Source organism: Pollachius pollachius, assembly GCF_949987615.1.
Source record: "Pollachius pollachius genome assembly, chromosome: 4".
NCBI lineage: Eukaryota > Metazoa > Chordata > Actinopteri > Gadiformes > Gadidae > Pollachius > Pollachius pollachius.
Genome location: NC_136937.1, coordinates 9577457 through 10151852, shown reverse-complemented (window position 1 = coordinate 10151852; position 574396 = coordinate 9577457). Strand labels below are relative to the sequence as shown.

At 42.6% G+C, this 574396-nt stretch overlaps 37 protein-coding genes and 5 long non-coding RNA genes across 55 annotated transcripts in view; 16 read left to right on the top strand and 26 right to left on the bottom strand.

Moving 5' to 3' along the window:
• The window catches only part of LOC307074460, a 2225-nt gene extending 1806 nt beyond the window's left edge, over positions 1–419 (bottom strand). Inside the window, exons 1-2 of the long non-coding RNA XR_013811794.1 lie at positions 369–419; positions 1–194 (exon numbers count right to left, since the gene is read on the bottom strand). The exon at positions 1–194 is cut by the window's left edge and continues 205 nt beyond it. This is a non-coding gene — a long non-coding RNA (uncharacterized lncRNA). The remainder of the gene's footprint in view (positions 195–368) is intronic.
• Positions 420–3127: 2708 nt separating this feature from the next.
• Positions 3128–7548, bottom strand: LOC307075157 (E3 SUMO-protein ligase ZBED1-like; the record flags this gene model as incomplete). The annotated part of the gene is made up of 7 exons (XM_079735660.1): positions 3128–3601; positions 3784–3970; positions 4120–4627; positions 5471–5959; positions 6661–6770; positions 6901–7356; positions 7460–7548. The coding sequence occupies 7 exons, from the start codon at positions 7546–7548 to the stop codon at positions 3128–3130; spliced, it is 2313 nt and encodes a 770-aa protein (XP_079591786.1).
• A 1637-nt stretch (positions 7549–9185) lies between these two features.
• Positions 9186–11619, bottom strand: LOC307074713. The gene is made up of 5 exons (XR_013811813.1): positions 11542–11619; positions 10969–11367; positions 10048–10179; positions 9896–9957; positions 9186–9781 (listed from the first exon to the last, which is right to left on the bottom strand). It is a non-coding gene; the product is annotated as an uncharacterized lncRNA (long non-coding RNA).
• Positions 11620–20767: 9148 nt separating this feature from the next.
• LOC307074462 lies at positions 20768–21611 on the bottom strand. Its single transcript, XR_013811795.1, has 3 exons — positions 21456–21611; positions 21302–21363; positions 20768–21187 (listed from the first exon to the last, which is right to left on the bottom strand). It is a non-coding gene; the product is annotated as an uncharacterized lncRNA (long non-coding RNA).
• Positions 21612–84905: 63294 nt separating this feature from the next.
• LOC307074100 lies at positions 84906–86448 on the bottom strand. Its single transcript, XR_013811762.1, has 3 exons — positions 86403–86448; positions 85830–86228; positions 84906–85006 (listed from the first exon to the last, which is right to left on the bottom strand). It is a non-coding gene; the product is annotated as an uncharacterized lncRNA (long non-coding RNA).
• A 45897-nt stretch (positions 86449–132345) lies between these two features.
• Positions 132346–136312, top strand: LOC307075334. The gene is made up of 3 exons (XR_013811841.1): positions 132346–132850; positions 133972–135130; positions 135928–136312. It is a non-coding gene; the product is annotated as an uncharacterized lncRNA (long non-coding RNA).
• Positions 136313–137542: 1230 nt separating this feature from the next.
• On the top strand, positions 137543–147662 carry LOC307074654 (folylpolyglutamate synthase, mitochondrial-like). The gene is made up of 16 exons (XM_079734904.1): positions 137543–138363; positions 139600–139800; positions 140422–140550; positions 140732–140785; positions 140994–141058; positions 141604–141718; positions 142863–142940; positions 143173–143234; positions 143498–143600; positions 143726–143803; positions 144143–144290; positions 144431–144514; positions 144914–145064; positions 145699–145774; positions 145904–145970; positions 146075–147662. The coding sequence occupies exons 1-16, from the start codon at positions 138358–138360 to the stop codon at positions 146470–146472; spliced, it is 1815 nt and encodes a 604-aa protein (XP_079591030.1). The 5' UTR covers positions 137543–138357; the 3' UTR covers positions 146473–147662.
• Positions 147663–148960: 1298 nt separating this feature from the next.
• skp2 (S-phase kinase-associated protein 2, E3 ubiquitin protein ligase) lies at positions 148961–154057 on the top strand. The gene is made up of 10 exons (XM_079734617.1): positions 148961–149033; positions 149620–149873; positions 149961–150072; positions 150239–150382; positions 150776–150910; positions 151372–151470; positions 151582–151709; positions 151843–151894; positions 152880–152987; positions 153139–154057. Exons 1-10 carry the CDS (start codon positions 149020–149022, stop codon positions 153341–153343), a joined length of 1251 nt encoding a protein of 416 aa, XP_079590743.1. The 5' UTR covers positions 148961–149019; the 3' UTR covers positions 153344–154057.
• A 773-nt stretch (positions 154058–154830) lies between these two features.
• Positions 154831–160430, bottom strand: nadk2 (NAD kinase 2, mitochondrial). Of its 4 annotated transcripts, XM_079735744.1 has the most exons (14): positions 160300–160430; positions 159983–160031; positions 159605–159882; positions 159385–159473; positions 159183–159271; positions 158863–158944; positions 158511–158594; positions 157877–158016; positions 156951–157044; positions 156689–156832; positions 156267–156322; positions 156127–156180; positions 155907–156030; positions 154831–155601 (listed from the first exon to the last, which is right to left on the bottom strand). In XM_079735744.1, the coding sequence occupies exons 3-14, from the start codon at positions 159866–159868 to the stop codon at positions 155469–155471; spliced, it is 1353 nt and encodes a 450-aa protein (XP_079591870.1). In that variant the 5' UTR covers positions 159869–159882; positions 159983–160031; positions 160300–160430; the 3' UTR covers positions 154831–155468. The 4 variants fall into 4 exon arrangements, with proteins under 4 accessions (XP_079591870.1, XP_079591869.1, XP_079591868.1 ...); XM_079735743.1 differs by having other exon boundaries at positions 159983–160423; XM_079735742.1 differs by having other exon boundaries at positions 159605–160423.
• Positions 160431–165759: 5329 nt separating this feature from the next.
• Positions 165760–170761, top strand: LOC307074645 (excitatory amino acid transporter 1-like; the record flags this gene model as incomplete). Its single annotated transcript, XM_079734895.1, has 9 exons — positions 165760–165898; positions 166265–166402; positions 167263–167467; positions 167591–167633; positions 168193–168494; positions 168967–169200; positions 169499–169693; positions 169901–170035; positions 170551–170761. The coding sequence occupies 9 exons, from the start codon at positions 165760–165762 to the stop codon at positions 170759–170761; spliced, it is 1602 nt and encodes a 533-aa protein (XP_079591021.1).
• A 2972-nt stretch (positions 170762–173733) lies between these two features.
• On the top strand, positions 173734–178144 carry spra (sepiapterin reductase a). Its single transcript, XM_079735279.1, has 3 exons — positions 173734–174127; positions 176647–176934; positions 177495–178144. Exons 1-3 carry the CDS (start codon positions 173806–173808, stop codon positions 177683–177685), a joined length of 801 nt encoding a protein of 266 aa, XP_079591405.1. The 5' UTR covers positions 173734–173805; the 3' UTR covers positions 177686–178144.
• Positions 178145–179055: 911 nt separating this feature from the next.
• On the top strand, positions 179056–186404 carry smyd1a (SET and MYND domain containing 1a; the record flags this gene model as incomplete). The annotated part of the gene is made up of 10 exons (XM_079735874.1): positions 179056–179192; positions 181781–181957; positions 182549–182765; positions 183057–183187; positions 183303–183341; positions 183580–183775; positions 184704–184796; positions 185073–185236; positions 185415–185583; positions 186243–186404. 10 exons carry the CDS (start codon positions 179056–179058, stop codon positions 186402–186404), a joined length of 1485 nt encoding a protein of 494 aa, XP_079592000.1.
• Positions 186405–187923: 1519 nt separating this feature from the next.
• dqx1 (DEAQ box RNA-dependent ATPase 1) lies at positions 187924–199790 on the bottom strand. Its single transcript, XM_079735855.1, has 12 exons — positions 199464–199790; positions 196857–197283; positions 195390–195583; positions 193379–193835; positions 192402–192668; positions 192054–192153; positions 191677–191835; positions 190885–191076; positions 190420–190545; positions 190078–190268; positions 189402–189592; positions 187924–188789 (listed from the first exon to the last, which is right to left on the bottom strand). The coding sequence occupies exons 2-12, from the start codon at positions 197229–197231 to the stop codon at positions 188576–188578; spliced, it is 2466 nt and encodes an 821-aa protein (XP_079591981.1). The 5' UTR covers positions 197232–197283; positions 199464–199790; the 3' UTR covers positions 187924–188575.
• Positions 199791–200702: 912 nt separating this feature from the next.
• Positions 200703–206556, bottom strand: thnsl2 (threonine synthase-like 2). Its single transcript, XM_079735570.1, has 10 exons — positions 206356–206556; positions 206077–206143; positions 205311–205554; positions 204897–205091; positions 204244–204396; positions 203802–204041; positions 202712–202860; positions 202319–202444; positions 201747–201901; positions 200703–201352 (listed from the first exon to the last, which is right to left on the bottom strand). Exons 3-10 carry the CDS (start codon positions 205531–205533, stop codon positions 201127–201129), a joined length of 1467 nt encoding a protein of 488 aa, XP_079591696.1. The 5' UTR covers positions 205534–205554; positions 206077–206143; positions 206356–206556; the 3' UTR covers positions 200703–201126.
• A 1412-nt stretch (positions 206557–207968) lies between these two features.
• Positions 207969–217375, bottom strand: tbc1d13 (TBC1 domain family, member 13). Its single transcript, XM_079735559.1, has 12 exons — positions 217290–217375; positions 214351–214424; positions 214205–214245; positions 213882–213943; positions 213531–213630; positions 213164–213246; positions 212652–212811; positions 212270–212480; positions 211982–212145; positions 211329–211489; positions 211177–211234; positions 207969–210483 (listed from the first exon to the last, which is right to left on the bottom strand). The coding sequence occupies exons 1-12, from the start codon at positions 217313–217315 to the stop codon at positions 210418–210420; spliced, it is 1206 nt and encodes a 401-aa protein (XP_079591685.1). The 5' UTR covers positions 217316–217375; the 3' UTR covers positions 207969–210417.
• A 1734-nt stretch (positions 217376–219109) lies between these two features.
• Positions 219110–232649, top strand: zer1 (zyg-11 related, cell cycle regulator). Its single transcript, XM_079735724.1, has 16 exons — positions 219110–219212; positions 220061–220241; positions 220345–220495; positions 221627–222081; positions 222959–223132; positions 223790–223904; positions 224458–224604; positions 225378–225551; positions 226244–226459; positions 228223–228264; positions 228351–228470; positions 229008–229123; positions 229588–229776; positions 230592–230689; positions 230934–231036; positions 231387–232649. The coding sequence occupies exons 2-16, from the start codon at positions 220075–220077 to the stop codon at positions 231472–231474; spliced, it is 2355 nt and encodes a 784-aa protein (XP_079591850.1). The 5' UTR covers positions 219110–219212; positions 220061–220074; the 3' UTR covers positions 231475–232649.
• A 1339-nt stretch (positions 232650–233988) lies between these two features.
• On the top strand, positions 233989–248069 carry sh3glb2b (SH3-domain GRB2-like endophilin B2b). Its single transcript, XM_079734190.1, has 11 exons — positions 233989–234129; positions 236007–236148; positions 239238–239366; positions 239993–240126; positions 240594–240686; positions 241086–241148; positions 242730–242753; positions 243045–243134; positions 243575–243675; positions 244686–244863; positions 245857–248069. Exons 1-11 carry the CDS (start codon positions 234067–234069, stop codon positions 245962–245964), a joined length of 1125 nt encoding a protein of 374 aa, XP_079590316.1. The 5' UTR covers positions 233989–234066; the 3' UTR covers positions 245965–248069.
• Positions 248070–249610: 1541 nt separating this feature from the next.
• On the bottom strand, positions 249611–256144 carry pip5kl1 (phosphatidylinositol-4-phosphate 5-kinase-like 1; the record flags this gene model as incomplete). The annotated part of the gene is made up of 10 exons (XM_079735659.1): positions 249611–250085; positions 250578–250737; positions 251120–251232; positions 252073–252128; positions 252219–252253; positions 252372–252496; positions 252761–252915; positions 253027–253077; positions 254106–254370; positions 256128–256144. The coding sequence occupies 10 exons, from the start codon at positions 256142–256144 to the stop codon at positions 249611–249613; spliced, it is 1452 nt and encodes a 483-aa protein (XP_079591785.1).
• Positions 256145–257660: 1516 nt separating this feature from the next.
• On the bottom strand, positions 257661–260161 carry dpm2 (dolichyl-phosphate mannosyltransferase subunit 2, regulatory). The gene is made up of 4 exons (XM_079734316.1): positions 260115–260161; positions 259741–259830; positions 258543–258645; positions 257661–258316 (listed from the first exon to the last, which is right to left on the bottom strand). The coding sequence occupies exons 1-4, from the start codon at positions 260115–260117 to the stop codon at positions 258261–258263; spliced, it is 252 nt and encodes an 83-aa protein (XP_079590442.1). The 5' UTR covers positions 260118–260161; the 3' UTR covers positions 257661–258260.
• A 1173-nt stretch (positions 260162–261334) lies between these two features.
• naif1 (nuclear apoptosis inducing factor 1) lies at positions 261335–264375 on the bottom strand. 2 transcript variants are annotated; one of them, XM_079735415.1, is made up of 3 exons: positions 263695–264375; positions 263453–263521; positions 261335–263236 (listed from the first exon to the last, which is right to left on the bottom strand). In XM_079735415.1, exons 1-3 carry the CDS (start codon positions 264134–264136, stop codon positions 262665–262667), a joined length of 1083 nt encoding a protein of 360 aa, XP_079591541.1. In that variant the 5' UTR covers positions 264137–264375; the 3' UTR covers positions 261335–262664. The 2 variants fall into 2 exon arrangements, with proteins under 2 accessions (XP_079591541.1, XP_079591542.1); XM_079735416.1 differs by having other exon boundaries at positions 263453–263503.
• A 172-nt stretch (positions 264376–264547) lies between these two features.
• On the top strand, positions 264548–276527 carry slc25a25b (solute carrier family 25 member 25b; the record flags this gene model as incomplete). Of its 2 annotated transcripts, none has more annotated exons than XM_079735413.1 (10): positions 264548–265810; positions 270091–270217; positions 270450–270537; positions 271289–271400; positions 272258–272416; positions 272653–272805; positions 273700–273807; positions 274832–274999; positions 275496–275646; positions 276343–276527. In XM_079735413.1, exons 1-10 carry the CDS (start codon positions 265448–265450, stop codon positions 276525–276527), a joined length of 1614 nt encoding a protein of 537 aa, XP_079591539.1. In that variant the 5' UTR covers positions 264548–265447. The 2 variants fall into 2 exon arrangements, with proteins under 2 accessions (XP_079591539.1, XP_079591540.1); XM_079735414.1 differs by lacking the exon at positions 264548–265810 and adding an exon at positions 265913–267054.
• Positions 276528–280199: 3672 nt separating this feature from the next.
• uap1l1 (UDP-N-acetylglucosamine pyrophosphorylase 1 like 1) lies at positions 280200–285443 on the top strand. The gene is made up of 9 exons (XM_079734609.1): positions 280200–280840; positions 281283–281487; positions 281675–281850; positions 282316–282488; positions 282802–282995; positions 283312–283452; positions 283830–284009; positions 284541–284607; positions 284856–285443. Exons 1-9 carry the CDS (start codon positions 280561–280563, stop codon positions 284940–284942), a joined length of 1503 nt encoding a protein of 500 aa, XP_079590735.1. The 5' UTR covers positions 280200–280560; the 3' UTR covers positions 284943–285443.
• Positions 285444–285976: 533 nt separating this feature from the next.
• Positions 285977–289983, top strand: zdhhc12b (zDHHC palmitoyltransferase 12b). The gene is made up of 5 exons (XM_079734868.1): positions 285977–286267; positions 286383–286522; positions 287128–287223; positions 288704–288870; positions 289547–289983. The coding sequence occupies exons 1-5, from the start codon at positions 286171–286173 to the stop codon at positions 289866–289868; spliced, it is 822 nt and encodes a 273-aa protein (XP_079590994.1). The 5' UTR covers positions 285977–286170; the 3' UTR covers positions 289869–289983.
• A 1419-nt stretch (positions 289984–291402) lies between these two features.
• Positions 291403–305658, bottom strand: pkn3 (protein kinase N3). Its single transcript, XM_079734867.1, has 22 exons — positions 305417–305658; positions 304016–304292; positions 303166–303326; positions 302107–302227; positions 301623–301771; positions 300917–301148; positions 300315–300497; positions 299900–300009; positions 299237–299380; positions 298867–298942; positions 298190–298343; positions 297734–297821; positions 297537–297610; positions 297013–297082; positions 296765–296856; positions 296005–296181; positions 295310–295372; positions 295153–295229; positions 293796–293938; positions 293219–293326; positions 292705–292785; positions 291403–292466 (listed from the first exon to the last, which is right to left on the bottom strand). The coding sequence occupies exons 1-22, from the start codon at positions 305435–305437 to the stop codon at positions 292248–292250; spliced, it is 2820 nt and encodes a 939-aa protein (XP_079590993.1). The 5' UTR covers positions 305438–305658; the 3' UTR covers positions 291403–292247.
• Positions 305659–306545: 887 nt separating this feature from the next.
• LOC307074567 (protein SET-like) lies at positions 306546–311070 on the top strand. Its single transcript, XM_079734764.1, has 8 exons — positions 306546–306764; positions 308101–308158; positions 308272–308414; positions 308691–308794; positions 308900–309013; positions 309133–309300; positions 309671–309799; positions 310215–311070. Exons 1-8 carry the CDS (start codon positions 306695–306697, stop codon positions 310227–310229), a joined length of 801 nt encoding a protein of 266 aa, XP_079590890.1. The 5' UTR covers positions 306546–306694; the 3' UTR covers positions 310230–311070.
• A 672-nt stretch (positions 311071–311742) lies between these two features.
• Positions 311743–315997, top strand: dync2i2 (dynein 2 intermediate chain 2). Of its 2 annotated transcripts, XM_079735835.1 has the most exons (9): positions 311743–311994; positions 312150–312413; positions 312537–312646; positions 313010–313167; positions 313408–313517; positions 313725–313895; positions 314297–314538; positions 315012–315169; positions 315680–315997. In XM_079735835.1, the coding sequence occupies exons 1-9, from the start codon at positions 311917–311919 to the stop codon at positions 315913–315915; spliced, it is 1527 nt and encodes a 508-aa protein (XP_079591961.1). In that variant the 5' UTR covers positions 311743–311916; the 3' UTR covers positions 315916–315997. The 2 variants fall into 2 exon arrangements, with proteins under 2 accessions (XP_079591961.1, XP_079591962.1); XM_079735836.1 differs by lacking the exon at positions 314297–314538.
• Positions 315998–316082: 85 nt separating this feature from the next.
• sptan1 (spectrin alpha, non-erythrocytic 1) lies at positions 316083–358539 on the bottom strand. Of its 3 annotated transcripts, XM_079734518.1 has the most exons (55): positions 358446–358539; positions 350958–351197; positions 350167–350292; positions 349318–349458; positions 348572–348852; positions 347558–347702; positions 346941–347095; positions 346434–346569; positions 345494–345595; positions 345071–345208; positions 344332–344442; positions 344031–344108; positions 343542–343697; positions 343039–343243; positions 342418–342599; positions 341686–341929; positions 341105–341227; positions 340500–340717; positions 339852–339944; positions 339033–339167; positions 338427–338575; positions 336653–336851; positions 336106–336210; positions 335674–335706; positions 335538–335573; positions 334849–334896; positions 334098–334189; positions 333538–333682; positions 333019–333200; positions 332223–332322; positions 331515–331712; positions 330922–331068; positions 330360–330463; positions 329768–329930; positions 329060–329074; positions 327779–327910; positions 327202–327339; positions 326697–326801; positions 325917–326125; positions 325454–325574; positions 324864–324985; positions 324183–324315; positions 323589–323687; positions 323222–323381; positions 322705–322781; positions 322029–322238; positions 321010–321306; positions 320404–320516; positions 319964–319981; positions 318937–318991; positions 318192–318388; positions 317685–317738; positions 317402–317548; positions 317015–317162; positions 316083–316554 (listed from the first exon to the last, which is right to left on the bottom strand). In XM_079734518.1, the coding sequence occupies exons 2-55, from the start codon at positions 351192–351194 to the stop codon at positions 316429–316431; spliced, it is 7383 nt and encodes a 2460-aa protein (XP_079590644.1). In that variant the 5' UTR covers positions 351195–351197; positions 358446–358539; the 3' UTR covers positions 316083–316428. The 3 variants fall into 3 exon arrangements, with proteins under 3 accessions (XP_079590644.1, XP_079590645.1, XP_079590646.1); XM_079734519.1 differs by lacking the exon at positions 329060–329074; XM_079734520.1 differs by lacking the exon at positions 334849–334896.
• A 442-nt stretch (positions 358540–358981) lies between these two features.
• odf2a (outer dense fiber of sperm tails 2a) lies at positions 358982–370849 on the bottom strand. Of its 2 annotated transcripts, none has more exons than XM_079734761.1 (19): positions 370722–370849; positions 370083–370202; positions 369885–370001; positions 369087–369263; positions 368667–368830; positions 367502–367646; positions 366656–366790; positions 365781–365855; positions 365481–365552; positions 365193–365309; positions 364474–364659; positions 363996–364105; positions 363593–363728; positions 362986–363096; positions 362307–362570; positions 361198–361298; positions 360769–360931; positions 360139–360264; positions 358982–359791 (listed from the first exon to the last, which is right to left on the bottom strand). In XM_079734761.1, exons 1-19 carry the CDS (start codon positions 370722–370724, stop codon positions 359621–359623), a joined length of 2493 nt encoding a protein of 830 aa, XP_079590887.1. In that variant the 5' UTR covers positions 370725–370849; the 3' UTR covers positions 358982–359620. The 2 variants fall into 2 exon arrangements, with proteins under 2 accessions (XP_079590887.1, XP_079590888.1); XM_079734762.1 differs by having other exon boundaries at positions 370617–370825.
• Positions 370850–371302: 453 nt separating this feature from the next.
• Positions 371303–388488, bottom strand: scai (suppressor of cancer cell invasion). Its single transcript, XM_079735939.1, has 17 exons — positions 388275–388488; positions 386119–386243; positions 385413–385508; positions 384725–384811; positions 383804–383902; positions 381928–382024; positions 381299–381397; positions 380143–380295; positions 379535–379636; positions 379222–379323; positions 378736–378814; positions 378354–378453; positions 376922–377003; positions 376740–376812; positions 376398–376571; positions 375697–375797; positions 371303–375037 (listed from the first exon to the last, which is right to left on the bottom strand). Exons 2-17 carry the CDS (start codon positions 386223–386225, stop codon positions 374891–374893), a joined length of 1698 nt encoding a protein of 565 aa, XP_079592065.1. The 5' UTR covers positions 386226–386243; positions 388275–388488; the 3' UTR covers positions 371303–374890.
• Positions 388489–390025: 1537 nt separating this feature from the next.
• On the bottom strand, positions 390026–394416 carry LOC307074287 (serine/threonine-protein phosphatase 6 catalytic subunit). The gene is made up of 7 exons (XM_079734303.1): positions 394274–394416; positions 392949–393044; positions 392629–392694; positions 392292–392433; positions 392126–392205; positions 391711–391920; positions 390026–391134 (listed from the first exon to the last, which is right to left on the bottom strand). The coding sequence occupies exons 1-7, from the start codon at positions 394346–394348 to the stop codon at positions 390886–390888; spliced, it is 918 nt and encodes a 305-aa protein (XP_079590429.1). The 5' UTR covers positions 394349–394416; the 3' UTR covers positions 390026–390885.
• Positions 394417–394829: 413 nt separating this feature from the next.
• Positions 394830–404097, bottom strand: LOC307074655 (SWI/SNF-related matrix-associated actin-dependent regulator of chromatin subfamily B member 1-like). Of its 3 annotated transcripts, XM_079734905.1 has the most exons (10): positions 403969–404097; positions 402777–402888; positions 402118–402226; positions 401490–401627; positions 400750–400877; positions 400415–400581; positions 399778–399968; positions 398804–398815; positions 398061–398192; positions 394830–395596 (listed from the first exon to the last, which is right to left on the bottom strand). In XM_079734905.1, exons 1-10 carry the CDS (start codon positions 404056–404058, stop codon positions 395557–395559), a joined length of 1119 nt encoding a protein of 372 aa, XP_079591031.1. In that variant the 5' UTR covers positions 404059–404097; the 3' UTR covers positions 394830–395556. The 3 variants fall into 3 exon arrangements, with proteins under 3 accessions (XP_079591031.1, XP_079591032.1, XP_079591033.1); XM_079734906.1 differs by lacking the exon at positions 398804–398815; XM_079734907.1 differs by lacking the exons at positions 394830–395596; positions 398804–398815 and having other exon boundaries at positions 398067–398192; positions 399766–399968.
• Positions 404098–404275: 178 nt separating this feature from the next.
• LOC307075308 (derlin-2) lies at positions 404276–407822 on the bottom strand. The gene is made up of 7 exons (XM_079735858.1): positions 407687–407822; positions 406917–406982; positions 406194–406267; positions 405997–406090; positions 405618–405813; positions 405381–405471; positions 404276–405228 (listed from the first exon to the last, which is right to left on the bottom strand). The coding sequence occupies exons 1-7, from the start codon at positions 407777–407779 to the stop codon at positions 405120–405122; spliced, it is 723 nt and encodes a 240-aa protein (XP_079591984.1). The 5' UTR covers positions 407780–407822; the 3' UTR covers positions 404276–405119.
• A 1612-nt stretch (positions 407823–409434) lies between these two features.
• LOC307074650 (ras-specific guanine nucleotide-releasing factor RalGPS1-like) lies at positions 409435–423390 on the top strand. Its single transcript, XM_079734900.1, has 20 exons — positions 409435–409727; positions 412440–412579; positions 413055–413159; positions 413261–413311; positions 413738–413821; positions 414351–414440; positions 415604–415696; positions 416479–416605; positions 416928–417065; positions 417389–417482; positions 417825–417892; positions 418245–418374; positions 418848–418999; positions 419395–419443; positions 420429–420509; positions 421079–421184; positions 421804–421896; positions 422068–422173; positions 422296–422387; positions 423094–423390. The coding sequence occupies exons 2-20, from the start codon at positions 412523–412525 to the stop codon at positions 423121–423123; spliced, it is 1746 nt and encodes a 581-aa protein (XP_079591026.1). The 5' UTR covers positions 409435–409727; positions 412440–412522; the 3' UTR covers positions 423124–423390.
• A 3276-nt stretch (positions 423391–426666) lies between these two features.
• Positions 426667–435379, bottom strand: fbxw2 (F-box and WD repeat domain containing 2). Its single transcript, XM_079734225.1, has 8 exons — positions 435079–435379; positions 433575–433860; positions 432521–432743; positions 431030–431224; positions 430144–430277; positions 429671–429757; positions 428921–429090; positions 426667–428488 (listed from the first exon to the last, which is right to left on the bottom strand). Exons 2-8 carry the CDS (start codon positions 433839–433841, stop codon positions 428200–428202), a joined length of 1365 nt encoding a protein of 454 aa, XP_079590351.1. The 5' UTR covers positions 433842–433860; positions 435079–435379; the 3' UTR covers positions 426667–428199.
• Positions 435380–437619: 2240 nt separating this feature from the next.
• crb2a (crumbs cell polarity complex component 2a) lies at positions 437620–450906 on the top strand (the record flags this gene model as incomplete). The annotated part of the gene is made up of 13 exons (XM_079734134.1): positions 437620–437686; positions 442386–443078; positions 444189–444384; positions 444890–445029; positions 445327–445497; positions 445604–445717; positions 446101–447066; positions 447211–447785; positions 448334–448499; positions 448820–449693; positions 449963–450079; positions 450199–450325; positions 450685–450906. The coding sequence occupies 13 exons, from the start codon at positions 437620–437622 to the stop codon at positions 450904–450906; spliced, it is 4428 nt and encodes a 1475-aa protein (XP_079590260.1).
• Positions 450907–453823: 2917 nt separating this feature from the next.
• dennd1a (DENN/MADD domain containing 1A) lies at positions 453824–470239 on the bottom strand. The gene is made up of 22 exons (XM_079735937.1): positions 470150–470239; positions 466366–466430; positions 465627–465670; positions 465366–465415; positions 464886–465005; positions 463940–464009; positions 463737–463817; positions 463426–463479; positions 463056–463166; positions 462369–462469; positions 462036–462081; positions 461769–461870; positions 461384–461509; positions 460880–460981; positions 460559–460646; positions 460426–460466; positions 459945–460016; positions 459221–459277; positions 458719–458898; positions 458241–458302; positions 456924–457173; positions 453824–456406 (listed from the first exon to the last, which is right to left on the bottom strand). The coding sequence occupies exons 1-22, from the start codon at positions 470164–470166 to the stop codon at positions 455333–455335; spliced, it is 2913 nt and encodes a 970-aa protein (XP_079592063.1). The 5' UTR covers positions 470167–470239; the 3' UTR covers positions 453824–455332.
• Positions 470240–471453: 1214 nt separating this feature from the next.
• Positions 471454–476728, bottom strand: psmb7 (proteasome 20S subunit beta 7). Its single transcript, XM_079735985.1, has 8 exons — positions 476655–476728; positions 475805–475898; positions 475000–475097; positions 474178–474318; positions 473143–473258; positions 472965–473023; positions 472605–472756; positions 471454–471836 (listed from the first exon to the last, which is right to left on the bottom strand). Exons 1-8 carry the CDS (start codon positions 476714–476716, stop codon positions 471725–471727), a joined length of 834 nt encoding a protein of 277 aa, XP_079592111.1. The 5' UTR covers positions 476717–476728; the 3' UTR covers positions 471454–471724.
• A 2712-nt stretch (positions 476729–479440) lies between these two features.
• LOC307075155 (nuclear receptor subfamily 5 group A member 2-like) lies at positions 479441–484063 on the bottom strand (the record flags this gene model as incomplete). The annotated part of the gene is made up of 7 exons (XM_079735658.1): positions 479441–479694; positions 480070–480217; positions 481234–481353; positions 482055–482668; positions 483213–483354; positions 483474–483566; positions 484055–484063. 7 exons carry the CDS (start codon positions 484061–484063, stop codon positions 479441–479443), a joined length of 1380 nt encoding a protein of 459 aa, XP_079591784.1.
• A 6199-nt stretch (positions 484064–490262) lies between these two features.
• On the bottom strand, positions 490263–507424 carry slc27a6 (solute carrier family 27 member 6). The gene is made up of 10 exons (XM_079734602.1): positions 506785–507424; positions 505489–505701; positions 504168–504326; positions 502619–502743; positions 501066–501260; positions 494958–495048; positions 494041–494239; positions 493389–493486; positions 492970–493100; positions 490263–492387 (listed from the first exon to the last, which is right to left on the bottom strand). Exons 1-10 carry the CDS (start codon positions 507269–507271, stop codon positions 492211–492213), a joined length of 1875 nt encoding a protein of 624 aa, XP_079590728.1. The 5' UTR covers positions 507272–507424; the 3' UTR covers positions 490263–492210.
• A 1859-nt stretch (positions 507425–509283) lies between these two features.
• LOC307075279 (long-chain fatty acid transport protein 6) lies at positions 509284–518169 on the top strand. Of its 2 annotated transcripts, XM_079735824.1 has the most exons (10): positions 509284–509885; positions 510575–510778; positions 512516–512674; positions 513253–513377; positions 514040–514234; positions 514488–514578; positions 514825–515023; positions 516012–516109; positions 516904–517034; positions 517119–518169. In XM_079735824.1, exons 1-10 carry the CDS (start codon positions 509408–509410, stop codon positions 517293–517295), a joined length of 1857 nt encoding a protein of 618 aa, XP_079591950.1. In that variant the 5' UTR covers positions 509284–509407; the 3' UTR covers positions 517296–518169. The 2 variants fall into 2 exon arrangements, with proteins under 2 accessions (XP_079591950.1, XP_079591951.1); XM_079735825.1 differs by lacking the exon at positions 512516–512674.
• Positions 518170–519206: 1037 nt separating this feature from the next.
• Positions 519207–557196, bottom strand: slc12a2 (solute carrier family 12 member 2). Its single transcript, XM_079735066.1, has 27 exons — positions 556109–557196; positions 545582–545701; positions 543716–543791; positions 543239–543334; positions 541662–541801; positions 541382–541492; positions 541055–541163; positions 540693–540817; positions 540484–540568; positions 539061–539224; positions 538502–538609; positions 538248–538371; positions 537784–537885; positions 536484–536639; positions 535847–535946; positions 534514–534625; positions 532095–532235; positions 531449–531555; positions 530881–530960; positions 530517–530660; positions 529262–529309; positions 528196–528318; positions 527471–527582; positions 524867–524953; positions 524238–524373; positions 523253–523320; positions 519207–522844 (listed from the first exon to the last, which is right to left on the bottom strand). The coding sequence occupies exons 1-27, from the start codon at positions 556673–556675 to the stop codon at positions 522709–522711; spliced, it is 3477 nt and encodes a 1158-aa protein (XP_079591192.1). The 5' UTR covers positions 556676–557196; the 3' UTR covers positions 519207–522708.
• Positions 557197–564522: 7326 nt separating this feature from the next.
• prrc1 (proline-rich coiled-coil 1) lies at positions 564523–573986 on the bottom strand. 2 transcript variants are annotated; one of them, XM_079734143.1, is made up of 9 exons: positions 573946–573986; positions 573326–573440; positions 571686–572051; positions 570353–570498; positions 569063–569165; positions 568220–568383; positions 567399–567502; positions 566486–566588; positions 564523–565890 (listed from the first exon to the last, which is right to left on the bottom strand). In XM_079734143.1, exons 2-9 carry the CDS (start codon positions 573420–573422, stop codon positions 565681–565683), a joined length of 1293 nt encoding a protein of 430 aa, XP_079590269.1. In that variant the 5' UTR covers positions 573423–573440; positions 573946–573986; the 3' UTR covers positions 564523–565680. The 2 variants fall into 2 exon arrangements, with proteins under 2 accessions (XP_079590269.1, XP_079590270.1); XM_079734144.1 differs by lacking the exon at positions 573946–573986 and adding an exon at positions 573620–573891.
• Between the last annotated feature and the right edge of the window lie 410 nt (positions 573987–574396).

The following is a 574396-nucleotide window of genomic DNA, read 5'->3' as shown; positions in this document are numbered from 1 at the left end:
AAAAATACCATGATGATTGGCCTTCCAATTCAGAGATAGTGTTGGCTGATTTTCATGAGAACAGTTCCTGTACCAAACAAGATTTATATTAGGTGTGAGTTTACAGTCACAGTATAGAGTAACGTTTTCTCCTGGTCTCACGGTCAGCTCCACTACTGGGTTAGAGAGTACGACCTGACAGGACACAACAGCACCTGAACAAAAAATATTTTCAATTAGTATTAAGATCAAATGTGCAGCAACATGGAGCAACATATGATGATACATAAATGTGATTTTAAAACACTAAATACCAATCAATCATTACACAGAACATCATATACAACTCATGTATTATTGAAATAGAAATTTTAACGTAAATATTTTACCCAAGATGACGGGAAGAAAGACATACGTCCAGCTCATCATGATGATCTGTGGAGGAGTAAAGACATTTGATACTTTCATCACACCCATTTGACTGAAGGCGGAAGGATTAAAAATGACTTGTGATTGGTTGGCCTTGTGGAAAATGTTGCGGTTATTTCTATCTGCGTATCCGGCGAGGTGATATGACCTGAGTTTCATTACATATCCATATTAGATTAAACTAAATTTGTATTGTCATGGATGCATACACACAATTTCAGTTGGCATCAAACAAGATAAACAACATCAAACGTTTTCGGAATACCTTTTGCTTTAATAAATTATTCTTATATTTTATATTACAATACAAATACAAATAAAAATATGTCAGAAAACATGTAAACATTTTTGTTTGGTAATTATTCAACTATAGTTTTTCTAGCGTTAAGTTTTCTTCATCACCAATGATACAGAAATCTTGTTTAAGTATTAATTGAATATAATATAACAATATAATATTAATAGCATTTGGCGGCATCAGAGGGAATCAAACCTAGTTTTGGCAAGGTGAATACCTGGGATAAATAAGTGGCTCATGAAATGGCTGACACACTGCAGTAAACCATGGATCCTAAGTGTCATACATTCTTAAAATAAATTCAGGCTTTTGTGAATTCACTGGAACCCTTTGTCCATGGTTAGTTTTATCTCATTTTCATCTCTCCAATGTAGTTCAACTGAGTGTGGATATGAACTAAATTTCTGTTCTAATTCATCTGTCTGTGTGCATACACTTCACTTTTTGTTCATACGTGTGTGTGTATATGTGTGTGTGTGTGTGTGTGTGTGTGTGTGTGTGTGCGTGTGTTTGTGTGTGTGTGTGTGTGTGTGTGTGCGTGTGTGTGTGTGTGTGTGTGTGTGTGTGTGTGTGTATTTTCTGATGGTGGTATAGCTTCAGCTTGTTTATAGGAAGCACTGCTGGTTGGACGGCATGCAGACACCACAACTGTTTCCGCTGGCTGACATTGATGGTAGAGTTTCATTTTGGGTTTTCTGGGTAAACGCCCCTAGAAGCATGCAACAACAAACAACGCAAGCTCTGATAGTCTTTCTTATGCTTCAACTGTCAAGTGCTTTTCAATAACAACTTGTGACCAGCATGCTCCTCAACTGGGCTCGCAGAGTGACAAAATACCAGTGAAAAAGACTCAGCGCAGTTACTGATGTCCCTTTTTTGTAGATGATCACCAGTCGCCTTAAACCTACCCAGTTCCCAGCCCCACAACTTAGTCGTTAATGTTCAACATTAATGCTGTCTCTAGTTTATTAAGTTTTGAAACTAGCTTTGCAGCTTCCCGTTTGGTTTGTGTTTTTCTCATCACAGTCAGATGCTATTTTGCCCAAAGTATCTCTTATTGCCCTGTAATTGTCGTTAGTAGCTTTTGTGGAGTCGGCCCTACAACTCCATCTAGTGCTGAACAGGATTTTAGAGCCTGGCGAATGAAATTGGCGCTGTTATGAATATTGTGTTCCAGCAGAGGGTTGAGGAGCTGGTAAATATATAGAGACTATAGACGTTTTAAAAAAGAGTCAACCTCCTCACAGCAATTATCAATGCTTTAGACACCTCCAAGATTTAACGAATGTGCCGCACAGATTAATGGATTTAATAGGATAAATATAACCTGAAAACATGTCTATATAATTCTGTGTCACGCTTTTCTTATGCTGATTCAAATAAAAGTATGAAAGAGATCATTTAAAACAAACTGCCATACAAGACTCTTGGACTTTATTTATTCATACATTTTATCAAAAATATATAATATACAATTGACTTTTGGGTATAAAACGATATACAAATGCACATTTCAATGTTTTTGGTGTAACAAACTGAACATTCATACATGTTGTATAGATTTCAAGGTATCAAAATAACAAGAACCACAAGCAATTTCAATACATACAAACATGTGTGTTTGTGTGTGCAACATGTGTGTTGTTGTTGGTGAGTCTATGTGCGTGCGTTGGGCTGTGTGTGTTGTGGTGGGAGGAACCCTTACCAATCCGCCTCTCAAAGCCCACTCGTACTGCGGGCGGAGAAGTGCTGAGATCCTTTGTGTTGTGGAGTTTTCAACACAGCATAAAACAGGAAGAGGAAGTAGAGAAACAAAGAGAGGAGGGTAGAGGAGGGACAGAGGGTGACCAGCAGCATCAAGCACTGTCCACAGTCTGGAGCAGCTGAGTCTCCAGCACCGGTATCTATAGGCTTACCTGAGCGATATATCTCTTTATATTAATAATACACATATACATACATACATACATACATACATACATACATACATACATACATACATACATACATACATACATACATACATACATACATACATATATATTAGAGGTGGGCATAGATTATTATTTTTAATCTAGATTAATCTAGAAATTAATCTAGATTAATCTAGATTAAAATGGCTCATTTGAATTCTGCCGAAGGCATTCATAATATGTGTGCTACCTAAATAATGACCAAAAGTAAGTCTTTTAGAAAGGGTCTCTCAAGCCAGGTGGCGCATTAGACCAGGGGCTCATCTCCTGTTTCCAAAATGCATCACAAACTGCTTGAAAAAAGCTGTTCTACTATGATAATTGGTGATGAAAATAAATAATGTTCAATAAGATGCACTTGTGTTTATGGACTGTTTATTCAGTTGAACATGAATTTTGAACTTTAGGCCTACATGACAGGCCATGATGAACTTAAGAACATGAGAATCTATTTCTTCTTCTTCCACCAGTCACTCAGGCAGACCAGCTTGTTCACAGTTTCTGGTGACAATTTAGATCTCTTCTTCTGCACAATATGGCCTGCTAAAGAAAAAAGTCTCTCGCATGGGACAGTTGTGGCAGGAGTCCCCAAGTATTTACGGGCAATGTGGGCAATCTTACCATAGACAGCATTGTGCTCCGACCACCACTTCAGTGGACACTGATCTAAGCTGGCACTGGGCTCTACCTTGTACCTCTCCACAGTATTGTCTTCTGGTGTCTCCTGATCTGATTCTGAGTCTGATCCCATGACTAGCAGGGCTGTTTTCTTCTTGGGTGGCTCAGGGTTCTCCTCCCCGAGTGGCTGCAGAGCAGGTTCTTCTCCCTTCACCAACTCCCTTAGCTTTGCCCACACTGGCTCCCTCTCTGCTCTGGGCAAGCACTTGAGGTCCTTAAATCGTGGATCTAAAGCAGTCGCCACCTTTGATGAACAAAAAATGAACCAAAAAATAATAATTATTGATTGACGAAAATTTCACTTTCCAAATCCAACCTCCATATTTCTTCATGACTCATTAATCTATCTATACATCGACCGATCTACTGGCTTAACAGTTTCTAATGATCAAACAATGCAGTTATCTTCTGGTCAGTCTGACATACCTTAAGCCATTCCAGGTTTATTTTCTCCCTCCGCTGGTTGAGGTCCGTGGTGAAGGCAGCCTTGAATCGCACAATATAGGCAGGATCATCATCTGAGATCTTCATCGCATGCTGGAGGTGGCACAGGGCAGGTAGAACCATAGAGCACGATACATACTTATCCCCACCAAGGAGCTCAGTGATGTACCTACACAGACAGAAAGACAGACAGACACAGAGCAATAATTAATTAATGACTAATTCATTTAACTCAGATTACACATTTTTAAAGTTCTTAATCACAATACATTTAACTTGTATGCCAATTCATGAACACGCTATATTTGTAGACCATACCTGCATGGCTCCAGCTGTTTCTCTAGCTTTGCCAACTTCTCATATTCAGCATTTGTTGGGAGGGCCAGATTGTGCTTCTGCTGAGACAGCGTTGTGTGCAGTGCGTCTCTGTTGCGCCTCACACGCTTGATCATCTCAAGGGTGGAATTCCACCGTGTTGGAACATCTTGCACGAGTTGCTCCTGATCTTGTCCAAGGGAGGCTTGCTGGGCATTCAGCTCGTCTGAGTTGGCCGGACTGTGTTTGAAATGTCCGACCACTTTACGGCACTTGGCCAGTGCACCATCAAAACCACCTTCCCGAAGTGACATTACAATAGCTCTCTGTACAACATGCGCAACACAGGGCACATGCTCGAATGACAGTATCCTCCCTGCTGCCACCATATTAGGAGCGCTGTCTGTTCCAATAGTGCTGATTTTGTCAGTTATCCCCCACTGATTAGCGACGTCGAGAAACTGCCTGGCACACGCTTCGGCAAAGTGACGCTCCTCTGTTTTCATCACACCTAACGGACAGACAAAGTAGATCAGAATAAGTTCACTAGTAGTAGTAAACAACTAGCAATCATCAAGAAGCAAACATAATGTTGTGGTGGTAATTCATGGTGTTGTGGTAATTAATAAGTAATTAAATTAAATAATGTAATTTAAAATTCAGTGTTGGGCAGTAGCTTCACTACTTGTAGCTAAGCTAGTTACTAACTACAAATCTCAGTAGCTTGGTGGTAGCTTCACTATTTCTTGAATCAAGTAACTTTTCAGTCTTTTCACTTCTGGCGTTATAATTGATTTACCTCGGGTGTACTGTGGAGTGGGCAAGACTGTTTTATTAGCAGGCTAGCATTGCCCGTTGACTTGCGCTAGCCTAGCATGAGCGAACTCTGCAACTAGAAGGACTGAATGAAATGTGTTGAAAATTGTCTCCAATGACAAAGAACACCAAGGCTAACTTGGGAATCAGGCCCTATGTCCAAAATTCCGAACTACCCCTTTAACTTCTTGAAGTAGCTTGGCCACTATTTCTGGGGTATTTTTGTGGCTAAACACAGCGCAGCCATTAGTATAGAGAATATCCCTGCAACATACTTGAACTTGTAGGCCTATCTTTGGAATTTTGAGACTTCTTATTAATCACAGATTCAATCCAAATTTGAACACACATTTCCTTGAAATTTGGTTAAACTTAAACATGTATGTTGAAATTGAATGAACTACTTTTGCTGTGTAACTTAGCTTGTTCGCCTACATTTGCCTGGGTGGTAGCTTTTGTGTAGTGAAGCTTTATTTATGGTAGAGTAACTGATAGCTAAGCTTGCCCAACACTGTTAAAATTACATAACGTAGCCTACCTAGAGCGAAGGAGATGAGTTCCCAGCTGGCATCGATGAGGTGTACAGTAACGCCGAGGTAGTTATCGTTATTGACAGATGTCCAATGGTCCCCAGTCAGTGCTACACACGTCGCCTCTACCATCTTCTCATCTTTTGCGGCTTTCTCTGAGGCGTGCTGGTCATTTATTCTTCTCATGATAGTTCGCCTTGCAGGTAGTTTGTAAGATGGGTCACCTGTGGCCGCCTGGAGAACAAGCTCGAGCCCATCATCTTCAACCACGCTGATGGGCCGGCAGCTGGTGGCGATCCACTGAGCGAGGAGATTCGTTAGATTGTCTGATAAAGCTGTGCTGACGGGCTTGCCTCGGTTGCACTCAAACATAGTAGTTTGACGAACACGACTCTTCCCCTGCGCTACAGCACTGCTTGGCTTGGCAAGTTCCGCATTAGCTAAGGGGTGCTTTGCGTTTAGGTGGTACTTGAGACTGGAAGAACTCCTACAGTAAACTAATTCCGCATTGCACAAGGTGCAAACAACCTTAGTTTTGTCAAGGTTTCCATTGGGAAGCTTCTTAAAAATAAACTTTCCCTTTAGCAAACACGGCGGCTTCATAGCTGCATCCATGTCAGCACGTCACGTTTGATGTGGTAATTTGACAGTAGGCATACACTGGTTCGAAGTCTGACTCGTTCTCGCCCCCTACAGTGCAATTCGCCTGGTTTTCACCCAACTTTGAGAATAGATTAACGGCGATATTTTTTTTATCGCCGATAAAGAGTCTCGCGTTAACGCAGCCATTAACGCCGATAACGGCCCACCACTGATATATATACATATAGTGGTAACCCGCTTCCCAATGTGCCAGGTTCCAGGTACGAATCACACGTGAAAGAGGGTTAAGCCGCGCTCTGCATTTATTGCAATGATCTCCGACAGGGAACACAATCACTATCTATAGGGTCTCCGTGAGTCTCTAGTCGATCGTGGTCTCGAGCGCTTCCTTCCTCCCCTCGCTCCCGTTCTGGTGCTCCTTTTAAGATGGCTCCCGGGCCTTTTCCCCTCTCCGGCCAGGTGTCCCCTGTCTCGCTGATTGGGGGGAGAGAAGTGATGCTCTCTATCGCCAGTTAGTGTGTGGCGGCGGTATACGTCGTCCACCACTGATCCTCGGACCCGCCCGGGCTGAGGTTTAAGGGGCGGGAAGCCACACTTCTCCACCGCTTGCTCAGGCCTCGGGTAGACGGGGAACCCGCCCAGGCAGGTATCCCGACGTGACAGGGCATCGGCAATGGCGTGATCCCTGCCCGGTCGGTGGTCCACCTTAAAGCGGAAGTCATGGAGGGCCAGGAACCATCACGTCACCCGGGCGTTGGTGTCTTTGGCGCCGGCCATCCACTTCAGGGGGGCGTGGTCGGTGACCAGGGTAAACTCCCTCCCTAGGAGATAATACCTGAGTTTATCCAGGCTCCACTTGATGGCCAGGGCCTCCTTCTCTACCGTCGAGTAGTTCCGCTCGTTCGGTAGTAGCTTTCGGCTGATGTACGTGATGGGGTGTTCCTCTCCGGCCCGGACCTGGGACAGGACTCCCCCCAGCCACACCTCCGAAGCGTCCATGTGCACTACCAGGGGGGAAGCAATGTCGGGGGCTATGAGCACCGGCTCCGAGCATAGGGCCTCGCGGAGCGTCCCAAAGGCCTTTTTGCCTGCCTCGGACCATGTGATCCGATCCGGCAGGGCCTTCCGGGTCAAGTCGTTCAGTGGCTGGCCAGCGTGGCAAACCCGGGTATAAACCACTGGCAATACCCGACTAGTCCTAAAAACGTCTTCACCTGCTTCTTGGTGCGGGGTTGGGGCCAGTCCCGGATGGCAGCCCCCTTGCTCTCCTGTGGCCGGACGGGTCCCCGCCCTACCTGGTACCCCAGGTACGCGTCTCCTCCAGCCCGAGACGACACTTGGCCGGGTTGGCGGTCCCGTCCGGGTTCTGCATGCCGGATTGGTGGGTAGTCTACCTTGTGGTTGTGATGGGGTTCTTCACAATGCCTGCATTCTCCAATATATGTGGTAACCGCTCCTCGATGTCTTGGGGTTCAAAGAACATACCACACTTCAAAGTCGGGGGTTAATCCACACTCTGCATTTATTACAATGATCCATCATCAAAGGGAACAAATGCACTCTACATAGGGTCTCCGTGAGCCTTTATTCGGTTGGGGTCTCGAGTGTTTCCCCCGTGCCGCTCGCTCCCCTTCTGCCGTTCTGGTGCTCCTCTTAAGATGGCTTCTGGTCCTCTAACTCCCTCCGGCCAGGTGTCCCCTATCTCGCTGATTGGGGGGAGAGAAGTGATGCTCTCTGTTGCCGATTAGTGGGTGGCGGCGGTATACGCCGTCCACCACTGATCCTCGGACCCGCCCGGGCCGAGGTTTAAGGGGCGGGATGCCACAATATGCATCATCATCGCTTGACATTGTTGAAATATAATCATTGTCTTAATCTCAAAATGTGTTGCGTTCGGCTCGGCTTGCACTCAAATTTGTTCAGTGCCCTCAACATGGCAACCCGCGTGAGTTTGGGGTCTGGGGAGGGAGGAGCGGGCAGAGACAACTTTCTCTAATTTTGTGAATTTGGACTAAGCTACCCATTTTATAAGCTTGTTTTAGAGATGACATAATGTAGCTTTAAGTAATCATAGCAAGATAACAAAAAAAATCCTGGTTCAAAGGATCAAAAATGTGAGCTCTATTGACATTGTTATTGGTTTGCATGCTTCTGTTTTTACAAAGTTACAAAGTCACAAAAGCAAATTGAATTGAATATTCTGCAATTATTCAACAAATTTCAACAAAGTAATAAATTAATAATGATACACATTCCCCAGGTGCTTCAAACCCTTGTCCTGCGTTTTAACACAACTTGTGGATGGGCGCATTTTATTTATGAGAAACCCTGTAGTTCCAAAGTTGCATAATGCAAGTTTAAGGTCTCTGTCAGTGCCTACGTATGTATATAGATATTGTTTGATATATTTTGGGCCTAGCGTGAGCAAAAGAGATTGATTAAGATGAAAATAGCAACAACTTAGCACTAACTTTTTTACATATCTTGACTCTGTACCAACTCCAGCCGCTCAAGACCCCAGAGTTGATCAGACAACACCTGACTCAAGAAATAGAACACAGGGAATCAGGTTCCAGAACCGCTTCTCCCAGTTGCTACTTTTAACCTCCTTAACTTCCTAGTGTTTGGTTTTTTAACTTCATACATTTGAGAACCATCCATGGTAAGAAGTTATAGCTATACTGACACGAGTGAATTCAGACAATCGCTTGGTCAAAACAGAATCCCGCAGGGGCATCAGCTTTCTTTATTGTGGAACCGAGGCAGATGGAGCAATGTCAAACTGTCTCTTTCAGGATGAAAATGGCCTGTGTTCCACGACACTGGATATCCCTCTACCTTCACAGAGACCTAAAATGTTGCAATCCAACCCTCAGAACTCTGCACCTACTCAGACATCAATACTAAGTGGATTGAACATGCTAACAATAAACTGATGAGAATCAAACAGGAAAACCACGATAGCATCCTGTAGCTGAACAACGCAAACCACTGGTCTCATGTTGTAGTCATAGCAATGTGATCTTGATTGGGAAGTTTTATTAAATTGTCCATCAGGTAATATCTTTTCTTTCTTAGGATTTTATCAATTTATTTATGAACACACAGTATATATTCATATATGTTGCGATTGAGATGTAATCGATCCCAAAGTTATTTCTTAGGAGAGTATTAGTCTGACATTGATGGACTCAATAGGAGGCATATGACCTGAAAATAAATATATTTAACTGTATCTGTATCTCTGTAATGTACCTCTAAAAGAATAGCCCATTATTTTTACTGACTCTAATTAAGAAGGAAAGCGAGTATTAAAAAAAACCTGCAATTTAATACACTTTGGACTTTATTTCTTTCAAAAACAAAAGTACAAGACTGGCTACTTTTGTGTATGCAATGAAATACAAATGCATGTTTAAATTTTGTTGGTCAAATATGCTGTGCAATAATTGCATTAATGCCGTGCACTAAGGAGAAGAACAACAAGTTAATTTCAATATATACAAAGATGTGTGTGTGTGCATGCTTCCGTGTTTGTTTGTGTGACTGTGGTTTTATGCGGGTGTGACCTGAGTGGGCTGTGTGTGTTGTGCTGGGGGGAACAATAAACAATACGCCTCTCAAAGCCCACTAATACTGCGGGCGAAGAAGCTGTGAGATCCTTTGTGTTGTGGAGTTTCCAACACAGCATAAAACACACGGCTGTAGTTTTCATCCTGCGTGTGAGAGACAGACACAACGTGACATTTGGACAGTACAACTACTGAGCACACTTCTGAATAGAGCAGGGTTTTAACATCATTTAATGTAAGTGGTGTACTATCAGATACCTCATGTTGCGGTGTTAAAGGTCTGGTTTCCTGAGGGACACCTGGGTGTTTTCCAGCACGAACTGAGACAGAAATTGAGTTAGAATAAAAGAGACAACTCAATCAAATGAGGTGCAGGAGAATCCAGTGAATAAAAGCACATGATGTCCTACCCATGTGACTGCAGATGAAGTAGAGGAACAAAGAGAGGAGAGCAGAGGAGGGACACAGGGTGACCAGCAGCATCCAGCACTGTCCACAGTCTGGAGCAGCAGGGTCTCCAGCACCGGCATCTAAAGGGATATCTAAGGAAATATAATGTTGTTTAAATTCAGCGGTGCTAGTTCTTACCTTTTTACAATCTTGGTTCATGTCCAGGATATAACTCCTGAATGCTCCTGCCCACTAGGTGAACATTAAAGTTGGGAAGGACTTTGGCAGTACACACTATACGACCGGTCTTGACAATCAGTGGTGGTCTACGCTATCGGGTCATTTGTTTCCTCCCATTGTCTGTTCCCATTGCATCGCCGATTTCAGTCTCAGTCCCCTCTACAGGACGCAGTCAGGCCCATAATACTAAACTGGTTTGAAAAAGACTTTGCCCTCCTAACCCTAAGGGGGGCAGCACATTTACGTGTCTCTAGACCCCGCACACTAAAAACCATCTGAGCCGACCTCAGCCCTGGTCGCCCCCCCCTCTCCCCGTCGGTGAACTCATTATCGTGGGTGAGTCGCCTCGTGGGAAAGGGCCTAAAGCTTTGGCTGAAGGATGCTGGCTGATTCATTTTGATGTTTTCATGAATTAATACATTTAAATGTTGGATATAAAAGAAGAAAAATTGAATTAACTAAACATTTAATGATTCAAGACACTCAATGGCCTCTACAGTTGTCCTGAACTTTAGCTTAAAAGTGCAGGATGATCGCAGCGATTGTAAATGTAATTGTAATGGTAGAGTTCGTAGTGGCACAAATGTCTCCAATCAGCACATTGTGCCCATCTTTAAAAAGTGCTTGACATGCTTGACATGCAACACGTTTGCATATTTGCATATACATATGAATTTAACCACAAAAAACACTCAACTTACCTAACAAAATCCTTGTAATTATTTTGCCATATGTGTAGATATATTTTTCCTTGTTTCCTTTTGTCACATCCAGTTTTTCAGTTCCACAGTAGTAAAGACCAAGGTGAGAATCAGTAATGTTCTTAATCAGCAAGTCGCATGAGTTTGACGATTCGTTCCTCTTCATGTTTAAATGAAAGAAATTTCTTCCATTCTCTTCATATTCAAAAATGCCATTATGTCTGTGCTTCCAATTCAGAGATAGTGTTGGCTGATTTTCATGAGAACAGTTCCTGTACCAAACAAGATTTACATTAGGTGTGAGTTTACAGTCACAGTATAGAGTAACGTTTTCTCCTGGTCTCATGGTCAGCTCCACTACTGGGTTAGAGAGTACGACCAGACAGGACACATCAGCACCTGAACGAAAAATAATTTCAATTAGTATTAAGATCGAATGTGCAGCAACATGGAGCAATATATGATGATATATAAATGTGATTTTAAAACACTAAATACCAATCAATCATTACACAGGACATCATATACAACTCATGTATTATTGAAATAGAAATTTTAACGTAAATATTTTACCCAAGATAATGGGAAGAAAGACATACGTCCAGCTCATCATGATGATCTGTGGAGGAGTAAAGACATTTGATACTTTCATCACACCCATTTGACTGAAGGCGGAAGGATTATAAATGACTTGTGATTGGTTGGCCTTGTGGAAAATGTTGCGGTTATATCTATCTGCGTACCAGGCGAGGTGATATGACCTGAGTTTCGTTACATTTCCATATTAGATTAAACTACATTTTTATTGTCGTGGATGTACACACACAATTTCAGTTGGCATCAAACAAGATAGAGCAAACTTGTTCGGAGTACCTTTTGCTTCAATAAATTATTCTTATATTTTATATTACAATACAAATACAAATAAAAATATGCCAGAAAACATGTAAACATTTTTGTTTGGCAATTATTCAACGATACTTTTTCTAGCATTAAGTTTTCTTAATCACCAATGATCAGAGGGAATCAAACCTAGTTTTGGCAAGGTGAAAACCTTGGATAAATAAGTGGCTCATAAATTGGCTGACACATTGCAGTAAATCATGGATCCTAAGTGTCATACATTCTTAAAATAAATTAAGGCTTTTGTAAATTCACTGGAACCCTTTGTCCATGGTTAGTTTTACCTCATTTTCATTTCTCCTATGTGGTTCAACTGAGTGTGGGTATGAACTAAATTTCTTTCTTGTTCATCTGTCTGTGTGCATACACTTTACTTTTTGTTCATACGTGTGTGTGTGTGTGTGTGTGTGTGTGTGTGTGTGTGTGTGTGTGTGTGTGTGTGGTTGGGTATTTTCGGATGGTGGTATAGCTTCAGCCTGTTTATAGGAAGCACTGCTGGTTGGACGGCATGCAGACATCACAACTGTTTCCGCTGGCTGACATTGATGGTAGAGTTTCATTTTGGGTTTTCTGGGTAAACGCCCCTAGAAGCATACAACAACAAACAACGCAAGCTCTGATAGTCTTTCTTATGCTTCAACTGTCAAGTGCTTTTCAATTACGACTTATGACCAGTATGCTCCTCAACTGGTCTCGCAGAGTGACAACATACCAGTGAAAAAGGCTCAGAGCAGTTACTAAATCCATGTCCCTGTTTGTAGATGACCACCAGTCACCTTAAACCTACCCAGTTCCCGGACCCACAACTTATTTATTAATGTTCAACATTAATGCTGTCTCTAGTTTATTAAGTTTTGAAACTAGCTTAGCAGCTTCACGTTTGTTTTTTGGTTTTTTTTCATCACAGTCAGATGCTATTTTGCCCAAAGTATCTCTTATTACCTGTAATTGTCATTAGGAGCTTTTGTGGAGTCGGCCCTACAACTCCATCTAGTGCTGAACAGGATTTTAGAGTCTGGCGAATGAAATTGGCGCTGTTGTGAATATTGTGTTCCAGCAGAGGGTTGAGGAGCTGGTAAATGTATACAGAGACTATAGACGTTTTAAAAAAGAGTCAACCTCCTCACAGCAATTATCGATGCTTTAAACACCTCCAAGTTTAAACGAATGTGTCTCACGGATTGATGGATGTAATAGGATAAACATAACCTGAAAACATGTCTATACAATTATGAACATCTGTATCACACTTTTCTTCTTCTAAACACAACACAAAAAACATAAACACTATTAACAGAACAGGAAACATATGCAAGCTATAAAAGACAACCTAGAAAAATTCACATTGCTAATGTAAAGTTTCTACAACACATAATTTAAAATCAGAAAAGGGGATGAACATATTGAGTATCAGTTTTTTGTAGTGCGTTCCAAGTTAAAGGGGCATTATAATGGTAGGCCGTATTACCAAGTTCAGGGCGAACAGAAGGCACATTAAAAAGTATGGTATTGCTAGACCTGAGGTTCTATATATTGTTTGTTGCCAATGAGAGCGCCGATAAATATGATGGTAATAATCCAATAGCTGCTTTGTAAATTTAAATTAACCAATTTTGTTGTCTGCGTATTGATAGTGGCATCCAACCAGATAAACTGTACAAGTTGCAGCTTTTGTTATGAATCGTAATGCTAAATGATAGACAGAGTCCAGAGAACGCAATACAGACTTTGAAGCATGCATATAAAGAGTGTCACCATAATCCAGAACAGTTAAAAAGGTGGCTGCAACAAGTTATTTTCTAGTTTTTAAATTAAAACAAGCATTATTTCTAAAATAGAAACCTAGCTTGACTCTTAGTTTCTTTACCAAATGTGTTACATGAGGATTAAATGAAAGATTTTCGTCCAATAAAAAACCAAAGTATGTGTAGCATGGCACCTTCTTTATTTCTTGTGCCTTTGAGGTTGCGATTTTACTTTGGACTGAGAATCTGTGCAGCATGTATTTGTTTTGTTTTGCACCAACTTTAACCTCAGTACATTTTCTTGTAGAGCTGTGAAAGCCTCCTGCAGTTTTACTAACGACTCACATGGAGAGGGGACAGTGCAATAGATAACGGTGTCATCTGCATAGAGGCGTACATTAGCATTTACATGTTTGCAAATGTCATTTACTTTAATTGTAAACAACAGTGGCCCTAGAATGGAGCCTTGTGGAACTCCAATTATAATTGTAGCCATCCTTGATGTAATTCCATCACATGTAACACATTGAAATCTAGTTGTAAGATAGTTCTTGAACCAACCAATAGCATTTGTGGACACCCCAATTGTACCCAGACACTTTAACAAAATGCTGTGATCCACTGTATCAAAAGCCTAAAAACAATACTGCACATGAGTTTTTGCAATCAATAGCTGTAACAATGTCATGAATTACTTCTTGAAACCCGACTAAAAAGGGGTGAGGATACTGTTGCAAGATAATAACTCTTTTAATTGATCGCTGACTAATGCCTTTAATATCTTAGCCAATGCTGGGTTACTAAGTTTAGATAAGGGGTATAATTGTCCAATAATGTGGGGTCCCCACTTTAAAAAAGAGGTGTTACATTAGCGGTCTTCCAGGATTAAGGAATAATGTTTTGTTCCAAGGACTAATTAAAAATGTAAGTGAGTGGCTTATCAATAATATCAGCTACAAGTTTCAGGAGAGATGGATCAAGCCCTTCCTGTCCAGCCGACTTTCTACATATGTTGCAATATTGACAGAAACATTTCCCTTGTAAATAGCTTAAAGCAGAAAGTGTTAATATTTCCAAAATTAGGGGACTGTGTGCCTAAGGGTTGATTTTTTATTGACCTGAAAATGTCACAACTTCAGCAAGGCTTTAGTTTTTCATTTGTCTGTTTCCTGTTTTGCCACACTAACTCATGTCATTTCAGACTCTGCCACTCCCTCCTGCTCTGCATTACCTGCTGTTTTCATTCACCTGGCCTGCCCCAGGCCCCATACTCGCCTGCTCCTCATCAGTTAATCAGCCCCTCAGTATATGTACCGGTCAATTTCCCTCAGTTCTTTGCCAGATTGTCTAGTGTGTTTACCTAGCTCTCCCGCGTCTTCTTATTCTGATCCTGAACCTGCCTGCTTGTGTATTGACCTGCCTTTTTGGACTTTGGACCTTCCTTTTTGCCTGTTCCTACTGGATTGACCTGCCTGTTTGGACTTTGGACCTTCCCTGTTGCCTGCTCCTACTGGATTTGTTTGCTACACGGATTGACTACCTGGTTTGACCTCTGCATGGAATAAACACTGTTTCTTCACCTGAACTGTTTCTCTTGTCGTGCTATTGGGTTCTCGTCTGCCACTTGGTGAAACCTGACAGTACAATCTGGCCAAAAATGAACCCAGCCGACATGGAGAAAATGAATCAAGAATGCTACGCTATGGAGGTGGCTTTCCGGGAGGCTTCTACACGCCACAACCAACATTTGGAGACTCTGAGCGGTCAGCTCCAGCAGCTCATGCAGGCCAGTCGACCGCCAGTGGTTTCACCTCCCACTGCCCCGGGTCCAGAACCCCGCTTAAATGCTCTGGAGCGCTTTTCCGGAGTTCGAGATACCTGCCGCTCTTTTCTGACTTTGCAAGTTGACTTTTGAACTTCAGCCTCTCACATGTCCCAAAAAGAGAACTGTGGGATACGTCTAAATCTGGCGGCTGGGGACCCTCCGACAGATTTAGACGAGCTTGTTGCCACGGCCATCCACATCGATGGACGTCTCTAGGAAAGGAGGTGAGAGAGAGCGCTGACCAGGACTCCCCGGAGCTTTCCACGTCCTCCAGCGTCACCCCCGACTTCAATGTTTTCTCCTCCCGTTGGTGCCCCTAGAGACCCGGTTGAGCCCATGCAACTTGGCCGGACCAGGCTGTCAGCTGCTGAACGACAGCGGCGCCAAAGGGAGAACTGCTGCATGTACTGTGGGCAGGGAGGTCATTACGTGTCTTCCTGTCCAGTAAAAGACAGGGCTCACCAGGAATCCAGAGGGCGCTTGTGAGCCGTATCATGAACTCTGAAATGCTCTCTCGTGCACTACTTCACGCCCAGCTCAATTGTAATGGACAATCACACACTGTCTCTGTCCTCATTGACTCCGGGGCTGACACCAACCTTTGGATCGTGGTCTTGCCATGCAGCTGGGTATTAACCAGGAACCCTTGGTCAAGCCTATCGAGGCTACTGCTCTGGATGGGCGCCTCCTCTGCACAGTTACCCACCGCACTGTTCCTCTTCATCTGGGCATATCAGGTAACCACACTGAATCACTTACCTTTCACCTGATGAATGCTCCTCAGCAGCCAGTCATCCTGGGGTTTCCTTGGCTAGTAAAACATAATCCACATATTGACTGGAGGACTGGTTCCATTCTACAATGGACTGAACATTGACATGCGGTCTGTCTGAAATCTGCTTTGTTACCTGGCTTCAACACCTCTTCCTCTAATGAGCTCTCAGATCTCTTAGGTGTTCCATCCGAGTACTTTGACTTAAAGGAGGTGTTTAACAAAGTATGGGCCAGCTCGCTTCCCCCACACCGCCCAAATGATTGTGCCATTGACCTCCTCCCTGGCTCATCACCACCAAGGGGGAGACTCTTCTCTCTGTCAGCCCCTGAAACCAAGGCCATGGACGAATACATTAACAACTCACTGGCAGCAGGCATCATCCGTCCCTCTTCATCTCCTGCTGGAGCTGGATTCTTTTTTGTGGATAAGGACAAATCCCTCCGACCCTGCATCGATGACCGCGGTCTGAATGATGTCACCATTAAAAACAGGTACCCCCTCCCACTCATCTCTTCTGCATTTGAACTGTTGCAAGGGGCTTCTGTGTCTACCAAGCTTGATCTCAGGAATGCCTATCACCTTGTTCGCTTTAGGGAGGGGGATGAGGGGAAAACGGCGTTCAACACCCCTAGAGGCCACTATGAGTACCTGGTTATGCCTTTTGGACTTACTAATGCTCCAGCAATATTCCAAGCCTTAGTGAATGATGTGCTCCGGGATTTTCTCAATGTTTTTGTGTTTGTATATCTTGATGATATACTAATCTTCTCAAAGTCGGAACAGGAACATGTGCAGCATGTCCGCAGCGTTCTCCAGAGACTCCTTGAGAACCAACTGTTTGTGAAGGTGGAGAAGTCTGAGTTCCATGCCACTGAGGTGTCATTCCGGGGATACATCATTTCAGTCGGACGAATTCACATGGATCCCACCAAAGTTAAAGCAGTGGTGGATTGGCCGGTTCCCACCACTCTGAAGAAGCTTCAACAGTTCCTGGGGTTTGCCAATTTCTATCGCAGGATTATCTGCAACTATAGTTCTGTGGCAGCTCCCCTGACAGCCCTCACCTCCCAGAAGGTAGCCTTCCAATGGTCCCCTGCTGCAGAAGAAAGGTTCAGTGAGTTAAAATCACGGTTCTCTTCTGCTCCCATTCGTATCCTACCAGATCTAGACTGCTAGTTTGTTGTGGAAGTGGATGCGTCAAACTCCGGGGTGGGGGCAGTCCTGTCTCAGCGGTCAGCAGAGGACCAAAAGTTACACCTGTGTGCTTTTTTTCTCCCGCAAATTGTCCCCAGCAGAAAGAAGTTTTGACGTCGGAAACCGGGAGTTATTGGCTGTCAAGCTGGCTCTCGAGGACTGGAGGCACTGGTTGGAGGGGGCAAAACATCTGTTTGTTGTATGGACAGACCACAAAAACCTTGAGTACATCCGGTCAGCCAAACGGTTGAGCTCTCGTCAGGCCAGATGGGCATCGTTCTTTAATCGCTTTGACTTTACCCTGTCTTATCGCCCAGGTACAAGGAATGTCAAACCAGACTCCCTGTCCCGTCAGTTCCAGTCCGACATCTCTCCCACACAACATGAAAGTATCCTCCTCACTAAGGTGGTCATCGACACAGTTACCTGGGATATTGTGGACAAGGTAGAACGGTCTCAGGCCGACCAACCGACTCCCAGTGCTTGCCCTGATAATCGTCTGTATGTGCCTGTGAATCTCCGCTCTCAGGTCCTCCAGTGGGGACACTCTTTTCGCCTTGTCTGTCACCCGGGGGTTAGGCGCACCCTAGCTCCGCTGAAGCAACATTTCTGGTGGGCTTCCATTGAAGAGGACACCAAGGAATTTATTGCTGCTTGCAAGATTTGCTCTCAGCACAAGACTGCTCGCCATGCCCCTTCTGGTCTTCTTCAGCCACTGCCTATGACTCATCGCCGATGGTCCCACATCTCACTCGACTTTGTCACCGGACTGCCTCCCTCAGAGGGTAACACCACCATTCTAACCATTGTGGACAGATTTTCTAAATCTGCTCAGTTTGTTCCATTGCCCAAGTTACCATTTGCCAAAGAAACCGCTGAACATATGTTGCATCATGTTTTCCGTCTGCACGGCCTCCCCTGTGACATTGACTCAGATCGGGGGCCACAGTTCACTTCTCGTTTTTGGACAGACTTTTGCCAACTGTTGGGGGCCACGGTCAGCCTTTCCTCTGGTTTCCATCGTCAATCCAACGGACAGACTGAACGGATGAACCAGGAAATGGAGACTGCATTGCGTTGCATCGCATCCCAGACACCATCCTCCTGGTCCAAACAGCTTTTGTGGGTTGAATATGCTCACAATACGCTTCCAAGCTCAGCAACAGGGCTTTCTCCTTTCCAGTGCTCTCGGGGATATCAACCTCCACTGTTACCTGAGCAGGAGCGAGAGGCCAGTGTCCCGTCTGTCCAGGCGTTCATCCAGCGCTGTCGGCGCACCTGGTTGCGGGCCCGTTCTGCTCTCCTGCGTTCGTCCAACCGGTACCAGAGAAATGCCAACCGCCATCGGATCCCTGCACCATGCTACACTCCTGGTCGGAAGGTTTGGCTGTCCACACATTACCTCCCACTCCGGGTAGATTCTAGGAAGTTGGCCCCAAGGTTTGTGGGCCCGTCCTCCATCACTAAGGTCATCAACCCTGCTGCAGTCCGTCTCTGCCTTCCTCGATCTATGAGGAATCATCCCACCTTCCATGTCTCCAAGGTCAAACCCATTAAGGAAAGCCAGCTCCAGCCCTCCTCCAGACCCCCGCCACCCCCCCCCCCCCCCCCGGCTCATTGGTGGGGGTCCTGCTTACTCTGTCCATCGCCTCATCAAGTCGCGACGGCGGGGAAGGGGTTTTCAATACCTTGTCAATTGGGAGGGTTATGGCCCTGAGGATCGCTCATGCGTTCCGGCTCGTAACATCTTGGACCCTGACCTCATCTCAGCTTTCCATAGGGACCATCCTGACCAGCACGGTGGGACGTCAGGAGCCGTCCCTAGAGGGGGGGGGGGGGGGGGGGGGGGGTTCTGTCACAACTTCAGCAAGGCTTTAGTTTTTCATTTGTCTGTTTCCTGTTTTGCCACACTAACTAACACTAACTCATGTCATTTCAGACTCTGCCACTCCCTCCTGCTCTGCATTACCTGCTGTTTTCACTCACCTGGCCTGCCCCACCCCCATACTCGCCTGCTCCTCATCAGCTAATCAGCCCCTCAGTATATGTACTGGTCCATTTCCCTCAGTTCTTTGCCAGATTGTCTAGTGTGTTTACGTAGCTCTCCCGCGTCTTCTCATTCTGATCCTTAACCTGCCTGCACGTGTTTTTGACCTGCCTTTTTGGACTTTGGACCTTCCTTTTTGCCTGTTCCTACTGGATTGACCTGCCTGTTTGGACTTTGGACCTTCCCTGTTGCCTGCTCCTACTGGATTTGTTTGCTACACGGGTTGACTACCTGGTTTGACCTCTGCTTGGAATAAACACTGTTTCTTCACCTGAACTGTTTCTCTTGTCGTGCTATTGGGTTCTCGTCTGCCATTTGGTGAAACCTGACAGAAAAGGTGCCCAGCAAAAAGAAAGTGATGATTTTTATCTGTGATTTGTATAGAATCAACACAAATTTGCTTAGGTAAACTTGATGATGAGTTAGATTTGAAAGATTTAACAGTTTTCCAAATTGTAGCTAGATTATGCACATTTCTGGTTGTCTCATCTAAATAAAATTGTGATTTAGCTTTACGTATCTGTGCTGTGCATTTGTTAAAGTTCCCATGGCATGCTACTTTAAGGATGTTTTAATATAGATATTGGTGAACCATCCATGGTAAGAAGTTATAGCTATACTGACACGAGTAAATTCGGACATCGCTTTGTCAAAACAGAATCCTGCAGGGGCATCAGCTTTCTTTATTGTGGAACCGAGGCAGATGGAGCAATGTCAAACTGTCTCTTTCAGGATGAAGATGGCCTGTGTTCCACAACACTGGATATCCCTCTACCTTCACAGAGACCTAAAATGTTGTGAGTCCAACCCTCAGAACTCTGCACCTACTCAGACATCAATACTAAGTGGATGTGAGGAAGGCTCAGCTCCGACAGACAACCCAATGGTTTTTGTTGGCCAGTCCACACCTCAATGAAAAAAGGATTGAACAGGCTAACAATAAACTGATGAGAATCAAACAGGAAAACCACAATAGCATCCTGCAGCTGAACAACGCAAACCACTGGTCTCATGTTGTAGTCATAGCAATGTGATCTTGATTGGGAAGTTTTATTAAATTGTCCATCAGGTAATTTGTTTTCTTTCTTAGGATTTTATCTATTTATTTATGAACACACAGTATATATTCATATATATTGCGATTGAGATATAATCTATCCTAAAGTTATTTCTTAGGAGAGTATTAGTCTGACATTGATGGACTCAATAGGAGGCATATGACCTGAAAATAAATATATTTAACTGTATCTGTATCTCTGTTATGTACCTCTAAAAGAATAACCCATTATTTTTACTGACTCTAATTAAGAAGGAAAACAAGTATTAAAAAAACCCTGCAATTTAATACACTTTGGACTTTATTTCTTTCAAAAACAAAAGTGCAAGAGTGGCTACTTTTGGGTATGCAATGAAATACAAATGCATGTTTAAATTTTTTTGGTCAAATATGCTGTGCAATAATTGCATTAATGCCGTGCACTAAGGAGAAGAACAACAAGTTAATTTCAATATATACAAAGATGTGTGTGTGTGCATGCTTCCGTGTTTGTTTGTGTGACTTTGTGGTTTTATGCGGGTGTGACCTGAGTGGGCTGTGTGTGTTGTGCTGGGGGGAACCTTAAACAATACGCCTCTCAAAGCCCACTCATACTGCAAGCGAAGAAGCTGTGAGATCCTTTGTGTTGTGGAGTTTCCAACACAGCATAAAACACACGGCTGTAGTTTTCATCCTGCGTGTGAGAGACAGACACAACGTGACATTTGGACAGTACAACTACTGAGCACACTTCTTAATAGAACAGGGTGTTAACATCATTTAATGTAAGTGGTGTACTATCAGATACCTCATGTTGCAGTGTTAAAGGTCTGGTTTCCTGAGGGACACCTGGGTGTTTTCCAGCACGAACTGAGACAGAAATTGAGTTAGAATAAAAGAGACAACTCAATCAAATGAGGTGCAGAAATACTTCCAGTGAATAAAAGCACATGATGTCCTACCCTGTGACTGCAGAGGAAGTAGAGGAACAAAGAGAAGAGAGCAGAGGAGGGTCACAGGGTGACCAGCAGCATCCAGTACTGTCCACAGTCTGGAGCAGCAGGGTCTCCAGCACCGGCATCTAAAGGGATATCTAAGGAAATATAATGTTGTTTAAATTCAGCGGTGCTAGTTCTTACCTTTTTACAATCGTGGTTCATGTCCAGGATATAACTCCTGAATGCTTCTGCAGAGGCATGCTTCTGCAGTACACACTATACGACTGGTCTTGACAATCAGTGGTGGTCTACGCTATCGGGTCATTTGTTTCCTCCCATTGTCTGTTCCCACCGTCATCGCCGATTTCAGTCTCAGTCCCCTCTACAGGACGCAGTCAGGTCCATAATACTAAACTGGTGTGAAAAAGACTTTGCCCTCCTAACCCTAAGGGGGCAGCACATTTACGTGTCTCTAGACCCCGCACACTAAACAACCATCAGAGCCGACCTCAGCCCTGGTCGCCCCCCCCTCTCCCCGTCGGTGAACTCATTATCGTGGGTGAATCGCCTCGTGGGAAAGGGCCTAAAGCTTTGGCTGAAGGATGCTGGGTGATTTATTTTGATGTTTTCATGAATTAATAAATTTATATTGGATATAATAGAGGAACATTTTAATTAATTAAACAGTTAATCACTAAATACGCTCTCTAGCCTCTACAATTGTGCTGAACTTTATCTTTAAGTGCAGGTTGATCGTAGGGATTGTAAATGTAAATATAATGGTAGAGTTTGTAGTGGCACAAATGTCTCTAATCAGCACATCCTGCCCATCTTTAAAAAGAGCTTGACTTGGAATACATTTGCATATTATACAGACGTATGATAATAATTTGAATTCATATTAATGAATTTGACCACAAAAAAAGTTAACTTACCTAACAAAATCCTTGTGATTATTTTGCCATATGTGTGGATATATTTTTCCTTGTTTCCTTTTGTCCCATCCAGTTTTTCAGTTCCACAGTAGTAAAGACCAAGGTGAGAATCAGTAATGTTCTTAATCAGTAAGTCGCATGAGTTTGACGATTCGTTCCGATGTTTAAATGAAAGAAATGGCTTTCATTCGCTTCATAACCAAAAATGCCATGATCTCTGTGCTTCCAATTCAGAGATAGTGTTGGCTGATTTTCATGAGAACAGTTCCTGTACCAAACAAGATTTACATTAGGTGTGAGATTACAGTCACAGTATAGAGTAACGCTTTCTCCTGGTCTCACAGTTAGCTCCACTACTGGGTTAGAGAGTACGTCCTACAGGACACATCAGCACCTGAACGAAAAATATTTTCAATTAGTAATGACATCAAATGTGCAGCAACATGGAGCAACATATGATGCTATGTCAATGTGATTTTAAAACAGCAAATACCAACCAGTCATTACACAGGACATCATATGCAACTAATGTTTATTGAAGTAGAAATTTTAACATAAATATTTTACCCAAGATAACGGGAAGAAAGACATACGTCCAGCTCATCATGATGATCTGTGGAGGACTAAAGACATTTGATACTTTCATCACACCCATTTGACTGAAGGCGGAAAGATTAAAAATGAGTGATTGGTTGGCCTTGTGGAAAATGTTGCGGTTATTTCTATCTGCGTACCAGGCGAGGTGTTATGACCTGAGTTTCATTACACTTCCATATTAGATTAAACTACATTTTTATTGTCATGGATGTACACACACAATTTCAGTTGTTATCAAACAAGATAGAGCAAACTTCAAAAAAAGGTTTGGGGTACCTTTTGCTTTAATAAATTATTCTTGCATTTTATATTACAATACAAATACAAATAAAAATATGTCAGAAAACATGTGAACATTTTTGTTTGGCAATTATTCAACGATACCTTTTTTAGCATTAAGTTTTCTTAATCACCAATGATCATTTACATTTACATTTACATTTAGGGCATTTAGCAGACGCTTTTATCCAAAGCGACTTACAATAAGTGCATTTGTGACAATAAGTACATTTGTCATAAGAAGTGAAACAATATATCGCTGTCGGTACAGTAAAGACGTTCATAGAACCAAGTGCAAGTATTACAATCGCTAGGCTAACCCATTCCCCGTGTAAAGCAGCGATAGCAGCTACTGTAGATGCTACACAATTAAGTACCTTGAATAAGTGCAATGTACAAGTGCCAGGACGTACAACATTCAATGGTGGCTGTGCATTGGTTTCTATGCAGAGTCGAGATGAACTCTGAACAGGTGAGTTTTGAGTCTTTTGCGGAAGCTGGTGAGCGACTCTGCGGTCCTGACATCGGTAGGGAACTCGTTCCACCACTGAGGTCCCAAAACAGAGAAAAGTTGTGACTTTGCTGATCGACCTTTGCTTGCTCTTAGCGAAGGCGGTACCAGACGTCCAGCTGAGGTAGTTGAGCGGAGGGATCGAGCTGGGGTGTGTGGCTTTGCTAATGCTTGGAGGTAGGCAGGGGCAGTTCCATCGACTGCCTTGTATGCCAGTACCATCATCTTGAATCTGATGCGAGCTATTACAGGGAGCAAGTGGAGGTCTCGGAAGAGGGGGGTTACATGTGAGAACTTGGTAGGTTGAACACGAGGCGCGCTGCCGCATTCTGGATGCGCTGCAAGGGTTTAATCGCAGAGGCAGGGAGTCCAGCCAGGAGCGAGTTGCAGTAGTCGAGGCGGGAGATGACCAGTGATTGGACTAGAAGCTGAGCTGCTTCCCTTGTGAGGATGGGCCGGATCCTGCGGATGTTGTAAAGTGCAAATCTGCAGGATCGGGCCACCGCAGTGATGTTTGCGGTGCAGCATAACTGATTGTCCAACACCACACCAAGGTTTTTGGCAGTTGGAGAAGGAGATACAGTGATGTTCTCAACAGTGACCAGTAAGTCCATGTGTGGGCAATCTTTCCCTGGTATTAGGAGGAGCTCAGTTTTGTTGAGGTTAAGCCTCAGGTGATGGGCAGTTGTCCAGGTGCTGACTTCTGCCAGACATTCAGATATGCATGTTGCAATCAGGGCTTTGTCAGATGAGGGAAAGGAGAGAAATAGCTGAGTGTCGTCAGCATAGCAGTGATAGGAAAAGCCGTGGGATGTAATTACAGAGCCCAGAGATCTGGTGTAGAGGGAGAACAGAAGAGGCCCCAGTACAGAGCCTTGAGGGACACCTGTATCAAGCGTGCAAGGTTTGGACAAGGAGCCATTCCATGTTACCTGATAAGTGCGATTCATCAGGTAGGACGTGAACCAGGAAAGGGCAGATTCAGCTATGCCAAGCTCGGCGAGAGTGGCGAGGAGGATCTGGTGGTTCACAGTGTCAAATGCTGCAGACAAGTCAAGGAGAATGAGAACCGATGAGAGGGACGAGGCTCTGGCCGCCCGGAGGGACTCAGTCACCGCGAGGAGAGCCGTCTCAGTGGAGTGTGCTTTTTTGAAGCCTGACTGGTGAGGGTCAAGCAGGTTGCTAGATGAGAGATAGGGGGACAGTTGGTTAGCGACGGCACGTTCCAATGTTTTAGAGAGGAATGAAAGAAGAGATACCGGTCTGTAATTCTGGATGTCAGTGGTATCAAGCGTTGGTTTTTTGAGGAGAGGCTTTATTCTGGCAGTCTTGAAAGACATTGGAACAATGCCAGAAGTGAGGGAGGAGTTAATAAGTGCAGTTAGAAATGGCAGGATGTCGTTTGACACAGCCTGGAGGAGGGAGGAAGGGATAGTGTCAAGGGGGCAGGTGGTGGCATGGTTAGATGTTATAATTCTGTTGACCTCGTCTGAGGTGAGGGGGATGAATTGGGTAAAGACAGAGGTGGGGGTCGGGGGAGGGAGGATGGTGGCAGTGATAAAAGAGGAGCTAATGTCCTTTACTTTCTGGGTAAAGTAGGTAACAAAGTCATCAGCAGTGAGGCAGGAAGGAGGAGGAGGGGAGGGAGGGTTGAGGAGGGAAGATAACAAGGAAAACAGTTTCCTGGGGTTTGAGGCGGAGGAGTTAATTTTGGTCCGGTAGAAGGCAGATTTGGCTGTTGACACAGTGGAGGTGAAACCTGAGAGAAGAAGGAGATAGTGAGATAGATCATTAGGACAGTCTGATTTCTTCCATTTCCTCTCAGCTGCCCGCAACTCTGCTCTATGGGTCCGCAGAGATTCAGACAGCCAAGGAGGGGGGGGTGAAGATCGTGCCGGTCTGGAGTGGAAGGGACAGAGGGAGTCCAAAGAGGAGGAGAGGGAGGATAGCAGGGTGTCAGAGGATTTCTCTGTGGATAGTTGAGAGAATTGTTCAATAGAAGGTAGTGAAGACAGAACAGTTGAGGCAAACGTAGAGGGAGAGAGAGTTTTGAGGTTGCAGCGGGTGGTGACAATGTGGGGACTAGAAAGGAGGGGGGAGAGGACTTTAAGGGGAGAGAAAAAGCAACAAAATGATGGTCAGACACGGGGAGTGGGGTAACAGAGAGAGCAGAGGTGCCACAGGACCTTGTGAATATCAGGTCAAGCAGGTTCCCTGCCCTGTGTGTGGGAGGAGAAGGGGATAGTGTTAAGTCAAAGGCATTTTCAGGAAAGCAGCTGAGAAGGGCATCCATTTCGTCATAGAAGTCACGAAGGGGACCAGGGGGACGGTAGATTACCACAATGAAGAGATTAATAGGAAGGGTGACAGTGACAGCGTGGAGTTCAAATGCAGATCTGGCCAAGCGTTCTAGTGGAAGGACCTGATAGGTCCACAACGGAGAGATGAGGAGTCCGGTCCCTCCTCCTCGCCCCGAAGGTCTAGCGGTGTGTGAGAAAGAGTAAACAGTGGAAAGGGCAGCAGGAGTGGCAGAGTTCTCTGGAGTGATCCAGGTCTCTGTCAGGGCCAGGAAATGGAGGGTATTGAGGGACGCGTAGGCCGAAATAGAGTCTGCCTTTTTGACCGCTGACTGGCAATTCCAGAGTCCTCCCATCACTTCAAGGTCAGTGATGGCGAGGGTGGGTAAATGGCATAGATTGGATGGGTTGCGACGCCGAGCAGAGGATCAATTGCGGCGTCGTCTATGAGTAGAGATTCTAACGATAATTGAATTACGACACATAGCTACTATACCGTGGCCTCTAAGGTCTTCCTCGAGGCACTCCCACAAAGAGACTCCCTTGGTCTTTGTTTCTTGGGTCTTCGTTTGCTGGGTCCTGACACTAAAGCTGACGCTACTAACACTTAGCCTTTACATGCACATGGTAGCTCAGGCAGCCTTAGCTCCGCCCAGTCAATCAAGCCTATTGTTCACACCTTGTGACCGAAACTACACTCAACGACCTTACTATCAACAACAACACAGCAAAAACCAACACTGCAGGTACTAGGGTTAAAGTTAGTACAACCAATTGCAATGCCAAACACTATAATTCTTAGCTTCAACACTCACCACAGCTAGATATGAGACAACCTTCTTAAAGACAAAATGTAATGTAACTGGTTTGATCAGAGGGAATCAAACCTAGTTTTGGCAAAGTGAAAACCTGGGATAAATAAGTGGCTCATAAATTGGCTGGCACATTGCAGTAAATCATGGATCCTAAGTGTCATACATTCTTAAAATAAGTAAAGGCTTTAGTAAATTCACTGGAACCCTTTGTCCATGGTTAGTTTTATCTCATTTTCATCTCTCCTATGTGGTTCAACTGAGTGTGGGTATGAACTCAATTTCTTTCTTGTTCATCTCTCTGTGTGCATACACTTTACTTTTTGTTCAAACGTGTGTGTGTGAGTGTGTGTGTGTGTGTGTGTGTGTGTGTGTGGGTATTTTCTGATGGTGGTATAGCTTCAGCTTGTTTATAGGAAGCACTGCTGGTTGGACGGCATGCAGACACCACAACTGTTTCCGCTGGCTGACATTGATGGTAGAGTTTAATTTTGGGGTTTCTGGGTAAACGCCCCTAGAAGCATGCAACAACAAACAACGCAAGCTCTGATAGTCTTTCTTATGCTTCAACTGTCAAGTGCTTTTCAATTACGACTTATGACCAGTATGCTCCTTAACTGGTCTCGCAGAGTGACAACATACCAGTGAAAAAGGCTCAGAGCAGTTACTAAATCCATGTCCCTTTTTGTAGATGATCACCAGTCGCCTTAAACCTACCCAGTTCCCGGACCCACAACTTAGTCATTAATGTTCAACATTAGTGCTGTCTGTAGTTTATTAAGTTTTGAAACTAGCTTAGCAACTTCACGTTTGTTTTTTTTTGTTTTTTCATCACAGTCAGATGCTATTTTGCCCAAAGTGTCTCTTATTGCCCTGTAATTGTCAATAGGAGCTTTTGTGGAGTCGGCCCTACAACTCCATCTAGTGCTGAACAGGATTTTAGAGTCTGGCGAATGAAATTGGCTCTGTTATGAATATTGTGTTCCAGCAGAGGGTTGAGGAGCTGGTAAATGTATACAGTGACTATAGACGTTTTAAAAAAGAGTCAACCTCCTCACAGCAATTATCAATGCTTTAAACACCTCCAAGTTTTAACGAATGTGTCGCACGGACTAATGGATTTAATAGGATAAACATAACCTGAAAACATGTCTTTATAATTATGAACATCTGTATGACACTTTTCTTCTTCTAAACACAACACAAAAACATAAACACTATTAACAGAACAGGAAACATATGCAAGCTATAAAAGACAACCTAGACACATTCACATTGCTAATGTAAAGTTTCTACAACACATAATTTAAAATCAGAAAAGGGGATGAACATATTGAGTATCAGTTTTTGTAGTGCGTTCCAAGTTGAGGGGGCATTATAATGGTAGGCCGTCTTACCAAGTTCAGGGCGAACAGTAGGCACATTAAAAAGTATGGTATTGCTAGACCTGAGGTTCTATATATTGTTTGTTGCCAATGAGAATGCCGATAAATATGATGGTAATAATCCAATAGCTGCTTTGTAAATTTAAATCAACCAATTTCATTGTCTACGTATTGATAGTGGCATCCAACCAGATAAACTGTACAAGTTGCAGCTTTTGTTATCAATCGTAATGCAAAGTATGTGTAGCATGACACCTTCTTTATTTCTTGTGCCTTTGAGGTTATAATTTGAGGTAGCAATTTTACTTTGGACTGAGAATCTGTGCAGCATGTATTTCTTTTGTTGTTTAATTTTGCACCAATTTAACCTCAGTACATTTTCTTGTAAAGCTGTGAAAGCCTCCTGCAGTTTTACTGCAGGAGGCGACTCACATGGACTCACATGGAGAGTGGGCAGTGCAATAGATAACGGTGTCATCTGCATAGAGGCGTACATTAGCATTTACATGTTTGCAAATGTCATTTACGTTAATGGTAAACAACAGTGGCCCTAGAATGGAGCCTTGTGGAACTTCAATTTTAATTGTAGCCATCCCTGATGTAATACCATCACATGTAACACATTGAAATCTAGTTGTAAGATAGATCTGGAACCAACCAATAGCATTTGTGGACACTCCAATTTCACCTAGACACTTTAACAAAATGCTGTGAGCCACTGTATCAAAAGCCTAAAAACAATACTGCACATGAGTTTTTGCAATCAATAGCTGTAACAATGTCATGAATTACTTATTGAAACCCGACTAAAAAGGTGTGAGGATACTGTTGCAAGATAAAAACTCTTTTAATTGATCGCTGACTAATGCCTTTAATATCTTAGCCAATTCTGAAAGTTTAGATAAGGGGAATAATTGTCCAATAATGTGGGGTCCCCACTTTAAAAAAGAGGTGTTACATTAGCAGTCTTCCAGGATTAAGGAATAATGTTTTGTTCCAAGGACTAATTAAAAATCAGAGTGAGTGGCTTATCAATAATATCAGCTACAAGTTTCAGGAGAGATGGATCAAGCCCTTCCTGTCCAACCGACTTTCTACAGATGTTGCAATATTGACAGAAACATTTCCCTCGTAAATAGCTTAAAACAGAAAGTGTTAATTTTTCCAAAATTGGGGACTGTGTGCCTAAGGGTTGATTTGTTATTGACTGGAAAAGGTGCACAGCAGAAAGATAGTGATGATTAAAGGAGTCCTCTATCTCATTTTTATCTGTGATTTGTATACAATCAACACAAATTTGCTTAGGTAAACTCGGCGATGAGGAGTTAGATTTGAAAGATTTAACAGTTTTCCAAATTGTAGCTAGATTATGCACATTTCTGGTTGTCTCATCTTAATAAAATTGTGATTTAGCTTTACGTATCTGTGCTGTGCATTTGTTTCTTAAAGTTCCCATGGCATGCTACTTTAAGAATGCTTTAATATAGATATTGGTGGGCCCCTAACACAGTATTTGAAGACGTTCCCGAAATTCAGCAGTGGTGCAGAATTACAGCCACTACGAGCCAGTTGCACATTGAGCTTTCCCCAAATGCCCCGTTTCGGTGTCTGTAGCTTTAATGCAAATGAGGAGGAGAGAGGCGGGTCAAGGAGGAGGGTGGGGGTGTGGCCCTGAGCAGCTTGCGGCCACAGTATAATGTGATCTGTTTACAGTGGATGTATCGCAATGGCGAGGCACACACAGCCTTTGGCCGGGTTCTGTAAATATTCTACAACCCTCCGGGTGCTCCGGCAGGAGTCCTGGAGCTCTATATCTAAACAATATAATATAATACATATTATCATTGCCAAAAGCTGTTTGCGCCTCCAGACGATATTATGAATCACAAACGACTGCGTCGGGTTCTCCGACATCTCTGGTTCTTCCACTTCCGCATGAATCTGAAGTAGACTGATCCGCGCGCTGCCGGCTGCCCACTGGTGCTTTGCGGCCATGGTGCCCCTCGGCAGTGGGCGGCGGGCAACGGGACTCAGGCGGGAGACAATCCCTTTCTCCTCCTTGTCGCAGTTCATGAACTTCAGGAAGTCAAAGCAAAAGTTCCTTTGCCCCAATTCCTTCTCAACAATGGCTGACATAACCCCCACTGCGAGTCTCGTTGTGGAAATACCAGAGACGAGAGTCCAACGTGTTATGCGCCGTAACACCAACAGCAGGACGGTTATCCAAATAACAAAGAAGTGTTATTTGGACGGTTATCCAAATAACAAAGAAGTGTTATTACTGTAACACTTGCGTTACAGTCAAGGAGCTCTATATCTAAATGATATCGTACAATACAAAGATATCTATATCATATAATACATATTATCACGGCCAAAAGCTGTGTGCGCCTCCAGACGATATTATGAATCACAAACGACTGCGTCGGGTTCTCCGGCGTCTCTGGTTCTTCCACTTCCGCATCAATCTGAAGTAGACTGAACCGCGCACTGCCCGCTGTCCGCTGCAGCCGACGGCAGACTTATAGAGATTTTTTGGGTTTGGGCGAGTTGGAGCATTTATTGTGTTTAATTAACAGAATCACAGTAAGCCTTTAAGTCATTTGAATCATCTTTTATCCAGAATACTTTCTTTGTGATTTACAATATCTGCAAGCACAGTTGAGAGTGATGATAAAGTATCTTTAAGAGTTGACGCGCACCTGTGCACCTGTGCACACCGATTACTCAATGCACACCTGTTGTGCAGCCTCACCAAGCCCCAGAGTCCAACCTGACTCCGCCAGGTGAGGCTCCTTAAACCAGCCATCATCCACACACACTCCCACAGAGGGCTTCAAGGTCATAACTTCATACATTTTTCAGCTGTAGCCTTACAGGAAGTGATGCAAATAGTTGGTTTAATTGTGGTCAGAAGATTAAAAAACAATCTATTTACCTTGTTTGTATAAGGTCAGTTAAACCTCCACTGATTAACCTGACTAGGGCCCTTGCAGAATGTCGTTGTTTTGCTTGGCAGAAAACCGCAAGGGTTATTTTAGACCTTTATGAAAAAGATTCAAAACATTATCATCAAGTGTTCTATTCGTTTCTTCAGTGTTTAATTTTAGTCTCCATGGAAAATGCTACTATTAGCTTATAACGAAGGTAAGCAAATTAAGATAATCTTGTCATGCCACCACACTCTATGTATACCACTTTGGTGCACCTATACATTGGAAATGGACTGAACATGCTTACAATAAATTGATGAGAAGCAGACCAGAAAACCACAACAGCATCCTGTACCTGAAAAACACTTTGCTGCAGTCTATAGAAACTGATTTGTTACCACGAAGTAGCAAACATTGTTCTCTTGCCTTAGAGTTTAAAATGGTAAAAAAAAAAAAAGAAAATCTTGGAGAATTTGGAGCTCAAAGAAATACCTTCTTGGAGAAAAAAAAAGGTTGAAGGAAATACGGACACCAACATCAAACATTGTCAAAATGCCCATCACACTTACTCAAGCTAGCGTGTGCAGACAATAGAAATTACCCTCTGAATTAGAAGACCTCTTGTATTTTACAGCAGCCCTAATGAAACAAGTTAAGAAATTTCGTCAAATATCATTCTGAAATGTTCACCAACCCAAAATGTTTAAACTGAAAAAAAAAAAATGGCGGGCGGTTTTCTTAGCCTATTAATGGGAAATAAGACAGGATTATATTGCCATGCACTATTTTCATAATTGAAAACTAAAGATATGTCTACATGAATGAAATACCTTTTCCTTTCAAGGCTTCCAGGCAAATAACAGTTTCGTACCAAGCATCGTGAGTCAGCATGGCCTTGCATCTTACACACCAACATGTCTTATGTGTGGCTCTCAAGCACACACACGAACACAAACAAGGAAGAGGAGGTTTCGTCTGCTGCATGTGAGGAATGTCAGACACACACAGAGAACCTGACATCGTGGCGGTCAAAACTGCGACGATGTCATGTCCCTTTGCCTCAGTACATCTCCATCTGGTAGTGAACATGGTTAGTGTTCTGGTAGCATTTTACAAGAAGGGAACATTAAATAACTATTAATAACCATGAGTGAATGCAGTTATACAAATAATTATGTTGCATTAGCATAGTAGTTGAAATCATGTTTTTGCAGGGGATTTCACTAATTTCATTACAATTTAAATTCTCATTCACGGAAATCTTTTAGATAACGCTAATCTACTATTTCTTTAGTCCAACAAAACCATAAATCTTCTCTCCAGCTCTCTACGGGGACGTACATTGACACGTACATAGGGCACTTTTGCCCTAAAACTTAGGGCAAAAGTGCCCGTCAATGAACGTCCCAAAAACAGGCTGCAATGTGATCATTTAGGGCCTAAATGATCACATTGCAGCCTGTTTTCCGGTTGACCTTCTTGCTCAATAATGGACCAATATGAATTATTTAATTATTTTAATATAGTTAGAACCACTCTTAGAACCAAAGTGATTGCATTATTTGTTGAAAAATACAGGTTGAATGAATCCCATCATTTCCTTTAACACTATATTTAGAGATTAAATAATATATAAATTAAGACCTCAGTTAACATGAACACCATTAGTAAACATGAACACAGTTAGTAAATGATTACTAGATTAGTTAACTGTTAAATAACTTTGAGTTAATTCATATCGCTGCAATAGCTGATGTTAATTGATGGTTAATTAATAGTTGTACTTGTAAGACAAGGAGTAGAGACTGCCAAGCAAACATTGAAACTATACACAGAATAGCTTTAGCCAGTTCAAGATCATAACCTGATACACACAGAGGCCTTTGTACATTACCCTTCACTCAATCTCACTACATAGTAAACAAAGAACAGCAAACGATTTCTAATAATGTAGCAAATAAACATAGCCAAAACACATTATTGGATTTATTCTATTGAAAAACAATATGCAAACAGTATATGGTATTTAAAACATATGCCAAAACAATCTTTACTTTATCACATGTTTGCCCTTTCTTGAGACTGATAGAGCTATACTGTAAAATATATATATAACTATATATAACTAAACTATATATTCTTCCTCCTCTTGACAGCATGAAGATGGGGTCATATTGAGGAAGTAGAGCCCAGTATTTGTATTAAAAGACTTGGTCATGGTCAAATCCTCTTAGTATTGATGGCTGAGTAGGTGCTGAACTCTGAGGGTTGGACTCTCTTCTTTTTAGGTCTCTGAGAACGTAGAGGGATATCTAGTGTAGCGTAACACAGGCCATCTTCATCCTGAGAGAGACATATAACCATTAATACCACTAATACATCATTACCCTACTTTACTCTCTGCTACACCATTACATCATCAACATACTGTACACTCTACTATAAACTTCCGTCATCAACATAATGTACACTTTGATAAACCATAACATCATCAACACACATCATAGTATTACATCATCGACATAATGGTTGGTTTCCCGTGTCAAATCAAACTATTGAACACTGCTAAAGTGTGTCCCTTGTAAGACCCTTATGAGGCGACTCTCCAGGAAGAAGCTACTTCCTGTAGAGCACTTCCCTTCCAGCGTCTAATAACACCTGACTATCGCTGAACATTGGGTTCATTGATGTTCATTCAGCCTTCAGTAAACATCTTTGTACAGGGCTCCACCATAACCTGTAAATGTACTCCATACTGTCCTCTACCATTACATCACAATATGAATTATACGTTACCTGGTTCCTGATTGATGTTACATCTCTAGTGCTGGGTAATGTCTGAGCAACATGGAGGTCTTCATCTTAAAGAAACACAAACAGTCATTATAAAGCCACAAAACCAGCAAAGGGAGACAGCGTCTGCTTCTACGGAAGACAATATGTAGCGCCGGGGTTCTCAAGATACAGAAGATGCCAGTTAACAGAGATATATACGGTACCTTTCCTTCTGCAGCGGAGGTAGACGACCAAGGATGAGAGGAGGGAGAGGAGAAGAGCAGAGGAGGGACACAGGATGGCCAGCAGCACCCAGCACTGTCCACAGTCTGGAGCAGCAGGGTCTCCAGCACCGGCATCTAAAGGGATATCTAAGGAAATATAATGTTTAAATTCAGCGGTGCTAGTTCTTACCCTTTTCACAATCTTGGTTCATAGAAGTTAAGTTTGTTCGACCATTGTCCAGGATATAACTCCTGAATGCTCCTGCCCACTAGGTGACTATTAAAAATGGGAAGGACTTTGGCAGTACACACTATACGACCGGTCTTGACAATCAGTGGTGGTCTACGCTATCGGGTCATTTGTTTCCTCCCATTGTCTGTTCCCACCGTCATCGCCGATTTCAGTCTCAGTCCCCTCTACAGGACGCAGTCAGGCCCATAATATTAAACTAGGTTTGAAATAATACTAATAATACTAATTTAATAATACTAGGTTTGAAAAAGACTTTGCCCTCCTAACCCTAAGGGGGGCAGCACATTTACATGTCTCTAGACCCCGCACACTAAACAACCATCAGAGCCGACCTCAGCCCTGGTCGCCCCCCCCTCTCCCTGTCGGTGAACTCATTATCGTGGGTGAGTCGCCTCGTGGGAAAGGGCCTAAAGCTTTGGCTGAAGGATGCTGGCTGATTCATTTTGATGTTTTCATGAATTAATACATTTAAATATAATGGAGGAACATTTCAATTAATTAAACATTTAATGAATCAATACGCTCTCTAGCCTCTACAATTGTGCTGAACTTTATCTTAAAGTGCAGGATATTCGTAGGGATTTTAAATGTAATTGTAATGGTACAGTTTGTAGTGGCACAAATGCCTCCAATCAGCACATCCTGCCCATCTTTAAAAAGTGCATGACTTGGAACACATTTGCATATTATCCCCACATATGATAATAATTTGAATTCATATTAATGAATTTGACCACAAAAAAAGTCAACTTACCAAACAAAATCCTTGTGATTATTTTACCATATGTGTAGATAGGTTCTGCCTTGTTTTCTTCTTTTTCAGTTCCACAGTAGTAGAGACCAAGGTGAGAATCAGTAATGTTCTTAATTAGTAAGTTGTATGAGTTTGACGAATCGTTCCACATCATATTTAAATGGAAGAAATTTCTTCCATTCTCTTCATATTCAAAAATGCCATTATGTCTGTCCTTCCAATTCAGAGATAGTGTTGGCTGATTTTCATGAGAACAGTTCCTGTACCAAACAAGATTTACATTAGGTGTGAGTTTACAGTCACAGTATAGAGTAACGTTTTCTCCTGGTCTCACGGTCAGCTCCACTACTGGGTTAGAGAGTACGTCCTGACAGGACACAACAGCACCTGAATGAAAAATATTTTCAATTAGTAATGACATCAAATGTGCAGCAACATGGAGCAACATATGATGCTATGTCAATGTGATTTTAAAACAGCAAATACCAACCAGTCATTACACAGGACATCATATACAACTAATGTTTACTGAAGTAGAAATTTTAACGTAAATATTTTACCTAAGATAACGGAAAGAAAGACATATGTCCAGCTCATCATGGTGATCTGTGGAGGAGTAAAGACATTTGATACTTTCATCACACCCATTTGACTGAAGGCGGAAGGATTAAAAATGACTTGTGATTGGTTGGCCTTGTGGAAAATGTTGCGGTTATTTCTATCTGCGTACCAGGCGAGGTGATAGGACCTGAGTTTCATTACGTTTCCATATTAGATTAAACTAAATTTTTGTACACATGGATGTACAAAAAATGGATGGATGTACACACACAATTTCAGTTGGCATCAAACAAGATAGAGCAAACTTGTTCTGAATACCTTCTACTTTAATAAATGCTTATATTTTATATTACAATACAAATACAAATAAAATATGTCAGAAAACATGTCAACATTTTTGTTTGGTAATTATTCAACAATAGTTTTTCTAGCATTAAGTTTTCTTAATCACCAATGATACAGAAATCTTGTTTTAGTTTTAATTTAATTCATTTTTTCCTCCAAACCATGTTTTCATATATTAATAGCATTTGGCGGCATCACAGGGAATCAAACCTAGTTTTGGCAAGGTGAAAACTTGGGATAAATAAGTGGCTCATGAACTGGCTGACACATTGCAGTAAAACATGGATCCTAAGTGTCATACATTCTTAAAATAAATTAAGGCTTTTGTAAATTCACAGGAATCCTTTGTCCATGGTTAGTTTTATCTCATTTTCATCTCTCCTATGTGGTTCAACTAAGTGTGGATATGAACTCATTTTTCTTCTTCTGTTCTTATTCATCTGTCTGTGTGCATACACTTCACTTTGTGTGCTTAGTGTGTGCTTAGTGTGTGCTTAATGTGTGTATGTGTGTGTGTGTGTGTGTGTGTGTGTGTGTGTGTGTGTATTTTTTGATGGTGGTATATTTTCAGTCTGTTTATAGGAAGTACTGCTGGTTGGACGGCGTGCAGATACCACAACTTCCGCTGGGTGAAATTGATGGTAGAGTTTCATTTTGGGGTTTCTGGGTAAACGCCTCTAGAAACATGCAACAACAAACAACACAAGCTCTGATAGTCTTTCTTATGCTTCAACTGTCAAGTGCTTTTCAATTACGACTCATGACCAGTATGCTCCTCAGCTGGGCTCGCAGAGTGACAACATAAAAGTGCAAAAGACTCAGAGCAGTTACTAAATCCATGTCCCTGTTTGTAGATGATCACCAGTCACCTTAAACCTACCCAGTTCCCGGCCCCACAACTTAGCCGTTAATTTTCAACATTAATGCTCTCTAGTTTATTAAGTTTTGAAACTAGCTTAGCAGCTTCCCGTTTGGTTTGTGTTTTTCTCAGTCAGATGCTATTTTGCCCAAAGTATCTCTTATTGCCCTGTAATTGTCATTAGCAGCTTTTGTGGAGTCGGCCCTACAACTCCATCTAGTGCTGAACAGGATTTTAGAGTCTGGCTAATGAAATTGGCGCTGTTATGAATATTGTGTTCCAGCAGAGGGTCGAGGAGCTGGTAAATGTTTACAGAGACTATTGATGTTTTAAAAAAGAGTCAGATTTAACGAATGTGCCGCACGGATTAATGGATTTAATAGGATAAATATATCCTGAAAACATGTCTATACAATTATGAACATCTGTGTCACACTTTTCTTCTGCTGAGTCAAATAAAACTATGAAAGAGATCATTTAAAACAAACTGCCAGACAAGACTCTTGGACTTTATTTATTCATACATTTTATCAAAAATATATAATATACAATTGACTTTTGGGTATAAAACGATATACAAATGCACATTTCAATGTTTTTGGTGTAACATACTGTACATTCATACAAGTTGTATAGATTTCAAGGTATCAAAATAACAAGAACCACAAGCAATTTCAATACATACAAACATGTGTGTTTGTGTGTGCAACATGTGTGTTGTTGTTGGTGAGTCTATGTGCGTGCGTTTGGCTGTGTGTGTTGTGGTGGGAGGAACCCTTACCAATCCGCCTCTCAAAGCCCACTTGTACTGTGGGCGGAGAAGTGCTGAGATCCTTTGTGTTGTGGAGTTTTCAACACAGCATAAAACAGGAAGAGGAAGTAGAGAAACAACGAGAGGAGGGCAGAGGAGGGACAGAGGGTGAACAGCAGCATGGTCCACAGTCTGGAGCAGCAGAGTCTCCAGCACTGTTATCTATAGGCTTACCATACACACACACACACACACACACACACACACACACACACATATATATATATACACACACACACATAATATATATACATACATACACACATAATATATATACATACATACACACACACATATATATACACACATATATATATACACACACATACAGTGGGGCAAAAAAGTATTTAGTCAGCCACCAATTGTGCAATTTCTCCCACTTAAAAAGATGAGGGGCCTGTAATATTCATCATAGGTATACCTCAGCTATGAGAGACAAAATGAAAAAAAAAAAAATCTAGAAAATCACATTGTCTGATTTTTAAAGAATTTATTTGCAAATTATGGTGGAAAATAAGTATTTGGTCAATAACAAAAGGTCATCTCAATACTTTGTTACATGCCCTTTGTTGGCAATGACAGAGGTCAAACGTTTTCTGTAAGTCTTTACAAGGTTTTCACACACTGCTGCTGGTATTTTGGCCCATTCCTCCATGCAGATCTCCTCTAGAGCAGTGATGCTTTTGGGCCTTCGCTGGGCAACACAGACTTTCAACTCCCTCCAAAGATTTTCTATGGGGTTGAGATCTGGAGACTGGCTAGGCCACTCCAGGACCTTGAAATGCTTCTTACGAAGCCACTCCTTCGTTGCCCGGGCGGTGTGTTTGGGGTCATTGTCATGCTGAAAGACCCAGCCACGTTTCATCTTCAGTGCCCTTGCTGATGGAAGGAGGTTTTCACTCAAAATCTCACGATACATGGCCCCATTCATTCTTTCCGTCACACGGATCAGACGTCCTGGTCCCTTGGCAGAAAAACAGCCCCAAAGCATGATGTTTCCACCCCCATGCTTCACTGTAGGTATGGTGTTCTTTGGATGCAACCACCCATTCTTTCTCCTCCAAACACGACGAGTTGAGTTTTTACCAAAAAGTTCTATTTTGGTTTCATCTGACCATATGACATTCTCCCAATCCTGTTCTGGATCATCCAAATGCTCTCTAGCAAACTTCAAACGGGCCCGGACATGCACTGGCTTTAGCAGGGGGACACGTCTGGCACTGCCGGATTTGAGTCCCTGGCGGCGTAGTGTGTTAGTGATGGTAGCCTTTGTTACTTTGGTCCCAGCTCTCTGGAAGTCATTCACTAGGTCCCCCCGTGTGGTTCTGGGATTTTTGTTCACCGTTCTTGTGATCATTTCGACCCCACAGGGTGAGATCTTGCGTGGAGCTACAGATCGAGGGAGATTATCAGTGGTCTTGTATATATTCCATTTCCTAATAATTGCTCCCACAGTTGATTTCTTCACACCAAGCTGCTTACCTATTGCAGATTCAGACTTCCCAGCCTGGTGCAGGTCTACAATTGTGTTTCTGGTGTCCTTTGACAGCTCTTTGGTCTTGGCCATAGTGGAGTTTGGAGTGTGATTGTTTGAGGTTGTGGACAGGTTTCTTTAATACTGATAAGGAGTTCAAACAGGTGCCATTAATACAGGTAACGAGTGGAGGACAGAGGAGCCTCTTAAAGAAGAAGTTACAGGTCTGTGACAATCAGAAATCTTGCTGGTTTGTAGGTGACCAAATACTTATTTTCCACCATAATTTGCAAATAAATTCTTTAAAAATCAGACAATGTGATTTTCTGGATTTTTTTTTTTTCATTTTGTCTCTCATAGCTGAGGTTTACCTATGATGAAAATTACAGGCCTCTTTCGTCTTTTTAAGTGGGAGAACTTGCACAATTGGTGGCTGACTAAATACTTTTTTGCCCCATTACACACACACACACACACACACACACACACACACACACACACACACACACACACACACACACACACACACACACACACACACACACACACACACACACACACACACACACACGTGTGGATCGGGGACCCCGGTGGAGAGGGTCCGTTCCCCTCGGACCCCTGGTCCTCTGCCGCCGACTCCCCGGGGGACGACGGGAACCGTGTGCCCCGTAGGCCTGCCGAGCTCCCCTCGCCCCTCTGCGGGGAGGCTCTCTCCTGCTCCGGGATTCTCGTGCCCGGTCCCAAAGCCGGTGGAATATCGGGCAATCCCTCCCGATCAGGAGCGGCACCGGAAGGTGGGGTACAATCTCCGCCCAAGCCGTGAACACTCCGTGTGGTGTTCGGACGACCACGTGGCAGGTCTCATAGGTTCTGGTGTCCCCGTGCACGCAGGCCACCTCCATGGGTCTCCCCTCCCTCGGGGGTCGAAGGGAGTGTCCTGCCGGTGTCCAGTAGGGCCTGCGTGTCCTCGTTCATGACCCGAGTTGGGATGGTCGGGCTCCCGGACGTCCCCTGCGCCCAAGAGGTCGGCAGCATGCAGGGCCGGCCCATCCCCTTGTCCGCTTAGGCCGAAGGCATTGACACGTCCCGGTCTCCAGGGCAGTAGCGGGCTATGTGGCCGGCCAGGCCGCACTCATAGCACCGCCTCCCCTCGCGACTCTCCTGGGTCACGATCGGTGGGTCAGGTGAGGGTGCCGAGGCCCCGGTCGTGGGTCCCCGTCGGTCTCGGCGGGTCTTGGCGGGTCGTGGGGTGGTCCCGATACTGGCACTCAGCTGCTGGGCCACCTGCCAGTTCTCCAGCTGTCTGACCAGGTCATCCACTGTGTCATGATGGTGGTGGGCCATTACCCGTCGGGCGGGTAATGGCCACTACCTGTCCGTAGTAGGCCAGTAGGCCTGCTTGAGGTCGGGGTTCAGTCGGGCGGTCTCCGCTGGTAGGTCTTGGCTCGCCTGCTGGGCGGGACCGGTGAGGATCAGTGCCACGATGTGGGCCACTGCTCCTCTGGCCAGTTCTCCCTCTGGGCGGTCCGCTCGAAGACTTCCAGGTATGTCTCCACGTCATCATCGGGCCCAAGCTTGTTGAGCCGGCTGGTCGGGGCGGCGGTCGGGGCGCCGCAGACAGCGTGTTGGGTGAGCCGTAGTACGGCTTTGCGGAGCAGGGCAATGCTCTCCGTAGTCTCCCGCTGTAGAGTTGCAGCTTGCACCTGCTGTTGACACGGGGCGGCGGCCGCAGTCCCATCCGTGTTCTGCATGCCGGATTGGTGGGTAGTCTTACCGGGGTATTGTAGTGTGTTCTTCACTTGCCTGCATTCTCCACCATATGTGGTAACCCGCTTCCCAATGTGCCGGGTTCCAGGTACGAATCACACGTTGAAAGAGGGTTAAGCCGCACTCGGCATTTATTGCAATGATCTCCGACAGGGAACACAATCACTATCTATAGGGTCTCCGTGAGCCTCTAGTCGATCGTGGTCTCGAGAGCTTCCTTCCTCCCCTCACTCCCGTTCTGGTGCTCCTTTTAAGATGGCTCCCGGGCCTTTTCCTCCCTCCGGCCAGGTGTCCCCTATCTCGCTGATTGGGGGGAGAGAAGTGATGCTCTCTGTCGCCGGTTAGTGGGTGGCGGCGGTATACGCCGTCCACCACTGATCCTGGGACCCGTCCGGGCCGAGGTTTAAGGGGCGGGATACCACAATATATATATATATATATATATATATATATATATATATATATATATATATATATATATATATATATATATATATATATATATATATATATTAATATGAATAGAGAAATAAAAACTGTGCACTAGTTTTAACCCTTTCACAATGCAGTATATACAATTGCTGCGCGTTGTCATAATTAACTACATTTAAATTTCTAATGCCAAGCATCATGAATCAATTAATCAAGGACACATATTTAATTAATCAATAGGCTCTCTAGCCTCTACAATGAACAGCATTGGATAATAACTCATACATCAGGAGAAACAATGCGTACAAATATCCTGCACTTATATCTGCAGATAAAGTGCACTGAAAAGTCATTTTCTGTACAATACTAAGAACCCTATTTTGGCCGCAAAAACAGTTACATTGTTTTGAGTTTTTATGTTTCGTTATTTCCTGGAAATTCAACTGGAGTTATTGCTTAATAAATGAATCAACAAAAAGTTAAATACTCTCTGTGCGTGCTTCCCAAGAAATGTGTGTCGGACTATCTCTGCCTCAGGAACAAATACAGCGAACAAAGGGTTCGCCTCTTCAGTGGCCCTAGAATGGAGCCTTGTGGAACTCTAATTTTAATTCTAGCCATCCCTGATGTAACAACGTCACATGTAACACATTGAAATCTAGTTGTAAGATAGTTCTTCAATCAACCAATAGCATTTGTGGACACCCAAACTTTAACAAAATACTGTGATCCACTGTATTAAAAGCCTAAAAACAATACTGCACATGAGTTTTTGTAATCAATGGCAGTAACAATTTCATCAATTACTTACTGAAACCCGACGAAAAAGGGGTGAGGATACTGTTGCAAGATAAAAACTATTCTTTAATTGATCGCTGACTAATGCCTCCATTATCTTAGCCAATACTGAAAGTTTAGATAAGGGGTATTATTGTCCAATAAGTGGCGTCCCCACTTTAAAAAAGAGGTGTTACATTAGCGGTCTTCCAGGATTAAGGAATAATGTTTTGTTCCAAGGACTAATTAAAAATGTGAGTCAGTGGTTTATCAATAATATCAGCTACAAGCTTCAGGAGAGATGGATCGAGCCCTTCCGGTCCAGCTGACTTTCTACATATGTTGCAATTTTGACAGGAACATTTCCCTCGTAAATGGCTTAAAAGATAAAGTGTTAATATTTCCAACATTTGGGGACTGTGTGTCTAAGGGTTGATTTGTTATTGACTTGAAAAGGTGCCCAGCAGAAATAAAGTGATGATTAAAGGAGTCCACTATCTCATTTTTATCTGTGATTTGTATAGAATCAATACAAATTTGCTTAGGTAAACTCGACGATGAGGAGTTAGATTTGAAAGATTTAACAGTTTTCCAAAATGTAGCTAGATTATGCACATTTCTGGTTGTCTCATCTAAATAAAATTGTGATTTAGCTTTACGTATCTGTGCTGTGCATTTGTTTCTTAAAGGTCCCATGGCATGCTACTTTAAGGATGCTTTAATATAGATATTAGTGGGCCCCTACCACAGTATTTGAAGACGTTCCCGAAATTCAGCCGGGGAGCAGAATTACAGCCACTACGAGCCAGTCGCACATTGAGCTTACCCCAAACGCCCCGTTTCGGTGTCTGTAGCTTTAATGCAAATGAGGAGGAGAGAGGCGGGTCAAGGAGGAGGGTGGGGGTGTGGCCCTGAGCAGCATGCGGCCAGAGTACCATGCAATCTGTTTACAGTGGATGTATTGCAATGGCGAGGCGCCAAGAGCCTTTGGCCGTGTTCTATAAATATTCTAAAACACTCCGGGTGCACCGGCAGGAGTTCTGGAGCTCTATATCTAAATAATATCATATTAAACATAGATATCTATATCATATAATATATATTATCACAGCCAAAAGCTGTGTGAGCCTCCAGACGATATTATGAATCTCAAACGACTGCGTCAGGTTCTCCAACATCTCTGGTTCTTCCAAGTCCACATCAATCTGAATTAGACTGAACCACATGGAGGAGAAAGGAATTGTTGCCAGCGATTGTTGAGAGCAGTCGTCTCCCGCCTGAGCCTCGCTGCCGAGGGAGCAGGCAGCGCTTAGGCGGTGGTCCCTCGGCAGCGGGCAGCGGGCAGCGGGAAGCGGGGCTCAAGCGGGAGATATTCGCGGGCAACAATCCCTTTCTCCTCCATGTCGTGGTTCACGTACTTCAGGGAGTAAAAGCCAAAGTTCCTTTCCCCCAATTCCATCTCAACCATGGCTGAGATAACCCCCACTACGAGTCTAGTTGTGGAAATACCAGAGACGAGAGTCCGATGTGTTATGCGCCATAACACCAACAGCAGAACGGTTATCCAATAACAAAGAAGTGCACTTGCATTACAATCCAGGAGCTCTATATCTAAATAATATCATATAATACATAGGTATCTATATCATATAATACATATTGTCATGGCCAAAAGCTGTCTGCACCTCCAGACGATATTATGAATCACAAACAACTCCGCCAGGTTCTCCGACGTCTCTGGTTCTTCCACTTCCGCATCAATCTGAAGTTGACTGAACCGCGCGCTGCCCGCTACCAGCTGCCCGCTGCCGGCTGCTGGCTTCCTGCTGTCGGGCGGTGGTGCTTTGCGGCGGTGGTGTCTCGCGGCAGTGGGCGGCGGGCAACGGGGCTCAGGCGGGAGACAATCCCTTTCTCCTCCATGTCACAGTTCATGAAATTCAGGGAGTCAAAGCCAACATTCCTTTCCCCCAATTCCTCCTCAACCATGGCTGAGATAACCCCAACTACAGTCTTGTTGTGGAAATACCAGAGACGTCAAAGAACCGACGTGTTATGTGCGATAACAAACAACAGCAAAACGTTTATCCAAATAACAAAGAAGTGTACAACACTTGCATTACAGTGTGTGTAATCACACACACACACACACGTGGCACTCGCACGGTCGTATCTCATTGACGGGCCAGATTCTCCAAGCTGGCAAGGGAGAGAAAGGGGAGGTGGCATCTCCCCTTATGACGACATACGGGGAAAATGCCAAAACGGCGCGTCTGAGCTTTGTTTTTTCAAAGGCAGAGCAGAATGCCTAGTGCTCGTTTTACACCCAACAAAATTTCTAGCTCATGGGGGAGCATAGGTAGGCTAGGGGAACTAATATTAATGTTAGAAAACCTCAGAAAGTGAAACTTTCATGCCATGGGATCTTTAATCATCGAAAAATGGACCAATCATTTTCTAAGCCAGATTTCCGTGCCTTTATCCAGGCCAGGTCCCTCTCATGTAGCAGAGAGGATAATGCATTGGAAAAAACAGGGGTTATCCCTCCCTTTAATCTTGAACTGCCTTAGAGGTGCATGTTTATTCAAAACTCCCATGAATAGATCCTTAAAGTAAGTCCATGCCTAATCAGCATCAGGAATGAATGATACTCTATTCCAATCAAAATTACAAATATCGTGAATGAAAGCTTGTTGGTCAAAGGTCTTCAAGTTTCGTTTCTCCACTATTCTTGGAGGTGTTTTCACAGGTTTACAGGTTTGAATAATCCTAATAGCACAGTGATCACTCCCGTCATTTGGGAAAATACCAATCTGCCTGCATTTGTCAGGTTTGTTTATTAAAAGTATATAAATTAAAGTTAACAGAATCACAGAAAGCCTTTAAGTCATTTGAATCATCTTTTATCAAGTCCCAATTTAAATCACCAAGCAGAATAATTTCTTTGTGATTTACAATATCTGCAAGCACAGTTGAGAGTGATGATTAAGTAAGAGTTGACGCGCACCTGTGCACCTGTGCACACTGATTACTCAATGCACACCTGTTGTGCAGCCTCACCAAGCCCCAGAGTCCAACCTGACTCAGCCAGGTGAGGCTCCTTAAACCAGCCATCATCCACACACACTCCCACAGAGGGCTTCAAGGTCGTAACTTCATACATTTTGCAACTGTAGCCTTACAGGAAGTGATGCAAATGGTTGGTTTAATTGTGGTCGGAAGATTAAAGATTACTAATATTACTAAGAGTCTTCAATTTGGCGGCTCTAGCCATACAAGAAGTGACACACAATGCATCATTTTAGAACAGGCGGAAATGATGAATGAGCATTTATATTATTGACGAAATGACTTAAGTTATATTTTATTTGCATAAGGTCAGTTAAACCTCCACTGATTAACCTGAGTAGGGCCCTTGCAGAATGTCATTGTTTTGCTTCACAGAAAACCGCAAGGGTTATTTTAGACCTGTATCAAAAAGATTCAAAACATTATCATCAAGTGTTCTATTCGTTTCTTCAGTGTGTAATTTTAGACTCCATGGAAAATGCTACTATTAGTTTATAACGAAGGTGACCAAATTAAGATAATCTTGTCATGCCACCACACTCTATATATACCACTTTAGTGCACCTATAAATTGGAAATGGACGAAACATGCTTACAATAAATTGACTTGAATAAAGTAGACAGGAATTGAATATTGAATAAAGTAGACAGGAAAACCAAAACAGCATCCTGTAGCTGAAAAGCACTTTGCTGCAGTCTATAGAAACGTTTTTGTTACCACGAAGTAGCAAACACTGTGATCTTGGCTAAGAGTTTAAAATGGTAGAATAAATAAATCTTGGAGAATTTGGAGCTCCAAGAAATAAGTTCTTAGAGAAAAAAAAGGTTGAAGAAAATACATACCCCAACGTCAAACATTGTCAAAATGCCCATCCCACTTACTCAAGCTAGGGTGTGCCGACAATAGAAATTACCCTCTGAATTAGAAGACCTCTTGTATTTTACAACAGCCCTAATGAAACAAGTTCAGAAATTTCATCAAATATCATTCAGAAATGTTCACCAACCCAAACTGTTTAAACTGAAAAAAAAGATATGGGCGCTTTTCTTAGCCTATTAATGGGAAATAAGACAGGGTTATATTGCCACACACTATTTTCATCATTGAAAACTAAAGATATGTCAACATAAAATAAACAACATAACTTTTCCTTTCAAGGCTTCCAGGCAAATAACAGTTTCGTACCAAGCATCGTGAGTCAGCATGGCCTTGCATCTTACACACCAACATGTCTTATGCGTGGCTCTCAAGCACACACACGAACACAAACAAAGAAGAGGAGGTTTCGTCTGCTGCATGTGAGGAATGTCAGACACACACAGAGGCCCTGACATCGTGACGGTCAAAATGGCGACGATGTCATGTCCCTGTGCCTCAGTACATCTCCATCTGGTAGTGAACATGGTTAGTGTTCTGGTAGCATTTTACAAGAAGGGAACATTAAATAACTATTAATAACCATAAGTGAATGCAGTCATACAAATAATTATGTTGCATTAGCAAAGTAGTTGAAATCTTGTTTTTTGCGGGGAATTTCCCTAATATCATTACAATTTAAATTCTCATTCACGGAAATCTTTTAGATAATGCTAATCTACTATTTCTTTAGTCCAACAAAAACATAAATCTTCTCTCCAGCTCTCTACGGGGACGTACATTGACAAACACTTTCGCCCTAAAACTTAGGGCAAAAGTGCCCGTCAATGAACGTCCCAAAAACAGGCTGCAATGTGATCATTTAGGGCCTAAATGATCACATTGCAGCCTATTTTGCGGTTGACCTTCTTGCTCAATGATGGACCAATATGATTTATTTAATTATTTTAATATAGTTAGAACTGCTCTTAGAACCAAAGTGATTGCATTATTTGTTGAAAAATACAGGTTGAATGAATCCCATCATTTCCTTTAACACTATATTTAGAGATTAAATAATATATAAATTAAGACCTCAGTTAACATGAACACAATTAGTAAACATGAACACAGTAAGTAAATGATTACTAGATTAGTTAACTGTTAAATAACTTTGAGTTAAATCATATCGCTGCAATAGCTGATGTTAATTGATGTTTAATTAATAGAGCCTTATTGTAAAATGTTATCTGTATTTTTGTTGTAATGAAGTTTTCTTAAAGGTATTAAAGGTATTAAAGGATATTTAAGGTGCCGCCAACATCCTACTTGTAAGACAAGGAGTAGAGACTGCCAAGCAAACATTGAAACGTACGTGGAATAGCTTTAGCCAGTTCAAGATCATAACCTGATACACACAGAGGCCTTTGTACATTATCCTTCACTCAACCCTACTACATGGTAAACAAAGAACAGCAAACGATTTCTAATAATGTAGCAAATAAACATAGCCAAAACACATTATTGGATTTATACTATTGAAAAACAATATGCAAACAATATATGGTATTTAAGACATATGCCAAAACAAGAATTACTTTATCACATGTTTGCACTTTCTTGAGACTGATATACAATATAATATATATATAACTAAACTATATATTCTTCCTCCTCTTGACAGCGTAAAGATGAGGTCATATTGAGGAAGTAGAGCCCAGTATTTGTATTAAAAGACTTGGTCATGGTCACATCCTCTTAGTATTGATGCCTGAGTAGGTACTGAACTCTGAGGGTTGGACTCTCTTCTTTTTAGGTCTCTGAGAACGTAGAGGGATATCCAGTGTAGCGTAACACAGGCCATCTTCATCCTGAGAGAGACATATAACCATTGATACCACTAAAACATCATTACCCTACTTTACTCTCTGCTACACCATTACATTATCAACATACTGTACACTCTACTAGAATCGTACGTCATCAACATAATGTACACTTTGATAAACCGTTATATCATTAACACTGGTTTGATAGTATTACATCATCGACATATTGGTTGGTTTCCCGTCTCAAATCAAACTATTGAACACTGCTAAAGTGTGTCCCTTGTTAGACCCTTATGAGGCGACTCTCCAGGAAGAAGCTACTTCCTGTAGAGCACTTCTCTTCCTTCGTCTAATAACACCTGACTATCGCTGAACATTGGGTCCATTGATATTCATTCAGCCTTCAGTAAACATCTTTGTACAGGGCTCCACCATAACCTGTAAATGTACTCCATACTGTCCTCTACCATTACATCACAATATGAATTATACGTTACCTTGTTCCTGATTGATGTTACATCTCTACTGCTGGGTAATGTCTGAGCAACATGGAGGTCTTCATCTTAAAGAAACACAAACAGTCATTATAAGGCCACAAAACCAGCAAAGGGAGACAGCGGCTGCTTCTACGGATGACAAAATGTAGCGACGGTGTTCTCAAGATACAGAAGATGTCAGCTAACAGAGATATATACACTACCTTTCCTTCTACAGCTGAGGTAGACGACCAAGGATGAGAGGAGGGAGAGGACAAGAGCAGAGTAGGGACACAGGATGGCCAGCAGCACCCAGCACTGTCCACAGTCTGGAGCAGCAGGGTCTCCAGCACCGGCATCTAAAGGGATATCTAAGGAAATATAATGTTGTTTAAATTCAGCGGTGCTGGTTCTTACCTTTTCACAATCTTGGTTCATAGAATTTAAGTTTGTTCGACCATTGTCCAGGATATAACTCCTGAATGCTCCTGCCCACTAGGTGACCATTAAAGTTGGGAAGGACTTTGGCAGTACACACTATACGACTGGTCTTGACAATCAGTGGTGGTCTACGCTATCGGGTCATTTGTTTCCTCCCATTGACTGTTCCCACCGTCATCGCCGATTTCAGTCTCAGTCCCCTCTACAGGACGCAGTCAGGCCCATAATACTAAACTGGTTTGAAAAAGACTTTGCCCTCCTAACCCTAAGGGGGGCAGCACATTTACGTGTCTCTAGACCCCGCACACTAAACAACCATCAGAGCCGACCTCAGCCCTGGTCGCCCCCCCCTCTCCCCGTCGGTGAACTCATTATCGTGGGTGAGTCGCCTCGTGGGAAAGGGCCTAAAGCTTTGGCTGAAGGATGCTGGCTGATTCATTTTTAAGTTTTCATGAATTAATAAATTTAAATATTGGATATAATAGAGGAACATTTTAATTAATTAAACAGTTAATCACTCAATACGCTCTCTAGCCTCTACAATTGTGCTGAACTTTATCTTTAAGTGCAGGTTGATCGTAGGGATTGTAAATGTAATTGTAATGGTAGAGTTTGTAGTGGCACAAATGCCTCCAATCAGCACATCCTGCCCATCTTTATAAAGAGCTTTACTTGGAATACATTTGCCTATTATCCTGACGTATGATAATAATTTCAATTCATATTAATGAATTTGACCACAAAAAAAGTCAACTTACCTAACAAAATCCTTGTGATTATTTTGCCATATGTGTAGGTATAATTTTCCTTGTTTCCCTTTTTCCCATTCAGTTTTTCAGTTCCACAGTAGTAGAGACCAAGGTGAGAATCAGTAATGTTCTTAATCAGTAAGTTGTATGAGTTTGACGAAACGTTCCTCTTCATAAATAAATGGTATAAATTACTTCCATTCTTGCCATAATCAAAAATGCCATTATCTCTGTCCTTCCAATTCAGAGATAGTGTTGGCTGATTTTCATGAGAACAGTTCCTGTACCAAACAAGATTTACATTAGCTGTGAGTTTACAGTCACAGTATAGAGTAACGCTTTCTCCTGGTCTCACGGTCAGGTCCAATACTGGGTTAGAGAGTACGTCCTGACAGGACACAACAGCACCTGAACGAAAAATATTTTCAATTAGTATTAAGATCAAATGTGCAGCAACTTGGAGCAACATATGATGATATATAAATGTGATTTTAAAACACTAAATACCAATCAATCATTACACAGAACATCATATACAACTTATGTATTATTGAAATAGAAATTTTAACGTAAATATTTTACCCAAGATGACGGGAAGAAAAACATACGTCCAGCTCATCATGATGATCTGTGGAGGAGTAAAGACATTTGATACTTTCATCACACCCATTTGACTGAAGGCGGAAGGATTAAAAATGACTTGTGATTGGTTGGCCTTGTGGAAAATGTTGCGGTTATTTCTATCTGCGTATCCGGCGAGGTGATATGACCTGAGTTTCATTACATTTCCATATTAGATTAAACTAAATTTGTATTGTCATGGATGCACACACACAATTTTAGTTGGCATCAAACAAGATAAACAACATCAAACCTTTTCGGAATACCTTTTGCTTTAATAAATTATCCTTATATTTTATATTACAATTCAAATACAAATAAAAATATGTCAGAAAACATGTAAACATTTTTGTTTGGTAATTATTCAACTATAGTTTTTCTAGCGTTAAGTTTTCTTAATCATCAATGATACAGAAATCTTGTTTAAGTATTAATTGAATATAATATAATAATATAATGTTAATAGCATTTGGCGGCATCAGAGGGAAACAAACCTAGTTTTGGCAAGGTGAAAACCTGGGATAAATAAGTGGCTCATGAAATGGCTGACACACTGCAGTAAACCATGGATCCTAAGTGTCATACATTCTTAAAATAAATTAAGGCTTTTGTGAATTCACTGGAACCCTTTGTCCATGGTTAGTTTTATCTCATTTTCATCTCTCCAATGTGGTTCAACTGAGTGTGGATATGAACAAAATTTCTGTTCTTATTCATCTGTCTGTGTGCATACACTTCACTTTTTGTTCATACGTGTGTGTGTGTATATGTGTGTGTGTGTGTGTGTGTGTGTGTGTGTGTGTGTGTGTGTGTGTGTGTGTGTGTATTTTCTGATGGTGGTATAGCTTCAGCATGTTTATAGGAAGCACTGCTGGTTGGACGGCATGCAGACTCCACAACTGTTTCCGCTGGCTGACATTGATGGTAGAGTTTCATTTTGGGTTTTCTGGGTAAACGCCCCTAGAAGCATGCAACAACAAACAACGCAAGCTCCGATAGTCTTTCTTATGCTTCAACTGTCAAGTGCTTTTCAATAACAACTTGTGACCAGTATGCTCCTCAACTGGTCTCGCAGAGTGACAACATACCAGTGCAAAAGACTCAGAGCAGTTACTAAATCCATGTCCCTTTTTGTAGATGATCACCAGTCACCTTAAAGCTACCCAGTTCCCGGACCCACAACTTAGTCATTAAGTTTATTAAGTTTTGAAACTAGCTTAGCTGCTTCTCGTTTGTTTTTTGTTTTTTTTTCATCACAGTCAGATGCTATTTTGCCCAAAGTATCTCTTATTACCTGTAATTGTCATTAGGAGCTTTTGTGGAATCGGCCCTACAACTCCATCTAGTGCTGAACAGGATTTTAGAGTCTGGCGAATGAAATTGGCGCTGTTATGAATATTGTGTTCCAGCAGAGGGTTGAGGAGCTGGTAAATGTATACAGAGACTATAGACGTTTTAAAAAAGAGTCAACCTCCTCACAGCAATTATTGATGCATTAAAAACCTCCAAGTTTAAACAAATTTGTTGCACGGATTGATGGATTTAATAGGATAAACATAACCTGAAAACATGTCTATATAATTATGAACATCTGTATCACACTTTTCGTCTGCTGAGTCAAATAAAACTATGAAAGAGATTATTTAAAATAAACTGCCATACAACACAATTCAACTTTATTTATATATTCTGAAAACGCTATTCTTTTTCCCCTATTGTTTTTATGAAAGTAATCATATCACAGGTGCATATTGGCCCTACATATTATAATTATTTTCAATAGATAAAAATAAAAATCGTTCTTGGAGAATTTTCTTTACTTACAATTTCAGTTATTATTATTTTTTTCTTTTATTTATCCTTAGTTTTACCAGGATAGTCACATTGAGACACTAGTCTCTTTTACAAGTAAGCCCTGGCCAAGAATGGCAGCACTTAGCTAAAAGACACATAAAAATAGAGAAAAACACAACATAAAAACATAAACACTATTAACAGAACAGGAAACATATGCAAGCTATAAAAGACAACCTAGACACATTCACATCACTAATGTAAAGTTTTTTATCAGTTTCTTGTAGTGCGCATCAAGTTGAGGGGGCATTATAATGGTAGGGCGTCTTACCAATTTCAGGGCGAACAGTAGGCACATTAAAAAGTATGGTATCACTAGACCTGAGGTTCTATCTATTGTTTGTTGCCAATGAGAACGCCGATAAATATGATGGTAATAATCTAATAGCTGCTTGGTAAATTTTAATTAACCAATTTCATTGTCTGCGTATTGCTAGTGGTATCCAACCAGAAAAACTGTACAAGTTGCAGCTTTTGTTATGAATCGTAATGCTAAATGATAAACAACGTCCAGAGAACGCAATACAGACTTTGAAGCATGCATATAAAGAGTGTCACCATTATCCAGAATAGATAAAAAGATGGCTGCAACAGGTTATTTTCTAGATTTTAAATTAAAAAAAGCATTATTTCTAAAATAGAAACCTAGCTTGACTCTAAGTTTCTTTACCAAATGTGTTACATGAAGATTAAATTAAAGATTTTCGTCCAATAAAAAACCCAAGTATGTGTATCATGACACCTTCTTTATTTCTTGTGCCTTTGAGGTTATAATTTGAGGAAACGATATTACTTTGGACTGAGAATTTGTGCAGCATGTATTTGTTTTGTTTTTTAATTGTGCACCAACTTTAACCTCAGTACATTTTCTTGTAAAGCTGTGAAAGCCTCCTGCAGTTTTACTAACGACTCACATGGAGAGGGGGCAGTGCATAGATAACGGTGTCATCTGCATAGAGGCGTACATTAGCATTTACATGTTTGCGAATGTCATTTACGTTAATGGTAAACAACAGTGGCCCTAGAATGGAGCCTTGTGGAACTCCACTTTTAATTTTAGCCATCCCTGATGTAATACCATCACATGTAACACATTGAAATCTAGTTGTAAGATAGTTCTTGAACCAAACAATAGCATTTGTGGACACCCCAATTGTACCCAGACACTTTAACAAAATGCTGTGATCCACTGTATCAAAAGCCTCAAAACAATACTGCACATGAGTTTTTGCAATCAATAGCAGTAACAATGTCATCAATTACTTCCTGAAACCTGACTATAAAGGGGTGAGGATACTGTTGCAAGAATAAAACTCTTTTAATTGATCGCTGACTAATGCCATTAATATCTTAGCCAATACTGAAAGTTTAGATAAGGGGTGTAATTGTCCAATAATGTGGGGTCCCCACTTTAAAAAAGAGGTGTTACATTAGCGGTCTTCCAGGATTAAGGAATAATGTTTTGTTCCAAGGACTAATTAAAGATTTGAGTGAGTGGCTTATCAATAATATCAGCTACAAGCTTCAGGAGAGATGGGTCAAGCCCTTCCTGTCCAGTCGACTTTCTACATATGTTGCAATATTAACAGAAACATTTCCCTCATAAATAGCTTAAAACAGAAAGTGTTTGTATTTCCAAAATTTGGGGACTGTGTGCCTAAGGGTTGATTTGTTATCGACTTGAAAAGGTGCCCAGCAGAAACAAAGTGATGATTAAAGGAGTCCACTAACCCATTTTTATCTGTGATTTGTATAGAATCAACACAAATTTGCTTAGGTAAACTCGACGATGAGGAGTTAGATTTGAAAGATTTAACAGTTTTCCAAAATGTAGCTAGATTATGCACATTTCTGGTTGTCTCATCTAAATAAAATTGCGGTTTAGCTTTACGGATCTGTGCTGTGCATTTGTTTCTTAAAGTTCCCATGGCATGCTACTTTAAGAATGCTTTAATATGTATATTATTGGGCCCCTAACACAGTATTTGAAGACGTTCCCGAAATTCAGCAGTGGTGCAGAATTACAGCCACTACGAGCCAGTCGCACATTGAGCTTTCCCCAACTGCCCAGTTTCGGTGTCTGTAGCTTTAATGCAAATGAGGAGGAGAGAGGCGGGTCAAGGAGGAGGGTGGGGGTGTGGCCCTGAGCAGCTTGCGGCCACAGTACCATGCGATCTGTTTACAGTGGATGTATCGCAATGGCGAGGCGCACACAGCCTTTTGCTGTGTTCTGTAAATATTCTACAACACTCTGGGTGCTCCGACGGGCTCTATATCTAAATAATATCATATAATACATAGATATCTATATCATATAATACATATTATCATGGCCAAAAGCTGTGTGCGCCTCCAGACGATATTATGAATCACAAACGACTGCGTCGGGTTCTCCGACGTCTCCGGTTCTTCCACTTCCGCATGAATATGAAGTAGACTGAACCGCCCGCTGCCCGCTGCCCGCTGCAGCCGGCGGCAGACTTATTGAGATTTTTTGGGTTTGGGCGAGTTGGAGCATTTATTACTTGTGTTCAATTAACAGAATCACAGTAAGCCTTTAAGTCATTTGAATCATCTTTTATCGAGAATCATTTCTTTGTGATTTACAATATCTGCAAGCACAGTTGAGAGTGATGATAAAGTATCTTTAAGAGTTTACGCGCACCTGTGCACACTGATTACTCAATGCACACCTGTTGTGCAGCCTCACCAAGCCCCAGAGTCCAACCTGACTCCGCCAGGTGAGGCTCCTTAAACCAGCCATCATCCACACACACTCCCACAGAGGGCTTCAAGGTCATAACTTCATACATTTTTCAGCTGTAGCCTTACAGGAAGTGATGCAAATAGTTGGTTTAATTGTGGTCAGAAGATTAAAAAACAATCTATTTACCTTGTTTGTATAAGGTCAGTTAAACCTCCACTGATGAACCTGACTAGGGCCCTTGCAGAATGTTGTTGTTTTGCTTGGCAGAAAACCGCAAGGGTAATTTTAGACCTTTATGAAAAAGATTCAAAACATTATCATCAAGTGTTCTATTCGTTTCTTCAGTGTTTAATTTTAGTCTCCATGGAAAATGCTACTATTAGCTTATAACGAAGGTAAGCAAATTAAGATAATCTTGTCATGCCACCACACTCTATGTATACCACTTTGGTGCACCTATACATTGGAAATGGACTGAACATGCTTACAATAAATTGATGAGAAGCAGACCAGAAAACCACAACAGCATCCTGTACCTGAAAAACACTTTGCTACAGTCTATAGAAACTAATTTGTTACCACGAAGTAGCAAACATTGTTCTCTTGCCTTAGAGTTTAAAATGGTAAAAAAAACAAAAATCTTGGAGAATTTGGAGCTCCAACAAATACGTTCTTAGAGAAAAAAAAGGTTGAAGAAAATACGCACACCAACATCAAACATTGTCAAAATGCCCATCACACTTACTCAAGCTAGGGTGTGCGGACAATAGAAATGACCCTCTGAATTAGAAGACCTCTTGTATTTTACAACAGCCCTAATGAAACAAGTTCAGAAATTTCATCAAATATCGTTCAGAAATGTTCACCAACCCAAACTGTTTTAACTGAAAAAAAAGATATGGGCGGTTTTCTTAGCCTATTAATGGGAAATAAGACAGGATTATATTGCCACACACTATTTTCATCATTGAAAACTAAAGATATGTCAACATGAATGAAATAACTTTTCCTTTCAAGGCTTCCAGGCAAATAACAGTTTCGTACCAAGCATCGTGAGTCAACATGGCCTTGCATTTTACACACCAACATGTCTTATGTGTGGCTCTCAAGCACACACACAAAAACAAACAAAGAAGAGGAGGTTTCGTCTGCTGCATGTGAGGAATGTCAGACACACACAGAGGCCCTGACATCGTGGCGGTCAAAACGGCGACGATGTCATGTCCCTGTGCCTCAGTACATCTCCATCTGGTAGTGAACATGGTTAGTGTTCTGGTAGCATTTTACAAGAAGGGAACATTAAATAACTATTAATAACCATAAGTGAATGCAGTTATACAAATAATTATGTTGCATTAGCATAGTAGTTGAAATCTTGTTTTTGCAGGGAATTTCACTAATATCATTACAATTTAAATTCTCATTCACGGAAATCTTTTAGACAACGCTAATCTACTATTTCTTTAGTCCAACAAAACCATAAATCTTCTCTCCAGCTCTCTACGGGGACGTATATTGACACAAGCTTTCGCCCTAAATTTTAGGGCAAAAGCGCCCGTCAATGAACGTCCCAAAAAATAGGCTGCAATGTGATCATTTAGGGCCTAAATGATCACAATGCAGCCTGTTTTGCGGTTGACCTTCTACCTCAATAATGGATCAACATAATTGATTTAATTATTTAATATAGTTAGAACCACTCTTAGAACCCTAGTGATTGCATTTTTTGTTGAAAAATACAGGTTGAATGAATCCCATCGTTTCCTTTAACACTATATTTAGAGATAAATAATGTAGAAATTATGATCTCAGTTAACATGAACACCATTAGTAAACATGAACACAGTTAGTACATGATTACTTGATTAGTTAACTGTTAAATAACTTTGAGTTAATTCGTATTACTGCAATAGCTAATGTAAATTTATGGTTAATTAATGGAGCCTTATTGTAAAATGTTACCTGTATTTTTGTTGTAATGACGTGTTCTTAAAGGTATTAAAGGTATTAAAGGCATTAAAGGGGCCGCCAAGATCCTACTTGAAAGACAAGTAGAGACTGCCAAGCAAACATTGAAACTATACACAGAATAGCTTTAGCCAGTTCAAGATCATAACCTGATACACACAGAGATCTTTTGTACATTACCCTTCACTCAACCCTACTACTTTGTAAACAAAGAACAGCAAATAATTTCTAATAATGTAGCAAATAAACGAAGCCAAAACACATATTGGATTTATACTATTAAAAAAACAATATGCAAACAGTATATGGTATTTAAAACATATGTCAAAACAAGCTTTACTTCATCACATGTTTGCACTTTCTTGAGACTGATATAGCTATACTATATAATATATGCATAACTAAACTATATATTCTTCCTCCTCTTGACAGCATAAAGATGAGGTCATATTGAGGAAGTATTTGTATTAAAAGACTTGGTCATGGTCACATCCTCTTAGTATTGATGGCTGAGTAGGTGCTGAAATCTGAGGGTTGGACTCTCTTCTTTTTAGGTCTCTGAGAACGTAGAGGGATATCCAGTGTAGCGTAACACAGGCCATGTTCATCCTGAGAGAGACATATAACCATTAATACCACTAATACATCATTACCCTAATTTAATCTCTGCTACACCATTACATCATCAACATACTGTACACTCTACTAGAATTTTACGTCATCAACATAATGTACACTTTGATAAACCATAACATCATCAACACACATCATAGTATTACATCATCAACATAATGGTTGGTTTCCCGTGTCAAATCAAACTATTGAACACTGCTAAAGTGTGTCCCTTGTTAGACCCTTATGAGGCGACTCTCCAGGAAGAAGCTACTTCCTGTTGAGCACTTCCCTTCCTGCGTCTAATAACACCTGACTATCGCTGAACATTGGGTCCATTGATGTTCATTCAGCCTTCAATAAACATCTTTGTACAGGGCTCCACCTTAACTTGTAAATGTACTCCATACTGTCCTCTACCATTACATCACAATATGAACTATACGTTACCTGGTTCCTGATTGATGTTGCATCTCTACTGCTGGGTGTTGTTTGAGCAACATGGAGGTCTTCATCTTAAAGAAACACAAAGAGTCATTATAAGGCCATAAAACCAGCAAAGGGAGACAGTGGCTGCTTCTACGGAAGACAATATGTAGCGTAGGTGTTCTCAAGATACAGAAGATGCCAGTTAACAGAGATATATACGCTACCTTTCCTTCTGCAGCGGAGGTAGACGACCAAGGATGAGAGGAGGGAGAGGACAAGAGCAGAGGAGGGACACAGGATGGCCAGCAGCACCCAGCACTGTCCACAGTCTGGAGCAGCAGGGTCTCCAGCACCTGCACGAAAGGCATCAAATATATATATATATATATATATATATATATATATATATATATATATATGCGCCCCCGGGAGAATTTTTTTTATAGATTTCATTTAAATAGTTCATTAGGAACAATTTTGAGAACCAAAATATGACATATCGTTTACTGGCAAATGACTTACAAACTGCTGGTACTGATATGAATGTTAATGACACAATGTAAAGGGTCATACGGAATGGGGTTGGGGAGTTTTAGAAAGCATTTAAGAAAAGATTAAAACAAAAATGACTAAAACACAGTGCCTCCAGCACACTCACACACACTCTGATGGCTGGTTCAGACTACACGATTCTCAGTTATTCCTCCACGATTTGACCAGGAAATCTGGCTTTGTCTTGCCGGAAGACTGGCCACACTACAAGATTCGAGGGTACGATGCTCTAGAATCTTTATTATTATAGTATTGTTCACGATACACGCAGCAACGACGCAGCAACAAATTGTAAATAACAATGGATCCCGAGTCCCTATAGGCCAACTAGGCATTATGATGGCGGTCCTCTGCGTAGTGCAGTGAAGTCTAGTTAGTGGAGATGCGCGGATGAGCTGTATTGTCATCCGCACCCGCTGCCTAATATCAATATCCACCCAAAACAATGTTTTTTTCAAAAATTGAAACCCGCAACGGCCCGATCATCATTAGGGTGACCAGACGTCCCGGTTTTGCGGGGACAGTCCCGATTTTGAGTTGCATGTTCTGCGTCCCGACAAAAGCCTGTCGGCACGCTAAAATGTCCAACCACTATGAAATGTCCCCTGTTGTCAGCGATTACATAGCCAACGTGGTCTTATTATAGCCCGATCATTAACTTAAAGCCACATAGAAAGAATAAAGCATCCAGCATATGATTTCAATAATGTGTGTGAGGGCATAGCCTACGCAGCAGAGATGATCGCACAGTGGAATGCTTATGGAAAACAAGCGGACGGGCGCTGGGCGGAGATGTTCGCGCATTTCAGAAGAAGGGAGATTATAGAAAAAATTTTCAGTTTGCCGTTCATCTTGTCAATACGTTAACCTACATGTTATTATTTATTTATTTTTTCAAACGTGACCCGCCCGCAATTCCTCCCAGTAGGCTATTACTTTTTTTCACGTGGATTATCCACGGTGTCCGCGTGTATGACCACCAACCGCGCATCTCTACGAGTCTTGGCTTTACTGCTTCTTTACTAGTTAGTAAACACTGCCCAGGAGCTCCAGGTGTTCACGGGATTCCCTCGCACAACTGGTGGCAGGGTTCCATCCATGTTAACAACGGATCATTGCGATTCCCCCAGATTTCTGGTATGCCAAACTTTTCGTCGTGGGGGTTTTCGAACGAATTGGTGCAAAATAAGGCTGCCCTTAATACAGACTACTGGGTTTAACCCATAAAGTAGGCTAACACAGATATGCTGAGTTAGGCTTTTTTTTTTCTTTTTTTTTTATAAATATGGCGGCTGAAATTAGACTATGGCAGTGCGCCATAGTCTCGCCAATGTATGGGAAACATATATTTTATATATATATATATATATATATATATATATTTAGGGAGACAATATGAAATAAAAAAACTGGGGTTTTACCTTCTCACAATCTACTAGCCTACTGTATAATCTATTGCATGTCGTCACAGATAACTAAATGTACATTTAGAATGTAATAGAACAATCAATTAATAATCAATGAAGCATATTAAATGAATCGATAGGTTCTCTCTATAATCAAAAATCAAAAACATCAAAATACAAATGATGTCCTATACTTACCAAGTAAAATCTTTGTGGTTGAATTTCCATATGTGTAGACAAATTTGTCTACTCCTTTATCCTGAAGCTTTTTTTCTACAGTTCCGCAGTAGTATAATCCCAGGTGAGTTTCACTGATGTTGGTAATCAGTAAATCATAAGAGGTCGTAGATATGTTCCATTTATAATTATAATGTAAATATTTGCTTTGAAATGAGTCAACACTGTTTGTTTTTTGATCGGAAATAACTGTTTCCAATGGAAATGTGGGCTGATGTTCATGAGAACAATTTCTGAACCAAACGATATGTACACCAGTTAAGGGTTTACAGTCACAGTATAGAGTAACGTTTTCTCCTGGTCTCACAGTCAGCTCCAAAACTGGGTTAGAGAGTACGTCCTGAAAGGACACAACAGCACCTGAATGAAAAATATATTTAGAATATGAAGAAATACACAGCAACATGATACATGACAACATATGAAGCCCTGTGATGCTAAAACCCCACATACAAATTACAGTTTGTTGTTCAACGTGATAGGCCTACGGTACAACATATACAACTCACGTATTTTTAAAATAGAAATAATAAAAATATTATTTTACCGAAGACAACACATAGAAATATATACATCCATTTCATGATGATGATCCGTTGAGGAGTAAAGACATTTGATACCTTTCTGACAACCATTTGACTGAAGGCGGAAAGATGAAAAACAACTTGTGATTGGCTGACATTGCGGAAAATGTTGTGGTTATTTCTCTCAGCGAACCAGGAGAGGTTTGATTGTCAGAACATGTTTTCATTGGCTGTGACAATTTTAGGTTCAATCTATTATTAGATTAGACCCAATATTAATTTGAATTGTAATATACACAAAAATATATTCTTAGAGTTAGGAGCCCCAGAGGGAATCAAACCCCTACACTAAGTCAGTTTTGGCAAGGTGGAAAACTGGAATTAACATTGTGGTGGCTCACCAACTACAGGCTGATACATTGCGGTAAATGCTGGATCCTTAGTGTGAAAATGTATTCACCCATACTGTTCAATTGAGTGTGTGCATCAACACTACATTTTGTCTTTTCTTGTTGATATGTTAATGTACATACAAATGTCTGTGTTTATATGTGTGTGTGTGTGTGTGTGTGTGTTTGTGTGTATATGTGTGTGTGTGTGTGTGTGTGTGTGTGTGTGTGTGTGTGTGTGTGTATGTGTGTGTGTGTGTGTGTGTGTGTGTGTGTGTGTGTGTGTGTGTGTGTGTGTGTGTGCATTGCCAGTTGGACATCCTGCAAAAACCACAAATGTTTCCACTAACCACTGGCTGTTAGTGGTAGAGTTTAATTTTGGGTTTCTAGGTAAAAACCTGTAGAAGAAGGCAAACAAACAACACTCTGTTCTTCCTGTCTGATAGTCAGATAACCATCCAAGACCCCTTTTATTCTGTTTGCCATAAAGCCTTGAACCAACTTTAACCAACCAGCTTCTGGTGAAAGATAAATCATCAGAAGCTTAGGATAAACATTGATTGAGCAGAAGTACATTTCAATATGAAGAGATGTGACATTTTGACTGCTAGTTTGTGATAAGTATGAGAGGCTGCGATAGTTGTGGTTTCCATACAGTATGTTTGTTGAAACAGAGAAAGGCAAAAGTCTTGTCCTATTTGAGATTTTTGATTTGATTCAATTCTGAGGTGTTATTATCATTAGTGTTGGTATTATTATTAGTAGGAGTGTCATCATTCATAATAGTTTTAAAAAAAACAAGTCCTAGTTTGCTGTGACAGATAATACTTTTCTTTTTCTTCAAAGGGCCCCTACTTTACCACCAGGTCGGTGGGTCTGTGAAGGGCCATTTCAACTGGTTTCAAGACCTGCCCTGCTCTATGACTTAGTGGGATGTATGCTATGTATGCTGGATGGATGTAGTCTATCCAGCAAACATCCTGACCTCTAGTGGTAAGATGCAGTGATACAACGGCCTCACAGACACACCCAGGGCCTGATGCTGTGTGGGGCTTGTAAGAACATCAGAACAACATTGTCAGAACATCCACGCCCCCTTCTTGGTCAAAAAGAATTGCTTAAACTTGGCAAGTGGCATTTTGTAAAATCTTGTGTCACCATGCACTAAGGATGGTGCCTCAAATCATGTAAAAGAGAAAAAGAAGAAGATTGTGATTGATTTTCCTTACTTCTCCAAAGAGTGAAGCACAGTAGAGGATGAGATCTGTGGCTTCAGGCTATCCGCAGAGAGATTTAGAGAGAAATAACCTTCCTGGAGTGTGGCTTCAATACTTCCTGGTTCCAATCAGGAACCAAAGATGCCTGTGGGGAAGACAGACGAAAACAAGACAAACCCACAAACACAAGCACCACCGGCAACCCAAGGCACGTCAGAGTTATTCACACTCTGTTTCCATGTTCTCCATGATGAGGATTTCGTCATAACATGATCCAGCCCTTATCAGGGACTTTGAGCGTCTCCATCCGATCCGGGTTCCAGGAGCGTCGGCAGCTGGGGTGCAACCATGGGATCAAGATAAATAACAACTAATATCAACTGAGACTGTCTTAGATTCTACCCGACCCAGAAAGCCTTGAGCTCTTTTCAAAAAAGCTCACTGACCACAGCCCTGCCAGAACACGTGTTCATCTTGGAGTTGCCTTTCAAAGATGGAGATAGTTTAGAGCATGGCAAACAATAAATAAATTGCAAACATACGCATCATCATCACTTGACATTGTCGTAAATAGAATCGTTTTCTTAATCTTAAAATGTGTTGCGTTCGGCTCGGCTTGCACTCATATTTGTTCAGTGCCCTCAACATGGCAACCCGCGTGAGTTTGGGGTCTGGGGAGGAGGGAGCGGGCAGAGACAACTTTGTCCAATTTTGTGAATTTGGACAAACGTACCCATTTTATACGCTTGGTTTAGAGATGACATAATGTAGCTTTAAGTAATCATAGCAAGATAACAAAAAAAATCCTTCACCTGGTTCAAAGGATTAAAAATGTGAGCTCTATTGACATTGTTATTGGTTTGCATGCTTGTGTTTTTGCAAAGTTACAAAGTCACAAAAGCAAATTAAATTGAATATTCTACAATTAGTCAACAAATTTAAACATAGTAATAAACTAACAATGATACACATTCCGCAGGTGCTTCAAAGCCTTGTCCTGCGTTTTATCACAACTTGTGGATGGGCGCATTTTATTCATGAGAAACCTTGTAGTTCCAAAGTTGCATAATGCAAGTTTAATGTTTCTGTCAGTGCCTATGTATGTATATGTGGATATCGTTTGATATATTTGGGGCCTAGTGTTAGAAAAAGAGATTGATTAAGATGAAAATAGCAACAACTTAGCACTAACTTTTTTCCATATCTTGACTCTGTACCAACTCCAGCCGCTCAAGACCCCAGAGTTGATCAGACAACACCTGACTCAAGAAATAGAACACAGGGAATCAGGTTCCAGAACCGCTTCTACCAGTTGCTACTTTTAACCTCCTTAACTTCCTAGTGTTTGGTTTTTTAACTTCATACATGTGAGAACCATCCATGGTAAGAAGTTATAGCTATACTGACACGAGTGAATTCAGACAATCGCTTGGTCAAATCAGAATCCCGCAGGGGCATCAGCTTTCTTTATTGTGGAACCGAGGCAGATGGAGCAATGTCAAACTGTCTCTTTCAAGATGAAGATGGCCTGTGTTCCACGACACTGGATATCCCTCTACCTTCACAGAGACCTAAAATGTTGCGAGTCCAACCCTCAGAACTCTGCACCTACTCAGACATCAATACTAAGTGGATGTGAAGATTTCTTCCTTGCTAATTTCAAGGGAGTTTTTTCTTGCCCTTGTGGGGGCTTGGGTAAAGGGGGGTGTCATAAATATTTGACTTGTTAAGCCCTTTGAGACTGTAATGGTGATTTAGGGCTATACGAATTGAATTCAATTGAATTGAATTGAATGTGAGGAAGGCTCAGCTCCGACAGACAACCCAATGGTTTTTGTTGGCCAGTCCACACCTCAATGAAAAAAGGATTGAACACGCTAACAATAAACTGATGAGAATCAAACAGGAAAACCACGATAGCATCCTGTAGCTGAACAACGCAAACCACTGGCCTCATGTTGTATTCATAGCAATGTGATCTTGATTGGGAAGTTTTATTAAATTGTCCATCAGGTAATATGTTTTCTTTCTTAGGATTTTATCTATTTATTTATGAACATGCAGTATACATTCCTATATATTGCGATTGAGATATAATCGATCCCAAAGTTATTTCTTAGGACAGTATTAGTCTGACATTGATGGACTTAATAAGAGGCATATGACCTGAAAATAAAAATATTTTACTGTATCTGTATCTCTGTAATGTACCTCTAAAAGAATAACCCATTCTTTTTAATGACTCTAATTAAGAAGGAAAGCGAGTATTAAAAAAAAACTGCAATTTAATACACTTCGGACTTTATTTCTTTCGAAAACAAAAGTACAAGCTACTTTTGGGTATGCAGTGAAATACAAATGCATGTTTAAATTTTGTTGGTCAAATATACTGGGCAATAATTGCATTAATGCCGTGCACTAAGGAGAAGAACAACAAGTTAATTTCAATATATACAAAGATGTGTGTGCGTGCATGCCTGCGTGTTTGTTTGTGTGACTTTGTGGTTTCATGCGGGTGTGACCTGAGTGGGCTGTGTGTGTTGTGGTGGTAGGAACCATAAACAATACGCCTCTCAAAGCCCACTCATACTGCGGGCGAAGAAGCTGTGAGATCCTTTGTGTTGTGGAGTTTCCAACACAGCATAAAACACACGGCTGTAGTTTTCATCCTGCGTGTGAGAGACAGACACAAAGTGACATTTGGACAGTACAACTACTGAGCACACTTCTTAATAGAACAGGGTGTTAGCATCATTTAATGTAAGTGGTTTACTATCAGAAACCTCATGTTGTGATGTTAAAGGTCTGGTTTCCCGAGGGACACCTGGGTGTTTTCCGCCACGAACTGAAACAGAAATTGAGTTAGAATAAAAGAGACAACTCAATCAAATGAGGTGCAGAAATACTTCCAGTGAATAAAAGCACATGATGTTCTTCCCATGTGACTGCAGAAGAAGTACAGGAACAAAGAGAGGAGAGCAGAGGACGGGCACAGGGTGACCAGCAGCATCCAGCACTGTCCACAGTCTGGAGCAGCAGGGTCTTCAACACCTGCACGAAAGGCATAAAATATATATATATATATATATATATGTTAATGTGCATACAAATGTCTGTGTTTATATGTGTGTGTGTGTGTGTGTGTGTGTGTGTGTGTGTGTGTGTGTGTGTGTGTGTGTGTGTGTGTGTGTGTGTGTGTGTGTGTGTGCGCGTGTGTGTGTGCATTGCCAGTTGGACAGTGTGCAGAAACCACAAGTGTTTCCGCTGGCTGTTACTGGTAGAGTTTAATTTTGTGTTTCCGGGTTAAAGCCTGTAGAAGAAGGCAAACAAACAACACTCTGTTCTTCCTGTCTGATATGATGCGCAGGGGTTGCAAATTGATTAATATTTTCATATAGTGTTGTGCATGCATTCATTTAAAATAACTAGTTTCAGTTATTTATGAACAGTGAAGGTAACAAACTCTTAAAAAAGAACGTGAACTTGAACAAGTGAAAAATAAACAACTATGAACATAAATATATTGAACTAAACTTGAAGTAACATCTATCAAGTGTAAACATGCACAACACAAAATGTCAGTAAGGGAACTTAACGCGCGTTTGTGAGGCCACAGAAAAGGGCTACAATTCATTTTAATCAGTGGGAGCCCTGTGCTTGTTTCCCTGCAACAAGAAGGTTCCATCTGGGGGTGATGGAAGACAGTGACACCCTTAGCGTGTTTGAAATGTCCAATCGATTGCGCAATTTTGTTTTAGTGGCAGTCATTGCCCAAAACCCGGCCTCGCATAGGTCCTTTCACGGATATCTCGGGATACTCCGCTTTGGTTTTGATCCAAAAACCCGCCAAAGAGGTTTGCTCATACACACTTTTAAGACCACCATCATTAGCTATTTCGATCAATTGATCTTCCTCCTGCACTGACAAGTGATTCGGGACATTGACAAATGGGTTGCGGATCCACTCATTTGTTCGCCGTGGATCTTTGGAGGATGGGAAGTAACGTTCAAATTCATTTGAAAGCGCAACAAGGTGATCGCGCACCAGCTGCGAGAGAATGGGCCCTGCCTCAGTCTCTCCCAAAATCCCCACTAATGTTTGGAACATAACGAATACTCCCCTGTCCACTCGTCGTCCCCTCAAATCAAGCTTGGCTTTAAATGCAGCAACTTTATCTGCCAGTTTAAAGACAGTCGTCATTCTCCCCTGGAGTGTCAGGTTGAGCTCATTAAGCAATCCGAATATGTCACACAGGTAAGCCAGTTTGGACACCCAGTGCTCATCACTACAATGTGCTGCCAATGGTGAATTTTTTCTGTAAGAAACCTCTGCAGCGGCTCTCGCAACTCAAACACTCTGGCCAATGACCTGCCCCTTGACAGCCATCTGACATCGGCGGGCAAGAGAAGGCGTTTGTGCCCTGCGTCCATTTCTTCACAGAGCTGTTCAAATAAACGAAAGTTGAGTGCGTGTGCTTTTATGTGGTTGATTATTTTAACTACATCATTTAATACCCCATTTAACTAGGGTGACATTTTTCGGCTAGCCAGTGTAAATGACCCATATAATTTTGTTTTATCATATTTTATATTATTGAGATTGGTTTATAGTGCCTTGGATATCACATTTGTTCATTCAAATTTGTATGGTGCCCTAAATATGTTTCTGATTAATATTCATAGCGAATTTTACTTGCACCTTGTTGTGTGACCTTTATTTTGAAAGGCCACAGAGACGTTTACCTGCCGTCTCTCGGTGCGCGACTCAGACGGAAAGGAAGGTTTAAGAGGTGAACACGTTTGTTCATGCTTAGAACTGTTCACAAAACATATGAAGCATTGTTCATCCTTTTAATAGCACCTAGCTGGAAGGCGAACAGGTATGTGTGTTGATAAACTGTGGAATTAAGTTCTGTTACGTTTTGTTTTTGATATATGTGTAAGAGTATGCATTTTTGGAGTTAGCTAATGCTAGCTAGTGCTATTCGCCTCGTGGTGGTAGCTAGCTGTGGGGAAAGCATGGTCATATTACGAGTGCATGATTGTGCCTTTTTATTTGCTTTCAGCTCTTACGGTGTATCTGTGGTGTGGATGTGTGAAAATAAATGGTTGATACCGCACCATGGGCCATCAGTCATCTTTATGGAGTGCATCGCTAAATAAAGTCTGAATAAAGTCCAGCTGGGAATGCTACAGTAAGAGCTAGACCCTTCATCAACCCTGCCACCACGCTGCCAGAGAGGAGAGGTCTACGAAGACGAACCACGGACCCAGGTTGCAGCACGACTAGGGGAGACCGGGGATAGATGTCCCACGGCCGACACCTCATGTAGGGAGCAACTCGGCTCCATTCTACGGGTCTTCTAGACAAAGGGACTTTAAGTCATCATGCAGCTGGCTTAAAGGTTTGGTGTGACGGTCAGACATTAAAGGTATGGAACATTTAATTGACTGGAAAGGAACGATTCATCTTCACTAAGAACATTCATATTCATCTGTAACGGTTTAAGAAGAAAGAAAATTATTTCAACAAAAATGGACATTTATTGAATTTTCTTCTACTAAATGTAAAGCTTATAGGACCTTTAAGAAAAAAATAAGGTACTCTTCACACAAAGAAAAAACAAGTGAATTTTGTGACTTTGTTTATGTTTATTGACTGCTATGCTACTGTACATTTTCTGATCATCCTTCCTGTTAACTCCAAATAGAAAAAGAAAAAGGGGTGTTTCAATGTGTAACAATGTACAGTCTAAATGTTAACTGAATTTTGTATTAATTGGAGAGGTTGATTTCATTTTAACATTGCAGTCAATCATTTAACAATCAGCCTACAGTAATAGGCTCTAGTCCTCTGAGTGGTCTGTATTTATGTCAGATTATCTGCTCCTATCTTCGTGTAGTCTAAATATTAAGGATTCTTCTTCCCGCTGTACAGTCTATAGGCTATTGTAAAGACGAACATTTTATCATATCAATAATGGCAGAATTGAATATTAAAGGAGCAGAGAATCCTACCCCACAGTCAGAGCTAGAGAAACAGATAGATAGCCTACAGCATAAAATAGGAAGGCTTAAAGGGGCTCTTGATGAAACACTGGTGACTACAGAGAGAACGTTTAGAGAAGGAAATTCAAAGTAGAGAAGAAACATTAAGTAGCCTCCAAGGTCAACTTCAAGAACAGGAAGAGGATAGCCGCCGACGCTCAACTCGAACAAAAATCCTGACTCCAAAAATGCTTGAACTTCAACAAGATGAGGCGAAGAAGAAGAAGGAAAGAAAGATCCTCACAGCGTATGAAAAATGGAAGAGTCAAGCCCGTGAGTCAAGAGAGTAGTTAAAGAAAGACCTCAATGAAAGTGAGCTGGCATCTCTGCTCGATGCTCTGGAGAAAGATAAAGAGTCAGTGGTGAAAACATATTCCGAAGCACTAGTTCACTTCACACCGTCAGCCGTATTGAGAAACCATGTTGACGCATGTGAGGCAGCTACAACAGAAATTAAGAAAATCGCCTACGAGAGGATTGTAGACCGATTTAGATTTTGATGCAGAACAAGCACAGCGCCGTCTCAAGGAGCTACTGAAAAACGGCTATGCGCGCTCCGTTTATGGATCCACTGTCTCTAGAATGTCAAAGTCAGTCAACGGTTCTGAAGACACTACTTTAACAGCCGATGAACGCTGCAGCAGAGCTTGCCGTGAAGGAAGTTGAGTTGGAAGGATTTCTGGAGGAAGAGAAACAAAGGGAGAAGATCCAACTTCTAGAAGAGCAACAAAGGACACTAGAGGAGCAACAAAGGAAGCAGCTTGAAGTTGAAAACGCGCTCTTGAACGCATACAGGCCGAGAAGGAAATCAAGGCAGCTCGGGCCAGACTACAAGTCTACAACCAGGAAGCTCCACAAGAGGGCAGCGTCCACTCCTCAAATAGTCATAGTGGCTCCATAGCTCCAAGTAGACAACCCCCTAACGTCACAGTCTCGTCATCTGAGCTAAATATGTCGTCCCTAGCCAGGGCCCTCCAAGATAGTATGGCCCTAAATAGACTTCCAGTGCCAGAGCCATCAGTATTTAATGGTGACCCTATCCAGTTTATTGAGTTGAAAACTTCATTTATGTCACTCATTGACTCAAAGGCCATCTCCTCAGCAGATAAGCTTTATTATCTGAGGAAGTATGTAGGCGGTCCAGCCTACATACCGTAAGACACTGGAAGGGACCTTCTATAGAAATGATAGCGAGGCTTACAGGGACGCTTGGGACAAAATGAACCACAGATATGGCCACCCCTTTGTTATACAGAGAGCCTTTAGAGATAGTCCAACCTAAGGATGCAGAGGGGCTTCGGGACTTTTCAGATTTCTTGAACGCCTGTCAAGATGCAATGTCACATGTGAAAAACCTTGAAATACTGAACGACTGTGAAGAGAACAGGAAGCTAGTCCACAAACTGCCAGACTGGATAGCATCTAGATGGAACAGGAAGGCTACGGAAGCCTTGGACTCAATTCGAGAATTCCCCAGTTTTAAGGACTTCACCACCTTCATAGCAAAGGAGGCAAGGATTGCCTGTAATCCGATCACCTCACCATATGCCTTCCACAACTCCGAGTCTAGCCCAGCTAAAAGGAATAACAGGGACCCCAAGAGGAACAAGGCGAGTGTTCTGAGTACTCAAACCGAAACCAAAGCCGACGGTGAAAGGCAAAGGCCAGCGAAGGGGAAGGAAAAGCCCCCTTGTGCGTTCTGTCAAGACACTCAACACAGGCTACACGGATGTCCCAAGTTCATCGTCAAGACTCTGGCAGAGAGAAGAGAATTTGTGAAAGAGAACAAGCTCTGCTATGGCTGTACCAAACCTGGCCATAGTGCAAAGGACTGCCGACATAGACATTCCTGCAACACCTGCAAAGGCAAACATCCAACCTGTCTTCACGATGAAAACTATGTAAAAAGGGAACGGTCCAAACCTTGGGAAACCATATCCCCAAGCAACACACATCGAACAGATCCTGCCACGACTGCGATGTCACATGCCGTCACGACTGGACAGTCTACCAACACGTCGATGATTGTGCCTGTTTGGGTGTCATCCAAGAATAACTCACAAACTGAAAAACTTGTCTACGCCCTGCTGGACACACAAAGTGACACCACATTCGTCGACGAGGAAGTGAGCAAAACTTTAAAGGTAGACTCCTGTCCAGTAAGACTGAAGTTAACAACTATGATAGGATGTGACACCATTGTGAAAAGCCAACGAGTTTCGGGGCTTCGTATACGAGGTTACGAGTCCCCCATCCACATCGACCTTCCTCCTGCCTAGACGAAAAGCTGTATTCCAGTGAACCGCACCCACATTCCTACAAGCGAAACGGCCAGACAATGGAATCATCTCTCCACAATCGTAGACAAGATTCCACCGCTGCAGGATTGTGAGGTTGGTCTTTTAATAGGATACAACTGTGCAAGGGCAATGGCACCAAGAGATGTAATATCAGGAGGAAATGAAGAGCCTTACGCAGTTTGTACCGATCTAGGATGAAGTATAGTTGGATGCTCTTCGCCATGCCTTGACGCTCCAAGTGTGGCAAGACGGTGTTTCCGGATAGCTGTCAAGGAGCTCCCTCCAGTCACCCCTGCAGATGCTATTCGTGTTCTGGAATCCGATTTTAAGGATGCCAAGGAGGATGGGAAAACGGTGTCCCAGGAAGACATCCTGTTCCTGGACAAACTGAAAACTGGCATCAGGAAAAATAGCCAAGGTCACTACGAAATGCCCTTACCCTTTAAGGAGAGACCCAACTTACCTGACAACAGACAGCTTGCCGTCGTTCGTCTCAACCATCTCAAGAGGAAGCTGTCGAGGGATGAAAGGTACAAGGAACAGTACATCAAGTTCGTGGAGGATGTCATAGAAAAGGGTGACGCAGAGGAAGTCCATGATGGTGGGAAGGAAGGAGAAAAATGGTACGTACCTCATCATGGCGTCTACCACGCCAAGAAGCCAGACAAGCTGCGCGTGGTATTCGACTGCTCCGCCAAATACAAGGGAACCAGTCTAAATGATCATCTGCTCACCGGACCCGACTTGATGAACAATCTCAATGGTGTTCTCCTTCGCTTCCGACTACACTCCACGGCGTTGATGTGCGACGTAGAAAGGATGTTTCACCAATTTCACGTGAGCAAGATGGACCAGGACTATCTGCGCTTCCTTTGGTGGAGGAAAGGAGATCTCAGCGCGCAGCCTCAGGAGTACCGTATGAAGGTGCATATCTTCGGCGCTGCCTCATCGCCTGGTTGCGCGAACTATGGCTTGAAGTATTTAGCTACAGAGAACAGAGACCTATACCCTCTAGGTTCACAGTTCATTATGAGAGACTTTTATGTCGATGACGGGGTCGCAAGTATGGACAGTACGGAAAAGGCTATTCAGCTCGCTCAAGAAGCCAGAGAACTTTGTGCCCTAGGTGGTCTTAGGCTCCACAAATTTGTGTCCAACGACAGAGCTGTCTTAGAGAGCATACCGTCATCTGAACGTGCATCAGACATTAAAGATCTCAACCTTACCTTTGATGATCTACCTGCAGAAAGAGCATTAGGTATCCAATGGCATGTCGAGTCAGACTGCTTAAAGTTCAACGTCAACCTCAAGGACCAACCTGCAACACGAAGAGGTATACTGTCTATGGTTGCCTCCTTGTACGACCCCTTAGGGTTTGTCGCCCCATTCTTGCTAATCGGAAAAGGAGTGCTGCAGGAAATGTGCAGACAGGGAACGGGTTGGGATGATCCCCTGACTGAAGAACTTCGTCCACGGTGGGAGAGATGGAAAAATGACCTTACCAACATGGAGAAGATAGACATCCCCCGGAGTTACGCACCTGCAAACTTTGGAAGGGTTACGAGACAAGAGATACACCACTTCTCCGATGCAAGCATGATTGGCTACGGGCAGTGTTCATACCTGAGACTCAGAAATGAAGAAGGAGACATCCACTGTGCCCTAATCATGGCAAAGTCTCGTGTTGCTCCTACGAAGGTCACCACAATCCCGAGATTAGAGCTAACAGCTGCAGTCATCTCAGTGAAGACCAGCAATGTGTTAAAAGAAGAACTTGGATACGCTGATGCCAAGGAGTACTTCTGGACTGATTCTAAAGTCGTTATAGGGTATATTAACAACGAGGCTCGACGTTTCCACACGTTCGTGGCCAACCGCATCCAGAAGATACACCTCAGCACGTCTCAACAGCAATGGAGATATGTCCCCACTGACCAAAATCCGGCGGATCACGCCTCCAGAGGCCTAACCATCAGTGAGCTGATATCATCAGACTGGTTCCAAGGACCTGCGTTTTTATGGGAAAGGGAAATCGGCCTCTCAGAGGAGGTGATCTCGGAACTGCCACTTGGAGACCCAGAAGTGAAAGGCGCTCAGACACTGAGCACAGAAACTACAGAGCAAGACTCCCTGGCAGATCGGCTGTCAGGGTTCTCATCTTGGTCCCGGGCTGTTAGAGCAGTGGCGCGTATCCTTCGACGAATCAACAAAGACAAATCCAATGGTCTCTCTACAGTGGAGGAACGAGAGGACGCGGAGCGCCTCATAATCAAAGATTTACAGAGACAGACATATCCAGAGGAATTGAAGTTTCTTAAGAAAGGCTCTCGGCTGCCACTCCACAACGAGATGCATCACCTCGACGCCTTTCTGGACAATGATGGTGTGATCAAGGTGGGAGGTAGACTCGGTGACTCAAATCTCCCTCACGCAGCCAAACATCCTGCGATCATTCCGAAGGAACATCACGTCACGAAGATGATCATCGTCCACTGTCATGAAAAGGCTAAACATCAAGGTAAAGGAATGACCATCAACGAAATCAGGTCAAAGGGCTACTGGATATCGGGGATTGGTCGAGCCGTGGCATCTCATCTTCGCCAATGTGTGATGTGTAGAAAGCTCAGGAGACACACAGAAGAGCAAAGAATGGCCGATCTCCCACCAGAGCGTTTGGATCCATCTCCACCATTTACATAACGTGGAATGGACTGCTTTGGACCCTTTTACACCAAAAAAGGACGGCGTGTGTGCAAAAGATATGGCCTTCTCTTCACCTGCTTCTCCTCCAGAGCCATTCATATCGAAATGCTGGAGGACATGTCAACAGATTCCTTCATAAATGGACTGCGCTGCTTCATTGCCATACGTGGTGCAGTGCGCCAGATAAAATCTGACCAAGGAAGCAACTTCCTAGGAGCTAAAAATGAACTGAAGGAAGCTCTTAAGGAAGTTGATATTGACAAACTGGCAATCTCTCTCTGAGAATCAGTGCGACTTCATCATGAATGCACCAGGTTCAAGCCACGTCGGCGGAGTGTGGGAGCGTCAAATTAGGACGGTCAGGAGTGTCCTCAACTCGACCGTCTCTCTCTCTCCTGGAAATCTGGACGATGCGTCCCTCCGAGCATTCTTCTATGAAGCAATGACAATAGTTAATAGTCGACCTCTCACTGTTGAAAACCTCAATGATCCCAACAGTCTTGAGCCGCTTACCCCTAACCAACTTCTTACCATGAAGTCTACCCCAGCTCTTCCTCCCCCCGGCAAGTTCATCAGAGAAGATATGTATGCGAGAAAGAGGTGGCGCCATGTACAGTACTTAGCGGAGCAGTTCTGGAGCCGTTGGCGTAAAGAGTATTTATCCAACATCGCCATCCGGCAACGCTGGCACACCCCGAAGAGAAACCTACAAAAAGGGGATGTAGTGATGATGAAAAATGATGATCTGCCTAGAAATGAATGGAGGTTGGGTAGAGTTTCAGAAACTACAGTGGATAGGGATGGACTGGTTAGGAGGGTGAAAATCTGTCTAGGTGATAGAAAACTAGGCAAGAAAGGTGAACGTCTCACCAAGCACTCAGTGCTTGAACGGCCTGTTCAGAAACTGGTCTTGTTACTAGATAGTGCCTAGTTAGTTACAAACTAGCACATGCCTTGCATCTATTAAGATGTGTTTTCATTTGTTTTGAAGTACTTGACACTTCTTCCTTACCAGGTCTATGGTCTATGGTTATTTTGAGTTAAAAAAACATTTGTGTTTGCCCATGGTTGATTTGACTATATTTGAAACACTAATGATTTGGTGGGAGTGTAAATGACCCATATAATTTTGTTTTATCATATTTTATATTATTGAGATTGGTTTATAGTGCCTTGGATATCACATTTGTTCATTCAAATTTGTATGGTGCCCTAAATACGTTTCTGATTAATATTCATAGCGAATTGTACTTGCACCTTGTTGTGTGACCTTTATTTTGATAGGCCACAGAGACGTTTACCTGCCGTCTCTCGGTGCGCGACTCAGACGGAAAGGAAGGTTTAAGAGGTGAACACGTTTGTTCATGCTTAGAACTGTTCACAAAACATATGAAGCATTGTTCATCCTTTTAATAGCACCTAGCTGGAAGGCGAACAGGTATGTGTGTTGATAAACTGTGGAATTAAGTTCTGTTACGTTTTGTTTTTGATATATGTGTAAGAGTATGCATTTTTGGAGTTAGCTAATGCTAGCTAGTGCTATTCACCTCGTGGTGGTAGCTAGCTGTGGGGAAAGCATGGTCATATTACGAGTGCATGATTGTGCCTTTTTATTTGCTTTCAGCTCTTACGGTGTATCTGTGGTGTGGATGTGTGAAAATAAATGGTTGATACCGCACCATGGGCCATCAGTCATCTTTATGGAGTGCATCGCTAATTAAAGTCTGAATAAAGTCCAGCTGGGAATGCTACAGCCAGCATTTCCCTGTGATTGACTCAGTGTGTGGGCTCGCAGTCAGGAGCAACCTCTCTTACCCTTGCAGTGAAACCGGACAGCTGTCCAGTCATGGCTGCAGCCCTATCAGTGCAAACGCCAATACAGAAAGACCAGACTCATTTTCCTGACACATAACCATCCAAAGCCCGGAATAATTCTGCAGCTGTGGTGTTCGTTGGAAGTGACAGCACACACAACAAATCCTCCTGCACATCGTCCTCAAAACTGTACCATACAAAAACAAGCAGAATTGCCCTGTTTTCCACATCAGTGGACTCATCAACCTGGATCGCATACCACGGTGAACCATTCACCCTCGACAACAACTGTGCTTAAATATCCTCCGCTATATCATCAATTCGCCTATGGACGGTGCTGGTTGAAAGAGGAACCGAGCCTATCTTTTTTTGCTGCAGCCTCCCCAAGGAGTCCATTGCACAAATCTTTTGCAGCAGGCAGAATTAGCTCTTCCCCAATAGTAAAGGGCTTCTTACACTTAGCAATGCGACTAGCCACTAAGTATGAGGCTTTTAGCGCAGCCACGTTCACAGATGTGGTTGTTTTAAGCACTATTTTTTGTGATTCTTGCTCACGTTTTTTACGCTCGAAGAAGTCAAGGGGTTTGTCTTTAAGTGTAGGATGCTTGGATTCTAAATGTTGAATAAGCTTTGACGGTTTCATAGCTTCATTCGACAACGTATCGCCACATACCACACATAACGGACTTGGTGCATGTGACTCAGCGGTCTCTATAAACCCATATTTTAGGTACGACTCGTCATACTTTCGATTGAAAGACCCTTTCTTTTTCTTTGCGGTTTCTTGCTCATTATCGTCAGTGGGTCTTTTTCCCCCGCTACCCCTTCCAAAGAAACTTTCTAAACACGTCTGTTTTGAGTTGCTCATTTTCGCAGTTTAGCTATCACATGTTATATGCAATCTAACAACTGCATATAGACTTATGGCATGTAAAAGAGTGACAGTATTGCGAAGTAAATTGAGTTTATTAAGTATGCATGCATTTTGCATGCATGCATTATTATTTATTATTATTGTTATTATTATTATTTTACTCAAGTCGTAGCCTACGAACCTACGGCCTGGTTGGAATGTCTAACCGGGCCAAGTACCGGGCCACGGCCCGGCGGTTGGGGACCGCTGCTGTAGCTGAAACCTCTGGTCTCATGTTGTAGTCAGAGCAACATGATCTTGATTGAGAAGTTTTAATAAATTGTCCAACGGGTATGTTTTCCTTCTTAGGGTTTTATTCACTCATTTATGAACATACAGTATATATTCATATATATTGCGATTGAGATATAATCGATCCCATAGTTATTTCTTAGGAGAGTATTAGTCGTACATTGATGGACTTAATAGGAGGCAAATGACCTGAAAATAAATATGATTAACTCTATCTGTATGTCTGTAATGTACCTCTAAAAGAACAACCCATTATTTTTACTGACTCTTATTAAGAAGGAGAGCATTAAAAAAAAACCTTCAATTTAATACTCTTTGGATTTTATTTCTTTCACAAATAAAAGAACAAGACTGGTTATTCTAGGTATACAATGAAATACAAATGCATGTTTACATTTTTTTGGTCAAGTATACTGTGCATTGATTGCATTAATACTGTGCACTAAATAAGGTCTTATCAAAATGATAAGAACCACAAGGTAATTTCAATGTATAAAAAGATGTGTGCGTACATGCGTGTGCGTTTGTTAGTGTGACTTTGTGTTTTTATGCGAGTGTGACGTGAGTGTGAGAATCGGCTGTATGTGTTGTGGTGGGAGGAACCATAACCAATACGCTGTGGAAATCGTGATTTGATGAAAGAAGCGATTTCTCACGTTGACAACGCAACGGCGTGTCATTTATTGTTGCTCACAAAACCGGAATAAACAAAACGCGCCGTTGTCATCACAACCAAAACAGGTCCGCTTCCTTAAAGAGACAGCGTCCCTTATATTGGAACACAATAACATGTCGTGCAGAACGCACGACTGATGATAAGCATAACAAGGATAATAAGGGAATATATATCAAGGGAAATAAATGTAACACACAGTATGGGGAATTGTTTCCATAATGTCCACTACATACGTCCCCAAAGAATTCACCATAACAAAAACAATCCAAAGTCAGCGAGGAGGAGGGCGAACAATTCGGCCACAACGACTCCTCTGCACTTGGGCGTGGGTCGAGGCCCCTGCGCACGGCGGCGGCGCCTCTGAGGCATTGGGGCGGGAGGGAGAATGGCGGTGTGAGGAAAACCTAGGCTCCACCCTCAGGGACTTGGGCCGCACCGGAGGGCGCCCACGCTTTGGAGGCTGGGCAAGCCCAACAGGCTTGTCCACATCCAGATGAGCTGGCTTAAGGCGGTCCACAGAAATGCGCTCTGCCCTACCGCCAATGTCCACCACAAAGTGCTTTACCCCCGTCTCCAAAACACGGAACGGGCCGTCGTAAGGAGGCTGCAGCGGCCCCCGGTGTGCGTCATGACGGATGAAGACGTACTCCGCTGACGAAAGACGTGGGGGCGTGTAGGATTGTGGGAGGCTGTGGCGTGAAGTAGGCACAGGCGCGAAAAGCCTAGCCCTATCCTGAAGCACTGTCCGCTGATGGGCTGAGGACCAGGGAATTGTAGAGTCAGGAACGAAATCCCCTGGAACCCGCAATGGCTGGCCATACACCAGCTCCGCTGATGAGGACTGTAGGTCCTCCTTAGGGGCAGTCCTCAGGCCCAGCATGACCCAAGGGAGCCTGTCAACCCAGCCACTGTCCTTGAGGCTGGCTCGAAGAGAGGCCTTCATAGCATGATGAAAACGCTCGCAAAGTCCGTTAGCCTGGGGGTGATATGCAGTGGTGCGGTGAAGTTTCACACCCAGGCTGTCCGCAATGGCGTTCCAGAGCTCAGAGGTAAACTGTGAGCCCCGGTCCGAAGACAAGTCAGATGGGGTGCCAAACCGGGCAACCCAGGTACCGATGAACGCCCGCGCCATCTCAGCAGTCGTCCCTGATGTCAATGGGACAGCCTCCGGCCATCGAGTGGTCCTATCCACCATGGTGAGGAGGTAAGTGAAACCCAGGGAGGAAGGAAAAGGACCCACGAGATCCACGTTGACGTGGTCGAATCTTCACTCCGGCACCGGGAAATGCGCCAGCGGAGCCTTGGTGTGGCGGTGAATTTTTGATCGCTGACACTCCACACAAGAGTCTGCCCAGTCACGCACATCCTTCTTGAGGCCATGCCAGACAAACTTGGCCGCCACCAACCTCTGAGATGGTTTCCTACCCGGGTGGGAAAGGCTGTGCACAGCGTCAAAAACACGTCGTCTCCATGCCGAGGGAACGACGGGCCGTGGCTGTCCAGTGGAGACGTCACAAAGCAGCATGGTGCCGCCATTGCCAAAAGCGATGTCCGACAACTGCAGTCCAGTGGCAGCAGTCTTGAGTGCCTGTACATCCAGGTCCGTGGCCTGATCGGCTGCCATGTGGGCGTAGTCAAGCCCCAGGTGGACGGCCCCCACAACGGTGCGAGAGAGGCAGTCTGCGACAAGGTTGGCTTTGCCTGCAACGTGTTGAACGTCTGTGGTGAACTCTGAGATGTAAGAGAGTTGTCGCTGTTGGCGGGCAGACCACGGCTCAGACACCTTAGCCATGGCGAACGTTAGGGGTTTGTGGTCGACAAAAGCTGTAAACCGTCGACCCTCTAGCAGTGAACGGAAATGTCGGATGGCAAGGTGAAGTGCAAGCAGCTCCCGGTCAAACGTGCTGTACTTGCGTTAAGGCGGGCGTAGCTGGCGGCTAAAGAAAGCAAGCGGTTGCCAGGCACCCTCCACCCACTGCTCGTGCACACCGCCCACTGCATAGTCCGAAGCGTCTGTTGTGATGGCAATGGGCGCATCAGGTGATGGGTGTGCCAGCATCGTCGCTTTGGCCAACGCGGCCTTTGCATCCATGAACGCTTTGTCTCTCTCCGAGGACCAATCCACCAGATGTTTTGGTATTTTCCCCCTCAAGGCCTCATGCAGGGGGCACATGATTGCAGCAGCTCTGGGAATGAAGCGGTGGTAAAAGTTCACCATTCCCAGGAACTCCTGCAGGGACCTCACTGTGACGGGCCGTGGGAAGTTCGAGATCGCGTCAACCTTAGATGGGAGTGGCACGGCCCCGCCCTTGGTGACTCGATGTCCCAGGAAGTCGATGGTGGTCAACCCAAACTGGCACTTAGCTGGGTTGATGATAAGTCCGTGCTGGCTGAGACGCTCGAAGAGGATCCGCAGGTGGGCCAGGTGTTCGGTTTTGGAGGTACTGGCCACGAGGATGTCGTCCAGGTACACAAACAGGAAAGGCAGATCACGTAGTACAGAGTCCATGAGGCGCTGGAAGGACTGGGCGGCGTTTTTCAGGCCGAAAGGCATCCTCAAGAACTCAAACAGTCCAAAAGGGGTGATCACTGCTGTTTTGGGCACATCGAGCTGTTGGACAGGAACCTGGTGGTATCCACGGACGAGGTCCACCTTCGAAAAAAGAACTTTGCCAGCCAGGTGTGCTGAAAAATCCTGGATATGAGGCACTGGATAGCGATCTGGCGTTGTAGCGTCGTTAAGCCTGCGGTAATCGCCGCAGGGGCACCACCCGCCGGCGGGCTTTGGAACCATGTGGAGAGGCGAAGCCCACGGGCTGCTGGAGCGGCGGATGATGCCAAGGCGTTCCATGCTGTCAAACTCAGCCCTGGCAATGGCCAGCTTGGCTGGGTCTAGTCGTCGTGCCCGGGCGTAGACAGGCGGGCCATTGGTGGCGATGTGGTGCTCCACTCCATGCTTGGCCGTAGATGAAGAAAAGGTGGGCTGTGTGAGCACTGGAAACTCTGCGAGCAGGCGATGAAACTCGTCGGCCTGCGAGAGCACGCTAGACAGTCTGATGGAGTCCAAACCACTGAGAGCGCAGGTGTATGAAGAAAACGTGGTGGCGTCAATCAAACGACGGTTTTTGACATCCACCAGCAGCCCATAAGCGCATAGAAAGTCCGCACCCAGGAGGGGGACAGCCACTTTGGCTGTGATAAAGTCCCAGCTAAACCGCTGACCGCCAAAACATAGTGCAACGTGTCGAGTGCCATAAGTGCATATGGGGCTACCATTAGCAGCCTCCAGGGGGGGGCCAAATCCATCCGCCAGGATGTCCAGTGGTAATGCAGGCAGAATGCTCCTCTGTGCGCCGGTGTCACACAGGAAACGGCGCCCGGAGATGGTGTCCTGGATGAACAGCAGCCTGCCAGTGCGGCCGACACTCAAAACCACTACTGAGCGCCGGCCCTGGCGTTTCCCGTCCCCCTGAAGCTGCAAGGTGGTAGGCATTTCTTGGCCCTGGAGCCGAATTTAGCGTGGTAAAAACACAGGCTTGTGTCAGAACGCTGCCGGTGCGAAACTGTAGCCACTGCAGTGAGCGCTGAGCCACCAGGGAGCGGGGCGGCGGTGTGATGGACTTGGGCCGAGTTGGTTGCAATTGCGTACGCAGGATGGAGCGCAGCAGCAGTCATGCCAGGGTGTTGAACAGCCAGAAAAAACCTGTCAGCCTCCTCTGCCAGCGCGCGGCAATCAGTGATGGCAGTGTTGGCCAAAGCAGCCCGTACCTGAGACGGGAGTTGACGCAGGAAGAGCTGGACGAAGAGGAAATCAGGCCTGTGATCTCCAAGCAGATCCAACATCCTGTCCATAAGTTCAGACGGTTTGCTGTCGCCCAAGCCTTGCAGAGAAAATAGCCGGCTAGCCCTCTCAGCATCAGAAAGTTCAAAAGTCTTCAGCAGGTGAGCCTTGAGTGCTGTATACTTATTCTCTGCAGGGGGATGTTTCAGGAGACTAACCACTCTTGTTGCTGTTGAACTGCCGAGGGCCGACACTACATAGTAGTATTTGGTGGTGTCCGCGGTAATTTCACGCAACGCGAACTGTGCCTCAGTCTGCGCGAACCAAGCAGAAGCCGACGACTCCCAGAACTCCGGGAGTTTCAATGAAACAGCATTCGTCGACATAGTTGTTCGGTGTGTCACTGGAATGCGTCCAGCAGACAAACGTCGGGGTCACCAGTGTGGAAATCGTAATTTGATGAAAGAAGCGATTTCTCACGTTGACAACGCAACGGCGTGTCATTTATTGTTGCTCACAAAACCGGAATAAACAAAACGCGCCGTTGGCATCACAACCAAAACAGGTCCGCTTCCTTAAAGAGACAGCGTCCCTTATATTGGAACACAATAACATGTCGTGCAGAACGCACGACTGATGATAAGCATAACAAGGATAATAAGGGAATATATATCAAGGGAAATAAATGTAACACACAGTATGGGGAATTGTTTCCATAATGTCCACTACAACGCCTATTAAACCCCACTCGTACTGCGGGCGAAGAAGCTGTGAGATCCTTTGTGTTGTGGAGTTTCCAACACAGCATAAAACACACGGATGTAGTTTTCCTCCTGCGTGTGAGAGACAGACACAACGTGACATTTGGACAGTACAACTACTGAGCACACTTCTTAATAGAACAGGGTGTTAGCATCATTTAATGTAAGAGGTGTACTATCAGATACCTTGTTACGTCCCCCGCTAGGGAAAGGGGTGGCAACATAAAACCAGATGTCTTTGGTTAACTTAAAGTTGTTTATTTAACCCGGATCTTGGGGTAATCAATTAAACACAAACATAGGAGGCAAAACTACAAAAGGAAAAGGGCCATTGGGTGCTGTCCAAATCAAAGAAATTAATATAACCAAAGAAAAGCTCCCCAAAACACACGAGTGGAACAGCACCCCTGCGCCAAGTGTTTCTAAACAAAGGTATAACTGCGTGTCGGTTTTCGATAACTTCTAACAAACCTACCCTGGCCAAGTTCCCAGGTAGCTAACAAGAGCCTCAACCAAGTACAAAATAAGCATTTGAAGACCTGAATTGCGAGCTGCAAATCCGAGACAAGCTGCCCAGAATGTTGAGCTCGCCCGTCTTTTGTCTTCCTCGGATCCTCAGCTTTCCGGTGCAGCAACCAACCACGTCCGGGGAAAGGCACATCAAAATTAACATAAGGGTAAACAAATCACATGCGGGGAAAAACACATGATTATTTGCATGGCCTTTGACAAACGGAGGATTTTAACCATGAGGGCGTGGGGTCGGTCCGCAACCGTAACATACCTCATGGTGCGGTGTTAAAGGTCTGGTTTCCTGAGTAACTAAAGTTACTTAGGAATGACGGTGCACTGGATAGACAGCATTACTTTAAAACTTGAGAAGGCTGCTCTTGTCTGCAAGAGGGTGAGAGGAAGACACACTTACGATGTCATAGCTTGAGCAATAGATCAGGTTCATTCATCCATTGGACCACATAAAGTAACAGTATGTGTCCCCGCCGCATAAGTGAATTTCTGTTTTAATTGTATGGGATACAGTGACCTTTTTTATTTTTCATTGACCACTTGATTTTTGTTCTCATGTTTCCCAAATGCTACTGATTGACCTCATCCTAGCCTACTTTGTCCTGTTGTTTGTGGATTTTACACTGAGGCATTTCTTTGTGCAGACAGGGATATAAGTCTTTCATATTGTTTTATATACTATTTTGGATAGATTTATACAATAAACACTAAGTGATGAAAGGGCTATGATGTTTGTCCATGTATCTACGGTAAATTAAGAAACTGGAAAGTAAAGTAATAAGTAGTGAAGTTACTTTTGCAGTAACTAGTAAAGTAATCTCATTTCAATTTACAGAAGTAACTAGTAATAAGTAACTAATTACTTTTTTTGAGTAACTAACTACCCCAACACTGACTGCGACGATGTCATGTCCCTGTGCCTCAGTATATCTTCATCTGGTAGTGAACACGGTTAGTGTTCTGGTAGCATTTTACAAGAAGGAAACATTAAATAACTATTAATAACCATAAGTGAATGCAGTTATACAAATAATTATATTGCATTAGCATAGTAGTTGAAAACTTGTTTTTGCAGGGAATTTCCCTAATATCATTACAATGTAAATTCTTATTCACGGAAATCTTTTAGATAACGCTACTATTACTACTATCTATACTACTACTATCTACTATTTCTTTCATCCAACAAAGCCATAAATCTCCTCTCCAGCTCTCTACATTGACAAACGCTTTCGCCCTAAAACTCAGGGCAAAAGTGCCCGTCAATGAACGTCCACCAAAACAGGCTGCAATGTGATCATTTAGGGCCTAAATGATCACATTGCAGCCTGTTTTGCGGTTGACCTTCTTGCTCAATAATGGATCAACATAATTTATTTATTTTTTTAATATAGCTAGAACCACTCTTAGAACCCTAGTGATTGCAATATTTGTTGAAAAATACAGGTTGAATAAATCCCATTGTTTCCTTTAACACTATATTTAGAGATAAATAATGCAGAAATTATGACCTCAGTTAACATGAACACCATTAGTAAAAATGAACACAGTTAGTAAATGATTACTAGATTAGTTAACTGTTAAATAACTTTTAGTTAATTCATATTACTGCAATAGCTAATGTAAATTGATGGTTAATTAATGGAGCCTTATTGTAAAATGTTACCTTTATTTTTGTTGTAATGAAGTGTTCTTAAAGGTATTAAAGGTATTAAAGGGGCCGCCAACATCCTACTTGAAAGACAAGGAGCAGAGACTGCCAAGCAAACATTGAAACTATACGCAGAATAGCTTTAGCCATTTCAAGATCATAACCTGATACACACATAGGCCTTTGTACATTACCCTTCACTCAACCCTACTACATAGTAAACAAAGAACAGCAAACGATTTCTAATAATGTAGCAAATAAACATAGCCAAAACACATTATTGGATTTAGACTATTGACAAACAATATGCAAAAAGTATATGGTATTTAAAACATATGTCAAAACAAGCTTTACTTTATCACATGTTTGCACTTTCTTGAGACTGATAGAGCTATACTATATAATATATATATAACTATATATAACTAAACTATATATTCTTCATCCTCTTCACAGCATAAAGATGAGGTCATATTGAGGAAGTATTTGTACTAAAAGACTCGGTCGTGGTCACATCCTCTTAGTATTGATGCCTGAGTAGGTGCTGAACTCTGAGGGTTGGACTCTCTTCTTTTTAGGTCTCTGAGAACGTAGAGGGATATCCAGTGTAGCGTAACACAGGCCATCTTCATCCTGAGAGAGACATATAACCATTGATACCACTTAGACATCATTACCCTACTTTACTCTCTGCTACACCATTACATCATCAACATACTGTACACTCTACTATAAACTTACGTCATCAACATAATGTACACTTTAATAAACCATAACATCATCAACACACATCATAGTATTACATCGTCAACATAATGGTTGGTTTCCCATGTCAAATCAAACTATTGAACACTGCTAAAGTGTGTCGCTTGTTAGACCCTTATGAGGCGACTCTCCAGGAAGAAGCTACTTCCTGTAGAGCACTTCTCTTCCTGCGTCTAATAACATCTGACTTTCGCTGAACATTGGGTCCATTGATGTTCATTCAGCCTTCAGTAAACATCTTTGTACAGGAGTCCACCATAACCTGTAAATGTACTCCATACTGTACTCTACCATTACATCACAATATGAACTATACGTTACCTGGTTCCTGATTGATGTTACATCTCTACTGCTGGGTGATGTCTGAGCAACATGGAGGTCTTCATCTTAAAGAAACACAAAGAGTCATTATAAGGCCACAAAACCAGCAAAGGGAGACAGTGGCTGCTTCTACAGAAGACAATATGTAGCGACGGTGTTCTCAAGATACAGAAGATGCCAGTTAACAGAGATATATACGGTACCTTTCCTTCTGCAGCGGAGGTAGACGACCAAGGATGAGAGGAGGGAGAGGAGAAGAGCAGAGGATGGACACAGGGTGACCAGCAGCATCCAGCACTGTCCACAGTCTGGAGCAGCAGGGTCTCCAGCACTGACATCTAAAGGGATATCTAAGGAAATATAATGTTTAAATTCAGTGGTGCTAGTTCTTACCTTTTTACAATCTTGGTTCATAGAAGTTAAGTTTGTTCGACCATTGTCCAGGATATAACTCCTGAATGCTCCTGCCCACTCGGTGACCATTAAAGTTGGGAAGGACTTTGGCAGTACACACTATACGACTGGTCTTGACAATCAGTGGTGGTCTACGCTATCGGGTCATTTGTTTCCTCCCATTGTCTGTTCCCACCGTCATCGCCGATTTCAGTCTCAGTCCCCTCTACAGGACGCAGTCAGGCCCATAATACTAAACTGGTTTGAAAAAGACTTTGCCCTCCTAACCCTAAGGGGGCAGCACATTTACGTGTCTCTAGACCCCGCACACTAAACAACCATCAGAGCCGACCTCAGCCCTGGTCGCCCCCCCCTCTCCCCGTCGGTGAACTCATTATCGTGGGTGAGTCGCCTCGTGGGAAAGGGCCTAAAGCTTTGGCTGAAGGATGCTGGGTGATTTATTTTGATGTTTTCATGAATTAATAAATTTAAATATTGGATATAATAGAGGAACATTTAATTAATTAAACAGTTAATCACTCAATACGCTCTCTAGCCTCTACAATTGTGCTGAACTTTATCTTTAAGTGCAGGTTGATCGTAGGGATTGTAAATGTAATTATAACGGTAGAGTTTGTAGTGGCACAAATGTCTCTAATCAGCACAACCTGCCCATCTTTAAAAAGTGCTTGACTTGGAACACATTTGCATATTATCCTGACGTATGATAATAATTTGAATTCATATTAATAAATTTGACCACAAAAAAAGTCAACTTACTTATCAAAATCCTTGTGATTATTTTACCATATGTGTAGATATGTTCTGTCTTGTTTCCTTTTTTCCGATCCAGTTTTTCAGTTCCACAGTAGTAGAGACCAAGTTGAGAACCAGTAATGTTCTTAATCAGTAAGTTGTATGAGTTTGACGATTCGTTCCACATCATATTTAAATGGAAGAAATTTCTTCCACTCTTGCCATAATCAAAAATACCATGATGATTGGCCTTCCAATTCAGAGATAGTGTTGGCTGATTTTCATGAGAACAGTTCCTGTACCAAACAAGATTTATATTAGGTGTGAGTTTACAGTCACAGTATAGAGTAACGTTTTCTCCTGGTCTCACGGTCAGCTCCACTACTGGGTTAGAGAGTACGACCTGACAGGACACAACAGCACCTGAACAAAAAATATTTTCAATTAGTATTAAGATCAAATGTGCAGCAACATGGAGCAACATATGATGATACATAAATGTGATTTTAAAACACTAAATACCAATCAATCATTACACAGAACATCATATACAACTCATGTATTATTGAAATAGAAATTTTAACGTAAATATTTTACCCAAGATGACGGGAAGAAAGACATACGTCCAGCTCATCATGATGATCTGTGGAGGAGTAAAGACATTTGATACTTTCATCACACCCATTTGACTGAAGGCGGAAGGATTAAAAATGACTTGTGATTGGTTGGCCTTGTGGAAAATGTTGCGGTTATTTCTATCTGCGTATCCGGCGAGGTGATATGACCTGAGTTTCATTACATATCCATATTAGATTAAACTAAATTTGTATTGTCATGGATGCATACACACAATTTCAGTTGGCATCAAACAAGATAAACAACATCAAACGTTTTCGGAATACCTTTTGCTTTAATAAATTATTCTTATATTTTATATTACAATACAAATACAAATAAAAATATGTCAGAAAACATGTAAACATTTTTGTTTGGTAATTATTCAACTATAGTTTTTCTAGCGTTAAGTTTTCTTCATCACCAATGATACAGAAATCTTGTTTAAGTATTAATTGAATATAATATAACAATATAATATTAATAGCATTTGGCGGCATCAGAGGGAATCAAACCTAGTTTTGGCAAGGTGAATACCTGGGATAAATAAGTGGCTCATGAAATGGCTGACACACTGCAGTAAACCATGGATCCTAAGTGTCATACATTCTTAAAATAAATTCAGGCTTTTGTGAATTCACTGGAACCCTTTGTCCATGGTTAGTTTTATCTCATTTTCATCTCTCCAATGTAGTTCAACTGAGTGTGGATATGAACTAAATTTCTGTTCTAAGTCATCTGTCTGTGTGCATACACTTCACTTTTTGTTCATACGTGTGTGTGTATATGTGTGTGTGTGTGTGTGTGTGTGTGTGTGTGTGCGTGTGTGCGTGTGTTTGTGTGTGTGTGTGTGTGTGTGTGTGCGTGTGTGTGTGTGTGTGTGTGTGTGTGTGTGTGTGTGTGTGTGTGTGTGTGTATTTTCTGATGGTGGTATAGCTTCAGCTTGTTTATAGGAAGCACTGCTGGTTGGACGGCATGCAGACACCACAACTGTTTCCGCTGGCTGACATTGATGGTAGAGTTTCATTTTGGGTTTTCTGGGTAAACGCCCCTAGAAGCATGCAACAACAAACAACGCAAGCTCTGATAGTCTCTTATGCTTCAACTGTCAAGTGCTTTTCAATAACAACTTGTGACCAGCATGCTCCTCAACTGGGCTCGCAGAGTGACAAAATACCAGTGAAAAAGACTCAGCGCAGTTACTGATGTCCCTTTTTTGTAGATGATCACCAGTCGCCTTAAACCTACCCAGTTCCCAGCCCCACAACTTAGTCGTTAATGTTCAACATTAATGCTGTCTCTAGTTTATTAAGTTTTGAAACTAGCTTTGCAGCTTCCCGTTTGGTTTGTGTTTTTCTCATCACAGTCAGATGCTATTTTGCCCAAAGTATCTCTTATTGCCCTGTAATTGTCGTTAGTAGCTTTTGTGGAGTCGGCCCTACAACTCCATCTAGTGCTGAACAGGATTTTAGAACCTGGCGAATGAAATTGGCGCTGTTATGAATATTGTGTTCCAGCAGAGGGTTGAGGAGCTGGTAAATATATAGAGACTATAGACGTTTTAAAAAAGAGTCAACCTCCTCACAGCAATTATCAATGCTTTAGACACCTCCAAGATTTAACGAATGTGCCGCACAGATTAATGGATTTAATAGGATAAATATAACCTGAAAACATGTCTATATAATTCTGTGTCACGCTTTTCTTATGCTGATTCAAATAAAAGTATGAAAGAGATCATTTAAAACAAACTGCCATACAAGACTCTTGGACTTTATTTATTCATACATTTTATCAAAAATATATAATATACAATTGACTTTTGGGTATAAAACGATATACAAATGCACATTTCAATGTTTTTGGTGTAACAAACTGAACATTCATACATGTTGTATAGATTTCAAGGTATCAAAATAACAAGAACCACAAGCAATTTCAATACATACAAACATGTGTGTTTGTGTGTGCAACATGTGTGTTGTTGTTGGTGAGTCTATGTGCGTGCGTTGGGCTGTGTGTGTTGTGGTGGGAGGAACCCTTACCAATCCGCCTCTCAAAGCCCACTCGTACTGCGGGCGGAGAAGTGCTGAGATCCTTTGTGTTGTGGAGTTTTCAACACAGCATAAAACAGGAAGAGGAAGTAGAGAAACAAAGAGAGGAGGGCAGAGGAGGGACAGAGGGTGACCAGCAGCATCAAGCACTGTCCACAGTCTGGAGCAGCTGAGTCTCCAGCAACGGTATCTATAGGCTTACCTGAGCGATATATCTCTTTATATTAATAATACACATATATACATACATACATACATACATACATACATACATACATACATACATACATACATACATACATACATACATACATACATACATACATACATACATACATACATACATACATACATACATACATATATATATATATTAGAGGTGGGCATAGATTATTATTTTTAATCTAGATTAATCTAGAAATTAATCTAGATTAATCTAGATTAAAATGGCTCATTTGAATTCTGCCGAAGGCATTCATAATATGTGTGCTACCTAAATAATGACCAAAAGTAAGTCTTTTAGAAAGGGTCTCTCAAGCCAGGTGGCGCATTAGACCAGGGGCTCATCTCCTGTTTCCAAAATGCATCACAAACTGCTTGAAAAAAGCTGTTCTACTATGATAATTGGTGATGAAAATAAATAATGTTCAATAAGATGCACTTGTGTTTATGGACTGTTTATTCAGTTGAACATGAATTTTGAACTTTAGGCCTACATGACAGGCCATGATGAACTTAAGAACATGAGAATCTATTTCTTCTTCTTCCACCAGTCACTCAGGCAGACCAGCTTGTTCACAGTTTCTGGTGACAATTTAGATCTCTTCTTCTGCACAATATGGCCTGCTAAAGAAAAAAGTCTCTCGCATGGGACAGTTGTGGCAGGAGTCCCCAAGTATTTACGGGCAATGTGGGCAATCTTACCATAGACAGCATTGTGCTCCGACCACCACTTCAGTGGACACTGATCTAAGCTGGCACTGGGCTCTACCTTGTACCTCTCCACAGTATTGTCTTCTGGTGTCTCCTGATCTGATTCTGAGTCTGATCCCATGACTAGCAGGGCTGTTTTCTTCTTGGGTGGCTCAGGGTTCTCCTCCCCGAGTGGCTGCAGAGCAGGTTCTTCTCCCTTCACCAACTCCCTTAGCTTTGCCCACACTGGCTCCCTCTCTGCTCTGGGCAAGCACTTGAGGTCCTTAAATCGTGGATCTAAAGCAGTCGCCACCTTTGATGAACAAAAAATGAACCAAAAAATAATAATTATTGATTGACGAAAATTTCACTTTCCAAATCCAACCTCCATATTTCTTCATGACTCATTAATCTATCTATACATCGACCGATCTACTGGCTTAACAGTTTCTAATGATCAAACAATGCAGTTATCTTCTGGTCAGTCTGACATACCTTAAGCCATTCCAGGTTTATTTTCTCCCTCCGCTGGTTGAGGTCCGTGGTGAAGGCAGCCTTGAATCGCACAATATAGGCAGGATCATCATCTGAGATCTTCATCGCATGCTGGAGGTGGCACAGGGCAGGTAGAACCATAGAGCACGATACATACTTATCCCCACCAAGGAGCTCAGTGATGTACCTACACAGACAGACAGACAGACAGACACAGAGCAATAATTAATTAATGACTAATTCATTTAACTCAGATTACACATTTTTAAAGTTCTTAATCACAATACATTTAACTTGTATGCCAATTCATGAACACGCTATATTTGTAGACCATACCTGCATGGCTCCAGCTGTTTCTCTAGCTTTGCCAACTTCTCATTTTCAGCATTTGTTGGGAGGGCCAGATTGTGCTTCTGCTGAGACAGCGTTGTGTGCAGTGCGTCTCTGTTGCGCCTCACACGCTTGATCATCTCAAGGGTGGAATTCCACCGTGTTGGAACATCTTGCACGAGTTGCTCCTGATCTTGTCCAAGGGAGGCTTGCTGGGCATTCAGCTCGTCTGAGTTGGCCGGACTGTGTTTGAAATGTCCGACCACTTTACGGCACTTGGCCAGTGCACCATCAAAACCACCTTCCCGAAGTGACATTACAATAGCTCTCTGTACAACATGCGCAACACAGGGCACATGCTCGAATGACAGTATCCTCCCTGCTGCCACCATATTAGGAGCGCTGTCTGTTCCAATAGTGCTGATTTTGTCAGTTATCCCCCACTGATTAGCGACGTCGAGAAACTGCCTGGCACACGCTTCGGCAAAGTGACGCTCCTCTGTTTTCATCACACCTAACGGACAGACAAAGTAGATCAGAATAAGTTCACTAGTAGTAGTAAACAACTAGCAATCATCAAGAAGCAAACATAATGTTGTGGTGGTAATTCATGGTGTTGTGGTAATTAATAAGTAATTAAATTAAATAATGTAATTTAAAATTCAGTGTTGGGCAGTAGCTTCACTACTTGTAGCTAAGCTAGTTACTAACTACAAATCTCAGTAGCTTGGTGGTAGCTTCACTATTTCTTGAATCAAGTAACTTTTCAGTCTTTTCACTTCTGGCGTTATAATTGATTTACCTCGGGTGTACTGTGGAGTGGGCAAGACTGTTTTATTAGCAGGCTAGCATTGCCCGTTGACTTGCGCTAGCCTAGCATGAGCGAACTCTGCAACTAGAAGGACTGAATGAAATGTGTTGAAAATTGTCTCCAATGACAAAGAACACCAAGGCTAACTTGGGAATCAGGCCCTATGTCCAAAATTCCGAACTACCCCTTTAACTTCTTGAAGTAGCTTGGCCACTATTTCTGGGGTATTTTTGTGGCTAAACACAGCGCAGCCATTAGTATAGAGAATATCCCTGCAACATACTTGAACTTGTAGGCCTATCTTTGGAATTTTGAGACTTCTTATTAATCACAGATTCAATCCAAATTTGAACACACATTTCCTTGAAATTTGGTTCAACTTAAACATGTATGTTGAAATTGAATGAACTACTTTTGCTGTGTAACTTAGCTTGTTCGCCTACATTTGCCTGGGTGGTAGCTTTTGTGTAGTGAAGCTTTATTTATGGTAGAGTAACTGATAGCTAAGCTTGCCCAACACTGTTAAAATTACATAACGTAGCCTACCTAGAGCGAAGGAGATGAGTTCCCAGCTGGCATCGATGAGGTGTACAGTAACGCCGAGGTAGTTATCGTTATTGACAGATGTCCAATGGTCCCCAGTCAGTGCTACACACGTCGCCTCTACCATCTTCTCATCTTTTGCGGCTTTCTCTGAGGCGTGCTGGTCATTTATTCTTCTCATGATAGTTCGCCTTGCAGGTAGTTTGTAAGATGGGTCACCTGTGGCCGCCTGGAGAACAAGCTCGAGCCCATCATCTTCAACCACGCTGATGGGCCGGCAGCTGGTGGCGATCCACTGAGCGAGGAGATTCGTTAGATTGTCTGATAAAGCTGTGCTGACGGGCTTGCCTCGGTTGCACTCAAACATAGTAGTTTGACGAACACGACTCTTCCCCTGCGCTACAGCACTGCTTGGCTTGGCAAGTTCCGCATTAGCTAAGGGGTGCTTTGCGTTTAGGTGGTACTTGAGACTGGAAGAACTCCTACAGTAAACTAATTCCGCATTGCACAAGGTGCAAACAACCTTAGTTTTGTCAAGGTTTCCATTGGGAAGCTTCTTAAAAATAAACTTTCCCTTTAGCAAACACGGCGGCTTCATAGCTGCATCCATGTCAGCACGTCACGTTTGATGTGGTAATTTGACAGTAGGCATACACTGGTTCGAAGTCTGACTCGTTCTCGCCCCCTACAGTGCAATTCGCCTGGTTTTCACCCAACTTTGAGAATAGATTAACGGCGATATTTTTTTTATCGCCGATAAAGAGTCTCGCGTTAACGCAGCCGTTAACGCCGATAACGGCCCACCACTGATATATATACATATAGTGGTAACCCGCTTCCCAATGTGCCAGGTTCCAGGTACGAATCACACGTGAAAGAGGGTTAAGCCGCGCTCTGCATTTATTGCAATGATCTCCGACAGGGAACACAATCACTATCTATAGGGTCTCCGTGAATCTCTAGTCGATCGTGGTCTCGAGCGCTTCCTTCCTCCCCTCGCTCCCGTTCTGGTGCTCCTTTTAAGATGGCTCCCGGGCCTTTTCCCCTCTCCGGCCAGGTGTCCCCTGTCTCGCTGATTGGGGGGAGAGAAGTGATGCTCTCTATCGCTAGTGTGTGGCGGCGGTATACGTCGTCCACCACTGATCCTCGGACCCGCCCGGGCTGAGGTTTAAGGGGCGGGAAGCCACACTTCTCCACCGCTTGCTCAGGCCTCGGGTAGACGGGGAACCCGCCCAGGCAGGTATCCCGACGTGACAGGGCATCGGCAATGGCGTGATCCCTGCCCGGTCGGTGGTCCACCTTAAAGCGGAAGTCATGGAGGGCCAGGAACCATCACGTCACCCGGGCGTTGGTGTCTTTGGCGCCGGCCATCCACTTCAGGGGGGCGTGGTCGGTGACCAGGGTAAACTCCCTCCCTAGGAGATAATACCTGAGTTTATCCAGGCTCCACTTGATGGCCAGGGCCTCCTTCTCTACCGTCGAGTAGTTCCGCTCGTTCGGTAGTAGCTTTCGGCTGATGTACGTGATGGGGTGTTCCTCTCCGGCCCGGACCTGGGACAGGACTCCCCCCAGCCACACCTCCGAAGCGTCCATGTGCACTACCAGGGGGGAAGCAATGTCGGGGGTTATGAGCACCGGCTCCGAGCATAGGGCCTCGCGGAGCGTCCCAAAGGCCTGTTTGCCTGCCTCGGACCATGTGATCCGATCCGGCAGGGCCTTCCGGGTCAAGTCGTTCAGTGGCTGGCCAGCGTGGCAAACCCGGGTATAAACCACTGGCAATACCCGACTAGTCCTAAAAACGTCTTCACCTGCTTCATGGTGCGGGGTTGGGGCCAGTCCCGGATGGCAGCCCCCTTGCTCTCCTGTGGCCGGACGGGTCCCCGCCCTACCTGGTACCCCAGGTACGCGTCTCCTCCAGCCCGAGACGACACTTGGCCGGGTTGGCGGTCCCGTCCGGGTTCTGCATGCCGGATTGGTGGGTAGTCTACCTTGTGGTTGTGATGGGGTTCTTCACAATGCCTGCATTCTCCAATATATGTGGTAACCGCTCCTCGATGTCTTGGGGTTCAAAGAACATACCACACTTCAAAGTCGGGGGTTAATCCACACTCTGCATTTATTACAATGATCCATCATCAAAGGGAACAAATGCACTCTACATAGGGTCTCCGTGAGCCTTTATTCGGTTGGGGTCTCGAGTGTTTCCCCCGTGCCGCTCGCTCCCCTTCTGCCGTTCTGGTGCTCCTCTTAAGATGGCTTCTGGTCCTCTTCCTCCCTCCGGCCAGGTGTCCCCTATCTCGCTGATTGGGGGGAGAGAAGTGATGCTCTCTGTTGCCGATTAGTGGGTGGCGGCGGTATACGCCGTCCACCACTGATCCTCGGACCCGCCCGGGCCGAGGTTTAAGGGGCGGGATGCCACAATATGCATCATCATCGCTTGACATTGTTGAAATATAATCATTGTCTTAATCTCAAAATGTGTTGCGTTCGGCTCGGCTTGCACTCAAATTTGTTCAGTGCCCTCAACATGGCAACCCGCGTGAGTTTGGGGTCTGGGGAGGAAGGAGCGGGCAGAGACAACTTTCTCTAATTTTGTGAATTTGGACTAAGCTACCCATTTTATAAGCTTGTTTTAGAGATGACATAATGTAGCTTTAAGTAATCATAGCAAGATAACAAAAAAAATCCTGGTTCAAAGGATCAAAAATGTGAGCTCTATTGACATTGTTATTGGTTTGCATGCTTCTGTTTTTACAAAGTTACAAAGTCACAAAAGCAAATTGAATTGAATATTCTGCAATTATTCAACAAATTTCAACAAAGTAATAAATTAATAATGATACACATTCCCCAGGTGCTTCAAACCCTTGTCCTGCGTTTTAACACAACTTGTGGATGGGCGCATTTTATTTATGAGAAACCTTGTAGTTCCAAAGTTGCATAATGCAAGTTTAAGGTCTCTGTCAGTGCCTAGGTATGTATATAGATATTGTTTAATATATTTTGGGCCTAGTGTGAGCAAAAGAGATTCATTAAGATGAAAATAGCAACAACTTAGCACTAACTTTTTTACATATCTTGACTCTGTACCAACTCCAGGCGCTAAAGACCCCAGAGTTGATCAGACAACACCTGACTCAAGAAATAGAACACAGGGAATCAGGTTCCAGAACCGCTTCTCCCAGTTGCTACTTTTAACCTCCTTAACTTCCTAGTGTTTGGTTTTTTAACTTCATACATGTGAGAACCATCCATGGTAAGAAGTTATAGCTATACTGACACGAGTGAATTCAGACAATCGCTTGGTCAAAACAGAATCCCGCAGGGGCATCAGCTTTCTTTATTGTGGAACCGAGGCAGATGGAGCAATGTCAAACTGTCTCTTTCAGGATGAAGATGGCCTGTGTTCCACGACACTGGATATCCCTCTACCTTCACAGAGACCTAAAATGTTGCAATCCAACCCTCAGAACTCTGCACCTACTCAGACATCAATACTAAGTGGATGTGAGGAAGGCTCATCTCCGACAGACAACCCAATGGTTTTTGTTGGCCAGTCCACACCTCAATGAAAAAAGGATTGAACACGCTAACAATAAACTGATGAGAATCAAACAGGAAAACCACGATAGCATCCTGTAGCTGAACAACGCAAACCACTGGTCTCATGTTGTAGTCATAGCAATGTGATCTTGATTGGGAAGTTTTATTAAATTGTCCATCAGGTAATATGTTTTCTTTCTTAGGATTTTATCTATTTATTTATGAACACACAGTATATATTTATATATGTTGCGATTGAGATGTAATCGATCCCAAAGTTATTTCTTAGGAGAGTATTAGTCTGACATTGATGGACTCAATAGGAGGCATATGACCTGAAAATAAATATATTTAACTGTATCTGTATCTCTGTAATGTACCTCTAAAAGAATAACCCATTATTTTTACTGACTCTAATTAAGAAGGAAAGCGAGTATTAAAAAAAACCTGCAATTTAATACACTTTGGACTTTATTTCTTTCAAAAACAAAAGTACAAGACTGGCTACTTTTGTGTATGCAATGAAATACAAATGCATGTTTAAATTTTGTTGGTCAAATATGCTGTGCACTAAGGAGAAGAACAACAAGTTAATTTCAATATATACAAAGATGTGTGTGTGTGCATGCTTCCGTGTTTGTTTGTGTGACTTTGTGGTTTTATGCGGGTGTGACCTGAGTGGGCTGTGTGTGTTGTGCTGGGGGGAACCATAAACAATACTCCTCTCAAAGCCCACTCATACTGCGGGCGAAGAAGCTGTGAGATCCTTTGTGTTGTGGAGTTTCCAACACAGCATAAAACACACGGCTGTAGTTTTTCATCCTGCGTGTGAGAGACAGACACAACGTGACATTTGGAAAGTACAACTACTGAGCACACTTCTGAATAGAGCAGGGTTTTAACATCATTGAATGTAAGTGGTGTACTATCAGATACCTCATGTTGCGGTGTTAAAGGTCTGGTTTCCTGAGGGACACCTGGGTGTTTTCCAGCACGAACTGAGACAGAAATTGAGTTAGAATAAAAGAGACAACTCAATCAAATGAGGTGCAGGAGAATACAGTGAATAAAAGCACATGATGTCCTACCCATGTGACTGCAGATGAAGTAGAGGAACAAAGAGAGGAGAGCAGAGGAGGGACACAGGGTGACCAGCAGCATCCAGCACTGTCCACAGTCTGGAGCAGCAGGGTCTCCAGCACCGGCCTGTACCAAACAAGATTTACATTAGGTGTGAGTTTACAGTCACAGTATAGAGCAGTGGTCGGCAAATAGGGGCCCGCGGGCCAATTTTGGCCCGCAATCTATTCTGTCTGGCCCACGAGATGACGTTAATTTGATGTAAAAAAAAAAAAAAAATTAATTAATTAATTAAAAAATATATATTTTCAACCCCATATTTAAAAAAAAAAAAAAAACAGGTCGGAACGGTATTGGCACGCGAGTGCGCGTAATCTTGTGCAAAAAATACCCAAAAGTGTCCCGTCTCCCTCCTCCAGTGGGCAAGGTAAAAAATAGTCTACGTTTCGTTAAATTAACAACATAACAAGGTCTGCTCAAATGTGAAATGGCCCAATTAAAATAAAACTTAAAGAAAGTGAAAGATGAATGCACATTGTCCGCGTGGGAGAAGGATCTGCGCTGCTCCTGAATAAAGACAGAAAAAAGGGAATTTACAATTTAAATAAGATCAAACAATATAACTGGGCATTTTTTTTAGGCCTACTATTTAAAAAGGCCAGTAGGCTACTCACTTAATGGGAAAAGTGGCTCCTCCCTTCGGTCACAATTTTGTGGATGTCGGGCGACAGGGATGTCACTTTTATTCTCAAGCAGTTCTCCAAGCTTGCATTGGTCAGACGGTTCCTCTCGTGTGTCTTGATTGCATTCATTGACGAAATGCTGGACTCACACGTGTAGGTAGATGAAAACATCGTCAGCACATAAAGGGCAAGTTTCTTGATACCCATGTACTCTTCTGAGCATCCGATCCAGAAATCCTCCACGGAATGCGCACTGAACGCATCACGGACGAGGGAGCTTGACTGGAAATCGATGAGCTCCAACTGAAGCGTTGCCTCGTCCAACGAGCTCATGGTTGTTTTGGCCAGTGAGGAGAATTCCTCGCTTCGCGTGGACAATGGGTCGTAGACAAAGCCAACAATTTCCCTTGGGACACAGTAGTCTCGGAACCGCGACTGAAAGTTGTCCCGTAGCTTGTCAAGGAATTCAGTCATAATTCCTGTCACTCGCCCCCCTCCCTGTGATTTTAATGTTGCAAAGTGCAAGAGCCTTCCACTTGCTAGATCAGACTGGAACAACTCCAGCTTCCTTGTAAACGAATCCATCTTCTCGATCAGGTCCACAATGGTTTTCCCTCTCCCTTGTAGTTGCAGGTTCAGCTGGTTAAGATGGCCAAAAATATCAGTTAAAAACGCGATGTTTGAGATGGACATTTCACCTTCTAGAAAGGCCAGGTGATCGTCTGAAGCACGCATCTTGCTCATTCGCAGGAAGGTTTTCACTTGATCTAGTAGCGCACAGAAGCGCTCCAGTGCCTTTCCTTTACTTAACCAGCGCACGTCATTGTGAAGTAGCAGATCTTCGTAGCAGGCCTCTGACTCAGCAACAAGTTGGCGAAAAAGACGGTGCTGTGTGCTTGATGCACCCCGGACAAAATTAATGACTCTCATCACTTTATCCATGACACTCTTCAGCTCGCCACTGAGTCTGGCGCACAGGACACTCTGGTGAATTAGGCAATGTAGTGCGTGCATTTGTGGTGCTATCTCCTTCAATCGGGCCACCAGACCTCTGTGACAACCAACCATGGCAGGTGCACCGTCTGTCACGATGAGGTTTATTTTCTCAAATGGTAGTGCATGTTGTTTAATCAATTCCTGTGTTCCCTTCTAATGGAATTAGAGCCAACAACTCCTCCCTGAACTCCTTCCCATCAAAATACCGCACGTACAGTGGGGCAAAAAAGTATTTAGTCAGCCACCAATTGTGCAAGTTCTCCCACTTAAAAAGACGAGAGAGGCCTGTAATTTTCATCATAGGTAAACCTCAGCTATGAGAGACAAAATGAAAAAAAAAAATCCAGAAAATCACAACTTCTGATTTTTTAAGAATTTATTTGCAAATTATGGTGGAAAATAAGTATTTGGTCACCTACAAACCAGCAAGATTTCTGGCTGTCACAGACCTGTAACTTCTTCTTTAAGAGGCTCCTCTGTCCTCCACTTGTTACCTGTATTAATGGCACCTGTTTGAACTCATTATCAGTATAAAAGACACCTGTCCACAACCTCAAACAGTCACACTCCAAACTCCACTATAGCCAAGACCAAAGAGCTGTCAAAGGACACCAGAAACACAATTGTAGACCTGCACCAGGCTGGGAAGTCTGAATCTGCAATAGGTTAGCAGCTTGGTGTGAAGAAATCAACTGTGGGAGCAATTATTAGGAAATGGAATACATACAAGACCACTGATAATCTCCCTCGATCTGGGGCTCCACGCAAGATCTCACCCTGTGGGGTCAAAATGATCACAAGAACGGTGAACAAAAATCCCAGAACCACACGGGGGGATCTAGTGAATGACCTCCAGAGAGCTGGGACCAAAGTAACAAAGGCTACCATCACTAACACACTACGCCGCCAGGGACTCAAATCCGGCAGTGCCAGACGTGTCCCCCTGCTAAAGCCAGTGCATGTCCGGGCCCGTTTGAAGTTTGCTAGAGAGCATTTGGATGATCCAGAACAGGATTGGGAGAATGTCATATGGTCAGATGAAACCAAAATAGAACTTTTTGGTAAAAACTCAACTCGTCGTGTTTGGAGGAGAAAGAATGCTGAGTTGCATCCAAAGAACACCATACCTACAGTGAAGCATGGGGGTGGAAACATCATGCTTTGGGGCTGTTTTTCTGCCAAGGGACCAGGACGTCTGATCCGTGTGACGGAAAGAATGAATGGGGCCATGTATATTGAGATTTTGAGTGAAAACCTCCTTCCATCAGCAAGAGCACTGAAGATGAAACGTGGCTGGGTCTTTCAGCATGACAATGACCCCAAACACACCGCCCGGGCAACGAAGGAGTGGCTTTGTAAGAAGCATTTCAAGGTCCTGGAGTGGCCTAGCCAGTCTCCAGATCTCAACCCCATAGAAAATCTTTGGAGGGAGTTAAAAGTCCGTGTTGCCCAGCAAAGGCCCAAAAACATCACTGCTCTAGAGGAGATCTGCATGGAGGAATGGGCCAAAATACCAGCAGCAGTGTGTGAAAACCTTGTAAAGACTTACAGAAAACATTTGACCTCTGTCATTGCCAACAAAGGGCATGTAACAAAGTATTGAGATGACCTTTTGTTATTGACCAAATACTTATTTTCCACCATAATTTGCAAATAAATTCTTTAAAAATCAGACAATGTGATTTTCTAGATTTTTTATTTTCATTTTGTCTCTCATAGCTGAGGTTTACCTATGATGAAAATTACAGGCCTCTCTCATCTGTTTAAGTGGGAGAACTTGCACAATTGGTGGCTGACTAAATACTTTTTTGCCCCACTGTATATGCACATCTGACTGATATCAGTGTTGTCTGTACTCTCGTCAATGGCAACAGAAAAGTAGTTGGCCTGACTCAGGCCACTCATAATTGATCCGCGCACATCGTCAGATAGGCTCTCTATGCGTCGGGAAGCTGACCTCGCTGAGAGCGGCATTTGTTTCACTGAGGCAATCACTCCATCCATTGACTTATCTGTAGCCAGCTCCTCCTAAACAGCCACCATCACTTCCTTAAAAACCTCTGCGTCCGTAAATGGTTTGTTGTGACGGGTAAGAACCCATGCTGCTTTAAGGGACGCACTTGTAACCCTCTGCTGCTCGGTGAATGACCTGACAAGTATTTTGTTGCTGTGTGCATATCCAGCCTCCAATGCTTTAATCTTATTCGTTCGCACCTCTGTCCCAGGAGGATATGCGTTTTTGAACTGGCCATGTTTTGTCTCATGGTGTCTTCTAATGTTATATTCTTTGCAAACGGCAACAGCCTTGTTGCAAATGAGACATGTAGGCTTGGCATTAATAAATGCAGGCAGGATAAACGCATACCTCTGCTTCCATTCTTCTTTGTAGGTCCTGCATTCTGAATCAATTTTTCTTTTCAAGGCTTTCGACAACGACATTTTGCATCGATAACTAGCATAGCAATGTTCAGCTAATCATTTTTACACGTCATCTAAAAGAATATTTGTATACGGCAGGTTGCTAGGCAATCGCCTGTTTCACGAGCGACGACACAAGATGCAGCAGGCGGCATAAAAACAGCGAACATAAGCAAATAAACGTTTTAATGTAATTAAATTAAATGCGTTTTAAAAGTTAGATGATGTTTATTTTATTTTAATATAATAAAATAAATAATAATTTAAATAGTAGACCCCCCCCCCCCCAAAAAAAAAGCTATGGCCTGCGATGCCATTGTCTGAAAAAAAATTGGCCCGCGTCCAAACGTAATTGCCGACCCCTGGTATAGAGTAACGTTTTCTCCTGGTCTCACGGTCAGCTCGACTACTGGGTTAGAGAGTACGTCCTGACAGGACACAACAGCACCCGAACGAAAAATATTTTCAATTAGTATTACGATCAAATGTGCAGCAACATGGAGCAACATATGATGATATATAAATGTGATTTTAAAACACTAAATACCAATCAATCATTACACAGGACACCATATACAACTCATGTATTATTGAAATAGAAATTTTAACGTAAATATTTTACCCAAGATGACGGGAAGATAGACATACGTCCAGCTCATCATGATGATCTGTGGAGGAGTAAAGACATTTGATACTTTCATCACACCCATTTGACTGAAGGCGGAAGGATTGAAAATGACTTGTGATTGGTTGGCCTTGTGGAAAATGTTGCGGTTATTTCTATCTGTGTATCCGGCGAGGTGATATGACCTGAGTTTCATTACATATCCATATTAGATTAAACTACATTTGTATTGTCATGGATGCACACACACAATTTCAGTTGGCATCAAGCAAGATAGAGCAAACTTCTTTGGAATACCTTTTGCTTTAATTAATTATGCTTATAATTCATATTACAATATAAATACAAATAAAAATATGTCAGAAAACATGTAAACATTTTTGTTTGGTAATTATTCAACAATAGTTTTTCTAGCATTAAGTTTTCTTAATCACCAATGATCAAAGGGAATCAAACCTAGTTTTGGCAAGGTGAAAACCTGGGATAATTAAGTGACTCATAAACTGGCTGACACATTGCAGTAAACCATGGATCCTAAGTGTCACACATTCTAAAAATAAATTAAGGCTTTTGTGAATTCACTGGAACCCTTTGTCCATGGTTAGTTTTATCTCATTTTCAGCTCTCCTATGTGGTTCAACTGAGTGTGGGTATGAACTCAATTTCTTTCTTTACTGATAAAGGTCTACTACACTTTACTTTTTGTTCATACGTGTGTGTTTGTGTGTGTGTGTGTGTGTGTCTGTGTGTGTGTGCGTTTGTCTGTGCGTATGTGCATGTGTGTGTGTGTGTGTGTGTATTTTCTGATGGTGGTATAGCTCCAGCTTGTTTATAGGAAGCACTGCTGGTTGGACGGCATGCAGACACCACAACTGTTTCCGCTGGCTGACATTGATGGTAGAGTTTCATTTTGGGTTTTCTGGGTAAACGCCCCTAGAAGCATGTAACAACAAACAACACAAGCTCTGATAGTCTTTCTTATGCTTCAACTGTCAAGTGCTTTTCAATTAATACTTATGACCAGTATGCTCCTCAACTGGTCTCGCAGCATCCAACCAGATAAACTGTACAAGTTGCAGCTTTTGTTATGAATCGTAATGCTAAATGATAGACAGAGTCCAAAGAACGCAAGACAGACTTTGAAGCATGCATATAAAGAGTGTCACCATAATCCAGAACAGATAAAAAGGTGGCTGCAACAAGTTATTTTCTAGTTTTTAAATTAAAACAAGCATTATTTCTAAAATAGAAACCTAGCCTGACTCTAAGTTTCTTTACCAAATGTGTTACATGAGGATTAAATGAAAGATTTTCGTCCAATAAAAAACCCAAGTATGTGTAGCATGACACTTTCTTTATTTCTTGTGCCTTTGAGGTTATAATTTGAGGTAACGATTTTACTTTGGACTGAGAATCTGTGCAGCATGTATTTGTTTAGTTTTTTAATTTTGCACTAACTTTAACCTCAGTACATTTTCTTGTAAAGCTGTGAAAGCCTCCTGCAGTTTTACTAACGACTCACATGGAGAGGGGGCAGTGCAATAGATAATGGTGTCATCTGCATAGAGGCGTACATTAGCATTTACATGTTTGCAAATGTCATTTATGCAAATGAACAACAGTGGCCCTAGAATGGAGCCTTGTGGACCTCCAATTTTAATTTTAGCCATCCCTGAGGTAATACCATCACATGACACACATTGAAATCTAGTTGTAAGATAGTTCTTGAACCAACAAATAGCATTTGTGGACACCCCAATTTTGCCCAGACACTTTAACAAAATGCTGTGATCGACTGACATAATACCAGTGACAAAGACTTAGAGCAGTTACTAAACCGATGTCCCTTTTTGTAGATGATCACCAGTCGCCTTAAACCTACCCAGTTCCCGGACCCACAACTTAGTCATTAATGTTCAACATTAATGCTTTCTGTAGTTTATTAAGTTTTGAAACCAGCTGAGCAGCTTCACGTTTTTTTTTTGTTTTTTTTTCATCACAGTCAGATGCTATTTAGCTCAAAGTATCTCTTATTGCCCTGTAATTGTCATTAGGAGCTCTTGTGGAGTCGGCCCTACAACTTAATCTAGTGCTGAACAGGATTTTAGAGTCTGGCGAATGAAATTGGCGCTGTTATGAATATTGTGTTCCAGCAGAGGGTTGAGGAGCTGGTAAATGTATACAGAGACTATAGACGTTTTAAAAAAGAGTCAACCTCCTCACAGCAATTATCGATGCTTTAAACACCTCCAAGTTTAAACAAATGTGTCGCACGGATTGATGGATTTAATAGGATAAACATAACCTGAAAACATGTCTATATAATTATGAACATCTGTATGACACTTTTCTTCTTCTAAACACAACACAAAAACATAAACACTATAAACAGAACAGGAAACATATGCAAGCTATAAAAGACAACCTAGACACATTCACATTGCTAATGTAAAGTTTCTGCAACACATAATTTAAAATCAGAAAAGGGGATGAACATATTGAGTATCAGTTTTTGTAGTGCGTTCCAAGTTGAGGGGGCATTATAATGGTAGGCCGTCTTACCAAGTTCAGGGCGAACAGTAGGCACATTAAAAAGTATGGTATTGCTAGACCTGAGGTTCTATCTATTGTTTGTTGCCAATGAGAATGCCGATAAATATGATGGTAATAATCCAATAGCTGATTTGTAAATTTAAATTAACCAATTTCGTTATCTGCGTATTGATAGTGGCATCCAACCAGATAAACTGTACAAGTTGCAGCTTTTGTTATGAATCGTAATGCTAAATGATAGACAGAGTCCAAAGAACGCAATACACACTTTTAAGCATGCATATAAAGAGTGTCACTATAATCCAGAACAGTTAAAAAGGTGGCTGCAACAAGTTATTTTCTAGTTTTTAAATTAAAACAAGCATTATTTCTTTAAAAATAGAAACCTAGCTTGACTCTAAGTTTCTTTATCAAATGTGTTACATGAGGATTAAATGAAAGATTTTCGTACAATAAAAAACCCAAGTATGTGTAGCATGACACCTTCTTTATTTCTTGTGCCTTTGAGGTTATAATTTGAGGTAACAATTTTACTTTGGACTGAGAATCTGTGCAGCATGTATTTGTTTTGTTTTTTAATTTTGCACCAACTTTAACCTCAGTACATTTTCTTGTAAAGCTGTGAAAGCCTCCTGCAGTTTTACTAACGACTCACATGCAGAGGGGCAGTGCAATAGATAATGGTGTCATCTGCATAGAGGCGTACATTAGCATTTACATGTTTGCAAATGTCATTTATGTAAATGGTAAACAACAGTGGCCCTAGAATAGAGCCTTGTGGAACTCCACTTTTAATTTTAGCCATCCCTGAGGTAATACCATCACATGTAACACATTGAAATTTAGTTGTAAGATAGTTCTTGAACCAAACAATAGCATTTGTGGACACCCCAATTGTACCCAGACACTTTAACAAAATGCTGTGATCCACTGTATCAAAAGCCTAAAAACAATACTGCACATGAGTTTTTGCAATCAATAGCAGTAACAATGTCATCAATTACTTCCTGAAACCTGACTATAAAGGGGTGAGGATACTGTTGCAAGAATAAAACTCTTTTAATTGATCGCTGACTAATGCCATTAATATCTTAGCCAATACTGAAAGTTTAGATAAGGGGTGTAATTGTCCAATAATGTGGGGTCCCCACTTTAAAAAAGAGGTGTTACATTAGCGGTCTTCCAGGATTAAGGAATAATGTTTTGTTCCAAGGACTAATTAAAAATTTGAGTGAGTGGCTTATCAATAATATCAGCTACAAGCTTCAGGAGAGATGGGTCAAGCCCTTCCTGTCCAGTCGACTTTCTACATATGTTGCAATATTGACAGAAACATTTCCCTCATAAATAGCTTAAAACAGAAAGTGTTTGTATTTCCAAAATTTGGGGACTGTGTGCCTAAGGGTTGATTTGTATAGAATCAACACAAATTTGCTTAGGTAAACTCGACGATGAGGAGTTAGATTTGAAAGATTTAACAGTTTTCCAAAATGTAGCTAGATTATGCACATTTCTGGTTGTCTCATCTAAATAAAATTGCGGTTTAGCTTTACGTATCTGTGCTGTGCATTTGTTTCTTAAAGTTCCCATGGCATGCTACTTTAAGAATGCTTTAATATATATATTATTGGGCCCCTAACACAGTATTTGAAGACAGCAGTGGTGCAGAATTACAGCCACTGCGAGGCAGTCGAACATTGCGCTTTCCCCAAATGCCCAGTTTCGGTGTCTGTAGCTTTAATGCAAATGAGGAGGAGAGAGGCGGGTCAAGGAGGAGGTTGGGGGTGTGGCCCTGAGCAGCTTGCGGCCACAGTACCATGCGATCTGTTTACAGTAGATGTATCGCAATGGCGAGACGCACACAGCCTTTGGCTGTGTTCTGTAAGTATTCTACAACACTCTGGGTGCTCCGACGGGCTCTATATCTAAATAATATCATATAATACATAGATATCTATATCATATAATACATATTATCATGGCCAAAAGCTGTGTGTGCCTTCAGACGATATTATGAATCACAAACGACTGCATCGGGTTCTCCGACGTCTCTGGTTCTTCCACTTCAGCATGAATATGAAATAGACTGAACTGCCCGCTGCCCGCTGCCGGCTGCCCGCTGCCCGCTGTAGGGCGGTGGTGCTTTGCGGCCATGGTGCCCCTCGGCAGTGGGCGGCGGGCAACGGGACTCAGGCGGGAGACAATCCCTTTCTCCTCCTTGTCGCAGTTCATGAACTTCAGGAAGTCAAAGCAAAATTTCCTTTCCCCCAATTCCTTCATAACCATGGCTGAGATAACCCCCACTGCGAGTCTCGTTGGGGAAATACCAGAGACGAGAGTCCGACGTGTTATGCGCCATAACACCAACAGCAGAACGGTTATCCAAATTACAAAGAAGTGTACAACACTTGCACACCTGTTGTGCAGCCTCACCAAGCCCCAGAGTCCAACCTGACTCCGCCAGGTGAGGCTCCTTAAACCAGCCATCATCCACACACACTCCCACAGAGGGCTTCAAGGACATAACTTCAAACATTTTTCAGCTGTAGCCTTACAGGAAGTGATGCAAATAGTTGGTTTAATTGTGGTCAGAAGATTAAAAAACAATCTATTTACCTTGTTTGTATAAGGGCAGTTAAACCTCCACTGATTAACCTGAGTAGGGCCCTTGCAGAATGTCGTTGTTTTGCTTGGCAGAAAACTGCAAGGCTTAATTTAGACCTTTATCAAAAAGATTCAAAACATTATCATCAAGTGTTCTATTCGTTTCTTCAGTTTGTAATTTTAGTCTCCATGGAAAATGTTACTATTAGTTTATAACGAAGGTGAGCAAATGAAGATAATCTTGTCATAACACCACACTCTATGTATGCCAATTTGGTTCACCTATACATTGGAAATGGACTGAACATGCTTACAATAAATTGATGAAAAGTAGACCGGAAAACCACAACAGCATCCAGTAGCTGAAAAACACTTTGCTGCAGTCTATAGAAACTGATTTGTTACCTCGAAGTAGCAAACACTGTGCTCTTGACTTAGAGTTTAAAATGGTAAAAAGAAACGAAAATCTTGGAGAATTTGGAGCTCCAAGAAATACGTCCTTAGAGGAAATAAAAGGTTGAAGAAAATACATACAACAACATCAAACATTGTCAAAATGCCCATCCCACTTACTCAAGCTAGGGTGTGCGGACAATAGAAATGACCCTGAATTAGAAGACCTCTTGTATTTTACAACAGCCCTACTGAAACAAGTTCAGAAATTTCGTCAAATATCGTTCAGAAATGTTCACCAACCCAAACTGTTTAAACTGAAAAAAAAGATATGGGCGGTTTTCTTAGCCTATTAATGGGAAATAAGACAGGATTATATTGCCACACACTTTTTTCATCATTGAAAACTAAAGATATGTCTACATGAATGAAATAACTTTTCCTTTCAAGGCTTCCAGGCAAATAACAGTTTCGTACCAAGCATCGTGAGTCAGCATGGCCTTGCATCTTACTCACCAACATGTCTTATGTGTGGCTCTCAAGCACACACACAAACACAAACAAAGAAGAGGAGGTTTCGTCTGCTGCATGTGAGGAATGTCAGACACACACAGAGGCCCTCACATCGTGGCGGTCAAAACGGCGACGATGTCATGTCCCTGTGCCTCAGTACATCTCCATCTGGTAGTGAACACGGTTAGTGCTCTGGTAGCATTTTACAAGAAGGGAACATTAAATAACTATTAATAACCATGAGTGAATGCAGTTATACAAATAATTATGTTGCATTAGCATAGTAGTTGAAATCTTGTTTTTGCAGGGAATTTCACTAATATCATTACAATTTAAATTCTCATTCACGGAAATCATTTAGATAATGCTAATCTACTATTTCTTTAGTCCAACAAAACCATAAATCTTCTCTCCAGCTCTCTACGGGACGTACATTGACAACCGCTTTCGCCCTAAAACTTAGGGCAAAAGTGCCGTCAATGAGCGTCCCAAAAACAGGCTGCAATGTGATCATTTAGGGCCTAAATGATCACATTGCAGCCTGTTTTGCGGTTTACCTTCTTGCTCAATAATGGATCAACATAATTTATTTAATTATTTTAATATAGTTAGAACCACTCTTAGAACCCTAGTGATTGCATTATTTGTTGAAAAATACAGGTTGAATGAATCCCATCGTTTCCTTTAACACTATATTTAGAGATTAAATAATGTATAAATTAAGATCTCAGTTAACATGAACACCATTAGTAAACATGAACACAGTTAGTAAATGATTACTAGATTAGTTAACTGTTAAATAACTTTTAGTTAATTCATATTACTGCAATAGCTAATGTAAATTGATGGTTAATTAATGGAGCCTTATTGTAAAATGTTAGCTGTATTTTTGTTGTAATGACGTGTTCTTAAAGGTATTAAAGGTATTAAAGGGGCCGCCAACATCCTACTTGAATGACAAGGAGTAGAGACTGCCAAGCAAACATTGAAACTATACGCAGAATAGCTTTGGCAAGTTCAAGATCATAACCTGATACACACAGAGGCCTTTGTACATTACCCTTCACTCAATCTCACTACATAGTAAACAAAGAACAGCAAACGATTTCTAATAATGTAGCAAATAAACATAGCCGAAAACACATTATTGGATTTATACTATTGAAAAACAATACGCAAACAGTATATGGTATTTAAAACATATGCCAAAACAATCTTTACTTTATCACATGTTTGCCCTTTCTTGAGACTGATAGAGCTATACTATATAATATATATATAACTATATATAACTAAACTATATATTCTTCCTCCTCTTGACAGCATGAGGATGAGGTCATATTGAGGAAGTAGAGCCCAGTATTTGTATTGAAAGACTTGGTCATGGTCACATCCTCTTAGTATTGATGGCTGAGTAGGTGCTGAACTCTGAGGGTTGGACTCTCTTCTTTTTAGGTCTCTGAGAACGTAGAGGGATATCCAGTGTAGCGTAACACAGGCCATCTTCATCCTGAAAGAGACATATAACCATTAATACCACTAATACATCATTACCTTACTTTACTCTCTGCTACACCATTACATCATCAACATACTGTACACTCTACTATAAACTTCCGTCATCAACATAATGTACACTTTGATAAACCATAACATCATCAACACACATCATAGTATTACATCATCGACATAATGGTTGGTTTCCCGTGTCAAATCAAACTATTGAACACTGCTAAAGTGTGTCCCTTGTTAGACCCTTATGAGGCGACTCTCCAGGAAGAAGCTACTTCCTGTAGAGCACTTCCCTTCCAGCGTCTAATAACACCTGAGTATCGCTGAACATTGGATCCATTGATGTTCATTCAGCCTTCAGTAAACATCTTTGTACAGGGCACCACTATAACCTGTAAATGTACTCCATACTGTCCTCTACCATTACATCACAATATGAATTATACGCTACCTGGTTCCTGAGTGATGTTACATCTCTACTGCTGGGTAATGTCTGAGCAACATGGAGGTCTTCATCTTAAAGAAACACAAACAGTCATTATAAGGCCACAAAACCAGCAAAGGGAGACAGCGGCTGCTTCTACGGAAGACAATATGTAGCGCCGGGGTTCTCAAGATACAGAAGATGTCAGTTAACAGAGATATATACACTACCTTTCCTTCTGCAGCGGAGGTAGACGACCAAGGATGAGAGGAGGGAGAGGAGAAGAGCAGAGGAGGGACACAGGATGGCCAGCAGCACCCAGCACTGTCCACAGTCTGGAGCAGCAGGGTCTCCAGCACCGGCATCTAAAGGGATATCTAAGGAAATATAATGTTGCTTAAATTCAGCGGTGCAAGTTCTTACCTTTTTACAATCTTGGTTCATAGAAGTTAAGTTTGTTCGACCATTGTCCAGGATATAACTCCTGAATGCTCCTGCCCACTCGGTGAACATTAAAGTTGGGAAGGACTTTGGCAGTACACACTATACGACCGGTCTTGACAATCAGTGGTGGTCTATGCTATCGGGTCATTTGTTTCCTCCCATTGTCTGTTCCCACCGTCATCGCCGATTTCAGTCTCAGTCCCCTCTACAGGACGCAGTCAGGCCCATAATACTAAATTGGTTTGAAAAAGACTTTGCCCTCCTAACCCTAAGGGGGGCAGCACATTTACGTGTCTCTAGACCCCGCACACTAAACAACCATCAGAGCCGACCTCAGCCCTGGTCGCCCCCCCCTCTCCCCGTCGGTGAACTCATTATCGTGGGTGAGCCGCCTCATGGGAAAGGGCCTAAAGCTTTGGCTGAAGGATGCTGGCTGATTCATTTTGATGTTTTCATGAATTAATACATTTAAATGTTGGATATAAAAGAAGAAAAATTGAATTAACTAAACATTTAATGATTCAAGACGCTCAATGGCCTCTACAATTGTCCTGAACTTTAGCTTAAAAGTGCAGGATGATCGCAGGGATTGTAAATGTAATTGTAATGGTAGAGTTTGTAGCGGCACAAATGTCTCCAATCAGCACATTGTGCCCATCATTAAAAAGTGCTTGACATGCTTGACATGCAACACGTTTGCATATTTGCATATACATATGAATTTAACCACAAAAAACACTCAACTTACCTAACAAGATCCTTGTAATTATTTTGCCATATGTGTAGATATATTTTTCCTTGTTTCCTTTTGTCCCATCCAGTTTTTCAGTTCCACAGTAGTAAAGACCAAGGTGAGAATCAGTAATGTTCTTAATCAGTAAGTCGCATGAGTTTGACGATTCGTTCCTCTTCATGTTTAAATGAAAAAAATGGCTTTCATTCGCTACATAACCAAAAATGCCATGATCTCTGTGCTTCCAATTCAGAGATAGTGTTGGCTGATTTTCATGAGAACAGTTCCTGTACCAAACAAGATTTACATTAGCTGTGAGTTTACAGTCACAGTATAGAGTAACGTTTTCTCCTGGTCTCACGGTCAGGTCCACTACTGGGTTAGAGAGTACGTCCTGACAGGACACATCAGCACCTGAACGAAAAATATTTTCAATTAGTATTAAGATCAAATGTGCAGCAACATGGAGCAACATATGATGATATATAAATGTGATTTTAAAACACTAAATACCAATCAATCATTACACAGAACATCATATACAACTCATGTATTATTGAAATAGAAATTTTAACGTAAATATTTTACCCAAGATGACGGGAAGAAAGACATACGTCCAGCTCATCATGATGATCTGTGGAGGAGTAAAGACATTTGATACTTTCATCACACCCATTTGACTGAAGGCGGAAGGATTAAAAATGATTTGTGATTGGTTGGCCTTGTGGAAAATGTTGCGGTTATTTCTATCTGCGTATCCGGCGAGGTGATATGACCTGAGTTTCATTACATATCCATAAGATTAAACTAAATTTGTATTGTCATGGATGCACACACACAATTTCAGTTGAGATCAAACAAGATAAACAACATCAAACGTTTTCAGAATACCTTTTGCTTTAATAAATTATTCTTATATTTTATATTACAATACAAATACAAATATAAATATGTCAGAAAACATGTAAACATTTTTGTTTGGTAATTATTCAACTATAGTTTTTCTAGCGTTAAGTTTTCTTAATCACCAATGATACAGAAATCTTGTTTAAGTATTAATTGAATATAATATAATAATATAATATTAATAGCATTTGGCGGCATCAGAGGGAATCAAACCTAGTTTTGGCAAGGTGAATACCTGGGATAAATAAGTGGCTCATGAAATGGCTGACACACTGCAGTAAACCATGGATCCTAAGTGTCATACATTCTTAAAATAAATTAAGGCTTTTGTGAATTCACTGGAACCCTTTGTCCATGGTTAGTTTTATCTCATTTTCATCTCTCCAATGTGGTTCAACTGAGTGTGGATATGAACTAAATTTCTGTTCTTATTCATCTGTCTGTGTGCATACACTTCATTTTTTGTTCATACGTGTGTGTGTGTGTATGTGTGTGTGTGTGTGTGTGTGTGTGTGTGTGCGTGTGTGTGCGTGTGTGTGTGTGCGTGTGTGTGCGTGTGTGTGTGTGTGTGTGTTTGTGTGTGTGTGTGTGTGTGTGTGCATGTGTGTGTGTGTGTGTGTGTGTGTGTGTGTGTGTGTGTTTGTGTATTTTCTGATGGTGGTATAGCTTCAGCTTGTTTATAGGAAGCACTGCTGGTTGGACGGCATGCAGACACCACAACTGTTTCCGCTGGCTGACATTGATGGTAGAGTTTCATTTTGGGTTTTCTGGGTAAACGCCCCTAGAAGCATGCAACAGCAAACAACGCAAGCTCTGATAGTCTATCTTATGCTTCAACTGTCAAGTGCTTTTCAATAACAACTTGTGACCAGTATGCTCCTCAACTGGGCTTGCAGAGTGACAAAATACCAGTGAAAAAGACTCAGCGCAGTTACTGATGTCCCTTTTTTGTAGATGATCACCAGTCGCCTTAAACCTACCCAGTTCCCAGCCCCACAACTTAGTCGTTAATGTTCAACATTAATGCTGTCTCTAGTTTATTAAGTTTTGAAACTAGCTTTGCAGCTTCCCGTTTGGTTTGTGTTTTTCTCATCACAGTCAGATGCTATTTTGCCCAAAGTATCTCTTATTGCCCTGTAATTGTCGTTAGTAGCTTTTGTGGAGTCGGCCCTACAACTCCATCTAGTGCTGAACAGGATTTTAGAGCCTGGCGAATGAAATTAGCGCTGTTATGAATATTGTGTTCCAGCAGAGGGTTGAGGAGCTGGTAAATATATACAGAGACTATAGACGTTTTAAAAAAGAGTCAACCTCCTCACAGCAATTATCAATGCTTTAGACACCTCCAAGATTTAACGAATGTGCCGCACAGATTAATGGATTTAATAGGATAAATATAACCTGAAAACATGTCTATATAATTCTGTGTCACGCTTTTCTTCTGCTGATTCAAATAAAAGTATGAAAGAGATCATTTAAAACAAACTGCCATACAAGACTCTTGGACTTTATTTATTCATACATTTTATCAAAAATATATAATATACAATTGACTTTTGGGTATAAAACGATATACAAATGCACATTTCAATGTTTTTGGTGTAACATACTGTACATTCATACAAGTTGTATAGATTTCAAGGTATCAAAATAACAAGAACCACAAGCAATTTCAATACATACAAACATGTGTGTTTGTGTGTGCAACATGTGTGTTGTTGTTGGTGAGTCTATGTGCGTGCGTTGGGCTGTGTGTGTTGTGGTGGGAGGAACCCTTACCAATCCGCCTCTCAAAGCCCACTCGTACTGCGGGCGGAGAAGTGCTGAGATCCTTTGTGTTGTGGAGTTTTCAACACAGCATAAAACAGGAAGAGGAAGTAGAGAAACAAAGAGAGGAGGGCAGAGGAGGGACCAGCAGCATCCAGCACTGTCCACAGTCTGGAGCAGCTGAGTCTCCAGCACCGGTATCTATAGGCTTACCTGAGCGATATATCTCTTTATATTAATAATACACACATATATATATATATATATAGTGGTAACCCGCTTCCCAATGTGCCAGGTTCCAGGTACGAATCACACGTTGAAATAGGGTTAAGCCGCGCTCTGCATTTATTGCAATGATCTCCGACAGGGAACACAATCACTATCTATAGGGTCTCCGTGAGACTTTAGTCGATCGTGGTCTCGAGCGCTTCCTTCCTCCCCTCGCTCCCGTTCTGGTGCTCCTTGTAAGACGGCTCCCGGGCCTTTTCCCCTCTCCGGCCAGGTGTCCCCTGTCTCGCTGATTGGGGGGAGAGAAGTGATGCTCTCTATCGCCGGTTAGTGTGTGGCGGCGGTATACGTCGTCCACCACTGATCCTCGGACCCGCCGGGGCTGAGGTTTAAGGGGCGGGAGGCCACACTTCTCCACCGCTTGCTCAGGCCTCGGGTAGACGGGGAACCCGCCCAGGCAGGTATCCCGACGTGACAGGGCATCGGCATTGGCGTGCTCCCTGCCCGGTCGGTGGTCCACCTTAAAGCGGAAGTCATGGAGGGCCAGGAACCATCACGTCACCCGGGCGTTGGTGTCTTTGGCGCCGGCCATCCACTTCAGGGGGGCGTGGTCGGTGACCAGGGTAAACTCCCTCCCTAGGAGATAATACCTGAGTTTATCCAGGCTCCACTTGATGGCCAGGGCCTCCTTCTCTACCGTCGAGTAGTTCCGCTCGTTCGGTAGTAGCTTTCGGCTGATGTACGTGATGGGGTGTTCCCCTCCGGCCCGGACTTGGGACAGGACTCCCCCCAGCCCCACCTCCGAAACGTCCGTGTGCACTATCAGGGGGGAAGCAATGTCGGGGGTTATGAGCACCGGCTCCGAGCATAGGGCCTCGCGGAGCGTCCCAAAGGCCTGTTTGTCTGCCTTGGACCATGTGATCCGATCCGGCAGGGCCTTCCGGGTCAGGTCGTTCAGTGGGCTGGCCAGCATGGCAAACCCGGGTATAAACCGCTGGTAATACCCGACATGTCCTAAAAACGTCTTCACCTGCTTGGTGCGGGGTTGGGGCCAGTCCCGGATGGCGGCCACCTTGCTCTCCTGTGGCCGGACGGTTCCCCGCCCTACCTGGTACCCCAGGTACGCCGTCTCCTCCAGCCCGAGACGACACTTGGCCGGGTTGGCGGTCCCGTCCGGGTTCTGCATGCCGGATTGGTGGGTAGTCTACCTTGTGGTTGTGGTGGGGTTCTTCACAATGCCTGCATTCTCCAAAATATGTGGTAACCGCTCCTTGATGTCTTGGGGTTCAAAGAACATACCACACTTCAAAGTCGGGGGTTAAGCCACACTCAGCATTTATTACATTGATCCATCATCAAAGGGAACACATGCACTCTACTTAGGGTCTCCGTGAGCCTCTACTCGGTTGGGGTCTCGAGTGTTTCCCCCGTGCCGCTCGCTCCCCTTCTGCCGTTCTGGTGCTCCTCTTAAGATGGCTTCTGGTCCTCTTCCTCCCTCCGGCCAGGTGTCCCCTATCTCGCTGATTGGGGGGAGAGAAGTGATGCTCTCTGTTGCCGATTAGTGGGTGGCGGCGGTATACGCCGTCCACCACTGATCCTCGGACCCGCCCGGGCCGAGGTTTAAGGGGCGGGATGCCACAATATGCATCATCATCGCTTGACATTGTTGAAATATAATCATTGTCTTAATCTCAAAATTTGTTGCGTTCGGCTCGGCTTGCACTCAAATTTGTTCAGTGCCCTCAACATGGCAACCCGCGTGAGTTTGGGGTCTGGGGAGGGAGGAGCGGGCAGAGACAACTTTCTCTAATTTTGTGAATTTGGACTAAGCTACCCATTTTATAAGCTTGTTTTAGAGATGACATAATGTAGCTTTAAGTAATCATAGCAAGATAACAAAAAAAATACTGGTTCAAAGGATCAAAAATGTGAGCTCTATTGACATTGTTATTGGTTTGCATGCTTCTGTTTTTACAAAGTTACAAAGTCACAAAAGCAAATTGAATTGAATATTCTGCAATTATTCAACAAATTTCAACAAAGTAATAAATTAATAATGATACACATTCCCCAGGTGCTTCAAACCCTTGTCCTGCGTTTTAACACAACTTGTGGATGGGCGCATTTTATTTATGAGAAACCCTGTAGTTCCAAAGTTGCATAATGCAAGTTTAAGGTCTCTGTCAGTGCCTAGGTATGTATATAGATATTGTTTGATATATTTTGGGCCTAGTGTGAGCAAAAGAGATTGATTTAGATGAAAATAGCAACAACTTAGCACTAACTTTTTTACATATCTTGACTCTGTACCAACTCCAGCCGCTCAAGACCCCAGAGTTGATCAGACAACACCTGACTCAAGAAATAGAACACAGGGAATCAGGTTCCAGAACCGCTTCTCCCAGTTGCTTCTTTTAACCTCCTTAACTTCCTAGTGTTTGGTTTTTTAACTTCATACATGTGAGAACCATCCATGGTAAGAAGTTATAGCTATACTGACACGAGTGAATTCAGACAATCGCTTGGTCAAAACAGAATCCCGCAGGGGCATCAGCTTTCTTTATTGTGGAACCGAGGCAGATGGAGCAATGTCAAACTGTCTCTTTCAGGATGAAAATGGCCTGTGTTCCACGACACTGGATATCCCTCTACCTTCACAGAGACCTAAAATGTTGCAATCCAACCCTCAGAACTCTGCACCTACTCAGACATCAATACTAAGTGGATTGAACATGCTAACAATAAACTGATGAGAATCAAACAGGAAAACCACGATAGCATCCTGTAGCTGAACAACGCAAACCACTGGTCTCATGTTGTAGTCATAGCAATGTGATCTTGATTGGGAAGTTTTATTAAATTGTCCATCAGGTAATATGTTTTCTTTCTTAGGATTTTATCTATTTATTTATGAACACACAGTATATATTCATATATGTTGCGATTGAGATGTAATCGATCCAAGTTATTTCTTAGGAGAGTATTAGTCTGACATTGATGGACTCAATAGGAGGCATATGACCTGAAAATAAATATATTTAACTGTATCTGTATCTCTGTAATGTACCTCTAAAAGAATAGCCCATTATTTTTACTGACTCTAATTAAGAAGGAAAGCGAGTATTAAAAAAAACCTGCAATTTAATACACTTTGGACTTTATTTCTTTCAAAAACAAAAGTACAAGACTGGCTACTTTTGTGTATGCAATGAAATACAAATGCATGTTTAAATTTTGTTGGTCAAATATGCTGTGCAATAATTGCATTAATGCCGTGCACTAAGGAGAAGAACAACAAGTTAATTTCAATATATACAAAGATGTGTGTGTGTGCATGCTTCCGTGTTTGTTTGTGTGACTGTGGTTTTATGCGGGTGTGACCTGAGTGGGCTGTGTGTGTTGTGCTGGGGGGAACAATAAACAATACGCCTCTCAAAGCCCACTAATACTGCGGGCGAAGAAGCTGTGAGATCCTTTGTGTTGTGGAGTTTCCAACACAGCATAAAACACACGGCTGTAGTTTTCATCCTGCGTGTGAGAGACAGACACAACGTGACATTTGGACAGTACAACTACTGAGCACACTTCTGATTAGAGCAGGGTTTTAACATCATTTAATGTAAGTGGTGTACTATCAGATACCTCATGTTGCGGTGTTAAAGGTCTGGTTTCCTGAGGGACACCTGGGTGTTCTCCAGCACGAACTGAGACAGAAATTGAGTTAGAATAAAAGAGACAACTCAATCAAATGAGGTGCAGGAGAATCCAGTGAATAAAAGCACATGATGTCCTACCCATGTGACTGCAGATGAAGTAGAGGAACAAAGAGAGGAGAGCAGAGGATGGACACAGGGTGACCAGCAGCATCCAGCACTGTCCACAGTCTGGAGCAGCAGGGTCTCCAGCACCGGCATCTAAAGGGATATCTAAGGAAATATAATGTTGTTTAAATTCAGCGGTGCTAGTTCTTACCTTTTTACAATCTTGGTTCATAGAAGTTAAGTTTGTTCGACCATTGTCCAGGATATAACTCCTGAATGCTCCTGCCCACTCGGTGACCATTAAAGTTGGGAAGGACTTTGGCAGTACACACTATACGACTGGTCTTGACAATCAGTGGTGGTCTACGCTATCGGGTCATTTGTTTCCTCCCATTGTCTGTTCCCTCCGTCATCGCCGATTTCAGTCTCAGTCCCCTCTACAGGACACAGTCAGGCCCATAATACTAAACTGGTTTGAAAAAGACTTTGCCCTCCTAACCCTAAGGGGGGCAGCACATTTACGTGTCTCTAGACCCCGCACACTAAACAACCATCAGAGCCGACCTCAGCCCTGGTCGCCCCCCCCTCTCCCCGTCGGTGAACTCATTATCGTGGGTGAGTCGCCTCGTGGGAAAGGGCCTAAAGCTTTGGCTGAAGGATGCTGGCTGATTCATTTTGATGTTTTCATGATTTAATAAATTTAAATGTTGGATATAAAAGAAGAAAAATTGAATTAACTAAACACTTAATGATTCATGACACTCTATGGCCTCTACAATTGTCCTGAACTTTATCTTAAAGTGCAGGATGATCGCAGGGATTGTAAATGTAATTGTAATGGTAGAGTTTGTAGTTGCACAAATGTCTCCAATCAGCACATTGTGCCCATCTTTAAAAAGTGCTTGACATGCTTGACATGCAACACATTTGCATATTTGCATATACATATGAATTTAACCACAAAAAACAGTCAACTTACCTAACAAAATTGTGTTTATTATCCTTGTGATTATTTTGCCATATGTGTAGATATATTTTTCCTTGTTTCCCTTTGTCCCATCCAGTTTTTCAGTTCCACAGTAGTAGAGACCAAGGTGAGAATCAGTAATGTTCTTAATCAGTAAGTTTTATGAGTTTGACGATTCGTTCCACATCATATTTAAATGGAAGAAATGGCTTTCATTCGCTACATAACCAAAAATGCCATGATCTCTGTGCATCCAATTCAGAGATAGTGTTGGCTGATTTTCATGAGAACAGTTCCTGTACCAAACAAGATCTACATTAGGTGTGAGTTTACAGTCACAGTATAGAGTAACGTTTTCTCCTGGTCTCACGGTCAGCTCCACTACTGGGTTAGAGAGTACGTCCTGACAGGACACAACAGCACCTGAACGAAAAATACTTTCAATTAGTATTAAGATCAAATGTGCAGCAACATCGAGCAATATATGATGATATATAAATGTGATTTTAAAACACTAAATACCAATCAATCATTACACAGGACATCATATACATCTCATGTATTATTGAAATAGAAATTTTAACATAAATATTTTACCCAAGATAACGGGAAGAAAGACATACGTCCAGCTCATCATGATGATCTGTGGAGGAGTAAAGACATTTGATACTTTCATCACACCCATTTGACTGAAGGCGGAAGGATTAAAAATGACTTGTGATTGGTTGGCCTTGTGGAAAATGTTGCGGTTATTTCTATCTGCGTACCCGGCGAGGTGTTATGACCTGAGTTTCATTACATTTCCATATTAGATTAAACTACATATTTATTGTCATGGATGTACACACACAATTTCAGTTGGCATCAAACAAGATAGAGCAAACTTGTTCGGAGTACCTTTTGCTTTAATAAATTATTCTTATATTTTATATTACAATACAAATACAAATAAAAATATGTCAGAAAACATGTGAACATTTCTGTTTGGCAATTATTCAACAATAATTTTTCTAGCATTAAGTTTTCTTAATCACCAATGATCAGAGGGAATCAAACCTAGTTTTGGCAAGGTGAAAACCTGGGATAAATAAGTGGCTCATAAATTGGCTGACACATTGCAGTAAATCATGGATCCTTAGTGTCATACATTCTTAAAATAAATTAAGGCTTTTGTAAATTCACTGGAACCCTTTGTCCATGGTTAGTTTTATCTCATGTTCATCTCTCCTATGTGGTTCAACTGAGTGTGGGTATGAACTCAATTTCTTTCTTGTTCATCTGTCTATGTGCATACACTTTACTTTTTGTTCATACGTATGTGTGTGTGTGTGTGTGTGTGTGTGTGTGTGTGTGTGTGTGTGTGTGTATGTGTGTGTGTGTGTGTGTGTGTGTGTGTGTGTGTGTATTTTCTAATGGTGGTATAGCTTCAGCCTGTTTATAGGAAGCACTGCTGGTTGGACGGCATGCAGACTCCACAACTGTTTCCGCTGGCTGACATTGATGGTAGAGTTTCATTTTGGGTTTTCTGGGTAAACGCCCCTAGAAGCATGCAACAACAAACAACGCAAGCTCCGATAGTCTTTCTTATGCTTCAACTGTCAAGTGCTTTTCAATAACAACTTGTGACCAGTATGCTCCTCAACTGGTCTCGCAGAGTGACAACATACCAGTGCAAAAGACTCAGAGCAGTTACTAAATCCATGTCCCTTTTTGTAGATGATCACCAGTCACCTTAAACCTACCCAGTTCCCGGACCCACAACTTAGTCATTAAGTTTATTAAGTTTTGAAACTAGCTTAGCTGCTTCACGTTTGTTTTTTGTTTTTTTTTCATCACAGTCAGATGCTATTTTGCCCAAAGTATCTCTTATTACCTGTAATTGTCATTAGGAGCTTTTGTGGAATCGGCCCTACAACTCCATCTAGTGCTGAACAGGATTTTAGAGTCTGGCGAATGAAATTGGCGCTGTTATGAATATTGTGTTCCAGCAGAGGGTTGAGGAGCTGGTAAATGTATACAGAGACTATAGACGTTTTAAAAAAGAGTCAACCTCCTCACAGCAATTATTGATGCATTAAAAACCTCCAAGTTTAAACAAATGTGTTGCACGGATTGATGGATTTAATAGGATAAACATAACCTGAAAACATGTCTATATAATTATGAACATCTGTATCACACTTTTCGTCTGCTGAGTCAAATAAAACTATGAAAGAGATTATTTAAAATAAACTGCCATACAACACAATTCAACTTTATTTATATATTCTGAAAACGCTATTCTTTTTCCCCTATTGTTTTTATGAAAGTAATCATATCACAGGTGCATATTGGCCCTACATATTATAATTATTTTCAATAGATAAAAATAAAAATCGTTCTTGGAGAATTTTCTTTACTTACAATTTCAGTTATTATTATTTTTTTCTTTTATTTATCCTTAGTTTTACCAGGATAGTCACATTGAGACACTAGTCTCTTTTACAAGTAAGCCCTGGCCAAGAATGGCAGCACTTAGCTAAAAGACACATAAAAATAGAGAAAAACACAACATAAAAACATAAACACTATTAACAGAACAGGAAACATATGCAAGCTATAAAAGACAACCTAGACACATTCACATCGCTAAAGTTTTTTCATCGGTAAAGATTTTTATCAGTTTCTTGTAGTGCGCATCAAGTTGAGGGGGCATTATAATGGTAGGGCGTCTTACCAATTTCAGGGCGAACAGTAGGCACATTAAAAAGTATGGTATCACTAGACCTGAGGTTCTATCTATTGTTTGTTGCCAATGAGAACGCCGATAAATATGATGGTAATAATCTAATAGCTGCTTGGTAAATTTTAATTAACCAATTTCGTTGTCTGCGTATTGATAGTGGTATCCAACCAGAAAAACTGTACAAGTTGCAGCTTTTGTTATGAATCGTAATGCTAAATGATAAACAACGTCCAGAGAACGCAATACAGACTTTGAAGCATGCATATAAAGAGTGTCACCATTATCCAGAATAGATAAAAAGATGGCTGCAACAGGTTATTTTCTAGATTTTAAATTAAAAAAAGCATTATTTCTAAAATAGAAACCTAGCTTGACTCTAAGTTTCTTTACCAAATGTGTTACATGAAGATTAAATTAAAGATTTTCGTCCAATAAAAAACCCAAGTATGTGTATCATGACACCTTCTTTATTTCTTGTGCCTTTGAGGTTATAATTTGAGGAAACGATATTACTTTGGACTGAGAATTTGTGCAGCATGTATTTGTTTTGTTTTTTAATTGTGCACCAACTTTAACCTCAGTACATTTTCTTGTAAAGCTGTGAAAGCCTCCTGCAGTTTTACTAACGACTCACATGGAGAGGGGGCAGTGCAATAGATAACGGTGTCATCTGCATAGAGGCGTACATTAGCATTTACATGTTTGCGAATGTCATTTACGTTAATGGTAAACAACAGTGGCCCTAGAATGGAGCCTTGTGGAACTCCAATTTTAATTGTAGCCATCCCTGATGTAATACCATCACATGTAACACATTGAAATCTAGTTGTAAGATAGTTCTTGAACCAACCAATAGCATTTGTGGACACCCCAATTGTACCCAGACACTTTAACAAAATGCTGTGATCCACTGTATCAAAAGCCTAAAAACAATACTGCAAATTAGTTTTTGCAATCAATAGCAGTAACAATGTCATCAATTACTTCTTGAAACCCGACTAAAAAGGGGTGAGGATACTGTTGCAAGATAAAAACTCTTTTAATTGATCGCTGACTAATGCCTTTAATATCTTAGCCAATGCTGAAAGTTTAGATAAGGGGTATAATTGTCCAATAATGTGGGGTCCCCACTTCAAAAAAGAGGTGTTACATTAGCGGTCTTCCAGGCTTAAGGAATAATGTTTTGTTCCAAGGACTAATTAAAAATGTGAGTGAGTGGCTTATCAATAATATCAGCTACAAGCTTCAGGAGAGATGGATCAAGCCCTTCCTGTCCAGCCGACTTTCTACATATGTTGCAATATTGACAGAAACATTTCCCTCATGAATAGCTTAAAACAGAAAGTGTTTATATTTCCAAAATTTGGGGACTGTGTGCCTAAGGGTTGATTTGTTATTGACTTGAAAAGTTGCCCAGCAGAAACAAAGTGATGATTAAAGGAGTCCACTAACTCATTTTTATCTGTGATTTGTATAGAATCAACACAAATTTTCTTAGGTAAACTCGTTGATGAGGAGTAAGATTTGAAAGATTTGACAGTTTTTCAAAATGTAGCTAGATTATGCACATTTCTGGTTGTCTCGTCTAAATAAAATTGCGATTTAGCTTTACGTATCTGTGCTGTGCATTTGTTTCTTAAAGTTCCCATGGCATGCTACTTTAAGGATGCTTTAATATATAAATTATTGGGCCCCTAACACAGTATTTGAAGACTTTCCCGAAATTCAGCAGTGGTGCAGAATTACAGCCACTACGATCCAGTCGCACATTGAACTTTCCCCAAATGCCCAGTTTCGGTGTCTGTAGCTTTAATGCGAATGAGTAGGAGAGAGGCGGGTCAAGGAGGAGGGTGGGGGTGTGGCCCTGAGCAGCTTGCGGCCACAGTACCATGCGATCTGTTTACAGTAGATGTATCGCAATGGCAAGGCGCACACAGCCTTTGGCTGTGTTTTGTAAATATTCTACAACACTCTGGGTGCTCCGACGGGCTCTATATCAAAATAATATCATATAATACATAGATATCTATATCATATAATACATATTATCATGGCCAAAAGCTGTGTGCGCCTCCAGACGATATTATGAATCACAAACGACTGCGTCGGGTTCTCCGACGTCTCCGGTTCTTCCACTTCCGCATGAATATGAAGTAGACTGAACCGCCCGCTGCCCGCTGCCCGCTGCAGCCGGCGGCAGACTTATTGAGATTTTTTGGGTTTGGGCGAGTTGGAGCATTTATTACTTGTGTTCAATTAACATAATCACAGTAAGCCTTTAAGTCATTTGAATCATCTTTTATCGAGAATCATTTCTTTGTGATTTACAATATCTGCAAGCACAGTTGAGAGTGATGATAAAGTATCTTTAAGAGTTTACGCGCACCTGTGCACACTGATTACTCAATGCACACCTGTTGTGCAGCCTCACCAAGCCCCAGAGTCCAACCTGACTCAGCCAGGTGAGGCTCCTTAAACCAGCCATCATCCACACACACTCCCACAGAGGGCTTCAAGGTCATAACTTCAAACATTTTTCAGCTGTAGCCTTACAGGAAGTGATGCAAATAGTTGGTTTAATTGTGGTCAGAAGATTAAAAAACAATCTATTTACCTTGTTTGTATAAGGTCAGTTAAACCTCCACTGATTAATGTGAGTTGGGCCCTTGCAGAATGTCGTTGTTTTGCGTGGCAGAAAACCGCAAGGGTTATTTTAGACCTTTATGAAAAAGATTCAAAACATTATCATCAAGTGTTATATTCATTTTTTTTCAGTATGTAATTTTAGTCTCCATGGAAAATGCTACTATTAATTTATAACGAAGGTGAGCAATTTAAGATAATCTTGTCATGCCACCACACTCTATGTATACCACTTTGGTGCACCTATACATTGGAAATGGCTGAACATGCTTACAATAAATTGATGAGAAGTAGACCGGAAAACCACAACAGCATCCTGTAGCTGAAAAACACTTTGCTGCAGTCTATAAAAACTGACTTGTTACCACGAAGTAGCAAACATGTTCTCTTGGCTTAGAGTTTAAAATGGAAAAAAAAAAAAAATCTTGGAGAATTTGGAGCTCAAACAAATACGTTCTTAGAGAAAAAAAAGGTTGAAGAAAATACGTACACCAACATCAAACATTGTCAAAATGCCCATCTTACTCAAGCTAGGGTGTGCAGACAATAAAAATTACCCTCTGAATTAGAAGACCTCTTGTATTTTACAGCAGCACTAATGAAACAAGTTAAGAAATTTATTCAAATATCATTCAGAAATGTTCACCAACCCAAAATGTTTAAACTGAAAAAAATAATTTGGGCGGTTTTTTTAGCCTATTGATGGGAAATAAGACAGGATTATATTGCCACACACTATTTTTATCATTGAGAACTAAAGATATGTCTACATGAATGAAATAACTTTTCCTTTCAAGGCTTCCAGGCAAATAACAGTTTCGTACCAAGCATCGTGAGTCAGCATGGCCTTGCATCTTACACACATGTCTTATGTGTGGCTCTCAAGCACACACATGAACACAAACAAAGAAGAGGAGGTTTCGTCTGCTGCATGTGAGGAATGTCAGACACACACAGAGGCCCTGACATCGTGGCGGTCAAAACGGCGACGATGTCATGTCCCTGTGCCTCAGTACATCTCCATCTGGTAGTGAACACGGTTAGTGTTCTGGTAGCATTTTACAAGAAGGGAACATTAAATAACTATTAATAACCATGAGTGAATGCAGTTATACAAATAATTATGTTGCATTAGCATAGTAGTTGAAATCTTGTTTTTGCAGGGAATTTCACTAATATCATTACAATTTAAATTCTCATTCACGGAAATCATTTAGATAACGCTAATCTACTATTTCTTTAGTCCAACAAAACCATAAATCTTCTCTCCAGCTCTCTACGGGACATACATTGACAACCGCTTTCGCCCTAAAACTTAGGGCCAAAGTGCCCGTCAATGAGCGTCCCAAAAACAGGCTGCAATGTGATCATTTAGGGCCTAAATGATCACATTGCAGCCTGTTTTGCGGTTTACCTTCTTGCTCAATAATGGATCAACATCATTTATTTAATTATTTTAATATAGTTAGAACCACTCTTAGAACCAAAGTGATTGCATTAATTGTTGAAAAATACAGGTTGAATGAATCCCATCATTTCCTTTAACACTATATTTAGAGATCAAATAATGTATAAATTAAGACCTCAGTTAACATGAACACCATTAGTAAACATGAACACAGTTAGTAAATGATTACTAGATTAGTTAACTGTTAAATAACTTTTAGTTAATTCATATTACTGCAATAGCTAATGTAAATTGATGGTTAATTAATGGAGCCTTATTGTAAAATGTTAGCTGTATTTTTGTTGTAATGACGTGTTCTTAAAGGTATTAAAGGTATTAAAGGGGCCGCCAACATCCTACTTGAATGACAAGGAGTAGAGACTGCCAAGCAAACATTGAAACTATATGCAGAATAGCTTTGGCCAGTTCAAGATCATAACCTGATACAGACAGAGGCCTTTGTACATTACCCTTCACTCAATCTCACTACATAGTAAACAAAGAACAGCAAACGATTTCTAATAATGTAGCAAATAAACATAGCCGAAAACACATTATTGGATTTATACTATTGAAAAACAATGTGCAAACAGTATATGGTATTTAAAACATATGCCAAAACAATCTTTACTTTATCACATGTTTGCCCTTTCTTGAGACTAATAGAGCTATACTATATAATATATATATAACTATATATAACTAAACTATATATTCTTCCTCCTCTTGACAGCATGAAGATGAGGTCATATTGAGGAAGTAGAGCCCAGTATTTGTATTAAAAGACTTGGTCATGGTCCCATCCTCTTAGTATTGATGGCTGAGTATGTGCTGAACTCTGAGGGTTGGACTCTCTTCTTTTTAGGTCTCTGAGAACGTAGAGGGATATCCAGTGTTGCGTAACACAGGCCATCTTCATCCTGAGAGAGACATATAACCATTAATACAACTAATACATCATTACCCTACTTTACTCTCTGCTACACCATTACATCATCAAGATACTGTACACTCTACTAGAATCTTACGTCATCAACATAATGTACACTTTGATAAACCGTTACATCATCAACATAATGGTCGGTTTCCCGTGTCAAATCAAACTATCGAACACTGCTAAAGTGTGTCCCTTGTTAGACTCTTATGAGGCGACTCTACAGGAAGAAGCTACTTCCTGTAGAGCACTTCCCTTCCTGCGTCTAATAACACCTGAGTATCGCTGAACATTGGGTCCATTGTTGTTCATTCAGCCTTCAGTAAACATCTTTGTACAGGGCTCCACCATAACCTGTAAATGTACTCCATACTGTCCTCTACCATTACATCACAATATGAACTATACGTTACCTAGTTCCTGATTGATGTTACATCTCTACTGCTGGGTAATGTCTGAGCAACATGGAGGTCTTCATCTTAATGAAACACAAACAGTCATTATAAGGCCACAAAACCAGCAAAGGGAGACAGTGGCTGCTTCTACGGAAGACAAAATGTAGCTACGGTGTTCTCAAGATACAGAAGATGACAGTTAACAGAGATATACAGTGGGGCAAAAAAGTATTTAGTCAGCCTCCAATTGTGCAAGTTCTTCCACTTAAAAAGATGAGAGAGGCCTGTAATTTTCATCATAGGTATACCTCAGCTATGAGAGACAAAATGAAAAAATAAAATCTAGAAAATCACATTGTCTGACTTTTAAAGAATTTATTTGCAAATTATGGTGGAAAATAAGTATTTGGTCAATAACCAAAGGTCATCTCAATACTTTGTTACATGCCCTTTGTTGGCAATGACAGAGGTCAAACGTTTTCTGTAAGTCTTTACAAGGTTTTCACACACTGCTGCTAGTATTTTGGCCCATTCCTCCATGCAGATCTCCTCTAGAGCAGTGATGTTTTTGTGCCACACGGACTTTCAACTCCCTCCAAAGATTTTCTATGGGGTTGAGATCTGGAGACTGGCTAGGCCACTCCAGGACCTTGAAATGCTTCTTACGAAGCCACTCCTTCGTTGCCCGGGCGGTGTGTTTGGGGTCATTGTCATGCTGAAAGACCCAGCCACGTTTCATCTTCAGTGCCCTTGCTGATGGAAGGAGGTTTTCACTCAAAATCTCACGATACATGGCCCCATTCATTCTTTCCGTCATACGGATCAGACGTCCTGGTCCCTTGGCAGAAAAACAGCCCCAAAGCATGATGTTTCCACCCCCATGCTTCACTGTAGGTATGGTGTTCTTTGGATGCAACTCAGCATTCTTTCTCCTCCAAACACGACGAGTTGAGTTTTTACCAAAAAGTTCTATTTTGGTTTCATCTGACCATATGACATTCTCCCAATCCTCTTCTGGATCATCCAAATGCTCTCTAGCAAACTTCAAACGGGCCCGGACATACACTGGCTTTAGCAGGGGGACACGTCTGGCACTGCAGGATTTGAGTCCCTGGCGGCGTAGTGTGTTAGTGATGGTAGCCTTTGTTACTTTGGTCCCAGCTCTCTGGAGGTCATTCACTAGGTCCCCCCGTGTGGTTCTGGGATTTTTGTTCACCGTTCTTGTGATCATTTTGACCCCACAGGGTGAGATCTTGCGTGGAGCCCCAGATCGAGGGAGATTATCAGTGGTCTTGTATGTATTCCATTTCCTAATAATTGCTCCCACAGTTGATTTCTTCACACCAAGCTGCTTACCTATTGCAGATTCAGACTTCCCAGCCTGGTGCAGGTGTACAATTGTGTTTCTGGTGTCAGCTCTTTGGTCTTGGTCATAGTGGAGTTTGGAGTGTGACTGTTTGAGGTTGTGGACAGGTGTCTTTTATACTGATAAGGAGTTCAAACAGGTGCCATTAATACAGGTAACAAGTGGAGGACAGAGGAGCCTCTTAAAGAAGAAGTTACAGGTCTGTGACAGCCAGAAATCTTGCTGGTTTGTAGGTGACCAATTACTTATTTTCCACCATAATTTGCAAATAAATTCTTAAAAAATCAGACAATGTGATTTTCTGGATTTTTTTTTTTCATTTTGTCTCTCATAGCTGAGGTTTACCTATGATGAAAATTACAGGCCTCTCTCGTCTTTTTAAGTGGGAGAACTTGCACAATTGGTGGCTGACTAAATACTTTTTTGCCCCACTGTATACGCTACCTTTCCTTCTGCAGCGGAGGTAGACGACAAAGGCTGAGAGGAGGGAGAGGAGAAGAGCAGAGGAGGGACACAGGATGGCCAGCAGCACCCAGCACTGTCCACAGTCTGGAGCAGCAGAGTCTCCACCACCGGCATCTAAAGGGATATCTAAGGAAATATAATGTTTTTATTCAGCGGTGCTAGTTCTTACCCTTTTCACAATCTTGGTTCATAGAAGTTAAGTTTGTTCGACCATTGTCCAGGATATAACTCCTGAATGCTCCTGCCCACTAGGTGAACATTAAAGTTGGGAAGGACTTTGGCAGTACACACTATACGACTGGTCTTGACAATCAGTGGTGGTCTACGCTATCGGGTCATTTGTTTCCTCCCATTGTCTGTTCCCACCGTCATCGCCGATTTCAGTCTCAGTCCCCTCTACAGGACGCAGTCAGGCCCATAATATTAAACTAGGTTTGAAATAATACTAATAATACTAATTTAATAATACTAGGTTTGAAAAAGACTTTGCCCTCCTAACCCTAAGGGGGCAGCACATTTACGTGTCTCTAGACCCCGCACACTAAACAACCATCAGAGCCGACCTCAGCCCTGGTCGCCCCCCCTCTCCCCGTCGGTGAACTCATTATCGTGGGTGAGTCGCCTCGTGGGAAAGGGCCTAAAGCTTTGGCTGAAGCATGCTGGCTGATTCATTTTGATGTTTTCATGAATTAATAAATTTAAATATTGGATTTAATAGAGGCACATTTTAATTAATTAAACAGTTAATGACTCAATACGCTCTCTAGCCTCTACAATCGTCCTGAACTTTATCTTAAAGTGCAGGTTGATCGTAGGGATTGTAAATGTAATTATAATGGTAGAGTTTGTAGTGGCACAAATGCCTCCAATCAGCACATCCTGCCCATCTTTAAAAAGTGCTTGACTTGGAATACATTTGCATATTATCCCGACGTATGATAATAATTTCAATTCATATTAATGAATTTGACCAAAAAAAAAGTCAGCTTACCTTACAAAATCCTTGTGATTATTTTGCCATATGTGTAGGTATAATTTTCCTTGTTTCCTTTTTTCCGATCCAGTTTTTCAGTTCCACAGTAGTAGAGACCAAGGTGAGAATCAGTAATGTTCTTAATCAGTAAGTTGTATGAGTTTGACGAATCGTTCCTCTTCATAAATAAATGGTAGAAATTTCTTCCATTCTTGCCATAATCAAAAATGCCATTATCTCTGTCCTTCCAATTCAGAGATAGTGTTGGCTGATTTTCATGAGAACAGTTCCTGTACCAAACAAGATTTACATTAGCTGTGAGTGTACAGTCACAGTATAGAGTAACACTTTCTCCTGGTCTCACGGTCAGCTCCACTACTGGGTTAGAGAGTACGTCCTGACAGGACACAACAGCACCTGAACAAAAAATATTTTCAATTAGTATTAAGATCAAATGTGCAGCAACATGGAGCAACATATGATGATATATAAATGTGATTTTAAAACACTAAATACCAATCAATCATTACACAGAACATCATATACAACTCATGTATTATTGAAATAGAAATTTTAACGTAAATATTTTACCCAAGATAACGGGAAGAAAGACATACGTCCAGCTCATCATGATGATCTGTGGAGGAGTAAAGACATTTGATACTTTCATCACACCCATTTGACTGAAGGCGGAAAGATTAAAAATGACTTGTGATTGGTTGGCCTTGTGGAAAATGTTGAGGTTATTTCTATCTGCGTATCCGGCGAGGTGATATGACCTGAGTTTCATTACATTTCTACATTAGATTAAACTAAATTTGTATTGTCATGGATGCACACACACAATTTCAGTTGGCATCAAACAAGATAAACAACATCAAACGTTTTCGGAATACCTTTTGCTTTAATAAATTATTCTTATATTTTATATTACAATACAAATACAAATAAAAATATGTCAGAAAACATGTAAACATTTCTGTTTGGTAATTATTCAACTATAGTTTTTCTAGCGTTAAGTTTTTTTAATCACCAATGATACAGAAATCTTGTTTAAGTATTAATTGAATATAATATAATAATATAATATTAATAGCATTTGGCGGCATCAGAAGGAATCAAACCTACTTTTGGCAAGGTGAAAACCTGGGATAAATAAGTGGCTCATGAACTGGCTGACACATTGCAGTAAACAATGGATCCTAAGCATAGGCGTCGATTACGGGGGGGACGGGGGGGGACATGTCCCCCCCACTTTCTAAAATACGAATTTTGTCCCCCCCACTTTTGCGACCGAAAAAAAAAAAAAAAAAATCTCCCCACATACTCAACCGAAATCGTCGAGTCTAAATCATGCGATAGGCGCGCACGAAGACATCCTCACAAGTCACAGCATGCACAACAGCTGGCTGTGAGTGGAGCAAATGAGGGGGCGGGATTCTGATCATCAGTATCTCTCATTCAGTGCCGCGCCGCGCGAGCTCCTGTGGTTAGTCATTCCAGCAGGCCTACAACTACACTTGGCAGTTGGAAGGCAGCCTAATAGTTGTTTTACAGACGCTTTCCACACACTTCGCAGCAGCATTGAAGACGACAAGCGTCAAGAAAGTCGACTCCTCAAAAATGTACAAGGTAACTATTCCTAACAGTTCGTTTATGTTTCCTCCGAGCATATGCTAGCTAGGCAAGACCACGTTGTAGCTAATTGTTTGCGGTTACAGTGTTAACTAATTTGGAGTGAGCGAAAGTGAATAATATTAGCTGCTATCAGTTTTAGGGCTGGCCCGAATTATTCGAATACTCGTTCGGAAAAATAGTATTCGAAGCTTGAATCAGTATTCGGAGCTTTGTTTATTTTTTTTCCACGTGAGGTAGGCCTACGTGACGTTACCAGAGCGAGGGAGGCAAACTATACCCGACACCAAGCAGAGAAGCGAGAGAGGTGGAGGAAGAATAGGTATCTTGTTGTTTCCCTTTACTTTATAACACAACATTAGCGGGATCTCGGGAGGAAAAGTAATGCTTAGCGAAATGCTAACCTTAGCTTAGTTGTTTGTTGACTGATGACCAAAGACGGGTTAACTATTTTATGAATTGTAAAGAATCAGGAAAACAAGTATTTGAAATGGATTATGGATTATTTATTAATTATTCTGGACCACACTGAACTGTTTGATTAGCCTACTACATTATTACAACATTACCAAGAGTATTGTAATCCAAAATTAAGAATGTGGCAGCACTGAACTTGGGCCGTGTGTGTGTGTGTGTGTGTGTGTGTGTGTGTGTGTGTGTGTGTGTGTGTGTGTGTGTGTGTGTGTGTGTGTGTGTGTGTGTGTGTGTGTGTGTGTGTGTGTGTGTGTGTGTGTGATTTTTCTGAGATGCTGCAAAGTTGCATCCTGACAGAGTTGTGTGTATGTGTGTGTTTGTTTACAGCAACAATGTGTGCCTTACTGTTGATGTGCTTGTCGAACGCCCCCCTACCCTTCTTCCAGTTCCTGAACCCCAAGGAAATGAAGGTTTGTTCTGTATTTCTGGCCATTGTTGGAATATTATGTTTAAAGGCCTTTACACAGTAGAAACACAAAACTCCTTTAATTTCAGAACTGTAATGTAGTCAGGGGTAGTCTTTGAACCAGCTCTCCTGGAATCGGAGAGTGCGGTTGGGCAGAGTTTGTGGCTCAATTAGCTGTGCATCTGGTTGGTATGGGGAAACTAAAATATCCTCAGGGGTATTGAGCTCTTCCTCTGTTTGGGAAGGGTTATCCTGTTGTCCCTCGTGCTGAGGCACCTCTTCCTGTAATGTAGTCAGTGACATGGATGATAATTTGGTAGTATTTCTTTAAATAGTTCCCTGAAATGTTTTATTTATGTTTTTTGTTCATAATTGCACTTAATATTTGTTGTAGTTGTAGCCCTGCCCACTTCACTATAATTGTCTGTAGTGTATGTTTTAAATTGTGCAATAGCATTTTTTTTTTTTTTAGAAACCTCACCTGCTGCACCTTTACATTCTCAACCCCCTGTTCCTGAGCTTCTTTGTTTAGTTCTGTTCCACTCAGTTCCGGTTCCTTATGAAAATGTTAAACTTTGTTAGTCATGTTTCATGTTATAGTTTCTGAATGTTCAAGTTTTCCTTATGTGACCCTCACCTCCACAGCTCCCGGTCCCTGCACTTCTTTGTTTTGTTCTGTTGCACTTGGTTCCTTTTCCTGATGACAGATGGTTCATAAATAAAACAAACATTCATTGGCACTTGTGTTTGGTTTTTATTTAACGTTTTAGCATAGATTTGGGGTAAATCGTACTTGTTTTTTGCATAGTTTTAGGGTATATTCTGTTTTTTCTTATGAATAGTATGGATAATCATATAGGGACATCTAGTGGTAAATCCGCAGATTTCAAACGTGTGAAAAACGCAATTGGGTATCTAGTCGTTTGATTTGTCGACTGTCAGCCACTGTAGAAACATGGCGTTGTAAAATGACATGAGTGCATTCCCATGGTGGCGCATACAGATCGAACATTGTGAAATGAGAGAACGTGAACTTGGAAGGCTAGCTTTTATGACTTCTAGTACTTGCGAAGGCTAACGCAATATCATGGAATTAACTTGAGATATGTATTTAACAGGAACACTAGAAACAATCGCTACTGTACAAAAGGTATTCCGCGTGACTCAACCAATAAAAGTGGAAGACAAATTTGTAGTAGGCAAAGCATAGACTAGCTAAAGCCGGTATGTAGCTAACTGCAGTGTAACTGCTAGCTGACCGTTAACGTTAGCAGTAGATGAGAACTAGCAGTTAACCGAGTTAATATCAAACATCGTAAAACAAGTTGATTTGTAGATTTCTCTAAACTTACAGCGCATTTTTGCTTGCTGAAAAAGGATCTTATATCGCTTCCCGCTTTTCTCTTAGACATTATGGATCCACTTGAATAGCCTTATAATAGCGAATGTTTGTTGTTTTTATATCATCGCGAGGGGGAGGGGGCAGGCGGCTACGTGGGCTGTCTGTACACACAGCGTTATAATAAAGAAGTTTCAAGACAGCCAGCCAAAATTGAAATTTTTATTCAGAAAATAGGCGGTCCTTTTGCTTCCTGTAAAAAGCATGTTTGTGACACTGGATAACGTGGAATATGGATACATCAACTAGCCTGCATGTGGAGGGCCACATAAGGTAAGAAATTGGTTTACGTAAACTTTGCTGCTGGTTTTGTTTGCTCGTGATGACCTGGCTAGGTTACCCACACCACGGTCCTAAGCGATTGTGATCATCTGATTCTGGTTGGTGCTCAAGATATAGATTGCAGCTAGTAGCAGCTACACACGGTTCGATTGCTATGCCAATGTGGTTAGAGTTGTTTTGTCTGATTGAAATATTTGACGTTGGACTTGGAGCCAGTGGTAGGCTCAGGCCTATCCTGACATAAATATCGTATAACCTGCTGTGTGATTATCTAAACTCTAGGGGATTTTATTTGCGGGCAATTTGCTCATGATGTAACGAGTGAAGTGTGAATTGGTCCTTCGCGAGTGTTTACTGGTGGTCAGGATTTGGCAGATCATGCAATTCTCCTCTGGGTGCTTGTTTTTTTAATTTTTTAATGCAGCATAACATTATGCGACCAGCAACCCTTGCTCTTCTTCAAAAGGCTGATGCTCAGTAGTACCTCGTTTCATTTCGTAGCCTACCCCCTTTACAGTCTGCAATTGATTGTCTGGTAAACTTTGTTGATGTCAAGATAAGTGTTAAATTGCCAACACTTTTCTTTGTCCTGTGTGTATTAGTATTACATATCCGAAATCCCGAGCGCCAATACCCTGGTGTTTCCAACGTCGTTTTGCAAAACAAGCCAAAACACAAACTGGTTTTTCAACACCTGACAATACACTGCAGAGCATATTTTAATGCAGCGTTGAATGGATGAATAGCTTACATAAGGGTACCCACCACTTTTCAAACCACACTCAAGCTTATGGTTATTGTCCCCACCACTTCTAAAAACAAACTGACGCCCTTGATCCTAAGTGTCATACATTCTTAAAATAAATTAAGGCTTTTGTAAATTCACAGGAATCCTTTGTCCATGGTTTAGTTTTCTCATTTTCATCTCTCCTATGTGGTTCAACTGAGCGTGGGTATGAACTAAATTTCTGTTCTTATTCATGTCTGTGTGCATACACTTCACTTTTTGTTCATACGTGTGTGTGTGTGCGTGTGTGTGTGTGTGTGTGTGTGTGTGTGTGTGTGTGTGTGTGTGTGTATGTGTGTGTGTGTATTTTCTGATGGTGGTATAGCTTCAGCCTGTTTATAGGAAGCACTGCTGGTTGGACGGCATGCAGACACCACAACTGTTTCCGCTGGCTGACATTGATGGTAGAGTTTCCTTTTGGGTTTTCCGGGTAAACGCCCCTAGAAGCATGCAACAACAAACAACGCAAGCTCCGATAGTCTTTCTTATGCTTCAAATGTCAAGTGCTTTTCAATAACAACTTGTGACCAGTATGCTCCTCAACTGGTCTCGCAGAGTGACAACATACCAGTGCAAAAGACTCAGCGCAGTTACTGATGTCCCTTTTTTGTAGATGATCACCAGTCACCTTAATCCTACCCAGTTCCCGGCCCCACAACTTAGTCGTTAATGTTCATCATTAATGCAGTCTCTAGTTTATTAAGTTTTGAAACTATCTTAGCAGCTTCCCGTTTGGTTTGTGTTTTTCTCATCACAGTCAGATGCTATTTTGCCTAAAGTATCTCTTTTTGCCCTGTAATTGTCATTAGGAGTTTTTGTGGAGTCGGCCCTACAACTCCATCTAGTGCTGAACAGGATTTTAGAGTCTGGCGAATGAAATTGGCGCTGTTATGAATATTTTGTTCCAGCAGAGGGTTGAGGAGCTGGGAAATGTATACAGAGACTATAGACGTTTTTAAAAAGTCAACCTACTCACAGCAATTATCGATGCTTTAGAGACCTCTAAGATTTAACGAATGTGCCACACAGATTAATGGATTTAATAGGATAAATATAACCTGAAAACATGTCTATATAATTATGAACATCTGTATCACTCTTTTCTTTTGCTGAGTCAAATAAAACTATGAAAGAGAGACATATCATAGAATGTCATAGAATCATGAATCAATTAATCAAGGATACATTTAATTAATCAATAGGCTCTCTAGCCTCTACAATGAACAGCATCGGATAATAACTGTTACATCAGGAGAAACAATACGTACAAACATCCTGCACTTATATCTGCAGATAAAAGTGCAGGGTATGCATAGGTCTCAGGGGCGCAGTAGCCAGAGGGACAGATATAACAGAGACACTTCTGTTGGACTCCGTTGTAGCGCCTGCTTCCGGGGCATGGAGCCTCGCAGTTCCAAACAACCTACCTTCTACGGCTTTGGACATCATTCATTTCCATTGCTGGCCGCCCAGTTACTTCTGAGGTAAGTTGATTAAATAGCTACCTCTTTTGAATTTTCATCTGTTTATTTTATCAGAGGCACTTTATGATTCATAACCTGAAATGTATTTGTATGTGCACAGCGTAAATACATATATTTTTTTATCTTAGTAGACGACCGGTTGCCTGCTAGTTTGTTAGCTCGACTTTGCAAGCTGTGAAGGTATCTCCAGGGATAAATTGATTAAATAGCTACCTCTTTTGAATTGTCAACTCTCTATATTATATCAGAGGGCCTTTATGATGTATATACTGATCTTTATTTGTATGTGCACAGAGTAATTATATATATTTTTATCTTGGTAGACGACCGATTTTCAGTCATTTCCTGCTTGTCAGCTCGATTTCACCAGCTGTGAAGATCTATACACCAGAGGTTCAGTAGTGAATCTCTGACAACTTTTATTTAGTTAGTTATTGATGTAGGATTACTATGATCATTAACGTTGATTAACGACGGGTTTTATTTAGGTTTAATCTGCTGAACCTGACGGTGTTAGCTAGTCAGCTGAGTACTGTGTGTCTGATGCTATAGATTAATTATACCCTTGAAAAGGCTGTTGGATTACATATATGAATACAAATTGTTCCACACAAAAAATATAAGCCATTATGAGCTTTCAAATGTTATTACACAGACCGAAGTGTCATTCTTTTTTTCATAAAGTAAGCTTCTGTCCACCCCTTCCCCAACTTGGCAGCAATTTGGCCATGTGTGGGGAAACTCATTGACCTACAGGCTATTCAAGGTCTTGTCTGATTATTTTCATTCTCCTGCAGGTGGCGGCGGCTGGTGCTGGTGGCTGGTGCTGATGGTGGATGCTGATGGCGGATGCTGCTAGCGGTTGCTGGTGGCTTGAGCTGGCTGGTGCCAGCAAACACTGCTGCTGCAGGTGGCTGCTGCTTGTGGCGATGGCTGCTTGAGCTGGTGAAGGATGGTGGTGTCGACTATGGCTGCTAGTGGTGGCGGCTTGTGCTGGCGACTGCTGGTGGTGGCGACGGCTGCTGGCTGCGATTGTTATCCTTCCTTTTGACCTGATGCACTTTGCTATCCTTCACCTCAGCCTGATGTATGTGGAGTATTTTGTTTGTTTATTAATAACTTATAATATTTCTCCCAGTTCCTTCAGTTTGTTCTTGATTTTCAAGTTAGATATGCACGCACACCCACACAAACAAAGTGAAGGAACAGGGATGAATATATATGTAGTCATCCCTGTTCCTTTACTTTGTTCTTGTTTTTCAGTTGGACACACACACACACACACACACACACACACATTATTGTTGTCTCACTCATTGTTTAATAAAAAAATACTATTTCATTCATCCAAGCATAATGATTTGTTATTCTTTAATATATTTGATGCTTAAAAGTATCATGGTTGTGTGGTTAGCTCCTGCCTCGTCAGCAGAAGTTGCCTGGAAACTAAATGCTAAATGGACTGTTGCTACTCTGCTTTCTCAATCGCTCTCTGACCACCGGTAAGTGAATCGGAATTACAAGCAAAATCAAGGAAATCCAGTAGTCCAGTTGCGCAAAAAAGAACATCTTGAATCGTCTTTGATTTCAGAACAGATGTAGTAAGGTAAAAGTTAAGGTTAAGCCACTAAAGTCAGTAGCCTAGTGCTACCCATGCCAACACGAACGTGAAGCTTTCCCTCAAACTTAAAAATGTATCTAAGTAGCTTTCAGGTGTCACCCTACCACTCCAAATGTAAAGCTGACTTTTACAAATATGCAACAATAGTCAGAAAAGTACTTGGGTATGTGTTTTTTTAATTTATATTTACCATTCAATATTGCAATCGCTGCTGTCAGTCCCATAGAAGAACATGGCAGCGCGGCGTGTTTGGAACTATACAGGCTTACATGAACCACGTGAACACCCCGCCGGCGAGATCACAGAGTGTCGCAACTCTTCTCTCTCTATGGCTCTGGGCGTAGCCACATGGGGGCCAGGGGGGGCCATGGCCCGCCCTGGTCAGAGGTTGGCCACCCCGCTGCCCCCCCCCCCCCCCCCCCCTGAAAAAAAAAGAAGAAAAAAACCTGAACGGAAACGGTCTAAAGAAAGCGGAGGGAGGGGTTATCCCCTCAAGTCTAGGCTACGAGAACCAACGAACCCTCTCAGTCGTGTGCGCTACTGTTTGTTGCGGTACAGTGCGGCTCTGTTCGCTTATATTGGCATTTCCGTAGCCCGCGGCCGGGCTGCAGAGTCCGCGAGGAGGATTGACTTGATCTATAAATGAAGTCCCTCAATCTTAATTGGCTTAACACTAGTGATGTTTATGGTTCCACGTTCACGCAACGCGAGGGGGTTACGGACCCTCCTTGCGTCCACCGCAAGGGCCTGATGTGCGCCTCCCAAAAACCGTAACCTTCCATCGAGGCGATGCAGCAGCAAGGGCTGTGATTGGTCCGCTTACTAAAACCCGACGCAGAACCATAAACGTTCACGACTGCGTCAAAGCGGCTGCGTGGTCATTTCATTGCGGGAACGTGGGACCGTAAAAAGGCCTTTAAAGCCTCCTGGCCACTATGTTGCCAGGCTAATTTAGTTGCAGCCTTGGCACTTCACCAGGAGAGGTCACTGTTACTGAAGTTTCAAGTTATGAACCCATTTTCGAAACAATGTGCCTAAAGCAGGGGCCAAAATTGGGCAGCCCTGGCCTAAAGGGTTCCACGCTCACGCTACGCAAGGGGGATACGGACAGTGACATAAATCTAATGGGCACGCACCAAATCACCAACCCACACACGTATCTTTATACACACATGCACACGTATGCAAAGATTGTGATTGGGTTACAAATAAAGATTAATGAATTTGTGCATTTTGTTATTGGGAAGAGTGCTCGTGGGAAATTAGGATGTGCTGGGAAAATATGGCACAAGTTGGGTGTGCTTGTGTAACAAGGGGGTATGTGGGAATACTCAAAGATTTTGATTTAGGAACATAATTTTTGGACTGAGCCTGTTTCTTTTTTTGCTCTCAACTCCACAGTTGGAGCAGGCGCGGAGCGGGGGGCTTGCTTTCGGGACTGAAGCCCCGAATCTCACTTCAAAAGCCCGGGATCTTTTAAAAGCTTTTGAAGTTATGACAACCCTGGCACCATGTTCTTTATACATTACATTAAGCCTTATTACTGGGCAAATAATTGCCCACAACAAAAACCTTCAGACATTGGAAAGAAGACATCATTTGATGGATGAAGGTGTGTCGATGAAATTGGGGTGGTGAAAAATAACTTTAAAGGTGTTACAGTACATTAGCTGACAATGGTCTCCATTCTTGAATTTTCATTGCCATCTAGTGGAAAGGACATGCAAGCGCATGGATAATGCTTCGCTACAAAAATCATCGCTGCCATCCTACTTTGAATCTACTGAAAGTTACTCTCAAATTTATCTAAGTCTCAATTTTGCCATTGTAGTTTACATAAAAATCTCTAGAAGTCAATAGTTAAGTGGTTATTGTTTCTTTCCATTAAATACCTAATGTCTTGAGCAGGCACTGCAACTGAAAATGTAAGCTATGTATTAGAAGGGATTTAGGATTTGCCAATGTCCAGCAGGTCACCCTAAAATGGACTAGAATGCAGGAAATCGCGATCTTAGAAATTCAAAATTTTCTGGGGGAGACCCCAGACCCCCCTCAGGGCTAAGCCCCGGATGTAGACAAAGTCTGCCTCCGCCCCTGATTTGGAGAACACTCGTTCAGAAGGAACAGATGAGGCCGGCGTACATTAAAATTGTTGCGCTAGTATGAAGATATGAGGGTACACATTTTTCGATTGATCCAGTACACCAGTAGTGGCTCCTCGGATCTTTCCAGTGGTGGATAGGTGTACTGCTGATCAGAATAAAGTGTTCCCACGTGTTAGAACGACCTCTCTTCGCAATGTTGTGCATTAAAAATGTTATGCTTTGAAGGCGCTACAATTGCAGTGGCAGTGTGTGGCGCCGCTTCGTTCAGAGAAAGAAGCTGTTGCTGTTTCTGACGTCATATGGCACGTGATTTTTCCGTGTCAAAGCAACCTTCGAAGCAGTGGTTTTATGGTTAGTGTAGTTAATGGTACGAAGCAAGTGTCGAAGCTTCAGTGTAGGACTGCCATCACTACTGACTGGTACACTTGCGTTGCACGCGCACTCATTTGGATCTGTCACTATATCATGGTCACGCATGCTGCACACACGAACACACACACACACACACACACACACACACACACACACACACACACACACACACACACACACACACTGTGATGTCCGGAGGTGGCGGCTGCGTGTCCACATGTCATATGTTTACTTAACGTGTGCTCTGATGTGGACCATTACGTGCAATGCAAACAGTAATTTGTAATATGGGCTTGTCGACAAAAGATGTAGGCATAGCCCGACCAACCACAGGAGGGGCAGTGCCGTGACGTTGCGATCGTTACTGACAGGGACCTGCCCAGTCGGGCCGGGGCTTCCTGTGTTCGCCGAGCCCGGGAATGGTGTGCTGCTGCTCCCGCATGTGGCGGCTCAGAGGCTCCGGGTTTGCCGCGCTGTTCCGACAGCAGAAACAGGCGTCAAACGGAGCTACTTTGTTATCGAAATATTCGAGCACCAAGACAGCCCCTCAGCTTCCAGGAATGGAGTACCAGGTACGTTTGCTGTTTGTTTTTGTCAACATTTAAAAATAGTTTATTGCACCCTAGCAAAGATGCTACTAAGCTAGCCGAAGTTCAAATCTCCAGTGGATATTATATGGTGGCTGTGGGCTCATTTGGCCATGGCATGTCGCATTAACTTTGTTCTATTCAGTAACTATTAAAGCCTCTAAACGACTTTTATTTACACAACAGCTGTCTCAACACAACTTAGCTAATCGTTATCATGATCAATGTATTATTTACACGTCCAAACCTTATGCAAACACGTGGCAGGTATTTATAGTTGTTTTTTCTGCCTAATCCTAGTAGTTATTTTTACCGTTCTTGCTGGCAAGTTGAACATTTTAGCCGACGAACAGAAAAAAATGTTTATTGTCAGCTCTTGGGTAGACTCCATCAGCCTATATCAATTTGAACCGCTTTTCCTAAAATAATTATGCAAAAGTCGATGCTTATATAAACAAACGGAAATCAGCGGTATGCTACATTTCGTTTTTTAAGCTTTTTCATTTGGTATGTCGCACTTTTTGGCCACTGATAACAGCTAAAGTTGCGGAGCTGCTGTATCTTTAACACGGAATAATGCATGTTCTCATTTACCATGATATACAGGATGCAATCTGCACCCTCAACACACTTCAGACCAACGCCAGTGCCCTGGAACAGGTGCGGCGAGAGCGTGGGAACCCTCAATTTCAACTCGTGGCTATGCGGAGCTTCTTGGAGCGAGCTGGCCTTGTGGTAAAGCATCAATATCATAGTAACATGTTTTAAATGCACTCTGTTGAATTAGAGAACACGGTAGAAAAATCTTTAATCGTGTGTGTGTGTGTGTGTGTGTGTGTGTGTGTGTGTGTGTGTGTGTGAGTGAATTACAACTGCCTTGCTAATCAGTCTCAACTAATTTGTTTGTTTTGCAAAGGTGGAAGACCTTGACAATCTCAATATCATTCATGTGACCGGGACAAAGGGCAAGGTGAGTGAATTCCCCTCAGAAGTCGTATGGTCTTTAAATTAAACATTAAAGAGATAGATTTATGACCAACAGATATTAGGAACAGGCCACCCAATGTTTGACTTCTCCTTATAGGATATGCATGGGACAAGTTGGGCTACGCAATTTACATGCCCTCTCTAGTAGCGAAGCAACACTAAAGTGTATGTCTTTCATGTACATTTTTCAGGGATCAACATGTGCTTTCACAGAGCAAATTCTCAGAAGCTACGGGTTTCGCACAGGATTTTACAGGTATAAACCAGTATTGTAGTTCCCAGTCCAAGGTTACTAGTTATTTTTTATGGTTATTTTTAAATTGTTATTCCATGAACATTATCACCATCTAATCAGAATCTTCATAGGTCAAAACAAATTATCATAACTTTGTGTCCAACATTGATGATAAGGAATCATTCTGTTGTTGCATGAGATAAGAATGATGCAGGAGAAAGTGTCGGTTAATTATTATTTTTTGTATGTATCATGCTTATCAAGCCCAGATGCTTTACACCACCTTAAAAAAAGATACTGTCTCCAACACTTGTACCTGGTATATAGTGATTCTGGATTTGACCATTGGGCACAGTTGGCTGAAGTCGTGTATGCACAAGGCTACAATGACTCAATAGAAATGTCTCACATCTGGTCAGTTCTCATACGCAGCTCTTGTTTAATTGCAACGATGGCTGCCGGTTTGCCTTTTTCTTATAATTTCTGGTTGTATAAATGTTTCTGAGCATGTAGATTTGAATATTAATGGGATTGTCCTAATGTGAGAATTGTTATCCTTTTTGCAGTTCACCACACTTGGTTGAAGTAAGGGAGAGGATTCGCATCAATGGACAGCCAATTGGAAAACAGCTTTTCACAAAGTATTTCTGGCAGATTTATGGAAGACTGGATGAAACAAAGGTGGGCACAGGCAATTTGTGTTGAAAATAATCTGTTTTTCTTGTACCTGTTTCAATGGAAAATTCAATTTGTGAAGAAGTTCCTCAAACTGATCATTCATGTTCATTTCTCATCTTTGATTTTCTCTGATGTATGCATTTTTCTGATCAACCTTGCTTGAATAAGACCCTTTTATGATCAGAATACCAATCATTATTCTATTGTTTGTGAGGTCCTGTTCTGCAAGCTCATACTTGGAGTCAGTGGCATGTGGATCAGTGCCTCATGTGACGTTCCCTTGTGACCGCTTAAAGTCTTGGGCTACGTTGTCAATTAGCTGATTTCATTATCAAAAGGGTTAACATCAATGAAGTGGACTGTGATACCATAAAGGGCGGCAAATCCTCCTTTTAAACTGTAGTATCGGTGTAGTATTCAGTGTTTAACATTTGCAAATCCCATCTTCGTCGCAACAGCGTTTTGTGTTTATCAGAGACGGTTTTTCACATTTCGTCACCACCATTGACTTTGAGTGCCTGTTTGCAATCAGCTGTTACCGTATAACATGCAGGCCTAGTGACCTCTTGTTACCCCTGCTAAACATGTAAGTAAGCCATATCTGTGTTGAAATAGCAACCTCATTGGCAAGCCTTTCGTGAAAATATCCAATCTCGGGTAAATAAAGTACTAAGCCAAGCCAGATAAGCTGGAAGGCTTCCAGATTTTGGTAACTTATTTAGTTACACTGTTACTTGGACTTCACCTCCTGTTGTCTGCTTTTGCAAACACACCCCACACATTGAATGAGTAGCGTTGAGTTGTGCAACAAGTGGCTGCTCCAATAGTTGGGATACACATTTGTGCTACTGATTATGTCTTCCTATGCATTCCGGACCATGTGCTGAAACAAGTTGTGACCCTAGACACCTTTCCTTTCTTCCTTGTTACAGAACTTTCAAATGTGGCTTGCAGATAACTTTGTCAATATGTGTTTTTATTTTATTTTCAGGCATCTCTCTATTATGGTTTCGTTTTTGAGAATTGTATATGCATTTAATTGTATCAGAACAGTTTACACCCTCAATGAGTCTTCCTGATAAAATAAATGTTCAAAAAAAACGGAAACTGTTTGATCTTCTTACATTGCTTTCTTTGATGTTCTTAGGAGGCGCACAGTGGCAGCATGCCCGCTTACTTCCGATTTCTCACCATTCTGGCCTTCCATATCTTCCTGCAGGAGAAGGTATGTGTGCATATTAATGTTGCTAGGAGGAAACGTCTCCGTTGAATATGTATTCAATACGTTTAGGATCCCAACATTTCTATTTGTCTATTAATTATGCATCTATTGAAGTGTAACCGTAGGAGCTCAATTTTCCTAGGGCATCACACGATGCACTCTGTAATGGGTTAACTGCATTTTTCCTCAATTCCCCAGTCATTAACATGCATCATCCATCATTGTTTGGATTCAGGTGGATTTGGCGGTAGTTGAAGTGGGAATCGGCGGCGCCTATGATTGCACCAACATTATAAAGTAAGTGTGTGCAGTGCACCATTCTGTCTGCATTAACAACATGGCAGCCAGTTTTACTGGTACAAAATGATTCAACAATCTTACAGAGTGTAAATACAGTTGGTAAACATTAAAACAAAGACTACGCTCAAAATCAGGCCTTGGAATTACAACTCAAACCACTTAGAAGAGGGTTGGGCCGTAACCAGTCACTGAATGTTCGGACAGAATGTGATACTCTGTTGTTCCCTCCTGAATGGCTTGTGGTCCACCCCTCCCATCAGGAAACCATGGGTGTGTGCCGTCTCATCTCTCGGTATCGACCACACTCAGATTCTCGGGGATACCATTGAGAAGATTGCTTGGCAGAAAGGAGGAATCTTTAAGGTAGGTTCCCCGTACAACGTTCAGAGGGTTCCACTCCATGACAGTCAGCATGGTATAAAAAGACTTGACATCGATTGATTGTTGGAGGTCTAAGAGAGGATGATGTGTATTGTTTCCATGGTTAGCCAGAGGTTCCAGCCTTCACGGTCAAGCAGCCTGAAGAATCCATGGCGGTCCTGAAACAGAGAGCCACAGAGATAGAGGTAAGGGAACAAAAACACTAGATACAATTTCTGCAATGTCTATATAACTGATGCAAAACATAGCTCAACATCAAGCAGACCAGGTAGATGAGGACAGGCATACAGCTGTCTACTCTGTGTTGCAAGTTACTGTATATGTTCATGTAATGTGTAGATTGTTTCTGTATTTGCATTCAAAAGAAGGAACAATCAATTGATGAAAGGGATAGTTGTTCAGTTATTTCTTATGTGGCATTTGGACAGACATTAATAGTCAGACAAATGGGTGCCAGATGCAGTCAGTGACTCATGCTGTGCCTTTCAAGCCATTCAATCAATAATCCTGATGTCTGTCTCCAGTGTCCGCTGTGGGTCTGTCCAGAGCTGGAGGACTACCAGACGGACTGTGGACCTCTGCAGCTGGGCCTGGCCGGACAGCATCAGCGCTCCAACGCCTCCCTGGCCCTGCAGCTGAGTCACACCTGGCTGCAGAGGAGGCGTCTGCAGAGTATGTGGCGGGCACCTCCATCACTTCATGTTTGGATCGGTTTCCATGTCGTAGAAAGGACGTTGTTGGTTCAGATGGGTTGAACTAGTACTGCTTCAAACTGTTGTTAATCCTAATCCTATCTGACTCTCTCTCTACAGACCAGAACTTTCCCTCCACCACTCTGGAGGGTCCAGGGGTCCCTCTGGCCACTCCTTTCACACCAAGCCCCATCATGACCAAAGGTAACGCACTATTACTACTAACTCTGTCAGCAGTGGAGTTGTGGTAGTCTGTTGGCCGTCATTCAGCGTTGGCAGCCACTCTAATTGTCCCTTTGATGAAATGTTTACTTCAATTGCAATATGGTAATTAATCATTTTAACTACTTTGTCATAATTTAAATTCTGTGCTTCCGTAATCACATGCAGCGCATCCCTTCTATTAGCGCTCTTGGAATGATTAGTTAATTTAATATCACAATAACAATAACTCATACGTCATGCTTTTGGCTGACACTAGTGTGCAAGTTTGTGCATATTCCACGCCGAGTAATTTTAGGAAAGATGTCCCAAAAAAAGTAACCCGCTTAGACATCCCATGTGTATGTTTGTTGACCTGTCGCTCCACCTTGACGTGTGCAGGGCTGGCAGACACGGTGTGGGCGGGTCGCACCCAGACGCTGAAGAACGGCGAGGTCACCTACTTCCTGGACGGAGCTCACACCACGCGCAGCATGCAGGCCTGCGTGAGCTGGTTCCAAGAGGCAGCGGTGCGCTGCGAGAGGAACGCAAGGTGAGCGGAAAGGGAACGTTCTCTAAAGGCCAGATATCCCACTCCCTGCATCCTGCGCGTTATGCAAAGCTCTTCGGCTGTCACGAAAAGGATGCAAATCTAAACAAAGGCTTGGTCCGGGAGACATGAAACGCTGTGGTTTGGGTTGAAGTTCTATACCAGTTGCCTATGTCGTGAATTTAGATGCCAAACTAGTATAGCTCTTTTGTTGTGAGCACATGTTCTTTCAGGTGAGTCAGTAAGGTCTCTCCCACCACCTCCACTGTGTAGAGTAGCTCTGCACCTAGCAGGCTCGTGTAGCTTTCCTTTCAAAACATCTTCAAAGAAAACCTGCACTCTTGATTGCTTGCCGTATCAATAAAAGTTCATTGGTCAGGGTTATTTTGGCCCACGAGACGGCTATCAAATTAAATGTGGTTAGGGCACAGTAAAGCAACGCCCTCTAATCCTTAAAGGAGAATGGAATAGCCTACATCAAGATTTTATGATGCTAATCATAAACATCAGCCACATTTTTTATTGTTCTCCTTAATGTGGCTATATAGCAGAAGAAATGGGGTTTATACTAGCAATCCAATCCATCCACGGGTTCAAGACTTCAGCGAGTATAACTAGCTGTATTGCTGCTTTGCAGTGGCCCAGTTGCACGAGTGTTGGTGTTCAACGCCACAGGAGAGAGAGACTCGGCCGCCATGCTAAAACTACTGGTGGTAAGACACACACCCACCACTATCAGAAGATTATGAAGAATAATAAAAGTTTGATTTGTTCTACTGTTGATCACACTTCTTTGAGCAGCTGTTGGTTTTGCTTTATGTCAATATTCTATTCTCTTTCAGCAATGCCAATTCGACTTTGCTGTGTTCTGCCCGAATATCACCGAGGCCATCGCGTCGTGTAACGCAGGTAAGGAATGCTGGATAATAACATGATCACGCAGGAATTACTCAAATATCAAAGAAAATATGAAAGCTATTGAGCTTCTTGTGGGCGTGTTTCTCGTCCCGCAGACCAGCAGAACTTCAACGTGTCGGTGGAGAACATGCTGAGGCGTTGCCTGGACAACGAGAGGAGCTGGCGGCGGCACCACGGCGCCGGGGACTCTCCGCCGGGTCGCCGCGGGCCCCTCCTCATCCGGGACGCTGGCCTGTCCCCAGCGCCGGGCCGGGGGGCCGAGGCGCTGGTCTTCCCCTGCATCCTCAGCGCCCTGCAGTGGGCCGCTCAGGGCCGGGACCCCGTCCTCCTGTCCCGGGACGCGGACAAGCGGGAGGCGCCGGTGAAGCCCAGCGTCGCCGCCAAGGCCGCGCTCCTGCGGGAGGTGAGGGAGATCCACGTCCTGGTGACGGGGAGCCTTCACCTGGTGGGCGGGGCGCTGAAACACCTGGACCCCTCGTCCTGCTCCAAGTAGATCCGGCCTCGGAGGACGCTGTTTGAACGGCTACATTTCAACCACGGCTGAACCTCTTCTTATTCTTTGCGTAGTAGAGTTCCTCCTAGTCAAGCTTTAACGGATTTGGATGTGGCCTACTGAAAGGGCCGACTTGTTGTAGTGTGTGGTATGACAAAGTGTAAGGGGTTGTTCGTGCTGTCACTGTTTTTAATCAGACTGTCTTGAAGGCCAGTGTTTCTAACCTTAACCGAACCTGGAGCCTTATGGACGGACGCACAAAGTGACCGGACAGAATTGTGTGTTTCATGACTTGAATCCAAACCTGTTTACATGCACTTGGTAATTTATTAACCTCTTAAAGTGTCCCCTGTGAGCTCGGTAGAAATATGTATGTTTCATTATTGTTGCGCTGCATTGGCATACAGCAATAAACCATAAAGAAATGGGTAATTTGGTGATAAAAGTACAGTTAAAGCACTATTGCAAACTGGATAATGGCAAATTGTCGTGACCGTAGATTATTTGCCCTCAAGTCAGTGCCAATTTCAGTTTGTGTGTGTCTTTCCGGTCAGTTCATCAAAGCCTTTTTACAATCTTCTGTCCTTTTTGAAAGACTTTTTGCACAGTTTGTACTTTATTTTTGTATATTTGGAGAGATAAACACAGTATAAATGTAACTTAGTCTTAAATGTAAATGTAAATCTAAATTGGTGCGTTTCCTGAAATTTAAATTAATTTAATAACTATTGGTCAAATATTCAGCCTTCTAGCCTAATGTTTATGGACCTGCTTTATTCATCCATGTCTGGCATTTGATTCCAATGTGTTGAAAATGCATATCTGTATTTGTATGTATACTCAAATCACAACATAGAACCCTGTCTACTGCAATGTACGTCCTTGTAACCCTATGCTTTGAAAGTATGCACTACTAAATTAATATCATACAAATGTTTGCCAATTAATTAATATGATTGTTCTGTGTTCGTGCTGTTGAAACTAACTGGCTTTCCATGTGAACATGCCATTTTTCACCAAATTTCACACTGGTGTCTGTATATTATATTCTTTTTTGTTAAATTGTCATTTCCTGGCATCGTAACCAGTGCCTAAACTTTAGCATCTCTGACATAAATATAATGACTCTTAATCCTGAATGGAACCACGACCAAAACTCCTTAATCCTAAACTTCAAAGTTGTACCTAGACTTGACCATCCTTTACTCTAACCTTCCTCAGTGGAGAGTTTAAATAAAAAGAATACAAATGTATGAAAGGATTCAAACCCATATCTGACAGAAAACGACCACCTGAATATAGGGAACTTATCTAGGTGTGTTCGTGTTGTCTCTCCCATCACCAGCTCTGTGTAGTGTAGGCCTACCTAACCTAACTACTTAGTTGTTTTTCTAAAAATCTACACAGGAATAATCCATGTTGTGGAGTGGCTCCACAACATGTACGCATTCAAAACCGGTTTATTTTAGTTGGTTGGACCGATGGGTGGGGAATGAAGGAATTAGCTACTTGGTTGTGATGCTATAAATGGGGGACAGCAGACAAATAAACCCCCCAACATGACACTAAAACGGTTTGTCATTCATATGCATAATACAGGCAATGCTATTGAGTAAAGACAATGGGCATTTGTGTGTACAATTGCTTGCGCCCCATTGTAAAAGCCAGGTTATTCTAGTACTGTCCATTGAGGATACCATGCAGGGAGAGAGGGAAGAATTCGGTTTTAATTCGTATGGTAAATTCCTTATGAAACAACTAACAGCCTGCAATGTTTCTGCCTTGAAAACCCCCAAGTTTTATGTTTTGGAATGTTGGTAATTAAACTCCTGCCCTACCGCGGTAAGGATAGGGCTACCCATTGTTTGAAATGTATGGCATTGAATTGTTGGTGGAATCCATCCTCAGTGTTCTTCAGCCAAATATAGGTTCACATAAAAACGGACGACTAGAGCCTTGACATTTTAAATGACTCATATTGTTAGGCCTACATGATCTATTTTAGGAACGTACATTGGTCGTTACATTTTTCAATATACTCTTTTGTTGCCACATAGCTATAAATTGCTATGAAATAGATCAACTCGGTCACATTGGATCTGTTAACATTGGGGTTTATTTGTTTTTCATTGGGGACGACTCTTCACATTGTAAACGTTTAAATGTAAGTATTATTAATTGAACTACATAAGATATTCATGATGAAACGGTAACAATGTTTTATGCAAGTTTCATGCATTGCCAGTCATCCCAATGCTTTCAATCAAAACAACTTGTGATGTTGGCCTCTACCAAGTCTGGGGTAGTTGTTCGGTTCTTATTCCACTAGGTGGCGAAAGTGGGTTCGCGTCGTTGCATCACAACCAAAATACAAAGAAGAAGAATGATAATGACGTCACGTCCTTTCGTCCTAATTCCAGCCAATCAGCATTGAAGAACTATAGCAGGCGAGCAGGGCCGAGGCGCTGAGTTTAAATAGTCCCGCTTGGATCGAAACATACAGAGAAGAATCGATCCGAGGATATTGAGGATTTTATTGTTAAGAACATGCCACGACAGAGGTATGTTTAATTATTTGTAATAAATTGAACAATACTTAGAAGGACAATACTCAGGTAGTAGCAGATTCGTCGTGCTGATATGAATGTAACTTATCAAGACCCAGGCGAGTGTGCGTGTCCACTGTCCTTCAAACTACGATTCCTGCTTTTATCAGCTAATGCAAAACATATTGAAGGGCATCCAATGAAGTACTTTATCAAACCATCGTACGATCGTTCATATAATGGACGTGCATAGTTGGCATGCCGATGGCCCATTCTGTGTTCTTTACCGCGCAATCATTGGTCCCTCGTCTGCATCTACCTGGAGTGCTGTTTTCTTGGCATGCAAAGATGAAAATATATATTGAAGCTGCACGATCATCTCTTTCATATGTTTTTTTCTGTTTTACCAGAAATTGTGTGCCTTATCTTCATTTGTAGATGGCGCGGTTTCTAGTTGTGGCTAAGTTGCTATGGCGCGCTCCCTCAGCTAACTTAGTTTTCAACACCTGTTGATTCATTCCGTTTAAATAGACTGAAGAAAAGCTTAATGTTTTTCTGGTCTGTCATCTATCCATCTGATTGACGATATTCTTGTTTTCAGAGCGTTACATGAGTTGCCATGCATGAGCCAGAATTTGGAGGGATCCATGTTTTCCAACAAGAAGACCACCAACAAGCGGAAAAAGAGAGGATGGGTCGACGATATGCTGAACGCAGAAAACACTCCGAGTGATCTTATTCATCAGTGGTCCCCGAACCACAAGCAACTCTGCCTCAATCCCAGGGAGAAAGAGAACGAAATGGTGCCTTTCATCCTTTCTAGGAGGTCAAGGAGAAGGAAAGAGACCAGTACTGGTATGCGAGCTAGAAAGTGAAAAGCAAAGATGTTTATCTTTTCCTTGGTGACTTGGAGGTTAACTAATGTTTGCCGTTACTTGTCAGGTCTCTCTTGGGACCATCTACCAGACGAGCTCATCCTCCGGATCTTGTTCTGCCTGCCTCTATCACATCTCCTCAGGACCTCTCTAGTCTGCAAGCGGTGGCGTCGACTGGCGTAAGTCATGGATTCACAATTACTGGACACAAGTTTATTACATCTGTATTAAGTAAAATGTCCAATTATATTAATTACATATTACTTCAATGTATTAGTCACAGGCAATAGTTTGGGACTCACTGGCCCTCATACTAATTCGGTGAGTTTTGTGAACACAACCCAGGTTCGACGAGTCGCTGTGGCACAGTGTGGACCTGGAGGGGGTGACCAACATGGCCGCCGCCCTGGAGCTGCTGCTGAGCACGGGGACGCGCCGGCTCCGCTGCCCTCGCACTGTCATCCAGGAGCTGACGTTTGTCAACACGAGGCAAGGATGGAGGCTTGTAGACCGGCAGTAACCATAACAACCATACCTGTCTTAACTACCGCATCCTAAATAATGGATGTTTGATTTTTGGACAGCTCACTTCAAAGGTTAAATAAATAAAGGTTGAGGTGCAATTGGAATCTTAAAAATAAAGTGAGTGTTGCCTAATCTACAGCCTCAAAATACAAGTGTCATCTGTCTACACTTTCTTTACCACAAGATGTAGACAGATTACAGAGACCACATTGACAGGCCGTACTCTCAGATTTCTGACTAGGTATCAATAACAATTACATTTCTCAATACACTTTCAGTCAACGGATACTGATTTCCAAATGAAGAACTGAAGGGTCTATCCCCCAATTCTGACATTTTGCTGCTTGTCTCCTCTAGCCCTGTCCAAGTGGTTCAGATGGATCTCAGCCACTGCAACGTTTCCTCTGAGTCCCTGGAGGTCATCCTCAGACGCTGCTCCACTCTCACCCACCTCAGCCTGGAGAGCCTGGAGCTCTCCGACCGCATCCTCCAGTGAGTACCCGGGCAGGGGAGGGTCCGGTTGGAGGGCTACTGACTTCCATCCCCAGTGTCGGCACTCTTACCTGTAGGAATCCTTGAACAAAATACCCTCAGCCCCTACATGCTCTCTAACACATGTACATGGATTCAAAAGTTGACCACCAAATTCCACTGACAGTAACCTGGGACATTACGTTATACTGCAACTAACAGACAATATTCACATGACCAACAAAGTAAGAAGGCATTTAGTAAAGAAGCAACTGCTAAAATGTCTAAAAAGCAGTGGTAAACCGAGATTACAGGATCCAGCTACGGCTGATTATAGTATATGGCATATAATAAGATGTGTCCTTCATATTTCTAACCGTGTAACGGTATTTGCTCCGTTTTGTTTTTCCTTCAATTGCACTTTCACACTTACAATTGGCATAATTGTCATTACAATGAACGATGATGTGCTTCTCCTATAGCCATCTGTCCCAAAACCCTGAGCTGATCGAGCTGAATATGGGAGGCTGCGCTGGCTTCTCCCCTGAACCACTTGGAAAGATGCTGCAATCGTTCTCCAAGTAAGCTAAACATTTGTTGATGTTTGCAGCAATGTTGGATCCAGAATCACCTTCTGATAAATTTTTGTTTTTCGGAGGGAATGAACTGATTTATACACGTCCGTCTTGCAGGTTGGAGCAGTTGAACATATCTTGGTGTGAATTCGGGTCGGACCACGTGAAGGCTGTGGTCGCTAATCTTCCGTCCAGCTTGACTGATCTCAACCTGAGTGGCTACAGAGAGCACCTTGCACAAGAAGGTGCGATGGTTTTTATACTCATAGGAAATAATATACAGATATCCTTTACATTGATAGCATCACTATTTACTGAACGCACACTTTATCATAACTCTTATGTATATTCTCATGTTCTGTGGAATTAAAATTTCAGATTTGGAGCTGCTGGTGGAACGGTGCCCCAATATCATAACACTGGACATTAGGTAATGTTCGTGTCTGTCTGTGAGAATCTGCATTTAAATTCCTTGTGGGGGGGAAAGACTCATTAGCCCAATCCCAATGTCCGGACTCACGGACTTTGCTGCGCGTTCTCGTGAAATTATTAAGGCTTTAGGGCTGTCCCAATGTCGAATTCCAAAGGGTGTGAGGGTTTGAGTCCACACTTACCGAGCACTTTGCGTGAGTCCTTATCAGTGCAGACTTCACCTAAGGGAATTACCCACAGTTCAAAGCGTTGTGACGTTTACCGCGGAGACTAAGGGAAATCCTGAAATTAGGAAGGTAAACAACAAGACGAAGCTACTGTCAATGCGCGACCAGATGAGAATTTCGGCCTTTTTTACTAAGCCGGATCATTTGGATCGGCTCACCAACAAGAGCCAGCTCCTTTGGCTCCCAAACGGCTCTTCATATTACTACTTATACCTTTTATAATTCAGACAAATGTAACGCATTCTGACTTATGATTAGTATGTGTAGGCCAATAATCACCTAAATGATTCAATACATCCTTTATACTGAAGTATTCAAAAGTAAAAATTATATTTTCTAATATCAATAAATTGCTGTAGCTGATTGTTTATTGCATTTACAAAAAAACTAAAAATAAGAATTCCCAAACAGGCAAGTGTCAGCAACATCTTTGTCATTAAACGTTGCCATGGTAATGGGCTCTCGTGAAGTGCTGTCCCAATCCCATATATACATATCTGAGCCCATGTGGCCTCACACACTCGGTCACTTAGCACCTGAGATCAATTAAGTCTGTGAGTCCTTAGGGTTCACTTTGGGATTGGGCCATTGTGGTTTAACTGCTTACTTGTCAATATGGCCTCAACACTTGTGTTTTGGTGGTGGAACTTTGGATCATTTATGTCATGGTGTCAACTAACTAATACGTTGACGGGGTTGTTCTATGTATGAACCTGACCCAGAGTGTGACGCCATCCCTTCCCTTGTGTCTTGCAGTGACAGTGTTTTCCTGCGGACCACCTGCATCCCTACTCTTGAACAACTCATGCACCTTAAACATCTATCTTTATCACGCTGCTACCAGATCTACGCAGCAGCACTTGGGTACGTTCACCTGTTTGCATGCAAAGTCTGCTCTCCACAATACAAAAGTTTGTACTGCGGAGAGTAGAGTGTTGTGGATTATATCGTCTTGTTTTCTATCTGGTTTGTTTTCTGTCATTTAACAATGTTTTTTTTTCCACTTTCATTTCAGGGACATCGGTGAGAAGTTTACATCGCTGAGGCTGTTGGACGCCTTCGGACTCGTACCCGACCCACGCGTGTTCTCGAAGACATACGAGATGAAGCGTGTGGCGGTCAACACCAGGGCCATCTCCATGATCGCCCGGCCGACCCCGGTGCAGACGGACGTGCACTCGATGTGGGACAGGAGGTGTCGGCTGCGGTTCCACTACTAGGACGCGCTCTGGATGTACAATCAATACCTTTGTCATTATGTTAGTGACGCAATAGAAAAAATCCATAATTAAAGCAATACCTTTTTTTACGGTGCTTAAAATGTCATTACAGGAACCTGTTCTCGATTTCAATCAGTTGGAAACTTAACTTTTTTGAATAAATATATATTCATATTTTTTACCCAGATGATTAAATGGAAGTTGACGAACTGTTAACGTCTACATTTAGAAGCAAAGATGTTTGGCAGGTTAACTTAAATTACTTGAATATTGTTCGGTTTGATGAATATTTGCTTCTTTAAAAGCATATGCCTGCACAGGGAATGTGACCAAAGTGAGTGTTTGTGAGCAAGGCTTTCAATATTGTGCCACTCATTTGCCATAATACTTTTACTTGTATTAATTCAGTGCATAAGACAGAAATAATGTAAATATTCCATCTTGTGATCTTGAACGTATGAAATGGTTGATCAGGTTTAGATGTTTGGGAGAGGCCTAAAAATCTTTAATGTAGTCTCCCAAATCTGGTTTTAATACCTTTATTTTTTTTTTAAGGCTACGATTGTTTTACCACTGCCATTTTGTATTTCTGGGTCAAGTGTTCTAGTCCGATGTACTTAAGTATATTAGCTGTTGATGGAAACTGAAGGTGGGCTGACCGAAGGGTACTGGCTGCTAATAAATATTTTCCATGTGCCTGGAGGTTGTCTCGTGGTGAATGGCACTCTAGATGTTTAGTCCATTGTTTGTTTAAATAAAATGTGGCATTGTTGATTTTGTTTCCCCCCTTTTTAATGTGTAGAAACCGAGTATTATCTTGATGGCTTATTTGTTCGGATGTATTCTGATTTGTCTTGTTAAATGTGTCCCATACAAACAGGCAGATTTGGGACTCAATCTGGACAGTGAAATGAAATCCATTCAACAATCCTTTAAAGACCCAGAACTCTTTCACCAGAAATGGCCTGGGAATCCTTTGAAAACTAGTTTTGTCTAAAGTAGTGGCTTTTGCCCAAGGGTCAATGCAAGTTTCTGTTGAACAAGTTCAGTATCGTACATCAATCAGTACTGACCTCGAACAGATTTCAAGGATAGGTAATCCACCCTCATTCTCTTGAATAGGTAAAACATTTTGCATAAAATGTTGGCTAATGTTATGTAACCTACTTTAGATTTGAATATAGATAGTATGAGTTTCTTCTTGGTGAAACAGTTGTGTTGCAGAGAACATGCATGTTCCTGTGTGGAATGTATCCAAGAATCCAAACATTTCAAGTACTGCCGATACAAAAAAACTTGAGTGAAGGGACGGGTGGGAGGCTTACCACTGTCAACTAAAGAGACTCCCAACGAGCCTACATTATTATACTTTAGAGAAATTACTAAAACCATTATCCAAATTTAACCCAGGAGCGATGCAGTGATGTATGCATGTATGCTTTTGAAGTTGAAAAATGACAGCACTTCAGTGAGGAATAGGAAAGCGATTCATTTTTGGTTAGGTAGTAATACTCTTCACATGGTTTGCAAGGAGAAAAATATATATAACCACATAAATTAAATTTGTCGGTTCTGGATTCCTTTTTGTAATCATTTGATTAGAATAGCTTAAAATCACTTTCAAATCAACAAAGATGCTTTTCACTAAAAGCTATAGCATATTTACCTCAGCCGGTTTTAGAAAAATTGGCACTGACAGCTTGACCTTTGAATGCATACTTAAGCGTTGCAACTTCCGAAAAAGACGATTCAATTTAAAACATGTTCTAAAAGAAAGTCTTAGAAATGGATCATCATCAGCAGCAGTTCAAAACAAGCCTTTTCTTGATATCCAATCATACAAAATCTCACACAAAATTCTTATTTACATATTCATTAGCGTTCCCTCTTGTCCAAATGATTTGACGGGAAAAATTTAAACTGAAAAATGATTGTGCGACACTCTGCTATAGAAACTAATGGATGGCGTGAAGGAAAGAAAAAGAGTCCACAAGGAACGCCAGTGCAATACAGTAAAAACAACACATTTGTTAGCTATCTGTTAATGGATGCATGTGTAATTCCCTTTATGCCCCCAAATACCAACCCATAAATGACTATATCATTCCTAAGGCAGTGCATACTTTTAGAGGAGCACGGTTCTCAGCTGGTCATCGTCACTCATGCTGATCGTTGCTATGGCGCCGTCGTTAAACTCGAAGGACGTGCCGCCGTCAACCACCATGCAGGCGTCCCAGCATCGCGAGCGCACACACACTCTAGAAGAGACACAAATACACAAAGTGTACGTTAAGGATCATTGAAGCGTACATTTGTATTTTTATGGATGTGCTTGAGAATTCAGGTGCAAATTAATCTTAGTCATCATAAGCGCATTAAAGTTGAGTAACATAAAAATATAGAATATAAAATAAAATATATAGAATAAAATTAAGAATACTAAAACACACAAACACACCTAAGTTTCAAGTCATAAATTAAGATCAAATATGAATGAAATATGAATGTACTGCAACTTGAAACTTCTATTGAAAAGAAACTGAAAGACGTTTCCGGTGCTCACTTTTTGGCAAATCCTCTGGGGCGAATACTGGAAAAGACTCTGTTGACGATGGGCTCGCGGATACTGAAGAACAGCCGCTGGTCCTCAGGGCTGAACACCAGAGACTGGTTGTACTCCTCAGTCACTGAACAGGAGGGGACAGAGGGGAGGTGTATTCGTGTATGAATGCAATGGGCTGAAAGGTGAACCACAGAGAGGGAGCGAGAGCTATTGTACATACCTTTTTCAATGAATCCAGGATCAAGTGGGATGTCAAGCCCAGTTTGTGATTTTCCTGGAGAAGAGAATAAATGTTATTCAAGATTTGATTTTGTTGCCAGAATTTTCAGTTTTTTAAATTCAGCTTCTGATTGTACACACCTATTTTCAGAAGATCCTCAACAGATTGTTCGACCAGTTTGTTGATATTATATGACCTATTGATAAAGAAATGTATTAAAATAGATATATTAGGTGCGATTAAGCCTAAACATCGGCAAGTAGATCTGCTTTATAATAAACTTTTAATTAATTCTTCTCCATAACATCCATTAGTACAGAAACGGTAGGAAAATAAGTTCCTAGCTCTGGATGCTTAAACACCATCCGTTGATTCACGAGTACTAAAACATGATCGATGATTTGTGAGCGATGGCACAAACTCCTACGTCAAACAAGTCTCTCCACTGTAGAAGAATGTGTAAATAAAACCTACGCGAGACAAACCATGCTTCAAGAAGGGCTAAACCATTTGCACTGATCCCTGTGCGTGTTCTGGTGTGCGTGCGTGCTGGCCAATGTACCAGGCTTTAGATCCTGTCCCTGTGCAGATGCTGAGACCTGAGCTCTTCTGCTTCTCCCACGGCCCGTCGTCCACTGAGATCTCATAGTAGGAAGCCCTATGGAGCGAGAAGGTAAGATGGGGGTCTAAGGATTTACACTTCACCCTGTGTTGGACGGACAGAGATGTGCTGGTGAGCGCTGGGGATGGGACACACCTGAGAAATGACATGGGGGCTGGAACAGAAACAGAAACTGTGCCACGGCTTTGACATGTTTGTTTACCTGGAGGACAGAGACTCTCCGATGAAGATTTCATTCAGACTTCTGACAGGAAGGAGATTGGGCTCCGAGAAGCTGTCGTCTTGTGCTCCACTTTCTGTAAAACGTCACCGAGTATATATCGTTAAACGTGTAATGGACAACTTTTGCATCTACACAAATTAGACAAAAAAAACAATTTTACCTAATAGGATGCTGTTCAAAGCCAGCATTTAAATAAATGTAAATTGATTTATAAAGGACAGCAAAAAAAAATGGATAAAACATTATTTAGCACATTTACTAATTTACCAAAAATGCCCAGAAGCAAAGTACAAATATTGGTTTCTGAAGCACACAGACTGTCACTAAAATCAATAGATGCTAGTCTTTTAGCAATAAACCAACGTGATCCTTTGTCAAATTTCAGGATGACAATCATTGAGCTGTACCAACTCATTTGGATGCTGATCAATTCATTCAATATTATATATTATCTTTATATTAATTACATGTTGCGTTAAATGTTGTTTAAAGACAAAATGGCCTGTTTTCAACCAAAACACAGCATTTGGCTCCTTTCCCTGTAGTGTGTGCAGGGTGCTCTGTCGAAATAGTCAAACATATCCTGTACATTCCCCAATATATCATTTTGTGTACTTGTTCAACTAAACCATGTGAATGATTATGACAGCATTTTGGAATCGGAAGGAAGCCTGGTTCATGGCTTGCTGAGATTGTGAGGGGTGATTCACATTTGTATGAGCGGTCAAGCAGGCACCACAAGGAGACAGATATTGGGAAACTCCTGGTTTCATTAAACGCACCACCCACACATTGCACTATGCATGTCACTATATATGGTACCATGTCGAAAAGCAGTCCCACGCCTATGCGAACACGCCAATGGTTAGTTTGTTGTGAGTACATGGGGGCAGAGACAGACCTACCTCTGCGTCTCTCCAAGGTGGTGATGCGGTGGGCCATGTGATGCTGCTCCAGACTCAGCTGCTGCTCGTGGAGGTCCACAGGGGTGGGGTTGATGCCCGTTCCCTCCAGGTGCAGCCGGATCCTCTGGCGCCACTGCCACCTGTGGGCGGAGAAGCACATACATGTATACAGGTGGAGGTTAAGGAATACGGGTGGAGGTTAATGTATACAGGTGGAGGTTAAGGAATACGGGTGGAGGTTAAGGAATACGGGTGGAGGTTAAGGAATACGGGTGGAGGAATACGGGTGGAGGTTAAGGAATACGGGTGGAGGCTAAGGAATACGGGTGGAGGTTAATGTATACTGGTGGAGGTTGAGGAATACGGTTGGTGCTTAACTTTGACGTGTAGTCCGTGTAAATGTGTCAATGTTTGTTAAAAGGGTCACTTCATAGCTGATATGTTATTGATATTAAGCATACCTTATGTACATAAGTTCCTGCACAATTTTATTTGATGGCATACATCCTTTTTTTTTTTACATGTTCACATTTGTTTGGAAAATAAAACAAAAGGTTGATCAAATATTTGACTCAAATATTTTGTTTATTAATATCAACTTGAGCTAAACAATGGTTAAGGCAAAAGCCCTGACCTGAAATCTCCCCGCTGAAGTCTCTCCAAGACCTCTGGGAAGGCATGGGTGTAGCGGACAGGCAGACACAGGTGCCCTTCAGACCTGCAGGTCAAGCACCAGCTCATCAACTCATCATCCACGTCTACTTAGCAACACCAATGGGGAATGTTTAGTATACAGCCTTTCAGATATAAACAATGGTTATTTCCACATGCTTCATTTAAAATTATAGATTTTTCAATGCATTGAAAATGAAAAGATGTACAGTGAGTAAAAGAGGAACTAAAAAAAACTATCGTATGCTATTTTCATTCATTTGTCCATTTCTCTATTACATCGTCTTTTATGTCACAGGCTGATAATGGAGTACCTCTCAGGGTCCGTGTTTACTCCAAGAATTGGTTTGTCCTTGCTAAAAACTTTACTGGCAACCAGTAGCATTGTCCCATCACCTAAGAAAAGCAAAGAGCAATTACAGAACCCGTAGTTAGTTTTGATTAAAGTGCTTCAAGATTAGCAAATATTTTCTATTTAAAAAAATAATTATGATTCTAGCTTTGGGTTCATATTTTTATATATTGTCAAATAATGTTTTAAATTAAGGAATAATCAAGCAATAAGAGTAAAATAATATATTTTAGGTACCTTATAAAAACACATGCACACCAAATATGTGCCACGTATCCATACCTCCCGCAGAAATGATGGCGTCGGCCCATCGCACCACTTCTTCATCATATTCCCCTCTGCGCACAACTCGCACCTCAATGCCTTCTTTTCTGATGACAAAACACATATTACACCAGTATTGGTTATAAAGTTTGGCTGACATATAGACGTGCACTGATGATTAGTTTGTAAAACACTGATCTGGTTCCATCATATATCTTACTCCAAACTCTTCACAATATGCTCCACGTTTCGAGTGTGGATGGTGTGTCTTTCCAGAAGACCACTGTAGCTGGACCCCTTCATGGCAAGCTACCAAAAACACAATCCATAATTAGACAGTGCAGGGGTGAAGACCACCTTGAGGGAACAGCAATACATATATACACACAGACTGCCCATGGGCACGTTAATAACTCATCAGATACAGCATGCATTCTTACCAGCTGTTTCAAGTCGACTTCAGACAACCCTGCAAAGCGATACCTCTGCTGCTCGAACTCGCAGCGGGTGGTCTTTGTCACCACCGCCACCTTTGACGGTCTGAATCCAGAAGCGGGTCGCGAAGCAACGCTGCGCATTGTGTGTGATGAATGCGGGCGACGCGCAGAGGCGCGTCCGCATAGCAGCTCAATGGTTCGATTCCCAGCGCAAAAGAAGTTGAGCAGGGATGGACGGGTCATTTTGTGACAGTTATGTGGAAGCATCAGCTGTGTTACATCTAGAAGATATTAGTAGTAGTAGTCAGTTAGAGAGCCTCACTGTTGGCCTGGGAGAATTCATGAATGCTTTTTGAGTTTGTTTATCTAAACTCGTTCTACCTCAACAACACACGAGATGCGGGGAGACGAACCAAACACACACCCACAGCTGTCAAAGAAGGTCACAATCAGAGTGGGTCTGGTGACCTTACAAGTCATCCGCTACACTACCCTAACCGCGTTTTCTGACACCACACGCAAAACACATACAGCAATAGCACAAGTTACTTGTTATTTGAGTTACCATAAAGAACAGACATTACGTTACCAGTTTAGCAACTAAGCTAAAGTTAGCTCCTAGCTTCACAACAACTCGTCAACGACTCATACGTCGTAAAGTGCGTTATTAAAGACTCCGACTTGGATCGACCCTGCACCTGTTAGGTCGCCTTGTGTTTGACGTCTTATCCAGATCGACTCCTATATGTAAAGTAGCCTACACGGCACGCGCCATCACGACCACGCGAGAGCACTGGTTGCATGGGATGTACACACGGGAGGCGTCGCTCCACACGTAGGGGACGTGCGGAGCGACGCGATTGGCCACGTAAAGCGTGAATTTGAAAGGTAAGCGTTTTGCTTTGGTCGCAGCTGCCTTGAAAGGTCCCTTTCCCATATTGCATCCGCACATGTTCTATAATACATTGGTGATATCGCGTCCGTTACTTTTGAATCCGTGAGGTGGAACCTTTGAATATACCAAATACATATGTAATTCAATTAAAATTGTTTACTGACATTTTGTTTGGATCTGGATAATTAAATAAATCTCCTCAGTTCAGGAAAAAAACTACAACTATTGCGGCTGTATCAATCGCTCACTATTCGAATTTAATGAGTATGTAGGACAAAACTGCGCAAAATGTTCAACCTTATAGACATTTTAATGTATAATTTAGTGGTGTTGCCATCGATCCTACAAAACAAAAGTAAGGTACCTTTTTCAAGAATGAATTGAGGAAAAAAAAAAGAAGAAGAAAGAAAGAAAACACAGTTATTGTCTTTGGGAAAAAACGTACCAGATCAGATCAGAATGGGTGGTTCGTTCACAAGTGCAAGTGAGCGAACCACACAATCCCACTGGCAGTAGTAATCAATTGCCTTTGCTGGATGAATAAACATGAGGATGAGATGATCGGTAACGCCTCGTTGCAGCCCTCTGCTGGCGCACTAAAGCGCCTGCTTCTCAGATATGTCATAGTCTCTAAAACAGAATTTAAATGCAGTCATACAATGGACAAGATTTTTAATCATGCAGTCATTTAACCATAACTGCAAATCATATTTATGTAGAGTCAATCAACTGTACCTCAGTCCATTGTTAGGCCTATTTAAAACATGTCCTATGCTAATCAGTTCACATATCCAAACCACTGTGTCTGCAAATTCTGCATTCTTGTCAACAAAGTGCATCAACAATGGAGCAAAACCCTCATGGAGCCAAAGGGAATGATGGCAAAGCCTGCCTGCATCATTATAGCAATGCTGATATCACGAGGTGTGAAAGGGGAACTCACTGTTCTAATTCCAACCTCAAAGCCTTCTAATACCGAAATCAGAACATAACTAACAAAAATAGGTTTTGAAGGAAGTCAGTGCTTCATTTTAAAGCTGTCTTTATTTTCTTATATAGAAAATGTGATCAAATGTTGATTATCATCCATTAAATGGCTGTTAAAATACAAAAAAAATGCAATATATAGTGCATTTACTATGTCAGAAACACACAGTTGATTGAGGATGTCGGAGGGGTTGACATGTTGGAGGTATTTGCAGTTAGATGTATGTCTTGTTTCACACCTGTGGGCCTATTTTAGGTGTGTGGTATTAAGATGGTCTTATGTTTTGGACGGCTTGTGGAATCAGATAAACGGTTCGAATCCAATTAAAGGCTTCTAGTGCATGTGACTGCCTCCAAGACGCATAGACCACCTCATGGGAAGTAAATAGTCGGCCCAAATTGACGAGTTAATTAGGGAATGTCGGGGCTATCGTCTTGAAAGAGAATCCCTTTTAGGTTTCCTGTGAAAAATCCATAGGGGCATAAATAATTGGCTAAAAGTTTTGAATGCGTCCAACACTGTTTTGCATAGAGTCTGAGACTTGTAGTCATTATGTTAGTGGTCAGGGATCACACTGTTATTTACTGTAGGGGAGAGACTGTTGGGTAGCCTACTGAACTCTTGGCCATCAGAGAGATCCCATTATCTTTGCTGCCACTGCCTTTGGGGGAAGTTTCTTGCCTTAGCCTTTGAGGCCCTCGCGTTTAATACCCTTGGGGTCACATCATATACATGGGGCAGAGTGGGCGGCGGGGGGGACTCATAAAAGAGAGAAAAAATAAGTTGGTAACCACCTGGCCTGTATCCACCATTGAGGTCAGGACCTAGTTTTCTTTCAATTTAAAATCCTCGCAGCTTCCCTGTTTGGCAAAGCAAAAATTACCAACACAGCTCGCCTTTCTTGCTATTGCTGAAGGCTGTTCTCAGACAAGTCTTAACGCTACCATAGACTGATAGCAAGGCCGTGGTTTCTAGTCTGATTGTCTAGTGTGTGGATAGAGAAGTAACAGAAGGCCATACAGTCAGTACTTTGCTGAAGTCAAGCAGAACAATCAAGGTGAAACATTTCTAAATTTTATTGAACCAAAGGAATCAGGTCTCCCTCCAGAAAGAGACTGTTGCATCTTGGGAAAAATACTTCTCAGTTCTTGACCTAAACATGGCTGCTGACAAGATGTCCACTTTATCGCTTCCAGTAAATGTGGGCCAGACTGGATATGCTGTAGTCTCTTCCTGGTCTCCAGGTCCTAATTCGGCATCTAGACCAGGCAACTGGAAGCTGGGATCAGAGGCACTGGGGAAGGTCTGCAGCTTTTCAACCGGGCTGTCAGAACAGTGATGTCTGAGTTAGGGGTTCTCCTGCCAATCTGAGCTGTCAGGCTCAAAGCCTCTGCTGAAGTGAGTGTAGGCTCCTGGAGGCTACTGGCCCTGAGGGAACATCTAGTCGTAACAGTATAAATACCCCAAAGAGCCCCTGGGCACGTCGGCCTCTGGTTCAGGTGGGCTGGTGGAGCCCTCAGCCACTTCAACATCAGCCTCATTGGGCGATGGTAGGAAGCAGCTTTTATGGGTCTCACACTCCTAGCCTCCTTCCTCCAGTGTGTAGAGGAATGGGTGGGCTTAGGTTTCTGGGGCATAGTGCCCTTTTCCTGGAGCCATCATTAATGTCCGACGGACCCGTTTCACCCCCCCAGAGAAGATGTTTGGAGGAATGGCCCAGGAGACAGCTAGCAAATTATCAGAGGGTGGGCTGACCGAGTGCTAACCATTTTTTGTTTAAGCGGTTAAAACTTATAATAAATAAGAAATTACTTTTAGTAACTACAAAAGACATGGTTAAATGGAGAACCAAACACATCCCTGGTTTGCACTAGGTCCATCATCTTATATTTCATGAAATTATGAAGCCTTTATTACAAAATACTCTGCATATGGAAGCAATCTGCAGAATACAGTATGATATAGTGCGTCCATGAGCTGCACAACACCTGCAACAATACCAAGAAATAGGAGGAAAAAGTAACTATAAAAAAAGATATGAATAAATAGGAATGCAATCAGTGTTTTTTAGGCTACTACCACAATGCATTATGTACCCAGTCAATCAATTTATAATGTTTAATCTGGAAGCCAGAATTTGAGGCCAAAAGAAGGTTTATTTTAAGCATTATAATGATATAACCATCTGCAAACTCATTTCTTTCTGGAAATTTCAAACCTATTAAAATCTTATTTAGCATGTTTGATAGTTAAGACAATTTTTTTAACTACTTTCTTGCAAAAAAGAAAGGTAACATACAAATATGTTAATGCAAATTTCACAAAAATACTTCAATAATTTATTCATCAATCGATGTACACCTATGTGCTTTAAATAAAGCGTTTATTGGAATCAGTTGTATATTAGTAAATGCCTTTTTTAGGACATGAATTTAATAGTCATTTGGGTTGAGGTTTGAATAACAAATTTATTGTGGGCTCTAAAGATCCCAACATCAACCATTATATATTCTTTTAGTTCCTTTTTTTCACAAGAAATCTGAAATTCATCATAGTTGAATTGTGTTTGTAAGAAGCGATGTGACCTGATTGGAGGAATTATTCTTTACTAATTATGTTCACCTTCCCGGTGGAATATGTTTCCATACAGTCTCATTATCGTAGTGCCCAAGCTCTACTTTATCCTCCTACGATAATAGACCTCCGAGTGTGTCAGGCACTCAATGGAATTAACTTGAACTATAACACGTCCCTGGTGGCCCGATGTGCATCAAAACCAAATCTAAAGACAAACTACTTGGTCTGCTGTTACAGGTGATCCCGATTAATTCACAACAGCCTATAGCCTTCTAACAGGCGTCATTATGAAGCAGTTAATATCCGAAAGTAGTGACAAATAACACTTCAGAAAGTGAGGAGAGCCATGGAAGAGGACAAAAAAAGAAAAGGAATTCACCTAAGAGTGGTTGAATTATGTAATCTCACGGAACAATTGCTACATTCACTCACATTTAATTTCTCTCCTTCAGTGATAAAACTGGGGCTCAGGTGTCACATAGTGCAACCTTGTTAAACGATCACCCTGGTCTACTTTCTGTCTGTCTGTCTGTCTGTCTGTGTGTCTGTCTGTCTGTGTGTCTGTCTGTCTGTGTGTCTGCGTGTCTGTCTGTCTGTCTGTCTGCCTCTTTATATCTTTCTGTCTGCTAGTTTTTCCATCAAACATCTTTTCTGTCTTTTTCTTGTCTGTCTATCTGTCTGTCTGTCTGTCTGTCTGTCTGTCTGTCTGTCTGTCTGTCTGTCTGTCTGCCTGTCTGTCCATCTGTCTGTCCGTCTGTCTACATATATTTCATTCAGTCTGTCTATGCCTCTGTCTGTCAGTCTTTCTGACTGTCTATCTGTCTGCCTGTCTGTCCCTCTTTCTCTCTGGCTCTTGGGCTCACTCCTCTCCATATGTGAGGGAGGTGGATGCTGGCATATCCCAGGTTTTTGTTTTTATCTTCTTGGCCTCCTCCTCCCATTCTCTTCCTCGTCCTCTTCCTCCTCCTCCTCCTCCTCCTCCTCCTCCTCCTCCTCCTTCTCCTCCTCCCGCTCTTCTCAGAGTCTTCTTCTAGCAGCTCTGAGAGCACTGCTTCTCTAAAGGCTGCTGAGGCCATTTAACATTCAACTGCACATATCACCAGAGGCCGAGGGTAAGTTATGTTTTATTAGGGGACTGGATTCAGATTTCTGGGTTGGTTTTTAATTTGTTGCTATTTTCACATATTCTTTAAATTCCTCTCCTTATTTTATGTAATGTTAAATATTTCAAAACTGTAATCATTCTATTGTTGAGTTATAATTAAAGGGAATCTTTGTATTTATTTTATGTTCATTATATTTTATTCATATGAAATTTTTTACCTTTTACAATAACAAATGTTTTTTTTAAATGTTATTTGATTGGAAGTTTATATATATATATATATATATATATATATATATATATATATATGCATTTTCTAAAAAAGTATTGCAAATACATTGTTTCATGCTGAGATGAGGGGCCATAATTCATTGTGATACACGCTTCATTTTAAGCATTTTTGCTTTCACAAACTCATAACCCATAAGTATTCATCAATTCGTATCCAAATCGCAGTTAGATAGTTGCTTCTTTGTTCGAAAAAAAAGAACATATGGACAGCTCTGGATGCCTAATCAGGCATTATCAGGCGTCATTATGACCCCTGATGATAAATTAACCAACGGTGAAACCCATCCATACTCTACAGCAAAATGCAGCGCTTCAGGGAGGGCATCCACATACGCACTATGAAGGCAAAAAGAAAAGTCGAAGAAATCTCCAAAGAAGATGTCCAGGCATTTCTGAAGAAGAACGCCTTTGTGCTCTTCACCGTGGGGGCCGTGGTAGTAGGTAGGCTAGTCTTCCTCTAACAATCTAACGTCTAACAATACTACTGTCAACAAATCATCGCCATGCTATGACCCTTCTTTGTCAATGTTTAATAACAGTTCCCACAATGTTAATGACTCCCCAACTTTATTGTGTTTTCCTTGACAAACATATATCGGGTTTTGTGTATGTCTTGTTTTGATCTCATATGTTCAATAATAAACCAAGCTAAGTGATAAACTTTATACCTTTATCGACTGCATATTGTATTATCCACTGAGTATTGTATTAGCCAATCAATCTAATCGCTGGGTGCGTGTGTGCGTGCATGCGCGTATGTGTATGCCGGGGTTGTGTGTGCGTGTAATGTTATGACTGTATTGGCAGGCATCGCGTTGGGCTTTGCACTGAGGCCATACAAGATGACCTACAGAGAGGTGAAGTACTTCTCTTTCCCCGGTGAACTGCTGATGAGGATGCTGCAGATGCTGGTTCTGCCCCTACTGGTCTCCAGTCTGATCACAGGTAGGCCACCTTCAGGTAGACCACCTGCTGCGTCAGGGCTCACCTGGTTCAAAATCAGACTACAAATGAATCATCTGAGGTTTGATAGCAGGCTAACTCATATCACTTTCTTTTGGTTCCTATTTGATTATAATCATGTGGCTGGAAGCAGGGACTGTTGAAGTGTGTAATTGGTCAACAGAGGACCAAACTCCAAAATTAGTCAGAGTTTGAAAAAAGTGCCTGCAAAGGTTTCAAATCAACATGGTGAAGAATGGCCACTGTCGAAATCCCCTGAGTAAAATTCCCTTCTGAAAGCTTCGTCAACTGCTCAGTAGAATAGCTCCGTAACAAAACAGGAAGCCAGGCATAACTCCGCCCCTATCCGTTTTTGGTTTCCGGCCCAGGCTCTGTGCGTCTCCCCCCAAGATGTTCTGCTGCAAGATAGTAGGACTGGATCCTAGATGAGACTACTACTACTGCTATGGCTACTACTACTGACACCTTAAATATTCACATTTTGATGATGTTATATTTTCTTATTAGAGATTTGGGAACACTAACGATTATTCCCCAGACTGCGGCCCCAGCTAAAGGAAAGGCCCCTGAAGGGGATTTAAGATCTAGTTAAAATAGATTGGAAATACTTGCAGGCATTACAGCCTTCCAGCAGGGACCCCTCTAGAGTTTCTTTCTTTCAATTTCTCGATGTTAACTGGATGTTTATTCTTATAGTTGGGAACAGTTCAACATCTAGAAGAACAATAACAGATGTTATCATTAGTATTGATTTGTACAATATATTCATTCTCGTATGTGATTCTCAGTCCTTTGTGCATCAACCCACTAGGCTAAACAATGGATTCTGCTGCCTTCAACAGGAATGGCTGCTTTGGACAGTAAGGCGTCAGGGAAGATGGGAATGAGAGCGGTGATATACTACATGACCACCACCTTCATCGCCGTGTTCGTCGGCATCATCATCGTCCTGGTCATCCACCCAGGGAAAGGATCGAAGGCCGAGTTTGGGAAGCAGCAGAAGATAGAGCAAGTCAGCCCCGCCGACGCCTTCTTAGATCTGATCAGGTAGCAAAGGGTCGCTTTGTGGCATTGGTCAAGGGGCAGGTTTCTTTCAGGGCAGATTTTATAACAGATGTAATGGTGATATCATCACGCCTGATTTCCTTTTTGTCACAATTCTCCTTTCAGAAATATGTTTCCCCCGAACCTGGTTCAAGCCTGTACACAACAGGTGAGTTCCATAAAGACCGTCCCATACATTCCTGCAAAGTCCCAATTCAATTGTAGTACAGTTTGATTAGTGGTATGTTGATTAGTGGTATGTACACAAGGGACTAGGTTCATGTATCTGCATGGTGAAAAGTGAAAGAATGATGCCTGAGAATAGAAGGTATAAAAGTGGGACCATATCCACAAAGAAGACTACAATGATCTGGGAACAGTGATTTGTGAAATTCTCTTTAAGAATATCAGTTCTAGTTGACTGTGCCGGCTTCTATTTCAAGACAATGTACATTTTAGACCGCTCCTAGCTAATTTCTGACCAATCAGGGCATCTGTTCCCTGATTGGTTCAGGGAATCCATCTTGCCTGTCAATCACAGGTGGGTGAATCATCCAACACTTCTCAATGGTAGAAAAACGAGCAAGGAGAGAGGAAGCCGAGGAGGGTTAGGGTTGCTCTCTTCTCTAATCCTGCTCTCTTCTGCTCTTTTTCTATCTCTCTTTACAACTCTCAAATCTTACCTACAGCACCTTTAACCTAACACCCCCCCACCCCCCACCCCACAGTTCAAGACCAAATACGGCACGCGGAAGGTGCACACCACGGTGACGGTGACGGTGAACGACACCTTCCTTAACGCCTCCGCCGCCGCCAACGGCACCCAGGAGGTGGAGCTGCTGGAGCTCACCCGGGAGGAGGTGATCCCGGTGGCGGGCCAGGTGAACGGGGTCAACGCCCTGGGCCTGGTGGTCTTCTCCATGTGCTTCGGCCTCATCATCGGCAGCATGAAGGAGCAGGGCCAGATCCTGAGGGACTTCTTTGACAGTCTCAACGACGCCATCATGAGACTCGTGGCTATTATCATGTGGTAAAGGATACCCTCATGTCGACGCACATTGTCCGTTGGGGAAGTTTGTTTTGGACTTGTATGTATGGCTCATGTTGCACTTAAAGTACGTCACACACTGGGGTACCCCGGGGGCCCACCGGGTAGAGCTCACCGGGTACCATTAAGGCGCAGTCCTGATCGCAGCCTCCCGGGTTCGATTCCTGCCCGTGGTCCTTTGCTGCATGTCCTCCTATCTATCTATCTCACTCTATCATAAAGCATAAAAATTGAAAAATAATTGTTTAAAATGCATCACGCGTCGACAACAACACACCAATACAAACAAAACTGTATGCAACATCTGAAAAACAAAAGCATACAAAGTCCAGGGAATCTTCGCCTCATTTCCCTTGAGGAGTGCCCGTCTGACATGAGCACAGTCGATTTTTTTTCAATCTATTCACAACCAAACAACATTTCAAGGGTGCCACCCTATTTTCTGTGTTTTTAGGTATTGTCCCATAGGCATCCTGTTCCTGATTTCCGGGAAGATTGTGGAGATGGACGACATCACTGAGATGGGCGGTCAGCTGGCCATGTACACCATCACGGTGATCATCGGCCTGTCGATCCACGCCGTGCTCATCCTCCCCATGCTCTACTTTGTGATCACCAGGCAGAACCCCTTCATCTTCATCGCCGGCCTGCTGCAGGCCCTGGTGACCGCCCTGGGAACGTCTTCCAGGTAATCCTCGGACGAGCCTCATTCGCTTCTCTTAAGGAAACGTTGAACGTACGCAATTCTACATGCATTACGATCCTTTTCTCTAATGCAGCTTTTGTCCTTTTTTTTGTTGATTTCTTTCCCTCTTCCTTTCCATAGACCAGCTCACTTAATATATATTTATATATTTTTAATTACCAAAGAATTCTAATTTCAGAAAAAGTTAAATTGATAGTTTGAATGAAGGGGATCCTAAAGACGTGATGGCTGCATTGGAAAAGTGAGATGGGGCTGGTTTAACCTTCTGACCTGCTTTCAGCTCAGCCACCCTGCCTGTGACCTTTAAGTGTCTGGAGGAGAACAACAAGATTGACAAACGCGTCACCCGCTTCGTGTTGCCCGTCGGTGCGACCATCAACATGGACGGGACGGCCCTGTATGAAGCCCTGGCCGCCATCTTCATCGCACAGGTTAACAACATGGAAATGAACTTCGGTCAGATCCTCACAATAAGGTAATGAGAATGAACATTAACAGAGTAGATTTGTTTTTATGCTATATGAAATGTACATAATATAGTCATAAATACATAGCCTTTACAAACCCTACCCTGTGTGTGTTTGTGTGTGTGTTTTTTGTGTGTGTGTGTGTGTGTGTGTTTGTGTGTGTGTGTGTGTGTGTGTGTGTGTGTGTGTGTGTGTGTGTGTTTGTTATGACTCAGTATTACAGCGACTGCGGCCAGCATCGGAGCTGCTGGAATTCCTCAGGCAGGCCTGGTCACCATGGTGATTGTACTGACTTCTGTCGGACTTCCTACAGATGACATCACCCTGATAATTGCAGTTGATTGGTTCCTGTGAGTATCGAACAATTCTGGAAAACCGAAAAATGATTGCATAATTCACAATTTAGTATATCAATACAAAGCCAGGATATACACACATATCTCTGTTTCTATGCATGCTACTATCATGGAAAGATTTTCTATTTAAATGTGAAACTAAGTCATTTTCTACTACCACCTAGTGACACAATTGCCTTCTGTCCCCAGAGTCATGTTCTACATCTCCCCCTTTGCATTTCATATTTTAACATAGAAACATAATTAGGCCTCCCAAATTAATAATTTCAATTAGAATAACCCTTCCCAGAAATTGCTCAGCTAATTGGGGTAATAGGAAGAGAACCCTATTGTCTGTGCTTCCACTGGAATGGGCTGACCACAAAAGAAAGATCTCTCTGGAATCTTTACTTAATGGAATAGTATTTCTTTGTATACAAATGTGATTTAGACACTTGAATTCTCCCTCCTGATGAAACCCTATCCAAGCGTTTACGATATGTGTGTGTTGTTGTTTCTATCTGCCGCAGCGATCGCCTGCGCACCACCACCAATGTTTTGGGGGATTCCATCGGAGCGGGAATAGTGGAGTTTCTTTCCCGACACGAGCTACGGTGCAAGGATGTGGAAATGGGGAACTCTGTGGTTGAGGAGAAGGAGCGAAAGAAACCCTACAAACTCATATCTCAGGATAGTGATTTTGAGAATGACAAACGTATGCATAGTGAATCGAACATGTAGTCACATCTGCTGCTGCATACGTACAAACGCAGACAAACACACCCACCAAAACATTGCACATGCATGCAAGCACGGACACACACACACACACACACACACACACACACACACACACACGTAGTAACATACAATTATTATTATGATATTAATTAGTATTAATATTTAATTATTATTATACTATACTGAGGGGTACTGATTTAGAGTTCGGAGACATCATTTTTCCCAGCAGATGTGTCTAAAAAAGTACTATTTCATAACCATTTGATAGTATTAATCCTGAAATAGAATTAATTCCAGCCTTTTACACTTAAGAAGTGATTTTGTGAAGAGTGGAGGGTAATTATTCTTTCAAACATTCCTGTTAAATTAAGGTTTTTACAAAACAATGAACATATTCTTAAATATGCATATTTAATTAGTTGGTTCCATATTCTTCATAGATGGTATGGTTGTTTGTGTATACTATTTATACTTATATATTAGATTTTATGATAAAATGACCTTGAGTATTCAGATATTGAGGTCACATTTGGTATGAAAGTGTAGTACCTTCAAATGTGTCAGTCAAAGTAGTTAATATAATAAACGACGGAGGACGTCCTTACCATAAATATGTGTCAATGAATTGGCCATGCAGCTTTAGTTTAATTTAAAGGATATTGCATTTGAGAAAGCAATAGAGATCATGGAAAAAATATCACGTGGGACCTTCTTTAAATTTTGCCACCAAAATATAGAACATTAAAATACAATGACATATATTACCCCAATGTCTATTGCCATTTACACACATTTATACACACACAAAACGATCACACGCACACACTCACACATATCCCTCAATGTCTTGTTCTTCAGATGAGAATGCATAGTTTTGGTTGATAATACAATATTAAAATAAATGGCAAAAATGTGTTGGTTTGAGTTTTTATTTATTACTAAACATTGTTTGTTCTGTTTATGTCTTCCAAAGTTGACAATAAAGACATTTTAAAAAGAAACATTTTTACTTATTCATGCAAACAACATTAAGTGAAATGTGAAAAAATACAATACACGGCTAACAATAGCTATACTTTGCGCCATCTACTGTCGGGAATAGGAAATGCATTCAGTCTGACCAGAAGCAGGGTGTCACAATCCAACCCGGTATCACGCGATTTCGAGCTGATTCTCACGAATATTTTCCTGCATTTCCATTCAGTTGATTGATAAGTTTTTCTCAAATGTATACTAATATAAGTACTACAACCAGCTAAACCAGTAATTGCAATGATGAAGCCAATGTCAATATTTGCGTTGTCGATTATCTGATTATCTAGTTCCCTACCCCAGAAGCTGTGTTTGCGCTTATCTTCCTGATAAAAGCTTGCTGCATGTTTGCGCATTTGGCGAGCTTGAATCTACCGACAAACCCCTCAAAAAAGGTAGCCTAGTTCCTCCAGGTAATTCTCTATCCTGCCTTAAGGACAGAGAGCTGTTCTCCTTTTGGTAAGTTTAAAAATAACTCTAGTTTGGCATAAAGAGTTCATTTGTGCATTTGTACATTTTTAAATACAGAAAATGTGACAGAAAATTGAATCAATGCAATGTTGAGTGGTATTAATCATGTATGTTCGCTTCTTAATTCCTCCAATGCAGTTGGGAAAACTAAGAGAACAATGAGATGTAATGTGACTGGCAAGTGGTTAACCTCTGTCTCGATGTCTCTGGAAGTGCTACATTTGACATAGTCTTGTACTACACGGAAAGTGTATCCCTGTCAGTATACAGTGTGGGGGGTTTCGCCAGCAAAAAGGGCGAAATACCACAGTTAAGGCCATGAGCAGACATGTCTGACCTCTCCCTCCTCCACCCCTCAACCCAAACCCTTTTTCCTGGTTTTTCAGGTTTTCATCTTCTCGCTCCTTTGCGAGTGAGTCAGCACACACAGAGACTGGACCAGGTCATCGTGACTGTGCGTTTCTGATGTGTTGGCCTGGGGTATCAAGATCTAATCAGAATCAATAAAAAAACCCTGGTGGTCTAATATGTCACCTTTAAACGTTAGTTAGGGTCTATCGTTTATATCCTATAAACCATTTAATTGTAACCATTCCTCTTAGGCTCTCTGGGGGCGTTGCGCTATGCCACTGACTTGTCAAAGGTATTTAGAATGTTGTATTTGTCATTGTTTGTAATGTTCTAATAATCGATAACAATGGAAAGACAAGTGTTAACTGACATTTTGACAAGTGGAACAATTATCCCCCTGTATTTCAATACAGTTTTCTCACAAATAAACTCATCTACAAAATCGAAAAAAATACAAAAAAAAAGTTCAAAAACAGTATTTAAATGATGAAGTCACAGTCAATATTGGTATTCAGGCTTATCTGATTTTCCAACACCCCAAAACTTGTATTTTCCCTAATATTCCTGCTAACTGGATGGTAGACTACTACCAAGCCTGGCGGCCTCGGTGACCTCGCCTTACCCCCGTCTTACCCATGGTTCTGCAGGGCGGAACTTTGAAGCGGGAGCCCTGTGGAAAAGTGAAGTGTGCCCTAAAATCTGTTCTCATTGGCTGGGTCCTGGGGAGGGGCTGCCAACAGGATGTGTTGTCTGATGTGTTGTCATGGGATCTACAGGGTTCGGCTACAGGATTGGACACAAAAAAACTGTATTTAAAAGTACGAAGTTCTAATGTCTTGGTTGGTGGAAAGACCATTAACCCTGCAGTAGCCTATACATTTCCCCACCTCGAATTGAACCTAATTCATGTCAATGTTGCAATACATTTGAACCTACAGCAACATATCTGGCTCCAAGAACAACACACCAGAATGAATAATGATGAACAATTATGCTACAGTTAAGGTCTTCTACGGTTCAACGGGAGCAGTGAAGGGGTGACTCATATGTTTCTAATCTCCAGGGGGCGTGTTTTATGGCGCCACGTTATTTAAGTAGACAGTGAACATATCTACGATAACATACACGCATACTATCTTTGTTCCCTGGTCCTTTTTTTTACCAGCATTTAATTGACATCTCCGGACGACATGCAAGCCCTCGACGCGAAGGACCTGGGGAGAGCCTTGTGCATCATCACCGGAGCTTCTCGCGGATTCGGCCGAACCACAGCCCTCCAGATCTCCGAGCTGGTCAAGCCCAAATCCGTGCTGGTCCTAGCCGCTAGAAATGCCGAAGCCCTGCAGACGCTCCAAGCCGAACTGGCCGCTTCGAAAGCTGGAAAAGCGGGCGTCATCGCTGAATATGTAGTCGCAGATCTGGGAGGGAAAGAGGGGGTGGAAAGTGTTGTTAAGGCGGTCAAATTACTTTCCTCTGAAGACTTCGATCACCTTATACTGGTCAATAACGCAGGTAAGGGGAAACAATCCTCTGCGAGACGCATGCATGTAAGATAGCGACAGAAACCTTTTCAAATATCGAAATGTTCAGCACTGTAAGGATATTTTGGCATTTATTCGGCTTTTTTGACCAGGGGAAAAGTATTTATTTGTCGACCAATGTCGTTTGTCAATAATCTGTCTCTTCCATAATGACGTAACACCAAGAAGAATTAGCACTAGATTTACGGTTTATTTTATGTGGCGCGGTAGGCTAATTGAACACGGTGAGTCTAGACCGACAGAATGAGAAGCTATAAGTAATATGAAATAAATATGCCTATTAAATAAATATATATGGTTATCAAATAAATCCTGTAGGCCTAATTTCGAAATTAATCAATATAGTTCAACTAATAAATAAATAGGTTTTGATCAATAAAAAAATACATTTTACAAAGAACTTCCTTTTATTTATTTCAGGGGACTTTTATTTTATCATTCAACATTGATTTATTAATTTATTTATTATAGATCAGGAGACTTTAACTGCCGAATGTAGCTATTAGATCAGACCAAAGCAGCAGAACCAGAAGAGCGCTGAATCACTGAACGTATGTCACGGGGATGCGGGGCTGCGAGGGACATACCTTTTTGGTGAATTGTGCCATCTATTACACATGATGTTTGTCCATTTAAAAGATAATTTTGCAAATCATAAATCATAGGATGCCCCTGGTTTACACATGTCAGACAAGATTTATGAATAATTCCACACTTGGTATACAGATCACCATTATGTCCCTTGCAACTCATCCCACGAAAATGTTGGGCATGAAATACTAGAGTGCGGGCTGGTCATGCTATTCAATGCAAGCTCTGTACCTGGGGCAGTAACGCCTTTTTTATGTCAACATTCAATATCAGCTGGTGTTGCCGTTTATTGTAGAATAAAGATCCACCTGATGGCACTGTAATTAGTTGAACAAAGATAACAAACATGAGCTACAGACTAGAGCAATATGGTGATGCAGAGGCCTCTTGCAGCCCATCCAGCTGCCAATCTCGGAGGAAAGGGCATTGCAGCCCATAAATCAGAAACAAAAGTTTGTTCTGATAAAAAAATTTAATAGTTTTTTATTCGCTTTGAAACAATTTGCAAAAGTTGTCAAAAGACTAGTACTACACCGAAAGTGTATCCCTGTCAGTATGCAGTGTGAGAGTTTCTCAGCAAAAAGGGTGAAATCCCCCAGTTAAGGTCAGAGCAGACATTTCTGACCCTTGTCCCCCCTCCAAACCTAAACCCAAACGGCTTTTCCGGTTTTTACGGTTTTCATCAGATTCTCATCTCCTCGTTCCTTTGTGATCGAGTGAGTCATCTCACACAGAGACTGGGCCAGGTCATCGTGCCTGTGTGTTTCTGATGTTGTCCCGGGGTTTCAAGAACTAATCCATATCAATCAATCTCGTCTGAGGGTTTGTGTTCACAAACCCATCTTTGTGTTCAGACAGATTTGGATAGGTGGTAATGATTGGACATTTGTGGGAAAGGAAACAGATTCAACTGTAGTCTTGTGTGGACTTAGTGTGTGTAGTATCGTTGTGGAGACAGGGCGCTTATCCTGTATGTGAGGCTGCTGGTGATGAAGCCAGTAGGAAGATGACTTTCTCAGTCCTCATTAACAATAGCATAATGTCAAATGCTACCAGTTTTTCTTAGGTTCCTGAAATGGATATCTATGGAGTTGCATGTCATGTTTTGACATGACATGTATGCAACTTATGTCATGTTTTGAGATGACATGTAACTACAATTGATACAATTAAATGCTTTTAATTGTATCAATTGTTTAATTGATAAAATTAACCTCTGAATCTGTCTGATTGTGGATTTTTTTTAACAGACTAAAAAGTTTAGGGTATTCTGTTAAATGCAGCTTATCTTTTGGTTCAGGCAGTGAATTAGATAGCACAAAGCATTAATGTTAAGGTGCACCAGTAAATACCAGGCAGTGGGTGTAGCTCATTAGCACAAGCTGTAAAGTTATTTGTAAGTTGGCCACTAGGGGTGCACCTTTCCTTGTTTTTAACAAACAAACATGCATACACAGAAGCATGTGTGCAGTGCAGACATCTTCCTGGACAAGCAAGTACACTGTTGAAGGTATTTCAAGGAGTGATTTACTCCACTCAGCACTTACTTGTGATATTGAAAGTCTAAAGGATAGTTTAGACCGTAAGGCTCACTCCATTATTTGACCTTTGAACTCTGTTCAAATATTTCTACGTATATTTTTCCCTACACTACTCACCGCGTTCTCTGCAGGAAATAGATTTTCTAGTTAGGATTAGGACACCTGATGCCCGAATCACTTTAAAGGGGACATATTATATCACCAGGTGTGAGTGTGATTAGCCATTACAAGGCAGATATTCAAAACGGCTTGTAATTGCAAATCACACTCACACCTGGTGGTATAATACCTTTAAACGTTTGTTACAGCTTATTGTTTACATCCCATAAACTTTTTCATTCATAACCACTTTCCCCAGGCTCTCTGGGGGCGTTGCGCTATGCCAAGACCTTAACGGACATGGCGGAGGTGACCTCCTACATGGCGTTCAACCTCAGCTCGCCCGTGTGCCTGACGGCCGGCGTGCTGGAGGCGTTCCCGCGGCGCGAGGGCCTGCGGCGGACCGTGGTCAACGTGTCATCCCGCTGCGCCCTGGAGCCCTTCCTGTCCTGGGGGCTGTACTGCAGCGGGAAGGCGGCCCGTGACATGATGTTCAAGGTGCTGGCCGTGGAGGGCCCCGACCTCAGGGTGGTCAACTACTCCCCGGGTGAGACGCCTGTTTGGGAGCTCAAGTTTGACGTTCAACCTGTGTTGTCCTTTAAAAAATTGAACGGTCTACTATTTGCATGGTCACAAAGGGTCTCATAATCGTCGTCATCATCAATGTTTCAGATATGGGCGCCCATATGAGCGAAAAACCTGGGTAGATGCGCAGACATGTGTACTTTGAGCATATTGTATTTATTATTTATAGATAATGTTATATATATTGACATTTATTTATTATACTTTCAGCCTAAATCTCCATAAAATGTCAAATTTGCTTTTAATACATTAATACATTTCCATCAGTAGAACTGTGCCCATGACATGACAACATGATACAACATGATTTTTCATATTTCGTACTGTTGTCTCCATTTTCTATTGATTAGATTGTTGCTAATCAACCAATATTCAGTAGGCAAAAATATCCAAATAAAGTCTGAGACTTTATAGAAGCAGTTGGTTGTTATTGTGGGTATTAAGAATGTAATGTAATGCTGGATGAAATGAAAACATCTTATTTAGATTTGCTTACATTCTGGTTCTCCCTTCTGCCCCCAGGCCCGCTGGACACCGGCATGCAGGTAGAAGCCCGGACCCTCACGGAGGACGACGGTCTCAGGAACACTTTTGCCGACATGTTCTCCAAGGGCCAACTGCTCACCTGTGAAGCGTCCTGCGCTAAGCTAACGGCGCTACTGCTCAAAGACGAATACACCAGCGGAGCACACGTCGACTTTTACGACGTCTAGGAGATGTTTTTAATTTGATTTAAGGGACATTACTGTTTAAGTCCAGATCTTTTAACAGGTAACATTTGAAGGTTCGTGGTTGAATGGGTAATATATATTTTTACAATCTGTAATGCAATCGGACCGTGGAGGATTAAGGGTCTATTATTGAACGATCATTATACATGACGTTGTTTCCAAAGTGCTTTGATTGGTTAATGATAGAATTTTGTTGATCAGTGTGAAATGGCATATGAATGCACTGCACTATGTTTCCAACCAAACCCAACGAACCAGAAGTATATAGTTATGTGTTTATTTTCTACAATCCTAAATTTGTACTGTTAGTCTGTTGTGAGATAACTGTCGTTGTGCCTTAACTGTAACTCAACTGGTCAGTATTGTTTACTTAGTCTAAGCTTACTACCTGTTCTTAATGTTAGTAGTGTTTGTCCAGAATCTACTTCATACATTCCTCTACAAAACTGTAAACGAATAAAACATAAACAAAAAAAACCTGTATGACGTAATCACTGTGACGCCGGCACAAATACAATGAATAGACAAATTGCATTGTGTGGAATGTTGTCACACACACACACACACATATGCACATATGCACAAGCACACGTAGACGCATTCCTCCAATGCCACTACAGGAAAAGATACGTAGATACATTACGTCTTGAAAGGCAGTCCCATACTCACAGCACTGACTACTATGGCAAGCTAGTGTGTGCTAGCTTTCCCAAAAGCTTCACATTTGCTCAAAATGACATTGACCTTTAACAATTCCCATCAGGATGAACAATGCACGCTGAATGTACCTGTTGACAAAAACAGGGTTCACTAAAAGTTGGATGAGATAAAAATGGATTTGTAATGAATTGGGCAAGCTCTAAAAGTAAAGAAGGTCCAGAGGAATCCGATTTGTTTACATAGTTTGTGTTATTTCAGCCACGCACACACACACACACACACACACACACACAGTAAAGTGTTTCAAGAAGCTCTGCTTCCTGTCATGAGTCTTCTGTAGACTCATACTGACAGCCACAGCTGCCCAGACCAAAATACACCGTGAGGGACCTGATCCGACCCAAACATGGGAGAGCACCCGCCCCACCTATACGTCCCCACTGCCTCTCCCCCGCTGGGGGTGGGTGACGAAATCCTTAGAGGGTGAGGCTATTTCGGGCTGCAGTTGAAGAGAGCCAGGTACCAAAAGGTTTGTCAACGAAGACTCCAACCAGAACTGTTGACCCCCCCACCCCCGCCCACTCACTCTCTCTCAATCTCTCACTCACACCCCACTCCCTCTCTCTCTCCCTCTGTCTCTCACCTAACTGTTTGGTCCCCTGTGTGTTTGTGTGTGTGTGTGTGTGTGTACAATGACTCTTGGGACGATGGACAACGTGGAGGTGTTTGACGCCGGGGTGAAGGGCCGGGGACTGAAGGCCACCCGGGACCTGTTGGCCGGTGACGTGGTGTTCGCTGAGCCCAGCTTTTCCGCCGTGGTCTTCGACAGGTAGGAGGACGCAGTCCTGTGTTACACGAGTTACGGCGGATTATTTCGATTAAGAAGGAGAAGAGGTTCGTAGGACTGGATATGCGGTCCCGTGTTTAGCTGATGTCAGCGGAGAGACTGAGGCCGGGGCCGTGATGTCATTGATACGTGTTCAGGCAGTGGTTTTTGCATGATTGCATGACGTCATTATACCGAGTCTGCGTTTTTTTTCTCCAGTTCTTTTTATAAATTCTGACAGTTTATAATGTTAAAATTGAATTTGTTAAAACATTGGTTCAATTTAACTTCTGAGTCTGATCGTGGACATTGCAGTTTCTGGCAATCAAAGGTTTCATCCGTCGATTCTCTTTCAAACTAGATAAGTTTGCCATTGACTATTTTGAGCGGGAGAAGATAATTATTGTTGATTAATCGAACTTGATTGAACTTTTCTTCTTTTTGCGAGTAAATTTTGTTGAAATGTGTAATGTTCAGTGGGGTTTGAAGTTTGTAGCCATGATCTGCTAGCATAGTTTTAGAACCATATAAGAGCTAGTATCTACCTTGGCTCACACAAGCATGCATCCAAGATATCTGCCTAATGTAAGACTGACAGGAGCTATCCAAAACCTGTATGCATGTATATATATATATTTATATATCGGCTTGCACGCGTGTGTGCGTGGGTGCGTGTGTATGTGCACATGTGTCTGAGTGTGTATGTGTATGAGTGTTTCTGTCTGTCTTTGAACGCGGGGGCTGTGTGTGTGTGTGTGTGTGTGTGTGTGTGTGTGTGTGTGTCTCACGGTAGCCCTTTTTGCTTTTACACAAACAAGCTACAACAGAGATTGTCTCAAGGCCAAATTCATCATTACAAGCATTAAGGCGCTGGCTCATCTCGCTTTCTGCTTTTAAATGGAAACAGCGGACGCTGGTGAATAAACAGTTTACACAGAAGCTCCTCGGGCCTCTATCTTGGGTCTGGTGTGTACACAGGGCCAGGCCATAAGCCTTTCAACGCTGTACAGAATTTGTGTTCAAGCTTGACGTGCGAAAGGTCAGACAACCTCTACATTACAAAGTCTGGCGGCTCGCAATGGAGAAACAAACTTTGAAAAGTACTTTTAAAAGCATCAAGAAGTGTTTTTTATCTCGTCTGTTATAAAAAGGCAAATCCTAAATGATGCAAATATGGCTGTCCCAAAAGTGGACCACGTTGACGTGACAAGCACATTGAGTTTAAGTGAATTGTAAACACCAGACGACAATGATGTTTGTTATTAAAGTAGTTAATAGTAAAGTAATGGTTTCTCTTGTGAAGTATTTGATTTACCAAAGCTTATTGGTTATTCATTACTCGAAGGTCTATTGATAGATTCTCACTGTAACTTTAGACACAATAAAAACAATGACTGTATATATCAAACAAAATGTGGTGCAAAAAAATCATCCTTGTTGATGATCATTGTTGACAACAGTGATTTCTTCTTAACATTGTCTTAGCAAGGATTAAGGACATATTGACCTTTATGATGATGAATGATTATAGTAAGTTTAAAGGTGCTCTAGCAAAGAGAGCCCTCTCCCTCTTTAAAACTCTCAAATCTTACCTACAGCGCCTTTAAAGGTGACATATTAAACCACTGGGTGTGAGTGTGATTAGCCATTACAAGCCGTTTTTGAAAATCTGCCTCTTCTGACATCACAAGTGGGTGTGTCCACCTAGACTAGGGGTTTAAATCTCTGGTTTCATCACGATACGATATGAAATCGATTCATTGGACAACGATACGATATTTGCCGATATCAAAAGTCTGCTGCGATACGATTTTGATTCGATTCAGGGGCATGCGAGCGATATGAGACGATATCATATGCCCATTAAACACAACCTCTTACATTCACATCAACTTAATTATAATTTCATTATTCCATTTCTTTGCTCTTCCGGATATTTAAAACAAAAACAATCCATTTTTAATACAAATAATAATGTGTCAAATTGCATTTAAGTGCAAAAGGTTTTTTATGGCTTAAATTAAAGAGCCTGTAATGATCTTTCATTTTGAACATAGACCATTCCCAACCTATCTGTGTGGATAGTTTTCTTCTAAAAACAAAACATCCCTCGGAATCATCTTGGCTGTTAAGATAAGCAGTCGGTGTTGCCAGATTGGGCAAATTTTCCCACCCAATTTGACTACTTTTTATTACGTTAGGCTGGAAAAACAAAGAAACTAGACTTCCTCACGCTCACACATGTGCTTGCTGTTGCTAACTTGCTGCTTGCCTCGTTTAACTGGTGAACGGAAACGAGCGGCTTGACGCACTTGCGCAGAAATATTTTCACAAACACCCGTGCAAGGAGATTGTCAAAATAACAGCGGTATGCATCGATGTTTGGGCGTTGCATCGATGCAGTTAGATCGTTCGCCAATCAATCAATGTATGGATCTACATCGATGGATCGTTACACCCCTAGATGTCAGGAGAGACAGACTGCTTGTAACAGCTAAACACACTCACACCTGGTCATATAATATGACACCTTTAAGTGGTTCCGATGCCTATCCATACATTTCACTATTCTGCCGTTTTGTCTTCTACAGTTTGTCCACTGCGGTGTGCCATAACTGCTTTCGGCAGCAGGCCAACCTGCACCGCTGTGTTCAGTGTAAATTCGCCCACTACTGCGACCGCACCTGCCAGACCGCCTGCTGGAACGAACACAAGAAGGAGTGCGCCGCCATCAGGAGCGGCGGCAGCGCGCCCAGCGAAAATGTCCGGTAAGGATAGCAGAACATTTCAGATCATTGAAACGACTACGAGCTCTTAGACTTAGAGGGAAAGGCTTTTAGTGGTTTTGGTTATGTTATGGACATTTGGGAGGGAGTGTGCCACCCCACTCCCCCTACTGGACACGCCCCTGTAAGAGACACAATACATTGGATTAGAGTTGTTTCAATACCAATACAAGTATTGAAAATTCCTCTGATACTGGTATCGGCGAGTATGCAAGTCTATGCACCGATGGATACCATCACATGATTAGCTAATTTACTACACAGACAAAGAACTTCACAAACACGTGCAGTGTTATGCTGCGTTCGTAATGGTCGGAATGGGAAGTTTTAGCTACTAAGTCGGAAAAACATGGATGCATGGACGCTTAACTAAAATAATACAAATGTATTATTGAAGTAAGTAGCATTATTATACACTATAAATGTTAATGATGTAGTTTGAAAAAAATCAGAACTATTCCTCAAGTTCAGGAATCGGAATCGGTATCGGGAAGGAAAAAATGGTATCGGAACATTTCTACATTGGATTCGTCTGCCACAAATGACGCCCCGTTCTCAAACCTCTTTTGCCAGCCTGGCGGCGCGCATGCTGTGGCGCATCCAGAGGGAGACGGGGGTGGTCTCGGACGGTCAGCTGACCTCGGTGGACGAGCTGGTGGACCACGTGTCCGACCTGACCGACGAGGATCGCGAGGAGCTCCAGATCGACGTCCACAACTTCATGGACTTCTGGCCCAAGAACCCCCGGAAGCCGCAGCCAGTGGAATACATCTCACACATCTTTGGCATTGTAAATATGCTTGTTTAAATGAAGTAGTAGTAGAAGTAGTATAATACTAGGTCACATATAATGTGAATGTATCATTAAATAAAATATCTTGGCTAGCAAGTTAACAGCTAGCATACAACTATTTTTGTATGAAGCGTGTTTGTGTTTAAGTCAAAAACACACACACAAAAAGGTGGTCATCCAATCCAATCAAACTTTATTGACAGAGCTCTGTCAATATTTTTGATTGGATTGGATGAAAACCTTTTTGTGTTTTATGTTTTTGACTTAACGAGATGGCTCTCGTCGCAGATCAAGTGCAACGCCTTCACCCTGAGTGACCAGAGGGGTCTTCAGGCTGTGGGCGTCGGCCTCTTCCCCAACCTGTGTATGGTCAACCACGACTGCTGGCCTAACTGCACCGTCATCCTCAACCACGGCAAGTATGTCGGCCAACCGCACGTGAATCTCCTCCATTCTGAATGACAGAGAGTATAGACTGTGAGAGAGGAGGATAAAAACACGCTTTTTCCTCGTTTTTCCTCTTGTTTTTCCAAGTCAGTCAGCCGTGAACCCTGCCCTCCACTCCAAGAGAAGGTTGGTCTGAGCTTGTATTCATTGACGCCGGTTTAAAGGTTATGTCTTGTGAACACAACACCTACCTAAAAAGAGTCTTAAGATAAACTCTAAAAATAGTTTAAAGTAAACTCTTTCAACTTATTAAAAGAGTTGTTTTTTTTTTTTACAATAAACTATTTAAAAAAAGAGTTTAAATAAACTATTTTAACTCCTGAGTTAAACACTCACTCAATGCTGGCGTGCTTTTATTTTGTAGGATTGAGTTGCGTGCCCTGGAGAAGGTTGCGGAGGGTGTGGAGCTCACAGTGAGCTACGTGGACTTCCTGAACCTGTCTGCCGAGCGCCAGCGCATACTGAAGAAGCAGTACCACTTTAACTGCACCTGCAAGCACTGTACCGAGCATATTAAAGATGACCTGATGATGGCCGCCAAAGAGGGGGAGGGAAGCAAAGTGAGAGAAAGATATGGTTGTTTGTTTTCACAGGAAGGCCTGCATGTCAAAGGAATGTAAGCAATGGTAGACAATTGCTGCTGGTTCTTACAGCCAGATGTTCCAGTGGTGGTAAATATGATCTTTACCACACAAACCCCTTACCGTTTACCGAACACCCCCCCACCACGAGCCTTGCCTATAACCAAACCTAATCCTTAGCTACGTCCTCATAATACCTACACCAAACCATCTCTCACCTAAACACCCAATACCAACTTTGATACTACCGCTTACCATTCACAACTACAGACATAAACCTTTCATAGCATGCATATAGTTTAATCATAAAAAAGAGAAGGACAAGGAGAGAAAGAAGGCTTTAATTTGATCTAGAACGTTTAATGGCAAACCAGTTAGGATATGGTTTGATCCTAACAGGTTTAGTGGACAACCAATTTGGGTATGTGTGCTTATTCTAACCAGGGTAGCCATTAAAGCTTAGGCCAGGTCCCTATGTCCTCAAAGTAACAACCCACTAAATTGGTCTTGTTTCCGCCAATGGAGCCCCCACAATAAAAAATATACATTATGAAAGATAATGTTACGGGTAATAAAGAAAACACAATGAGCAAGGCTTTTATGTGTTATGTGTGCCAAACCAAGTCCAATGGGTTCCATCAGCAGTGGTCTTGTGACAGCTATTTTGAATGTCCTTGGCAAACCATGCCATGCCCTTCTAGTGAGATAGGCTGTATCTACTAACTATCTGATCACATGTGTAGAGCGTGATCATTTGTTAAGAGGTATCAAACCTTTTTTGAAGAGCAACATTATTTAGGGCCGTCATGGTGTATCTATGATACAATAGTGAAGTAATATAGAAATAGTTAGTCAGCAAATTAAAGCATGTCAATCTCTTCCACTCACCATGTCTCTGTCCCTCCAGCCATCTGCTGAGCTCATCAAGAAGGTGACAACCTCCAGTGAGGAGTGTCTGGAGAAGGTGGCAAAATGCCGTCTCCAGGGAGACTTCCATGGGGTAAGTTGTTAACAGGATTTTATTGTGAAAATGCGGGGTTTCTTTTTTAGTATTTCGTTAATATTTTTTGGGGGTATTACATAACTTTCTCCATTTTATCAAAAAAAATCTTAATTTTTTAAAAGAATATCCCTTTTATATTTTGTATACATAAATGCATTGTTTAACTTTATTGATGCTCCATTTTATTACAATTTTTTCTCTCTTTAAAAAAAAAAAAAAGATCCCTTTCCATCGATTTCCTTTCCCTAAGAAAAAACAACAAAATGTGTTCAGGTTGCCAGGTTGTGCGGTGAGTGCCTCTCCGCCCAGGAGAACGTCCTGGCCGACACCCACCTTTATAAGCTCCGCCTTCAGAGCACCGCCAGCGAGGTGCTCTCCTACATGCACGCCTTCGCTGAGGCCGCCGCGTACTCCCGCAAGACCCTCGACGGATACATGTGAGACACACACACACACACTTTATACTCACTGCACCAACATAGCAGAAACAAATACCTTGTATATGCAAACTTACTTTGCAATAAAGCTCTCTCTGATTCAGAATGTATTATGGTAATGCATCCCCAAGGTGCGGTTATTCCTCCAGTCATAAAGTGATCATCTGTGTCCCAACAGGGCGCTGTATCACCCCACCAACGCCCAGCTGGGCATGGCCATCATGCGGGCCGGCGTGACCCACTGGCACGCGGGCCAGATAGAGGTGGGCCACGAGCTGATCTGCAAGGCCTACGGCATCCTCCTGATCACCCACGGGCCCAACCACCCCATCACCCAGGACCTGGAGGTACAGGAGGGGGTTATAGAGATAGTGGCCGAGGAGAGGGTCTTAACTCGGTCTGGGATGAAAGGGTTGGCTTTGATTCAAGGTTGAGGCGCAGAACTCTCTGTTGTTCTGAATGAGCACAGTTTGGATCAGAGATTGGCAGACTATAGAAGGTGCTTACTGCTTAATGGCGCCAACAAATGCCAATAAAGGACAACACCAGACTAGTTTGCCGTACCTGTTTGTGGTCGTTGGCTGGGGTCGCATTAAGTGGTTAGCTGGTCAAGGGGTCAAATTGGTGCTGGCCAACCTTTGCCAATCACCGCAAACTCTTTGGATAGATGACCTGTTCAAAACAGAGTTCTTTGTCATAACATTACAGTATGACAACGTTTGGCACTGACAGGAATATATGTATAAGGAGATAGGTCCAATTATTTTGGATAAAGACATTTTCAAAATCATAGTCCACTTAACCTTGGATCAATCGATTAAATCGCCATAACCCATGATTAGACCCACACTCGGTTTGGGTTGACGTTCCCCCAGATCAATGAACCCATTATCGTCTAACATGGCAATCCTGCCTTTACTGATACTTAGTGGCATGTGAACCTAGGCTCACCGTGCGGTACAAGGCTGTCCGTATGTGACCACGGCGTCTCCCTGTTTCTCCGCAGTCCATGCGTAGGCAGACGGAGATGGAGCTGAAGCTCTTCAAGCAGAACGAGGAGGTGTACCACACCATGAGGGAAGCGGCTCTGAAGAAGCAGCCAGCCAAGGCCATGGCGGAGAACACCTCCACTGAGGAGAAGATAGAGGACGTTTCCCGCAAGCAATAAACTAACGCTTTTCTGTGAATTTACAACCACGCTCCCATCTTCTTTAGCACTTAAGCAATCACCTTAAGACCCTTTGAACACCTGTTTTCGCCCCTCCTAATACACCTCTGTGACAAAGGCCTGTGCTCTGACTGGCCGGCTGGTGTACGTAGTTTTTGATGCACTGTTCTGAAGCCTCAAATCTCCGGTGTCTGTACCAACATTGTGGAGTGTGGAGCTGCAATAATAAAAGATGAAAGTTTGCCGTTTATAAACCGTGTTGTCTCAAACCGTGTTTCTTAGTGTTCCAGTTCATTTAGAGTCAAGGGTCTCTTTAAATTCTTGTTTTTAGCTCAAAACATTAGTTCAAACAAAGTAAGTACACGATAATTGCCTACTTCATTATTTTGATGTGTTCATTTGACTTCTCTGCAACCTTCCAGATAATAGGTAATATAATACACGCACAACATAAGTGTCCCTCTCATTGATACATTTATTACTTATATTTTTACTTAAATTGTACAATTATTCATGAAAATCTTCTAATCCCTTTTTTTGCAAGTTGAATCGCTTCAAACAAGAATACAATTGTACTAACCCAACACAACTAAATAAGGGCGGTCTATTCAGGTTATGCTTGTATGTGTACATTGCTTACAAACGTGTGATATAACGCTGAACTAGTGTTCATGGTTGGATGGACGTGTTGAATAGTTTTGCATTTACACCCAACCCTTTTGAATGTAGGGCCTTTTCACGTGGCTTTGAATAAATAGGTCATTAGGTTCAGCGGGTTTATTTTTCAAAATACAAATTCCAATGTAACCCATGAGCTTACTTTGAGATGTCATTTGTTTTCAGTTGATCTAAGCCTCTGTATATAGCAGAGGGAGCCGTTTGAACTAATGTGGATACAGCAGCAGCAGCAGGACCTTTCGACACCAGTGGAGCCCCAGGATATGCCTGTCATCGTCCCTTTGAAATCTTCAACTACGCGAGCACTGCCATTGTGCAGTTCCTCTCTGCTCTTATTTGTGTCGTGTTTTAAATCAATTTAATTTGAATCTTATCTAATAAGTAAATCAGAAAAAATATTGGAATATTCCATACAAAAACCATCAGGTATGTACAACATAATTGACGAATGTGAGAAACAGCACCAACAAGTTACTAAATTAACCTTTACGCATGTCCTGGTAAGGTATTGAACCGAATAAACAATAACGTTTTCGAATTTGACCTTTGATGTGTGTTGCATGTGGCCAATCCACAGCAACTGTTTTGGTCTGTCTTGTTTACAATGTGGGATATTAACCATTCTGCTTAGTCAGCAAATTAATGACATATCAAAATCCATGGCTTTCTCATGTTTTTCCCTTGTCTTGATAAATGTTATACATTTAAATTGTTTGCAGCCAGGTTGGTGGCATTAGAGGCAACTATATTCAACCACTTTCCCTTCTTTCATATGAATGTGAAAAGAAAATTCACCAAATAACTTAACAGATAATTGCAATTGTTTTTATTCGTTGTTCAAATTAAATAGAGGCAATATATTTTCACTTTACACAAACACATACCAATATTCACACTTCATTGCTGGAAAGAAAGAGGGAGGGACTCATCATATGCAAAGGAAGGAGGATATGTACCCAAACTGTACAAACAGTATAAAAACAATGGATTTTAAGCAGCAGAACTGGAGCGATAGGTTTCTATCAGCACCGCAGCGCAGCGTAAAGCCCTGAGATACACCGCTCACATCTCCCTCTGGGCGTCTGCATGGAACGCCATTTAACCTTAGTGTTCTCTGAGGTCCAGCTTCTCCCCTCCGAAGGAAGGTTCTAGATTTATTCCAAATATATTACTTCTGTTTTATTCCTATTATCTAAAATAGTGATTTAAAGACTCGAGAGAAAAGTACCCTTGTGATCAAATATAAAAAAACGGCTCACGTGAAAAAAAGTCAAACAGACACACAACAGCTTCCGTGCGTACATATGCCCAGAGACGAGGAGTTCCTTCAAAGCCACAAAAAAAGGGACAAGCCAAAGAGGAAGGCGCTAACTTCTTGAGGGGGGGGGGGGGGGGTCGAGGAGCGACGGCGCTAATCCCACATGGGGGAATACCCCGCTTCCGTTTCCTCGACTTTCTTCCTCGAATTCCTGGATGACGGGAGTGACCCTCCTTCACTGGAGGACGCAGATGTCATTACTGTCCTGGCTGGCGTGCCCCTCGCCCCTGCGTTCCTGCAGGCTGGGGTGGGTGTAGCTGTGCAGCAGAGCCTCCCCCCCCCCAGACGCCCTGTCCTGCTCCAGGCTCTGTCTCAGCTCCCTCAGCATCTCCTTCCCCTCGCTCGCAGGCAGGTTCCCCAGGTAGTACTGCGGAGCCAGCTCCACCAGCCTGCACACACACATACACACACACACAACCACAACCACCCGCACAACACATACACGCACACAGACACACGTACGTGCGCGCACATGTACGCGTACATACACACACACACACACGCAGGCATACGCGTACACACACACACACACACGACACACAAACACACCCACAAGCACACACACGCACACACAAACACAAGGCTTAATGGTTAACCACAGACACACAGACAATTTACACCTTTGGTATTTCTGCAGTGGCCAGTCCACGGGGTGCTGTTTTGAATCCTTTGCGGACACTCTTTTTACAGTTTACAGCTGCTGGCTGAGTATGTGTTTGCCAATTACAAGCTTACAGATCCACCGCCGCCAGCAACATGATAAGTTGAGCAAATATGAAGCGACAGAAAGGGAAACGCCCATTTTCAAGTGGATTTGACTTAGTTTGCCATGTGATTGATTTGCGAGATTAACATATCAGCCAATCCCAGGTGATGCATCGTTCAACCTATAGAGGGCGGACTACACAACACAAACCAATACACAAGCGGTGCATGGGGTCCGGTCCTCCTTCAAGCTGAATAAAGCTAGACCATGAAGCCGCCCTAGAGGCTGAACTCACATGTGCGGGTGCACGTGGGAGGCGGTGCAGATGCAGTTGTCGTGGGAGATGGTGAAGTCGTGGTACAGCACCCAGGGGGGCGGGTCCGAGGCGGGCTGGCTGCACAGGTAGGAGGAGAAGGGGTGGAGGTGGGCCACGTGGCGGTGGGTGAGCAGCAGGTAGTTCCCCGAGCCGTCCACGTCATGGGCCACCTGCCGGGGGGGGGGGGGGGAAGACGACGATTTAACATTAGTGGAACAGCTGGTATAGGACAGACACTCTGCTCGGTGCGATGATCAGCCTCGCCGGCATGTTGGGGAGGGCAAGACCCGCCGGTAAATAACATTTCTCAATGTTCTGTTTTGTTAAATGCATATTCTTCGGGTTTTTTAAACGTGCATTGTTTTTTGAGTTCATTTTTCATATGGGATGTTTGATATGGGATGAAGCATAATACATGCATCTTAATGGTGATACTCCACATTACATACATTAAACATGAATACCTGGTATGGTAAATATATTAAATTGGAGGAGTAATATGATATTTAGGATAAAGTCAAGACTTGCCGAGTAATTGTAACGCATTTGGTTCCTAAATCAAAACTAAGTGAAATGTATGTATATGAAAAAAAGATATAATATCATTGGTTATAGATACGTAATATAAAGATAAGATACTCAAACACGGCCTTACCTTAAGGAAAAAGCCGGAGATGAGGGCTCGCTTCACGTTGGTGCAGTTGTCCTGACAGCCGAAGGCGGGGGGGGAAACAGGAAGCTCTATTCGCTGCATCACTTCCAGAAGCTCCGCCCGGATCACCATAGCCAATCGTAGCGCAGCAGAGCTGAGAAAGTTTGTCGTGCACCAAGCCTCGTCCTGTTTATCTGTAATATTCACGTCATGCAAAACATAACGCATCTACAAACCTCTCATGTCAAATGAAATGCACTGTATAAATATACCGTGTATGATGTATATTCAATAAATCGAGCAATTAATTAAATCATTGAAAAAGGACGATTGCCCAAAACGTACGTTCTACGAAAGCTTGATAGATATTGATGAGAGTGAAGTGGTCGCCCTCTGCGTGCAGTAGAGGGCGCCGTTGGGAGATCACAGCTTCTTCTCCGGTAGGCGCCGAGGTCATGAAGCAGGATGGAGCTGAGGAGAGGAAACGGAATACCGCTTTGAGTAATAACGGCCTGTAGATATGGAAATGGATCTTTCAACAGAGGTGAAAGATTATCCTATTTGATGAAGTGTGTGCGATGAGGTATTAATTTCTGTATGTTGGGTTCCTAGACAATTGAGATCTGCCAATAAAGAAAAGGAGGAGGTAAAGGAGTTGCACACACCCTAGCAGAAAATATCGACACTTTCTGAAGTCAACGGGTTCCTGATACAAAGTCACAGAAGTTACATCTTGCGGGGTATCACACACATTGGTGACCACCCGTAATACGTGCACACACACACACACACACACGTATGTTTGTCTACCTGTGAGCATGGCAGCAATGGTGAGCAGTTCGTTCACGCAGTCATACTCGCAGGCGGCGATGAGGGCCTTGGCCAGCGGCGGCTCCAGGGGCAGCTCCGACATGATGATGCCCACCTCCGACAGGTTGCCGTCGTCGTCCAGCGCCGCCAGGTAGTCCAGGTCCTCCAGGGCCTGCATCAGGGCCTCCGGGGCTGGGAGGAGGAGGAGGATGGGAGAGGGGGGATGGATGGAGGAGGGGAGAGAGGGGAGAGATGGAGGGAGGAGGGAGGGACAGGGGAGAGATGGAGGAGAGGAGAGACGGAGAAGGGAGGGGACGCGGGAGGGATGGAGGAGAGAGGGATGGAGGAGAGAGGGATGGAGGAGAGAGATGGAGGAGAGAGATGGGACAGAGAGGGATGGAGGAGAGACAGGGGAGAAAGGGATGGGGGGAGAGAGATGGAGGAGAGAGATGGAGGTGAGACGAAGGACAGAGATGGAGGTGAGAGATAAAGAAAGAAGGAGAGGACAAGAGAAGGAACCGAAGACAGGAAGAGAGGGCGGAGAGAGGGGAAAAAGGAAGATGGAGAGAGAGAGAGAGAGAAAAGAGGAGAGAGAAGGATAGAGATTGAGAAGAAGAGGGGATAAGAGAGGATGGAAGAGAAGGAGAGGAAGAGCGGGGAAAAGAGGGGAAAAGAGAAACACAAGTTGGATGAACGACAGCTCATGCGATTGCTTATACACATGGTTTTGGGGCCAAAACGTTTCTTTGCTCAGAAAGAAAACGTAGATGAACAAAACATATATACAGCTACCAGGTCTGTCCAGGAACTTGCACTGTCCCATGTCAGCGATGTCCAGCCGTTTGAGGAGCAGGACGAGTCTGCTGAGGTTCTCCTCCACGACTCGGGGACAGTGCTCCTCCACCATGTCCTGATCGTACAGCGCCTGGGGGTACAGGCGCACACACAGCCCTGGGGGAGGAAGAGAGGTTTAGAAAAACGAATGCATTCAACACATATTGAATAGAATGTATTAATTAGTGCAGAGCAGAGATTATACATCATACGTCCAAAGTCAAAATAATAAGAAAAATACATGCACACAAATGAATAAGGCCAGATTATTGGACCACAGCTAGTGTAGTATTTGTTTTGAAGGGGCGGTAATCTTGTCTATTCAGACGTCCTACCTTTAAGGCAGCTGTTGACCCTCTCCGTGCGCATGTCTGCCTGCTGCTTGCTGATTGGCTGGAGGACCTGGGAGTTTGCCCGTATTTGTGGGTTGTAAACCTATCATGAAGAAAAATAAAGAAGAATAGAAACATTGATCCGACAACCCTGTCTTGAATCATACATTTAACTACTTCCATTTAACTACTACTCAAAAAACTGGAGTTTGATTTTCCACTATAATAACATTGGTAAAAGTAAGTAAATTCATCCTTTTAGCAACAATATACTTTTTTTTATATATTATAATAAATATTTACACTGTATTCTTATTATATAATATATAATATTTCACATGCTAGACTCACGGTCTTGAGCTGCAGGCCCGTGTCGATGACGTAGCGGATCCCGGGCATGGAGAAGGACGCCTCGGCCAGGGTGTCCGTCAGCACCACCCGGCGCCACCCCGCCTCCCCTCCGCCCGGCCCCCTGGGCGGAGGGGGGGCCTCGGCCTCGTACACCCGCTGGCTGGCGGCGCCCAGGCCGGCGTGGAGGGGCAGTGTCCTCAGCGGGCCCAGGTGGGGGCTCAGCGCCACCGCCTCCTTCTCCAGCAGGGCGGAGCACTCCTCCACCTCCTGGTGGAGCAGAGGGGGGGGGGGGGGGAACAGGGTCAGACTGAGGGTGGAGCGAGAGGAGCGTTGGGAAGAGAGGGATCAGATAGGATTTCTTTTTTTGCAGATTAGTGCCCTGTGTCTGCTGGCGGGTGGAGGCAGGGTGGAGGGGCGCGGCTCGGGGTGGGGTGCTACGTGGAGAGCTTTAAAGCGGACGGGCCGAGTCAAGGAGAGCTGACGGGTTGGAGGCGGGGATACTGCTATAAATATAGTTTATTTCTATTAAGGGACCGTGGGCATGGTAAAGAAGCAGGTGGAGCAGTAAAGGAGGGGGGATCCTACAAGGCTTTTGTACAGGAGGAGGAGGAGGAGGAGGAGGAGGAGGAAGAGGAGGAAGAGGAGAAGGAGGAGGAAGAGGAGGAAGCGGAAAAGGAGGAGGAGGAAGAGGAGGAGGAAGAGGAGGAGGAGGAGGAGGAACAGGAGGAGGAGGAAGAGGAGAAGGAGGAGGAAGAGGAGGAGGAAGAGGAAAAGGAGGAGGAGGAGGAAGAGGAGCAGGAGAAGTGGGTGGGGTCTAAGTGAGCAACAATTTCAACACAAATCACCCAAGGCAAAACAATGTCAAAAACATCATCAACCATCGTCATCAGGGACATCGGCATCGCCCAATGCTTTGCGGCCCCTTGCGTCCGCCCCCCATCTCTAAGGGGGTCTACGTGGCGCCGGGGGGTCCTCACCTGCGCGCTGGCGAGGAACACCACGACGTGGCCCTCCTCGCCCCGTCGGTGCAGATCCAGGACCATGTGACATGCCGCCACCAGGCGCTCCCTCCCGGGCGCCGGCTCCCGGTACACCGTCTCCACCGCCCTGCCCTCGGCCCCCTCCCCCGGGCCCTGCTCCGGGCAGCCTTCGTACGCCGCCGCGGGGAGGGCGGCGGCGGCGTCGGGGGCGGGGTCCAGCGCGAGGAGGGGCACGGGCCCCAGGAAGGCGGCCAGGCGGGGGGCCAGCGAGGGGTGACAGAGGAGGACCACGCGGAGGTCGTGGGGCCGCTGGCAGCACACGTCGCACAGCAGGCCCAGCAGCACGTCGGTGGGGATGGTGCGCTCCTGCAGCTCGTCCAGCACCACCACGCCGTACTGCCGCAGCAGGGGGTCCGACATCATCTCCTCCAGGAGCAGGGAGTCGCTCATGAACCTGGAGGGGTGGGGGGGGGAGAGAGAGGCTGGAGCATGATGGGCAACGATTCACAGGACGGTTTAGGATGGATGGATATCACCACCCCCACCCCCTCCCCAAAGAGACGGTACAGAGGTTTATGTAAGAGGATCCTGGTCTCTTTTCTCTTGCTGAATCCGGTTGGAAGAAAAGCAAAACTATATTCTCCTCAGAGAAAGGCCCCATTTTTTCTGTCTGGGTTAGATAAAACTGAAAATACCACTCCTTTTAACATTTTCCGAGAGGCTTATAATGGGCTCAAGGCTGGAGCGATGGAGAGAAACAGAAAGTGAACTTGCAGTCTTAAAAATCTGGACGCTCTTAAAAACCTAATGGATTATTAGGATGGAAAAAGAATCTCAAAGAGCTTAAATGGCCCAGTGTAGAAAAGAGGTATCAAAATATCCAAAAACAGAAAATGCTTCAAATGAATGAAAGAAACTAATTCATGAAATACAAAGAATATAATAAACATGAATTGTAAAGAATGCAATGGTTATGGATAAGTCTGGAGTCTTTGAATAGGATAAACAGTCAATCAGGTCCACGTCCTCTTTAATTTCCTGTTTAATTTCCTGCATCACAGAAAAACCATGCCACCTACTGGTGATGGGTCACACATTCTCTCACTGTTTGCTATTTTAATCTTGATTTACTTTGATTTATCAAATGTTATCCTTTGAAACATTTATTCCAACAACACCAGTGCACAACGGAAAGCGCTAGTGCACAAGAGGGAGAGAGTGAGACAGGGAGAGAGAGAGCGTGAGAGAGAGAGAGATTATCTTTCAAGCACGTTATACAGCCACACTGTTGCTACCAATTTAATCATAAAATTCCGGCCACAATGGGAGGTTAGGGCGGGACTGGGGTGGTGTAGGGGGTTGATCATGTAACCAGTGCACTCAAGAGATGGGCGACTCCCTCTGAGAAAGTGCCTGAGAAAAGAGCTTATCTACCTACAGGATGAATAGTATTTGTGTTCATTTTTGTATGCGGGACGGACACACACACACACACACACACACACACACACACACACACACACACACACAGCAGCCCAAACAGGTCCACAGGATGTATCTTTTTACAATAAGAAAGGCTTTAAACACAGTCTTCTCCTTGCTTCCGTAATGAGACGCATTTCAAGTAAAACAAGATATTCGGAAGGGACTTGGGCATGGTCCTCAGGGGTTGCAGACAATAGTGGGAGTTGGGAGTGGACCTTCATGTACTACTCTGTTACCATGTGACTATTAACCAATAATGTAATAATGTTATTTATATTGTATACTGGCTGCATTGGTATCTCCGTCTGCTGTGTGACACGTAGACCCACAACATGGGTGAGGACTTTTGCACAACTATGTCATTTATGTTGTGATGCGCTGTAAAGCTTCAGCCACTGCAGACGATAAAAGCATCAAGCGCTTGCCACGTGGCAGTCCCTAGCGTCGTGACCTCTTGCCCCGCAGACACTAGATGAAACAAATGGGGTTACATGTGCTTGTTAGTAACAGCCCCGCCCCTCACCTGAGCAGGGTGTCCGGGGTGCAGCTGTCGTCGTGCGGGACCCTGTAGCCCACCTCCAGACCCAGGCTCAGGTCCATCTCGTCGGCCACACGCAGGGCCAGGCTGCCCGCCGCCACCGAGTGGGGCTGGGAGCAGCACACCAGGCCCTGGGAGAACTCGTGGGACAGGGCGTACTCCACGCACCACTGGGGCACCTGGCGGGCCCCCAACACAGTGTTAGATGGGGACACACACCGGGGGATGGATCGTCAGGTTGCCTTGACGAGCTCAGCCACGTCACTGTCATCTTAGTGGAGGTTCCGTCCTAGGGAGGGCTTCATGGAGTATTCGCTAACTTTACATTTTAATCCACAAAGTTCTGTACTGTTCTATCCGGTCACATTTATTAAAAATACAGTGGCGGACACACACCGACCTGTAGAATCCTAACCTCAGTTTATACGTTAAACAACACCAATGCCGATGCAGGGACTTTACGTAGATGTACCATTACAGGTCCCCTAGTATATTTGAGCAGGCTTTTTGGATTCGATACTTAAACACAACCCAGGAGTACAAATGAAAAACAGAATTGAAAAGCACCTTCCTGAACCATGACGGCTGACTGTGACTCCCGATAGGACACGATCATGATGATGAACTGTCTCGTTGTCTTATCAGTCTCATTTGAGTAGAGAGGAGATATGAGCATGGATGTGTTGCAAACATACTCTGGGCCCCAGAGGTAAGGCATTCCCTAAGTATTCCCCAAGCCGTTCACGTAACCACTCTAGAGGGAAAACCCTCCAGAATGGTGACGTGATTATTATTATTAGGTGACGTCGTGAACAGTCATGATTGCACTTATAAACCTCTGATTGTTGACTCATCTGTGAGGGAACGGCAAGGGTTTAGGACTGTGCGGCTTAATTTTTTGAGCGTACACAATGTTGTGTCATACACTACACAATGAGGTTCTAGATGGCTCTTGGGGGGCAATTATAAGATAGGAGAGTTAGTTGCAGGTGTTGTCAATCACTAATCATCACCAGAGACCTCTTTCAAATCTGGCAGCAAGCGTACCCACTGGGTAGAGAGAGAGAATAACCTTCAACATTGTTCCGATAACTCAGTTGTTGGTGCATGGTGTTTGCTTGGGGGAGATTTTGGGGATCCCTGCTAGGGTTGGGGTAAAATAAGATAGAAACATGTGATTCTCGCTAATCTTTGCAACCGAACTACCAACAAAACGAAAATCATATTTTATTTGAGCCAGAAACATCAATGTAATCTAAGCGGAGGTAAATCAATGGTACCGTCCTAATAGCGGACAACCGAGGACCAGCAGAACCCAAAACACCAACTTTATCCACACAAGAGATAAAATCTCCCCTAAAATTCAGGATCGTATAACAGTTCCAGAAACGCAACACACATCGAATGACGGCCCAATAATCGGTGTGACTTCACTAGGTCTGTCCACGGTACCTGCGTGCTCTTGCCCACGCCGCTGGGGGCGCTCAGCACCACCATGCTGTGGCTCTCCAGAAGCTCCAGCAGCCGGTACTTCAGCCTCCAGACGGGCAGCTGCCGGCGCTCCCCCAGCAGGACGTAGTACCGCGACGAGAAGGGCAGGCCGTCGTACGGGTTCACCTCCAGGTCTCCCAGGCCCTCCTCCTCGTCGTCCTGGTCATCGTCATCCTTGTCTCCCTCTCCTCTCTCCCCGCCCTCCCCCACCTCCTCCTCCAGGTCGTCATCAGAGAACAGGGAGGAGACGGAGAGGGAGTCCAGGGTGGCTGAAGCAGGGGGGGGTTGGAGGCCAGGGGAAGGGAGGGAGGAGGGGGAAGCTTGTGGCGAGGACATCCTCCCCCCCGGATGGGGGATGAGGGCGATGGGGGCGAAGGTCGGAGATCACCTGGAGACATAATGGAGAGTGTTATGACTGAATGATTAACAGGCTATTACAGCTCAATTATTAGTGAACGAGATCAAACATGTGTTTGGTTGGCAGGGATTTCTACCAACCTTCCCGAAGCTTTTTATCATATCCTCAAGACATTCCTCTTCACATTCATTCTTAGCACCAACTGTTTTCGTAAAAATATGTAAAAGAGTTGATTCGGTAACTGATCTTTGTCTTTCAGAAAATGTAAACCAGTGATGCTTGAATGTACGAGTTGGCCATCTTACACAACTCTGTAAGAAGCAGCGAGATGTAGGATCTGTTTCTTACGATCGCTGCTGGTTTGAGTTCTTGTTCTACACCACAGAAATGTGCTCCTTTAACCGCTGTATCGAAATAGGAAAGATTGAAGTGGCTGTAAAACGGAGTCAGCCCATGCTTATTCTGAAAGTCACCATGAATATTTAATATAAGATGGTCCATTCTCCATGAGCTTTATTCAAGCATTTAGGATCTTGCTTTGTATGCTTCTCAAGGTCTGGGGATCTAATGAGTGCTCCTTTAGGAGAGAAGTGAAAGTACCGCAAAACCACAACCAACCACTTGTACGTTGGTTAACATTAGATAACGCCCTCTTTATTCAATACACATCCTATTACATGCATAACCTGTTTTTGACTGATATGCTCAAATAGAGCACTACTGATTAAGTGTCGATGCTCTGCTTATTGAAAATGAATCAGAGGGGTCCCACAATCGTCTTTTAGAGGGTCAGGGCATGTGCTTGGTTCACCTTTAACAACCTGATCCTCTCTAACCAGGACGATTGCTGTCCTTCAGCATAGCAACAGTTATAACATTTTTCTTTCCTCACTGGGGTTGCCGGTTCAAAGCCCCGCCTGAGGGAGGGTCTATCGGGCATCTCAGCTGTCTATACATTCAGCGGTCCAGGAAAACTCCTCTAGTTGCACTCTCATCGCCCCACATGGCCCTATAACAGCTGATCATCAGCTGTTTGAATTACTTGACCACAGAAGGTTTTCCTTTCATCTCAAGCAAAAAGGACGGATCTAAAGAAAGAAAACCATTAAATTCTCAAAATCTTGTAACACTCCCCTTGATATCAAACTGGGCTTGGTTTTGAGGTGTTGTTTAGTTGTTTGTTTGGTTTTAGCTCGGTATAAAACTAACAGTATTGCATACTGTCAAATAATACAAAACAATGTCAGTTCTCTCACATTCATGTATTTGTTATTGCTATTTGCCGCAGCTTCAACTTTTAGTCACAACTATCAGTCTGTTGTGCAGCCACGTAGCAAGTCTAGACACACTCACTGTGAAAACATTCAGGTAACATCACAGGAGACACATTCACTTCCCCTGCTATGCTACAGGGAACAATTCTGAGATGACGCCTTCTCAAAGTGTGTATTTACCTCCGTATTCCGTCGGTAAAATGTAATCATTTGCTTTTATATTAGTTTATAACTGATGGGGGTGATTTATGCTAGGCTGTGGCCAAGTAGCCTATACGGCAAATGTTCTTTGGCAAGGTAACCACCATTAGCCTAATGTCAATAAGCCCAGGCCTACTTCAACAACATGGACATGACTTCACCAACATGGACATGTGCCAGGGCGCATGAGTATTCAAGAAGACATGCTAGCATTCATGGATTTCGTCCACAGTGGACGTTTTTATCTATTAATAAATGTGAATAGCATGTCAACAAACAGTGGCTGATATGCTACTTGGCTCTACTGAACACGACAGACTAGTCTCATACGCTGTTGGTATTTTCTGCACTGTAATGTTCGTGTCGCCGTACTACAATGTTGCAACATAACACAACGCAGCATAACATAACTCCACACGTAGTTTTAACAGGGGGTTTCAAAAGGGGTAGCTGGGGAGATGTATACAGTCTGTGTACAAGAGGAAAGAGTGCTATACATGTCAGGCGAGCAACAGCCAAGAAAAGCTATTTTGGATGTGAACTTAATCCAAATGTCAACAGAATACATAGGAACATCTAACACACAGACTCTCTCTCATTCTGCAGACACCTTGAGAGTCTGGCCAAAGTGTTAAGTGGATGTCAGCTGACATCCACACTGTCTTCAAGAGCTGGAAACAAATAAAGCATTTGCAAATATCAGGCACTATCCCGCCCGTGCTGAAACAAGTTTACCTCTTTAACATATCAGATGAGTAATCCGAAGAGATTCATGGGTTGCAGGACGCTGGGCAAAAACAAAAAACAGCCCCACTGTCCAGGAAGCTTTGTTTAGGTATCCACTGATGGCGAAACCACGAAAGCAATACCGACCGATCCCCTAGGCGGAACGAAGCCCGTCTTTCCCCAGGAGAACGACTACAAAAAAATAATCCAGGAAACCGTAGATCCAACGAGAGTTTTCATTCGTGTTTGCCAAAGGGGTCCACTTTTGATATGACTGCTGACAACTGATAATAATATCAATGCTTTATTGTATTGCGCTACGGACCCGCCGCCATGTTTGGTTGTCTGACTGGGCGCAGGTGGCGTCGACAGTCAAAGGGGCGGAGCCTTGAGAGATGCTGTCAAACCATGACATACATTTAAAGAGCTAGAAATACTCTACAGTAAAATGACAATATAATATCCATCTAAATATATTTTTATATTTGTATTGTAGGCCTAGACTTTATTTATATCATATAACTATAGGGCTACAAAAATGTAATCTATAATCCTTCATCCTTAAATCTGTCATCAAATTAAATGTAACATAATTCTTGGTTTACGTTAATCGTATTATGTTTTTTTTTTCTGAAACTCAAGGTTGTGTACTTGAATGTTTTATGGTGCAAGTTGCACCATTGTCACGTCCTTCCCGAGATATCAGGGACAATAAACCAGGGCTTGAGCCCCCTTGAGAGTACACTTTCCTCACAACTACTAAAAGCTTTGTACTGCAAAAGCACTGCAGTAGCATACAAACGAACAACGATTCACAGACATTGGGAAAGTAAGAATATGACCAGGTTCTGCACAGGAAGAACTGATTAATTTCTAGTTATGTCTTCTTAATTGCTTATTGGTTGATGCATAGTGATTGTAGAGAAGGTTTTGTGTCCCTGCTATAGATCAGCAGTAACTGTTTATTCTTTTACACTGCCTCATGCAACCACATCACCTCAAACCCAAGGTTATGGCCTATTCTGTCAATCTTATTAAGAATTGTAATAAATGTAATTTAATAAGGTCAATGAAACAGCAGATGTGTGAGGCTTTTTTAAATTATCAAAATACCTTTAATATTGTACTATGGTAATGTCTTATGTAAGATATACTCCACATTCATATACATACTAAATGTATACATTCATATATATACTCTGATATATTCAGAAGACCATCATCTTTTTTTGATATATGGTAGGGGTTTTCACAAACCTAGGCTTTGAAGGAGAATGAGACCATCGCCATTGTACTACACAAACCCTTTTGTGTTTCATAATGAAGTAGGATATTGCAGTGTTATAAAGACTAATGAACAACGATAGGATGAGTCATTCAACATTTCACGTTGCATGCATGAGACCAAAGTCCATGGCAGTCAATAGAAAAGGAAATAGGACAAAAGCCGTTTGTCTCTCCTAACCTTACAAACATGAGTCAGGAGCACATTGTCACATTCCCCAATTCATAAAAAAAAAGAAATACTGTGTAATTACATAACTAATTATTACGCTCCCTTAATCTACTCAATATCTCTAACATAAGTTTTGAGTTGATCTCAAAATGTAATGTTTAATTAAGGTAACGTGAATTTAACGTTAAAGAAGTTGATCTCTAAATAGATGAAGGTTTAGGTGTAGTAGGTCACGTTGCGTTCCCTAGCGGAGCTTATCGACTGGATTTTCTCTCTCAGTTTGTCCTCCCAGCGTTTGCTCCAGGTCTGGCTTTTCTCCAGGCCCTCGCAGCGGGTGGCCATCTTATCCAGCGAGGACAGAGATTCAGGCAGGTCAAGGGTCAGCCCTGCCCGCTGAACCGCAGACTGGAACTTAGCTGGCGACGCTGTTGCTAGGTAACACCTGGAAAAATTTGGAACACATTACTATTTCATTGGATGAAGAAGTAACTGTGTGTGTGTGTGCACAATTTACTCAATATAAGCCTATGTTCCTCTTATGTTTGTGCGAGTCACATGCGATAGAACACTTGAATGAAGATGAAGCACATTTACTGCACAATTACTGCACTCCAAAAGTACAGTTACAGTACAATTCAGGCAAAACACAAAAGACCTGTAATAGATTGTGTGTGTGTGTGTGTGTGTGTGTGTGTGTGTGTGTGTGTGTGTGTGTGTGTGTGTGTGGGTGTGTGTGTGTTGTGAGTGAGTGAGTGAGTGAGTGAGTGAGTGAGTGAGTGAGTGAGTGAGTGAGTGAGACAGAGAGAGAGAGTGTGTGTGTAGGCATGAGGGCATACCTGTTGAGTTGAGCACTGGGAGGTGTGTGATAGTGGTGCCAGACCGCCACCGCGGTGTGTGGACACAGCAAGTACTGGTTGTCCTCCCAGCACCTCCTCATGCTCTCCATGATCCCCTCATCCGTCACTGTCCCTGCAGACACAGCCTGGGACAGCTGGAGGAGGGTAAGAGACAGGAGGATAGAGGAAGAACATTCTGAATCATTTACTACGGACTATTATCAACGTTTTGTAATATACACATTTTGTGCTCCTTTATAACGTTTTTAAGCTGCTTTCGCATGTTCTTTCCCCCTACCAACAAAGGTATTTTGAATTGAATTGAATTCAGAGTGAGAGAGCCACAGGGGCATGATGCAACACTTCATGCCCTAAATTACAGAAAAACATAGGGAGGGAGGGAGGGAGGGAGGGAGCAGAGAGCGAATGGGCGTTTTTTGGGAGGGTTATTTAGTCTCAAAATCGTTCTACTATCCCCTTTTCTTTGCTCACTCTCTCTCTTTTCAAATCTGACCGACAGCAGCTTCAAGTGAAAACAAAAATGTAAGAACGGACAATAATGACCACTGTACCACTGTGTGGAGCTGTTGTGGCAGAGTGTGCCGGTGCGAGCTCTGGAAGTCCTCCATAATACCCTTCACTAGGGCTCCATCTCTCCCCGACAGCAGCCAGAACACCCGCTCCATGTTGTAGGGGTCCTACACAGGAGCAGCAGAAACAGGGTACTTCAAGATGGAGAGAAGCTCTCTTGCATAGCATTAATGCATTTGTCCATTTCTTCAGTAACTGTAATCCATATAATAATAATATAAATATAGTAATAATATTATGATACATGACAAATAAAAAAAACAATGGGAGATTGAAATAACCTTGCAACGGGATGCAGGCAATAGGAATAGTAATGCTTGTGATAGCACTAATATTAGCATTGACAATTATTTCTCGAAGGGGATCAATAGCACCTGAATGTCAATGGCAGGGGCCAGAGTTTGTTTAACATCAGCCGCCATGGAGAAGTCCCCGCTCTGCACTGTCCGCCGCACAATGTCATTGCTGTTCACCATGGCAACAAGCTGCAGGGGCACGCCCATCTGCTTCACGATACATCCAGCTGGGGGAAAACGGTAAGCCTGAAACTACAACTCAAACTAGGGCACTGTTTGGGTTTCAGGTTACCGTATTTCCCGCACTATAACGCGCACCGGATTATAAAGCGCACCTTCAATGAATGACCTATTTTAGAACTTTTTTCATAAATAGGGCGCACCGGATTATAAAGCGCATAGCATAGAAGATACTGCAGTCAAACGTTTGACTGGGGATGCGTTATGCATCCACTAGATGGAGCTGTGCTAATTGTATAGCTCGTCACGCGCAACGCAATTTAGCAGATATAAAACTGGAACCTTTATGACAAAAAAGTAAAACACAATTACGCAGTTCCAAACCTTAGATTTTTTAAATATCTTGCAAACGTGAATGATACAAAGTAGAGCATCGCACCCTCGAATCTTGTAGTGTGGCCAGTCTTCCGCCCGATTTCCTGGCTCTGTGATCGTATAGTGTGACCTTCCGTGAGTAAGCGCAGTAAAATGCTGTGTGCACTGACTACGATAGCCGTAATGCTGCAAGCGGTGTGGCTTTATCGTAGTCGTAGTGAAACATTTTATTATTATTATTAAATTGTTTTTATTGGTTTTTCATACTGAAACATTTTGACAGAGCGCCGTTTACAACCAGTATGGATCAACCAATTAACCAATTGATCCATATATAAGGCGCTCCGGATTATAAGGCGCACTGTCGTTTTTTGAGAAAATTACCGGCTTTTAAGTGCGCCTTATAGTGCGGAAAATACGGTAGTCTAGTGAAAAAACCCCAATGATCACACACAGTCTACCTGTAGGCATCCCTGAGCTGAGATTTCTAAGCCCTACATTCTCATGAGGGACAAAACAGTTAGTGACTCAGTATCTTAAAGAAACACAATGCACTGTACGTCGCTTTGGAAAAAAAAGCCTTCCGCTAATGGACCACAACGTTAGGTCTCACCGGCGATATTGCCTGCTCCTCCTGTTGGAACGACCACCTCCAGGGGGGGGAGAGGGGCATCAGCGCTGGCCTCCTCCAGGCCACTCATGTGCAGATAGGCGTAGATGAAGTGGGCCAGCTGTATCATGATCCTGGACCAGTTGACCGAGTTTAGGCTCATGAGGCCATGGGCTTTGACCAGTTCATGGTCGGCAAACAGACGGCGTATTGGATTGTCAATATCGTCTGAGGTCCCGTCCGCTAAAACAAGAAAGAGATGCAAGTTAGAACCTTTTTTAATTGAAACTGAGAACAACACTGTAGTCGGTTGCTGTACTCCTATGATACAGTCCTACCACAGAGTATTCAAAAATGACCCATAAAAGGTGGTTGCCTTTATGAATCACAATGAGGGTGCTGAATACGTGTTGCTCAGACCGTCCTTCCTTCTTCCCTAGTTTACCTGAGAACACGTGGATGTTGTCCTGTAAGCAGGTGGTCATGTGCTTCTCCTGGACGGGGGTGATGCGTCCTCTGGGGTAGACCACCACCAGGTCCACCTGGGCCAGCCCCTTAGCACTCTGGATGGCTGAGCCACCGGTGTCCCCCGATGTACCTGAACAGGCACCACACAACTAGATGCATCTGACAGAGGTTTGTCTCTGTGGACATAGGTTTTTGGAAATCGGGAGGCTATATGTCTAGGTAAAAATGAAGTTAAATGAATAATCACTGTTAGCTGAAAAAATGTTGTGCTGCTCTGCCAATTCTGGCTTTTTTAAATGATTATGATCTTTCTCCATTTTGTTCTTCAACTTATCTTTGAGGATGTACATACTTTCATATATATCCTCAGATACAGTCCTCAACCACAAAGCCACAGCCAGGAAATGCAGCAGAGTCACGCAACACTCTGTGCTTAATAACTGGTTGCCACTTGGTCATTTTATGTAAAGCAAGCAGGCCCCAAATAGACGTAGGTCCATCTCTACTATGAAAGGTACATACAGAGATCATAAGTCCTATTGTGCATATGGGTACTGATGTATTCTCTATGTTACAGAGACCTTTTTATTTTATTTCAATAACCGTCTGAACGTAATAACTAGCACTTACCTACGACAACAACAGCTCTGCGTTTCTGTTTTTGGAGAAAGTAGTCGAGGAAGCGTACTGTGCAGGTCATAGCCAGGTCCTTGAAGGCCAGCGTGTTGCCATGGAAGAGCTCAACGATGGTCAAGCCCTCTTTTAATTTGGCAAATCTGACGACCTCTGGCACTGAGAAGCTAGACAAGGCTTCCATCACCAGAGCTGGGGAGGAAGAAAATGTAAGGGATATGGGAGAAAATGTTAAGAAAAATTGAGAATAAGTAAGTTATATATTTATTTTAAGTAATTCCAAGTGGTTATCAGATGAAATAATAATCCTAACAATAAAATTGTATGCAGCCTCAACTGTAACAATCATATAAAAATAACAAGAACAATACAAAAAACAGCAACACCTCATTCAGGCCCTGAAGGCCTCACCTTCCAGGTGGTCTCGGGGCATCAGCTGGGTGGGGACGAACAGTGAGGCCACCTCCACCACCAGCTGAGAGAAATGCAGACCGGCCCAAGAGCGCAGGGTGTCAGGGCTCAGCAGAGGCAGGCTCTCTGGCATGAACATCCCTCCGTCCGGGGCGAACCCCGAGAAGAGGACATCGCAGAAGTCCAAGCCCTGGACCCCGCCCCGAGTGCTGCAGTACCGCATCAGAGGAGCCTGTTGTGGAGCCTGTGTGTGTGAGTGGGAAGGGGGGGGCAGACCTTTAGACAGAACAAGTTTTTATCTTTAGGGCTGCAACCTATAAGCAAGTAAGTAATCTAATTCCCTTGTGGAGTCTTAAATTAGCTTACTTTATCTGACAAGCAGCCAAGATAAATTGAAGTTGTAGTTTTATAATGATCCTTGAACCAAATATTAGAATTTCTGAAGCATTTTTGGTGGTTAAATCACCACCAAAAGGCAATAACCATGGTCACGGTTATTGACCATGGTACCGTACATCTCCGCTCCCCCTCCCCAGCTGTCATACAGCAGAATATCTACCTAGATTGGGGCTAAAGTCTAACCCCGGTTGAAGTACATGTCATTTGCTTCCAATAAACTGCTTTTTGCACCCTTGCAACCTCAAGTTCTAATTAGTTTTGCACTTTTAAGTTCTTGTCTCAAAAGCATAGCATTTCAAAAAAATGTACTTTAAGAGTTAATACACAAAAAGCTTATTTAACATATACACATATTGTCCATTCTTACCTGTTATTGGTATCCAGACAGAAGCAAAGTGTCCCCGAAAATGATTTTCAATACTAATAAGAAAAGGCTAGAAAATGATGAATAATAAATATTAGTCTACACCAATGTTGCAACTCGGTTCTAATCATATTAATATTAATTAATGAGAAAATAAGTCAACCTTGCTACTGCGGATTTGTTTTTTTTTGCATTGAAAGTCAAATAAAACCTACTTTTAAGTAACTTCTACACAATCAAAAGAAGAAGAATCCATTTAATAAGCACTTCAGCTGGCATTACCTTGTGTCTTGTTCACTGCAGGCTCCAGTCCAGGGTCTAAAATAGTTACCAAAGGGGGAAGGGCCTGGCTCTGTTAGAATACAGTGTCAGGATAAAACTAGCTAAAAATGCGAGATTAATCTCACTTGTTTCAAACTAATTGATATAGATCTCTTTGTTAATCCAAAACAATTTCTAGAAACGAATTAACTTGCTATAACGGGCACCAGACCTGAGGGAGGACCGTTATATAGTTTCTGCCACTGACAAAATATAATGGCGTGTCGTGCATTCTTTAGCAAAATTGGCAAGCATAATCTTGACTCTTTAATCTCAATCTTAAATTGCTATTAGTGTTGTCTCTAATTTCCATTAACCAAGCCAAGCCACATATAGACGATCTATCCCAATGCAAAACAAACACTTTCGTATCAAACACTTGCGTAGTAAAATTACCCAAATATTCAATGCAAATAGACCATTCTTAAATCTCTAAAGTGTAGTCTTTCATTACCATTTAGCCTCTGGGTTTCAGATCAGAGATCCTAACGTTCTACCCTCTGAAAAAGTTCTGCTCATTGCTCAAGTTCCGTTGTTTGTGTTTTCGGACTGTTGGCTGGCTGCCTTCTATGAACCGGATGCAGAATGCGCTTTAATCCATGCTGGGAACGATGGTTCGGTTTTTGATTTATTCAATTAAAAACAAAGCCTATCATATACTTTATGTAAATCATATTTCATGTATTTTTATATATTTTATTCTGAAAACCATCCCACTGTAGATGGATGTCCTTTTTAAGTATCGAAAAATACGACCAAGCCTTCTACTGCTTCTGTTTATTTATTAGTATTATTAAAATGCAACTTTTATCAATTATTTTTTGAACAATCAATGTTCCATAAATATAGCATTATAATGTGTGGAATAGAGCTTGCAATGTGAACTTGACCTAGGCCCAGTGTGCGAACTATACCGCGGCTTTCGGGGGGCTCACTCTTTATTAAAGTGAAATAGTGATGAATGACCCTCATGCGCAAATCATACATTAAAAATAGCCTTATTTTACAAATGATCCATGACTATGACAATACAAAAAAAAAGGAAATGCATGCGAAAAAACAGCATTTTGCCAATATATTAGAGACCCCCCCCAAAATTTCACTAATCATGTTTTTAAGGGAGCTCATGTCTCATTAAGGGGGGCTGAGACCCCCCTGGCTCCCCCGTAGTTCGCACCCTGCCTAGGCCAATCTGTGAGAAAATGTAGCCTAATGCTTTCTCAAATCTTTGCTTTAACTTTCACATTAACATTATTCACCTATTTTCAACATTATCACCTGAATATTGTTTTTTACACAACATTTCATAGATTTTTTTGTTGCTTGTGTTTTATTTGGTCATATTATAAGCAGGAATCTCACATTCTTTAAAGTGATGTGTGGTAGTTAGTGAATGTATTTCAGCCAGATTTATACAGACTTAAATTAAATTACAGTCTAGTAAGTAGGCTATTAACAAGGTGTTTTCGCTGTTGCCATTAATAACTAAATAAAAAGACAAGCTTCATGCATCATTATTAATTTAATGTGAATTTGCAACATTGTAAGAAAAACATATGCAAAGTGTCAATAGACATTACAAAAACTGTGCTTACAAAATGTAACCATGCAATTACAACAAATTACATTAAAAAACAAAAAATGCAATAAAGGTGTAGAACAAAAAACAAAGGACTTAATCGCAAAAATAATACATTTGCACATGACTTTCACATAAATTCATTTTTGGAATTATTGCAAAGACATCATATGAAAACAAATATTTATATTTAAATGTTCCACTTTGTAGTACTCCTGTACTTTGAATCAGATGTAGGCCTATTTGGACAGATGAGAGCATAGATTGACATAAATAGTAGGTATGATTTGAGTGTGTGCGCAGAAAAGACAGTCTCAAGTAATAGAGAAGTGTAACATTCGCTCACCTGTGGTGGAACTATGATAAAGATGGATTTCTAAACCAAAATAAGCCAGAACTGGTCAGAATTATTTAACCAAAGAACTTTGAACTTTATATTTAGAATTCTTACAGGACCAACTCTATGAAATTATTTCAGAGAAAAACTGAAAGGGCAAGTGAAGAGTTGTTCAACTACGCATTTAATTATTGTTTATTAAAAAAGTAATAAGCAAATTTCAACGTTTTGGGTCTATTGGCAGACAAAACATAGTCACTTTAAATTTTTAACACCATTGACAAATAAAGAATTTGATGATTTCAAGTGGAAGTATGGGAGCTGTAATCCAGTTTTACCCTGCTTGTAGTTACATTAGATGCCAAATTGGCATTTTATTGCAACGTAGAATACCTTCATATTTAGATCAGAGAACAACATGTATTTGTAGCTTACATTTAGTGAATGAATAGTTTGAGTAGTGACAATTTACAAATATACATAGTTAGTCAATAAAAACATGTTACAATATGTATGCCACAACATTAAATACCCCATATTTGTAAAGCTATTTGACTCCAAATTCTGGAATAAAAAGCTAAATGTGTATAAGGTTACAGCAACATTACAATCCAAGGCTACCAAGACACGTTTCTCCATACAAAGTTCAGTCACCTTTTAAAGATGAGGCACACATTTTATTTTTTTCTGTGCATTAGGCATTTATATGAACATTGTCACTAATTTTGAACAATTTAGTTTTATGTTCCAATGGGCTTTGTGTGTAACTTGCTCATTAATATTGGCAAAGCTCTGGCTTTCACCAATTCATCATCGTATCAATTTGGTTCTGGCTTCAAACAATATATTGATAAATGTATTAACAAGGATTTCCAGTTACAACTGTAAATGCAGAAGGATTGAGATGAATTGGCATGAATGGCTACTCAAGACCATCTCCTCTCATTGGAAGGCAATTAGTTGAGAACTCCACCATGTGACTGAATCAAAGGAACACCTTAAGAGCACTGGAGGTAATACATTGAAGACCATAGCCTCAAACCCGGTTTACGAGGAAGCAGACGTAATGGAGTAAGAAGGACCTCTTGGTCTTGAGTCATAAACTTTACCGGGTTGCTTGGTTAGGATTTCCTGCATGGGCAAAGGCTTTGTTTGCGTCTGTTGTGAACCGTTGCAAACATCGTTATCGGTCACATAGAGTTGTTCTGTGGTATTTAATCCAAAGAATGGCTAACAATGGGTGTGGCACTCGTCTTTCCTAATAAAATGCTCTGCATGTTTAATAACACAATTTCTATCATGTCTGAAAATAAAAATCGCTAAATACTGCTTCTACAGAGGTTGTCACAAAATGGGTATCACTGAAGAATAAAAAACACATTGGCTACCAAATAATAGTGGTTATGAGTTTAACCATTTAAAGTTACACCAAACGGATTATATTCAACAAAGCAATAAATAGGCCATTACTAACACTTTTTATTTTTACAAGACAGAACATCTACCGTCTTTACTGGTACACAGCATTAAACAAATGAGGCATAAACATTCCTGAATTATAAAAGTTAAAATGTAAAAAAACAAGACAAAAAACACCTAAAAAGAACAAACATGCCTTACTGTGCAATCCAAAGGATTGAACAATACTCATCTGATAAAATAATCTGAAGCAGAAAGCTTTGGGTTGATTTGACTCCAATGTCGATTTTTAGGCAAATTCTCAGACAAATTGAGGTTGGAATTACGACGTCAATGTAACTACTATCGGGAAGATAGTACAGAAGATCAGTTTGAGACAATACGTCTCCATGGGAAGGACGAGTTTGAGAAGGAGGCCCATGTGCTTCTTAGCCTTTTTCTCCCATAATGCAACTGCGACCAATCGTGTGCTGTCTTTTATCCAGAACCTCTTACATTGGACATCAAGGTAGCCAGTTAAACACCAAAGAATTGGCTAATAGGAAAGAAATGCAGTGCAACGGCCTTGCCAAGCCTGTCCAATGTCTTCACTGATGAAGTCCTTGAACAATAACATCTGAAACTATTTTAAAGATCGGGCATCCCACCTACCAAGTAGAAGAGGCTAAGGGGCTGAGGGGAAAGAGTGTTACGAGTGGTCCTGCAGCTCTTTGGCCTTGGCCAAGATGGTGTGCACATCCGTGATAGGGTAATCCTGGAGTAAAAAATGCAAGTACAAAGAGTGTATCACGTAAAATACATGATTAAAAATCAATTTAAAGTTGATGAATAAGACTTATCATCAGTGGTCCCAAAAAAGGAACCGATCAATACCTAATGGTAATATCTTTATTCCAGAAAATAACATTCACTTTGAAACTCTTAGCCCCCTGCTAGACTGGGCACGAAAAGCGTAAAGGCGCTTTAAATCTTCTCGATAGTTTCAATTTCAAAAGAAATACATCCAGTTGTACAACCCCAGACATTGGTCAGGACAATTTAAAAAAGGTCAACATGTATGACAAACGGTGAGGTCATTGGAGCTTCAGGTGAGTGTGGTTGGCCATTCGGCAATGAAAACATTGGCTTGTTAAATTACTAAACATCTACTGTATGCACAACCCACTTGTGATTGTTAGACAACAATGAAAAACCATGTATAGCTGAGCACTCATTAGTTGTTTATTCTGTATTCTCCTATACACTCCTCTGGCTCTCGACGCAACACTGTGACGTGTCCGGGGGAGCAGGTCAAAAAGATACACCACGTGATGTGACGCAACGCCTCCATGCTCAGTGTAGCTCCCGAGGTTAGTAGAGGCCACAGAATTACTGCTGAAAGCATCAGCACATCAAAGTAACAGCTCGCCACTGACGAAAAGCAGAAAGTAGTCAAAGACATTCTTACCTGCAGCAACCTCATATTGATTGTGAAGTCTCCGGCTAACAACTGATCACGGATAAGTCTGTGGACGGAAGGAGCGCCAACACAATTAGGGCAGACCACAAAGGCAAACATATCGATTGCTTGTGTCAGGCGGAGAGGCGGTGGAGGCTCACATGAGCATGGCGCAGCAGACGAGGATGAGGAAGTGGAAGCGGTCCTGGTCGGAGAACAGGGAGTCCCAGATGCGGATGACGTCGGGCAGTAGGAACTCCTGGGATAGCAGCAGGGTCAGCCAGCGGAAGGTGAAGTACTGGGGCTTGATGTTCTGCTCCTGCTGTTGGGTAGGAGACCGAGAACCAATTGTAGGTGGAGCATTTATGAATGAAATGGTTGATTACTTTTTATTGGTTGCTTTTATTTGTTGAACAGACTGAATGAACCATCCTCGCCCACATACAGCAGGCCAACTGTGGATGCATTTTAGTCAGTATATGACTCAAAAAGAGTTTGTGTGACACACACACACACACGATGAGTCATTATAACCATTTTCAGAGGTCTCCACCTCAGTATCAAAAATAGAACCAACTTGTTTCAGCCAAAATACTAATACAGTTTTCATCTCTCTGAAAGCTGCTTACGTCGTCAAGGCAACTATAAAAGCCACTCACATTTCCAGCTCACCCACATTCTAGTCACCACCCGTATCACCTCTCATTGCGGAGAGGGTGAACACAAACTGAACTCTTTCCACCAGGCTCTCCTCCCTTCATTTTATATAGAGAGAGTTGTGTGTGCGTGTTGGTGGAGGATAAGAGTTTCTTACCAACTTCAGATAGAGTTCCATGTCCTTGTCTTTGAGCATGGAATACACGCTCTCCATCTTAAAGGTGATGCCGCACTGGGAGTCATCAAGGCTCTTGATGAAGTTGTCCCTGTTCTCCGACATCAAGTTAGTGAAACAGAAGAATGTGTCCGCCTCAGCATGCTCTGAAACATTAAGAGCACAGCAGGAACATTCATTATAAATCGAAAGAATTACGAAAAAATAATAATGCGCCTTTTTTCATATTTCTTTTTAGAAATGGTCTCATCGTTGTTTTTCACCACCAACCTTTCCATTCATCGTTTGGGTCTGTGGCGAAAGTATAATAAATTGGCCCGACGATCTCGTTCATGCCCTGAACGTAGGCGATGCCGGGGTTGAGTTTGGCGTAGATGAAGAGGATGCGTTCGACCACCTCCCAGTGCGCTTCACTGCCGTTGGGCAGCACCTCGTACTCGTTGGATGGATAGAGGTTCAGAGACTTGCCCGGAGAACTCACCTGCACACAGAGAACCCGATGAGGAATAGGAGCGTGACATGGAGAACCAAACCCCAACACCACAGGTTTTCGGGTTTTAACCGGGCTTCAGTGTATACATGGTACTTAAGCAACCAGGTTATGAATTGGGTATCCAACGTGTAACTGCATACAAAAGAACATGTCACTCACGTTGGTGACCCCGCTGCGGTTGCGGTTGACGGTCTGTGCTTTAAGGGTGGTCTGTTCCACGCGCCGCCTCAGAGTCTCATAGTCATTCTGAGGGTCCAAGATCAGCTGGCAGGGGTAGTCCGTAGCGCGCTGGAAGAAGGCCATGTCGGGGTACAACCGCCTGCAGACACACATTTTAAACAATGATAATTAAAACAAAAGAAAATGTAATTTGCATGATGGATAAAGTGCTTTTCTGGAACGAAGAGGCTTGTCCGCATCCCCCACAGAAAATACTGAGGATTAATGAATTTTGTATCTTGTGAACATGAAACGAGATATACGAGATTTAAAGAGCAGGTAAGGTTTCAGGTATCTTTCTCAAAAGATGCCTACAGGTTGGCTGTGAACAAACTTAGAACCTGGCCGTCTAACAGTTTCATCACAGATGAATTGAAAGTAATGACTGGCAAGAAACTATTCATACATAATAATCCAGTATGATTGCCAAAGTCTAGCTACTACAAACTTACCTGACGTCTTTATCAATTTGTAGCAGAACTTCGTTATCTTTGAAGTAGTTATTCCACCTGCTGTCTGGGTTTGGATTTAGAGGCTGAAAATCAACACAAACATTGCATTACTCATAAGTGGCGCTAGTATGTTTACTCAGGGGAAGCCAACAAGTCGCTTCACCGCATTATGAGGCGAAGAAGGATGTGGGCAGTGTAGTGTCAACAGCTTTCAGTAACCGCTAAGAGTCGTTCAACATCAAACAGCATCTAATGCGTGCTACAAGGTTGATAATAGTGTCGCAGTGTTGCAGAATGGCAAAGGCTTGATGCAGAAATGATCAGAAGAACAGGTACAATGTTTCCACATAGACAAGAGTGGACTCACGTGATCCTCCATAGTCACGTCTTCCCTGTTCAGTCCCAGGTTGGCTTTCGCAATGCCAGGCTGAATGATCATCTCCTTTAGAAACTGTGAATACACCTCTCTGGAAGGGTATCAGAACACACAAAGTGACCGTTGAGGAAACACGAAAGCGAAGTAAATCCTGGAATTTTCCATGTGCTGTTTGTCACAGATTTTTTAATCTGACAGTTCATTTTGACAGTAAATAATGTTAAAATGATCATCTATTTGATTTTTTTTAAAAAGTGTATCAGATCGTAAGTGCAAAGGGAACAGCGGTTGTCATAGTATGTTTTGACAGCCTCTAAATGAGCCAACACATATTTTGATTACCTCTGCTTTGTGAGGAAAGAGTCCCATACTGTCTGGTCAAAAGGTAGATAGTTAAGAAGAATCTACCAAAAGACAAGCAAATGATGCACATGTTTATCAACATTGTTTTTGCCAATTTAACTTTGTACCCAAAGCATTACAACATTGCATGGGGTAAACATATTTGCTCCATGTCATTTTCTATTTAAAAACACCTATCATGGGATGATATACCTAATTACAATCACCTCAGATACAAATCTATTCAATGTCATAACTAGTCAGAATACAGGCCCCACCTCCAACAAAAATAACAATTAATAAGAACCAAAAGAAATGCTTACTTTCCAACAAACTGCTCGAATGCCTCCTTCAAAAGGGATACCTGGGTGAACAGGTCAATCAAAACAGATCATTATTATTACATTATTACATTACATTACATTACATTATTACATAAATGTGTATTAAAGTAAGGTATTCGAATTACCACTGAAGCACAGTTCCTGAAGTGCCTTCGAGTCAATCTGCTTTTCACCCAAGGCCACTTTGAATTCCTGCACTCTGAAAAAGAAATATTAAATATATAAATGTAACAATTATAAAGTTAAAATCAACTGCATCAGACATGTAGCATACTGGTCTGATCATCATAGTTATAGCCAAACTCATTCTTTATACACAAATAACACAAACAGTTGTACTATTTTATGAAAGCAGTGGTACAGAACACAGGAGGAGGCTCAATGTGTTTTGGTTTGCTGCAACCAACAACTATTTATTATTTCACTGTTGAATAATTCAATAAAATATATTCATTTCGATTGATCAATGAATAATTTAGAAGTGCACACAACGTCCTAAACATAGAAACAACACACAATGAATATGACCCATCATTACAGCAAGTTTGGTTGCCTTGTTAAATCTTCATAAAAAGTCTTAATAAAACAGACAATATTGAGCCAAACATCCTTTTTGCCAAAAAAAAGCTCTCCCTTGTCATCCTTGTAAACTAGTCAGGTACTGCAATGATTTTACTGGCCGTTCTTCATTTTGAGCGTTTTCCCTTTAGAAGGGCCTATAGAAAGTAATAGAGATGTGTGTAGTTCCTTTGCGTTTTACGCCATGTGCTCCCTTCCATTTTAACCTCATTCATACTCTGTACAATGTGCCCATGCTCATCCTCCTTGAGCATATTAGTATTTCGTCTGAGATGCAGTCTGTCTGGAACCAGGTCGAGATGCTGGAAACGTCCCGTCCCCATCTCTACCATCCGTCTCCCAGTGTGTCATAGCGCAATCAACTTAGACCATTCTGATGTTGAGTTGAGCAACAGCTGACACTCTTGACCCTGTCCACATGATTCACTGTGTAAGGTTAATGTGCAGTAGGACCAACGTGCATCTAATAAAATGGCGGAGTGAGGCTGGCTTACTAAAGAAACAGGTATACTTTCCAAAGAAAACATTCACAGAAATGTGTTTGTGCTTTGGTGATACTATTAATAATAACTTCAAACTCTGAAACATTATCTTCCTTCCGAGTACAAATAATCCAAGAGGGTTTCTTTCTGTTGAACTAGCACCAAGGGCAATCCTTGTTACTGTCGGCCCCATGACAAAAACACTTCTCATGGGTCCTGCACCCTTAATACTTTCCAGTAGCTTGAACCTTGTGATTTGAATCTCCTTCCCCCCAATGCCACCTTTCAACGAGTCACCGCAGCCATCTGCCTTTAAAACAAAGGTTAGACCTTGTTTGCCATAATTGCTTTGATGAGACTTCTTCGGACCAATTGAGGCAGAAAAGCACTCCCAAGTGAAACTTGAGTCCCAGTACACAACAAGCAGGGATGGTTTGTTAGTTTAGTTCATCATACTCCATCTGTGGTCAGTCATTGGACTCAACTATGACACAAAAATCAAAAAGAAGTGTTGCACAGTAGATACCGTACAAGCAGGACATATTTATAAGACATTGTCTTAGATTAATTTGCTTGACGCATTGCAAGACAATTGATCTGTTTCTAAAGGTCAGATGTATGGCATAGACACCATTATACTTAGTCATAAATGACGCAACAGATATATCAATTTGACGGTAAAATTCTAGTCATATAATCGACCAACATTTCATGTTTATCATCTGACAACAAGGAGGTATAATACTCCCAGTAGGCATATAGTCAGCGTGAATGTGAGAAGTAGCCAGAGGCTATAAAGACCCGTACCGAACAAGTATTCATTCAACCTCAGTTTTAAATGGGATCACTAAAAGTGGCCCAGTAACGTAGTATAATACGGAATGTTGGCTCACATATGGGGCTGTGCAGGCATGACATGTGATGAAGAGATTATTCTAGGAAAAATACTAATAACAAAACAAAAAGGTGTGGATTTTATGTGGTGACAGACGGATATATAATAACTTATTTTTCCACTGCCCTGGACGGAATCGCTGCAGTGGAGTTGTATGTGATCCATTTTGCAAGATTTCTATGTAGTTTATATATAGTTTGTATATTCTTAATACTCAATAGCTCTCAAAAGAAATAGGCAGTTTGACGGAAATACAAGCTTACTCGTGTTCCCTCAATTGGCGTAGTCATCATCAATCAATCAATCAATGGGCCAACTAAGTAGGGCTAAGTAGGGGTTTTCAAGGTAACGGATAAGGAGGCCTTGTTGATTGTTTCGCTGAATTAGCAAATATGTCAAAGTCAAATATGCCTTAAATAAATATTGATATCAAAACCTGTTTGATCAGAATGCCACCACTTCACTTTCACTAATTCATTCCTTATTCATTTCGTTAAGTAATGCGATGCGATATTGTGATCACAGATACATGGTATTTTTAAAAGCCCAACATTACACATATCCAATAAAGTTAGCTGTTTCGTTGTAGTGAGTAAACAAAAGGTTAGCCAACCAATGATCAAGTATATGCATGCATGTGCCTAGGGCCAGTCCAATGCGAAAACACATTTTACTGTGATCTTAAAACAGAAAGACAACGGCCGCGTCAGCCAGTCTCGTGTCAAACTTCAGGAATTGCTGATTTGTCAGTCAGCTGATGTGTTATCATCACGATAGCTAGCTAAACGTACAGAAAGATAGCAAAGTATCATCAAGCAAAGGCTCCTTATTGTGCAATTGAAATGTTTCGTGTATTATTATTGGACTGCAAATGCAAAAAATGACATGTTTGGAAAAATGGACACATTCAGTTTGCTAGCTGTGACAGCACTAGCAAATGTACCAACAAAGCTGAGGGGAGAGCTATTGCTAATGTTAGCAACACTATAGCGTATATAGTAGTACACATAGTGGCTGGTAAACCAGGTCATAGCGTGCATGGTGGTTTCTGACCAACACTATAGTATCAAACCCTACATTAATTAATACATATTCATCATTGTCTCACCTGTTTCGATGTTTCGAAGTAGACATGTCTACGGCAAGCTGTGACGGTCTCGTTTAACAGCCGTCGCTACCATGAATGAGATGAACGATCGTTCGAGGCGGTGACTCCGAAATCTTCGGATCACTTCCGTCTTCATCTAGAAAGTTTGGGCTGTGTAGGTCAGCTGCAAAGGTAAACAAATAAATAATTTGATGATGATAATCCATTGCTCTGCTCAAATAACGGCCTTGTTAATAATCTTTTGTAAGTAGTTTAACCTGCATTAGAGATAGATTACCATTTGATTGTGTATTATCACATTGCCCAAATGCTCTAATTATATAAAGATGTAGTTGGTAGTTGTAGTAGTGGTTCTCAAACTATTTGTTTGCAATTCTTTTTAGGACATTTTTTCAGCTAAGTATCCCTTTCACAGCAAAACATATTTTGGGGTCAGAAAAAAGTACAACTAATATACAATGTATGTGCATGTTATTTGGAGTATATAGGCCTATTAAATGAATGGTAAAATGGATGGTAAGGAAAATAGTGCATCACTGTTCCCATTTTGGTATTTTTTTACCACACTTCTTTTTATTAAGGAGGAATTATTTTTAAACATGTTTTATAAGCAATATAAAAACAACTTTAAACAATACATTGGAGACATTTCCAAGTACCCCTAGCAATCATGCAAAGTCAACTGCGAATGCGCACCCCCATTTGAAAAATACATGGCATAGTATAGACATCTTTTAAGACACTCTGTAGCATGTCTGTGCCTTTACTCATCAAAGGGCCTAAGACTAATTATTGCTTAAATATATAAAAGGAAACCTTGTCATGGCATGAAGCTATCCACTGCTCTTCGTAGAAGTTACATGGAGACAATGTCTTCAAATTGTGTTGGTGAGGTGAAGTAAATAATGTGATTCATGGTCTAGACACATTTTGAGCTAGACTTGTAAAGACATGCTTTGCATAGACTATATTGACTATTTACCAGAAGCTATTTACAACTCTTTAAAGCCATTGTCTTCCCTCACCTTTCTTGCTCATACAGGCCTGCAATTGAATTGTCCCCAATGATTATTGCTCTGGTGCTGAGTCGAACAATTATTTTTAATATAGCAGTTTGTTACCATAATCTGTTTGTACGTTTTGAGAAAATAAATATGATGTACTCTTTATTTGAAATAAAATGAATGTCTTCCTAAATTTGTAGGGAAATTAAGTTGTTAAGATGTAGGCCTATTGGTGTAGGACTTTAAAATGCTTTTTTTTTTTTTTCATCGTTTGAGCAAGTAATCCATTTCATGTGAACTGATGTAGCATTGCAAGGCAATGTTTTGTTCCTCAATTACTCGATAATGATAATAGCAGGCCTTCCCACACCAAAGTGAGGAAGTTACTTTTATGGAACGTGGATATAAATGAAGCATTTAACTTTAGGGATGAACAGCCATATGGATAGAAACGCAGACAGGTCGGCTAAGTGACAGCTCTGCCAAATATAATAATTATATATATATATATATAAATATAATATATATATAAATATATATATATATATATATATGGACCCTATATATATATATATATATATATATAGGGTCCATACGATATATAGGGTCAACGCAAGGTTACTTGGCACAAGAAAGACACAGGGCCTTCCGTGCAGCATAACCTAACCGTATCCAAAGCGACTCGCACGCCAGATGTGCCTTCGATACTTATGTTATTATGTTCAACCATAAACAAGTGACGGAAATAGAAAGTAGGAAAAGGTAGAGCAGGAGGGGGGCGGGTGAGGTGATGGAAGAGGTGGAAGAGGAGGAGTCTGTTTGTTGACATCGGGACGAAAACGAAAATCAGATGAGTGGAGACCGATGAAAATATATCTAACAGCACTCAACAAGGTATCCAGCCTTGGCGAAAGCTAAGGTAGAGTGCTTACTGGTTAATTCTGCAACAATGAAGAGTTGACCGATCATGGTCTCGTCTCTCAGAACATTTATACTAAGCTCACTAGTCTATCGGTCGCTAGCTTACCAAGTAGCAGGCTACGCTTGTAGTAGCAAAAGTCAACGTTAGCCGAAAGCTAGTATATATATGATACAGATGACATCGTATCGGCACGTCGTGGTGTAACTTCAAACAGCGATAGGTGATATTGTTTAAGGTTGTTTTGGCTAAGAAGGCTTACAAGAGTCGTTGGTATCTAACGCTAATAATGATAATATGCGTTTTTATTCTACATTCTAGCTAACCAGCTAGCTAGCTCACTTAATAGTCTGCCTGTATGTTCACTCTCTTGATGTTTTAGCTAGCGAGCTATTGAAGCACAGGACAGGTACAGCAGGTATACTGTTAAATTATTATTTCAGACAAGTTCATTAACAGTTATGAACCATTATGGCAGAATCCATTGATGTGAAGAAGAGGGTAATGAAAAAATAATATGCATTATTCATTTAAGCAAAAGCAGTTTTGAGAGGGCATAACAGTCAAATTGTATTCACTTGAAATGGTATTCTAAACTAGATAAAGATTGTGCCGAAAAGCCATAACCATTTTATAATTTTCACATAATATAATTTTAATTACAGAAGGTAGTATTGATATGGTTGCATCAAATATGTCTTCTTTATTTTGATAGATGAATGTACAACTCGTTCATGAGTCATTTGGCAACACAAATAAATGATTGTGCCCTAGTGCCTGCAATGTGAATGCTGGTAGTTTATAACTCCTACTTTCTTCTTTGCTACCCTGTCTTTGATCTGTACCAGAGGGAGATTCTAATATGGCAGCAAAAACAGGAGACGACCCTGACAGCCTCATGGCTTTAGCAACAGTCTTCTGCCTGAGGAACCTTAGGAAGACCATGTGTTACCAAGGATACAGAAATAAGCTTTGTCTGCGCTCGGACATCTTTCTTCCTAGTGAAATCTGTGATAAGCTGGTCAACACGTAAGTATAGGAATTTGCCAGATATAGAATGTGTGAAATTGTTTTTTGCCAAGAAGTGATTTAATACAAAGTTACATTTTGTGACTTTTTTTTTTATCAACAGGTATATGGAGTTGGTTCACACAGACAGTAACTTTGAGCCACAGGAAAGTTTTTTCCAGTTATTTTCAGACCCCAGAAGCACAAGACTCACAAGAGTACAGCTCAGAGAGGATTTTGTACGGGACAGAGACTTGGAAGCCATTAGAAAACAGGTAAGGTGACATCCAAGAATATTGATCATTTCCTATTCAATATTAGACTTCTTATTTTATATTTGTATATGAGCTGACGAAGGGTCAAATGAACGGTTGAGGTTGAGTGGGAATATGTACCCAGTGACCACTACTTCTGCTTATTTACCTCATATAAGTGGTATTTTAATCCAAATACATTAATACAGTAGCAGTTTAATTCTGGTCTCCTTTATGAATATAACCTTTGTTATGAAAAATAAAATGATTTGATTTTATTTATTACTAAGAAATATGAACCATTAATAACTAGGACAATCGTGGAGTTGGAAAAACAAGTAGTTAGCAAAATAGATTGTGAGACCTTGAGATCTTAACTTGTCGACCAATAATTCTTTGCAAAGGAAGGGTTATTATTGATTTTTAGCATTGGATTGAGATAATTTGTTTTTATGTAAATATATTCATAAAACAAGAGAAAATAACAAAAATCGAATAATAAAACAACACCTCGTGATTTATATAATTTTGTCTACAGGCAATAGTGGTGTCCACACCAAATGCAAGGAACCATATAACGCCGTAGTTCAAGCAAACAAAAAGTAAAGCAAACTTTTGAGTTCAGTAGAATTATGGCATTACCTTGGTTTGGCCACTAGATGGCTTCAGATCTTGTGGCCTGGCAACTACAGAAAATATAAACGTATCAATTGCTTTGTGGTCAAGCCACACAAAAGGTTCATCTCGCTGTTATTTGCTGTTGGTCACGTTTGTGAATTGCAGAATGTTTCTAAAATATTATGGACCCTCCTATTTTACATTAGAAATTAAACACTACTCGATACAACATTATTTCATTGATTTGAAATGACAATGAGCAACATGTTTTTGGTGCTGAAAAGTGTTGTTGTCACTCTTCTTGCAGTATTGGTCGACTCTTGCAAAAAAAAAGCCAAAATTCTAAGAATAAAACTGGAGCTTAATGTGTATATAAAATAACATTTTAAGACATTGTGTATATCCCAAGGATACACACAGAATGTTTAAAGTTAAACACATGATAATAATAATCATAAAAAAAAATTAAAAGTGTATTATCTGAACCGCCTATTCATTAGGAATGATCTAACATCCCCCCCCCTCTCCCATCAGGACCTGATCAAGCTCCACCTGACCTACTGCAGCAATGTGTCGGCCCGCAGCCTCAAGACGCTGGGCTGCTTCAAGGACACCCTGGTGTCCCTGTGTCTGTTCGGCTGCAGCAACATCTTCTACCGCAAGGGCGGCGCCCCGCTGGCATGCGGCGAGGACAACGAGGAGGACGACCTGGCCAACCCCGTGTCGCGGCAGGCGCTGGAGAAGGACTTTAACTTCGAGGGCTTCGGCCGCCTGCGGCTGCTCAACCTGGGCGGCCTGCCGGACGAGATCGACGTGGAGCCGCTGCTGAAGACGCTGACGGCGCTCACCTCGCTGGACCTCTCGGGCGTGCAGCTGGCCCGGGCCGCCTTCCTCACGCAGTGGAAGGAGCGCATGGCGTCGCTGGTGCTCTACAACGTGGACATGTCGGAGGAGCTGGTCAGCACCCTGCTGGAGCTGGGCAAGTTGAGGTGAGACCCCCCCCCCGCCCGCTTCAGTAACCGGCCACAGGAGGTCGGGGGTCGTTCTCTTTGTTCATGCATCGTTGGATTTTATTTGTGAGCGATATGCCGCACTGAGAGAGAGGGTGGTTGCGCTGTAAATCCCTGAATCAACGTAAATATACCGTAGCCTAATCTTTGTTTTCCTGAAATACATTGACTTACGGCTGCTGTTTCTGTGTCTGATGAGGGGATACTCCATGATAAGGAATGGAGAATCATTATGGGTGTCTGTATGGTCAATCAGATTCAGATTCTGGTTAGTGAACACTTAACAAACACGAGGCTCACACAAAGCACTCTACCGAGGTGTTTGTGAAGCTCCTTCGTTTGTGACACTGGTGATCTTTAAAGCCAATGTGATCTTAGGGGCTGAGTGGATGATTGGCAGTAGACCCACTGTGTTGTTGTAATACATAAGGGAGTGCAGTTATTACATTGATCATCCAGTGTTTATAAATGTAACGGTTGTTGTTGCACTGAACACAGGCGTAGACTTTGAATCTGCATAATACTAAGTAAATAAAGAATTACAATCAGAAGAAAGAGGTCAAACATTACAACGACATGTAAAAGGTCAAACATAATAGTGTGACATTTAGCCTTTGTGAGACCTATGTTGAGCAGGGCACATTAGTATCAATAATATTCATATTTTTCCTGGCCCTAATGTTCATTAGCATCAAGCTAAATTATGTTATTCCTAAAATCTGCATAATGCAGCACTGTTAAATGTTTTATGTTTTTGGGAAGTGCACTAATGATATACACATCAGTAGTTATCCAGCGTAATGTAGGTATTGTTAATGACATTTCCGAATCACCATCTTCTCAATGCATTCCCCAGGCATCTGGACGTTTCCAGAGAGAGCAGGCGCACGTCCAAGTTCAAGATGACCAGGAAGATTCTCACGGCCATCGCCCAGCGGCTGGTCAACCTGGTGTCCCTGGACATCTCGGGCCACGTCATGCTGGACAACTGCACCGTCCCCCACGTCAAAGACGCTATGGGGCGGGCCAGGTAACCCCCGGCAACCACGCCGTACATTCATAGGTTGTGTCATTTATTAAGTAAACAAAAGAAAGTGTAGGTTTATGCTTTTGGTATGTAAATATTTGGTTGCTTTTTCCTAAGCATGATTGGGCTCTTTTAAAGTGTAATTCTGGCGAAAATTTAACCTAGGGTCTTTGTTTTGACATGTAAACCTATCAAATAAGCCCTCCAGATACTTTTTTATTGAAAATCGAGTGTAGAGTTTGCCCAGCGCAATGTTCGGCTTCAAAGTTTTTGACTAGGGGCACAGCGAACGCCACAAAATCAGCATTTTTTAACCACTAATATAGCTAAAAATAGCACCAAACCTCTGGAGTAGAATGATTAGGGTTCCTACACATAAAAAGAAGCATCAACAACTTAGCGAGGGGGCTTATTTGATGGGTTTACATGCCATAACAAAGACCCTGGGTTAAATTTTTACTTTAAGTTGTGCCTAGTACAAGTAACCATAGTCCAAAGCAATGTTTTAATTGCCATTCAGTTGATTTGTTCAAAATTAGGAAAAAATGTATAATTGTTAGCTGTGGTCTTATTATGTGTGCTACAGAGGCTAATATCATCGTTTACAATGCCATGCTTATTTAATTGTTGACATGAACGTATTACCATTCATCCTTACAGCACGGAGCCCTGCAAAAGCAGCATCTATCCCTTCCAAGAACTGAAGAGACCTCTACAGTTTCTGGGTTTATACGACACCACGCTATGTAACGTGACACATATCCCCGCATATAAGGTAAAGGTTATGGGTGGGCAGAAACTACTTGTTTAGGTGTTATCCAATACCCGACTGCCATCAGTGTGAACAGACCTTTGGCTTTCTGTAACACATCATCGCTTAACCACAACTGATTGTATGTTAATGGCGATTGCGTGCGTGCGTGCGTGCGTCAATTGAAATGAATGGTATTCATTTCAAATAATCTTGAGGCCATCATACAAGAGTCAATATAAATCCAAGATTAGATACTATACTAGATAGCCTTTTAATATGAACGTGTATCTTATCTGTAGAGAGAAGGGAAAATATGGTATAAGAGGCCAACAAAGTGTTGCCTCAATCTTTACTTGATCATTATTTCTTAGCCTTACATCGATCAACGCAATAGAGCTTAATTCATTGAGAAATTATATATGAAGTGGGAAATGTATCAGCTTCTTTATTTGCTTAACACTTCCTAGTGTAGTGTACCTAGTGTACTAGTTATGGAAAGTACAGTAGGTGTATAATGTATAGGTTATGTTCACGTTACCCATGGATCAGATCTGATGTGTGTGTTGTCCGTCAGGTGACCGGGTCGAAGAACGAGGACCAGGTCCTGAACGCCATCGAGGCATACACGGAGTTCCGGCCCGAGCTGGCCCACCGCGCCATCAACCAGCTGTTTGACATCGCCAGGATACAGCACTGCAGCCAGCTGCTCCGAGCCCTGCAGGTACACCCAGCACCACCACCAACAACAACAACAACAACAACAACACCACCACCTCCTTCAACATCACCACCACAACCTTCAACACCACCGCCGCCACCACCACCAACAACAACACAACCAACTTCTTCAACTCCACCACCACCGCCGCCACAAACCCAACCAACAACAACACCACCACCTCCCAACACCGCCATCCCCCAACACCACAGAACCACATGGTCTATGGAGCCCCAGGTCATATAACACGAATTAGACTCACATACTAGCGTAAAAAAAAAGCATTACAAAGTAGCCGTGGGTCGTAACCATGGGGACAACACCTCCCCCTCCTCGCCTCCATTTTAAGTCATAGTTTTTCGAATTTGATCCAAACAGTTGGTTAATTTACACTTCAAAGATGCTGTAGATTAGATTACAGAGCTATCGTTTGAGTCTAATTTGTTAGAAATAGCAAAGCCATCCATCAGTAATTAATCTGTATTTCAAGTTGAATGCACTTGCCTCTGTGTGAGCCAACGGTTTATGGCGTCTGCTGATCGATTCCTCACAGGTGCGTGAAATGCGACACCGGAGAAACACGGGGAGCCGGGGGGGGGACCCCTGTTATTTGTGGCTGTTTAGTGTGCAAAATCTTGCTCGCCTCCCTTTCTTCTCTGCTCTATCTCTCTCCTCTCACAACTCAAATCGTACTTACGTCGTACACGCGTTCCTCCTGTGCGTTCCTCTTCCGGGGATTAAACCGTTCCTCTCCCTCTGCCTCCCATCGTGGTCAGCTGGTGATCGCCGCGCTGAAGTGCCACAAGTACGACAAGAGCATCCAGGTGACGGGCAGCGCGGCGCTCTTCTACCTGACCAACACGGACTACCGCAACGACCAGAGCGTGCGTCTGCGGCGGCAGGTCATCCAGGTGGTGCTGAACGGCATGGAGCAGTACCAGGAGGTCACCGTAAGTGCTCCACCCCAGAGACCACCAGATGAGGCACTACTCTTAGGGGCTGATTGTGGCTCCACGCCGACGCAACGCAAGGGGACCCCTTACGTCCTTGCGGACCCTCCTTGCGTCCACCACAACGGGCCTGACGGGCGCCTCCCAAAAAATTGTAACCTTGCGTCAAGGCGATGCAGATGATTGGTCCGCTCACTAAAACCTCGACGCAGAACCAAAACAGGTTCACGGCTGCGTCGTAGCGTCTGCGTGATCCTTGTGTGGCGTTGATGTGGAACTATAATCAGCCCTTTAGGCATCGTCCCGGACGGGCATTTCAAACCGCCACCGCAGAATGTACTAACTAGTCTTAGAATCAGCCGTATTTGTTAAGAGACAAGGGGACAAATGGGAGGATAGGATATGGCCTGTAAAGCACTTTGAGACTGTAACTGTGATCAACGCCAATGAAGTGCACTTGACGTGTGCATAACAAAAGCGGATATATTGTACAAAGAAAAATTTAGGAAAACTGCCTATGCAAATCTATTTTAGGAAAAACTGTGCATAAGGTCAAACCCTGTACAGTATAAAGGTTAAAAAACGACCTTGAGGGCATTATCTCTAGTAAATCCCTCATTCTTTGACTGGCTTCGACCCCCGCACGATCCACAGCCTGGGCGTGTACAGTAAGGTCCGTCCTGCCCCCACAGGTGCAGAGGAACTGCTGCCTGACGCTGTGCAACTTCAGCATCCCTGAGGAGCTGGAGTTCCAGTACAGCCGGGTGAACCAGCTGCTGCTGAAGATCCTGGAGCCGGCCCGCCAGGAGGAGTCCATCCAGAGGATCGCCGTGCACCTCTGCAACGCGCTGGTCTGCCAGGTGGACAACCACCACAAGGAGGCCGTGGGCAAGATGGGCTTCGTCAAGGTGCTGTTATCATTTGCGAGAGTGTACAAATTGCATGTTGTGTTTTATAGTGGCCACAATAGGTCAAAGACCAGACGTACAAAGCAGGACATGTTTTGGGGTATGCACTTGCGGTTCGATTTCGGTGCGCGGTTGACCAAACTTTTGAAGGGGAAGTTACATGCTAGCACCAAAAAACCAAACCTCACCCTTCTAGGAAACCTTAACCCCTTCCTGTTTGTTCAAAGGGTAAGGTATTAGGGTTTGGTGTTTAGGTGAGTGCTGCATGCAGCGCTCACCTATTGTTCTTCTTAGGTTTTATTCTTTCTTTCTTTCTTTCTTTCTTTCTTTCTTTCTTTCTTTCTTTCTTTCTTTCTTTCTTATTCTCTGCAAACTTTGGGACCTATCTCCTTCCTCAATTTTTCACCTAGAGACTCCATTCCAATTTTAAAATGTTCATATTAGCTTGGAATCAATCGTTTCTTTTCAGATTTTTTAAGATTCTACTTGTAAAATACTATTTTTTTTTTTAACATGGGAGTCAATGGGAGGAAGGCTCCACCGTCCTCCTATTACTTCAACTCTTTACGACGTAACTAAATCAATTTTCAACCGTTTATCTTCGTTCAAACCATATAACAAATCTAAACAATTGTATCTTCAATAATATCTAAATGGAATTTCGGTATCATTCAAACTTTCTTCAGAATCACAGTTTTAGTTTCATACCGGCTTCGGTTTCAGCTGTTTTCATTGAAGACGTGTGCCCATTCTGACACTGCTACTTCTTAAGACATCGTAACTCAATCATTTTTCAACCTTTTACCTTCGTTCAAACCATTTAACAAATCTACACACTTTTATCTTCGATAATATCGGAATAAACTTTCTTCACAATTACAGTTTTAGTTTCATACCGGCTTCGTTTTCAGTTGGTCTCATTGATTTACGTTGACACTGGAGCGTGAGGACGTTCAGCAGTGTTGCCAGATTGGGCAGTTTTTCACGCTCTATCGAGCCTCTTTTAATCACACACCGGCTCGCTATTCTCTTAACGACACACACACACACACACACACACACACACACACACACACACACACACACACACACACACACACACACACACACACACACACACACACACACACACACACACACACACACACACCAGCAGTGCAGGGCAATACATTTGACCTTTCAGATTCTTCAGTTCAATTCATTTTACATTTCTGCATTTTTAGCAATGCTTTGCGCTTTTCATTCAGCTCTCACTTTATTTGTTTCCAACCATTTACATTTTTCTTAAACGGTGTGCATGTTTACATTGTTTACTCAATATAGACTTTTGAACTTTTGTTCAAATCCCTTCACTTGATTTAAGAGGTTGAAATATTTTCAACCTTACTTTGCACTACAGCATTCTCCAGGAAATAAATGTCCTTGTTTGTTCTGGTGTTTGGTACTAGGGTTTTGTTGAATTGTGGTGCTAGGGTGAGGGTTTTATATCAGGATCAGGTTTGAGGGTTTGGCTTTTTGTTCTAGGGTTTGGTACTCTCGTATGATGCAGTATGAGTTAAGATATTAAGCAGCCAACTGATTAAACTCAGTTCATAAGGTTTCTTTAGATTCTTTCTGCCAAGCAACACAACAAGTTAAAGGGATAAAAATGTTCTTGGTTCATTTTGAAATTGAATCAAAATAACTGGTGACACATGACTCTCATGTGTATTGTTGCTCCTCATGATTCATTGACATCTTGCGTATGTGCTTCCTCCCATCAGACGATGTTGAACCTGATTCAGAAGAAGCTGCAGAGCAGAATGGTGAGTGGTGACCTCCTCATCAGCCTAACGACTCCTGTCAGCCCCAGGGCTGGTGACCAGTGTGTTGAGTCCCATGTTTGTCTCAGTGTGACCAGGTGATGGAGTTCTCCTGGAGCGCGCTGTGGAACATCACAGACGAGACGCCCGACAACTGCCAGATGTTCTTGAACTGCCGGGGCATGAGCCTCTTCCTGGAATGTCTAGAAGTAGGCGTCTTTTCATTTCCTCCATGCTTTTCTGCCTTCGTTTGACTTGTTTACGTATAACCCTACGTATAACCCTAACCCTACATGTAACAGGTTACATTCCGGTTTAAAGAATTGAAAGAAAATGTTAATTGGCTTTGAACCTAAAAGATGGTTCCTAGCTGGAGCCAAAACATAACATGTTTTCCTTGACCTTAAGTGTGAGCCATGACCAAATCAGTGGGGGTGTCATATTGTACAGCTTGACAGTTTACTTCTACTTCCATTGGGCATTTTGCAATGCCCTCATGACTGGTCAAAACGCAGGCTCGCAAACGGTTGGCAATTCGTGCCGATGGTTTCGTTTTCTGTTGCATCGTAACTATTGCACTGCGGCACTGATCAAATGGTTCTTAATCAAGTTGCTGAAATGCTGACCGCTCATGTCTAGTCTGACTGTCTCGTTCAGTGAGAACTATTGAGGAAATCCATTCATGTATTTTTGTTTCAAAACATAATGGGTAATAAACAGACATAACTCATTCCTCATCCTTCCAGGAGTTTCCAGACAAGCAGGAGCTCCACCGTAACATGCTGGGGCTTCTGGGTAATGTCGCAGAGGTCCGAGCACTGAGGCCACAGCTGCTCACCCCACAGTTCATCACTGTGTTCAGGTACTGAGGGGCCCATTACAGGAGCCTTTTACAGACCCTTTAAGGAAGCACTGGGATTTAACATCAAAAAAAGTCCTGATATGATAGTTCTTAAAGATATTCTGTTATTGAAAGAAACGGAAGGTGAGCAAGATTATATGCACACATTATAAGTATTCCTGGGAATAATCTCCTTGGAGCGATATCAAACTGTATGTGTTTTATATGCGCTCATGATATGGGTTCATGGGGGGGGCCTGTATATACAATAGACCAATTTATCTTCATAAAGGGATGGACGTTGATGATTTGCATTATGAGCGTGATGCCACACGTCGCTAGGACTTCATGGTCCAGTGGTTGAAGCTTATTGTCGTGTGGAAGTTTCAGTAAAAAAAATAAAAAAGTGTACTCTCAATTTTAAATTATGAATGGTATTTAAAGAGGCTATGAACCCATCCCACCAACACCTCCACCCTCCACAGTAACCTGCTGGACAGCGAGGCGGACGGGATCGAGGTGTCCTACAACGCCTGTGGGGTCCTGTCCCACATCATGTTCGACGGGCCCGACGTGTGGGGCATGGAGGAGCCGCTGCGGGACACGGTCATGAACAAGATGCTGGACGCCATCCGCAGCTGGGACGTCACCTCCCGCCGCAACATCAACTACAGGTCAGAGGTCGCGCGAAGGAAGCCGATTGGTCGGTTTCCCTTTTTCTTCCAGGTAGCACGGAGTGGCAGTAGCTCAAGAGGCAGAGCGGGTTGGCTAGTAACCGCAAGGTTGCTAGTTCGATCCCCGTCTCGTCCTAGCAGAGTGTCGAGGTGTCTCTGAGCAAGGCACCTAACCCTAACTGCTCACGACGAGGGAGCAGTGTCAACCATGCAAGGCTGTCGCCTTGCATGGTTGACACCGTCGTTGGGTGAATGCGTGCATGAATGGGTGAATGTCAGGCAATATTGTAAAGCGCTTTGGATGAAAGCGCTCTAAAAATGCAGTAAAATGAAAATTAAGCATGGTGCTAGCTTGATCATCATTTTTGGGTCGTTTCACCTCATAATTCAGTTTGACATTACACAGACTGGGCGGGGCTGTTTCCACCTCAACCGAGCACTACGGGCGTCAGTGTTGTTGTTTTTCTGTTGCTTGCGACGGTCACACAGTTTCCGTTAGCCTTTTTGAGGTTACCCCTACAAAACACTGATTAGCTTGTGGAAAATTAACGCTGAGCCGAGTTTCAACTCAAGCATCCAACAACAATTTTAAATAAAAGTCTCATAAATATATATATATTTAAATAGAGGGGTTTGGTTTGAAGTAACTTTTCTTTTTCATTACACAAGCAACGGGTCAGAGTTCATGTATCTGCGTCAGGTACTCTGCAATGCAGGCATTTTTAGGACCATTTCATGTAGATAAGGTTTAAAATCCGGCCATGCATTACACCCACTGTTCACTCAATGCCTTCTATCTGCTATGTGTTGCTCAGGTCTTTTGAGCCCATCCTGCGACTCTTACCTCAGGGTATCGCTCCAGTTAGCCAGCATTGGGCTACCTGGGCTCTCTTCAACCTAATATCTGTTTATCGTGAGTATCCTAGACCCTTCATCACACATCTATTACAGCCCTTTTCAATTTCAAAGATATGACGTTGTTTGTCTCTATATACTCGGGCCATAACCTGAAGAGAACTTCTCAATATTTCTAATGCAATGACTGGATGAATGTTTGGCGAGAACTGTATTCAACTTTATTTTGAGATGTCGTAAAGCAAAGCAAGCAAAAGCGACTACATTGTTGTTTGTTTTTACAATTGTATTTCTGTCTCCAGCGAGTAAATACTGCCCCCTGCTGATAAAGGAGGGAGGAATAGCTCTTTTGGAGCAGGTCCTTGAACTGGACAGCTCCCATGACGACACAAAGGACATGGCAAGGTAAACAAAAAACTAAATAAACCAATGCAAATATAGGAACCTTTCACATGATGTCGAGCACATTCCAAGCTGCCATAATGGTACCTTTTCACCATTATTAAAACCCCCTTTTATTGTTGTACTCTAAAAATCTTGAATAATAAAATCTGGGTGTGTGGTAGTCTTATTATTATTCATTTTGGGCACAAACAACCCAGATGGTGGCTTGAAATCTGCCTGTGGAGCATCAGATCACATGATTGAAACCCAGATGGTTCTCTCCGTGGCTAAACACATTGGTTGAAACACTTCCATTCGTGTCAAAGGACATATTTCACCCGTTGCATTTTTGCTCTTTGTTCGTGTTGCAGAAAAGTAATGGAGCAATGTGAAAACTTCAAGGAGGAGCCCATGGAGATCAACCAGGGTCAGGAGGCAGCGAACGCACAGCAGGCCTAAGAGAGCCCGAGGCCGGGGGAGCGCCCATCGCATTTTAAGCTAAACCAACATAGGACCCCTTCACGAGGGCCAACAGCCGTGTGCATTTTTCTCTGTAGAGCAGAAACATTCTGTGGACACCTGAATCACAACGCTATTTGGATGGACACGTACCATGATGGGACTATTATGAGTTTAAGATGTGCATGGTGTGTATTTGTGTGTGGGTGTGCTTATTTTTGCTGCACATGTACGTATATCTTCAACTGGGAGCAGTTTGTGTTGTGTGTGTCTGTGTGTAGGAAGGAGAGAGAGCTGCTCATTTGGATCTTCAACCGGGTGCAATCTGGAGCGGGGGGGGGGAGTGTGTGTGTGTGACAGAGCTGCTCAAGTGTATCTTTAAAGTGGAGCTATCTTGGGGGGTGTGTGTGTGTGAGAGTGTGTGTGAGACGGAGGAGAGAGAAAGTCAAAAAGAGGCGCTTACTTGACGTGGCATGGCGTTCGACTCCATGGCAACAGAAGCGGATCCTCCCCCCAACCCCATCCCTATCAGCTGTGTAGGAGGGCTCATGACCCCGTAGTCTGCAGCCCCATCATTACCGCGGCCCCATCAGCAGCCACGTCACACTCACGGAGAAGCCCCCCAACCTGTCCTCCTCATCTGTAGGAATGTGGAGCCCACCACTACACTCAATTGAAGAGAATAAGCCGTTATTTGGCAGGGTGCTGTTGGGAGTGGATGGGATGGCGGGTGGGCGGGTGTGATTGCAAGGGGGCAAACACGCCCCGCCTTTTATTATTATTGTGATAAGAGTTGAAATAATGGCGTTCTTTGTGATATATGTAAATATTTCATGTACTGTCCCACCCTTTTTTTTTCCATGTGTGTATGGTTTATAATATAACTGTCAACTTTTGATTTTCATGACTATTTAAATTTATTTAGATTTTATTGACACTAAGGAATAAAATAAATAAGTGTAATCTAGTCATCTTAGATGGTCAACACGGATCTTTTATACGACTAGTTCTCAATAAGGGTGAACCTAGCTTATATTTGCTAACATTGTACCTATGTTATTTTGTTGTTGTTACTGGCAGCAATACTGCAGAGCCCTGGAAAGCTAGTACAACACCTGAAATCTTTGATCGTTGCCATCTCAACAGTGAGAAAAATTCGTTTGAAACGTATCTAAAATAAATACCCAAACCGAAATTCCTTCATTATTCTTTACGGTCTCCTTGAATTACGTTTACAGTTGCATGGTCAACTTTACACATGCATGTCAACTATGCACAAACTCACACATGCTTATTTTTCATAAATTAAGGACCCTTAAACCACAAAGGAAAAGCCCACAGTCACGCATGCAGATGGTACAGTTGCCGACTATATATATATAGTCATTGTATGTAGGGGCTGAATTTGGATTCCATATTTTAAATGTTTGTTTAGAATGATTCTGAAAGCACATAGATGACTGTCCTGCTCTTACAAACACACTAAGTTTGGCTCTAGTATTTATATGGATGGTTCACTTATTTATGGTTTCAATAGTTAGTTATTTTTGGCTAAATTTTTGGTTCATACTTAATACCTCTGCATAGAGAGATGAAGAAACTCTGTGCTAGCAATTGATCAGGTATTTATATTCATATCGCTTTGATTGTAAGACATTCACATTCACACTATCCGAAAGCCCCACCATTTAGGATTCCATTTTCCATTTTTTAAATGTAACTTTACCATCCACACTGCAGGGACTAATAGCTTACTTGTAGTCTGAGCCTTTAAGTCTGTTTTAATATACACAGTAACAACATTTAATTCCAACACTTGAGGCTGGTGGGCTTCATAGGCCGGGTCCATTCAGCACCATGGATAGCTCTTAAACGTAGGTTTGGTGCTATCCAAGGTTGGGACATTTTTACTTGAGTTCTGAGAACATGAGCCAGCATTTTACATAGCCTGTAGCAGGTATTAACAAACTAGACAGTGAGAAAGCTGAGTTGAACTGCTAACATGTTGAATAGTAGTAAGAACTGTAGGAAATAACTGAAATAAACTAAATGTATTTAGTCAGATAATATAATGTCCTAGATGTCTTCCTGTGTTGAGAGAGATGGGACATCTAAGTATGAGTCATCATAAATTCATGATATAGGCCTATGTAAAAAAAAAAGCCCAATAACATTTTAAATACACTGAAATGATATGCCACTATATTGGATGGACTCTTGAATGTGGGAGTTTATCGTGACCACATCCACATGCATGCACGCAAACAAACACACACACACACACACGCACACACGCACACACACACACACACACACACGCACACACACACACACACACACACACACACACACACACACACACACACACACACACACACACACACACGATGCCGTGGGTTTTTGTTGTTGAGACGCAGTAGCAGCGGTCTCTTTAACGCCAGGGCAGATAGTCGATTGCCGAGTTCCATGGCTAAGATTAAAGCCTTCGAGCCTACATTAGCCACAACAATCGCTTCCTGATCAAGAGGATTCCCTTCAGTGGGGATACAATAACACATCCGTGAAGATCCTCCGTATGCTTTGGCGGATACGATGGATTTCAACGTAAAGAAATTGGCGTCCGACGCGGGGGTGTTTTTCGGCCGAGCCGTTCAGGTAGGGCTTTCATATCTTCCATATCGCCGGGCTATAACGCCTATTCTCGGGTAATTGATTGTGATGCAGGGTAGCGGTGTGTGGTTGTAATGGTCGACGAAGGCCTGCACAGTAACTTCTTTAATAAATAAAAAAAGATGTCGTTTTTGGCAAATTGTAGAAGAGCATGGGTATTTCCAGTGCGTTGAAAACATTTATCCCAGCGTAAGCCGATAAAGGTTTGTTAAGCCTATCTATTATTGATGGCTGTAGTCCAGTGTATCGACCATGTGACTGTCACCAGGAGACGGTCCAGTCCACTCTCCTTTCTCCCACTGAAGTTGCACGACTGCCTTTAACTCTGCAGTCTATGATTTCGTTTTTGCATTTCCCCTTTTTGACGGGAATGGGATCTCCTGTCTGTTTAACATTTCTATCGTGTGGTTTGATATTCTATTGGTCCTTTAACTAGCATATTTATTGTACGTCAATAAAATGTTGATGAGTAAAATAAATAAAACTAGTCGGATCTCGTCTGCTATAAACATCAGGTAATTAACGATTAAAGGATGATGTGGTGGATTATGAGTGCGGTACAAGTTTCAGAATTGAATGCAAGGACAAACGTCCTTAATGTATGGATGATGTGGCATTCTGTCGCACTACAAAAATGCCATCAAGTGTCAATGGAGCCCTGTGAGGTAGCTTTTGTAAAGCAACTAGTACAAACTACTACTTGGTGTTGGTTTACACTGCTTTATACAATTACAACGTTTTAGTTGATCTTCGAGTGGTTCCTTACTTTCTAGCAGATCCCCAACCTGATACAAGGCTTTAAACAGGGTAGTGTTGTTGAGTAATATCCCCATAATAAACATCTTATAAATGAGATGGCCTATCAAATAATACATTTTGCAAATGCAGGTACGTTGGCTGTAGCTAGCTGATGGGGATAATGGGTAATGCTTTGTCATATTCTATTGGCCCTGAGCAAATAGGCTCAATGCTGCTGAACGAGCCAGTCATTTAGAAGAGCACACCCAGATGATAGATAGATCAGCCTAAGGGTTATAAAGGGTAACCAACATCACACCAGCTAGTTAAATAGGCGCCCTGTAAAAAGATTAGATTAGACCGACATCATTCTATGTCGTCTGTTGGTTTTTCTTTGATTCATAAAGACATTTAAACAAGCTGCATCCTTTCACTGTATCGGTCGCCATCATCCTTCCTAAATCTGTCTCACGCCGCAGGGATGTGAATAAATAACTAATTCTCACCCACATCTGCTTACAGATGTTTTAGAAAGACGTGCTTCATGTTTTTCAAAGGAATGACTCAGTTACAAACCTTTGTCGTTCCATCGGGTCTGTTGAGTGCTCTAGCCATTTATTAAGTCATTTAATTGTATAGCTCGAGCAGTACAAAGCCCTTGTATTAGAGCTGCACAATTCATTGCATATTAATCAAAGTCCAGATTTTCTACCTCGGCAATTAGCTACTCAGGGAAGGGTGCCAATTAATGCATAAACAAGATAATCTGAAATAATCACAATGAAGAATCTCAAACAAAGTTAAATAATCACAATAGAGTCCTCAATGTAAGAGCATACATCATACACTGAATAAACATTTTAACCATTTGCAAACTGACCATTGCTAATAGATCCTAAATTAATATTCCACCTACTAAAAGATGCTTCATTTATTATTAATAACCCACTATATATCCCAAAGAAAATGTTCTGCCTGTGCTGGATTTATGTTGACCTTATTATTCTTTAGCACATGTTGGCAATTTTGGGTGCATCCCTTACTTCTTCAAACGCGTTCCCTTTAGCTTGAAGCTCCGTGCTGTAGGTGTGTGACGTGAGCGTTGTCTCTCGTCTTTCTTCCAGTTCACAGAAGAGAAGCTGGGCCAGGCTGAGAAGACAGAGCTTGACACACACCTGGAGAACCTGATCACCCGCGCAGACAACACCAAGAACTGGACCGAGAAGATCTTCAGACAAACGGAGGTGCTCTTGCAACCCAATCCGAGTAAGTCTGTTTCGTTTCATGCTTCAAGGGAAAGAAATATTGATTTGCAATTGCGATAAAATGTTCATGCAGGAAAATGCATTGAAAGTTTTACTCATCGAAAGCACAAAGAATTATTTATGATGCAATGCTAAACCTAGGGGATTCATTATTTTACTCATGTACATGCTTTCAGAAATGAATGTATCCCTTTATAAGGGGAATACCTTTTTAAATGAATTGCTAGATGTAGCGATCCTGCTGCTTTTATTTGTGTGCTACTTCTTTTAGCATTCACATAAAGCAGCTCTCTTCCTTTCAATTGTTTTAATTTGGTTAGGAAGTCTTCAAAAACATGACTCTTGGCAAACATACAAAACAACCACTGAATGCTAAACTCTATCGCTTGAGGTTCCATTATGTAACTTTTCACTGCACATGATTGCATTTAGTCAAACATATGTCAGTCACCAGACTTCTATAAAATAAATGGAATCCATCCACCACTCCATCAACCCAGGAAATCATGTTTGCTCAATAAAATTTTGCTCCGTTACGAACAATGTCTTCAAAATAATGCAAAGCCGACCAAATTTTAGCTTTTGGAGTTCTTCATTTCACTGTCTAACCCAAGAGCCATTGCTCTCTGGGGCTGTTAGGCTAACTCTGACCATGAGATGCTAGTGTGCAAAGTTACATAGTGTCTCTTTAATCCAAACATGGTGAGGATATGTATGTATGTATATACGTGTTACATGGAGCTCTCTGTTGGATGGCTGTGTTGTAATGTTTAACCCAGGTTTCTTTCACCCTTCACGCTCCAGTTGACCATACTGGTAAGTCAGCGTCTCATTTGTCCTGTCTTATCAGCTCCGTGAGGAGACAGTGTGCCGGAACATTCTCACAGCCCTTCCACATCTCATACTATCCTCCCTTGTTTTTTCTAGTCTGCTGATAGCCACAGAATAGTATGTCAAAAGAAGCCTTGTTCATTCACATTTAACTAGTCCACTGAATGACACAACTCTTCAGTTGTATTCTAATAATTTGATCAAAACCAAAATTTGCAATTTAATAAACGATTGACGACCTTACAAGGCCATATTCTAAATTCCAAAAGTTGTGATTTTGACTGGTCTAATTCGAGCTTTAGTCCTGAAACTAGTTGACTCTTATCAGACTACAAGATAGTGAACTCCTGCAGTCCCAGGACTAGCATTCACCCAGTGGAAATCAATGTGAATGAAATTGTCTACTACTGATTGTGTGCCCGAAATTGCTTAGAGCAATATGATGTATCAATCCGAAGGACAGAATTATTAAAAAGATGATGATCATCATCTGTGGCCCTGTTTACATGTTACATTATCAGTGTGTTTTTGTCTTTGAGAACAATGTTCATAATGGCCTCTTGTCTGTCGAAGCTGCTGTCAGCGATATCTGTTCTCCCCACTGTGTTTCGATCTAGTTGTGCTTTGATTGAGTCTGAACCAAAACAAAGTGGGTCATCGCTGATTGCAGCTTTAATTGGTCATGCATCGAGTTCTTATTGGAATGTCATTATCCATGATATTTCAGAACCGGTTTGTGATTTACCCATGAAAAGGAATTTGTCTAGGTATGTTGGTGCAAGAAAAAAAAAAGCAAAATAAAACTTAATTGTAATAAAAAAAAACACACAAATGTACACAAAATAAATGTTGATTCTCAAAGTGTGCACAAAGGGGTGATAAGGTGTGGACCAGACCACACCGTGCGCACCAATACACCCATACAGCCGCCCACGGCTCCATCTTGGATCCGTATCATTCATCACTACTTCACACCCCTCTGTATTGAACTCAAAACAAATATGTGTGAAGTTAACTTAAAGGTAGGGCAGGCAATTTGGGGAAACAGCAAAGTTTTGAAAAGTATCCCAACCGGAAAAATCCTGCCCTCCTCTCAGGCCTCCGATCAGAGCCACTAACCCAAAGCATGTGACTAGCTGTGCCTAGACTAATTGGGTAAGACTCCGGTCATGCCCAATGAGTTCAAATAGGTAGACAGACGTGTCGACGTGTAATTGGACAGGCCTGCAACAGCCAAAGATACTGTGTTTTTTGGTTAAATTATGAGATCTTTTGTTTTAGCAAATATTGCTTCTAAACTTAATGTCCTACCCTACCTTAAAGTGTGTGTGTGTGTGTGTGTGTGTGTGTGAGTATACTACTAGAATTTGGATGTATGAGAATATCTTAAATTGCTGTCTCATCATGTGATTTTAAAGAAATGCAAGTGTATTAAGTGAAATGCAATAGTCAATTATCAGTCTGAATTAAAATGACCCTTGTTTTGTGATTATATGTAATAACCTTTCAACTTGATTTCAATATCTATTTGTATCCATTTGTGACATCACAATTCTCCAACCATATGTTTGGTGTAAATATCACCTCACTGGTGCTATCCATCGTAGGTCTGATCCAACGCTTTCACAAATGGATAGATTTCACACCTGCTTGTATTAGGCAATTTATTTTTCTTACGAATGATAAATTATTAACTGTTCCATTGAAGCCTGATATCCGAGTGAAACCAAAGCCTTGTTTTGTATCACAACTAGAAGCCGGGTAATGATCAACAGAGGGGAATTTAAGAATTAGAACACTGTAAACAAGTGTGCTCATGTTGAGTTCAAACCCAAAGATGGTAACACCATATTCCTTTAGGATGTTATAAATACTATTTTCAACATATAAGTAGTTTGCATCTGTCAATGGCCATACTTTTTTACAGACTTTTCATCTTTTTGATTTCTCTATTAACTGATCTTCTTGACAAAATCGCTCTCCTGCCACCCAGAAAAAGAAAATCCATGTGACATTGTATAAGCTATGCAACATCTTTATTATTTTTCAATCAAAATGTGTTCCATACTATTGATTATTAACCATCCAAGTCGGCAGATGTACACGCATCTCTCTGCTTAATATTGTCGAGTGGATAACACCTTACCCAGTTTATCTTCATGAAGTATCCCCTTCCACTTGTTTACACACCCACAATGATACTCTGTGTATGTGCTGACGTCGGGCTTGGCTCTATCTCTTCCCCCTCGGGGTCCACAGGCGCCCGCATCGAAGAGTTCTTCTATGAGAAGCTGGACAAGAAGGTCCCGTCCCGGGTCACCAATGGGGAGCTCCTGGGCCAGTACATGCTGGAGGCCTCCCGGGACTTTGGTCCCGAGACCCCCTACGGTCAGTGCAGCCCGCGCCTCAGGCTCTGTCTCAGCAGGCTGAAGCCCTGGTTACCTTTCAACGCGCACTGTTGAAGTCCAAGGGACCGCTTCAATCATGCAACATTAGACACACTTGGGAAGGGAAACACTAATGTTCCCCCCCCCCCTGCAAGTGGGTCCTACTCAATGTGCAATTTTCATTTTCATTCGTACATTTCCTATTTTGCCTTAATGTGCAAAACCCCAGCATTAGAATAGCAGTACAGTTGTTGCATATTATGCCAATTGTTATGTGCATAAAATGACATCTTTTGTTTACGCCTTTATTTGTTTTTGGTGTTTCCGTTTTTTTTTTCCGTCCTCTATTTTATAAATGTTCCATCTTTAGCAGAGCACTTTTGGGCCAGTAACAATTTCCCCGGGATTTATAAATTACTCGGAAACTGAATCAGTCCATAGGAAATGAACTTTGATGCACAACTCTGAACACAGTGTGTGGATGCGTGCGTGCGTGGGTGCGTGCGTGCGTGCGTGGTATTTATCCCAGGTATTTATTCATACCTGGGATGAATAAATGACTCAACTTAATCTGTCCATATGAAATCAACTTTGACGCACAACTCTGAACTCTGTGTTTGTCTGCAGGCAGCACCCTCAGCACCGTGGGGGAGTACCAGAGGAGACTGGGGGGGGCAGAGAGGGAGTTCCTGCTCACCTCCTCCATGAACTTCCTCACACCGCTACGCAACTTCCTGGAAGGGGACTGGAAGACCATATCAGTAAGTACTGCTCGGCCGGCCCCCTCCACCGGCGACCCGCTGAAATAAAGAGACGGCCAACATTAAGTACTGAAGAGGTTATGCAAATGAGGGATTTACTGCAATTAAACACATTCATTATACTGGCATTATATCAGCCCATGCTTTTATTGGTATAATATTTTATTTAATATATATATATTAAATATAATTAACAGATAACAGTTGTTATACATGCTTATTATTAGAATTCTTTTCTTCAAAAAACTACTTTCTATCAAACTACAATCTATACATAACATTTTTTAAATGATCTCTTGTTTGTATGTATTTTGTCACTAGGCTGAGTTTACCTTTTGGTCCAAAGCACCTGTATTTTCCTTGTTTTGTGATTGATGGATGATGATTCCTGGGGCCCCACAGTTTGTGTACTTTACATTCAGCGGTTATGATCGACACACACCCTGACTGTGATTTGTATTGGTCAGAAAGAGAAGCGACTGCTGGAGAACCGAAGGCTGGACCTGGACATCTGTAAAGCCAGGGTGAAGAAGTCCAAGCAGGCCGAGGCCAAGGCTGCGGTGAGGTTTTTAAATATATATATATATATATTGAGTGGAAGACATGTTCCTGCAAACTGTGTCATCTTGCCTTGTGGAACCAATCCACTGAGAAGCAGGTTGTAGGAGCAGGATTAATGTGTGCACGTGTGCAGCCAATAATCATGCTTGTATACTCCTTCATACTTCGATTTCCAATGCCCCGTCATGCTTTTTGTCTTTTTTATATTTGTATGTTTTTTATTGTTTTCTCCTTCTGTCATCTTGTTCATCATTTGTCACGGCAATAATCTCCCTCGGGCCTAAATTTTAAACCATATTTGAATCTCGTTGTCACCCCTATATTTGGGGGTGACAATCTAGATTGTTGGAGCGTATTGGTGATGATGTATACTCACTCCTGTGCTTTCGTGTTCTCAGACTGCACCTGATTTTCAGGAGACGAGGCCTCGCAACTACGTGCTGTCTGCCAGCGCATCAGCGGTAAGACACACACACACACACACACACACACACACACACACACACACACACACACACACACACACACACACACACACACACACACACACACACACACACACACACACACACAGGCACTTCTTAGTGTGTTCTTACACATCTAGATTGTTCTCCCTCACACACTCTTCTCGGTGTGCCCGTAAGCGTGACAAACACAACGCTCAAGCATCAGAATGTACCAACAAGACTGAATATTTTGGCCCCAAATAAAAGAAATGAATGTTGACAAGTAGGATTGGTTGTCAGTTTGAACAAAATAATTTGAATTTCCTGTAACTGATGAAGCACCTTTTTATAAGTAACTATTTCAATAGATTAGTTTTTTTTCAAATCTGCACCCAATGCCTTCCACAATAAAACTTGATGAGAATGATCACACGTCAATAGGGCTCACTCTACGTGTGATTTACGGGAAATGTGAAGTGTCAGCGTTGGTAAAATAACAAAAAAGGTCAGTACCAGCACTTATGAAGGTACACTGGTTATAAATGAATTCTCACTCGTGATCAGAAAGTGAGAGGGCTTTAGCTGATTGAGCAGTGCGGGGTCCGGGCCCCCTTGTGTAATTGTGCCGTGTTGCTTCCTTCCCGCGGGCCCCATGCCTTGCTCACAGCTGCAGAGCAAGGAGGGTTGGGATTTTGCTGACTCCAGTGTTTCGGAGATCGAGAAGGTTGTCCGCCTTTGTGATGGCAAACAATGAACCGCCATAGCTTCTAGCTCCCCGTTTTGTTCCCTCCGGTGTGTGTGTGTGTATGTGTGTGTGCTTGTGCCTGTGTGTGCGCATGCACGCCTGGGTGCGTGCTTATGTTCGTGTGTGTGTGTGTGTGTGTGTGTGTGTGTGTGTGTGTGTGATAAGAGAGAATTGAATTAACATTAAAGGCAGAAGTAAGATAATCTATGGTCATTTAATTTAGTAAGGGTTACACTAACAACATTTACTATTTCAGTACAAATAAATATAAATTTGGTAAAGATACACCATTTTTGCAACTGCTTAAAAAAAACTGATGTGTCATGACTGGCTACCTGACCTTTGTATAACTTTTCAGTAGGGTTTGTATTGTGCATTGATGCATAGATTTCACTCTATTACTTTCTATCCCCATCTACAGGGGCATCACAAATGTGCATCAGAATTCTCCTTTTTATATTATCCGTCTAACATTTCTTCTTAGATTCCATTGAATCAAAAGTTCTGAACTTTTATAAATTTGAAGAAGAATTAATTGATACAAAATTAATGAACAAAGAAATCTGTTATCGAATCACTGTGTGGCAATTTAGCATGGGCTACGCTACGACACAAAGCTTGGCATGTTAGCTGATCAGCTGTCATGGCTATCTAAGATATTGTCCTACTGCCTTAAATCCATCATTCATGTTGTGTGCCTAGAAACCCTGCGTGGAAATGTTGACATCTCATCGTTTTGTCGTGTGATTAGTGTGTTTAGCTCTAGAGTACCTACATACAATGAGCTGGATTAATGTGAGACTAGATCCTGAATTTATATCTTTTTCTGTTTTTCCCACTGCATCTCTTAGCTGCTAAGTGAGGAGGTGGACAAAGTAAGTATGCTACTGTCTTCTAGGTTAGGGGATGTCTCATCCCTGGGAGTTTTGGCAAGAAGGTTTACTGCAAATCTCAATTATTCATTTATCTTCTTGTGTCTTCTTCTCTCCCTTCCTCCCTTTAATTATTTCCGTCCTTCTTTCCTTCATTCGTTCTGTCTTTCCTTAATGTTTTCCTCATTTCTTTCTTGCTGTCTTTTTCTTCTTTCCTCCTTTCCTCTCTCCGCTCCTCTCCTCTCTCCTCTCTCCTCTCCTCCTCCCTCCTCTCCTCCTCCCTCCTCCCTCCAGGCGGAGCATGAGCTCCGTGTTGCCCAGACGGAGTTTGACCGTCAGGCGGAGGTCACCAGACTGCTGCTGGAGGGCATCAGCAGCACACACGTGAGTCCCCAGCGACCCACGCGGTCTCCGGTCCCCCCCCACGTACCAGACTGCCCGCCTCCACACTCCTGAATGCCATGCTGGGGAGCTTTCGAAATGAATCAAATTGGCTGGACGAGACAAAGACAAACGTTTTATTCTTCACACTCAATGCGGTTTCGGTTTGATCAATGATCCGTTAGTCAAGACCGGTGGGGTCTCCATGGAGACAGGAAATCATAATCCCACAAATAATTTCTGACCAGTCACACACAATGTTCACGTTGCCTTTCACTGCAGAGATGTCGGCAAGCTACTTAATCCTTGATTCCTTGTTAAATCTATTTGGCGGGAAGTCCCAACTCTTTTCCTCATTTCAAGTTTGAAAGCATGTATGAATTCCTTAATGCTATTTGTCACCATCTGTTGAAATTAATCATTTTTTCTCTCTCTCTTCCAAGTTGAATCACTTGCGTTGTCTGCACGAGTTCGCCGAAGCGCAGGCCAAATACTACGCCCAGTGTCATCAGTTCATGCTGGAGCTTCAGAAGGAGCTCAATGGGTCAGTATTCATCGCTCGATGGACGGCCGGACGTCAGACTATTAGAACCACGGCTGCTTAGTTACAATGTACGGATTACATTTAGATTCACTTACAGGGCAACGTTCTCTTTGTGCTTTAGCCACTCAAATCTCAACTCCCCTTAAGGAGGTGAAAGGCACTAGAAGTGTTTTAAGCGATGGTGGGTTTTAAGTGAATGCCCGTCCATCTGTGCATTGATGCGTCTCAACTGCTTGCGGTTACAGTCTGCCGTCCACTTCCTTCCATTCCTCCGAATGTTTGGCGTACCCTCAAGAAATTCTCCCATCTGCTTTATTTACTCTGTGTCCTTTCCCCAGAGTCAACCTCCCATTAATATAGTTCGCCTAAAAGGGCTTTTGAAGTAGTTTTTCTTCTACAAAAGATGAGGGGGAAAATGAAAACGTGCAAAGCCTCGCTGTTAGAGAAACCAGCCATCAATGTGATGTTGAGGCCACAGACAACGCAGGCTTTGATTCCTCTTTAACTGTTCACCTGCTACCCTGAATCTGTTTTAATTTTTGCTAGTCTACCAAAAGTCCATGACATTTAGGGACAATCATTCAATTCAAGCTCAGCGTTTAAGTTTTTTTTTTTCTTTGTCTAGAGACGAATAGTCCATATGGTCTATTGATTTAAGTATGGCAACGTGCCCGAGACGACAAAAGCCGTAAAAGTTGAAGGTGCACTGCTTATTTTACGCGGTGCCGATTGCTGAAGGCTCTTGACAGTGGAGCTGTCAGTACAATAGGTGCATAAATTCTTTCTATCTATTAATGTCTCCATCTATCCGTCAATCTCTTGTTTCTATATTAAACCGTTTAAAAGCGGTTACTTTGCTCATTTTCATCCTTGCACATTTTTGGGGGTACATCTCCATTGCTGAACTCCACTGTGACCCACTTCGACCCACAGCGTCGGCTCAATAAATGTAGTATAATGTAATGAGTGACCTCTTCCTCCTCCCCCCCCCCCACCTTCTCCACCCCCAGGACGTCTGCCACGGCAGCCCCCTCCTCCTCGGCTGCGTCCGCCTCGGCGGCGCCCCCCCGGCCCGACAGCGTGGCCATCGAGGACATGATCCTGCCGGCCACGGGCACCAGGAAGGCCCGGGTGCTGTACGACTACGACGCCCACGACTCCAGCGAGCTGTCCCTCCTGGCCGACGAGGTACGGCAGCGCCCTCGCCGACACGCACGGTTAACACGGAGCCCTCTTTCCACCCATGTGGAACGGGGGGGGCCCAGTTTTGAACCAGAGATATTTGACCCAAAATAAGTGGATTTGGATTGCGAGAAGTCTGTTCCCGCCTGGAACTGAAAGATGCCCCCCCCCCCCCCCCCCCCCCCCCCCCCCCAATTGTAAGCAATGACACATCATTGCTTACAATGGAACCGGTTCATCAAGCGCGGTTAATAAGATGGAACAGGGCTAATGGAGTCATTAGGCGGATGCTCTGCACTCAACACTGTAGACTGGCTTTTCGTTAATACAAAGTCATTAATGAGCCATTCACAAACTACCCAAGTAGTTTGTGAATGGTGAATTACTTAGACATTTAATAAGCTGTTGACAAACATTTTTCAGCACCTAAGCTAAAGTTGCAGCTTATTCCAGTATATTTCTAATTAAACGCATTGCCTAATGCCGAAAAGGCTTACTGATTGATTAATACTTTTTTATAAATACTTTTCACTTGCTCATTAATGAGTTATTCTAAAGTGGTACAGACACCTTTTGTCTAAAGAAAACATTCCAGGAAATTGCTGTAGCTGCAACAAAAAAAATGTGTATGTTTTATTAGCGGTGGTGCAAGCAGTGACCGTAGGTATCTTGCGTCAAAGTGTTTCCTAAATCCTGCAACAATTTCTGAAATTCCACAACTATGCTACAGCGCAGTATGGTGCCTTCTAGACAAACGATGACATCGCTTTAGCCATCAATACGGCTATAGTGCTGTTATAGTCTGAACCTTTATGGCTGGACGCTCCTTTAGATTAGTAAAGCGTAATCCTGCACCTTGCTATATTTCTCACAATGTAGTATGAAGCTGGTGTTTAACTGTCAAAGATGTTCTGTCTGCGCAATCTTTTCTCAATTTGCATTTATTCATTTACTAGCATTCTTTTTTTTTTTTTATTAATTGTTTTAATTTTTGCACAGGTGATCACTGTGTACACTGTTCCCGGCATGGATCCTGATTGGCTTGTCGGCGAGAAGGGGAACCAGAAGGGAAAAGTTCCGGTCACCTACCTGGAGTTGCTGAGCTAATGGACACACACTCATGCACATGCACATGCAGACATACACGCAGACATACACGTACACATACGAACACACATACGCATACACACACATGCGCATACACACACATGCATACACACACACACGCGTGTATAAACGTCTACCTGTTGCTAAATACTGTGCATCATGCACACCAAGGTTTAGTCAAAGTTGAAGGAAAGGTTAATTAAATTGGTTCAAATAGACTTTTCATGTCTAGTAAAGTGTGTATGTGACGTTAGAAACAAGAGTCACGGTGAGATTTGGGTCGGTAAATGTAAATGAACGTTTCTCGTCGGTGTAGATTGTGTTAGTGGATCATCGGATTGGTGATAGTGTTGGCAGTTTGTTGTAAACTACAGGTTAAATAGGAATCAAAGCCTGATGAGGATAACATAAAGAATATTGAATTTAAAATAAAGAACATAATACATAAAGAACCAGCCTATGACATTTCATCGGTTATATATTTATGTATTCTAGATGGACAATAGAAATATCAAATATTTGCCTAGAAACTGTGGTATTGTGTTCATTTGACAATAATTTCCATATTTTGTAAAATTACATATAATCCAATGAAAATCACAGGAAATTACAGTAATTACATGCTGGATTATTTTTTAGAACCAATTTGAACAGCCTTCGAGCGTTTCCCGATACGCTCCGGGCAGACAGATGTTTGGCAATATTACAGTTCTTTTGTGTTCTATTTTGTTGCGTCTCTGCGACGTTCGACCAAAGTACGAATCAAAACGTCACCAAGGGCTGAAGCATCCCAGAGGTTTTTCTTTTAAAACACATTTAACGATGGAGGATTGGTCCGGATCAGAATTAGTGCTGTCAACATGTTACAGACGGGATCAAAACACTACATAAGCCTTTAGTGATTGCACAAGGAGGGAGTGGGGAGGGATGATTGGGAGGGGAGGGAGGGGGATGATTGCTGGCTTCAGTCAAGAGGAACTGATTGACTCATGGAGACTTTATTGGATATATTCTTGGACTTTAAAATATAAATCTGTTACATTTGATCATAAACAAAAGTTACAATAGTTAATATATTATTTATAACATATTGGAAGGATATTATTAAGATGTTATTATATCTAATCTGATTTAGTGTAGACATTAACTGAATGGTAAAGATAAGGCTGGCAAACAAATATGACCTATGAATAAATGATATATTGAAAATAACGGCAATATCAATTTGACTAATATATAATGGCATAATGCGTGAAGTTGCCTTGTAGTCTATGTGGCATGTTTGTGTTTCTCTCCCATTCTGTCTCCATAACACGCGTCTTTACTTCTGGAGGATTTCTAAGAGGTTACCTTAGAGTCCGACTGCTGCTTTTAGCGGAAAGACCAGTGAGAGATGAGCGGTATTGGTTATCTTAACCTGGTTTGGCATCTGAAGGTTTGCTATGACCGCATTGTAGACTTGGCGTTACATTTGGTTTCGCTGTGCGGTTAATGATTTCGGAAAGGTTAACAGCGTACGATAATAAGTGTGTAATTTGAACGCAAGCGCTTCGGACATTGTAGTGCACTTTAGTTTAATGTCTTATTTATGTTCATTATGTATTTCATGAGGTTATCGTGTGAGAGGCAAGTGTGTGAGAAAAGGAGAGCAGGAGATGGGAAACATGTTTTGTTTTTGCACAATACCTTGAACTTTTTGCCCAAGTTACCCGGATGTGTCCAGTGTTTTTTTTTTTTTTTAATTTAGGTGGTTAATGTTTTTGAAATACTGGAACTGTACTTCAAAGTTTTTGTTCCCTTTTGGTCAACATTCAAAATTGGGTTTACTGTTCTTAAAGTCTCTTGTATGCGGAGATTCCTTATTCCAATCGTAAAAAGGAATAGCCATTTTTATTTATTTTATCCTAAGTCATTATCTGTTGTCCTGTGTGTGTGTGCGTTAACTATCTGCCTGCTCTTCCTTGTGATGTCCTTCAAGCCTAAGTTAACTCGATGTGCGCATTATGTCTGTTGCCTTTTTAAATGTGTTTCACAGCAGGTATTTGAACTTGATCAGAAAATGTTTGAGTTTAGAAAGAATCAAATATCTCCAAATGGTGGTTTTACTGGAAGGCACTGCATATTCTCTCTGGTTTGATGTGCAATAAAAATGCATGTGTGATATTGCACAGTGAGTTCTGGTTTGAATTTTCTTCAACTGAGTGCATGAAGGCAAAAACCGCATAGTTAAATAATCTGCTGACAACGGGTATTTGTGGTTCCCATTCAGGGGCGTCAATAGGGCTGGTACATCTGAAAGCATCATGAGATGTTTTGTTTGTAATTATGTGGCATCATAAGAGGTTTTGAGATTGGTTGATGTTAAAATGTAAATGGTGTGCTACAGATGTTTATGTCTGGCTTTTGGTGAAATGATGCCAATGTCCACTCCACTCAACAGGATCTCTTGGCTTTCCGTTTCAAGACGCATTGTCTTTGTCTTTTTGCAGACAAATTAAACATCACCATTTGATGATTAGAAAGAAAATAATATAGTGATCATAAAATGGTCAGGAAGAGGATTACTTTTTCTTTAAAAGTGGGTGGATGACATTGCACCGAATCAAAGTAAACAAATGGCCAACGCAGATGTAGGTCATTCAGTAAGCATAGTCCTTTTAATCTGGTTGTTTTTTTTGTACTAGTAAAAAGATGCATCTGTCTGGAAATAAAAGGCAAAACATTTTGACACCTGATTAGAAAATGTATAGGCCTATACAAATTCTGAAGTCTTCATATACACGAGTCAAACGTCTTTGCATGTAACACTTAAGAGTAACCCTTGATATGAGATGCCGGTTTGCAGTCCCCTCATGTAAACAATGTATCAGCAACGTTTTCAGAACAGACATGTTTTTAAGATCCAATGCTTTGATTGGCTATTGAGTCACAACCAAAAGGTGGTGAAAACAACCTTCCATTGCAAAAAGGTTTAACGTGAAACCAAAAAGCCAACACCCTTTAGGCCTCGGCTGCAAAACTCTTTAGTCTGAGCTAACTTTGGGAACAAGCTCACAAGTAAACAAGCTGACATTATCCGTTACCAACTAGCAATTTAACATGCATGAAACGGTTACTCCTTCTCGTCTGTTTCTCCATGTATGTACATTTGCACCGTGTTTGCGATCAGATTGCAGTAAAAGCTGGCGAAGGCGAGGGAGAAGAAAGGCACAATACGTCGACGACCAGATAGGAGCTCCGCCTGATGCGTTCACACAATCTCTTGTGGTTTTCTGCAACTATCGAGTGTGTGTACACCGTCATACTGTTAAAGGTAACATATTATACCCCCAGGTGTGAGTGTGATTGGCCGTCACAAGCCGTTTTGAAATTCTGCCTCTTCTGACATCACAAGTGGGCGTGTCTCCACCTAGTTGTGTGCTGGATAGATCCGTCCACCAGCCTACCCAGTGGACTGGGTAGTGGACAGCGGATCTATCGCGTCATACATCTAGGTGGACACGCCCACTTGCGATGTCAGAAAAGGCTGATTTTCAGAAAACGGCTTGTGACGGCCAATCACACTCACACCCGGCGGTATGATGTGCCCCCCCTTTAATTGGTTATCATCAGGGCTCCCTAGGTGGAGGTCCACATCCAGGCCCTTCTACCTGCTGTGGTCCTTGACCCAGTCACACAGGCGGGCGCGGTACGCCGGCGGGCTGACGGTGGAGAAGCTGCGTCCGGGGTAGCGCAGCCGCTTCCACCAGTGCTCCAGCCGCTTGCGCAGGCCGTACACCGTGAAGATGTCGATGATACCCACGAAGTAGCGCTGCTCGGGCCCGTCGATCACGTGCAGCGGGTTCTTGAAGTTGGGCAGCAGCCGGCGGTTGTGCGCCAGGTACTCGTCCATCTCCGTCGAGTCCCCGCCCCCGCGCCCCCCCTCCCCCGAGTCGCTGGCCCGGGAGCGTGTGCGGCCGCGCCCCGCCGCCCACTTCCTGACGTGGTAGCCGTCCGTCTCGGAGGAGGAGGAGGAGAAGGAGGGGGGCGGGGAGCCGGGGGGGGCGGCGTCCTCCGGGACGGCCCCGGGGACCGCCGGGGCCGGGCCGGGGTGCAAGGGGCTGGAGCCCGGCGTCACGGACCTACGGGGACGAGAGGAGACGTGTGGATCGCTGAGTGTTTTCCAGCAGCGCAGTGCACCACCGGGCAGGAGGATTCAAGACGCAGGCCTAAGAAGACTAACGGGACTAAAGCGACGCTTACTCTTGGGCGAGTACGAAGGACACTGGACAGTTGCCGCCTGTAGCTTGTGGCACATTAGAGAGATACTACACACGCCGGTCTCTCTACGGTCTACTACTCTCTACCAGGCCCCTTGGATGCTAACATTTAACCAAAATGTACACGCAACACACATTTCTTTACGCTAGATAGAAAGATAGCGTTCGCTTGCGTTAGCAAGGCTGACCGATTGCCCACAAAAAAATAACTATCACAACAATGTGCTCAAGACTCAATCGGGGAGCAATAAGACAACCTATGCGTTCACTGCCCTTTAGAATGAGTTCAGTATTTGAGGGCATCAGCACCTGGCCCCCCAAGTCGGTGGGGAGCCCAGGCACGGACGGGCGTACCTCTTGGCCCTGATGATGAGGGAGCCGAAGGAGCCGCGGGGCCGCTCGTCTTGGTGCAGCGGCTGGTGGGCCAGCAGAAGGCTGTAGTCCAGCACGTTGAGCTGCCTCAGGAAGTGGGTGTCGATCTCCATCTGGCACAGGAGCCAGGCCCGCTGCTGGTCTGCCAACACGTAGGAAACGCACGCAAACACACATTAGGAGGGAAGTCCTTGTGTTCGAGCCGCTCGCCCGGCCTGTATGCCCCCGAGCGAGATGCTTGAAAATCTGCTCCTAATTAAAAGCCACTGGGTTCAAGTCCCGCAATCCCGGGCCATCTCTAAGCACTCCTCAGCACCATTGATAACGTGCGTAACTATTGTATCATATGACTGCATAGCTCGCTCCGTTTTGCTAACCGCAGACTTGTCACATGAATGTCATTGTCCAGAAGGACCCTTTGGTTAAAGTGGGCCTTTGACACCTAAAAGACACTTGACCAATCGTTCATATGAACGCTTCAACAACCAAGACGTGGACAGGGAGCCAGCGTCTCGTTTCCTTACCCAGTTCGATGTACTGGTCCCGGAAGTTGAGGTCTTTAAGGACCGCGATGACCTGGTGGTCCTCAGGAGACGGGTCCGTCCAGCGACTTACCTCACAGCCCTTGATGTCGTACCTGACACCAGCACAACACACTCCGTCAGAAGGGGCTGCACGCAAGGTTTTAACAGCTCGCAATCAAGGGTCATTTGTTAGAAGTGCCAAAGCCATCGGCCAGCTCTGAGCGGGTGAAATGCTGAGAGTAATGAGTTGACTGCACCTGCCTCTTTAGCACACCGTTTACATTTTAAGACCACATCTGGCCAATCAGGGCATCCCTTCCCTGATTGGTTTGGGGGAATTCCATCTTGGCTGTTGATCACAGTTGCGTAAACACTTTGCAATGTTTCTTAATGCTTTTTTGGTTGATTATATTCAAAGTCTTCCTCCATTTTCTGCACTCTCTCACGTTACAAGATTTAACACCAAAAACATAAACAAAGGAAACAAAGAACACACTGCATCATTTCTTAGATATTTTGGAAATGTTTCAGTTATCAATAATGAATTGCACCCTTGAGGATAGAAGGCCGGTTATCGATTACCACCAGATGGCACTGTCAAATGCTTCCACCCTCCAGATATTATTAGCAGTCAACTTCTGCTGTACGTTCAGACAAAATCAATAGAATGCAGCGCTGATTTCACTTTGGTAAGTTGTGTGCTCGAGTTAAAATAAAGGTTACTTGAGGATTCCTCTATAGGAAGAGCAGGTCACCTAACCATAACGGATGTATATGAACAGGCTTTTTGTTGATTGAAATAATCTTGGTGTCCTTGTCAAGAGTCTAATGTGTATAGAACATTGTCTTTCCGCACCCCTCCTTGCTGTTGTGTGTTCAATACTTTATGCATTACAGAACCAGCGGTTAATATAATATTGTCTAACATCGTGTGATACGTAACAAAGTCTCACCTTGCAATAATTCGGTCATCTGGATAGAAAACACTTTGCATGACAATGAAGTATTTCTAGGAAGGAAAACAGAAGAATTTATTTTTACTCAAACAGGAAAACATCTCTTGATCAAAACTGCTGCAGTTCATAAAAGTGTGAATTACCTCTTTTTGGTGTGGAATTTTGATCTTGTGAACACCTTCAAGACAAAGAATTATGATTCAGTTTCTTATTCACATAAAGGTGTGATAACAAACGTTTCACATGGATGGATGGATGGATGGATGGATGGATGGATGGATGGATGGATGTTCTACCTAGGAACTTGACCAGCAGTGAGTGGGGATATTTTCTCAGGTGCTCCATGTAGATCTTAAGGTTGTCCAGAAGAAACCGTATCTCCCTCTTGTTTTGGGTCTTCAAAAAAAATCGTTTATCATTTCTAAAAAGTAAAGACAAATCACCAGAATCATCCCAGTCAATAACATTTGCATCTTGATAAATACATGTTCATTTAACATAACTATCGGGTCAATAGTTATACATAGACAAACTAATTTTGACTATGAATGGCCAACTCCTATACTTGCCTTACTTCCTCTGTGAAATCATCAGCATGACTGTGTGGGTGCGTCTGTCTGTTTGTGTGCGTGCAGACACATGGGTATGTGTGTGTGTGTGTGTCACATAATCCGTGGTGACCCACGTGAGGAAGAAGTCGGCCTTGCTCTTGGAGTTACTGATGAACTGGAGGTAGCTGCTGGCGGAGCACAGAGACAGCTGGTATTCCCTCTCCGACATTCCCAGGGCGCTCCGGAAGCTGGCAAACACGTGGCCCGCGTACGTTTGGAGTGTAAAACCCTTAACGGGAAGGAAGGAGATATATTAGGTTGACCAACATGCCGGGTATAGAACAGAAAAAGGGATTTAGCGGTTCAGAATTCTATTTATATAAAAAGCACTGCGACCTACCTTATGGATTTGAGTGTCTTTCATTTTGAAATCTTCATCGCTTCTAATATTCTGAAATACAGAAAATGTGAATAAGCAAGCCCAACTTCGGTTGTTACAGCCCCTCCTAGCAAGGGAACAAAACATGCGTTCTTTAGTAGTTAGTTTAAACTTGAATATGTCACAAAATCGTGTGTGTGTGTGTGCGTGTGCGTGTGCGTGTGTGTGTGTGTGTGCGCTTTTAGCAGGACGACAACACAGGCGCACAGTGATGCATTGACCTGCTGAGGCAGCAGACTCTGGGGATTAGCATTCCCACATGGCGGTGTGTACAACTACCTTGTGACTCCTCATTCACCACCACACCAATGGCAGGGCTCGCAGTTATTGACGCTCTGCGTTTAAAGAAGCATTTCTCAATTTCGTTTTTACTTAGTAGGGCTCTACAATAAAAGAGCCCTACTAAGGCTAATGAATAAAAGCCTATTTTATCTACATCTTCCATAGAAAGGGAAATGCTATGATTGCAATGTGTAGCAGTTTAAATTAAATTGTATATTTATCAATGTCGTGTGGAGTGAGTTACCTTTATATTGACAATAGTGATGTAAACATGTAAGAAAAATAATAAATATATATAATTTAAAAAAAACAAGCAGTATGTCGCTAAAGGTGTCATTTGTTAGAAATACCAAAGCCATCTATCAGCTAGAATTGAATGAAAGGCACTGTGAGAATATCAGTTTCCAGTTGACTGGCCTCTGTAGGAGCTAATTCAGCTTTAGACCACCCCTGGCTGATTTCTGACCAATCAATGCATATCAACTCTGATTGGTTCGGGTAATCCATCACGGCTGTCAATCACAGGTGCATGAATGTAACACTTCTCTATGGTGGAGAATTGTATGGAGGGAAGGGAGCAGGGAGAGAGGGGACATATTTTGAGGGTTACTTAGCCTCAAAATATGTCAAATTCTTGCTCTCGTCTGGTCTGTTCTATTCTACTCTCTCTCTCCATCTCGCTAACCCTTGATTTCTATGCCTCCAGCGGCTTTTAGGGGTGAACACATATGGCGACAGACGGGGGGGCCGCAACTCACCGTAGGCGGGGTGTCTATGGTGCTCTGGATGGCGGCGGCCAGACCGTCCTTCATCATGCAGGTGAGGCCGTAGAACTCGTGCTCGGGGTCGATGGGAAACAAGCCGAGCATCTTCCACTGCTGCCTCAGACCCCCCCACCGCTTCCTCCGCCTCGTCTTCACCGTGGCCGAGGGCTGACGGGGACCCCCGGACAGCCCCTTCAGCGACCCGTACATCTCCGTCTGGGAACCCGAAGAAAACTGAATCAAACATCTAAGTTGTAGCCTATATAGACATAAAGGGATTGGTTGAGGAGGTGGAGGTGGTATAATTGAAATGCTCCCCTGATACACCAAAAAGCATTGAAGGACTGGAGTAGTTAGGTGATCCACAATGAACACCTGGTCCAGACTCACTCACACACACACACACACACACACACACACACACACAGCCACACACACCCACACGCACACACACACAAACACACAACCATCTGCCAGATGTCTCAAAAGGAAGGAACAAAATGCATTTCCTGTAGAAAATGTGCAAGAGTGCTGTTGTGTAAAGTGAGGTTAAAAATATGTTTAATAAAGGTACACAGTTTAGGACGTTAAGAAATGTTCAATAGCATAAGTCTAGTGAAAAGATTGGATTTGATTTGAACGTTTAAAAGTTTAAAGAGTTAATGGAGTAAACAATTAACATACAAACCATTTTAATAATGTAAAATAGTTGGAAGCAAATTAAAGAGTAAGAATTAAACACATAGCTCAACTAACGTGATAAAAATTGAACAAAGTTGTCTCTCCTATGACATATCGTTTGTGTAGATAGCATGACGTGAAACAAGGTTTTTAAGGCCATTAGCACTTAGCTTCTACCGGAACGAAGCAGATAATCAGCCTTTAAGAAGAATCTAGCCTCAAACCACGCACAGACTAGGAGAATAGGGAGAAAAAGTACCAGGATCCCGCAATATTAAGTGGTTTGGATATGTGATGTCCACGTTATACATACATAATTTGGGAGCGTATCTATGTTCCCCGGGTCCTATGTTCCCCGCTTTGTATGTGACCGGGGAACATAGGACCCTGTGAGCAAATGTTTTTTTCGTAGGATGGTAGGGGCAAGTACCGCCTTTTTCGCCTCTGATTCGCCTGTGATCGGTTAGAATGTCTCTCCTCCGATTGGTTATGGTTAGGGTTAGGTTTAGGGTTAACCCTCACCCTAACCCTAACCATAACCCTAAACCTGACCTTAACCCTTTGCACCCGGGGAACATAGGACCCGGGGAACATAGGGATGACCCCCATAATTTAGTATAGCCTTCATCAAGTGCTTACAGACTGCATCTTCATGACCAACTGGGCGATAGTTTTTAGGTAAATAGACAGGGTGGTTAATCAGGATTTGTGTGTTAATCAACTTGTCATTATATATAAATGCGTGTGATAGGGTTAGGGTTAATAAACAATACAATTGGATAAGAGGTATAGATGTAAATACCTATAGAAGGCTGTCCACAGTCTACCATCACCCTTAGTTGGAATTCAAAAGGGAGAGGTAAGTCTTATGTCAAACATTATCAAATTCAATTAGACATCACCGTATGTGCATTTCTGAAGAAAATGTGTTTGGTTGCATGAGCCAAGTAATGTGCGCAAGATTCCGTGAGAATGCTAAAATGCTAATGCTAGCAAGGCTAATGAACGCGCACGAGAAGTCCAGTACCTGAGCCACTGTGAAGCGGATTTTGATTGATCGAAACAATGGGGGTAATTGATTTTGTTCGATTGCTGGTTATAGCGCCCCCTGGCGGCGAAACGGTACTTTACTTTTTGGAGACCTGCTGATGCGCTGTTTCTATACGTGTACCAACTTTTACAACTTTTTCACCTTCGGAACGGTTTAAGTCAGGTTTTTCCCCTATTGACTTCCATTATAAAACGTTGGAAGTCAATATAGGGATTGACACATGCAACAGCGGTCTTTTACCCTGTGGTGTCATTTTTTTATGAACGCATAACTTTCCACATTACCTAAGGGGGATATCCATGATGGGCCCACCAAGTAATAGATCTATGGGTTGTACCACAATGATAAGAAGTATGGTATTGGTTTGGTTTTTCTACGTAAAAAAATACTGAAAATTAGTATAGGAATAATAGGAAATAGGAAACAATGATGATATGGTAACAATAGTGTGGCTTGCATTACAACCACACTAAGAAGAAACATGATAACAGTGCGGTCCGCTTTGCAACCACACTAATGAAACACATAACAATGGTGTGGCTTGCTTTGCAACATGAAAGGTGAAAACAATGGTTTGGAGATTTTCGATATGAAACAAGTTTAATCTGCTGCTAACTATTCATAACGTGATGATCAGGTTTCTCTTTTGCATTGATTTGCATGGATAGGTGAGTTTAATGTAAAATATACAGTTCCTTTAGTGTGTTTGTGTGTGTGTGTGTGTGTGTGTGTGTGTGTGTGTGTGTGTGTGTGTGTGTGTGTGTGTGTGTGTGTGTGTGTGTGTTAGCTACCACTCCCTCTACTGTTAAGTGATGCTGCTTGCGTTCACCAAAGATATCTGATCGAACCAAAATTAATTTCACTCCACCTTTTCTATTGATTGCAAATCAAGAATCATGTTACAAAGCATAAAGTTCAAATATAAAAATAGAAAATGGTTCATAATAATCAATCATAGACCCACTACAATAACATACTTTTCCGCTTCTTTCACCACTTCACTTTCGGGATTTAATAAAATAAAAATAGGACCACTTCCTGACATGAATGTCAGGTTTAACCGAGTAAGCGGTGTTGCCCGTTGATGAAAATAGCGCAAGAAATGTAAGGCTACAATAGCATAACTACTACAAAACACAACTAGTCCCATCATTATGGCTTTATTGAATCTTCGTATTATCTAAATGGTTCTATTTATCTGAGATAATAATGTAATAAGGCCTTACCTCCATCTGGCCAGTTGCAGTCCGCTATCCCCACTAGTGAAAACAGCGCATGCCCCCCTTCCTAGGTCGCGGTGTCAAACGGTCCCCTCGGAGTGACGGTGCAACTGGCACGAACAACGATGGGCGCGGAGCCTAGCACTGACTGCACGATACAGGGCAATAGTCCAGATTATATTATAACCACTAGGGGGAGCCCGTGTACGCGTGTCGTGGTTAAGGAATATAAAGGCTATGCATGCCATTTGGAGGAAGATTATATCCAAAGGGTCTTACATGACCGCATGTCCATATATTCTAGTAATGACTGGCTCTACCAGACGGGACAGCATTTGGATTAAAGCGTATGTGGTTACAAAACCTTATAGGCATAATGGAACTTCCTCTTCTGAACTGGAAAATCAATATATTTCATCCGACCCAAGTGAACACGTCTACTTTAGTTAAGTACCTCTGTTTGTTTGTGCAGTAGCCAGTCCTCATTTTATCACAACAGTCAACACATCAGTACCCTGTACACTAACTTGACCCTCATGTGTCCAGTGGTTTCCCATGATTGTACATTGGTAGGAAAAAAAACATTAATGCTAATGGTCATTGTCAAAAACTTTTTTTTCAATATTTTATTTTACATGTAGAATCAAATACATTCGGCCTTAGGTTAAAATGAGTCTGACCTTACGGTTAGGAAAACAAAACCAACAATTTTATTTCAATCCCTTTACCCCGGGCTGGGCCTTTTCAAATGTGCTAACCTGTTGGGAATTTGCCTGAATTCAGTTCATTAATTCTTATATTTAGGCTGGTTATTGACTTGTAGCTTGCAATTGGAAATGACTGACTAGATCTAGCCCTCAGTCAGATACCGTTTACTATACATCTTCCATAAATATATCATCGCAACTAACCTATCCTCAGTTCAAGACAACCTAACCTAACCTCCTAATGCGTCACAGAATCCCAGGTGTTGAAGGCTCCCAAAACCCCTGGCACCCCAAATTCATATTCAACATGAGTGTTTGAGTGTGGAGTCCAACACACGTGAAACATGTCCATGGAAAGCGCAGACGTTGTGGGGGTGTTCCTGAATGACAACTGGAATGAACGTGGCTATAGCAGACGAGGTTCCGACAGAGCGCTGCGGTAGACGAGGCAACTATTCCAATGTTCCTCCCAGGTTCTGCGGTTCCACCTCTAGTCCACTTTCTTCGGCTTGCGATTCTTCAGCATGACAACCCCGACAAAGGCGCCTTTTGACAAAACGTGGCAAGAAGTTAAAAAGAAGGACAATGCCCTTCTAGTGATCAAACCAAAAGTTTATTTTACAAACTTTCTCTTGAGGACATACATTTGGGAAAAATTGTAAGGTTTGCAATTGATATGTTTGGATTGATTTAAATCAAAGTCAACCTATCTAGAGATTACAATGTTCAGTAAGTTTGAAGTGAAATGTAAAATGTGAGTTAATGCACTCACCTATACAGAGCAGAACTACTAGAGCAGCAACGCCAGGTAGAATGACTGTGTATTCCCGGGGCAGGAAATACTGGTGTAGCACATGATCCGCATCTACAAAGGGCTGGAACCAAATTGGTATTGTTAGAACATCATGTTTATTTAAGTCACATGTCGTGACTCATTAATGTGCTGTGTGTAAGTTGGCTGCCATCAAAAGGTTAAAAAAAAAAATCCCCAAGATATTGGTCCTTTTGACCACTAATTGGGCTGACAGCATTTTATGGGTAAACCAAATTAATGCATGTGTATTATTTAATCTTTGTAACTAAAATCATAGGAAAGTCAGGTAACATGATTTTTGTAACATTAGTTCTGGTCCTTCAAAAGAGAGGTTTTGTTCTTGCAACAGTTACCTTTTTTTAATATGGCCATTCAATATCAAATCAAATGATCATTGGGAGATACAGGAAGCAATTTACCAAGCATACATTCAATGAGACAATGGGTGTAGTGCAAGTTTATTAGAGATAAACGTTCACATCGTGTGTACTAACAACAAAGGAAACAAAGGTGAGAGGGAGGGACCAAGATGAGTTTGGGATTGGCCATGGCTGAAGTCAGCCATGGCGTGAGAGAGACCAAGTTCATTTGCAATATGAAAAGTCACAGCTGCTCGGTGCAGACTGCTCACAGTCTGCACCCATATTGCCCAAATCTACTTTGGGCAATATGGTTAAGGGCTAGAGCTGATTATTTTTCTACCCTAATCTACACTTAAAGCACGGTTTGCCACTACTAGCAATAGTGTTTCTCCTGCTGCCCTCGGCACCCAGCCTTCAACCAGCACTACATGTCCATAAATTCAGCACTCTTTCAGTCCTCTCTTCCTAAAGGATCTCACTGATCTAGTGGGAAAAATGAATACCTCTTCAAGTCACATAAATATATTATATATTTTTCTAGTTGGCAATTCTTGGTCTGAATTGTTTCTCTTCCTATTTTTCTTCTTTCCTGTTGCTTTTTTTAAACGACTCTTCTCGGCTGTCCTAGTGTCCTTTTGTGTACATTTTGCACTTTTCTTAAATGTTAACCTAAACATCCTATAGTGCAGATTAATGTGACTTAGTTACTTACTTAGATAGTAATCGATTCACGCAGCTTGTAGAATCTAAGTTGAGTGTAAAGTTACGATTTTAGAAAAAGAAATGCGACCTACCAGTACAATTACCCAAATAGAGTAATATGTAAACAACAGAAGGCTGAAGCCAACTAGGCTCGCACCGACTGCTTGGTCCGTCACTGTAGCCTAAAGACACAACAAAGTCGTATTAGTTGGACTCCGAATGAGTTAGGGAAAAACGAAAAAATATACAAGGTTGACATGCAACAAGTAAACCACTTTAACGTTTCCTAGAAGCTTAACCTGCTTAGCCAGACACGTTGCACTATTACGGTGATGAGTCAACCACATAACGACTCATTATGAATTCACACATCCGCCGGACGGTAAATATACATTTTTGGTTTATCACGTACGAACAGTTATATTTTCACTGAGCAAAAGGTGATTTCATGACTTAAATGTCTTACCATTTGATAAAGCTAGTATTATTACGGATGTTGTTATTTCTTCTTCTATACCTTTAACGTTTATTTACGAACGCAACTACACTGCCCCCAACAGGTTGACTTAAAAAAGGTTTACAAAATCCAAGACCTATTCTACTACACAATATCTTATTTTAGTTAGAAAAAAACACAAGGCTCAAAGAAACATACTCGACATCAAAGTCATACTTTCTTTCAAAATGCTCTCCTCTGTGTTATAAACAATTAGACCGTACCATCACAATATAAAGACTAAACATAACGTTGAATATTAGCATTACATGTGGCAGCCTTTGTATGCTGATTATAGTATTTTTGTGGAAAGGGACTTGTTTTCCCATTCTAATAGAAAAAAGTTTGATGATAATCTTCCCCATTGGCTGACTGTTCAAGATTTAATACATTCTTATGTTATAATTATGTTTTATAGCCATCTTATTCACATGACAATTTACAGATATGTGCTATAAAAATGTGTCAATAATTGTAATCAATAATCTTAACAGTATTATTATGTCAGCTTGCCCTAATTATCTTATATGATGATGTATACAGACAATTTATACTTTGAAAACGGAATAACATTTATTTTGTTGATTTAGTTATTTGTTTACCAGTAGATACACTGAATTATCTTTTAAAGGTGATTTTTTAAACTATGTTTAATATGATCAAGAGAGAGGAATGTAGAATGTTGGTCTTTAGTGTCTCTTTGTTTTCACAATTGTTAGTGCGGGGACAAGCCAGTGCCTCTCCAACTGATACAAGGTGTTATTTCCAACAATCCTCCATTTGTTTATGCCCCTACAAGGACAAACCAACCAGGCCGTCTGGGACATAGCCAGGGCCATATACCTTATCAAGGGAGAGACTGCTTCTGTTATTTTGTTTTTCACTTTTATTAATGTTTAATACTCGCCCAAACCTTTGGTTCAGTGAGAAGAGGGGGTCGACAGCCAATGCACACGTCTGGAGACTGCTCCTCACCCACCTACACTATAGATTATTCAACCTAAGTCTGCACCTTGCTGTATTACATCCTGGAATTAACCATACATTCTATTCTGATCCAACCTTTCAAGCTGCCTTGATTTCCACTTCAAGAATTACTACTACAACGAAAGATGAAAGAAACAATTTATCTTTTATTTTATACATTTGTTAAAAAATGTTTTATTCAAATAATATTCTATGGTCAGGTTATGATTATTATATTCACATGTTAAAAAAGCCCATCATGGAATTTAATGAGCACACTATTTATCATATACAAAACTAATTTAGCATTTTGAGTAAGCCTGCCCTATTTAAGAAAAGGCACATCAAAATCCTCAGTACATAAATCTACTTACTTTAAAAATGACCAATCATTGAGAAGCAACCTAAATGATTATAAATAAAATATTACAGATACATTCATACATTCAGTGTGATCGCTCTAAAATTACCTCCAACTCATTAATTCCATTTTTATGGATCATTTTAACAATTCAATAATCCACAATGCGAGACTTGACATAAAAAACAAATGTCTCTATTAGAGGACAGACTTTTAATAATCTCATTTTGAATAGATCCTGCTTGCCAAGTAATTTCTCTAAGTTATTGTATCAGTCTTTATCAACAACATCACATATGTTTCTAAATCAAGCAAAAAATTTGCAATTTTGCAATTATAGATAGAGGCACATGGTTTGTAGAAGCAGGTTGACAGGTAAAGGCAGTTCCTTTGATGTGATCTGACAGAACAGTGGGAACTATGACAAATTGAATATGAACTTTTTTAAATAAGAGATAGGACTCTGCTTGTCACTTACAGTTTCACTTTCTTCAATAACACTGACATGAAATCAATCAAATAATATTATGTCTTCAATTTCTTAATTGAAATGTCCCTGTTACTTTACTGGTTTTCAGAGTAATGATTTACACAATCATTCACATTTGGGAAGGGTAAATTTATACTCACATGATCACATGACCAAATGTTTAAAAATAACTATTGTAGGGTGGAGGTTTATCATTTGTGGAGCATCTGAATGGATATATTAAGAAAAGGTAAAATAGGAGGCTACAGGACGATTAGTGCCTGCAAGTAACAAATAAACAAAGGTCCAAAATGTCAAATAAAACCATCTTTACAAAGGATAATTTTACAACACAACTTCAGAGTTATCTTATTTAAATTAATAATTTGCATTTTGCAAATTATTTGTTTCGCTCTTGACACTTGGCATCTCTATGCATCAAAGAAAGGTTTGTTATACTTGACCGTTACTGTTCTGTTTTTGATACTTCTGACACAAATCCAATGCTACAGAGAGATCACAATATAAAAGTTTTTTTGTGGGTTTTATATAAAACAAGAGTTAAAAATAAGGTGTATGCGCTGACGGACATATCTCCGATTTTTCTCAGGTGTTCCAAGGGAAGGCAGTAACCTCGAACCCCCACCCAGTCTCTCTATCCCTACTAACACACACACACACACACACACACACACACACACACACACACACACACACACACAGTCTACTGTGTCTCTTCTGTTGGCTCTGGTGGGACAGGGCTTTTGGGCCTTGGCTGCTCTTCAGCTCCTGAGCCCTCGGCAGCAGCAGCTGTTGTCGTTGTTGTTGTTGTTGTGCCGGTGGTTGCTGAGCCACTGGAGTGTGCCGCCTCAGTCCCACTCTGCTGCAGAAACTTCCGCAGGTCCTTGAGAGCGGGCCGGAGCATCTGCACCAGGGCCAGTAGGGCTGCCTGGGTGCCCTCCAGAGCCTGGGCCTGCCGCTCCTGGGCGTAGGCCTGGGCCTCCTGGGAGCGCCGCATCATCTGCAGCAGCTCGTTCTGGCCCTCCATGTGCTGGGCGATCTGCCGGATGTGGACGTTGGTGACCCTCTGCTCCTGCAGCAGGCGGGCCGAGTTGAGGGCGATGCGGCTCTTCAGCTCCTGGGGCTTGGCCTGTCCCTGGGGGAGCGGGGGGGAGGAGGGCGACAGCATCTCCACCGGGTTCTCCACCGCCGTCACCACCGTGGGGACGGGCTCGCCCACTATGGTGGTGCAGTACTCCACCACGCCGGCCTCCTCCAGCGTGTGGTAGGTGGTCTCTGCCGTCCCAACAACAACATCAGAAACCACAACAACTAGGTGAGGGCTGGTGAAGTAGGGATCAACAAGACAGTGTGTGAAAAGGGTCATGTAATTGCTTCCTATGTTGGTATTAGCATTAATCATCAGTCATGAAAATATTGCCTGAACGTCACATAGTCATAACAGTGCGGGATAGTGGAGAATAAAATCCAATAAAAAAAAAACTAACTTACCCGTCAGTGATTTTGATTCATCACAAACTGTCCCTGCACCAACTGGAAGAGCTGCATAGGAAGACAAAGCTATAAAACAACTTGGATCATGATGGATTCGAATTATCTAATAAGACTCAGATGAAAAGACATACTCTAAATAAACTTATACACTTGGCTATTCTGGCATCTACCAGGTACTCTATTACAATCTATAATTATCTATATCGCTTAAACATGGAGTAAAAGGTTTGATTACTTACTCTCTGTTAATGTGACGGTTGCGGTACTCATTGTGACAGGTAAAGTTATTTCAGCATCCGAGTCCCCTGCTGGCAAATTTATAATAGTCGCTTCTCCCAAGAGGTTACAAATTCTCTGCTGCATAGCCGTGAGAATGACAGGAATAGGCGTGCATTCGGCCGAGGTCCCCTCAATGGCAGATCTAGCCTGGGCCACTTTTCGCCGAACTTCAGTCTTCATATCAGACCATTTCTTTTTAACCTCAGCCAACTCTCTTGGACAGGTGGTTACGGCGTTTACCTTTTTAAGAATTTCCACCCATGCGTTATTCTTTGCAATGTGGGTGACTCCAGCATTGAAATGGTTAACGAGTGTATGCTTTTGTTTCTCTATTTCCTCTACAATAATCTCTACCTCCCGCTCCGAAAAATTCATTTTTCTCTTTTTCGCAAGCGATGCCATAATTAAACAAATTCGTATTTTGGAAAGATAATTGTGCGTATTGTACGCAAAAATAGTAGGATTTACTCAATTGATGTGCGCAACGTAATGGCTTCCAGAATCGGCTTCTTCTTCCTACTAGCCGTATAGCCTACGTTAACTGTGCTTTTTGGCCCGCCTCCTGATATGCCATTGGTGGAACGGCCGGTACTTGCTTCAAGTTTCTACTCTGATTGGCTGTAGCAAACGGCTGTCATCGGCACACCAAGCAAACTATGGAAACGCAGCCGCCCGCCAACTTCCCCCACACGGTCTACAGGATATCCAAAGTAGTATGGGCATAATATGTATGTGGTATTAGGCCCATTTGTATGGCTGTAATATATCAAGTTACGAAAGGGCACTCACTGTTAGGGTTAGGGTTAGGGTTAACCCTAACCCTAACCCTAACCCTACTTATATTAAAGCAGGCTCTATCGTCATGTACCATATCTGTAGAGGTTTCTTAGAAAAAAAAAAACAGTGTTACTTGGAAGTATTCAACTCTATTCTGCTATGCTATTTACTTATTTATTTGTAATTATTTGTCAAATAAAATTTGAATACATAATACTTTTGAGAAAACCTATCAAACAGCACGTTTACGTTTGAGGATTAAGAATTATATATAAATATATCCATAGATATATATCCTCAGTATCCTAGTCCAGCCTGAATCTTCCAGTTATCGCGATGTAACACGAGATCTGCGACCACGACACCGGCGACCGACGTAACGTGGGTTAGCGAATGGAAAGTCAAAGTGTGTATGGGGTTGGATGCTGTATCTCTGACTAACCGGCACGGAATCTTTGACACTAACAGTAGTAATACTACAATTCAACAGCAGCTGCCATTGTATTGTTTATCCGCGGTCTTTGAGTGAGTTTTTACTTTCGACACGGGACGATGGTTAATCCCTTATTTATTGCATTAGAAACGTTAGGGGTACATTACCTGTTCGGCTAGCTAGTCGTCCGCGTTACGGAGGAGGCTTGATGCCACGTTTTCATCTGGATATTAGTACCTACGTTAAGGTATAAACCGAGAAAAACGATTCAACTCAGAAACGACGTGGTTTTACACGTCGAACTATTAGTTCATGCGTTGTGGAAGCGGCAGCTGACAATTCAACCATAGCTCTGTCCGCCTATTTACCCTATCACACGCCGACGCGCTTCGTGTTACCGGCTCGATCAAATTAAAGCATGTAGAGACTTCTTAAATCATTCAATATCTTGGATTCGATTGCCAGTTGTGTGGCTTAAGAAGGGAAGGTATTTAATCCCAATAATGCACCAGAAAGGCTCTTTAATTTCTCCACTGTTGAACGGGGTCTTCTGCCAGTGCGATTCCTCCGAGTCTCACCGAGGAGCCAAACCGGGCGGCGGAGACAGGCATGCCGAGGAACATGATTGCACTTCCCCAACAAACCACCTACCGCCCGGCCAGTCTTTTGTGTCTTCTGATGACACCGAAAAATTCCACTCGTTGCTCCCACATCCATGTGAGCTGTGCGGCGGGCCCGAGCAGGACCACAGGTTAAAGGTGCTGTTCCAAATCCTGGACGTCAACGGAGACGGTGGAATATGTGTCAACGACTTGTCAATCGGCCTGAAGAAGCTGGGAGTGCATCGCACGGAGCATGAACTCATGGTAAGTGTTTCAGTATAATCGGCGACAATGTTTTAACAAGCATAACAATAACAATAACATACCATGCTTGCTAAAACATTGCTTATTGTTTGCATATGTAAATTCAGGGTTCCAGATTTCTGTGTTAGACCAATAGTGGATGGATGGGAGCAGTAACCTTTGCTAAATGTAATATTTAGATATTAGGTTATAGAAGGTTAGGTTTAAGTGTGGAGACTGAAACTGGCAAGCGAAATATATATATTGTGTTAATCATGTGTTTTGGAGTAGACTAGGTGTTAATCTCATGTTAAATATGCTACAATTGGTGAATACAGTAAGAAAGTAGTAAAGATCAATTTTATTCGTTTAAATCAGGGGTCTCAAACTCAACTTACCTGGGGGCCGCCGGAGGTAGAGTCTGGGTCAGGCTGGGCCGCATCAATTATTCCACAGAAAAAAGGAGCACAACTGACTAAACCTAAGATAATGATCGGGCTATCATTAAATCACGTTGGCTATGTAATCGCTGACAACAGGGGACATTTCATAGTGGTTGGTGGTAACCGGGACATTTTAGCGTCCTTTGGCTTTTGTCGGGACTCAGGACACGCAACTCAAAATTGGGACTGTCCCGGCAAAACTGGGATATCTGGTCACCCTATCGTGATAAAGCGTGGCAAGCCACTTAGCAAAAATGTGCTTTTGACAACAATGCACGGGCCGCACTAACACTAAACTTTGATGTCAAATAGGGGGCCACAAAATATCATCCCGCGAGTTTGAGACCCCTGGTTTAAATATATATTATTTCACTGAACACTGCAGTAGCTGTAAATATCCATTGCAATAACAGTCCCATCCAATAACATTGATAACATTGACAGGGGGCCTTGTTTACTTTTTAACGTGAATACTCCTTTACTTATTAAAACCTGAAGAAACCTGATCACATCTCTCCCTCAACGTCCTGCTGTATTTCGACGTAGGCGTAGCAAGATGAGCCCTGCATGCCGTTTCACTCTGTCTTAGAGTTTAGGTACGGAGCAGCGTTGGTAGGGTCAACGAGGTAAGAGTCTGGGAGGTGCTCCACAACATTGTGCCCACCGGCATATGTGCATCCTCCATCTTTGCCCTTCCAGGGGGACCCCCTGCTCGTGGAGAGGCATGTTCTGCGCTAGACGTTACTCACGCTGCCCCGCGGGGAGAAGCGGAGGAACGTGCACAGCTCACAGACGCAGAGCATGCGGACAGATAAATGGCAGGTCTGCAATATATCACTTCACATCACATGACATCACTGTTGACCTGTGTTGGCCAAAGGGCTACCACATACCACGTTCCTTGTACCCTGTGTGGGGCAAAGGGGGAACGACAGGATGTTCCTTAGTAGCACATCGAAAGGGGCAGATTCTGTGCCCACAACCTCCAATGTTGAAGCCAAGTAAAAGTTGAGGTGATGTTTTAGGATGTGTTGTATGGAAATTAGATGAATAGGCAATGGGATAAATACTAACATGTAGTCGTCCTACTGTCTCTGATTATAAAATAAAAATGGCTTGGCTGTAAGACAAAGCAGCAATGGATTTCAAATCAGTTTGCACACCGTTAACTTATGTATTTTATAGAACTGGTTAACTGAAAAATATATAAAGGAGCGTCAGCCTGTATGACACAGACAGACAGACGGAGAGGCAGACACACACTAGTCCATTTTCAAGGATTAACTTATCCTCATGTCGTCATTCTGAACAAATCCCCACAGGGGTGATTATCGTAATGGCTTTCTTTTCTTGGTACATTGGCTTATTAGTTTATCTCGCTTTCTCTTTAAAAAATGTCTATCCTTGGTTGCCTCTCCTGGCTGGAACTATATGTTTAACCTCAAGTCGTTTCTAATAGAAAATACATGCACCTGAACCAAGGGCACCTTGGAGGTAATGCGTTGAAGGGGGGGCTCAGCTGACTGCCGAGTCACACTGTCTGCTTAGAAGTCACAGAAAACATTTAGATTTATTTGAACTAAGCAATGGAGCTTAAAATGATTGTGATATCAGAATTAAGTAGTAGGCGTCGGCATATTGTATTTGTTAAACGGTGTTACCCGATGGATGCTCGATACTCTGGGACATCGTGAAGGATGATGATGGAGAGAATAGCACGGAGGGGGAGGGTAGGAGGAGGAGCGAATCAGACGTCATTCAGCAGATTGTATGCCGTGGAACAGAAATGACGGAAGGGAATCCCTGTGCATCCCCCCCCCCCACATACACACACGCACGCACACCTACGGAATGACGTGAAGATTAATCATGCACAGCTATCTTTGCTCCCATTGGCTGGGGTGAGTTGAATCCGGGATCTACATCCTGACCTGCCAGTATGGGCGGTTGTGATTGGTCGAGGCAAGGCTGCAGTGAGGATGCAGTTTTCCCTGGGCTATTTTTTGCTGCATTACTCCGGCATGTGATAGACCCATTCTGCTGTCTGATTCCAGAATTACAGTATTGTATCCTTATATATTATTATCATGGAGATGCATTCTAGGTTTGCATTTGCGTAACTCTCAATTAAAGTCACTCTGGAACACTTGCCTGCTCAGACCGTCAGGGACATCTGTGGTCCCACTTCAGTGTGAGACAGGACAAGAGAGGCTGAGGCTGAGGCTCTTTTCTAAGACAGACGCTCAGGGAGAAGTGGCATTGATTCTGCCATCTCTCTCTCGGTTGTCCTCGGCTGACTGTTTATTCACAGTGCTTTCTGAGTTCATAACGACAGGCCAGTTATTGCTAAGACTACGGTGGGCTGCGGTCTGGAGATGCTGCAGGGCATGATGGACTTTCTGTGGCGGCGATTCTTTGGTAGAACAGACTGTGACACTGATGGAAGTGAGTTACCTGAAGACAGAAAGGCTGAGGCCACTGGAAACCACAGGCAGGGAACTGGTAGTTCCCAAGAGGAAACCACAGACTCTTTAAGTAATGAAGAGGCGAAGGTTCCTTCAAAGAGGGCCACAGTTTTAATTATGGTGGCTGCCCCTTTGGACTTCAAACAGGTAGGATTTTATTGCTGAACCACTTTTGATTTTTGTCAGGTATTATGGCCATGTTATCATGGGCCCAGAGATAGTGTTTCAAAGTACTCATTAGTCATTAGTATTTCCTTTACTTATCTAATGGCCATTTTATACATTCTTCCGAAGCATGGAATGCTGTAGTGGTAAAACGGGTGACAAAAATGATAACATCGAAGTGCATGCATGAAAACATATTGGTAAGTTTGCGAGCTTGCTTTATCGCTCCATTCAGTCGCAGCCATACTCATGTACTAAGATGAACTTTACTTCTGCAAAGCTCTTGTGGTCTGTTCATCTGGTTAAACAATTTTGCTGCGACTGGGGTATGTGGTTGACTATCATGTGGTATCTCAAAGTCTTTTCTTTTTGTCATCAAAACTCACTCTTTGTCATCAACACTAACTCACAACCTGGATATTTCATTTGGCGGTTTAGCTGAATCATCCTTGACCTCTATGCTCTGTTGTTCCAGGTCTGGAGATAATTCTACAAGTGACGCCATCTCCGTTTCCAGAGAAAACTTAAAAGCCTATGCACTTTGCATTTGCCTTTAGAAAAGGTTTTGCCTGCCTATATTGGCCGAACGTGGGCTATCAGTCTGTCTGATGTATGCTACAATGCACGCCGAGTGGCTGGCTGAGTCAACAATACACAGATGGTGGAACCTTCCGCCAATTGGCTTCATGTGTTTACAGCGCTTTTTCTTTCTTTCTGGGGAACATTTGACACAATCCCTCACTTCTGTTAAGACTTTCTTGTATCGCTCAAATTTCCCTAAAAAGGCAACATTATCCCCCATAATATTATCTTTACAAACAAACGTAAGACGAGAAAAACATGATTGTGCTTTGGACCCAAAGCCTCTGCCGTTAAGGACGTTGAGCGTTCGTCAAAATATATTTTCACACAAGACGATTACCCAGTAACACGAGATGGATTGCACCCAAAATATGTGGTAATCAGGGATTTTAAACGAGGAAGTGCTGAGGGATCATGAGGAGGTGCTGCTGTTGTTTGCTACTTGTTATTCCATTTTATAGTCTAGTTATATATTAGTTTTACCTTTCTTTTCTCCAACACAGTTGGAAGATAACAGGTTAGGCTGGATTTTCCGTGTTTATTCTTGGGTCAGTATGAGACTCCACCAGGGTGTGTATGGGTGTCAAACGCCATCTCCTCTGCTGTTTAAATGTATCCCAGTTGAAATGTTCTACTTTCTTTTCAGAAAATAGTGAAAGCAGGAGATAAGGACCTGGACGGACAGTTGGACTTTGGGGAGTTTGTGCACTATCTCAGGGACCATGAGAAGAAGCTCCGATTGGTTTTCAAAAGCCTCGACAAGAAGAATGATGGTAAACCAAAGCGCTCTCATCTAAATTATATAATCCAACTTCTTCAATTGGTTGCAATCTGCAATCTCACCACTAGATGCCACTAAATCCTACACACTGCACCTTTAACTATTTAATTCCACTCCATACTGTTTTGCTGACCCTCTGCATGTGCAGGGAAATATCCCCCTTGGGCCAAAAATAGATAATATTCTACAATAATGTTTTTGATTTCTGTTTAAATTTGTCACAGGTCGCATCGACTCACAGGAGATCATGCAGTCCCTTCGTGACCTTGGGGTGAACATCTCGGAGCAACAGGCCGAGAAGATCCTCAAAAGGTGGAGCTGCTGCCCGTTCCGTTCACAACAACCCCTTCACTAACAACGCCTACTTTGAATGAAACAACCAACTTAATCTCCTGATCTAGAAAGGCCTGGGAACCATGTCTTAATCCATTGGTTCACACCTGCGAATTTACAGATCATGTAGCCAGTGGTAACACCTGTGTTCAACAGACCATGTGGACCGTGGGGTTTACAGATTGATGCGTTTACAGATTTAACGCGGAGCATCTGTCACTATGTCTGTTGTTTCTGTGGTGTCCCTTACTTTCAGTCTTCTCAAAGTCAAGCCCAAACTGTCTGTCTGTGTATGTCTTATCTCTTCGTTCTTCTCCCTTCTCTTCTTGTCGCCGGTGTCAGAATAAGGAAGGGTCATGTCTGTGCTCCTATCATGTAGTAAGTAGTGGTCTCCATAGTCTGCCTGCTCCCGCCTGCCTAAAACGCCATCCATTTATCTACGATCGAATAGACCGCATCATTTTTTTTTTCTTTTTGACTCGATAATGCGAAATGTTGAGACAAGTCGGTGTTTGATTTCTTTCCGAGCGTTTTGGCGTTACTAATGGGTTAACGCCACACAAAAGCACAGGCGTCTTAATTCATTCAGTTGCACAAGTGCATGGATCTATAAGCACGATGGGATTTTGTCTGAGTTCACGAGACAACTCTGCATTACCAAAATAGACAAAACTTGGACGGCACTCTTTCTTTCTTTCTTCTTTTTAATTTAAATGTTTTCCTCCTGTAGCATGGATAAGAATGGCACAATGACCATCGACTGGAACGAGTGGCGGGACTACCACCTCCTACACCCCGCGGACAATATCCCTGAGATCATCCTCTACTGGAAGCACTCCACGGTACGCTCAGGGGTTACGGCTGAACCGCCATGACTCGTTCTGTCAAGTCAATGGCTGCTTTTAAATCATTGATTCATTGATTCTGTTCATCTGTCGAGAAAAACATCTCCCATTATTTATGGAATTTTATGCCCTGCCTTTTTCTGGAAGGAATGAATGGCCTTCTGTGTAAATATTTAGGTCAAAATGACTAATATTTGTAATGCTACTAATAATACTCTTTTGACTTGTTTTCTTGTTTCACAACCTACTTCCAGTTCCATGTCAGGCTAGGGTTTTTCCTGTACACATCCACTCCCTACTTATACATTAACCACAACAGTAGTTAAGCATTTACTGGTTACACAAGACTTAAGAGATTGCAGTCTGTATTCAGGTCCTCCGTCTGTTTGACAGGGAGCTGTCACAATGCCAATGAATGAGAAAATACTATTAAGTATTATTAGTATAAGAAGAACCCAACACACATACTCATGGTGTGGTGAACTACCAAGCTGCTCCTTCATTTCACATCTTGGAACATTTGGGTTTTCCATATCTCTACCCAAATTATTGCAAATTCCGAGACTTGATGAACTAATTGATATCAACCTCATAACCTTTTGCTGTATGCTGAATGTGTGAGGGGGAAATATACAATATACATATTCCTCACAAATGCAGGAATGAGGGTGATATTTTGAGAATAAGAAGTCATTGTTTGCCACCGCCATTATAAATAGTTTGATACTAGTGCTTCAGATACAGTTCTCCCAGGATAGGGATGATGTAACGATAGACTTTGAAAACGAACACCACCATATTAAAGTCTCAAATAACTGAATTCATGAAATTATGGTGAAATGTTTTCTTCACAGATTTTCGATGTTGGGGAGAGTTTGTTGGTGCCTGACGAGTTCACTGCGGAGGAGAAGCAAACGGGCATGTGGTGGCGACACCTAGTGGCCGGGGGTGGAGCAGGCGCAGTCTCCAGAACCTGTACTGCTCCACTTGATCGTCTCAAAGTACTCATGCAGGTGAGGTCCTCTTTAAAAAATACTGACTCAAGTAGTTGATTAAATATCTCTTTGAGTTCATGGTTGCTTGAAAATAAAAATACATATTTCTGAGTAATCCTGGCACTGTTGTTAACTAAACTATAACAGAGTGAATATAGATCTGGGTTGAAAAAAAAGTCTATATACACAATCATAGCAGTAGAAATGTATATGAAAAAACGGAATGTTAACATTATTGACCCCCTCCCCCCCAGGTGCACTCCTCCAAAAGCAACAGCATGCGCATCGCCGGGGGCTTCACCAACATGGTCCGGGAGGGTGGGTTCCGGTCTCTCTGGCGAGGGAACGGCATCAACGTCATCAAGATCGTTCCAGAGACCGCCATCAAGTTCATGGCTTATGAGCAGGTGAGCGCAGGGCAGAGCAAACTCCACTCCGCGATCAAAAATAGCGAGCAAAATAATGCAGTAAGGCTACAGTAACGCTCTGTGGGCTGTGCTCCGCTGAACAGCGTGTGATTCTACTAATTTTTGTGTTGCACTTCACACATGAAGCGGGGAGGCATGTAGCTCAGGAGGTAGAGCGGGTAGGCTGGTGACCGGAAGGTTGCTAGTTCAATCCCTGGCTCCTCCTAGGGTGGAGTGTCGAGGTTTCCCTGAGCAAGGCACCTAACCCTACCTGCTCCAAGCTGGCTGTCGCCTTGGGTGGCTGACACCGGTGTGTGTGTGTGTGTGTGTGTGTGTGTGTGTGTGTGTGTGTGTGTGTGTGTGTGAATGTGTGCATGAATTTGTGAATGTCACGCTACATTGGAAAGCGCTTTGGGTTTCCTCTGGTTACAAAAAGGCGCTATCTAAATGCAGTCCATTTACCATCAGAAATTCGTGCTTTCTCTGCTTGTTTAAATAAAAAGAATAGGACGAATGTTACTAGTAAAATAATATAGACACACACATTGTTGTTGCATTGCTCTACATTGCTCAGTAAAATAATGAACACTAAAGTGTGAGAGACGAGGAGTTTGGTCAAACGATTAGAAGGCTTCCCATGCGCCCACAATGTTCTGCCAAGGGTCCCACTGGAAGACCTCAGACCTCACTGGAACAGACCTTATTGGTCCACTGAGTAAAGCTCAATAGACCCAGACGGCCCTTGAATGGCTTCTCTTGTTTGTACTTTCATTCAGTAGTCCCTTGTTTGTACTTTTCATTCTATTTTGAATCATTTATACTGCAAGGATTGCCTGTATTGTGGTGGTCTGATGGCCGGTGGGCTCAATTCTTAGAATATCTGTTTTTCTCCAGATCAAGCGTTTGATCGGGAGTAACCAGGAGACGTTGGGCATCGCTGAGAGGCTGGTGGCTGGGTCTCTGGCTGGAGCCATCTCTCAGAGCACCATCTACCCCATGGAGGTAAGGACCTAGCTCGGCCCTGCTTATATCAGATAGCATGCCTGGAAGACTTGGTAATCGCTAACAATTATATTTATTTTTTAAGTAAAACTTAAGAAAGCCCCAGTTTTAGCATTAGAAGTACCGCCCAGCAAATAAGAAAACATGTGATCTGAGGCCGTAAAAAAAAAAAAAAAAGCTAAATGGTTTTAGATAAAAACAACGCATAGGCTCTGTTTGCTCAAGCGTTTGGAATCTAATCGAGATCTGAAAACTGCTTAGAGATTGCGATGCAAAGAGAATGTTTCTTTTTGTCTAAACAGGTGGGATCGGTTGTACCAGGGATGTAGACAACCGATGTCAAAACCACCTCCAGAGGTGATGTAAGCAACATTTAATCTAGATTGACGAGAGATGGGCTTTAGTCTAGACTGACACTCTCGCGGAAGCATTGTCAAGTCAAATGCTGAGCTCAGCCGATGTAAAGCAAGGGGGCCTCATATGCAAATCTATCAGTAACATTTTTTACGAGTCGTAGAACTTGCATTTCTTTTATTAAACACTGTCGCTACGTCAACGCCCATTTTCGGAGTGCTTTAAAACCATTGGATGTTGTACGAATTGCAAACCGGTAGTGCTAGCCGGCTAGTCTGCGCATACCAATCTGGAACAGAAAACTACAATATTTCCACCGTTTAACTAATTTATACATTTTAGTCAAAAGTTTCGCATAAATGGCCACCAACGCTGGGTTTCAACTTTATTAAGCCTTTTAATTTCTCATAAGCTAAATCTGTGAATTACGAGGTTTGACCTGAGGGTTCGTGTCTTTCTCGACGATGGACGGAGTCATGGACTTTAACACTTGGCCTGTACACACACCTGGCTGATCCCTGGATGTAGCTATAAGTCTCGTTGTCTCTCTGACGAATATAGCTGGATCACTGGGGGACCTATCCTAGATGGACGACTGTCCAAGGCATTCTGACACGAGCCACATGAGCCACGGGTTCTGTCTGACGTGTGTCCCTTCCTCTACTCTCAGGTGCTGAAGACCCGGCTGGCTCTGAGGAAGACGGGGCAGTACCAGGGCATAGGGGACTGTGCCAAGCGCATCTTCCGCAACGAAGGCATGAGTGCGTTCTACAAGGGCTACGTCCCCAACATGCTGGGCATCATCCCCTACGCCGGCATCGACCTGGCGGTCTATGAGGTGTGTGTCTCTCTGGGTCATGTCTGCTTTGAGTACTAATGATTGAGAACTAGTAACCTGTGTTTTTATAAAAGAACCAAAAGCATTTCCGACTGCGTTATCTGCCTGAGCGTTAAATCACCAAAGGATGGTCATGCCAGCAGGAAGCACAACCCCATTTAACTTTATTATTTTTCCTACATATCTTTTTCTGGACTTTTTGCAAGACTTTATGGTCAGGAGAGTAGAGACTGAAAGAGAGAGGGGATGACCTGTAGCATGTGACCACATGTCAGAATCCAAACTGCATCACTACGGGTGAATTGTCTGTATTGGTGCCTTTCAAGTCTTTAAAGGAGGGTACTGCCGGGTGGCGCGTAGGTTTTACTACATTCACAAAACGCCACGAGGCGTTGCCGCGGGGCGGCCTGGCATTAGTGGTGTGCGCCACTGAGGCGCCCAGACTCTCCAGTAGTTCACTCTCGACCGTTGCCTCTCCCCCTGCCACTCCCTCCAGACCCTGAAGAACTGGTGGCTGCAGAGCTACGCCACGGACAGCGCCGACCCCGGGGTGTTTGTGCTGCTGGCTTGCTGCACCACCTCCAGCACCTGCGGGCAGCTGGCCAGCTACCCGCTGGCCCTGGTCCGGACCCGCATGCAGGCCCAAGGTCAGCCTCGTCTTTCACCCCTCCTCCCCGCACTGGGGGAGGCTGCGTCTTCTATTCCTCCGACGATATCAATTTTAATTTGTATAGCCCTTAATCACCATTACATTCTCGTGACACCCTTGATGACCCAAGCCCCCAAAAGGGCAAGAAAAAAAATCCCTTAATCAGCAAGGAAAGGAGTTTTTTCTTGCCGTTTTGGGGGCTTGGGTAAGGGGGGTGTCTGTTCTATCAAAGTGGTCCACTTGGATTTGCTCCCCCATTCTGCTCAATGTGTCTGCACAATGCATTTTCCCGTTTTGTGATGATTTGTGATTTTAAGTTGATTGAACATTCAGGACAATTGTGTCTCTTTAAATCTGGGTACTCAGTAATCGCCAGAAATCAAAAAACAAGCTCATTTGCATAAATAATTGGATTAATGCTCTATTTGATGAGTCCAATGTCAATGAATGCAGTAGTAGTATGTAGTGCATCATGGGATATAGTGCGGAACTAGGCGGGCGTCGGTGGAACACTTATTTCACGGTGCATTATTGGTGTACACGAGTGCACATTGAACCAGTCTACAAAAAAACTAAAAAGCTGCACCATATAGGGCCCCAAGGGGGCCAGCTCCAACACAGCTGTCGAGCACACTGTTTCAACCAGGCTTGACGAGACCCCCTCATGTGGTCACGGTTGCCCTGCTCCCCACAGCTACCGTGGCAGGAGGCCCTCAGATGACCATGTGCGGCCTGTTCAGACACATCTTGAGGACGGAGGGCCCCCTGGGACTCTACCGGGGCCTGGCCCCCAACTTCATGAAGGTCATCCCCGCAGTGAGCATCAGCTACGTGGTCTACGAACACCTCAAGATGTACCTGGGCGTCCGGTCCCGGTGAGGAGGAGGAGGAGGAGGAGGAGGAGGAGGAGGAGGAGGAGGAGGAAGGGGGGGGGGTGGGGGAGCTGAATGTCTCGGGAATAAAAGGTTTCTGTGTCAGCCGAACATTGAAGGTTGGGTATAGACTGGAGGACACAAAGAAGAGGGAACATTTCAAGAGGCAACTCAAGTCGGAGGAGTAGTAGTGAGCATGGTGAAGTGAAAGAGTGCAACGCGTTGCCCTAAGGAGCCCAGGGTAAAGTCTTCACTGGGGATGGAGCTGGTCAGATGCTCTCCCCTTGTCCTTAAAAAGAATGTCATTGTTATAATTTATCTTCATTATTTATTCATTGCTAATTATTACAAACCAGTAGTGCTTTTAAAATCTTATTTTAGGTTAACTCTGGAGTCGGTGACTCTTGATGGTAAACCACTAATATGTTGTTTGGGTTTGGGATCAACAACGTTATTTATTGTTTTTTTTGGGGGAGGGGGGGTTGTTTGTTTTCAGATGGCTGAAGTCTTATGTTGAAAATCAATGAAATTAGTACCTTAAGGAAATTAGTCTCTTAGTGCTTAGTTCGAGAGAGTGATTTACATACTCTGAATCCTGTTTAGTCTTAAACTCAATTAACTACAAGTGCTTAGTTGTGTTCAATATTTCAAGCAACATCGTCACAGCATTAATTTGTTTTGATTTTTGCAGTACACACTGTTCCTGGAGTACATACCCTGCTCGAACATCCACATCATGCACCACCTCATTGGTTAAACATTGCCAAATGAAATAGTTTAATTGTAGCAGGCCGTAGGTTTCTGTGGCAGTCTTCAAAAGGCATCTCTGAATGTTTACCCAAATGCACCTTGTCTGGCTTTAGACTTCCGGATGTAAGGAAACAAAACATATCGATATGCTGGGGAAATGTGTGCAGGCCCCATAAGTATTCAACCATCCATTAGGTTCTAGAAATGCACCATAGATTGGATTAGGAATATATAATTCATAGTTTTTGAAATTAAAATTGAGGTTAAATTTAATTTGAAAGAAAAGTAAGCATTTTAATTTAATTACATTTTAATGTGTAGAAGCAAAGTTAAAAGGCTACTATTTCAATATGTTGTGATTATTGAAACTAACAAACCATTCCACTCTGTTAGGACATTCCTTCTATCGTGCTCATTTGCTCTTCAATGTGCTGTTGGCACACATACAATCGTTCTGTGTTTTACCAGTTTGGATGTTTTGAGCATTTTTTTTTCACATGGCGTTCATATCAACTCAAGCCTCCTCGAATGTACAGGCTTCTTTTTTTGCCATCCTAAGCTTGTTTGTGGATGTTTTTAAGAAAGCATCCGGATAGCCCCTAGCTTAGAAAAGACCAGTGCAGCTACCGATCCACTGCTGTCCACGTGCTGTCCTCTGATGGTAGCAGGGTGAATTAATAGAGAGCATTGGGTTCTCTTACTTGAAGACTGACTATAAGATGCCTGTGAAAGGGTTGGTGGTCAAGGACAACTGCTAACAACTGCAGTGTGTTTGGTTGTAATGAGTTATACAGCCAAGTAAAGTGGAGGTTCATTACCTATTTCAACAGACTCTTGCAGAATATGCTATATGATATAGTATATGATCTGCTATTCGAATTGATAAAAACAATCAACTAGAATGAAATGCTTTTAGACTCCAGAACATTTTCTGTAGGAGCTTTGTGCTCATCTAAACACTGACGGTGCAATCAGCCTAATATAATTGTCACTTTTTTTATATGTATACATTATAATGTTTATGAGCACATTGCCAGATGCCAGAATCTAAAGCAAACGATCTGTAAAGAGCCTTTATATCGGCAAAATAGGGAAACCTATTATCATTTATCAAACAGGATCAAGTGGTTCCCTGTTGGTTACTCCGGCAGAAATAGACAAATTGAAAATGGTTAATCGTTTGTCCATCAATCCTGGTAAGAGCTAGGAAATGCTTGATTCTTTCCTTTTTATTTCACTGCAGTTTGTGTTAGTGTATATTATACAAATGTACTGTTAAAGGGACATTTTAAGAAGTACCAACACGTTGACATCCATATCTCAATGCTGTGTGTGGATAGCGTGAAGCTCTTCCTCAGTGGTTGCCATGCTTGGTCAGGGGAGTCCTTCATACCCTGAATGCACTTTAAGGTACTCCGCTTTACTCCCGTGAAAACCTTCCGGTTATTTATTTGTGTATTTGTTTTATTTATTCCTACACAAGTGTAACATGACTGAAAACTGTGATGCATTAAGCAATCCAATTGTCTTGTTTCCCTTACCTTAATTATGTGTTCTTTGGCTTTAAAGTGATACGTTTTATCCCTATGGTGTTTGGTAGGGGGTTAATGGTGTGGTTATGGAATGTAGGGGTGGTAACAGCAGCTACATGCTTATGGACACAGATTTTAAGCAAATACATTTTAATATTCTTACTCATTCATATTCAACGTTCCACACATCATCTCTTAAGTATTAATATAGGTATTTCTTTAGTGTTAGTAGTTATGTCGACCTGAACATCTACAAAGGTACATTTCAATTGAAGTTGAAACTCATTGTTGGACAAAAACAGCATGAACATAGTTGGGGATCTAGGACGTTTGACCTGTTGCATTTTATTGTGAGTGTGCATGTTACCCTGGTACGTGTGTACCAAGGAATTGTGTTTGGATTCACAATAAGATTCCTTACATATTCTGTATAAGTAGTGACTTCCTTTAAATTGCATGAGACAATTTGAAAAACAACCAACATTTTTTATTTGAATTTGCTTGCAGTTTTCAAAATGAGCTATTGCTGAGGTCCAGTCAATTGATTTTACTCTTCATGAATGATTGTCACACCATGCTGGCATATTGCGGAGAAGAAGGCGAATGGTAGACCTTATGGAGGCCAATGCACATCCTTTAACCTGACATAGTTTGCTCTATGCATACAATGATCACAGGAAATACAATGATGGAACTTAGGGCTTCTGTGAGATGTGAGTATCTGCAGAAATCCACAATCTGTTTGTAATGCTAGCTCCTGTCTCAAAGTAACGCCTTATCTTGCATCACCTGTAGAAAACTTGAAATTATATATTGCATACACTGAAAGAAGACCGGGAAGTTCTACGTCTTATGGTGAGGTAGTTTATAACAAAATCTATTTGAGAAATATCTATATAATATATATTTATATTTGTATTCTTTTAAGGTGCGGAGTGTATTTGACAAGTAAAATAATGAGTTTGAGATTATTTTGTTGTAGAATGCATCCATGGAGAGAATGTAAATCATAAATGCTTGTATGCAATCCTCTGTTCAATAAATGTGTTCTGCATTCATAGTATCAACTTTGTGTCTCTCCATAACCAATGTCCTTTGAGGGCGTCAATATATTGAGTGGAAAGTTTGGCAAATATTGAACAATTATTCATTTAGGGGTCCGTTTCCGTTATGTCCGAATTGCATGAAACATAGTATGTTTTCATTATATATTGCTTGGACCAAAACCAAGATATCCTGTGAATCGTTGCGACTTCAAATCCTTAAAAAGGGCGTCACCCAATAGCCAATAATCTCCATAATCGTATATGATCTAGTACACGTTTAAACGACGTTTCAATTCAGCGCGGATTTCTAAAATGTAAGTTTAAGACGGTCCCTAGTTGGCGTAAACCGTTTTCCACAGTCAGCTAAAATCGTAGTGCTCGAAACGAAATACCAGTCGAGTTTACCGACTTCTGTCTAGGCTAGGGTTACTCGAGAAAAGGAGTTATATGGGACGACGACATTGTTTTTTTCAATCAAATCCATGCATGTCTTTTACAAGTGCGAACTTGTCGCGTATGACAATCTATTTTGCTTGGAGTCTGGATAGAGCTACACTCGATCATCACAAGACATCCTTGTTTGTTCCTGCTTCTGTCACGAGGTTTTCGTAGATATACCTCTGCCTCAAAACAGCAGTCCGGGACATTTCATATCCTGCAGACATACAAGCCAGAGACCCACTTGGGGAAAAATACTTAAAAAGGAACCAAAATGCTTTCGTTGGAGGAGGTAAAATCATTTTTAGGTCGTGCAGGGCAATCTCACGTTCTTCAGTTCTGGTCCGAGTTGTCTGAGGATGAGAGGAACGACTTTCTCATCGAATTGTCTGGACTGGATCTGAACGCGTTGAAGCGACACTGCGAAGAAGCGGTCTCTGCTGCGGCGTCCCAGCCTGAAAGAGTGGATCCGCACATAGAGCCGGTCACTGAGGAGTTTGTGGGCAGCCTCCTGAAGAGTGATCAAGCCACCCTTGTTCAGTGGGAAAATGAAGGTATTCTATTCTGGTAGATCGTTTTTTTTTTTTGGTCATAAACTACGTTTTTTTAACGTAGCTTATGTGAAATTACGTTTCTCGTGTATTCTACAATATCTTTGTCTTCAGTCTAAGATTTGTTTAACCTACAACATGCAGACTTGTTACCTTGTTGTGTTTTGTCTATTTTCAACAAAATAACCTTGAATATCTCAGCTGTCGAGATGGAGTGGAATCCATTAATCTGAGTAAAAAAAAAGATTTAAAGTCACAAATGCACTCGTAATTAAAAAAATAAAATAAACGTAATCTAAATGATAATGATAGAGAAATGTTTAACTGTAAAATATAACAGTGGGATTAGCGCCCCCTCTTGTAAAAGACATGCAACTGCATTTTATTGTGGTTAGAATTTCCCAAAAGCTTGTCTCCTGCCTGACCAGACATCATGTTTTCGCAGGGTGGTTGCAGATCTCAGAGAATAGAGTTGGAGTTCTGCTTTTGGCCGGTGGTCAGGGCACGCGACTTGGTGTCCCATACCCCAAAGGGATGTTCGATGTAGGGCTCCCAAGTGGGAAAACCCTTTACCAAATCCAGTCGGAACGCATTCGCAAAATACAGAATCTGGCAGATTTGAAACATGAAACCAAATGCACTGTCCCATGGTAAGATTTCAAAGAAGATGAATAGTTTGAGAATAGTCTGAAAAAGAGCCTCATAAAGCCTGTTGAGTGTTGTCTCAAAGAGTTGATGAAGCGGAATTAGCTTTTGTCTATCTATCTACTTTGATTAAGAAGGATACACTGACAAATCACATGTGTGTATCTGTGTGTTTAACTCTGTACTCCTAAGGTACATAATGACCAGCGAATTCACCCTGAGCCCCACAGAAAGTTTCTTCAAGGAGAACGATTACTTCGGCCTGGATCCGTCCAACGTTGTGATGTTTGAGCAGAGGATGATCCCCGCCGTGACCTTTGATGGAAAGGTCCTCCTGCAGGACAAAGGGAAGATCGCCATGGCACCGGGTACGGACACTTCCAATCAGCAATCTTGGTTCTAGATCCCAGCTGAGTGGGGAAATTCAGTGTTTAGATCAAAGATGGACATTAGGGGAATACTATATTTTTACACAAAGTGGTGTCACCTGGTTAAGTGGTATTGGGTTTTTGCTGAATTCATTTGTCCACTCAGCATCTTTGTGGCGGTTCATGAAAAAAAGATATACTGACAGAATCCGCGTGACCATAACGATCTCAGACACCAACACGATTACTCCCAAGGCAATTTGTTTTGCCTTTAAGGTATCTTAAAAGTCTATGGATTCTACTATTGAAGCTGTTTTAATTATACTTCCAGAAATATCGTGTGTCTCTAAAAACTTCCGGAGACGGAAGACACGCTCAGACTGAATTACAAAGTGAAAAGAAAGTAAACTATCAGGCTTCCGTTCGATAAATATCTTGCTAAAAAGTCTGTGCGCTCCCGGTTAGATGGAAACGGCGGTCTATACCAGGCCTTGTTGGACAGCAAGGTGCTGGAGGACATGGAGGGGCGAGGGGTGGAGTACCTCCACGTGTACTGTGTGGACAACATCCTGGTGAAGCTGGCAGACCCCCATTTCATCGGATTCTGTGTGAGCAGAGGAGCCGACTGTGGCGCCAAGGTACACACGCCGAGGGATGGCAGGATCCTGATAGGGACGGGAATCAGCCGGGACCTCAGCATACGATGGGACAGAGCTTTGAGGGCCGAGACCATACTGCGATTCGGTCAATATTGCGATGCAATATTAGGGTTTAGTGTTGGGGTTCCGGCTTGGACTTCATTGTTTCATTTTTTTATGATTGTGGCCTTACAGAAGATCAACACATGATGTGAATTGCTTTTAGGTGAAATTGGTCTAAAAACAGCCTCTAAGCTATCGAATGTACTCTTTTGACATAATCTGTGTGTGTGTGTGTGTGTGTGTGTGTAAGGTGGTGCCGAAGGCGTCCCCCAGCGAGCCGGTGGGGTTGGTGTGCAGGGTGGACGGCGTGGTTCAGGTGGTGGAGTACAGCGAGATCCGGCCAGAGACGGCGGAGCGAAGGGGGGCCGGAGGAGAGCTGGTGTTCAGCGCTGGAAACATCTGCAATCACTTCTTCACCAGGGCCTTTCTGCAGGAAGTCGCACAGTAAGAGGCTCTCACTTCAGTACACACATGGTTATTTGGAGATCTGTTTCCATCCAAACTAAATAAGGGGAGATATTTACACCGAGGTTAATTTTAGAGGGGGTGGTGAATTATACTTGAGGAGTTACTTGATGGATTTAGACCAAAAATGTCCAACAATCTTTTTTAGGACTCTCAGGTTTTCGTGATTTATTATTTATGTTTACTTTGATTAATGTTGTTTTCGTATTTTAGGTCAAGCTCATGTTGTTGAGTTTAAGTCCGAGTTCACCTTGATAATCGGTGCCTTTGTGTGGGTGTGTTTGTTATTCCACAGGGAGCACCAGGGCAAACTGAAGCAACACGTTGCACTCAAGAAGGTTCCTTTCGTTGATGAATGTGGAAATCATGTAAAACCCTCCAAACCTAACGGCATCAAGATGGAGAAATTCGTTTTTGACGTCTTTCCATTCGCACGGTGGGCTACGACACAAATGTTTGTCCGTGTGTGTGTGTGTGTGTGTGTGTGTGTGTGTGTGTTTGTGTGTCTGTGCCTGTGTGCTTCTCTCTCTGCATTATCTCCCTCTTTGTTTATCATCAGGAAATTGACGACACATCTCATTTGTTCCAACAGCTATCAGCTTATATAATAGATAGGAATTTGTAATACCATGATACCAGTTGTAATGATGTGCGTAAGATTGTCTGTTCTTAACTTTTGTCTTGTCTTTTTACATTTTCATTATGTGACATTAAGTCTTGCACATGGACAGCAAAACAATTTCTTTGGATTTAATGTAGTTCGAACTCGAACAGCTCGTAGTAAAACCTCCTCACTCTGTTGTTCGTCATAAGGAATTTCGTGGCCTTTGAGGTGGTACGGGAGGAGGAGTTCTCTCCTCTGAAGAACGCAGACGGCGCCCCCACAGACACCCCCACCACGGCCCGACGCTCCCTGCTGTGGCAGCACTACCGCTGGGCCCTGGCGGCTGGGGCCTTCTTCTCAGACGACCACGGGAAGACTGCGCCCACCAGGTCTTTAGCGGAGCTCTGTTTGATCACAATATACCCACGTCCAAATTAAGCAAACTTTGTATCAAAGAGCCACTTGCAGGTTTGCAGTTAATTATGTGGAAGGAAAGTGTGGCGTAAACAGAACTAGAACTAGCTTTAACGCAGCGTAACTGAAGGTAAGACCAATCTAGAGCTGCGTGAAAGGCAAGTGGGATCGAAATGTTGAGCCTTATCATTTCTTAATCATATTTAACGTTCAAGGGACCACCACCAACTATAGAGGACCAAGTGTGTCGAGGAAATAATGAACCTTTTTTTTTCATGGCATTGCGAATCGACTTGCAATTTAAGCACGCTTCAAGCAAGTTATTTCACAGTCAAGTTCAGTAAAAAACGCAGGGATGCCAACCCTTTGGTTCTTCAACTGGTAAAGGGAAATGTACTGTACCAAGCAAGTGCTTGTTGAGTTTCATATAGGGTGACAGCCATAGAAGATCCTTATGTAACGTGAAATGTATATCACAAAGTGAGTGTTTCGTGTGTTTCGTGTAGGGTGACAGCTGAAGAAGATCCTCCTGTTCGGTGTGAGATCTCCCCTCTAGTGTCCTACTTTGGAGAGGTGAGGTCATTAACTAAACGCCTTCTGTGCGCTCTTTAAACCACATCAATGTCTTTCTAAGCTTATGCATTGTAATGTGCTTTCATGTGATTTCAATGTCTAAATGAGAAATAACACTGAATTGTTCCTCATTTATAAATTGATGTGATGTGATGTGATGTTGGATATAATGACATCACCCTACATAGATAGCCTGGGAGCAGTAGCAAAATAGACCAATGACACTTGGCTTCTCTTTTTGCCTGTAGGGCCTGGAGCTGCTCCTGAGAGGGTCAACCCTACCATCGCCCTTCATTCTGGATGAGAAGAGAGCAAAGGACCTGCCAACTCTGTGAAACATCACATTATATATTCTGGACATCACAGCCAGTAGACTATTGGCTTGCTGCACAAAGGTTCACAACACAAATAAATCATTGTAGTGAGTTACCCCATGCATGGATGCGGCACACAATAATTTTAAGTGTTGTTAAATCATAAATAAGATGGTAAAAGTAGAAAAGGGATCAGCAAAATTATTCTTAAATAAAATGAGGGTTGAGTAGGAAGCAAATCTCCAAATAGAAACAAATAATCAGTGTTCCATTAATGCAATGAGTCATCCGCCAGCATTTCAAATGTTCTATATGTTAAACATTGTTTAAAATAATTGCCCATATGTAGTTATTTAAATAGTTATTATTGTAACCGAAGGTCATATTTCAATGTGCTTAGCAAAGATTTGACAGAAATTTCAAATGAAAAATATTGTATAAGTACATACAGCTTTATAAGGATGAAAAGGGACGGTTTAAAATGTTGTTGTTTATGAATGTGAATTAAAACCCTAGTGTTTACCCCTGGTTTGTTTGATATACTCAAAAAAAAAAGTTGGTCATGCAATGTAAAAAAAAAGATAAAATACAAGGTGAATAGCACAGACGTATAGGCTATTACGAATATGTCATTATGATCTAAGCTTGTACAGATGTCATTGGACCTGACATAGTACAGTACAGGCTTTGGGAAGAGAGGAAGGATCAAATATCCCTTAAGCGTGCCATACTAGTGGGGCTTCTCACGTGACAGATGAAGACCAATGAAAGTGAACCTTCATAACAACAATCTACAACAAACAGTAGCGGATCGACGACTCTTTTGTACCGTTCTATAGTATTGTATCAATATTCTTTGTTTTTGTTGCACTTGTTTTTTTGGTCGACTGATTTATTGACTCTTAGTGCGACGTTTAAATATTAATTAGTCAACTGTGTGATCTTTGGAATCTGACGCTTAGCACACAACGTCGCAGATGCTGTACGATAAATCCAACGATCGTGCGATATACATTATGCATTGTTTTTTTTGATGTACAGCGGACTATTTTGTTTTTGGATATTTGCTTTTTGCGATTGTAAAAAATGAAGGACTTTTATCAAACAACTTATTGGGGCAGTGGCTGCCTGCTTGCTAGCTAGATCTCTCATGGTCGGACGCACTTGAGCCCAGCGGGGGTCCTGGAGGGGAGCGGACTGTGATCCATGGAGAAGTCGCGGAGGTTGACGCTCTTAACATGCTAGGACGATGTTCAAAAATGTATTCGGCTCAGGGTTCCTTGTACGAACAGCTCATGTTGTTTTGACATGGGTCATCACTCTCATCCTGTTCCTGCATGATACAGGTAAGAGACGCGTTGTGCGGTTAAAATTAGATGTTCATATCCGCTGTGACGTCTGTTTGTTGTTGTTGTCCTGCAACATTCCGTCTACTGAAGGTGGTGTTTTGTTTTTTGAAAGATCTGAGGAAGCATGAAGAGAATGGCAGGCTTGTTCAGCCCGTGCTCTTCGTCCTGCTGGTGCTGGTGTCCGTCTTGCTTTATTTCGCCGTCTCCCTGATGGACCCTGGATTCATCCTCAACGATGACAACGGTTTGCAGGTGACTCGTTTTTGCATGATGCTATTGGCATATCATTTTAGGATGTGTGTTGATAAAGTGTTAATACTTGATGTAGAACTAACTTAAGGAAAACTATTATAGAGGTACTGCTGTTTCATTTAACAGCCTGAAGAACAATATAAATAGGCCTACACATTAATTTTATTACAGTTTATTTCCCACCACAGGACAGCTTTCATTGTTCTGTGATGGGAGGCATAGAGATCCATGATGTAATAGTTAACCTGTATATTACTGCTTTTCTTGTCTTGTGTGTATCATCTTATACCTCAGTACCTGGATGACAGCATTCATGTAATTGTATGCATGTAATGTTAATGCATTCAACAGTAACATTGGCAATGTGACACCTTGTTTATTTGGATATTCTAATCCGCTTGCAACCTCTGAATTCTTATTGCAACCATGAACACAAAATATGATGATGGCACAATACGGTGGGATTTAAGAGGTTAAGAGAATCAGTGACGGGGTCTTTCTGGTCCCCTCTCTCTGTAGCGTTGTGAGGCCATCCTGATCCTGTGAGTTCCCATACCGGTGCTCTTCCAACACCTAACCCTGACCTCTGACCCCTGTGCTAACAGTTCACCCTGGGGACTACAGAGGAGCAGCAGGACATGATCCCTCCCCCCACCTCCAAGTCCCTGCGCCAGCGCCGCTGCGGACACTGCCTGCTTCAGGTACACTGCAGCGTCGGCCCTTACTCCCACCGTCCTCAGCCAGGGCCCAGTGGTGGGTTGCATTGGTCCTCAGACTCTGGGGCCTAGTTAGACAATTGGCCAGAAACCGTCCCTATTCACAGAGCCTGTCATCAGGGGATCGTAGGGCCAACAAACACAGGTGTCGTTCATAACGCTAATTGTGCGTCTGCTACTTTAATGTACCAGGGAACCATAATTAGTGTAATGAGCGACACCTGTGTTTGACCTAAGATGCAAAAGCTATGAACAGAGCCTGTTAAAATTGATGTTGAAATTGTCTGCTTTCAAAGGTCAAAGTTCAAGTTGACAGTCGGCTTTATTGTCAATTCCAACAAATGTGCAAGACAAATAGGTAATATAAAAAAAGAAGTCATATTTACAATAGGTGAATATGAGTGGTCTTGATGTGGTATGTGATTTGTTGACTGCAACTTTATTCCATGGTCTGATGTGTCCTCATTCGGTATTCGGTGGGCACATATCAACAAACACGGGTTTGAACGTGCAATGTTCTTTTTTTAGAACGACTGGGGTGCATTACCTGTTTCCGAACCTGCGGTTTGAGAAGCGGTGCCTTACGTCACCCACTGTGGGACGATACATGTGTGTCATGGACAGCTTGAACCTGCCACGGCCGTCCCCTGCAATCTAACACGGGAGCGCTCGGCGGTATAGAATAACAATAGCATTATCCCCGTAGCCAAGTTCTCCGTTACACCACCCCAACTCGATTCCGCAGAAGAAAACACATTATATTGTGGAATATTCTAATGTCTTTGTCGACAACGCGGGTTTGATTTGAATTTCTTGGGCCAAATGGTCGTTTCCCAGCAGTCTTTGATGCAAGCGTACAGTACATCTGTCGATGGACCATTGCTACTCAGACACCATAGCGTGTCAAAGCAGTGAGGGGTTGATTCTTTAAGCCCATGCTGATTGAAAGACAAACGCTCTTACCACTAAGTCCCATGGCAGTTGTCTGGGACCGTCATTCTGACACTCTTACAGAGTACAGCGTGTGTTTGGTTTCAGTAGCCAAGGGCCTATCTCAACAATCTCTTTCTCTCGCTCATTCAAGGAATTGTGTAATGATGCAGGTGAGAACAGGCTGGGGGAATAGTATTCAATGCTCAGGGTTTCGCTACGTCTTCATTTCAACAGGTTCTGAGAACTTGGGGAACGAGAAAAGTACCTAGTGCAGCCTCAGCAAGGTCATGAGGTGATAAGGGGAAATAGTTTGCGTTGATACATTTTGTAGTAATGAAAGGCTTTTTTAAAAAAAAAGGCGTTCATTGATTCCATGTTCCAACTTTAACATTTTTTTAAACAAATAGAATACTATATGAGATTTCTTTGAATATTTCAGATAGGCCATTCGAATATGATCTATGAAAATGTCTGTGTGTGTGTGTGTGTGTGTGTGTGTGTGTGCGCGCGTGCGTGCGTGTTTCCAAAGCAGCAGCCAATGAGGTCCAAGCACTGCCAGACGTGTCAGCACTGCGTGCGTCGCTATGACCACCACTGCCCCTGGATCGAGAACTGCGTGGGCGAGCGGAACCACCGCTGGTTCGTGCTCTACCTGGCCGTCCAGCTGCTGGTGCTGCTGTGGGGGCTGCACATGGCCTGGTGAGTGGAGGAGGACCCCCTCCATGACGCCCTGCATGCAGTCAGGGCGGCCCCCCTTCATTGCGTGATTGTGCAATAGTGCGAAAGCTAATCTAATTTGCATTGCTTTGGGGCGTATGCGTCCCGAAAGGTTGCATTTGATATGAAAATAGAGGAGAAAAATCGAATGGATGCATTTAATTTTGGACGCCTTGTACTTGAATTACAAACTGTAACAGCTCGTTGGTGTTAAGAGTGCTAGAGTCTTGTGAGTCTGAGGAATCCCTACAGCTCAATATGGGACTTGATGTGAAATGATGGCGAGGTTGGCAAATTGAGTCAATGTTCTTTTCATCGCAATGAATAATCGCACAATATCGTGCGAGATAATCTCAATTATAATTCTGACAAAATAGTGCAGCCCTTCATACACTGCTCATCCCTCAGGGCTCTTTACCGACTTTTCTTTTCACCCCAATAGGGAGTCATCTAAAAAAGTGAGGGGTATGTGCACGAAAAGACGTGCATGTGTGTGTGTGTGCGTTAATTAATGGACAAGATCAACAGAGGGATATCCACAAAGTACAAAACCAAAAACATCCGGCACGTGACAAGACAGACACTGGGCTTCGTAAGTGTTTGTTTCTAAAAAAACGCACAAACGGCGCTCCCTAAAGTCCCGTCTCCTCTCCCCCAGGACGGGCTTCAGTGCGGCGGGCACGTGGCAGGCGTGGCTGCGCTCCAACGGCGTGCTGCTGGCGGCGGCGGCGGCGGTGGCCCTGCTCTCGCTGACGGTGCTGCTGCTCCTGGGGTCCCACCTCTACCTCGTCTCCCTCAACACCACCACCTGGGAGTTCATGTCCCGCCACCGCATCTCCTACCTGCGGCACTGCGGCGCCGACGAGAACCCCTTCGACCGCGGCGCCGCCCGCAACCTGTGGGGCTTCTTCTGTGCGCCGGGCGGGTCCGCGGTGGTGTGGGAGCAGGTGTACTTCAGAGAGGGCAGCGACCCCGTGTGACCGGCCCCGGAAGGACCCGCCATCGCAAAGAGGAATTTTTTTTATTTTTTTTACGGTTTTCTTTTTTTTTTAGACAGCAAAGTATGGGAGAGGTGGGGAGGAATTGCACCAAAGGACCATGGGAAGGATTCGAACCCGGTTCACTGCGATCAGGACTGAGCCTGTATGGTATGTGCTCAACCTGGTGAGGGGCACCCCATAGGTGTGTGTGTGTGTGTGTGTGTGTGTGTGTGTGTGTGTGTGTGTGTGTGTGTGTGTGTGTGTGTGTGTGTGTGTGTGTGTGTGTGTGTGTGTGTGTGTGTGTTCTGCTTCCCTGTATTTGATGTGTCTCAAAGGGAAACCGGCAATGAGAGCACAGTGCAGCAGTCGGAAGCAGATCAAATCAAATCCTGAAGGGGAGATCCAGTCCGCCCGAGCTGAGGTGAACCCGTTCCAGGGTTTGTGGTCAACCAGTTACATGAGTGGGAAAAGTGAAGATGTTCTCGACTGAATTTGAATAATCTTTTTTAACCGTTCTGAAATAAGTGAATACTATGACATGAAATAAGCTAAGACGTAGATATAGTCTGTTTCATTTGTTTATACTTTATTAGGAGATTAATACTGTTTGCAACAAACTGTGTTTCATTCTCAAACAATTGTTTACAATCTTTAAAGTGTATAAGCAACAACCGATATTGTTTTAGTGTATATCCTTTGCGTTTAAGTGTGTAGTTTGAGTGGTTTGGCGAAGGATTGTAAAACCCCTGTAACACACAAGCTTAGAATGACTTGTTTATGCACTTCCATCCTACTGGACCTTACTCCTGCCCTGTTCCTTAAGTCATTTGTATCCACCCATTTATATTTATAACCGTGTGACTCTGAGCTCTGAAACTATAGTTCGTGGACTTTTTACTTGAAATGGAAATTTACTGAAATGGAAACTTGCATTACGGTTTGACAGCTCTCCCAAGCATGCATACCAGATCAAAATCCATCCTCGGCAGATTTATTTTCTATACTCTTGATGTACCGTTTACACTTAACAGTGATTCTGTGGTTGTTTTGATATTATCTGTGCTGTGTTTTATTAACTCTACACAAAAATAACTTTACAGGGTTCATTTTGCACAATTAATTTTTTTCTACTACTGTAATAGTATTTAATTATGTTTTGAGTACTTTGTTAAAAAGTGTATTTCTTTTTGTTCAGTACAATCCTTGTGTGCTACATTTTCCGATAGTGAACATTTCAATCAATTTTGTATTTTTGACTACTATTTTGAAATAGAGGTTTTGAGAGGTTTGACTTTTGTATTTGTAGTTTTTAATACAGCTACTCTAAATCCCTCATGCATTGTTTGGTATTCCCATGAGGCTTTTCCCTGTGAAATAGATACTCTTAAGCAATAAATGTATTTAACTTACAGTATCTGTTGTATTGGAAAAAGTGCTAAATGCAAGTTAATGTCAGTGAAAGATGTTGTGGAAACAAAATGATAACATTTGTGTGCTTATCTTTATTTTATAATGGTAATAAAATTAATATGAATAAAAAAACAAAACCATTGTTTGATGGATCAAAATTTATTTCGATTTCCCTTCATTGATTAAATCAATATCGTCTTTCATAGCATTTTGAAACAATAGTTAGCTACATTTCAGGTACTGGCCGATGATAAAATTTGCCCAACTAGTACGACAGAATTGAATACCAGTAGTTGTCCACTACATAATATTCAAATATTATAGATTAGAACAATTGACAACATGACCTACAATTCAACATTCAGATGACATCTAACTTCTTTGTAAACCAATAAAAATGTATAGTGTTATAAAGGAGGCAGTATTGGCCCATTTTAGAATATTTGTCATGTCGATTTCATATGAGCACTTCAGACATTACATACTATTCAAATTATTCTAAAAACTAGTTGAACATTAAAAATTCTACAATAAGCAGACCAACGCCCAAGTACATATTTTTGACATCTATAACAAATTCTTTATAAATGTAGACTACAATTCATGAGAAAAACAGGGTTATTTACAAAGCGTAGTAAAGCTTAAGACAAACATTTTACATTAACAAGATATTCAAACTAACAAACTACAGTAAGTATGGCACTGACTCCTGGCCCCTCATTTCAACCAATCAGCAACGATAGCATCGCGTGTTTGGGGCCATCACGGTCACTCCATTGTAGTGTTTGATTCATCGAGTCCCTGAGGATGGAGTTGGACCAACAGCACCCAAACTAAAGCAGCCTTTGAGTTCATTCCTTTGTTATAAAAGACGTAAAAAAAATAATAAAGATGGGGACACAACAACCACAGAGACAAAGTCCTCAGACGTAAAGGCTACGAGGCGAAAGAGGAGGCGCTGGTGGGAGGTCAGAAGGCCGGGGGGGGTGAGCTCGAGGAGGAGAAGTCAAAGTCGGAGAAGACGTCCTGCTCCTCGCGGCTCAGGACGTAGGGCGTGCGTGGCGGGGTGAGCACCGGCTTCAGGTGGGTGAACTCCTCGTCGAAGTTGCTCACGTCCTCCGGGGTCTTGATGACCGGGACGAACGGGGGCTTCACCTTCTTGGCCAGGAGAGCGTTCCAGTCCATCCCCTGTCAACGCATGGAAACGTTCCTGCGTTACGGGGGCCCGACGACGCAACGACACTACTTTGGATGTGAATGCTGTGGTAGTTTGATGCAGTTTAATCTATCAGTAGACCTACCGTTTTTTTCGTATATTTAAAAAGGATGATCATCAGATACCACACATATGTGTTTCATAGCTATAGCAATGCTTGTGTTTGAATTTGCTCCCGTTATTAAAGCAGGATATTTCATTGATTATTACCCGAAAGAAATTGTGTCTTTTCACTTCCTTGGCGTCCTCCTCTCCTCCGCCAAGCCTCTTCTCCGGGTCCTTCTGCAGCAGCTGCACCACCACAGAGGAGGAACTCATGTGAACCACAGCTTTTGGGAGTCAAAATTTGACCTTTTCAGTTATTTCCATCTTTAAGTCGTTGGCATTGCCTAGCTTAGCATTAGATGTCCAACGTCACCCGGCTTTGAGTTCTTGTTACCAGCCATAGTTAGCGGTGAACGACTAGATGCTGCTAGCATGTTAGCCTTAAATTGTTTCAGATATACAACAACAACATGACACATAATGACTTCACCATGTGCTGCATTCATTGTTGTGGCTATACATATTTAAAATGGGCGAGGTGATTAAGTAATGGAATAAGAAGTTAGTCTTGATTTTGTCGTCAAAGGAAATGGATCCGGATGTGATGCAGACGTGATCAAGTAACACAACACAACACAACACTTTGGGCGGTGTAATGGTGGTATTTAGGGACACAGACCTTCTGGATGACTTCTTCCGATCCGGGCGTCAGGAAGCGGGGGTAGCGCACCTCATCGTTGACGATACTGTCAAACACTTCCTCCTCGTCATCACCAGGGAAGGGGGACTGAAAATGTGAGAAATAAATGAATGAATACATAACTCACGACTTGTAGATAGCCTTACAAATTGAGAACCGGGATGTCATTTCATTGAAAAAACGTTTTCAGGATTAAAACGTTTTTGGTGTTTGGTTTGGCCTTTTCGTCGTTTTAGAACATGGAGGTTAACGAAAGGTTACAGACAACTGCTCTAATCATTAGGTAGATAGGGTAACTTACTGTGACTTATCTATGAGAATAGATCATATTCCAGATATTTGGGAATAGCACGTCATTGAAACGAGAGAAACATGTAAATAGGGACGACCATAACCCAGTTTCCCCGCTGGAGCAGGTCTCCCTCCTCATGGACCCAGCTGATATTTGAGAGTCAAACATCATCCGTGTGTAGTGGCATTTTACCTTCCAGGAACCGGGGAGCAGCACTATGCATTCGACATGGATCCAGTAGGACGTGCATCGACATGAACTCACCTCTCCCACCAGCATCTCGTAGATCAGCACCCCCAGCCCCCACCAGTCCACACTGCGGGTGTAGTTGTTCTCCGTCAGCACCTCGGGGGCCAGGAACTCGGGGGTGCCGCAGAAGGTGGTGGTCCGGTCCCCATGGGCCATACCTACAGAACGCACACAGGTGGGGGGGGGGTGAGACCGTGACATGACATGAGGCTAGACTGGTTTCCCCGAGGGGTTCCAGTGCCAGTGTTCCGCTGCAGGTATGTACTGTGCAATGGAGAGCTGTAACAAAATGTAAACTATTGAATTTACAGCTATTAATATTAGATATTTATTTAATTCCAATAATTTACTGTCCAGTTTGTGTTTCTCTGTAACTTTTTCTCTCTATATTGCATTGGTGAAGGAGCCTGAGACTCAAGAATCTCATTGGCAACGACTGCTGCTGTAATTGTTGTGCAGATGACCAATAAACCATCTTGAATCTTTAAACTTGAAAGAGCGTGTACTCAATATGCAATGACATCATGGAACAACATGGAACTACACTTACTTTGAGGTAAGGGTTAGAAACAGTGAGAACCACTCTTGGATTAGGCTGTTTCCATGAGGTTTCAACATATGGAGTAAATACTTGTTGAGTGTGTGTGCGGATGTTGGCTGGTTTCAGCAGCCTCACCTGGCCCGAGTCACACTGACTAAACTCTGGCACTGGGTGGGGCTGCACACCTGTTGCACATTGAGGAATCGATGTGCACAGGTTTAACCAGACATCACCACACACGCACGCACACTCACACTCGCACACAGGGAGATCGCGCGCATGGGAACAGCACCGGCTCAGGTATCACTGTTTGCAAAGCGTACAATAAACCGGTTTTCCACCATCACGTCTATGCATCTATACCTGGAGGAGCCTGGTAAAAGTCACCTAGGGTGGAGTGTGGACTGGACCTTGTAACAATGGTGTCACAGGTGGTTTATAACACAGTTCAGCCCTGTAAGGAGGACCGGATGGGGAGAGGTACCGAAACCCTTCCTAACCGCACAACAGGCCAATTCAATGACCCTACTGTCAAATGTGTTTGAACCTTGAGCATATTAAACCGCAATCTTACATAAAACTAATTTTTAACTTAAATACATGACTCTTAAAAAACCTTTGATTGAAGATGCTATGATTTGGTCCCAGTCCAAATCCCATCATGAATCCACAAAGTTTTAAAAAGGTAGGGAGCAGAGAGGGGACCTTTTCTTGGTTGTTTCCAAACCTTGCTCTCTTCTGCTCTTTTCGGTTCTCCCTGTCTTAACAACTCTCGAATCTTACCTGCAGCACCATTAAATGCACATATTGCCGCTTTATTAAGGGATTTACCTTCCTTGCAGAGACCAAAGTCTGCTATCCTGACAAAGCCGTCCGCATCCATCAGCAGGTTATCCAGTTTCAGATCCCTGGAGGGCAGAAAGAAAAGTCTGCACCCTGCGTCCGTCCATGAAACGTAACACTGAGTGCATCTGGGAGACGGACCCACCTGTACACGATGCTGTTGGCGTGCAGGAACTCCAGCCCCAGCAGTACGCAGGAAGAGTAGAACCTGGACACACACACACACACAGTTAATTTATGGTTTAATACTATAATAATGAAATACAAAACCAGTAGAGTATTGCAGACATGAGGATATCCTAAAGCCAGTTCAGCATCCAAGCTAAAGCCTTCCCATCTGCGGTTAACATGTGTTATTATGTTACACATTGTCAGGCCGGGGCAGAGACGTGAACCTATGTTTTGTTCTTGTGTGTTTGCATGGATCCCATCTCCCTCTCTTTAAAAGGTGACATATTATACCACCAGGTGTGAGTGTGATTAGCCGTTACAAGCCGTTTTTTAAAATCTGCCTCTTCTGACATCCCAAGTGGGCGTGTCCGCCTAGATGGATGACGGCTAGATGAGCAACGTTTGCTACAGTCCACTGTGTAGGCTGGTAGACTGATCTATCCAGCGTGCATCTAGGTGGAAACGCCCACTTGTAATGTCAGAAGAGGCCGATTTTCAAAACGGCTTGTAAGGCTAATCACACTCACACCTGGTGGTACAATAGGTCGCCTTTAACCCATTACAGATAGGAACGTACCTTCAGAGTGAATCATTCCTTGCTATAACTTGCCAATCCTTCGCTAATCCAGCTGAATGTATCTAATGCCTTGCCTGTGGCTGTGGGCTCACCGGGTCTGTTTGTCGCTGAAGACGCCATTGTGGATGTGCGTCATGAGGTCTCCTCCCGGGGAGTAGGCCATGATGAAGCACACGTGGTCGGCCGTCTGGAAGCAGCCGTGCAGGTTGACCAGGAAGGGGTGCTGGGCGACGTTGATCGTCTCGAAGATCCTCTTCTCACACTGCAGGCTGCCAGGGTGCCGATCGCATGAGTCACAACGGACGCAAGGGAGCGTCAACAAAGAATCATATCTTTGTGTTTGTTGACCCTCTAGCCAGTATGTTTACTCAATCCACCTAGCGTGTCAAAGAGCACATCTTCAAGTGGCAGATTAGAGTGACATTGTTAAACTCTTAAATACCACTGTTTATATATTTATAATTAATATAATAATATTTATAATTATAAATTCAACTTATAGAGCGCTTTTCTAAATACTCATAGTTGCTTAACAGAGTGAACAAAGAATAAAATAATTTTATAATAATGTGTATAAGTAAAAAGATAACATGGGTAACAACAAAACTGGAATAGGTATATAAGACTAGGGATAGTTAAAAGGAGGGAGGGGAGACAACGGAAGGAGTTTATGTGTTGAAAGCGATCTTGAAAGGTGAGTTTTAAGGGCCTGTTTAAATTATGACAGCGTGCTAGCCTGTCGGATGTATATCCGACAGGCAAGTTAAAGCTAGTAAAATGCTAGTGTTTAAAGCTAGTATTGCTAGGAAAATGCCTCCAACAGGTTTAACTTGCGTGTCATGGTTCCCTCACCTGTCGACCTCATTGCGTGTCATGATGTCACCCTTCTTCAGAGCCTTGATGGCGTACATTTTCCCGGAGCGCTTATGTTCCGCGAGCAGAACCTTGATGCAGTTATAAAGGATAAAAGGATGGATGTTACGCCAAGTAAGCCTGAATCCCTCATAGACACAGTCTCAAATATATCTATAGGAATACATATCATACAAATAGTATCTATTTACAATCACACCCATATAAACACCATGAATCACACGCACCTTTCCAAAGTGGCCTCTTCCTAGAACTGATAGACAGCGGAAGTCTTCCATCTGAATCCCCTTTTTACGCCTGCAAGGACAACATAGATAAAGAGCATAAACAACACAATTGAATGACCAAAATGTGATAACGGATTGAAGTGATACATTTGTCTATGGTCATTATACTTGACTTGTACATCCTGGATGAATCAGCAGTGTCTTGGCAAATGGGCTGCATACCATATTGTAATCTTTACATCGACATGCCTCACATTCTCCCACACTGACAGCACTGTCCACCATGTGAGGTGAGGCGTCATGTTTAAACAACAGACCCTTCAGATACTACTGGCTGGCTGACATGCTTGAGACGACAAATGCACAACCATCACATGTTCCACGTTTAAAAAGACAAAAATCAAACGTGTAAACCAGTTCTTATCATGCAGGCTGTTGCGGCACATGAAAAAAAACATACAAAAACACACACACACACACACACACACACACACACACACACACACAGGAAAAAAAATACTCACTTTAAAGATTGTGGAGTGAACCGTGGGTTCTCCTTGGAACCATGGAACTGGTTCACTGCATCGTCTAAGGCCGACTAGTATGACAGAAGCAGAGAGTTTTAACTAAAGTTCGAGTTTTAGCACGGAATTGATACACAAGAGAAGGTTTAACCCCTGCTGTGATTTCAGGTGTTTTGTGTGACCATAAAAGGGCGTACCGTCTGTGTGTTCCTGGCGGCTGTGCTCGGTGCCCTGGAGGAAGGAGGACTCTCCTCGTTGAAGTTGAGCTTGGGGACGGCGGGCTCTCTGGAAGGCAGTACGAGAACAATGATGAAATACAGGCTTTGCAACCACAATCACCATCGCACTGTAGATCGGTTCAAAGTAAGACTGGAGACCTTTAATGTAACTGGACTTTACAGCTGGGTCAAATTACAAATTGGTATCTGCTCAATGACTTTGGGCTCTGGTCCTCTTTTTTTGTTTGCCTCTTCATCCTTAGTATCAATATGAGCATTTACATAGTGTATATAAAGTTTAACTATGTCAAATACTGCGGCATTTAAATCAAGACTAGAAGGGGAGTCTTTCTTCAAAATCCCAACATTTTCCAAAGGGGCCGCAAAAGGGAGTGGGGGGGTCGAGTAGAGGGCCTCTAGAAGGCGTGGGGTTACCCCGGGCGGCCCGCCTTGGCTGTGGTGCCCCTGCCGATGAAGGGGGGGCTCAGGTCTTCCAGGGAGCTGCAGGGGGGAAGGATGCTCATGATCATCAGGCGTCCCCAGGTGGTGAAGTTCATGTTCATCTGAGACGCGCGCAGGAAGTTCTTCCCTGCAGGCGGGGGGGAGGGAGGTCAGCTACAACAACCGAGTAGACAGTGCAGCGAGGGGTTTTCAGCGTCGTTGACCCGTGGGTAAGGAAGTTGGTATTGATATTGGCGATTCGAGTTTTTGCCTTAAAAATGTTACATCGGGAGCCATCTGCCATCCCTGACCTCATCACGGTGGACCGATTATTGATTAAGGTCGAATCATTGCATACGAAAAAGTGTTAAAATGCAAAATGTCAAACATTCTCAAATCAAATCAAGTCATATCTGGGCCACTTCATAGCGCAGAAATCATGTGAAAGAAGCGAGGTGGACTCTGTGAGAGACGATTCTGTAATACTTATCCATTTGCCCTTTTTATTCAAATCGTAATTAAACTGACACTTTAGATTTTACAATAGCCCTCGTCACCGGATCCCTGGGAAATGCCACAGAACACAGAAGGCCTGGGAGAACCCCCCCCCCCCCCCCCCCCCCAGCAGTGATCTGAGGAGGGAGTCCAGTGAAATAGGTAGGCGGAGGTACCTTTTTCTTTAGGGAATATTCTCCTCTGCCTCTGGAGCTTGGTACGCCGCTCGATGACCGGATTAATGAATGTCACCTGGAGAGGGGATCCATGCAAACACACGGGACCAAGAAATAAAGGTTCACATCTCTGCCCTGGCCTGACAATGTGTAACATCATATCATATGTTAACCACAGATAGGAAGGCTTTATGCTAGGACGGTACACTGGCTTTTAGGATAGCATCAGGTCTTTGCAACACTGTACTGTTTTGTATTTCATTATGACAACATGAAACCATACAAATAAGAATGACTCGATGGTAGTAAATGTCTGTCTATCTGTCTGTCTGTCTGTCTGTCTGTCTATCTATCCGTCTGTCTGTCTGACCTCTATGAAGAGCATGCCCTGGGGCTCCAGGCTCAGGCACATGCCGTGCCGCTGGTTGTCCAGGAAGTCCTCCAGGCGCAGGAACTTCACGCCACACATGGAGCGCCAGTCCCGCCAGTACACCGCAATCTCCAGCTCCCGGGACTAGGACCATTAAAACCATTCACATCATGACCCAGTCCTTACATGTCAAAGAAAATAAGTTCAAGGCACACCAACTTAAAGTTGTCGGGCACGATTATGAGAAATGTCACGCATTACTACCAGGAGATAATATATACATTGTGTACTAGGTTATAAACAATTGTACAGTGCAGACGGATACTATAGGCTCTCAAAAATGGCTATGGATACCACAGGCGTTGCATTATTAGTTAATGTCTATTGGAATGGAGCAAGACATTAGTGCATTAGGTGGAGCATTTACTTTATAATAATGCAAATCCTAAATAGTATTAGTAATAGTATTATATAAGTAACCCACCAGGATTATGTAACGAATCCCACAGATTCATCACTGCACACCTAGCGTTGCCTCAAGGCACACCGATCGGGAGCCACCGGCGCCAGTGGGTCATTCAAACACACACACACACACACACACACCGAAACCTTGTGACAACACACTTTGCATGGCTCCCCTCTCCGGCGGCCAACACTCACCCTCTCCAGGTCTATGCTGAAGCTCTGTCCCCAGGCCTCCTTGCCCAGCGGTTTCCAGGCCGTGTGGCCCACTATCCGGTTGTCCACCTTCAGAACAGCGCTGATCTCCGCTGAGGGGAACGCACACAATGACTCGAGTCAGCGAAAGAGACGGTGACATCGAACGATATAGAAGCTCTGCTGAATGGACACATTGACAACGTAAATAATAAGAATTAGGGCTAGGGAGATGCATTTGATTAATGGGACAAGAGTACAAAATCTTTTTCTATCACTTTGTTATAAGCACTTAATAAAAAAGGATTTTGGACGCATTTATCACAATTATCTAATTGCATACCAAAAACTGCAAATTTCGATGCACATGCAATTAATTGTGCAGCCCTAGTATGAGGGCAGAGTCAAAGTGGCTCACAAGAAAGCTCATCAGCTCTGGCGGTCTTCCCGTTGGCGCCGCGTCCTGAGAAGCCGGCCCTCAGCTTGCCCGACCGGCCCTCCGAGGGGCTCCCCGGGGGGCCCCCCATGCCGGCCTGTTGGATCCGTCCCGGGACGATCTCCAGCAGCTCCTGGCAGCCCATCAGGCACACCTCCAGACGGCCTGTGTACAGGGCGCCCCTTCTGCCCGTCAGCTTAGGGGGGGGGTCCCACAGCATTTGCTTGTGTGTATACATGTGTATATGTAGGTATACTATACATCATGTACTGTATAGACTTTTATAATGCATAATTATGTTCATGTATGAATTGCCTTTATCGCAAGTTTAATTTAACTTAAGGAAGCAGGTAGTAGTTTCTAATAGTTGTATGATTCAATGAAAGGGGGTGGGATTAAACAAGTGTATACTTCTTCCCACTCCTTTTCCAATTTGTTAAAAAACAAAGAGGAAAACATGATCCTTGTTTTTGTTTCTGCCAATTGGTATTTTTCTTGCATATTTGAAATGAACTAAAATCAATCAATCAAATAGTATCGATTGGTGGAAGGGAGGGGGGGGGGGGGGGGGGGGTTGAGCCGACCTGTGAGGCTGGCTGGCTTGAAGAAGGAGGCGTAGGAGGTGGGGCCGGGGGAGTGCAGCCGGGTGGGGCTGTCCAGCGAGCTGCTGCGCACGGCGTTGACGTTGACGTGCGTCAGGTCCTGCTTGATGGAGCCGTGTCTGGGGTGGTCCGAGGGCAGCTCCGCCAGGCGCTTCTCCAGGGACAGGTGCAGCAGGTCCACCTTCTGGCAGGACTCGCTCATGGTGGCCTGGGCCTGAGGGGAAAAAAAAGGGGAATAACACGCTGAAGACAAGCCACGGGAAGGCCATAGAACTAGGGGCAGGGCGAAGGTACGAGCCATCTGTAAAAACGACGACGAATGGAAAAAAAGGATTCGAAAGATTATGCACAATTGAAGTGATTCCTCCCGGAGAACCGATTTCTTTATTGACTCCGAGGGGGGAGTGTTTCCATTAAAATTGCTCAGCTCAAGACAATACAAGAAAAAGAAAAGAAAAGGAAAACATTTCAACAAAATAACCACGTAAGGGCAACACAATCAATGGGAAATAATGTGCATATGTAAAAATAAATGTCATGTGTACAGAAATGGGTCAAAGATGTGCATATGTACAAAGACTGTATTCATGTCAATAAATAAAAAATATATATATATTGTGCCGTGATGAAAATAAGGCAGGAATCCACCACTCCAGCCTCAGTGTAACGTGTCTCCCCCTGCTGTTACCTCGGCCAGGAGCCGGCGGTCCTGCACCTTGCGCCTGCTCAGCTGCTTAGCCACGTTCTTGGCGCCGTCCGACACGGCGGCTTCGATCTTCAGGTGATGCCTGAGCTCGGCCACCCGCACCTCCAGAGAGCTGTTCTCAAAGGGACCACCTGGCCGGTAAGTCAAGATACTGTAAGTAGTCTGGTTTTTATTAGTACAACAGCATGTCACAGACACACACACACACACACACACACACACACACAGTGGATTTTTTTTTATTGGAGCTATATCTGTGGTTGAATTTATTTTTGTGGGTATAACTTAATAACACTAGTTATACTTTTCACTACGGTTAAATAAGACAAAAGCTTTCTTTCAAAACCATCTGTAAGACATTCAGAGGATCCTATGCTGCATGTTTAATGGGGTGACTAGCAGGGGCCGGTACATGCGGTGCAGTGAATGAACCCAATCCCGAATACTATATTATGGGTAGACTGACCGTCCACAGCGTTGCGCTCTCCTTTGGGCTGGCCGACCTTGATGATCTGCATGCGGAGCAGCTCTATCTTGGTGCGGCTGTCTTGCAGCATCCGCTGGGCTGTGCACAGCAGCTTACGGTCCTGGAGAGAGAGAGGGGTCAGAAGATCAGAGCAGGGTCAGACACAACAGGTGGATAATGATAACACACACACACGGTAAAGAAGTCAACACACAATCAATGTATCGCCTTGAGGCAAGGCTAACATGTAACAGATTATGAATGGATCTCCATGTTCAAATACATGCATTTCAAAATATAAAGTGTATAAAATATAGGAAAGGTACAGGTAGAATGGACATCCATATGTTTTGCAACACTTTCAAAAATATCAGCGACCTATTTAATATGCTTCTTGGAAATCTCCAGACATTACAGAAACTCTGTTACAAAAATTAAAAGTCAAACTCAATACCGTAAGTGGATTATTTTAGCATTGGTGGCCTATAGGGACTCTCTCTCTCTCTCTCTCTCTCTCTCTCTCTCTCTCTCTCTCTCTCTCTCTCTCTCTCTCTCTCTCTCTCTCTCTCTCTCTCTCTCTCTCTCTCTCTCTCTCTCTCTCTCTCTCTCTCTCTCTCTCTCTCTCTCTCTCTCTCTCTCTCTCTCTCTCTCTCTCTCTCTCTCTCTCTCCCCAAGTCAGTTGTAACTAGGCGTTCGAATGGTTATGCCGGTGAGTGTGATTAGCTGTTAGAAGCCGTTTAGAAAATTGTCCTCTTCTGACATCACAAGTGGGCGTGTCCACCTAGCTGTATGACGTTTGCTACAGTCCACTGGGTAGGATGGTAGACTGATCTATCCAGCTTACATCTAGGTGGACACGCCCACTTGTGATGTCAGAAGAGGCTTTATTTCAATACGTCTTGTATCGGCTAATCACACTCACACCTGGTGGTATAATATGGGACCTATAAAGTTGATACCAAAACAACTTTGCACACTCTTGCACTCAGTGTACTTCCTTGATTGTATCAGTGGAAAACTATAAATAAATATAAATTTGGTGTATGGGGAAACGCCCACCTTGACCGAGGTGCTGGTGTAGGTCTGGATGAAGTTCTCCGCGCCCTGCTTCACCTTGACCTCCATGGTGAGCTGCTTCTTCAGCGTGTTGACGCGGACGGCGCGGGGGGACGTGACATCCTCCCAGCGGCGGACCTCGGGTGCCTGGGGGTCCTCGGCCCCTGGAGGAGATAAGATGGAGGTGAGGAACAGGTCGGGCACATGGCTCAGGCTCACAGGTCAGAATTTAGATCAGTAATCTAGAGTCTGATAGCAGACTCGCTCAAATCAAGGGGTGATTAAGGGCGTTTCACTTTCTTCCTTTCATTTTTGTTTCGACCAATCATGTTGCTGGAGGTGGGGATCTGTGAGCATGTTATTGGCTATTATTGGCAAACACAAACTGGGCCACCAAAAGTAAACTGTAAAACAATGAGAGAATATTAGTTCCTATTCAAGAGCCATCCACCCCTATTGTTAACCTGTCGCCACTCTTCCTGAACAATCTGGGCAAGACACAGTACACACTTGGGAATTACACAATAACACAATGAATATTATGCTGCATCACGTGAACAATCCCAAAGTAGAAATACATTATTATAAAACCGACAACGCTAAAACCAGGATAGTATTTTGTAGTAGCACAAAACCGCTATTCTCCCCCACTCTTAATTTCGGTTCTAATAAAATGTGTAAACAATAACAATGTAGCCTATGTGGATTTATCTCAAAACCTAAATCATCATATCAACCTTAATGCATCACTTTGCGCATATAGCCCACTGCGGTCGTGAATCGTGACATGCAGGCCAGGACGCTCAGGTCCAAGTCGGACTCAGTTCAGGTGACCTGCCCCTCGTCGGCTCACCTGTGGCGTGGTCCTTCTCCGTGGCCATGGCCCTGGAGTGGAGCTCCTGCAGCTCCAAGTGCAGCCGCTCCAGCTTGCGGCTGGACGCCTTCAGCTGGCCCTCCACCTCCGACACGCTCTTGCGGTTGGTCACGGCGCGCCGCAGCCTCTCCGCCGCCTCCTTGATCTTCAGCTCCCGCTGGATCTCCTGCCGGATGAGGGTCCGGGCGTCCTCAAGCCGCTGCTGGAACTGCGGATCCAAGATGTCGCCATCCCCTAAACCCTGCAGGCCGCCGCCCTGTAGCGTAGAGGACAGCGGACAACAAAACAATGACGACGACGGCGATGACAACAACCGATTGCTACATTCAAATGATAAAACAGATTATGGAAAGACAAATCCTTGATTTACAGCAGGGCAGGGCTAGAATTTGCGTGAGTTTTGAGGGAAGAAAAAGGCCACCTAATTCAGAAATTTGGTCAGTGTCACACACCAGCGAAAAGGACAAGGGAATAGGGCAAAAGGCCCAAACTATCAAATTATATAGTACAGTATACATATTAGTATTCTTGTTTTACAAATCACATCGACAACAGGCCTAACCTTTTTCCTCGTTTTGATTACAGTGTCAATGTTTCAACTCGATTTAAAGAGAATATAGAGTATAAGCCATACTGGCGTAACTGATACTGGTGTGTCCATTGCATAATTATAACATTCAGCAATGAAATCATTTTGTACAAGTTAAATTTCAAGGAGTTTCCCATTGCCCACACATGACATACCTAGTCTATATCGCTAATAACAACAATAAGCATAAACAATGACTACGCTAGTTTAGAGGCACAAGAAGAAAAAAAGAAAAGAAAAATTACACAACACTACCTTCTGCTAAAGCAGTATACTGCATCCTACAAGCAGGTTTACACAACTATATTATTTACTAATATTATGAATATCACAGAGAATTAAATTTATCAATATGCCTACACATTGATTGAAATAATTTTCCACGACAGACATTCAGCAAGAGGAAATGAAATGACGTGAACGATCATCCAACTCAGTGTCTCAAAGAAAACAATGTTGCGCTGTGAGAAAAGGAAAAGGTCGGCATCACATCAAAAAATAACATTATAAAGTGTGTAAACGGTTTATAATAATTGGTATACTATATTGCTCTTTATGTTTCGTTCGTTACTTTAAAAGGACGCCGAGATGGCAAGGGAGGAGGAATCCAGGTAAACAGGAAAAACAGGTGCGTCCTTGATTTAGTAGCTATATCAAAACAAGTTACCGTGAGATTACCCAAAGTATGCATTCGAATTAATACAACAAATCGTTGATGACATTTAATCATTAACATTACTTTAAGATCCACTCTTTTTTTTAAATAGATTTAGCAATCGGAAATAGCCTACCTGTACCGCCAAACCTGACATGGCTGTCAACTCCGTCCGTCCACGGGAAGCTAGTTGGGCATTCACAGCACACCCCAGTTAGAGCTCAGGTTCCTGATCTACAGATGTGATGGTTACCCGCCCTCCGAGTATATTTATTAAAACAACTAATTAAGACACCAATCCGAAAGCATTCTGGGTTAAACCTTCATTCTCCATTTAAATGTGGTGGCTTCAATAATAAGAAGTTGCAGCAATCTCAGGCTTCTCCAATTGTTTGAAATTAACCAGCGCTCGAGGGCAACGTCAGCAAGGGTCCGTTGGATTGGTGGACTTCAGAGTGACAGGTCAATGAAGTAACCAATCATGTCGCATTATTCAAAGCACCTGCCAGTCTACTTTGAATACTGCGATACCTTCTGCTGCCGAGGAGGTGCTTTGAAAGGTGCTTTGAATGTGTAGGTCATTTAAGAGGAAAGACCATCAAGGCAGGTGAGGGGCAGAAACCCCTTGGTTATTTCCCGGTTTAGAATCTTAGATTATTTTAAGCATTTGAATTTAAATTATATAAATTGGAAATTATATTGTAGTAGGTAGGCTACGTGGACATGCCAAAGATACATCACCATATATATTTTATGGACAATTAATAGATGTCAGATTAACTTGACAGTGGTACAGATTACCTTTTAAACATAAAAAAAAAAATACAATTCAACACCAACCTACAGTGATATTCCAAATACTTAGAAAACACGTACAATTTGAATTATGGGCCAAAGTGTTTGGCCCATGGATATACATCCACGTATATTCAGTAATTTTGAGAGGCAATGGGCCTCTATCAAAGACAAAAGTCCATATGACTGAGAGTGGTGAGCCCAAAATAGGTGAGATACAGAGCTAGCATGTTATGTCACATAATATAGCATAATATAGCACTGAACATTGATATTTGTTGAGTATCATAATCCGGCTATTGATCGTATAAATAAATTGCATAATTGTATGAGCTGCATACGTGTGTGTAGGCCACTCTGCTGTGCACGCCTCCTTTTAAAACGGTCAATGTACACACCCGGTCAGTAGGGGGCGGTAATGCACCGTGAAGTCATTGCCGAGCGACCAGAAAAAGGCTAGAATAGAAGCGTGTGTGTGCTGTGCAAGAACCTCCCGTCGTCCACATTGTGGGGATACATGGTGGGCAGCACTCCGTGCAACTAACTTCTGGCGCCTAATATACTTTGTAACTATACTTTCGACAATTCAATCGGACACAGAGACATTGGGTAAAACACAATGTCGGCGCCCTCGGCGAAAGTGACTAAGAAGGAGAACTCCAACCATGATGGAGAGAAGGAGACTTCTGGTAAGGTTAAGGAATGGCGGTATCCTTGTACAACGCCATATTCAATTGTTTTGTTGCTTTTAGCGCTATTTTAGTACGTATCTTTGCATTCAGGCCATTCGTTCTGTTTTTGAATCATGCATGATATTGTTATTCGCAGACGGACCAGCTTATGAATAATATTTGGGGTCTGACCACTTCGAGAGTTTGCATCATTGCGTATTATAGTTAATGCTATCTTAATGAATTGTGTTGCACGGCGTGTCCTGGTAAGCTAACGTAGTTGTTATCAGTGCACCGTTGGAAGTGAGCACACGTCCGACACCGTAGCCAGATTTAACTTTACAGGTTTGATTCGACCGTTGTTGAGTTTGAAGAATATAAAAAAAATAATGAATTGTGAAGGATGGTTTTAACGAGCCTAGCTTTAATGACAAGCGCTTTAGGTTGACTGGGGTACATCGCGTGCCACTCTATAGTTAGATTCTCGACATCCAGAACGTATTTATTTAGGAATCATGATGTCTGTATTTTGACTTTGAGTCATATGTGGCCGAAAGGGTTAGTAAACAAAACAAAAGTAACTAGTCCTCCGGGGTGATGGCCAACCTAGTCCTGACTCTGGACCCCTGCTACTGAGAACCGCATGACGGGACCCTCGGATGAATAACAATGGATTTATCTAAGACTTTGACTCCTTCGCGCTCGGGTCGGGAGATTTTCTTATTTTAATTTGAGTACCGTGTGTGAACAAAAACATGCCGAAATGTGGTATAAAACCAAATCCTGATCCTCTGTAAACCACCAATTCAAGCAGAAGTAGTTAGCAGACGAGTTGCTATGGCTACTTCCGCCGTGAATATAATGGGCGGTGTGTGAAGTGTGGTGTTTATTAGCTTTACTTTTTGTCATTTTTGCCCAGAACCGCTCACTAGTTATGGTAACGCAGGAAAGATTACATGAAAGTTGCGAAAACGACCCTGAAGCAAAAAGGGTTGCGACGTATTATTTTCTTTGAATTAAAGTTCCGTTGCTTTTTCTTTTGTTAAATCAAGATGAAGCATTGTTTTAACATGAAGTAACATCTGCTGCACACAATGGCGTATGTGCAGCGAGCATTCAACATGGTTTGACCGTCATTGGTCAGGTTGCGTGAATCCCTCGCAAGAAATCGGAGCTAAAAAATGTATTTAAACCACGCGGCCTAATGGCAACAGGAAGCTATAATAGACTGTATCCGAGACTCGTGTGGAAAGAAGGACCCTGGAACCATTGCCATGTTATGTTTAATTCAAATTTCTGCAGTCAATCTTTATTTATGTTCTGTTAAATAAACTTGCAATCATTTATATTTCAGATAAAGATCAACAGGAAGCCATCGAACACATTGATGAAGTACAGAATGAAATTGATAGGTAAAATGATATATTCCACGATCAATACAAATGTAAAAATATATTTATAGAATCTATGTAAAGTAATTGTACCACGTTTTTGTTAATTCATTGTATTTGTTGATTTCCCCTAGACTAAATGAGCAGGCCAGTGAAGAAATTCTAAAAGTTGAGCAGAAGTACAACAAACTACGCCAGCCATTCTATCAGAAGAGATCGGCGCTCATTGCCAAAATTCCTAACTTTTGGGTCACAACATTTGTCAACCATCCACAAGGTAATTGCTTATTTTCACATAATGCTGCCTTTTTGTGTATGGTTGATGCAGACAGGTGTCTGATAAAATAATGGATACATTTCAGTGTATGTTTCTTTAAGGTTACTTTTTTTTTAAAAAAGAAATTCACTTACTTGATTTTAAATTGAAGTAATTTGATGGAGAATAACAGACTTCAAGTCATATTGTCCGTACCGTGCCATTCAACTAAAGTTGAAGGGCAAAGTGACTAGGCTGTTCAATTGATGAAATGGTCTCCCCATGCAATCTTTGAAGTTGCCGCTATTCTGGGAGAGGAGGATGAGGAAGCCCTTCAGTACTTGAAGAGGGTGGAGGTCGCAGAGTTTGAAGACATCAAGTCGGGATACAGAATTGATTTTGTGAGTGGGCTCATTCAATTGTCAATAATGTGTATATATAAAAAACAACATACATTGAAACAGTTTCTCACAATTGACATGAATCATGTAAATTTTCCTTTTCAGTATTTTGGCGAGAATCCTTACTTCGAGAACAAAGTCCTCTCCAAAGAGTTCCACCTGAACGAGACCGGCGATCCCGTCTCCAAGTCGAGTGAAATCAAATGGAAGCCCGGAGAGGTTTGTTCACCTATGGTTTTTATGAATTAAAAATTGAGAAATGAAAAGATTGTCTACATTTTTGCATAAACATATCTACGTGCAAAAAATGTATATGTTTGTATTATTTCATTATCCAGGACCTGACCAAACGCACAGCGACTCAAATCAAAGCAGGCAAGAAGAGGCGTTTTGAGGACACAGAGACATTCTTCACATGGTTCACGGACCAGACTGACTCTGGGGCCGATGAGGTGGGAGAGGTCATGAAGGACGACATCTGGCCCAACCCCTTGCAGTACTACCTGGTAGGCTCCCCCCGCCGACTGTAATGACGTTCACAGCCAATCTGACTAGCCTCATCCTCTGAATTGCTAGTAAAACCGGATTTGGCTGGGGGAACAACGCATAGGAGGAATGGGATTGGTTCCTTAAGGATTGGATGGAATCCCTATGGAAATTGACAAGACATGCCTGCCTGTTTTAATATGTGGATGAATTAGGACTACTGAATGTAGGTCAATGATATTACTATGTTATAGAAGTGAAGGATATTGTTGTGGAAATTCGCATAATGGGGTACAAAAAGTGTCATGTAGTTCTGTTGTATTTCTAAATAAATTCAAAATGTTCATAAGTAGATTTCTAACCATATGTATTTTCTGAAATATTCCCAAGGTTCCTGACATGGAGGAGGATGACGACGATGATGAAGATGGGGAAGAGGATGATGCCCTAGAAGATATTGATGAGGAGGACGAAGATGATGATGATGATGATGATGATGAGGACGAAGAAGATGGCGAGGTAACCAAAATATGATTATTCATATTCATTATTCATATTAAGGCTATTTGATCCCAAAAGTAAACTTAATCAATTTATCATATTGCATTCACTCAGGTTTTTCAACTAATAAAATGTATAGCTTGAGCTTTTTCTTTAGATGGGAAATTAAAGAAAAGGTCATTTAAAATAATGTTTTTGCCACTGTCCTGTCAATCAACAGGCCTCTGTTCCAACAGTTAACCTAATCCTTTTTTTTCATGGAGGCATTCATTTCCTTCATAGTCCAGGTTGAACTTAAAAAAATCAATTTACTAAGAGGGTCTTGTCCCTGTCTTAAGCTCACTATATAGTTTATTAGCATTCATTTGTTGTATTGTTTGTGTGCATAGACATGTAGTAGTGAATATATTGATGTTTTCATGTTGTCTTTCAGGATAACGGCAACTAAGCTTCAGAAGAATATGTCTACCACTCATCATTCTCGACCCTAGGAAGCAACCCGCTTTGTCTGTTTTTCAAGTTTCCCACTCCTTTTTCTTTCTTTTATTTCGGTATTTTTCTGTTGTTCCAGTCATGGCCTGTCATACAAGCCATGTTTCAAGACAAAGAGCCTTTTCTTAGTCATAGTTTCAGGGTGGTTCTCTAGAAAGTCTTGTCTATTATAACATCAAAAGAAGATATGCAAACATCTATGTATGAATTTTACTGCTGCGTGTCTAATGCAGATATCAAATGTTTTGTATTGTGGTGTGATGGATGGAAATACACTAGGCTGCAGTGTTGAATTAATGCATCCATCCAATTACTACTTTAAGTCTAGAATAGTTGTGGTTTTGGGAGCCTAATTTTGCGTTTCCTTTTTTGTACCGAATTTAAGTACCAGCTTGATCATTTCAACATTTCAGGGGTTATCTTGGTATGCCAGTATTAAAATTTGTTAACATTTTTGGAGAGGACTGAATGTCGACAGGTAGAGAATGGTGGGGCTAATGGGGGCATATCAATGGATGTATGTTTGTTCACTTGTTATTATCATCCAGCAGCTAAAGCTCGGAATTCAATTTGTAATAAAAAATAAAATGTTTTTTGTGTTCAATTTTGTGGGACGAACAAGGATCCAGCTAGCCTGTGATATTTGTCCATTTTATAGCAAAGTGTAAAATATGCTATGTAATAAAAGCAATCTGCATGAATGATTGAATTAATTGTAGGCTTTACCAGAGGTTTTTCTATTCAAAATGCTAAGATAAATTGTCCCTTATAATGTAATCATAAATTAAACCGATAACAAATTTCCAATACGTGTCTTTGTGTACATTTTAAGAACTATGGATAACTATCTAGGCCAGGGGGGCCCAAATTCTTCCCAGTGGAGGGCCAAAATGTAATCGTGGGGAGGCTCGTGGGCCAAAATTTAAATTTTTTAGTATATTTTGTCAAATATGTGGGAGGCGGCTGAACAGGATAGAAGCTCAACAGCGCCACCCTACCATCAATGTATCACAATGTTATTCTAGGGTCAGGAATGGAAGTGCACCAATAAATAATATTCAATGAGAGCGAGCGCAGATTCCGAGCGCTGATGGCGGAAAACAATAATATATACAGTGGGTAAGGCGCGGGCCAAATAAAATCGGTCGCGGGCCCCAAATCGGGCAGCCCTGATCTAGGCCAATAACTAACTCGGGAGTTAATGCAGACAATCATCAGAACTTGGGTGGCTAGATAAAACCCATTGCTTGCTAATACATTGGATTGGACAAACAAATGGAAGTGAAAAAACGGAAGTGTCAAGTAATGATAATTTATAAAAATAGAAATGTATTCAAATTCAATGTTAGAAATGCTTAACAGTATTTATTAACCCATACTCATACTGTCCTGTACCTAGGCTAAACGGAAATGCTTTATGCTAATCCATGACGACATCCGGTTGTATCCATAGTGATGGCATTCCCTATCCTACATGTCGGCTGTATCAAATGTATTGTAAACAAGTTGCATGGTACTTTGAAATGCATTAAAGTGCGTTATGCTGTGTAGACACTATCAAACATCCTGACTGATCCCAATTCAACATTGGGTTTACGTTATAATCTAATGCAAAAACGATTTAGTTTGCATCAGTTACGAGAATGTTCACCGACGAGACATTGGACTGTGTAGGAATCGAGTCGCTTTGGAGAAAATCCCAACAGTTAACACAGCATTCGGTATGTTAAATAGATAATCATTTAACCATAACCATTTATTTCCATCTCGATGTCGATACAGACCGGTGCTATCTCCTGTTATTGTATTCTGGTTAATTACAAGTAACGTAAAGCATTTGTGAAGAATCAAGAAAAGAGCACCTCATTAATTTCAGAGAGGATGCCAAACCAAAGCCGTGAGCAGTGCCGAAGCCGAAGTCCAGACTGTCCACCCTACAGTAAACAGTAGCCAGACAGAGCCACAGGACCAGCTCACAGAGCATCTTCTCACATACCTCACCCAACAAGAGGCTGAACCGCCAGGTCTGAAGGACTTCCTCGACCGAGTAGAGGCTATGGTCATAAGAGAGTTGGCCAAAAATGCCAAAAGTCATGCCTTCGATGGATACCAAGTGAATTGGGAAGAAGAAACTCAGTTGGTGAGTCAGAGAGCATCAGTGTTGAGATTACACAATGATGACTTTTCATCTATGTTTTCTCTCTCTCTCTCTTTCTCTCAAAATGTGTTACCCTTAAAATACAATGGTGTATTTGTTTCGCAGGTTTCGTGCCTACACTGCCTCCAGGATCCTAGTGCTCAGGAGAAAGGCCTTCATGTTACAAGCGTATCGTGGAACTGTACCGGTTCTGTGGTTGCCTGTGCTTATGGACGGTACGTGTGAGATCATCCATCGATAAAGAGTCTGAAACATTAGGAGGTTAACCAGGTTTCATGAAGTCTCATGAAGTTTATCTTTAAGTTTTGCTTCATCTTAAAAAATGCATAAGGTTTCCCATGATGTCTTGCACATACACTTCACCATAATAAGAAGAACCACAACATGTTGCCTGGTTATTCTAGAATTGTTGTTGTTGTTAGGACTACAAAACTTGGCTTGAACTTAATTTAGTGGAACTTCAGATCACATGCTAGAACCCCCACTGCTGCTACACCACGACGTCCTCTCATTAATCCCATTAGCCCCTACTTTCTGCAGCCCAAACTGCTGGTTTGTGTTCTTTATGTGACTGGCAGTATTGACGACGGGGACTGGAGCACGGAGGCGTCCTATGTATGCACGTGGAACGTGGACCGGCGAGGCCTGAACCCAAAACAACCCGATCTGGTCATAGATGTCGGCACGGCCGTCATGGCGATCGCCTTCCACCCCGCGAGGCCCTCCCTCGTCGCAGGTACGTTGTGCCCGCGGTCCCCTTTCGGTGGAACTCAAGCTGCACTACTGCAATGTGTGGCAACGTTGAACCGTTTGTAGTTTTAAAGGCTGCAGGACTGACCACCAAACAATTAACTCCCAGAAACAAACCCCAGGTAAAACAACCAAAAATGAAAAGAACACTGAAATGGTTACAACAAACCGAATGTAACAAAACACAAACGTGTCTGTGTATGTCTGTTTGTGTCTGTGGTATTAGGAGGTCTGTACAGTGGCGATGTGGTGGTCTGGGACACCAGTAGAAGTCAGGACTCTGTAATGGCTCAAACTGGGATGTCTGCTCAAAGTCATCGGGAACCAGTCTATCAGGTGAGTTAGTCTTTCTCTCAAACATCGCCTGAGCTCTGCTTGGCTCTGAGCTATTCAGACACATTAAGTGTTATGTGTGAAACTATTCACATCCATACAATACACATACACACCTGATGATCCGCAATGTTGTAGTTGTTCTTCTAATTTGAGAAGCCTGATATGCATGTGGATGGAAAACATGAAGTGAATGCCACATGGCTCCAGGTTGCTTGGGTGCCCCAGGAGAAGAGAGGAGAGTTCGGGGTGCTGAGTGCCTGTTCGGGAGGCAGGGTGCTGCTGTGGACCCTGGATCTAGACCCCGGGACGCTTGTTCTTCAGGCAGGCTATGCCCTGATCACACAACAAGTACCGCAAAGCAGCAGCGCACACACCAAGGTGAGGCTTCGGCTACCAGGCATGAATATCACATGTACTGTATATCGCATGCATCTTCACATGTATATCGCATGCATCTTCACATGTATATCGCATGCATCTTCACATGTATATCGAATGCATCTTCATATGTATATCACATGCATCTTCAAATGACTATCAGCTGCATCTTCACATCTTATCAGATGCATCGTCACATGTGTCATAACATATGTTTGTCACATATATCTTATTTTTGTTTGTTTTTGAGTAGTGAAATGGTCATCAAAGACATAACTACCGTGGACAAGATCATCAAACATACTAACACATTTAAAAATAGGACAACACGATATTGGGTTCACTCATGACACTCAAAGTACCATCTGGTGTTCTCCCCCCCCCCCCCCCCCCATCCCTAGGCCAGGGGCAGCAGCCCCGTGGGCATCACCTCCCTGGCCCTGGCCCCCTGGGACCCCGATGCCTTCCTGGTGGGCTCGGAGGGGGGGCTGCTGCTCAGGTGCTCCTTCTCCTCCCAGACGCCGGCCGCCGTGCCCCCCTCCCTGGACCAGGGCCCCGGCCTGGCCCTCAAGGCCCCCGCCGTGTTCTCCTTCAGGCCCCGGCGCAGCCCCATCCACGCCGTTAGCTGTTCCCCTTTCCACAGGTGCCCCCCCCTCCACCCCCCCAATAGGGTAGCTGGTCACTGGTCCCCTTTCACCAGTAATGGTGACCTTGAGCGATCTTACTGCCAATTACATTTTTTCAGGCGATCTGATTGGCTCAATTGGTTTATACATTTTTTTCGAGCGATCTCATTGGCTAGAATGACAGACTAATGATTATGGTGAACATTGGTTTTTACTGGTGAACACAATCCACAAAACAAGCACAACACCGTGATGCAACCGGGCCTTGGGACTTGAGTGTGTCCAAAATAAAGAACCTACCAAAAACAAGGCTGAGCGAACAGGGGAGGCAGAGCTTAACAGCTTGTACACCCATCTAATTCCCCAAAATACAGCCGGTAGCAACAATCCTAACCTAACGTGTTGCAATGTGTTCATCAACCCCCCTGCTCACCCATCCAGGTCCTCACTTTGACTCATTCGTTCTGTGGTGCTCCTCGTCCCTCCAAAGGAACCTGTTCCTGAGCGTGGGGACGGACGGCCTGGCCCACCTCCACTCCCTCCTGCAGGCCGGCCCCCTGCAGTCCCTCCGTGTGGCCGACGCCTACGTGTTCGACGTGAGCTGGTCCCCCACCAGACCGCTGGTGTTCGCTGCGGCCACCGGCCAAGGTACTGCGGGTTTGCTGTGTGGGCCACGATGTTAGTTGTATAGCTGAACTCATCATTTGCCTAGGTAAATCGTTTAGCTTTTGAGTGCATTTTTCATTAAATCGTATTTTATATATGTAAAAAAAATAGTCTTGCGGTACGTATCATATGCGTGGTGGCATATGATATTATGCCACCAGGTGGGAGAGTCTGATTAGCCATGACAAGCCATTTGAAAATCTGCCCTTCCTTTGCCTTAGTGACTTCACAAGTCGGAGTGTCCACTGAGATGAATGAAAGAAAGATAAGCAACATTTGGTAGTCCACTGGGTAGGCTGGGAGACTGCTCTATACAGCACACATCCAAGTGAACACTCCCACTCCTGATGTCACTAAGGCATTATTGATGCATCTGATCCCATCAACTCAGGGAAATCAAATGGGTTAGCAGCATAGTGAGTCATTGTGAGCATAGTCAGCATAGTGAGACACTGTGGGTTTTACGCAACGTCCCCCTCCTTTCCCCCCCAGGCGTGGTGCAGATCTTCGACCTGGGCCGGACGTCCATGCGGCCGGCGGCCACCATCGGGCAGGGCGTCGGGGGCGGGGCCGCCACGTGTCTGGCCTTCAATGCCACCCACACCGGCCTGCTGGCGGTGGGCAGCATGGACGGCACGCTGAACGTCTGGCACCTCAGCTCCGACCTCACCCAGCAGGGGCCCCGGGAGATGGCCACGCTGGAGCAGCTGGCCAATGAGGTGGCATGATGAGCCGCCGTTTCCATGACGATCGTGTTGTCATTGGCACTTTGTATTCGTCACTATTGGAGCATTTATTTATTGCTGTGTATCTCAGTCTCATTGTCTATTTTTGTGCATTAAAACTTTTTATGTAATGAGAATGTGTAAAAGAAAGACCCTAGAGTCTGAGAGAGTGGTTTCCAGTTCTAACCAGTAGCGTTTATTGAAGCACACTGCAGTGGGTTAAGGTGGTTCTTCACATCACTGTTATTATAAGTTCTTATATCCAGCAGAAGCACAAGCTAAAACGGCTAAAAACAATCACATTCAAAGGCAGACAGATCTACTATTATCAGAGGAGCACGACAAGTGAAAGCTTTGGAGCTAGTATAAATAGGTATAGATAGTGACAACTAGTGAGTATTTTCGTTTCTCGTGTGGTTAATCATGCAGTTTCAGCCGTGTTATTCGTGTTTTCTTAAGTGTGTTGTGGGGGGGTGGGGGCAAACGCGTCCCGATTGGTCACTGGTAGCACGAGGATCAGTTGACGAAGAGCGAGCGTGTGAATTCCACAAAGTCGAAGGCCGACGGCAGCTCCCGTCCCTTGCCGTCTAGGTAGGGCTTCATGTGCGACATGCAGTAGTCTGCTTGTTCCTTCGTCAGGTTCTGCAGCGGAAGAGGAGATGGATGGCATTGATTAATGTTAAATATATAAGACCTTATTAATGTCTCATGGATCATCAGGGTTTCACCACGGAAAGTACAGGACGTTGATAATTGCAAAGAAAAAAACGAAACAAATACACTGGAAAAATGTATAATATATATATATGCACACGCAATCACATTAACGCTTAAATAACGGCATTAACACCTAAAAAGGTGCTGTACGTTTGATTTAAGTGCTATAATTTTAGTAGTTTGTAAGAGATGCCATAGCTATGTCAGCTTTATGAGTGAAATGCTCTTTTAGTAATTACAATATCTGGTTAGGTGTGAGATGATTCCAATCAGGCGTTCTCAATGTTGGATAAACGAGCAGAGTGACACAGCCACTCACAGCAGCTTTGAATGATGAACTGTGAGGGGAGGAACACGGAGCTGACGTGTGGAGCGAAAGAGTTACCTGGTAGAGTTCTTCTTTGGTGACGTAGGGCTTGGCCTCTGTGCTGAGGGCGCGGAAGGCGCTCTCGATCTCCTCGCTGGACTTCACGTTCTCCGTCTCACGACTGATCATGAAAGCCATGTACTCTTGCAATGACACGTTGCCATCCCTGCACCCAAACAAAAAGACAAGGAATTGACCATCGACAGAATGATCTCCCGTTCATTTCTACACATTTATAGTGATAAGGTGTTACGGTGACTGAATAACTTTGTATTTTCTGCCGCGTCCATAAACACAACCGACCTCATTACCGTAGAGCCCACCGAATCACAACCTTAAACTGAGAAAATGTACAATCTTGAGCCCCAGCCTCCCACGACCCTGAGCAGCTGCCGGGCGTCTGACCTGTTGGGGTCCACCGTGTCGAGGATGGACTCAAACTCTGGGTCGGGCTCTCCCTCCTCCACCATGGGCAGGTCGTAGCCCAGCGAGCGCAGACACGACTTGAACTCCTGGTGGTTCAGACGGCCGGACTTCTCTTTGTCGAAATGTCTGTGGGTGGAGGGGGGGTAAACAGGACAGAATGATGAGGGTCCATTAACTGGTCATGATGCTAATGGTGATGACGCCAATGGGACTCAAACAGCTGCATGCATGCAGAGCTTCTCAGAAAGTGAAAGTAACTTACTTGAACATCATGCTGAACTCCTTCAGCGCTTCTTCTGTGACTCCCGTGGTGTTCCTGGGAGGGGATGGACAGATGATTAGCCAGTGTGGACACAACAGCACACCCAGAACCCACTAGATACTAGATATTATCCTATGTAGACACGGATTTTGAATAAAAAAGTATGGTTTGCCAGGTTTCGTGGTTTGCCAGGTTTGCCAATTTGTATTTTAAACCATAAAAAGGTTTTAAAATTGGTCTGAAAAATACGTATTTATTCTACTTCTGTGCAAGTTCTACATATAGTACAGAGGACAGGCATTATCATGCATGAAAGGGGCCAAAATAAATAAGCATGACACACACACCATTCCAAAGTGTGTGTGCATGCATGTCTTTCTGTGCATGCATGCATGCTTGTGTCTCTGTGCCTGTCTCGCTCTGTGTATGTATTTGTGAATGCGAATGTCTGTTTGTGCTTCCATCTGTGCGTGTGTGTGTGTGTGTGTGTGGCCGGCGTGCGCCCACCTGGCCTGTATCTGCTGCTCCAGGTTGTGCTGCATCCTCATGCCCAGCTGGTCCAGCTGGTCCCACTGCTGGGCCAGGCCCACCGTGCTGTGCTCCGTGTACTTGTTGTCCAGGATCAGGGCCTCCTCCATGGCCGCTCCGAGGTCCTCGATCTTCTTCAGCTGGCTGCGCATCGCCCGGATCTCCTGGTGCTTGCGCTGAGGGGGGAAGGGGAGACCTTGTGTGAGGCTAGGGCTGAACACAAGGACACCTGAAATGCCCGGAGGACTCAGGGAGTCCCGTAGCTTCAGCTGTCGAAGCGAATGCATTATGGATGGTACAATCGTGCATTAACCATTAAAAGCAAATGAACATGGCATATTCCCAGCATGCCTTGCTTGCTCGCATTGAGTGAGAGTACTGAAAGGGTTGATCAGCATCCAAAAAGAATGTTTCTTATGGTATGACTATAGGTTAGATGAGTTCAATGGACAGTCCTTTGTAGAAGATCAAGTAATTGCTTAGATTTTCCTTATTAAATTATGTCTAGCTAAAAAATATGAAAAACATTGAACTTTCTTTGTAACCCTGCAAGAGAGTGCTCCGTGGAACTACAATACAGTGAAAACATCCATGAGTTCAGTCGAGGTTCAATAAAATGTTTTGAGAGAATGGCTGCATTTCCATAAATAATAACTCACACACAGGTGAAACAACACATAAAGTGCTCATGGTTTTGCCATGTAAAAACGTGGGTTACATTTACCTTGGTGGCTTCAAGCTGTGATTCCAATGTTCCAGATTCTTCTACCATGCAAGACCTAGGCAGCAACACGGATACAATCAGATAGGACCCAGCAGATACAGATATATACCTTAGATTTCAATCTAAAGTCAGATTTGTGAGACTTTTTCCTTCCTCCGATCACACCTCTGCGCAAAGGGTCTATTCTGAGCAAAAAAAATGCATGCGAAAACGCTAGCCATCTAACCCATACCATGCAAGGTAACCACCTCTTATAACTACCAGTTATAAGACTGGTAAAGACCTGGAAGTAAAGGAATGGAAACTGCAACTACCACTGTGTTGTAGTTGTGAATGTTTGTATCGTATTTTGTAAGTGAATAAATGTATTTATAAAATAAAATGAATGCACATATGCGGCAACCCTTAGGTTTGCCGCATCTACCTCGAGAATTTACAGTTTCCAAGTCTCAAACGGCCCAGTGAACAATAACGAGTAATGACGTGATACCTAGCGCCTATCAACTCTAGTCAAACAGTGCCTCGTGTGGGGAAAACTGGAACGATGCATCTTTTTTAGTTGGTTCTTCAGCAGAAGGTGAACATTAGTACGAAAAACGTTGAGCAGTCCAAAACGGTGTGTTTTGTTTTAGACCAAAGTGAATGATGTTACACAGCCTTAAGGCGGTATGGGGCTTGACCTTCCGGTGAGGTCGTCAGCGACCTGGTAGTGATAGACACAGACTATGCCCCGATAAGCGATGCTATTCAGAGATGGGAGAGGGAGGGATAACCACAAGAGGCAGACGTCAGGAGGTCACCAGGTCAAAATAACTACCACACACCTTCAACAGGTCCTTGCTTTTAACAGTCTTAAGAAAAGATCTGTCCATTTTCTTTGGTCGAGCATAAGCATATTAAAACCAAGCAAGCAAGCCAACCGATGGGATTTAACAAATCTGTTCACATAGAGCAGAGACTCGTTTGCCCTCATTGTACAATAAAACACGCCATCACACCATAGACAGAAAGAAAAGGTTATATTTACCCGTCCAGAAGATATGTCCTGAATGGCAGATCCCAGGCATCAGGGAGAGGAGAGAAAAAAATCAAGACAAACACACATTAACGTTGTGTGCTGGATACCGCTCACTGTAACATGCCATGGAAGGCTAGCAAAGCACAGGGCTTATTAAAACATTTCATTCACTTTTATATACATTGAGTTGAAATCACAAGTGTTGTGAAGATGAAATCACTTCCTGTTTTAAAGAGATCCAAATCATTTGTGGTGGGGGGTGTCAAAATTTTAAAGCCAAGTCATTCGATTTAAATTTTACAGTGTTTAGATCTCGAAAATAATATTAGAGTAAATAAGTTAATGGATAATGTGCACTCTATTTATGTCAAAACTTGGCCTATATTCATCTGCTAAAGCTAGGCAATCTTTCCACGTGCAGCAGTGCTCTAGCGGCCCCTGTCTCTCACCTGGTCTCCTGCAGCCACTGGTGGAAGGTGTTGGCGTGCTGGGCGAACTCCTGCCTCAGCTTGTCGTTCTCCTCCTGCCTCCTCTGCTCCTTCTGTAGCTCCAGCTCGCGCTCCTGCACACATCACCACGGCAACCACCAGGGTCCATCACAACAAGGCCTCAAACCACTATGTGAGTGAGACGTCCTAAGCTTGATGTGGAGGGTTTTACTGTTCTGGTGTTGAATGAGGATTTGGTGTCTGCAGTCGTTTGATATTATACAACACTAACTCATATTGTATTAAAGACATCTTTCATGGGTTTGCAATCAATATCAATAATTAAGTGTCTTTTTTAATTCATATTCCAATAAAAATGTCCAATATCCCAGCATTTGATCCAATACATTTAGAGTACATTTAATATATTTATAAAAATAATTCTCTTGCCTTACAGAATTTGGGGACTTACTTTGTTTCAAGTTTATTTTTATCCCCGCATTTTATCACCATTGCAAGGCGACGGTGATAAAAAGCAACAAATCATAATCGGAATTCAGTGTGTGTGCATGGACGTGCGCGTGGATGTGCACGTGTGCACGTCTGCCACGAGCGCATACACCATACCTTGATGATCTTCTGCAGGTTCCTCCAGGTCTCCTCCAGGGCCTCCATGGTGAACCAGGTGTACGGGTTGGACACCACCTGGTAGCTCTTGATCTGCCGGTCCAGCTCGGCCAGCTGGCCGAAGTCGGCCTGCGCCGAGCTGAGGGAGGAGCGGAAGGCCTCGTGGGCCTCGCGCAGCGCCCGGATCTCCTCCAGAGAGTTGCAGCGCACCGGGTCCGTCAGGTCCTCCTCCGCGTTCTCGAACCAGCTGTTGAAGGCCGACGCCTTCTTGGCGAAGGTGAGGAACAGGTCCTCCACCTGGCCGGGCGAGAGACAGGGAGAGAGAGAGAGGGTTTAACCCTGTTCGTGACCATCAATGAAGTGAATGGCACTGTTTGCATGACCGCTATTAAAACACAATTCCATGAAAAAAATGATTTTCTAAATAACGATTTTCTAAAAATAAAATTTTACTATTAACGTTATCATTTCTGATTCTTCTGAAATTTTTTTAACTAGGTTGAGCACAATATACAATATAATTGTTTTTCAGCTACTCCCAATTTTGATCATATGCTTCCACTGGTCCCTGCCTCACATGCAAGCTGCTTTGGATAAAAGCATTTGCTAAATAAATACATGGAAATGCTTCACATCAATGTTGTCCCCTAATGCTTACTTGGAAACCTGTGTTGTATTCAAGTCTGATTCCCCCTCGACCAATCCTGCCATTATTCATCTTCTTTCGCTCACTAATGTATTGCTCTCATTCCTCAAGAAATGTCTTCATACTTTTAATTATTTTGACTCTTATTTTTCACTCTTATCTTTAATCTCTGTGCTTTCTGAGGGAGCAGCAGGATTTCCTGACCGAAAAATATAAAGCCCTATCCTATCTTAAATCTCTATTCTGCCCTTCACAATTTGGGGGGGTTGCGCAACAAATATGAGTAGAGCTGGTGTTGTGTTGAGCTGCTCAGACGTCTAGCTCCCCTCAGACGTCTCTCTTTCCCCTCAGACGCCCCACCTCGACGCCTCACCTTTCTGAAGTGCTGCTGGGCCTCCAGCAGCTTCTTCTTGCGTGCGGCCGAGTTGGAGAGCAGCTGGTTCCAGCGCTTGATGAGGGCGGCGTGGCGCGTCTCGATGGCCTTGGACTGGACGTGCTGGGCGGCCAGCAGCTGGTCCATCAGCGCCGTGATGTTGGTGATGCCCTCCTGCTGGAAGGCCTGCAGGCCGGCGTCGAACGTCTCCTGTTGGGGGGGGGGGGGGGGGGGGGGGGGAGGAGGAGGAGTGAGGGGAGGCAAGGCAATTCAAATCCAACCTCAAAACCCACCTGTTCTAACTGGCATAATCACTCTGACTGGTCACTGTGCACTACACCTGTCTTTATGAGGTCATGTTTGGTTTTAATAATGTTTGATGCTCTTATTTTTCCTTTCATTGTTGTTGTTATTTTATGCTTTTTACTCTATGCAAGGCGACCATTGGTGACTTGAAAGGTGCCAAAAATCAAATGCATTATTATTATTATTGTTATTTAGGCGTGTTTATGGTACGTTAGCACCAGCACTAGCGATGGAGTCTTCACCATGAACAAGAGGCCGTAAGCAGTGCTGCTGTTTAGGGTACGCTAAAGAAATGATAATATTAAAGGTGTAGTCCTCCAGCTCTAACTCCAACAGCGGCTTCACCAATGTTCCCCAGCCGAGTGTGTACCTGCTTGGTGAGCAGGGTCTGCACAGAGGACAGGTCCCTGCCGTAGTCGTCCGTCTTCAGGCTGTTCTCCTTCTCCCCTGAAGACACACACACAATTATAGCAATTTAAGGTGCATTGGAAAGCATGCAGTACTTTGTATTATATGTAAACAACTTTATAGATCTGTAATATGTAAATGGTGGGAAGAAATTATTTTTTTTCCGGAAGCAATTATGTTGAGTGTGTGTGTGTGTGTGTGTGTGTGTGTGTGTGTGTGTGTGTGTGTGTGTGTGTGTGTGTGTGTGTGTGTGTGTGTGTGTGTGCATATATGTATGTGAATGTATGTATGTGATATATATAGATCGTAAAAAATAAAATTTGAGATAATATGCATGCCGCCGCCGGTATTTATCGCCATGGTGGTGGTGGTGACTACGGTAAGTATGGTGGTGTCTACGGTAAGTATGGTGGTGTCTACGGTAAGCATGGTGGTGTCTACGGTAAGCATGGTGGTGTGTCTGTGGTGAGGGGTCCTACCGATCCAAGACTCGACCACGTCGGCCTTCCAGTTGAACTGCAGGAAGGCAGAGTTCTCGTCCAGCTTGGCCTTCCTCTGGGCCGCCGCCCGCTCCAGCTCCGACACCTTGCCCCTCAGGGCGGCCATCTTGGCACTGATGTTGTCAACATGATGGTTGTTCTAGGGAACACACACCAATACGTCTGTCACACGGGTTCCCGGCTTGTGCATGGACACAAAACGCTTAGTTTCCTTATTATCGAAGTTGAGTTTTGTCATTTCAAATACTTCTTAGAATTGTCGATACTGCTTAGTTGCAATGCTGAAGCATATTGTGTTAGCGTCGACCCTCGACTCTCTCTTATTTAGTGGGACTATTTGTTGTACCTTCTTGATGAGCTCGTCTCCATTGGTGCACACGTCATTGACCCTGTCCCTGTGCACGGTGAAGTCCGTCTCGAATGCTTCGTGTTTTTTCAGCAGACCCTGTGGGATGGATCAGAGAAACAAATGTAAACACTCCGGGTTTTTAAGAGGTTCTGGACAATTGTCCCAACATTTTGTTCACTTAGTACAAGTGGAAGGAAAACCAAACCAAACTTATTGGAAATGGAAGGTGATGTAGTGTGTTTCATAGCAGTGCTATGGATGGCTGCTGGTCCAAATCTCAACTTAAATGCACAAAGTTAAAATATAGTAGGGTATGATGTAAAATTGGACTCAAATTGCCCTCTATAGGTTTAACAAAAGCTCTTGCATGGGTTATTACTCGTTTTGGCGGTTATGGGTTACCATTCAATGTATGGCCACATCCCCCCCCAAATTATTTTTTTTGTTAGTGGCGTAAGATGAAAACCAAAATGTAGCCCTGCCCCAATATAAAGAAGAATGGTCTGCCCAACGTCAGTCAAAAAAGGGGGGCGGGATTTGCTCCAACAGGGAGGTTTTGATTGGCCGTGAAAGCAATGACCCTGCACGTACCTGCACCGCAGCCAGGGTGTCGCCGTAGTCCTCGCTCCCCACTAGGTTCAACTTCTCGTTTATCCACGCCTCTTCCTCTTCCACGTTCGCCACAAACTGCTGGTACTCCAGCGACTCTTCCAACCTCTGCCCCCTACGCAAACACACAAAAACAAACACAGAGCCACCCGTTACTGGACGTCCAACCCACAATACCCCGAAGAGCAAGCCCCTTGCGTACCATAGCGGGGGAGCATCATATACCATTGGCGACACAATTGGCCTCTCTCATTGGCTTAAAAAGGGGTCCGTCCTCTTCATAGAGTTTGGAGAGAACCCATCTTTTAAAGGGCCGCAATCCATATTTGTCTGAATCGTGATTATAATTGTTGTAATTGTATTGTGACTGTAGTGTGACATATTGATGGTAGCAAACTGATTTTTGGACGTTTTATTTTAATTTTGTTATTATTATTATTATTATTTTTTAATATATATTTATATGGGGGGGAGGGGGATTGGGATTGTCTGTTGATTTGTTACCGTTTGTATTCTACGTATATCTGAAAATCTGAAAATAAAGTTTATAAAAAAAAGATCAACCTCAGTGAACCGCGTGGGTTGGAGCGAATGCCGCCCCTGAGGTTTATCATTGATGGTGTGTAGTGTTCAAACAGAGGGTAGGATGTGTGTGAGACTCGCCTCGCTCCAGACAGGTCCTTGAGCTCCTTCCAGTGGTCCACAAACTGGGCCAGCCTCTGTTGGATCTCCTCCTGCCCGATGGTGTTGTCATCGGACAGCTTCTTCCCCGTCTCCAGTACAGACTGGGAATGATGCATAACACACACACACACACACACACACACACACAACAGTCAGTGGGAGCAGCAGTAGTCATGATGCTACACATATATATAGAATATATTCGAGTAGAAGTTTATATATTTAAATTGCACTAGCTGGGTGACTGTTAGAGAATATATTTGGAGAGACTTTAGTTACATAAATATATTATATTTATTCTTACTTGGTTTCTACAATAACTAAACCTTAAATAAATAAATCGATATCATGTGATTCGGTATCCTGAAAATCTTGAAAAATTTCGGCATCAGTATCGTATATATATCCCCTATGCATTAATTTAGTGATCATTTCCTCATGATTCTGGCCTAAATAAGACTCATGACTGCAGTGTGAAGCCTACAGAGACAGCTGAAGCTGCTGCTTTGAACCTACTCCAACCAAAAGATAAGGAGAGAGGAGCGGGGAGGTGGGTGGTGGCCCCTCACCTGAATGGCCGGCTCGTGGGCCCCCAGCTCTGCCTCCAGCCTCTTGTGCTTCTTCCTCAGATTCTGCACTCCCGTCAAATCACGTCCATAGTCCTCCGAACTCACCAACAACTTCTTTTCCCTGGGGGGGGGGGATGAGGTTAAGAACACAGAAGAAAACGGTCAGAAGAGAACCACGGCAACCACGGTTTGTGTATCTACTACTCTTAATTGGGGACATGTTTTTCTGTATAACTTTTGCAGTCTCTGTTCATGATACATGTTTGTTCGCACGTTTGTTTGTTTGCTTATTTGTGTTTGTGTTTGTTTGTCTGTGTGTGTGTGATTTTGCACGCATGTTTGTCTGCGCACGCCTTTGTCTGTGTGTGTGTGTGTGCGTGTATATGTGATGCGTGCGCGCATGTGTGAATGCGAGCACGTGCATGCGTGGGCATGTGTCTGCGTGTCCCTAGGCGGCGCTCACTTGATCCAGGACTCCTCGTCGTCCAGGTCCCTGAAGAACTGGTGCAGGCGGTGGGACTCGTTGAGCTTGGCGCGCCGGCCTGCCGCCATGCTCTTGATCTTGGCGAAGCGGCCGTTGACGGCGTCGCGCTTGTCCTTCACCACCGTGGTGTCGAAGGCGATGCTGCCCATCAGGCTGTCCGCCTGGCCGTTCAGGTCCTTCAGCCGGTCCTGGGGGGCCGCGGGGGGGGGACAGAGGATGGGTTAGTTTTGAATTAGGAGAAAGTATTTTATACATAATGGATCATGAGTGTCGGGATGCACGATAACGTCCGGTCGACTCCAAGAAATATATATATATATGATACAAGAAAACTCAATAGGATCTTAATGGAAGTTAATTGATGGTCCTATCCTACAGAGGGCAGTATAGTGCATCGCCTGTAATCAATTCTAATCAACTAGGTTCCATTTTGCTAGGCCACCTCTCGAACCCCAACATATCCCCTCACAAAAGATCAGATTGCAAAAATTGTCTTTCTGTCCTTAACTACAATAAAACAACTATTTTAAATCCTCTAGCCTGGATATCCTCCATCCTGACTTCTTAAAAACCGAAGGGTCAACATTAAGGGCTCACCTAGTTAACACAAACACTAACCACAACACAAACAATCAAACTCCTTCAAATGTGTTTGTTTCCGAACGTTTCCAAAATGTTCATCGTAGTTCTGTAAAGAGACCGTTGCCTCCATAGCAACAGATAGTAGTGACTAGCAGGCAGGTCGGGCATCCCACTGACCTCGTGGGCGGAGATGTCTGCCTCCAGCAGCTGGTGCTTCTTCAGCAGGTTGTTGACCGAGGCCAGGTCTTTGCCGTAGTCCTCGGAGGCCAGCAGGGCGTCGACCTTCAGAGGAACACAAAAGGTTTAAAACGCAGCATTCGTTACCTGATCCCTTATATTTTACCAACAATCGTTTAGAAAAACGATACAAAAGTATTTAAAGCCTTTTGTAGTGGAGTTATTTACATTTCAATTTGGATGTGTTTTTTTTTACATACATTTGGGGATGATATTTTTTTGGTTTATAAATGCTATGTTTTTCTGTATACATATATTTGCATATTCTTCTATATTTCATGTTTAAATTCTTGATTATAGAATTACTTTAAAACTTGATTTGTATCATATTCCCTTTTCTATAATTATTTTCTATCTTGAGCAAGGTAACTCTGCCGGGCCATTCCCGACAGGATCGGAATATCTTGCAACATTTTTTCCCCGTCCTGCCCGTCTCTCAGCGTACCTCAGACAGCCAGAAGTCAAAGTCCTTGATGCCGGTGTTGAAGTTCTGCTGCTTGTTGGCCTCCTTCAGCTTCTGGCTCTTCTCCGCTGACTTGTTGACCAGGAACTGCCACTGCTCATCCAGAGCGTTCAGCCGCACCTGGAGGGAGGAGGACACACACATCATGCATGATAGCAAATAATAGGCTTTTGTTTCGCTCATATCATTGGTTTTATTGAACCATATTTTGTTTAACACGGCTGGTCTCATCGAGATTCATAATGTCTTTTACAAAGAGAGACACGCCAAAGACAAGCAACAAACCGTTTTATCATCATTAATCCCAGATTCATTATGAAATCAGAAGCATAATAGCGTCTCAAATGCCTTCAATTCAATTGTAGTACTCTTTTCCCTCGTTTTCTGTTTGGGGACATTCCTACATTTGTTTGTCTATGTACAATGACTTTCAGTCAATGTCCATTGACTGATATTAAAAGGCATTGAACCGCTGATCCCTAGAGATGTCCCCTCTGGGCTCAGCAGTGTACTGACAGTTCAAACCGGGATGCGGCGGCTCTTAGCGTGCGGGTCGTACCTTGACGGCGTCCTCGCTCCCGGAACAGGCCCCTCTCTGGATGAGGGCGTTGCCCGTGTCGATGACCCCGCGGATGCGGTCCGCGTTGGCGTGCAGCTCCGCCTCGAAGGCCTGGTGCTTCTGGTGCTTGCTCTGAGGGCGAGCACGCACGCACACACACGCACGCACGCGCACACACACGCGATTGCACACACACACACACACACACACACACACACACACACACACACACACACACACACACACACAAACACAGATAGACGGACAGGGGGAGGACACAGCAGATGCAATGAGAAAGTGTTGCTTTTAAAGCATTTCGTCCTAATGTGATAAGGATGTGTAATGTTTGGTTGTGAGTGAATGTTTCTTCTAAGCTGTATTATTAAAAGGAAAAATCAATAAAAGGTAAACCCGTTTGCTTTCATACAGACTTGCCATTCAGTGCAAAGGCCAAAAAAGAAAATAAATTAATGCAAAGAATGTAATTAACCCATATGGCTGTGGTTAGGTTAAGTACAAGCTACAAGTGAAGTTATGCACAGTGATAAAAACAGGTGCACACGGTGGATATGAACGTCAACAGGACAACGGTGTGGAGCATCCAGAGACACGAGACAGATGGTTGACGCAGACAAGATGGCGGCGTGGAGAGCCACGCCCACTAAAGAGTCCACTTCCTAAAAGAGAACTTTGGACAGGACCGGCTCACCTTAAACCTGCTTCATGTGCTGTTGACCTAGTCTTGAAATGAGAGCGTATACTTCTGCATATTTGTTTTATATTAAATATTGATGGTTATCTTTGTAAAGATTTGGAAAAAAAAGTTAAACTGACTTGAACATCTTGGATTGAACAAGAAAAGTCTTTCTCAGTTATCTGCTACAAAATAAGCTGAATATAAAACATTGAATAATATAAAACATATGAAGCAAGTTTGAAGCTCACCGTTCCACATTCAAACACAACAGACAAAAAAATGTACACATATATTGTGAAGCCACTACCAGCAATGACACATAGCGTCTAACGACGACAACAACACAACTACAACGGAACAAATGAAGCAAGAGCATCGAACCACAATTAAAAATGATGACCCATGTGAAAAAAACCCCACAAAGAAGCCAGTACCAAACGAGTACCGATGGAGGCGATGAACGTGGAGAGAGATGGTGGCGATGCTGCTTTCTACGTTGTGTACGACACACAGAAGCAAAAACAAAGACGCGGACACATGGAAGACCTAGCCGGAGGTTAGTCAGCTAGTCACTACCAACTTACCAGCAGTTTGGAAAGCTACAAAAAAGATAGGACGATAAGAAAGAACACAGGATTTCAGTATCGACCGGGACATAGAACACACTTTCTTATGTGGTAAAGAGACAACATATTTCCCCGCGTGGTAACTACAATGTTGAATAAAACACACGCATGTTTATCTTTTATAACGACAATGTTGAATAAAACACACACATGTTTATCTTTTATAACTACAATGTTGAATAAAACACACGCATGTTTATCTTTTATAACGACAATGTTGAATAAAACACACACATGTTTATCTTTTATAACTACAATGTTGAATAAAACACACGCATGTTTATCTTTTATAACGACAATGTTGAATAAAACACACGCATGTTTATCTTTTATAACTACAATGTTGAATAAAACACACGCATGTTTATCTTTTATAACTACAATGTTGAATAAAACACACCCATTTTAATCTTTCAAGAAATCAATAGGTTAATTCAATATAATCAAATACAGTTTGTTCAAATACACACTGTAATAGGACAATGGGGGGGGGGGGCGCCACGCACACCTCTGAAACTATCTTGAAGGTCCCGAGGAGAAAACGCTTCATATTTAGGCTAATAGTTTATTGCTAGGCTAACAGAGGTCGTTCAGGGCTAAGAGCCCCTGGTTTAGGCTAACAGCCACGCTAACAGCTAGCCGCTAGGCTGACCAGAGTGTGTGTACCTGGATGTTGGTGGGGTCCTTGTAGGACTCGTCGGTGGCCGTCTGCAGCTTCTCGCTGATCCAGGCCTCGATCTCGTCCACGTCGCGGCTGAACTGCTGCAGGGTCTGTGACTCGCCCAGCTTGGAGCGCTTCTCGATCATCTGGGTCTTCAGGCGAAGCCACCTGTGGGACGGTTAGCAAGGCGGAGCGCTCAGACCAAATACTCACACCAGGAGGATCTTTGAGGAGCGGTTTTCATATTTATTGTGGGGCGAATCATCCAATGGTATGATGACAGCGCCTTATCTGCAATTGTATTCTGGCTCTAGGATATTTTTAGGTCAACTCATTGTGTTAAGTGCTTTGGGACACCATGTATTTCAGTATTCCTTCTCAAGGCTTCCTCCTTGATATATAATGAATTGGCTGTGGGCTGTGAAGCCCTTTGACGCAATAACTGTACATGTTATACAAACAATTGCCTCTATCAACACAATGAAATGACAATGAACGCACAACGACGCGAACGACCTGCATCCCCTCATAACGAGGGACCGTGACAGCGCCACGGTGCCGGGGGTGTGAAGGCGTCGGGTTGCCGCGGTGACTCACCTGTCGAGGACCTCGTTGCGGCGGTTGAAGATCTCGGGCTTGGCGTAGTGGTCGGCTCCAATCAGCTGGTCGGCGAACGACTGCAGGGCGGCGATCTTCTCCTCCTGGAGCGAGAACGAGGGAGTTCAGCTCGGAACCGGCGGTACAAATATGAGTCCTGGTCTGCCTCTCTAAGCTCCAGAGCTGGACAATGGTCTCTGACTCACCCACCCCTATCCCTACTGTTACCTGATTTGACTCTACGGTAAATTCTTCCTTCTTGTTTTTGCATTTTTATGCTTCATTATAAAGTGATATAGAGGGGAGGACATGCAGCAAAGGACCACAGGCAGGATTCGAACCCGGGTCACTGCGATCAGGACTGAGCCTATAGGGTACTCGCGCTATCCGGTGAACCACCGGGTGCCCCCATTTATTTTATTTATCTCCATTTCTACTAGTATCTGAGTGAAAAGTCACATCATTTAATAGTGTTATTGCTTCCAACTACAAAACAAAGTTAGAGGTGGAGGTGGTCGAGAAGGAGGTGGAGGAGGTGGTGGAGGAGGAAGGGGAGGCTGACCTGCACTGTGATGGCCTTGTCGAAGTCCTCATGCTTCTTGATCAGCGCCTCCACGCTGTCCAGGGAGTCTCCCTTGTCGTCGCTGGCCAGGAAGGCCTCGCGGGCCGCCATCCAGTTCTCAGCCTGCTCGCAGTCACGGTTGAACAGCTGTTTGGGGGAACGGGGGGGAGAAGAAGAGGAGGAGGAGTCAATATTTCACATCGTTCAGTCACTCCCCAGTCAAAAGACTCACTCCCCAGTCAAAACGATCACTCCCCAGTCAAAAGACTCACTCCCCAGTCAAAAGCAGATGTACAATGACTTTCATTCATTGTACATCTGCTAAACACGGAAGCATTTGTGGTTCTTAACATTAAACTTGTGAGCTGCCAAACACATGAAGACCAGGAACGCCTGGATCGATTTGAGTGTTTAGGTCTATGATGATGGACAATGTCATACTACGGTTGATGATTAAATAAGGTCTATTGTAATGCATTTAAAATCCCTTCAATTGTAATTGATGAAAATAGTTTGAATAAAATACCAAACTGTAAATGATCAATGAATGTATGCAGAGAAAGGGTGCGAGGCGTTGGGGACGGGGCTGGTACCTGGAGCTCCAGGCACTGGTCCAGCATCATGCGGCGCTGCACCCAGGCCTTCTCCAGGCCGGCCCGCTCGCTGTCCAGGGCCACCAGCTTCTGCTGGATCTCGGGGCTGGCGTAGTGGCCCCGCGCCAGCAGCTGCTGGCCGAACTGCTCGAAGGCCTGGAAGGTTCCGGCGCGGGCGTCGATCTCAGTACGGTGCTCCTGTAACACGAGATAATACGAGAAAATCAGGGAATCGAACAAGAGGATCGCGCTTTTGTTGCTGCAATTTTTTTTCAAATGTGATTGTTCATTTTAAACACAGCCTCTGGTAGCGTCATAGAATCCTCTTGACATAAGAAAGATATAATCGTTATAAATCTTGATATTATCCATCTACTTTTTCCTAGGACAAAAACGTGTGGAAATGATTTTTTCTTTTCTTCTTTTTCTTTTGCAACAGAATTAAGCCAGTTTAGAAATTTGAAAGCTTAAATGCAATATACTCTGTAGTCGTTACATTGATCTAAACTCCAAGCTATAGATAGTATGCCGGATAGAACCGGCATACGAGACAACGCCGGCACCAAAGACATAGCATTGCCTTTATTCTACCTCCAAACATACATACACTAGTACTGAGCAGCAGCATGTATGCCAAGAAATGGAGGGGAGGGGGGGAACGGCCAATATTGACAGAGGAGGGACGGTGTGTGTGTAGAGCTCTGGTACCTGGTGTCTCTCCAGAAGGGCCTCAGCTCCTGTCACATCCTTGGCCAGCTCCTCTGAGGACACCAGGCCTCGGATGCCGTTGATCCAGGACGTCAGATCTCTGCACACAGGGAACAGAGAGATCAGAATGAGTCTTAGTCTGTGCTTTGATATCTTCATGGTGCTATTGATTCCTCCTCTTGTGACCACTTTATAATGTCGCCTCATGTTTCTACCACAAAAGAAAGCCTTACTTTAACGCATAAAGGCCTACCCCTAAATTAGAATACAGTTAATCAGAACAGGACTCGCGACTGGTGGCTCCTTGCTCAAAGAAGATTGTTTGACAAAAATGACTTTCCTTGCATTATGATCCCTTGAGCTACTCTGTTGCTTATTTAAACAAAGTTTAAACTAGGCAAACCAGGCTGCACTACTAACTTCCTTTTCTAGCGACTCCAATTCGGATTCTCTACTTTGACGATTCTCAACCTCTCACTTATAAGCCCTCTCTAGATAAAAGCCGCTAGAGGTCCTCCCTACCTGAAGCCACTAAGAACCCCTTAACACGGACCGAGTGCGAGGCAGCAGCAGCAGCAGAACTCCTCCCTACCTGAAGCCACTAAGAACCCCTTAACGCGGACCGAGTGCGAGGCAGCAGCAGCAGAGGTCCTCCCTACCTGAAGCCACTAAGAACCCCTTAACGCGGACCGAGTGCGAGGCAGCAGCAGCAGAGGTCCTCCCTACCTGAAGCCACTAAGAACCCCTTAACGCGGACCGAGTGCGAGGCAGCAGCAGCAGCAGAGGTCCTCCCTACCTGAAGTCAGACAGGAAGCGCTGCAGGTCGTGGGAGTTGCCCAGCTTGTCCTTCCTCTGGTCGGCTCGCCCCACCAGGCTGCTCCACGCCGTGTTCAGCTCCGTGCACTTCTCCTGGATGTCGTCCACCGCCTCGGGGTGGGACTGGATCAGGCGCTCCGCCGTCTCCCCCAGAGAGTTCACCTAAGGATGGGGTGGGGGGGGGGAGGAGGAGGAGGAATAGGGCAATAAAAGATCCTCGGTTCAATGACATGTAAATACTGTGATCCCTCTTTTTGATTTCGATGAAAATAGTTACAAAATTGTATATATTTAATTTCTCTTCCTCTTCAATAATAATGCTTAATTGTTTCATTGCATTTTATATCATTTTTTTACTGCGCCAATATTAATGAACAAACTCCCCAGGCAAGAAAACTCTTCCTGATCTCTTTAAATTACTCGGTGGTTCATGTCCTCAGATTTAAGCCTTTTCCAACCCTTTCCCCTCCGGCTGACAGGGGTCTGGACTGCGTCTTACCTTGTCTCCCAGGGCAGCCAGGTCTCTCTCGAAGCCCTCGTGTTTACGCTGCAGGGCCTGGACGCTGGCCAGGTCGTGGCCGTAGTTATCGGTGTTCAGCGCCTGGTTCTTCTCCTCGATCCACTCTTTGGTCTCATCGGCATCCCTAAAACCAGACCAGAGAAACATCACATTTTGTCCCAATGGCCAATGACTCACCACATTGTGAAATGCAGACATTTCGTATTCAAACACCAAATCTTTTAAAAGGGTTCCTCCTATGTTGGTAGTATTTGTTACTCAAACGTTAACTCTTTGGTCCCATGTTCATAACAACAGATTACTAATTTTGTATTCAAGAGCACGTCTTCATTAAGATCACTATTACTTTTTGCAGTTGGTGCCTTCAGCAATTTCTTAGTTCAATGTTGGTTCGTCTTAACTTTGACATCACTCCTATATGTATAGATAACTACCTTTATGAATACATAAATAACAAAACAAATGGTTATAATATGTATTTGTATGTAGTTCCTAGTTGAAGAAAGGGCAGACAGTGTCACTGTGTGGGCCGTCTGTACCTGTGGAAGCGCTGCACCTCATGGGCACTGCCCAGCATGTTGCTCCTGTCCTCAGCCAGCTGCTGCAGGGACCTCCACCGGTTGTTCAGCTCCTGGAGACACAAGCGCAGCCCGACATCACACACCCCCCTTGTACCAGAGACACAGAGAACTCCCTCCGCCATGTGTGTGCAGTACGCCGTCCTTCTGATCCTGTCACGTTCAATCTGCTACAAATCTAATTGACAAGATCTTTGAGATAAACCAAGAACATCAATCTACTAGTACTTGAACAAATAATCGCACGATTCAATGTGTTTATGTTTCAGCTAACTAAGACTAAAGTTCAGACTAGAGAGTGTGGTCTAGGGATGTTCCATGCACAAGGACGACACAGAGAGACGGCCGAAGTCCGGCAGACATTTCAAGACAACGGTCCGGTCGGCATAGACTGGATGCATGGAGGGGGAGTGACAGACAACATAACGGGATACAACAACCGAATAACTGAAGAAAATAGTACAATCGAGACAAAAATAACAAGGGACAAAATGGGACAATATAAAAATGAAAAGGACACTAACGTAAAACTAGGTACTCGACACAAACACGACGAGGTTAGGAGGAAATAAAAGGGCATTTCAAACTGTGACAAGGGAGGGGTTAACCAAAAGTGGTACATATATATCGACACGGATCACGATGCAGCACACTGATGCAGGCGGACGATCGGGTTCGAGGCGGGGGTCGGAGTACTCCAGTGGAATCTTACCTTGATGGTATTAAAGTTAGCCGTGGTTTGAACGGCCATGCGTACATTCTACAAGTCAAAGGTCACAGAGACAACACCACAGCAGTCAGAGGAGAGAGGTCGGAGTTCAAACGTCAGGGCCTTGCGGTTCTTCCCGAGAAGAAGCTCCGTCCAAAATGGCTCAGAATCATCAAGAGGATAGCAAACACTTCATCCACGGTAACACACACGGGGCATGCGGGATCGACATCTTTCGACTTCTTGTACAAGCCATTCCACCCATGGGTTTTAAAACCCATGGGTGTAGACATTGGGTCTGTTGTTCAAGCCATGTCTGACATTACATTACATAACACTCGGTGAGAAGCAGCGATATCTTCTCCAGACAGAGAAGCCTATAGGGAATTGCAGTTACAGATTGAGCCAATGAGTGCCAGGCGACGTCCCAGACTTCAAATGGAAACCATCGGAAACGATTGCATAACCTGCACTGGTGGCTTTGTGGGAGGTTTGACTTTACCGTTTGATTAAAAAAACAATGCCATAGAAATGCGACAGCCCATGTCGCAGAAGAAGAATCAAGCATCATCGTCTGACCAGGTAACGTCAAAATGAGGTTTGCAATTGATGATGCATTGTTTTAGTAAGTAAATTACAAAATGCATCTCTTGTATTACTTGGGGAGTAAGACGTGATCGGTTGGGACTTACCTTCCATGGAGAGGCATTCTTTGTGTCGGCTTCATCCTAATGAAGAAGAATATTTGTGTCAGTGATATGCACTAAGTTTCCTATTTCAATACTTTAACGGATGGCTGTTCAAAAGAAGTATAAATATGTGGCTCACCTTGCCAATGGCGGATCCAAGCATTTCTTGCTGCTGCAATTGAAAAGGACGAGTTCAAAGTTAACATTTAGGCCCATTACTTTATAATTTCCCTTCTCAAAGAAAGCATTTCCAATAGAATTCAATCTATTCTATCCCACATTTGTTTTTCCCAAAAGGTAAACAAGAGAGTAATACAAAACATGAATTAATAACAGCATCCTGTGAGACCATCAAATCCCATTATTTAAAAACATCTGGAATTGACTGGCCCACACGACGCCACGCCTTCAGACCCCACTGGGGGGGTGTGTGTGTGTGTGTGTGTGTGTGTGTGTGTGTGTGTGTGTGTGTGTGTGTGTGTGTGTGTGTGTGTGTGTGTGTGTGTGTGTGTGTGTGTGTGTGTGTGTGTGTGTGTGTGTGTGTGTGTGTGTGTGTGTGTGTGGACGGTACCTGGGACTGCACCATGGGTGCCTCCTCGGCCATCAGGCCCTCAGACTCCAGCTCCGACGCCACCTTGTTGATGTCCCGCAGACGGGACTCGTTGGCCTTCAGGTCCTGGGAGACAACACGCCTCCGTTCAGACACACTTCCCCATCCGACACGGGACTCTTGTGTGTGAGTGTAATGGTCCATCGTATGCAGTTTTGGTGATGTAGCGTATACTGGTGGACTATTTAGTTACTGAAACACCCGTGTGTAATGATCCATAATGTCTTGGTTATGGTCAATAATATATATTTTGCGCGATTACAATAACATTGATACTACTCCTGAACACCATTATTACATCATGACTAGAACATTAGTTAACTGTTAATTCAATGATAGTTAAAGGGTTATTACCGCATTAACAAACAAATGAATGGTCAATTATTGTAGCCTTATTTTAAAGCCCTACCTTGTTTTGGAAAGCATTGTAGGTTGGGAAGCGAATAACATGAGGCCGTGACAAAAATGGCGTCCAATTCAAAACACAATTTCCCTGACGAAAAAGTACCTTCTGGAAGTCGTCAAACTTCTTCTGCAGCACCTCCACCTGCTCCAGGTCGGAGCCCATCTCCTCGTTGGTGAGCGCGCCCTCCTTCTCGTTGATCCACTGCTGCAGCTCGTTGGCCTCGCGGAACAGCATGAACTTCTTGCAGCTCTTCTCCAGCATGTCCTTGCGCTTGTCTCCCAGCTCCAGCAGAGTGCCGTACCTGTTCACCAAACGCAGGACACAGGGCCGGTGACTCACGGACACCGTGGCAACGCGACACCGAGGATGAAGGAGCGCAGAGTTGGTCTGCTGCTCGAGGTCAGATGTTATTTTAGGATTATGAAATGAATCCCCCATGGTGAATGGAATAGGCGAAGCTCAATCTCCTTGTGAGATGTTTGAACAGAATATAAAGCAGTGGAGTATAAACAGCCCAGTCATTGGTTGAAGGCTATTAATCCTGCATGGATCAAGATCCTAGGTGCCCTCAAAGGCAATCAGAATACGTTAATAAAGTAATAGCTCGAACCAATCTGATTCTTATAATTGTTCAACAGTAGCTTTCATATTCGTGATATGGGTATGCCATGGTTTTTAATCCATTCCTCAGGGACCACCTGTTTCTCCCGATCCGTCACACACACCCCTGATCCCCCTGATAACGAGCTCCCTACTGGGGAAATCAAGGTATCAAACACGCCGGTGCCAGCCTGTTGGTCCGAAGAACTGGATTGAAAACGTTCTGATTACCGTCGATAGACTACGGTCTATCTGAGGTACATAGAACTGCAGCGATGCGGACGACGAAGGACTTTCACAAACACACACACACACACACATCCCAGAAGACAGGCCTGGGATGTGGAAGGGAGAGATGACGTCACAATGAGGAGACGATGCCGCTTCTATCCCTGGGTGATAGAAGATGACACTGGCGAAGTACAACCACAACAACACAGGGCGGAGCTGTGTCGTTGGGGGTACTGGGGTGGAGGCGGGCGACGGGTATGGACTGAAGAGCCGGGGCGGATGAGGTGTGGTTGGGGGGTACGATCACCACGACACGCAGAGGGAGATGGGGATGTTTTGGGGGTTGGGGGCGGGGGTCTTACTCACAGCTCTTCCACCTGCTTCATGCGTACAGACACGCTGCACGCCTCCTTGGCGACCAGCCTGCACGCAGCAGGGGGGCGCGACGGCGAGGGAGACGCAGAGGTTTAGTGGTTAAACAACGGGCGAGAGAGGTAGCGAGCAAGAGAGAGAGGGGCAGAGAGAGCAAGAGAGAGAGAGAGAGAGAGAGCGAGAGCGAGAGCGAGAGCGAGAGAGAGAGAGAGAGAGGGGCAGAGAGAGAGAGAGCGAGAGAGAGGGGCAGAGAGAGAGAGAGAGAGAGAGAGTGAGCGCGAGAGAGCAAGAGAGAGAGGGGCAGAGAGAGAGAGAGGAAGAGAGAAAAGAGGAAGAGAGATAGCAAGAGAGAGCGACAGTGCAAGAGAAAGAGAGAGATTGAGAGGCAGAGCAAGAGAGTGAGAGCAAGTAAGATGAACAGGAAGAGGGAGAGCAAGAGAAATCTTATAACGAACATCAGAAAATGAGATGAAAAATAGAGGTTAGCGGTTAAGAAACAACAAAAACACCCTCATCGTATAATCAGTATCAAAGTACCGACTATGTGTACTTAAATGCTGAATGCTAGAAAAGGTATACAGAAGAAAACCCAAACCGTGTGTAAGTGAAACTTTCATACACACACACACACACACACACACACAAAGAGGGATATGCTGCGAGTGTTACTGACTGGTTATCCGCCTGTTCCTGGCGCAGGGCGATGCTGCCCTGCTCGTCCAGGAGGTTCTCCCTGGACGACGACTGGGTGGGGTCCAGCTTCTTCACGTAGGCCGCGGGCACGAAGCCCTGCCGGTCGTTCACCTCCACCTTCCACCAGTCCTAGGGAGACGGGGACACGGGAACATTATAGAGGATAGATTATAGAGTGATCATAGAGGACATGACTTCGGAGTATAAATCCTCCCCCGCAGGCTTTTAAAGCAATTATTTTGTGGCTATTATTTTCTTAATCTCCTTTAAAACTTAATTTGTTTAAGCGGCATGGCTAAGATTTATTTCGCGTGCTCTTCAGCAACCCTTTTGGCGATAAGCGGTAATTGCTCCAATAGATTCCAGCGGCGTTCAGTCACGGACACCCAGTTGGTAACTTTTGTAATACTGCAAATTCCAGGCCTCCATCACACAGAATGTCCTGCTTCACACGGCCACTTAACGGACATTCATTTACATGAAATTTTCGTAGGGGATAATTATTTTCCCATCAACAAATGCAAAAACTACAGCCAAACGAGTGTGGGGAGTTTTTGGGGAGTGTGTGGGGGGGTGGGGGTCCCACCTTGTTGGTGCTGTTGAGTAGGGTGAGGATGTCCCCCTTCTTCATGGTGACCTCACGGGGGCTCTTCTCCTGGTAGTCGTACAGGGCCAGGACCAGCTCCTTCCCCGTCTCGTCGTCCGTGGGGGCCACTTGTTGCTGTGGTTACAACAGAGCCACGTTCTATTCGTTGAGCGGATGCTTGTATTTCTATCCTGAGTGACTTACAAGGGAAGCTTAAAACAATCAAAGGAAGCAATCGATCTTGGGGCAGCTTCATAAAGAGGCAATGCTCTGTAGTCATTTACTTTTATGCGTTACTGGTATTGCAATCAGATATAGTCAAGGCATATCTAAGAGCTTTCAAAGCTGTGCAACATCAGTACAGTAAAGTGAGCACTAGACTACTAGCGCTAGACAAGCACAGACCGGAAACAAGTGCACGAGTCGGCTTGTTAGGCGATCTCGGAAGAGGGGGGTCTTTAGATGCTTTCGTATGGTAAATGGACTGCATTTATAGAGCGCTTTTTTTTTTCCAAGCGCTTTACAATATTCCCTGACACTCACCCATTCATGCACACATTCACCCACAGACGGCGGAGCCAACCATGCAAGGAGACAGCCAGCTCGTCGGGAGCAGATAGGGTTATGTGCCTTGCTCAGGGACACCTCGACACTCAGCTAGGAGGAGCCTTGCTTTGCTGTCACCGCTATCATACGGATAACCGCCGTGGACTAGCGAGAGTTGAGCTGTGGCTTTGCCGGATGCTTGTCGTGCGTTGACTGCAGTACACAGCACCCGCCGCGTGTGCGGTGCCCGTCGCCATGGGGACGGGGACTCACCCTGCAGGACTGGGCCTGTTCCTTCAGCGCATGGATGCTGCTGCCGTAGGCGCTCAGGTCCGACATCAGGGCCTCGTGCTTCTTCAGCAGAGCCTACGGGAGAGGAGGTCAAGGGTCATGCACTGTGTGGATGGGTCACAAAGTGAAAGTGAAACCAATGCTGGAGAGGATAGCATCGATCATTTTCTTGTTGGTATTTCCATTAACTACATTCTTAATAGATAGCAGCTATTCTTTTATTTTTTTATTTTAAACCCAATGTTTGTTTCCTAATTACTGCTATTAAAAATGTATTCTTTGAAGCCACTATTTTAATTAATTGGTACATTTTGGAGAGACACACCGACACTCATTCGTGAGATACATTAAAAAAAGAAAGAAAAGCAGCGCCTAGGGCTTTGAGAGGCTTAACAATAGTTTGGTGAATAGTGAATGGAAATGCAGCCCGACACCTAGAGAATGGCACCATTCACTATTCACCGTTCAGCCATTAAAAGGGACGCTTTTATCCAGAGCTACATCCAATGAGTCCGGATGCATGTTACTAAGGAGCAGGGTAGCATGGGTACAGCGCAGGCTGCGGACTCCGGCGGGGATGGAACCCGGTCCCTCTAGACGCCCCCCCTAACCAACCCGTAGGTCCGTTACCTCGGCTGAGTCCTCGTCCTTGCCGTAGTCGGGGCTGCCCACGATGGGCTCCTTCTCCCTCATCCAGGACTCGGCCTCGTTGGCGTCGGCGAAGTACTGCTGGGCCTGCAGGGAGTCCTCCAGGTCCTGCCGCCGCTGCGACGCCTTGCCCTTCAGCGTGTCCCAGCGGCCGTTCAGCTCGCCCAGCTTCACCTTCACCTCCTCCGCCGCAAAGTGGCCTGGGGGGGGGGGGGGGGGGGGGGGGGAGAGAGGGGGGGGTTGACGGTCGGTTGGTCTGACCCTGGAGATCGGAGCTCGGGGCTGATGGTGCTGGACTAGGGGAACATTGACTTCACTTTTGCTTTATAGATCGTCCTGAATTCAATTAAAAATAAAATGCATCCAATCACAGGTTGGCGATAAGTTTAACTGTGGAAAGTGCTGTGCCTCAGGTTTCTTGTTTAATCATTATTCATTTATCATGTTGATTGATTGCCAATAAATGCATTGGAAGGTCGTCTAACCATCAATACATTGATTGAAGAAGCCTAGCCTGGGAACCCTAAATCTTGAATGTAGTCTTAAACAAATGATGAGCAATTCAAGGATGGTAGTGTCCTCCTTACCTTCCTCCACCATGCCGTCTCCCTTCTGGCTGACGGCCTTGATGCGGGGCTCGTGGCCCGAGATCTCCGCCTGCAGGGCCTGGTGCTTCTTCAGGAGGTTCTGCACGCCGATCAGGTCTTTGCCTGAACAAGAGGACAGCAGCAGGTTGATTCACACGCATCGGACTAGTGGACAGGCAAGACATGAGGGTCCACCTTTCAGGCCTCTATGAACTCATATGAATAATATGATCATTATAGTAACTTTGTTTACACAGCACTTTAATGATAAATACAATAAAAAATACAACATCAATTACAGAATACATTATAATACCTTCATAACAACGGATGAAATAAGACGATAAAATCATAGGGGACAAAAAAATCAATTGGCAAGGTCTCAACTTCAACATCCAGATTAAAAATGCAAGTTTTTCAGCAGGAATTACAAATAACAAATTAAACAGAACGGACAATTTACCGCAAGTGACTGAATAAGCCGCACCCCCTAAACCGTGGACGACAGCCCTACAAACTCAGTGCACCTCCAGCATGGAAACAATGGCAGACGACGTTTTGACGTCTGAGCGACCACGCACCTCGGTTGGTGGAGGCGGCGATGGGCTCCTTCTCGCGGATCCAGGTCTCCTCGTCCTCCACGTCCCTGAAGAGCTGCTGCAGCCGCAGGGAGTCGGACAGCTTCTGCTTGCGGGCCGTCATGGGCTCGCGCAGGGCGTCGTAGCGCGTCACCAGCGCCTCCTGCTTCTTGCGGATGTTGTCGGCGTCAAAGTGGCCGGCCTCCTGGAACTGCCGGGCCTGGATGCTGATGCCGTCAATGCGGTCCTGTTGGGGAGGAACGGGGTTAACACAGGGTCATTTGGTTCATTTAGAAAGCCATCAACACCTCTTGTTGAAGTGTAGATTTGATATGTTTTAGTGACAAACGCGAGACTGGCAGCCTCTGTATCCTCCACACAACTACTTAAAATAATGATTGACGTTGGTCACGTTAACTAATTACATAAGTCACAACAACAATAATTGATTCAAATTAGGAACATTTGGCATCAGAGACGCATAATGATGAAAATGGATGTGTCGATAAAGAGTGCGCTGATCAGACGAGGTTAGGATGCACACACACGCACACCCTCGCCCGCAGTAGTGTAGTTTGTTTGCCTCAGTATGTGTGTGTGTATGTGCACATATTTACGTGTCTGTCTGCCTGTTTAAGTGTGTATGTGTGTGTGTTTGCACGTTTGCGTATGTGTGTTTGCAGGTCTGTGTTTGTGCGTGTGTGTTTGCATGTCTGTGCGTGTGTGTGTGTGTACCTGGTGCGCGGCCACGTCGGCCTCCAGCAGGGCGTGCTTCTTCTGCAGGTTCTGGACGCTGGTCAGGTCCTTGCCGTAGTCGTCGGAGGCCAGCTGGCCCTCCACCTCGTACAGCCACAGCTCGATGTCCTCCACGTTGCGGTTGAACTGCTGCTGCTGGTTGGCCTCGCGCAGCTTGATGCCTGGGGGAGAGCAGATCAGATGAACAGATGAAGAACAGTGGACTACGAATAGGACTCCAATCAGAATGCAAATGCATAGCTCTCGGATAAGCAGCAAAATATAACAAGGAACCACAATGGAAATAAGCTTTCGGGCTTCGTTGCGTCATCCCTGCCTGTTTATGTATTTTAATGTATGACACAGAGTGCTGTTCATATTTTATGTATACAAGGCAGAGTGTTAACAGTGGCTCTGTATGTGAGTTGTACTCTCATGCGCATTGTGAAGAACAAAAACTATTTCACGGCCTGCAACATCGACTTTGTTTCCACTGGACAAATCCCGGACCAATGTCGTCAACTGACCGTAACGTTTGTGTTTGTGCCAAGGGAATCTCTATGAACTACATAGTATACATTTAAATAATCAAAAGAATACATATGTTAGCCGTGGCGGTACCTTTGAGCTCGGTGGCCTCCAGGAGCTTCTTCCACTGGGAGCTGACCTCCTCCATGCGCCCGGACACCTCGTCTGCGGCGTAGTGCTTCCCGTCCAGGAGCTCCTGGCCCGACTTCTGCAGGGCGTCGATGCGGCTCTGGTTGGCCGACAGCTCCGCCTCGAAGGCCTGGTGCTTCTGCACCTTGCCCTGGAGGTTGGAGGGGTCCTGGGGGGAAGAGAGAGGAGAGAGGAGAGAGATACAGAGAGTAGAAAGTATGTTAACATGATGTAGAACGTCCAGCTCTCCCCTCACCTCTCGGTCATCCTTTCTGGGTTTTACACTTTTTATGTTTTTGTATTTTACAAGCTATCGTGTTTAGTGTCTCAGTATTCATAAAAGCACAAAGGCAAACTCTCCCAACATACAAACCCTATAAATCTTCTGCATCTTGTGGACGGACATTTAACCAATCGGTGCACAGCGTGTAGGCTTAACAAAAAGTACGAGAAAAAGGGGCTTTTACTTTGTAGGCCTCGTCGGTGGCGGTCTTCATCTTCTCGTTGATCCAGCTCTTGAGCTCGTCGGAGTCCCTGAAGAACTGCTGCAGGTGGAAGGAGTCCTCCAGGCCGGCGCGGCGCGACTGGGCGCGCTCGTGGAGAGCGTTGCGGCGGTTGAGGAGCTGCAAGGGGCAAAAGATTACAAATCAAAGTTCAAATGGCTGCGTGATCAACTATGGGGGATATTTCCATCACTTGATTGTATATTTTAATGGTATACATAATGCAGAGATTTTTCTTCTTCAGTCTCATGGTATTTATAGATTGCCATAGATTGACCATAGATTGGTCACTTGATTGTATATTTTAATGGTATATTTAATGCTTTTTATAATTTCAGTTTTATATGATTTTATATATTGCTTTTTATAACATGCGATGTCCCAAGAGCGTCAGTGTCCAGATGGGCCCTGTACTACTATACATCGCTTAGCGACGCCAACTGCATTACTTACAGCATCTCTGCGGGTAGCGACATCCTCCTTGGCGTAGTGGTTGTTATCAATGAGCTTGGTAGCGAACTCATCAAGGGCCTGGAGAGAGAGAGAGAGAGAGAGAGAGAGAGAGAGAGAGAGAGAGAGAGAGAGAGAGAGAGAGAGAGAGAGAGAGCTTGGTTAAAACCAATGCTATCATCAGCCGATCCTTGAGTCAATGCGATGGGAGCATTGTTCTACGATGTAACCGTGATAAACAGTCAAAGTTTTAAATAATAACTGTGCTATTCATAATAGTGGGTGATCCTGTGTGATGACTTACGGTGATCTTCTCCTCCTGTGCACTGAGAGACTTCTCAAAGTCCTCGTGTTTCTTCAGCAGGGCCTCCACGCTGTCCAGGGAGTCGCCCAGGTCTTCGTTGAGGAGGAACGCCTGTACACAGCGCGCACACACACTCCATGAGAAAATGGATCCTTTGGGAAATCTGAAGAAGCCTTTGCACAAATTCAGTTTTCACTTGGACACTTGATACTGAAGCATGCCTTCCTTATCCAGCTGCAATCGACCCCTTCACTTCTTGATTGTGTAAGAACCCTTGGCTGTCTTGCCGTCTCTAGAAATGGGCATTCCCCCCCCTGCCTGCCTAAAGTATTGTGCATGAAAACTAACATAGGCTATCTTAGGATAATTAACTTAGGCTATCGGTCCAGACTGGCAACAACCATGGACAGTGCACACCCATCGTTCTGGGACGACGTTGGGGAAGTCCTGCCTGTGCCTTCTGCCAACAGTCTTCCCCTTATGCTGCTCCATCAAACCGAATACTTTGTAGTCAAGGGTGTTTTTGAAGCATTATTTTTAAATCAATAACGGATTCTCCCCCTCCTCCCCTACCAGTACATTCATTTTGCCTTATATTTCCCGTTCAGCACCTCACGTCATTGGCAGTTGTGTGTGTTGTCGCCCTTCTAATTGCCATAGATCCCCAACCAGAAACATAATGAATGTTGTGCGTGGCGGTGGTGTGGTGGACGTGTGGCGGTGCCGATGGATCCGGTACCTCCTGCTTGCTCATCCAGTTGTCCACCTGCTCCGTGTCCCTGTAGAAGAGCTGCAGGTCCATGCACTGTTCGTACTGCTGGCGGCGGAGCTCCCACAGCTCCAGCAGAGACTCCTTCTCCTCGGTGAGGACGCCCAGCTACACACACACACACACACACACACACACACACGGTGAATTATTACATGCAATACTATTGTTTACATATATATTTTGTCATTCTATGACTCTGAATGTGTATGCAGGCCTATTTGGATATATTTTGTTTTCATTTGTATCTCTTTTACTCTAGTACGGTCCATTATTTGCAGTATCATCCCATCTCATTAACACAAATCTCCTTCATTGCAGTTAAAAATAACCTAAATGAAGATTGAGTGTGTGTGTGTGTCTGTGTGTATGTGTTTGTGCGCGTCCGCCCACCTTCTCCTTGACCTCGTCCGAGGCGTAGTGGCCTGTGTTGAGCAGGGCCTGGCCGGCCTCGTCGGCAGCCCTGAAGCTGTCCTCGTGGGCGTCGATCTCTCCCTGTTACAGCACAGAACCACACGTGAGCATGAAGAGGTGCTACATACGCAACTGCTTTCAATTAGACATAGGGCTTCACAAAGCTAAAGCACTCCAGGTGGACGGCAAAACGGGTATTAAAATATGCACACACTAGGATCTACTTAAAAGCTCAATGAATAATTATTAACATATAATAACAAAGAATTACATTTTTGTATTTCTATGGTTATTGAAATGGCTACGTCCAGTTAATATTCTTTATGAAATAGTCAATTTTGTGCTCAAATGTACACTATACCACACTGTTTCACAAAACATAATGTGTGGGTATTGCTTTGAGCTGCAATATTTAATTGTATTTTGCCATAAGGCGTGTGCCATGTATTTGTGTGTGTATACAGGCATGAGTCCATTTGTATTTGGTGTGTATAGGTGTGCAACTGTGCACGTGTCCATATTTGTGTATGTGTGTGTGTGTGTGTGTGTGCATGTGTGTGTGTGTGCATATGCATGTGTTTGTGTGTGTGTGTGTGTGTCCATATGTGTGTGTGTGTGTCTGTGTCCATATGCGTGTGTGTGTGTGTCCATATGCGTGTGTGTGCATGTGTCTGTCCATATTTGTGTATGTGTGCGTCCATATGCATGTGTGTGTGTGTGTGTGTGTGTGTGCATATGCATGTGTGTTTGTGTCCATATGTCTGTGTGTGACCATATTTCTGTATGTGTGTGTCCATATGCATGTGTGTGTGTCCATATGCATGTGTGTGTGTGTGTGTGTCCATATGCATGTGTGTGTGTGTCCATATGCATGTGTGTGTGTGTGTGTGTGTGTGTCCATATGCGTGTGTGTGTGTACCTTGTGCTCCTGGTGGCGGTCCAGCAGGGCCTCGGCTCCGGCCACGTCGTTGGCCAGCTCGTCAGCGTTGATCAGCGCCTTCATCTCCGTCACCCAGCTAGTCAGGTCCCTGAAGTCCGCCGTGAAGCGCTGCAGCCTGGTGGGGACACACACACACACACACGTTAACACATGCAACTACCCTAAAGGCTTAGTTCCACGTCGACGCAACACAAGGGGGTTACGGACCCATTCCGTCCTTGCGGACCCTCCTTGCGTCAAATGCAAGGGCCTGACCTGGGCCTCCCACAAAGTGTAACCTTGCGTCGAGGCAATGTTTGTTTTTAGGAAGGGCTTTTTTTGCAAGGGCTGTGATTGGTCCGCTCACTAAAACCCGACGCAGAACCAGAACAGGATCAGGACTGCGTCGGAGCGTCTGCAGGGGTCATTGCGTTGCGTTGACGTGGAACCATAACTGACCCCGTGACTGTGTGGGTCACGAGGGATCTCCGGAGCGGCGGTCTTTACCGGTAGGAGTCGTTGAGGCGGGCGCGTCTCTCGGCCGCCAGGGTCCTGATCTGCTCCCAGTTGGTGACCAGCTCGTCCTTCTTCAGGTGGATCTGGGCCGCGTTCTGGGGATGGGTCTGCTGCAGGCGCTCCGACTCCCCGCCCAGCGTGTTCACCTGATGGGTCCGGCAAACAGGACCTTTTAGAACTACTCCCGTGTGCTTCACGGCTGGGAAACACCACAGGGCTCATCGAAACCTATATCGTCGGTCACTATCCCATAATAACCGGGTTGCTACTGTGGAAACCACTTTCACGCCAATGTGGTGAATAGAAGAGTGTGACGTAATGTCAACTACCTGTATGGATTTTATAAATCAACAGTAATTATAATAATCACAGTGCTTTGGTTGCATATCGAATTCTTTTTATCCAGCAGAACACAGATAGATTGAAATCAGTCGGCTATATAATAACAGTAGCAGCATTCATCTTTAATTGTTGTTTTATCCTTGTCCTATTTGTGTGGGCGAGGTACTTGAATGAGCCGCTTGGGGTTGTCGTTTCTATATCAACGTGCAGTGGTTTTGCTGAACAATGAGCCTGAGCTTGAGTTGATTGACACCTCATGGCCCTACCTTGTCCTCCAGGGCAGCCAGGTCTCTCTCCAGGCCCTCGTGCTTACGCAGCAGGGCCTGGACGCTGGCCAGGTCACGGCCAAAGTCGTCGGAGGCCATGAGCTGCTCCTTCTCCTTGATCCAGCTGATGGTCTCGTCCACATCCCTGTTGACGACGACACCATCTCAAAAGCTGAAACACCCAACCCTGATTCCTGGTCTCGCTGATTACGACACCATAAAAAGGAATGTAGGTTGTAGGTTATCTAAATCACTGATTTCCTGGGTAGGGTAGGGGTTGTAGATGTAACAACATCAACGTCCCAGCTCTGCCTCCATATTAAACGCCTAGTCCACTACAATACCAATCATGACACTTAACAATCAAACTGAAAACATCAGTGCAACAGGGTTTTGGCGTCCGCCAAGGAGTAATTGCGGCGTACCGATAGGGGTCCAGGATTTCCAGCAGAAAATGTGTTAGCTAGGGTGGTGGTGTTTGCTGTCAAACAGGTGGACCATTTATGCTTGGTTTTCAAGAAGGCTGTCAGACTGTTGCCCTGTAGTCTGATCTGTACACAGAGAGTGCGTGAATGATGTTTTTTGGGGGGACGTCGTAGATAAGGTGGCAGACGTGTGTTGCTCAGGCTTAACTGTAAAGTGCTGTAAAAAACCTTCCCACCTTAAGTGTAAAAAAAATAATAAAACCTGGGGTCCTTAAAGGAGACATATTATACCGCCAGGTGTGAGTGTGATTAGCGTTACAAGCCGTTTCGAAAATCTGCCCCACATGACATCACTAGTGGGCGTGTCCACCTAGATCTGTGCTGAATAGATGAGCAACGTTTACTTCAGTGCACTGGGTAGGCTGGTAGACCGATCAATCCGTCACACAGCTAAGTGGACACGGCCCACTTGTGACGTCAGAAGAGCCAGATTTTCAAAACAGCTTGTAACGGCTAATCACACTCACACCTGGTGGTATAATATGTCTCCTTTAAGACACAGAAAGCCTTGAGAGTTCTGCCCCCTTACCGGTTGAAGCGCTGCACCTCGGCCGCCCCGAAGAGCCGGCCCTGTCGCCGCAGCGCCAGCCCCTTGAGCCGCTGCCACGCGGCGTTGACCTCGTCCTGCTTGCGCACGATGAGCTCCGCCTCCGGGTGGGCCTCTTGGGTGAGGCGGGCCGCCAGCTGGTTGACCTCGTTGACGCGCTCCTCGTGGGCAGCCAGGTCCGTCTGGAACTCCTCAAACTTCTTCTGCAGCAGCTCCACGTGCTCCAGGTCCTGGCCCAGCTCCTCCGAGGTGGCCATCGTCTCCTGGAGGGTTGTTTGGTGAACCACGAGGTGTTTGTACGTTTACAGGGTGTTTTGTCAACGCACCGCGGGTTCGCATATTTACAGGGCGTTTGAAGATTTCCAGGGCATTTGTAGATTTACAGGGCATTTGTAGATTAACAGGATGTTTGTAAATTGCCAGGAAGTGTGTAAATGTACAGGGCGTTTGTGATGTACGTTTGTAGAATTGTAGATAGTGATTTGGTTTTGTTCTCAGATCAACACCCTAAACACTAGACTATTCTGCCTCCATATATATATATATATATATATATATATATATATATATATAGTCAATACAATTAAGCCTATTGATGACACGTCAAAACGCTTTTACATCATTGCCAACCTCCAGAAATGCAAGTCACCTTTTCACTAGAATTTCATTTCATTCGATATGTTGTTTTTTTCTGATGACTCTGAGCCTGTTGTTAACGGGAGACCCACCTTGTCACTGATCCAGTCCATGGCGTCGTCACACTCGCGCAGGTACTGAACCAGCTTCTGGGCCTGCAGCAGACGCATGCCCTTCTCCTTGGTCTTCAGCAGCAGCAGGTCCCACAGGCGGTGCAGCTCCTCCAAACGGGTCTGTTTCCATGGAAACACGAGGAGGAGAACGCGGGACGCGGTGGTTAGACAGAAGAATCGATGGAACGAAGAGATGGCAATAATAGATATCATTTGAATGACACCGGGGGGGGCAGAAACAAGAAAAAATGAGGAAGAAATTTGGAGGTAGAAGCGGATTTAGCCAAATTCACACAGTAGAAAAGAGTACAAACAAATATCTTTAATTTATGCAAGGAAATAATTACAAATAATGTCCATTATTAAAAACAATGTCCTAGCACAAATAAAATATATATATATATTTAATATGTGCTAGGAAATTATTACAAATATATCCATGGTGACTGAAACGACAAATGTAATCAAATATAAATATTTTTTTTTTTTTGACCCATGCATCATCGCGACATATGTTGCCCTATTTCTTGCTTGAAAAAATAAATAACACACTGCATGCTCTATCTACAAAAACCCGACTTCCCAGTGAATCCTTACGAAGAAAGGGACAAGGACAAGTGAATCAGAAGAACAGATTCTAAAACGGTCGCCACAGCACTCAAAGAGGTCACCAGCACCTACTTGAATGTACTCAATCATATTGGTACTTGTAACTATGGGTCTCTGTTGTGTCCGGTACGGCGTGAAAGACTGGACCACAGATGACAGAGTTAAGCAAAGGATATACATTTCTCTGTGTATGTGTGGGTGTGCGTGTGTCTCTCTTACGCGGATGGTCTCTGAGGCGAAGTGGCCCTCGGTGATCATGAGGTTGCCGGTTTCGTCCAGTTTGATGATGGCTCCAGCGTTGGCCTGTACCTCAGCCTCAAACGCTTGGTGTTTCTGGAGCTTGCCCTGTCGACACACACACACACACACACACACACACACCAACACCAGTCAGAGACCCTTCAAGGAGGCAAGACCAGTCAAAGCAAAATATCGCAACCGACCACTCTAAGATATGAAAGTCATCATTGACTGGCTGTGCCATTTATCGCAGTTTGCACCAAGAAAATAATGGATGGATTGAAATGAGTCATTTACGGTGTGTGAGAAAATTGTGTTCACATTTTCTTCTTACCAAGATAATAGCCCTTATTTTGCCATAGGCACATTGCAGTATTCTTTTTAATTTCAAACCCAATTACTCCACTAATATATCCTCAATTATAGTATGAAACTATATTGCGGTTATATTTTGGTCCTTTTTATGCTGTTATGCATTCCGTTCCACAGTCCATAAATTTACCTTAATGAGTCCCTTGGAATACAACAAATACACAAGTTTTATATGACACAGCAACGTATGACACTGAACAAACACACTCACACAACAGTTGAGTGTGAATTGGACGGTCAGATGTCCATTAAGAGAACCACTATGGAACGTCAAAGCAATACAACACACACACACACAGACACACACAGACACACACACACACACACACACACACACACACACACACACACACACACACACACACACACACACACACACACCCACCCCCCCCACACACCTGCAGGTTGGAGGGGTCCTTGTAGTTCTCATCGGAGGCGATCTGCAGCTTCTCCTGGATCCACTTCTCCAGCTCGTCGGCGTCGCGGCGGAAGAACTGGAAGCGGTACGAGTCCTCCAGCTTCTGCCGCCGCACCATGGACAGCTCCTTGAAGCGCCGGTACCGGTCCAGCACCTGCTGCCGGCGCTCCTGGATGTCATCCGCCGTCTCCAGCACCTTAGCCCCGCTGGTGTCCATTTTCTGGGAATCGCATTGGAACACGCACTAGGTTAGGATCAGCGTTGGGGACTCTAAGAGCGAGGGTGTCTATCGGGGTCAGAAACGAACGGGCGAGTTCATTCCTGATATTGGGATGAAAAATAGCAAAGAGTTAACTTCTGTATTTGACGCTGCATTTGCAAAGCGGATCCAGAATTATTTTCCGACATTTGGTCAAATTGCCCTAGAAGTAATCCCAAATGCCCCCAATAGGAGTTAAGCAAGGGGGGGGGGAGGCAAAATCCTTGTTAAAAAAGATTAAGCTCCAACTCTGGTGTCTGTAGTCCTTCATCTAACCTCGAGTTCTGCCCTGAACATACCATGTTAGAACGTAACACAAGAAGCCTTCACAACCGAGACGACGATCAACACTCCACCAAGTAGGAAAGAGAGCTCACAAGATGACGGAGGGAAATTTGCAAAAGAAGAATTGTATTAAGATTTGCGGCTCGGGTTTATTAGGGGGGAGGGGACCGGGGGGACAAAGTCCTTCACAACGACGACGCCCTCTCTTGGCAAACACCCGTTTTCAATTAGAGAGCAGAATACAAAAGGAACAGGGCCACTCTGTATAAACATGAATCCTCCCCATCCTGTCCCAAACCGAGGGGCCAGCGGGTAAACAGCTGAGAACACATGAATGCCAAACGGGGGTCGGACATTCCACAGACACGTCGACCGGTCACTGGGCTTCCATGCAACAATGAGACCAGCTACAGTCAGCTCCCCGGCTCCCCATGCCTGGCACATGATCGCGTGCTGGCCCCAAACTAGGACAGTCCCAACTCAGGAGAATCACACTGGTTTTAGTGTGTGAGACGTCCAAGATAACAGGCCTGTTATGTTTCCATTGAAAGGGTTGTTCTTTGTACGGATTTTAATCTAAATGTCAGCCTGTTAGACAAGCCCAATAAAACATGAGTCACTGAAGTGCTTTTGTTATCAAATGGAGAATGCAGCATCTGAAGCGAGCTGGGAGTGCTCTGCTATATTGGTGGCCCTCACCATTTATTTTTATTTTAGACACTGAAGGGCTGATGCCTTGTAATCAAATAAATTAATTATCTAATAGCTTTAGTTGTTTACTCTTACAGATGGTGATAATTCCCTTGTAATGGCTCGAACCCATTACCCATGAATAATTGAAGGCACTAAAGACAAAGCAACATACGTCTGGTTATGCATCCTTCCCAGAATGCTCTTTACTAGCCAGACAGACAGAACATTGATCCGTCCCATCAAACCAAGGTCAGTGCAATGTCAACCTTACAGCTGCTGACCCACAGAGTTGTTCAACAAAGAGCACAGGGTTGGATGCGTCGGCAGTAGAATGGGAGTCAAACGTAGGCTTAATGGATGGATTAGCAGCGTCAGCAGTGCGTTTGGGACCGGAGGCCTCCAATTCTGCGTGGCTCGCCGGACAGAGATGTTGATGAGGCCCCGGGGTAGCGGCTCATATTCCAGACACACGGCCCAGCTCCGGGCCATTGCAGCCCCGGAAATGAACACGGGGCTGACGTCAATAATGCCTGGGTTCTACTGTAGGAGCCCTTCAGAAGAGACACTGATTATAAGCTCGAGCCAAGTTCTTTGCATTCTTGGCACACGCAGACGACCTGAGGAGACACTCAAAGTGATGTCAATCCTCCAGGGGGCAGGTGAGGTCCCCAGGAACGCAGTGGAAATCAACGACAAGGCAGCAGTGTTGGTTGGTGCTTTTAAGCAGATTACTGGCCTGATGGCCAGATCGCCTGAAACACGGATCAGGCACACCATCATATGCCGCACTCCCTCCCCCATCCATCCACCCCCGTGCTACTCCAGCCCAAGGGCTTGGTAATGCAGGACTCTCTGATAAACACTGCATTATTCGGGACCAGAGAGGAGAAATCATAGATATTTCTCTCTATAATAATAATAATAATAATGTATGCAATACATTTCCTCCAGTATTACTAAAAGTCATGGGCTGACCATCATTTTAACAGTAAAGCTAGGGTAAATAGTGTACAATAATGGCCCCTGCCTGAAGCTGAACAGATCGTCTAGAAAAGTGGATAGATCAACATACATGGATACACGGTTACAAAAGGTCCTCAATATATATATATATATATATATATCTCTGAATATAGATATCTGCATGCTCCGTTAAAGGAGCCTGGCCCCAAGCTCTCAGGTATTACATTTAAAACGCTCTTTCACCGCAGCTGTGCCGTTGCCAAGCTGCAGTGACACAGCACATTTTACAAGTGCGAGAGACTCCCAACCCCCTCCCCCCCCCATCAGGTCCCCAAAGTTTCCTCACATTGGGAGTTTGCAACATACATCTTCAAAGAATAAACAGGGGCTTCCTCCAGAGACGTATGCAATATACCGCACAAACACACACACACACACACAAAAACACACTTTGTAAGACCCCTGAGGACACCCCCAGTTACGGTATCTGCGCCTTCAGACGGTGCTTTCTGCCATCCTGCGTGAAGAGATAGCAGAGTTTTGCGCTTTTCTTTATTTTTGCCGCGTCCACCAAAGGCCGCTACAGTCTAGCTATCAGTGACGCTAACCAGTGTCTCGATCCTGGACACTTGAGAAGGGGTCAGAATCTCTTCAGAGGCTATTTGTAAATATATTCCATTTGTATTTGCATGGTTGTTGTCAGATGGCCAACTGAACAACAAGATAAGCTGGGTGGATGCTGTGAAGAGTGCTTCAACCAACAGATGCTTTGCGGCTAAGCTATAGGAAGCTGGATCGTGACACGGCAGAAAGCAGTTCATTCGGAATGCACGCAGTGTTTTTGACCACGCTGTTGACGTTGATCGTTTTTAGTGTAATGGTTACTCCCTGTATATTTCTGTTAGTTTCCTTTTTTCTTATCAAGGAAAGAGGTGGTGTCAAAGGGAATCTTTCGAAAACAATTGCACAGAGCCCCCAAAAACAACACAGGATGGGGCCGAAACTCATCCAGATAGCCTTCAGAGTAGAAAACATATTAGGGTGTAACCTATTTTACACAGTCCATGGGTGTGACTGTAAAATAAGAAGGCAGCTTCCCAACGTTAGGCTCATTCAGAACAGATGACATAATGTCCTTCCCATCTCCCGTTTCTATAGCAACCTATGATGTCATAACAGGGGGATACTGGAGAGGAATGCACAGGAAATGGGAGTTCGCTGGGGGAACCGAGCCTGCTCGGATTTCGCCAAAGACGACAATAGCTCCGAGGAGGTGAACTCTGTTACCCATGCATCCCGGTGTCATGGCTCTAGGATATGTGATTATATTGAAAGCCCATCAGCCACGAGTACACAAAACGAACGCAGTGCAACAGTACAGATAAAGGCTTTACGCTTGGACTGCTGTATAAAAGGATAATTATCAACGCTGCAGCCTTTTCATTGATTTCATTGATTTCAAACTCAGCCATGCAGATGTCATTTCAGAAAGCACAAAAACACACCAAACGTCAAAGTCACACGTATTTTTCAGAACATGCAGAGCTGAAAAATAACCAAGACCGAAAATAGGCAGGACTGAGAAATGTATCCGGCCGAAACAAAAAAGTAGTTAAGCAATTAAGATAAGCCAAATGACAAAGCTTTGATTATAAACTGCTGTGATCGATAAAATACCTATGAGTCAATAGCTGCCTGCCCATGTCGCCACAAACTCGCAAACTCAACAGCCCCTAGTAAAACACATTTGTGTAGCTCAATGAATCATTAATAAATCAGAGTTATTTCAGTAGGGAGAAACACGCCTTATCATCCTGCCTCTCTGTGAAAAGAATCATTCTGCAATGACAACACTGAAAAGAGCCAACCTTTTTAGGAATAATCGCAACAAACAGCACGACAGATCAAACATTCACGGATACACCCCGATAAATATATTCTATAAATAGAATGACAGCATCTTAACATACGCAGAGAGGATGTTCCTGTTGTTCTTTGGGGTATCCTCTGGTCTCCTGGCTATTGTCTTCGGGGACGGCCAGACATCACCAGTGTCTGCCTATGGGTAGCACCTACTACACTGGTGGGCTCCGGAGCATCTAAGTTAAGTAGGACCTGGGAGTCCAGACTCTCTGCAGCGCCGACAGACGCATAGCCCCCGCAGTGGCTCTACCACATAGAGAGAGAGAGAGAGAGAGAGAGAGAGAGAGAGAGAGAGAGAGAGAGAGAGAGAGAGAGAGAGAGAGAGAGAGAGAGAGAGAGAGAGAGAGAGAGAGAGAGAGAGATGGAGAACGAGAACCGAGCCAATTCTTAGCCAAGCCCATGCGTCTGCACTTTGGGCTTGATGCCTCCCCTACCCCTCCCTGTTGCTATAGCTTTCTATCGCTATATTCAGCTAAACAAAATGACCAGGCTTCCCCTGATGTCAGGCGAGATGAGATTTCTAGACAGATTGATCTGAGATTCACAGGTACACACAAACACACACACACACACACACACACACACACACAAACAAATACAAAATCACACAAAAGTCGAGTCACGTTGGTTACCTTGAGTTTGGGTTTAGTAAACGTGGCCATGGCAGGTATCTCTATTAGCAGGCTAAACGGCACAGCATGAAATGGAATTTAATGGAATACAGAAATCCACATATCTGCGAATGTAACGATTTCAAAAAATTGAAGGGAAAACGACTGCTTTTGAGGCCAGACTAGAATAGAAAGAAGGCGACATGAATGTGACAAACTAGCCCATAAGCCAGAGCAAAGTAGTTGAGAACCGAGGGGAGAAGAAGGCCTAGATATCTATGTGGGACACGGTCACATCGCCCTTCCTCTAAATAAGAACATACTCCTTACAGTGCTGCGAGGAGGCCATCACAAACGGTCGATACCTTTTTCACAGTCAGAGGAGTGACGGGTGACATTAGCATCCCATATATTCCCAAAAGACATGCTTTAGGGGGTGAATAATTACCGGGAAACAACATTTGCAAGCAGTATGATTTGATTATTTGGCGGACCACAATGGAGGAAGATTAAAAATGGCTGCAGGGCTGACGATGCATAAAGAGACCCCAGCCCAAGGCAGGAAACCTTTTAGCTACAGTGCTGTCAAACTACTTTACTGGATAGAAGGTTGGCCTAGGATCTAATCAATGCTAACTTATTCAAGCCGTTCAAATACTGCCTGCCTTCTAAAAAGGGATCGGACCTTCAGAAGGACAGCAAAGGTGAAACGGAACCTTGAATACAGGTGACATCGCCTACACTGAAGACTGTGTTTACATCTGTATAATAACATCATAATAACTGTTAATAATGACGCACTTAGTGTGCATCTTCATATGCACTAGAAAACATACTTGCCTTCACAATCTTAAGGGTTAGGGACAATTCTACACATATATATATATATATATATATATATATATATATATATATATATATATATATATAGCTACAGCCAACGATCTTCAATATCCATAGGTCTATGTTTACTCAACAATGCAGAGTTAGTTTGGCCATGATATACTTTGAGGTTATCAAATATGCCTTTGTGACGTCATATGTGAGAGACACCAACCAGAGCTGGACTTGACCTGCATCTGTTTTATAGGAATGGAATTTAGATTACTAAGTTGGAACTCTGATATAAGGATAGCAGCATTCCATTAGCCCTTCACAAGTAGGAAGGAAGGAAGGCATCTGGAATGAAGCCAGAGTGGTCCAGGGCATCGGCATGAGGAGCATTCACCCAACCCAAGCCGTAAGTGCGGGAGGAAGGGGAGGAAAACTCAAGCAAACGTGTGAGGCACAACCGCTGACCTCTTTGCCTCAGTGCAAGAACCCCATAACTTCAATAGTCCCGCATTCATTACATTTCTATGATAAGATAAGAGCCCTGTTTTGTTGGAGTTTTGTCTCCATGTTTTTGAGTCTGCTAGTATATAACAGAGTGATCCATCTCCCTTGATTCAATTATGACCTGGTTGGTGAGTACAACAATTTGTTTCTTCAAACCTAGCAGTGTGTATAACTCAATACACATACTAGCCTGCATACTAAACATTGCATTGATATGTGCTTTTCTTATCAGTGTTCTAACATTTGCTTGTCTCTTGGTCTATCTAAAAGTAGAGGGCCTTCTGGAATGCCAACCATTTCGACACCACCCTTGAAATGGCTCAAGCCAGAAGTGTTGCGTTGTGTATAGCAACAACGATGTCCAGCTACAACGCAGATATCTCCGTGAGAGCAACATTTAAACCTCAACTGATTTAAAATGGTAAACCAATAGGCCTATTGTTGATAGCCATGTGTTTTAAAGTATTTAATGCTTGGTCGAATATCATCGATAAAAAGTAGTTATCGTGTGAACTCGCCAATTAGTACGTGAAGAGTTACAAGTTAACGATTATAAATGGTGTGTCTTAAATTCCTAACTTAAAACAAATATATATTAGGCCAATAATATACCACCAGTTATTTATTATCAACAACGGTAAACTATTGACAGCTGGAACCATTTGCTCAATGGCATTCCGAATGTACTGGGCGGGTCCTGGTTAATAATGGCCCGAATACTTTAACAACGCAACGTGCAACGCCATTATTTATTTATGTGTGCAATCATGATAAAATAGCAGTAGGTAACCATTCGAAAATGGTATACTATATAAATGCAAATTGAAATAGAGTTATTCACGGTATTTACATGTGCATATAACGTTACATAGAGGTGAGGCGGAAACAGCGAGGCCACCGTAAATTACATTAGCGAATGATTGCAAAGCTGAATGTCGGTGGGCTGATTTAAGAGTATCTTTAAACCCCCACTTGCAGGCTTGGTCAAATAACTCTTGAAACCAAAGTAATGCCAAATATACTTGTATTAAAAACTATGTGCAATGTATTTGGTGTTCATAAAGACCTTGTAGTGTTATAGTAAGCTAATGTCACCCCATTTGCTAAGGTGTAGGGAAACTGAATGAACGTAAAGCCTGATATGGAAGGCAACACACTTATTTCTTAATGTACTCCCTGTAACGTATGGTACTGATCGATGCATTGATTGTGAGAAAACAAGAGAAATGCAAAACTGGGGGCTAACGTTGGCTAACAGCTATCTATTAGGCTAGCTGTGTTGCAGGCGGAGGCGGATGCAACCTCCCTTATAAACGGATCGATCCTCTGCCTTAGAACACGAATCTCCATTTTATTTGTGTACTAAAAGAGTGTAATACATGAGTAATTGACCTACCTCAGTCTTATTTGTTAAGAGCTCGGAGTGTTCTCGAACCGGATCGGAAACAGATGGGTGCAACCTTCGCCTTCTTCTGCCGAACGGATGGTATATTTTTTTCTCCCCCCACCCCTTCGTGACATCACTCACTGCGGCTGAAACCTCGAAAACCACACCGCAAATACAGAAAACAATATAGTATATATATGTATTTGTACTTTTTTGGGTGTTTTATTTTATATATATATATATATATACTCTCAAACTTTAATAAATTTTGCTTTGTGTATATATATATATATATATATATATATATATATATATATATACACACACACACATATATACATATATATATATACACACACATATATATCTATAGTTTTAGATATATATATTAATTGCATAACACAAGTAGATAAATGTGATTAATCTTTACGCTTTGCAGTCGATCCATATGTTCGCCATCCATATACTAGCCGTCAAACAGTTTTCTTCACAGATAACAAACAACGTGGCCATAGTTCATATGAACTCATTGTTGTGAAGGGCTGTATCATTCACTTCCATATGATTTACATTCAGAGAGAGACACTGCAGTGTTTAAGCCTACTAGTTTTACTCAACATAAAAATATATCTATAAATATACACAATGATAATGTGTGCTGTAAAATGTAAAACAAAATATATACATGGAAAAATAAACATCCCGATTCGTTCCATTGTACTGAATATCATATTTAACACAGATAAATATAAATGTGTATTGAATTACATTTAATAGAAAGACCATACCAATGTGAATTTTATGTAGCACCGAGGTTGCAAATTCCCCCTTGTTCTAACACAGATTATAGCTGTAGTGTAGTGTACAGCTGCTGACCTACCTTGTGAAAAGATGCTCTACTATATAAATAAATGTAGACCACTATGTGTTCACAGACTTTGTTAAAAGACAGGGAAAATCTACTAACCAATGAATGACAATAATGGTTAGAATCTCACTAACAGAATCGGACGGCATGTTAAGGTGTTCAGTAATCTGGACAGGGCTGAGGAGGAGAATCAACACCCCGCACATATGGGTGCGTATGTATACATGCAAGATACACGTGTATCTCTGCGCCAACAGCAGCTCTCCCCACCCACACACGTTTTGCTGGTTGCTCATGGAGACGACCCCGGAGGCCGTCAGAGGGGCGACGGGGAGCGCAGCGTGCTGGTGAGCGCCGACTCTCCGAACACGTTGGCGTAGGACGCCTTGAGGAACTGGACGTAGTTCTGCAGGCTGCGGTTGGTGCTGTCCGACTGCTCCAGGCGGTCCTTCACGTCCTGCAGGCGGCTCTGGTACCGACGCTCCACCTGGGGATGAGGAGATTACGGAACACCGTTGTCCCATTAGGAAATGATAACATGACAATCTGGGAAGAGAGTTCCAGGCCCGTTTCTCATCAGTGTGCAAAACGGACAGAGGAAACAGTACAAAGAAATTCAGCTAAATCTGCTTCAAAATCAAAATGTTTCCAATCTGCTCCCATGTTCATGAGTGAGCTTGGGCGGACCCGGGGAATACACTGAATTCCATTTCTCGATTTTCCCACTGCCGGCTTGTTGGCTCCGCAGTCAGTGTGAGAACGCTCATTGATTAATATGGCGGTGGATTGAAATCGGGTAAGGGAACAGATTCATCGCCATCCCAGCACATGTACCTCTTGCTTGCTTCGTCGCAACTGGTTGATCTCTGTGGTGGTCCTGCTCAGGTGGGTCTCTAGATCCACCATCTTGGACTTGGTGGAACGTTCTTTGGTCGCGGCACGTTCCCTGGTCTCGGAAACCTTAAGGAACGTCGATCAGATATTCATTTGATATAATTTGTTTTTGCATCATAAGTGACTACCGTGGACATATCACAGCTGACTACAAACACCAGACTGTGACACAAGGGGAATGTTTTCATGGCCAGACCCTGTGACTAGCTGCTACACATACTAATGAATCACATTGTAGAGAGGTTTACGCCAAGGAGAATGCCTAAGGTTAGAAACCATGAAATTAGTATTAACAATGAGGCCTTTCTATAGCATTGATATAGAATGTAACAAACCGCTATAACCAATTACAAATGTACATTGAAATGCAAAATTGGTATTCCTCACAAAAATTTGACTGAGAACATAATCTATCAACACTTATTAATGCATGGCCAGCCTTCTTCCCGGACTGTTAACAATTATATTTGATGAATGATGCACTGCTGCTTTCTAATGCGATCATGGTGAGGTCTGAGATGAATGGCTCTGGCTCCAGAGCCTGGGAGCGGAAGTAACCCGGCTTCAGACCTGTTGCCGGGCGTCCTCCAAGGCCTCCTCCAGCCTGCGGTTGAGCAGGCTGCACTCCCTGCTCTTGTCCTCCAGGCGTGACTGGTTGCTCTGGATGGTCTCCTCCCGCTTGGCGATGACGGCCAGCAGGTCCCCGTTCTGAATGCTCGTCTCCTCCAACTTCCTGTAGGGATGATGGAGAAAGCAATCGGCAATCGGAATCAGATACACCCGTTCAGTCGCAGGACTCGCTGCACTGCACTCTTTATAGCCGCCGTACAATACATTTTTTTAATTAACATTGCACATTTCGTTAAGGCCAAGGCATTGCATCGATTAACAAGGACAATCATCTTGATTTTATTATATATATATATAGTTATTATTTTGCCGAGCAAAGGGGAAAGTGGGAGGGGAAACTGTAGGGGGCTGCTCAGTCCCAAAAGTTACCTTTCTAAATGTTCCAGTCTGTGCTGAAGCTGTTTGTTCTCCTCCAACAGGAGCGTGTTCTTCTGCCTCAGAAGCTCCACCTGGCTTCCCTGTGTCTCCACCTTCCACCAAACACACAGGGCGAATGTTGCTCTGCTGGTTTGAACCACTCACACAACCATCCTTAAATAAAGAAATAGTACTTTTGCATGAAGAATAATCCTTTGTGTCAATTAGGTCAGAAGACACATACTTCTAGAATTGACTTTTGTCCCATGATGGCTAACCTCTAAAATGCCATTAAACCCACCAAAACATGAACAAAAAAAGATCTACATAGTAATTTAGCAGACCCCTTAATCCAAAGGTACTTTTTAGTAAGGAGCAGGTAAGGGGTGAGGTGGCATCTTAGCACAAGGATGTCCTTCAGGTTTATCTGTGGAACCCAGGGATCAAACCCAGCCCTGAACCTTTCAGCTAGGAATCCAAACACCCTTAATACCCCTTACTGCTAGTCTGGCTATCGCCGGACCAAGCTCAATCGTAGATTGCAAGTTGGTCTGGGGAAGCAGCTGTCATTTTCTTCAGCACAAGAGGCGTGATCAATGGGCCTAGTTCAAAGTACTCTGTACACAATTGGCTGCTTGCCGTCGCTTCCCTGTCGTCATTGTGTTAAACCAGCCAATAGCGCGCCAGGGGGAAAAGCGAGCTTGGTGATTGGCTCCTGCAAAAATGTGGGCGGGTCTAGCCAGTCTACCTTACTGCACTATCCTTCCACCGCTAAACCCAACACCACAGAACTCACAAGAACCCATCAAGCATGATGTCCATCACCAAGCGCCAACACCCGCGTTAGCAAACCGTAAAGGCTTAGTTATGGTTGGACGTCGACGCAACGCAATGACCACGCAGTCGTGAGCCTGTTTTGGTTCTGCGGCTATTAGTGAGTGGACCAATCACAGCCCTTGCTGATGCGTTCCGCCTCGACGGCAGGCTACACTTTTTGGGAGGCGCACTTCAGGCCCTTGCGATGGACGTAAGGACGGTCCGCAAGGACGCAATGGGTCGGTAAACCCCCTTGCGCTGCGTCGTCGTGGCACCAGAACTGAGCCTTGAGTGTGTGTGCGTACCTTCCGGCGCAGGTCGGCTAGCGCCGAGCCCAGCTCCAGGCTCTGCCGCTCCTGGGCGTGCTCCCGGGCGTGGGTCTCTTGCAGCAGCAGCTCCGAGCGCCGAAGGGCGTCGGGCAGCGGCTCCAGCTCCGTCAGCCGGCTCAGCAGCTCCCGGCGCACCTGGTCCACCTCCTTCTCCAGCTCCTGGCGCACGCCCAGGGCCTCGCGCTCCGCCTGGCCCAGCCGAGCGCAGTACTCGTCTGCCTCCGCCCGCGTCTTGGCCACCTGAGGGCCACCGAGAGACGACCGGTGAGCGCATGGTACGCTTAAAGGTGGCCTATTATACCACCCGTCGTGAGGGGGGATTAGCCGCTACGAGGCCGTTTTGAAAACCGGCCTCTTCTGACATCACAAGTGGGCGTGCCCACCTAGATGAATGATGGATAGATGAGCAACGTTTGCTACGGTCCACTGGGTTGGCCGATCGATCCAGCGCACTTCTAGGTGGACAAGCCCACTTGTGATGTCATAAGGGGCCGATTTTCAAAACGGCTCGTAGCCGTCGCGGTTAGCATAGGGTTAGTATATGCCACCTTTATGGCGATATCACAAAAAATGGTGTGGGGGGCGGAAGGTAGTTGAAGCGCCGGACATCTCGACAGGGGTGCAACATTGTCACGGATCCATCGTTCTCATGTACCTGGGTCTTGTATCCATCCAGCAGGCCTTCATATTGTTTCACGGTAGATTTGACCTGCTGAGCTTCCGTCTGGGCCACGCTCAGCTTCTCCTCCACTGCAGAGAGCATTGCCTGTGGTAAAAAAAGAAAGAAACAGAGTTATCGTTTCAGACTGTCACTTAAAACCCATTTGTTCTAATTAGTCTGCTCAGTTTAATCCTATTTGCCTCTCCCCCCTGTTGGCTCCTGTTTCTAGTGTCTCCATGTCCATTTATTTATTTATTTATTCCTCTATTTCTCTGTCGATCAATTCATCCATCTCTAACCGTTTTCTTATGTATTCTGCACTGTAAGACGGCCTCGAGTGTCCTGTAAGGTGCCAAACCATTTATTTTATTATTATAAATAATTAGATCTGTCCGACTTCTAGCTTTGGTGATGTGCAAAGGCAAGTTAGATGTTTCCCATTGGAAAATAAATGGATTACTATACGCCACTCACCAGTAGATTCTAATCAACCACGCCTAGCTTACCCTGCTTCTCGGCATTAGTTACCATCTCCTCGCTGTGAGAACAGTGAGTGAGGGGTCTGTGTGGAAGCAGCGGCGTCGGCACTCGCTCTGGGTACCTTGAGGCTCTGGTTCTCCAGCTTGGCGGCGGTGCCGTCGGAGGTCAGGCCCTGCAGGTGTCCCAGCAGCGCCTCTCTCTCCATCCGACCCTTGTCCTCCGTGGTCTGAAGCTGCTCGCTCAGCTCCTTCACGCGACTGGGTCAGAGCGAAACGCGCGTTGACTTTAACGTTATGGGCTCAGCCACAGCCACGCAGCGATAGTCGAGCAATGCCACAGTAGAAATGTATGAGGAGGTGTGCTTGTAACATACGGGCACATTTTAGGAACCACCTTTGCCATAGCCCCAAACATTAGTGGAATAAGGTAGGAATAATCTGATTGTTATTTTCGTGGTGAATGGGATAAGTCGACCTAATTGATAAAAACTTGAAACATCTAATTTCAGCTTTATGTAGCGTTACCTGTTCAACACTGCCAGCTCAATCTGCATTTGACCCTTTTCTTTGACTTCCTGACCGTGACAGGTTCGCCAGTTCTCAGCTGCGGACAACGCATCCGAAACTTGTCTCTCCTGCAAAAGATATATTACAATAAAACAAATACTGAAAAGAAAATTCTGAAGTAATATCCTGAAAAATACATACTGCAACAAATCGCAATATTCGCCGGCTGTTTTTCTCAGTTAGTTATGTTCTATATTGACTGCTAATACAAAAATACATTAAGCGGGTAGGTTGCCGAATTGTAGATTCATTTTACATTTGAATTCAATGGCTTTCCTTCACAAACCCTTCTCCACTTATTTCCAACAGTTTTCCTCAATCATCAGACTCCTTGTCCTATCTGTGCAGTAGTCTACAGAATGCTAAAGCGACAGAGGGCGTGGCATTCCCAGGGTAAATCCAGACGAGTCGAGCCCGGGGCCTACGGGGTTCCTACCATATCAAATAGCTGGCTGCTCAGCTGCTCTGCGGTGTCTTCACTGCGCTCGGCCCTGTGTTTCTGGGCCCGCGTGGCTCTCTTCAGCGCCTCGCGGTCCACCCCCGCCTGCTGCCTCAGCGTGGCCAGCTGATCTGTGAGGTGCTCCATCTCGCCCTTCTGCTGATTTGCTGCTCGCTCCAGGTTCTGCCATAAGAAGAACATGGAGGATAAAGGACTTGAGGTGTGAACTCTTTGGTAGGAGTTTTGTGAGTGTGGGTTTGGATGAATTTTCTATATTACTATATTTTATGGTTGTGTTGTATTTGATATTTAACGTATATTTTTTGTGCAAATATATTCATACTTTTCTATATAAATATATTAATATTTTTCTAGATTTCACATTTGTATTGCCTTGTATTGGCTATTGTTGTGATAAAATATTGTCTACAACTTTTTCTTTATCATTATTATTTTATCATAAAGCAATGCATATTGTGATGGTTATAGCTCAGGATTAATAAAGTACGGATCTGAACTATGACTTTGTAGGTTTCAGTGACATCTTCTATTAAGTATACCTATTGAGTATGTAATGACATACACCATAGGCAGGGAACGTGTTTATTCACAGTGGGGCAGAAATACAAACACAAGAAACAGAATTGATGGTACTATGAGAAAGGTGAGATGCCTACTCGAACATTAATAATGGACCATAATATACCATAGCTCACCTTGATCTGCACAGCAAGGCGGTTATTCTCTGCTTCTTTACTGCGAAGCTGTCCCTGCAAATGGGCCCGTGTTGACTCCAAGGCCTTGGTCAACTCTCCTGAGGTTTTGGCGTTATCCTGTATCCACAAATATAGCGAAAAATATAGGAAACACAGTTGTGAATACATTGAGCACAAAACTGTGTTCAATTGAAGACATTTTAACATTTGTTACTTTTTTTTTTTAAATATATGTTTAAGTTAACATTTTAACATAAACATAAAATAGGTTTGAATGTAGTCAGTCACCTTTTCTGTATCCAAAAGTATGGAAAGCTGATCAAGTTCTTTCTCTTTTTCTTGGAGCTTTATTACAAGATGCTGTACAAAGAAAAACAAAAATAGATATTTTAGAAGCATGATCAACCCTTAAAAACTAAAACATTGTCTTTATAACAATACTGAAGTGTAGCGCAAAGGATAGTATACATATTGTAATATACCATGTGGGTAAACATTGCAATCATAACTTAGAATTTCCGGAACATCTCTTCAATCGATACATTTCAGAATAGTACATTTTGCCAAATTTCAAGTATCATAACTGACCGCATTCTCTGCCTCTGCATCAGTCAGCCTCTTCAACAGCGAATCCTTCTGCTCTGCTAGTCGCATCGACTCCAGCTGTCCAAAACACATGTTGACTGACCACAACCAACTTCACACCAAGGCAAGATCAAACAACATCAACAGTTACGCTGCTCTTCATTGTATTTTCTTCCAGAGTTATGGGGCACTCTGACACATTATCTACATAAATTGAGACTGCAAAAAGTGCAGAATCGCTAGAGGAATCCAAATAAGAGGGTTACATTTATCTATTATTGTTTATCAGTGGTAGTAAAGTGCATAAGTAGTGCCCCCTTATTTCCTAAGGTACACTATCAAACATTTACATACTATAGAATGGAATTGCCAGACCTCTACATTACAAAAATCTATACAAATCCTTTCTGGAAGATACATCTACAACTTTGAATAATTTATCAATGGATCGATGAATCGTTATGCTGGATGGCATATCAAGGTTCATGAAAACCTTGCCCTGTGCTGATGTTTACCTGCAGAGGGAAACCGGATGACGGTAATCAACATCTTTGAAGAATTCGCATATTTGTCGTATACTGGTTTTATGGCAGTTTCTACAAAATGTCTGCACTAAAGTTCAGATATTTACATACATTAAATACATATACATGCATATCAAAAAATAGGATTTCCCCAATGTATCTGAATTGGGGCTAACCACCGATTTGTGTGATCCATTGTCAAAGCGCCGTTTTTGAAAACCAACCAGTGTATTCCCTGTTAACCCTATATTTTCTGGAGGCATCATGAGAACGATCGCAAACCAATGGACAAGCGGTGCTGTGGTTCGGGGCCCTCTTATAGGCCCTCCTTATGGTGCTGAGCAGAGAGCCTACCTGGCTACCGTGCTGGTCCCGAAGCAGCTGGCGGAGGGTGTGGTTGGTGGCCTCAAAGGTCTCCAGTTTCTGCAGGAGAAGGTCCTTCTGACGGGTTAACATGGCCGACTCCGCGCCCGACAGCCTCTTCCCCTTCTGCACACGGCAGACGACCAGGACGTTTTACACAGATGCAAGGCCCGTTATGAACTTTGATACACAAATGGACAAAACAGTCAATACGCAAGGAAAAGAGATGGTGATAATATTGCACTTTAGCGAAATTCATTTTTCGATAAGTGCAACATTTGCATAGACAGTATATCACACATTTGGGGAAAGATAGTTGCTATAGTAACAGGTATTTTATCTGTCTGGATAGGAATATTTGTAAGAAATAATATACATTTTAAATATGTAGAGCTGTATGCTACATGTCTGATTGCCGGAGGGACATCCAACACATTGAGTCATGCTGTTCAGCTTTTAATATAAAAAGTGACTTTTTGATCTACTTGGGAATTAAACCTTTTTTTAATAAACTTGAAACCTGATCTTAGCATAACTTAATATTTAAGGTTCTATTTCAATCCGACATTACTTTTTCCCGATAATAAAATAGGGATAAAACATTGGTCGAAGTCATGTTCTTATACTGAAAGAATGACCTATCGTTTTACAGATTCTGGAAGGAATAACTATTAAAAACCATTCAATATACGCGGAATAATGTCTTTGTTTGATTTTTTTTCTCATCTCCCATTTCTGTGTTGATTAAAATGGTTCCAACTTCCCAATTTCCTGAAGTTTCACACATCCAGATAAATCAATAACAACACCATCCCTCCCGTTTCCGTGGATACTCACACTCCCGGAACAACCTCCCAGCTCGGCGACAGACTCTCGGAGGGCAGACACCTGCTGTGCCGCGGCGTTCCCGTCCACCTCGGCCTCCAGGAGTTTCTGCAGGAGTGTGTCTCGGTCCTGGTGGGCAATGGGGTCCCTGTCCAACCTGCAGAGGGACGGCGGTGGTGGAACACGGTGTTTGTGATTCTATGAACATCATTATTGTACCAACAGCGATGTAATGTTTCACTTTCTTATGACAAATGTACTTATTGTAAATGGAAATGTAAACATGAACTCAGGAATTCAAACCCCTATGTCGAGGTTGAAGAATAACCTCAGGACACACTAGAAGTCATTATAATCATTCAAGTAATTCATATAAGAAATACTTATCTGAATAATGATAATAATAAAAGGTGAATAAAATAGAATTAAATAAATACTTTGGTCTCGCACTTGAGCATTTGTTACACACAATTGTAAATAAACCCTTTAGTGTAGGATGGAAAAGAACTTTAGTGTTCGCCTCTTGCTTCCTCATTGAGAAAACGTTGTCATTTAACATCAGTTTCAACATTGAGCCATTGCTGAAACTGCTGGTACAGACAGGCTGTTGCAGGCTTATTTTGGCAATATAGGCTTATCCCAATGAGTGTCTCTTGTGAGCTGACACGTCATCGTTCTGTAGTGGTGCTACTATTCCCATAATGTTAATTGTTATGGCTTGTTTTCTTACACCTCCTCATTGTTAGATGTAGCTGTTGATTGACTTTTGGCTGTGTCTGTTCTTGTTTTTTATAAGCAGTTTGCATGCTTGGGTGTGAGAGTGTGAGTGTAAGTGTGAGTGAGAGAGTGCGGTGACTGCTTCTGTTTAAGTCTGTGCGTGTGTAACACTTGATGGGGGGGGGGGGGGGTGTACCTCAACTATGTACCATCTACAGTAACTGAAGAACAAATAAGGAATAATATGAATAATATATATATTTTTCTAGATTTATAGATCCCATTGTCTCAGCATTCATATTTACACATTTAGTCAATTACTCCCATTTCGTTATTTTCTTATAATTATTTCTGCTTACACATATTTTGGAGCAACTCTAATGACCCAATTTCTCCCTCCGGGGATCAACAATGTATTTCTGATTCCAACTGATCGCTGGCATCCATGTACCCTGCGTACCTTCTGCCGCCCTCCCCCATGATCATCTCCATGGAGCGGCGGAGGCGGGAGTTCTCACTCTCCGTGACCTCCAGCTCCTTGGCCACCTCGGCCAGCTCCTCCTCCTTCTCGGCGATGACCCGCTGGGAGACGCTCAGCTCCTGCTCCTTCTTCCGCAGCTCCACCTATGGGCAACAGACCGACACACACCGACACAAACACACACACACAATTAGGATTGGCTTTTGAGATGTGGTGCCTGTTTGACTCTTTTTTTTTTAATACCCTTTGTTTTCTTTTGCTGAAAACTAAACAGTGGCTTGGTTTTTTAAAAAATTAAATGAAATGGGTGAACAAAATTACATTTTAGGATGCACATTATAGTGTAATAAACATTAAATAAGATCATTCTAGGTCAAAGTGGAAACTTGAAGTACTGACCTCACTTTTGAAGGAGCCAACCTCCGTCATCAAACTGTCAATCTTTTGCTCGTATTGACTGATTCGTCCATGAAGCACCTCTTCTTCCTCAGATGACAGATCAGCCAATCTTAGCCCAGTAGAGTGTGAGGGCTCGGGTTCAGGGAGGGGAGGGATCTCCAGGCGATGAGTGGGGCCCTGCAGCAAAACTCATCTTTACTCATCATGCATCACAACAAGTAGTACATCCGCTTCAGCCCTGAGCCAGGTCATTCTAAAATCTCTGAATAGTGTGATTGGATAAGGAAATATTTTGCTTTTATACGAAAATAAACATTTAACATTTACGCTAGGAACGCAATGTTAAATGTGCCAATGTTGCATGTATCATTTTATTATACAGTGATGATGACTATCTAATAAGAGCATTTCTGTAAAGATGTCTAAATGTATTTTTTAAATAGACAACATGGCATCAAAATCGACTTTATGTCAATTATTTTAAATATTTTGTTCACAACATAGACCACAGAACATTTAGTAACCATCAATTATCAATACACACATTAAATCCAAATCCACACTGAACTCAAATCCAGGAAGTGGGGATGGATCGGTCATAGACTTAGGAATGATCCGAGGAGTATAGCAAGACAAGCTCTGGACTATAATCCCCCCATGCTTGATGAACTGACCAAGACGGGGACCTCCTGGCAAGAAGCAAAGACCATCGCACGGAGGAAAGTGAGGTGGAGATCCATGGTGGACGCCCTATGCTTCAAAGGGGGCCAAAGGATTAAGAAGAAGAATACACATTACCTCCCATTTGTATGTTGAATCCCTTGTGCAAGACCTTCCTGGTGGTATCCATGGCACCCGCGTTTTTGCCTTAGCCGTTGGATGTAGGTTTCCTTTTGGGTCATTTTTTGTCTTTCCCTTTTGAAAACAAAGATTGTGCCATCACTTCAGTACATAAAGACACAGAGACGGAGAGAGTAAATGTTTCCAGGCTCTAACCTGTGGGCTCCGGATGGGACTTGTTCTTTGGGTGCTTTTCACATGGACATGTACTGGTGTGCTTTCATTGATATGTACATGAAGGGGTGGTGAACTTGAAAAGGTCCTCATTGTTTTTTTCTAAGTATGTTTAAAATGGGGGAAAGACACCGTCAAAAAAGTATTTTTTTCTCCCACACATTAAACAACAATTAAATGTGAACTTCATCTTAGATCCTGTATTATTTAATTCCTGAATTCAAACTCTTAATTTTCGAATGGACCAACTGCTGCAATGCACTTAGTTATTTCCTTCATAAATATTATATTAGAACCACAATCTGGCAACATCTGTCAAAATGTATGCCTATGTATCAGATTACTTAAAACATATGACCCTCATTGGTTATGAAAATAATAAACACAGCCTAAAATAAGGGAGTAACTCCACTAATTAATGAATTGCCAATTCATTAGTCGACGGCTGTCAACTGTTGGACAAGGAAAAGTGCAAATGCAAGGTTGAGCAAGGTTATCAAGTAGCATAATACTAACCATTAGTTAGCACCAATTTAGCCCAAAACAGCTAGCCACTCGTGACAGTCATGCAGCTACTCTCGTAAACCTCCTGTATAGAAGTAAAAAGTAGATCACCCTTACCATATGGAACACAATTATACACCAAAGGTAAAAAGCAATGGAAAATCAGCATCACAATATTGGTTTAGCGGCATGCAATGTTAAAATCCACCAGTGTTGCTCAGAAAACTTAAACAGGAAGAGAAGCGTCTACTGACTTTCGAAGCGTCATGTCAACGCGCTGCCATTGGACAATTTAAAACATTTGACCACATAGCAGGCCAGCTATTGGAGGAGGAGCGCTCATGTACCATAGCAACGCGGTCACCAAGGTAGTAAAACGTAACAAAAAGACCATTCATTACTACGGAAACGCAGGGACGGCAAACTATAGGATTAAATAAAATTATTCCATTATAAGGCCATAATATTACAACTACATGGTAGCTAACTATTGTATAAACTAAACGTTGCCAAGTTGTTCCTACTACCGACATACCCGTTGTATTATATAGCATTCTTAATAGTAATGTGTTACCCTCAATTTATATTCTGGGTATGGGGATTATGCTCAACCTTCATGAAAAATGCTTCACCACAGATAACAGAAAAGTAAGGAAACTCAAATGCCAAACAACCGCTTTTATTAGCTTCATCTGGGATGGCAGATAAAACATCAGTTACAATAATTGATATCAATTATTGGAATGGAAAAGTGAGAATACACCAGTCTTTGGCACTTTCTATTCTAAACAAACATGCTTTTTTGTACGGATATCTCTTTTTTTGTTTGAAATATTGAAAACACGATAGACAGTATGACACCGACTATGAAAATCACACCAGCAAGCAGGTCAAACAATTTGCTTTAAGGTGGATTACCCATCTTTTAAATAATTTGTACAAGTATAAAAAGGTAAAAATGGTCCCAAATGTCTGAGAGACAAAATAGGATTGAACAGCTGGCAGTTTTTTTTTTCTTCGTTTATTTGTGTCTGATGTATTTAAAATAGGCTTTGTTGACATGCTCTTAATCAAGGTGTGTCCATTACTTTAAGCATTGGATGTTGTGCTTGAGTCTATACAGAATCACATTATATCATGTGTTCCGTGGTGCAAGTCATGAAGGGAAACAACGTGTGGGCATATACACAAACGGTGATCCCATCCCTAAAACTAAATGAGTTGCAAAGCCTCGCATCTTCCTCGATAGATAACAGTTCAGTTATAATGCATTTGCCATTTGTTTTCATACAATTCATATTTAAGATATTTTAAAGGGAATGTACTTTTTTTTGGAATTCTATACAAAGTCTCTCAACCCTTTTTTCCAAGTGAAACTACACATGCTTACACCGATATACACAGAACATTATTTCTCATGGGGTTTTCACCTCGCTGTTTAGTTACAAATGAACAACCAGTGAGTAGTGACGCTTCGATTGACCAGTCACCAGTTGGTTACATTGTCGTTACTTAAAATGCTAATTATAACTGCTTATCAATGCCATCGTTTTTATGGCAAGATTTCTGTCACCATCATAGATGCCCAAACACATGATTGGCACAACATAACAAAAAGGGCAGAAGGTTACCTTTTCAGGCCAACAGATAACATTTACAAAATGCAATAGACAGAGAATTTACATTGATATGGCTCATGCAATCTTTAACTGTTAAACCTTGGGTAAAAGCCATCCTATCATACATTATGAGCAAAAAGTAAAAGGCTTACAATTAGATTGTGCATGATCCACAAACAAAGACAAAGAAACAATAGCAAAGCTTGAAAAGCACCAGATGAATCACTTCTAGATTCCATCCTACATATATCTGCGACTGCAAAGAAAACGCAAGGCCATGGCAACGGTCAGAGTGAAAAAATAAAATGGTACACAATTAATCTCCATTAGACATGTCAACAAGTTGAAAAGAAAATACAGGTAAATCGTTAACCCCTCACAGCCTGAGCACCCCTGCCAACATTGTTTAAAGGTCCCATGACATGCCAGCCAGATTTTCAAAACAGCTTGTAACAGCTAATCACACTCACACCTGGTTGAATGTCATGGGACCTTTAAGAGCACGACGTACAACCGACACAAGAAGATATCGCTTGCAGATATCCCTTGAATTTCACTCACTCACTTCCTTGGTTCGTTTTTTTAAGTAACCAAAAAACTTTTTTATTTCACATACGGATGAGAGGAACAAAAATAAATTTTATTCAAGACAGTCTTTGAAATCCCGCGATGACCTCACACGTCCCTTTGGGCCGAGAAGATCATTCGTGTGAGAGTCGGCATGGAGGCCCAGAGCAAGGGTCCATTTTCTCTTTGTTAACCCCCCGACAGTACAACAAAGAGAATAATAATAATAATAATAATAATAATAATAATAATAATAATAATAATAATAATAATAATAATAATAATAATAATAATAATAATAATAATAATAATAATAATAAGACCATAACTCCATAGAGTAAAGTGCGAGGCTACGATATCATAATCAGAATAACATTTGTAAACACAGAGAAAAGAAAAAAACGGAAAAACAAACGTGGAAGTCGATATTACAATGTTTACCGTTTAACTAGTATAATATGTCGGTCATTAAAGACCAGTTTTCCCTCATCAGTTCTGGAATAGAGGAAACGGTGGTCGATATATTTTGGAATGCTGGAATGTATGAATAGTAGATATATACACCGTATATCGCAAAATACCATTGGGCCCTCATCAATGATCGCATTGCCCACTTCTACAAGGCAATTAAATATGATTTCACTTTTTTTTTCTTACAGACTCTTCACATTATAAACAAAACACATACGTGCCAAAACAAGGTTTTGCAGAAGCTGTGCAAAATAGGGTAACATTCAATAAATAATACTTTGTCAAAACACTAAACTGAAATAAACAACAGAAATAACAAATAAACATGTTACTTTAAAAACATTATTTGTAATTAACTCCAAAGCTACTTATTTCGCAATTGTTTCAGTTTGTTATTTTGTTGAGGGAAATGCAACTTCTCTGCTTGATTCGTAACCATCACTTTGTACTTAGTATGGCTCAGATAAATTGACACATTCGAACACAGGTAATCTAGCAGAAAGAATTTGCTAAATCCTTTATATTATATTGACATATGCTACTCTTGTTTGTTTCAACGGCACAGTAACTATTTTGTTTAAGAAGAGGCTTATCAATGGGAATAAATAATAGGAATGTCGCACAAAATAAATCTATAAATATTCAGAGAAATGCCTACGGCAGTTCTATTCAGGGGGCTTTGGTCGGCAGGACCCTTAGCCCGGGAGGGAGAACGCAATTGATATCTCTTCAAACTAAAAGTCAATATGCTACACTGCATGGAGATCAAAACATTGACAAAATTCTGCTACTCGCGTAACCCTAACTTATATTCACCAGAAAACCGCAAGCAATAGTTAAGGTTACTCTAAACTTGTAAACATTATGTGTCACCACCATTTCAGTGATCCATCTCCTCAGTTGACGCTCCAAACGGCAAGTCTGTACAATGACGACTCGGAGCTCAACCTAGTATTGATCGACCCACACTTAGCTCGTTGCTAACCTGCTCGGAAGGCGCGTTAGTGATAGATGAGTACGAAAAGCACCGTTTGTTTCCCTACAGAGTACTGGAGCTGCGACCTTCCTGTCACAGTCTGATGCAACCGTGACAAATAGGAGGTATATACATACACATGCACTGATGAAAAATGTAGTTACAAAATGGGACTTATTCTTCCCCCCCCCCCCGCCTAGTCCATTTGTCGTTCATAATGGGACCAATCTTCCAGAAGGTCGTTGAACAAAAACTGGAGCTAGAGGACAAGATATAGTTTGAAACAAGACATCTGGGTTGTTCTAGCTTATGTTGAGAATATTGCCATACAACACAGCAGAACCTAATAAAAAGAAAAAGAAAATTATAGTTTGAACTAAGTATCTGCTATAACCGGGGGGCCACTTTATAGTTAACATCTTACAGTATTCACATACTTAAGGGGTTTAAGACCATCAAAGCTCAGTGTTAACACACTATTTTTAACACCATCAGATCTAGTTTCACTTAGACGTGGTGACGGCTTCAAAACAAACGGATGCCCAACGTAAAGCTGTGATTGGCCGATCGGTTTGATGTAAAGAAAATGGTGGTGGTGGTGGTGGTGAGGGGGGGGGGGGTTATACTTGTGTCAATCTGCCCTAGATCTGAGTCTAGTAGCCCTCTAGTGAGTCATCCCAGAACAAGTTCTGCACGTCCAGCATGGCGGCCAGCTCCAGGACGTGCTTCTGCAGGACACTGCTCTCCACCGTGTCCTGCTTGGGGAGCTCCGGGTAGGACTCTGGGAAGCTCCGGGTCTCCTACCAAGCAGCGCAGGACACACACACACACACACACACACACACACACACACACACAGACAGACACACACACAGACACACAGAGACACAGACAGACAGACACACACACACACACACACACAGACAGACACACACACACAGAAAGACACAGTCACAGACACACACAGAGACACACAGATACAGACACAGACAGACACACACACACACACAGACAGTCACAGACACACACACACAGAGACACACACACACACACACAATATGGAGGTAGTGTCAGTGACCATTGGGCAGATAACCTTGTGCATGTATCCATTATTGTAGTGATTTTTGTTTGTTCAAAACAAAGAAAAACACAAATGAATCAATGTACAGTGAGGGGCATGATTCTGCCTTTTGGACGAGGTGCCGGATATGTAACACACACATATTTAATAGAAAAAATTAATTCAAGTTAAAAAAAAGTTCAATTTATTGTCAAGAAATTACAAATGACAAACAAAAGTGTATATAGTCAATTTAGAGGAGGACAACCTTTTGGCTGCACGTTCCATTTCTCTTCTTCTATGCATTTGAATCAAACTGTTTACCTGAGCTTATCCAAGATCATTTTTGTCTGACAGAGTACGTCTCTCAGACAGTGTAGCGGCAGCCTGCAGACTTACTCTGAAGAGCTTGTGCATCCTGAGTGCGGCGGAGCAGAACACGAAGCGGATGAGGATCAGTCGGAGGAACTCATCTCCGTAGAACTGTAGAAAGGCTTGGTCTGCCGAGGTCCAATAGAGGGACGACATGAAATCAAAAGATGGACGTCAACACAGGCTATAGACTACTGTGTTTCACTTGAGAATGGAGGCTAGATCTTCTCAGGATTCACTTTTTACATTGTATCCGAGTCCAAACAAGCATATCAATACTTATTTTGCATGCATAAATTGCCAATATATGAACAGGTTTTGAATATAATGTAAAAAATTTGAACTTCCCCCGACTCTCAGTTGCAGAGATATTTTTCCATTATATTTGAACCTGGACGGTTTTATAAGGAAAAAGGAAGTAAGTGACCTCTGTGCGTAGATAATTGCAAAAATTATCTTCAATATCATCAATTTGTCCATTTTATCTTCACAATATCGACTGATGCCAGTCCCATTGTCTGTTTATAAATACAGTTATATATTATTATACATTTTTTCCTGATTGTTTTTGCCTCAACCCACAAGCTCGCACTCCAGTGCGATTCTCCAGCAGGCTGCAGTTCACTTACCGGCCAAACGGGGACAGTAATGAGAAGGAATTTCTGACTCTTACAAGAGTACATTTAGTTGTGATGATTTTGGGAAATACGCAGAACAATAAAACATACCCATTGTCCTCGATCGCGTTATCATCTGACCGATGTCACGGTAGACCTTCCGGAGGAACTCCTGAGCCCGCTCCCATAGGCCACGCCGCACGCTGCTCAAGCCACACACGGAGAAGAACGCCAACAGGGGGCAGTAGAGGAACAGCGTGAAGAGACTGCCTCTTTGGGTCTGATCTGAAACAGAACAGTGCCATAGCAACATACAATCAAAACCAGAAACAATCAGGAACCACCAATTCAATTTGGAACAATGAGGATTACTTTTTTTTTCTACAAAAGATTTCTGACAGGTCAAGCTCTGATCTAGGAAAGGAAAACAACAGAATAATCTTAGTGTTTCACCTTGTACACTCTTAGGGTACGATGTTGGAGACATTAGACACACCAGAGGCTGGCCAAAGAGGTTGTTGAAGTTCTGGTAGAAAGATTTCATGTAATTTTTTATAACAATAAACACACAACATTGTTTAGCCTTTACCCTTTCACTATTTTCTTGTGTATATTACTTTCAAAAAACGACTCACCTTAAATGCTGTACTGTTGGTGGAATCCACAATGACAAAAAGAGGCTTCCGCGTGAAAGGGAACAGGTCTCCAGGATGAAGGCTGATGAAGAGAAGCAGAGAAAAGACACTTCAGTATCATACACTCATACCCACAGTACATCCAGGTGTAAAGTCAATGATACTAGAACACAGTGACCGTTCTGCATTGTCAATAAAGCTGAATAAAAGCTGAAAACTCGGTGGTACTTTTGATTTCAATAAAGTACTCTGTGACACTTCATTTCCAGGTACACCTCGCCTGTTTGTCACAAACAAATTTAAGTGACAATCTTCGCAATACAGCCGACTTTTAAAAAACATCAACACATCAAATCAGATCCAAATCCAATTGCATTATGTGTCATCGAATCAACAAATAAATAATGAAGCCAATTATCAATACATAGGAACTACTTTATTTATATCACATTTGTATATTTTCCAATCGTGTCACTGAGACCTAAGTCAGGATTATGCATTGATCCCAAGAGGTTCAATGGCATACTTAGAACACTCAGATTACACTAGGGCCATGCCACAATGGTTGGGAACCACTGCTTCATAGACCCAAGCACAGAGGAGTCATCGGAGACTGTCGAGGCCATTGGATGAGTACAATGACGTACACTGACATGCATTTGACGTCAATTGAAAATCATTGACATACACTGACGTACATCCAAATACATTGACGTTCATGGACACACACGGACGACGTCGGGAGATGACAGCTGGAGGCAGTGTCGCAGAGCCAGCCTTCCCACACGGAAAGTCTGGGACACAGCTTTGACTAAAGGCTTAGTTATGGTTGTACGTCGACGCAACGCAAGGGGGTTTACGGAGCCATTACGTCCTTGCGGACCCTCTATGCGTCCACCGCATAGAGGGTCCTGACGTGTGCCTCCCAAAAATTGTAACCGTTTAGCCTTGATTGGTCCGCTAACCTAAACCTGGCGCAGAACCATAACAGGTTTACGAATGCATCGAAGCGACTGCGTGGTCATTGCGTTGCGTCAACGTGGAACCATAACTCTTCATTAACTGTCTCTCCACTGTGCAGGTTTGATGGACTGGTGATGATAAATAGACGGCCTCCTCCTCCGTGTGCAAGTGGCAGCAGATGGTGGGCGTGGTGATGTGCTGAAGCGATCCAATCGACCACACTAGCCGGAGTATTAAAGTTCTAAGATGGCACGGAAGCCCACTGCTTTTGCTAAACAAGCCCATTCCTGTTTGAGGTCTAACATGAGGCATTGTTGTCCAGTGATGGTCTCACACACAAACACTCACAAAATTGTTGTTCGCACATGCAATCTGTTTGACGCATTGTACCAAAGAACAGCGTGGTAGGTCAGTGCCAGTTCAGCCCATAATGACTGCTCCTAGGCTCTCTCTAGCGTGACTCACTTACCAGTGCATTTCTTTCTGGGCCTGACTTTTCTTCTGCGCCGTCTCCCCGTTCACAACGTCTCGGTTCGTATTGGTCAGAACTCCTCCGAAATCATACGGACCTATACAAAGGTTCAGAAGATGAACTCGCCACATCAATCACATGAAACAACAACAAACTAAACAGGTTCAACATTATGTATCTGTGTTTCGATTAGAATAGTCAAATAAGTGAAATTACTGTTCTTAAATATGATCAACTTTTATGTAGTATTTATGGAAGCATTATTTGGCTACTGAATGTTATTGGGGAAAAAGGAGCAAACTATCAATAATGTTTTAAATGTCATTTTAGATCTAATGTAAGGAATCAATAACAACGAAGAAAATGAAAGTGAATTGACCTTCATAATCTGACCGGCCAGCAGGGAAGACTCCAGTAGCAGACAGGTACACCAGCAGAACGCTGTTTGCAGGCAGTTCCTAGAAGACATTTACTATTATTTATTGAGTCGTTTGGCAGATTATTAACATCCAAAGCGCTTAAAGGGTGGCTGTATGAGTTGCAATGCTGGTGAAAACCAAATCACCAAATCACATCCCTTCATTAAAACACTTGGCCAGAACATATTTTGAATGATTTTGAATAATAATATATTGTTAAAAGCAAACAACGTCATATAATTTAGGCATCTGCCGTTAATATATGATTCTGTTTCAGCACAAAATAATCCTTTATATTGGTAATATGTAATGTAGAGAAGGAATATGAATGTAGAAATGGGCTCTGTAGACAACATTCCTGTCCTGTCTTCAGATGAAGTCCTCTATAAATAAAATAAGGGTTTGAGGTCCCTTTTATTTATGCATGACATAAAAAGGGTACTGACCTTAAAAGAGGCAGACAAGAAGGTAAAAAGCTGGCTGAAGGTTGGCTTGTATAGAAGATACTTGTGAGGGTTCTCTCGTTTCGCTGGCTTCTCATTTGGCTCCTAAAATCAAAACATGCCACGGATGTTATTGTTAATGAAGTGGGGTAAAGTTTTTCTTTCCTGCTGTGAATTATAGCTACAAGTAAACGATAACATTGTCAAAGAGTGCTCGAATCCTTTCCCAATGTGGAGAATTCCGGATCCAAACATTGGCTGAAATTGACCAGTTTCACATGGTTGTATACTAATGCCACAGAGACATTCCCCTCACCAGAGGCCCGGCTTTAGAAGTCTGCGTGGCCAGGTTCACTGGCTCCCGCTCCAGAGCTTGGAGCATGCGGAACATGTCGATGGTCAACTCACTGAACTTCACCTACACACACACACACACACACACACACACCACAAAACGGAAGACAGAAGTTTAACTGACATGGTCCGGCAATGATTATTGGCGGAATGAATATCGGATTTAAAGTTGCTGCGCAAACTAAAAATAACAACTCGTAATCAGTTCATCCTAATGTAACATTAAAATCGTTTGCAGCGTTAACTTTAAAAATACAAATATTAAACATATAGGTATATGATTTAACAGTGATTGCCTCGATTCGATCTATCCAAACAAATATCTTCACCCAAGCGATATCCACAAACATAACAGGAGAATACCAACTCATTTAGCAGAGCAGTACAGGGGAAGCAAGTCACCAGTGTCAGCTCAACCAATGGCTGGAGTGGTGCAAACAGGAAGACACCTTGTGGTTGGGGGAACATCTCGATAGCTCATGCTAAGCCTAGCACTCTCCCTGTGCCCGTGTGTGTGTGTGTGTGTGTGTGTGTGATGGAAATGTCCATTCAAAGTGAGTGCATCAAAACCTGGTTGTTACTGTTGCCGATGATCAGAGCGTCTGCCAGGGTCAGCTGCCCCACCACCATGCCTTGTTCCAGCGGGGGCACGCACCCCTCCTGGAGCCGGTTGCTGTGGACCACCACCACGTTGTTGTCATTGACGACCATCACGGGATCCGCCTGGCAACCGCACACAAGGAAGAGACAAAGGTATAGCAATGTTGCATCAATGGATGAAGATGTATCCTTTCAATAAGGTAGTACAGGCTGAACACTGAAGTCACTTGGACACTTTGATGTCTATGATGGTTTGGTTGTATTAATGTACTGGTAGTTAGAATAATGACTATGGAGATGGGTAAAGACTATTCCAAGTCTGTCATGTTATGGCCCAGTTCCAGGAAACAGTTGGACTTACTCACTCCTATCCTGACCTTACATATCTTGCCACTGTTGCTAATGTTTACATTTATGTGAGTTGCGTGAAAGTGGCCGGTTTCAAAACCAAAACACACCTCGTGGATCACGGAAGCCAACATTTCAACTATTAGATATATTGTTTCTTTCATTCCTAGTTCTATTACTCTCTTCAACCCAATAGCCAGCCATACATCTCTTCTATTTCTATCATTTGCTGCTGTAAGACCCGGATATCCCTCACGGGATGAATAATGTTGAAGACCTCTAGACTAGAGGTCAGATCGTGTCCCTGCACATTATCTTGGTTATTTTTCAAATATATAGTCTGCTTGTTCTAGAACTATTGAAAGAACTTCTAGAACTGCAATGCTTGAACTTTTATGGGACTTCATGAAACCCGCAGCTCATAACACCAGCTTTTAGTGTCAGGATGGAACATCTACAGTGGTATAGTTTGGGCCACACACATCACACATAAATGTTTGAGGGAGAGTTTGACTTTTTGTTTAGCACATGACCTCTTTTAGCAATGCAATTGTTGTCGTTATGTTGACCAGAACCAGAACCCCAAACGCATATCTCAACCAGCTAAATCTCTGCCAAGTAATATCTGGACATATCCATCTTGATTAAATCGGAGACATGCCAGATTCTTCTTCTTTTCGTGTCTTTGAAGCGGGTTGGTTATATGACAGTTTCTCATTTCCTCATGCCAGATGACCAGCTGTAGCTACATGAGTGTTGGCCTTAACGACGGACGTACCTCCACAAAAGCTGCCACCTCTTGTAAAACCAAGTTCCATTCCAACTGGTCCTCCGTGTTGAACCTCTGCGTGTAATCCTCAATCTCCTCAGACAGCTCCTGCAGGCGACAGAGAAAGGGGCAAAGGGCAGGTCCGATGCACGCACGTCAACGGAACAGTACACACAGTACCACACATTGGTGTGGGTTTTAAACGTTTAAATATCGTCCAAGAACCATAAGTCTTCGGTTACAGCTAGAATTACAGATAGACTGGTGGTTGTCAATACATCTAGGTGTACATCAAAGGTCATTGTGGCATGTGGCTCAGGAGGTAGAGCGGATTGGCTGGTCACCGGAAGGTTGCCAGTGTCGAGGTGTCACTGAGCAAGACACCTCACCCTAACTGCTCCTGACGAGATGGCTGTCGCCTTGCATGGCTGACACTGCAGTCGTTGTGTAATTGTGCATGAATTGGTGAATGTTGAGTATCCACTGGATAGAAAAGCGCTGTACACATGCAGTCCATTTACCATTGTTTGTAGAACGATAGATCAACAGGTCACATAAGTTAAGTGGAGTGGGTTGTCATAGTAAGAGCTGGGTTCAACGTCACACCATGCTGTAGAATGAAGACATTTCCTTCGTACCTTGACCAACACTTTAACCAGGTCCATCTTGTTCAGCAGCAAACACACGACGATGTATCGGGCATAATACCGGAGCTTCTTCACAACCAATTCTGGCCTAACAAATGAGGAAGAAAAATTTAACTTGAACAATCATGCAAATTCATACATAATCATGCATGACATAAACTCTACTTTTACCCAATACTATTATCAATACATGTTCATTTTATTGGCTTGCATCTTTTACTGAGATGTTAACCGAGTCCCAAAAGTGTCCTAATAATTTGGGTATTCTCTTGCAACAAGTGGTCTCCCACCTGCATGCGAATGTGTCACACACAGTTTGACTATTCAAGACCTTCTACCTGCTACTTGAAGGCGATGACACACACAAGTGTGGCCTCAGGTTGGCTGGCAGAACTATGGTTCCCTCCCTCCCAGCAGTGTATTGTCTACTTTATAGTAGTCCAGAACAGTCTCCTGCTGACGTTATGAATAATCTAATAATGAATAGAGTGAACCCAACCAGGGCTTGATATAAGAAAGGATGCCATTGACAGCTCTGCTTTTCGTGTTTATACAAGCATTGTTGATATTTGATCCTGATTGGTTCATTGTGTTACATGGATGTGCATTATTTTACAATAACAGGACACTTTTGTCTTTTAACAGTTCAATGTAAATGTTCAATGTTCAATAAATGTTCTAGTAATCCAACATTAGCTACAATGGTCAAATATAACTATAGCCCAGGTATTGATCTGGACAGCTAAATAAAATGCTCAATAATATTAAACGATCAAAACCTGACAGTATTAGAGATGAAAGTGTCTAATAATATCTATTCACAGTTTGCCAAATGTTCCATCAAACACACACCTGTGATCATATAACAACTAATTTTAATTATTAATGCACCGCCAATCAAAGTATGCTAGCCTGTGTTGCTTGGCAACCATTTTTCCGTCTTGAAGAACTATATTGCTTGGCGGAAGAAGGATGTTTTGTATTCAATAGATTATTGCATATAATGTTGCTGAGTGTTTATATTTTTTAAACTTACTAGGTAGTCTATAGTTTTAGCAACCATTCTATAAAAGCATTAGGACACTTGAGGCCGGTGGAGTGCCTAACAGAAAAATGCAGTATCTGTCTTCTTGTGGCTTATTGCTTAAGTAATGCAATGTGTTTACTGCACAAGTACATTTAAAATCTGCTTTGGAATTCTTACTTGGAACAAACTGATCACAGATTCATACTTCTCAATTCTATAATGATGGGCCCAAACATGTTCATGGAGAATCCTGTGATCTCAATGTGGTCAGTGACACCTCAAGTCATTAGTGACAACTGTGATGACAACTCAAGTCATTAGGCAGCCTGTGAGTAACGCCAGTGGAAGCAGATGCCATTTGAATCAGACAGACTGCTGGTGCAGTCTCACTTCAACACAGTACTTTGACTGTGGCTGTGCATGCAAGAATACTTGGTTGTTGGTGTACAGTAGCCCTGAGAGCTCAACGCACAGCAACTTAATAAAGCACTAGAAAATAGATAAAACACAAGGAATTGGGACCGCAGAGGACATTACAGAAACACGCCAAATACATCCAACAACAACAGAAGTGGTACCAAGTGTTGCATTGAATTTGCGTAAATCTAATAAATGCTGCGCGTGGGGTCAAATTGAAGAAGATGCTTTCTTAATTTGCTAGTGTTTTGTGTATTCTTAAGTTGCAGTGTGTTGAGCTCTCAGGGCCATCATAGTGTTGGTATGTGGAAAGAACAACATACATATTGGAATTAATTTTATTCATGCATATGTTTCAATTGCTAAAATAAATAAATCCCAGTGAATTTTGGTTTGTAATTTGTGTACACGTGTTGAACTTACCGGTCTTCCTTGTTGACCTGAAAGTAATAGGAGCGCTGGCGGATGGCGGAGTAGAAGGAGAACGCCTCATTCAGGTAACTGGTTTCTGAGGTACGAAGGCTGCCAAGCAAGATTGGAGAGAGAAATGCTTGCTTTGATTTGTGGAATGGTTGGTTTTGAATTCACAAGTGCATCAAAAAGAACTGACAGCAAACCCATCTGGACTGATATTAGTCTTATTATGTCATCCCAAATAAGTCTGATTTTGTAAGAAATACCGAGAAAAACACAAAAAGATTTTTTGGTACATTACATATTTTCAAAGTGTATGAAAATATGTAATAAACCAAAAAAAAACAGTGACTCACTTTATTCCCCTATAGTTTTCTATTGCAAAGGACCTTTTTTAGATTTAAGAGTTTCTCTACACCTACAATTTCTATTTGGTAAATGGTTCAATCTAAAAAGGTACTAAATGAGTGGATTAGTGAAGGAACATGAAGAAAGGGAAGAATGAGATTACCAAATTAGTTAGTTCAAGCAAAGAAAAAACGACCTTGCTTTTTAAGGCTGCAATTGCATGCAAATTGTATACGACCAACTTGGTGTTTACTGCCATGCTTACTCTTGATAGCTCAGGATGCTGGCATGTCTGTTCCCTTGTACAGCACTTCATCTTCACATTATAAAGAGCACCAGATGTCACTGGATTAGGGACTTTTGGTGGAGTGGGCTCAAAATCACTGAAAATGCATGCACTGGTGTAGAGACCCGCAGCATTTTGTGTGACGCGCAGCAAGTGCCGTGAATCAATACTAGTAGTAATAAATATTTGCATTTGTCTTTAGAGATGTACACCTTCTTTGCTGCTTTGTGAAAATCACACTGTTTTAAGACAGTCAACACAGGGTAATAAATAATTCAACATATCAGCTTCCTTACTAGTAGTGGTAGTACAGCTGGCCGATTTTGGATGCCACCTCCCCAATCTGCCATCTCTTCAAGCCATACCGACTGTCCAGGACCTGCCTGTCCAGAGACCAACAGCAAGGACAAAATAATGAGAATGAGGACATTCAAGTCACCGAAATGCTCGCAAGGTACAGAAAGGCTGAGCTCCCCAGAACCATCGTTACTGGAGATTGTTTTTATGTTTGTCATATAGTTATATGACTTCTGGAGAATGCAATCTATCTTTATCTACTGGATCACTTGAGTGTCTTTAATGATCCGAGTAGGTATACTTTCTATTCTGTTTATTTTCATTGTAGATTAAATGTGATGTTTTAGGTATGCATTGTTATCTGGATACATCTTCTCAATCTTTTGACTTAGTTGGCTTTACTTACTCCTTCAGAATTGTAATCCGGTCCAGAATTTGGATCAGTGTGACATACATAGAATAGAAGTAGAGTGGTACAGTGAGTGCATAAACTAAGTCAAATCTCTGAAACCACTCCATGGAAAACTGTCTATTATAAGCAGTGTGCTCATTCTGATGGGTGGGCACTGGGGTGGAGTTTAACTGTGTATTCGGCTTAAACCAGACCCCCTGAGCATGACTTCCGGCATACAATCCCACTTGGAAAGGACTACAGTACAGAACAAAAAATGATGAGTTAAAAGTGACCTGTGTTGCTGTTGAAATTTCCACAACTTTGTATACACGTCAAAGGTTCGTCCGAAGTAGGACTGCCATTGTTTGTGGCCGTATTGCGGAAGATCCCTGTAACAAAACAAACAGGATAGGAACACATGTCGAAACAAATGACAGAATGCCGCAATTCATTGTGCTATTCAGAATACTGCAAATACAATACCATTGAATATAGAATAGACAGTAACCTATTGAAGTCACCCAGACATATTCAAAGCTCTGACTTATATTCCCTCTGTGTGACCTTGTATACAAAAATCTCTACAAAGTAAGGTCAACAACTCTTAGGTAAAAACACTATCATGAAACCTAATTCAAACAATCAGACGGTTCAAACAAATAAAAGCGTTGAACCTGGTCTTTTTCGCTTAACTCGAATTCAAAAATAAATGTTGATGGTCATTATCTGCATTGTCATTAAATTATCTTGCAGTCCAATAGCTTAACTGGTAGCACACGCAACTGTTAGCGCATGCAACTGGTACCAGATGCCAGGGTCAGGGGTTTGCTTCCTTCTGGGGACCCCCCAGAAGGAGGGGGGGGGGGGGGGTTCCCATCATTTTTGAATCTCACTTGATATCAGAGTAACATATTCAAGACTTTCAATGTTTGTTTCCATTGTTTTTTAATGAGGTGGCGTTTTTGCATGGCAGATGAGGATGATGGAAGAAACACCTACCTAAGTCCATTGAAGAGCTGTTTGGACTTGTCCAAAAGATAGCAGAAATCTGTGACCGTCTTCCTTTCACCTAACGGGATATCATCCTCAACCTCAGCTCCAGTCATGACAGTCAATTATCACACCTGACAAAAATGAAACATAGGAAACATGAAAGACATTGCCTATCCCCATTGCCATGATTGCAATAAAACAGAGGCTTAGCAAGGCTTAACATGTAGGCATAGGCCTACATGTACGCAACATCAACCTAATAGTCTTATAGCAACTTCACATAATAACAATTGTACTCTTATCACATATTTTAAATGTTATGTTAACACTTTACAATAAGGGTAAGTTAATTAACATTATCTTCAGCATCTTATCTATCCAGCATTAGCATGGAGGTTTGGGTTCACCCTATTGAATATTGAAATGTATACATTTATCTGTTAACATGAACTTCCTTAGTAAACATGAACACCATAAGTAAATGATAACTTGACACATAAGTTAACTGTTAATTAACTGTTCGTTTATACTTATTACCGACATAGCTAATGTTAATTATTATTCCCTTAATGTAAAGTGTTAACCATATTTGTATGAACAAATGCATATGCGGTAGCTGTGAAGTCAAAACGACTTGAGTGCGACAAAAAGTGTCTCATACAGAAGGCACAGTGGATTAATGCATTTATTCATCAACCCAATATAGGCAGGGCAGGATGCTAAATTGTTGGTGCCCTAATTAGGCCTAGAAAGTACAGAAAAGAAGACAGTGTGAAGAAACCTGCGTCACATTGTCACCTCTTTTAGGTTGACCTCAGATGCCCTAGATTACAAAATTCACTGTAGCTCTAACTTGCCGTCCGCTCGAATGGATATGCAATCAGGTCAAGAAACCCCATCGTTTCATCTTAAATACCTAGGCACTGGGAACTTCAATAGATTTGGATGGTATTACATAATAGGACTATTGGAGAGATGCTATATTGGTGAGACCGTTATGATGAAAGTGGAGAATTTCACTTTAGTTCATTTTTTCTCCAATATAGCATTGTGAACTGGTTAGGAAAAAATTTAAGTTCATAATAAATTATTCTCAAAGTCTCAAATGAAGGATATTAAGTCCTACGTCCAGTACCGATGTTGAATGACTACATCCCTGAGCTTAGAGCAATGAGTCACAGAATATATAAAAAAAGATATGCGGGTATCAAACACGCACCCTCACACACATCATCGTATTAATTGTGAATGCTACAGCTTCTCATTTACTGTAGATGTTTTATCAGTTTAGGGCTCCTTAGAAATATACCAGAAGGCCAACAGGTTTTACCAGAATAAAGAGGTTTTGTTGTACAATTACATAGACAATCACGTTCAGATTTTAAATAAATCTTGTTTTGTTTCTTAATGACTGACTGAATCACGTCATCAAATATCATTGCAAAGGACATGCTACACATCACATTAGCCCCAATGATGCTCAAAAAATTAAAATAATTAGCATATATTTCTGAGAACAGGTCTCTGATACCATAGTTATAGTAACGATGGTTTACATTAGTAGTGACTAATATTACCAATAAGGGACGTTGTCCAGTATAGTTGTGGGCTACGTTCTTTCATTATTCATTCATCTTTTCGGTCTATGTGAATGCTGAGCCGATTTTTACACACTTTGTGCAAAAAGCGTTTTTCCAAATAGCTAAATATTTTCCGACTTATTATACAAAGAGTAATACAACAATATCTCTATATATTAATATATTTATACATAATATTTCGTTTTGATTTGAATAACAATGGATTTTGCCAGTGGCTTCATTGCATGACAATGAATGGGATCGTTTGCCCGTGTCTCCACCAGCAGCCTTGCCTTTTTCGCGGTAACGTTACATTTGTACTGCAGTGTTCGCCAATTAAGCAATACACACAGGATGGAAATATTAATTGGAGACAGTACTGGCATCCCACTTTCTTTTTGTCTCAGTAACTGAGCTTCGACCGCATCAAAAGCACATACATCTGAAACACAGAAATCAACCTGCAGCAAAGAGAATAAAACGCTGGTCATACATCATTGACCGTACACAGCTAATGGTTATTTTTCATTTAGTTACTAATGGATCTGCAATATTAACCAGGTCTGCTTTTGAAATCCTTACCTCGCTAGCCTGCTAACGTTAACGAACCGAAACAAATCCTTCTCAGAAAATTGTACAAAAGCTGCGCCGAGCTTTACCGATGGTGTGTAACATTCTTGGAATCCACCCTATGGCTAAACAGTTAACCTTGGTGCATAACGAATTGTCGTAATCCGATAAATGCATATGATTTTTGCCTTATCCAATTATTGTCCTCTGATAATGTCAAAGCCGAGACCGCTGCCGCTGAACGACTGTGAGGTGGTCTCCAGTCTCCACCGTAGACAGCTCGGCTCTCCACTAGACTCCACGCAAACTGCCCAACTGCTTCCGGGTTGAGTCGTTTTACGCAAGCCAGGTTCGAGCCATTGATAATCGTGACGGGAGGATGGACGGTTGGCTCCATGCCAAATCCATACCTTCGGAATTTCCTAAACACGTTTTTTCTTGAGAGCACGTAACACTGGGCAACGTTTCTTTATATGTTATTATCAATACAAAAATAGACAAAAAAATAATAATTAAACTGCCAGAGACACGTATAGTTGTATATTTCAAATGAAGCTGTAATTGAAGCTGTTTGGTGTCCACTAGTGTTAGTACATTCATTAATTATATGCATTATTCGCATGCTTGCCAGAAAAGCGAGATTTTCATGACATAGGCTATGCTGATTTGTACATCGAAACTACAAAAAAAGGGTGAATTATCATATTATTTTTGACGATTATAGGCTTTAACACCTCTGCTTATCAATACAAAACAGCATAAACCCTTTATACCGTTTCATTTTTACAATTTCTGTAGCCTAGTTTGGTAGATACATGCATGACATTTCACATCCAAGTTTGTTATGACATAAAGCTTAAATTTTAGGGGCTTTTTCTGGGGTGTATTTTTCATTTATATGTAGTAGTTATACTAAATTAGTTAGGACTTAATTAGTCCTAACTAATTTAATTAATTAGGACTCAAACCAAAAAAGGGAAATTTACTAACATACTCCAGCGCCCCCAGAAATAAACTACAAGACGATGTGGGCCTATATTTGCCAATTTTCAACTAGCCTATAGTTCTATTTCCTCATCTTTAAGTTGACCAAAATTATGTATAGTACTTAGTATTAGTATAGTATATTATAGTACTATATATAGTATTTATAATTATGTGTATATATACAACTGGTAAAAATTATGCTGCTCATTACTATAGGATGAAGGAAATGTGTCCCCCCTATACTGACCTTGGTAATGACTCCCCTTAATTACTGAATGGATGTACTAACAACCTGTAACAGTCTGTAGTTCATATGCTATAATGTAATGGAACAACCTATGGCATGGTGTTGTTGGGATTAGTGTGGAACTCACTTTTTTCACATATTCATAACTTTTCCTAATTTACAGGTGTGGTGTGATTAGCTATTACAAGCCGTTTTAGAGATCTGTCCACCTATGATGTCATAAGGGGCAGATTTCCAAAATGGCTTGTAACGGCTAAAAACACCACACCCTGTGGCATGTCATGGGACCTTTAACATTAACCCCTAACCCTGTTCTACCTCAATTATTTTGGTAATCTGTGCCATCTAATTAGATAAATTGATAATTCATACACTATTGATCTTGGGTTTTACTTGACGTATACTTGGAGAGCCACCTATAAAAAATTATTATTATTTGTAATATTCAGTGCCATCAACTGAATACAGGAGTCCTCAGTTTAATTAAGGAACTGTTTATTACAATTAAAAATGTTTGAATAAAATACGATGCCAAGATATTTGTGCAGTAAACTAAAGCTAACCTTTACCTATGGCACTTTCCAAATGTAAATACAATAAAATGTTGATATACATAGGCACACAACTGTTTATACAAGGGAACAGGGGACAAAGAGCAGAGGAAACTCCAAAAAATATTGTCTGTACATCTATGATTTATTTTGTGAATAAAATTAATCAAAGTAATATCTGTATATGATTATAGTGACTCAAGTAGAACACATTAAATAAAAGAAAAAAACTTTTTGAAGGCATGTTGGAGTAGCTTTGTTTCTTCCTTTTTTCCCCAACTACTAAAAACATTGTTATTACAGCAATACATTTCCTCCCTTTTAAGACACATTTTGTTTAATGCTAAGTTCTTAAAAAGCCACCATCAAATTAAACCAGTAAAATTATGGAGGTCACAAAAACAAGAAACAATTCTTTTTTGCATGTCTGTAAACTGTAAAATAATTTATAACGGGAGTGATTATGTAACTCCAAGTTCAAATTTCCACTTGAATGTTACCAATGTTTGACAAAGAAATAATAACTTTGTTAGCGTATAGCCAATAGATGTTGAGTAATAATTACGAGTACCTTAATAGGGGAGACATTTTATTGTACTGCATCCTGTGTTGACCACAGCCTAAAATAAACCTCAGAAAGATGAACCTGAGGCATTGACCCAATGGCTACATAAAAGTTATTTAAACTCTGTTGCATATAAATGAATTTGGTCTAAGCTGAATCAACATAATGTGGTTTGGGGCAGAAGTCATGTTTACTTTCAGCAAGAAAAAGAACCCAACAAAAATAAACGCTTTGGAGAATAGAGGATAGAATAGAAATAAATGGTCTCCTAAATTAGAGAAAGTACGGGGTTGTTGTTCGAGGTGGTATGACCCGCTCAGAATCCGGTACAGCCCGGAAGAGCTTTGGCTCTCGCCTGTTCACGTCCTTAAACACCATGATGGAAGCAATGTTTCCACAGCGGTAGCAGTAGTTGGGTGCGGACCATACCGTGACCAGCTTCTCGTCGAACATGAACTTGTAGCCCTCGTGAACGAGCTGATGTGCGCGGCATATAAGCTTCAGGTTGTTGATGTGAACAAACTGTGGAAGGGAAAGAGGTTGGGACAGCATTTCAGTATGAAGAAATTGTGTTATTTTATCAGACAATGGAACAATTGGTATACGTTGTGTTTGGTTCATAATCCTTTATTCGATTCAGTCAAAGAATTTGCTATTGGCAATTACCAACTCTAATTCTGCAACACAATAGTTGTTTTTGCCCATGTCAGCCTGTTGTTTAAAGCCAAGGTATAATTAATTAAAAATGATTGTTTTTTTTATGCTCAACACATTTGAGGTCAATTTAGGCATTTGATGATATAATTTTTTTTAAAGTTTATATCATATCCGGTATGACAGTTGTATAAAATAAATGATCTATTCCTCTGAAGCACATCACTTCAATAATTGTATGCGTTTGTATATGGAATACAAAAGGATCAACCAAGTCATAATAGACAGCATGTGAACAACCAATTGGTGCCCCAGGTGCACCCTTTTTAACATAGTTGATTTCAACGAGTGGGGGTTGGGCTGTGCATAGCGATGAATGACAGGAAAACAAACTGTACACATTAGTGTCTGATACCAACAAATGGTGCGGCCTTAGGCCTTTACCTCGTTGGTAACCTTGGAGCCAAACAGCCAGCCGGCCCCTCGGGGACTGATGGCCCAGGTGTCCACGTCCTCTGGGTCGGACCAGACCAGGTCGCAGAAGGCCCCCTTGTGAGGAATCTCCTGGTTGCGTTCAATAGTGCGGATCTGGTCCAAGGTCTTGATGTCGGGAGACAGGCCACCGTGAACGCACAGGATCTGCTCGTCTATCAACTGCAGGAAAAAAGGAGTTAGGAGGAGGCTTAGCTTTTATTTTATCCACGCATAAATATTGAAACAATTCAACAGAGAGCTATTGTTAACAGTTAAATAAATATTTTTTGAGTCAAATATATGAACATAGGTATTGAAGTTAAAGACTGGATTGGGACTTAGTATTTTTTATTTAATGCAATGTGTGTGTCTCGGATCAACTCACAGCTGCCACAGTTAGCATGTCAAACACTTTGGTGCAATACCGCCATGCGTTTGCGTTTCCATATTTTGTTTGGCACTCATCTGAAAACGTTGAACAGAGATAATGTGACTACAAAAACATTTTAACACGATAAGAAGTAGCAAACCTTATCAAATGTGAGACCCACCATAAAATCCATACACTTGTGTTATCTGCCTGCTCTCATGGTTCCCACGGAGAAGAGTGATGCAGTCTGGCCACTTTGCTTTCAAGGCCAGCAGATACGTAAACGTCTCCAAGCTGTAATAGCCTCTGTCCACAAAATCTCCCTTTCAGAGAAAATATACAGATTCAAATCCATGGACGTTGGAACATTCAACAAGTCTGACAATTGATTGGATGCATCAAAAACGAAAGCCATAAAAGGTATCATGCAAATTAAAGATAGATATGCGAGAGGTATTTGCATACCATTCTTGCTAATCATAATCAGAACTGGAGAGATGAGGATCTCAAACACTCACCATGAAAATGTAATTTGTGTCTGGAACTTGTCCTCCAGTTCTGAACAGCTCACAGAGGTCATAAAACTAGTTGTGCAATGAAAAACAATGGATTTATTTGTAGTTAAATCTTTAAAAAATGAATAAAAATAAGGTACCAATTATTGCGTCTCGTACTACTTTATATATGGTTAGCCTGTACATGAGAATATTGCATTAAATTATAGAAAATAAAGGATCAAATGCCATCAACAATGGCTAAAGTGGGAAAACTGGGGCTTTAAATATAAATAAAGAGAAACTATAAACTGTATCTGTATGCAAGTCAAAAGCTTCATTACCTGGCCATGAATATCACCGCAAACGGTAACAGGCGTAGAAACCGGTTGGACATTAGACTCTTCAAGCAGCAAGTCACATACATAGTCACACAGACGCTGAAAAGTACAACAGGATAAATTCCTTATGAGTTACACAAATCCACAAACTATTTTTCATGGACAAAGCAGCGGTCCTATGAAACAACAGGAAACAACATTTCTGTAACATTTCATGATGGTTCACTCACTGTTCAATTAAAAACTTATAGGCTGACCAATGCACTGTATGTATAACAGTAAACAATTCTTCTGTTAGTTTGTGTCACATGAAAGTAACCATATGCTTTCACAATAGTTTAATCCTCTTTGACTATTTAAAAGACAAGACAAAAGACTCCTTTCTTTAGATCTTTTCATGTTAAAATATACATACTTAATGACAGCATGACTATGAAGTCACACTTAATAGGCAGTTCTTGTTCAAATATGTAATATTTGATTATGAAAAAATTGTAAGCATTTGTTTTATAATGCCTCTGATTTTGTTTGTGTTTTAGAATTGTTCTCGCTAACTGCAATGACACCAAAGATGCAACTTTCATCAACTAGTTGCCAAGTTGAATGAAGCATAAATTCCAAATAATTCGACAGTTCAACAGAATGTGTGGGGATCAATATCCTCACCCTTTGGGGTTAAACTGTTCAAGCCATTACCGTTGCCGAGCTATGTTTCCATATATTCTCGCTACAAGTGGTGGTCTTCCTCGATTGACCAGTCTACATTACATTCACTCATGTGTTCTACCCCATCAGCTGGGTTTCTCCGTATCGTCATTGCAACACAGAAGGAAATAGCGATGAGGGCACCGATGCTTGATGATATAACGACCGTCTACACACTAACACGTCCAAGGAATCGTCATGTATATAGCTACACTGATTTGATTCTACAGCTCATTATTTAGACTATGTCAAATCACTATACAATCTGCAATGTGCAAGTATATGTGAACTAAATAATAATTTCATAATTGAAAATTGGTCGGTCTGGAAATGAAGCGGCCTAACAGTTAGCCCTAACGTCCCCTTCTTTGCTAGCTAGCTAATTTCGCCTGTTTCCTCAATATCAGCCCCGTCTGTCTATAACGCTACAATTCAAGTAAATTGTAATTGTTGTAATCCGGGACATTAAAAAAAAAACTATCCTATTTTTAAACAAATAAAATTACGTTTCTTTAATTGAAGTGGACTACTAACGAGACACTTTAGCTATCTTAAGTTGCTCTGCGATTTCAAATATAAGGGAGACGTACTGTTGGCAGCCTACTATAACCTGATTCACTCACCTTAAGATCATTTTCTGGCAAGTACTTGCAGTGTCTTGCTATTTCTACATACTTATCCAAATCTAGGGGCGCCATAACTATAGCAAATAGCCTATATGTACTTGGTTGCGTTCTAGCGCCCTGATGCTAGGTATTTTTCTTCTTCAGCGCCTGTTCTTCTTTAGGTTTTACTGAAGTGCCATCCGCCATAAGGCGGTATACTGCCCCCCGCCGTTGTGTTGGCGTAATGTACTATACAATACAGTGTTCGTTTACAGTAATGTATGCAAGCCAGTGAAGTCACAAATAAAAGTAAGGATTCATTGAAATTCTTCAAAAGAAAAAATATCCAAGCTGTTATTTACAGTCTATGAGCAGGACTCTGTTAAAGCTGAAGCTTTATAAACACATTGTTCACCTTGTTTTCTTTTGGCCCAATTTCAAAATACTTTAGCTTCATATGCCTGGGGAAGGGTTGAATAAAATGATTGATTAATATAAAATAAAACAATCTGGGTTTGTGAATTTAGTCCACCTAACTATTTTTTTACAAACACATTTCAAGTATTTTTTTTATTATAAAAAACCCGACACTACAAAAAATGAGGAAAAGAACGGATAAGAGTAACATCAAATACGTTTACATACTGTATGTCAAGTTTAACAAAATTAGCTTAAAAGACACAATTGGTTCTGGCCTGATGTTTTCTATCAGTTTTACCAACTGAAAAAAATACATCAGTCTGCCTACATCAGTCACAAATCAATGGGTTTTTATATAGTATGCATCCACCCTGATTCAGACGCCTCTTAACTTGACCAAATTGCAACACAAATCATTTTACATGACAAGTAGTGAGTGAGGCAGGTGTGATTGATTTGGCTAATGAAACTGTAACAGTCAACATAATGCTAAGTAAACGCCACCTAAAAGTGGTCCTAAATTAGATAACCCTTCTTTACTGTGCAGACTTCCGTAGCCAAATCAGTAAAAAATAACGAAAAGTAAGATATATTGAACCACCACTGGAATGCCCCTGTGTGTGTATGTTTAGTGTATGTTCATGTGTATGTGTATGCGTGTTATATCATACAGGCTGCATCAGCAAACGTGCTGACAGTCGACGCCGACATTCATTTATAAACGTCGTGCTTTTCGGGAACGCCCGAATGTCTCGTCTTCAGCCGTCCTCAGGTGGATGACCAGGGTGTGTGGTTCAGTGTGTGGAGCGGTCCGCTCAGAGTTAATGCTTTGTTTTGTGTCCATTTGAACCGGGTCCTGTTCCAGGAGAAGCCTGACCATCCTACCAGGATGGCGCCGTGTTGGCCAACCGCCGCATGCGTCTGAAAGGAAAGGGGAACAAACAAGGAAAGGCAGAAGGTTTAGCTCAATACTTTTCAGCAGCATTTTTCTGAGAATACCTTGATTAATGCGCTTGAGTTAAATCACCACAAATATTATATTTATATATATTTTTTAATATTAAGTAGTATAATCTGGTTCAACTCAACCCTATCCAAAGGTTTTTGAGAACATTCAGAGTTCATGAATGATCATCTAAAAAAAGCTTTACAATTTACAGGGTTTATACAGAAATTCTTAAGTTGAATTTACTACCTTTTAATACCTTCACCATATTTTTTAATGCCAGCACGACTTCAAGAGGTGTCTTGCTTCGCCCTGAAGGGTATTATTTTCGATAATGACCGGCGATGTTCTATACATTTTTACACAGCTCCTTGCCAAAACAGCAGAGAAATAGTCTGCCAAAGACGTTGACGTCGCTTAGAAACCGATAGGTTACCGGACTACTTACGGAGTAATAAGAAAGACTTGAATCAGGCAAAAAAAATCCACTTTCCTTGACAGCGGTCAAGTTCGGTATGCATACCGACTGACCAATTGCGATATACTGCAGCTGCTGATGCCATCTCTCTAAGTTATAAAAGTAGCCGCACGCACCCCAAACCAATCGGGATAAGTGTATGTATGTCGATTATAGTGGACTAAACCACCTCTTCTATTCCGATCAGCATTGTATTCCGATTGAGCCACATATATATGATCATTTTTTATTCCGATTGAGCTGTTCTTCCACTTCTAATCGGATCAGAAGTGTCTGACGGTAACGTCAAAATCCATATCCTAGCGCAAATTCACACCAGTGTACTTTCTATAGGGGGATTATCAGTCTACGTCACTCCCTGCTCTACGAGCATGTCATATGCAGAAAGAGACGAGAGTGACAACAGCCGCAATCATGTCTTGTTGTGCGGTTGGTTGCACAAACCGTTTTATGAAGACTGATTATCCCATTTATTCTACTTCTTGCTTTCCAACATAATAAAACAATTCAAATACTTTAATAATTATGCTAATTCTTATTCGTATTGCATGCTTATTAAATGTATACTGTTTGAGGTCATCTCCCTCTACAAGTAGTCCCCTTTAATTACGATCGATCATACATGTTTTCACACCTCGAAGGGCATTATCCCGCTTATACCATAGTCACTGGTCAAAGAAAAGAAATTATATTCATTTATATTTCATGCGTTTTACAATCCAAATATAAAGTTTTTCTCATAAATAGGACGGACCTTAGCTACGACTTGGCAATGGGAGGTATTTTAGTCAGCTGAGCTACATATTTATTATTCGAAATTCGTCCAAGCCTTTATACCACAGATACACTAGGGTCTATAGCATATAACCGCGTTGTCTGATTACAGTTTAATTAATTTTTCACCATTTACCAGCTCTTGCTTTGAAGAATAATCACCGCGCCATTAGTTTCAATGGGAATCGCGACGGCCTATACTTTCAACATAAAGTGTACATATTTATAATTCAAAATTCGTTGTCGTTCGCATTGTCTGATTACAGTTTAATGTAACAGTAAGCTGACAACATCGCTAATAAACACCACAACTGCAAATTTACCACACAGAGATAACCATGGCAACCGGGAAAACAAATGTTCTTTTTGCGATCATTCTGCGCGCGCATCCGCCGTGTTGATAAACAAATAATCCCCCTATACGTTTATACCGTACAAGTCTTTAAATATCGATTTCTCCAGCCAGAGGTCCAAAAATTTGCATTTCCCGATTATTGTCATTCAAATGACTAACAGAAGCGAACTCGCGAAGTGGTTTGGCAGCAAGCCAGCCGGGTATATCCAGTTTGTTTCAGCGCATGCACTACGTGACATCATTGATATCACTCAGGTCCTACTTGCAACATAAAAATAAATCCACGCAAGTTTAAGTAATTTTAGGATAGGCCTGCACGTAAATTACACAAATTGAAAAACTCATAGGCCATGTTGGAAATTTAATACCTCGTCAGATGACGTTTATTACTTTTTAATGGCCTTAATTTGGGCTAATTTCATTTACTACCTTTTAATACCTTTAACAACCCCGCAGAAATCCTGATTTAAGATCTATAATTTGAGTGTAGTTTATTAGATATGTTACAGCCATTTGTCAGTCATTAAACAGTTTTAAATGCTCTGTTAAATAGCTTTTGTGGTTGACTGCGCACCTGCCTGTTTCTGAGAAAATTCAGATTTCAGACCATTCCCATCTTATTTCCGACCAATCAGGGCATCTATTCCCTGATTAGGTAGGGAATCCCTCTTGCCCACCTAGACATAGGTGCGTGGAAACAACAATACTCGATGGCTGAGAAACATAGCCACTGTGCCATTGTCTTCCCTATTTCCATCACTCAAATCTGACCTACAGCAGTTTTAAGTGAATCGACCTTAGACTGACCAGTACGCCAACATGGGAGTCATACCTTGTGTTCCTGTCTTGGTCTCGGATCTTCTTCTCCATCTCTGCATCAGTCAGGGTCTCGAGCAGTGGGCACCACTGGTCCGCGTCCCCTGTGTTGCGTATAGCGATCTCCACAGTAGGCAGTGGGTTCTCACTGCGGGAGGAGACCATAGGACAACTAGCTGATCAGATTCCATAGTCCGGTATAAAACTCAGGCCTTGCTGAATATATAAGGTACATTAAAATGTTTCTTCTATTATGCTTGCACAGAGAATACCGCTATTCACAACTTGAATAAAGTAATATTACAGGGTTTGATTTGACCAACCGATGACTTACATAGATTACAGACAACTATTTTCCGCTTGTTAAACTTCTATGTGTCCCCAAACAGTCAGACTCATCGTAACATGACCATACTCCTAGGCAAGTTAAGACTAGTTGTTTCTTTCACTCTATTGTGTCAGTTTCGTTAATCATTAGCAGAGTTAGTTGGCAAATGACAAAAGGCGTTAAGGGGACAGCCGTGGCAGCCTTTAAGTCAAGCAAAAAGTGCTTCATTTCTGTATATAAACTTTGAGCGGGCCAGTAAAACAAACATAATGCGGGGCTTGTGCAGTGCAGAAAAAATAAAAAATAAGATGAAAGATAGAACTGTAAAAGTACTCAGCTTCCCAGGGCAGTTGGTAAAAGAGGATTGCAGAGGACTAAGCTTTTGGGGTACGGGGTAGGGAGGGGGTTCAAGTAATCGTAAGCATATTGACCTGAAATCGGACCTAAAAAAGGAACAAGGGTGGAAAGAGAAAGCAAAACAAAACATATTAGCAACATAAGAAGCAGTGGAGGAGGTGATGTTTTGAACGTTTACTGTTTGTGTTCCATTTGTTATTCACCAGCCATTTCTGTTAAATAAAAAGTGATAAAAGACTCTCCCAAGGATCAATCAGTTGGAGGTCAGTATTTGTACAAACCACTAGACGGAAATCATTGTAGGGTAAACGCAAGCTTTTGTGTTTAATTAAATGAAATATAATTGCAGTAAAGCTTCTAGTGTGGTTGTGGCTATTCGTTTACCATGTACAGTCTTTTTTCTTTTGAAAAAGCTTGGCTCAAAAAAGATTGCTAAACAATCTTTTTAATTAAAGGGTTAATAAACATTTCAGTAACTCCAACAAGCTCCGTGCTAAAAATAGTACATGCATTTCCTTCCAATCAAGTTGCAGGACTGGAAGAAAACTTGGGGAGAACACTAGCTTTGGAACTTGCACATGTGATACTAAACAGCTATGGCAAGACAATGGTTTAGTATACAGTCCGAGTAGAGGTTTACACACATATCCAAAATGCACTCCCTGACGCACCAGTTACCCATAACACACTAGAAAGACATAGACATCGCCTTTAGTAACCAGTTACACACCCTCTAGAAAGATAAGAGTGACCGTACCTTTAATAACCAGTTACACACCCTCTAGCAAGATAAGAGTGACCGTACCTTTCATAACCAGTTAAACACCCTCTGGAAAGATAAGAGTGACCGTACCTTTAATAACCAGTTAAACACCCTCTAGAAAGATAAGAGTGACCACACCTTTAATAACCAGTTAAACACCCTCTAGAAAGATAAGAGTGACCGTACCTTTAATAACCAGTTAAACACCCTCTAGAAAGATAAGAGTGACCGTACCTTTAATAACCAGTTAAACACCCTCTAGAAAGATAAGACAGAAAGTCTTACCTGAAGGCGTACGTCCTCTGGTGCCAGCTGAGCTGTCCTCGGATGCTGTAGGCGATGGTGGTGACAAACTCTCCGCCAAGACCCAGCTCCGAGCACAGCTTCAGGGCAAAGGTTTCGGGGGAGTTGTCCCTCTCGGACATGTCCCACTCGAACTGGTCCACCAGAGAGATGTTCCCCACGTGGATGTTCAGCTGTCATCAACAAAAATTTGAATTAAATATAGAAATTAAAATAATACACAATGTAGATGACCACTGCCGTACAGATCTGATTCTTTTTGATGATCCAATTCCATTTTTACATCTGATCTAAATAATAATCCAGCCCACTTTAAATTCAATAGGTCTTAATCACAGTTCAAAGTATCAAAGGGGCTATATCAGAGCAAGGAAAAACCTTTTTCCTAACTATCAAGGAAGACAAAAGAGCAGAGAGAGAACACGGAAGATGCGCTACCTCCTGGCATGGACCATTTTCGGCACATTAGAAGAGTCTAAGCTTAGATCAAACTTAGTCTAAAAGTCTACGTTACCGATAGTTGATGTTGTTGACCGAGCTCAATCCACCTGGTGGAGTCGAGGAGGTGTCAGCTCATAGTGAGTGACACTGTGACTGGGTTGACGGGGCGGGTAATGACCTTGATGATGACCCTCTGGTCGGTCTGCTCCTCCAGGAGGCTGTCCGTGGGGTAGGACTCGATCTGCTGCCGGATGGCCGAGGCGATGGCCGGAACGAAAGCCAGGGGGTTCAGGTCCAGGTCGTCACACAGAATCTCTGCAAACATCTCTGGGGTCATCAGCTTTTCTAGAGGACAAAGAAGGAAAGGAAGATTTAAAGAACAATATAAAATTGTAATAATATTTTAAATTATAATAACATAGTTAGGGTTAATTATTATAAATTAAAATATGTTTTATAATAATAATAAAATGTGGAGTGACACGTCTTGTCTAGGTTCACAGTATTCATTACCATTCATGTTCCATGTGAAAGCGTCTCTGAGCTTCTGCCCGTCGATTTCCATATCCAGACGAATGGGGACCAGCACCTCAGACTGGGATGCATTCTCGTGGATCACCGCAGGATCGTGGTCATCGAAGCTTCAAGAGGAGCGGGCGAGTTAGCGACAACAAACGCTCAATGTAATCTTATGTACTGAGAACTTACTTTCTGTATTATACACACACAGCACAATTGTTGTTTTCCATGCAGGTGCATCGTCAATAACTTCCAGTCAAAACTCTAGACTCTCATTCTAAGCTTCATGGCGTATGAATGCTCTCATCTATTTATTGTTTTTGATACAATGCCAAAATTGATAATCCAGTAATACCAGCCCTATTTAGGCCATTTTAGGTAAACCTTAGACCTGCACTAGGTCATCAAAAACTATAAGCAAGTATTGAAATCTTCCTCCACCAATTTGGCCCGTGCAGAAACACAGAGGGAATATCTCTATGTGCCGGTTAGCCGTGTAATGGAAGGGAAATTCCAGGGAGCTAACCTTTAAAGAGACAAGCGGCTCAAAGCAGTGGATAGGTTGCTGCAGACGGCACTTAGTGCAGGTCTAAATACCATAACTCTTGTAGAAGCGGCTCAGGCCATGAACACTGATGCATCGTCATCAGCAGACTGGCAGAGCGAGAACAAAGGATCTTCCATTGGGATTCCAATAGGTTTCCAAGTGATTCCTGTACATTTGACTTCCTCACCATAGGGGGAAGGTCCTCTTCTTGTCCCGACCCATGCGGTTGCGGTTGATGGTGGTGGAGCAGGGCACGGCGTCCAAGTGGTGGGAGCTGTTGGGTAGCGTGGGGACCCACTGGCTGCTCCGCTTTGCCTTCTGCTCCCTAGTACACCACGTCACAGGGAAGACGCCAATCATTACAACCAAAATCTGTGGTGGCGCAAACCACTGGTACGCCAACTACGTAGACAATCAAATTTGTAGGGACCCAGGTTAGATCACGGTTACAGTTTGCTACGGGAATTGAGGGTTAGTAGTAATAGAGTAATAGATTAAAATAAACACTATTTACAGTATGATCTATTGTCGGGGTAAATTGATAATAATAAGTTGAGTATTTTCATAAAATATACAAGGCTGCCCTTTGCTTCGTCACAAAGATGATAGGCTTTTTTAAAGTTTGACAGAAGACATTTAATTAAATGAAATCAATTTGAATGGGAAGGTTTTGCATACTGTGAAACAAAATATCTCCCTGGCACTTATGTGACAATATGAATACGAGTTAGTATTTCTGTGAGTGAGTGTACCTATGCAGACATTTGGTGCATCCAAATAACAGCATACTAGAAAAAAAAAAAAAGAGTAGTTACCGGAGGTAGGCTGGGGGTTCCGTGTTGATGGATATAGCTTTATATTTCTCATCGTTACCCTCGAAGATCTCCTCACACTCTGATGCCTTGAGCAGAGTCACACTTGTAGCTGGAAATCATACAGATAGTCAGCATCATTATATGAAAGAATTCATTGCATATATAGCAAGCATAATATTGCTAGCATATTTGTAAATCCAAATATGCTAGCCTTGGGAGACTCAGTTTCTGTCTGCAAATCAGTCTACCGTTGAGCCAGTTGAGATGGGCGGTAATGGGGAGGGAGTTTCAGGTCATGACGAGTTCCGTAGTATGCTGACTTTTAAACACATTGGGTGCACAAGGAAAGTGTCAACATCGACAGAGCTATCCGACATGTGTTATTTAAAATAGACAGAATAAGGATGTTAAAGAGACCCAAATCATTACTTGATTATGTCATCTGATTTGCTGTGCTTATGACATAAGGCCAAGTCCATATGTGGAAATAATAGTCCAAGTCCAATATCAGTCTAACTAAGGCCGGACTGATATTCATTGGGAAATGCAAAAGTGAATATCTGAATAGTCTCATAAGGCTACAATTAGGCACCATAAGCAGGTAGAGACTGAATAATCCACACATTTTTCACACTTAATTTAGATATCAATGAACTGACCATGAGATGAAGCTACGATCTTCTTCCTCTCCTCAACGGATGCCAGCCTCCTCCATAGTGATGGGTACCTTTTGTAAAGTGAGCCTCTGAACATACGCAAATAGTTCCCCACCTAGATAGGCAAACGAAGCAAGATGACAAACCAATTGGGTCATTAAATCAGAGTAACATTTTGCATAAATTGCATACATATTTTAATTCAAGCATTGACAATAATAGTTTCCTACTATTGTGCGTTTTCTCGCTGATCCAACCTACGATTTTTCTCAATGCCTAGTGTGTTTGTGTTTCTGTCTTTCTATCGTTTGCGCAAATCGCCAATAAACCACAAGTAGTACCAGACAGGTGTACGTGAAGGCGCTAAAAGGTGTACAGGGAGGTTTTATCTGGTGCATCCAGATTATTTCATTGAAACCCTTTATAAGTGTTGATACATCTGCAACCGGTGACAAGTCTCAATATGGTGCATCTTAAAATTGTAATATAAAAGAACGCGCATGTCTGAATTCAAATGTTGAGCAAAACCTTGACATAAAACTGTCTGGTAGACCAGGCTGACAAGAACATGCATGCAAATCATGGGTCGTTCTGAAAATATGCAAGTAATATGAAAGTATGTAAAACATAGTTTGCCTTCCCTTTTCTCCATCCGTCCAGTTATATACGATGCAATAAATCACAATAAAGAATAATATATAAATACTAGCTAAATCGTGGTATGACAAATGGTTGTGATACTCACTGGAAGGTTATCAGTGATCAATTATATTTGTTTGGTTATGTTGCGTTAACGTGGTCTTAAAGTCTGTATTAGATCAAACTCAATGGCCCACCCAAAACATTTCTGCAGTACAATTAATGCAAAAATCCGCATTTTGTACCCATTATACATCTACGAAGATTTGAATGCCACGTTTTACACATAAACACATCATAGCAATTTCAAGTGGTCCCGTTGTCTATGCAAGTTATTAACGTTACACGTAAACCCTCTTTTATATTTAGCAACATTTACAAATCGAAGTTTGTGTTTATTCGTCATACTCGTTTTTGCAACGATGTTGCCTGGCTGGGGCTCAATGTTGGCTGGGACCATGGAGTCAACAATATATGGTCTGGTCTGTTAGCCGCTAGCGGTAATTCAGGAGAGCAAACCGACGCTTAGGAATACCTGCAACCGTTTCATACGTACCTCCGATCCAACCATGTAAAAATCCCCATCCTGTTCAAGCTGAAATTTGATAGGCTTCTGGCCAAATGTTTTACTCAATGCCAATTGCATCTTTTTTTTCCAGTTGCTAACAAGCTTGAAAGAAACCAAATAAACCCCCTACAAAGGAAATTAACTAGATTCAAATTTCCGGCTACCGGTATACGTCATCAACCTGGCGCACAGTTTATGCGTCATGGGTAGAAATAAATGTTAACCATTTTTATTATATTTCCCCTATTCTTTGTTTGTGGCTATGACGGATTGACGGAATCAACGCTCACTTAAAGATTATTTCAGAATTTTTGCATTTTATGTTTTTTTAACCTAACGCCACCCCACACACACAAAACCATAATGGAAAGCATTTTTTTTATGGGTTTTAGAACAAATCATATATATACACAATAAAAAAATAAACATTCGCAACACAGGGTTCACAAATTCTGGAAAATGCAACCATTTTTTGGGGAAACTCAGTCAGGCATCTTAATTCATTTTTTTTCCATGGGGCTGAAGTAGGTAACAATATACACCTTGTGTATAATATCCTCGGAATACACAAGCAGGTCACAATCAAGTGTAAATGGTAGAAGAAAAATATTATACACAAACATTAAGACACACATTACCCTGAATCAATTTAACAAGATCATCTGCAGTCTTCAATCTCATGCACACATGGATTATATATACTGGTATATTAAAACAAAAGATTAACCCAACCCGACTATGAATTTGCCACTCACGCATTTATTTTTTCGTATAATAAAAAGGGAAAAAACACTTGTTATGATTGAAATAATTCAAATATAATCTACTGTTGTCATGTCAATCGTTAAAAAAAAAAGTTTTCATGAGACAAGCATCAACAATGCATAAAGATCCATGATAAACAGTCCTTGGGAGTTTCTCTTTAAATAGTCTTTTTTTTTTTGCAACAATCTCGCATCAAGACGAGTTTTTCCAGGTATGGTAAGTCATATACAAAAACGACAACATGGATACCTCCCACTTCTTAAGTTTGGCATTAATTGTCCGGAACAAAAAGAAACATGTCTAAGACAGAACATGTTTGTCCCCTTCATCGTTCACTGAAGGAATGTCCATATGATTGACCCGTCTGGCTGGCTTTACTGTTCCCCCAGATGCTGTCCCTCCCCCCAGGCAAACCCTCCTGGGCGTTCCTCGGGGAGGGGGTTGTAGTTTGCGTCCTCCTCCGGCGTGTCAAAAAGCATCTTTCTGCATCACAAAAAAATAAGATTTTTTTAAGAATAAAAAAGTCTTGGCAACTACCACATAGCAGCCTTGTGATGGTGAGGTGAAACAGACAGACAAATAGCTCTTTGATTATATTTGACTACAGTAAATGGGTGAAGACGTTCAGAACTCACATGAGTGAGGGAGTCCTAAGCCACCTGCCTCCCCCTGGCTGGTTTGGGAACACGTCCTCCAGGAAGAAGTACACATGGCCAACCGCAATCCCTGAGGGTAACAGAAGGAGAGCAGAAATGTAACCTCAAATTTATGGATACAAATTTGTGTTTTAACAAAACACTTTTTCTCAGATGACCAACCGTGTTTGTGTCTATAATATAAAATGTATAAATAAAGAGTGAAATATAATGTACCTAATAGATCCACAATGATGGAGTTGCCCAGCAACAGAGAGAATCCCATCAGCACCCAGGGTAGGAAGGGTGCTTGGAAGTTGAGCAGACCAAAGAAGTTCATGCGCACGTTTGGGTTACGTCGACTCCAGACATAAACCAGCATGATGGTGAAAGCCTGGCCCAGGAACACCAGACTGACAAAAATGCCAAATATCTGAGCGCTGATTTAAGAGTCAAAACATACAGTACAGTAAAATCATTTATCATCTGTGTTTAAAATATGGTTCATTTCAGAAAGAAATCACCCTTAAGGAAAGCATGCAAATGAAAATAAGAAGCAAATAGTTAACCTTGTAAGTAAATAATAAATAAGATGGAACTGGCACTTAAAGGATACAGTCATCAGGAGTCCCCCGAAGAGGAACATGAAGACAAAGTCAGCGGTGCGTCCTCTGAACGAGCCCTCCTCCAGCATACGACAGTATCTGTACCTGGGGTTCAATGGTTAAGGCCATCTGGTTCGAGTTCATGTGAAACAGCTACATGAAAACAATCATACCATGCCTTCTTAAATACACATTTAGATAAGGATACAAAAAAATCATATTGAACAGGAAGTTGAAGCCGACCGGACCGAAAAAGAGGAAGTTGGTTATTAATCTCCATACCTACAGAAGAAAAAAGGCAAATTGCAATGCAAGAAAACACACAGTGAAGAAAAAAGCAAGGATATTAAAATGCTGATTATAATAATTCCATATCCATTCTCAAACTGCCCATAAGGCCAAGCGCACACTACAGGGCTACTGACGTCAAAGACTATTTCCAGATACATTTTGCAATGCTGGGACAAAAAAATCTTAACTCTGTCAGCTGGAACTGTTCTCTGACGCAAGGTGGCCAAAGATGCTTTTATTTTGGCCCTGAACGAGTCCGGAACTCGTTGGGGATGCCCCGGATCATTTCAAGCTCTTTTGAATAAGCATAGAATAACAAAAACCCAACGAAAATACAAAAACAATGTTGGGGGAAATCGGCAGATCTAATTTAAGTTAAGACCTAGCAACCAATAGAGGCGCTACTTCTGCTCTGATAGCAGTTTGGGTAGAAGTGCTATACATTATTCTATGATTAGCCTACACTATTATCTTTGGTGAGAATGTGGCTTGGATGGGCTGAAGATTTAAAAGTCATGAGCTTGGCAAAACACAAAAGACAACTGATGCAAACAAATTTAACAGAGGGTTAAGGTTGAGGGTTAACTTGTGTAACAGCACACAGACATAAGAATGAAAAATAAAGAGAAAAATATCTTACCTGGTAATTCCTTAAAATCAAATCTGGATTGAAATATAGTTGAAAAGGTGTGATGAGTTCAAGTTGCTGAAAGAGAATTCAGAGTAAAAGATTAAACAAAAATACTGCCAATCTATGCATTTTGGTTTAAACTGCAATATGATAACGCATTCAGAGTCAGTGAAACAGAAGTAGCTCAAAGTAGATTATTGAAAATGTATTTGATCAGATTTCAAATGAAGAGACCAAATTATTCAAATGTGAATTAGATAGGATGATATTTATACGACAGTTTAATATCATCCTAACAGTTTACTTGTTACGAGAACAGCTTACCCTCATTAATATTTTCATTAATTCTAAAGTCTACAGAAACTACATCTTAATATTGAAAGTTACATCACATCCAAGCAAGGGGGCATGTGAAATTATTAATGTGAAAAAACAAAAGCAATAACTAACGGAAAAAAACGTGTTACACTAGTTTCACAAACAGGTCACAACTCAGTTTGTAAAGTATGAGCCATGAACGCAAGTGGTCCCATTAACCAAGGATATTTGGGTTTGGTGCTGAAGTGAAAACAAATACAATAATAATCTGACGAAGAAAGAGTATGATTGTGTGTGAATTCTGTACTTTCAATATTTACTTGCTAGCCTGTCTACTCCTGACACGTACCTTCCATGGTATCCACAGATAGGCTACCTCTAGCCAGCGCTAAAGAACCGTACAAATCATTGTTTAAAAGGCCTCTGTCTAATTCGGTTGAACGTTTGAAAAAGGATCTTACCACTGCAGCCGTTGTCAGGACACATGCTGTTGTATATGCCCTGGTTACGACAGGAATTTGAAAATATTCCTGCTGTAGAGTCTGGTAAGCCATTTTGGACGGAGTGAGGACTTCCGGCTCCTTCTGGACACGTCATCCAGGAAGGCGATGCAAAATGACAAATGCAAAATAGAGGGGGCGGAGTCACATGAGAGAAAGCAATTAAATAACTAAATTAACTAGAGAGGTTGGAAATACGTTTTAGCAAAGCCACATAGTTTAAGACGTAAAGAATTGTTAAATGGCTTAAATCAAGTGAAGGGAACGGGGTGTGTGTGTGTGTGTGTGGGGGGGGAACCTACTCCCCCCTATGGGGGTAGGTTCCATATATCTTAAATAGAAAGCTATATATATATATATATATATATATATATATATATATATATATATATATATATATATATATATGGAACCTATATGCAGAAAATGCATTTTTATATTTTTTATATTTGACTTTAAACTTTGCACATTGTGAGAAATTAGGACATCATGGAGTGTAATATGAAACACTCCTCTCATTAATTAATTCACTGTCAACATGGACAATAACATAAAGCAACTAAAACATGGTGTGATCATGTTCAATTTGTATTTGGAAAAATGTATTTTGCAGTACATTGTTCACTGAATTAACATGAAATATTTTTGTACGGAATAATTTTAATTGTATGAAGAAATGTAAAGTTGTGGATATGAGCGTCCTCTTCAGGAGAGGTTGACCAGGGCCTCGTCCAGTGTCTGGTTGACCGGGGAGGACCTCACGGAGGATCCCCAGACAGACCTGCTGGCCTTCGCCACCGAACGCTCTATCCGCACCGCCTCCTCCATCACCACGTGGAGCGCTGATGCCCCCTTCAGGGACAAGCGCGTACTGCAGCACATTGCTCTGAAGAAACGGAAATTGACTGCAGCCAGACACCCCTCGAGGACCTCTACCCCCTCCAGGACCGTCTATCCCTCCAGGACCTCTACCCCCTCCAGGACCTCTACCCCCTCCAGGACCGTCTATCCCTCCAGGACCTCTACCTCCTCCAGGGCCGTCTATCCCTCCAGGACCTCTACCCCCTCCAGGACCCTCAATTCCCCCAGGACCCTCAATTCCCCCAGGACCCTCTATCCCCCCAGGAATCTCTATCCCCCAGGACCCTCTATCCCTCCTGGACCCTCTATTCCTCCTTGGCCTCAACCCCCTCCAGGACCCTCTATCCTCCAGGACCCTCTACCCCCTCCAGGGCCCTCTAACACCCCAGGACCTTCCGACCCTACCTTTAACATCTTCCCTTCCTTCAGGCCCTCCCCTTACTTTAGGACCTTCTATACCTCCAGGACCACCTACAGTTTGACAAAAAAATGCGTTAGATAAGGATGTTGTTTATCAGTGTGTGATTAGTGGTGTCATAACTACAACAAACAAATAGCAAATTAAAAACAACTGAATACATTTTCTTTACCGACCGCTGTTGTAGTAGTGTATGTCTATTATTGCTATTTGCATCATTACATTATTCTCTGATTTAAAATCAAAGGCCTATTCTAAAACAGTAAATCTACCGACCGGGTCCCTATGCACCTGCGTCTGATGAACATTAGGACCGCTCACTAAATGATTGGCTGCTGTTCCGCTATAGGCGGTACTTTGTCTTGGTTGCGAGAGCATGATTAGGCAACGCATCTAGCCGTCAACACAAGTATACCTGCCTGACACTTCCTGCTGCTGTTGCTATAACCTATATCGTTTCGGTTTTTTTCTGCGGGTTAAAGCTGGATTTTCTAAATATCTCTGCCACATTCGTATGAGTATATCTGATGTTTTGTACACGCTTTGCATCTCCCCTGGTGAAAACGTTGCGACCTTGGCTTCATGTTCGTCTTAAAGGAATAACCAACCTGGGATCGTAAATCATTACAGGGACAGAACAGAGACTACAAGGAGTGTAGTAGTGCGTTCGCTCGGATTGATTTGTCTACGCTGATACGTGGCCAGCAGCACCCGCATCATTAGGTATGGACAACCGCATCCAGTACATGGTTACGCATGTACGACATGACCCTTGGTCGTAATGTTTTTTCGCGTTTCATTACGGACATAACTGAGGGCCAATTGCGTTCAACGCCTTGTCATAAGGTGCCTTACGTCGTGACGGGAGCTATTGCAGGGTAGCTACGAGGTGATAACGAGAGGGTGTGTGTGTATGTGTGGTGTATGTTTGGAGGTGATAGAAAAAAGCTAGTGTATGCGGCAGTCGATTGTGTGATCGCAGACAACATGACTGAAACCTGCATGTAGGACGAGTGTACAGGCTATGTAGTGTGTATATATTTTTGCGGCCTAATGTTGGGTTGTCTTGCGCTGTTACGTCCGTGTAGGGTTTTCCCTATTCATAATTAGGCTATTCGTTTAAGTCATTATCCTTCGCACACATTCATTGCATTTGGCTTAGCCGTCACCGCTCATATGCCGTGCCGCTTTCTAGTCGATTTCTGTTTTCGAATGATCATTTAGTCAGTGACTGTGTGACATGAGGGCCTGAAAATAATGCAGTCTGTCAGCTGTCATCATGTTTAGTCTAGATGTCGATTATAGACTAGGTCTACCTGACTGCAGTAAATATTCAGAAACGGGATTATGTAAACACTAGGTATGAAAAATAAGGTTATTTCCACTGGCTGTGTAGTGTTGCTTTTGCTTTCTATTTTGGTGTGTGCGTGCGTGCGTGCGTGCGTGATCTTAAATGGGTGTCCTTAGGGATCTCTACACAGTATTTCCTTTCAGAATCAATTGAGAGGGAGACTTCTTACATCTTCCCTAAAACATCTTAGGCTGGTAATGGACAAGATTTCTGAACGATGTGACATATCCACTAGCCTCATCATAGCGGGATGGCTCCGTTTCTCTTTGTAATAAAAGGTGTGTAACCATCCAACATTACAATGGGTTTCGATGTCTTTGATGGTGACATCTAGATCAAAGCTGCTAATTTCTGACTAGATACCAGGCAAGGGACTCCAGTGCCCAACATGAAGAGACTCGCACATTTGAGTAACAATTGCATATAGAGCCCCTTACAAAAGAGGATCGATTGACCCTATTTTCAAAGAATAGGCCTATAATCAGGGAGGGAAGGACTTTGTGACATCACAAATTGAGGTCTATCTCCCAGATGTATGTTGATAGTTGTGATGTCACAAATCGATAAATAGTCAATGTCAATGCAAGCCATTTGGAAAACACAATTATAGCCCTATAACACAGCTAAAGAGCTTGCGTGTCAGAATGCATTATGGTATTTTTTGAGAACAAAACGTTAATATACAGTAACACACCAAAATGAATTCCTATGCTCCTGCTGAAAAAATGGTCAAGTTTTGCAAGCCCTACGGACAGGGATGAGTTGACTATCACCAGGAAAGGACTCCTCCTGGACCAATTATGCCATTTGGTGGAAACTTTAAAGGATCCTTCTAACCCCTAACTCACCGTGCTCTAGCCTTTTTTTTTGGTTTTTTTGAGTTACTCACAGACAGACCACATTTTCAGTGGGACTGCTGTGCAGACAGAGTAGAACTTATTTTTTTAAAGCCAGATTTTCCAGCCCGATCCACTGAAGATTTGCTATTTGAATGGACATGAGATGAGCCACAAAAAAAACGATTTGCTTCATGCTGGCTGAAAGGTCGGCTCGGTCCGAGCTTGTGGACCTTTGAAACGTGTGCGTCATACAGGCTGCTGTAGGGTCAGCCAACACTGATTTGAGCGTTGCTCTCAGAATCATCTGTTTCTGTGGGGTGTTTCCATCCATTTTCTTCTTTTGATTGGTATTGCTATAGTCAGGAAATTAAGATATGGATACCCAATTTCATATAGGCCTACTGCCAATTCAGTATTTAAGTATGTTTTATTGTAGGGAAGATCAGACTATTTATTTTGTGCACCGACTACATCTGTTGAATAGACACATATCGAAGTTAAAGCAGCCATTTTGGAAGACCCTTATGCCTCAGAAACACATTTTCTAAATATGCATTATATATGATGATCATGATAATAACATGGCAGAACAGACTTCTCTTGTTGCACCTCTTAATGTAACATGGCATCGGAGACGGGGCTGAAGAGAATACACATTGGTCAAAGGTTAGTTTCCTCTGGACTTTCTTAGAAAGTGTCCATTATTCAGTGTATCTAGAAACTAAAGCTGGAGATGGAGGAGGAAAAGAGTTGCGATAGCAACCCCGACTTTAAACATACACACCTGTGCAGATGAAGATAAAATATCATGTCACACTGGGACTTGCAACGCATACGCTTTTTCTTTAAGCAAATTTAAAGATTTTTCTCCCTCCCTTCGTTTTCCACCATTGCATTAAGTGCACTTTTGATTAACAGGCGAGATGGATTCCTCTAACCAATCATGAGGAGACGCTCTGAGGTATATCTGGGTTTCTCGCGGGCCTACTGATAGGCTGCAAATGTTAGGGGATTGAGGGCTGTGCCTTTCAGCAGGGAGGGCCTTGCCCCTACTCATATTTTTTTATGTCATTTTCTGATGTTTGATATTGGGACTTTCATGATGACTTGGCCCCTCACTTTACTATCAGAGGACCCGATCCTTTCCACTTTGTTGTTCTTCTCCATGACCTTATTTCCCGTTTTATACGACTATGTTCTTTCAGTTTCGGAGTGATTTCTGATGGTTGACTCCTGTCTCTCCAGGCATGGGTGGTTGGTCATGTGTGCCGTCGAGCTAAGGGCCTCGGCTGCCCCCCCCAGTGAGCCTGGACGGTCCCTCTGTGAGCATGTATCGCAGGAACGGGCTCTCCGATGGCACCAGCATCAACTCGGTCACGTCAGAGGTGAGAGGGCCGCCTTTTTGGACAGCTGTGTGTGCTCAAATTGTGCAATCTGTTTATCGTTGCATCGTTCCAAACTCGGCTTCCAATGTCTTTTGTTTGTAATTTCCCGTAAACTGCTCTCTTGTGGGAAATCATTCGGTTTTAGTCGTACTTGTTAATACGGTTATTTTATCTTTTCTTTGCCATGTTTTTTTTTTTTTTCCTTTTTTATTTTATTTTGAAACTTGACTCGTTTCGAAGGTGGTCCAGGAGGGAGACAGTTTGTGTGTGCTTGGTTCGGGTTTGGATTCTATCTTTAGAGGAAATGCAACCAAAATGAAATATTATCCCTGGTATCAGCATTATCGGTTTTGACTTGAGTAAAGCGCCCTAAAGTTGGGTTTTCCTGTAAACTGAATCATTGGGAAGTTGAGCTGTTGGTCAGAATACCTCGGGTTGTTTGGGTCTCATCTTTGGTTATTTCTTCCAAATGCAGGCCAGCAGCAGCTCTGATTCGCTGGACGGCTCTTGCGTCGACTATGCCAAGAGCTACGACGCGGTTGTGTTTGATGTCTTGAAGGTGACGCCGGAGGAATTTGCTGTGAGTACAGTTCAATATGCTGGCGGTTTATGAACATGTAGTTTGATGATTTGAAGGTTCTGTCCTTTTTTGTCTTTGACTGTCTTTATTTGTTGTTCTAGAGCCAAATCACCCTCATGGATGCTCCAGTATTTAAAGCCATACAGCCAGAGGTAAGGGGGTACTCTTATTCTGAAAGTATATTATAATTTTTAAGTATAAGACTCATGTAATATATTCTGTGTGTGTATATATGTATTTATTATAATAATAGAAATGATTGAAAACTATGTTGGATTTAAAGTCCCTTGGTCAAAGCTTGCATATATTGTGTACATGTGTTTTCTCTGACTGGATAACGAGTTGAGTTGTGTTGAGAAAACTTGTTGATCACCATTGATATGGTGAGTGATAAAATGTAAAGTGTTGAATTTGATTACAGCATTCAGTTCTTTGATGGGACATGTTTATGGGGACATAAGCATGGTCAGATCTCTGAACAGCAGCAAAAATGACCATATTTACACTGTTTGCAAGGCTGTCTGTACCTAAGCCAAGAGTAGTCTGTGATTAATACTGGAATTGCTTTGTTTTCGCAGGAGCTGTCAAGCTGTGGTTGGAACAGGAAGGAGAAGCACAGTTTGGCCCCCAACGTGGTAGCTTTTACACGCAGGTTTAATCAGGTAAGCCCTTAGAGAGTGGACATGCATTGGCGTCAATGGCATGTCTTTTCATGAATCCTAGACAGATATGCCCTGATGGTGCTGTGGTCAGATTGTCTACTACTGCCAGCAGAAAGGTACTGGGTACAATCCCCAAAGGGACACAACCTACCTGTAGGAATCCTTGAGCAAAATGCCCCAACTTCTACCTGCTCCTCAGTTCAGAAGTCGGTTTAGATCAAAGAGTCTGCTAAATAATAAGAGTAAATCTTACTGAACTGTTAAATAAAAACTGTAAGGTTGACTCCTACACAATCCTGCCTTATCAACCCCGGCAAAACCAACCAAAAGTGAATTGAACTAATGGCCAATCGCCTGAAGTGTGTAATAGTTTGTACTTGCACCTCGCCGACTGACACATACCCTCAAACCTTGATCTGGGCTGGGCTCTTGTTCAAATCCCATGTTTCAAAAAGTCGTTCAGTATACTGGCATGTTTTCAAATGGATGTCAGCGTTTTTCATTCTCATCTCCTCTGGTTGATCCCTAGGTAAGCTTCTGGCTGGTGAGGGAGCTTTTGACCGCCCGGACCCTGAGAATCCGTGCAGAAATCCTGGGTCATTTTGTCAAAATTGCCAAGGTGAGTTTCACAAAGTGTACCAAGTAATGCTTTTAGTTGGGCCTTCTTCACAGGGTTCCTATTCAGGTTCGGTCTGACTCTAAATGGTGTGTGCACCACAGGTTTTGGGAATGCAATTCACCAGGTAAAGACGAGTATGTGGTAGGGCTGTGCGATTAATCAATTTTGATCTCGATATAAATTTTTGCGTTAAACGATCTCCAAACAAACATAATTGAGGTTTTTATATATATTTTATTAAATGTTCTATAGAAACAGCTGGATACATATTAGTACATTATTTTAGAATATAGAAAAACCTAGAAAATGTATTTGTTTATCGGGAGATTTCAAGGTCTCGGTTAAATAGTTTTTTTGGAGAGAAATGCTGAATAATTTTAAACATGTTTTCAAACACAAAAATAATCGTTTGAATAATCGTGATTTTGATTTTTTCCATAATCGAGCAGCCCTAGCATGTTGGTAGATAGTTTATTGACAGGTCACTGGATCAGACGCACCCAGCTCATACACGTGCGGTTTGTTTCTGTCTGAAGCACCCTATGATGACCAGTTGAATTGAGTGCTGCTCAGTCTGAGTGGTGTGATCAACGATACACAGAGTGCAGTACAGTTACTACGATGGGCCTGTTATGTATAACGCTGACAGGAGTTTCCTTGTCGTGCTTGAGCATTCAATACAAATGCGCATTATCCCTCAAAATCTCAGCATGTCCTGTTTCGAACTGGTCTTGTAATAAACAGAGCAGTCTGTGCAAACGTACCATTTTCGATCTTATGTGGTATGTGCTGGGCCTTGAGTGAAGATGCTGATAAGTTTCTCAAGTGAAACTCAGCAAGTCGCCTCACAAGCGGTTTTGCGTTGCACCACAGACGAGTTCCCCGCTCTCCTTTTGTAGAAATAAAAGTTGAGGGTTAATTCTTTGCCAGTCATTGCAATATACCCTAGTAAATGACCTCCCCAGTTCTCTCTGGCAAACGCCGCTCTGGAAATAGGCGGAAGCCAAAGTTCTTTCAGAATATAGTGGTTAAAGAATGTTGGGTTACTGTTTTTTGTTTTCGGGTATATTTGATGGCTTATTTCTATTTAAAAAAAAATTTTTGGCCAGTTGAAAAAAGTCTCACCATCTGCATTGCGTGTTCTTCGCTTCTATTCATCACAGAAACTTTTGGAGCTGAACAACCTCCACGCTCTGGTGTCTGTGGTGTCGGCCTTGCAGAGTGCCCCTATCTTCAGACTGAGCAAAACCTGGGCGGTAAGAGCCATGAGGCGGACCTCTTTGTGTGCAACTTGCATTCAACTCACTGCGTTGGTGGGCAGTCAGTGTCCATCGCAAGCCATTTCAACACACTCTTCAATGTTTCCACCCCCAGACTTTTGTCAATGACTAAAATGAAATTATGAATAATAATAATAGTAATATATTTTCAACACTTCATCTATAAAATCTTACATCTGTGTTCTGCCCGGATTGTTAAGATGCAGAGCAAAAGGTTGAGTGGTAGTTAATGTTGTAGCATAATGGAGTGGTTGGGGGGTCGTTTGACTCCCAGCAGAAAGATTATAGGTTAGATTCCCCCCCTTCACAGTCTACCTGCTGTAGGCATCCTTGAGCAAGGTAACCCCTAACCCCATACCTGCTCTGTAGGCTTGCACATTATGTATCTGAATTCACTGCAAGACACTTTGGATAAAAGCGTCTGACGAAATGACCGAATGAGTAACAAAATGGACATGGATTAATAAAGTTGTCATGATCCCAATTTACAGATTTTCTGTTGTATTATTGCGTCACAGAATAACCTTCACTTTAAAAGCCATAAAACCAACATGTTATGAGTCACACATAAATATGCAGTGAACGCCTTACACAACATCAGCCTTATATCAATAATTGAGGCGCTGCAGAGTGGAAAACCATGTCCCATTAGAGCTAAATGTGTCTTCGATGTCGTCGACTGTTCCAGACTGTTCCTTTGTTTAGTTTACATGTGCGTAATATACATTCATTTCTCCTCTCGGTTTTTGTTCCTCTAGTTGATCAGTCGGAAAGACAAGGCCACCTTTGACAAGCTCAACTACCTGACCTCAAAGGAGGAGAACTACACCTGCATGAGAGAATACATCCGGTCACTCAAGATGGTGCCCTGCATTCCTTACCTTGGTAGGACTGCCTCCTGTCCACAGAGTCACACGGGACCCAGGATTATTTCCACTTTGTTTAAAAAAAAAATTGTTTAGTTGAAGATACTATTCTATTGATATCTATCTATTGACGCACTAAGACACATCAGTGATTTTATAAGAAAATGAATGTACTTACAACATGTCCAAATTAACTGTACCATCCATATCATTGTCTAATGTCCAACTTTTTTATTTGTTTTAATGCATCATTCAAAACACACCTTTTCTTCAAATGCTTTAAACATCTACCTAAAAAGAACGATGTACCGTCTCTGTGCCCCCCGCCCCCCCCCCCACAGGCATTTACCTGTTAGACATGATCTACATCGACTCTGCTTACCCTGCCTCTGGAAGCATCATCGAGACAGAGCAGCGCACCAACCAGATGAACAATCTCTTGAGGGTCATCTCTGACCTTCAGATGTCATGTAAATATGGTAAGCGGCGTTCGGAGTCAAAGGTTGGGTAATCCCAAAATTCTCTTGTTTCACTTGGAAACCTTTTGGGTCTCCCCAAGTGTTGGTGATGATTTTAGTGTTCTTTTGGAGTGAAAAGTATAAAGTTGTACCACAAGGGGAATTTATCTGTAAAATAGGGCCTGCTTCTTAGGATTTACAATGTAAATCCATTTTATATATATTAAAAGAAAATCCTTTTTTACATTATTACATAAAACTCTTCCATCCAGGTTTCCACCAAACAAGTTGCGTCCCTTCTGTAAGGGAATCCAAAGTGACTGTATTTCCTGCTCTCTGATCAGATCACCTGGGGACGCTCCCACACATCCACAAGTATCTGATGTCTGTCCGCTACATTGAGGAGCTGCAGAAGTTTGTTGAGGACGACAATTTCAAGTAGGAACCCCCTAAACATCTGAAACACATGGGAGTTTGTTTAGCCTCATCTCCTGCATATACATTTTCATGTAAGAGCAGCTCAATATGTTGCCGACAACAACTCCTACTGTGAAGGGCTAAAAAGTAAAATATTGTTCACTTGCCTGAACAACTATTAGGAAAAATCTTCATGAGATTCCCTCAGTTAATAGTTTTATAACATTCTCCATGAAACCATATTGGAGACTATTGTAGGACCATTGGATACAATACCACTGATGCATCTGATATAGGCTGGATAAAACTGTCTGGTCCAAAGTATCTACTGGTAACACTCATCCAGGTCTTTCTGTGTTGCAGGCTGTCTCTGAAGATTGAGCCAGGCAACAGTTCTCCTCGAATCGCTTCTTCTAAAGAGGACCTAGCAGGTAGGATTCACCATTCAATGGCAAACTGGGGCGTGATTATGAGGGACTCTATTTATATAGAGTTGGGTTTAAAAAAATATATAATTTCTGTCTCCTTATTATATATGCACAAATGGAACATGATCGAATCCCTTTTTAAATTCACCTCCAGCTCCATGTAATACGTTTAAGTAGAAATAGAAATGCAATGGAGTGCAGAATAATTCCGATTGTATGCAAGTAGATAGGTCAAAGGTGCGTATGGAAATCGACATAGCTTACATGAAGCTCATGTACACATGCTGTACACACAGTCGGTTAGGTGCCCCAAGTGTGTGTCGTGGCTCACCACGGTCTCTCTGCGCTGTCCCAGGTCTGTCCGAGGTCTCTGCCTCCGTGAGGTACAGCCGGCGGCCCACCTGCCCCGACGCCTCGGTGGGGGTCCACGATGTCCACACGCCGCCCCCCTCCCACCACAGGAAGAGCCATAGCCTGGGGAATAAGTGAGTCCCTGGGGCGGACCCCACCAGGACCCCTTCCTCCTCCTCTCTCTGACCGTGGCCCTTGGTGCACTGGATGGTTCATCCACGGAACAGACCTTTTTCCACAGGGGTGTCGTCGCAGGAACAACACAGGGGTCGCTTTGAACGCTCATTACGGATCTGCTCTTTTAGACTAAGCTAGGGAGGAGAAGATGCTCCAGCTCCGATATAAACATGTCTGGGGCGGAGCTTGCGGATGAGGCCGTGAAGAATTGAGCGAAAAAAAAACAAACCGCGCAGACCGTGGTCGTCCTGTGACGGCGTCTCTGTGGAAAGGGCCTATTGGTCGGCATGAATTTGATGGGACACAGTGCTACAAATGACAGTAAAGCGTTTTCCCGGTAACTCGGAACGGACTTCAGGAGGCATTGCGATGATGCATTGTTAACGTTTACATAACACGTTTTAAATCCATCCATGTCCCCCTCCTGTAGCATGATGTGTCAGTACGGCATGTCGGAGAGCAAGAGCGCCACCTTCTCCACGGGGAAGGCCAGACACCTGCTGGACGACAGCTTCCTGGAGTCCCAGAGTCCGGTCCGGACCGACCCACACAGCACGTCTGTGTCCAACGGCCTGTCTTTAGGTAGGTCCTGCAGCCAACTGACGGTCCACTAGTTTGACCTGTGGGTCATGTTCACTAGAAGGACCGATTCCCCGGTGGTCGAACAGAACATGCTTTTACTTTTAAGACGGGAGTTTCACTTTGAGTTTAATGGCTTTTTTTGTGGGGTTTTGGGTGGCAGCGTCAGCAGTCTTCGCAGTGTCTGAATGAAAATAATCGGATCCGTAAGGCTTTATTTCTTTTGAAAAACGATGCTGACTAGCAAAAGCATCGATGCTGACACTTGGTGCTTTGCTCATCTGTTTATTCGGTGTGCAATTTGAGAAATGGGGAATAGTGTACCATTTGTTGTGCCCTAATGGAAAACCAGTAACCTGACGGGAGTAACGATCTTCTCCTCATTGTCTGCTCGCTAGGGAGCAGTGAGAGCTCCCTTGGAGAAGAGCAATCACCCGGGATGGAAAGGTAAGAACATAAACCACGCAATCCCAGCTGCTTACTAATCCCTTAATTCTGACACATATACACTGCAGAGTTTAGTTTCGTCCACGGTTTGTTTTAGAGGGCAGTTGTATTCAACTAGGGCTGCAACTCATGTTTATTTTTTGTTGGTAAGTTATTACTCTGAAGATTATTGCAAGTTACAGCCCTAATAGTGGAGCAGATAAGTGCTACAATCTTTCAATTTGTGATACAAGCGTGAAAATTGGCAGAAACAGACATTTGAGATTTCAAATATCTGTCAAGTGAGCCATGGGACTGCTTATGTCCATTTTCATGCTTGTATCAACAACTGAAAGATTCTGACGAAAATAAGCACATAGCCGCTCCCCTATAAAGTGGACTCCTGCACACAGAACCAGGTCACAGCGCTTTTATCGCGGTGATGTAAATACACAAAACAACCAGATACATTCACTTTGCTGCATCCATGGTTATTTGTACAGCCAACTCTAATCACATCTATCCATGATTATTGTGGTTGATTTAAGTGTATACAGATATTGGATGAAGCATTGCTAAAATAAGTTCTCGACGAGGCTCACTATTCATGAAAAGTCCACAAAAGTGCCACAAAATGAACTGAAATGATTTCTTCTGACGGAATCTGAAGAGAAGTGGGTTCCACATTGTAAAGCCTTGCGCGTTAAAGTCTGCTTCACCGAAAGTGAGTTGTATGTTCTTGTTGTTTTTAGTGTTTAGTGGCATTGTGTGTAGCATGAGAAGAAGTGATTCCCTGTGATCTTTGTAATACTTGTCGTTTCCATCACATAAAAGCATTGTATCTGAGGGGTAAAAGGAGTCTTTAACAATATTAATCATTGTTGGACAGGAACGGCCTCATTGCCCTTTCTTTTTTACTTTTGGAAACCTTCAAGTGTGAGATCCATAGAAAAGCTTCTTCGTCCGCAGCTCTGCTCACACTGACTGTGCCACTCTGTGACAACAGGGGCCGTATGTATGCCACCTTAGGCCCCAACTGGAGGGTTCCGCACCGCAACTCTCCCCGGAGCTGCAGCTATGTTTACAGGTACATCGCAGCGGCCCCGGGGCCCCACACACACTAACACTCGACCGCTGAGGTTTAAACCTTGACTCAATCCATCTGGCCTTTGACCTCGACCCAGAATGAGCCTCTCTGCATGCGCAGCTTCCTTCAAGCCGCATGGGAAATCGTCAACGCATGCTGGTGGGCAGCACTGTCTCACTATATACATCATTCTTTAGAAGATTGTTTACTGTATTGATTTCCTCGGGGGGCTGAACACATTGTTGTTAACAATGGGTGTTGACATGGAGCCCCAGTTTAGCCTCATAGTAGAGTTGTAATGTATGTCACGGGGAACGGGTCAACATGTCCGGTGAACATCGTATCGATTTGCAAAGTGTAGGACCATGTTCGGCATGGACATGTCTACGATATTCAGATCAATACCATTACTGACATTTTGATTTAAATATTGATTAAGCACCGTGATTAAGCATAGTTCATTTGTTTTTGTTTTTTATTTATTTTCACTGAAAATAATTAAAGATGGATCTACAAGGAAAGACGGTAGGCTGAACAGACTCTCCTGTGTTTTGCTCTCTTGGTCCCAGCCCTTCGGGGGCCAGCTCCTGTCATGGCTGTGCCCAGGTGGGGAGCGTCACCATAGAGGGGCCCCTTCGAAGGAGGACCCTGCTAAAAGAGGGACGCAAGCCCAGGGTACATGGAATTATCTTTATCTTCTAAAGTTTAACTGATCTGGACGGGGAAGCTATGGCTTTGGAGAGACAAGTAGAGGTCACGAGATTAAAGATGAGATATTACACCAATGTGTGAGTGTGATTAGCCGTTACAAACCGGTTTTGAAAGTCTGCCTCTTCTGACATCACAAGTGGGCGTGTCAACCTAGATGTGTGCTGGATAGATCAGTCTACCAGCCTTCCCAGTGGACTAGCAACAACGCTCATCTAGCCATCATACATCTAGGTGGACACGCCCACTTGTGATGTCAGAAGAGGCAGATTTTCAAAACGGCTAGTAATCACACTCACACCTGGTGGTATAATATGTCACCTTTCAATTATTCCCAGCACAGAAATACGAAGGATCTCATTTTCAGTACAATGTGTGGCAGTCTGAAACTCTAGCTCAAGACGTAGTCTCTGCAGGCACAGAGTTTTAACAATGCTTAAAATATGCATTGTTAAAACTCTTGCTAAATATGATCAAGTCCGGTGTAGAGGTTTTGGAGAACCTGTACTGGAAATGAAACATTAAAGTTCCAACTTGTCTGAACATGCATTTAAATGTTATTCCTACTGGTTTGAATGTGTTGCAGTTGTCATCGTGGACAAGATTTTGGATTGCTCTTTCTGGTTCCACACTCACGTTTTATGGGGCCAAATCTTTGAGGGCCTCTGAAAGGAAGCATGTAAGCATACACACACACACACACACACGCACACACAAACAAAAAAGATTCTTGTCTACAGAACAGAGCATCACAACATTGTTCATGTTTCAGCAGTAATTTCTTATTTGTTTTGGTCCAGTGCACAGAACGCTAACCCTCTGATACATCCTCACCCTGTATACTCAACAGTACAAGTCCAGACCCTGTAAAAAGGTGTGTGTCACGGGATGGATCGCCGTTCTGCCCGACGACCCAACCAGACCCAACATTTTCCAGCTCAACGATCCGGACAAAGGTCTCAACTTTTCGTCCCATTATTTTATAAGTGTATTTTAAATAAACATTCAATGTTTACGGACACTAAATCTGAATCTCATCATGCAAGTTAAAGTTTTCCTTAAAACCTCACTTTTGCAGGCAATGTTTACAAGTTCCAGACAGGTTCCAGGTTTTTGGCGATTATCTGGCACAAGAACTTGGAAGAGGCGAGTAAGAGCAACCAACCTCAGGTACGTACTCACCGTCTGTCAGAGGTCAAGTGTCTGTCAAAAGCGAGGTGCACTGCAGTGCCTTTTTTTTGAAGCCTAGGAAAAAAAAACGAACTGCTTTTTGTGAAGTTGACATTATCCAACTCTGGTGGGCGTCGACAGACGCTCACAGCAGAATAAAGCCATATGCTCGACAACACTTGGTTCCCATTGATAAAAGACCAATGCCCCAGCTGTTGTAGAGTGTTCGGTGTGATTGGAACACAAGGGACAACGCCTCATCCACTTTGTATTGGGACGCGGCATCGTGTGATGCAAAGGATTATGTGATCATTCAAATCATTCAAATTGGGGGCTAACGGCGTGTTGGAACAGTTGGAAGGGTAACTTTTATGCAAATGAAAGCATGCATAGTGCGGTACACATTCGCCCCTGTGATTGGACTATCGATTTTCAGTGAGTACTGTTGGACTGGTGTTGAATTTGAATTGCCTGCTTTTAGAAGTTCGATCGAAACTGATAAACAAAACTCTCACGAGCAGCCTCTAGACATGGTCGGGAAAACAACACACTGGGAAGTCGTTTCACTGTGTCGAAGGATGAAGAGAATATATACATTAGTTGTATACATTTTGGATTCTTGGCATTTAGAACGGTTTACATTCTTTTGAAATGTAAAAGCATGTTTGTAATCTCCATTGTTATGTGCCTTTTTGTGTCTCAACAGATACCCACCAACCTCATGTCATTTGAATAGGAGGTGAACCCGCCCAGTGGGAGTTGCTGTGCCAAACTAATTTAGAACGGAAAAGATGTAGTACTTTCTGGAATAGGAGGGTGTTCAACAATCTGATATTTGATAGTGACATGTAACATATAGAAGCTGTTTTTAGTGCCATACGTGTGTGCGTGTGCACACACACACACACACACACACACACACACACACACACACACACACACACACACACACACACACACACACACACACACACACACACACACACACACACACACACACACACACACTGCTTTTTAGTATCTTTGTAAAGACTTAAGTGTAAAAAAGTGAAGGCAAGAAAATGACTGATCCAAGTCATCAAAACACGGTAGCAAAGTTGCTATGGTCCTTTCCCTTTTTTTGTTTCTTAGCGTTTGTGTTGCTGCTATAAAACGTGTGAGCAAGCACCCTCCTGGCCCACATTGGGTTGTATCTCGGGTAAAAGCTGCTTAAATGCACATATGTGTACGACAGTGCGAGTTGACAATGGTTGATATTCAGATTGCAACTTGGCACTGGTCTCCCTATAGAGTGAGACTCATTGAAGGATCTACACAGGATCTTGAACCCTGTGCCTCAAAATATGGAAGATTAAAGACTGAAAATACACAGTAAAAGAAAGGCATTGCATCTAAGTTGTGAAGATATTTATCTATATAAAAAAAGAATTCATCTGCTTTAGACGCTGGCGTGCCCTTCAGGGCGGTCTTGAAACTAACATTGTTTGCGTATATACAAAATATTAATTGTCAATTTTTATAACCAGCTACAATTAATTTTTTAATGGAAAGCAACAATTTGTCAAACACTGGTGAGTTGTATCTGGTCTAATTTGCACAGACATTCAAAATATTCCCATTTTAATTGATATCCTGTCAAACAATGTGACATTAATATATGACGTGATTTGTTCACTGACGTTGGCATCACAAATACCTAATTTTTAATTGGACGTTTTCATTTCTCGTCGTGGATGGAGCTGATCAGGAAGTAGATAGCCCATTAAGTAGAGACAGGTTTTTCTTAATTTGTCAGTATACTACCATCTAAATAACCAATGGGCATACAGTGATCTTGCTTAAAATTCTGGAATAATAACCAACTTGCTTCAGGAAGGAAAAAGTTGTAGCATTACGTTTTTAGATGTAAAATAATTTCCTCTGAAAAAATAAAATAAACAACATGATCTACTGAAAGCCATATTTCATGTTCCATGTTCCCTCTTGTGAAACACAGAAAATTGGCAAGTTATTTATGTTAATGATTTATAACAAAATATTTTGGGAAAGACAGTGATGTTTCTCTGTTAAAAGTATATTTTTTCAAAAATGTCGATTGTTCTGTGTACTAAAAAATATATATAATCTAATAATTGCTTTGAAGTATTATGTTATTGTTCTTAATGAAGGAGAGCAATTAGAAAAAAGGGAAAATGGGTGTTATTTCACTACATCCCAGACTGCGCTTGGAATCAAATTTGCACCATTGGTTTCGAACCACAGTTGCATACCCTCAAACAAGAACATCAATCATTTATGTTGTACAATTCCAAAAAATGTGAAAGATTTAACTACTGATTCATGGACACAAATGTAGAGAAAATATGGGATCTTGTTCACTATATTTTTGTATTAACACTTGTGTGTGAATCACACTTGTGTTGATTTAAGTGTTGTTCTTTTTCAATTATCATTGGAGCTTTAACTAAATTCGTATTTTAATGCAGTTCAAGTAGGCTCTAGTCAAGAGTTATTTATCCTAAGGGCGCAGTGCAATCGATGCCTTGCCAAAAGCCCAACATTTTTAAAAGGTACTTTAAGAATACGACTGGTGTGTTGCTGCATGTGCCAGGATTATTAAATCCAACCATTTTTCATTTTAATCCAACCTCAATTTATTAGAATAAGCCAGCCAATCTATTTGACAGGCTTCCACTTAATATTTCCCATGGTACTTTTTGTCAAACTGTACAAATGTTTTATCAGTGTGTTTTGGATGAATTTGGTACTTACTTATGAAGTATTGGAAATGTTGCAGTAATTCGCTAGAGAACAAAATGTGTTTCTTTTACTTGCTTTTCATTTTATACTCTTGTGACATACGCTGTTGTACATATGAACTGAAGAGGGAGAATCAGATGTACCGTGGAACATTGCATGTATTTTGAAGTTTCTGGTGTCTGTAGTAACTGTGAAGAGGAAAACCACTTGGTTGTGTAACTACTTATTTTGCTAAGTTGTTTCTTACCATGGCATTACTATACGTTGCTGTATTTTTCAGCATCCAACAGATACTGAAATGTAAATAAAAACGTATGTATAGTAATTAACTGGGTAAGACTGACTTTCTTTATGGTTTCATTGTGGACATTTCATTTTAAAGGGGACATATCATACCACCAGGTGTGAGTGTGATTAGCCATTACAAGCCGTTTTCAAAATGTGCAGCATTGTGACATCACAGGTGGGCGTGTCCACCTAGATGTGTGACGGATAGATGAGCAGTGTTTGCTAGTCTACTGGGTAGGCTGGAAGACTGATCTATCCAGCACACATCTAGATGGACACGCCCACCTGTGATGTCACAATGCTGCACATTTTCAAACCTGCTTGTAATGGCTAATCACACTCACACCTGGTGGTATGATATGTCCCCTTTAATTCATAGCATTTTAGATTTATAGAAAATGCCAGCTAATTTTTTGTTTAAATGAATAGATGTAGGGTCAATTACTCTCAATGGCAACTCTATGGGTTGGCCATTTGGATGATTCCAATTCAGTGTCACACTAGAGACACTACTTTATTACAATAAAACTATTCATCAGAAATATAGCTAGATTACCTTAGAAAGGGAGGAGTTATGGTCTATCCAATAACATCTTTTACCACCATTCCTAGCCTATAGTTTTCATGAAGAACATGGAAAACAAAGTGAGGACCACAACTTTCTGTTTATAAACCAGACTGGGGTTAGATTTGGGTGGAACAACTTTCTATTCATCACTTCATTTTGCATTATAGTACATTCTTCTAAGGGCCGACCCTGCAAATAAAGGGCTTGACTAGCCAACCACAGAAGAGGATCTTGAATGTAAGAGAAGGGGTTATCCTATAGGATAGTCCAGCCCGTTTTAACTGTTTATTTCTAACCAATATGAATGGCAGTGAAGTGAGCTGCAATATAGTGTCATACTTAAAAGGTAGACAGTGAATTTGTATGTCAGCGCTGGAGTCATGCATTACCCTTTGTTCTGACCAGTGGCACACCATTGCATTAAATATATATTGCATCTCATTAAGGAGAAAATCACTGAAGTTGTGAATTAAGGAAAAAAATACGCAATACATTCACAATTTCAAACATTGTGTCAGTTGCAAGTCTAGTAGGAATATTGCTCCACAACTTTTGATGAAAAGGAAATTCAACTAATGACAAAATAATGTATACACACACCACTACACTACTGTTAACCAGCCATTTTAATACACATGTGCCATGAAAAAAAGTTGAGAAAATGACCGCAGTTCCTATGTTCTTCTGATTTCATATGCTGTGAATTAAATTCTAGGATTTTTTTTTCCTTCAGTCACAATATGCATCGCTCTTTTTAAATGTATGCATCTTTGGCTGAAGCTCCTAAAAAAAATAATTAAAAAAACAGTTCCTTTTTTTGTTTTCTTCATACTCACTTAACAGAAATAAACTCTGTTGTGATTGCCAAAACAGTGCCAAAGTAGGAGCAGGCAGGCAACGCATTCCACCCACTGGGACCCGATCTGGTTTGAAATTTGGGCAGCAAGCTCATCAAACCCTGAAGGTCCAGATGTAATGAGCTGTCTGGTAGGATGTCAGCCCTGCTCCCTTGAAGATCGCTCATGCTAGATTCATTAAAAACCAAGTCACGGGGAACAATCGTTTTTTCTCCAATATGTTTTATACTGGGTGTTCTATATTATTTTAACCAAAGTAAGAAAATATGTGATGAAATATCAAGTATTGAATGCTTAACTTTTAACGTTCTTCTGCAGTCCCTTTAACTGGATTGATAAAGATACCTAAAAGCAAATTCACTGGACAAGTCATGTAAATATAAATGATACATAGAAAATGTATTTTGTTTTATTATGGTTAGAGCTTTTTAGGCTTCCGACCACAGCCATCATGTTATTGCAATGTGCCAGATTAAACCAAAGTTTGTTTTGAAACATCAAATCTAGTGAAAAGGCACATCACTACATTTCCCACGCTGACTTTAAGAACAAACATCCTGTAGGAAAGGTAAACGGCATCAGTGGATTTACATTACCCGACAGCAATGTACAAAAAGTAATGTCGGACACTTTTAATGACCGACTTTTGTCAGAGGAGGATTCGTGAAGCGAAACGTCCTCAAGCAGTTTGTCAGAGTCAAAGGAGATCGGCTTGCAGTGTTCAGGCAGATTTCTCAGAATTAAGCTTACTTCAATTTTTTGGCCGTCAAGCTCCCCAATGAAATCTGTTATAATATTCAAGAGAACACTCAGTCCATTCATGTTCTGCAGAGCATATTTTTCTTTTTTTTTGACTGTATATTACCTTTGTAGTCAACTGAAATAAGACGTCAGCACATTCATTGTAATTACTAAAACAAGATTTTTACTAAAAACGTTTTTCCCCATTTTGCAACAATAATTTGAGCAAGGAGCTTTTTGACAGAACCATATATTTTTTCATCTCTCTTTTTACATCTTTTAAAGTTCGACAACATTTTAGCAACTCATGTCATTGTTAAACATTAACTGACTAAAGAGACGTTTATGTTCATTGAAGGACTCTGTAAAAGTACCTCAGTTAGTCAATTTCAAATAGCTTTTAATGTCTACTCATTAGAGAGACAATGTGTTGATTTTGATGTAAAAAAAAAAAACATTTACACTTTGGTCCTTACATCCATACATCTAACTTGACTTGAGGATTTTCCTATGTTCAAAAAGAAATAATGAAATAAAGACATTGTAAAAGCAGTTTGTTACCTAGCCGTGTAGGTGTCTGTGTAGATCCAGGTCGTCTTCATCCGTTCTCCTTCCACAGAACTAAATGAATGCTATGGTCGGGCATGCTTGTGGCGAACACAAGTCCAGAGTCATTGTCCCCGTCTAGTCCGTTAAGCCAGGAAGTCACGCCAGCTAGAAAGCTGGATCCTCGTTTTGACTTCCTGTAGGCCGGCAGAGGCCACCGGCCCGATATGGCCTCTGTCCTAAGGTCCATCACGTAAAGAAAGTGGTTGTCGAAAAGGAGGGAGAACACCTCCCCGAAACTGAGCAAGGAGAGGTTAGCTGGGTCCGGCATCTTGATCACCCTGGCAACGAAAAGATGGGACGAAACAAATGAGACGCATGAAAAACCAATGTTCTTTTTTCAACCTCACACTTATGAAATGATGTCCGATGTACAGTTGGGAGGTTTGAATGTGTTAAAGGTGACATATTGTACCACCAGGTGTGAGTGTGATTAGCCGTTACAAGCCGTTTTGAAAATCAACCTCTTCTGACATCAAAAGTGGGCGTTTCCACCTAGATGCACGCTGGATAGATCAGTCTACCAGCCTACCCAGTGGACTGTAGCAAACGTTGCTCATCTAGCCGTCATCCATCTAGGCGGACACGCCCACTTATGATGTCAGAAGAGGCAGATTTTCAAAACGGCGTGTAACGGCTAATCACACTCACACCTGGTGGTATAATATGTCACCTTTAACAAAAAAACGAAAAAACGATGGAAAAAAGGTTACCGGATAATTTCAAAGCTGGAGAAATCCCACTGGTAGACGCCGAGGTCGGAGCTACACACGATGTGGCGCCCGTCGAACTGCAGCCGCGGCTGCAGGGTGACGCTGCGGTCCTCCGACACCGTCAGCGTCTTCAAGCACTTGCAGTTGATCTCCCTCCCCAACGGCCACACCTGGGAGGGACGGGGGGGACGGGACAGAGCTGGCTTCACCGTGGTGTACGAGACAGTGGAGTGGCTTGGCACAACTAGGAGAGTTTAAACTGGTAATGGTTTGACTCGCCGGGGTAAAACAAGCAGATGGAGAGGGGCCATAGATCAGTCTGGTCTTAATCTCCATTAGGTCCTACATCTCCCTCTCAGGTCCTATTATAATGGACCCAAAAGGGTCCAACTGTACGAGTACCTGACTTTCCGATAGGGCAAACGTTTGTGAGTACGTGTGTTTCAAAATAATTAGATCAAAATGATTGATTCTCTATTTGAAGAAGAGCGCTGTTGCGCTGTTGCAACACCGTGATCGAAACCTCTTTGAGCAAGTTTGCATCTTTATAAATGACTGCTGCACATTTGCACACTTTCTGAAGGGACTGACAGGAAATGACAAGCATGTGTGCTGGTTCCCTTTAGATTCCTGCAAGAGCACCTGTTAAGCTTCCTAAAAAGATCATACCACCACAAAATAGAGATGACAATAAATCACAATGTTACGTGTGTGCGGTTAGGGGGCTGAGAGACAAGAGAGAGACATCACCTTAATTTCATACTTATCAGCGCTGAGCAGGATGTAGTCCCCGGGACTATGCATCATAGACTCCACCTCACTCTTCTGCAGTATAACCTGACGCAAAGGAAACACACATTGTTGTTCTATTTTACATTGAAGCATGCTTTTCACTACAGCAGTGTTGTATTAGCTCTCAGGGTTTCCCCACAGCATTTTACAGCTTAGCAAGCCGCCTAAGCGACACACGCCTGAACTATGGCCTCAAAAAAAGAAAGGTTTTTAAATACTATGCAAAAATAATCTAAACTTCATTCACTCTCTGTGTAGAGATCAGGCTGCAAGGCAACAGTCTGACAGCCTGCATAAAAATAAGCATATATGGGTCCACCTGTAAAGGGTGCACCCCCCACCTTCCCCGGGCTGACGGCAAACCCCACCACCTTAACTAACATTTTCTGCGGGAAACTCTGGGCTCTCATTGGGGGGGTTACTGGACCTACTTTGGTGACCCATTCCGTGTGGCCGTTGAGCGTGTTGAGGCAGGCGCCCGCCGACATGGACCAGATCTTCACGGAGAAGTCTGCCGAGCCGCTCACCAGGAGGTCCAGGTCGTCGTTGTAGTCCACACTGAACACTGGACCGGGGGGAGGGCAAGGGTTACGGATCACCAGTAGAACACATGACAGTCGATTTTCTGCAAATTCTGGAGTCAATCCTAAAGGCTTGGTTATGGTTCAACGTTGACGCAACACAAGGGGGTTTACGGACCCCTTACGTCCTTGCGGACCCTTCTTGCGTCCACTGCAAGGGCCTGACGTGCGCCTCCCAAAAAGTGTAACCTTGCATCACCGGCTGTGACTAGTCCGCTGAGGTAAACCCGGCGTAAACCGACGCAGAACTGAAACCGCTTCACGACCGCGTGGTCATTGCGTTGCGTCAACGTGCAACCATAACGAAGCCTTTTATCCTGGAGCCAAAGCAATATAGTCCCGAGCCAGAATATAAATAACACCCGCCAACGGCATCCTCTGATGGCTTGAGGACAGAGAAACGTTTAATGTATGACGCAGAAGGAGTCGTGCTACACCAGCCAGAGATTGTCTGGCCGCAGAGCAAGCATTTAATGTGCATTACAGTTGAGCTCCTAAATAAGCCAACCTCTATATTGACACACAAGAGCATATTACCCGTATTTCGACTTGAAAATACATTTGTAAGGGGATAGCGTTCATGGAAAATATGGCATGGTAACAAGACACGTTGCAAAATGTATCAGTTCAAATACTGCTAAATCCATTTTCTTGAAATATATATTTTAATATAAAGCTTTGCAAATAGCAGTTACCATGGAAGCTACCATATATCCAGATTACATGTTGTACCAACCTGCACCAGTGTGGCCGCGAAACTGCAGAATTTTAGCCCCCGTGCTCCACTCCCAGCATGCAATGGTGTTGTCAAAGGATCCTGTCACCAGCTTCTGCTCGTCGAATTTAACAGTGGCACAGGTGTGGGTCTGAATCCCATAGATGCACTGCCCAGTGCGGACATCCCACAATTTGGCAGAGAGGTCATCAGAACCTGAAAATAAGAAAAGGGTTTCATTACTTAACTCAGAAGATCTTCTTTTGAGAAAATGACTCCAACACCCTTACCACACAATACAAAATCTAGGGTGTAGACTTGTCCAACGCGTCACGTACGGTTGGCCTCAGCAAACAAATGATAATCATTTGGGCCCAACTGTTCCTATTCCAGGGCATTGACCAATGATTGAATAAAAAAAATAAAAAAAAATGTTAATCAGATTTACATATTGTATTAGGTGATATCCATTATCAAAATCAAAGTCAAAAATAGAATTATTAACTAAAACAAGCGTGATACATGTTTTTTGCAGAGGCTCTAGAATAAAGGATAACTAGTATTAGTATAATTGCTGAGAGGGCATTAGGTCAGAATACAGACTCAGGTCCCGTTCCATCCAGTCTTCTTTATCAATACTCTGAACACATGGCTCTTGGCTTGTTCTCATTTTAATGAGCCGTATCTGTAAACATGTGTTGGGTTTATCTGAGGTGTGTGTGTGGGCTGATTTATGGACGCACACCATCACTAGATATGTACAGTATGTATTAACTATCTCAACAACTCTAAATGCACAACTTCTACATATATGAACCACAGTACTTTGGGCGGTGTGTCCTCAGCATTTGCCCATACTGCCTTATAGCTTTCTCTTGAGGACTTTACTAATATTAAACATAACGTGATTTATATTGTTGGTTTGCAGCAGTAACATCAACGCCTCAGACTACATGGACACGTGGATCGCTTGCCCTTGCCAAAGCCATCTTTTGGAATCCATTTGAAAACCAAACCATTTCTCTTGGACACTGCAACCTTCAACGGACACTGCGTTGACAGAATTTGTTATTTTGTCCTGCTCTTGTACGCACACACACAAAAGCAAGGTCAACCTCAGAGAACAATACATGCAAATGCATGATGCCCATTGTGTGACATTTCAAGAACATTACAAAATGTCGACCGAGCAGCTCATAGAATCGAGCAACAGGACCATACTAATATAAGGATAACATCTAGTAATGGAGTGACAAAAGAACGCAGGTCGAGACGTTGCTATCCAATTAACTCCTATTTAATCGGGGCAGAACAATGTTACAGGTTACACTTAACAGGTGCCGTCATGGCATCTAAGGCAAGGAAAACCACAATGCATTATCCATTGCATACATAACACATACGATCATAAAGATTCTTACCATCCACCCCGATTGGGCCTTAGTACGTTATTAGTCCTAGTTGGGATATGAGGGATCCAGAGCATACTCCAGGGAAGGCCTGCCCACATACCTGTGCACAGCAGGCCGTCTTTGTAGTAGAGGGCGTAGACCCGGGCGCTGTGGCCTATGAGCGAGGACGTCTCGAAGGCCTCCTGCTCACTCAGCTGTGTCATCCGCAGCTTGGCCTTCAGGTAGACGCCTTTCCAATGCGTCGCCTCCTGAATCGACTCATCAATCTGCCAGCCCAGCTCCCGACACACACCCTGCCATACCTCCGTGCAGGAGTTGATCACCTAAAAGGGAAATGAAGGGACCCTTTACAAAACAGTCCACAGGCCAAATGTAGAGAACGCTTGAAAATTACGCTGAACACAATTAGAGCTCTCTGGCTTCCAGCACACATGTGACAAGTCAAGGTGAAGAAAGAGGAAGCGTGCTACTAGGTTTACCGGTATAACTTGTTTTTTCATCGGTGGCCTTGTCTGTCCATTCCATTCAAACCAAGCACAAGCTACTGACAGCATCCCTCTCTCTTCAACACGAATCCATGGCTCTTATGCTGTGATTCTTTTACTCCCAAACTTGTTGTCTGCTCAAATGGTTTTTCTCACTACAGTTAGCTTAATTGGCTGTCACCAGGCTAGACCGCACTCTTAAGTTTAGTGTTCTTGTTAATGGCCCCACGTCCTCTTAATCCTTGTATATTCTTCTCCCCTCTGCAGGACCAAAAAGGGTCCATGTCCTCACACGGTTCTCCGCTACATTTTCATTTGCATGTTTCATTCACGTGGAAAAAGCGACGCGCAGCCGAGCTCTCGGAAGACTTTTATCTACATGATAAGCCACCAACAAAAAGGGCAGGTACACATCTCTAAGACCAGTGCAGATCTTCCCAGATGCATCGATGAAGAGGTATAAGCCAGCAACCTGTTGCACACCAGTGAAAAGGTTATAAGGAAATTAAGGAAGGTTTCTGACCAACTAGTTGTGAGCCATGTCTCCCTGTTAGACCCAAGCAATGGGCAAACACGGCAGTGGAAAACGTTGTGCCGTAACATTTTGACCTAGTCATGAACGCATTGTAATCATAATAATAATAATAATAAGTGAGTGTTCATCATTACCTTATTCCACTGCTTGCACACCCGGCAACAGGTGAGGAGGGTCTGGGGATCCAGCCAGTGCAGCAGGTAGAAGGTGAGCTCCAGCGGCAGGAGGCGCAGGAAGTCCCTCTTCAGCAGCGTCTCCAGTCCATTGGACAGGTGGCGCAGCTGCACTGCGCCGCTCAGGGAGATGAGCTGGTCCAGCGACTGGTTGCGCTGTGGGTCGTTGAGTGTAAGGAAGGAGGCAGAGACTGACTCCAGCCACGCCTCAAAGGCTGCCTTCTCCATGGGCACATGGGAGCGATGACTGGAACATTAAGAAAAAAAGGAGTCCAATGTTACGCTCATACTGTCTGTTTTTAGAAAATAGATTAAAAGCAAGTGGCCTTTGGTTATTAAGCAAATACAAAATGAACTTTCGTGACGCGCACATTGAAAGGGTTTTTCAATTGTTATCCCACTAATTGTGCATTGTATCGATCATACGTTTTGATAACACGGCATTGCTGCAAGATGTCAATTCCAGTCAAAATCTTGTGTGACAGCTTGATAATGCTTAAGCTTTCTTCAACTTAACCTGTCTCAACGTAATGATTTCAGTATAATGATCCTTGATCTATAATCTTACATTCAAATCTAATTGCAAACAAAAAATGCGTTGGTTGGCTGGGTGAATAAAGATATTGCAACAGCTGTTTATTCCAATGTAACTGAGATAGGAATAGTCCTAAACAAAGGAGACATGTCAATGTTGAGGGCCCAATTTGGTCCACCTGCAATGTGACACATGCTTGCAAACCATATGTCACATTGCAAACACAAATCCAAAAGATAGAAATGCAATCCAACAGTGGATGTCTCATCACACAGCTGTGCTAAAAAAACGATTGCAATGCTATGTCATTATTCGAATTGTTATTGCATGTTTTGGCAGGTTAGGAGACTACCCAATAAACCAAAAGGAAATAAAACTCCCAGTTGTAATGAAGTGCAGAAGATAAAGAGGTAGTTGAGAATAGGAGACATTTCTAGTCATTCATGTAAATATTGACAGCAGCAATTTACTACAACTAGATCTACAAGCGCAGGCAGTCACGCCCATTTCTGGCCAGGATAGTATTTTTGCGTGGGGTTGAAATGATGACCATGATTGTATATGCGTCGGCTTTCAAGTTAATGTAGAAGATAATGTTGATTAATGACAGCAACATCTTGAGGCCTAGCAAAACATTTAAAGATCAGATAGCAAGGGACAAGTGTCGATGACACCTATGAGATCGGATCAATAAAAAATAATACACATATTTATATACAATATACTCAAAAAACGATGCATCACTGGCCGCTAAGGTGCAAAGCCTAGCGTTAGCAAATTGGCTAATTATCAACTTCGATAGCTAACATAAGCTAACTACAGTATGAGGGCAAAGTTAGCTAGCGAAACACACAACCCGACTATTACGGTAATCACATGGAAAATACACACACAGAAAAACAAAAGTTGATAAAGCAAACATGTACGAACCAGAGAGCCACTGTAGAGTTTCCTTACATCACTCTGCTGGCTTGGGTCACATAGCTAGCTATCGTTAGCTATTAGCCAGCCTGTCAGCAAGCAAGTTGAAAGAACAACCCAACTACGCAACAAACCACTATGAAGAGAGTGATTCCGCTTAGTTTTTAAGCACAAAATACATCAATTAGGCTGTAAAAAGGTTTCTCTTAATATCCACTTGGGGTGTTTGAAGCAGAGAGGCTAGCTAAACAAGCTATAAACAGAATGAATCCCAAGAATTATTGGACAGCACTGCATCTCGCCGGAGGGACTTTTGTTCCCCCACTGAGGCCTGACAGCCGATTGCCTCGGCTGCCGCTGGCGCCCCGCCCCTTTGTCCAACGGGCCAACCGGGAGTGAAGAAACGCACTTCAACGGTGTACAATCTGAGCCAATAATAATAGCGCCATCATATGAATTCGGCTTCTAAAAAGCCAAAAGCGTTTCATATATATTTTTTAAATACATATATCAATTTCTTATGTATAATTAATACATGGATTTGTTTTTTGTACGATTTTTGCCTTCATACCTATTGTAAAATCAATCACTTCTCAATAGCGTACATTTATTCAACGATTCTTTTCTATTTCTTTGCACTTATTTGATCTCAACTTTAAACCAAGCATTAGTTTAAAAGTATTTAATGTAGCAATTAAAAATGTATAAATTATATATATAGGCCTATAAATAATATATATTAATATGTAACTTAATATATATATATATATATATATATATATATATATATATATATATATATATATATATATATATATATATATATATTGTATATGCCTCAATATATTCCTATAACTATTGAAATCTGTGTGCATTTTTGGATAAAAACTTTGTTTTGCTTAGCTCTGTATATTTAAGAAAGATCTATGATTCTATAATGGATGCATAATATTTGGAAATGAAACATGTACGGTTTATTTTCAACTATGAGTTACAACTATGACTGTTTCTCATATCAGCATTTCTAAAATCCTATCTGTATGTAAACAACGCAGAACTAACCAAGGGCTGTGCAGTAGTCAGTGTGTTACAGAACATGGATCATTTTGTTTCAGAACACCTCCCATCGTCACACAATGACATGCCGTCCACGAATAAAACGCACAGAGTAAATCCCCAACTTATTTGTTTAAGAACTAGGCCAATGCAGACCTAGTTAGTTAATGGTTATTTATCATGACTCCACAATGGAGAGTACACTCACATTGTGCACACTTCTGGTTCAGCACAGCCTCACATTAACAAGAAAAGAAAACAATCGATGACATTTAGCTATGGTCAGTTTTATGGTCAGGCCCTTCATCATTGTTGCCATGGACTACAAATGAAGCAAACATTCAACATTTGAGGTTAAAAAAAATTCTAGAACGAATACATTTCCTCCAGCATGGCTAAAAGCATGGGAGGACATATCGTAGTGATCTGTCATCTCCACCTGTATCCACTGTTCTGTTATATACAGGAAGAACACATGGGTTGTGAGGTTTATCGCTGCAGTCTGTCTCCTCCAATAAAGTTTGACTACTCTTACTGGACGCAGTTGGCCAGTTGGTCCATTCATGGAGACACAATTAGTGACTCGGACAAAAACAAAAACTTCAACTGTATGTTTGTCCTCTTCCTCTAACCGTCTCATTATAGCAACCTGACAAAATGTCTTTATTCAGGGCCTATTATGGGACACACCGTGGACAGGAAGAAAGCTGTCCGTTAAACCACCGTCTGTCACTCACAGCTGTGTTTGGAGGTGGGTGGAGCAGAGGGGGTTTGGGGGAGGAGGAGGAGGGACACAAATGATGGACAGCTAAGGTCTAAGCCCTGTTTGTCACAAAAGCTGCTGAAGACACGAATGAGGCACTGGTAAAACCTGGTGTGGATCCGAGTGGACTGGAGCACACTGTACCACCTATATTTTCTCTTTTCTCCTTTCTTACATTTTTAGACTCTTCACTCTTCACAACTCCTTCACAACACACATGTAACCCAGAATATATTCTTATTATAATAAAAGGTGAGAACATTAATTGTCCTTAAATGTGAAATTGTTCCTCAAGTCATCAATTTTGAATCACCTTGTTAGAATACACTATAACGTGAAGATTAAAAAACTGACAAAATAACAAAACGTTTAACGTGTCTTACATCAAACAAGGCATGCTATTCTCTCTTCTGGAGATTTCAAAGTCTGTTTTTTTTTTTTTTTTAAACCTGGTATGATTCGGACCTGCTGATCCATGCTGTGTTTTCCTTCTGCTCGTCTCTCCTCATGGCTGATTACACTCTCCCACTCTAGTCCAGGCCGTCGCTCGGTGTCAGCCAACGGTGCACTCATTAGTGCGGTGTGCGGACTGTAGTATGTCAGGAGAAGAACAAGACGGGAAAAGCAGCCCAACCCATGGAGTCTGGTCCCATGTAAAGATGCCAAGTTTTTAGAATTGTTCTTTTCCTTTAATTAGTGGTCCTGTGAAGACCAGGCTTACTTGCCTTGCTATGGAGTTTAGGAGAGTTCCTCTGAACCTGAAGACTCTGTTCCTGACCATGATGATGTTCAAATGGGGTGAGTTACAAATCTTTAAAGTGTCACTTATATTTTAATTATTCCATTGAATTCAATAGGCAGGTTCTGAATGGTGCGTGTTGTACGTGGTTGGGGGGGTATACAAACCTGTACACCTTTGTAATCCCTGTCCTGTCAAGAGGCAAGGTGCGTGGCAAAGATTTCAATTGCGTGTGAGTTTAATTATGTTAACGAGTACACAAACCGTCTTTGTAATTACGATTTGAAGAGTGAAGAGCTGAGAGTTCTCCCTAACCGTACTTGCGCTGTCAAGCAACAAGTGGTAAAAAGAAGGTGCAAAAATATTTGACATTATGATTAATATCGTTTTTTAGATAAGTATTTTCAATTACAGATGTCATACACTGCTTCACATAAAAAGGGTCCATAGTTGAATAGTTAGGGATCAGAGCTCTGCATCAAATCATTTATGCATGCATGCACAGGTCAGCCATGGCTGAGATCCCCACAGCCATACCCAACAGACGCCTTCATTAAGGCCTGGTTTTGAATGAACAAAAGACAACATCAAACAAGTCTTGGAACATTCTAAAGATCCCATTCGTTATAATCTGGTAAAGAGTGACATCATTTTCACAAAGTAATTGCATTTTGTTTTGAGGATTACAATCCCTTTTATTTTTTCTCTCACAAACGACAGAAACCAGACCTCTCCTGCTGAGATATTGGATGTCTCACGGTGCACTAACCATTTAAAGCCAACGTAGGCCTACTAACTTTAACACAGATGATGCTGCATTAGAATATGTATATACTGTAAATATAAAGTATATATATATATATATATATATATATAAGAGCCCAGGCACCTTAATGAGACGTTACTAATAAATCTTTATAATGACTATTAGCTTCTGACTGGCCACCACCTATTTTGGTATAAGAAGATTATATATTATAGATGTTTGAGACAAACAGCATGATGGTTAAGAGTTCATTTTGTGTGTGTGTGTGTGTGTGTGTGTGTGTGTGTGTGTGTGTGTGTGTGTGTGTGTGTGTGTGTGTGTGTGTGTGTGTGTGTGTGTGTGTGTAAGCCTGCTATGTGAGTATGTTATCTGTCACCTTTGGGAATCTATCCAGTGAATGTACTGTGTTGTATGCCTATGTTAGCAATGTTTATACTTTTGCAACAAGTAAACAACAATTGTCAAGTTGTAAGCATAGATAAAAGCTGCATGACTGCACCAGAACTGTGTGGGGGTAGAGTTTGCTATCTATCCTGATAACCTCTTGAATGGCCTGCGTGTAGGCCAAGACACATCTGTCTAACCGAGCAACAGTCACAATGATACCAAAGTGACCGGGACGTTCTGTCAATATACATGAGTCATTAACAATAAGGAAAACTGTGTATGTGTTCAGGGAAATGCGTGTTAGCAACATGAGTAACTCTGACTAATAATACGATTGAAGAAAAACGATGTGAAACTATATTGGCAAAATGCACTCCCACTTGGCACTGGACTGTTTTTCTAGCCTATTTGATAAAAGAAGATATACATTAGTAGTACATCTATATATTTGCTAGAGATAATAATAGCTGTTTTATCGTTTACTAAATGCTCCTTAAAATTGAATATCGTATGGGCTGTAAATGTATGGTAACTGTGCGCACAGTTCTACTTCATGTTGCTCTAGTTGTAAGTGTATTTTGGTGACACCTTGCGAGTCCGATAAAACATATAGCTCAAACAGCAAAACAAACCCTGTAGCATGATGAAAAGAGATCATTCAATTTGACACCCTAAGTATAATAAACTGTGGGCTTCTTTGATCAAATAAGTGTAAAATAAATCAAGTCAAATAAAAGTTCCCAACAGCCCAAAGAAATGCTAGCAAGTCAAGCCGAAAGCTGTAATCTGTGGTATGGACACTAGAAGCTTAGAGAAGCAAGGGGATTGGCCCAAAGAGATCTTGGAGAGATTAAGTAAAGGAGAGACTCACAGATTTTGTCACACCTGCTAGAGGTTCTCAAGGTTTACCAAGTCAATAAAATGGGACTCACGTTGGTGAAGACAATATTCAAATAAAGAGAAATAATAGCAAAAATTGAAACCAAAACAAACTTGAGAAGATAAGAGATTTAGGAAGATAAGTGATTTTTATGGAGAAAATATTCAGAATCCTAAGTGTCCTCCTATAACTACCCAAACAGATAAGATGTAGGCATCCAATATCATGCATGCATGGAATATATGCAACTTAAAGGGAACCTTTGGTAACAAAAGTGCAATGTTTTATAGAATACAAATAATATGTATAATATATAATTCGTAATTTATGAGATATTAATCGCCATCATTTCGATAAATGAAAAGGAACACGGTGGATGGAAATACCTTGTTTACCAAATTTGTCTCTGCATTCTCTCAAGAGAGGTGGTCAACACTTCCGGCCTCCGGTCGTGAGAACGAGACGGTCCACAGGTTTAAAATCTCAATGGCACTGCTCTAATCTGTCACCTTCCGTACAGTGGACGGTCTGCCCCAGATCAGGGCTGAGGCGGGGAATCTTGAAACAGAATTGGATACGACATGTACCTTCTGGTGTGCAAACGGCGGCCGGTGGCACGGCAGCGTCACAAAGCCGCCCTGCAGCAGGCCTTTCCCCTAACACCGGCTGCCAGGAAGCACAAAGAAAAGTAGATTAGCTAAGCCCAAGCTCTTCCCCACCTGGAGGCACTACAACGCTGTCGGACAGCGTCAGACGAGTTAAGTTATCAGCGGGAGCAAACAAGGTGAGGGTCAGTGGCAGGAAAAGGCGCGAGGGGTTAGACCGTTTGGGTGTGAACGCCTACTCAAGGGCCTACTTTGGAACATCCATACCTGTGGCGCGGGGGATTAACCGTCCCGCAAGGTAGTGAGCGAGTCAGCCGTGCTCGGGGTTGACTTGTAGCCTGGTTTGGACAGCGGGGGAATACTTGGAAGTTTTCCATATCCTTCTATAGTTTACAGTTTGGTCTACTAGGTATATACAGTAGGCCTACTTGTTGCTCCCACTGAGCTATATATTCACTTATATTTTATATTCCTGTGCAAAAGCGTGGCATGTTGTTTGACGTTACGATGTCTATGAGCTGTTATTTATCTTTTTTTGAGTAATCAACCACCCAATACATGTTTCTTCTTCTTTCTGCCCATTGTTATACTGACTCACTACTGTATTGTAGTAGTTTTGGATGTTGTCAGGGTGGATTGCTGAAAACTGTATGTCAGTTTTCAGCAATCATTCTGTTTGATGTGCTCTTGTTCAGGTCATATATCTAGATGCAGTAAATGCGATTGTTGTTAAAATTGCACACTGCCGGCAGTAAGTCTTGTTCAAATGTATGGGGACGGAAACGCATTTTACACGGTACTTTGTAAGTCACTCAAACAGTGCAATTAGTGCCTCTCATTTGCTCATACACATTCTAACAATGGTGAATGGCTCACAGTATAGTATACGAATTCCAGCCCACCACGGGAACAGTAATAAGTGTCTTACCCAAGGATACCTCAACAGTACTTAGGAGGGGCTCTAGGAATCAAACAGACAACCGTGGACAAGGGCCGCAGTGTACCTGCTGAGTTGCAGCTAGCTACAAGGACTCCTGAAGTAATGTGAAGTAGAGACACTTTGGAGTTGTCATTCATGAAGAAAGAAACAAGTACATTATAAACTGGATGCAAGTTCATCAACAGAATATAGGATCTAGGATCAACGTTCACAAGAGGATATATGTTTAGAAATTGGTTTCTGAGGATAAAGATGTCCTGATGTCTGTTTTGTTATGCAGTGGCTCAAAAACATTTTCAATAAATCAATGAACTTAAATACCAATAATAGAAAAAGCCACCTTTATGGTAACACTTAACAATAAGGGTACATTCACTAACCATTAATCAACCTTAAATAATGAAGACAAAAAAAACATGGAATTTAAGGATTGGAGACTGTGTGCCAGTGCCGCCAGAGTGTCTGTCTGAACTGGTACAGTAAATAAGTAGCATCGCGAGTGAAACTAATTGGGAGAGTGGCAGAGCATGCCCTGCACCATCGTCCTGAAAAATTGTCCTTTCTTTTGCTTGCTCAGTCAACTCGTGTTAATATGTTCCACTTCAATGACAACTGGGAAAAACTGGGCGTGAAGGAAAGTGTTGGTAGGGATTTGGTGCTGGTGGATTGGGGACAGTCAGTGGTATATCCGGAGAGGGGGGGCCACAGATTGACCCATAGCAGGAATGTGGACTACTTTCACACAGGGCCTATGGCAGGGTGGGGACAGCAGAAAGTGAACACAGGAACAATGGCCGCACCAACCAGCTTGACCCCTCAAATGTTCATTCAACTAAATAATCCACACTAATCATGCGTTTGATATTTACCCACATCTTAATATTATCCACAGTATTGGATGTTCTATTAAAAGTTATATTAAAAAAGCATTTCCTTGTTGCAGTGTAGGAGGCAGTGAGGAACGAAATTATCATAGCAAATTACTTAATTGTTGTCATTGTACTGTTGTCTGTTACTTTGTAAAATTTACTTGGCCAGAATATGACTGTAGAGTTGCCATGTCCCTCAATCGCAACTACATTTAAAGTTGCTAAATCCCAAATAAAAGTTTTTTAATCATGGCTTTAACAATAATAATGATCAACATCAAGCTAATACCCTTTCTGTCTGTGTGTTTTAGGAATATTCTGTAACGCCACTTCAGACAAGTGCTTGTCTGCGCCCTGCCACAACGCTGCCACCTGCGTGGACAACATGGACGACTACGTCTGCCTCTGCCCCAGGGACGGGGTCCGCTACATGGGCAAAGACTGTGACCAACTCTACGACGCTTGCCTTTTCAACCCCTGCGACGACTGCACCAGCATACCGGGCACGGCGCAGTACCACTGCGTGTGCCCGGACGGACTGACCGGCGACAACTGCACCGAGGACATAAACGAATGCGAGAGCAATCCGTGTTCCAAACCGCGATCCGTTTGCGTGGACCAACTCAACGGCTACTTTTGCAGGTGCCCGCCCGGGTACGGCGGAGATGACTGCAAAACACATGTCACAGACTGCGTGGACGCGCCTTGTCAGAACGAAGGCAGCTGCATCCTGCTACCAGAGGGCTTCAGGTGCCAGTGTGCGATGGGGTTCGAAGGGCGGTACTGCGAAGAGGACATGGACGAGTGCGCGTCCCACCCGTGTCAGAACGGGGCGATCTGTATGGACGGGGTGGCCGAGTTCCACTGCTTCTGCGTGCCCGGTTTCCAGGGCTACAACTGCGAGTTTGACATCAATGAGTGTGCATCGCGTCCCTGCGAGAACAACGCCACCTGCATCAACGAGAAGGACCACTACGAGTGCGAATGTCTTGAAGGCTTCACGGGCAAGTTCATTCACTTGTTAAAAGACTGAACAAGAGAATCAAACAGGCTTTATGATGGAGTGAGACTGCAGAAGATAGATGCATATACGCTCTAACTGATAAATCACAACAATGAATAGTGAGCACCTGATCACTCACTGCCTTACACGATTTAAAAAAATTAAACTTTTTAATTTCTTAGTTTCCCTTTTGAAATTATATTTACATTTTACATTAAGGTACTGATCAGAATCTTAAATCCAAAGTGAGGCTGAGGAAAATCAAATCATACAACAAAAAATGGAGTAGCTACCAAAAAGGAATGTGTGGGAAGTGCATAAGAATCAAACATAATTGTGTCGTTTTCACGTATTAGTGAGTGGGGAAAAAATGTGTTTCTCAAAAACATGAAAGAAAATAATATAGGCCACAAACACATGGGTATCTACCTCTCTATCACTCTAGACTTTATCTCTGTCAGATAAAGTCTCCATGTAATTGAGAAAAGACATCCCCATCCCAGCTTTTCTTAGTGGTCTCTGTCAACACGCCTGGTCTTTGTTAAGAGTGCTGAGCTGATATGTGTTGGCAGGGGCCAGTGGGGTGGGGAGCGAGATAAGCCCTTCTGTGGCATTCATTTGTCAGCAAATCTGAAGCAAAGAACCTCACATTGGACTGCTTAATGTCTTGGTCACCATCAGATGATTACAGAAAGTTAAAGGGGCTGTAGGTCAGATTCAAGAGATGTACAGTTAGCAGCAAAGCACTAAAGAGAACAAGATTATACAAAATAACAATTTAAAAAGAATTTCCACCATTGAGAAGTTTTGCATTTAACACACCAATGGATGACAGACAAGATGGATTACCTGAACCAATCAGGGAAGAGAAGCCCTTATTGGTCAGAAATAAGCATGGAGCGGTCTCAAATCATATACAGAGGGAGGCAAAGTCATTCTCACAGCGCATCTCACTCACAAATAGCTGATTGATGGCTAGGCCATTTCTAACAAATGACACTAAAATAATCGTACCTAAATCACCTTTAACCGTGTCACTTCCACTTTCCTTATCCAATGCTGTGGATATGCTCTGTTGGTCTAAAATGCAATATTTCTTTGACCTCCTTAGGAGTGAACTGTGAAATGGAGATTGATGAGTGCGAGTCCAACCCCTGCCAGAATGAAGGCACGTGCCATGATCTCGTTGCCATGTACTCCTGTGAATGCCGTCCTGGTTTTGACGGCACAGACTGTGAGGTTGATGTCGATGAGTGCACGAGCGGGCCTTGCCAAAATGAAGCGATCTGTCATGACCGTGTCAACAGGTAAGGTGAAACGTTACATTGCATGTATGTTCTTCTACATACAGACACCATGGTTTTCCATTTGAAAAAAAGTCTCCCTGGTTTCAAGAATGACCGACCGTAGTATGTAGAAGTATATTAATGCAAACTATGTCAGGGCTGCAACTTATATTTATTACTATTATATATATATGATATTTATGATTTCTGAATTCTAAAAGTCTCCCGCTTACTAACTGGGAAGGGCTTAATCTTTTTTGATTATTCAATGAAATGCCATAATGGCAAATCCAGAGGCTAAACTGATTAGCTTGCTTTGAAAATTTGATAAACAGATACATTTGATACATTTATGCAATTAAATAATCAACCCTATTCACGTATATAGGTATATTTATTAATCTCTCTATTTTACATAAAATATATATTTGTTTCAACATGCTAGAATCAACGAAAAAAAAAAAAGGTTAGGTTGCATTCCACCTCCTATAGCATTGTCTAAAACCCTCGATCATGTGACCTGCAGCTACGAGTGTGACTGCACGCAGACGGGTTTCACGGGGGACCACTGTGAGGAGGACATTCTGGAGTGTGCCTCTGACCCATGTCAGCATGGAGCGACCTGCCTGGAGGGGATCAGGGAGTACAAGTGCCTCTGCTGGCCAGGTATGAAAGGTTTTATTTTCAGTGGTTTTTAACCTGGGAGTTGCGCAGTAAAGTGACCAATATTATTAGATGCAACTTATGCTGAGGGATTTAGAAAAGAATGCAGTATTTATATATATTTTTAATATATTTGTAAATTATATTTATATATTTTGGTATTCTAAAATTAGCTAAATGAAAGAATTCACATTTTATTTTATTTTGGAACTTTATGCCAATTTTCAGCGTCGATATGGAAAGTCCTTACAAAAATGAATTCAGTATATGTTCTTTTTAAATGTCGTCCCAACCCCACAGGTTATGAAGGGCCAAACTGTGAGGTTGACATAGACGAGTGTGCTTTGCAGCCGTGCCTGAACGGAGGAGAGTGCTTCCAGAGGTCAGACCCAACCCACTGGGAGCAGGGCTGGGAGCTGGATCATGCAGATGCTGCAGGGTACATCTGTCAGTGTACACCAGGCTTCGCAGGTCAGCAGACGCAAAGAGAAGAACATTCTACCACTACAATTTTCTTTTTTTGTCTTGGGTTTTTTTTTTTTTATAATTTTGGTTTTATTTTATTTGTACCTTCTAGGAGAGAACTGCTCTGTCGATATTGACGAGTGTGAGTCAGAGCCCTGCCATAATGGCGGAATCTGTGAAGATCAGATCAATGGCTACGCCTGTAACTGTGCAGCTGGATTTGGAGGTAAGTCCCCGGATTCATACAAATAATGCTAATGTCTACTGAGCAGCAGGAGCTACTCAGTTGACAAACTAATTTATTGCTTTTATTTAACACTGTGAGAACTCAATCCCTACTTCCTTATCACATTCGAATTGCAATGTTCCAAGATATTTTGTTGCCAGAAATATAGAACTATAGAGATAGATTGAAAGATTGCTCTGATAGCCTTTGGAAAAATTATACCGTTTTGGTCACGTTCATAACAGTTTCACACGTGAATTTTTCTCTACAATTATCTTCTTCATAAAGCACACAATGCAATTGTAGATTGATTGTCGTCACTTTGTAGTGATCATATTTCTTGTGAACGCCTTTAACAACATGCATATGCGCCATCTTCCAAGGTGTCCTCTGTGAGATCAACATAGACGAGTGCGAGAGCCAGCCCTGCCTGAACGGCGGCTGGTGCGAAGACGGCCTGGCCTCCTACGTCTGCCACTGTCCCGACGTCGAGCCCGCCGGCAAACTCCCCTGGGGGGGAGAGCGCTGTCACGTCAAGCTCTACGGCTGCGTGGACCACGACTGTCTGAACGGGGCCACCTGCCTGCCCTGGCTGCGCCACAACGAGCACGGCCACACCTGCCTGTGCCAGCACGGCTTCTTCGACGACCGCTGCTCCACACAGACCACCTTCTCCTTCTCGGCTCCGGGATTCGTCCACATCCATGTCGACCCTCATGAGGACCGACGGCGAAGGGAGGCAGGCGAGCAGCCTCATCTTCTTGCGGGGTACAGCGGAGTGCGGCTGCGCTTTCGGACCACGCTGCCAAACATGCTCCTGTTTTACCGAGGCGACGCCGCCAGCTTTCTGTCGCTGGAGATCGTGGGCAGCGGCCTTCGCGCAAAGGGCCTCTTCGAGGGATCCGAACTGGATGTCCATTACCCGGGCTCGGTGAGCGATGGGGATTGGTGGGACGCGCATGCGTTTGTGACCCAAGACAGTCTCGGCTTGGTGTTGAAAGGCTCCACCTGTGACCCTAAAGGATGCACAATTGTAGACAGCAGTCATGACGGGCTCCAGTTAAATCCTGAATCCTTTACCCACGTTTACGTGGGTGGCGCGCCGGACGACCTTCTTGAGCGGACCGTGAGTGGCGAGGGTTTCCTAGGATGCATGGAAGACCTGGAGATAGACTCAAAGCCAATCCTACCACAAGACCTTCCAGAGGGCCAAAGCCACGAGCTCGGCTGTAGCAAGACTGAGTGGTGCGAGTTCGATCCTTGCTCAGGACACGGACAATGTGTGGACCTGTGGACCAAACACCGATGTGACTGTCACCGGCCCTACCGAAGCCAGAGTTGCTCAGAGGGTAAGCACTTGGCTACAAGGGTCTCCTCAGAATACATGTCATCGACATAGCACTCACAAGATCTCCATTATTGTAACTGATAGTAAACAATAATGCAATTCAATGAAGATCCTCATGAAATAAATGTGAATTCTGCTTCAACAGAGTTCCAGTCGTGGACGTACAGCCACGAAGACACAGTGAGCTACAGTGCCTACGACGTCAGAAGCAGCCACGGGGGGAACTTTAGCGTCTCCTTTTTCATCAGGTCCTTGAAACCTGACGGACTACTCTTTCAGCTGCGGAGACCCACCGGAGACGGCGAGGGACAGGTCTACTTCTCTGTGTACCTGGGCATGGGCAGGGTCTTCGTTAGCTCCCTTCCTAGCAGCACACCGCTAACAGCGCCCATCTTCGTAGCCAACGGTGAGAAGCAATTTCTACAGGTGGAAGTCCAGCAGAGGAAGGTGATCTTTGAGCATGCGGGCCTTCGATACGGGATAGGGGAGATCCCGGAGGTGGAGGTGAACAGTGGTGATGTGGCCTACGTCGGAGGCCTGGCCCAACACTGGAGCTCAGAGGCCTGGGGGGGGGCTTTCAAAGGCTGCCTGCAGGACGTGCGTCTGGACACAGTGCATCTGGTCTTGGAAGCATGGAGCGACTCGGAGGAAGGGAGTCTGGGTTTGGCACGTGACGCTGAACACGTTGAGACCGGATGTGTCAGTGATGATACTTGCAAGGTAGGAAATCATTCAATCAACCTTTTTAAATCTCCTCACTGCGCACGTTTAGTTATACCAAAAATTATATTTTTGACATTCTGTGTAACTGATTAAACCTTAATGGGGCTGAAGGCAAGACAATGAACTCTTCCTCTTTACACTTTTGCGCTATTGATACATTTTTGCATTTCAAACACCTGTGATGACAGTCAAGATGGATTTCCCGATCCCTCCAATCAGGGAAGAGATGCTCTGATTGTTCAGAAACAAGTTAGGAGCAGTCTTATATATAAATGGTCTTATACCAATGCAGACGCAGTAATCTCAGAGCAGATATTCGTATAATGCATTTTACTCACAATTATCTGAAGGATGGCTATGCCATTTCTAAAAAATGTACTCAAATAATATAGCGTATCTCTACAGCACCTTTCAGTACCCTATATTATTGTTATTCTATATTACTGACTGAATCATAACTAATTTGAAAGAAAGGCCTTGAAATATAACTAAAGCAGAGAGACATAGATAATTTCTCATGGATTAAATCCTACATTTTTCTTTAGGTTGAGCCATGTGAAAACGAAGGGAGCTGCGCCATCACCTTCAATGACTTCACGTGCTCCTGTCCAGAGCACTACACGGGGAAGACCTGCGCGACAAGAGTTTGGTGTGTTAGCAACCCGTGTGTCAACGGGGGCCAGTGTGTGGACCTCTTGGATGGATATGAATGTAAGAACACATTTACGACTCCACATATCTGTTGTTATATACATAAAAAAACAAAAGGCAATCCAATATAAGAATTTTCTCTCTTATAGCAGGACCTTTTGAGAAAATTAGTTTTTTCTTCATCATAAAATGTACTATATTAGTCCCAGAAGGAGAAAGAAACCTTTATATGTTTTGGAAAGTTTTAGGGAAAGATAATCAATACATTTAGTATCATGCCAATGTTGTGTGTGAAAAGTAATGGGTACTGAACATCCCCAAAGACAACAGACAAACCTTATGAATCTGACCAATCCTCATCACCAACACCGATGTTTCAGGTGTCTACAACGCCACCTTTGAGAATAGCCCCATCCGCTACAGCGCTAGAGGTACCCTGTCCAAGCCCGTGACCACCATCTACATAGAGCTGCGGACTCGCTCACAGAACGCCGTGCTCCTCCGGGCCGCCCGCGGCTCCGACCTGCTGACGGTGGGCCTGCAGGACTCCTTCCTCCACGTGGAGATCCACAGCGGCAACAGCGTGGAGACGCTGGCCTTCAGCGGGAGACGCCGGGTGGCCGACGGCAGCTGGCATCGCGTGACCGTGGCGATGGCCGGACAAGAGAAGGACAAGCCCTCTCCCTGGATCATCACCGTGGACGGGATCACGGACGCCAGCAGCGCGCCCCATCGCAGCGGGAGCGTTCGGTTCCTCGGCGACCGGGAGGCGGTGGTGTCCGTCGGCGAGAGATTCAAGGGGTGCTTCGGAGCGGTGCGGGTCGGCGGGGTGTACCTTCCCTTTGTCGCCGACCCCAAGGCCCCCCAGGTTGCCCAGTTCCACCCAGTCGGGAATAAAAAGATCCCTGTAGGTTGCAGGAGCGCAGACGTTTGTGCTTCCAACCCGTGTCGCAACGGAGCGAAGTGCACGGACCTTTTTAACGCGTTTGGCTGCGATTGCGAAGCTGGCTGGACGGGAGAACGTTGCCATTTAGATATTGATGACTGCGCCTCTGGACCGTGCGGCCATGGAAGCTGCAAAGACTATTTGTCCGGGTTCGAGTGTCAGTGCCACTCTGGATACGCTGGTGAGCGTTGCGATGAAGATCTAAACGAGTGTGACGGTCATCCTTGTGAACATGGAGGCACCTGTAAAGACGGTCCCAATACGTTCACCTGTTTATGCCCAAAGAACTATGCTGGACCACGCTGTCAGTAAGTGCTGTCTTTTGTTTCTATCAAATAAGGTAACTTTATGAAGTTATTTCAATGATGAATTAGTTTTACATTTTATCAATGTAATGTTGCTAACCTGCCAGTATCCCAGCAACAGTGAGACAGATGATAGTATATATAATCGGAACTGTATGCTTGCACAAAATTGTGCTTTACACCTTAACACATTACTTATTTTACCTGGGAGAACTGGCAACACGGCCATTTTTTAACTGACAGACTATTCATGCGGACATGCTTGGTTTCAGGTGGGACTATCCTCCAGCACAGTGTGGTAAAGATCTTCAGTGTTCGAGCCAGGGTACCTGCAACGACGGACTGTGGGGCGCAAACTGCACCTGTACACCGGGATATGCAGGAGTCAGGTATATCTGACACTGCCTCTTGTGTTTTATTCCCTTAATGGTATGATTCATTGTTGATGTTGACTGGTTTCATTGGGACTCGTTGACTTATCTCCATCCTGTGCTGTTTTTTTGCTAAGGTGTGAGAGTGAGGTGGATGAGTGCGAGTCAAACCCGTGTCGAAACGGGGGCACCTGTTTGGATCGCCTCAACCGGTTCCTCTGCTTGTGTCCGCCCGGATTATCGGGCCCAATCTGTGATACAAACGTAAGTCTTTTGACGATTTCATCAAATAACCGGTAAATATTCCATCAATTCCATTTTATGTATAGATAATTTCTACATTGAGATATTGCAAGACCAAATGTGAAATTAAACACACACAGTTAAACTGAAGTACAACTATGCCCATTTCTTCTATAGGATTGATAAATCTGTATCAATCTGCTATTTTACTGTATTGTACAATTTAATCCGCTATGATACAATTCAAAAATTTCCTCCAAATGCCGTTGAAAATATTGAAGGGTCCACTCAAAGAACGAGATTTGCTACTTGTTTTAGTTGAGTGTACATAATGAGTAACGCTTTCTCTGCTTTCTCTGTGCCTTTGCTTGCCCTTGCAGAAACAAGCCCAAAAGGACCGTGTTCCCTGGTTAATAGTGGCCATCCCACTGGTGTGCCTCTGCGTTTTAATACTGATCGTCGGCCTGACCTTCATGGTGCTCACGGCCAGGAAGAAACGCCAGTCCGAGGGGGCTTACAGCCCCAGCACACAGGAGGTGGCCGGGGCTCGCCTCGAAATGGACAGCATGCTCAAAGTTCCCCCGGAGGAACGCTTGATATGACCAAGTGAGTCTTGCTGATTGGCTGACCAGAGGGACCGCCGTCATTGGTAGAAAACACACCTGACTTTATAGCGGTTTTTCCTATCTGTGAGCTTGTTGAATGGCAAATAACGAAGGAGAGGAAAGGTGAAATACTGCCCCCTCCAGGAGAGGGACTTTTGGACAAGTGTTGCTTTTTTGCTTATTATCTCAAGATATCAGGAGTACTTCAATTTGAACATCATGAATGTTCACACTGTATTGTTGTACAGTTAACTGTATTACATATTTTAGATTGTATATCTTAAAACATGTTTGAATGTTTCGGAAACAGAATATAATATATAAATGAATGCAATCTTTTTAAACATCTGATTGTGTTGATCTAAATTATACAATTATAAAAATTGTATTGGAGATTTAAGATATTATTTTATATTTTATAAGATGCATTCAATCAATGAATTGAATGCTATTAAAAGCACATTATCATGAATACAACTAAAATACAATATTTAAGGGAATAGTACAATATATTGATTGATGGTGATTTGTCAAAATCGAGATCAGTTTAAATACAGAAAGGGACCAGGCAACACTTAGATTCAAGTCTTAATTTTTAAGACTTACAACTTTGTTGTATTCGTATGTCTTAAAACAAAGACTGTAGAAAATGGTTTTCAACCATTTAACATCTGTTCCCCTCTCGACCGTATTTCAACATCGTGTTGCCTAGCGTACCGTCAGAGCTATGCATCCATTTTGGGGATGACCTCATCAGAGCCTGATGTAGGCCTTATTTCCACCCAGTTGTTGGTTCATAAATGACTGAATTTGTACATAGTTTGTAATCCTGGTTTTTCAAGATTTTTTTATTTGACTTTGAGCACCTCAAATGTAACGGAAAAAAAGAAAGCATCCCTCCTCATATGGTAGGCCTACCTCTAAGTTCACACTAAATAATACTACAAAGGCAGAAATCACATCAGAGGAAGGTCAGGACCACAGAGGAAGTGAAAAGAAAACGTCAGTGCATCCTGTAGGCCTGCTGCTTCATGTTGAAATCGTCTAGTCACCACTTTAGCCTTAACAAGTCCAAAACTTCTCTGATGTCTCCTTGTAGTCAAAGTCTACTGAGTGAGGAGCTTTGTCAGGTGGTTTGAGAACAACTCGAGACAAACATGAAGACCTAGGATCTAGAGCTGGACTTCAAGATTGTGCAGGGTGAACTGAACCGGTGATGGTGGTAGAGTCCTATCAGCTTATAATAAAATGATATCATACACTGGACTAGTAATAAAACAATAACGGAAGGCTGCTACTGTAACTAACTCATGACCGCACAATAAACAACCGTAAACCAATAACTGGATGGAGGCTTAGGCTAACCCATATTGCTAAGACACAGACTTTAGGGTGGGTTTGTCTGGGGTAGCCGTTTACCATGTCCACCATTAACATTGTATATTTATACATATTGTATATGCACGTATTATGTTTATTGTGTACTTGACAATCATGGCATTTAGCAAGCTGATATTGCAGATCTGGTTTTGTATGCATGTTGCTCTTTGTCGAATATCCACATCCATATTTATTGTTTCTACATTTTTCTTTTGGTTTACCCACAGGAAGCCACCTGGCTATACCATAATGACACAGCACTGGTCTTTTTCTCTATTTGCCACAGAACAAAAACAATAATGTACAGTTAACAGACTCTGAATGTCCATTCAATGATGTCAAAACTAGGAACGATTAGCAGGGACCTCACAATAGCATATCACAGTTAAAATGTTGTGCCGATAAGATATGTATTGTGACTCTGTAAATATTGCGATGATATCGCGAATCTTTTGTGCGATTTTATATGATATGGTTTCAACTTGGGGTTAGATTCTACAGGTCCTTGTGTGTCCGCGATTGTTTTTTTGTAATGAAAGGGGCCATGTGTAACACGTGCAGGGACCGAAGTGCCAAGAAGTAGTCGGTCGTTGGCAGGTGACTTCACATAATTGGAGAGCAGAAGGTTAACTAATATATCTCTTGGAGGTTGGCGGTAAGGTCAAGATTAAAGGTTTAAGGATACGATACTATCTGGTCAGGTTTATAAGGCAAGAAAAGGTTGTTGTTTTTGTTATCACGTTGGTACTACCTATAGTTAGCAGTGTCCTTGAAGAACTTTCACCTGAAAACTAAAAGCATACGGTGGTAAAAACGTATTTTGTTTCAAATTATATCTGCAGGCTTTTCTTTTATGTTGTGTAATACAATGTCTGCAGTACAATGTGATTTTCTTTGTCTACTGACTAATGGACTATATATTGTATTTGTTTCTGGTAACTCTGTCGAACTTTTGGTTCCTACCTGTTTTCATCAACGGAGTAGGCCACTGCTGCCTGACGCTTTCCATTTCAGCGGCAGCTGAAGTTACAAACACAATTGTGTACGGGAGTCAACGGAACTTAATTAAAAAAAATGTCGATTTCCCCCGGAATCTCCATACGTAAATTGAGTCGTGAAGCCTGAGGTGGGCGTGACTCGGAAAACAATACAGCGCCTCTCTAGGACGGTACGATATATTTGCTACTAAGATTGCATTCATTGGTGGCTTCGATTTTTGCTACATGAAAACTAAATTATTTCGAAGGTAAAGCTTCGACAGATACATGAATCGAGTCCCTCCCCCCCCCATCACTCCTACAGATAGCTAAATAAATGTGTGAATAGGAGTGCCTATTTGAGGGTAAAGATTTTACACACATAATTTTGGGAAGGGGATTTTATATCAGGTTCCATCGGTTATATACACTAAATTCTTGCGAGATGCTTGTAGTGTTACATGAGAGTTAAAGCGCAAATAATAACTGCACAATCCGTGTGATGACTCGGTGCTCGTGTATGGCTTTGTTGCCTTTAATAAAAAAAAATCGGTGTACATGCCTTCTAATGATTGTAAGGAAACTGCAAAAACAGTGAAATTAGCACTTTCACTTTCGATTCTCGCCATTTAATTCTCAGTGCTATAGTGTGAAAAATGTAAGTAGGACAGTGGTTTTCATAGCTTTAAAGAATATAATTTAGAAGCAATAGTCTCCCATAAGATAAGCATAGGTATATTCAACTTAACAGAAGAAAAGAAAAAAAAATGCAATTACCAAAATATGAACAGAATATATAATTTATATACATTTTCCTGAAGCAATTACAAAGATGAAATAATAAATAATAATCAGCATCACATGTTTCTGTTTTGCACAACATTGTGGTAACATGTGAACGAATGATGTCATTTCGGGTTACACAGATCTTCAGTCATACACAGCATCCTCTTTATACACAATCACACATGTGCTTGACCTTAAAAGACACTTCAGTTCCAGTCACTTTTAAGCGACAAGATTTTTGGCATCACCACACAATGATCCCAGAGGTGACCTAAAAAGCAGTAAAAGAAATAGCAGCAATTTCAGGACATTGATTTGATCTGTTTTGGTGTTTAAAAGTCAGAATGGAGCCGCTTAAAAATAATCGTGTAGCATTTGTAAGGACAAACAGTAAGGACAAACAGTAGTATATATATATATATTGGCAATGCGAGTCACATTACCAGCACATTTACTTCAGTTATGAGACTTTACATAAGACACAGGAACACAGGCAAAAGGCAAAAGGAAAATAACAGGGTGGAAAAAACATTGAAATTGGCAAAGGGTAGGGATTCATGATAACATAAAAATATCTTAGAATTGAAATTCAAGTACTCATTTTTAATTTCAATAAAAAATATTTGAGGAAAATTGCAGTAACTGATGTACCACAAAACAGTGGCTAACAATGTTTCAGTAAGTATTTCATTATACATTAAATTTAGTTAATGTAAAATAGTTTTTTTTCTCTATTCAAACACAAGGCCACACTTATTCACACATGATGGAGGATAGCCAGCGATGAAATGTATTTTGGTGGATCTAATAAAACACAAGTTTGCACAAAGCTACCTAAGGACTATGAGACATTAAGATCAGGTTTTCGTGAACCATATTTAGCATGTTCTGCAGTGCCACTAAGCTGTTTATAAATATAAGTGGATATGCTTTTGTACAGATGTAAAAAACAAAATCCTAATTTTGTGATTCAATACTATAATGTCAACTATGGCCTTTCACTCAAGGTGGGCAGTCTATTAAAAGTTACACATCCACGATAAGCATTTACGTGGAGAACTACGTAGCCTGAAACAATACGTGCAAAGACTTGTCCTAACGATGGATAACAAAGAGTCATGAGTTAAAACAGGGTGAATCCAAAATTGTGTTGGCAGGAAAAAAAACACAGGGCTCCAGATCCTTAAGTCTGAAACATACGCTCACTTGTCCTTGAACAGCAACTTCTGCTGGTAGTTGTCGTGGAGCCACGAAGAAGAGCGCAACGCTTCCACAAACGTTCAGTCAAAAGTCTCCCACCTCGTCCGCAGATTCTCCACCTTCTTCCTTGGGGGCTCCGAGGGCTTCGTCACCATGGTCAGCAGTTCCCCGAAGGGATCTTGCGGTTCTCTCGCTTCCATGGGCGCTTTCCCCAGCATGTTGCTGGCGTGACTGGGAGCGGCTGGAGGGTCCAGCAGGCTGGAGAGGGAATGGTTGCTGGCCGAGGAGTGGGGCAGTCTGGGGACGATGGACGGGAAGGCGTGCCGCACCGGTCGGAAGCTGGCCGGTAGCGTGGAGCAGCCCGGGGGCGGGTGCCTGTAGAAGCCCGGTAGAGTGGAGATCACGTGCGGTGGGGTCGGGGCGCGGGCGTAGCCGGGCGGGGGAGGCCCGTACGCCACGCCGAAGGGGTTCCGGTCCACGGTGGGCGAGAAGTGTGTCTGGGGGGAGGCGTACTGGAGCGAGGCGGAGAAGGGATTCAAGGAGATCGAAGGGTGTGGAAGGAAGGGAGGCAGACCCTGCGGATAGGGCCTGGCCGGAAGCATGGGTTTGCCGGAGGGCAACAGCGCGATGACCTCTCGGTCTTCGCCTGAGGTAACAGCGCGAAGGTCCACTGCGGAGCTGCTGCTGAGAGGGTCCAGAAGGCTCAGCAGATCTTCCGTGTTCTCGTCGGCCTTGCAGGGCTTCAGCAGGTCCTCGTCCACCCTCATGCCCAGAGCGTGCCTGAACTCCTGCCCGCCGCTGCGAGACATCCCGTCACCGGCCTCCGGGGGTCTGCTGCGGGGTTGGATGGCAGGGGGCACCAGGGACATGCAGGGCTCGGGGGTCTTCCTCCCCTGGGGCCGGGGGATGGTGATGTTCCCTTGGCTGGGGGTGGAAGGCTGCGGGCCGGTGTCGTGTCCGGGGCTGGAGGTCTCGCGGCTCTTGGGCACCGGCGGCGGCGGTCTAGGCGGCGCTGTTCTGGGGCCAACGGAGGAGAGGTCCCGTGGGGGTGCGGCTCTGTCGTCCGTGCCGACGCCCCACAGCTTGTTGTAAGGGTTGGTCAACTTGAGGCCCGGGAGGGTGCGAGTGCGATCGCCGATGTTCAGGTCCATACGCTGCAAAGAGAAGAAAACGGATGGAAGAAAATAAATAAATCCAAACAATAATGCAGCGTTTCCAAATCTGCGGTTCGAGAGCCCACTTGGGGTCAGCTGAAGGCATCGGCTATAGATATCTGAAATCATGCAAAAGCTTCTGCACGAACTAATAGACCATGAGATCATTAGTAGCATTTGTACAATTTCGAAAGTTTGGGCTGGGAATAATTGTGAGACTCAAAAATGGGTTCACATGCTCGAAAAGTTTGAGCGCCTCTCACCAAGGGAAAAGGTTAGAACATATGGCCAAATTCTTACAACGTTTGAATTCAATAATCATCACATTACTAGACAGATGCGGGGTACACCAAGCTTCTGAAGGTAATCGCCAATACGTTGGTCAGAGAGACCGGTGTCTGTGTATGATATGATATGAAAACTTTATTTCAGACTCAGTTCCATTAAATAGCACAAGACAAACACAATAGCCTCAGCATCATTTGACAAAAGGTCCCTGTATTCAGGGCCATCCTACCTGGTAGGTGAACTTGGCTTGGAGCTCCTCCAAGCTTTTGGGGGTGCGGAGGTCCTCCAAACTCTTAGCCAGGCTGACGGACGGGTTCTCGGGCTCGTCCTGGCAGTTGAAGATGTCCCCCAGCAGGTTCACGTTGGAGAACTTCTCTGTGATTGGGCTGGACGGGGCCGTGTGACGCTCGGCCCCCACGCCAGGCTCCTCCCCGCCTTCCGCTGACTCCGCCTCCTTTAGGGAACGGTACGGCTGTGGTCTGCGAGACATAATGTAAATCGGCTATAGAGAGAGGGAGAGTGTTCCACATGTGCTAGCATGTGTAGGCAGACACACACACACACACACACACTTTTATTAGAATGAATGAGCAGCGCATGCAGCGTTCCGTTAAAAAGACCAATTAGGTGAAATGCGAAGCGGATCAAAGACGGGGCGTACATTGGCGACCATTCGAAAGGGACTGAGAAGAAAAGGTTGTCAGGGAAACCAGAGCCTGAGTGGTCTTCATGCTGGAGCTCGTCCCCGGACGAATCCTCAGACAGAAAGACTGTGTAGTGGCGCGTAGGACGCATAGAACTAGAATGAAGACAGGGAGAGATCGGAAAAGACAGAAAACACAGACCGGGCACGTAGATAAAGAGAGGAAAAACCGACGATCCGTAAGGACTGCTCCACAACCACTGATAATTAATAACTAAAATCTTACAGTTCCTAAGGCTTAGTAACACAACTCATGTATTTATTAGGAGCCTGCTTTATTTTATCTACTAACACTTAGGCATTACAATTTATCCTCCTGTTATTTCTGATGTACAGAAGTGCTATGCATTACATTGCTGAATCAATTATATAAATCTACTAGGGACAGAATTTATTTTCCATGATTACCAAGGAGGATGCCAGAAAGAAAAACAGATGGGAGGCAAACTCATAATTCGAATACATTTGTCTAAATAATAGTAAAGAAAATGACTGTCAAGTTGCCTATTCATTTACGTGGCATGACCGAAAACAACACTGGTTGGGAGCACATCTGTACAGATTGTAGGTCACATTCAATTAAAAACAGATGAGAAGAAAGGAGTTAGCCGAAGAAAGTAGATTAATGGAAAGGTAGATTCGTAATTGCAAAAACTGAGATTCATATTAGGGAAAAAGGTTAGAAATTAGCCTTGTTGGCTAAGAATGCAAATGCCATTATTAACTCAGCTGGGGTATTGATCAGAATGTAGAAACAATGTTTTGCATTTTGCTAATCAATATCAAGTAAATGAATTATCTGGATTGGATTGATATGCCTTTCACAGAATAGGATATGCTTACTGGTCAGGGCTTTCCAAGCAGATATTACTGCCAGGTCTTTTCACCAGCAATGGTGGCCGAGCCTACGAAAACACAAAGATAATACACATCCAACTTATTCATAGCACTTTCAAAACCATGAGCCTTACCGGTCCAAAGTCTGCTATGAGCATTACCGGTCCTAATGTGCAATGAGCATTACCAGTTCTTAGTCTGCTACAAGCATTACCAGTTCTAAGTCTGCTACGAGCATAACCTCTCCTAAGTCTGCTACAAGCATTACCAGTTCTAAGTCTGCTACGAGCATAACCTCTCCTAAGTCTGCTACAAGCATTACCAGTTCTAAGTCTGCTACGAGCATAACCTCTCCTAAGTCTGCTACAAGCATTACCAGTTCTAAGTCTGCTACGAGCATAACCTCTCCTAAGTCTGCTACAAGCATTACCAGTTCTAAGTCTGCTACACACATTGCCGTTCCCAAGTGTGCTACGGGCATTACCGGTCCAAGGTGCATGGTGATTGGCCGGTTGCCGTCGTCCCAGCTCTGCAGCGACGCCTCCCTCCGGAGTGCAGCCGACGATGACATCATGACCGCTCCTCCCACAGTGGTGGTGGTGGTGGTGGAGTCCTCGTCGATGACGGGGGTCCCGGCGGTGGAGTACCCGTTCTCCGTATGCTCCTTGGGGGAGAGGAGGAAGGGAGCACATGTTGGAGGTGGAGGAGGGATGGAGATCGTCAGGGTGCCAGGATGAAGAGAAATTCACTTGTTACAGCAGCCCATGGAATATAGAAAGATACAATAATAAAATAAAGTGTAAAAAGTGTCCAGCAATACATGCATACATAAATAAAAGGGAACGATGAAGGGAGACGGGAGGAAACGGAGTCAAACATCCAGGACGGAGAGAGGGCATGTCGTTGTGTTAACATGGAAGACGGTAGAGTGCACCAGACTGGTTTTCATGCAGAGAAATTCATATATTTTGCGTTTTGCGTTGTACCTTTTGCTTGAGTCGGCTCTTGACCTCTTTGATGCCCATCCTGGCGTGGTCTTTTGCCTGAAAAGGGTCAGAAACGAGGAACCGTTGGAGCAAGCTGTAGAATGTCATAATGGTCCTATATGCTAGCGTGGGTGGTCGCCGTCTAACCCAGTACTTTGAGACACTCATATTGTTGTCATGGCTACACTATGAAAAGGCAGCTTCCACTAGTGTGGCTGTTGTTCAGAGAATAGGAGGATTGTGCAAACACACAGCGTGATGATGAATCCTTTCCGTGTTTGAGGCGCTTGCCGGTTTTATATATCCATTCATTTCTCATTCGACTTAAATTGTCATGTCAAATGGGGCTTTTGATTATTTAATGTTGTAAAAGATTATACATGAACGCAATGCCCTCATGGATTCCAGCATAATGAGCAAATGATTGAATGCTTTGCTTTTGTTGGCGTTTATTATGAGTCACTTTTTAATGCAAATAAGGTTAATGGGACTGACTTGGTCACCTCTACTGTGATGTCATGAAGCTACAATTAGAAACAGCTTGTAGAATCACCTGATTTCTAATTGATTTACACCACAAAGGGCTACAATTCAATACAGCTTTTAGAACCATCAGATTTCTAATTAGATGACATCACAAATAGCTGCAATTCAAAACACCAAATGCTTTGTAAGGACCTTTGAACAATGTTGGATTGTTTTTAGTAGAAAATCATGTGCTTACAAACTTGTAAACCGTTTTCATTGCTGGATTGGCCTTCGTCTTTACTGTGTTGTAGATGGCCCCGCCTCCTTTCTGTTAGGACAACAACAACAACAAGTAACAATTACACAGTACACTATCACAAATATTATGGAACCATATTGGATTAGACTTAGACTAAGCCTGAAGTCTAACATAGCAAACATAAAAAACATAACTACGTTAACTTACAAAGCCCAATGGTCGGATTTGAACAGGTTGTATAATGACGATAAGCGGACTGTAGCTCAATGACGAAAATTATTTATTGTAGGATACTTCTTGACAGCAAAGTATAAGTAAGACAACACAGGTAGCATTTACCATGCATCTCCCAAGTTTGAATGAATGTTCAAACCTTTTAACAAGGGAGCCACCAGTATAAAAAGCGTATTCAAATAACTAGTTACAAAGTAAAAGATGATTATACAAGTTTGCGATCAGATATTTGCACAACGCTCACCTTGACTGTGAAGAGCCATTGGTGGTAGTTCTTGTCACTGCCTGATGAGAGGAAATGACGCGTTAAACATCACTGCACGTTTTCCTCCCGTTTCAATACGAGCCACCTCTCCCGACGCCTCGGCCCAACTCACCTGCGTATTCTCCCATGTTGATCTCTTCTTCAAAGTCATCGCTGAAGCCTTCCCCTGCATTCAGCAGGTCCAACCGACCGTCTATAAACTGCAGGTTCACAGTACACACCCAGGAGAGGAAGGGAGAATGGCGTGTGTGAACAAAGAAAAACGGAACGGAACAAGATGCGCAACTAAAGATAACCACTTATCAAAGTGCGTAAGTGTGTGAAGGTAGATAGGTGTGTGTATGTGTAGGTGTGTGTGTGTGTAGGTGTGGGAGTGTGTGTGTGTGTAGGGGTGCGTGCGTGTGTAGGTGTGTCTGAGGGAGTGTGTCTGTACCTGTTTGAAGAGCTGCAGCTGGATGGCGTTCTGCAGGAACTGTCTCATGGCGCTGGAGCGATGGCTGACGAAGGTTTCCTCGCTGAACGTTATGGGCTCTCCCTGCAGAAGGATAGAGGACGAGGAGCATGGAAACAGTAAGGTCGATTATAACACACGGTGTCAGAAAGAAGCCATTTGTTAAGTATGTGTTCTCGTAAACTACGTGCATGTCTTTAGCTTTTCTTAAACGGTAAACCAGGGGAAGTTTTAGAGGACGGAAGGAACCCAGGGCATCTCTTTGACCCAACAGACCCGATAGCTGCAGAGCCACGCTACATCTCATGCAGTTATGAAAAAAAAAAACATTAATGTGACAAATTAAATTTTAGATTATAATTCTGGCAAGGCTAACAAACAAAAGTTGTTGTAATGAATTTGACCTGCCCTTACCTTTACGATTCTTTTTCATATCAAATGAATAGTGTTTAAATGAACAGTGTTTTATTTCATTGAGTCACTGACCGCTACGATCTGAAGGGCATTCCGGTAGCTTCCGAACAGCGCGGCTTGACTCTTCAGAAACGCTCTCGCCACACCGTTCCCCGTCGTCGTGGATACCTTCTTTAGGCGGTTCTTTAACGACGCTATCTGCAAGTAATCATTTAGACCAAGAATGTTCATTGAAAAATAACACCACATACACCAAGTAATTGCTATGGAAACACTAATCATATATTACATAGAATTTCTAACCTTAATCCCGTCAGATTTTCATCATTAATTAATTATTTTAACAATCTGGTATTAATACTTTCCCTGAAAATTCCCTTGCAAAAGATACTTTTTATACTATTCGTCAACACACTACATTTTAAATAAGAGTTGTGTGTATGCGTAGGCCACCCACCACATCATATGGAAGGCTTTGGAGGTCGTCGAAGGGGGTTTCCAGTGTGTTTGTGTCCACGTTTAGAATCACCACATCATCCAGAGCCATCCCTCTCACTTTCTAAACAGGACAAGATACACATTGACCTTCAAATACATTCAGTACCTATGATGAACATCAGGGCATGGGTGGTTGAAAATTAGTATTAGAATATCGGTCTTCGGGTGAATCAGAAATAAGCGATGGTAAATATATAGACAGTATTGCTCATGCAGTATAACCTACCTCCATCAGGCTGCTATGTACTCCAATGAGGTAAGGCATTGGTGCACTGCAACAGAGGATTCAACATGAATTAACATTAATGAGGGTATGCACTAAGTAACATTGATATGATACACCTTATACGTATAAAAAGGTAAACAGCTCAACATCCCTGCAACTTTATTAAATAGTACTATATTTTAGTTCACAAGTCATTAGGCCAACGCATATCACATGCATGCAATGTTAAAACTTTATATGCTGTGCTATTCTAAACTAAGGAAATAAAGTACATAGCAGAACATAATTGGGGAAAAGCATTCTCAGCCAAGGGATGACAGGAAACACACTCACCAACAGTAGTCAATGAGGTGCTGAGGCAGGACTGGAATGTACACGTGTTGCCAATACATAGGATAGAGCATGCCTGCTGACCCATGGATGCAAGCCGTTAACTGTTTCAGGACAAAGTCGGTAGTAAGCATGGGATCAACCATTCATGACGGCCATCTCCCGTAACAGAAAGGTAGGAAAGTATATCCCAGACAATCCATTTAGGAGAATCCTAGTATTAACTCTATTTAAGGATTTCACTCTCGTGACCATAGAAAAGCTGTATAATGGCGTATTATTAAACGATTTAAACCTGCACTTTGTTACCTTTCTACTCAAACTCAATTAAAAAATATCCAAACTATAAAGTTTCTCAAAAATATAAAGTACCCACCCATGAGTCACGTCATGAGTCTTGACCCATGAAATTCTCAGACATAACCATTGTCTGAAAATGATATAGCTATAACTGTAGCTACAACTCAAGCCACTAGATGCTGCTAACGGGAAAACGTATACTACAGATTTAACTATAAAATGTGTTTGAGCAACAACTAGCATTGAAAAAAAAATGCATATGCGCAGCATTGAAACGTGAAAAAAGCATAGAAACAGTAAAAATTGTCCAACACTCATCATCAGCACTGATTGTGATCAACAATGAAATCATGATAGTTGTTGTGAGGGGGGATAGAATATTGTACTCACAGTGCTTAGTTTGCTACAGCAGACGATGATTCTGCGCTCATAAAGCATACTAGCGTAAAGATGGAGCATGTTATTGACATCAACTGCTACGAAGTACTCTGTGAGGTTCCTCTGTAACAAAAAAACAAAAACAGTAAGTGGACTGAGACACTGCAGCAATGGAACAGCAAATAAGACACTGTATACAACTTGTCAGCTGCATTGCATTATACACGTAGTTCATTCTTGATGGTATTATATATAGTAATTATTCTGCACTACTCTAAATTGATATTGTGTTTGCTCATGCAAACAAATAGATAAAGTGAAAAGCAAGTGTTTTTTTTAACGTTGTTGTATACAATGAGTGCATGGACGATGAGCCACTCACATTCTCTGGTATACTAGGTAGTTCCCTTTTGTCAGGCACAGTGAAGTAGGAATGCTGCCAGGGGTCAGGAAGGGTAGATTGTGGGGACATGGCAGAAAAAAGAAAGAAAGAGAGACATGACAGAGACAGAAAGAAAGACAGAGACAGAGAGAGTTAGGTTTTGAGAGAGATAAGTCTTTCAAGGCAAAACATATCAAAATATGCATCAATTATTGTTATAGTTGTTCAAAAAGGTTTGTAACTTTCACAGAGTTACAAACAGTGTTGCAACCACCATGTATGTGACCCTGGGAGGTTGGGTACTGACTCACCACACTGAGGTTAACTGGAACTCCAGGCTCAGGTATTGGAAGGGTATGAAGTGTAACAAGAAGCTCTTGCCAATGACTGACCTGAAATCCACATAACGGAGAGGACAGCACCAACGTGTGAGTATTATGCCATGTTAAACCTTTCAAAAAGTGATTCGGGAGGGGAGCAGATGTGAAAAGGAAGTGAAACTGCTGCCACTGACCTGGCTTTTCACTGTGTAATCAGCGAGTATGTTGAGCAGCTTGTAAAACACTTCGAACCATGGCAGATAGCTGTAGTCAAATGAAGTACCACAACAGCAGTTTTCGTTTATCAGAAGGTACTAAATTAAAAAAGGTCAGAAATGGTTACTACACTTGCAGAATAGCCACACACACACACACACACACACACACACACACACACACACACACACACACACACACACACACACGCTCACACCCGCCCCCAACCCCCCCACTTTTCCTCCCCTTGGAACATGCCTCCCACTGAGGCGTAATATCTGTTCCATTCTCAAAGGCCCTTGACATAAAACACATTTTATTGCACAGAATACAGCTGACTGTGAGTGGAGCGTGAGGACTCTCCCAATGTTCTGCGAAAGCTCAGAGTTCAAAATGTTGAAATGCTTGCTTTTGCGCTAATGTCAGACTACTTCCGTCCCTCTCTTCAATCTGGACCTGTGACACGCTAGTGAGGTCATTGGTCATTTCTACTGTCGACAGGATGTTTATCTGGGTGTCAGGATCCTACCACAACCCCGAAGACAAACACGTATTCTGTTTGATGAAGGAAACTGGATGGTTGTCAAAGAATATACAGGGGGGAGGGTGGGAGACATAAAGAAATATTGTTTCACATTACATAAAAAAAATCTGTAAAGACAGCAATATTAAGCAAGCCATGAGACACTGATGAGGCAGCAGCTGCAATATGAACTTCGGAAAGAGTCTCCAGGAAGTCAGGGTATGAATCAGAAGGACTGGGAACCAGTTTCTTTGCGATCCAAAGTGACTAAATCAGAGCATAACATGTGTCCTGAAAATCCGTGCATTACTGGTTGTTTTGTGGTGAAATTATGGATTTGTCTGCACCCAGAGTGGAGAAGTATTGACCAAACCGGGTTTAAAGACCAGTGTAGCCATTACCTGAGGATGCAGTAGCAGCTGTGAGCGCCAGATGAGAGGCGGCAGAAACCGAAACGCTGTTTGCTCTCGATGTCCGTCAACACAAACGTGAAGTTCTGCCCGACATGATTAACTGTCAAGCTGGAGGGATGATACAAAAAAACAAGACAAAGAGTGAATTTCACAGAAACAATCATAGTGTATGAGTACGACTCGAGTATGACATGTGATTGTAAAATGACAATGTTTATGTCTACATATTGGATAGATGGTATCTGAACGTATTAATACTACTTTGCCTTAATGTAATTGCACTCTATTGGTTTTAGCACTGTGGTTTATTTCGTATGCGTTATGTGTGGACCCCAGGAAGACTAGCTTTCTAAAGTGTTTTCAGTTAACGTTTTCAGCTTCTTCATTAAACTAAAGGATCATGTACGGTATGAGTGAGTGAGTAGGTTAATCATATCCAGCAAAAATTGTATGTGGGGGGGGGATTACCTGTCTATGCTGAAAGGGAAACAGAACCTGGGCACTGTCTGGAGGGTTTCCTGTGAGAATAAGAGAAACAATGAAGTATATTAATAAGTATGTCAGTGATGAGTTTGGCTGTATGGACCAACCATGTGCAGGAAGAAGCAGGTGAACAGTTGTTATATAGTCTGTGCATCTAAAGGAAAAGAGCTACTGCTGCTCTATTGGCTAAACAAACACAAAACGTTAAGTCATTTAAGCTAGGAAGAAAGAAAAACAGGCTCAAACCTGTTCATTGTAATCCACTGGGAACTGCCTCACCACCTCAGGACCTGAAATGAATCCCAAAGAAAAGTCATTTTCCTCAGATTACAGGTTTAGTGTTATTTTAATCCCATCCTGAAGTAATTATAGGGGGCCAGCTACATTTTAATTTCCAAGCGCTGAATAAAAAAAACACATTGACACCTAGAGAATAGTTGTGAGAACATGTATAAACAAATAAAGGATGCAACCAAAACAGCCCCCCCTAAAGTGCGAGGAACCCGGTGGTGCACAGTAAAGGCTCAGTTACGGTTCCACGTCGACGCAACGCAGTGACCACGCAGACGCTTCGACGCAGTCGTGAACCTGTTCTGGTTCTGCGTCGGGTTTAAGGGAGCAGTCAAATCATGGCCCTCGCTGCTGCGTCGCCTCGACGCAAGGTTTACAATTTTCGGGAGGTGTACGTCAGCCATTGCAGTGGACGCAAGGAGGGTCCGCAAGGACGTAATGGGTCCGTAAAGCCCCTTGTGTGGCGTCGACGGGGAACCATAACAGCCTTGAGGCTTCTCAGCCAGTGTTGCTTGTCACTACTAACTATCTTTACACAGCGACCCACAGTTTTACTCTGGGGTCTCTAAGGGTTAAGGGGTTGCTCCTGTTCTTATTTACTTGGTTTTAGGGATACATACAACAATACATAGCATTCTCTATTATATGCAGAAATACATAGAGAAAGAATTGACATTACTGTAAGAAAACACACCTGTGCCTTGAGTTCCTTGAAAGCTTACTTCTAGATAAACCTCGAAGGTGGACTCAGGATTCTCCCTGAAACACACAGATACAGTCTTTGGGTTAAAGGTGCAGCAGTGTGTAGGATGTAGTGGCGTCTAGCGGTGAGGTTGGAGATCGATGGATATTGGAGTCAACTGAACGGATCTCATCATAATAAAAAAGCTGGACCTCACACAGTTCATATCAGTGGCTAGCTACGTTTTTCTTTACAAGCATGTGCTGAATGGCTTGGCTAAATGGCTATAGTACCACAATAATTAGGAAAAGTTTCAAATATTGAATGTTGTTATACATTATGGTGCTACTCAAAACACAAATTCAACGGTGTGACTTTGCAGAATCCCCGAGGAGGTCGGGCTTGAAGTAGAGGAGCCCAGATTCCCCCAGAGTGCATTGGCCCTGAAACCCCCAGCACAGGAGAGGAAGGTCACTAGGACCCAGGGGAGATGTGGAGAGCCGAGCCACCAAGCATTCTGTTCTGTGAACAGGAGGCCCAAGATGCCCTCACAAGCCCATTTCATCTCTACATTTGGGGCAAAACTAATCTCGGATCCAGCAGTGCCTTCATGCGAGAGCAGAATATCTCCGGGAGGAGACGGCACAGAGACTGGCCCTGAAACTAGAAACTGCAAGAAGTGGACTGATGCGTTTCCTGTGTCGCTGCATTCTACCTGAAGAAAACTAATTAGCGGTGGGTGGATGAAGCATTCAGAAGGGGATTTTAAGAAGAGCATGTTTTACAGTGGCCAGCCAACACGCATAGATTTGAAAACTTTAAAGACACTTTTGTTTACGGTTTGCCACTGCAGGCCCGATGCTATGGGGAGGCATGAGGGGGCCTGACCGGCTCTACAAGACCCCTGGGGCCAAGCCAGGAAGGCCAACCCACTTCCAGTTTTGGATTGTTTCACTACAATGTGATTTGGTTAATCATTCAGAACAATCAGGCAATAGTCTATGGCTAGGATGACGGCTGAATGTCTGGAGCAATGGCTTGTAGTTCAGTCCAACTAACTCAAAAAAGGGCCTAACCCAGAAGGAATTGAAATATGTAGCTTTATACGTTTGTGAATTTAATGCTAGATGGTCTGGGTCATATCATGGAAGAACTGTACACCCATCCAACATATTTGGTGTCTTTTCCATAATTTTTGTGGTCAATCTTTTCAATAAAACACATTTTCAGAGGATATTCTAATGTCTTATACAGATTTTGCGGTACTACTACCCCCACACACAATGTTTTTGCCAAATTTTCAATTTACAGTGTGTGTCACACTGTATGTTTATGCACATCTAAACCGGGAAATCTAAAGTTCCTCCAACAACAATACTTCAGAGCAAGATTTCTCCTTGAGCAAGACTTGGTGGGACACAATAACAAACAGACCTGATCCCTTTGGAGAAAAAAGTAGTATTTCTCCTGGAATCTGAGCTGGTCGGTGGAAGAAATAAGTACTTTTAGAGGACATACTGTACATTGTGTAGTTGCCATGAAGGATTACACTGCAGCACGTAATTCGCGGATTAACTAAACCAGACTGCAGTGTTCTTGCTCAGTCCTGGAACGATTTCAAAACATTCTTGTCCGCATTAATCCATTAGACCAAAGATTATCGGAAAATAGGGTCCTTAAAGATCTAAGCGTTTACATTTTTGTCAAAGACATATATAAATGAAATCACAAATGCGTGCCCAACACAAAACAATCACACATTTGCTCAATGAGTCAACCTATCCTTCTAAAAGAATGATCTTTAATTTAAAAGCTAAAGATTTGGCAGATAAGTATTTATCCTTCACATAAGACTGGATATAGACTTAACTTGCCATTTTTTACCCTTGAATGAAGAAAGTAATGCTATGTTGCAATATAGAAGGACATCATTACTTGCATAATTTAGGTTATGTGTTCTTAAATAAGCATATAAAGCCATTATAATTCTTTACAGTAGCATGAATCAACTTTAATTGGGACAATTTTGGAAAAGCTTTCACATGGGGTGCGTTCGCAGGGACATTTTAGGCACTGGCATAAACTGTTACAAACCTATTTTGGAGTTCTTTCGGATCCACATGCGTCATGAACTAAAGCACAACATTCTACTATATTTGGGAGAACCCTGCTCCACAAAATATAGTCCCCAAGTGATTTCTAAGCAATCCAAGGACAACTTACAGGCAGAAGCACTAGTGGCCATCAATATACCAAACCTTCAACTAAGGACTGAAACATAGGTTCCAGAGAGGAAGAAACAAGGTCCGGGAGAAGTGGCGCTGCTGACTGAGCATATGGCAGGCACACCAGTCAACGCAAATCACATCAAATATGGAATAGAAAAAAAATGAATGCGGTCACAGGTCCATCACTGGATAGATTCCCAAAGGTGACAGATAACATACTCACATAGCAGGCTTACACACACACACACACTTTGGACATTGACCTGGATAGGGCCATGTGAGAGTCAGCATTGTCAGTCTGCCTTGGCCAGTCCCATCCCGAAGAAATTTTTAATGCACTAGATAGCATTATCATTTCCCAGCATGCCCTCCTATCGGCTGTAGTGACAAAGTGGCCCTAGATTCTGCCACAATAACAACACATCAAACATCTGCTCCTAATGGCCAGGCTTGCCTCACGAAGAGGGTTCAGATGCAAGGGTTTTTCAAAAAGGAGGTTATTGGGAAGATGGATAGTTCAAAACAACTGGATTCGTTCCTGTTCAAGAACATCACATGGCACAAGGCGTGATCACTGGCTGTACCAACAGCTCAACCAACAGCTCAACTGCTCATAGCATATAACTAAAAAAAGATATGGATTTACTCAATAATAAGCATACACAAAAAGGTAGAAGACAAGGAAACATCAATAAACACACGTCATGACAGCCAATCAAATAACAGAGCAGTTGCCACAACACAAACGGAAATTCAAAGCAACCTTCTGAAACAAATACGTCTAGTATCCCAGAGGAAGCCAAGACACGGTCAAAGCGTCATAAGACACCAGTGCATCCTAGTGACTACAGGCTCAATTGGGGGAAATAATCCGTTTCGATTTCGAGCAAGGGTGGTGTAACCTTCGTTCCTAGATATTTGTTTACATGTTCAACAGAAACTGATCATGTAGTTTTTGGGAACCGTTTTGATTATGATGCGATATTATACCTTGAGCAGCCTCATCTCATTTAAATGGGTCATAGTATGAAAGGGTGGTTATCTGTCCTGTAGGTTAGTGAACTGCAGAATTTAAGATATTTTAAGATCTGCGATATTTCCAAAACATGACATTGATAGGTTTCATTCGTAGGCCTATTTACTCTTGAATGCAGAACACTTGTGTAATTCTAGTTAGACTTTTGCTCCAGATGACATGGTATCATGAAACGCTATTGCTCACAAACGCTGTTTGCCGTTTTAAGATTATAATCTTAAACTATTGTCTTTGGTTTGGGGGGAAATGAAATGTAATGGCAATTTTGATCAAACACGTTTTACTAGAATACAGAGCTATGCACTGAATGATTGTGTAAATGTCTATAGCATAAGGGTTAGCTTAACCTGGTATTGTTTACACTTGCACCGTTACATTTCTGAATGGCATAGCAAAGACTATTTCTCTACAAAACAAGTAACCATGTCGCAACAAGTCGCGGCCTTGCGCTTCCGTTATCTCCCACAATGACTCAGTAAGCATATTGATAACAGTGACGAGACAGACGTGTAAATCGCTATTATATTCTTACTTGATGCGGGAACCCATCTTCACATCTCAACTATAGGACACAGGCGACGAACAGCGGAACACAGTCGCGTATTTCTCGAGTAACCTGTCAAACAGACTCGGGCAACGCCATGGGTCCCTTGCGTAGATCACGTTTTCTTCGCGGTGAAGTATGGTATTTGTAGGATGTTAATCTGCGTGAAATATGTCGTCAAACGTGCTTTGCTGGCTTAAAAAACTACAAAAACAACAATACATATTTGGTCACGTAAGGTCACGTGACAGGACGGAAGGGTCTTAAATTGCTGCGTAACAAAAGCTGCGTTCAAGGCGAATAAGAATTTGGAACCTTCCGACCGACGCCTCACAGCATTCGCGTGTTCTGAAGAAATTGAATATTAATCAAACTTAAAACAATCATTTTTTCAAGTATTGTCAAATTGTTATGCCTAACTGCTTCTTATTTGGTATCTTCGTATTATCAATTTAATATTGCGATCAATTACCATCTACTATTAATTGCCTAAATGAATTATTGTGTCAATCACCAGTGTTCAGCAAGTTTGTCTCTGGGGTATTTACTTTATTTGTTGGGTATTTGTGGTATTTTAACATATTGGATAAACTGAGTATGACCTAGCAGCAAAGCATATTTCCTAAAATTACCACTTCAGCCTAGCTGGGCAATGAACAGTCAGACTTATAATTACATGACTAATAATACTATTAGTCATGTAAGTATTATTATACTATATTACTACTTCGGTATAGTTTAGGTTCCATAGGTTTAGACACACTAAACAAGTTCTAAGAGAAAAATGAAGTGATCAAAGTTGCAACCCCTTTTATGGCACTTAAAAATATAAAATAAATATTTAATAAAAAATAGGTAATACAGTAGCACACCATCCATGGCCTTAACAGGCTCTATAGCTCACCCTGCAGCCAGAGTTAGGAAATACACCATTGAAGCAGAGGCTAAAAGTGGCATACATAGTTCTATGAAGAACCATTTAATGCCATGGCACATGCTGAACATGATCCACACCTACTATTACCACCCTATTTGAACGCCTCGCAGAAGTACTACAGATAAATAAGCGTACTAAATAAATAAGGACAGGACATTGTTCACATCTTTGTTAATTGTCAATTAATATGAAGATATAGAAGTAATCACTAATAAGCAACACACTAATAGGAAGGTCTTGAATTTCTCAAGACATATCAATAGTTTAATGTGTATTATTTCTATAACAAACACTGCAGTATGGGACTTTCCGATTTGAGCCCTCTGACCCAGCAATACAATAAAACATTAAACGCACATTGCAGAGATTGTATCTTGTATTTTAGAGTTTATTCCAACCACTGGTCACACATGTTCAATAGCACCTGAATTAACTTTAAAATTGCTGAAAACTCAAGGTATGTTCAAATGATATAACACATTCAGAGAGGGACGTTAACAGGTATAGGCATTACATCTTTATTGAAAACCATTCATTTTTATTGAAAAACATACCATATCTACTACTAGGTATAGAATGGCAAAATGAGGGGGTGTTTTCGGGAACATGAAGAGAGACGGAGCAGGTTATGAGGTGTCCATGGTCTGGACGTGTTCTCCCACGGTGTCCAGGTTTAAGTGGGTTATTACTTTGGTCAAAACCCCAGTTGTTCCTTTTTTGTACTTGTAATCACCAGTCCTGGATAGAAGAAAATAAATACCTGAATTCGGCACTTTTTCTACAGTGAACAACCTAGTGTTGAGGATCCATATTTTTTAAACAAGGTATTTGTTAAATATAGACCATTTATAATTGGCATCTGAATTGACACATCATAAAAACACATCTATCGAAAACACCGCACACCAATTTAACTCTGGGAACTCGCATGCAAGTTAGTTAAGTGACTTGAGGTAAGCAGAAATGAACGACGAAAAAACGTAAAACTTTCAGTTAAAAGGATTAGTACACAAAGCACAGCACAATATTAGAGGCAGGTGAGGTGGACCCTGCCAACTTTGTACTTCTAGGGAACACATTTTACTTACTGGCATAAGGTTTCAAGCTCATTTACTCTTCAAGCAAAACAGGCAACAGGGTAGAAGTCAGGCATCATTTCTACAATTATTTCCAGCTACGATGCAGTTATGATTAAGTATCTGGTTTTAACCTTAATTTCATTCAAACAGCATTTCAGGTTGAACAATAATTCAGGCTTACAAGCAATGCACCCCTGGAAACGGAATTTGTTACATTTTTGCAGTCTAATAACTTAAGAAATACTAAAGTAATGGTATAACTGAATACTGAGTCAGCTGTGTTATGTATTGAAAACCTCTTTTTGTGAGTTTATTATCTGGTTAAGTTCCAGCTGTGCTATTTTTATAATTAGCATTCAAACAGCATTCAAAAGTGAAATTCTTTTGTTTGCGCCCTGTTTGTCCTCATTTTAAGAACATTATTTACCTGACACCCTTCTTGTTAGCCTCATCGTGGGGCCTGATGTAATCCACGTTGCCTTTGGTGATGACACACAGGTCAATGTTGCTACCGGAGCCCAGATCATTGAAGATTCCTCCAGCGATAGCATCACGCACAAGCCTCTTGGCCTCTTCCTCCTGATAAAATTAAACGGGATGGAAATGGTAATCAATTGATCGTATTTGTTATTGCTTCAAACTAAATACAATTATGCTGACATTTCAGCAACATTTTAATGAGATTAATGGAGCTACTATCGTGAACATCCCTTTTTTTAAATCAACCAAGCCGTGTTACAAATGTCACCTGACCCCAACTTCGCATAAGACAAACCACAAGACTCACCTCCATATCGGGCTTGTAGCGATCCTCAAATACTGCCATCGCTGCAAGGGACCCAGAACCTTAAAAAAAATAAAAGGATCAAAACGAATTCAATTCCATCGTAACAGTGCTTTTCATTTTCAATATCTAAAAAGGTACTCTGCTCTTCAAACAACATCCATGTGAAACGTGAACCTACCCATGGTGACATAGGGCAACTTGTCTGTGGAGCCGTGGGGGTATATGCTGTAGAGGTGGGGGCCCATACAGTCCACACCCCCAAGCACAAGAGCAGCGCCGATGTAGCCCTGGTACCTGAACAATGAACACATCCTCATTGATAAGGCTACCACAAAGAATTGGGATGAAAGTGGACCAGAATTTAATGATACATAGAAAAAAAATCCAGACTAGTCTGCAACGTGTTTAAATCTTTACATGGGCTGTATTTAAGAATGTCGGCATCAAGTTTTAGCCTATTTTCCCCCCAAGAAAAGTTTACTGGTGCTTGCTGAGTTTGTGTTCGAAGGAAGCCGAAAATGACGACACGATAGACTGCTGTTTTGGAACAGCCCCGCTCGCGCTGCTGACAGCTGCGGTAGGACGGCGGGCAAAACTTGTTGTTGCGCGCATTTTCATACTTTCTGTGTAGTCGCTGGGATGGTATGTTTTCAGATGTTGAAATAAATTAGTTGTGTTTCCCAATCGTGCCGGCATCGACCGACGGCATAATTTACAGACGGTCTTATCCTGTGCTTCATCAGTTTTGAGATAGCCAAACCACTTCCATATAATGGACGTCTTGTAACCTTTTTTATCGACTACCTTACCCTCCGTTGTTCCACTCATTTTTATTCTGTCACAAAACGCTCCTCTCGTCTTTCCTTACCGCGGTGCTGGAACGGAAGCTCAGACATGCACCAGGAAATTGGCGTGTACTTAGACATTAACCACAAAACTGCAATGACTATTGTGTTTATTTCTGCTGTGTGATTGGCTGTTAGGTAAATCCATATCAGAACTGTTTTTATTTATTTATTTATTTTATTTTTTAAACTTTTTTTTTATATCGAGCATTTATGTCTAATGCTCATCGTCATAATCTATGTGAGTTTTATCGGGACTAATAATCGTAATCGAGTTATCGCCCAGCCCTAGTTTGTGCCACGAAAAACGTCCAATTTAAAAGCAATTTAAAAAATGCAGACGGACGCCAAGCTACTGGTGTCCATACCTGAAGAGCATCTGCTTGAGCATGCGGTTAGCTGTAGCGACGCGAGGCAGCCTGCCGGTGGAAAGGCCGTGCAACTCTAGGTTGGAGGATATGATCTGGGTGGTCATCTCCGTGTCCGCAGCCGTACCTGCCCCGCAGCAACTGCAGAAACAAAACCAAAGTCGCATCACTTCATGTATTCACAACCTTCACAACTATAAACGATGAATGACACACCTACTCCTCATTTGAGACTTTGTAACATTGGTCCTTACTCATTTCAAAGTAAAGTGAGTAGTAAGCTACATCACGTTGTTAAGCCCATAAGCAGAAAGTGGACGTGCAAGCTGTAAGCCGACGAATGAAACAGCAGACACTTAAAAGGGCACTTGCAAGCTCAAGGACCTATAAATGTATGAATTGATTAATGTTTCAAGCGTGGACTTGTAGGACCACATCTCGTGCTTGTCGACAACCTACGATTTCTATTGAACCCAAATCCAAACTCAATGCACCGGGAGTACCGTCCACAGGTACACTTGCGGGTAAAATCAAGTACCAAGAGTTTATCATGACTAGTTAAATAGCTTTCTACAACGTTGCAAACAATTATGGCTTTGTGTCATTTGGTTGGTGCTGTATTGTGTCTAGGTCATTTCAAGTGACTCCCAGAAAAACTGCTTCAATGTTGATTCTCATCTAAAACCTTGGGAAATAAAGCATTGAGACATTACTCAATGACAACGGAACATTATTTTCAGAAGCATATTAGATCATATTACAGTAAGATGACCCAGCATGCCAACATAATGAAGCTGCTTGCATCAAAGCTCCAGTACTCACTAAATGTTGGGTGAAATGTAGTGGATCTTTGAGCAGTTCTTGTCTGCCACGATCATGCCTTCAGTAGCTCTGGTGTCGGCCCCAAGGACAATCCCATCCTTCAAAAGACAAAGAATAGTGCATTATATACACCATATTTTAATACATTTGGTATTCAATTATGTAGCACCTTAGTCCATTGAAAAATGTACTTCAAATTGCCGTTAAAGATTTCCAAAATAATAGACAATTACTTTTCTTCAACATTGGGGATACTTTTGTAATGGACAGGGAAAGCAGAGCCTGTTGTTGATTCTTTTGACTTTTAAATGCCATACCTTTCCCAGAAGTCTGCCTTTACTCAATCATCGATTGCCCATCTGAGTTTACCGAAACCTAAGATCCTGTTAGCTGTAATATGGGTTAAGGCATTGAGGCCGAGGCCCCACGTAGGGCCCGTGATATGCTTATAGGGTCGAGTAGATCGATGACATCAAAAGATATTTGATGATCTTAATTGATTTTAATTATTTTTCATAAATGTCTTGTACATAGAAACTGACACCCTGATAATTCATAGCAATGAGCAAACTACTTGGTGTATAGTGGAGCAATAAATTAACGTACACTGGCACATTGATATTACTGACAGATGTTTGGTTGTGTGTGGAAGCAGCTGTAAAAGAGTTAAGTTGCCGTTTCAAACATTTGACAGCTAGATATGGGGTAACGGAACAGTGAGGTTAGTAATTCATAGAGATCAGAAACGCAAAACATTTATTTGGACCATTCCCTGTTTTCCTCTTTACCAGATTGTTTCACTTACCTTGAAAACAATACCACAGATTGTGGTACCAGTTTTGCGTGCTGCAGGTACGCTGGATCCCAGCTTTGCAGAATCGGCTTCTAAAACTGCATTTCTAAAAATGTATCAAAAGGAGTTGCATAAATATGGGCAAGTAAATGCATCTTAGGCTATTTAAACAAGTTGTCTAATATTTATTTTTTTAACAATTTAAATGTATACTAAAATGCAATAAAAATGCCAAAGAGTGACGAAAACATTATCTTGTACTTTGAAGGTTTAAGAGAGTACTTCTAGGAGTTTCAGAGCGCCTGAATATACACTCTGAATTGTAGTTAATTTAGGCCTGGTAAAATCATATCCAAAATGCCAATATCCACGAATGTCATGCAGTTTAAAAGTAACCATACCAACGTTTCACCTAAACGTATCGCTCATTCCTAAATAAATTGACTAAAATGACATCAGTAACGTTTCATTGTGTGACTATGTGTTGATGTTGCATCCCCAGTGAACGTCTCATTCAGTCCGTTGCGTTAGCAGAAGCTAACCTAGCGTGCTCACTCACTGGACATAACTGGCAACACCATTTTAATATCAAACTTTCTCCCCAATGAGAAAATATTTTAATAGCAAAAACTAAACTAAACTAATCAATTGTGAAACTGTCGGACATTAAATTAGTCTACATTAATTTCAAAAAGGCATTTTTCAGGACCAAAAGCCTTAGTCATTCAAGCACGTACCCGCTGTAGCGGGCTAGTAGCCTCATCCAAGTACACCCAATCTACATTCATACTTTTCCAAGCTTGTCCCTGATGTAAACTGCATTGCACATAATATGTCACATTTATATCCATCACAACCTTACCTTTTACAGTTTTCGAAACTGAAACCGCCAAGAGGTGCCCGGCTAACAGACAAAGTCGCCATGATTCTTTTGGAATTAAGGTTCGTTTCCGGGAAGCGGACCTGAGAGGATGTATACAGGATGTATGGTCACGACCATGGTCACGACAGGATACGTTGTCATTACAGATCCAAAAAGACGAAAATAATACATAATTAATAATAACTAAAAAACATCCATGATTTCGACCACAAAATAAAATGTTGTTATACTGTTTATTCTAGAGCTATTTATGTTAACCGGTAACTAATAACCATCAATTGTATATGAATCAATGGGGATGTTATAACCCGGATGTTGTGCATGCCAATCATTCACTGGAGTAGTTGGTAAGACAATGCACACTGTAACTATTTTGGTATTCGTGTAGGGGGTTATGGTAAAAATGTAAGCTACTGCAGTCACATTTTTCAAACGCAGAAAAAACTGTTGAGAACGATTATTAACTGTACAATCTTTGTCTAATCTCTGACCAATTTGTAATGAATCCAAATGGGTCAAAAATATATGGGACTTCAGAAACAAAGAATGACATTCGACTTTCAATAAAATGACCAAATCCCTTCAAAGTACTTTAATGAAAGACAATTTATGAATTTATAAAGGATGTTGATTTTTGACATATTCGTCATCTGAGTGATTTAATATAACTACATGATTTTTTTCTTATTTACATGCGTTTGACTGTTCTATTATTTAAAAATATATAGGCCTATTTATACAAACTACATTCTAATTATCATCTGTGTAATTCCTGGCTAGGCATCTGACGAACAGATTTTAGCATTACATTATTACCAAAAGTGATCACAGTGTAAACAGATACATTTAACGGATTAAGTTGTTCCAATGGGGTGGTCATGTTTTTCACTTCAATGGGATGAATGCCAATCTGATACCAGCTGGTTGGCAGGGTAATTTAGGAAAAAGTGGTTTGCTATCAGGGGAAGCAGATCAAATGGATGTCAGGCAGGAAGCGTCTCTAGTGCATTACTTTGATTGGGGGCTTCTATCAAGAGAGCTAGATAGAAAACAGGTGGATAAAGAGTAATCAGAGGGATCTGCTTTTCGAGATGGACTGGGCCTCAACCTGGAGAAATGTCAAAGGGATTCTCTCCTCATCACTCTTATAGCCTGCTTTGCTATTTAAATGTTCTATAAATCACAAATTAGTGGTTAGAATATAGATTAGTTATTTTTTGTTTCATTAAATTGTTTAAAATGTTAGGATTTCAGAGTTGACAGTTACCACTGTCATTTGTGCTGTTACATTGGAACAATGGACCCCAAATTATGTCATGATATTAGAAATATACATTTTGAAGGATGAAGGATGGTGAATAATATTATTTATTTGATTTGATTTGGGGTAACAAAACATGAAACTTCCAAGAGGGTAGTGCTTGAAAATGCATTTGCCATGTTTACATGTGCAAAATTATTCATTTATTAGCGAACATAGTCATTTACCTCTTTCATGGAAACATAAATACATTAAGAATTAACAATTTGAGTTATACCTATCACACCAATTTAAAACTGAATCAAGCAAACTAGCTTCTTAATTATCATACTAAATTACTTATAATATTCATGTCATATGTAAAATGTGATTTGAATTTTGAATAAATTTTTGTGTTGGCGTCTTCTACATTTTTACATTAAGGCCATTTAGCAGATGCTACTATCAAAGTATTTTACTATAAATCATCGATAACTATTACTGCTATCTGCAATTTAATTAAACATTTGGACTACATTTCTAGAAAAAATGTGTTTAAATAAAACTAGTTCTGGAGAATACAAAGGTTGTCTCTAAAATGTTGTCTTTATCATTATGTTAAGTTGTTTATAGGTATTATCTAACATCTTGATTTGCATGTCACATGTTTAGACGGCCCAAAGCTCTTCAAAGCAACCAATATTTTAATACCCTCTATGGGGTCTCTGTACAAGCTCAATACCCCCCCCCCCCCCCCCCCCTGCGTAGCCTAGGAACATTTAATAACAAACTGCTGGAGGCTTTGGTTTTGAACAACATAAATGGCTGGGTTTATGCACTTAATTCACCTAGGCACCGAGGTATAAAAAATGATGTTGTTTATAATGAAACGACAATAGGTTACAATATCAATCAACACATTTAATTGGCTTGATTTGTTGGCTGCATTACCAATATCATTAATATTTTGTTACTGAGTGAAGTGTGTGCCACAGAATACAGAGCGATATAGCAGTCAGAACCAGTAAAAAAAGATACCAGACACTGTTGACTTTTTTTTTTTGCTTTAAGCAAACAACATAAATTACATTTGTTACTTTTGTTATTGTTCTTACATTCACAGATGGAATGTTATGAAAATGATATACAGATCACTGTATTGTTTTGTAATTTGGTATTCAAATAAAAAATATATATTAACGGCAAAATATTTTTGTATGTCAGTATAAATGTAAGTATACAATGTACAAATGTGAAGTTTCTTCACATTTTTTGTTTGGGGTGTTTTAGTGTTGTTAGTTATTGGGGATTGGTTAGTTGGAATATAGGTCAGTAAACAAGCTTCAAAGAACTTGTTTCCAATCAGCCACCATCCTTATAGTCACATTTTCTTTAGTGGCACTTTGTACAATATGGCTACAAAAACAAAATTATCCATTTAGATTTCAATTTAGAGTATCCTTCAAATATGCACTTCAATATACTTTACACATAACACAACAAATATTAGAAATCATAGCATCTTTCACATGGAATGGTGCTTTGCATGCAGCAACTCATTAAGCAGATTGTTACAGGGCACTTCACCACAAATATCCTTAGAACATAGATACTCCTCAGCAAGCGTGCTGAGGGCACATAGGTCTGACCAGCACAGTAGCAGCTTATCAAACTTGTCAAGGAATTGGGGATAGGCACACAGTGTATATTCAAGCAGGGCCCTATGAACTTGCTCCTTGACATTCTCCACAAACGACTGGTTTTCAACGTGTTTCAGATCTGCAGACAAGATAGAAAGAGAAGTGCCAATGCAATGACCTAACATTAATTATATAGAAATAGGACGTTACAAATTAAACTGTATACATATTATATTAACTACGAGGATATCAGTTTAAGTTCAAGATCAAATAAAACCAAATATGATATCAGATATGATAAAGTGTAATCCATTTTGTGCCTGGATACAAGAAATAAAACAATGACTTCCCATTAGTAATAAAAATACCCTCTTTAAATTGTGTGATATCAGAAATAACGTCTTTGTCACCAAACAATACACAGAAAACACAAGTGACAACACTAAATGATACAGTATACTAGTAATACTAATCCTAAAACCACAAAGCAATATGTTCAGCAGACAACACCTACCTGTATTGAAGAGGATGAGAAACTTGAAGCAGACCACCTCATTGCGGTCTACCTGCAACTTCCGGAAGGATTCCACCAGATCCTGTCCCTTCTGGAGAAGAGTTCTGAGCAGGGGACCGGCAGGGCTGACTAATGCAGGCAGATCCACCTAGACACAGAGGTACTGCTCAGACACACGCCATCCCAATGCATTCAGCTTTCCACACAGAGAACATCCACCATTCATATCCTACATAAGAGTAGGCATCTAGTAGGCCTTAAAGCTGCTGAAGCTAAGACTCAACAGCTTTTATCTGAGTGTAATTTGTTAGAAACGGCCTAGCCACCTGTCAGCTGTTATGAGTATGCTTTGATTTAAAGGCTCTGGGAGAATATCTGTTTTGAGTTGACTGCATCTGCCTCGGTATGAGTCTATGTCGATAGCAGAACACTCCTGGCTAATTTCTAACCAATCGGGGCATCTCGTCCTTCCCTGAGTGGTTCGGGGAATCCATATTGCCTGTCAATCACAGATGGGTGAATGTAACACTTCCCAATTGCCCAGAACCAAGGGAGGGAGGGAGCAGAGAGGGAGGGGACATTTCATAGAGCTGTTTAGTTTCCAGATCTTGCTCTCTTCTGTTTTCTTCTGCTCTCTCTCTATTTACTCTCTTAAAATAGCCTGAAATGATAACACTGCTGTCTCTCCAGTTCACACAAAGGTATAAATGGTCAATCAATCAATCAATCAATCAATCAATCGTGAGTCAATCAATGAGTAAATATATATAGTATAGGGTCACCCTTTAAATAGTATCCGTTATTAAACAACAACTTAACACGAGTGGTTGGGGTAATGGTTTTGATTAGGTAAGTACATGTTGTTAACGTTTGTAACCGTGATCATCACACATGTAGTTAAACTGTAACAGGAAACTCTAATGTAAAGTGTTGCCATATATAGTCAATACAAAGTAAGAATCAAGACATTATTTTCAAACAAATGTTAGTTATTTTGTGAAAAGTCACAGTCAAAATAAAGAAACATGAAAAAGAAGAACACAGTCTTTTGTGACAGACACCATCATTTTGCTGAGTAAAGGACCCTTTTAGACAGGTGACAATCCACAGAAATGGTGGTTCTAATAGGCTAAGATGTGAGGCCTTGTAGGATCGAGCGCTGACCTCCTGTCCAGTGACCAGGACCAGACTTCCCTGTCCGCCATGTTGGAGCTGCCTGGAGACCATGTCCAGGAGCAGCAGCTCACACCAGCAGTGGTGCAGCAGTTTCATCTGGTCACTCACCTGGTAGATGACACACACAAACACACACACACACACACAGAAGCAAGCACTCACAGAAACACACACAAACAAACACACAAACACACACACACACACACAAACACACACACAAACACATACACACACAAACACACACACAAACACACACACACGCACACACACACACACACACACACACACACACACACAAATGTACACACAGAAGCAAGCACTCACAAACATGAAAACACACACATGCACACAAATTTAGAAAAAAATGATCTCTGTAGTCTTTCTTTGGTTTAGTGTACTTTAAGATATAACAAACAAACAAATTATTCTCATCAAATAAATACAGATACAAACCTTTTACTATTCCGCCAGGCAAACAAATTGTGATTGCTGAAACCATTATAGTTACGAAACACACACTTAAAGCCCTGGGACCACTCTATTAACAAATGGTAAAACTAATCCTTTATTCTAGCAATAACAAATGAGATAAAAAAACAATGCATTTGTGTCTGGGCCTGTGTGTGTGTGTGTGTATATGTGAGTGTCCCTGTATGTCTGTGGGTTTCTCTGTGTGCCTGTGTGTGTCTGTGTGAGGGTTTGTGCATGACTGCATGTGTGTTTGGCCTACACTGTAACCATCAAAAGATGTAACCATCCCTAAATCAGAAATTATAACCAACTGCTATCTTCAGACGAGGTATATTTACCTTCAGCTCTTTGAAGAAGACGCTCCCACGAGCCCATTCCACGATGTAGAACAGCATCTGGTCCACCATGAGATACATGTAGGTCTCCCCAAGCCCACCCCAGCCCCCTTCCCCTTGCATCTGCTGGAGACGGCCAATGATCTTACTCCGCACCTGGAGCTCATCCAGCTCACAACGCAGGAATTCAACCAGCAGGTGAGGCAGTGCAGGCCCCTGGGCCGAGAAGGAGCCAGAGCACTGGGCCTGACCGGGGATGCCAGAGCAGTCGCCAATCACCGCCATGGCATGGACCGGCGAGTAGAGCGCCCCCAGTGGCGATACGTGGTAGTGCTGGGGGCTCTCGTGGCGTGGTTGGTTTTGGTAGAAAGTGTAGCCGCTGTGAGCTTGTGGATGGAGGTCGGAGGTGATGGTGTCGCTGGGGGTGGTGTTGATGTTGATGTTGGGGAAGTTGAGCGGTGTCCTGGTTGGAGGAGAAAAAAGATCCGGGGTGTGGTATTCTGCCTTGAGACCGTGACTCTGGAACAGAGCGTTTTTCTGCTGCTTGAGGGCACGGTGGCGCTTGTACATTGGGCCGAACCTGTTCCTGCCACCACGCATCCGGTCTGCTCGGACAGCTAACACGGGGATAGGAATAAGAGCAATATATTAATGTTATTATCATACATTTATTGATCATATATTATACCGTTTCGATTCTCCACCCATCCCTACCACCTGGCAGATGCAGAGTCTTGGTCCATACATCTCACCAACTCTATGCCCATTAAAAATACAAATTAATTTTTAGCAGACTACAAAATAAGTTTTATGGATACGATTTTTTTTTACCATCCTCGTTATGTAAATTTCACTCATGTTACAACTTAATAGTTTATAACCTTATTCCACCTTTTCACACACATTAATTTGGTTGCATGGGCTATTTATATGAATCTCCTTTAAAACACACAAATTGTATTACAATTGATTCAAGAAATTGTGTAAGTCCTCCAATTAAAATTATGAAAACGTTGTGAACTTGAACAGACATATATGGACTTTTACTTTGCATCATTGGCAAATCTGGGGTCAGGTTAGGCCTGTTCAATAATAATAACAATAATACAAATAAATTGAAATGAATAATGGTTATGCTATACAATTATTATATCCTCTTACCTTCCAATCGCATTCCAACACGAAGGCACTTTTGGAACCTACAGAAAGGACATCTCTTCCTCTGGGTTTTATCGATCCTGCAATCTTGGCTTTCTGAACAAGTGTAACTCTTGTTGTTTTGAACTGTGCGTTTGAAGAATCCCTATTTGGGTAAGTTATTATTACGTCAATAAGAAAATAGGGTATAGAGAGGGCTATATTGGCCTATATTTATGTATCACAAAAAAACATCGTCTAAAAAACAGGTATAGAGGGTATTACCTTACAACTTTCGCAGGTCAGTAGTCCGTAGTGGTACCCGGACACCGTGTCCCCGCACACGGGGCACATGTCTAGGTCAGCATCACTCGGGTACTGCGTCGACCACAACATCACGACACCACATCATGGGTCATGTAACGAGCCGTTTATGCCATTTTATTAATTAATACAAAGTATAGGCACAATAAAATAGATGGCATTTGGACTACTTTTGTGAAAACTAAGCTCATGTGTGTTACATGTAGGCCAATAATCAGCAAAACTGGCATACGCTAAAAATGATATAGCAATGGGTAAGTACATTGATTTCAAAACAATTCAGTATTATTATTGTTATTATTATTAGGCTATTTGTTATTAATATTTTATCTTAATAATTGTTCGAGCGCTTGCTTCTTATTTATGTATTATTATTGCCCCCTTAATCCCTTAAAGTGGCGACGGCTATTTAGAATCGCTTACGTTCTTAATTAAAAAAAAAAAAAAAAAACACATTTGCACGAAATGCATTACGAGAAAGCGCAATTCTCTCCATTATACAGGATACAGGGCTGTTCTCTATTTATATTTTGGCAGCTTACCCTCTCCATCCTTAGTGCGTCTAATTAATAGGTATTGAAGACTCGTGTATGTCCGATGACCATTCAAAAACAAGAAGAATGGAAGCAATAAACGAAAAGAAGTGTGTTTTGTTGGGCGTCGATCTGTCTGTGGGACGGGAACATCCTCCGTTACCTGAGGGATAGGTAACGGAGCCGCAACAACATTTATAGGAGGATGCGAGGCTACAGGCCCAATATATAAACAATTTAGATGTGAATTTGCATGAAAAATATTTTACTTATGATTTTCGTCATTTGGGTTTTGAGTCAGTCCCATGTCATTGCCCGGATGAAGGCGCGTCCTTATTAGACATACATATTTTACATCGTTTAAATATTTTTCAGTTCGATTTTGCAATTTTAGAACATAAATTTGAAATACTTTTTGGAGTAGGCCTACGCCTAGATAGAAGAACTAAACATAAACAACAATATATTTTTGTGTGATTCTAATATAGGCCTTTTAATTGATAGAAATTGATAGCTGTAGGGTTTTTTGTTTTGACTACTATGTTCCATGTATTGCTTGAACCACTTTATTGCAATTCCTATTAAGAATTCCGATTTTGTTATGTTTACCGACAGCCCGATCTATCCTGTCTGATAACGTGTTTGTTAAAAAGCCTGCAAGTCTCACCAGTTTCAATTAGGTTCACCGGTTCGACTGCTATAGGCCTATAAATAGGCTATATCTTAAACATCCAAATCAAAAAAATATATAGGCCTATAATGTTTGGTATAAAGACAACTCTTTCAAATCGTACTCATCCAATATTTTTCATGTTTTTATTTTTCATGTTTTTTCACCTTTGCGGTTTGGATTTCCACGGCCGAAACCTTGAAATGACTAAATTGTGCAAGACCTAGTAGATGTGTATTGTTTAATATTTAAGGGAATTTTGCCATCCCAGCAATAGCTTTGTTGTATCTCCGATGAACCCACTGACTGTATAAGCTACAGCAACCCACTGACCAGTTGGCCCAATGAGTAGGGCGACCTTTCTGATCACGTGGTGCAGTGTCGTCATCGATCAGTCAATCCCTATCTGCAACGTATGACAACTATGAGCCCAGGTTACTTTATAATAGTAATGATAATGCAGTCTATGCTATTATTTAATTAGGCCATAACAGAATCAGCATCGAGAAAGTTGTTATGTGGCCCAATCGGTTACGATTGAAGGGAACATTGAAAACATCTATGTTTTGTAGGCTAAATAATATTTTACTGCACAGGACTATATTCCAAGAGAATTGTGTTATTATGGATAGATAGACGATATATACAGACGGGCGGACGGGCGGACGGACAGACGGACAGACGTGCAGACAGGTAGATAGACGAATAGATAAACGATAAGATAGAGAGACAGAAATGGATATTGGAAGAGAGATAGAGAGAGATGGAGAGAGAGCGAGAGAAAGGGATAGTTTGATAGATAGATAGACGGATATAATGAAATAGAGATATGACATAGAGAGGTGGATAGAGAGAGAGATAGATAGATAGATAGATAGATAGATAGATAGATAGATAGATAGATAGATAGATAGATAGATAGATAGATAGATAGATAGATAGATAGATAGATAGATAGATAGATAAATAGATAGATAGATGGATATATTTGTATATGTTTTATCCCTATTGGTCTAATCTTTCATAGGGTAAATAAAAGAGCTGATCACAAATAAAGTATCGTTTGTGTCTGTGTGTAGTATCTGTTCCCTCCAACAGGTGTCCTCAGTTAGCATTTTATCACTGATGGTTTCCCCCCGTGAAATTAGTTAATTGCGTCATTTTTGTTCAGACCTCAACTGACTTTTACAAAAATTGCCAAAAGGCAATAAATATTACATTAAATATACTCAGGGATTGTAACATGATGTTCAAAGCTTATAATTGATCTCAGTATGGAATAATCCCTTTTTTTTCCAGGCCTAATGAATGCCCAACTTTGGGCAGAACCAGACATAACACAAGGAACATGTTGTCATGATTGACCCCTTGGATTCTCCATCCCAGTCAGGCAGTGTTCACGTGGGCACATCGAATCATGCCGACAGACTTTGCTCTGTCCATGGGAGACATCTCATTGAGTCTTGCCCAAAAACCCTTACTCACGTGTTGTTTTCACATTGAAATATATGATGAGCGTTTGTGATATCACACATGAAATGATAGATTCCTATAAATTATATCTGAATATTATGATAATATGTAGCCTAATTATGTAACATTCTGAAACATGTGGGTGTTAGTGTCATGTGTTGTGTTTTTCCATCATTTTTGTTTGAGTTTCTGTCTGCATTTGGGTCATAGATCAGATCTTCTTTTTTTTTTACTACCTTGACTTCTACCATTACTACTACTTCTGATGTACTATAACTCATAGGCCTACTAAAAAGCAGTAGTATTCTAATTAGGCCTTAATCAATCAAAATTCTCAAAGGTTTTCTGTAATTCATCCAAATAAATCTATTAATGAAAGTCGTTTCAAGTTTAGATTTTGCCCGAGAGTAATGTCTTGAATGGCAGCTGGTAAGTAGGGACTACCAGTGACCTGACCCTCTTCAGAAACGTTGACTGGATAATACTGTTACTCAAGGTGCTTCCTGCTCTGCAAGGCCCGTTTCACGCCAGTAGGTGGCACTCCGGAGCTCACTAGGGCTTACTCGTCACTTAGAGGAGACATATTATGTTGTTTTCCCAACAAGTAAACATAGTATTTGAGTTCCAGAAAACATGTTTTTGAAGCTGTTTGCTGGAAATAACTTTTAGGAAAAAGAATCTCGCCTACCGCTATTCTATTCCGCTCTGTTTCAGTCCCTTCAGAATGTGCTATTTCTGGTGTCTGTAGCTTTAATACAAATGAGCTGCTGCTAGGGCTGGGCGATATTGCAAAAAATATTATCACGATTATTTTTTCGATATCGATCAATATCGATATTAATCACGATATATATCATATATATGTATATATATTGATTTATTTTGACAGGTGAAAGACATAACATTAGTTGAGGGACAGAATGAGACAGAACGGACGAGACAGAAACATACAGGAGGTCGTTGCACATTCTTACATTGTTGTCGATAGGCTGTGTGTGTGTGTATGTGTGTGTGTGCGTGATATAATTTGATACTGCTGAAGCCTGAAGAAACCAGAGTGTTCATTGGTTAAACCATACACTTGTTTATTATCATGCTTCTTTTTGATTGTTTATCATACAGTACAACTGCCGCAAAAGACTGCTGTTTTGGAACAGCCCCGCTCGCGCTGCTGACAGCTGCCGTAGAACGGCGGTCAAAACTTGTTGTTGCACGCATTTTCATACTTTGTGTAGTCGCTGTGATGGTATGTTTTCAGATGTTGAAATAAATTAGTTGTGTTTCCCAATCGTGCTGGCACCAACCGACGGCATAATTTGCAGACGTCTTATCCTGTGCTTCATCAGTTTTGAGATAGCCAAACCACTTCCATATAATGGACGTCTTGTAACCTTTTTAATCGACTACTTCACCCTCCGTTGTTCCACTCATTTTTATTCTGTCGCATAACGCTCCTCTCCTCTCGTCTTTCCTTACCGCGGTGCTGGAACGGAAGCTCAAACATGCACCAGGAATTGGGCGTGTACTTAGACATTAACCGCAAAACTGCAATGACTATTGTGTTTATTTCTGCTGTGTGATTGGCTGTTAGGTAAATCCATATCAGAACTGTTTTTATTTATTTATTGATTTTATTTTTTAAACTTTTTTTTATATCGAGGACTTTTGTCTAATGCTTATCGTCGTAATCAACGTGACTTTTATCGCGATTAATAATCGTAATCGAGTTATCGCCCAGCCCTAGATGCTGCCCATTGACCAATGAGCTGTCAGGCTGAACCACAGCATGGAGGAGAAGGCCGTTTGCGGACTCCTGGAGCTCTATATCTATATAATATAATATAATATAATAATAATATTTTATATGGGTATTTATTAGTGCTGTCAGTTTAACGCGTTATTAACGGGTTGCGCAAACCGTTAATGTTTTTATCGCACGATTAACGCTCTTTTGGCTTGGCAAATGTTGTAGTTTTTTCACCTGCTGTCTAGCAACAACTAGTCACTTTAGAAAAACTACACCATACCGGACTTAGCTACACCAGAAACAGAACAACAAGCACGCCGCACAAACTTGTTGGGGCAAGCAAGGATATGGAGCGGGTGAAAATCTCCTTAAAAGTGTGTGTGTTTGTGTGTCACTTTGTTCAAGCCTGCACGAGAGTTCAATGTTGTCATTAGCTCTTACGTCTTTCTGACCAATCGCAGTTCAAGGACCACCTGGGCTGTACCACTTTGGGAGGGGCCGCACAGTTACTCCCCTCTAGACAAAATCGACTTGGTTGCGACGTTGACAGTTTGTGAGTGAGTGTTGAGTCTGTTAGAGGTGAGTGTGAGGAGTGAGTGAGAGGTTGCGGGCGCACAGCTCAGGCTGCCTGGCGGCGCTGAAAGGAACTTTTATAAACGCAATATTGTTATCCCGCAGTAATCAGCCCGACAGCCCCGAAACGTTAACGGCCCACTGGGAATTTTCCCAACTCTCCCGATTACCGCTCTGCCACCGTGTGTGTGTGTGTGTGTGTGTGTGCAGGCATTATTCGATAGCCTGGTAATGTGTATATGCCTACGTACGGTAGGAATATTCATACTGGTTTAAATAATAAATGTTTCAGTGATTGAAACAAATAAAAGCCTGGGCTATTGAAGTTTTACGGTACCACTGTCATGCACCTACCCGATGTCAAGTGGACCGGGTTGAATTCACTGCGGATCTCTTCTTATATCCATCTTACCAAATATATTTTATTACTGTCCTTCTCAACACTCTCAGATCTCACTAAAAGGCTAGCACCACGAAATCAAGGGATATTTAGAATAGAAAAAAAATTGCGATTAATCGCGAGTTAACTATTTTAATCGCTTGACAGCACTAGTATTTATATAATATTCCTATATCTAATATCACGGCCAAAAGCTATGTGCGCCTTGGATGATATTATGAATCATAAAGACTGCGTCTGACGTCTCTGGTACTTCCACAACAAGTAGAGACTTGTAGGGGATATCTCGGCCATGGTTGAGAAGAATTGGGGGAAAGGAACTTTGGCCTCGACTCTCTGAAGTCCATGAACCGCGACATGGAAGAGAAAGGGATTGTACTCCGCTCCTCCGGCCGACGCTGAAGCTTTGGCGGCAGTCCGGCAGCTCCGGTGGTGTTCTCCGGGAGCTGAACTTCCACCGCAGCTTTCCGGCTGCTCCGGAAAGTTTCGGCGGCAGTCCGGCAGCTCAGCTCCGAGAGTATATTCCCTTTCTCCTCCATGTCTCCTCCTCTGGACTGCCGCCGAAGCTTCGTCGGCAGCTCCGGCGGGGGGAGCTCGGCGCTAGTTTGGCAGAGAAAGGGATTGTTCTCCCGGAGCTGAGCTGCTTTTTTTTTTTAAGTTTGTATGCGTGCATCCCAGTGAAAAGCGTTGTTTTCATAATATGTCCCCTTAAGGAACCGTAAGAAAGCTTTTAGACACAGGACTACCAGTCCCTCCAGAAAAATGCGGTGTTTTTTTGTGATTGTTGCGGCCAAAAATTCTTGATTATGAGGCACGTTTTCTTAAAAAATGCGATGAAATATGCGGCTTATTTATGGGATTTTATGCGATGAAATTGCGGGAACTTGCAAAAATTGCGGGAACTTGCGAAAAATGCAGCTTTTCGATGACGTTCACGTCGCGTCATTACGTCACTTCATAACGTTCCCATGGCAACAGGGGGTAATGGCTGCTCTTGTGTGAAGTAAACACTTTCTGGTAAGATATGTGACTTTTTTACAGCGAAAATGCAGGGATTATGAAATCATGCAAGCCCCGCATATTTTGCGAGGAAATCTGCAATTTATGCGGTGAAGGTGCGGCATATTTAAAAAAAAAAATGCGGCCCCCGCATGAATATGTGGACTTTGGCTGATTATGCGATCACATATTTTCGTTTTTCTGGAGGGACTGGACTACAGTTCACTACAACAAACCGTTAACATTTTTGAACCAACATTTATTTATTTCAACATTTAGTTTTGCCAGACGTGTGCCAACCCCTTGGACGAATACTAGTATTTTGAGTACTTTACCGGTAAAACGATCCACCTTCAGTTCTGCAAACGATATAGGCCTACTTTTAAAACCCAACACGCTCTCCTATCAATGTGGTCTGTGAAGACTCGTGGTTGAAGGTGAAGTGCAGCGGTAGAGCGGTTGTTTTATCTCGCACCTTAGAAGACAGCAGTCAGTGGAAAGTTTAGAACGTAGTCTCCTACCAGCAATAGATATCTGCAACGAGCAAAACCACATTCACGTTATATGACAAGGTGGGAATGTAGCAATATAATAACAAGGAAAAAACGATGTTTAAAATATAGTACTATAAAAGTTTTTAATTGTCACCTTCTGAGAGTAAATTACAGTGTTTTTTCAAAACATTCTCACAAAGAAATTACAAAATGGTGTTTAAACCGTGTGTAATAAATTGATATTCTTTTTACAATGATAGCCAAACATGATTTACATTCGATTTTCAAGTTGGGCTATCCATTCCTTCATACTTTTTACATATCGTCATGCTTTATTTGTGTACACATTATCACCTTCAACATGGCTTATTCAACATAGACACACCATTACCCTCTGACATACCAAACATAGAGCTCTCAATTAAATACGTTCTTTCAGTCTTAATGTAATTCAAGTGCATCATTACAATCCCCTCAATATTAGAAGATCCAAAAAGAACAGTATTCACGGTTAAAACTATGAAAACTGTATGAAAAATTAGTATATATGAAGTATTAACGAGAAAAGCTAGTCCTGAGTGGTGATGCTATAAGAAGCATAGCGTTTACTGTGGATGTTTTCTGGCTTGCACAGTGTAGTTGTTAATTACATTCAACTCTCGGATACAAACATTTCCTACACCTTATTGTTTTTCAATTTGGTCTAAAGAATACACAAGTTGAGCTTTAAGCAGCCTAATTTCTTTTTTCAAATGCATAGAATGAACTAGGCTATCTGACAAAGGTGTCGACAGAGAGACAAGTGCTAATGTGTTAAATATGGGAAGTCTTCAATGTAGGCCTCATATCTTCAAAACCGGTGTTCCTACTGTGCTGAACTGTACCCCTGCCGACATAATTAATTTGTATCTTAAATGCACATATTTTATTTTTCATGGTGAGGGAAAATAGCTCAACTTCACTTCTGCTTGACCAACGAAAGTCCCAGTCCTCTCGGGTTTACGACAGCACTTGTATCAAAGACTATAGACAGCATAGCTACAATGCGGCTGAGCCAACCAACCTTGCTCAAACATTCAGGTGCAAAGTAACACATATCTTGCACTTTGTTTGTGGAGGGTTTAGGCGTGGTGGTCGGCAGACAAGACAGAGCTTTTGGTCCTTCGTTCTATCGTTCAAACCAACAACAATAGTTAAGACACAGTTAATGTCCTCCTTCATACTTATTTTGTTCTATCATCATTGTCAAGTAAACTGAAGTCTGCCATGTAAGGCTGAAACTGATCAACCGCTTTACTTATTTAATATCGTGCTATAAATGAATCACATTCAATTTTAGTAGTGTTTTCACAACATAGAGCACAAAACTGCAGAATGTTGGGTTGCATCCCAGGTTTAATGTTTAATCACTATATCATTTTTGAATGATATAATTTTAGCATGTATGCCTCAACCTCATGTGTGACCATAAGAAATGTAATATTCTTGATGGTCACAGAGAGGAATATTGTTGTGACTATCATCTCAATGGTTCCAACTAGGATTCAGGTAAATATAGTATTCTGAGAAATCAGGTTTCATCTGAAAAAACAAGGATGGGACCAGTATAAATACTTGCGTTATAATTCTTAAGTGCAGAACGGAGGTGTCCATGATGTTAAACAACAATGCGCTTAACGTCGGTGTGATTGTCAGGTTGCTTGTACCGCAGAGAACACAATCGCATTTCGTCGTGAAAAATGTACACTTTGTTTCCATTACTTCTGTGGAACCCATGGCGACGGAGACGGTTCAGCCATAGCAAGGGCTCTAGAGCTTCTGTTCCCCTGCCAAGATGCTCTGGTAGACATTGTCTGTGAGCGGGACGTAGCTCTTCTGTACATAGTCCACGACATAGAGGGGCTCCGAGATGGTGGACGGGTTGAAGCCACTCTGTACCAGTTGGAACTTTTGCTGCTTAAACGTTCCGGTGATTTCAATGAATTCCTGAAATGTGAAAAAATGTGTAGAATGTCAATCAACCCAGAAGAGGAGAATGCTGAAAAGAATGGTTTTGACAGTCGCGTTGAGTTTTCGGTTCATCTCTGTTGGAATATCTGGTTTCAACACAAGAACTCAGTTAGAAATAGAGATCAGTTGGTGATTGACAAACCCTGTCTTCATGGTCATTGTCCAGACAACATAAATGGGATTTTCTTCAGGGTTCAATGTTTTGTTTTCTGTTTAGAATGTATTATAGCAAGGCTTTACCTTTCTAATTAGTCTCAAACACGTTTAATGATCAGCCGTAACCAACACATGCCTTATTGAATAAGAAGAGATCGAGGCTATCTGTGACATAACAAGAGATCCAGACTATGACTTAAGAGATCTTGACTCTCTGACTTAACAAACGTTTTTTAACCTTTAACAAATAAGAATAAAGGGCGGGCTTATCTGAATTTCCAGCTTCAGATAATCGTAACATTTCTGAGGTACATTTGAATAGTTCATATATATTTTATTTATACGAAGAGTGCTAGGCTTGGCTGTCCAGAGTCATGTCAGGTTCTACAGCCGAGGTCTTACCTGAATCCTTATGAAGACAGGTCGAGCGTAAGCTGGCAGATCTGTTACAACATGCTCGAATAAGGCCTTCCCGTCAAAATCGTGGCCCAGCCTCACTATGACAGCAGCCATCCCGGCTCTTCCCTCGTGTCCTGAAGGACAGAAAGTGAAAGATTTAAAATGGAATTTAAGCATTCCCCATGACTTGTCCTATAACTAAAACACTGAATATTTATATACATCTCCAGGCACTATGATAAAATATATGAATCCAGATGTACACATTTTCATCTTAATTTATAATATTTCGAATCTTCATTCATATTGGTACATCAATAAATAATTTACCAGCAATAAATACCACGTACACACATGTCGACCAATCCACCCTGACACATCCAGCCACCCACCCATCCATACACCGACTCATCCACACCCACCTGCGACCTCCACCCCGTACACGTTGGCTTCCTGAATGAAGCCCACCAGCCCCAGGGTCTCCGTCACCTCGGTCGTGGCCACATTCTCTCCCTTCCACCTGAAATGACCCGATAAGCTCAGGTCAGACGAGGGATTTCCAGTATGAATGGGTCTCTTTCATTATCAGACGACTACAGTACTACTAGGGACAGGAATTGGCACAAACCTCACAATGTGATATTAAAAGGTTGTTTGAGATTGTGTGCAGATACAATGTGTATTTTGTGTGGTTCGATCGATCGGGGAGCATGCCTAGTGTTTTGATTTACACACTATGCAGACCCGAGAATGAAATGAACACACCTTCTGAAATAAAAAGACTATCATCAGTTGTTTATAGTAACCACTCTAAAAGTTTGTCTTTATATTTTAGTGATTTCCTTTTTATATGGATACATTGTTTTCCTCCAAATCATTTTCAATGGAGCTGATTCGGTTTATCCGGTTCTTTTCTGGATTTGCATACGAGTAAATATGACGTGGACGAACAAAGGCAGGCCGCCCTGCAAAGACCTGTGACGTGTCTCTCAGTGCCAACCCCATTTTCCACCACATGGGGGTCTGCAGAGGTGTGGATTCGGTGTAAGATGACAGTGACGTTTCAAGCTTTACCTAAAGGTGTCCCCGACCCTGTCTTTGAAGCAGATGAAGTCCTCCTTGTCCTCAGCCATCAGGTCCCCGGTGTTGAAGTAGGCGTCCCCAGAGGAGAACACGTTCCTCAGCAGCCGTCTCTCAGTCAGCTGTTTGCTGCCGGCGTAGCCGAAGAAGGGGCTGGTGGCGCTCACCTTGGACAGCAGGAGCCCCGTCTCACCTGGGGAGGAACAAGAAAAATCAAGACCATCCATAGACAGATGGATGTGTTATTGCTCGGTGATTATGTGTGTTGGATTGGGTGTGGTGGATGTGTTGTCCACTGGTCAAGACTGATTAGACTCTGGGAAAGGGTGAGCCTGCACACCCTGTACATTGGACAATCAAGGCCCGCAAGACAAACCAGCCATCACTGCGCACACACACACACACACACACACACACAAAAGGGGAAGCTCACACCGTCGTCCCCTGCTAAATTTGGAACAGCTTGCCGAGTCTCAAATAACCAGATTATTACAACATCTACCTGGTTGCAGGGAGTCGGAGGAGCCCAGAAAAGCCACTTAGGTGGTGTTTGATAACCACCAGTTAGGTGGGGTTAGGTGAGGAGGAACCACCACATAAGAGTATACAGATTGAACAATAATGATACATTTTATGGAGGACGGTTAGCGATTAGCATTATCGATGATAAAGATGACCAGTGAGCTTTCTGATGCTGTATGGAATACTGGTTTCCAGTTCCATAGATGTAATGCTATGTGGGGGGGCATAAATATGGGCCTTCTAAAGCCCTTTGAGACCGTCACTGGGATTATGGATTATGCAAATATAATGTACTTGACTTGATTGTGTGCTTGATTCCTGAATCAGAATTGAATTATGTGTGTACCTGTACTGAGATTCTTTTGATAGTTTAAGCCGGCGTCACCTACCCTTTTTTACTCGCTGACAAAAGCCGCGGGCATCCTTCACAGGCTCCTCTCTCACCATGTCGTACTTCACCAGATCGTACTTGAAAAGGAGCTGCGAGCATAAGAAAAATAAAATATGATATTTAGTAAATCATTTGGTTCAGATTGCACTTGGCAGGGGAATGGATAATTAGTGAAAATGCTCCACACCTTAATTTCCACAGTCAACCGCTCTTTAGAGCCATTGAATTGGTCCATGTTGATTGCAAATAATTTTTTTGGTGGGGGAGGGGGGATTCATATGACTTTAGCAGGAAATAAAATTAAAATGATAGCGGTAATATAAACACTCAATGCAAATAAAGACAAACTAATTATAAATACAGATAATGTCAAACATGCGGTTACATATATTTGCTTCTTTGTGGGTCATTGAACTTTGAGCATCTAAGCACATCTTGTCCTTGGACTAAAAGCCCAAGGTGTGCTTTGAGCGTGTGTGTAACCGTCCTGCCAGTTATAAAAAAATAAATAAATTGCATTAACAGATTAAACGTAAACACTTACATACTACTACTACTACTTTGACTCCACTGATTATGTGGCTTCTTAAGAAGTCAGTAGAGCGGTTGGATAATGCCTGCTTCGACCACAAAGTATATTAACTTAACTAATCTGTGTTCAGGTCATCAAACCTCACTATCTAAATAACCAGCCTTTCAATTGAATTATTAGTGGTGATGATTTAAGATTATTTTTATTTGTTTATTTTTAAACAGTTACATTTATTTAAAGCTAGGGTAAGCAATTTGGAGGAACTGGACAGATTAAGCTAGAGATTTGAAAGAGTCCAGCTGAAGAAATCCCTCCCCCTTCAGCCTCCCCCAAAGCCTCTCAGCCAAAACACATGGTTAGCCAGCTAGCTTAAGTAGTAGTAGTATGTCTGCCTAGCCTTGTGTAATAGTAGTATGTCTGCCTAGCCTTGTGTACGATTCTGCCGGGTAGGCAGGTAGACTGACAGGTAAGCCAACCAACCAATCACTTCAGTTTGGCCCAAAATCAATCATTGGACTGGCTTAATTACATTTTTTTGCGCATTTGATTTATTGATTCCTTTCGGAATGTCAAGATAAAGCAAATTATAAAGAAATGCTTCTAAAATAAATTGCCTAACATACATTAAAAACAGCAAACTCATATCTATAAAGCCTGGATCTCTGAATTGTGACCACATAATTACCAGACTTGATCAAAACCATACCAGCACTACATTATAAGAAAAAATGCTCATGGGAAGGCGAACAATCTCAAGCAAGAGAGATCTAAATTGAATACCCATTTTGTATTTGCGAAGAATCTCAAGTGAATGGTCAAGGCCCTGGTACCGTAAAATATACTGGATCCCTTTGTGTATGGGTACAGAGAGAGACTGTATGTGTTGACTTAACTGTAGATGTGGACTTGGCTGTTGTGGATTGGGCATTAAGGGGCACCTGGGAGTTTAGTGCAGCTGTTCTTAAAAGGCATGCTGGACTGGGGATAACCCAACACACCGTCCACCGAGGGAACATTGAGCACACCTCCTGTTGGGCAATGTTGTCTGACTGGGATATGTAGGGCTAAGTGCAGCTTGAACTGAGGTTATGTGAAGACATGGTCAAGGTCTGCTGGGACTTTTGGGGCAATAGAACACATTGGCCTTATAAAGATTGTGGACTTTATAAAGGACTGTGACCTCAGTCAGTGGAGGGAGGCGAGAGAGGGGGGAGTTAAAAGAGGTCATGGAGATTTAACACTTTGCCTGGTACCACTTTACAATAAGGGTTGTAACAAATCGCCCCCAAAGGGATTAATAAAGTTGTTTTGAATGAGATGTTCACTAGGCTAATGTTGGTTATATTAACTAAGGTAGTAATTTATACATTAAAACAATTTATTATTTTTTAATTTATTTATTAGTGTTAGGGTTAACCTTAACCAAATCTCCTATGCTAATGCTATACACTAATGCTTATTACTGCATTTACTGTTAATTAAGGGTTGATAAATGTACCCTTATTGTAACCCTTTTCCTCTCAAAGTTTAAACTAAAAGGTCAGCATAGAAACAGTGAAGCTGGCAGCAGCCAAACCTCACCTTCATGGTTGTGGTAAGTAATGCATGAGACCTTGGTCTTTCAGCGACTATTAGAATCAACATTAGATATAATATAAGGACATTGCATATGGAATTGAGTGAGGCAATGGGAGCGAAGAAGACAGGTGCAAGTCACAAAGGCTTGCATCCGGGACAGAAAAATGCTGATGGACGACATGGGCAACCTAAACTGTAAACAGATTTTGACCATGGGGTTGAGCCTGTTCAACTAGTTTAAAAGTCAGGTTTACTTCTGAGGAAACCCTAAATCCACTATCTTTAGTTGTCCATCAATGGTTAGTTAAATTCAGACTCCATCCATCGGATACTTCATTTGGCATGGAAAAAATAATCATGAGTCATAATAGTGAAAAGCAATTTTCTCTTTGAGAGGGAATTAGTTCGGTCGGATGTTCTGAACAGAAGGCTGACGCACTGTATGGCCGTGCACCCCCCCAGATGCACACCATTCAGTAGTATCTGCAAGCCAAAATGCCCACTTTTTCCTTAGGATGGTGAAGCCATGACCCACGCTACTCTGCCTCTTATTGGCTAATACTCGCTGCCTTTACTGATTAGATTGGTTAACTGTAGGCATGACGACGAATGAGCCAATCGGAGGGAGAGAACGGCGGGTCATGCCGAGGTAAATATTGCGAAAGACAAATTTACTTTTACAAGTTTACTTTAAATGATTTGCTATAATAATCCGGTAAAATTAAGCGAGCTGTCCAAACAAAAATTTCATTTGACAATTTCAAACGTCCTCGCGAATCAATATCAGCCAGCAGTTCAGCTAATGTTAGCGATGCTACACCGGTACAGTTAACCTCGACGCCCGCTCTGCCCCCCACCCCCGTCGGAGAGGATGCTGTCAGTGAAGGAGATGCTGCCTCTCCGCCCACAGCCAAAGATGCCGGTACAACTTCGGATGAAGACGTCAACTACGATAGGTGGGCGTGGGCCCTTTCTTTTTTATTGCTGGACCTTGTAAATTATGTTAATAACATATCAGGGCTCGACAGTCAAGGATATAGCTACAGCTACTTCATGTGTAAGTTTCATGAAGACAGCATCCATGTCACCTCCAGGGCTCCATTGTAATTGACTGTTTGGGGGGGGGGGGGGAATAATAAATAAAACGAAAGGGATTATGCAACTTCACACTTTCGAATGGGTTGTGGTCATTGTTTCCCTTGTTACATTTATAGCCTATTATGCAATCACTTTAGTTATTTTATAACCTGTAATTCAATCACTTTTGTTGTTTTTCTGTAGACATTAATAATGACTGGCCGGACTTGTGGACTGCCAAACAAAAAGAAGATTTTAAATCCAAGAACCCCTGGTTGGGATCCAAAAACAAAAAAATGTGTAACTTCTGAAACAGTGGACACAGAGAAATATTGTGTGTGTGTGTCTGTGTCTGTGTGTCTGTGTCTGTGTCTGTGTCTGTGTGTGTGTGTGTGTGTGTGTGTGTGTGTGTGTGTGTGTGTGTGTGTGTGTGTGTGTGTGTGTGCTTGGATGTATGTGGAAGAAATGGACCATGCACACATACAGCTGTGGATAAAGTACTTCAAGTTATCTCAGGACACTTTTCAAATAGAGAAGGTCTAGACCGAACTCCTTCTAACATTTACAGAGACCCAACAGTACCACCATGAGCAAGCAATTGGCGACAGGGGCAAGGAAAAACTGCCTTTTAAGAGGCAGAAACCTAGGATGGATCCTTCGGCTCTAGGTGAGTGGGAGAGAGAGAGAGAGAGAGAGAGAGATAGACAGTTGCACAGCAACGACACTAGCAACAACTACACTAATAGTAGATGATGACGATGACAACAGCAACGATGGGGGACAAAAAGCAGTGACAATAGTAACTGTAGTAATAAATTTTTGTACTGTCTGTATGTATTTTCGCATTGTTTGTTTATGCTTCACAGGATGTCCGGTCTGTAGAAGTGTGAACTCCATTGGGATCAACAAGGAGCAAGGTGTATCACTCTCAAGAGAATGGATGAATTTTGAAATTCAAGTGTCTGGCCAGGGAAGTAGAACAACAAGTCTGTCTGCCTTGAGAAATAAGGTGAGGAAACATGCTTTGTCCAAGGCCCACACTCAGGCAGTGAACGTGGCAGAGCAACAGGACAAAGCTGCCATTGAGAATGCAATGGAGGCTATGACTGAGTCCTACATGAAGGAAACTGAAGCTGTGTTTCGAACAGCCTACCATATTGCCAAAAACAACCGACCCTTTTCTGACCATGAGAGCCTCATCGAGCTGCAGGAACTGAATGGTCTGAAAATGGGCACAATACTTCATTCACGTTACAGTGCAACACAAATAATACAACATGTTGCCAGTGAGATGCAGAGCAAAATCGTCATTAGTAACATTATAGCATCATCCAGTAAGTTGGCTGTCCTAATTGACGAGGCATCTTCTTTAAGTCACAAAGCTGTCATGACAGTTTCAATTAAAGCATCAATTCAAGAAGAAAGCCCTGAGTTCATGTTCATTGAACTTGTTTAACTGGAAAATCAGAGAGCAGATGGCATAGAACAGGCGTTACTCACCTGTTTAACTAATGCTGGCTTTACAGAAGAGTGGCTACATGAAAACTGGGTAACATTCGTATCTGATGGAGCCAGTGTCATGTTAGGAAAGAAGTCAGGAGTAGCAACCAGGCTGACCTCGAGATTCCCAAAGCTTTTTGTATGGCACTGTATGAACCATAGACTTGAACTCGCTGTGTCAGATGCAGTTGTTTAAATAAATGTTCAAAAAATTACTGAAAAACCATGTTTGCCTCATCTATATTTTACATTCATGCAGGCTGCCTGTGTGACCAGTAATACCTACAAACTGCTCCTGATCAAGTCATGTTAATTTTATAATAGTGGCACACTCTGGCCCATGCTATGTGTTGCAAATCAGCTGTTCAAAGACACAGTTTACAAAAGAAATTACTGACTTGCCAAGTGAGAGAATAGGTGTCATTCCAGGAATAAGGAATAGTTCACTCAAAATGCATAGTTGTCTCTCACTAGTCTGTGGGCCAGTATTGGTTTAATAATTTCATAATCCTTCCTCCCTGAGATCAAGCAGCAGAAATTATGTGACAATGAGCAAATACTACTGACGGGTTTTTGGGTAAACTAAATAGAGTAGTCTCACATGTCACGGTTTCTAAAGCAGGGCGTTTTTCTGGGCTGCGTTAAAAAAGGGCAAAAATTTAGAGTATACCCACTTCTCCAGGGACCACTACACCACTGGTATACTTGTTTCTAAAAAATGAATATTTATTTCATTAATAAAACCTTCCTGTTTCCCACCTTTAAATGTCTGACCTTGTGAACTTCTACAAACTATCATCAAAAATATCAGTAGTACACTGGTGTTTTGTCTAACAGACACTTTCATGTATGTTCAAGTGTAGCAAAAGGGTCCTGAACAGTACCTGAGATGTACCTGTACAGGGGTACAAGAGATCTATCTCAACAACGTGTAACAGGTGTACCTGTCCCGGTTAACCAGACCAGGGGTTCACAAACAGGTCGACCCGAACAGGTACACTTGAGCTATACCAGGTGTCCAGGTGAACTTGGGACAGGTATATCTAAGGGTAACGTGAGATGTTCCTGAACAGGTGTACCATCTGACCTGCTGTACCAGAACACATGTAACTGAAAAAATGTTACTGAGACTTACCACCCGAACAGGTGAAGATGTCCAGGTGAACCCAAACAAATGTACCTGAACAATACCACCTGAACAGGTGAGGCTTTCCAGGTGTTCCAGTTGCCGCCAAACACATGCACCTGAACAGGTTTTACTGAGATATACCACCCTCACAGGTGAAGATGTCCAGGTGTACCAAGTGAACCTGAACAGGTGTTTCTGAGCTACACCACCTGGACAGGTGTTTCTGAGCTACACCACCTGGACAGGTGTTTCTGAGCTACACCACCTGGACAGGTGTCCCGTATCCTCACCTTGTAGAAGAAGTTGGAGCGGCCCACGACCCCGAGCTTGCCGATGTGGTTCATGAAGCAGAGGTTCCCCTCGGTGGAGCCGTACAGCTCACACATGCGAACCTCCCCGAAGCGGGCGTGGAAGTCCCGCCACACGTCGGGCCGCAGCCCGTTCCCCACGCCCATCCGCACCTTGTGGACCCTCTCGCCCTCGGCCTGAGAGAGAGAGAGAGAGAGAGAGAGAGAGGGAGAGAGAGAGAGAGAGAGACACAGACAGACAGACAGAGAGACAGAAGGGGACAGAGACAGAGAGAGCGAGACACAAACAGAGAGCGAAACAGAGGGAGAGACCGATCCCATTAGTATAATAAATCTATGGATAATGCGTCTTTCATTGGGGCTACCTCAGAGCATATTGGTAAAAAATAAACAACTAAGAAAAAAAAGAACTCAGGAAAAATGGGAATGCATATGAAATATAACGCGGTAATGTCATTACCACTTAACATAAGATCTTTTTTTATTGTGTGTGTGTGTGTGTGTGTGTGTGTGTGTGTGTGTGTGTGTGTGTGTGTGTGTGCGTGTGAAATGCCACTCGTACACAAGGGTGTGAACATAGCCACAAGGCTACAGTGAATGAGTCTCAACAAAGATGCCTTTCAGTAGGGACCAAAACATACCACCCCCCCCCACACACACACACACACACACACACACACACACACACACACACACACACACACACACACACACACGTTCATGTTTATGATTTGATGCTAGGTATTCCAAAGAGGAATAGAAATATGTCAACAAATATGCGATATATAACAGCCATAAAGGGCTGCACAAATAAACTGCAGCGAAAACAAGAAGTGTGTTCTTCTGGTTATCCATCTGCTGTAGTGGAGAACATAAAGTACACATTGCATTGGGTCATTTAGCTCTTATACTGATGCTCACACGAGCACGCACAAACAAAGACCGTTTGTACAAGATCGCGTAGGCACTCCGGTGCCTCATCGTAGTGTTTTTGAACGTTGGACACATTAGACAAGAGCTCAGTGCGCACATTAGGGGAGCACTCGTCTTTGGGAGTTACTGTCCCTTTAAGTGCGCACAAGTATCTTTAATATGTCGGGTGGTTCCCCTATTAGTGTAGAGGTCGGTGGCCCGGCCAGCCTCTCAGGCCTTCTGAATCAGTGAGAGGGTAACCAAGGGGAAACGGGGACAAAGGCGACTTTGAGATCAGCGAGTGTGCGTGGCGTGTGCGTGCGTGTGTGTGTGTGTGTCTTCAGTGGGAGGGTAGATGACAGGGCCAATACAAGGACTCTAGTTGTCTTCTCACCACGGAAAACGGTTTTGTACAATGTTATTGGAATTTTTAATTGTGAGGGAAAATCCATGATGGTCAGAGATTGCAATGAAGTGGCTGTGATAGAATGTTCTCATCTGTCTTGCGTAGTAAAATGTTCCTTCTTTTTTTTTTTTACAGGTGTGAGAGTGAGATGTGACCTGAAGATTAGAAACTATAAAAAAAACCTATACTATGGAGATATTGTTAAACAGGGCAATACCTTGGGCTGGTTGCAGAGGTACCGGCAGAGCTCGCCAATATACTGGAAGATGGTCACGTCATATTTCCTACAGTCACTCCAGAACTTGCTGGCTGAGAACTTCTTCTTCAAGATGCATGTTGCACCTAGAGCACGATGAATATGAACAGGAACATGAACTTCATTTAATAACTTAACTTGGATAGTGTCAACAGTGATGCCACAATGACACCATAAATTAGTAAACTCCATAGATAAACGTACACACTATCAGTATACAGTATATCCGGTGCAAATATAGCATGATGCAACGTACAAAGTCTAAATTTGTAGCTTGAAATGGTTAACCTTAGTATTTGAGATATTTAAAGGACATGAAGTTCAGAAAGTTAATCGTTGACAATCAAGGACTGCTGGGAAAATCACCTTTACTTTTAGTTGGCTCATTTTCAGCCAGAAAAGATACATGATAAATGAACATGAAGTTATTTTCTAAAAGAATGCCAGTCAAAGAAGGAAGACGGGTTTGGTTGGGTTGTTTGGCGTACGTGCAGATGAACACTTTGTGTTAGAACCACTAATGAAGATGATAATTGAAGTGAATATGTACACAGAGGGACAGCTCTGTTGGCCAGCCGCTCTGGAATTATTGGCTAGGTTCCCTTTCAAAAAGCCAATTGACCATTCATATGATTCAGTGCTAGGGATTTCAGCCATGGACCTTAGTGTTTCAGGATTAAGGATCACACGGTGTACATATTCTCAATAGAATCGACTCAGTGACTAAGTACAATTGAAAAGGCTTGTGGATTTGCCAAATTTACAATGAGCAGGAGCAAATATCCAATTGATGCAGGACTGATTTAGTCTAATCTGTCTAAAATTTTTTAAATCGTTGTAATTGCAATGATACCTTTTCAATGTTGAATTAGACGAAAAACTACCGATAAATATTAAATGAGCTGCACCAAACACAGGTTGTATACTTCTATAGGGCTTTTTTCTGGCCATTCAGGGTTGCATGTTCTAAACATATGGGCCATGGCAATACCTGGAAAACGCTTAATTGAAACACTTTACATAAGTGTCCTTGTTAGTGTAATTACACATGTTACTACCTGTTACAGCATGTCACATGTAATTACATTTTAGAAAAGCTTAAAGCTAACCACAATTCGATGTAACATGCGGTTTCACAACATTATTACATAATAAGTAGATAATGTCACATGTTGCCCCATTGATTATCACAAAGTACCTACTTGTGATGATTTTGAACACTCTTTAAGTGTGCCAGATTAACAAACTACCTCACATTATCTTTCTAAACCGTTAACTTAATACCAATCTGCTCCTCTCCAAGAACGTAAGCTTACTGAACCTTTGTTGAACTTTATAATACCATAATTAGATGTGTCCCATTTGGCACCTATTGCACTCCTAAACACTCCTGGAAGGAGGGATGGCTCTTCTGTGTCGCCTCTTCAGGTTTCATCCCTCTGGGCTGTGAGATCCGGAGTGTGATTAAGAAGGCCTAAACAGAGACAGTGCACTCGACTGGGTCGCCTACCCAGCTGGAGGGTTCCTCCTATCCCGATCATGGAGGCGGCGCTGTGGTACAGAGGGAGAGGTATGTACACCACGTCATCTTCCCTTCCACCAAACGCCCAGAAGCCTGCAGCAGCCTTCAACGTCTGCAAGTGGGTGATCACCGCAGCCTTGGGAAGTCCTGAGGTATTGTGGGAGATTTAAATCAATTTAATAAACATAAAAACAGGTACAACGACTTAGACATGCCACGGCACATGTACTTATTCAAACTGTTTCATAAAATCAACATTTTGTGTATGCATAATGCATATACATTATTATTTTAAAATAATAATAAATGTTTACATATTTTATATATATTAAAGTTCAAGCTTGGCTAAAGCTAATTCTGAAAACCCCTATGAATGAGACTCTTGGTTAAAACCTTTTTCTCTGGGAATTTTCACAACAACCTGTTGTTGTGAACAACAGGTTGTTCACAACAATTAAGGATCCCGATCAATAACTCTGTTATACTCTGTTATACTCTGAGGGGGAGTTGTTCCTCTGCGTTTGACCTATTTAGTAGCAGTGGGGAAAACACTGTTGTTCACTGGAGTTCCACTGGCGGTGTCTTGGTAGTGTTCCCTCGTTTTGCAAGGGAACAAAACCTCCTCTCTAACCATCCTGTGTCGGCCAGTCTCTTATACCCATCGTTGACACACATCAACATACATGACGAAACAAACGGTAGCAATATCATCAACATTGGTACTATATATATATGTACTACTGGTTGGTGTTTTTGAGAGCCTTTGACTCTGAACCACAAGCCACTCATTACTACTGAATGCGTCGTGGTAATCTGGATAGACAGGCTCATGCAATGGGACATTCCCGCTCTGGTTAGGTATGATGAAGGACTCAATCTTAAGCTTCGATCTCTACTTCCTGCTGCTCTTTATACTTTTCCTTGATGAGGATCCACTGCTGCATCCTTCTGTTGTTTACCAAACTACACTACGTGCTTCAAAATGACCAAAACAAACTAAATAAAGGTTGAATGGTAAGGTGTTATAAACATCTAACAACATAACTCAATAAAGAATATGGGGGAGAAGGATAGTCTAGTTGTTAGGGTGTTTGACGGAAAGGTTGAAAGGTTCACCTACAGGTCTACCTGTAGGATTTGTATGTGCGTGTGTGTGTGTGTGTGTGTGTGTGTGTGTGTGTGTGTGTGTGTGTGTGTGTGTGTGTGTGTGTGTGTGTGTGTGTGTGTGTGTTCTACAGAATGACTCTTCCATCTCTCTAGTATTTGGGGGATGCCTGGCTCTGCATAGGGAAGACCACCCCTCACTCACCGGTGGTCCCGGAGGTGAAGATGTACAGGATGGGGGTCTTGAGGGAGGTGGCGGCACGCAGGCTGGCTGGAACGGGCCGGTCCGAGGCACAATCGATCTGGTCTAGCAGGGTTTGGACTTGGGGGCAGCCTCCATTCTCCCTCTTCATCACCCACACATCAATGTTATCCTCGCGCAGGCTGGGTAGAATGTCATCCAGGCATGCTATCAGGTCTGGGTTGAAAGGATGAATCCCAAAAATGTCATTACATCGCATGGGTCGACAGCTTTAACTGGCTACAACAGCTACAGATTAAGCCTAACATGTTAACTAGAACTTAATTATTTCGTAGTTCCAAGTCTTTTTGCAACAAGACAAAACATGAATAAATACAAAACAAAATATAATCAAAGGCTACGATTGCAATTTTTCTAACCCTTTTTTCAATGAGACATGCATATGCACAACGGAAGACCTACTTAAGCATCTCTTAAAATGGTGTGGGTTGAAGATCTTTGGAAAATGTGGTATCACTGATTTGCAGATAGGTCATACCGCACCGAACATGAGATTTTGTGGCCTAGTTTTCACAGTTTACAGTGGACTTTCGGCCATTGAAGATCTATTGAAGTCCAAAAGGCAAACACACATTAATATTGGATGCTTTTGATCAACCAAGTAAAGTCTATTACTTGTCGACTGCCGTTTAAGTTAAATTAAGTTAGAGCTGCTTAACAGATCCCTTTTAAAATGGGGAATGTAAACTTACCTTCTACAAATTGCTCAAATAGATATTTGTTTAGGGATTATAAAATAAAATGTATAGTTATTTAAACAGTCACCTTTTTCAATTAGTATGATGTTTATGTTGGCCTACCTAGTGATAAAGACGTTTATCTATTATGATGGGCATTCGGTTCACGTAGCCTACGGCTTATGCTGTTAAGTAAACCTATTATGTGCTGATGTTAGATATCTATTTCAGGCACAGTTTAAGTAAACGGTTGCATATGACAGTAAGGAGCCTTATGTCGTCCGAACAACGATTTAAGTAGAAAAGGAATCCCAGCTATGATAATCTGAGGCAATTTCATTTTACTGTAAGCTTCAATGTTGACAATGTTATCATGCTTGATTTCTCGTTGTTATCCAACCATCTCTGACAGCGCCCTAATGCCCCGGTGTTGATAACCTTGTGAACAAAAGAAAACAAGTGGCAGTTTCCTTTGGAATGATTGTCTTTGCTGCTGGGACATAATAGTCAAGCAAAATAAACAAGACAATGGGGTATACATAAATATAAGAAAGCGTGTTACCTGCTCCCACAACAAGGGTCTTGGCCCCACAGCAGTTGAAACAATGCAGCAACGACTTTGACTTGATGTTTGTGTTCAGAAAGGCGACGGCGCATCCCAACTTGGCCAGGCCGAACCACACCGAGACAAAGTCGGGCTCGTTGCTCATGAGGAGCACCACGCAGTCCCCCTTCTTCAAGGTTCCCTGCTTCAGGAACACGTTGGCCACTCTGTTACTGCGCTCATCAATGTCTCGGTACGTGTGTACCACTCCCTCGTAAATAAGGAAAGCTTTGTCCGGGATACGCTGTGCCTGTTCCACGAACGTGTCCACCACAGTCACCACCTTGGAGGTCAGTTTGCAGAGCTCCAGTTTTATGCCGTACGTGATGATTTTCCACAAAAAGGTGACATCCTTCCAGAAGTATGGGAAAAACAGCTTCTGCAGCACATGCAGGGCAAAAAGCCCCGCGGCAACTGCTGAGAGCCACTCCTGGATGGAATACATGATGACCTCCCGGACCACTCCTCGAGATGCTTTAGGAAAAGTGAAGCGAAGTGTGAAGAGGGGCACATGAAATGTGAGGTGGCTCACAGCCCGGAATAGAAAGGTGATGCCCACATGGTAAAAGAGGCTGAGTGACAAGCGGCTTGTGTAACGTCAACCTGGTGAAAAGGGTCGCGGGTGGTGTCATGTGACTCGTTGTTGTACAACCAAAGGGGGAGGATCTTCTGGGTGATTGGGCTCGCCTTGACTTTTGAAAATACCAGAGCCCATTGAGGAAAATGCGTGTTAAACCACGCCCCTATTGTAAAGAACACGACGGACCATGTGGCCTCGGCTCTACGTTTCATAAACGAGGTTCACGACAGAGCGCTCTATAGTCTAGTCCAGGAGTTCCCAACTTTCGACTCAAGTAGTCTTTCATTTTCGTCAGGATCGCCTCATATGCAAATGGTAAAAACAAACGATGATTACATACAGATGCAGAGGGCCAACGCCCCCTTTATACATAATACTACTTACTTCAATGTCATGGTCAGGGGAAAGACAAGTTTATTTAGTTTATTTAGCAGACACACCTGAACACAAACGATCAATGGAATCCAATGGATATTTTGGAAATAATAACAATAATCTATAATACTATATTTACTGAACATTATTTATACTTTTTTAAATTATCTATATATTTTTTGTATTACTGTAAATGTTAAATTAAATCCTACGTGCCATTGCGTACCACCCTTCCTACCACATTTTTCAAAACCAAGCTCTAGTCTAAAATATGTCAAGATATAAGTTGAACGGCTGGCTATCTGATGACATGGTGGGTGGGGAGGGCGGCTGGTCTGTATGTCATTGACATCAGCATGAATAGGCTGCTATGGATTGTAATACGTAGTAGTTTTTATTTTATTTGTATTTGAATTATACACATTGTAAACCATATTCAACGACATCGTTTATTCCGACTTTCAATTATTCTGAAGGATATTTAAGGACTACTTTCGAGGATGAAAATCATGTAGACATTTTCTAATCATTTTATTTTAAGTGCTGAACTCTCTGGATGCAAATTGTAAATTCAAACAGCTCTAGCGCCATCCTTTGTCTGAATGGGGAACTACATGTGTTTAGCTTATTTGAACGATTAGGTAATATTCTTTTACATTCAAATCTCTAATTATGATGATATTCTAGATTATTAACAGATCACCCTTCCAAATTTATATGACATATTTTGGATTCATAGGAATAAGCCTTAGTGCAAAATAATGTGCTGGATTACCTTTTAGCCTTATCACCTAATGGGCCTTTTGACCTATAGTTTTCTGACTTTTCACATAAAACGATACAATGTGCTATCATATATAATAAAATACTATAATAGAGAAGAATATGCTTTTTCCCTCATTGGTATCCTGAAAAAATATTGTTCTGATGTTCTTAAGGAACTTCGTAAAATATTTAATTGTTCTTAGTTATTGTCCTGTGATTATGTGCTGTCGGATGCAATGACCTCCATGGTAATAGTCTTGTTATTATTATAGTTTGTCAATGTTATTGTCCTATCTTGTATTTTCATGTTCTGTACCATGTAATGTTCCCTATTGTCAATGTATTTTATTTTCAGATATTTTTTATTTCATTTGGTATATCTTGTATTTCCATGTTATGCACCTTGTAATGTTCCCTATTTTTTATTTTCTGCATTTTCCTGGCATGTAAAAAAAAGAAAAAGTGTAATAAAGAAGTTCCTGGCAAGCTGTGTTCAAAAACATTATATAAATCCCCATTTTGCTGTCGTGCTGGATATCACATATTGACATATTCAATCCCTTAAAAAAACGTATTATTATTAATTGCCCATATCTACCTAGTGTTATTTAAATGATAGCATCAGGGCTAATAAACGGTGTTCCTGGATCCTGGAGAGATTGTCAGAGATAATGCACTTTGTGGGAGGGGCGCCCCTATCTATATTGAAATTGGCCTATTGTTCATTAATCCTGGCGGCGGGGGTCCCAGGGCATGAGCTCACACCCATGCATACAGGCCGCTATCTCAAGTTTAGAAGAAAGAGTGCAGAAAGTTCACAAAGTTAACAGCGCCTGCGTTTAACGCCCCAGTGACTTCAAAATGATTGTGTGGTTGTTGACGACATTCTCGGCAGGACTACTCGCTATTTTTCTGTACCAATGGACAACAAATCCGTTCTTTTGGGTCGATTTGAGGAACTACTTGAAACTTCGGAGTTTCAAAAAGGAGATGCAGGCTCGTATGCGGAAGGGAATCGTGACATACCTCGACACTTTTCTTTACCAAGCGAGAATAACCCCTGACAAACCCTTCATTATCTACGAAAGCCAATCTCTCACGTACCAAGATGTGGACAAAAGAAGCAACCAGTTTGCTAAAGTGTTTAGATCTGCAGGATCTTTAAAGATGGGGGACGTGGTGGCTCTTCTGATGTGTAACCACCCGGACTTCATTTGTGTGTGGTTCGGCCTGTGCAAACTGGGCTGTGAAGTCGCCTTTCTCAACTTCAACATCAAGGCGTCCTCCCTCCTCAGTTGTCTGCAAAGCTGTGGAGCCAAGTCACTTGTGGTGGGCGCCGGTAGGTCTTGCAGAATAGGTCACTGTCACTTTACTCAAGCACCCTGTTTACTTTGAAAATTGGCAATTTTGCATGCGTCGTGTGACTCCATGAAAGTGCTGGTTGTTGTAGCCTAATCCATAGATAGAGCCTGTGTTTTGATTATCTGGGTCGCTGACAAGTTATGAAGATGTAATCCGTCAATGTCAAAATAAACTAGAAACCTCGTGCAACACGATTCAAGCAATTAGATAGGTTGTCAATGTACTCTATGTCTATGCTATAATGGGATTATAATTTTGTAAAAACCGATTTAAAGCTTGCCCCACTACCTAATTTAAAGTAACGTTTGAAGTAAAGTAAGATATAGCCTACTCAAAGGCATTGATGAATAATGTTATATTTAAGTTTATGATTGTGTATGAATCTATAATAGCAGTCTTGTTAGAGTGAAGAGAGTGGATTTGAGCCCCCTGTGTTGACACGATAGATGGCAGCCTCCTTTAGGCTCCATGGGATCATTCATTCGGGTCAAAGTCAAGATGGAAATAAATCTAAACAAAATACCTTTTTTTTGAGGGTGAGACATAAAGTGATTTTATCTGCTTTTGAAAACGATCAAATAAGTTATTATTACACCGTGTTATTCCATATTGATCCATGTTGCATAATAAATTAAAAAATGAATATCCCCCCTTTTTAAAATCCAGATTTGGTGGCTTCTTTAGACGAGGTGCTGCCCACCCTGAAGGCTAGTGATATCTCCTTGTGGACAGTGGACCACAGCGCTCCTTGTGATGGCTTCAACAGTTTGCTGGACAAACTGGACAAGGTGTCTGAAGAGCCATTGGCTGATCCTCCCAAAGTTAACGTCATGTCTAACTTCCTCTTCATATTCACCTCAGGCACTACTGGTAAAGTGTTGTCATTTCATATCATTGGCTTTTATACTTCAATATTAATTGTGGAAAACCATACGCCCCCTTAAATCTTGATGCTTTTGGTGTTAGTATGCCGATCTACTGCATAATTTGCAGTTTGAGTCGTTTTTAGCCGTTTCTCTCTTATTTCCTTCTTTCCCTTGGAAGATCTTTATTTTTTATGTCATCCATGGGACTATCTTTATGGAATCTGTACTATGCAGTTGCTGGAAAACCTTCCCAGGAACCTATTATTCCAGATTACCGTAAATCAAGGATAACCGGTGGGGAAAAGCAACATTTCAGTTTCAATCGTTAAGACGTAATGTAAGTAACATCAACATTGTGCTAGCTTCCTGACCTGAAACCTGTAGGACCCCTTCCAGCTTTCTTAAATTGAGAAATTTGAGAAATGTGAATTAGCATTGGAGCTACATCCAGAGCTCCCATGCAATGCATTTGAAAACACAGCTGGATGAGGGGATACACAGCCTCCATCAGACTGAAAGAAACCATCAACAGAATAGGCAGATGACATTAATCTAGCTAAAATAACTACTGGTAGAATATTTTTTGATTTTCATGTTCAGTCCACTTATCCTCCCCACATGTTGGGTCGTTGGGTAAACCTGAGCTGTGACTGCCACCGCAGCAAGCCTAGTAGCTTTTGGCCGTCCCCAGCAGTGAGGGCGACCGTCCAGGCTTGTCCTCCCTGCGGAACACTTCCCTCCTGTTTCAGCAGAGGCATGTTGACGGGCCAGACAATGATCGCTTAAGCGAAACAAAGTCAATGTGTCAGAGGAAGTTAGGAGAGAGACACTGTGGAACGGCATGAGAATGGCTGGCTCCAGAGATGTTTTTTTGTTTTTTAGAAAACCATTCAAGCCACTGCAGGAAGGCCATGCCCAAAGCTATTCGAGGGTGTCGTAAACACAGACTTTGACTGAGGGCCTCTTGGTGTACAAGTGGAGGGGGTGGAATACTTTGAGGAAACCCCAAGGGCCCCCCCCCCCCTCATCGCCACAGGATGCAGAAACCCCCAGTGGTCCGAACAGACCCCTTTAGCAGAGGTCACTGTGTCGGTGCGGAAGCTCTGCAGTAGCAAGGAGCAGCCGGTGGATAATGTCTGTTAAAGGCACACGCTGAAGGCTCTAGATCGGGGCGGGGGTGTAGCGATGCCCTTAGGTGTGTTGTGTAGGATCTGGAGGATCTGCTCCCCGGGTAGATTCTGTGGAAAGGACTGGAGGTTCTGTCTGAGGATGTTCACCGTGTTGCCTGGACAGTGAGTTCCCATCTGCCTGCGTTCATCTGTGTTGTGTTGGACCGTGGTGGTAAAGAAAGGAAGGCAGTCACAGGAATTTGCAGTCTGTTTGTTCGGCAGGCATTTCATATATGTTCAGCATTTGTGTTTGCCAGGGCCTCCACATCCTCAGGGCTAGGGGACTCATGGCAATTTCTTGGTGTCTCGTAGACAAGGTCTGGAGCATGTTGTCTATGAGATGTCAGTGTCTTCGGTAGTGATGAGACGATAGAACAAGCTGCCAAGCTTTGAGGCTTTGAGGAGTTGTACCACTATTTGTCCACGTCAAATTCTTCATTTTTTAGGAGAGGTTTTTTTTGGGTCATATACAAAGTCATACATGAACAACTAGCAGTGGAACTCTTACATATAAAATAGAGCAACTTTCTATGTATATATTTTTTTACATCTATCTCTTTTGTGTCACACAGGTCATTCTAAAGCCGCGCGGGTGGGTCACCTCAAAGCCATCATGAGCATGGCCTTCCTCCGGTTCTGTGGCGTCACGTCCGACGACGTTGTGTACATCACTCTCCCGTTGTACCACATGTCCGCCTCCCTGCTGGGGGTTGGGGGGTGCATACAGCTGGGTGAGGGGGCTTTGAAGGCGTCTTTTGATCAGACCGGAGCCAAGTTTCTGCTCCATTCCATTGATCGTATCATAAAAGGCAGCCGTTTTTGTAGTCCATGTTGTAATTGAATTGCACGTTTTTCAAAGGCCTTGTTTACACCAGAGACCTATCTCGATCCGTTTTTCAATCTAGGTTAAAAAACTCCTGTTTATATTGAAGCACTAAATGCTCACACAAAACACAATTGCTCGTCAATCTAGATTGAATGTAGCGAATGCTTAACGGTTGATTACATCTCACAAACAAACGATCCCGCCTGTTAAGACGGAGAAAAAAATCTCACTTTGTATCACAATCTCACAACAGTTTTCAATTCGAGATTTTAAGAAATTCAAAACACTGGTGTAATTGCATACTGAACAGAACACCATAATGGATCGTTTATTTTACCTCACAATCTTGTTTCAATCAAAATGCAAGATTGTTTCATGTACATTTCTTTATGTATATGGTCGAGGTGGTTGGTAAGTCAATGTTGGATTTATTATATTGGGAGCACTGAGAACAATAAGTCAAATCTCTTCTCGGTCTCACAGGTGCAACGTGTGTGTTGAAGAAGAAGTTCTCTGCCCGTCAGTTCTGGAAGGACTGTGTGAAGTACGATGTGACTGTGTTCCAGTACATAGGAGAGCTCTGCCGCTACCTGGTCAACCATGCATGGGTAGGACATGCTCTCTAAATCCTCTTCTAAATCCTCTCTATTCTGTATTGGGATATTTACCATTGTTCATTAATAGGCCCAAAAAAACACCAAAGGAGTAGTTCATTACAATGCTATTCCCGACACATTTGAAGTGTCTTTATAAAACCATAACTACTTGGCATTACTTTATGCTAAAGCCTATAGAAACACATGTAAGTATTGAGTATTGCATCCTTTTGTATTTAGAGTGTAACGTGTAACCAAATCTGGGGGGCTCATTTATCATGGAATACAACAAGGTAATCTTTTCGTATCCATTATTGCTTCCGCCTGATTAAATCAACACTATATTATATTTTACACCAATGTGGTCCAGAAAGTGGACCTATACTTTGTAAACAAGATGGCCAGCCTTCCATTCTCTAATTCTCTCTCAGCTCCGTGGAGAATGAGCTCATTCCATTTCTGGCGCATACCAAATCAATGTATTTGTGTTGTTGTTCATACATCAATCTAATTGCATTCAATGAATATTCTCACCCTCACTAAACAACAATAAAGACCGAGGCAACGCTGAACGAACCGCTTCAGAGGTCTAGCTTTAATGAGCCATGGGTGGTGCGTAGTGTTTCATTGAGCAAGCTGTGGCTGTGGCCCCTTCCCATGGTCTCTCTCACCAGGTCACTGAGGAGGGGCTCCACCGCGTGAGACTGGCGGCGGGCAGCGGCTTACGGCCCGACGTGTGGCGGGAGTTTGCCCGGCGCTTTGGCAGCATCAAGATCCGGGAGGGCTACGGTCTGACCGAGGCCAGCGTGGGGTTCCTGAACTACACCGACGAGATCGGGCCCATCGGAAGGGCCAGCTACTTCAACAAGGTCAGTCCACCACAAACACGCTCGGACCTCAGGATGCCCTGCGCTTGGTTGTGTTCTGCACACATTGGGCCATAATGTACTGAGCTCGAGTTTTAAATGCATTGATTAGTAAAATGAAGTAGAACTTAGTTTTAAAAAGTAAAACTATTCGCCATTGGCTGGTGGCTGGTGTTCATTGCGGATCCCTGCCAGCATATTTATCCTTGTATTTGCATTGCTCATTTAGTTTTTTGTGTTTTATCACCCTTTTTAGCTTTCTATGCCGTTTGAGCTCTTGAAGTATGATCCCAAAACATATGGCCCGATCCGCGATGGCTCCGGAAGATGCATAAAAGCACCAAAAGGTACAACCATCAGTAACTTTGGACTTAAGTCCTCTTTTTACTATCATAGTCTGAGGGAATCTTTTTTTTTTTAATCATTTATTTTATCCGTCTTTCGGATGAGACAGAAAACTCCAATAGCACTCTGACACAGTACAGCTTTAATCCCCGTTACTCGTGCTTAAACCAGAATTGTAACCTAGTGTTAAGCACCCAAACAGCTCCTACAAATACAGGGTTTTAAAAATGAGGTTTTCCTTCGTACAGGGGAGGCAGGCATGCTGGTGGCCCCCCTGACGGTCACCAGTCAGTTCCTGGGCTACGCGGGGAACAAGACCCAGACTGAGAGCAAGGTCCTGAGGGGCGTGGTCCGGCCTGGAGACGTCTACTTCAACACGGGAGACCTGCTCCTCTGCGACCACAGGGACTTCCTGTACTTCTGCGACCGCATCGGAGACACCTTCAGGTGAGCCCCTCAGAGACGTGTGGTAAAAGGGGGCGTTGGTTATACCACACAGTGTGTTGGGGTGTCACTGCAGAAAGTACAGGACTGTAGTAGAAATTAAGAGAGATAATATTGAGGTTTTGATTAAAGGGGGGATATTATGCCTTCAGGTGTGTGTGTGATTAGCCATTACCAGTCTTGGGAAATATTTGGGACTTAATGACGATTCTCACAAGAAGGGTAAGCCTTCTTGTGAGAATCGTCACAAGAAGAATCGCACCCAAGTCAAACTGACCGCATTTTGTTAAGGACCGGCGGCTGCTGTTGGCTTGGTTTTTCACTTTCTGCATAATATGACCCATTGCTTAAGTGGTAAAACATATAGTCATTGTCTTCTCTTGGCTTTTAAAAGTAATCATGATTCTATATGGCAATAATTCATTCATTTTTGGCAGTGGACAGTGGCAATGATTGGGGGGCTGGGGATGGATGGGTAGGAGGAGGTTTTACTGAGAAATAATAGAATAGAATAAAAAAAGAAGAAATTAACAGTTCATTTTCTGGGACTGTAAACTTAGTTAAAAAATTCAAAATTGTAAACTATGAACATGAACTAATTTATTTTATCTGTGTGAACTGAACATTGAGCTAGCTCTTGTGAAGTGTGACCGTGCGCAACAGTGATGATGGATAGATAAGCAACATTTGCTACACTCCACTGGCTAGGCTGGTAGACTGATCTATCCATAATATCACCCCTTTAAGTACAAAACAAGAACTACCTAACTATCTTAATATACTGTCTAATTAATGTACCGTCACATCCCCATTAATGGGGTTAACCTTTGTTATTGAATAAAAGTAATTTATTATGTGCTTTCTTATGATAAACATAACGTTGTCACTGCGCTTTCATGTAAAATGCATATTGTAGATCAGTAATACATTTTGAATAAATAAGATTCCTAATCCATCATCGGGCATCCTTTCAATGTGTTTTATATTGCAGATGGAAAGGAGAAAATGTAGCCACTACTGAGGTTTCTGAGGTCCTGGGAAGCCTGGACTTCCTCCTGGAGGTGAACGTCTATGGTGTCACTGTGCCAGGTGGGTGACGCTGCTTTCACCTTCACTTAGAGTGAACACAGTGAGTCAGGACCTCGGCTCGACTTCTCATCTGGAAGACACTGCTCTTTGACAGGACATCGTCCCGGTCTCCGTCCTGGGGTATTGGGGGTATCACTTAGGACAGAGGGCGCCCCCTACTGGTCCTTCAATAATATTTGACAGAAAAACGAAATTTTCAGTAATTAAGAGAACTACTTGCTTTTTGATGTTCACAAACATCAACATTAGATTTCTTTGTTTTATTAAAAAATGTTATGAACTATTTAACATGAACTTTATCAGGAGAGAAATGGATAGGGGAGGGTGCAACTGTGGACGTTTCATTTGGTGGGAAACATCCACAAATATTTTTCTGCTGCTTAGAAGTGTTTATCGACAAATTAACGCCTATCTTGGCTGTTGTAGACTTGCATAGTTGACAAAACGCCAAGTGAACACCTCCACAAGCCCCTACTGGTCTCCGATCCAAGGATGGACCAGGAACAGCCCTGCTTGGCTTCCAAGGAAACCCAGCAGTTCTGGGCAGATAGCCATGGTGCTGACTAAGTGATCACTCTATATGAATTTACATTTTGTCATTCAGCAGAGGCGTCGATCTAATATGATGTTTATGCTGAGAACAAGCAAAGCATTCAATCGATATTGGAAATAAGTTATAGTGCAGCACAACCTAGTTAAAATTAAAAGCACTGGACAGAGTGCAGGGAAGCCATAGGAATCAGAAATGCAAGGTCAGCTCATTATCCATTAACTGCTCATCTTTTATTGGACAGGATATGAAGGTCGGGTGGGCATGGCTGCAATCATCTTGAAGCCGGATCATAAATTAGACGGTGCTGAAATCTACAAGCAGTTAGCCGGAAGACTCCCGTCCTATGCCTGGCCATGGTTTCTCCGAATTCAGGTAAGGAAAATACCCATTATATCTTCAAATTACTGAGATGAAATCTAGGTTCCGTCTCCTCCTGACTTTTTCTTTTTGTCTTAGACCTGCCCGGAAATGACGGAGACGTTCAAACAACAGAAGGGGAAACTGGTCCACGAGGGCTTCAACCCAGCAGTGGTGGGGGAGCCCCTGTATTTCATGTCTCTCTCTCAGAAGGACTACATTTACCTTTCTCAAAGTCTGTACGATGACATCATCTCTGGCAAGATTTTACTGTAGACTGAAAACGGAGCCAATCCAAGTTGAACTCAGGTTGAAATAAACGTAAAGGGAGAAGTAGATTAATACACTATTGAATTTATTCGGAATAGATTATATATCGATATATCGATTTTATGTTTATAAAACATTTTAGGTTATTTATGCTTATTTCTTTTAATTTTTTTTATCTTATAACATATATACGGTTGCTACATTTCATTAACAAAAGTTCTTGAGACATGCCTGACTTTCTTTGAGCTCTTTAACATGAGGTTTATCATGGCTTGGGGAGGATACATCAGTGGAAGGAATGACCATGCTTCTCCCCTCCTTAGAACTGCTTATCGGGAGATGAACGCCTGTCCTGGCTGTCCTAGACTTGCATAGCTGTCCAAACGCCAATTAACATCAAGTGAAAGAGCTTCCAAAGCTTTCTTTGTACGGCAGAATCTATCCCTAACTCTAAGATTAAGCATTAAACGTATTCACAAAACATCAGTGCTGTTTCACCACGTGTGTGGTCAACCAGTCTCATTGAATCAACGTGGGTTAGGGTCCATGTCCCATCCATCTCTGAAGACAAGATGGATGGACACGCACAAGTAACTGAAACAATAGTGCTAGACCAGGCAGGAGAGAAGAGTAGCGGGTCTGAAGCAATGAAGCCAACAGTTGATCAATAGGCCTTTCATAGTGAAACCCAGTATGGAACCAGGGATGTGGAACAAAGGTTTTACCCATGCTGTGGATCACAGAACTGGGTCACAGGAAAATACATCATTGTTCCGCTGTATTTCCCCAGCTGGGGGTCTGCGTGCATGCGACTCAGCTTTTTTTTATTTTTCCATACATGTCACTAATGTGTAGTGTCGTAGCATTTCAAAATAATTAAAAGCAGACTTGTCTAAAATATAACCTGTCTCCATCATAATTTAGGAACTTTCTTTACATATAGTTACATTCCCAATTAAATGTTTTTAATATTTTGCACTTAAGTTGCATTCAGCAATTGTTGAAATTATTGTTCTACTGTAATTTGAGTTTTAAGTTAGAATAATGGTTCTACGTAAATGTGTTAGACTACTAGTCTCTGCTGAAGATCCCAATGCATGCCAACCATGAGACTGAATCAAAGCACAATGTGATCAAAATGAGGAATGAGACTGAATCAAAACACAATGCAATCCAAATGAGAACCATGAGACTCAATAAAAGCACAATGTGATCAAAATGACTCAAATCAGCATTGGCCGACCAAAGATTGCTGATTACACCCTTTGTTAGCCTGCCATCGCCAGAACAATTTGCATGTGTATTAGTCTCGAACCATTCAGGTTATTTCTGATTTCCACTGGACGCGATAAGGTAGACCAATCAGAGCAACTAAGTGTAATACATCAACGGCAGGCATCTTGGTTTTCCAGAAAATGCCTCAACTGTGCTCCCATAGGTACAGACGCTGGATCAAACCCTTCCTATGTTAAATAAACTGTTGTGGTCGACCCGGGCCATCTCTGGTGGAAACTGTTCTGAACGTGAGGGGGCCCAGACGCATATGCTTAGGCAAATAAAACTTGAGCTTGCGGCTTGTTTGGGTTCCCAGGCTAGCTTTAAGGGCTTGTTAACTGGAAAGTGGATATTCCAAGTACAAACATTTTCCAGGACGTGTAGAAACACTTGAGATGTTAACAACCATCTCATGTCTGGTCTTTGCTAGTCACCAAGAAGATATTCAATTAAGCCTAGTGGATGGGTGATTACTTGTTACAATCGTTTAATAAATCGAAATCACTCACTCACAACCACCAATGATCACCCAGATTTCCGTCTTATCCAGGTTGTTAGGGGGGAAAATAAAATTATACTATTTACAATTTTCCAAATCACCGAATTACATTTTGTGGACAGTTCATGAATAATCAAATAACAAATAATAGATTGATTCCATTTGATTGATTTATTGCAATAAAGATGTACAAAGTATTGATTATCATCAATGTTAGAAAAGGCCTATCCATGACATATCCATGTAATGTTATCCATGTCAACAGTACAGCATATCAAAACATGACTGTTTCAACTGCCTGGGTGTTTCCCAGCTCCTGCAGTGGGACGGCAGGGGAATACACCTTTGCACTGTGGATGTCATCATAGCTTTTCTTCCAAGGTATTTCAAGATTAATATGGACTGAAGGGAAAAGACTGAAGACAAATTTGAAAGGCAAAACAAACCAACATGCAAATTAATTTCAAACCAAAACCAATATATGTATATATATATATATATAAAGAAAGAAAAAAAGGTTGTAAAATTATACTAAATTAAACAATGTAAAATAAATACCATGTGCTATTTAATTGAAACTCCCTTAATTTATGCATGTCCACTACGAAGCATATTTACAGGTATATCATGTTTGCAGTGTTTACTAGAAAGTGACGGTCTTGAGAAAAATGGTTGATTATTTAGATTCTACATTCCACATGATGGCTCAATATCAACGAATGAGAGGAGGGGAGCTTCGATGGAAAGAATGGCAAATGACAAAACAGAAATTTTAAAAAGAACCGCAATAAACATTGCATGGATGACACAAGCGCAGGTGACATTTGGTTCTGAAAAAAACAAAGCACAGTAGTAACAGCAGTAGTAGTGTCGGTCTGGCTTAGTACGAGAGCGCTACGTTCAATCAAGTACCTGTGCCTCAATGCACATTTTCAGTCTATATATATATTCATGACGAAACAATGCACACACACACACGACATTATTTGGTTGGACATATATAATCGTGTTTAATAATACATATCAAAGACAACGATTTCCCCCTTCAGCTTCAAGTACCTCACAGCTGACATCGTCTTGGTTATGCGAGTGTGTGTGTATGGAGTTAAATATACAAGTATAGTAGTAAGTAACCCGTGTTTTTTTTCTTTTGTTTCGTTTGTGTGTTAATGTCACTTTGTAACAATGTTGGCGGATGAGTGTCACTGCACAGATCCTTTAAGACCCTGTTGATTCTTTTTAACAAAATAAAAGCGCTTACATTCCTCCACATCCTTTAAAATGTGTTTTTATTACATTCGTATCCTCTGGACACAGACACAGAATGGTGGGATGTGGTCGTAACGTATGGCAGTTTATACATTGAACTCCCCAAAACACAGCAGTTGATCCCAAATAGGCCTGGAACTCAACCCCTCTCTTTAAAACGTCCTCCATTTTCAAAGTATGTGCTCGGAATCTTCCATTGGTAAATGTAACAGTTGCTTTCACCTCAAACTGTGACACATCATATTGATTGCATATAAGAAAAAGGGGCCTATATGAAGATCGACTAATATATAATAAAATCTATGGAGAATAGGGAAAGAAGAAAATAAAATCAAAAAATGATATCTTAACGAATATAGTACTTTTGTTTTAGGCTACCGATATCCTAGGCTACATTTTTTTTTTTAAGATCCAAGTCACTTCAAAAAAGAAAGAAAATAAAGAAAGAAAATCGTGTGAATCTATTCACTTGGTGGAAATCTGAAGTTCAGACGAAACAGACGTTTTCCCACACCGAGGATTGGAAAGCAGTCTGTTCGGGTACACCACTAGCTCATGTACATAGAGGTATATCTTCAGAAGCAACCTTTTCCAAACATTCCTGCTTCGACAAACACATTCTTCTCATTCCAGCGTGCACAACATTAAAATGTGCCATTTTAATACAGACAATCAACCCCATTCTATACCTCAGAGGAATGGTCAGACGGACGTCGAAATGAGACAACGAAAAAAACTGCCGGAATCAAACCGTGAACTAGCGTGCGGGCGGGAACGGCAGGGATGGGAACGCCGTTCGATCCCGTGGTCTACAGTAAATGAGTTAATAGCATTCAACACAATTAGACTTGATAAGTCAATAAAGCCAAACTTTATAGACAAACAGGCAAGCCTGAAAGGGCAACAAAAAATGAATAAAAATGACATTCTGGCTGTCCCACTGTAACAGAAACCATTGAGATGAGCAGGTGTGAAATGGAGCTACGCTAAGTGGTATGTACAAACACGCAGCCGCTGAAACACGTGGGTCACGGCACGTCGTGTTCTCCCCTCACACATTAATAATCACTCAGTAACTACAGGAACCTGTTCGTTGAGCCACTATGGCTTATAAGAGAAAAAGCAACTATGAAAGATGTAAATTCTAGCATTAAGGCAACTGTCCGGATGGAAGGACCCCCCACCCCCCTCAACATTGAGGACATAACGGTAAGGAACGGACGCTGAATGAACTAAATGGTATTTACAAGCAGCTATGTGGCAGCGTGCGAGACTAACGAGCGTGTGTGTGAGACTTGGTGGTTCCTGACACGGCAGGACCTTTCGCTGTCCGACCTTCCTGGAGCTCCCCCTAACGACCCACCGTCAGGGCCCACACGGGGCCCCTTCGGCTTGGGTTAGTGCACCGAGAATCGACCCATTTCATGAGACAGTATTTCAAAAATAAAATAAAAAAGGAAGACTTAAACTGGATAAAAACGACTTCGTAAAGTAACAAGAAATCGGATAAGGAAGAGAAATCAGATAGGGAGGGGGGGAAAGCTATTCAGGTGATTAATTAGACACTCTTTCACTAAAGTCATGCAAGCCACTCATAAATACAACTCAAAAAAAGAAACGCTAAAACTAAATAAAATCACATTTTAAACCCAGTTACAAAAGTATGCATTAACCACCAATACATCTCGACATGGACAGAGATCCATCGTTTAAATCAGATTCAACTGGAAGGCACATCCATAAGGCTTTTAAAAAGTGTTTTTTGGAAAGCATTCTGCATGGTTCTCCTCCGAAGCCTCAAACTATAAACACAGTTTATTGCTGCATTACAATAACAAAAAAACGAAGTGGAGAAAATAGAACCGTGACATCAAGATAATCGAAAGAAGGACATGAACGATGTGACGTTGTGCACGAACCCTCATCAAAACGTGGAACCGTTCCTCACTCATTCTGTCTGCACATCTCCAGAGACATACCAACAATGCCTGAGCAAAACTAACCTTCAGTCACTCGAAACCCCTCCCCCCAGCCCCTATGTCGGGGGTCTGCGGGGGAAAGAACAGAAAAAGTAAAAGTCACATTTTTACCAGCTGGGGCCACGCAGTAGCGAGTGTGGCGTCACTGGCGCTGGGTTTTAAATCGTAGTATAACTCAGTAAGTGCGCTCATCCTTATTCAAACAAAAGTATTCATATCAATGGCTGCCTGGACCCTACCATGATTTGGAGTGTACAGTAATTCTGTTTATTATATATATGTATACACGGTGAACCTTTAATGCGGTGACGGTCCACCCCAGGTCTGCTATGCAGGTGGAGAGATAGTGTTTTTGGGGTGGAGGTGGGCGGTGTGTCGGGCGGCGGCGGTGGTGGTCCTAGGAGTAGAAGGTGAGCACGCTCTGGTGGTTCCCCCGCACTAGCAGAATGGGGGGCAGGTCCTGGGACAGCACCTCCAGCCAGCCCATGTAGAGGGCGCTGGACACCGTGCCCTTCCTGGCCAGAGGCATGCTCCTGTTGGGGGTTAAGTTTATTATAGAGCCCTTTAAAAACAACAGATGACCAAAGTGCTGTATAATACAACTATCTAGTTATAAAACAAACTAAGGAAAAAATACAATTAAAAGCACAAAAAGGGACACACTAGACAATTATACAACTTATATGGAGTTAATAGAATTTAAATTAGTTTTTAGGAGGGATTTGGGCAAACTTCTGTGTTTTTGTTGTCGTCTTTTCTTTTGATGAAATTCATTTTAAATCAGCCCCTTAATGAAGAGCGTTCTGCAAGTCTTTATCCCCCCCCCCCCTCGTCATAATGGCTGTTATTCAATGTTCTGTTGTCCCTTAGTGACGACTGACTGGAGCAATTATACAGAGACGAACACACACACACACACACACACACACACACACACTTACATGACGATGAGGTTGGCGGTGCTGGAGTGTTCCTTGAGCAGTTCGTTCAGGCGGACCTGGCGATTGGTCTGAGGGAGTGGGGAACAAAAAGAAGACAAACTAACATATTTGAGCGGTAGGACATTAAGGGGTTTATAAATGATGACCGTTATTTAGAGACATTAAGAAGTTAAACCTAAAATGTGTTCATGGGAATGACTAACATACACCTGAATAGTCTTTAAAAAAATCTTGATATTGTAGAATGTGTATAATATACATATTAGACAATACACTTCTTAAGGGCCCGCAGAGAAGAAATAAAGTATTTTCAGCCATCAATAAGCCACACTACACAACCACATTTCCCCCAACGGTTTACATCATTAACAGCTATTTTAAAAACAGCACCACAATGAAACAAAACCCTCCACTGAGGACTACAATGCCAGGAGGCTTCGTTCCCGCCAGCAGCTCTATAAATGTGGAATCCTCCCCAAGGGGATAACAACTACGTTCCCCAAACTAGTTGCGTGTGTGTGTGTGTGTGTGTGTGTGTGCACGTTTGTTGAGGTGCGTGCGCGTGTACATGTGTGTATGTTTGTGGGCGCGTGTACATGCATGTGTGTACGTGTGTATATAAGTGTACGTACATGTGCATGTGTGTCTGCGTGTGCGTGTACATGTGTGTATGTTTGTGTGCGCGTGTACGTTTGTTGAGGTGCGTGCGTCTGTGTGTATATGTGTACGTATGGGTGTCTGCGTGTGTGTGCGTGCGTGTACATGTGTGTATGTTTGTGTGCGCGTGTACGTTTGTTGAGGTGCGTGCGTCTGTGTGTATATGTGTACGTATGTGTGTCTGCGTGTGCGTGTACATGTGTGTATGTGTGCGTGTACATGTGTGTATGTGTGCGCGTGTACGTTTGTTGAGGTGCGTGCGTCTGCGTGTATATGTGTACGTATGTGTGTCTGTGTGTGTACACGCGTCTACGTGCGTGTGTCATACCTTGGCGCGGTACAGCTCCAGCTCGTTGTCTGTGATCCTCCAGGGCTCGCTGTTCTTCAGCCGCTCCGCCGCCTCCTGTTCCATGTCGTCCTCCTTCAGCCGGTACGGCTCGATCATGTCCTCGAACGCAGTGATGCTGAGGCGCAGCCATGACAACCACAACAGTTACAGCTACCTCCATCCTCTGAGAAGAGGCCTCATTCAGACCATCGGTGAAACCACACAGCAAGGGTTCAAAGAAATTATAAAACTATTTAAGCACTTCTACTTCAGAAATGCAGCTGTGTGTATTGGTTAAGCGGCAATAAAGACATGCCGTATGGTGATAACATATTTTAAACTACTTTTTTTGGGGCAAATAAATAGTTTTGATTTGTTCTGTATAGTTTAGTGCTTCTAGGAAAGCCCTCTCTTCGTTCTACTGCCCTCTGTGGGAAGACAGTGAACTGAAGGTCATTCGCATTTCCTGTTCTTATGCACACAGCCACCGCGGGCGCACAAACACACACACATACCATTAATCACTAATGGACTTTCCTGGTGACTATGACTTTCAGTGGTGCCACGTCACTCAATATTTCCGTAACAACCCAACCCAAAGGGAAAAGGGCTTTCTATGACCAACTCACCTCTCCTTCTTGGGTTTGGTGTTGATGTCCCCCAGGACAGTGATGTCAGAAAAGTCGATACGGAACTTGCTGAGGAGGGTCGCCATGCTGAACGGGGAAAAAAACAACTTCTAGTTAATACCTGTACGTCGCTTCAGACAAGATTACCCGTGGACATCAATACTGGACGGATCTCTTGCTGTAATAGTTCAAACTTCTGCTACGAAAAAGGTGTATATGGATATGGAACAAACACAATTCGACTGCTCAATTCAAAGTGGTATGCCCCGAGTTTCGTATGCTTGGGCGTCAGCCAATAGAGGCAGTGATGACGTCATCAATGAGCGACCTACCGCCAGTCAATATGCTGAGAGGGCGTATCTGCCACTAACTATATGGCAATTCACAGAACCCTCTCTTCCAATCTTTTTCAACAACCATCCTTGTGATTAGATGTTGTTTTAACAAAGTCTACTGCGACAAAGAGGATTTACTGGCATGAAATTGTGACTAGATGTGTGACATAATTGTGCGTCGATAGCATTTATAAGGGGTGTAACGATTCACCGATACAAATCTGTGTTAATCCGGTTGGATTAACACAAATGCGACTACATCGATACGTGGGCCCCTGAATCGATTTAAAATGACCAGGAATCAGTCGATGCACGGAGTTAAACGTTGTGAATCGGTTGAGTGAAGCCAATTGATTTTATTCCGTTTCCATACGCATTTGGAAAAATGAAATTTAAGGAAGCGGGCGGATCCGCGTGTGTGTGTTTATATTTCCGCGCGCGCCTTGCGTCTCCGCATGCGCCCTGCGTCTCACGAGCAGGGAACAACCGGAGTTGTGAGTGGGCGAATAACAGCCATATGTCCGAAAACGGTGAAATAATTTTCAGTGCACCAGCGAATCTGAAATCAAACGTGTGCAAGTCCTTTGGGCCTTATTAGAAGGAGGGGAATATTGACAAAAGCTTCGCTATTTTTTAAATTGTGTAGGACAGTGATCAAGTCTATAAATAAACAAATAGACATGTAGTTCTAAATTTATAAATGTGACTTCCAATTTTTCCCCATGCCATAAAGAAATAAATATAAAAACCTAAGATTCCATGTCCCTAAACAATATATATTTGAAAGTAGGAAATGTCTCTTTTATAAAAGGCTTACTTCAATTAATAGAAAATGAATGTGTAAACGTTAAACGAATATTAACTGTACCTGATCAGATTGATTCATATCTCATCAAATCACACCGGATCGTTAGAACATTGAATCGAATCGTTCCATATTAAAATGCATCGTCCCTGAATCATATCCTAGCACATGTATCTAGATACGTATTGGATCGCCCTATAAAAGGAGAGATGTACACCCCTAGCATTTATATATAATGTTAATCTGAGAACTAAACAGGAAACCTACCAAAATGTACTATATTAACAACATCGATATCCATGTCTTTAATGATACAATTTAGGGCAGTGTTTTGAATGAGATGCATATTATGTATCCATCAACAACAAAAATGTGTTGTAATGTTTTATAAGCAGGGCTTATTCTCAAGGAGTATGCAGCACTAGTTTTGGTATTTCAAAATGGTCAACAAAGGTGTCGATGGCAAACTGCACAGGATAATCTCTGTTGACATACACAAAGAACGGCATAGTAGCCAGTGCATGGCTAAGTTTATCCCACCCATTGAGACAGGGGGCAGCTGCGTTGGACATTCAGAGAAAGAATGGAAAGTGTGTGTTTGTCTGTGAGAGGGAGAGAGATTGAAAGACAGACATCAGAGAGCCAATGCAGTCAGACAGCTCTTCAATGGGCTCCAGGAGCCTAATGAGTGCCAGGAAGACGTTTCCTAAACTATTACACTTCAACAGGCCCCGCTATGTTGATATAAACCCAGATGGCTTAATGGACTGCTGCAGCTCCGGCCAAATTCAGAACCTTCCATCAGCATGATGCAGAAGGAGCCGGGATTAGCCCGGCTCTTTCAATCCAGGTCCAGGTTTTCATTGGACGGCCAGCGAAGTGACATGTAGAGACACGTGTTCGAGCTCTCCAGCTGAATAGAGACAGCTGTGGCAACCCATCAAAGACACCGGTCCCCAGTAGTTGGTTCCCGCACCCTTACATCCCCAAGAGGGGTGCAGCCAGAACCTGATTGTCGAGAGCCAACTGTAACAGCTAAGGTCACTGCTTGTTCCCAGTCTGGGTCGATGTGTGCAACACTAGCAATGCTATCAACGCTGCTTGCCACTAGCCACAAGTGGTTGCTAGCAAACAAAGCTCGCTGCTCGCAACACTTGCTATACTAGCAACAATGGTTGCCACTAGCTCACTGGTGGGTCTTGGCAACACCAGCAGGTGCTAGCAACACTTGTGGGTGCTAGCAACACCAGTTGTTTGTACCACCTGCCACTACTAGCAACACTAACCGCGGTGAGCAACACTAGTCTGGCTACCATGTGAAGAATTGTTGTGTTTGGGGCATGATAATCAGGCCAAAAAAAAAGTAATGCAATTCTGTTCTGTTGTAAATTAACATGTAAACCTACCTGGTTCAAAATGAGCTAGACGAGTGTGGCTGTGGAAGTGAAAGTGCACAGGACTTACACTCTGCGGTCGTGGTCAATCCTGTTGATCTTGCCTCCGATGAAGACGCGGATCTTGCAGTCCTTCCACCTCTTCTTGTTGATCAACAGGTAGGGGATCAGCAGAGTCAGGCCTGGTGGAGGACAACAGAGACAACGTCAAACCGTCTATCCTTTCCTTCTTGGGTTAGGTTTACATCTTGGGCATGTAACATTTTCACTACAACTTTACGTCAAAAATGTCATTTTTGTATATCCATTTTCTTTTACTACAAAGGCCAAACCTTATATGCCTTAATCTTTTTGTATGTGCTATTGTCGAAGGTGGCTTGGTTCATACTTAAGAAACTAAGTTGGCAGACTTCTGCAGTAAAAGTGCAGAATTGAGCACAGCCTATTTCCACTAATACCAACAGTTTTTAGAAATAGGAAATTTAAACATAAAGCATAGGTTAAATATATATATTTAACAGTATTGTTACATGCATATTATATTCTTGTACATATATCAGCCCAGTGTCCCAAAATCTGCAAATATCAGAATTAATAAGTATAACATTGAAATTGCTTGGCTTTTAACAAAAAAGTTAACATTTCGGTCGTTTCCAACCATTTTGCCAACAAATACCCATTACCAAAATTAAAAAATTAAAAATTAATTAGTTAACAATCTACAGTTAACTATTTGTTAACAATTTATCGGTCACCATATTGGGCCCATTCGGCTCGCCTAGGAGTGGCTCTCACCTCCGTCGTCAAACAGCCACCACACATCCACGGTGCCCTTGCCCTGCTTCTTCTGGAACTGCTGGCTGGCCTCCAGTAACCTCTGGTCGGACACGTTCAGCGGCATGGACGGGCTCTTCTTATCTGGAGGGGGGCCACGCACACGTCACACAGCAGAACGGCCCAGGACATTCTGAGTCTCCCCCCCACGCAAAACACACATACCAATGTCTGAATAACAAAATCTGCAAATAGCTGAATTAATGAGCTGTATTTTGATATAATTTGGAAATTGGTTGGCTTTTAACAAAAAAGTAAACAACGTCGTAGCAAATACCATTCCAAAGATGCAATTTCCCAAATGTTGCACGACATTTGTATGATGTAAATTATGTAAGGACTAGAAATAGTTAAATTGCCCTATTGAACAATAAATGGTAAGTTTTAAGTTTCATAGAATTACATTATTGCATGCAGAGTTCCATGCGAGGGAGATCAATAAGTCTGAATTAGAAAGCTAGTGATTAAGTCCTTTAACCAAGCAATATACAAAGGACTCCCAGGGGAGATGAAAGGGTGTTCACGCAGACGAGCAGAGACTTTGAAGATCGTTCAGAAGAAGAAGGCACAGCACAACACCCCATAAAAATAAATGAATTCCACTAGTTGAACACAGCATAACACACCGCTTCCGGAGGAGCGCTACAAGCTAGAAGCTAACCACGGATACAGAAGACAGAAAGATATCGGAGGGGGAAACAAGCTTCCTTGGAGAGGAGACTGGCTGGAATGCCGGAAACACTAAGCAGAGAGAGAAAGGAGACGTAAGACAGAAAGAGCAAGACGTACACTCCCAGGAACAAGTCATGTTAAGTGTCAGGTGACAGAGACAAAAGGGTGGTAGGATTTGCAAGAAGTCTGTTTGGTTATGGACCGGCAAGGAGCTATGAGAACCAAGTCCCGGAGTTGAGATCAAGCAAAGAGGAAGAGAAGTTAGAGAGAAGCGAGAGAGAGGTCGAATATTAGAAATCAACACGAAAAAGGAAAAAAGGCTTGAAAATAAACAAAAAAAAACGGAATATCCTGCCTTTTCCCAACAGTGGCTGTGTCGGAGCTTTGCCGTCGTCATCTTCATCTGTGCGATGGAAAAAGGTGAGACAAAACAAGGCACAAACAGAAAAACAAAAGTATTTGCGGTTAACATTGGAAAGATGTTGCAGTGATAAATAATAATACAAAATCATAAAGCCAGCGAGTGGCTCTACCTTCAAAAAGAAACAGACAAATATAGAAGTACGTGGCAAAAATGCAACTGCATCATTCTCAGAACTAAACAAGAAAAATATTGAACTGAAAACTGTCAGAATGGCATCCAATTCTTTTTCCATCAGTGTTGAGTGGAAACTGGAGCATTTCTGTTAAAATTCACCCAGGATATCTATATTTCTGACGCGCTCATGAGCCAAGCCAATACAAATCACTGCCAACTCCTTCTTATGAGCAAAATCAAAGTGGATTGGCCGCAGCGCGATGTTCCTGCTCACACAGTGTCATTTTTCCAACAGGCTCGAAAGGTTTACTGAAAGAAGGTGAGACGAGGCCACGACGGTGTGGAAAAATTACCTCACTATGGGAGCTCTGGACGGGCTGCAACACATTCAATTAGGTTTGTTCTCTGTGCACAGGATTTTCTTTTTCCAATAAAACATCAATATTTCACCACACACGGACGCACATACAACCGACACACTGTTACACTCCATGCGGGGATTTCTGTAAGTGTCAGCGGATTTCTAGTGAATAAAGGCCAGGGCAGCAGAGGCCCTGAGTTGGAAGGAGAATGGGGGGGGGGGGGGTCCGTGATGGATGTATGGGACAACTTTCCAAACAGCTTCTCACACAATGTGGGAACAGCAGATGTGCTTTGCGGGCTTATGGTCTCGTGGGAGGAACATACACACACATGGATGTGCGCTCGCACGCTTGTGTACAAATAGAAAGCGTGCAAAACGTGTAAACAGTGCAGAGACGCACACACAGGCACACAGAAACACAGGACGGACACACACACACATCTGTGACCTGACGCACTCAACTCTGTGGGATGTGAAAGATTACAGCCCAGAGTGGTAACTTCCTGTCAGAGGAGCATGTGTTTGTTTGGGAGTGCAAACAGAACCAACACATGCTACCGAGTGACACTTTAAGGGGCCATTGAGCTTTGATCTTCTCCCATGGTTATGGCGGCACTGTGAGACGGACGTTGTTGGTGGCCCCCGATGACGTCTCTTTTGTATCGGTATGGAGTTAATAGAAGGAGGAGAGCATGAAAGTCTACAAACCTTTTTGAACGGCCGGGCTGTTCTGCAGACTTGTGGCCTTGGAGGAGAGTTTGGAGGAGTCTCCGTCCGAGTCCTTGCTCATGTCTATGGACACCACAACGTCCTTCACCGCGGAGGTCTTCTCCTGAGACGACAGCAGCTCGTCTGGGAGAGAACACGCAAAAGGTTAAATATGGGCCAAAAGCTAGGGGCCAGAGAGAGAAAGGCCATTTATTAATTCAGTATAGACGGTATGAATACAGTTGCACGCAAATCACATCTTTTGTACACAATTAGGGCATTTAAAAATAAGATTCAATGTACTATGGTGTAGTAAACTTTAAAAGGGACCAAGTGAGAGAGTGAGAGAGTGAGTGAGGGTTACCTTGTCCCTGAATGTGGGAGACATCCAGTCCTTCCTTCAGTCGTAGAATGACGGCACCGTACTGGAAGTCGAAGGCATCGCTGAAAAGGAGACATTGTTCAAATGTTGGCCAGTGTCCAGGTTCCACTACGGTCATTATTTATTTAACCTTTTTAAAGACCCAGGGTAGGGTTTCCGACCCCAAAAAAAAAGAACGAAAGAAAACCGGGTAAAACAAAACTGCTGCCACTGCACTGCAAATCAACGCAGAGATGGAAAACCAACACATTGAAGGGTTTTCAACATACCGCTGGCCAATTATCGTCGACCCTCCGTTCTTTAATGCCATAATCCTCACTAGTTCACGCTCACTGGAGGCCCGGCTGAAATCCTCAAGGTCACGGTCTCCCATGACTCATTGCGGAGCGTGCGCGGATAAAAAAGGTCAAGCGCCGTGCCCGGCGAGTGCCTTAATCCCGGGCTGCAGAGAGCTCCTCACTAATACACGCAAGGAAGGGGGGGCGGCGTGTGTCTTAACGAGCCCCCGGCCAGGGCGTGGTCGACCCAGACGAGCAGCAGGGGTACTCACTGGATCATGTTGATGTAGGTCTCCACGTTCATCATGTCCCCGTCCCTCCAGTCGTTCTTGTAGCCAAACACCAGAGTGTTGGGGCGCAGGCGGCCAAGTCCAGCGGCCTGGGGGTGGGGGAGACGACAGATAGTCATTTAATAAAACCTAAACCTTTTAAGAATTACTCAACGTTATTCAATTCAATTTTTCAGTATTATTTGTATAGCCCTTAATCACCTTTACAGTCTCTAAGGGCTTAACAGGCCGAATATTTATGACACCCCCCTGACCCAAGCCCTCAAAAGTGCAAGAATATAAACTCCCTAGTTATCGTTGACTATTTAGTTGAACTCGGTATCTCACGCCTGCGTCACTAGCAACTCAAGTTCCCCCGGCTCAGTCTTATCTTATCACACAGCTACGTGTGTGGCCGTTTCAAACGAAATTGCAGTTTAATCTGCCCATTTATCATCCTCTGTGCTTTCAGCTTCGGCGGCCCTCAATGGGGCAAGGCGTCAACACCGTTCGCCCTTTTGTTCCCACAGAGGCAATGAGGCAAACACTATCCCCCACCCCCCCCCCCCCCCCCCCCCACAGCCCATAATGCACCCTAATTTAGCCTTCATCCCCTCCCAAGCAGTGCTGTTTAAAGTCTGAGTCTAACCTGCAGCAGATACTGGGTGCCCTGGCGCAGGTCGTCGGCAAACACGGGCGTGTAGAAGGCCTTGGTCTCGTTCCGGAGCAGCCAGCGCTGGTAGCGCGAGTGGTCAGCCGCCAGCTCCTTGAAATTGGGCCGCCGGGATCCCTGGGGACCGAGGGGGCAAAGACGGCAGTTAGAAAAAATAAAATAGAATCGCTCGATGGAATAGAAATGAAGGAAAGGACACAGAGAATGGAATCGGTTACCATGTAGGAGGGAGGGACAGACAACGGACTTGGGTTTAATAGTTTGTTATGAGGAGAGTTTTAAAAAGTAGCACTGTATAATATATGTTATTAGGTATAATAATGTTCAATGAAGTTACCTTTATTTACTTCAAGACATGGAGAAGAAAATGGTTTGGAACTAGGGGTCGATAACGACCTAAGAGCAAGGCATGTCTGGGGTATGACTCATTTATCCTTCTTCGTCGGTGCTAATGGCTAGTGCTAGCACCCAAAGGGCCCTAATGATTTTGATAAAGTTGATCTATCTCATGTTCTTTAGAAAGCCTGTGTGTACTCGGTCAAATGTGTTTTTTTTATGGGGGACACATGGGAGGGAGAGATTTGGACACTGAGTGCATCATTTCCGGTGGTGATTCACGCTGGTCAGGCACTGTTCTGACCTTTGAGTGCGTTGAATGTAATAAGCATCTCGGAACATCAATAATATAGTCAGCGCTAACCCAAATACATAAATTAGCGACTGCTGGTATTGGCTGATTAGCCTTCAAGAACCCTGCTTTGTGATTAGAGCTAACATTTGTGCATGATTTATTCCAAAAATGCCGTAAACATCCGACAGCTATGAGCTTGTGAAATGCCAAAGAATGAATATCTGTTTATGAATTCACTGAGCGCCTGCCTCCGCATGAGACAATATCTATTTCCGACTGCTCCCGGCTCAATTCTCCCCAATCGGGGCATATCTTCCCTGATGGTGTGGGGAATTCATCCCGCCTGTCAATCAAAGCTCTATGGACATGACACTTCTTATTCATCAGAGAAACTTAAAGAGGGAGGCGCCTGCTTTTGGGTTGGTCTCTTCAACCATTTCATAACGAATATCTGAAAAGGTATTGATTGACAACGTCAGCATCATTTTAGGCAGGGTGCAAAACCAGGCGGGATGGTACTCGTTCTAAATCAGTAAGCCTCCACTGTGCAGTTCGGAAGAACGTGCGACTTTGACAGCAATTGTCAAATCAATGTCATTTTCTCAGGAACACTTGGGGCAGATGAGATCAATTCCCGAAAGGGATTGGAGTAAATCCGACTGATGGTTTAAGAATAGATGCCGTTTAAGTGCAAATGTGAGCATTACCACTTATTCAAATTGACAGACGTCATTTGTGGAGCCATTGAACACCCGTGGCCCACTTCTGAAGAAGGAAGTTCCAAGGCCCTGGTGCATTCCCTAGGGGACTTTTGATTTTGCAATAATTTGAAGTCTTCAATAAATAAATAAACGTTTTTCCATGAATAGCTATTATATCAGACACTTCCATAAAGCTTGTGTACCAAATTTTGCGTCGTTTGGATCGGTGGTCATTTCAATTTTTAGGTTTCCCCCCCACTGTACAGTGATCGATACACACTGACCTTATTGGTCAAAGGGCCAAAATAGTACCCATGATCGGCCAAGTGGTAGGAAAACTTTTGGAGACGTGCTGTGTCTCACCTGGCTTCACTCAAACATCTGTTAACAACTTGATTTGTCAAATTACCTTGTTTAACAAATTCTTCCAAAGAGCATTCAAGAGTATGTGTGCCGTTGCCAAGAAAGTAAACAAAGCAGTTGAGCCCAAATTAGCTCAATCCGGTAGCAGCAGCAAGAAACGCCTCTTCTACCATTTTGGGTGATTACTGCATCTTCAACTTCCTCTATGGGCTGCTCTACCACAAGCATAACATGTCTGTTTGTATTAGTGTGCGTACTAGGCTTGCTACCAGCTTGGGGTACGACTACCAAAGTGCTACTGCCATTTTTCACATTTGTAGCGCTAGACCCACCAAAATGCTCTCCGTAAGAATCTGTAAAATAAAGAGGCACCAGCAAATTGTTCTGATAAGATGTTTTGCTGAAGCCAGGCTATTTTCATCCCCAGACCCAAATTGTCCAACAGCATAAATAGGTTGACTGTTGACTTAGCTGTATCTCCATGTCCATTCTGCCCCCCCCCCCCACTGGCCCTCCATGCACACACTGTGCACAACCCCCCCCCCCCCCCCTTACCCAAGCCACCACAAGGTGATTTCAAAGTTATTCTGTGATGAGTCACCAGGTTGACTGTTGATAGCGCCTGGGGCGCACAATAATGGCCCATAATAGTTTTGACAAAATAACACCCATTCCCCGGACCCTCCTCGTTGGTACTCACAGTGCGAACGTGGCCGCAGATCATCAAGCCCACGTTCTTGGTGAAGCTGTGCACCAGGTTCAGCAGGGCGGGGCGAGAGTTGGGGTAGCCAGTCATCACCAAACACTGGGGCCTGATGGTGGGAGACACACACACACACACACACACACACACACACACACATTAAGCAATGACAGCACGGTTGTTATTCTAAGCACTACGATTGCAATGCGGCAACAAAAACAAAAAACAGCTTCGAGTGATTCTACTTTTCTTTGGACATTTTCATCCGCATTCCCAGTGACCTTGACGAAGGTGGTCTCGCTGATCCACCAGTGAGATATATACAAACTGGCTTGTGAAGGCAGCATCCAGCCCACATCAAAGCAAATATTTTAAGCGCCACCGGATTTAAATGGGGGTGGGTGGGGGGGGCAATGGAACAGGGAGCAGAGAGTAAAATACTAGTCATTTTCATCACGTCAGATGGCTCCTAATCCTTTTGTTGGGTTTATCGCCATGGGAACCGTTCTAAAGATTCACTGCTTATCCCAAACACTGCCAACTCGAGCATACTGCTGCACGAGGACACAAATTAGACCGAAAAAATAAAGAAATGTACAATGTCGATATTTTGGTTGGATTTTTTCAGTTGCATATTCCAATGTAAGGACAATAAAAAAAATAATAAAAGGCTATGATTTCTTATACATATAATTAAAAAAAAAATAATAATCACACCGTATCCCCAGTAACACAGTTGACAGTTGTCCATTCTACATTCTATTTTCCCCAAAGCAAGTTAGTCTGCATTCCCCAATGCTCTCATGCGTACACACAGTCCCTACTTCAGCAGCTACGCAAACCATCGACGACAACCCACTGTGTATCTCGCTCACAACAACAACTGAGAACTCTGGCCAGGAGGATTGGAACAAGCAGCCCTAGTCGTTGGGCAGACTGCGCTGTTCACTGATTAGAAAGCATTTCGCAAATTGAAGGGCAAATCTGTTCTGAATGTAATCCCGTTACGTAGTTCCTTGGATTTTCTCTGGAAATCCCCTTTGGGGTTGCCAACAAGGGATTACTTTTTTGGCCATTGGATCATTTTTTTTTAGTTCTGGTTTATATTTTACTTTCCTCCAATCAAAATAAGAGAGTGAGTGAGTGAGTGAGTACGATACGACAGTACTTAATTGTCTGAGCAAGTCTGAAATTTGTCTTGCATCCCAGCAGCTCCAATTACAAACATCACAGACAAGACATCAGGAGAGGACATCAAAAAACAGGACATCAATACAGGACGGCACAAATAAGTACGCGAGTGAGTGAGTTGCGTCCTTTGATCTAGTACCTGAAGTTCTTGATGTGGTCCTCCACTCCGCTGAGGTGCAGCGTGTGGGTCAGCGCCTGGTGGTAGGTCAGGGCCTGGGTGGACGAGCCCCAGTTCACATCTGGCGGCCGGCACAACATGCGGACAGAGAGACACGTGCTGGAGTCAGGGGGGGTTGGGTGGCCGGCTTTCAGCCATCAGGCCCATGTGGCGCTGCGGTCCGTAGGGATGCAGGCGCGTGTGTGTGTAGCTGAATGTCAAACTGAGTGGGTGCAATAACGGTGCGTGCAGGAGAGTGCGTATGGGTCTTTTCGGATTGTTACTACTATGTGATCAGCCTTGGTTGAAAGACGGCCAACGGTTGGAAAACATTTACCATACGGTTCAAATTATACCATTCAACCAAAACCATTATACTTCTTTTCTCTCAATATTTAAACTTATCCATGTTATTATAAAAAAGAGACAGTGCAGCAATCTCATATAAAAAAAACTAACCAAAAAACACTGCGTCAAAAATTATATATAAATATACAAATATACATTAAAATATTAAATAAAAAAAACAACCCGGTAAGCAAACACAAGCCTCTGATCTTTCTGCACAACCCTTTTGGCAGGAGCCCAAACCCCCGCTGCGGCTGGCCGGTTCGCCCACCTGGCTTCTTGTAGCTGACGTAGATGTACAAGCCCATGACGATGGTGTTGGTGAGCAGAGCCGCCATCCAGTTGATGATGAACATGACGCCGCAGCACAAGATGGCCCCCGCCAGGGAGACCCACATGTTGTAGTACTTGAAGCTAGGACGCCATCCTGGAACGCCATTGAAACGGAGGTTACACACGAGCATGCACAACATGATAAACAAATGCCAAGTGGGAAAAGCCCTTGTGACAAAGACTACAACGGCGTTACACGCACCGGATTATAATGCGCTAAAATGAACCAATGTGTTTGTGAGCTTATGTTTAACTACACAAAAATAAGGTAAACGTGGTCCTTACCGATATCGGTTCAACACACTCAATGTCCGTCCTTCTCCGAACACACTTTAGTAATGAATGCCGTTGTAAGTCATATTACTGAATAGTGAGGAGTCTAAATTAGCCAATGTTGCTTATTAAAACGAGTAGTAGAGCATGGATTTGTGTTTGGATTAAGAACATGGAAAGCTAGCAGCCAGTTAGAAACAGGAGGACGAAACAAGAGGTACAGCTGCTACTGGATGCCATACTCCTTTACTGGACTCCAAAGAGAGGAGACTAGGCTGCTGGGGTTTTAGTGATGATGCAGAGATACGCTTCGACCGTGTGTGGTTATACGATGAGACTAGGAAACACAGGACGTTAAAGGGTACATCGATCGGCGGGCCTCTTATCCGGGGGTGCGGAGGAGAGACCTGATTCCGTTACTAAAACCTAAAAGTCGACTTTGTAAGAAAGTCTGACTAGGGTTTTGTGATTCCAGGAATAGTGGATGACATCAGTCATGCCTCTTGTGACGTTTGCTTATGCGGTTAAATGAAGTCCTGTACCGTTTAAGTCCATGCAATTACGGGAACTGGTTTTGGGGAGAGTTCAAAATTGGATGAAGTATCTGTACCTGGTGTTCTTCTAGAGCTTTGGTTTTAAGAGGAAAAGAAACAATATACGTTTTCTTGAAGGTTTGGAATAGCTCAAAGCAATTAAAATATTACTACATTTCACACACGAGTGTAAACATTACACAAATGTTTCCCACTACAACATTTGTTATCGCATCCTGGATTTCCCATGTCAAACACGGCGGTACATACCTTCTATTCTAAAATTAACATCACTCTCAAACACAGTAAATACATCTCGACTTTCATGTAGACACAGAATGCCCCTAAACATATGTTGCCTTAACAGAAGAGGCGCTGGTGTTGAAGTGGTGTTGGTTGAAGGGTTGAACGGGGCCGTTGTCTTCACGTTACCTGGTGAATTGGCGAGGGAGGCGTGGAACACAGAGAAGTTGATCAGGGCGTAGGAAGCCAGGAAGAAGTTTGAGATGATGGGAGCGATGACGTTCAGCTCGGCTGTAGAGGGGACATTATTATAAAGAAATGTCTAGACACGGTTAAAGAAAGTATAGTTCGGAAACAGGTTCATACAAATCTGGCAGGAGATTGCATTACTTGCCAAATTTGGAATCGAAAGGGAGCAATAAGTACATAACGTGGATCAATTGATCAATAATAAAGTAAATCCTTACTCTTACCCACTCTTGACCTATGTCAGGATTTTGGATTAAATCTAACAAAATCTCACTGAACATCTGGTCTCGTCTCAAGGGAACCTCGTGTTCCCCGGCACACGGCTGTGAACCTCTGTACTACATGACTAAGTGACTCCAGCCCGCTCCTTCCTCAACTATGTTGTATCATAACAACAGACATACCGATGAGGATGAAGGCCAGGGCGATGCAGAAGGTGAGGATGTAGCCTCGGAGGGGCTCGTTGTTCTTGCCGTAGCCCTTTGCGAACATGCTCAGGCCGGGATAGATGTTGTCTTTGCACAAAGCCTGGGGAAATTAAAAGTCAAGTTTCTTTGTAAAATAATGAAAACAGATGCTCGACATACCGCTTGTCCATTGAACCGGACCCAGTTAAGTACACGGCGCTATAAACCCGAGATTAAGACGGGGCACTCACCTGGAAGACTTTGGGGGCGCTGACGAGAGAGGCCAGGGCAGAGGACAGGGTGGCAGAGAAGATCCCGGCTGTGATGATGGGACCAAAGCCTGACACAATGCTCATGACCTAATCACACAAAGGGGACATTTCTTTAAACCTAGTCCCGCAAACAAGACTTCATATGTAGACAAGCATAAATCTGGGTGAACGTGAGCCTTTCGCTTCTTCCGCAGCAAACTATTTTACAACCCTGTTTCTGGGAGCAGGAATTCCTTATAATTTGCTATAATCCCCTAATCTTGGGGGGGAAGGCTGGATTCCCAAGATTACGACCCCGCGGGAATCCATCGTGCCAGGCTTAAAGGTTGCGCGTTTGTGTCCCAATCTGCCATTGGTTCGGACCAATCAGCGTCCTAGGAGGAACTACGTGACATACGTAATAGACAGATGGTCGACCAATCCCCTGCCAAGTATTTTTTGAAAGTGCCGGGCCCAATCCAAACAATGTCAGAGGTTGTCTTTCCAGATGGTTCTGTTTCACAAACCATCTGGGGCGTCAGGTTGATAAGTCCCATACCTGGAAGTCGTTTTGGAGCCCGTACTGACAGGGAGTCAAATTAGGGTCCTTGCAGGAGGAGAAGTCGTAGCCCATCTTGCAGGCAGCGTCGGTGCAGTTGGCCATGAACTGAGAGCTCAACGTGTCGTTCAGAGAGCCGGTGGCGTCTCTAACGATGCATGCACCTGTTAGGCAGAACATGGGCTTGTTATTAACATGTTCATACCTATGTCATACCTATACCTATGTATACCTAGGCATCGTTGCAGTTGGTTTGTAAAAACGACATAAACATGTTATAGGTTAGGTGAAATGCAAATGCACATTTCCATTCTCAAAGACCATAAATAGGGCAACAATATATAAACAACCTTAATGTTATTTTTTTTATTGAGCTATAGTAAGGGGGGGGGGGGGGGTCGCTTACACGTTTGTTTTGCATGTTTGTTTGTTTTCCACGTTGCAGTTATTGTAAAGTGATACATCTAGCAAAGATGAGAACATATTAATTGTTGCTTATACATTCAACTTGGCTTCTGACTAAAACCCTATCTTCTGACATCTTTGTGTTATCAGAAAGGTTTTGAACCCTTTTAGGTGCTGCTACGATCTCCAGGAATGAAAGGATTCATTCATCTTCAGACCATTACATTAACTGATCCACTATCTTTTTGGCTTCTGGGAATTCCTTTATTAACCATGCGGGGACAGTGATGTCTGGGCTCTGGATAACATCTGTTATATGGTATTCAGGGTCTGTTTGAACAGTCACTGGAAGAAAGTTGGGCTGGTGGTTTGCAAGAGCTCACATGGGGGTTCTAGTGACCTTAACATATTGTTTGTATACTTTTTAAATGGGCACAAAATGCCCTCATAAAACACGGAAACCGTCTTTGCAACAACTAGCGCACACACGACATGTGCATGTGGTTCGTTGTGAAAGCGTTTTGCAAATGTTTCCGTTTGGTCAAACAGGCCCTAGCTCAACCTTTGTAGGGAGGAACAACATGCTCTGCTAATAAATGCACGGCAAGAAAGCATACGCGTGTTTGCTGCCATTCGGTTCTCAAAAGACATGACAGAAGTGGTAGCTGCAGGCGCAAGCATAGTCAACTCAAATCCAACCCGTCATGTAGGTTAGATAAAGAGCAATGTGTTAGCAGGACCCATGCGCCAAGTGGATCTTATGCAAAGCCGTTGTTTATGTAGCGTAGCACCGACCTCACACAAATGACACTCTCATTTGTGCTGGAATAAATCATATAAATGTTTTTTTTCAAGTGACAATTTCAACTATTTAAATATATAAACCAAAGCCAGTCAGTGTTATAGTCTCTAGCAACCGTAACCATAGCTGTGCACATCCTGCCCACTGCATCACAATCCCTTTATAGTCCATTGGTCCCACGTGTCCGTCCCCCAAAGGAGGACCACCGTGCTGTACCTGTGGAGATGGCGACTCCGAGGTAGACGATGCCGGTGACCAGAATGGCCAGGAGGGTACCTTTGGGGATAGCCAACTGGGGGTCCTGAGAGTAAGACACACGACTCCGTTACCTTTGTGTTATGATGAGGAAGAGGCACAGCATAGGGCTTGTGACGATGAGAAAAGGTGCTAAAAGTTAATGGTGTGATGACAGGAAAGGTACTAACGGCGAGATCTCCCGAGATGTTGGCACCAGCCAAAATACCGGTGGCGGCCGGGAAGAAGATGGAAAACACAGAGAAGAACGTCTCGCCTCGAAAGTCCGGACCCATGTTTTCCATCATAATGGCCGCTGAGGAAGAGGATGAAGAAATACATGGACATGAAGCAATCATTGAACGGAAAACAAACAGATTGCTGGTGAAACAACGACAACAAACCTAACAATGCGATAAGTAAAAAGATGGAAATGTGCTGATAAAGTGAATCTAGCAATAAAAACTTGTTTGGCGCAAAGTGTCCTTCAAAACCAGCGCGCTTTAGTAGCTACAGTAACGTTCCATAAAACCTTGCAAAGTGTTGAACTTACAATCGTAGCCAAAGAAGCCAAAGGATTCCTTAGACTTGACAGTGATGAAGCTTCCGATGAAGTAGTTGATGATGGCAGTGATGAGGACGATGAGCAGGAAGATTTGGGCCTGTGAGGAAGTCAATCAAAAGTTGTACATTAAATAGAGGACTTGTATTATTATTATTATTATTATAATTAAAAAAAAAAGATATTTTGTGATACTTCAACTTCGATGTTTAGATGTAGTACTCTACATTACAGTGAATGGATCAACAACAGTCAATTGCTATGCACAGTGAGTGTGAAGCTTTCACAATAACAGGGTTTAGAGAGCGCAGTCCAAACCTTGGCCTCCCACTCCATTCCTGCCACCGAGATGCCAAGGAGCAGGATGACTGTGATTGTGCCGATGATTCTGATGTCGTTGATTTCATCTGTCATGAGGGCATCGACACCCTTTGGGCAGAACCGGTTGTGTGTTTAAAACGGAGCACCATAATACGATTTGATCAATAGATTGAGCAGCGTACAGCGATCAACTCCCAACAAACACATAACACTCTCCTTATTGTTCATGTGGTAATTCAATGATATGGATTTAAAGAACGTAGACATAAATACTTACAGCAAGAAGCTGTACGACCGTCTCTGCGAAGCCCACCACGTACATGGCGACAGCCACGGCGTTGGCGAACGCAAAGATCAGACCGATGGAGCCTCCGAACTCTGGGCCCAAACTTCTTGATATCAAATAATATGCACCTCCTGGAAGACAAAACAAACAGACTCAAAAGGTTAGGTCTCAACAAAGAATGTCAGGCTGAGATGATAAGCTCATTAGCCAGTCACACACACACACACCACACACAAGTGGGAAGTGCATGAGATCTGATCTCCACACACACACACACACACGATTAAAGGCTCACAACCCACTAGGCGACAAAACCACCGGTAATGAGTCTTCCGACTCAGTCAGGAAAGGGGGTGGGGGATGTCTGTGCACAGGATGCAGAGTCATTGACTTCACTTCTGCAGTCTATGGTCATGGCTATAAGGTGACCTTAGCATGATCACTCCAACTCATGTTTGCATGTTAAGAGTACGGGGTGGCGGGGAGAGGATACCATTAAATAGAGCTACTGCAGCCTGTGGCAGTGCGCAATGGGGACAAATCAATGTGCCGGCTGGCAGCCAGACAAAGCTGTTCGACATGGAGCCTCATAAAATCGACAACTTCATTCTGTCAATTTCAGACATCCCAATCCCAGTCTCACTGGGACGCAGCGTTCCGAGGACACTATTGAATTTCCCCCGTGTGCTGGGACAGCTGGAATGAGTGTGAATCTGTGTGTTTTCTCCCCTTTTCTCATTTGACCCTTTAAAAGAAAGGTATCTGGAGATGAGGGGGAGGGGTCCAGCAGGGTTCAACATGGAATACATCCTCCGTTTTGATAAGGGGGGAACAGCATACATCGATAGGCGAGTCACGCTGGTAGAGAAAACACATCTGGAATTCCTGGTTTCACAGCTGACCACCGGAAACTGGATAAATATTGTTAAAGAGCTCTGCTGCCTGGTGGGGGTCACCGCCGGGCTGAAACGTAGTAGTGGTACTACATAATCGATCTGAAGATTCCGATAACAGCATTTAATATTCATGACAACAAATATCCTATTCTCTGCTGAAATCCTAAACGTCCTTTATTGACGGTTAGAAAGTCGCTTCTGAAATTAAATTGTTATTCCTCAAAGCAATGCAGGGGAACCCCAGTCAGCTGTCTGAGAAACACAACTTCCTGTTGATCAGGTCAGCAGAAAGGCACATCTGGCAGTGTGCCCGATGGAAAGTGTTCAAGTATTCCCAAAAACATTTTATGTGAGGTTCTATCAAGGGTTTGGGTACAGAAGATGGTGGGCATATACAGCAACGTTGAGCATAGATCGCCAGCCATTAGCCTGGCTTCTTCAGTATTCTTGAAATGAACATTAGAAATTGGATTGGATACAAACCGGTCAGAGACTTAAATTCGTTAGAGCAGACTTCGTTAAGTTGATCTGTTTATTGTTAATAACTGACGAATGCGGTGAAAAAAATTTAATGCATGTATTTGTATCCCTTCAGGCAAGCAATATATCACACTTAATAACTTTACAATCTTTAACAAACTAAGGTAACTTCTGAGTACTTGAAAGGCATACCTCCTCGTACAAAACCGTTGGTGGCGATGGCTGAGGTGGAAAGGCCGGTGATTGTTGTCACAACAGTGGCCATCAGGACAATTAAACAGGACAAAACTGCAAAGAAAACACCAAACATGTATCATTATGAAGAAAATCAAAATGCTAATTTTGGCTTTTTAACAGCTTCCGTGGGCAAGTCTGCCGGCAATTGTTTTAGTATGTAACCCTGGATCAGTTTACTTCCCGAATGGTGAAATCTATCCACCATACCGTTGTTTATTTTGGAACCAGCTTATAAGTCTTTTAAAATATGGCTCTGGAAAGTCAACACATTTCACACTGGCAACTACTACGCTCCAAACAGAGCGTAGTAGTTGCCGGTGTAAAATGACAAGGGTGTGCATATACTGACACCACGGGCATACACATATTGATGCTTTTAAAGAGATCAGAAGAGGGTGAGAAAAGCAAATCAGTTCATTCACGTGTACCTACCTATTCCTGACTGGCCCACAATCCATGACATGCGAATAAAGAGCATCACACCCCAGATATTCAACATGCATCGCACCTGCACACAGACAAAACCAAGAAGAACAAAAGAGTGTTTAGAGTCATGGTACAGACATCAATTTAACACCGGTTGTTCATTTACATATACATTTATGGCATTTAGCAGACGTTTTAACCAAAGCAACTTACAATAAGTAAATTTTTTGGGAGAAAGAGAAACAATATGTTACTGTCGTTACAGCGAAGGTTTTAATAGAAACAAGTGCCAAAGCACTTACAATTGCTAGGTTGCAAGTGCATGACACGAAACAACACTGACACCAACTTCAAAAAGTGAGATAACACAACCTCCATTTTCAACTGATTTTAAAATCAACTGAGATCGAGTGTCATTATTTGACACTGTATAGAACAAAAACAACAACAATGAAAGCCGAGCCGGAAATGAAACCTCAGACAAAGGTGCATGATTACAGCCCAATGAGCTCGGGGGGACGACGTTACCCATGTCCTAGTGATTGGGGCGGTGTAGTACAAAGAGCTGGCATCTACACAATGTAGTATCAGGATTCTAAATGCCTGCACGAGCCAGAGCAATAAACGTTATATGGCCGGCCGCACGGTTTACCTTCGCTACATAAGGCCAAATCCCCCCCCCCCCGTCTGCCAAAGAGTTATGCGTGTTACAAATGTGTAATTTAAATTGCAATTAATTATTCTAAATCTGACCTTTTTGAGTGGGACAGAACTGTGGTGTAAAAAAAAAGAAAAGTGATGTTTATGTTGAGAGGAAGCAAAGACTTTAAATGTCATAATAAAACCTTGTGTGATAAGACAGACCCATCTTAAAATTTCCCAAAACCTTCTCATTTAACAGTTGTGAGTGAGTTAATTTCTCTTTGGTAAAATAGCATTAACCTGAAAAGTAAGTCACACTAATAGGAGACATTCCTTATTCAAATGTGACACACACACACACACACACACACACACACACACACACACACACACACACACACACACGCGCGCGCACACACACACACGCACACACACGCTTGACTGTGTAAACACTTCAAACACTAATCCTGTAGTGAATTATCAGGTTCCATGATCTACTCTGCAGCTATTTTAGACTCCCAGTGGTTGACTTCAGTTCAATCTGCTGGATTTTCACCAGTGATCATGGTTAAGCTTCGCCCCAGCTCCAACAACTGGGTGGTAAAGTAACACGGGCCACTCACAAAATGCTTATAAATTCTGTGACTAGCCGGTGAATCTGTCACTATTACTACTGGTGGCACATTCCTCCAATGTGTTGGACTCCTAAAGTTGATCTGCAAGACCGTCATCGGCTTGCTTTTCCAATTCACACAAATGGAGCCAGAATGGCCGAGCTCTCACAGTCAGCAAAGGGCCGACAGGGAGCTCCCATGGTTGGGTTCAACTAGACGTGATGCAGGTGTCCAATGTGGTAAAAAAGATATAGCTGAACTTTATGTAAACGTGGAGGCCTGTGGTCCTATAGCTTTATCAAGTGTGACATTTATTTTAACACTTCTCGCAGGAGATCAGCCATGATGGTTTCAAGCACAACAATGTATGCCCATATTAAACGACAGATAGTTTCACGATGAGTTATGGCTATCACTAACACATAGACCCACAATGCAATGCTCCCACACTCGCGATTTAACGGCCGGTCATTGCGATGCAAGGTCACGTTTCCCGAGCCCTATAGGCCAGCATCGGCAGTGGGACACCACCCCACCCCGTCATACTGTAACACGAGGCAAAAAAAACTAGGCATCCTGCATTATAACAGGAAATGAATAACAGAGAGAAACTCACCAGCACTCCCTTAATCCAACCGAATTTGACCACGCCTTTGGACTCAGCGGCTTCTTTGGCGGCCGCCTCTTCAGCCGGGCTGAGCTCCTCGCCGTTGGCGAAGCCATCATCAAAGGGTTCCTGAAAACAGAAGTACGCGTTGAGGCCTAGACAAAGGGGAAAGCACTCAGCAGGGGATAAACATAACTTTCATTCCAGTCAGTTCTTAGGAAGCTGACGAAATGGGTTTATCAGAAAACAGTCATCATTGTCGGGACTTGGTAAGATTTGGGAAATAACTTTCTGGAATTGGATAAGACTTTATGGATGCCAGATGGAGAATTTCAGGTACCACATCAGCAAGTACAGGACGGTAGAATATGTGTCTAGTGAGGGGATTTGCACTGTAAATAATGCGACATGGAAGATATTTATAACAAAATTACAAAAGAAGCAACATTCATTTTCTTCATAATGTCCATAAAACAGCTTCACAGAAAAATGTTATGCGATTAGGCAACAGTGGCTTGAACGGGTTTGAAAATAGAAAAAAGAAAAGCAGGTGGGGAGAAAAGGAAAAAAGTGATTGAGCCATAAATAGAGAGCATCCTTCCTTGTGTTACTACTGAAGGTTAAACACAGGAAGCTCCCCTCCCTGTGCACAGACAATGTGACGTCGGTGTCCATGCGGCAGGGAGCTCTCGGTGTGCACTGCACATTGTTCTCTCGTTTCGTGGGCCGTAACCGTCTGGCACACCACAACACCTTCACCACAGGAAGGAGATGCCAGCCGGGGCCCAGCTTCTTTTAAGTGTCCCCTTTATTTCGTGGGTCTCTGCGTCAACACCGAACAAAAGAACATTGAGAACAGGATCTTGAATAATCAACGACTCCTTTGCTTTAACTGTATCTAGACAACAGAAAATGTCCTTTTTAAAATCGTGCAGATGCCATTTAAGGACACTTTTCTTTAGACTGTATGACAATGAGAGGAGAAAAAATTTAAAAAAGGACCCGCACACCGAGACACTTCTGCCTACTCTGCAGTATTGACATCAGGGATAGCTGGAAGGGACAAGCGCCAGCAGCTACAAATATGCAGTTGAAAATGAGGGCTAGGCATATAGAAAATATAAAGAGGAAAAGACAGCAGTATCCAAGGTCACATTGTCCTCAAACAGGGAATTCAACTTTATACTGTAGAATATTGACTGATCTTCGATCTTCCTTATGTAAAAATGTAACATTTGTATTTATTTTACATCCATCCGTCGTTTTTCAACATGAGTATTTTCGATGTTTTCATTTTTTTAATAATACCACGAGTCGCAGAATAATCGATTGAACTGTTGAATCAGAGTCCACTTAGAAAAGTGTGAGTTGATTTATACGAAAAAAGCAGGTCAGGCATCCGCAATAAAATATTATTGAACTGCTAGAAGGTCAAACCTCGGACTCATTATTGAATTATTAGTTATTGACAATTTTTTACCTTTGGAGTTTAATATTTCCCTGGCACCGAAACAAAGAAACACTTGCATCAACTTATTTTAGCAAACCAATACCCAGGCACGCATATATCCAACAGATGTCTCGCCAGGAAGGCCTCTTGGCAAGACAACCGAGTTATGTTACACTTGGGGGAGATTTGTCCTCTGAATGTGACTCATATGATCAGTGGGCTGACCCAGGGAGCGAGCCAGATTGATTGGACCGCCTCCAGTTCTGCCAGTGCTGCCTGGTCAAGGGCTTGCGCCAGTCCAAAATGTGTCCCACCTGCCACGTACATCTTAAAATAATGGAGAAAGTGGCATTCAACCCATTCATTTAGGACCCAGATCATTGGTCCTCCACACAGGTCTCTGGGAGGGGAAAGCCGAAAACAGAAAACATACAACGGATACATGGACAAGAGGATTAGATAACTAATGAGCCAAGCATATATCCCGTCATTTCATACGTTTTAAATCTAGAGGTGAGATCACAACACTGCTTTAGGCTAGCGTATTTACTGCTGCTCTGCCCAATAGAAAACTGTTATGGATTGCATACAACTCATGTTGATGATATAATCAATTTATCTGCAGTTTGTTTAGACGCCAAACCAGACTTCAGACTAGTGTTTTACAGTCCCTCCCGAGAGGCAAAATCGATGATGTCATCCATCAGTCATGGGCATGATTATTTCTTCAAACCAAACCTTCCAGGAAACAGGATTGTTTGCTCCTAACATATGAGATTAATGAAGGGTACTTCCTTGAATCATCAGGACTTTCACGAATTCTTATCAGAAAGGCTTGGAGCCATTTGTCCCCATGTGGCTTGAACACCAAACAAGAAACGGCGTAACTTGTCCGTAACCAAATAACGTTACTCAGCCACATGTCAAAATGATTTCTCAGCTTGTTTTTCCAATCTTAAAAGTTATTTAACATAGTCAAGATCTAATCAACTATTAAAAAAAAAAAACACAATATGCTATTGGCCATTTTTACATTTTGGTGTATGTGCTTTACAGCACTATTCTTCAGATTTAGGCTAGATGTTTCAAACTTTCAATGTGCCCAGCACTTTCTTATAGGGGTGTGGGTGTGTGTGTGTATACATTAATATATGCTTGTATAACACACATTTATCACGAAACATTTTAAACATAAACTCACTATAGATTAATTTACAAACAGACAGACTTGGCCTCGGGCTTGAAGTGCTCCTCAAATGTTACAAATCTGATTTCTGGAACAAGGGCCGAGCCCCCAAGAGGTCTGCGACCACAAAACATTCCTCAAAGCAGATGGGCCATCTGTCATCCAATATTGTGCATGCACAAGTCTACCCTTCAGAAAGCAGGAAATAGGATCATGACATGAAGGTCAATATTGTTTTTTCTACAGTAGAGAAAATACATTCCACTGCTCTGACATTCCAACCGATATTAGTATTTGCGAGGACATCGTGTAATAAAACGTGTCTGGTAGCGGCTTTACAGGGGGCCCATTTAAAAAGGCATTCTTTTTTTGTTGCGCTTTTCGGAAAGACTTTACACGTGTCCGGGAATGTGCCACCGAGACTCGGCTGCATCCCTGGAACAGGAAGTGTCTCATGACATTTGTCGCATGCCTTTGCTGCTATGGGAACGCTTTACCTCCGGTGAAATACTAGCCTATAACAGCCTATAACATATACAGCTTTAGCCCTCCGTTAAAGCACATCCCTGTCACCCTTCCCTGGCCCCTGCAGGGTAGATATCTGCCCTGCAGGTTCCCCACCTGCAGCCTCATTGTCCAATTCCTCCCTCCCAAGCCACAGCAAGCTCTGAATGATGTGAGAATGGATTTAATTAAGTTTTGTAAAAGAGTAACTATAGCAGGTTGTTAAAGTTTATTGGAAGTCCTTAAGTCAGCAGAAGCTCTGCATTCCAAACTCTTTATATTCCTTTACTTTTCCAAATGAATGTTGACTCTGTCCCATCCCAACCGTAGAGGCTACGTGTAACAGTACTTTGTTCTGGCTTTTATAAATGTGCTGCACTGTACGGTGAATATATATGCATTGCCTATTGTTACATGCACTTATGGCTATATAAACAAACTATTGACAGCATGACCCGGGAACTGGGTTTGCAGCAGCAGACAATGGGAGGCATAGGATAGATTATACACAAAAGGTACATTGTATGAATAATTGAGAAACATCCCCATTAGTCCATACAGAGGAAATGAGACTGTAGGTGCCAGAGATATGCCGGTGGGAGGTGGCAAAGGGCTGAAGGAACACTGAGTGGTGAGTGGAACGTGCTCTTTAGGAGGGAGCTTTAGGAGGGGGAAACTACTGTATGTTCACAGCATCAAAACTAATTAAGATTTAGAACAGGGATTAATACAATTGGAGCGGTCTCTCCGGTGGGGGTCTCACTGCACCCTCGGTGCCTATCTGATTCACCAGCAGTGAATTCCACTCGTTCGTCAATTAAGAAAGCGAGGAACGAGGGGAGTGGCTACAGAACGACTATTGGAATGCAGCCTTGGTATTTGACAACAAATGTGTCAACGGGTGACAGCTGATCCTACTTTATTAATGTCATAGAATGACTTTAACTGTTACTTTATTGGGGCGCCCCAGTGGCCGACCGGGTAGAGCGCGTACCATTAAGGCTCAGTCCCGATCGCAGCAACCCCAGTGTGATTCCTGCCCGTGGTCCTTTGCTGCATGTCCTCCACTCTAACCCATACCCTCCTGTCTATCTCACTATCATAACAAAAATATATACATGTTACTTTATTAACTGTAATAGGAGATATATATATATAGCAATCGTCATAACTTCAAATTAGTAAATTTTTGGTAGAATTTTTTTCATGATTTATACAACTTTTTCATTGTAAAATAAAAATGTGTCAAGTAAAAAAAAAAAAAGGTCTACTCATTCATATCTAAAGCAAAAATAATCCAAAATAATAGTCCCTTAATCCATGAAACCGCCCAGTTTATGACCCATTGCTAGTAAACCCCACACACTACTTCCAAAAGTGGGATTAAACTGAGGCTGAAACAGGAGACTAAAACATGGAAATAAGGCTAATGTAGCACACACTCTCGTACAGACACTTCAAACAGTGTGCCCTGAATGGGGTGTGTATACACTAAAGCTACTGTTGGACAGCAGCAGTGATAAAAACATCCAAGCATGATAAGGAAACAATATGATTCACTCCTAATGAGCACCCTTTATACTGTGATTGCAGCAATTTTCTAACTAGAGAGTTCACAAGTAATCTTGGGATTTCCTCATTGCCCGTTTCTGTATACAAACATGGGTGGATAAGAAAGGAGAGGCGGTGTGTTTTAACCAAAGCACATGAAAAAGAGGCTTAGCTTAGGTCACCTAAACAGAGGCACCATTGTGAAAGTTGGCTGCACAGCATCCACTCTATAAAAGCAGAGGAAGTAGCAAAATGGCAGCACGGCCAGTCGCTCAGACTGCAACACTGCGTCTCACTCTCGGCTCCCGCAGAAAAAAATGACACGTGGAGGCAGTGTGTGTGAATTGAGAAAACATTGATCCCTGTATTAGATTATACGTCGAGAGAAAAACTGTTGTCCTCATCGTCGTGCCTGTAGACGACCACACAGGGCCCGATTCAAAACACAGAGCTTTCGATCAGGTTCATAATCCCAGCGTCACACTGAGCTCGTTACAAAAGAAGCCTGTTATTATGAGTAAAGTGGTCCTCAAAGGGAGCGATGGCGCACGTGACCATGCGCTGAAAAGGGAGTCTATAACAAATAACAAAGTTCTGTTCTAGTATTTGGCACGGACGTTGGCGATTTAAGAAACTCGAGAACACTTAATAGGTACTTATTGCCCTGGCCAGTGGTAAACAACTTTTACCCGGAAAATGAGCAAACACAGAGTTGTTGTTGATGCAACCCTTTGGGAGTGGCTTTGCTACGTGATCTCCCCCTGCGCACAACGAAGACAGGGAGCCCAGCGTTACCTTAGAAATGTTCCATTAACAGGGAACTCAAAGATCAGGGCTGCGCGTAACATTGGATACATCGTTAGGAGCGAGTGAGACAGCGATACCCTTGGGCATTTCCCAGACATGGGAGTTGTATTTGGTTTTGACTCAATGGGTTGAGAAGAGGGAGAAATGGGTCTCTATAGCCCCCCCCCCCCCCCCCCTCTCCAATTTGAGCAGTTATATACAAGGCATTTGTTGTTTATTTTGCAATGTGCTTTATTATGGTCACAAAAAAGAAATCCATCCAGGATAGTTCTGCATGCGTAAAATATTATATTGGTTCCATCAGGTTCTGATGTTCCACAACCCTAAGAGAATGGTGGTCATTGATTGTTCTTGTTTTCATTAAAATTATATGAAATCAAAGAAATGGAATAAAATGCTCATATAGATAATTTGTGTACCCTGTGAAAACCAAAAAAATATTTTGTTTTCATTTGAATGAGCATGTCTACATGGTGAAAGGGTCCTGTCCCACAGAGCACCCCCATGGTTTCTACAGTGGCCCAGAACGGACAAATGGCTCTTGAGAGAACCTGGTTTAATTAGTTTGGGCTGGGACCCATTGGGGATTCTTTTTTAGTGCCGTGGTTATGTACCAGCGTTGCCATGAGCGGTGTTGTGCATGAAAGTCACCACACTCTAGCATTATACTGTTCATCCGAGAAGCATTACCCTCTCTCAGACATGGATATCTGGAGGACTTTGTCAACGCGGTCCATTACAGTGAGAACCGTACAGCGATATTAAGCCATTTGGATGCTCCTGTGGCACAACCTGAAAGGGTTATTTTGTAATTGAGCATCCTGTTTCTCAACCATATCGGTTTTGAAATGCCACAGACAGAAAGGCAAGATTGACACATCGGAAAGCAAAGAGATAACACTGATTATATTAACTTGTGTTGTGTGAGTGGCAAGTGTGTTTTGGCAGACGCAAAAAATTATTGTAGACAGACGCAAAATTATTGGGCCTGTCTGTACCTAGAAAAACTAAGAACATCAGCTCCATACTAAAGAAAACAAGACTCCGGAGAGCTGCTTTAAAAAAAAAATAGAGAAAACATTCTGCCCTGATATCATAGTTAAGCAGAATATTAGAGCGTGACTGGAGGAAGGAGTGACTTTGGAGGGATGTGCATTGATTCTTCAGTGTTTGATTTGTGACAGCAGAAGCCCACTACTTAGATACAATGACCCAATGACGAGATCAATATTATTCGCATTTGTTCTACACTCTCACTATTATGTCACCATTACTTTAAACCTTCAATATGAGTGATTGTTTAAAATGTGGCCTCCCAACCCTCCACAAATGGTCTATGCCACTATCATGGTCCGTGGTTTAGGACATACTCACTGGCTTCTATGACAGATCAATGATTAAAATCCAATAGGGACCATAAATGTTGAAATGTGATTATGGTAAAGTAGGAGTATTCTGAAAAGAGCCATCCAATAAAAATGTGTGTATTACCACTGCTGACAACTTAGATTCCCAAGAATAATAGAGGACAGAGATTGCACTCCAACAAAGCATACATCTTGGGATGAATTGATAAAAGGAATTCAAACGCCAAGCAAGAACACAATAATCTCAGAAGGGAACAGTCCCAAATGACTGCAACAAAAACATATGAACTATAAGCACGCTATTCTGAGACCCACATTGCAGCAACATGCGGAGGGAGGGAGGGTGGGGGCGTCATCAATATTAAAGCATCCGTTTCTAGTTCAGCGCCTATCACTGAACAGATCTGCCCTGTCAGTGTTTCCCTTCTGGCTGGTCAATATTGCCCTGCAGCACATTACTGCTGCCGCCGCCGCCTCAGCCTGCACACTGGCCCACTGTGACAACAGCAGCACATGGCTGCCTGGCCTTCCCCTTCCATTGAGAGCCCCTCACTGGGCAGGTTGGGTCACTGACACTAGCACCTCTGCTCTTATTTTGGGACCACAGTCTCCCGTCTCCGTAGTTGATAAACTGGCAACGGCTGCCTGGTCAATACTTTATTTCAACCGCCCTATAAACTAGGTGTCTCATTGATTGCTATGCGGGGGGGGGGGGGGGGGGGGGTATTGGTTACTATCAGTGGAACGGAATTTCCGTTCCATCATTTCGATCGTTAGCACTCGTTAGCCACTGTGACTTTTAAAAAAGGGGCGCACGCGCAGCAGTGGACAGACCTGGGTCACCAGGACCTTTACATCTCCCTGGACCGACTGAGTCTATAGCACTAACTACAGGAACTTGGTAGTTGGTACTGTACCACTCCTGTGGAATTAAGCTTCCTTTACCGGTGAAGGGATCATGTTGCTCGTTTGATAATCCTTTCGGCCCGCCGCAGTAATTTATTGGTGATGAAAATAGGCTCCAAGTCCTGTTACACTTTCAATGTCAAGCTGCAGTATGTCCTCGATGCAGCGCACAATAGCATCCTTCATTTTCAGAAAATATCAGAACAGGCTTTCAACAGGCACGAATTGATGCCGGGATATGTGGCCAGATTGTTCCGCGTTTAAAAGTAATTAAGGGGACTGAGGAGAGGGAGATTGCCCTTCAGCGCGTCTGTACATTATGAACTCTGCAGAGGTTATCTTGAACAAAGACTGCAATAGTGCAACAATATCTATAATAATCTGCATCAGCATGGCAGGCTTCTCAATTACAAGATGGCAACACATGACAATTTTATAAAACTGTATGCTTGAAAGCGATGGTATGGTATAGCTGGTAATTACCACACAAGCCCCATGCAAATGATGAAGATAAAAAATATCACAGCCAGGCCAAAATCCCACTAATCGAGTGGAGTGTGGGATGTTGCAGGAAATGTCAGGTTGGTGCAGGAGATGTCCCTATTGTCATTACAATCTCAACCCTTCTTCAGCCAAATCTTTGAGATGTGACTAAGCTATGCTTTGTGTGGGCCAACACAACAAACTCTTATCGTCACTCTTCTCTCCAATTCTCACTCACGTTTCCACCGTTCACCTCCTGCATCAACTAAACTCTCTCCAATTCTGAGCGAGACCTAGTTGCAAACAGTTGTGTTTTATAGGGATCTCTCGAAAGGGATCCTTTCCAGAACGTTGTCAGCCACTTATAACAAGTTGAAAGGGCCTGATTCAGAATGCAATCACTGTGATGACCTTGTTTTTGGACCTGCAAGGTCCAAGTCAGACATCTAATATTCCACAACCAACTCCCACTCCAAGGTCCCTCTTTCCTTGCCTTCTGTCGCGCCATGGAAAAAGGACAGAAATGCTTGGTACCTACTGTGCTGCCTTGTGCAATGGAAAGAAAAGCACCAGAAAATGCTATTGTTTTGTTACCCCTTATATGGTACAGGTTAAATGTATAGTGTGTAGCCCCCTCTGGGTTAGCAAACTGCAGCAATAGCAAAATGCACAAAATCGATCAAGACAGCGGTTTAAAAAGGTCAACTTTCAACAGGTTCATGCTAGTTGATATTGACTTGCTCATGTTATGTCAGGCTGAGGGATAAATCAAAAGGCATTTCACCATGCAGTCCTCTTGTGTATGGTTAGTCAGCAAGCTGTGGATGAGCTTGGGCTGAGTCGAACATTGTATTTGTCACTGATGCATGTAATCACAAGCCAAGTTCAAATGGGTGCCTGAGGTTTAACACGCAAGAGCCAGATAGCTCAAACCAATACTTAACTTGATTTGGCTACATGACCCAATTGGCCATGGCCTTTCATTAGAGAAACATTTCTTCTGATGATGAACTTGAGGACTTACATTTCTTTGATACTTTTTCTATGCTTCTTGAATCAACAATGTTATTGTGAATAAACCATTTTTGGCTTATTTTAACTAATTTTGAAAATAAACATTTTGTCTTTCTTATTCACACTAGAAGGCTGTGCTTATGAACAATGTGACCTTGGGCCGACTCATTACATTTTCTGCAGACAAATGTGATGCTTTTAAAAACTCCTGACCTGAAATACCTGAACATTTCAAAAACAACCAAAAAGATTGTGGCAAAACTTCAAAAGATCCAAAACATTGTTTTTTTCGGATTGATAGCACACTTGGCGTGGCACACAGAGATAGATAACTTTGATTTCTTTAATATTGATTTTTCAACATAATTGATTTCAGTTGGCTCCAATTGTCTGAGGAAACGATGCATGATGTTACAGATTTCACCTGATTAGCCAACTATACAAACACCTTATTATGAAACCTCGATTGCCATTTACAAGACAGGTGTGGTACTTAGTTTTCCGAAATGTCCAGTTAAGACTAGGCAAAGCCACTTCTTAAGTGAGGAATCATGAATGCGTCCTACAACAGCGGACGACCAATTTAGCAGATACAACATATACCATGTCCTTAATACGTGATGTGTACACTGTACGTGATGTTACTTAATCAAGATCCACTGTGACTGATGGGCTATGCGGAACAGCAACAATTTCACAAGAGTCGACATCTTGCAACAAATAATGCAGGAAATATCACAAGGTGGAATCGTGAGAGAAATCCGAGACCAGAAAGGTGTTCGCCTGTGCATGCGCATTAGTGCTCGTATGACTTTGGTGCAGCTGATATCATGCGCGAGATAACCTTTTTTTTCCTGCTCGTTCTCATTCCGTGTGCGCTTGGTCGCATGTCACATGGCTGCCTCAGTGCCAACCAGTGCGCTATAAACGCGATTCCTTTTTTTTTGTTTTCATATATAACGTTATAGCCGTTATATTTCATTGTGCTGCAAAAATTCTGTTGTGTTTGTTACGTGGCTTGTGGCACGTTATGTCGGTCCACACATGTTGCCAAATCTCACACGTTTGATGTTTATGTACTCCATTATCTGGGACACAAATAGCAATGAACATTCATGTATACGCACTACATAAACACCACATAAGTCATGCTCTAACAAAGGGCTGTTTTTTTTAAAGATAGTTAAGATAAGCCTGCTGGCCGATACCCAGTGAGAAAACAACCCCCAGGCCACAGTGTGTTGTTGCACTTCAGCGCCGCATCTTACCTTGTCGAGCTCGTCGTGCAGCTCTGACAGCGTGGGTCGGATCAGCTTCTCCCCCAGCGGCGCGGCGGTCTGGCGGTAGAAGTCGATGTTGGGAACCGCATCAATGGTGTTGTGGCCAAAAGTTCTCAGGTAATAGGTGTTGGTGTGGGTGTCGTAGTGGTAGTGATGCTGCCCTCCTGTCGATGAATGCAGACTGGTCTCGCTCATCACAGTGTCCCCGTTCTGCAGACCCTCGGCCGGACCGGCGTCCAGGGGGCTACCGGCTTCACTCGGATCCGCAAAGTTGACCACTCGAAATCGGCTCTTGCCTTCATCCCCACCGGCCCCGTCGGCTCCATCGGCAACGGGCGTGGCTTTGTCATTAGTTGGGATGGTAGAGGCATCGGAGTTGGGCGATTTATCATGTGCGGCGGCGGCGGCGCCGGCTGCCTCAGTAACGAGGTCTACTTGGAACCGGCTCTGGCTCGGTGTGGGACCGGCGGGCTTCAGACCCGGGTCCACGGCCAGCCCATCGCTCTCGGATGCGGCGTTACCTTCCAGGGCGGGTGGTGTAGGTTTTGAAGACATGGTGCTGATGATGAACACGAGTGAACAAGAGGGTACACGCGTGTGTGCGCTAGAACACAGCACAGCTCCCAACTCCTAGCCTAGTTTCAACCTCCCTCCCCAAAAAATACCTGCCGCGAGAAAGCGTTTAAAAAAGAAAATTGAGGAAATGTAAAAAAGAATTGCGCAGTGAACAGCGCTAAGCGCTTCTCACTAACGAGGCGGTTCGGTTTTTATCAACAAAAGGCAGCCGAGGCGAACATGTAGAAGGCTAAATTGAGGTATAGCTTGCTAGCTGCCTCGCCGTGTACTCTCGGTAGACAAGGACTCCACATAAATGTTCACCCCTGGCTACCACTACTCATCGAGAGAAGCACGATCCAATATTCACCAGTTACCTGTCCCACAACTATGTTAAACGAAGTATAATTCACCTCCCTTTCCTCCTCGTTGCCGTTCTGGTTAAGATGCTGCTGTTAACCTTAGCGCAACTCCTCCTGGACCACGGACGCCTCTCTTTTCCTACTAATATACAGCGCAACTGGCAGCGCTTCAAGGGTGGGCTCAATCTGGCGAGAGGGAGGGCGAGCTCGCGAGATGTGGCCGCGTCCTGTACATGTGGGTGTGTCTTGGAACCGCGGTGGAGGTGAACGAGAACGAGAGCTCGCTTCTGGTCTTCAACAGACTACTATTTCGATATCTTTTTATTAAGATAAAGGGAAAACTAAAGTTAAGCTAGCTTTAAGATAACTTTAATTTAGGGCAAGTCAATGGATTATTAAGTGGCTGGCATGCCCATTTAATAGCCCTAATAAATAGGCCAATTCTATCAACTATCTTTGGTATTTATTATTATTTGTTATGGATTATGTATTTTCTCATTGTAAGAAAGTAATAGTTAATAATAGGTGTATAACTTTTGAAATCGCTTTTATGCTCTTATATGAATGGATTTCTTTACTTGGCCTATATCAATAAACCACTCATTCACTCTTAAAAACTTAGTAGGCCTTAAGTTAAATCTAGTCGTTTCATATAATATAAAGCAAATTGTGGGTTTTGTTATACAGCATAACCTAAAGGGTGTTAATTGGTTATGGTCCATATGGTCTCTTTACAAAGTTTTGACTGTTGGTGACTCTCTCTCTTTACTGCCACCTTTCTAGTGTTATATTTAGTGATTTTTTATTATATTGATTGACTAATTGTTTTGCATAGTTTTGCATTTTAGTTTAATAACTGTTTAGTGTACTTGCTTTCATTGCTTAGAATTATTAGAGATGCATAGGATATATTAGTTGCTTTAGAGCACGCTGTTATGAAGTAGGGATTCACGCATTTAGGGAGAGTAAAACTGTGTGCATTTGTATCATTTGTTTTATTCAGTAAAGACGGAGCGAACACACTGATTTTCTACCGTCGTTTCAACACAGTTAACACGCGTAGACCTTGTTCTTTCTGTCATAGAGTGGTCCTAACTATTTGCATCCCAGATTGTTTAGCTAGTACCACCGAGGATAGTATTGCTTTAATACCCAGGGTGAGAGAGGAGGACCTTTTCAGACTCTAGCTGCCTGCTAACCCAACTGTGACTAAGATGACCCCTTCAGTGTTTGCCTTCCTCATTAGCCCAGGAAACCTCTAATCCAGTTAATGCTGGCTCCTTCCAGCCAGGCACTCATTACTGCTATCCAGGGCCAAGCACCACAATACTTTCTCTCATTAAATCATCAGCACTGGTTCTTTCTCATACCCATGCCACCATGAAGGCATCAATCACGCTTGCGGAAGTCAGATGTTGTTGGACCTTGGTTTGACTTAAGTTTGTGTTATGTTTGTTTTGACCAATCATGTCGCTAGAGGCATGGATCTGTAAGTGCGCAATTGGCGAACACAAACTTGGCCATTGGTAGTCAAAGTGTTGCAGACAAAGTGTCTGTAAAGGATTCAAATCAACACTGTGTGGACTGTCCAATTTAGAAATACACGTATGCAAAGTTCTTCTGAAAGCTTAATCCAATGGTGCAAATAGTTTTCTTGGGTAGAATATGACAGGAAAGAATCTGTGCCGTCTCCCGCCCAGAAATTATACCATAAAAAACGTTTGATTGCTTGACCCAAGATTACTCTCGGTTTGGAAAGGGACATTACCCTATAGACTCCTGTGTCTCTTTAACTACCCTTCTACTAAAGTCTTAACTCTGCCTTTCGTTGTCATGGCATGGAACGACGCACAACACCAGTTCAATCAAATTAGTACTATTGACTCAGACACCTGTAACTCTGCAAATAAGAGGCTTCCTAAAAATACGATCTCATACCTTATAGTTCACATCTGAGCGGGGCAATGGAGAGTGTATTACACAGACAGATAGTTTTTCAGGCCATTTCAGTGGAAGCCTCTTTCACCGGGGCCTGTTAGTGATGACAGGTGGTCTTCACAATGCAGGTGTCCTTGGGGGATGGCATGAGAAGGGAGGTGAACAAAGACCAGTTTCCCGGGCCTTGCCATGTCAAGATCCTCCACTATCCTCTAGTCGTCCGTTTCCCACAATTACGCCCATTTCTCTGGAGCCACAGATCATCAGTAACACGATCAAGCCTTCTGTATTCTGGAGAACTGAAACACAAAGAAATTGACTGGGTTAAAAGAGAAATAGAAAAAATGCATGACATCACGAAAATCCTTGCACTGCATTATAATCATAGTTAAAACTCTATTTGATGGATTTGTTGGAAAACATTGATGGTGGGATATCCTCGCAAATCCATACAATTATTAAACTGCCTTTATGATCAAGCAAGGCTATATTTATACTTTATATAGATTAGAATTTGTAGAAATAAACGGTGCATTGTCAGAGCTGAGAACACCTTTATTATAGAGTATAACCATTAACTTTGGGTTAAGCATGGAAAATCCCTTTTCTCTGTCATTATGGGAGAAATTGACTGAGGTTTAGAAGAGGTATAACCATTATTTTGCCCTCATGACTGAAATCAGTGTGGAAAAAAGCACCAGTCCCATTATGCCTTGCTCACCTCACCCTGAGAGGTAGGATCTGGGTGGCTTTATGACGGCTCCAGGAAGAAAGGAGCCCCCTGCATTTGACTTTGACTGGCCTACTTTATGTGTTGAGGTTAAATAGTTGATCCTACATTAGAGGTTAAGAAATCGCCCGCTTTATGAATGTAGTCCACAACCAAATACGTGGTATTATTGTTAGTGGGTTGAAGGTATGCTTTATTGTCTGAGTAGAAGTGATGTTCATAGTGCTAATCCATGTCACATCTTTTTGTTAACTCATGTATGTGGTGTAGCAATTTGTTATCTCTGATTATACTTGTTTTAATTTACTCAAGTCTGTTTATGTCACACATGTAAACTACCAGAAGCCAGGGAGGGTTGACCGACAATTTCATCTCATCTCGTTTCATTTATAAGGTGACAAGTGGATTTCAATCAAAGAGCTGTAACTGTAATGTTTAACATGTAAATACTTCACAGTGTAATCTACTGAGGATCCGGAGGAGGAGGATAAGTGCATGTTCAGTTATTGGGGAACTGGGATCAGGAACACAAGGGAGGTACCTAATTTCTAAGGTTAAACACGGTTTATTCTCGCTAATCCCTGTTGTGAATGAACAGTGACTAGTAGGTCAACTTGTTTACCATGGGCTAATGAAACTATCATTAGGCTGATTTGACCCTAATCATTATCCCACCATTCCCATTTGAGAGCATTTTCAGTTTCAAAATACCTGTGGGACTCCATCAAAGAACCTGCTTGTTCCCCTCTCGGAGGCGTTTGGATTGGCATGTTATTTTAGAAATGCAAGTTTCCATAGACTCCAGACCATGAGTGAAGTAGTATTCCAGATGTATTTCTTCAGGAAACAATGGTATGGCTACACAAAGGACAAAGAAAAAAACACATATCACATTGAACCACTTTTTTTGTTGTTGTTGCAAGATAAGTCATATGTAATTTGTTTCCTATGAAAAGTAAAAGTCCTACATGGAATATGAAAATGACCTCCGTTAACAGTAAGCGGAGATGTGAGGTAGGGTTTGACCTCCTGGGTTATTTTTGTTGCAGCCCCTTCCAAATAGACAGGTCTAGGAGTCGTCACATACCTCCACCAAGTGTGAGTATCCATGGGGAGCCTCGATTTTCATTTTTACTTACCCATTATGTTTACGCTTCGACGCCTTTACTGATGCTAAGTGGGGAGTAATCATTTTTTTATTCTCATTGGGGCCTTGGCTCTAAAATGCATATGCAATGTAAAAGGGAGGACTGCATTCAGGGGTATGCTCTCTGAATGAGGACATACCCTGCTTTCACTGCAAGTCACACTGGTCTAATTATGTTTTGACATTTAGACACACAACACTTTCTACTGCCTAGGATTATGACGTCAATTGTTGTTCATTTGTCTATGTAATGTACTATTCCTTTTATTCGTTTAGCAGAGGCTTTTATCCAAAGTGCTGCACAAAGTTTCTACTAACAAGTGCTGTAAGAGCCAGAATGACGAGGTAAAACACCCGTTTTTGTTGCGAATGCATATAGTTATTACATACATTTTCAGTCTTTTACCAGCCAGAGTGGAACTATCCACTGGGCAAGGAATTGGTTCCTTGGCTGGTGGAAGGTGTTAATTGTTCTTTTTTGCCCTGCTTTTTTTTTAACAAGAGCTGAAAACTTCAAATAACTCACTAGTAAACAAAGTGGGAAAAGGTTATCAGATTAATGAATAAAGTTAAACCTTTCTAATTTGAATTGTTATGACTGCGCTTGTTTAAAGGGTTTAATGGTGTGCTTAGATGTAACTTCTCGACAGGCTCACAGCATACAGATGAATGCATCGGTGGTATGATCTGTTATTGTGTGTGTCATCATGTATCGTTTGTTTTGACCATAGGTCTGGCCTTTCTCTTAACAGGGCGTTGTGCTCTTTACTCTGACTTGACCCATTATATGAGGTGTTACCAAAACAAAGAACCGACGCAGCATCATAGTCCTGTGTCGTACACACTTGATAAGCCACAGTATGTTACAAATGTGTTCAATTTTATTCAAATTTCCTGCTGTTGGAATAAAGTGTTACCAGGATTGAGTACCCTAAAATGAAAGATGAAGAGTCTGGCACATTATTAACTGTAGATATACTGGGAGGAAAGTGAACCTTTATGTTGGGAGGTGTTTCAGCAGCAATGTGTTTACACTCACTTTTTACAGATGGATTGTTAACACAAAGCAAGTGGGTTGCCATCACAAATATAGTGCAGGTGGAAATATTTATACTTGCCCATTGGACTGAAGCCGGTCCAGAAAATAATGGATAGCCTGCATTGGGAAAACATTTAGTCGTATTGCTAATTCAAGTTAATGTGTATACTTAATGTATTTAGTACTATAAAGCTATTCTATTTGATGTATGTTGGAATGGGGGGGAAGGATATATTAATGGAAGCTGAGAAAATGAAGTATGACTCCAATCACATTTGACCAGATTTGTGATTTTTAGATATTTCTATATAAAAAAAAGGATTTCTTAGCTAAGCATCTGCCGAGGTGCTACAGCGTAAACATGACGGGTAAGTAGGACCCACTTCTGAAAGTTCGAGGCTCCCCATGCATAGTAACACATTGTGAAGGTATCTAACAACTACACTTGTAGATTTTGAAGTGGCTGCAACATTTTTTAATCATGTCTGGTGGGATGTGCATGGCAAACACATGAATGGTTTATTTATCACTTATTGTGCTAGGTGAGGGTGATAATCAGAAAACCAAGCTCTATCAGACCGACTGAAGGCTCCCAATGCGTTTCAAAAGATATTTTATATACAGTATATAATTTAATCACCCAATTGAGAGGCATCTCATTCAAGGATAGTACATAATCTCAAGCAATGATAAAAGTAAGTTTATTCATCCTTTAAACATTTACATTTGTTTTTAAATGTTACATATCCATCCTTGCAATAGTTCCTCCTATTGGGGAAAAGGTCTTGGTTGTGGTTGGTTTAGTAATCCTCCATATCATGTTTTAAGTGCCACACAATAAACTTGTAAAGGTTAGAAAACAAAACATATCGGTTTACAATACATACTTTATGGTTCTACATAACTAGGAAGATATTAATCTTTTTATAGATATATGCACAAATCTACTACCCAAAACCACATTCATTCAATAGAAGGCTAGTAGAACAGCAGTAGAACAGTAAAGACCAACCACCAGAATGGAAACTTGGTAGGGCATACGATCAGCTACCGGTGTTTGTTGTGATCGCACACAAAGGCGAGACGGACTAACATTTAACTTGCTATTGAAGCATGAGAGAATTGAGTCAAACAGTGCATTACAGTAAACAAAAATACATAAATATTGATGGTGAGCTCTGTGTTCTGGTGTTTATGTCAGGGCGTATTCCCATAGGGTTAGCGTCATGTCCATCAAATCACCATATCACCATCGTGATCTTTGGCACACCCCAAAAGGAAGGCTACACTAGGGCATAGAGCATCCATGTAGGTAAAAAAAGGGTTAAAAGGGAACATCATTTCTGCCTGATTATTTAATGGTGTCAATCTCCCTCTAGTGGATTGGATTTGATGGATTTAAAGTAGGCCTTTATACTCCAAAGGAGTAGAGATGTATTTTACTTGCAAGTATATTTACAATAATGTAAATGTAAATGTCTGGCGCAAATATAGGAAAAAAACGTTGAAGCAGTCACGAAAAGCTTCAGATTAATTGATCCTGTAAAGTTGTTACTTCGCACAAACTTATTAACAAGTTCACTCATAGCTGTTGCAACATGCATTAAACGTGGAGACCCATAATAAGTGTTATTAGCGAAACCTGTGTTTGTCATAAAATGACACTGTGAAAAAGGTCTGTAGCGCATATTTCAAGCTTCCCATTTCAGAGAACACCCTGGAACAAGGTGACTGTGTATAGTATACTTGGGGCTGATGATGGAAGCAGCCTATAAGTGTGAGCTTCTATAGAGCATTGTGTTAGAGGACCTGACATGACTCAATTGGTAATGGCAGTGGCAAATTTGATCATCACGCATCAATATTCTGCTAAGCATTGTTAAAGAAATGGCTAGAAATCTATAAAACAATTTCAGTACCAATACGAGTCAGCATTAAAACTTTATTTGTATTAAAAAAGGCAACAGACAATCTTCAAAAGAATCAGTTTTTCTTCCAATACATTGACCTGATTTTCTTTTAATGCATTTGAAAATATAAGCAATATTTCAGGGATTTTTAAACGGGGAATTCCTAAAATGTGTAGAATTTGCTCCTACCATAAGACATTATCTCCTGGGCCCAGGTTTTGGCAGTATGTTCAGCTGAAGGGCTTCAGTTCAAAAAGGGTGGATTATTGATTTGATAAATAAATATCTTCAAAATATTTGTAAATAATAATTAAAAAAAATATGAATGAATTTATGTTCTTATGCGCTCTTAGGACCCTAAATATATGCATAAACACAACCACAATTTACTGGGCAGAAATAATGAAACTTAAAAGTCGCAATGTGTAACATTTCAACTGGCTCGCAGCCTAAGATTACCTGGTCATATCTATAGTGCGTGCCGATTGATTGTTATCAATAATGTTATCAAGAAAGTCACATCGTATAAGCGATATGTTCTACAAATAATAAATGATAGCCAGCCCTTAACCTTCTTTGTTCACAAGAATCTTACCATCAACACCCTCATAACCCCTCCCACTCCCATAACCCCTCCCACTCCCATAACCCCGCCCACTTCCATAACCCCTCCCACTCCCATAACCCCTCCCACTCCCATAACCCCGCCCACTCCCATAACCCCTCCCACTCAACCAACCCAACCAGCCGAGCTACGCTAGTTTGTGTCGCATAGCCATTTAGAATTTAGAGAGGACTGTTAATTAGTTTTTTTAATTCTGAAGGTCACCCGCATACTAACTAGGAGGGGCTCAATGTTACACATTGCGACTTTAAATCCTTTCCATTTCCATATTGATTACACACATTTCTTCAATGGCTGATATCGCTAATCAACAGCGCAATAAATGCAGTCTTATCAGGTTACAGCAACACATCTTATCAGTAAAAGATTTGCGCTAATTGGCAACTTAGAAATCAATCAGGAGACAGCTACTGAATGCAAACTACAAGGCAACAATTGTAATCAGATACCAATTGGATGCCCACAATTGAGTTATAATCATTAGTTCAAGAAAACTTTCCCAGTAATTCTTAAGATCCGTTAAGACTAAATTCAATTTACAACATTGAGAACAACTAAACCTAAACTCCTTACCCATTAGATGCACTGCCTTTTATTTATGTTCATGTAACTTATCAATGTTTAAATGCATTTAGAATTTGACATTTGATTGACACAGTCAAACACCTCAATAAGGGGAGCATCATGGGTCTGAAACCCATGATGAGTGCTGCCATGGTTACCATCCACAACAGCGACCAGAGTGATCCTGAGGGGATGGGGGCGGGGCTTATCATTTCATGGTACTACACATAACCGTGGCAGGATGGGTAAACACTATAAAAGCTCCTCTGAAATGTTTCAACAACATAAGGCATTTATTGACAGGACACAGGACTGCAGCAGGGGACAGTACATAGAAAAGTGGGAGAAAAATGAACAGACACACAACCAAAGAGGTTTGGTCGAACAATGAAAAAGTAGTTACACGAAAAAAAAAAAGATTCCAGAACAACAGGATTATCTCCCAAAAACCCCCCAAAAAATATTTTGGCATTAATTTGTAATTACGTTGACTTTGTCGACACGTCAAATCAATAAAAAAAGAATACAATAAATGTGCATATGGCTTTGCATCATATGGACACAGAGTAGAGAAACTGGGCAATAAACGGTAACTGTCCAAAACCATTCCCTTCCACCCCCTCCCTCCTTCTCCTCCCATTAACTGGGATGTCTTAGGAGGGGGGGGGGTGGTGATAGTGGGGGGGGGATTCAGTGGGCTCCGCCGGGGAGCTTCTGTTTGTACATGCCGGCCAGGGCCCGGGCCGTGCTCTGGATCATCTGTCTCCGGGACATACCTGTGACGGCCTGGTGCCAGTCCGTGTGGCTGACGTTGGGCATGTTGCGCTCCATCACCTCGCCCACCGTCACCAGCAGGCCCGACCAGCGCAGGCTGTAGTCGGGCGGGGTCAGCGACTGGGCCTGGAACGATTCAGCAATGAGAAAACCTTTTTTGTTCTGTATGTTGTAGATGTTCAAGTTCAAGTTTATTATAGAGGACTTTAAAAACGTTGAATAAAGTGCTGTACTATTCAACTATCTAGTTATAAAACAAACAAATTAAAAAGCACAAAAAGGGACACACAAGACAATAATATACACTTATATGGAGTTATCGCAAGAGAACATAAATGAGTTTTTAGGAGGGATTTGAAGATGGGCACTGAAGGGGCTAGCCTGACATGAAGAGGGAGTTCGTGCCACAGTTTGGGGTCAATGACTGCAAAACCCGATCACCTCTGTTAACCACTCATCTTCTCACCTGTCTCGCTGATTTCCTCTGATGCGATTTTTTTTAACAATACAATTTGTTGCTGCTGATAACATTATGTCGTAATGATAACATTTAAGGTTAAAATGACAAGATAACGTGACCAAAGCATACAATCATTTGACTTTATTTACATGTGGAATGCAAATCCGGACATGCTTTGCATTTGATCAGAACGAACGTACGCACACACTTACGGACACAAACACACACACACAGGTCCTGATATGAGCCCAGGGTTATTACCTGCTGAACGTAGTCCAGGGCAAGAGGGGTGGCCTGGGTGAACATCTCCAAGCGCACCCCGAGACCGGGGTCCTCCAGGATCAAACAGCCAATGTCGAACCATCTGATGAGAGAGAGAGAGGAGCATAATGGCCACAGGTGAAAACACTTCCGCTACAACTGAATAATTGCATATGATCATCTGTAATCGCACAGGCACGATCACCTAAAACTTCTAGCCTCTAACTTTAACAGAGGGATGGGTCCGCTGCAGAAGAGAGGCTCCTCGTCCATATTAGATAACAGAGAACCTGAAGAAGAGTCTGGGATAGAGTTTCCGATCAGTGTCCACTGATAGTTATCCGATATGCTAAATGGTTTTATTGGTGGTTTCCATCAAGGCCGATAAGAAAAGACAATCAGCGTTCGTAAAACATTACTTTTCTATGGCTTATAAATTAGCTTCAACACTCACACACTGTTGAATATGTTAAACATAATAAATAAACAGTTGTCAATTCATGATACGTTCTCTTCTCTTAGTTTTAACTACTGGTTTTTAAGTTAGTAATATCGTTGTGCAGGAGCATTACAATCAGTGTTGCGATGCACACCGTGGCGTTTTAGTGTCCCAGAAGCTCAACCATTCTCTCTGAAATGAATTACTGAAATGCACTACGTTTACAAACTCACAAAAAAGCCGTGTGTACATACAGTCAAAGTGCGATATTTCAATGTATTGTTTATTTTATCCTATTCTCTATTCTGTTACTCACCCAACCCCATTAGCCAACCATGCCTGCATACATTGCTTATCCAATTGTATTTTTATTCAGCCTTGGCCTTGCACTTTCCATGTATATCAAGTCCACTGGCTGCAGGAACAGCAGAGTTTCCCTTAGGGGGTTAATAATACTGGCGCATGTGATCGTACTTGTCTGGGAAGAGTTCAGCGATGAAGTTCTCCACAGACACCACCGGCTGCTTCTCATGGATGACTCCCGTCCGTCGCAGGCTGTCGATGCGCTCCTGGGCCCCCTGCAGGGAGAGAGAGGGAGTGAGAGAGTGATTGAGTGAGTGAGTGAGGGAATGTTGAGTGAGTGAAATCTTTAGTTATTTCAACATAAAAGACTGAAATGGAAATGGCATGAAAGACAGAACCCAAGAGATACAGTATGTTGGGACAAACACTGGGGAACATTGTGGTTTGTAGCCCTCAGGTTTAATATCCTTTGTATCCAAAGCATTTCCAAGAATGCATGTCCAATAGTAAAACAAAATATATTAAAGATTAGATTTGATAGGATATGGTCAATGTTGTGTTTATGTAACAAAGGGATTTTTGTGAGACCGGGAGACTGAAGCACAAGCTCTACTCTTTATCAGGATCTTTTTGTAGCCAAAACACTCCTCACCACCACTTCGGGCACTTTGACAGACACAATGGAGACGCATGGCTAAATGTCTACAAAGTTGCAACTCCGGTTTCACACAGATAAGAACTCAGAAAAAGCAAAGTAACTTGGCTTTGCATTGGTCTGCTGCTTCAGTGCGGAGGATCAGAAAAGCTTAGCTTCACTTTCCATACTGAACCAGGAATTTTGCTAAGCACCGTCAGACATTTCCTGAATTTATATTCAGGCATCGACAAAGCAGAGTTATACAAAGAGACAAAACCCAAGTGAGTGACGCCGTCCGTGGTGGGGACAGGAAATAAGCAGAAAAGGATGAAAACTATTAAGCACCCAAACTGACCTTTACGCCAGCCGCATAGCCCACTGGCTGGGGGGCGATGTTGGACTGTCCCGGTTCCCCTGTGACCATAGCCATCCCAAACACCTCCTGGAAGGCTTCCCGCACCGCCTCGACCTTCACCTCCTTGTCCGAGGTCACCACGATGTCAACGTCCCCGCCAGACCCTGAAACCAGAGACGCACGCATTTAGAGATGGCTGTGAACATTGGCGCCAACACACTTGGCAACCGAAACGCAATGGATTGATGGCATTGTAATCCGCGACAGAACAGAGGTTGTGCATGTATATGATGTTTGCATTTCAATTCAGTCATGGGACCAAATCGACAGATGTCTTAATGATAAAATGTGTATCTTATCTTAAGTAAGAAGTCTATTCTCATGTTTGAGTGTATTTAATCTGCCTCGATTTTTACTGATGAGATTAAATATAAATTTGTCTTGCTGTACAAAATGAAGAATGCATACACATAATTCAAGGTGTACTCAACAATATGAATTGTGATTCAATCATTCAGCAGGTCGCTTTTATCCCAAGCAAATCCAGAGTGAAATCAGATGTCATGTAATGGAGTAGCAGGTATGGTTTCAGTATCCTGCATGATTGCAGAGAAATCATGATTTCAGCATGATTGAATGAACCCCAGTGCCTGGCACTGCCAGCCCCCCATTAAGGACTTTACATTAAGTACTTTACAGCACAAAATGTTGGATAGTATCATACCTTTGGGGAAAATGTCATATTAGTTTGTATTATATATAGAAAGATTAATACATGGTCCTGGGCCTGGCTGTGTAGAATACTGTCGGCACCAAGAGGGATGCAAAGGAAGGTGAACTTACTGATGTATGGCGCCATGCCAGGATCTAGCGTCGTTATCATGGACTCCACTGAGTGTTTAGTCCTGTCAAGTACCTGCTTCACCATAGGGTTACCGGCCACACCCTGAAAACATAAATACATAGGGGTAAGAACATGACTAATAACCGGACCATTACTGGAGCATAACATATAACTAGGATTTAAGTTGTTTGTTGCTCAGAATCCCACCGTGGAGTTGGTCATCTTGGCCATACATTACGAGCACGTTCTCATATAGCTTAGTTGAGGTTAAATTGACAGCCATTAGTGGTTAAAATGCACTGTGAAATGCACTCTGTTTTGAGCTGGCTGCGCCTTCGTATGAGCCGATTTTGATGGCTGTTTTTTTCTGATCCATAAGTGCATCTCTTCCCTGATTGGCCCAGATAATTTATCTTGCTTCTCAATCACAGGTGGCTAAAATTCCACACTTTTCAATTGTGAAAAAACTTAGTGAGTAATGTTTAGTTTCAAAATCTTGCTCTCTTCTGCCGTCTCTCTTTACAACTCCCTTATCGTTCCTACATCCTCTTTAAAACATGTGACTACTATAGAGCTATAGAAACTAAAGAATGCAGTGCGAGAGCAACACCTTATGTAAATACAGTAACCGTGACCTAATATTTATATGGGAGACTGCCCTCAACTCGGATCTTTAACTGATAAAAAAAAGTAAAATGTGAAAATCTTTATACTCACCATATCTTATTTCAATATGGATATAATGTTTTGATGTCTTTTCAAGAACAATTCAAAAATTCAAAAGAATCACAATGATTTTCAATCAACAATAAAAATAATGAACTACATCTTGTCGTTGCTTCTGTTCTCTAAAGTCATCGTGTGTGTGTCATATTCCATGCCTTAGGGCTGACCCATGGCAGTTTAAAACACTTCCACACTAATCCTAAATTGCAGCCCTTCAGGGGCATGGTTGGTATACACTCATCTCCAGGTGAACACATGGAAAACCCGGAAAAACCTCCCGGGATACTCCCAAGACATATAACATATGTCTAACTCACTATGACAGAAGAAGGAATCTACCATCTCTAGTGAACCCACCTGCCAGTGATTTGTGTTTCCTTTTCTTTCTTGCAAAAAAATGTTTCACTTGCCTTTTTTTTTTTTGAACACCCAAAAGTAAGACACCGGTGAAAGCAATAATTTTGTACTCGAACAAACCCATTTTAGTGGTATTGGAAGTGTAGTGGTATTGAAAGATCGTCAAACAGCACCCAGGACTGTTCATTGACTGTGACTCGCAGTACCTTGAAGAAACCCCAGATGCCACCGCCTGCGCCCGCATCCACGGCGACCATGGGGTCTTCGGGCTCCTCGGGGAAGGTGATTGGCGAGCCGGCGTCGATGCCTCCCGACATCAGCGGCTGCTGCATCATGGGGTTGGAGACCACTCCTACAACAACAACCGAATATTGGATACATCACTTTATTATAGATCATAAATAGTATTCTCAAAAAGGAAAGCAAGTTACAGAAAACCATTCTCACGCCTTCTTTAACATAATCATTTCTCCAATAAAAAAAACATTTCACACTGATTACATTGAAAACCCAAACATATCGCCAAAGCTTTCCCCCCCTCCCCTCTAATCTTCCTAATACCATGAATGTAGAAGACCCACCCACAGTATCATCTAACTAAAGTTTCAGTTTTGACTAATGATAAATGGTACAAATATTAGCTTTGCATAATGGAGTGCCACAAGCTACAAAGTAGCTCTCACAAATTTTAACATACACTAAAGAACGAACAATGCCATCTAGTGGCCACTGTAACGCCATGCAAGATGTGAAACCATTGTCCGTTGAAAGGCCTACACCTGCTGAATATGTTGTATTTAAGACAGTAGCTAGATCTAGAAGGCCCTTATTGCAAACAACGGGCAGGTAAGAATAAATTATTTCTCTATCCTGTTTTAAACAGGAACATTAGAGTGAATGCCCAAAATCGTTGTATTCATGCAGTGATGGCTTTGGTGTTTAATTTTAGTGTTAGGGTCATATGACATACAATAGATATAAAAATATATACACTCAAGCAAGTGGGGGTAGAGGACCGACTGTCCTCATAAAATCGAAGATTTTATGAGGAATCTTCTTGGAAAGGTCTTCTTGGAAAGGTCGATCAGCGAAGTCACAACTTTTCTCTGTTTTGGGACCTCAGTGGTGGAACGAGCTCCCTACCGATGTCAGGATCGCAGAGTCGCTCACCAGCTTCCGCAAAAGACTCAAAACTCACCTGTTCAGAGTTCACCTCGACTCTGCATAGAAACCAATGCACAGCCACCATTGAATGTTGTACGTCCTGGCACTTGTACATTGCACTTATTCAAGGTACTTCATTGTGTAGCATCTACAGTAGCTGCTATCGCTGCTTTACACGGGGAATGGGTTAGCCTAGCGATTGTAACACTTGCACTTGGTTCTATGAACGTCTTTACTGTACCGACAGCGATATATTGTTTCACTTCTTATGACAAATGTACTTATTCTAACAAACGCACTTATTGTAAGTCGCTTTGGATAAAAGCGTCTGCTAAATGCCCTAAATGTAAATGTAAATGTAAATCTTCATCTCACCTGGCATGGGTGACGGATTTGAGAAGGTGGGCATCAGCGGGGTCTGGGGCGTCCGCCCGCCGTGGCCCCGCGTGATGTCGTACCCCGCGCTCATGGAGAAGGTCGACGTGGGCGGGCCGACGGGAGGGGCCGACAGCACGGCGCCGGAGAGCGGCGGCGGGCCGCACGGAGGACCCAGGGGCGGGACGGAGGGCGGAGACAGAGGAGTGAAGGGGCCGCTGAAGGACTGGGAGGCGGCGGACGTGGGGGAGGAGGCGTAGCCGGAGGAGGACATGGAGGCCAGGGGGCTGCTGAAGGTGGCCGATGTGTACGGCGGGACGCCTGGGGCGGGAGAGGCGCCAGGAGGGGATAAGGGGGTCATGTGACCTGCGAGAGACAAAAACACACCTTCTCAGTGGTGCAGGGACATTGTACAGTAGATAACAATCGAACACATTGTTCGATTGTTTGCAGCAACTTTAATACATTTCCTATAAATTTCTCCCATTGCTTTTAATTTGACGGGGTATAAAAAACGTTTATCGGAAAACACACAATCTAAAAGATGTCAGGTTGATAAAAATATCCAGTAGGTTGGATATTACAGCAAGGGGCAGAACTGTACCACCCTCCTTTACATGACCAGCTGAGTACAAGCTGCCTGAGCGTATTCTACCCTGTTCATAGAATTCCTGAACTGAGTCACTTGCTGCCAACTAGTACAATTGCAAAAAACTTGGCTAAGTATGTGGCAACAAACCAGTCTGACAGCAGCTGTTGGCCAAGCACCCTGGCGATTTACAGACAGAAGTCTATTTGTGCTTCGTGCATAGAGTTATTTGCAGTGCTGTCGCGCAGGCTTTTCCATTCATAACACAGCCTTTGCACCTATGGAAGATGAATCTGCATACAAGTGTCCCACTGTGTAAATGTTCATTCAGGGAGAGTCAGGAAGCTTAGTCATCTTTCCCATTCTGGGCTAAATAAGTCGCCGCCTCCCTGGTTTGAACAGCTCACTGCCTTGAACAGCTAAAACAACACTATCAATGTCCCAATTATATTACTTGGGTGAAATAAGCCTACATCTGAAACGTAACTGATGACATACAATACCACAAATTGAGTTAAAACCGACCGTTTTAATTCAATTTAAAGACAAACTAAATAATAAAAAAGTTTTTCTGTATTACTTAGAATACATCCTCCCATCCTATATGGGCAGGAAACACTTGGGTCTCCCTCTTCCCTCAAAATAAAAAAGGTACTGGGTTTGATCCCCAATGCCTAACCGCTACCAGCTCATCAAACCATAACAGAATTCAATGCCAGTCACTTTGGATAAAACGTCTTCTAAATAGTAAATGTCGGATTTGCCTGGGTCATGTAATATCAGAAACAAATCTTCGGAAACTGAGCAACATGGCTACATTTCCACAATACCAACATATAATTAATGATTTCAGCCAGCCACAATACTTTTAGCAGTGCTGAAAATGCATTGAACGTAGAACTACTAGAATTTGACTGATACTATCTCAGAAACAATGTTTGAAAATCAAATGTGAGATTTGGATAAGAAAATTAACGTTACACATGGCTCTTGCAGCGTCAGAGAAACAACTCCCCCGCTGGAGTAGAGAGTGAATAAGTCAGTCACCTACCGATAGTTGGTGGAGGGAGATTGACTGGAGATGCCATGCTCAGGGAAGGTATCGGGCTGGCAGGCGGAGTAGTCTCTATGCCACTCTCTTCCATCATTTTAGTCCCCTCCTATGTCTTCAGGAACAAAATATCAAATGACGATTATAGGAGCCCTTAAATATTGATATATTTGAATGATTTAGATGTTCACGTTTAAAATCGCCGCTTTGCACAGGTCCTGCGTGGTTGGAGATTTGAACCTATAACTATTACACTAGTAGAGCTTCATTCGACGATTCACTACCAATTCTTACCTTTCATCAAAAACACCTTGCCTGTTGTTATGTAGGGTCGTTAATCAACTAGTTGTATCTGCTCTTTGCATATGGGCTGAAGGCCATATAAAACCAATTATTGAATGTATAAACAATAAGATAAAAACTTATATGTAAGATACCGGGTTCATAACTACGATGCGCCTGTATTAACCACACTCTTAACGTCGTATAACATTTCGTTGAAAGTAATCAATTATGCTAACACACTACGGTTCAACCTACAATCTATTACTTGATGAACAATGAGGATTGCTCAGTGTTCATGTGTTAATACTACAGAATGAAAACCAAGAAGCTCTCACCTGTTCGTTCAGAGAGAAACAACCAGCAGGCGTGCGTTGATGACGTGGTGTGTTGCCACGTCTGCCCCGCTGTCGTCATTTTAGTGCGGCCAGTTGCTTCACCTATCGCCTAGCAACCGTCTGCCGCTACGATGAAAACGTTATTATTTGTATAAATACATGTAGTTCTACTCATTATTATATGATTACGGGTTCTTCGTTAGAACTAATATTCTAAAAAAAAATCGGACATATCTCCAAAACGACACGGTAAACCGTTGGATAAATTGGGAGGCTTGTAGAACTTAAAACGTAAAACGAGTAAGGGATGCAAGGATTGGCCAGAATTGCCATTAGGTGGCGCTATAATCATTAATCAGGGCTTGAAGTTTTACATTTAAACAGGCCATTTCAACCAGGAAAGTGCAATATGCATGAAACTTTATATATGATGCACCATTCGTCATGATCT

Coding starts and splice junctions, on each gene's coding strand:
- LOC307075308 (XM_079735858.1), bottom strand. CDS start 407,779: ATGGCTTACCAGACTCTACAGCAGGAATATTTTCAAATTCCTGTCGTA. Junction 406,983..407,686: donor TCCTGACAACGGCTGCAGTG/GTAAGATCCTTT, acceptor ATTCTCTTTCAG/CAACTTGAACTCATCACACC. Junction 406,091..406,193: donor CTGTTCAATATGATTTTTTT/GTATCCTTATCT, acceptor ATTGAACCCCAG/GTACAGATACTGTCGTATGC.
- naif1 (XM_079735415.1), bottom strand. CDS start 264,136: ATGGCATCGCTTGCGAAAAAGAGAAAAATGAATTTTTCGGAGCGGGAG. Junction 263,522..263,694: donor AACCGTCACATTAACAGAGA/GTAAGTAATCAA, acceptor GTTGTTTTATAG/CTTTGTCTTCCTATGCAGCT. Junction 263,237..263,452: donor TGAATCAAAATCACTGACGG/GTAAGTTAGTTT, acceptor TTGGGACGGCAG/AGACCACCTACCACACGCTG.
- dennd1a (XM_079735937.1), bottom strand. Junction 464,010..464,885: donor AGCTGCTACTGCATCCTCAG/GTAATGGCTACA, acceptor ATTTGACTACAG/CTATCTGCCATGGTTCGAAG. Junction 461,871..462,035: donor TACATAGCAGCCTGATGGAG/GTAGGTTATACT, acceptor TGTCCTGTTTAG/AAAGTGAGAGGGATGGCTCT.
- zdhhc12b (XM_079734868.1), top strand. CDS start 286,171: ATGTTCAAAAATGTATTCGGCTCAGGGTTCCTTGTACGAACAGCTCAT. Junction 286,523..287,127: donor ACGATGACAACGGTTTGCAG/GTGACTCGTTTT, acceptor CTGTGCTAACAG/TTCACCCTGGGGACTACAGA. Junction 287,224..288,703: donor GCGGACACTGCCTGCTTCAG/GTACACTGCAGC, acceptor TTTCCAAAGCAG/CAGCCAATGAGGTCCAAGCA.
- sptan1 (XM_079734518.1), bottom strand. CDS start 351,194: ATGGACACCAGCGGGGCTAAGGTGCTGGAGACGGCGGATGACATCCAG. Junction 346,570..346,940: donor CGCCTCAACGACTCCTACCG/GTAAAGACCGCC, acceptor TGTCCCCACCAG/GCTGCAGCGCTTCACGGCGG. Junction 336,852..338,426: donor CAGGAACAGGCGGATAACCA/GTCAGTAACACT, acceptor TTTGGTGAACAG/GTACGGCACTCTGCTGGAGC.
- tbc1d13 (XM_079735559.1), bottom strand. CDS start 217,315: ATGTCTACTTCGAAACATCGAAACAG. Junction 213,944..214,204: donor TTCGAGCAGTTTGTTGGAAA/GTAAGCATTTCT, acceptor GTCTTTTGGTAG/ATTCTTCTTAACTATCTACC. Junction 212,481..212,651: donor ACCGCAGCGGGGTCACCAAC/GTGAGTGACATG, acceptor CTCTGTGTGCAG/GTGAGTTCTCCGGGCAAGTC.
- pkn3 (XM_079734867.1), bottom strand. CDS start 305,437: ATGTCAGGTTTGGCGGTACAG. Junction 300,010..300,314: donor CAGAGCTGATGAGCTTTCTT/GTGAGCCACTTT, acceptor CGTTCCCCTCAG/CGGAGATCAGCGCTGTTCTG. Junction 296,857..297,012: donor GAAGAGGCCACTTTGGAAAG/GTGCGTGTGATT, acceptor AACTGCATCAAG/GTTCTGCTCGCGGAACATAA.
- scai (XM_079735939.1), bottom strand. CDS start 386,225: ATGACTGGAGCTGAGGTTGAGGATGATATCCCGTTAGGTGAAAGGAAG. Junction 378,454..378,735: donor TGGCCGGTCAGATTATGAAG/GTCAATTCACTT, acceptor ACCTTTGTATAG/GTCCGTATGATTTCGGAGGA. Junction 376,813..376,921: donor CCAACAGTACAGCATTTAAG/GTGAGTCGTTTT, acceptor TCTTTCTACCAG/AACTTCAACAACCTCTTTGG.
- zer1 (XM_079735724.1), top strand. CDS start 220,075: ATGGCAGCAAAAACAGGAGACGACCCTGACAGCCTCATGGCTTTAGCA. Junction 220,242..220,344: donor TGTGATAAGCTGGTCAACAC/GTAAGTATAGGA, acceptor TTTTATCAACAG/GTATATGGAGTTGGTTCACA. Junction 224,605..225,377: donor AGCTGCTCCGAGCCCTGCAG/GTACACCCAGCA, acceptor CATCGTGGTCAG/CTGGTGATCGCCGCGCTGAA.
- fbxw2 (XM_079734225.1), bottom strand. CDS start 433,841: ATGGAGAAGGCAGCCTTTGAGGCGTGGCTGGAGTCAGTCTCTGCCTCC. Junction 429,758..430,143: donor ACACGGAATGGGTCACCAAA/GTAGGTCCAGTA, acceptor CCTTTGCGTCAG/GTTATACTGCAGAAGAGTGA. Junction 429,091..429,670: donor CTGATAAGTATGAAATTAAG/GTGATGTCTCTC, acceptor CGTCCCTCCCAG/GTGTGGCCGTTGGGGAGGGA.
- LOC307074655 (XM_079734905.1), bottom strand. CDS start 404,058: ATGCAATTGGCATTGAGTAAAACATTTGGCCAGAAGCCTATCAAATTT. Junction 401,628..402,117: donor GAACCCCCAGCCTACCTCCG/GTAACTACTCTT, acceptor GTGGTGTACTAG/GGAGCAGAAGGCAAAGCGGA. Junction 395,597..398,060: donor GACCAAGACAGGAACACAAG/GTATGACTCCCA, acceptor CTTTCCTTTCAG/ACGCATGCGGCGGTTGGCCA.
- slc27a6 (XM_079734602.1), bottom strand. CDS start 507,271: ATGTATTCCATCCAGGAGTGGCTCTCAGCAGTTGCCGCGGGGCTTTTT. Junction 505,702..506,784: donor GACCCTTGTTGTGGGAGCAG/GTAACACGCTTT, acceptor CTTTCAACCCAG/ACCTGATAGCATGCCTGGAT. Junction 494,240..494,957: donor TTGTCAGCGAGTAAAAAAGG/GTAGGTGACGCC, acceptor GTTCCTCCCCAG/GTGAGACGGGGCTCCTGCTG.
- nadk2 (XM_079735744.1), bottom strand. CDS start 159,868: ATGCTTCCACATAACTGTCACAAAATGACCCGTCCATCCCTGCTCAAC. Junction 159,474..159,604: donor AAGTCGACTTGAAACAGCTG/GTAAGAATGCAT, acceptor TGTTTTTGGTAG/CTTGCCATGAAGGGGTCCAG. Junction 158,595..158,862: donor GTAAACACGGACCCTGAGAG/GTACTCCATTAT, acceptor CTTGACCTGCAG/GTCTGAAGGGCACCTGTGTC.
- uap1l1 (XM_079734609.1), top strand. CDS start 280,561: ATGCTTTCGTTGGAGGAGGTAAAATCATTTTTAGGTCGTGCAGGGCAA. Junction 281,851..282,315: donor GAAGATCGCCATGGCACCGG/GTACGGACACTT, acceptor GCTCCCGGTTAG/ATGGAAACGGCGGTCTATAC. Junction 282,996..283,311: donor TTTCTGCAGGAAGTCGCACA/GTAAGAGGCTCT, acceptor GTTATTCCACAG/GGAGCACCAGGGCAAACTGA.
- LOC307075279 (XM_079735824.1), top strand. CDS start 509,408: ATGATTGTGTGGTTGTTGACGACATTCTCGGCAGGACTACTCGCTATT. Junction 512,675..513,252: donor TGGGGGGTGCATACAGCTGG/GTGAGGGGGCTT, acceptor TCGGTCTCACAG/GTGCAACGTGTGTGTTGAAG. Junction 514,235..514,487: donor GGGCCAGCTACTTCAACAAG/GTCAGTCCACCA, acceptor CACCCTTTTTAG/CTTTCTATGCCGTTTGAGCT.
- psmb7 (XM_079735985.1), bottom strand. CDS start 476,716: ATGGCGACTTTGTCTGTTAGCCGGGCACCTCTTGGCGGTTTCAGTTTC. Junction 475,899..476,654: donor AGTTTCGAAAACTGTAAAAG/GTAAGGTTGTGA, acceptor ATACATTTTTAG/AAATGCAGTTTTAGAAGCCG. Junction 472,757..472,964: donor GCTACAAGCCCGATATGGAG/GTGAGTCTTGTG, acceptor TAATTTTATCAG/GAGGAAGAGGCCAAGAGGCT.
- slc12a2 (XM_079735066.1), bottom strand. CDS start 556,675: ATGTCTTCAAAACCTACACCACCCGCCCTGGAAGGTAACGCCGCATCC. Junction 543,792..545,581: donor GTTGGATTAAGGGAGTGCTG/GTGAGTTTCTCT, acceptor GTCTGTGTGCAG/GTGCGATGCATGTTGAATAT. Junction 536,640..537,783: donor CTCCCTCGCCAATTCACCAG/GTAACGTGAAGA, acceptor ATGGCGTTCCAG/GATGGCGTCCTAGCTTCAAG.
- thnsl2 (XM_079735570.1), bottom strand. CDS start 205,533: ATGCGGTACTGCAGCACTCGGGGCGGGGTCCAGGGCTTGGACTTCTGC. Junction 204,397..204,896: donor CAGAGCTGTTGTTGTCGTAG/GTAAGTGCTAGT, acceptor GTGCCTGTTCAG/GTACATCGGGGGACACCGGT. Junction 201,353..201,746: donor CCCAGTGCTCAACTCAACAG/GTATGCCCTCAT, acceptor AAATTTTTCCAG/GTGTTACCTAGCAACAGCGT.
- skp2 (XM_079734617.1), top strand. Junction 150,073..150,238: donor AAGCGGTGGCGTCGACTGGC/GTAAGTCATGGA, acceptor AACACAACCCAG/GTTCGACGAGTCGCTGTGGC. Junction 151,710..151,842: donor AGAGCACCTTGCACAAGAAG/GTGCGATGGTTT, acceptor TTAAAATTTCAG/ATTTGGAGCTGCTGGTGGAA.
- prrc1 (XM_079734143.1), bottom strand. CDS start 573,422: ATGATGGAAGAGAGTGGCATAGAGACTACTCCGCCTGCCAGCCCGATA. Junction 572,052..573,325: donor TCTCCCTCCACCAACTATCG/GTAGGTGACTGA, acceptor TGTCTCTCGCAG/GTCACATGACCCCCTTATCC. Junction 565,891..566,485: donor CCCTGGACTACGTTCAGCAG/GTAATAACCCTG, acceptor GAATCGTTCCAG/GCCCAGTCGCTGACCCCGCC.
- LOC307074650 (XM_079734900.1), top strand. CDS start 412,523: ATGTATCGCAGGAACGGGCTCTCCGATGGCACCAGCATCAACTCGGTC. Junction 415,697..416,478: donor GACTGAGCAAAACCTGGGCG/GTAAGAGCCATG, acceptor TTGTTCCTCTAG/TTGATCAGTCGGAAAGACAA. Junction 419,444..420,428: donor CAATCACCCGGGATGGAAAG/GTAAGAACATAA, acceptor CTGTGACAACAG/GGGCCGTATGTATGCCACCT.
- LOC307074567 (XM_079734764.1), top strand. CDS start 306,695: ATGTCGGCGCCCTCGGCGAAAGTGACTAAGAAGGAGAACTCCAACCAT. Junction 306,765..308,100: donor TGGAGAGAAGGAGACTTCTG/GTAAGGTTAAGG, acceptor TTTATATTTCAG/ATAAAGATCAACAGGAAGCC. Junction 309,014..309,132: donor TCAAATGGAAGCCCGGAGAG/GTTTGTTCACCT, acceptor TTCATTATCCAG/GACCTGACCAAACGCACAGC.
- dpm2 (XM_079734316.1), bottom strand. Junction 258,646..259,740: donor CTATTTGGGTAATTGTACTG/GTAGGTCGCATT, acceptor ATTTGGTTCCAG/CCCTTTGTAGATGCGGATCA. Junction 258,317..258,542: donor AGTAGTTCTGCTCTGTATAG/GTGAGTGCATTA, acceptor TTTTGTCAAAAG/GCGCCTTTGTCGGGGTTGTC.
- LOC307074654 (XM_079734904.1), top strand. Junction 144,515..144,913: donor AAGCCCCATCATGACCAAAG/GTAACGCACTAT, acceptor TGACGTGTGCAG/GGCTGGCAGACACGGTGTGG. Junction 145,971..146,074: donor CATCGCGTCGTGTAACGCAG/GTAAGGAATGCT, acceptor CTCGTCCCGCAG/ACCAGCAGAACTTCAACGTG.
- spra (XM_079735279.1), top strand. CDS start 173,806: ATGCAAGCCCTCGACGCGAAGGACCTGGGGAGAGCCTTGTGCATCATC. Junction 174,128..176,646: donor TATACTGGTCAATAACGCAG/GTAAGGGGAAAC, acceptor CACTTTCCCCAG/GCTCTCTGGGGGCGTTGCGC. Junction 176,935..177,494: donor GGTGGTCAACTACTCCCCGG/GTGAGACGCCTG, acceptor TTCTGCCCCCAG/GCCCGCTGGACACCGGCATG.
- dync2i2 (XM_079735835.1), top strand. CDS start 311,917: ATGTTCACCGACGAGACATTGGACTGTGTAGGAATCGAGTCGCTTTGG. Junction 311,995..312,149: donor AACAGTTAACACAGCATTCG/GTATGTTAAATA, acceptor CATTAATTTCAG/AGAGGATGCCAAACCAAAGC. Junction 313,168..313,407: donor GAGGCCCTCCCTCGTCGCAG/GTACGTTGTGCC, acceptor CTGTGGTATTAG/GAGGTCTGTACAGTGGCGAT.
- sh3glb2b (XM_079734190.1), top strand. CDS start 234,067: ATGGATTTCAACGTAAAGAAATTGGCGTCCGACGCGGGGGTGTTTTTC. Junction 240,127..240,593: donor GGGACTGGAAGACCATATCA/GTAAGTACTGCT, acceptor TGTATTGGTCAG/AAAGAGAAGCGACTGCTGGA. Junction 244,864..245,856: donor TGTCCCTCCTGGCCGACGAG/GTACGGCAGCGC, acceptor ATTTTTGCACAG/GTGATCACTGTGTACACTGT.
- dqx1 (XM_079735855.1), bottom strand. CDS start 197,231: ATGTCCTCGCCACAAGCTTCCCCCTCCTCCCTCCCTTCCCCTGGCCTC. Junction 193,836..195,389: donor ACCCCGGACACCCTGCTCAG/GTGAGGGGCGGG, acceptor CCACCCCTCCAG/GTTCATGAGCGACTCCCTGC. Junction 190,546..190,884: donor CATTGCTGCCATGCTCACAG/GTAGACAAACAT, acceptor TCCTCTCCTCAG/CTCCATCCTGCTTCATGACC.
- LOC307074287 (XM_079734303.1), bottom strand. CDS start 394,348: ATGGCGCCCCTAGATTTGGATAAGTATGTAGAAATAGCAAGACACTGC. Junction 392,695..392,948: donor GCGGTGATATTCATGGCCAG/GTAATGAAGCTT, acceptor TTGCACAACTAG/TTTTATGACCTCTGTGAGCT. Junction 392,434..392,628: donor ACACAAATTACATTTTCATG/GTGAGTGTTTGA, acceptor TTTCTCTGAAAG/GGAGATTTTGTGGACAGAGG.
- odf2a (XM_079734761.1), bottom strand. Junction 365,310..365,480: donor TACTTTTGGATACAGAAAAG/GTGACTGACTAC, acceptor TTGTGGATACAG/GATAACGCCAAAACCTCAGG. Junction 362,571..362,985: donor TGGATGGATACAAGACCCAG/GTACATGAGAAC, acceptor GGTGGCCCTCAG/GTGGCCAAGACGCGGGCGGA.